The sequence below is a fragment of the Choloepus didactylus genome, chromosome 1, assembly GCF_015220235.1.
Source record: "Choloepus didactylus isolate mChoDid1 chromosome 1, mChoDid1.pri, whole genome shotgun sequence".
Taxonomy (NCBI): Eukaryota; Metazoa; Chordata; class Mammalia; order Pilosa; family Megalonychidae; genus Choloepus; species Choloepus didactylus.
The window spans coordinates 95,140,788-95,717,503 of record NC_051307.1 but is presented as its reverse complement, the minus strand read 5'-3'; the positions used below and the strand labels follow the sequence as shown (position 1 = coordinate 95,717,503).

Here is a 576,716-nt window from a genome sequence, read left to right as displayed (position 1 = left end):
CTGAATTGTACACTAGAAAGTGGATAAAATGGGAGATTTTAGGTGATATATATGATACCAGAATAAAATTTTTTTTTAAAAGCCCATGGAACTATACAACACAAAGAGTGAACCCTAATGGGAACTATGACTATAGTTCATAATATAATTATAGTAATACTGTTTCATCAATTGTAATCAAGGTACCACCTGAATTAAATTGTTAATAATAGGGGAAACTGTTTATGTGAGGAGAGGAAGTATGTAAGAACTATGTGCTTTCTGGATGATTTTTCTGTAAACCTACAACTGTTCTAATAAAAAAAATTAAAAGAAAACAGAGCAACCAGAGCAGGTTACTCCAGTAAGTGACCAGGCAAATGCTAAAGCAGAGATTACAAACTCAAATGTGCCTGACTAAAGAGGAGAGTGACCATTCAACTCCATCCACGAGTTGCTATGCAGGAATGCAGATGTAGGGCAAACAGCCTTCTGACTTTTCAAGAGAACTGGAGATCTGAATATTCAAAACCCTCTCATGCCAAACAAATCGTATCCAGTAGCCATACACTGCCCAAGAGCCCCAGTTTGCTAATTCTATGCTAACATCTTCTGGATGTTCCAGAGGAACTGTTGACCTGCCTCCCTTGGGAGTAGACTGCAGTTGTGACCTGCCTGTACCACTGCAAGTCAACAATACTTTGCATCACATCCCATTTTCCTGTCCATAGCCTTTGGGACCAGACCCCTGACAAGGGTCAGTAGACACGCCCAGTTGCCACTCTGCCTGCTTGAAAATAACCTTCTCCAGAGAGACAAACAACAGTAGGAGGGGAAGAGTGATTTGGCCTTGCTAGTAGGGGTTATATTTTCCTGCTGTCATTTCTACTTTATTGGATCACAGAACCATTTTTATTGTTAATTTAAGTACAAATTAATTGCTGTACAAATGAGTGAAAACACAGATGAATGCTTTCCCCATTACTTGAAGCTTAAATGGCAATTACTCAGCTTTGTAATCTAATATAGCAAATATTAGTGCAGCTGCGGTGCGTTCCTTGGCCTAACTCACTGCTAATGGGAAGAGTGGATGTCCCTGGAGATTGTCTAACAACCTGTGCAAACCTGGAATTTGCAGATTCCAGGACCTCCCTGTCTGTGTCTACCTAATCCAAGTGCGATTGAATAAAGGTAGTAGAGGATTTGATATTATTCTTACATACTGTTTTTTCCTGTGAAGGTGTTCTTATCACACACTTGTGCTCTTTTCTTCGGAACCGCATATAAAATATCAGTCCTGGAAGGCACTTTAGAGAGACTTCTCGTTTCTCCTGGTCCAGGCAGCACCCCATCCCTAGCCGGGGTGTGAGAGCTGTCTACCTGCTCCCACAGTCCCAGATACTGGCCCCACTGGGATCTGACCACACCGTGCTGAAACTGTTTAGTCATTTGGCTGAGCCTCCTCCAGTTGGACTATAAGCATCTTGAAGGCAGGGATAGCATCTTGCCCTTCTTAGTACCCCTTGCTCCCAGCTCAGGTTGGGGCACCTGGTAGTGGTTTAGGCAGTGACGCTTAGAAATTAGACAAATAAAGCTCGCCAAGCCCCTCACATTGTCTCTGCTGACAGCCTCCTCTCTATACAGTTACCACACAAGTAATTTCCTCCTTTGTGTCACAGACTTTTGTAATTTCCTTACTAATTCTGTCATCTTTCATGCAATAGTGAAAGCCAAAATATCCACCTAGAAATATTTCCTTGGTTTCTATTTGTTAAATCAATCCCATCTCTCCCTTGCAAATAATACGTAATTACTTTCTTGATCAAATGAGATGATGTATGAATAATGGAATTGCACTGTTTTCTTTTTTTTAAAGAAAGGAAGTCAATCCCTTGGTGAATGTCAGTCAATACCAGACTCCAGATTAAATCTAGCAAATATTTTTTTCTTGCTCCCTTGAGATAGCTTCACTGAAATCTGTTTTGAAGTTTCTATGATGGGATTTTAGATTCCCGTCACAGAGAACTGAAGGTTAAACTATTCTGTTACTAGTTTTCTCTAAACACTGAAGCCATTTGAGAGCCTGTTTAGAATTCAGAGAATTTCTGACACATCTGCAGGGATTTTCTTAGTCTGCATACTTTACATTCCAATAAAAGAGTTCTTAACATTTCATCAGAAGTGTTTTACAGCATCAATTGTAAGCCAGTTGTTGTGACTTTCTTATAGTTGTTCCTGATTTCCTCATAGAGGTTAGCCACAGAGGTTGTGTTCAATGGGCTTTTGCCATTTTCAAGTCTATACTCTAATACAGAGCCTGGTACAGTGCCTTACACTAGGTGTTGGTTTTGAATGAATGAACAAAGGTAACAAAACATTCATTTATTTTAGAGATTTCTCCCCTTGATGGTGCTGATAGAACTCAGATTTAGATTAAGAGAATGTCAAAGGTAAAATAACCCAGAAATATTTAATCTGGTTCAAAAATTTTTACTTTTCAGATTCAGAAAGTGAGGCCCAGACAAGGCAAGGAGTGCTCCCAAGATCACCTGAACTCTCAAGGGGAATTTCAGGAAGTTGTAGTATTAACCCTGAGGCAAGCACGGGCTCCTTCCTTCCTTCCTTCCTTCCTTCCTTTCTTTCTTTCTTTCTTTCTTTCTTTCTTTTTTTAACCTTTGTGAAATTCTCATTAACTGGAATTCAGAAGTAGGTGACATGACTAGTTCATCAAAGCTCTTAAAAACCTCCTGGACCTCTTCATCCACTGGTTACTATGGTGTTTCCTGTATGGTATTTGATAATCAGAAGGGTCAGTTACAATGCAGGGGGAGTAGAAAGAGCTCTGGGCCCCGAGTCAGAGAATGGGTCCAGCAACTCCGGCCGCCTGTTGTAGGTCTTGAGGAAATCAGATCCCCGAGCCCTGTCCTCATCCACACGGTAGAGGTGGTAGCTCCTCTCCTCTCTTCCACACTGGAAGTTGGAGGAGCTAATGAGACGATGAATGGGAAACTGTTTTAGAAAGTATAAAGCACTGCAAATTCAAGGGGTTAAGACTGTCCCCCTCAGTGGGTCCCTGGGGACAGAGTAAGCAAGAGATTCCATGGGGAGTGGGGGAGAGCAGCAGTGGGGTACCGTGCCTCCCTGCTCGAGGACTGGGAAGTATAGGAAATGAACCTTCTGAGGGTCAAACCAGTGCTTCCCAACTTTTTCCAAGGTAAGTCCTCCTTTTTTAGCATCAAAATATTTCCCAGCCCTATCCCCACACATGATAACATTTATGCTTTTATTTGTTGATTGAGAAAATACATGCTGACAAAAAGCTATTATGAATTATGACCACTTTTTAAGATGTTTATATTTTATTAATTGCTACAGCATATTAATACTTTTGACAAACATGGTTGCTCGATAAGAGCAAGCTATTAGTTATTACCTGCAGGCACTCATGAATTAGCTGACTTCTCACAGTAACTCCCCCTGCTCTCAGATCAGGGAATTCCTGCATTAAAATGTAAACATAATGAATGGATCAGATCCAAGTAATATTATCACCTTAAGTGGCCTCTGACCCTCAGGTAGAAATCGGACTTTACTGATGATGTTAACATATCCAGAGAAAGAAACTTGATCACAAGAAGGGTGGGTTTCCATTGGGAGCCTAGAAGGGATAGATCCCCCTGGTGAGCTTGGTAGTGCTCTCAGGTATCGCTCAAGGAAGCCATGCCCTGACCAAGGGACTCAGTCCTGGGTGCACCAGGCAGCATGAGGATCACATAAGTAACTCCTTACATTCTACTCCAGGCTCTGCTGAGCGCTCTCGTTGCCAGCACAGGGCAGCCAGACATCCCGCTTATCCTATTTCATTGCAGATGCCTGCCCTGGCTTTAGATTGCATACCTATCCCAAGAGCTTAGGTAAGGGGAGACAAGCCCCAAGCAGTGGATTGGCCCACAGGGTGCTGACAGGCTGGGCTGCTAAGCCTCCTCTTGGGGCCTGTGAATAGCCATCCTACTGGCCTGCTAGGGTCACTCTTTTTTTTGCAATACCACAAAACTGGGTTTCTGAACCTCAGCACTACTGACATTTCAGGTTGGATAATTCTTTGTTGTGGAGGGCTGTCTTGTGCATTGTAGGATGTTGAGCAGTATCCCCGGCTTCTATGCACTAGATGCCAAGGGTCAGGCTCCACTTCACTATAATGCAAAAGAAACAGGGATTCTGGGCAGCCAAGTGAACAGAAACCTTACTCTGATGACCTAGTGATTCAAGGGCCATCCTTTTGAACTTCCACTTTTCTTTTTGTAAAAGTGTAAAAAGATGTATTGGCCTGACCATGTGTGGATCTCCGGAGTGTCCCTGGAAGCTGTTGACATTTTGTTGTTTTTTAAAAAAATAAATCTTTTATTTTTTGTTTCCTTACTATTCACATCTTCCACCTAAAAAGAGTGACGGAGTGAGGAATGCACAACTATATGATGGTGCTGTGAACAGTTGATTGTACACCATGGATGACTGTATGGTGTGTGAATATATTTCAATAAAACTGAATTTAATTAAAAAAAAAAAAGTGAAGGAGGCAAGGGAGAGAGGGAGGGCGGGAGGGAGGGAGGGAGAAAATTTCTGTTTGAGAAATCCAGTTAGTTTTGTGCTGATGAATTGAGGATCTTTGCTGAAATGGTTCCAACTTTTCTAAAGGACTCTTCCATTGTAAATTCCTTCATCTGAGGGGAGCATTTTGACCACAGTCAAACCCATCACAGAATTTCACCTTATGGAGAAATTCCCAACTGGTTCTCTTCAGTTATCCCTTGTCAGAGGTGGGGTTTTCCCCTCCCGACCCAAGGCCCCACCCCAAACCCCCATTCTGCGTTTCAGGCCTTCAGGTATCCAGGATAGTGTTCTGTGGGGGTCCGCTCTCACCCCACACTGAGCCCCTCTCATCTCTCCCCTTCGCCTTCACCCACCTTCCACTTGAAGGGCTCAGGTGTCTTCCCACCCTCCTCCCCAGGCCCAGCTGCCTCTTGGGCTTTTCTGGTCTTTGGCAGGGGCAAGTCTGGTTCCACAGTCACACTTCTGAGGCGCTGTGCCTGGCCCTGGCTCTGTGGTGGCCTCTGTGTTTCTGCCTGGGTGCCTTTGGGTATCAATGAGAGAGCAGAGTGAAAGGGGAATACACAGATTAACTCGTGGAGATACAATCCTGTCTCATGTTTTACCAACTAGGGGAGACAAATGAAAACAGAAAGTTGTAGCAATCCAGGCAGCCCTGCCAGGGAAGCCCCCTTCCCGTGTGAGCTGCTGCTGAGGCGCGTGATGTCTCAGGATGGCTGCGACCCCAGACTTCATTTTTTAGTCTTTTCCTGCTTGAGGGAAAATAATAGTAATAATAATAATAAAACCCTGCCTGGGTTTTTGTCTATAGTATTAAAGAGAGCCTCTTCTGGGGCCCCGGGATTTAAAGGGCCCGTGGGAGGCCTGCTGGGAAGAGACGGGCTGGCCCCTGCCCCAGGAGCCGGGATGAGAAAAGTGGGACTCATCACACCGGCAGCTGTTCCCCACCTCACCAACGCCTCCGATGACAGGCAGGGCAGGAGGGGAGCCTGGTCTTCCTGTGGGGAGGATTACGCTTGATTGGAAGTGCCATGTTTTCCCTCCCCATCTGGGTGGGCTGGGTGCTCGCCCTTATGCTGCCTTGTTCAGGAAAGCCCCACCCAGGGCACGTGAGACGGTGAGTAAAGCCTCCATGGCAGTTTAGTTTCCCCCCAGCCCCTCAGCCAGGTGCATCTGTGGTGGCACAAACAGCACAGCCTCACATGTGCAGCCCTGCCCTCAAGGGCACAGCTTTCCCCCCTGAGGACAAGAGGACAGAATTTATGAAGTCTATGAGGTGCCAATTACTTTATATATATATATATCTCACGTAATTGGCCATATGAAGAAATAGGCATTTTATCCCCATTTCACAGATGAGATGTTAAGTAACTTACCCAAGGTCACCCAACTACTAAGACCTTGTGAGTCTTTACAGAAAGGGATCTGTCCGGAGCTGTTGAACAGCCTAGTAGTTTTCACACTGCTCTCCCTGGGAAGGTGGTGAATGAGCAGTGACCCAAGCAATTAAAGAATAAGAATCACTGATGAGGACATAAGAGATTTCACCCACCTCCTCAGACAGGAATGCACAAAAGGGCTCCTGCCTGGGTAGGTCTCTTAAAGTGCTTCTCAAGGTGAGGTAGGATCAGCAGTGAGTATCACCTGGGAATTTGTCAGAAATGCAAATTCTCTGGTACCACCTCAGACCTACTGAATAGGGAAACTCTGGGGGCAAGGCCAAACAATCTGTTTTAAGAAGCCCTCTGGGTGATTCTAATGCATGCTCAAGTTTGAAAACCACTGGCCTACAATATTTACCTATTACTTATTAATATAGACTGGGAATATGTGCTACCAATATTTTGAGTTTTAAAAACTCTCAAATCTGCTTCTAATCTGTACTTTTTTTTTTTTTTAACCACCTTGTCTATCTCCCAGTTGGCATTAGCACATGGGAGGTGTGTAGTGCTGAAGAAGTCTGTAAGCTCCTCTGAATCCATTCCGGAGGTGAAGGGCACTCCAAGGAGGTGGGTGGTGGTTGCTAGAAAGAAAAGGCCACATTCCCTGGGCCTGTAGGAAGTAAGTGGTAAGGCCTCCCAGAGAGCAAAAGGTGAGGCGGGGTGGGGAAAACTCTCTGCAGGAGGCCTTGTGTGTTCATCCCTGTCGCTGGCCTGCGTGGCTGAGCGTGCAGAGCTGCTCTGAGCCCCGCATCCGGTCGGAAGTGCAAGTCTGGAGCCCCTGGTGCGGGCTGCTGCAGCTGTTCTGGGGATCTGCACAATTAGAATTCTCCTAGCACTGAAGTGCCCACAGGAATCCAGTCACGTGGTAGACGTGTGCCTGGGCGAGATCGGTCTGAGAGAGAACGCTTTCCTCCCCTCGGAGACACATTTTGCTTCAGGCACTGCTGAGCTCTTGCTCACAATAAACCTAACCACCTGCAGGAAAAGGATCCTGCAAATGACTGAGGTTGGATTTCTGAGCCTAGCCCAAGGCCTCTCAGGTGCCTGGGTGGTGAGTGTGGGACAAAGGGAATCACTTTTTTTTCTGACCCTGATCAGGATTTTGCCAGCCTACCGTTTCTGTCAGGGGTCCTTACTGATACCTCATCTCCCTTATTACATTTTCCTCTCCACCTCAATGCTGCCTTCTCTCCAAGCATGCTAAGATCTGGCTCCTGGATAACTTAAGGGCTCCAGCTTTAGAGAAATCACTGCTTTCCTATCCTGCTCCCTTGCCAAAAAAATGTAGTTGAGAGGGCAAAAGCTTCATCAGAATTTCCTGAATCAAAACCAATACTTTCTTATTTCAAGATTTACAGAACTGAAGAAGGGCCAGATTTCTCTCTCCCCTATTTTCTTTCAGAGATGGAAATGCATTCCCTAGTCATTTACACTCACACCTATTGTATAAATCTCCTAGATATTCTCCCTCTAGCTCATTGCATCCCCTACTGCCAAATGAAACACTCCACCCAAGATCTGCCCAATTTGAGCCTTTACTGTTGAAACTCCCTCCACATCCAGGAACAACAGCTATTTCCTAAGGGAATCTGGTTCCTTCCTGTTATTTTCCAGTTTGTTTACTATTGCTGCTTTTTGTCCTTCTCAACAGAAATTCTCATTCTTGTCAAAGACATCCTTTCAGAAATCACTGCTCTCCTACGTAATGGACACTAATGTTCTGTCAGAAACTCCTGTTCTATAATCAGAAATAGCTGCTTTTCTGTCAGAAATTACCACTCTCCTTTTAGAAATCACTGCCCTGAGAAAAATCACCAATCTCTTCAGAAATCCTTGTTCTCCTGTAAAAAACCCACTAAAATCCTGTCAGAAACCATCATTTTCTGTCAGAAACTTCTGTTTTCCTGTCATAAACCACTGCTCTCCTGTCGAATTTCCCTGTTCAGTCAGAAATCCCTGATCTCCTGTCAAAAATTCCTGCTCTCCTAACAGAAATTCCTGTTTCCTGTCAGAAATCATTACTTTCCCATGGGAAATCACTGCTTCTTGCCTGATCCTTCTCTCCATGGGATGGTCAGAGTTGTTTGTCATCTTTCGACATTGGTAGCTTTCCTGTTACTTTCTCACTGGGAGAGAATGGCTGGCTGTTTGCACCTGTTTCCTGCATCTCTGTAAGCACGATCCTGGGTCCAGGAGTAGCCTGGGGCCTGGGGCTGTGGACACAGCACAAGGGGAGTCCACAGTCTTGTGTGTCCCTCCTGAGTGACTACAGACAAGTTGTTTCTACTTGCTGGACTGTTTCCTCGTATCTCTGTTAGGAGAGATTATATCATCTGTTCTGCCTGTTTCACCAGGTTCTTTAATTTAGATCGATGACGTTCTGAATTTCAGCAAGTTGCTATCTTGTTGGAGCCCAACTCTCTCTTTCTGTAATTTTCATTCACATTTGCCCAACAGAATAAATCTAATACTTCTTCCATTCCACAGCCTTTCAACCGTGCCCCTAAATCTTCTCTTACCCAGTGGAAACACCCCCAGGTCTCTAACATCCAGATTGAGCCTGCTTATATCCGTGTATGACATGGTTTCCAGAGCTGTTGCCAGCCTGGCACAGCCCCCAGACATGTTCTGGTTTGTCTGGGTTTCCCTCAGAGTGTGGTCTGAGCAGCTAGAACAGGATTATCATCTCACTCCTTCTAGAGCAGACTATTAATGTGGCTCAAAATTGCACGAGTTTTTGTATCTCAGATCAAACTTGCCATTTATCTCATTGAATTTTCCCAGCTAGACGCTCCATTTATTCAAGTCATCTTTTTTTTTTCCCCATTAGAGTTTTGCAATTTTCTTTAAATAGGATTTGCATGTCCTTTTAAGTTATTTCCAAAATAGTTAATGGTTTGGATTCTTTAGAGAATTCATTGTATTTCTGGTCATCATCACTGGAATCTAGAAATGGTTTTGATTGAATTTTTCCCTTTGAATCTGCAATGTCACTGAACTGATTCATCATTTCTACTAATTTTCCTAAAATACACTGTGTCCTTCTTAGGGTTTTTACTTATTGTAATGGGGAAAGCTTTATGACAAGCTGCAACAGTGCCCCATCATTTTCTACTTGGAGACACCCTCCTAAACAGGAGTTGTGCTGGCTGTGCCTACAATTGTCCAAAATCCTTAAAAATAAAACGGCTTAAGGGCTAGTCAGGGACCCTCAAGGAAGTAAAGCTGACATTATTAGAGGGGTAATCTTTAATTCTGATTTCTATTTTTAAAAGTAAAGTAAATCATTCAGTAACTTCGGCAAGTCAACTATTAATAGCAACAAATTGCTTGCTACATACTCACAAGTGAGCATTAGTCACAGCAATGCTGAGATGAGAACACCTGGCCTATGATTAAAACATAGGTTTTGGAGGCAGATAGTTTAAGTCCCAGTTTTGCCCTTTACTGTCCCTCTGGCCTTGAGCAGTTTAGTCATATGAGACTAAACTTGAGTCTCAGTTTAGTCATATGTAAAATGTCATTCCACTGACAAAAGAATGTCTCCTCCCCCAACATATGGGGTGGCCAAAGTATCCCATTCTCCTAGACACAGTGACTATTGTAGATATGTCCACATGACAAGTGTCTTGCAGGGGACTGATGTAGATGTTGGGTCCAAACTGGGCTCTCTCCTTCTTAAATTATAAGTTGTAGGAATCATGGAAACCAGAGCTAGTGGGGGTCATATTTCTCATCACATGGAGAGAACATACTAAAGAATGAAGCCAACCTAGAATAGATAAAGATTTCCCACAACATTGTCTAAGTACCTGGATCCAGCCTAGCCTGAAGCTAGACAACTCCTGGTACTTTTAATAATTCCTTTTTTTTCATAAGCTTGTTTGAGTTGGGTTTTTGTCATGAGCAACCCAAAGACGCTTAACACAGAAATGCATTTTATGAGGCTGTGGTAATGGATGTAAAGTACTTACCCAATGCTTGGTAGATCACAGGTACTCAAAAATGTAAACATTTTATTATTATGGTCATCATGCAATGGATGGGGACAATTTTGGCTTTGCTTAATCTTCCTATTATGCAGTAGTTAAGACAGTACTAAGTATAAACTAGGATTTCCATAAGCATATCCTTAGGGACAAATTGGCATCTCTTTCCCTTAATATAGAGTTTAAACCTGAATTCACCAGAAATTTTCTCTGCCGTCTGCTCTTGGGAGATAGAGATGAATTTACAGAACGGACAGAATGTTGAAGGGGGTCGGGAGGCCAGGGTTCCAGGTCTGATGGTGCTTTTTTTATACTGAATGCCCTGTGCAAGCCTCTTCCCATCTCTGAGCCCTGGTGTCTCCATTTATCAAATTAGGCCGTGGAATTAGACGGCCTCTCAGTTCCCTGCAAACTCTAACATTACATAAAACTGAGAGTAAAGGAAAAAGATATCAGCAGTTTCTTTAAACCTCATCATTTCTTGGTGTTAAGACAGATTCAACCTCTTACCCCCTTTGCATCCCTACCCACAGCCTCCCGCAATGACACCCAGTTAGGGATAGGTGGGGACTTATGACCGTTTGGAAGGTTCTGTCTTCCATAGGAAGCTGCAAGGAAGTTCAGTAACAATGCTGCCGACTACATTTTAGAATGATTTTCAGCCACAAGGCCTGAAATATAAGTTAATATCCAGGTAAATCAATTAAAACAAATACTATGTTTTTCATTCATCAAGCATTCATTTAGGGCCTGGGGGCGGACACTGCCAGGCACTGGGGAGACAAAGGGGCTAACACCCTGTTCCCGAGGTCAAGGACAGCAAGTTTTGCAAGGACTGCTCCCTGAACATCTTTTCAACCAAGATTTCACTCTAGGTCAGATTCAAATAGAGATTTTACTAACCTTATCGAACACCCACCAGGAGCTAGGCACTGGGTTGACAAGTTTGTGTACATTGTCTTGACGCTTGGAGATAGCGTCCCTGTACTTCTGTCTCCCAGAAACACTGATATGGCCGAGGCTCGGAGGCATGAGCCTGTGTCAGGTGGCTCTCTCTTCACGAAGAGGTCCTGACCCTCATCGCCTCATCCTTGCTGTCTGATCCTAAGTGAAGCTTTGCTAGAGGCACTGGACCTGGGAGACACCTCACAGTAATTCCGTGTGTTTCTCAGCCTGGGGCTGTGGTGTGTGCCGGCATCCGAAGCCCGTTTTGTGGAAGACGTGAGGCATTGATTTTTACTCATGTATTTGAGGAAAAGTCATTATCATACTAATGCTGACATATCATGGAGTAAAGTTTAAGATCTGAATGAATTTTAAGATGAATTCATTTTCTTTCAAACAATATTTATTGAATGCCTACTATGCGCCAGGCACTGGGGATTGAGTGGTAAATAATGCAGCAAAAAGTCCCTGCCTTCTTGGAGCTCACTTCTGGGGGAAGGAAGCAGAGAAGAAATAGAGGATTTCAGATTCTGATACGTACTAGGGAGAAACATAGGGAATGGGACTTCAAAGATATGTCCAGCTTGTGGAGGACAGCTTTACCATCCGATTCCCCGGGGATCCTTTCTTCTGCCACGAGGGTTACCTGGGGGTGGAGGGGGCAGGAGATGGACTAGCCTGAGAGATGCATCTTGAGCATTTTGACCCAAAGAGAGGAAACACTGAGGAAGGGGACGAGGTTACCCACTTACCCAGTGGCACCTCCCGGCTCAGAACCCACACCCTGTGGGCCCCAGTCAGGGCGTGAGCCCTCTTCTGCAGGCTTCTGTCTCTATATCTCTACCTCCTCATTCAACCCAACCTCTGCTTGAGTTTCTCAGATGCGCAGTGCCTTGGGGAACTTCCTTTCAAGGATCACCCACTTTCACTGGCCAAACTTCGTCAGCAATTCCCACCCCCCCCCCCCAGCTCCACCCCAAGCCCTTTGCCCTCCTGGCCGAGGGTCAGCCCTTGTTCTCTGTCACCATCCCACTTCCTAGTGTTCCAGAGCTTTACCGTTTGCCAAACACTCTCCCAGCCACACCCTGTGGTGGTTTTTCCTGCCTCACTCTTTTTTTAAAAGTGAAAATCAGACATCTTTATTTTTTTTTACTACGAACTTTTTTTTACATTTTAAATGCAATTTTATTGAAGTATTTTAACATAGCACACAATCATCTAAAGTATACAGTTGTTCACAGTATCATCACATAGTTGTGCATTCATCACCATAAACAATTTTTGAACATCATTACTCCAAAAAATAAAAATAAAAATAAGAATGAAAATAAAAGTAAAAAAGAACACCCCAAACATCCCATACCCCTCCATCCCCCTATTATTCATTTACTTTTTGTCCCCATTTTTCTACTCGTCTGTTCACATACTGGATAAAGGGAGTGTGAGCCACAAGGTTTTCACAATTACACAGTCACACCATATAAGCTATATAGTTATAATGATCATTTTCAAGATTGCAGTTCAAGAGTTTCAGGTATTTCCTTCTAACTATTCTAATAAAGTAAAAACTACAACGGGATATCTATATAATGCGTAAGAGTTACCTCCAGAGTGACCTCTCAACTCCATTTGAAATCTCTCATCCACTGAAACTTTGTTTGGTTTCATTTTTCTTCCCCCTTTTGGTCCAGAAGATGTTCTCAATCCCACAATGCTGGGTCCAGGCTCATCTCCGGGAAACACGTCCCACGTTGCCCGGGAGATCAATACCCCTGGGAGTCATGTCCCACGTAGCCGGGAGGGCAGCGAGTTCACCTGCAGAGTTGGCTTAGAGAGAGATCCTGTCGCACTCTTGCAGGGCTGAGGAGAACGAGGCAGATCAGAGGAGGGAGCATGGTGGGTGGTAAAATGGGGGAGGGTCCTGCTGGCTGGGGCAGGCTCTAAGCCAGTGGTCCTCAAAATTGAGTGTGCATCAGAGTCACCTGCAGGGCTTGTTAAAACACAGACTGCTGATTCCAGCATTCAGATTCAGTGGGTCTGGGGTGGGGCCCCAGAATCTGCATGTCTAACAAGTTCCCGGGTGCTGCCGCTGCTCCTGGTCCTGGGTCTATACATTTGAGATTCACAGCTCTAGGCAAACTGGTGAGGCCAGTGGGTTTGACTTCTGTGCCCCCAGACTCGTCTTGGGCCCTTCCTTCCCTCTACTCGTGGACCCTTTTCTCTCTCTCACTTTCTCCCCTTCCTCAGCCATCTGGTTTTCTCCCGTTCCCTCTAAAAAAGACTTTTGGAGTGTGATCTGAAAAAATGTGTACAGACATACCTCAGAGATATTGCAGGTTCGGTTCCAGTCCATCAAAATAAAGTGAGTCATGTGAATTTTTTGGTTTCCCAGTGAATATAAAATTTATATTTATATTGTACTGTAATCTATTAAGTGGGCAATAACATTATGTGTAAAATAGCAATGTGTATATATCTTAATTAAAATGTGACACAGAGACACGGAGGGAGCACGTGCTATTGGAAAAAATGGCGCTGACAGATTTTCATGCAGGGTTGCCAAAAACCTCTAGTTTGTGAAAAACACAGTATCTGTGAAGTGCAATAAAGCAAAGTACTAACTTGCAAATGGCTGGTCATACTTGAATTTTTGAATATTTGAATTTTAACTGTCCAAAGTTAGAGAAATAAAATTCTGATGGCAGAATTCAGGAATCAGCTAGTGATGATGCTGTGTTTGGAGGCTCAGAGCCTCTGCAACTGTAGAGGCTACTCATCCTGCCTCCCTCTGGGTGCCTGTTGGGGGACGTCTCCCACTCAGGCTGTGTCCCTCTTCCCCAGAAGCAGTGAGGCAAAGATGCCATTACTGAAAAGGAGAGCAACTAATGTCAGTAATTAAATCCCCCAAGGAGACATGATTCTCAGTGTCTTTTGTGTTCCCAGAGTGTCTCTTGCTTTGGTGGAAAGAAAGAGAATCTATTGTGACTGGCTCTGATTCTCCTGCAGAGGGAGGCCCCACTGTGATGGCATCAGGGCCTGGTCTCCTTCTGAAGAATAAAATGGCCAGAATTTTAAAAATTAAGGCCAATTAAACCCCCAACTCAGGTTTAAAAAAGAGGGGGAGGGTTTAGGAGGGTTGGGAGGGATACATAAGAGAGAGACTGGAAAAGGGGAGTGGAGGAAGGACAGCCATGGTCAAACTGCTTACCTGCTCAGAATTTCACCCCTCCCACTTGTCCTCCAGTCCTAGAGGGCTCCTTTGGCCTCCTTGCTTCTCCCCCTTCTCCTGAGAAGCAGTCGTCCCTGGGAAGAATGAAAATGCTGTGAGAGAAGAAGCAGAGAGGAAGGAGCAGGGTCTGTTGGGTGGCCGGAGGGAGTAGTTCCTTCAAGTTGACTTTTGGAGGACAGCGATTTCACCCAGGTGGATGAGCTCTGGCCTGGGAGCCAGAGGCCCGGTGTCTTGTACTTGTGGGGCCCCCACCCACACGGAGGCATTGGCTAAGATGATCTCTAAACACCCCTTCAGACCCTGAAATTCAACCACCTCTTCTACCATCATCATTTGCTGCAAGAAGTGTTTCAGGGAAGAGGCAGTACATGAGAACTACTCAGATGACAGGCAGTTTTTCTCTCCCATCTCTCTTGGCCTCAGATGGGAATTTTACAAAGGACATGATTTTTGCAAAGCATTTCTCCAAGTCTGTCTCTATTTACTATTTCTGAAGCCACATTCCGCACCAAGAAGGCCCCCATTTTCTCCTTGCTTCACCTCCCCACCCCATCTACCCCTTGCCATTCTTGTTTGACTTCACACAGGAATTCTGCAGTCATCCCAACTTACCTTGTCTGACCCTGAGAACACCTCTTCATGGTGTCCTGAAGAGCTGATGATGGAAGCTGCAAGAGTATGAATTTGTTTTTGTAAATGTGTGTATGTGTTTGTGCAGACATTATAATACAGTGGTAAAGAGCTCAGATTTGGGGGTCATATCTAGATTTAATACCTGGTCTCTGCCACTTATTACCTAAGTGACCTCAGGCAAGCAGCCTAACCTCTCTAAGCCTCAATTTACTTATCTGTAAATTGATAATAATATGCACCCCAAGAGTTTGCTAGATGCCATTCCTTTCCTTCTCAGAGGATAAAATTTGCTAGAGATAATCAGAATGTCCTTCAGTGTTTTGGACATTCATCCTCTCTTGTAGAGAGCAGCACTTCTTTCTTCTGCTGTTTGCTCATTGTTGGTCACCCTCTTACACCCCCAAAGACACCTGAAATTCTGAGCCAGTGCCCCCCAGTCCTCCAGATGGGCCACAGCATCCAAGAGGTAATTGTGTGGAAGAGGCCTCTCTTCCTCTGACCCACTGACCCGTCAGCCTCCCTAAGATTACATTTCAGGCATATACACATTTCTTTCCTGAAGTATCATGGTGATTTCAGAAGAAAATTACAGTGTAGTGAGAACAGAGCACTAGTTTATTTAGCATTTCTTTTGAATCTCACAAGGAAAAGATTGAGATCTTCACAAGGAAGGCCCACTTGGACACCACCTCCCAACTCCTATTTTTTGGATTTTAAGTGCAGAGGCACACTTTCATCTTTGATCTGTGCAAGGCCCTGCTCTTGGGTTAGTTATCTCCTTTTTGCCTCCATGAACCCCTCCCATTCCCCTTCCCCCTATAGGCAATCATTCTAATGGATTTAATGTGCATATTTTTTTGCACATTTCTTGCAAAGTGTACGGTGGTGTTTTGTGTGATGTGTTTCTAATTTACATAAATGGTTTGTCACATAGGACATCCTGTTTGTCCTTCTTCCATCTGACACTGTGCCTTTAAGATCCATCCACATTGCTGGATGTACTTCTGGCCTGCTTCCCCCTCAGCTCCTCTTCCCACAATGCACTCCAGGTGGCTTCCAGCTCCCCCACCCTCACCACCCGCTACAGATAACGCTTCAAGAACATCCTCTGACAGCACTTCCTCCCACTCCTAACCTTACTCACCTGCTCTCAGATTTGTCAGAGAGTCTCCAATCTTTGAGTCTGGAAACTGACAAAGAGCCCTCTCCCTCTTCTTCCTTCTTGAGTCATGAAGACTCTGGTTCCTCCCCGTCAGGGGAGAGGTCAGCATTGTTGTTTGTGCCATCCTGTCTTGCATGGCCTGAGGGGAGCGGGCTCTAGACCTGTGGCCCTAGAAACAGGAGCCTCTTACATGCGTTTCCACTTCAGGACTGATGTTTCCTTCATTGGTTAATGGCTTAAAAAACTCACATATCCCAAAGGCAAACAATTTTTCCCCTCAGAAATGGTACAATCTGAACCCATAATGAAAATGTCCTTCATTAGCAATGCCTTTCCCTTGCTCTTGGAGCCTTGTTGACGAGCTTTTGGGTTCTGTGGGGATGGGGTCGGGTGATGGTGGTACAGGGGGCTCTGCAATTCCTTCTGACACCAACTGCAATGCAATTCTGACACTACCCAAAGTTAGGCCAGATTCACAGGTCAAGAGCCCAATCCCCACAAGACTGCCCTCTCTTCAGACACCAGCCATGAGTTCAGGAGTTCCCAGGCCACTCACACTTCTGACCAACTGGCTACAAATTCAGGGGTTCCGGGTTCTCAGGTTTAATAATTCACTAGAATGACTCACAGAACTCAGGATGATGATTACAGTTTTATTACGGGAAAAAAAAAAAAGAAAAAAAGATATGAACAAGAGGTTCAAAAGGAAGACACACAAAGGGAGAGGTTCGGGAGGGGCCCCAAATGCGAAGCTCCCATGTCCTCTCGCTATGGTGTCAGGATGCATCACTCTCCTGGCAATGTATATTACCAACCAGAGAAGCTCACCAAGGCTTCGTGCCCAGAGTTTTTGTGGAGGTTTCGTTACATAAGCAATGGTTGGTTAAACTGATGCCCAGGTGGTTAAACTCCATTTGCAGCAACCTGCCTTCCCCAGAGTTCAGGCTAATATGACCTGTATCAAAGCCCCAACGCTCTAATCTCATGGTTGGTCTTTGTTAGCATAAACTACCAAGTGTGGTCCGGAGGAGGGCCTACCATGAAAAACAGACACTTCTATACGGAAATTCCAAAGATTTAGAGGGTATCTCTCTGGAACCCAAAGCCAAATTCTTTATTATACAACAGGATCCCATTGGCATCTCAGAAGAGATACACTTGATTTTCATGGCTGCTCTGGGCTTTTACAGGGAAAGGCACTGACCTCAATTAAATGTTCATCAGTAATTCCCTTCTAGTCAAGAAAGGCTCAGTGGGTTGCAGATTCCTCCTAAAGTATTAACAGGATTAAACAGTGCTCACTGAATGGTATCTATTATTATTGGCAAAGTCTCATGGATTCTCTGATTTTCTCATCCTTCTCATCCTTCTTCTTTACTCTGGCTACTTCCTTAGCTTTCTCAACCAAATGGTGTCTTCTTGGGTGTCAGAGGTACTGACAAGACTCAAGGAACACCACATGGGGAGACGGTAGGCCTGGCCTTGACCCCGGGCCCTGCCTCCATGTCCCTGGGCCATTGATTTGTGTGACTTTCAGTGACTGACTTGACCTCTCAAGGCCTCTGTTTAGTTGTTAAGGGGGCAGGGGCAGTGTTGGAGATTTGAGGACTTCTAGGTCTTAACATTCTGTGATTTTACAAAGATTTTGGTTTTCCTTAGTATTTCCCAGAAGAAGTAGCCCCCCTTGCCTGCTCTCCCCCAACCCCCTCACCTCAGCTATCATCCCCAACCCTCAAACAGCTATGACTACAAGACTACAATCCTTATGATCCCAGCCCTCCACTATTCCCTCCTGCCTCTCCAGCCTCCAGGCCTCTCTGAGGACCTTCCCCATTTCTCACCTCTCCCCCCTGTTCATTCTCAGACACCTCTCCCTCAAGGGATTCTCATTCACCTCTTGGTCTTCCTCTTGAATGGACTGTTCTAGGGACATGAGTCTCTCCTTCCATCCCCGACTCTCCCCTGGGTCCCACAGTCAGGTAGTAGAAGCTGAGTATGCTCTGAAGCTACTGACTTTGCCCTAGCACTTCCCCAGATTCTTGGGGATTCTATAGTTCAGGAGTAATCCTGGGCTACTCTTGAGGTCTCACAGTCGTGTCAGGATCCCAGGCTGCCTGAGGATCCTCTAGGATCCTGACCTGTTTCCTAGGTCAGAGAAGATAGGGAGCACACAGCTAAATACTGACTCCAAAAAATCTGCTCTTTGGCAGTTTGCTGGGCCTCTCGACCTACCCCAGTCAAATCAGGTCCGCAGGGATTTTCTGTCTTCTAAGAGCTATAGGTCAATACCTCTGCCTCAGACTCATTCATAGGTGAAAATAGCTCAAGGATGCTGAAATGGATCTGCTGCAGACACCTGGCCTTCCAGAACTCACAGTCAGAGGGGGCACACAGATAATTAATTAATGGAGACCTGCACACAGGTTCAGTGCTTTTTATTGAAGGAATGGGAACCAGAGGAAAGGTTGGAATCAGATAAGGGTTTGACTGAACCCTTTACCTAAGCTGTGGTCATTCAATTGCAAGTTGCCCACAAGCACACTTGTTCCGTAGATGTAGTGCACAGCAGAGCACGAAAATCAATAGGATGAAAAGGATAGAGGATTGTGCAGTGATAAATAGGCATATTTATCAACCTGCCCTTCTTCTGAGCTTTCTCCCTTTCCATACCAAATTGGCTTCCTTTTCTCTCAAGAATCTGTCTCACTGTTGCTCACAGGGAAGGTTAAGAGGCTGGAAGACAGCACTGAGGGATTCAGTGTACTGTACATGGGGACCCCAAAGTGGCTTTGCATAAGCTGAACAGGGAGTTGTCCTGTGTTCTTAATACAATGATACAGGCTGAAGTACACTTTCAAAGTTGGTGTTATCTTTGGACACATCCATTCACTAGATATCGATGTTTAAAAGAGTTCTAAAGACACCCCAGGTTTTTGGTGTCATTGGTGGGCATAACACTAGACCATATTTTTGTGAAGCTTTAGATAAAAAGAGACCAAACACTAGATAAATATGTGTATCAGAGTTGCAAATTTACATACAATTACTTAGATATGAGAACAAAATGTGGGTTGTTTTTTTTTTTTTTCTATGCCTGATCTTTCTCACGAGCCATCCCTCTGTTGTGTAATGGAAGTAAAGAAAATGGTAGCTTTCCAATTGACAGTAGTTTAATTTCTCTGATAAATGCTCAGGAGTCCTGATTTCTGTCCCCTCCCCCTGCTCGACTTCAGGATGGCAGGTGGGAAATGTGGACGGTGGTTTACTTGGCCTTGGGGGGTGCCTTAGAGCTCCCAATTGTCCTTGTGCTAGCCTCAGGGCCCTGTGGCTCCCTGCTGCAGGTCTGGTATCTGGTCTGTTTCTGGTTTCCATGGGGAGTTTTGTGGTTCTGTCAGGACCCAGGATATTCCCTTGCTGGCTCACAACCCTCTGAGTCTCTGCCACGTCCACCCTCAGGCCCTCTGCTCCAGGGTTCTGCCATCCCTTATTAGTAACAAGCCCTCTGTCAGGCCCACCGGCTTACCCTTCAGCTACTGGCTCTGTCTTCCAGGGAGCATGTGGGAACTTACAGGGCCTTCCCACAGCACACAAGCCCTATCGGGCCTGGGAGCACTGCCTCCTGCTTCTCCCTGCCTCAGCACCTCATGCTGCCATTTTTAGCTCTTAATGTGGCCACCTCCTATGAGTGATCAGGCCCTGCAAGGTCCCTGCAAGGCCTCATAGGGTGCCACCCTGGAATGGAAGGCACATTCGGAACCTTTGCTTTTGGCTTTCCCCATAAGCTAACATCACCTACCCTTCTGGATTGCAAACTCAGGGGAGGAGGGAAGCTATTAACTTCAGGTCTGATTACTCTCAGGCCCTATTTTTGTCTCTCTTCCTTCTCCCATTGCCCACTGGAGTAGGAGGGGGAGGTTCCCCACCTCTTCCTCTTGTATCATATCCTCCGTCTTGCATTGTCTCCCTGGTCTGGCCATCAGGAGGAAAGCTGTTATCTTCTCTACACTATGGAAGAAATTATGAGTTGTGGTCCCAGGTTTGGCTTCTTCTTTTTTTTTTTCTTTAAACTTTTTGTTTTGAAATAACTTCACACTCAGGACAGTTGCAAAAATTACCCAAACCCCATATACCTCCACAACCCTCAGATACCCAGATCCACCCATTTTAACACTTTGCCACATTTACCATATCTTTCTATCAATCTATCAATCCACCATCTATCTATCATCTATCTTTCTATTTTCTGAACATTTGAGAGCAGATTGCACACATAATATTTCCATGTACAAGGATACTTACTTACATGAACACCTTCAGTCCACAGGCTTAGCTTTTATATAGGAGTCGCTGAACAACCAGGAACTAAGGATTACCAAGGAAAAAAGTGCACTGCTTTACCATTTCCCAAATATCTCCATGACATTTTCTATTTGCATATGATCTCCAGTCTTTCTCTACATTAATATTGTTGCTTTGGAAGACATAAAGGTTAGGCAGATAATATGTGCATTTTTTCAATTCCTACTTTGAGAAAGGCTGTACAGGGAGAAGAAGAGACGAATGATAAGATCTGGTCTCTGATCCCAAGGAACTAATATTCTTTGAATAGTGATACATGTAAATAAGCAACTGATCTGCAACAGGAGGTTTAGGTGCTTATGAGATGCATCGCAATGGCTGAGGTAAGAGGGTTTGGTGGAGGCCTTGAGTGCTTTGGAAGGGATGTGAGCAGGAAGGGAGTCTCAAATGATTAAGGTGACTGAGATTTCAAGACTGGATGTCAGGAATATGGAGGTTCTGAGGAGGATCTGGTTTGGGTTTGCACCCTCTGCTGCTCGAGCTGCAGGGCTAATGGCTCACCACACACTAGACTTGGTTCCTGGGAGTTCAGGGCACCTCATGGGCTGCCGCATGGATTTGCACCCTACATCTCAGACTGGTTTCTGATGAGTGGCTAAGTCTATAGCAAAACTTGACTCTTTCAATGTTTGCCCAAAGAAGAAAATTTGGCTTTCGAAAATGAAGTTAGCCTATAGAGTATTTCTCACAGGTCACCCCCCTTTTCCTAGCAAACGGATCACCCAGCCACTCTCATCACTGACAACAGCAGCAGCAGCCACAGCTTGACAGCTACCACTCTAGCAACTCAAGACATGGATTATGGAGAGCTAAGAGGGTTCCACACTGAGGAGGGTCTGGGAAGATAGATGATCAACTTGTGAGGAGCCAGTGGTGAGGCTGGGAAGCCCAGGCACTTGGGGGTGCATTAATAGAATGACTGTTGTGTACTTACTATACACCAGGCTTTGTCCAAGGCATTGCAAATATGTAGATGATAAATACATAAAAGACAAATGTTGAAGACCATAAAAATATCAGGGTGTGGTAATGCTATGCAAAAAACAAAAATAGAGTGATGGGATAAAGAGAAGGTAGGTGGCCTCTTTGGAGGAGCTACTCAGGGAAGTTCAGAAAAAAATATAATATTCCTTGTGGGCTACTGGATTGAGCATGAGTGACCCTATAATTATTATTGGAGTAAATTGTGTTAATTGTCTCCATGTGCTTTGAGCATTTATATGTATTATTTGACAACTAGAGTTTATTAAGTATTTAGCAATAATCTAATAATAGCCCATGCTTGTCTTGTGTTCTCTTAAGCTTCTATTAGATTGGATTAAGAGGGTTCTGTCTGTTTCCAGTTGATGTGGATGGAGTGAAAGAGGTTGCTTCTTTGGCTCTGACTACAAATAAGTCTGATAGCCTTGGATAGGGAGCTGTTTCCATAAAGCAATAATGGGGGAAGTAATCAATTCATTAAAGCATTAATCAGAGGAAAGGAAATGGAGGTATTAGATATAGGAAATATGAACCACAAGTTGTGAGCAATTTTCTCATTTATAGTTGATGGGAACATTATACCTCCTTTCTTGTCTATGGCTCAACAGAGTTAATTCTCAGCTATGGGTCATTTCTCCCCAAAATAATCTCTTGTTTTCTCTGAAAGGATCCTCTGCAGAAAGCACAATACTTAACAGCCTTGCCCAGAAACTAAGAAAGAAAGCCTAACAGTGATACCCTAAAACAACAAGAATATCAGCCATCTTAAGGTTTCTGAGGCTTTACAGAAAGAATCATCAATAAGAGAACAAATAACTCCAGGAGAAAAAAAGGTCAGCTCATCCCAAGTTTGGAGGCTGGTTTTCAGGAAGTGGGCAGGAACAGCCATCTCTTCCCCCAGGGAGGACCACTAATTAGCTCTGCTCCGTGATTTAAAGCACTATCGATCTGTCCATGACATTCAAGTATTCCTGAAGATTACGTTTTGAAATATGCTGTTTCAGAGCATTTTCCCCCAAATGACCAAATCTAATGGAGAGTACTATGATATATAGAAATGAAAGGAGACTTAACTTAAGCAGGATTTCCTTAAACCTCATTATCCTTTTGGTAAACCAATTTACATTGAGTTCAACATCCTATTTCATTTTCTTTTTTTCTATGGTGAGATCAATAATTTAAAATATTGTTTCTGAAGCAGTTTCTCAAAGTTTCCATTACCAGTAGGATTCTCAACAAGAAAGCAGTTACCACATGTAAAATTAATAGCTTAAACTCACACACTTCTTCCTTTTGTCCTCTCTTTGAGAAGGCAAATTCACCATGACTTCAGAGGGGAAAATCTAGGTAAGGATTTGTGAAATCCTCCACTGTCTTCTAGTATGAAGAGATGCTTGCATTTTGGCATCTCAGAGGACTAGAGCCCTCAATATCAAGCAGAAGGAGGAGACCTAGATATGTGGAAGGGGGTGGTGGTGCTTATTGGCTGAAGGAAGTCAACTTCTTCATGCCATTTGGGTCAGTCTATAACATGCGCAGGGTGCTAGAGCTGAGGCTCAAAGTGCCAGAGTGCCCATGATGGTGAAATGTAGGTAGGTAGCTATATAGGGGAATGGGAATGCAAACTCTCTTCTGAGAATCAACCCAATCTCCTCTCAGAGAATCTACTCCCCCTGTCCCTGCTAAGACCTCTCCTTACTTACTCCCTTACCTTCTGTCATAGTTGATTTGAACATGAGTAGACGTGACTTCAGTTGGACCAATCAAATGCTCTCTCCTGGGAATGTGGAATTAGGTATCAGAAACAGTAGGTTTCTGTTAAACACTTTATCTATGAGTTGGATATAAAGCTGGGATCGGAGCATCCATGTTTGGGTATGGTTAAGTGAGAAGAGAAAGATAATGAAAGCAAACACTTGCAATATACCAGGCACTGTTAAAGAACTTTACATATGTTGACTCAATCTCACAACAATGCTATGAGATAGATACCTTTCTTCAATCCCACTTTACAAATGAGGAAACTGAAGAGCAGAAGATTAAGAAACTCATCCAAGGTTATGAGCAACTAAGTGGTGTTGCTAGCATTTGAATCTAGATATTTTGGCTCCTGAGACTGCCACCATATGCTAAATGCTAACCTGCTGTCTGAAGAAGGGGAAGAGGCAAAAGGGGAAGGGAAGGAAGGGAAAAAAGGAGGAGGAGGAAGAGAAGAGAGAGAGAGAAGTAAATGAGGTAGGAGCCTAGAGAGTTAGAAACAAGAGACAACATAGCTCAGTAAGAACAAGATTTGGAAAGACATGCCTGGGTTCCACCAGATCCCTCTATTTCTTTCTAATCAATTTTCTTTTTTGCTTAAACCAGCTTGAGTGGGTTCTGTTCATTGCAACCAAATGACCTCTGACTCAATAAATAGTAATAGGGGAGAACATTTTACAGCAGGGCATCTGAAATTAGATAGAATTTCGTTATGTTAAGCAGCTAGAAAAGTATATAAGATGTTAAAATTTTGTTCTTTCTTAAATTCACGCTGTGTAATAAGCTGAGATGATAAAATTGCCTTGATAATCACGATTGAATTTCATACAAAGGTATGGTTTAGGAAAGTGAATCAAATCTCTGCCCATTGTCTGGGAATTAATATAATCATAGCTTCACTTCCCCCTGATGGAAATGTACCTAAATTATAAGAATAGCTTTTGAAATTGGAGTAAAACAAGACTGATTAATCAGAAGGATATGGATGATGGACTCTTTTTTTTTTTTTTAATAAATTCAGTTTTATTGAAATACATTCACACACCATACAATCATCCATGGTATACAATCCACTGTCCACAGTATGATAACATAGTTATGTGTTCATCACCACAATCTATCTCTGAACATTTTCCTTACATCAGAAAGAACCAGAACAAGAATAAAAAATAAAAGTGAAAAAAAAAACCACCCAAATCATCCCCCCATCCCACCCCATTTGTCCTTTAGTTTTTATCCCCATTTTTCTACTCATCCATACACTAGATAAAGGGGGTGTGATCCACAAGGTCTTCACAATCACACTGTCACCCCTTGTAATCTACATTACTATATAATTGTCTTCAGGAGTCCAGACTGCTGGGTTGGAGTTTGGTAGTTTCAGGTATTTACTTCTAGCTATTCCAATACATTAAAGCCTAAGAGATGTTATCTATATAGTGCATAAGAATGTCCACCAGAGTGACCTCTCGACTCCATTTGAAACCTCTCAGCCACTGAAACTATCTCGTCTCATTTTGCATCCCCCTTTTGGTCAAGAAGATACTCTCAGTCCCACGATGCCGGGTCCACATTCATCCCCAGGAGTCATATTCTGCATTGCCAAGGAGATTTACACTCCTGGGAGTCGGGTCCCACGTAGAGGGGAGGGCAGCGAGTTCACCTGTCGAGATGGCTCAGTTAGAGAGAGAGAGGGCCACATCTGAGCAACAAAGAGGTACTCAGGGGGAGACTCTTAGGCACCATTACATGCAAGTTTAGACTCTCCTTTGTGGTAATGAGCTTCATAAGGGCAAGTCCCATGCTCAAGGGCTCAGCACATCAAACCGCCAGTCCCAATGTTTGTGACAACATCAACACCAGTCCAGGTGAGGATGTCCAACACATCCACACCTTCCCCCAGATCCTCGGGGCTGGGGAGGGGGGGGCTGTAAATATATTTTTTATTATCTGCCCAAATTACTCTGGGATGTGTCACTATTTCACTCCAGCCTATAGTAACCTACCGTATCTCACTTCCTATTCAAAGTTCCATGCAATTGTGGTGTTTGAACAAATCGACTGTTGAGTTGTACCGTTTAGAAAATTTAGATCCCGTACCAAATAGATATCTATTCCCTTGGTCTCATATGGAAGTTGAAGTTTTAAAACACAATCAGTTTCAACCTTTACCCTTTGGCCTGGCTTGCCCTGGTCTTAACCAGACCTGCTTCATTCATATCACTAATTGAAGTCTGGGCTCTTTTTCAGCTTTTTTTTTTTTTTTTGACAGTGGCTGTATGCACTAATACTGACAGTCATATCTGCCAAGCTCTAGCTCTGAGTTTCAGGTGTCTCAGAGATATGCATTGTTCCAGAGACCAATCAGGTTATACGCTAGGGGTCAGCATCTCAAAGTTTAGAGATAGGCATTACAATTCAGGGATAGAGTTAACTGCTGTAAGAGCTTACAATCTAGGGACTATTACAATTATTATGTCCACGTTAGGCTATGTTCTAAGATTCAATTCTGAGTTTACATATTGTAGTTAGTCCATATTGGTGAGGCATCATCCCTCTCACCATGATTTCTCCAACACATTTACTCCTATATATATATTTTCCTACAATTTTATAGAGTTATATTCACATACCATACATTTTGGATTATGGACTCTTAATTACTCTTAATTGATATATTCTTAGATAATATATTTTAAAGTATTATGTGAGTTCTCCATTGCTGCATTAGAAAGTATCCCCTAAACTCAAAAGGTTTAAGATAAAAAAACAACACTAACTGTTATAATATCTCTCACGGTTTCTATGGCTGAGGAATGGCTTGTCTTTGCTCTACGGTGTCTGGGATCTTGGCTGGGAAGACTTGATGTCTGGGGGTGACTCAGTGACTGGGGACTGGAATAATCTGGAGGGCATCTGGCTGTTGGCTGGGACCTCAGCTGGGCTGTCATCCAAACATCTGCATTTGGCTTTTCCATGTGGTCTCTCCATAGGACCTCATTTGGTCTTCGTCACTGCATGGTTGCTGAGTTCCCAGTTTGAGTATCCCAGAGAGATAGGTAGAAGCTGTTTTGCCCTTCGTGATAGAGCCTCAGAAGTCACATGGAGTCCCCTCTGCCAATGTCACAAGCCGAGTCAGATTTAAGAGATAGTGAGAAGGTAGATCCCACCTCTTTATGGGAGAAATGACAAAGTCATAGAGTTAAAAGATAAAATGAGATCAGAGAATCAGGCAATATCTTTGGCAAACTAGCAGAAAGAAGAAAACACTATGATAAATGTTGAATTTGTAAAACTAGACATTTTGTGAAAGTCTCTAAATCTCATTCTTTTTAAAAAGCAAGTCATCTGGTAAATTTTTAAGTGGCCTGCTTGAAAGGAGCAGATTACTACAATGAGAAGTGTTACTCCAGGCTTTATTCTGACCAAAAGAACTGTTAGTGACGTGAAAATAATGAGAATATGGGAGAAAGTGACCATCCCATTAAAACCAGAAAGAGAAAGCTGGGCAAGTCAGATGGGTATCTTTAGACTTGCAGCCTTGAGGAAAGCAGATTTCAAGATGTTCAAAATAGAATGATCTCATGGTGAGAACCTCTAAAAGAGAATATAGCTAAAAGAGGATCGCTCTAAAAATAAAATTCAGAACCTAAAATTGCAAATGATTCCTGATGAGGAAGAAAAAGAGGAAACATCTAAAGAAAATAGCATTTCTGCTGATGAATTCTGATTTTAAGAGGAAACACAAATACGGAAGAAGGGGTACACAAGCAAGGAGGCATATGGAAGAATGTTAAAAACTTTTGGGAATGTCAGAGGAAAGCAAAGGCACAGAAAAAGTTGAGGTTTCAAGGATTGGGGGAGGTTAAGGATAAATAACCCAAATGACCCTTCTGACCATGCACACAAGAACAGGGGAAGAGCAGGCACAATCCATTTCCCTAAACCCATAATATAATCTGTTAAAATAACCAGTTTTAGCCTACTGGTCGACACAATGCAGACTTAATAAAGAAAACCTTCATAACAAATACAATTTTATAAAATTTCCTACAATTGACAGAGAGAAAGCAGAATGACTTCACTCTTATTTTGGTTTCGTTTTTGCCATTATGGACTTTCAAATTTCGGATGACCATATGTCCCAGGCTGCTTGGGATGGGACCAGTTTACGCCTGTTATCCGGGTGTAATTATTAATAGTGTTTCATGTCATTCTCAGAAGTGTCCCAGTTTGGATACTGGAAAAGATAGGATACAGACTGCTACATAATTTGTGGGGTCTGGTGCAAAATGAAAATATGGGGCCCTTTGTTCAAATAGCAGGAAAAAAGTGCCATTAAAGGTAAGAAAACATACAACTTTTTCCTTTCTTCCAGTCTCTCTTGACTGTCAGAGTATTTTTATTTGCTTTTTTATGTTGTTCTAGGTAAAGAAAATAAATAAAATTTTAAATTATTAACATGGATTTTATGGTTTATCTTTATATCATACAGTGCCAGTTTTAAATGCAAATATAAAAGCATTTAACTTGTATGTGGAATCACCAAAAATACACAATTTGTATTTCATAACTCATTTATGTATATGTATTCTATTCTCATCAGAACAATGGAAACACTGCATTGAATGAATTCATCTGTTTTTATTTTAACTTTTTGGTATGTGCGCATTCTACTTGCAGCTTACTGATGAGCAAGGAAGGACTGAAAGCCAGGGAACTATAGACATGTAAAAAAATAAATAAATAAAAAATAAAGATTTCCTTTTTTTCCTTTCCTTCTATATCATCATTTTAAGGGTAAGTGTTAGGCTAATACAGGGAAGTAACATGAGAAAGAAAGGATATGATAGGGTTCCTTGGTGGTTCTAGTTTCTTCTTTTTTATTTTTATTTCTTTTCTGGAGTAATGAAAATGTTCTAAAATTGATCATGGGATTGTATGCACAACTATGTGATGATATTGTGAGCCAGTGATTGTATACTTTGGATGGTTTTTATGGTGTGTGAACACGTCTCAAAAAATTGCATTAAAAAAAACAAAACAAAATAAAACATCATTGCCTTCTTTCTGTGTACAAAGCAAGTTCTGGTTCTAATGAAAAGTGTGTCTCTTGGGGTTACCAGTGCTCCCACTAACTCAGTCGTAGATGTAGCACGCTTACCTTGCACTCACTTTGGGTCTGGTTGAATTCCCATGTACCATGGATCTACTGGAATTCTGTTCTCATACAGCATCATGAATGCTATATGCAAACAGAGAGGCAAGGAATGGTGGTGGGCACATATATTGTGCGTATCTCTTCTGCTCACATGCCCCATTGTCTCATCAGACTTCACTTAGAAAACAGAAGTCAAGGATAAAATTATTAAGAATTTCAAGAGAGCAACAACAGGGCATTAAACCATGGTCACATGTCCATGTTGGCCACCCTGGGGTAGGATAAGGATTGTCTATGGTTTCTCGAACTTGAGTATTTCTGCATCAGAATCACCAAGAGGGTTTGTTAAAACACAGACCACTGGGGGCCACCCTCAGTGTTTCAGATTCAATGGGTGTGATGGTTACGTTCATGTGTCAACGTGGCCAGGTTTGGTGTCTGGTTGTTTGGTCAAGCAAGCACTGGCCTGATTGTCCTGATTGTTAATGCAAGGACATTTCCTGGACTGAAATAATCAGTAAGTTGATTGCATCTATGGCTGATTGCCTCTGCAATCAACAAAGGAGATTTCCTTCAACAATGAGAGAAGTCTCGTCCAATCCATTGAAGTCTTTAAAAGGAGAAATCATGATTTCAGCATCAGGAGAGAAAATTTCTGTCTCTACTTCAGCCAATCAGCTTCACCTGGGGAATTCATTGAAAACCTTCATCCGAGTTCCCAGCTTGCAGCCTGCCCTATGGAATTTGGACTTGTGCATCTCCAAGTCATGTGAGACAATTCTTATAAAAATCTCATCATATTCACAGATATCTCCTGTTGATTCTGTTTCCTGGGAGAACCCTAACTAATACAGTCACATCTCTTCTTTCCTGGAGGACAGAGGTCCAGAAAATCCTTTTAATTGTGCATCAGATTAAAAAATGTCCTACTCAGTTGTGATGTGAAACTTTAGTGGCAAGCCCAGAGTTTAAAATTGGTTTAGCACTGGTTTACACAGTGCTTCTCACACTTGATTGTGCATGCAAATCACCAGGGTGTCTAGTTGAAATGCAGAATCTGAGTAGTTCTGGGGTGGGGCCTGTACTGCTGGACCACAGCTACCCTTTGAGTAGTTGAGGTCTAGAGTAGATACTATGTGCAATAGGAGGAGAGGGGACAGGACTGGAAATGGGTATTATTTCAAGAGTAGGACTTGCTTAAGTGAAGAGGAGGGCAGATTGTATGCCAGGAAGGGCAGAGGGAAGTGGGCAAAGAGAGGAAACAGTAGGAACAGCAAGTAGATGTATTCAATGGGAGGAGAAGGGTCATCTTAGGCAATAAGGAACTGAGAGTGGAGAGGCTGGCAGGGCCAGAATGCCGATGGTCCTCAGAGGCTTTGAGTGCCTCCCTGGAACTGGCAGTTTTGCAGTGTATGCCTGGGATCCAGAGCTCCCAAAGTTGTTCTCCATACCCACTGTCATTAAGACTTGATCATCGAGTCAGTGTTAAAATAGTTCCAGAAGAACCAACCACTCCTGGCACTTAATTCCCTTTGTGGGGCATCCTCTGGAGCTCTAAGGCAGCACTGGTGGGAGAGCAGAGGCCTGTCTGGGTCAGGACATCTGGCTTCTGCTTCTGGCTTGGGTGGGTGACGTGGTGAGCTGGACTTGTCCTGCTTCTCTGCAGAATTCCTCTACCCCACAAGGGGGTCTTAGATGATCTCTCAAGTCCCTTCAAAGATTCTGCAGTTTGGGGAACCTGTGTGCTCCCTCGTTGTCAACATTCCTTCATGAGGCTCTGCCCTAACTAAAACCGGGTTTGCTTGGTTTGGACTAAATGGAGGGGGAGAGTGGGTCCGATTCCTGGAGCAAGAGGAACTTTGTGGCACTCCTACCCCACCCTCTTGGGCTCTCCCTCTCCAGGATGAGGCACTGAGTTCCCCAGACTGAGACAGCTCCAGCCATCCAAGAAGCAATCCCAGGAAATGTACCTTGACCACTAAGACCTAAAGCAGATCCACTTGTGCCCAGGAAGTGGTAGGAGGTGGTAATAAAAACAAATGAACCAGCAGATGACATGATACACCCCATGGGGCTTCTTCTGGCTCCCTCTCAGCTCACTGGTGCTGCAGACTGAGGGTTTAGAGGGGGCTTCCAAGGCCCTGGGTGGGGGCTGTTGCTTGGATTCATGGTGGCCCAGAGGGAAGGGGAGGTCATGGATAACCAAATAAATACAGTAGCAAAATGTAGATTATTCACTAAAACTATGCACAAGAGATCAGAGAATTTCTCTTTGAAGGATGGAAGGTAGGGTGGAAAAAGTTTCTCTCTTCTGCTATGAGAACATGTAGAGCACACCCTGGTTTATCCCATCTTTGTTTTGCTCTGCTCCTACAGTAAAGAAAGGTTCCTGGCCTTGTCCCCCAACCCCGGGAGGTGGGGAAGGCCACTTCCCTGAGGTTTTTAATTCCTGGGGGTAATCCCTTCCTTCCTGCCAAGTGGGGGGTGAGGAGACCCTTTGCATCCAAATCTTTGATCTGAGCTGGAGCAAAAGAGAAAGGCTTCTATAAAACTGTCAGGGAGATGGGAAGGGGCCTTGAAAGAGGGGTTGTAAATGGGCAGTTCACCTTTGATCAGTCCCCCAAATCTTTTTTATAGTCCAGGATTATGGGTTTAGAATGGCCCTTCACGTGTCTCCAAAGGAGTGCTGTGACTCCAGGACAATTAGATTGTTCTAAAAGTTTAGAGAGACTGTACACAAAAGTCTTTCATTTTCATTAAGGAAGAAGAAAGGAAAAAGAAAAGAGAAAACAGCCCAAACCATGAGGTTGATCCCAAAGTTAGCAATAAATTTTTTTTTCCATGTAACAGGATACTCTCTGGCATTAGATTCCACTAAAATCTATTCACTGACAATGGTATGAGATATATTTTTATTCCCCACTCCTCTATCCTCCAGACAAAAGAGTTTGCCTTTGCTGTCTCTCATTTTGGATTTTTGTTTCATGCCATTAAAATGTCAGAAATACAGAAACTTAGCCTTGCCTTTTTTCACTTGGGTGAAAAACAGACACTAGGGCTGACTGCTGATTTCCAATTAATTTAATGTTCATACTTCATAGAAAGACTAATTAATTTTGGCTATGTCTGTGTCTGCCTATGTGTTTCAGTGAACATCTCTACCTCATGTCAACCTGAAAGTTTACAATCTGTTCTTTGTCTTCATGTTTGGTCAGCAGAAGATTTTGTCTTTTGCTGGGAAATACGAACAGCTTCATGTCAGTGTTTAGGGCAAGTTTGTGATTTGGGGGAAGGAAGAGACTTTCCAACGTGGCCAGTCCTGAGCCCGTTAGCCATGGAGCTTCCAGCTTGCCCACTCAGCCTTCCTGTGCCAGGATGCATGACAGGGAGTGGTCCTGTCTTCCGAACCCTACTGGTAGCTGCACCCCAGAAACATCCCATTTCCTGCCGCAGTACCGGCTTCCCCTGCTTGTGCATCACCTGGGTGTCAAAAGTCATATCCCTGTGACGCTGATGGGTTTACCTGGCACTCACCACACCTGAGCTGTTCCCCAGATCCATTCTGAACCCACTGGAGTCACATGGAGCAACCTCTTCCTCCTCTAAAAAAGCACCTTTGTTACACGGCTCAAGGTGCCTGTCTCCTTCCCCGGCGCCTTTGAAATGGAAGTAGAACTGACTACCCCACTGGCGAATACTGGGCCATGGGGATCCGACGGGGCTTCCACATTTTTTCCAGCAGATCTAACCCTAATTACAGAATTACCCAAAGCATCATCATCCCCGAGGGGGACAGCAAGTGTCTGGTGAACAGTCAGGTTGTCCTTGCTTGAAGTGAGAGAGCCACGGAATGAAATGATGTCATTCCTGCACCAGGCCCCGATGGCCACGTGGGAGGACCCAGACAGAACCGGGAGAGAGGGCGCCAGCCTCTTGCGAACTGGAAACTCACAGCAGAATCCTGAAGACTGATGGATAATATGAATAGCAGGGAGCTGATTAGGGGAGCCCCATAAGGAAAAAGACAACTTGAGATTTTCCATTACTGAATGACTTTCTCTTCTGCTCTACCCTCACCTGCACATATACCGTAATTTCATCTTTCTCTCAGGATTATCAACAAGCACCAAAGATGTTTTTCCTGCCTCTGCCCAGTGATGCATAGCCTTCCAAGGCACAAAATAACGAGGACATGTGGGAACTCCAGTGGCTTACGTATGTATTTACATATTCAATGCCTGGGTCTTTAGGATCCCAAAATATCTGATCAGAGTAGACAAAACCTCAGGCAGTTTGAAGCAAATAAATCTAAGTATTCACTTATTTATTTGTTCATTTAACAAATAAATGCATGTGCCAGGAGCTATCCAGGGAATACAGAGGAGAACAAGAGATAGAAAGTTACTGTTTGGCGATATGGAGATATCCTTGGTGGATTAATCAGACTTCTCCCATTCTTGCTAGTTGCTTTGGCTTTTTCAAAAAGTCTTTTTCTTTGCCCTAGTTCTGTCTCAGCTATCTCTGGTAGCCAGCTCAGTTCCTTGGAAATAGGGCTTCGTTTCCATTTGCTCTCATTGTGACAGGACCTATATGTATAGTGTAACTTCACATTCCTTCTGCTGGAGGTTACTTGTTAACTTAGGCCTGTGGCTAGAAAAGCAGGTTTCAGGATGTCACGTCCTCAAGGGCTGGTAGCGATTGACAATGGGAAGGCTAGAAGGCCCAGGCCTGTGGGGAAGAGAGCCGTAGGGTAAGCTGGAAAAAGGGAGTCCTTTTTGGAGGCTGTTATTTCTGCTGCATCTAGTTTCCCCCAGTCTTAGCAGAAGTGGAAACTGGAGCCCCGCCAGGTCTGCCCCAGGAGAAGGTATGTTGTCAGAAACCCAGGAAGGGGATCTTGACAGGATGGAGGGGTTGGGAATGAGAGGTGTCCTGTGCCCCATTACAGGAAGGTCCAGAAGACAAAGCTGAGTCAAAACATGAGGGTGACTCTGGGTAAGGGAGACAGAAGCAAATGCTTCCCATCCAAGGGAAGCCCTCAAATCCAGTGGCTCAATGGGACCAGCTTCTTGGGTTCTCTCCCAGAAACATTTAAAAGGCCTTGAGCAGCCTCTGGCAGATTCTCAGTCACCTTAGCTTGGAAACTTAGAATCCTCAGCCAGGGCTTTTCCCACATCTTTCTGTTAGTGATGCGTCAGTCTGTACACTCTGCAATAGCTGTCCAAGGTCCGGACCCTGGAGGAATTGGGAACACAAAGGGAACACAGGGCCCCCCATCCTTAACCATGGAAAACCTAACATATAAAAATTCCATCTTCCTGGGTAAATCTAAGAGAAAAATTACATCTGTAGCAGGAGTCATGGCAGATTAGTAAGTTCTTATGATTTGTACATTCCTTTTTTATTGGGGTGGAATTAAGAACTTGCTGACTGGGCCTTAGGGATAAACTCTGTTCTAATTCTCCTCATCCTTCTCTGGACTTTTCTCTGAGTATTGCTGGCTCATTTCCCTCAGTCTTCCACCTATAAGTTGTCTTTCTTCGTTGGTGGGAATGTAAATGAATGTAGCCACTGTGGAAAGCAATATGGTGGTACCTCAAAAAGTTAAATATAGAATTATATGACCCAACAATTCTACCTCTAGGTATATAACCAAGGACAGGGAAAACAGGGTCTCAAACAGATACTTGTTTCTAGCAGCATTAAAAACAATAGCCAAAAGCTGGAACAACCTGAGTGTCCATCAACAAATGAATAGATAAACAAAATGTGGTACATACACACAATAGAATATTATTTGGCTTTGAGAAAGAATGGTATTATAAGATGTGCTGCAACATGGAAGAACCTTGAAAACATTATGCTCATGAAATAAGCAAGGCAAACAGGGACAACAATTGTATATCACTTATAAGAGATTACTAGAAATAGCAAATTCGCAGAAATAGAAAGCAGATTAGAGGTTACTGGGGAAATAGGAGGGGGGGGAGGAGGAAGTGCTTGTAAAAAGACAAAAAAAAAAAAGTCTTCCACGACTCTTCTAATCCTTACACCATCGAACTTAACTCTTCCGTGTTGCAGACATTTATTGCACTGGAAACTTGGAAATGTGTTCATTGGTTTGCTCTTTGCACTAGAAAGTCCTGACTTCTTTTTTTCATCTCTCACTACCTAGCATGATATACTCAGCACAGAGCAAGTGGTGCTGTAAACATTTTTCAACAAGTGAATGAACAAGGGAATAAATGTAGGAATATAAAGATGTGTCTGATATGGATGTCAGGTGACTGAGTGGACACCTTCAACCAGTTTGACATTAATGTACCAGGTGCCCACCTTGTGCCAGGCGTGGTGCTGGAAGGACATCACTGCTGCTCACTCACCTTCCTCCCAGCCAGAAAGGCTTCTTTGGACTTGCCCCTGGGAAGGTCCAGGACCACCAGTGTTTCTAGGGGCTGGAAGAGTGCAGAATGAAAGCTCCTTCAGATGGCATCCTCATCAGTTTACATTCAAATTGCCTTTTTCCAAGAAAATTAAATTGCCTTTTCTTCCCCCAGAGGTATAATAATCCCTACAACAGATTGTTTCTTGTTCTCTAAAGTGACTTCTTTCTGCTCCTCACATCCCCATCACGGCATTGCCTTCTCTCAGTGTTTTCAGCAGCCCTTTCTTGGGCTCCTCCTTCCTTTACAAATAAGCCATTTTGATCTGGAACTGAAGTGCAGTCCCTCCAGCTGACCTTCTGGTCCCTTGCCTGGGCTTTGCCTATTGACAGATGATAAAAGGTAAGGCCAACACCACCTCCCCATGTGCAATCCCCTCCCAGCCACTTTCCCAGGCCCTTAGCTCCAGGATTGTTTAGCATGGGCAGTTTCTTCATCTAATTTCCCAGCAAGCTTGGACTAGTCCAACTGAAGATTCAATTAGGGAAGAGTGATTCTGGAACCTGTCCCCACCCTTCCCAAACCACCCCACACTCCCTTACTAGTCCACTGGTATCCCGGAGGGCACCAGGCACTTGTGGTTTGCCAGGAAGGAGAAACAGTATTGGAGTGGGGATGGGGTAGGTGGGAGAGATGAGACTAAGTAAAGAAAGAAAAGGTAGAGATGGGTGGGCACCAGGGCAGGATTCCAAGGAACCAGCCATCAGCAGCACTGTGGGTCAGCTGTGCAAGGCCAAAGGCACAAAGGCTGTGGGGAGCTCCTCCCAGGGTGATGCTGAAAGCAGCTTGCTTGAGGCAGATCTAAGATCATAGCATGCACACACTCACACAGCATCAGACGGCACCAGCACCTCTGAATCTACTCCAAGCTAGGAACCCAGACAGGACTGAAGTACCAGGATTGGATGTATGGAAGTTGTGCCTATACTCTATCAATGTGGGGACAAGGCCTACACACTGGTTACATTAGGAAAGAAATGGGTATTACACTAAGACTTATGGTAATGTTACATGAAAAAAGTGCCGGATAGCTAGTTGTCTCTAGATTCACTTTCCCGCTTCTGCGCCCTGCTCCCTGCCCTGGGAGAGACTACAGCCACAGGGCTTCCATGTCCTCTGGCTTCTGCTTAGGTTCAGACTGTGACAACGGAGGGAAGGAGGAGACCGTGGCAGAGTAGCATTCCCCCGGCTCCTGCCCTGGGACGCTGGCTGCCTCCCTCCCTTCAAGGCGCCCCAACTCTGAACAACGCTGTCTCTTTCCCGGCCCTGGTAACCTATCCTTCCCTGCTCCCTTCAGGCCTAGAGATGGTAAAGGCTCTGCTGCCACTAGCCCTGGGTGTCTGAACTACCCTTTGTGGTTCTCCTACACTCCAACCTCATCTTTGTCAGTAGTTAGCCCCCTTATAAATAAACCCTCCTTGAATTGCCCTCATTTGACAGTGCTGTCACCTGGTGGGATCCTGATACAGATATGAAACTGTATGTCAGCATGAGTCTCATTTTGTCTTTAAAAATATCTATGCAAACAAAATGGGACAAATACACCAAAAATGTTCAGAGGGGTTTCTCTAGATCAGCACAGCCCAATAGAAATGTAATCTGAGCCACACATGTCATTTTAAGCTTTTTAGTAGCTACATGACACAGGGTAAATGGAAACAGTTGAAACAAATTTTAATAATAGAGTATATTTAATCTAATATATCCAAAATATAATTTCAACATGTAATGAGTATTTTTTTAAAGTATTAAATGACTTTTTTTTTTTTTGGTACTACATCTTTAAAATCTGGTGTGTGTTTTCAATTTACAGCTCATCTCAATTCAGATTAGCTGTATTTCAAGTGTTCAATAGCAAGATGAGGCTAATTGCTACCATATTGGAAAGCACAAGAAAAGAGATAGGATCACAGATTCCTAAAAATATGTTTTCCAAACTTTCTACCACAAATGTGTTTTTAATTTTATTTAAACACATTTCTAGTCTATACATGCTATTGTATCTATGTTTTATTTATTTTCTATTTTATTTTGGTAAAAATTTCCTCTTAAAAATGTTAGCCTTGTCTGTGGGGTCTAAGAAGAAAAGAGTCTATTTCCACCTTGGGTTGAGTGGGCCTAGAGAGAATCTACTGGGCAAGGGCTGCCCTTGGTCCGAGCTGCAGCAGACAGAAAGGGCTGACCCAGGGCAGGCAGCTGGGCCGGCTGGGAGCCCCCTCTCAGCTTGGTGTGGCTCCCTGCATGGGTCTGCCAAAGCCACCCTTCCCCAAACTGGGATCCGACCAGACATCCCACAGGACCCTACTTGAATACATACAACTAGATGCTTTTCAAGAAGTAAGTGGGGCACTAAGTTTGACTTTCATTGATTGGATGAGGACTCAAAGATACAAGTCAGTTCTGCTCTGCTCCAAATGTTGATTGATTGTTTACTGTTGCCCTTTGGAACCATAAAAAAATAATTCTTTGCAGCAGACAGCACATAGTCTCAGGCTTGTAGGAGACACTCGTAGGTTGATCAGCTGGTTGGCTGATTGGTTGGTTTGGAAACAGCTGCCCTGATAAGGTAGCAGAGAATTTACCCTGTGGCTAGAGGCAGTTAAGTGAAATGAAAAGAGCCCTAAACTGTGATTAAGGATCCTTTGCCCCTGACCTCTCTATGTGACCTTGAGCAAGGCACTTCCCTACCCATGACATTATGCTCCTCCACAGACAGAGAATTAGACTAGAATCACAAGATGATCTGTGAGACTATTCCCAGTGAAAGCATTTTTGTGATTTTGCCTCTGGAGGAAGCATTTAAAAGTCAGGCAATCCAAAGATGAATTTGGGAATTATTTCCAAGGCTGATTCCTTGGGGCCAGAAGAGGAGAGCAGCCTGCATTTATCATTAGGACCAACACCAGGTGCAAAAGAACTGCTCCAGGGCCCGTGACCTGAGCAGGCAGGTTTCGGTGAGAACTGCTTGGGCAGACAGCGTTAGCAGACACAATACTGCTGATTTTTTTTTTTCCGCTGGAAAAGTCCTTTCTGTCTGAGGCAATGTTTTCCACAGTACCAGGGGGCTGTGGTCATTTCCTAACATGATTTTTCCTATTTTGTGTAACTGTGGTCTGGCCTTTGAGACACTAAGGGTTTTTAAGTTAAAATGCACTCTGGTCAGCCAGGGCTGAGGGCTGGTGGGTAAATGCAAGGCTTGCTGCATTCTGGGTTATGTCCTCTGCTCCTCAAACCACAGGTACTGCCGATTTCTCCAGTACTTTGGAATGGTGGTGTTGGATACATCAAATGGCAGTGGTCAGAGTTGTAAGGGCCTTGGGAGGTCATCTAGTCTCATCTTCTCATTTCATGGGAGAGTGACTCGCCCAAGAGCACACAGTCAGGCAGAAGACAGCTCTCCTGACACTTGATCCAGGTGCTCTGGACTCTCAGCCAAGATCTGTCCACTGCATTTCCTCCTTTGGGGATATGGGGAGTGGGGTGACATAGGGAGAGAGAATTTAACATGCTATGAATGGTTTGATAATACGTTTCAGCCTTACATTTCTACGTCATTGTCACCCAATACTTCTTTCTCTGTTTCCTGTCCTTTAGCTTTCAATGTTCATTACAGAAGAGACATGGAATATAGGACACACAGATTCATTTGATAGACATTCATCAGGTGCCTTCCACTGCAGGATAAGGAAGACATGAGTCAGGTGTAGCCAGGAGACTTGCTTGCTTGCTACCCACAGTCCAAGACAGTGAGCTCAGTGATATCCATGGAAGGCACTGCTTAGGGGGCACAAGGAGAGGCTTTTGCCCTGTCTGGAGCAGGTCAGGGATCGTAGGAGATAGCTTGGCAGATAGACATCTACCTATACATAGTAATAGATACGGATATTTTGCTTATTTGATAAAGGAGTTGAATTCATCCTCTAGTGTGTGAGTAGGTGTTTATATTAATTTCATGACCTCCCCAATTTCCATCTCATAAAGTTCTGCAGTTCTGCAGCCTCTCTCTCCACCTTACCTTTTCGGTGTTGTTTATACTGCTGGTTAGATTGTTGTTATTCACAGCCTAAAAGCCTCCTCCAAAGTCTTTCTCATCCCACTGAAATGCAGACCTTGAGAAGGAAAAGCAGCTAAACCACGAGCATGGCTGGGCACCTGAACCAGTACTTTTGTCCCATTCAGGAACCACAATGGGTCTGGGGATTCCCTTTCCCCCAGGAGGCTGGGCAAGAGCTTGATGACAGTGATAGTGAAATCTTCTGGGTCTTTTTGAATAGAAAGTCCTGGCTCAGTTAGTCCTTTTTCCAGGTTGTCATTTATGTGTAAAAGGAGCACTATTCAAGCCTCGACTGTCAGCTTCTTGCCTCTGAAGATGTGGGACCAGGCAATCCCCCGAGCCTTTCGGCCCGTACTCTTACACTGAGGCCTGGACATCCGGGCTGTTAGTGAAAAGCAGTGAGTCATCCTGTCCCGGGAATGTCCACTAGGTACAAATATTTTGGGTTTTGGCCTGTGAGTTTAATGCTGCTTCTTCCTGAGAGTGTTTCCTGCCTCTTTACCCTTGTATATTCAAAAAAGACATTTAAAAAAAACACAACAAGATTAGACCTGAACTTTAATTCCCAAGCTTGGGTCTCTTTACCTGGCAGCTCTTCCTAGATGGAGTTCAAATGCCTTCTCTTCTATGCTATAACCCTGAGCTAATCCCTGTCTTGGCTCCTCTCTGTTTACGGCCTTCCCCATCCCTCTGAGGCACCATATGCTTAACGATATCCTATAAAGAGGATGAATTTCCCCTAGCTGTCCTCTAATTTTTGGAATGTACTGTCCCTTTCATACTGTCAGAAAAACAAAACAAAACAGAACAAATTAAACCCTAAGGCAGCCACAGAGCTGAGGGACCCGTCTTTCCCAGAGAAAGGAACAAAGATTCCAACCATTTGCAGCTCCTGAAAATCCCGCTGTGAGATGATCAGTCCCAGCTCCCGCTAATTGCTAACGAGCTCAAATTCATCTATTCAGTGATTATCCTTTTGTTCGACTCTCCTCTGCTACCTAAATTGTCTTCCCCACTCTGCCTTCAGACACACTGAAACAGAAGTTCATCTCACGGGCAAGAGATGGTGATTTGAGCCTCTAGTCACTGTAAATCACTAAGGCGATGTCTTGAAATTCAAGGCAATATAAATCTGTGCTATTGGACTTATAATGAACTTGTTTTACCAGAAAAACTGGGACATTTCCAGCGCAGACTATGTAAATGGGAGAGTTCTTTTTATTATCTCCTATGCATTCAGGTCATAGAGTGATTATTATAGTATTATTGGGCCCTAACTCTATTCTCAAAGCATGTGGCTCTTGCCCAATAATTCCACATTATTTAGAGTGCTCTGGATGAAATATATATGCAGCAAAGAGTCAGTGTAGGAGAACTGGCTTACCCTCCAAATCTTATATAACTGCATGGTAGTCTTGGCTCTATTCCTACCCACATACTGGGCTGAACACTGACAAAACAAACCAGCCAATTCAGACTGAGGTCTCATTTGACTGCCACATCCCGCCCCCACCCCCCACTTCCCCCTAAATTAGCACATTTCTCAGGCATCATTCAGAACAATGGGTCTCAATTCTTGCTGCAATGAAAATCATGTAGGGAGCTTTTAAAAAAAAAATCAATGCCTAGACCTCACTCCAGATCAATTAAAACAGATTTTGGGGGTGGGGGTGGGGGCACAGACACAGGAATTCTTATAAAGCTTCCCTGGTGCTACCAATATGCGGCAGTGGTTATGAATCACTGTTTTAAACTGGACAAAAATGAATGATTATAGGTTTTTTTTCTGTGTTACTTAATGTTTTGCTGTTAATTTAACATTTATACAAAACTTAAGATATTCACACTTCAAGTCAATAGAGTCAACAAGAAGCTGTACCTGTGGTCCAACTAAATTGCACAGGGAGAGGAAAAAAGCAGGAATATTTGTTCCAATGCTACCTAGATTAGCCAGATCTATGGAGGTCCTAAAACAATAACATACACAAACAAATTTGGCCAAATAAGTGTTAGCGACCAGTTTCCTATTTGGCATGTTTCTAGTAGAGTCAAGGTTGTACGAGTTGGGGAAGATGTCATGATATACTCTTCATTCTCTTCATCGAGGGAGCCTGGAACGAAAGGCAATGGTCTAATCACAGGACTGGGGGTGGTGAGGCTGAGATTAATTAGACCCAGGACACAGCTCCTCACACGACATTGAGACCACAGAAGACTGTGGTATCTACTTCTCAAAGGACTTTTGTTAAAAGGGAAAAGAGATCTACCTATGGTTCATGAATTGTTACAATCCTCCACCAAGAGATACACTGAAGGGCCACTTGAACTTTCTTCCAAATTGAGAATTCCATGACAACCTGAAGTGCCCATCTCAAGGATGTTTCCCTACCCCACCCCATCTCCCCACAAACACACATCCCAGGTCGATCCTGAAGGCGATTCTGTTTACTTGGCATGACCATGCTCCAGAAAAGACATCCTGGCTGCTGCAGGTCTGCAGCTTCCCTGCTGAGGCAAAGCCTCTTTTCCTGAATTTGTTTGCCAAGTTCATGTGTCCCCAAATGGTCCCTCTCACAGAGAGTCCCAATATGTAAGCTTTACAACATCTTCAAAGATTTGCAAGAATGGGGGAAGTGTCTGCTTCTAATTACTACATTTACAGCTTCTTTCTCTCCCCTATAGAAAACTTGCAAATATTTCACATTTGTTTGGAGAGCAGATTTCTTTCCAGGTTTTTGGAAAGCTGAAGTCACTAACACATGGCTGCTGGGTGATACTGTTGTTGAGCTCAAACATCACTAGTTCCTAGTACAGTCAAACCTGCTTTTTAGGGGTGGGGTGGGGTGAGACTGAGGTGAAACAGTCCCAGGGGCTGCTGGGAGTGGCACTTTTCCACCTGCAAAGACCTGAAAGAGAACAACTGAACAAGGTGTATGGTGATCTGCCTTGAGTCCTGCTCCCTTCCCTGCCCCTGCCTCCAACCCCTTCCCTGGCACCCTTGGATTCTAGTTCAGACCTCTACTTAGCATGGGATGCAGGAATACCTTGGGCCCTTTTGTGAATAGGGATGGAATGGCCTACACCTCAGGATATCAGGCCTGTCAAACGTCCAGTTTGAGTCTGGTCTCAGTTGCCATTGGGATCCCATTAATCTGTAAAGGATGTGGATGAAGCAAGATCTAGTCTAGGATAACCAGCTGCTGGGGCTGGGAGCCTTGGGATCCTGCTCATTATTATTATCACCCTGGGCCCAGTCAAGTCTTCATCTGTACATATTCAGGGTGTCATGTGTTATGGGGATTGATAAAACGCTGCTCAAACTCACAAAAGTCTGCAATGTTATTTAATATAGATATTAGAAGGTTAGGGTTGGAAGGAGTCTCTTACTTTACAGAGGGGACCCTAAGGCTCAATCAAGAGAAGTAACTTTCTCAAGGCCACACAACTAGCTAATGCCAGAGATAGGACAAGAACCTAGAAATCGTAACTTCAAGGTCAATGCTCTATCACCTTCTGCTGAAAAATTTTAGTGGGAACCAGAATGTTTGTAAGTTGATCAACAAATTCTTTTCCCAAAAGAAAAGGCTAGTTGGGGGAATAACATTATTAATGGAGAATTATATGGAATGTGCAGAGGGCCAGTCCAGGGTACGGATCAAAAGCAGTGAGGTCTCTGCCCGATGTGCTCGAACAACCAATTCTTGAGACACCAGGGTTTCAAAGAGAGAGTGTTTATTGCTAGGTGTGAAGCAGGAGAACAGATGGCCTATCAGCCCCAAAATCTGTCTTCTCGAACTGCAATAACTTTGATGGTTTATAGTACTAAAAGATGGGCAGGTTTTAGGATAATGAGCGCAATGGCTCGAGATGACGAGGTTAGAGATGATCTAATTATTGAGCATGCACAGATTGATTACATGCCTAGTCACAGAACAAATGTAAGAAAATGGTAGCCTTAATATGATGATGGGCATGATTTTTAGTATTATAGTGAGGTAGAGGTTTCTTATAGGTTGAGATTTAAGCTACTGTACATGTCAGGCTGGCCCATTTTTGGTTAGATCCAGCTTCGTTTATCAAGATAACTTTGGAATTGGGGTGGGTTAGTTTTGAGCTGACTCAAGGCCTTTCATTAATCAACATTAGGGGCTGTCTTTAGTGATCATAAGACTCTAAAGTTGAAAAAACAGATAAAGGGGTACAAGTGAGGGTCAGTCATAAGGTTTTTACAATCACAAGATAAAGGCGATGTGGCAGTTTGAATGTACTACATCCCCCTAAATGCCATTATCTTTGATGCAATCTTGGGTGGGCAGACCTATTAGTGTTGATTACATTGTAATTCTTTGAGTGTTTCCATGGAGATGTGATCCACCCAACTGTAGGTGATAACTCTGATTAGATAATTTCTATGGAGGCATGGCCCTGCCCATTCAGCGTGGGCCTTGATTAGTTCACTGGAGCCCTATAAAAGCTCAGATAGAAGGAGTGAGCTTGTTACAGCCAAGAGAGACACTTTGAAGAATGCACAGAAGCTGAGAGAGTAGCTGCAGATGAGAGATGGTTTGAAGATGGCCGTTGAAAACAGACTCTTGCTCCAGAGAAGCTAAGAAAGGACAAACACCCCAAGAGCAACTGAGAGTGACATTTTGAAGAGGAGCTGTCACCTAGAGAGGAGCATCCTGGGAGAAAGCCATTTTGAAACCAGAACTTGGAACAGACACCAGTCATATGCCTTCCCAGCTAACAGAGGTTTTCTGGACGCCACTGGCAATCCTCCAGTGAAGGTACCTGATTGTTGATGCATTACCTTGGACACTTTATGGCCTTAAAACTGTAACTGTGTAACCAAATAAACCCCCTTTTATAAAAGCCAATACATGTCTGGTGTTTTGCATTCCAGCAGCATTAGCAAACTATAAAAGGCTTGTGCTGGTTTGAAGCTGTTATGTACCCCAGAAAAGCCATGTTCTTTTAATCCATTCCTGTGGGTGCGAACCTATTATGAGTGGGAAATTTTGGTTAGTTTATTTCAATTGAGATGTGACCCATTCCATTTAAGGTGAGTCTTAATCCTTTTATGGAGTCCTTTATGAGAGGATAAAGGACACAGAAAAAGCCAGAGAGCTTAGAGAATAAGCCCCCAGAGAAGCTGAGAGGAAACAACCAAAGCCAGAAGCTGGAAGCAACAAAACCCAGGAGAAAAGGACAAGCAGATGTTACCACGTGCCCTCCCATGTGACAGAGGTGTCCGGGATGCCAGTGGCCTGTCTTCAGAGAGGGTATCATCCTGTTGATGCCTTAATTTGGATATTTTCATAGCCTTACAACCGTAAATTGTGAGTTAACACATCCCCATTATAAAAGTTAACCCATTTCTGGTATATTGCATTCTGGCAGCTTTAGTAAACCAAAACAGGCCATATAATTATATAATCATTATCAAAGATCAAGACAGCTAGATTACAGGTATTTCCCTCTAACTATACTAATACACTAGAAAATAAAAAGAAATATCTATATAATGATTCAGTAATCATAATCATTTTTAAAATCCTAACTTCTTGGTTACAAGGGTTTGTGCTGGAGAAAAATAGATGAAGCCAAGAATCAGAGATATTGGAGGCCATACTGAGAAATTGACCCAGAGAGTTGCTCTGCTCCTCACAAAGCAGCCAGGAAACTTTTTGTCACTCTTTATAGTCAATAAAGAACCAAGAAAAAAAACACAACAGGATGGGAGAAAATATTTGGAAAGCATATATCTGATAAGGGTTTAACTTCCAGAATTTATAAAGAACCCTCACAACACAACAACAAAAAGACAACCCAATTAAAAAATGGGCAAAAGGCTTGAACAGACATTTCTCCAAAGAAGATATACAAATGGCCCATAAACACAGGGAAAGATGTTCACCATTATTAGCCATTAAGGAAATGCAAATCAAAACCACACCCACTAGAATCACTAATATTTTAAAGTGGAAAATAAGTGCTAGCAAGGATGCAGAGAAACAGGAACTTAAGTACATTGCCGGTGGGAATGCAAAATGGTGCAGCCCCTGTGGAAAACAGTTTAGTTGTTTTTCAAAAAGTTAAACATAGAACTACCAAAGACTTGACAATCCTACTTCTAGGTATATACACAAAATAATTGAAAGCAGGAACTTGGATGGACATTTGTACACTGATGTTCACAGCAGCATCATCCACAATAGCCCAAAAGTGGAAGCAATCCAAATGGATAAACAAAATGTGTTATGCACATACAATGGAATATTATTCAGCTGTAAAAAGGAATGCAGTTCTGATACATGTGACAGCATGGATTAAACTTGAAGACCTCATGTTGAGTGAAATAAATCAGACACAAAGGGACAGCTATTGTATGATTCCACTTACATGAAGTAGCTAGAAAATGCAAATTTGTAGAGACAGAATGTAAAGTACAGGTTACCCAGGGGTGGGAGTGGAGGGTAGGAGGTATGGGGAGGTAATGCATAATGGGTATAAGGTTTCTATTTGAGGTCATGAGAAAGTTCTGGTAATGGATGGTGGTGAGGGTAGTGCAACATTTTAAATGTGATTAATCTCATTGAACGGTATGCTTGGGAATGGTTAAGATGGGAAAGTTTATGTTGTATATATGTTTCTATAATTTAGAAAAAAGGAATGACAAAAGAGACGATGACAATTAAATGCAATCCATGATCCTGGACTGGATCTAATAATGGAAGAGAAAAGATCCAAAGGACATTATTGGGACGTATGAAAAAATAGAGAATGTAAACTTTATGTCACTGTTAAATTTCTTGAACTTGAACTATACTTATGGTGGTTACATAAGTGAATATCCTTGTTCTTAGGAAACATACATGGAATTATTGAATGTTCAAGGAGTACAATATATACAACCTACTCTTAAAGATTTAAAAAATAGATGAGAGATGATGATAGATAAACAAATGGATGGATGGATGGGTAGATTAGATTAGATTAGAGAGAGATAGTGATAGATAGATAGATTTGGCAAATGTGGTAAAATGTTAAAAGTTGGTGGATATGGTATCTAGGTGGTAGAGTGGGGGGTATGTTGGAGCTCTCTATATGGGTTTTATATTATTTTTGCAACTATCCTGTAAGTTTGAAATTATTTCAAAATAAAAAGTTAAACAAACAAAAGAGCCAGGAAAGAAGCAAGACTCCAAGAGAAACCCAAGCCCCTGAATTCAAGGTGGAATTACTCTGAGAAAGAAGAGAGCAACCAACAGAGGGAAGAGTTAATCCCTTCTTAACTGTTCTTTGTTCTGGACACAAGCTGAAGCAAGTAGGGAATTTCTAGCCCAGAACCTCCAGTGAGAAAAGTCTGATCAGTTGATTCATTTAACCTACTGCCAGCCCAAGAGACAAGCTCTGCAGGGATGTATAGGGACATGGCCATTATGTGAGGAAAAAAATAGCTACTAGAACCAAGAAGATGCAGCTGTGTTTGTTCCCAGGTTGGTCCAGTGCCACAGAGGGTGGGAAAACATTCCCTTGGTGCAGGCATGGGACAGAGTTCCCAGGGGCTGCTGGCAGGATATGGCTGCTTCCTCCCCCCTCTCTGGAAAAATACAAGCAAGGAAATTTGAACGTGGCTCTTGAATAGACTCATTTTGTATATCAGTGTAACTTGAGTGCCTGGCAAGGCCTAGTGCTTAGTCTCTGGTGACTTGCCCCTGTGGCATCTCTGGAGATTGCCAAAAGGGCTGGCCACTCAGTCCCTGCCTGGGTTGCCTGCTAGGTCCAATAAAAGAAGAAATGGAGGGTGACAAGAATGCTTCTGATGGACTGGAGGTCAATCCTAGGGCATGGCCCTCAGCATGACAACAGGAAGCAGAGCCATGTGTAATGGGATTCTCTAAAGGCATCCCTGGCAACACAGAAAATGAGGTCAGAAGAGGGAGATTTCCAGGAAAATGATGAGTTGTATGCCAAATCAAGAGTGAGCTCAAGGTCACTAAAGTGGAGCACCTAGGATATGCTCAGGAACTACGCAGGGGGTTTGTATGAGCCCAGACTCTGGGCAGCCGTTTGTTCCCACAGGAACTGAGGTGCAGGCCATCTCCCCAGGGACACCCAGCACTCAGGATCCTTCCCTTTCTCCTCCCAGGGCAGGCATCAGGCCTGTTGGTTGCATTGCAGGGACGGGGAACAGAAAACCGAATCTCTAGGAGATTCAACTTGCGTCCTTAGTTCTGGCTACTGCTCTGTGAAAAGCTCTTCCCGCAACACACTCACTCCTTTCATTCCCAGACCCGAGTGACAGAGCTGCAGAACAAGTGGTTATTATGAAAGGAAACAGTGACCCCCCTCAAAGACTCTGTCCGATGCAGGACGTGCACTGCTCTAAAGGCCTACACAAAGACAGAACTCAGGAATGAAAGGGAGTGGTACAGGTAAAGTCCTACATGGCCTCGGTAAGACAACCACTCCCCCATTGCCCGGGGAGCAAGACAAGGTAATAATTCCATTCCAAACAGATCCTGGGCTGGAGTGGACGCGTTAGTGGCCTTGAAGCTATGAAGTTACAATTCCGTCAGTCAGCACAAATGAATTGAGCATCCTCTCTGTGCCCAGCACAAAAAGGCCAAGGGGAGGAAGACAGACCCAGTCCCACGCTCACGCCACTTACATCCTAGCAGGGAAATTAACCAGTAAATCAATACTCACAGGTGCAATGAGTGCCGTGAGGTGTGATGGTGTGACGGGAATGCCTCATGCAGCCTGGAGGGCCGGAGATGGCCTCCCCAAGGAGGTGACATATAAGCTGAGATCTGGGGACACAAAGGAGTTAGACAAAGAGGAGAGGAGGCAGGGACTGTGAGTTGTTCCTCCATCTCCATCTCCCTCTCCTCTTCATCCTTAATCACAGGGTTTTCAGTTGAGGACATGGCTTTATGTACGTGGCTTCCCAGAAAGCGACTACATTTCCCCAGCCTGTCTTACAGCTGGATGCAATTATGTGACCTCATTCTGGCCAATGGGAAAGGAGAGGAAGTGAGGTATAAACTTCCGGGTTATAGAGAAATAGTTTTCCCTCCATTTGTCCCTTTGCCCCTTCCAACCAGCTGGAATGTGGTAGTGGCAGAAAGTCATCTTGGACTATGCAAAGGAAGGGAATACCCCAGGCAACAAGGTAGGTGGAATCTGGGCTTCCTGTGACTTCACAGACTAGAGGCACCTTACCAGCTTGAACTTTTATATGAGAGAAAGAAATTTCTATTTCATTTAAGTCATTGTTATTCTGGTCTCTGTGTTACAGCAACCAAAGCAATATCCTAATTAATACACAGTCTGACAGTCTGTGTATCTTAACTTTATTTGATCTTCCCAAGAACCCAGTAAATGGGATTATTATCATCATTTCAGTGTTATGGAATCTGAGGCCGAGAGAGAGAATTGTTTTATCCAAGGTTACACAATGGTGGAAACAGGGACTTGAAACATAGGTCTTCATTCCAAGTCCAGGGAACACCCACTATACAATGCAGCCTCCCTCTCTCCAGAACGGGTTTTGGTGGTTGTTCCAAACCATGCACAATCTCAACTTCACCTCCCACCTCCTATGCAGTCCAGCCAACTACTCATGGTCTTCATAGCACACTCCTTGACCAGTAGTAGATTTAAGTGCCTACATGAAGTGGTGATTTGGAGTCAATGATATAAGACTATTTATCACTTTTCTCAGAGAAGCTTTTACATTTTATTCTGAAAGGAATAATCCCCTCCCCCAACCCCCAGCTTAACCTAAATCTCACTTGCCCTAAAGATCCAGGATTTCTTGAAGACACCAGCACTTGGAGAGCCCAGGGGGCACTTAATTCCTTCACGAGGGCAAGTTTCTTCCTTCCTGTGATAGCTGGGTTCAGGTATCAACTTGCCCAGGTGTCTGATTGAGCAAGCACTGACCTAACTGTTACTGCAAAGACATTTGTGGCTGTTTAATAAACCATAAGGCTGGTTTTAAAATCATCAGTCTATTGATTGCATCTGTGGCTGATTACATCAACAAAGGCCATGTCTTCTGTGATGAGAGCATCCAATCAACTGGATTTAATCCAATCAGTTGAAGACTTTTAAGGGAGAAGAGAGAACCTTCACTTCTTCAGCCAGCCAGCCTCTCCTGGGGAGTTCATTGAAGACCTTCATCAGAGTTGCCAGCCCGCTGTCTGTCCTACGGAATTTGGACTCGTGCACCCTGCCCTGCAGAATTTGGACTCATGCATCCCCACGGTTGCATGAGACACTTTTATAAAAATCTCATATTTACAGATATCTCCTGCTGGTTCTGTTTCCCTAGAGAACCCTAACTAATGCACCTTCTTATTATGACAGTCCAGACTTCTTGGCAGGGGCAGCCCAGCTCCTCTGGGCTCTCCTCAGGATGCTGTGTAAGAACAATTCTGCTATTTTATCTTCTGCCAGCCCCTTGACTGATTGCATGGGAAGTTGTGCGCTAAGCCATGTTCACATAAATCCTCAGTTGCTGTTCTCCCACAGAGGCTCTCCTTAGGTTATGAATCACCTCTGGGATACAGCATTTGAATAATTCAGATTTTAGAATATTGATTTTTATTCCTCACAGCCAGGAGAGAGAGCTTTACACAAGCATTTGGCTTGATTGGTCCACCATGTGGCACAGATGACTACAAGTTGCAAAGGCTTAATGGGGCCTTCATTCTACAGAAGACAGAAGCAGCCAGGGAGACAAGGATGCCGGCACAAGTGGACACCCTGGAAAACCTAGAGTTTAATGTTGGACGTGGGGGTTGAGGTGGGCATACAGGTCAGGCCCTGTCCTAGTTTGCTAATGCTGCAGAATGCAAAACACCAGAGATGGATAGGCTTTTGTAAAACGGGGGTTTATTTCACTACACAATTACAGTCTTAAGGCCACAAAGCATCCAAGGTAACACCTCAGCAATCGGGTACCCTCACCGGAGGATGGCCAATGGCGTCCGGAAAACCTCTGCTAGCTAGGAAGGCAGCCGGCGTCTGCTCCAAAGCTCCGGCCTCAAAACGGCTTTCTCCCAGGACGTTCCTCTCTAGCAAGCTTGCTCCTCTTCAAGACATCACTCCCAGCTGCACTCCCTTTCCTCTTTGAGTCAGCTCATTTATATAGCTCCACCGATCAAGGCCCACCCCGAATGGGCGGGGCCAAGCCTCCATGGGAACATCTCATCAAAATTATCTCCCACAGCTGGGTGGGGCACATTCCAAGCAAATCTAACCAACACCAAAACTTCTGCCCCACACAAGACTACAAAGATAATGACATTTGGGGGACACAATACACCCAAACCGGCACAGGCCCTAAGCATCATCTCAGATAAGCAAAACCCACCTACCTCAAGCAGGCCCCATCTGGCAGCCTTCTTTTCCTTCTTGATGCTCCTTGTATGGAATTGTTGCTATCCAAGGAAGGACACCTGAAAATCAAGCTCTTCTCTCAGTACTACTGTTTTTCTCTAATTGCTTTTCTCATAAATTTCCATATTTGCTTTGGGACGGGAGGCTGCTCTTAATTGGTAATAATACTGAGCGATTCAGACAATCCTTCAAAATGTTCTGAAAATCTTCACAAAAAGTTATTGAGACTCTAAGATGGCCTTTTCCTCTTCTTACAGTATACCCTCTCTCTAGGTGATCCACAGACTCCCAAAGTTTCACCATCTGCCTACCTCTCCCAGAAGCTCTGAGATCTGTATCCCAGCCCATTTCTCTTCCTTGAGCTCCTGAGCCACAGGTCCGTCTTCCTCTGGGATCTCCCAGCCTGAATGTCCCACAGGCTTCTCAGCTCCCCATGCCCCAGATGGAACTCATTATTTTCACTCCCAAGCCTACTCTTCATCCTGTTTTCTCTCATGGGTGATGCTGTCTCCATCACCCGGTTACCAAGTCTAAAGCCTGAGAGTCGTTGGCAGCCCTCTGGTCACTGAATTCTGGCAAACTCCTTCTTTCATGTCTTTCATTCTTCTCTCCGTTTACTTTCCAAATATGTTGTCAGCATCTTCTCCTAGAATTACTGAAATAATCTCCTAACTGGTTTCTCTTGCATCGTTCTTTTTCCTCTGATCCATTTTCTACAGGGTTGTAAGGGTGATCTTCTAAAATGCAAATCTGATCATTACGGAATTTTGGAATTCTTTCAGTGACTCCTTAAAGCCCTCAACATAAAGCGTAAATTCCCTAGCATGGCCCTTTCTGATCTGGTCTGCCTATTCCTCTGACTGTAACTTTATCCCACTCTCCCACCCCCTCAATCCCAGACTCAGTGCTCCCCAACCCGCTGTGCTCTCACTCTTCTCTGCTTCTGCCTGTGCTGTTCCCTCTGCCTGAAAGGCCTTCCTCCATCTCCTTACTTGAACAATATCCTCAGGACTCAGTTCAGGCATCCCCTTAAGACTTCCTGACCACCCCACCCCACCCCAGCACCCTTTGCACACCTGTCAGAGCACTCATCACCTGCATTGTAATCATTTCCACATATGTCTAGTCTGTAAGTTCCTTAAAGGCAGGGACTGCATCTTGCTTGTCTTGTTCTTAGGGTCCTGCTGTGTGTCCACCACAGAGTGGATGGTGCTCATTAAGCATCACTGAAACCCTGAGGCTATGTGGAACCCTATGAGAAACATGGTTCTTTCTCCCAAGATTTCTGTGTCTTCTACTTCAATTTTTTTTTTTTTTTTTGTACTGGTAAAACTTAAGTCAAGAATAGTTTAAGCCAATAAGAGCAGTTCCCTTTATTTTTTTTCCTCTGGGAATATCAATTCACATAGCTATCCGTTAATCAGTCAATTCATTTATCAAAGATGAAATATCTCTGTGGTGGCTTGGAGCTGTATGTACCCCCAAAAAATATGTTCTTAAACTTATTCCATTGTAAGTAGGATCTTTTTGATGAGGTGCCTTCAGTTAAGGTTTGGCCCAACTCAGTAGGATGGGTCTTCGTCCTGTTACTGGAGTCTTTGTAAGCAGAATGAAATTCAGAGAGAGAGTGTGGCAGTTTGAATGTATTATGTCCCCCCGAATGCCATTATCTTTGATGTAATTTTGTGTGGGCAGACCTGTCAGTGTTAGTTAGATTGTAATTGTTTGAGTGTTTCCATGGAGATGTGCCCCACCCAACTGATTGGATAATTTCCATGGAGGTGTTGCCACACCCATTCAGGGTGGGTCTGAATTAAATCACTGGAGCCATATAAATGAGCTGACAAACAGAAAGAACTCAGTGCAGCTGAGAGTGACATTTTGAAGAGGAACGACAGCTAAGAGGGACACTTTGAAGAATGCACAGAAGCTGAGGGAGGAGCTGCAGATGAGAGACAGTTTGAAGACAGCCACTGAAAGCAGACTCTTGCTCCAGAGAAGCTGAGAGAGGACAGATATCCCAAGTGCAACTAAGAGTGACATTTTTGAGGAACTGCAGCCTAGAGAGGAACGTCCTGGGAGGAAGCCATTTTGAAACCAGAACTTTGGAGCAGATGCCAGCCACGTGCCTTCCCACCTAACAGAGTTTTTCCGGACACCACTGGCCATCCTCTAGTGAAGGTACCTGATTGCTGATGTGCCACCTTGGACACTTTATGGCCTTAAGACTGTAACTGTGTAACCAAATAAACCCCCTTTTATAAAAGCCAATCCATCTCTGGTGTTTTGCATTCTGGCAGCATTAGCAAACTAGAAGAGAGAGAAAGAGAGAAAAATCCACAGAGGGTGCTGCCAGAAGCTGAACATCAACAGAACCCAGAAGAGAAGGAGAGACCAGGGGACGCTGCCTCTGCCTTCCCACGTGACAAGCTAAGGACCAAGGATTGCCAGTAGTCAGCCCTCGAACACACAGTCATCAGGAAGAAAGCATCACCTTGAAGAGGCCTTGATTTGGACTTTCTCTTAGCCTCAAAACCAAATAATTCCCATCGTTTAAGCTGACTCATTGCACAGTATTTGCTTGAGCAGCCCAGGAAACCAAAACAATGCCCTCTCTGCCAGACCCTGTGAAAAAGTATTAGGGAATTGAAGCTAAATAAGACAACGTCCCTGTCCTCAGAGAGCTGACAGTTCAGTGGGGGAAGACAGACAAGAGACAAATCATGACAAAATGATGTGATTAATGTTACAGGGGATGAGAGAGGTGAGAGCAATGAGTTCTGGGTTAGGGGCCTCTCCTTTGGGGTTCTCCTACCCACATGTTCTCTTTGCCCCTATTAGAGTACTCCCCTAGATTATAGTTGTGAATAGTTCTGCTCCACCTCCCCCCATTAGACGTAGAGTTCCTTGAGGGCTGAGATTGTGTCTTATTCATCTTCATATGCATTTGTGCAACAAATACTTATTAAATGCTTACCGTATGCAAGGCCCTTTTAAGAGGTGCAGATACAGTACATCAAGTCTAAACTCTCTGCCCTCCTGGAGTTTACAGTGTGCTTGGGACCTAGTAGGCTTTTGAGGAATATGTGTTGAATGAACAAAGGGTAGACTCAGCAGGATAGGAGCATTATCCTCAAATATCTGAAAGATGGCCCTGGGAAGAGGAAAACACTTGTTCAGGGATATTCAGAGGGCACAGCTAGGATCAATGTGGGGACATTGTGTGGGAGCTGGTTTGGGAAAATGAGGAAGAATTTTCTGTTAGCAAAAGCTGCTCCATGGTATAACATGGAGGCTTGCAAAGGGGATTCCTACACTGGGTTCAAGGAGGTTAAACCAATGACCTTCAGCTTTCCAAATCTGAAAGCTCATCATTTGAAATCACAGATGCTTGTCCAAAATATTCAGCTATGAACATATGCAGTAAATTGGCCATTGACTTGTGGACATTTTCTCCAGAAAGGGAAACCAAGCAAACACTGCTACCATGTCAGTTTGGTAGCATTTTTGCCCTGAACATTTGGGTATCTGTTTTTCTGACTCACTTGGAACCTGAATCATGGCTTTTGGTCAAGCCTGACTCTTGGGGAGTTATCAGGGGGCAAGAGGATGAGTAGTGTTCACAAAAGTAGCAAAACTTCAAAATCTTCCTGGACTAAATAATAAGTCTATTGATAAAATATTATTTGGTCATTATAAAGAAAAAAGTAGACATATATATGAAAGTTATATTATGAAGTTAAAAAATCAAAATGAAGAATATCATATATGGTATAATCTCTTTTATGAACTTGTGAAAAAGAATGTATCTAAATACATATGCATAAAATTTCTGGATGGAAGCATAAAAACCTGTTAATAGTAGTCATTTACTTTTGGAAAGCAGAATGAATGATGAGAATGGAAGAAGGTGGCTTTCAGTTTTGATTTTGTGTAGTTCTATATTGCTTTGGTTTTCTACTTATGTTCCCCAATCCACCCCCTATTTTATGTCAGTAGATCTTACCTGAACCATGGAATTATAGGCTAATTTAAAATTTCTTCTTTATAGTTTTCAATTAAAAAAAATAAAAATCTAACAATATTTTTCATTCCCTAGACGATAGAGAAAAAGGGCCAGGGACTGACCCAGCCATCACAAAAAAAAATTTTACTAGCTCCATTTCTAAATATGAGAAACTAGAGTCAGGGAAGGGGAGGGCTGGGAAGAGCAAGCACCTCTTGCTTGAGATCACTCCATGAACCGATGTCTGAGCCAGCATGATTTCTTAACTATACCAGGAAGGGAGAAGGAAAAGGATGGTGGAGGAAAGGAGTTAATATCTGTGGAAGACCTATTGTGCACAGGCATTTTACACATATACCAGCCAACTTTGCCCATAGAAAGCTTTTAAACAGCAAGATCCATTTTACCCTGAGCTTTCCAGGACCAAAAGGCTTAAAGCAGGCTCAAATGTTTGCTTTGGGGACCTAGCAGCAGAACATGATAAAAATTGTACCATATAAACTCCCTTGGCATATATCCCGGGATTCAGATTTTTCCTAGGGATCCTATTACTGCAGAGACTTGTGGAATCGCAATGCCAGTGTCCAGAAGACACCTTCTGTGTAATGATAACTGAGGAAGGCATGGTCTGGGCAAGTAAGGGTTGACCTGTGAGCAAGGGCCTGGTGCTGTCCAGGAGGTTTGGAGCAGTATCTGTGGATGCCTGGGCTTTCTGGTTCTACTTTATGAGCCTGAGTGGCAGGGCTTCCTTCAGTCTTCCCGGCTCAGTTCTCCTCTGTTAATCCCTGGTTCTTCACTTTGGGTTGGTTCTCAATTGCTTCTGGGATAGGGTTGGGGACTTCAGGGACAGCAGTCAAAGTTTGAAATAGCCCCTGTGCGGGAAGAGGACCCAGGATGAACTGATAAGCCTCATTGCCCTTCTGGCTCTCTCAGGCTTTCCAGATTTCTAGGTCTGATGGGTCATGCAGGGTGGATTCCACAAGAGAAGCTTGTACCTCACCCAGTCCACATCAACAGAGAGGGCTTGCCGGGTCAGTGGGCCAGTCTGCCTGTGAGCCCATTTCCCAGGGGATGTCATCTCACTGTCTTCATCCCTCTCTCAGGTGGGCAAGATCTGAAGATACAGCTTCCATTGCTTGTTTCCACTATCTGTCATGCCGGTGTTGGTCAAAGGGGGCCATTGGAGGTTATGACTACTACATTTCAGTTAAGATGGTAACTTTGAGTGGAAATCAAATCAAAGGTGGAAAAGTTCATGGGATAGAGGATGAAAAGGCATTCTTTCCTGTAAGCAAAGCTGTTCTGCCTGAGAGAGGCAAGAACTTTTATCCAGGTGCCAACCTTTTCATTCTACCAAAGATCGAAGATCTGAGATGGATGGCATTTCATTCACACGAAAGGGCAGGGCATGGTGAGTGGTAGGGCCCTGCGATTTACCGATGACTCAGTCTGTGACCTTTTAGGAGAGATCTCAGAAAAAGAGAAAATAGAGAATCTGAGCTTGCTTTCTGAGGGGCCAAGGGGCAGTAGTTGCTGCTGCCTGTTTTTGAAGTCAGGTGTAGAGAGTTGAATTAATACTACTCCTTGGTTCAAAGACAGTTGGCATCACTGACCCCTCTCTTGAATTAAGTTATTTACTTATTTCTTTTAATTCCCATCTGGCAGTTCCATCCCCCTCTCTCACCCACAGGAAATGATTTTTATTGCTTAGCGTGTATCCTTTCATTTGCATATCTTCATACAAACAGTATTTGTTCAGAGTATTTTTAATCTATGTAAAAGTTTTATGCTTTTGTTTCTTACTTTTTCGCTGTTTTTTTTTAAAAACATGTGTTTTTCACTATTCCTAAGATCCATCCATGTTGCTATGTGTACATCTAATGATTTGCTTCAATCCTGCTGCATGGTAGTCCCTAGTGTGCACTGACTATATTTTATTTCTCCATCTCAGTGTTGGGAAATCAGGTAGCCTCCAGTTCCCACCACAAATAAGTATGCAGGGAACATTCTCATGCACATCTCCTTATTCTGTTATATAAGAATTTCTCTGGGATGTATACCTAGTGGAGGAATTGCTGGGACATAGATATGCTGTACTGAATTTGTCTAATTATGCCAGCATGCCCTCCAGTGTGTTTGCTGATGCAGACTTCTCTGATGGCCATCTTCTCCCCAGCAGTGAACAAAAGTGGCTATAACCCCTACCCCAGTGTATCAGTTAGGGTTCTCTAGGGAAACAGAACCAACAAGAGATATCTATAAATATAAGATTTTATAAAAGTGTCTCTCGCAACTGTGGGGATGTACGAGTCCAAATTCCTTACGGCAGGATGCACAAGTCCAAATTCTGCAGGGCAGGCAGCGAACTGGCAACTCCGATGAAGGTGTTCAGTGAACTCCTCAGGAAATGCTTCACTAGGTAGCTGAAGAAGAGGTGAAGGTCCTCTCTCTTTCTCCCTTAAAAGTCTTCAAGTGATTGGATTAAATCCAGCCGATTGAATTCTCTCATTGTGGAAGACACACCCTCTGTTGATGTAATCAGTCACAGGTGCAGTCAATTGACTGATGATTCAATAAACCAGCCTTCTGGTTTATCAACCAGCCACAAATGTCCTTGCAGTAACGGTTAGGCCAGTGCTTGCTTGACCAGACACCTGGACACCATCACCTTGCCAAGATGACACATGAACCTAACCACCACACCAGCCAATACTTGGAATGATCCTTCTTTCTATATGTTGCTAAACTGATACGTATACAGATAGACAGTGATATCTCATAGTTTTATTTGCATTGTTAATATTACTAATACTTTCAAGTCTCCCTCCATATCTGCCATGGTGGATGCCTGGAGTGCTGTTGAGATCTCTGCTTCAGGACTGAGGCCCTCCTTCCCCCAGCTGCGAGGAGATTTGGTTGTGGATAGCTCACAGGTGAGCCCTCCCCAGGACTTGCCCTCGGCCAAAGGAAGCTGCTGCCCCCGAGTTATGATCCCTCCTTGGGGGTAGTATACATCCAGTGACTAAATTCAGGACATCTCTGAGGGACATCCCAGCTGCATTGTCCTCCATGGTATTTCCTGACGCCTGTGCAGCAGCCACATTGCAGTTCAAATGCTTGCTCTGCCCAGTCCTGCTTCCCTTACATATCACAGTGTTGTGGCCCAGAGCACTCCCTCTAAAATTCCCGCATTCAAGTCTCCATCTCAGCATCTGCCTCTCAGGAAAACTATCCTATTGCCAACTTATTAGCTTTTTGAAGTTTCATCTTTGGTAAAAGGTCTATGTATATCCTTTCAACATTTTTCTATTGCAGTTGTAAATATTCAAGACCATTGCATAGTCTTCGTATCAGTTCCTCATTGGTTTTAGCCGTTGCAGACACCTCCCCTATTCTGTCATCAGTCTGTTGTTTTCCACAGGGTCTTTTGTTGATTAGAAATCCTTGATTTTGATGTAATCCAATCCATAAAAATTTGCCTGATGGTTAATGCTTTTGAAGTTTTGTTTTAAAAGAGTTTCCCTGGATCATAAAGATATTTTTCCTGCATTTTCTTCTACTAATTTTGTTTCTACCTTTCTTCTGTAATCTTTTACATTTAGATCTTTAAACCACCCAGAGCCCACTTTTGCATGTGGTGTTAGGTAGGGGCCAGTTTTATTTTTCTCCATATAGTGAAAACACCAATACCCCAGTGCCATTTATTAAACAGTCTATCCTTTCCCTGCTGATTGAGGTACCATATTCCTTCTATATTAAATTCTGACATATACATGGGTCTGCATCTGAACTCTCTGTTCTGTTCTGTTGGTCTATTTGTATGTTTTTATTACTGTTTCTATTAATGTGGCTTTATAATATGTATTAATATTGGATAAGGTAATACTATCCTCTTCACTCTACTTTTTAGAGATTGACTTAGCTCTCTATGTCTAACCAAAGTGTCTGTCTCCATTCTGTATATCCATAATTTTGAGAGCAAGTTTAGCTCAGGTGTTTTGGACTTTACATGTTGGCTTTATTTTGGGTCAACAGCCCTTGGTTCAGCTTGCAGGAGTGGGTATGATAGCCAGCATGCCTGAACGGTTACCTACATCATTGGCTGTGCACACACAGAAGCACAGGGAAGAAACTTTAGGAAGAAGTCAAGCCAAGAGATGGTATCTGCCCTGAATTGACACTAGAAAGCCCTGACAATTCTCTGCAAAGTGGAATCCAATCTGGTCCAAGAGAAACAGTCAAAGCCACACAGATTTTAATGAGCCTGGGAACCTAATCAGAGGCAGTAATGAATGATATTAACAATATAGTCCTGCCAAGGCGAAAACCCTATCTGGATCCTTGGTTGCTTGGCCCCTGCTCCTGAGGATTGCAAGGGCCAGCCAGAAGGTTAGCTCACTGCCACTTGCATCCCTACTGCTTCTGTAGCTCTTCAAACCCACTGTTCCAGAAAGCTCAGCTTTAAGGCATGTAGTGTTTTTGTTTTGAGATAATTAGGAGACTGTGAGCAAGCCACGGTTAGTCATCCATGGCGTGAAGGTGACGGATGCTCCAGCTTTAGAGGTGCTTACAGGTTCAGACACATCAGGGCTATGGTTAAAGACAGAAGCTAGTGCGAGGGAATGAGAAGCACATGACTCATCCCTGAAACCTTGAAAACCGAGTTCAAGGAGAAGGCCAAGTCTTTCCAAATGCAGAATATGCTCTTTGATAGTGCTGAGGTCCCACTAGGGCACAGGTGATGCCATTAACTCCCATTTTCTCCTTACCAAAGACTATAAGGCTAAAGGAATCAACTCTGTTTGGTTCTGTCTGAACAGCTCCCCTATTATTGACCCAGTTCTGCTAAACCTCTCCTGGGGGGTTGGGTCTCCTCCTTTCCCCCTATGCCATTCTCATCCTCCCCTGCTGTATGATGCTCACATCCTTTCTTTTACTTCTAAGTTCATAGTCTTTATGAACAGAAATTTTCAAGTGATTTCTATGGACAGTGTTCCTTCCTCCAATTGGCTGCACAAAATGCTGGTTGTTGGTTTCACATGTTTACCTTGAGAGTGGTCACCATGTCTGTAGCTACTCTGCCTGTGGTGTCTGTCCCCATCCCTTACTGACTCCCCACATTGTGGTAGGAAAATACTTGTATCATCTGCTCCCTTTTGGGAAGGGTTACTTCCTGGTTGAGGCCTGAGAGAACAGATGGCCTCCTGGGCAGAGTCCTTGCTTGACCTGTGTAACACTCCTGAACCTCTGATGGCCAGACTTCAACAGCCATATTGCCTTGCCTCTCTGTGCCTAAGAAATGGGGGCCTCAAAGGAACATTCTGGGCAGAGAATCTCTCCTTTCATTCTCTGCTCTCTCTTTTGCTCTGGGGATATGTTGGGAGATCAAAGAAGCTCACTAACTACTCTTTTATTTCCTTTGGCTCTTCTTTAAATGTAATGGCAAGTACCAAGAGCCTCTACAAGCCACTTCAGAATCCAGATACTGTATCTTGAAAGAGACAGGCTTGGCCCAAAGATCTTTCAGTAGACTTTTCTGGGATTTAGAGGGGCTTCATCCAGTGTTAGCCTGTCTAGGGTGGAAGGTAGATAGGAAAGGGGTTAGGTGGGACTTTTTCCAGAATCAATGAGGAAAGGAAGCAGGCTGGGCTGTGTTTTAAGATGATCAGTAAGATTGTTTAGGAAGCATCCATTCAGAAGCATTGAGACCCAGCACTTGGGTGTGTATCCTAAAACATTCTCAAAAGGAGAGGTCTCAGTGATTAGAATCAAGTTGACTAATGCAGTGCTTCCTTGGAAAATTAGATCATCCATTCTCCACCCCTGCCTTCTTCCCCCATCAACTCAACAGACCTTCAGGAGGAAAGGAGCATTACAGTCCAGCCCTTGATCAGACTACTGGACAGGATGTTGGGCTAACTGAGAAAGTTACTCGCACAGTCTGCTCTGGTGCTAGTCATATGCTGGTCAGAGCTAGCAAGATGACAATGACCTTGTTTAGGGCTGTTGAGGATCCTAGAATGTTCCTCTACCTCTCAAGGCCTCTGCTTGTCCACATGTCTAGTTAAGACTAGAAAATCCATCACCCAGCTCCTGGAGGGTGGAGAGTTTACCAGACATGTAAGCAAAGATGCTTCCAACTGAAAGAGCAATTGGATCCCCAAAGCTGGCTTTTCTATATTTGGTTTCTCCCAGAAGTATTAAATATAACTTTTCACATGTCACAGGCTTCAGAGCTGACCATGTGGCCAATAGGCTTCTTGGTGTGGGCTCTGAACTTGACCTACCAATTCCTGAGGGAATCTCTGACAGTCAGGCTGCACTAAACCACTCGGAAAAAAGTTGCATGTGGGTGAGAAAAAGCAGGCAAAGGGAGAAGTATGGGTTGGAATAGGTGGATATCAGGACTTCCTTTTTGGCTCACTGTTTCTGCTCCTTGAGCCACCACTTTCTATCACGCCTTCTGAGGAGTTCAGTTCAGCTATTGGCAACTCAGACAGATCAAACACAACCAGGAAGCACTTTTCCCCAGAAATGACATTAGGAGCACTCTGCTGGGCCTTCTTGTGAGTCGTGGGGAAAAACAGGGCAAGAGAAAATTCCGTTGTGATTCAGGGGCTCTGGTTTTTGCTTGCAAGCACAGGGGAAAGAGATCTCAGAACAAGGAATCAAAGATAATGAACAGAAGGATTGCAGATAGGAAACTGTCTACAGAAAGATGGAAAGAAATACAAAGTTATACTTAGGTGGCAGTCTCCACTACACATTTGTTAAACTGGTGTACACCCTAATCCTGAATTTTCAAACCAGATTAACCTGCCCACATACTCAGAAGCAAGTGGTTCTAAAAATGAGCCTCATCCACTTAACCCCATTTGGAGCATTTGTCTTAGCTTCTGCCCAGTTCTACTTCTTGGCTTCATCTCGCAGATCCTCTTTCTATACTTTCAGCCTCCCCAGTTTGACATGGCAAAAATGAATACAAATGACAAAACTCAATAATAGCACAGAGGGAGGACTGGAACACTGGAGTGGAATAAACCCAAAGGGATAAAAGAGCTAGTGGTACAAAAATGATTGTGGTGTTGAATTATCTAGTTATGAATTAGAAATGATGCAAATATTCTGCCTGAGGCAAATTGGAAAACAAATTACAATGCCCCCACATAGTGGAATACAGTAATACAATTAAAACTGACAAACATGAGGACTCTGTTGACACACACACAAAATCTGAACATGAAATGACATTAGAAAAACAAACTGAAAAGTGTGTGCTCACCCCAATTGCACAATGTGAAAACTTGACAGACATGAGAAGGGAATTAACAGAAACATGCAATGGGTTTTTCCCTTGGAAAAGTTGTGTACATCCACAAGAAAAGTGTTTACTCAAAAAATTAAAAGGTTGGAGGATAAGGCGTCCTCCTTCTGTGCTGTGTTCTCATGCTAGCTTGGGTAAAGGGCTTGGCTCATTTTTCCTTTTTAAGTTTTGTTTCTGTCCTGTGGGTGTTCTCACCTCAAGGAGAGGACAGGAGGAGACTTTCTAAGAACTCTCACCTTGGCAATACTGCCCTACACCCTAGCTTCCATACCCAACAGTCTGGTCTGTAGAAAATCCTCAGATTCCTTTTACTTCCCCTAACCCATCTTTCAAAAATCAACCAAAGCCTATAGCCTGTTGGAAAGCCCCTGGAGAATGTTGGTCCACAGCAATGAATAGTTGAGAGGACATTAAAACAAGAAGCTGGTTTTAGACTTGGGCAAGTCTGGGCCTCTGTTTCCTCACCTGTAACATGACAAGATTGAACCGATTGATCTCTAAAGTCCTTGAAGTTCTGCCATTTCTATCATTACTCAACCAGGGCTAGGGAAAGAGCCCTGAAGATGACATTTTCATTACTCTGAGGATAAGAATCAGCTCCACCACCCAAAGCCAACTGCATAGAAACCCCGGAGACCAGGAAATCACAGTGACAAGCTCCCTGTCACCACAGGTGCAAGGGCTCGTCAAGGGTCGATTAGAAGAAAAGGAAGTGTTCTACATGTCTTGGGCCTTTATCATCAGACAATAACATTTCAGTGTTTCTTCAAATAATTAAGAACCAGAAAGTACAGCAAGATGTAGGGCTCCTTTAGAAGAAGATTGTGAAAGTCCTGATTGACCTTCAGTTCCCAGAATGAGACACTCTGAATGGCTCTGAAATACTTGTGGGGTTGCCATAACAAGGCTCTAATGTCAAAACAATTCATCTCTATCATGACTGCCCAGAGAACCAAGCCAGCTGAGCAGGGGAAAAGTCACAGGAGCTTCGGCCAACTGGAGAAAGACATTTGAAGCAAGTCAGAAATTCTCCCAGGTATGCTGTGATCAAGAAGGAAGAAGAGAGGGAGAGAAAAGTAGAAACTGGGTAAGAAAAAGTGGCTGGCTGTAGTATGCAGAGCAGGCCCTGGCTGCCACTCCAGTCTCAATATAATGAGCACATATCTCCTCGTGCAGTGAAAAGTGGAGAGAGTGGAGAGGACAAAGAGGTGGAGAGAGGGGAAAGCTTTTGTCTGCTTCTGGCAGAGACTGAATGGCCTCTTAGCTGCTTCAGTGGCCAGGTTGCAAAAAAAGAGTAGGCATGGCTCTTCTCACTGAGAATGACTGAGTAGGGACCCTGGGGAGACAGGCATGTCCTGTCTACAGCAAAGATCTTGTGGAAACAACAGACACAGCTTATTTTATATGGAATTGTATGGATTAGTTTTCACTGAATAACAACCCATCCCAAAACCTAGTGGCTTAAGACAACCACCATTGATTTAGAGCACAGTTCTGTGGCTGGCTGGGCACTTCTTTCAGTCTGGGCCTGCTTGGCTTATCTCTACTGGACTCTTGTGCATCTGCAGTCAGTTGGCGAGTAGGCTGGCAGTTGAATGATTTAGGATGGCTTCACTCGCATGTCTGGCAGCTAGCAGGCTGACAGTAGGAGTTATGGGGTGACAGCCAGCAGGCTAGCACAGGTTGCTCATGTGGCAGCAGATTTCCAAGAGTAGCGAGAGAGGAAGCTGCAAAGCCACTTGAGGCCTAGGCTTGGAACTGGTACATTTGCACTTCCAATGCATGCTATTGGTCAAAGCAAGACACAAGGCCAGCTGGGGTGACCAACAGTCCCAATTTGCCCAAGATGAGGAGTTTCCTGGGACAAGGGACTTTTCGTGCAATAACTGGGAAAGTCCTGTGCAAACAGAGACAGTTAGTCACCCTAATGGCCAGCCCTGCTCCAAGGAGTGGGAAATAGGCTTCCCTATTGATGGGAGGAGTTGAAAAGTATTATGGCCATTTTTGCCATCTACCATAGGTGCCAAAGGAATTTAATACGATAAAGCTGAGCTGTTGCAGTAGATCATAGTATTTGAGGAAGTGTGCTGGGAGATAGCAGGCAGGATCCAAATATTGACTATTCTGATACTCTCTCCTTCAGGAGCCAGTCATAGCTTATGGTGAGTCATTTGGGTAGGAAAAAGAGGGAATAAAAGGAGTTACACGTTGATGAGTGATTGGGATGGTAAGGATGTATGGTAAGACTTTAGAACTGGTCAGAAAATAAAATAAAATAAAAATAACTCCAAGTCCAAAAGAAATCACTAAAATGTATGGAGGGGTCCACAGCACCATTTGCTGTTTCCTTTATGCACCTGGCAAGGAGCTGGGCATAGAGCAGGCTGTCAGTATACGCTAGTGGGTGAAACGCCCGAGGTGTCTGAGGAGCCAGCTGCACAGCAACCTGGGCAGGCACTTCCTCTCCCTCCTCGTCTGCTCTGTTTGGTGTTCATGGGATTCTGTTGTTTATGGGAAACTCTGAGTGTGCCTGATTCTCTAATCCAGTGACAGAAGGAACAGACAGCAGTGAGGAACGAGGAGAGGCATTAGAAAGTGTGGCTGGCCAGGCTGGGATGGAGGCAGAGAGGAGCTGAAAGAAGCCATGAAACAGATGATTGTGAGAAACAGATGATTGTGATAAACAGATGATTGTGAGAACCAGGTTTGAGAAATGTGGTAGCTAGAAGAAACTTGGAAAACATCTCGCTCACTCTTCCTATCAGGAGAATGAGGACATGAGTCCAGAAAGGTCCATAGACTTGTTCATGACCACCCAAATAAGCAGGGGGAGGTAGAGCTGATACTTAGAACAATTTCTGATTTCTAAGTCGGTGCACCATCCTCTGCCTCCAATGGCTTCTAACTTCCCATGGAAATGTTTCAACACTAGTCATTGGAAGAAGGGGTGGTAAAGCCCCTCCAAAACATGCCTTCTTTCCCCCACATTTCACTCTACTACTGCAGGTGAAACCATGCCCTTTGGTACCCAGGCACAAGTACTCAAGCTCTCTTTGCTCTGGAAAGCCTGATGCAGCAGTTATACCTGTCTGGCTACTTGAATAAGGGATTCTACTATATTTCCCAGTCATTTTCCCCATGCAGCTCCATGGAGAGAGGTTATTTTAGGTGTTACAGGAAGTACAGTGAAGACCAATTCTTCTTCTCAGATCAGTAACTAAGATTAGCCTGCTCTGGGTTTGTTGCTTAACATTTAAAGGTCAGCAGTGGGTGAGCACAGCTCGTCTCAAAGAGGCTGAAGTGTTAGGGGATTGAGTAGGGCTGAATGCTGTAACTCTTTTACTTTTATTGTGGAGAGGAAAACTTCTTGGAAGAACCTCAATTGGAAGCATCTGGCACACTGATGTATTGATCCAATTGCCTTTTCCAGCTGGAAGGCTTTCAATAAGTGGGGGAGGAGGGGCTAATCCCAAGCCTGCAGCGCTCTGCACGGTTCAGAGCTCATTGTGGTGCTCTGGTGACGCTGAAATGTGAATCTACATACATGATTAAGGTCCTCTATAGACAAGTTACTAGGAGACCAAGAGGAGGAAGATCCAATGCCTGCCCTCAGGGAGCTCACAGTCTGGTAGCAGGTACTCAATTTGAAGACAAGTGGACAAGATAAGGACCCAGGATGCACGGAGAGCTTGGCACCTGACACCCAAATACCAGAGGTTGAAAACAGGGAGGAAATGGAATCTGGAAATGCCAGCCTGGCTGCCACCATCCTCTCCCTGTCATGCCTGCCTGTCAGGACAGAGCCAGAGAAAGGATCCAAGGCTACCTTAGTAAATTAGACTGTCCATGTCCAAGGCACTGAGTCAAGTCGGGAGGGACAAGCCAGAAGCTGGGATGAAGCAGTGGGCTGAAAGCTAGAGAGGGAGGGAGAAGGCAGAAACAGCACAGGGAGCCAAAAAGAATTAAGTGGGATGGGACAACTATATTAGTTAGGATGAAGATTGTGCTACATGAGACAGAGACACAAAGTCACTGAGGTTTAAACAAGATAGAAGTGTATTTCTCTCTCAAGTAAAACCTGAGCTGGTAGAATGACTCTGCTCAGTGAAGTCATCAGAGACTAAGGCATCTTTTCTCTTCTTACTCCATCATCTCTAGGCTGTTGGTCTCATTTGCATGGTTCAAGATAGCTCAACAACACTTTGTCCCAACAAATGGAAAGGAGGAAAGGAGCCATGAGAGGCCAAGAGATTGTGTTCAAGTTTCCACTCACACCCCATTGGTCAGAACGTGGTCATCTGACCACACATAGCTACAAAGGAGGCTGGGAATGGTAGTCTTTACTGTGGCAACCATGTGCACTGCTAAAATTTCTACTGCCATGGAAGAAGGGAAGAATGGATACTGGGGGGCGGAGCACAAAGCAGTATTTATCTAGACATAAATACACTAAGTAGAAACAAAACAAAATAGGGTCCATGTTAAGCATGTCGAGATACCAAGTGTAACAGCTCCTCTGGCCAGCCCTGCCAGGACTGTGGGGGTTGAAAATGTCAGGCTCCCCTTGGACATTGAGAGAACAGAGAAGAGAGAGTGAAATCATTTGGAAAGACTGGGGGAAGCCTCATGTAGAAATGCATTTGAGCTGAGTCTCGAAGGATGGACTGGATTTTGGCAATAGATGGGGAGGAAGGGCACATCAAGAAGACATGTCAAGTGTAAGGAGACTGGCAAGAATGTAATCAGGATAACAGGAGCCACTGAAAGTGCTTTAACAGGAGAAGAGGTGAGGATGTGCTTCTTCTGGCCTGTCATAAGCCAATGAGACAATGTTTGATGCCAAGGCAGGCAAAGGAAGAGAATACAGGCTAAGATGAATCTTGGGGATTGGGCTCTAGACTGAGTTGATCTCTCCCCACAAAAAGTTGGATCTCAGTGATTATACATTCTTTTGTCATCTAGTTGAGGGTAAGATGGCTCTGCCCTCTAATATCCCACAAAGGTATCCTTCCTGTCTCACTGAGCACTGGGCACAGAAGCTTGACACTGAGCTTTGACCTGATGCTCTAGATCTCAGTAGGTGTCTCTCTGGGTTGGAGAATAAGGATAGGAGCCAGATCAACATCATCCTGTGGACGTAACAGAGCAGGAAGAGTTGTGAAGCCCAGGAGGTTTGCAAGACTGTTCTGCAGTAAATAATTGTTATAAAAATAAACCTATCCTGTATTCAACAACAATGAGCAATACCCTAGGGTTGCCAGTGCTGGAAGTACTCCTCCGTCTCCGAATAAACTGATAAAGGATGCAGGCCAACCCATGGCAGCGTGCGCACATGCACAAACCCTCACTTGCCCCTTTTTCTACATCCCACCGCAGACTGAGACCTCCTTCAATTCTGTTGATGAGAGTTTCAGGACTGCAGCCAGGTATAGAGAAATGTGAAGTTCCACATTTGGGTAAAACAAACAAATGAACAAAAATGATTGTCAATGTAGGATGGGGAACTTGACGAAAGCTGGTGTTTAAAAAAAAGATTAAAGGGTCTTTGTGGACTCCACATTTAATATGAGCTGATGGTATGAGGAGACTGCTAAAATTGCTATTGTGGTCTTTAACTGCATTTCAAGTCTGTAGAATGTCCCAAATAAAAGAGGTTGTTAATCCTGTTGCAGATCAAAGTAACATAAACTGTGCTTTCAGAGAAAAGACTCCAGAATGGTATGAAAACTCAAAACCATGACGATAAGCTAAGATAACTGAAACCCTGCAGCCTGGAGGAGACCCAGAGGAGATAGTGATGAGCGTCACATACCTGAAGCGTTGCCATGGGGATAAGGGAGTGACTTGCTCTGTGTAGGCCTAAGGGGAAAGTTATAGCTTGGACAATTTGATTTCAAAGTAGAATTGTCCGAAAACAAAATACTCTCTCTCATGAGATAGGGAATTTTCCATTGCTAGAGTTTGAAAAAGAGCCTTCATGAATCTGGGCCTGAGATGCTGTGGCAGAAATTCACACAGTGAGTGGAGATAGGACGAGGTGTTTTCTTAGTTCTTCCAACTTTAAGGTTTTATAATTTCATATGTTTCAGTTTTTAATTAAACCTTTTATTCTGAGATGACCATAGATTCACACACACTAGTAGGAAATAATGCAGAGAGATCCCATGTACCCTTTACTCAGTTTTCCCCAATGGTAAGACTTGCAAGATTATAGTATAATATCACAAGCAGGGTATTGACCACGCCACAAGGTCTTGTCCTTGCTGTGCCTCAATAGCCCTACCGTTGAGGAGCTACCAGTCTAAGGGAGAATAAGACACATATAGAACAAAAAGTGGTGCAAGTGTGCATATAAAATAAACCAATTGAGTGGAACCAACCAAATGCTATGGATGACCAGAGAACAGAAAGATCATGTCTGCCTAGGGATATCAGGAGAGGCTTCCCAGGAGAGGTGGAATTGAATCAGGCCTTGAAGGATGAATGACATAATCTGGAAGTGCCAAAGAAGAGAACATGGAAACTCCAAGAACCAATGGCAGCTTCTGGACTGTGCTTCATCCAATGCCTACTTCCCTGCCAAGGCCCCATTCATAGTTGGTACTCAGCATCTGTTGAATGAATGGCTGAGTGAAGAAACGAATGAATACATCACTGTCGCTGCTGCCCAGTTCTGCTCTTCTTCCCCCATAGCATGGAAGGCAATGGCCCTAGTTCAGTTTGGGTGATTGCCTAAAACCCTTGTGGTTTTCTAGTGTTATTAGAGCATGTGATGCTGATTAAGGCTGAGGTCACAGGTGACCCTCAAAACCCCCAGGGAACAGGTAATTTTGCTCTCCTTTGTGACTATAGGTTCTATATGCCATCAAAAGGGTACCAGTGTTCAAGAGCATTTTATAATCCACAGTTGGTTTTTTCTTTAGACATTTCAATGATGAAACCTGCTAGAGCAAGTCTTTGCTTTACATCCAAAGCACAAGCAGTGAAAGAAAAAAATAGATAAATGGGACTTCCTCAAATTGAATACTTTTGTGCTTCAAAGGACTTTATCAAGAAAGTGAAAAGGCAACCTACTCAATGGGAGAAAATGTTTGGAAACCACATGTCTGATAAGGGTTTAATATCCAAAATATATAAAGAAATCCTACAACTCAACAATAAAAAGACAAGTATCCCAATCTGAAATTAGGCAAAAGACTTGAATAGACACTTTTCTATTCAAATACAAATGGCTAAAAAGCACATGAAAAGATGATCCACCTCACTAGCTATTAGGGAAATGCAAATCAAAGCCACAATGAGATATCATTTCACACTTACTAGAACAGCCATTATTAAAAAAACAGAAAACTCCAAGTGCTGGAGAGGCTGTGGGGAAATAGAACACTTATTCACTGCTGATGGGAATATAGAATGGTGCAGCCGCTGTGGAAGACAGCTTGCTGGTTTCTCAGAGAGCTAAGCATAGAATTGCTATATGATCTGGAAATCTTGCTACTAGGTATATATTCAGAAGAAATGAAAACAGGAACATGAACAGACATTTGCACACCAATGTTCATAGCGGCATTATTCACAATTTTCAAAAGATGGAAATGACTCAAGTGCCTATCAACCAATGAGTGGATCAACAAAATGTGGTATATACATACAATGGAATATTATTCAGCTGTAAGAAGGAATGAAGTTCTGATGCATGCAACAACATGAATGAACCTTGAGGACATTACATTGAGTGAAATAAGCAAGACACAAAAGGACAAATATTTTATGATCTCACTAATATGAACAATTATAATGAGCAAACTCACGGAGTTAAAATCAAGAGTATAGGTTACCAGGAGATAGAATGAGGGTAGAGAATGGGGAGCTGATGCTTACCTTGTGTAGAATTTTTAATAAGATTGCCTGTGAATGTTTGGAAATGGACAGCGATGATGGTAGCACAGTATTGTGAGTGTAATTAACAGTATTGAATTATGGGTGTGATTGTGATTGAAAGGGGAAGTTTAGGGTCATGCATGTCACTAGAAGGAAAGCTATGGGACAGTATAACAGAGTGAACCCTGTTATAGATAATGACTGTGGTCAGTAGTAGAAATATAAGAAAGTTCTTCCATGAACTAGAACAAATGTATGTCACAATTACAAAGTGTTAATAATAGAGGGTTATATGGGAAAGAATATAATTAATGTAAACTAAGATCTATAGTTACCAGTAACATTGTAATATTCTTTTGTTAATTGTAACAAAGGCAATATACCAAAGCTAAATGTCAATAGTAGGGGGATATATGGAGTATGGGATATTTTTCTTCAGAAGAAATGAGAATGTTCTCATTGACTGTGGTGGTGAATGCATAACTATGTGATTATACCAAGAGCCATTGATTGTACACTTAGAATGGATTGTATGGTGTGTGAATAAAACTGTTAAATGAAACAACAAAAAAGAGAGATCAAGCTTCTGTACCTAGTTACCTTAGTCCCTGCCCAACCTCAAGGGTTTGGGGTGTGGGAGAGGCGAGCATTTCCTAGAAGCAAGTAATGGAGGAGCTTGGGCAGGGGGAGGGAGGACTCTGAAATTTAGAAATCATCTGGCTCCACCCCTTCATTTTACAGACTAGCAAATGGAGGCCAGGAGGGCCATGGCCTGTCTAGTGTCATCTCGTGAGCCACCGGTGGAGCAGGAACCAGAACTCTGGCCTCCTGGCCCCTCATCTGATGCTCACTCCAAGGATCCAGCTGTTTCCTCCTCTGACAAAGCCAGCCCCTCACAAGCCTCCTACCCATGGCCATGGGCCAAGAGAGTTTTAATGCTCATCACAACACAGCATAGGAATTGAGTGTACTTGGTTTTCCTTATGTTCAGAAGCATAAAAAAGATCAAAGCATTTACAATTTGATGATGTTCTTAAATGTGAGTTCAAATTGCTGAGTTAAACAGCCAACAGTTTTTTTTAGAGGGCTTTCCGGAGTAATTACTCAAGATGGAATTAAACCATATTTGCCTTTGGCTCATTCTCATCTCCTCCCACTGCCTGGAAGGGGGAGGAGGGGAGAACCAACAAAGAAAATCTTGAGAGATGACTAATTACCGATTTTTACCTGCCTGATGTTCTTTTCTTTGCACATTAATTAAATCAAGACCAGGTGTCTCGCTGATGGGTTAGCTGCTAGCTATCGGAAGAGATTAATAGAGCCCAGCAAATGGGTAAGGGAAAAAGCTCTTGAGTTTTATGGGTCATTGATGCTGCTTCTCTCAGCAGAATCAAGACAGAGAGAGAGAGAAAGAACTCCTTGAGCCTAAGTGGCTAGTTCGTTAGAGAGCCTCCGTAGCTGCTCACATGCTAACCACCTCCACAGCCCAGGGGAGCAGGCAGATCCCCTTGACCAGCGCTGCTTGCAGAGCCATTAAATCAGAAGAAATCAGACCTCACATTACTACTCTAAAGGAAATTGGTTCAGGATTTGGGCTGCCAGGAGGGCCCTGAGCAGCGAAGTGACCAGGAGCCAGTCTCATGCCTGCCTGCTGATTGACAGCTTCCCCAGTGCTGTCAGAGCTAAGAAAGAGAAGATTACAGAAGCAGAACCAGACTTTAAAGGATGTTCAGATGCAGTTCAGAACACAGTTCCACTCCTAAAGACCAGAGCTTTTGCCCCTACCACTGTCAGAGGGCCTTTGGGTTAAAATACAGCTTGACACCCCCATTCCAAACCGTATAATGGCCCAGGGTGCCCGATCCCATTGGCAAGGGGGAGGACCCAGGATCAGGATGAAGCAGGGAGAGGGAGGAGGCTGGGCAGCAGAGGGAAACAAAGGTCACTTATTATCTACAAAGGATGCATTTGTTCTGTCACGTCAAGCCTGGAGCTTTTGCACAGTATCGGACCATTCACTGGAGCCCTGAGCTCACACTAACAGATTAATTGGTTCCAAATGCTGCTCAAAAAATCTGCCTTCTCTGGGGCCGATTTCTAATTCACTGCTGCTGAGACTGATTTTTGGGTGAGAAAAATGATAAGCAACCAAGAGCTGCGTGGGCCTGCCCCCCTCTCCCCCCAGTCTCTCCCACGCACTATTTGGAGGCAGACGCACACTCGTTTTCTTTGTGACTGCAACAGAACATGAATACTCATTGGCTGGTGTAACTTGAATTCCTTTCTGAAGAACCCTGGGCTGGGTCCACCCCCACCCACCCCCACAGTGAGTGAAACCAAAGGGTCCTGGCTTCAGAGAGCTGGAGGAGATGACTAAGCTCTATTTTTTGCAGCCAATAGTCATGTCATATCATTCTCATCCCGGAAATGAGCAAAGCACTCAAGGTAATAATTTGGTCTGTTCATTCTTTGGTTTTCTGCCTACTCTCTTCCCAAGCACATTCCCCAACAGGTCTCCTGGTCCCATGACGCTTTCATCCGTGACCTTCTGGTGCCTTCCAGAGGAAAGGGGCTCGTGGCCTGAACTACCCCTTCAGGTTGGGCCCAGGGAAGGGACCTACCTGGGGAGGAGTGCAGGGCAGGGTCAGCACTAGGAGAGGCAGGTGAGGTGAGACACCTGGGCCCAGAAAGGAGGGAGGCCCTCTCAGGGAGGCCCCTCCACGACCTTAGCAGTGACCGCCTCTGTGAATTTTGCATCCTACAAGCCTCACTTGCCTCACCCTAGTCCCGGCCCTGCTGTGGAGGATATTTCTCTCCTTGAAGCAAGCACTTGGCACTCCAGAGTCACAAACCTGGGGAGCATTTTAAAAAGAAACCAATGCCACAGCTTCATCCTAGACCAATTAAATCAGAACCTTTGGGTGGGGGACCCGGGTATCTGAGTTATTTTTCAAAAACAGTTTCCTAAAAGTGTCTATTGTGCCACCATAGCTGAGAACTGCTGGCCTGGGTGTTCTGCTACCTGCTGCATTTTGGCCAGGGCTTGGTGATCTCTGTGCTCATTTGGTCCATCCAGGATTCTTCTGGGACCCACAGGGTCCTGAGGTCTGGCTGGACTTCCATGCACCCTTACTCAGGCAGTCAGTGCCAGGCCCCCACCCTTCCCAGGCCCCCAAGACTTATAGCCAAGTTCCTTACCATTCTCCAGCACATGCAGAAACTGCCCATGCTATGCTGTGCTGCCTTTGATGCGGCTGCACACACGTCCATATTGGTGCAGGGCAATCTGTGTGGTGATGCTTGCAGGATCCTCAAGGAGGGCAAAGTGTTCTCGTCAACTTATCTAACTCATCTGTCCACTTGGACTTAGAGTGAGAGATGAGGACACACCTCTCTCTGACTGCCTGACTCCCTTCTCTTTGTCTCCCTTTTTCCCATGCTCTGTGGGGAATAAAAGGGGTGGGCTTCCTCCTTTCCTCTTTCTGCCTTGTAGGGACCTCCCAGGCATAAAATTTGATGACCCAGTCCTCCATGCCTTTAGAAAATCCTTTCTCTTTAGCTCTCTACTTTCAAGCCTATCATCATTCTTGGGACTCACAAAAATCTAATTTGACAGTGAAACCTCATCAGTGGCAGATATGTGCCCTTCCCCTGAAGCACTGAAACTCCCTGTCATGAATGAGAAGCCCCAGAGCAACAAGATTTATAGGATCTAGAAACAACATCTGAAAATATAATTTATCTCTGCTCTATGCATTTTGTACCGAGATTCAGCATTTTACATAGAGCCTTGGGAAGCACAAGTCACCTTCTGGGTCTGTACTCCTCGTTCTCTCAGCATTTGGGGAAGCAGATAGAAGTGGGACATTTTAATTCCCATCTCATATTTTTACAGTGAGTTAGAGGAGAGAATTGAGTGAACCCAGGGGGTGGAATAGATGGGGCAGAAGGAGAGAGACTAGAGCTCTGAAGCGATCCTGAGTTTCCCTTTCTGTGCTCAATCCATTAGGAACCTTCAACCTCTGATTGGGTTGAGTATATTTTATTGAGAAAATTGAAATCTTTGACCCAGCTATGAAAATTGGAAAATGTATAACCCGTCTCTTCCTAAGCCTTGGTGTCCACTTTGGATTGACTTGATGGTGGCAGCTCATCTGGCTCTCCCCACACTCACCTGGTTTTGTCTCTGTGTCACTCCCCTCTACAAACACTCCAGTGGCCGGCTGATGCGGGCTCACCTCCCCCTGCTCTCCCATGATCCTGCCCCACACTATCCGGCCCTTCTGTCTAGAGGCCAGGCAGGGCTTTGTGCCAATCCACAGGCCTTGCTTCTGTAGCTGTACAAATACTACTAAGCCCTCCAGGCTTCCAGGGAGCTAAGCCTAACCCCCACAGGAGATTAAGAGCCCACAGTGAGTCAGCAGCAGCCCGGCTGGGCCCAAAGCCCAGGTCTCCTGGCTGGGCCTCCATCGGCTAGGGCATTCCCTGAGCCCTCCTCCTCCCCGCTGTCTTCTGGATCCCTCCTGCTCATTCCCCAGCCCTTAGTTGAGCCTCTGTCCCCCACTGGGCATGTCAGAGTCAGTGTCTCCTTCCCTACCCCCTTCCAGGCTCTGGAGTTCTCCTGCCCAATGCCCTTGACCTTGATAGTTGGCCATGTCTCTAAGGTAGAGAAGTTGTGGCTTTGGTGGTGACGGTGGCATCCGGAAGGCTAAGAATGTGGGGTGTGGGTGCCTCCTCTTCTTGGCTGTGGCCCTTCTGGGTTCTAGCAGGGAGAGCTGGACAGCTGCCAAGACTCACTCCCAGTCTTCGGGGCCTGAGGCCCACACTCTGAATCACAGCTACTGTACCGTGTGCTGAGTCATGGCCAGGAATAGGGGAAGACAATATAGACCTAGTTTTAAGACTTGCTAGTGTACCCAAGCTCTTACGAAATGCTTGATAATTATCGCCAAAAATAGGTGTTGGTTTTGGGTCTCTAGGCCTGTAGCAGGCAGCTCCTTTGATGAGGAACTGGGCCTTGTATACAGTCCAAACCTCACCACAGAGGGGCCTGGATTTTGGTGAATAGGGCACCCCAGCCCCCACTGGGGGGTGTATTGAGAAAGGGGAGAGGAAGACGGAGGGAAGGAGGGGAGACTGCAGGAGAAGCCCTGAGCACTAACTTCAAAGATTGGAGATTGTGCCTTTGTGCCAGTTGTTCTGTGAGTCATTTAATGCCATTCCCATTCATGGGAAGAGAAAAACCTGGTGCACAGGACTAACTGATTTGAACTTCCAACTTCTTGGCAATCCAAGAATTTTAAGGCTTCCACAAGAAGCAAATCCCCCCAAACGTCCCCTCTTCTGGTGGGGTATGCTCTCTTTATAGCCTCCTATTTGTTCAGGGAGTGTTTAGTGGGCTAGAGATCACGGGCTTTCAGTGCCACAGAGGACTTTAGGGATCATCTAGTCCAACCGCTCACTGACTCGGGAGCAAATCAAGATGCAGAGCCGGCACGGAACCAAGTGCTCGGTCCTGGAATGAACCCTACAGAGGGGAAGATGGCCTTAGGGACACAGCCCCTGCTTGTCCTGTGCAAGTTGCTGCAGCAGGGACCATGCGAGGTCAAGCCTGTAGCTCCTAACTGGGGCCTATTTCTACATTTATTTTGTATTTTTCAAGGAGTCCCAGATTAGCAGGGGAAGCAGTCATTTGCCTAGAGAGCAATGATACAAGGTAGATTATCATTAGATCCATAAAAAGTTGAAACGAGGTATCGCTGGAGGGCAAAGATGCTAGATCACAGCTGCACTAGCAACCAGGAAAGATATCATGGGGAGGGTGGTATTAGAATTGACCCTCCAAAGACAGGTAGAATTTGGATTCTCAGGGATAGGAGAAAAGGGAAAGGGATATGCAGATGAGGGAAACAGCTTGAGATAAGTCCTGGAGGCGGGATGACCAAGGAATGTAGGCCAGTTTGGCTGCTGTATAGGAAGGACGCTTAGACTGAATAATAGGGGATGGCGAGAGGGAGTAGGTTGGGGAGGGGCAGACAATGGAGGGTCTGGAATGCCAGGGTGAGGAGCTTGAACTTTATCAGCGTCTAAAAGCACCAGGTGGCAATGTGCCAGGCATTCTACAGAGCAAAATTAATCATGCAATGCAGAGCTGGCACTTTCTGGGGGCTTGGAATTCAAGACAGAGAATGAAATTATGGACAGATATTGAAGGCATGTATTAAACATACACATAAATCAAAAACTATTTACCACATAAGTATTTAAGTGCAAGTAAGAGTTAGTGCATTTAATGGACTAGTGAGGGGATTTGTTCCTGGAAGGTATCCCTTTGTCCTCAGCTTCCCCTATGCTCTGCAGCTCTAAAGAAGGGGCCCAGAGGGGCCAAGACACCAGACTTAACATTAGACATTGGCTTGGAGTGGTTTGTCTTCTATACGGCTGACTTCTGATGTGGAGCTATTCCTTCAGCCTGCTACTCATTATCATTACTTGATCCATTTTTCCTCTATGTCCAGTTCTGAACTCATAGCCCACAGGGACACAGCTTGGAGGGGGCAAGGGGATAGAGATCACAGCCACCGAGAACAGTTGTGCAGGTTATCCACTCCACAAGAGAGAGCAAGTGGAAGCTGGTATCCTGTGTCCACCTGGAGGGAGGCACCTTTTTCTAATCCACACAATGGGCAGGTGGTGCTGACAGGGATATGGCCACATAGTTTGTCTAGATAATGCTTTCTGATCTTATGTTCCTTCCTATTCCCTATTCCTCCAAGGGACATGGGAAACACTTCCAGCCTGATGCCCTGAGTCAGGTGCCAGCATGGAGGTGACTCTCAGCCACCCAGCTCTCACAGTGTACCCCAAATCATTTTATGTTCCATTAGGTCAGAGATCTGAGAAAGGGCAGAAGAAAATCTTTGCTCAAATATATCAAAGACCAATAAGAATCCATACGCATTATGCCAAGAACCTTTGGGTTAAGTCCTGTCTTCAAGCTGTTACACAGGCTTCTAACTATCCTTGTACACTGTGTCAGACACAGCAGTCAACAATTTGATAAAATCCAAGAGTTGGAAGCACCTCAGAGCCCTTGGTCAACAGATGTCTCTCCATATCCCCACCTAGCACCATCCCTGACAGGAGCCACCCAGCCTCCGTCTGAGTACTTTAAATGGCTTAGAGTGCACCAGATGGGTGGCAGTTTGTCCTTCTGGTTTCTGGTTATGTCCTCTGTTGTCACAGATTTGTAGATAGGAGGAAAAGAAAAAAAGAAAAAAGTGACCTCGGACAAGCTATTTATTCCTTTTTACCCCTCTCATCTGCTCCTGCACCAGAAGATTAAACCCCTTGAGAAGCAGCTCCCAATACTCCCAGCTGAAACTTGGCCCATTGCCCATGTTATTAGCTGTTCCTTGCCCTGTTCCCATTCTCAGTTCCTGAAAAGAGGCTCACTGACAACTATGCATACCTCCACACGTCTGTTGTAGAGACTCTTAGGGGCCTCACTTCCCCTTGTCATCAGAAATGAGCATCATGCTGACCTACTGGTTCCCCAAGTCCCTCTGATGGATCTGGCTTATTTGCAGACTCCCTATTTCTACTCCTATATGACCAGTCTTCCTTTCTTTCCAAGCTCCATTCCTGCTTTCCATTGGGTTCTCAGCAGAACAAGAAACCTGTTAAGATCACTTGTGCAATGCTGACAACAAAGGCCTGTGATAGGGCATTAGCAGTAGGGATGGAGAGGAGGGGACAGCAACAAAAAGTACTGTGAAGGGTAAATCAAGGGAAGTTGATTTGGGGTGATTGGGCAGTAGAGACACAATGTGGTGAGGAGAGAGAGGAGTCAAAGAGAAGTCCTCCAAGAGAGGGTGGAGGGCCCATGGATGAAACGTGGACAAGGAAAAGACCCTGATTAGGGCAGATTATGAGTTTGAGGTACACTTTTGAGGTACCAGCTGGTCAACGAGTTGGAGTTGTACAACTGGTTGTTGGAGATAGAGGACCCAATCTTTGATAAGACAATGATAGTAGAAACAGAAATCTGAGGTCATGATGAGCAAATGAGGGTGGAAAAGTTCTCCCTATGACCATTTGCTCCATATCTTAGAGTCTTATGTCAGGACAAAGCCCAGCTGCACCTACCTCAGAAGCAGAAAGAAAGAGAGCCTACTATGTGCAGGCACGCTGCCAAGTGCTTTACACAGCCACATATTCAATCCTTATTAGATTCTATGCCAATGCTAACCAATAGAACTTTCCGTGATGATGAAAATATTCTATATCTGTGCTATCAAATACAGGGGCTACTAGCCCCATGAGGTTATTGAGCACTTAGAATGTGACTAATACAATAAGGAACTGAATTTTTAATTTTCATTAATTTTAATATAAATGTAAAATAGTCACAAATGGCCAGTGGCTACCACATTGGACAATACAGCTTTATTCACTAGCTATAGACCAGGGCATCTCTATTCCAATCCCTTCAATTATATATTAGAAAACCAACAAGGTAACTTCCCCAGCAAAATTACTTTCCCTAAAATATGAACTAATTTGCAAAAATTCCATTTTTATGTTACTCTTTTTGTGTAATTGATGCCTTGTGTTCCTAACAGAAAGACTGACAGGGTTAGAATTTCAAGATTGAATCATTAGAAAGAACCTTTGAAGAGTGGTGGGTTTTGAAGAACTTTTACATTGTTTTTCAATGTTATAGCTAACTAGACTATATTATAGTAACCCAGAGGCTCATTAATATTAATACTGATACAATAGATAAATTTGATTGAACCCTTATTATATATGCTGGATACTTGAAATAGTTATCTACTGCTGTTAACAAAATAACACCAACTTAGCAGTTTGAAACAATGAACATCTATTATCTCACGTGGTCAGCTGGGCCTGCAGTCTTCTGAAGGCTTGCCTGGAGCTGGAGGATCCATCTTAAAATGGCTCACACACGTGGCCCCCTTCATTGGGCTGCTCATAACATGGCGGCTGTCTTCTCCAAGAACAAGTGATCCAAGAAAGAGGGTGACCACACAGGAAGCCTCAATGCCTTTTTATGACCTAGCCTTGGAAGAGCATGCCATCATATTTGCCATATTCTATTGGTCACACAGACCAACCCTAATACCACGTGAGAGGAGATTAGAGAGTGTGTAACCATCAGGAAGCAGTGGTCAGTGGGGCACACCTTGAGACTCACTGCCTCAGTCCTTTGTACTTGTTTCATCTTCACAAAACTATCACTCTCCTGTACAGAGGAGATTAAGGTTCAAAGAGGTTAAGTAACTTTCCAAGGTCTCCCAGTTGATCATTAGCAGAGCCATATCTCCCAATCAAAGGCCACCAGATCTCCAGGATATCACTAATAACCAATACAGTAAACTGCTCCAACAGGGATTCTTGATCCATTACCTTGACTTGGGGCATTCTGTAAGCTGCTAAATCTTTATCAGAAAATTTAATATCCTCCCCTGACTTGTTAAAAAACATTTAAAACTAGGAGTAGGAAAATACTTCCTTGACATAATCAAATGCATCTCATGACAATAGCAAACAATACTTAACTGTAAAACCTTAGACATGTTCTCATTAAAATCAGACGCAAAGATCTCTGCAATTACTACTATTCTTCAATATTGGGAAAGTCTGGTTAGTGCAATAAAATAGAAACAAGAGGTAGAATTATTGGCAAGGAGGCAAAATTATTATAAAATCCCAATCAACTGAAAACACTCAGCATTAATATGCAATTTCAGCAAAGGGCTAGATCTAGGATACATGAATCAGATCAGTAGACTTCCTATAGAACAACAATACCCAAAACAATTCCCCTCATTCCCTGGCCATCTTGTGTTACCTTGGAGTTGGTGGCCAGCACTCATTCTATGGCTGAGCCTTTGCACATTTTGCTGGCCTGCGTGCAGGAAAAGGAGGCCTGAAAGTCTCCAGGGGAAAGGCTGTGATGTCTGACTACTGGAGGGGAAACCTTCGGGCTGCAAGTTCTCTGCCTGGTTCTAAGAATGTCCACACCCTGCGGAAGGACACACAATATCTCTCCCACCCCTTTGGCTTTTCCTTTTCAAGGGAAAATAAAGGATGGGAAATACGATTCTAGCAGGTGCTAGACTGTGTCTGACCCATGAAAGCCGCCAAACAGAGTGGAAAGAGCCCTGAGATTTTGAATCCAGAAGATCCAGGTTGAGGTTGTGGCTACTGTGACTCTGAAGAAGCCACACACCTCTCCAATCCTCACTTTCTTTACTTGTGGGGAAAAAGTGGGATTGCCTATGTGGTAAGGGTTGTGAGAGACATGAAATGTGATAATGAGAGGGAAAGGGCTTTGCAAACAAGAACACTGTGGGAACTTGGAGTAAGACTGCTAGTATTGATGTGGGCTCTGTGCCAGCCTGCTGACAAAGCCTAGTGCAGTACCAGCTCTCTGGCTGGTCCCCGGGGTGCATTTGACCCAGCTGTAGCACCCCACGCTGGTCCCTCACAGGGCTCACACTCTGGTGAGCTGGCCTTAATGAGCTGATTTAAGCCCTGTTGACTCACATGGGCAGTGAGGATGGGCCCAGGAATGCAATTATTCTGCAAGTTTACCTGGGCCCAGTTTCCTAATCCATAGATGGACATCAATTTCTGTGGTGGCTTGGCAGATTGCACCCCAGAAAAACATGTTCCTAAACTTGGTCCATTCCTGTGGGTATGAACCCTTGTTAAAAAGGACATCTTGATGAGGTCACTTCAGTTAGAGTGTGACCCAACTGACTCAGGATGGGTCCTATTCCTGTTACTGAAGGCCGTATAGGGAAGGCCACACAGAGAGAGAAAGACACAGGGAGGAGTCAGAAGCTAGAAGTCAACAGAAACTGAAAGAGAAGGGAAAAGCCAGGAGGGGCTGCTGTGTGACAGAAAAGCCAAGGATCAAGGATTGCCGGCAGCCAGATCCAGATCACCCGTCTTCTGGGAATAAGCATCACATTGGGTTTGGACTTCTCCTAGCTTCAAAATTGTGAGCCAATAAATTCCCATTGTTTAAGCCAGCCTATTGCATAGTATTTGCTTTAGCAATGAGAAAACAAAAAAATTTCTCTGATGGTTTTGTTGTAACAATACAACTTCTCCTTTGAGTTTCCAGGACCAAAGAGGCAACATTTTTAGTCATCAGGTATCACCTTCCTTTCCAACATGGAAGTGGTAACACATCTGTTAGGCCTCAAGGCAATGACCTGCTCAGCATCTTAGGTGTTTGAGGGTGATTACCCTTCCCAGAGCCCTGACCTTTAGGAGCTTTGGGGAGATACAATGCAGAAATTAGATAGGATTTCCTAGGGGAAGCATTTTCCACCTGACTTTGCCCTGCTATGTTAGGAGATGTGGATATTCTGAAATGGCTGACTCCAGTTAATTAGTCCTCTCTGCTTAAGATAAGCTGTTCTCTCAGCAGACTAGATAGCGTATGTGTGTACGTGTGTGTGTGTCTGTGTGAGTGTAATGGGTGTTACAGTTTGCTATTGCTGCCGTTATGCAAAATACCAGAAATGGATTGACTTTCATAAAGGGGTTTTATTTGGTTACGCAGTTACAGTCTTAAGGCCGTAAAGAGTCCATCAACAAAAGGTACCTTCACTGGAGAAGTGCCATTGGCATCCAGAAACCTTCTGTTAGCTGGGAAGGCACGTGGCTGACATCTGCTTGCTCCCACGTTCCGTTTCAAAATGGTGTTCTCCAAAATGTCTGCATCAGCTTCCAATGGCCATCTTCAAAATGTTTGTCTCAGCTCCAGCTCACTATGAGCTCCTTCTGTCTGAGCTTTTATAGTGCTCCAGTAAACTAAACAAGGCCCGTGTCAAATGGGCAGGGCCACGCCTCCATGGAAATTAACCAATCAGAGTTATCACCTACAGTTGGGTGGGTCACATCTCCATGGACACTGAACAAATAGGTTCCAACCCAATCCACACTAATACTTCTGCCCCCACAAGAATGCATTAAAGAATATGGCTTTTTCTGGGGGACATAAATATATAAACCAGTACATTCCACACCCTGGACCTGAGAAAAACATATTCTTTCCAAATACAAAATAGATTCATCCATCACAATATCACAGAAACTTAAATCATTTCAGTAACAATAGGTAAGTAGGGATCCCATCAAAATCAGTTAGAAGCAAGGTCTGTCCTAAAGCAAAATTCCCCTCTGGCTCTGCACCTATGAAACTTAGAACAAGTTATCTGCTTCCAATATACAAAGGAGGGACAGTCATTGGGTAACATTCCCATTGTCATAAGGAGAAACTGAAAGGAAAACAAGGTTTAAGGGACCAAGACATTCCTAAAACCTGCAGGGCAACTCCATTAGATTTCAAAGTCTGAGAGTCATTAACAGAATGACATTGTATCCTTGGGGCTTGAGAGAGCAGGAGTCCAACCCTTTCCAAAGGCTTTTGTGGCAGCCCTTTTCTCTCCAAACGCTGGGGTGAGTGTTCCAACATATCCACACATTTGGGAGACCACCTTTTCGGCCCCACCTTCCTCAAACATTGGGGTGTCACCCGGACTCTGCCTCTCTGGGACAAAGGCTCTCCCCTCTCCGAACAGTGGGATGGTGGCCAGGCTCTCCCCAATTCCCTGGGAATGTGCTCCACCCTCTTTGGGGCCTGGGGTGGCAAAATTCTTCCTGAACATCGAGGTGGAATGCCCAACCTCGACCTCTGGGGCAAACTCACCCTTTCCATGCGTGTGGGCCACTCGGCTCTCCCAGCCTGAGACCTCTTGACTCCAGACCTCAACCTCCATGGCTCTGTCTTTGAAGAAATTTTTCCTTCAATTTGTTCCTTGTCTGTCTCCTCCAGTACAGACCAGCAACATCTCTGTCTGTAAAGATCTCACAAAAATTCTGTTGGCTTTGCATGAAGCACACTAGGGTCAAAGCCATCAGACAATAGGACTTTCCACAAATCCTTTCTGCTTAACTCCTTCTCCAGTCTTGGCTTGTACTGAAATGGGGGCTGGGTTCCATGTTTGGTTAAATAATTTTCCAAACCAGCAGTTTCTGGTTTCTTCAAACCTAAGAGTTCAGTTCTAAGTTTATCTCTCTCAGCTCTCATTTTACTATAAGCTGCAAGGAGAAGCCATGCTATACCCACAACTTGTAGTTTTGAAATCTCATCAGCCAACTATCCCAGCTTGTCGCTTTCAAAATTCTGCCTTCCATCCAATACTAGGACTCAATTTTGACAAATTCTCTGCCAGTTTAAAACAAGGATCACCTTTCTTCCAGTTCACAACACATTCATCATTTCTGCTCAAGTCCTCATCAGAATTATCTTTAGAGTCCATATTGCTACCAGCAGTTTCTTATAGCAGCCTATGCCTTTTCTATCAAGCTCCTCACAATTCCTCCAGAATTTCCCCTGTGTACATTTGAAAAATCATTCCAACATGTTTGGTATTTGCAAACTCAGCAGCACCCCACTTCTCTGGTACCAAAATCTGTTCTAGTTTGCTAATGCTGCTGGAATGCAAAACACCAGAAATGGATCGGCTTTTATAAAAGGGGGTTTATTGGCTTACACAGTTACAGTCTTAAGGCCATAAAGTGTCCATCAACAAAGGGTACCTTCACTGGAGAAAGGCCATTGGCATCCAGAAAACTTCTGGGAAGGCACGTGGCTGGCATCTGCTTGCTCCCAGGTTGCATTTCAAAATGGTGTTCTCCAAAATATTGCTCTTGAGGTGTTTTGTCCTCCCTTAGCTGCAGCTCCTCTTCAAAATGTCACTTTCAGTTGCTCTCCAAAATGCTACTCACAGCTGCACTGCATCTGGGCCTGTGTGGCTCTTTTTAAAGTACTCCAGTGATCCAATAAAGACCCACCCTGAATAGGTGTGGCAACACCTCCATAGAAATAATACAATGAAAGGTCTCACCCACAGTTGATTGAATCACATCTCCATGGAAACAATGAACCAATAGGTTCCAATCTAATCAACACTAATATGTCTGCCCCCACAAGATTGCATTAAAGAACATGGCTTTTTCAGGGGGACATAATATATACAAACCAGCACAGTGGGGTTGGGGATGACATGGGGGCTGCTGCTTAGGACCCGCCCCCCACAATGCTGAGAAGACAGCAGAGGGCTGCAGCCCCATGAGCACTGGACCAGCAGCTGTGGGGATCCAGGCCCCACATCCCCTGCACCCTCCTGAATAACTGGTGCCTTGAGTGTGGACACAGAGGCCCCTCTCCCTCAGTTCCCTCAGCCCCGCTGTGGCCCCGTGGGGAGCTGTGGGGAGAGCTGCCTGGGTACCTGAGGGGTCTGCATCAGGCTCTCTGGTCTGGCCTGAGGCCCAGCTGTGGGTTAATGGGCTGGCTGCTGTACACTGCAGCCCAAGCTCAGCTGCCCCTGTAAGACCACCCAGCCTACTTTCTGAAGCATTTGAACATGACCCTCAGCAGGTTCCTGACAGGGTAACAAAATACTTCAGTGTGAGCCCTGCCTCACTTACCTTGCCTCCAAGTGTGGCTTCTCTTTTTAGCCTCACCTTGATACTGATCAAAAGCAGTGGATTCTCTGCCTATTATGCTCAAATGACCAATTCCTGAGGCACTGGGGTTTCAAAGAGAGAATGAGTTTATTACTAGGCATGAAGCAGGAGAGTAGATAGCCTATGGACCTAAAAATCTGTCTCCTCAAACTGCAGTAACTCTGATGGTTTTATAGTATTAAAAGATGGGCGGATTTTAGGATAATGAGCACAATGGCTCGAGATGACAAGGTTAGAGATGATCTAATTATTGAGCATGTGCAGATTGAGTACATGCTTAACGTATGTAAGAAAATGGCGGCCTTAACATTGATGTTGGGTGTGATTTTTAATATTATAATGAGGTATGGGTCACTTACAGGTTAAAGTTTAAGCTACTGTGCATATCAGATGGGCCAATTTTGGTTAGATCCATCTTTGTCTAGCAAGATAGTTTGGAACTTGGGATGGGTTAGTTCTGGGCTGACTGAAGGCCCTTCATTGATAAACATTAGGGCTGTGTTTAGTGATCATAAGACTCTAAAGTGAGAAACAGGATAAAGGGTACAGGTGAGGATCTGTCACAAGGTTTTTACAATCACAAGGTCACAAGATAAAGGCTATATAGTTATATAATCATTATTAATGATCAAGGCAGCTGGATTACAGCTCAGCAATTTCAGGTATTTCCCTCTGGCTATTCTAGAAAGTAAAAAGAAATATCTGTATAATGATTCAGTACTCATAATCATTTCTTAAATCTAAACTTTGCGATTATAATCTGTTTCCCTCTTTCTCCCTCTGAATGTGTGTCTCTAGTTTTCGCTCCGTGTAGCTCTCTCACTCTCCTTCTGTCTCTTTCTTGGCATTTCTGTCTCTCGCTCTGTGTGTCTCTCGGTTCTCTCTGTCTCTGCCTGCCTCTGTCTTTCTGTCTCTTTCTCTGTTGCTGGGTCTACACCTCATCTCTCTGTCCTGCAGTCCTTGTCTCTTTAGCTCTCAGTCTCCCTGTCTCTCCGTCCATCTCTCTGTGTCCCGCTGTCTTTTTCTGTCTCTGTGTCTCTTTCAGTCTTTGTCTCTTTGATTGTCAGTCTTTCTCTCCCCACCAGCCTCTCTCTGACTCCAGGGGGGACCAAGGCCCCTCCCAGGGGTCCACAGAAGCGAGCAGGGTGGGCGGGGCTAGGTCTCTGTGTCAGGCTGGCACAATCGTTTTGCTAGGAAACTTCCACTCCGATCACTTTAAGCCCATGTCAGGAGAGAGAGTGCCAAGTGGCAGACATTCTGGGCATGCAAAGCAAGACTCTGGCCACGCTCACTTAATAAGCAACCGTAGCCCACAGCTCCCCTCACCCCAGGGAGCAGCACAAAGGCGATTACACGCTGTGTCAGCTAATCCCAGGAAGCAGCACGGTCTCCCTCCAAAGATTCAGAGCACTCTCATTCCTTATATTCTTTGGTCCTTCCAAGGGGCAGGAAAGACCTTCAGAAACCACTGTCTGAACAAAACACCAGCCGGAAAACCAAGGTTTCTGCCTTCTCTAAGAGAGTGGGAGGGAGTGGAGCTGGGGCTGAGGGATGGGTAAAGAATTAATGAGAATATAGAGGTAAAATAGGGCCCCAAATCTGAAAGCTTTAGAAAGGACAGCTGGGTCCAGGGCTTCTGACCATACCCACCTGTGGCCGAGTTACATATCCCCAAACAAAAATAGCCACCCAGCAACCAATATGATTAATAATAATAATAAGGGGTCTTTCTTGGGTCAGGTGTGCTGTCAGCCACTGCTCAAATAGAATCTCAGTCTCCTCTCAACAACACTCTGAAGTTGCAGCAAAAATCCTTGGTAAGTGATTGTGCTAGTTTGGATATATTATGTCCCTCAAGAAAAAGCCATGATCTTTTAATCCAATCTTGGGGGGTATTTGGATTAGGTTGTTTCCATGGAGATGTGACACACCCAACTGTAGGTGATAATTTTGAGTAGATTATTTCCATGGAGGTGTGTTGATTAGTTTACTGGAGTCCTTTAAAAATGCTGGCACAGACACTGGCTGGCTTAGCTCAGAGATGGTTGGAGTTGTGCACCCCTGATGTTGGCTGATGCTTAGACATTTTGGAGAATGCCATTTTGAAATGCAACCTACGAGCAAGCAGACGCCAGCCTCATGCCTTCCTAGCTAACAGAGTTTTTCCAGATGCCAGTGGCCTTTCTCCAGTGAAGGTATACCCATGATTATGCCTTGGTTTGGACACTTTTATGGCTGTAGGATTGTAAATTTGTAACTAAATAAACCCCCTTTATAAAAGCCAATCCATTTCTGGTATATTGCATAACGGCAGCATTAGCAAACCAGAACAGTGGTCTTCCTCCCCATTTTACAGATGAAGAAACTGAGGTGCAGAGAGGTAAGGTAACTTGCCCAAAGTAATACAGTTGGGAGTAGAAGAGCTACGATTAGAACTTGGGATGGTCAGACTCCAACCTGGCATGCTTGCCCCATTGTTACACTGAAGAAGCATTTTTAGTCAAGTTCTTTTTATATCTGGGTGTCCTTTCTGTGGGCAAAGATCAGAACATGGAAACATTTGGACACAATTAAGCATAAGGTCACTGTGACCTCCTCTCCGTGTCTCGCTAGCAGCAGGTGCCTTCTGAGCAGTACTGCTCCAATTAGACCAGGTATTGAAGTCCCTCAGTGGTGTCCATGGGGCTTCAGGCCAGACTCCACTTGCTTCATCTTCATCTTACCAGCAGTCAAAAGAAATCAGATGCAAAAAGCTTAAGAAAAAGGTATGGGAGAAAAATGTTTACAATTGAAAAAATTCTGCTATCTTTTCTTTTTTTTTTGAATTGAGATAAAACCCAACATTACTCTAATTTCTGCAGAATATTTTTTTCCACTAGATTTGAACTCAAGGTCTAAGAAGGGAAGGAAGGGCCCACTGGGGACGTCCCCCCAAATACTGCTCCTCTTGTGCAATTAGGAGGTATGATGCATATGCTGTGCATAGACATCAAACTCTTTAATTCTTGGTATTAAAAAGAGTTTAGATGGTTTTCTCTATCAATCCATCTCTGATGCCTAAATGAGAGAGAGAGAGAGAGAGAGAGAGAGAGAGAAGGGCAAAAAGCATTTGGTCCCTCTATCTGTTGACTTCCTATTACTTGCTTCGGTGGACAGGCACGTCTCACTAACAGCCATTGCTTCTGCAAAAGAAAGGGTAAGAAGGCAGCTTGAAAGAAAGCCAGGCAACATACATGCTGCACACACTGGGGATTATCTAACCCTGCTTCAGTTCCTTGGAGTTTATCTCTCCCTGCAGTGACCTCGTGGAGATAAGATGTGTGTATTTGGTGCCAGATGCAGCTGTGGCTTCACACACAAAAAGTTTTTGAGGTTTAAAATAATTTCTTACTCTGCTTGTACAGCAGTGACCCAGAGAGTACACACCCAAAATGAGTTTTGGCCCAATTGCCAATTTGTCATGATTGATGACATAAACTGCATTCCATTCCATTCCACAGTATTCCTAAGTTCCTACTGTGTACCAGGCTGAGCTAGACCCTGAAGATGGGGATGTAAATCAGACATGACCTCTGACCTAGGAGAGCTTTTAACTCTAGGCAGGGAGATCAAATAGGTACTCAATGAGGGAGTGTCACTCAACATTCAACAAATAATTTCAGGGGGTCTACAACTATGTGCCAGACATTCATAACTAGGGGTTTCTAAAAATGCTTTCTGAAGGGAGTCTGAAGACAAATGTGTGTCTCTGTTTTGATCAAATACACCAGATTCAATTCAATTTCATGGACAAGTCCCTACCATTTATCATGATTTTTTTAATTCTGTCTTTCTTGCTAGACTGTGAGCTTGGTTAAGGCTGGGGTACAGATATGCCTTGTCCACAGTGTATCTCTAATGCTGAGCACAGTGTCTTGTCTGGAAGTAGTCAAGAAATGTATGGGAAGACACAGCTGAGTGGGTCTCACCCTGGGGGAGCTCCTAGGCTCAGGGAGTGGAGAACAGAATGCCCACTCACAAATTTTAACCTATGATACACAGCAAGATAAGTTTTTCTAAGACATAGTCAAGTATCTCTCTCTCTCTCTCTCACTCACTCACACACATGGCATACACAGAAATCAATTAAGGGCATAAAGTGAAATGTGTGCTTTAAATTCCCTTGACTCACTAACTGCCGTGTTGTAAAACTTTTAATCAAGTAGCAGATACCTTTGTTGTCTCTTTTTCCCACTTCAACCTCCTTTCCCTTGTTGTCTCTACCATATTATCTGGAAAATTAAAATATTTAATTCCCCAGCCTCCCTTGCAGCTAGGGGTGGCCATGTGACACAGTTCTGGCCAATGAAAGCTTGTTGGAAGTCCCCGGGGAGGCCTTCCCTTTGAGACTAAAAAGGTAAATATCACTTCATTACCTCCTCCTTGTCTGGATAGAGGACTGGAGGAGCAGCAGCCATCTTGCAACAATGAGGATGAAAACCACACACCAAGCAAGGCAGGCAGGAAGGCAGCAGGAACCTGGGTCCCTAGAGGTCAATGTAGAGTTGGCACACCAGCCTGCAACTGTTCACCCCTAGGCTTATTGTTACACTAGACAAAAGATCCCCTCATTGTTCTGGCTGCTCTAGTCGGGGTTCTATTACTTGTATCAGAACATGAGCCTAAAACATATAAAAGCTAGCATTATTGAGCACTTTCCATGTGACAGAGGCTTTACATTCATCAACCACCACATCAACAGCAGCAAATAGCTCACATTAATTGACCATTTACTTTGTGCCAGAGAATTCGGAGTTATGTGGGAATATCAACTTTTTACTCCTACTGCATTTCTTCCCAGTCTCTCTAATGAACACATTCTCCAAGAGTGGTCCCCCAGGCCCACAGCATCCCCAGGGAACTTGTTAGAAATGCAAATTCTCAATCCTCATTCCAGACCAGCTGCTGGTGGGGCCCTCCAGTCTGTTTTAACAAGCACTCCAGGTGTTCAAGCTCAGAACCATGGTTTTAGTGTCCGTACAGAGCCTCCCTTGCTCTCTTCTGGATACTGCTTGTTGAGGACCCTGGAAGGCTTCTCCTCGGGCTCTGAATTTTGAACCCTTTCCTGATCCTGGGTCCTGGTTGAGCTCTGCAGCTGCCTCTGTGCTTGAAGAAGACACATTCATTGCTATTGTTGCTCCAAGTCTACCGTGGGCCTTGGGTCAAAACCATTCTCCTTGTCGTCACCTGTCAGCGAAATGCCATGAACAAGCCTTTCTAACCCTGAGTTAGCACAGCACAGCCCCACCCCAGTCTGATCAGCTGATTTGCTATTCCAGGCTCTCCAGACTCTTTTTTTTATACATGTCATAGCACCTTCCAGATCCCACCTTGGGCAGCCCAACTGGAGTTCTCAGTTTTCTCCATTTTCTCCATCTTTGAACCAGGTGGGGCCTGGAGCCACACTGCTGCCTCTAATTCCCATGTTTTGTGACTTCGTTCAGACTCAGAGCTGGAAGGGGTCTTAGAGATCATTCAGTCTCAATCTCCCAATTTTACTGGAAAACTGAGGCCCAAGAAAGAGAAATGATAGGTCCGTGTTCATGAGAGAGTTGTGGGAAGAATTGGGCTTGAACACTGCCTCTCTGACACTCAAAGGCAACTTCATGTCACCAGTTCAAGCAAGTTTTGGAGGCAAATAGCTTCAGCTCCTGTTGGACGTTGCTAATGGTCAAATCCTGGCTAATCTGCACTTGCTGATGCTCCTTGCGAGGTGTGGACAGAAACCTCAGGCCAGTGAAGTGGAAAAGAGAACAGACAGGGTTGCTGGCCTGGTTGGGAGGGAACCAAAAGATTTTCTGCAGCAGTAACAATTTCCTTTGGATGTAAACCAACTCAGGTTTGAGCTGTCCCTGGGGGAATGTTAGTGAGCTATTTATGATGTTGATGTGGTTGAGGAGGAGAAAACTGGGGACTGCATGTGAAAAAGCCTTTAAAGGGAGGGCAAGAATGACTGAATTTGTCATTCACGGGGATGCATCCTTCCAGAATGGCTATTGCAGTGTTCCCTTAGCATAAGTTTCCATTTCTCAATGTACCAGGGGCAAAGGGACACCACACCTCCAATGGGAGTCCCAGGGGAAAGCTGCTTTCTGCTCTGGAGAAGCCAAATTTATTTAATTAAATTGTTCCATACCCACGTGCTCAGCATAATTTTAAAGTGCTGTGATCATCAGAACCCTTGTTTATGGATAGGTTATCTAGTGATGCCTCCTGGCATTCACAGGTAGCCAATTTTTGTTCCCTGAGAAATTTGCACTAATCTCTTCTCCAGGAATAGACCTTGGCTCTCAGGATAGTGTCAGTGAGTTCAAGGCAACCCTCTCATTTCCCAGCCCTCTAACTGCCAAAGCAAAAATGCCCTGGCCGTAGGCAAGTGGATGAAGATTTGCAGAGCCTTTTATGAGCCACCAAAATCCAAGATGGTTGCAGTGGTCTGGGAGTGTGGGGTCCTCCCTGCTACGGGGATCTGGACACTAGAAGTCTGAGGGAGAAGGAGGTGGCACCAAGGGAGAGCAGAAGCTCTTGTTCATATGACAGGCCTTGATCTCTCTCTGACCTAGTTCTCCTTCCTCATCGCTCTCCCTGTGGCAGTCCTCCCAATCGAGCTGCCCTTCATCTTTATGCCAAATATAAACTATTTGGAGGGAAATAGTGTTAGTTTCCAGGCTCTGATTCTCCCTGGGAATGATCTTCAACCAAACAGAAAATGTAATTTGTAAAATGCCCTTTCCAGATTTGCTTCAAAACACTCTGGTAGGGGGAAGTGGGTTGGGTTATAGATGAAACAGGATTGGCCATGAGTTGATAATTGTTGAAGCTGGGTGATGGGTACATGGGTGCCCTTATACTGTTCTGTCTACTTCTGCATGCATTTGAAAATTTCTATAATAAAAAGCTAAACATATTTCATGTACAACAACAAAAATTGTAAAATCATCTAGTAATAAACTTAAGAAGAAATGGGAAAAGACTATATAAAGAATACCATAAAACTTTATTAAAGAATATAGAAGAGGTGTTGAATAAATGATTATCTTGTTCTTGGATGGGAAGGTGCCATCTTGAATTGATGTTCATTCTCTTCCAATTTATCTATAAATTTAATTCAATCCTAACCAAAAAAGTCAACAAGGAACCATTCTAAGGAACAATCAGCTAATTCTAATATTTATCAGGAAGAGGAAATGCATAAGAAAACCCAAGGTAAATTTGAAAAAGAGAATAGAGGAGGGGAAACATGCCTTACCAGAGAGCAAAACTTACTTTAATGCTTTGGTAATTAAAACTATATGGTAGGGGCACAGAAATAGACAAAGAAATGAGAGAAACTAAACAAAGAGTGAAGAAACAGGGGATTCTGGGAAGGCAGCAGCTTAACATGACTACTTTTCTTCCACGTACAACTGTAGCTTCTGTGCACCCATCTCTTCTGAGCCAAAGAGTTGTAGGCAAGGGCCTGGAGGAAACACGCTGGAGTGTTGAAGCAGGGCTTTCCCCACTCTGAATAGAGTCCATGACAAGATTCTGGAGGAAGTATGACTCTGGCCACTTGTGTATTCCCAAGTCTCCTTGGCCCCCCAAAAGCCAAGAAGCAACTGAATAGGTGAGCCAAAGGCTCTACACCTCCAGGGCTGTGAGGCCTGGGGGCAGAGTTCCTCTCCAGGAGACTGCCTTCCTGTGAGCTCTTACACCAGGGACCCCTCCAGGGACAGGGACCACTGTGGCCTTCCCCATAACCACGGCAGTTTTCTGGCTGCTGAGCCACAGAGAGCAGACAAAGAAAGGAAACACCATACAAAGAGGCTGGCAGTCCCAAAGGGGAGGAACATACCCAACATCCAGAACAGGCTCCTAAAGAGCTGCCAGAGTTTAATGACAACTAGAAAACAACAACAAGAGCTCAGTGAAACTTACTGAAACAAGCAAACAAACAAAAAACAAACCAAAACACAAAAAAAAACAACAACTGATGTTTTAACCAGAAAACGAAGTGGATAATTAAGGGAAAAGATAGTCAGACACAAGACTCGAATTAGTGGCTTAGAAGCTCAAGTGTGAGAACTGTCACAACCATAGAGCAAAACAAAGAATTGGAAATCCTAAGGGAAATATAACAGATTTGGAGGACAGATCTAGGAGACCTAACTTGGGACTAGTAACTGAATTCCAGAGGACAAAATGGAATAGATGGAAAGTCAGATGGTTATTCAAATAATACTAGAAGGGAATTTCCAATGAAGGAGAGAACTGAGTTTGTTGGGAATATCCTGACAAAATTTCTGTGCCCCAAGGACAGAGTGAAAGTCTCATACCAGATAAAAAGAACAAGTTGTTTACCAAGGAAAAGGAATCAGCCTCCTCATCTGCAACACTGGAATCTAGGAGACAGAGAAATAAAATCTGCGGACCCCTGGGGTAAAAGGAGCACAGCTCCTGTGGTCCTATACCCAGCCAAGGTTTAGGGGATAAAACATGTATATGTATTTATAAGTATGCATAGATTTAAATATTATATCACCACACGCATTCTCTGAAGAAAATAGTTTTAAAAAGACTCCAAACAAAATCAAATGAATTATACCAAAGAGGTGAGGCAAAAGGAATGAGCAATAAAGCATGCTTAGCTACATATCTTTGTGTGTATATATAGTTAAATATAAATAGATAATGATAAATTATCTGGAAATGTGTAATGCTGAATAAGGATTCTTAAAATAGAGGTGAACTACTACAAAAGGAAATTCTAATAACATCTAGAAAGAAAAGTACTGAGCAATTTCAGCAAGACCCAGGAGTTGGGGGCAGGCCACGCTTAGTCACGGCATCCCGAAGGCTCCTTGGGGCAAAGGGAGGAAAACACGGAAAATGAAAGTATTCTAAAGATCTCACTGGAGGAGGGAAGAAGCATCTAACTGGGAGAAATAACAAGAGAATATAGTATATAAATGGAGGAAATAATGTCTCATTTTCCTATGATAGTAAAGAAATAGAGTTTGATTATAAGCACCAGGGAAGGGGAGATAATCATCAATAGGATGGAAAGAATACAGAAGAACTCCCATATTAACAAAGGGGTGAAGGAAAAGGAATTTGATTAAGCCAGAAAAATTGAAGGGGAAAAAAAAGAGGACAACAAAGCAAAATACATAATTCTGTGGTGGCTATTGGAGCAGCAAGTATTTGGCTTCCTAGATGTCTCTGAAATGTCACTTCACTTCATTACTTAAAAAACACACACACATATATATATATGGTAAGCTGGGAGGAATAAAATCTAGTATATTATTTGTTTCACTAAGTAAACATTATTATTTGTTTCAGTAAGTGAATGAACTGAATTCTCTCCTAAAAGACTGAATCTACAGATTGAGATATAAAGCAAAAATCTATCTTTATGCTGTTTATAAGAAGTATCCCTTAAACAAAGTGATAAAGAAAAGTAAAAAGTTCAGGAACATATCCATGTAACAGGAAAATTTACTATTTGGCAAAAGTTGCATTTTACATCATCAGGGAATGGATGAACTATTCCATAGAGTGTTGGGACAATTAGATATACATTTGGAAAAAATAAAAGTTGGATCAAAAATGGGATCATCTGCAGAAAAAAAAAAAATACTGCCAAACAATTTAAAAGACAAGAAACAGATTCAGAGAAATTATTTAAAACATATGTTATTCATAATAGACAAATAATTAATATCCAGAATATGTAAAGAAACCCTACAAATCAGTAAGAAAAAAGACAAGTTACCCATTAGAGCAATGGGCACAGGATTCATAGAAGAGGTACGCTAAAGGATCGATAAACCCATAAAATAATGCTCAACCACACTTAGAGTAAGTAGGATAACGCACATTAAAACAACAATGCCATTTTTCTCTCATTGAACTGGCCAAATGTTAAAGATTTGGGGAGAATATAAATAGATAATCTTTCTGGAATTCAACTTGACACTGCCACAATTTTAGAAGTGCATTTCTTTTGACTCAGAAATTCTACTTCTTCATCTCTATTCTAGAAGAACATGTGTGTGCAAGGAGTCATGTTCAAGACTGTTTAGTGCAGCTTTGCTGAAATAGCAAAACATTGGAAACAACCTAAATGTCCATCAGTAAGGGAATGGTTAAATAAATCAATGCACATTCAAACTATGAAACGCTTGTAGAGTTAGAAAGAATGAGTTACCGTATAGCTAACACATAGAAAGAGGAAAAGATCTCTCTGACATATTGTAAAGTGAAAGAAGCAAGCTGCTGAATAATATATAAAGAATATCACTTTTGTAAAAACACACACAGACACAAAACTATATTATACTTACATAGTATAGGTAAGTAAATGGGGAAGGTACTGGAATTAGGGATAAGCAAAGGAAGTTTTAGCTCTATATTGTTTGAGTGTTTTACAATAAGAATGTAATTGTGAACTATATATGTGATTAAAATATATATTTGAACCATAACAAGAAAAAGTACCCCCACGATTTGAAGGGCAAACATGTCCATGAATCCATTCATTCACAAGTGTGTATTGAATGCCCGTTGTAGACCAGTAGCTGTTAGGAAGACCAAAATGAATTGCATTTCTGTGAGTCCTGGAGGCATTCTCTTTCTGGCAGAGGAGTTAAGGCTTGTAAAACAGTACGTGAAATATGTCAGCAAACTATAATACAAGCCATATGAGGCATCTAAGCAAATGCTGTGGATGTTCTGAAGGGAGATTAGTTCCTAGGGAGAGAAGAGGAGAGAAAAAAGCAAGAAAGGCTTCTTGGAGAAAACAGCACATGACTGTATGTGTATGTGCATGTAAGTGCATGTATGTGTACGTGCGTGTGCACGTGAATGTGTGTCTGTGTGTGTGTGCACTGGCAGAGGTTGGGAAGGAGTGGCCAGAAGGCTAGGAAAGGACGATCTTCAGTGTGAAACACAGGTTTAAAAGTAGAGATGAAGGGAGAACTGGGGCAGGAGGGAAAACAGTGGTACTTGAGTTTGACTAGCCTTTGGGTGGGTGGACAGGGAGGGGAGAGTAGTGAGTAATAAAACTAGAAAGGAAAGCCAAGGCAAAATTATTCATTTATTTAGTTAACATTTCCCAAGTGTCTAACATGTGTCAGGCCGCTTTCCTCCCCAAGAATTTTACTGTCTAATGGGGGAAGCGGTTGTCTGGGGGCAAGCAATAACTACATGATTATACGTTTCAAAATTACCACAACACCACCTGTATGCTTGATTACAGAATAAAGATGGTCAGGCTGAGAGGTCTGGATTTAATTTGGGTGATGGGGAGCCACAGAAGGTGCTTGAGCAGAGGAGTGACATGATCTGTTTTAGGAATCTTGCCATGGCATGGTAGGCAGAGGGCTGGAGCAGAATAACTGGCTCAATCCCATTCTCCTCCCCAGGCAGAGTGGTGCTCAGGAAGCACTGGGGATGTTTAAATATTATCTGAGCAGCTTCTGCCTTGCAGAAGCTCCAGGAAAGGGGGAGGGCTTCCAGAAGAGATCTATCTCCTAATTAACCCTCAGTGACTGGGGCTCTTACATCTTTCCTAGAGCTTACCCCACCATTTAGGGAGACCCTATCCAAGTGAGAGAAGTTCCTTCCATCCCCTGGGTGAGCTCGCCTGGGATTCCCTCAGTCTGTGAGTGTGTAAGTGGTTAAAAGGAGGCTGGCTGAGTTCCTTGTCTAAATCACTCCCAGCCTCAGTGCCCGAGGGGCTCTGCAGGAATGCAGGGTGGAAGGCGCATGCGCCCTCCTCACAGAGCCTGCCTTGGAGAATATCATGGCAGACTAGAGAAAGGGGCCTCTGGGAGAAATGGCACCCACCCCAGCGGGGAGTAGATTTCTGGTTTCTTTATCAGACTCCATGAAACACCCCATTGCTACAAGCAGTGGAAAGCGACCTCTGCTCAGGTTAATGGGAGTGAGTCACGGCCGCCTCCCAGAGAAAGGAGAGTGGGCTTCAGGCCTTTTCTTCCAGAGGGCAAAACAGCCTGGGGAGGTTTTGACGGCTATCCAGGCAGGAGTCGGCTGTAGGGCCGTGGATATTCCTGGGTGGAAAATGGGGGCAAGATTTTGGCTGGAGAGGAGATTTTTGTCACTGAGAGTGCAGGAAATCTGCTTAGCATTTGAGAAGTTTCATGAAAAATAGGATGAAGCATGGAAGCCAACTCTCTGCTTTGACTTTCTGAGTCTTGTGCCCAAAAATGTAGGGACTTTCAAACCAGAAAATTACCAGATGTCTTGGGAATTTCTTCCACTGTTTGCTTTAGAATTAAGACACATTTTTATCTTCTTAATAAAATTGGAAGAGTCTGCTAGTAGGGAAGGACGGGAAGTGGTGGATTGTCTCTCAGCTCTCCACATATGATTATGAGCATGCATGGGTGTGCCTGGTATGGGCTGGTTAATATAGTCAGTAGAATGTAATATTAAACTGTAGGGGAAAGAGCGCTGACCACAGGCTGCAGACCCATCCCCAAGACCCGGCTCTGCTATTAAAGTTGTTATGACCATAGGCAAGTCCGAGACAATTTCCTATCTGAGCCTCAGTGTTCTTGATTATAAAAAGAGATGACTGGACTAGAGGATCTTTACTGTATCCTTTAGTAAAGTAGAGTTAAAGCAATCACAGGCCATTGAGAATGTAAACCGACTTTTATTTCTCCGATTAGGGGAATTTAGAGCAGTGCAGTAACATGCCAGGAGTTGTGCTACTTGGGCTCTCACCTTGACTGTGTCTCCTCCAATCTGTGTGCCCTTGGATAAGTCAACCTGCCTCTCTGAGCCTCGATTTCAGGAAAGGATACAAAGAGCACTGCCCCATCACTTTCCCTAAGTCTCATCTGGTCAGATCTGACCTTATTCCCTAGAGGGAAGCTTTGGGGTAGAAGACCAAAAGGACCTTCGGTCTCACTTTGTCACTTCCAGCTGAGGAGACAGATATTCTTGAACTGTCTCTCCTAGGCACCCTAGAACAAATAAATAATGAGTTCATCATATATCCTCACTTAAGATCCACTTCAAAATAATCCCCTGAACTTGCCCTTATGAAGCTTGTTACTACAAGGGACAGGCTAGACTTGCACATAATTGTGTCTAAGAGTCTCCCCCTGAGTACCTCTTTGTTGCTCAGATGTGGCCCTCTCTCTCTAGCTAAGCCAACTCGGCTGGTGAACTCACTGCCCTCCCCGCTACGTGGGATCAGACACCCAGGGGTGTAATTCTCCCTGGCAACGCAGGATATAACTTCTAGGGATGAATCTGGACCTGACATCGTGGAATTGAGAATGTCTTCTTGACCAAAAGGGGGATGCAAAATGAAATGAAATAAAGTTTCCGTGGCTAAGAGATTTCGAATTTGAGTCCAGAGGTCACTCTGGTGGACATTCTTATGTACTATATAGATAACACCTCTTAGGTTTTAATGTATTGGAATAGCTAGAAGTATACCTGAAATTATCAAACTCCAATCCAGTAGTCTGGACTCTTGAAGATGATTGAATAACAATGTAGCTTACAAGGGGTGACAGTGTGATTGTGAAAACCTTGTGGATCGCACTCCCTTTATCCAGTGTATGGATGGGTGAGTAGAAAAATGGGGACAAAAACTAAAAGAAAAATAGGGTGGGATGGTGGGATGGGTTTGGGTGTTCTTTTTTACTTTTATTTTTTATTCTTATCCTGTTTCCCTCTGATGTAAGGAAAATGTTCAAAAATAGATTGGGGTGATGAATGCATAACTATATGATGGTATTGTGAACAGTTGATTGTACACCATGGATGACTGTATGGTATGTGAATATATTTCAATAAAACTGAATTTAATTAAAAAAAAATAGGGCACAGTGTTAAAAAATGCAAAAATAAATAAATAGACAAACAAACAAATAAATAAATAATCCCCTGAGACTTGAACATAAATGAATAGAAGATGAAAGTATCTTGGGGTTTCCCATATTTAGGCTCCCATTCTTTCATACCTTCTTTTTTTAAATATATATTAGAGAAGGTGTCGGTTTACAGAAAAATCGTGCATAAAATACAGAGTTCCCATAGACCACCCTACCCATTCCTTCTCAAGCTGGGCCTTTGTCCCTGACACTTTGCTACCCCTTGGGTGGCTCAAGATTGCCAGACAGTCATGAGGCCTTTTGGGGGAGAAGACTCATCCTCTCCTGGAGGTTTTCCATGATCCTGAATTATGAAACCCAAAACAGCTTCCATTGAGTCATTTCCTCAGACTTCTTCCAGCCCACCATTTCTGCTAATTTATTGGTAACCGATCATGATGCATAACTTCCTTAAACACAGGGAGCTGGAAGGAAGAGGTGCTTTCACAAGGTAACAGATGAAACAGGTAAGGCCTGAAGGCCTCCTCTCAAAGCACTGGCTTTGGAATAAAGCAAACCCAGGTATGGATTACTTTCTAACTGTATGATCTTGGTCAAGTTACGTAACCTCTCTGAACCTCAGTTTCCTCCTCTGGGAATACCTGCCTTCCAGAACTGTCATGAGGTTTAGAGACACCATATGCAGAGAGCAGTAGTCTCAGAACAGTGGCTCCCATGTATCTGGAGCTCAATTAAATTTAATTCTTTTCCCTTCTCTTTGCTTTCACAAAAGATTATGAGAATGTGAAAATCTACCATGGTTGGCTTAGTAGCATCACAGATTCACCATATGAAACCCATACCCACCTCTCTATCCTATCATTATTCCCCAACTTCTCACCACCTCTGATCTTGGTACATGGAACCACCTACCCACCCCCAGACACATAGTACCCACTGATGCCTTTGCTTTCACAATTCTCTGCCTGGACAATCCCCACATGCCTAAGTATTTCACATCCTTCAAGGCCCAGTTCAAATGCCACATTATGCAAGAAGCATTCCTTGATCCCTAACTGGAAGCTGTCAGTGCCTGTTTGGAATTACCACAGCATTTTTGCTGTCTCTCTCATCATTTTTCCTTTTATTGCAAAGAAGTAGGAATATCTCCCCGTTCCTCCACCACCAGAAGACTGTGAGCTTCTTGAGAATAATAACTAATGCATGTATCACTTTGGAACCCCCCAGGAGAATGTGCTGCACAGAGAAGAAACTCAGCAAATAACATTGACTGAATAAATGAATAGAGATGTATTTATTTGAGGTAGAATTGAGATAAGATAAATTGTAGCTCTTCAGAAGAGGGAACAGAGAGGAAAGAAATTAGTACTGTTTGCATATTTATTATATGAAAGGGATATTACAATCCCCAATTTACAGAGGTAGAAAATGAAGCTCTTGGAAGCTAAGTAATGATGTTATGTAATCATTAGTGGGCATAACGATGTGCTGGGCACGAGTCCCAGTGCTTTGCATGCCTCATTTCATTTAATACTCAGAACTAGCCCTATGGGGTAATAGTATCCCCATATTCTAGATGTGGAAACTGAGGTTCAGAGCAGTGAAGTAGGTAACCCAACGTTACAAAGTTCATCATGGGGTGGGGTGCTATAAAGTATACACTGTCCCTCACTTGTGCACAATCGGTGGGGTCCTTTATTTTCTATAATTGATCATTTTGTCTTCTAGAGCCTCAGATCCCACTAAGAAGCAGAAAAAAATAATTTGCCAAGTCAAAGATCTCAGGGTTGTGTGTGGGTGGGTGGGTGGGGTGGCGGTGGTGGTAAAAAGAGTTTTCCCCAGTATCTCGGTTTCTTTTGAACAGATATCCAAATGCTTCAAGGATCAAACTTCCTACTGGGGATTGCCCCTCCCCTGGTCCCCCATAAGAAGCCTGGTCCTTATCCTATCTTCTAGGTCCTTGCTGGCATAAGTGGAGAAGTCCCTGACGCTCCTGCTCACTGGTGCCCTAAAGCCTGAGCCAGAGTGCTTGTGTCCTGTCCTCTTGGCCCGGCTGGGGCCTAGTGTTCCCTCCTGCCTGAGGGCCTAGTGTTCCCTGCTGCTGACTTGGCGGCACCCCAGCTCTCTCTGTACAGCAGCCCAGGGTCTCAGCCTGACCCTTGTGGTGCAGGCAGCCCTCCTCCTCAAACTTCTGCTGGGGGTCACCATCCCCTTGCTCCAGAGGCCCGTGGCAGGCCTGCTGGCCTCAGCTCTCCATAACCATCTCCACTCCCTACAGGGGCCTCAGGAGCTATTGGGTCAGGCCAGGGAGCACCAAAGCGAGGGGGGCCCAGCCTTGGGTCCTCTCACTGCTCCCAGGTTAGGGTGGGGTCCTCCACGGGGCAGTCTCCTCCCAGGGTCTTTTAAGCAGGAGTCGGGGTATAAACTTAACTGCTCAGGATTAGACTGTTTCTAATTCTCACTTTTCTGGATTCGGCCTGACCAGTAAGCCAGGCTCCCTGCTTTCTCCTTCCCTTTCCTCTCACTCCCCCCATGTGGAAGGGGTTTCCTTTCCCTTCTGCTGTTTGAATCGGATTTTCTCTATATCATGTTCTCCTCCTTCCTGAGATGCCATTCATCTTTTTCCTTTCCAAGAGCCATAATGGTTGAATGGCTGCAAGGAAATACAGAATTCCTTCTGTATTTTGAAAAATATTATCCTCATTCCAATAGTAGCACTAGAAATTAAACCCATATAATGTCCAGCTCCAAAGCTTTGCTCATAACCACCCTATTATACCATCCAGTACTACAAAACTAGAGTAGATCTGGGATTTGAAATCAGGTTTAATTACACCTCAAAATCTAAGCTTTTCCATTTAACCATTTTTCTCTTTCTCTTTCCATCAATATCCTCAGACCCTGACCCCTCCTGACTTATCCTGGAAACACCATTCCATAACATAGTAAAAGCAGGAGTCCCAGGGGCCCTCACTTTAGCACCAGCTCCTATTTCCTCCCTCCCAGTTGAGCAGACTCCACAAGTATTTCCAGTGTTGACTCAAGAGTGCTTTAAGAGCAGAAATGCGGAATACCTTTCTTTGAAAGCACATGCACATTTGCTACCCTGCTTTGGATCACTTAAGGCAGGCCTTTTAATAGATTTGTTTTGTGGTTGGTTTATACCTCTGACAGGGTGAATGGATTACACTTAGCTGTGTAAAGGAGGAAAGACAGTTTGTGAGCCAAGAGAAGCAACAAATGCCAGATCAGGCTGAAGGAGACTGGCGTTTCCCACCAGCCCCCAAACCTACTGGAGCAGTTTACTCTGCTGAATTGGTGCAAGTTTTTGCTTTATTTTGTTTTGCCCTTAGCCAGACATTCAGAATCTGTTTAAGTTATCTGGAAAGTTGCATAATCTTGACAAGCACAAGGCAATTAAGAGTTCCTAGCTGCTGCTATTGCTGATGTTACCATACATTAACAAGGTGGAAGAAAGGACGTTTGCCCTCTCAGAATAGAAGACTGTGCCCTCACCAGCAAACAGAAGTGGAGAGCAAAGGCTATCACCCTGACTGTTCCAATAAACTTGAACTATATTCACCTAAAATATGTTGGGTCACAATTCTCAGGTAACAGAGGCAGAAGTCATGCATTTCCTCAATTGTCTCAGTTCTTTACTATTGGCTTGGAGAAACCCAGTCTAAGAATTTAATTCAGCAAACAGTTTCTTGAGTTCCTGGTGCACAAAAGGAAGGGCCTCCCAGGTCAGGGCTTTGATTACAAAGAAGTAGGACGTGGTCTTGAACCTCACATGGTTTCTATCTGGTGAGTGTGTCACAGATTGACTGGTGTCCTCCAAAAAGACATGTTCAAGTCCTAAGCCCTGGTCCTGTGAGTGTGAACTCATTGGTAAATAGGATCTTTGAACATATTATTAGTTAAGATGAGGCCAAACTAGATTAGGGTGGGTTCTAATCCATCATGCCTAGTTCCCTTATAAAGAGAGGCAATTTGGACAGACACAGGTGACTGATTCAAAGACAGAGCGAGGGGCAGCCGCAGTGATGGAGGCAGAGACTGAGTTATATCGTAGATAATGGCAGGCCACCACCAGGACCCTGCAGACCACAGAGGAAGCATGGCCCTGCCAACGCCTTGATTTTGGATTTCTAGCTTCCAGAATTGTGAGACAATAAATTGCTGTTGTTTTAAGCCATCCAGTCTGTGGTGTTGTTATGGCATCCTGAGAAAATTAAGACAGGGGTAGGGAAAGGGTGAGATGGCATATGATGTCTGATTTCCTTAAGAGAATCTTCCCTGTCTTAATCCTGCCCCCTACCCTATTGCTTCACAGCCTGGTTTTCAGAAAGACTGGTTCGCAAGCACTGTCTCCATTTTCTCCTCCCTGCTTCCCTCCTGCTTCTGCTCCCTGCACTCCTCTGTCTCTGCCTTAACTACTGCATCTACTTGCACAATTTAATCCTTATCTTACTAGGGTTTCCAGATTTAGGAAATAAAAATATGAGATGTATTTACACTAAAAAAAAGTATTTGAGTCTATCTGAAATTGAAATTTAACTGGGTGTGTCATTTTATCTGGCAACCCTATATCTTACTTGACTTATTTGCTACCTCTAACCTAGCAATTGTTCCTTAAAACCATCTCCTCCCTTGGCAGATGCAACACTGACTGCACTCTCTCCTGATCTCCCTCCTCCCCCTTGGATTACCCTTCAGTCTCCTTTCCTGCCTGCCCTTCTTCTCTGTGATCCTTAAAAGTGGAGCTTCCTCAGAGCTCCAGTCTCTGTTTTCTCTCCCTCTTTCTTCCTGGGATATCTTCAACACAGTTCTGGCCTCGGCCGTGATGGGGTCCGCAGATGATGTGTCTACTTCTAGCCCAGAGTGTGCACTCACACATGCACTGTCTCTCTCACTTCAAATCTCTATTCCTCACTGTCCCTTGGGCAATTCCAAGATGTATCACAGGTACTCTAAACTCAGCATGTTGCAAAGTATACTCATCTATTTCCTCTTCTTTCCTGCTCTTCCCAATCTCAGTGAATTTACCCTACCATCCAACCCACTGCCCAAGTCAGAAACCCAGCAGTCACTCTCCATTCTGTTCTCTCCTTTCCCCCAGGCCCCACATCTAATGTGTCTCCATGCAGGATGGATTCCATCTTCTAACCATCTAGCATCTGTCCCCTCCTCCCTCTCCGTCACTGCCCGATTGCGTACCATTATCTCTCACTTAGACTATAGCCGTAGCCTCCTAATTGGTCTCTCTGCCTCCTTTCCTGCCCTCTCCCATCTGTCTTCCACACTGTCCCCTGAAGGATGTTGCCAACACAAAAGTTGTATTATGTCCTCTGCTTGTTTCATTGGTTCCTCAACAGCCACTGTGTAGCATGATGCATGGGACTCTTCACCACCTGGTAAATGCCCACTTCTTTCTTCAAGTTCATCTGCTGATAGAGAACAACCCCAATCACATGACAATACAACCTCATCCCCAAGCACACAGTATGGTCTCAGTCTCTGCTTTCACATGTCATGGCTTTTTCTGTAGAGCACTCTTACCCATACTTGAAACCCTGGAAACTATTCATCCTCTGAGCCCCAATTCAACATTTTCCTCCTTGCAGAAGCCATCTACATTCTCCAAGAAGAGGGAGTGCTTCCTGCTCTGGGTTCCCCTAGCTAGCACCTTGTACTAACCTCTGTTGGAAAGCTTTCTAGAGTCATGATCTGTTTGAGTGTCTTGAATGTACCATCATTGTTTGTACATTACCACAGACCCTGAGCTCCTTGAACCTGGTGATAGAATTTTTGGTTTAGTTTAGTTAATATTTAGAACTTTAAAAAATATTGGTGAGAATATAGAGACTAATAAAACAAACACAGTGTTCCAGTGGCCCAGAGTAGACTGCTATTAATATTTCATTGTATTTGCTTCCAATTTTATTCCTTTGATCTTACTCTAATCACCACACCATATCCCACATCCCCACTGTCCTGATGCAAAATTGAAAGTTAAAGGACCAGACAAAGTAACCCCAGAGTAGATGTCTAAGGAATGCTGCAGGGGAGAAGGGGGAACATGGGTAGCAGTGAGGAGGGGGAACCTGGAGAAACAGGTTCCCAAAAATGGGAGAAATGGAATCAGTCAAGGCATTCTTATAAGGGCTTCGAAACAGTACAAATCTCTCTTTTTCTTAAGAATGCATGTTTCCCCAGGGAATGATGGCCCACTTGTACTGTACATTGTTGGCAAATAAAAACATTAAATGAAGGAAAATTTTACTTTATGTGTTTACAGCAAAAAAAAAAAAAAAAAAAAATTCAGAGAAGGTGAGAGCAATTTAAAGCACCTTCAAAGCTTACCCTGAGTTTGTTTCAATGCTTGTTAAAAGAAATCTCTCAACTAGCCTTAAAGACTATGCACCAAAATATTGTGTTTAACTTTATAATAAATATAATAAATATATTATTTTTTTTCTGTTTGCTTATCTGCATTTTTAAAAGCATTGAGTAAGTATTTCTCCTGTATAGTAAAATGGGGAAAGATACTTTTAAAAATACATGTTCTAAATAACATTCAGGAAAATTAGTTTGAGAACTTCTTTCATGATATACATAGAGAATTTGAAGAGAGGAAGATTATTTGTTGACAGCCTAGAATCTGAAGCTTGAACTTTAGTGAGACTTCTTCCTGTCAGTGTTATGGACTGACTGTACCACCCAGGGAACAAATAGCTGATCTCACATCATGTGCCAATATATTCACAAACAATCACTCAAGAAGCTATAAAGCACACAAAATGCATAGTGGTTAAAAATAATAAACAAATGAAGCTTCTGTGTTTTTTTTGCCTGAGAACAAGGGCCTGTTCTTTTAGTATTTACAGTGAAATAGTGAGACTCTGTGGAAAAAATATAGCAGTTGGTAACTGTTCTTAGAGAAGCATTGCAAATGTGTTTCAGAATCTGAGTGCCTCTGACTTCACCTGTGATTGGCTGAAAATGGAGGGCTGGCTACAAGCAGGTGGCCAGTGGGCTTCTAGATATTTACTCAAAACAGAAAATGTTCATTCTGTAAGGTTCGTTTTTTTTCTTTCTTAATCAATTTGACTTTAAAACAGAAGTATTTTGTAATGAGAAAGTGATTTATTTAGAGTTTTTTCACATATGCCACTAAAACAAGATTATGCATTTTCCCCTGAAGATAACATCCCTGTTCCAAGACAGATAATAATTGATAAAGCAGATTTTGATAACAGAACACATTCCTCTGTTTTATTTAGTCCTGTGTTTTTGGCATAGAAAGTGGCAAAACAAAAATGCCCTGTTTGAATTGTTTTAATTAGATGCTCACTTCGGTTTAGTTGTTTTTGGTTTTCCTTACTTCCTGGGGGAGGAAAATAGTGTTAATGCTTGCTATTTTCATATCCAGATTATGAGGTTGGTTTTTGACAACCTCTGGACTAACCAGTCCTGAAATAACTTTTTCATGAGGGAGCTTTCCTGGACTGCCTGCAACCAAATGCTGCAAAGTGAAATGGAATAATCGGTGGTCAGATAGGTGATTGATGTGCAGTGAACTGACAGTGGCAGGTCAGCCTGCTAGGCTCCCTTACAAGTGCCCCTTTGAGAGTTGATCTTCTGTCTGCTGGTCTTTTACTCGATACCACGTGGATCTCTAGTGATAAGAGGGAAATAATTGAAGGTGTTCATTCATTCATTCATTCAGTCACTCAATCAACAACTCTATTAGAAAGACATCTACAATGAGTTATGTACTAACAGATGCAATTAATTTTACAAAAATAGAAACTTAGGCCCATGAAAGTATTTCTTCATTTATAACACTTTTATCTGTGTTATTTCAAAAATGATAAAGCAGGCATGGTCCCTGTACTCAAAAAGTTTATAATCTAGAAGGGGAGATAATACATGTAAATAAATTACTATATTACAGAGTAGACGATGGTAAATGTCACACAAAATACAGCAAGTCCCTGGCCAGGGAATGAACATCTCTGCAGTGGTCACAGTGCCAGTACCTTCACAATTCAGACTTCAAAATGTGGAGAGGTCATTTCCAGCTTTGGGGCAGGGTTGAGTCTGGGCTGGACCAGCCTGCTGGAATTTTTATATATGGATTTGGAGGATTGGGGTGACCTCACTTTTGTTCTCTTTGAGATATTCAAAAGTCTACTTTCTTGGTTTAGAGGTTCAACACCTTCAGGAGGATGTGCATACCAACCATTTGTTTGCCTTTGCAGTTTCTGGACTTTGAAATCTAGGAACATTTTGGGAGTCTAAAAGATAATCAAATGGTGGATGATAATTAATGTGGAATTAAACCTACTGACATCAAATCTAAGTCTCACACTTGGACCATTTTCTAAAGCACCACAATTTAGGGGCTAATTGTGGGGAGATAATATGCAGGCCTCAGTGAATTGGATCGTTAACTGAGCCCTAAAACGTGTAACTCTTTAAATGCAGTCTCACAAATGTTCGTCATGCTGCCTGGTGAATGAGAACTTTTCTGGCTAAAAGAGAGTTCCTCAGTAAATACTTTTGTTCATCTCTTTTTCCTTTATTCTGATAAATGTTCTAATATGGTATAGAAAGATTTGCTTTGGTAATGAAATACAAGTTACTTTTTTCTTGGGTGATTCATTATCTTGAGGTGCTTCAAAGTTCTCATTCTGAATGCCAGTTGCCATTGAATATGACTGCAGATAAGGAAGATGTAGGTGTTTCAGATGAATGTGTACTGACACTGGGAGATTACTTAAAAAAAAGTTACCCACTAAATCCACCCCCTCCCCCATACAAGTAGGACGTGTTCATGTGGGTGGAAGTCTTATTTCTTCTAAAAAGAGAATTAAAAAAAAATAACAGTTCATTAGGGATTCTGGCTAGTCTGATATTTTGTATTTCTGACTTTTCTTCTAATCTAAAATAGTCATGGGTTTTCATGACTCTATTGACCTGATTATCTGTGTCTAAGATGCTAAAGACCTGCCTTAGAAACTCTTCCATATTCACACATCGAGACAAATTGTGGAATTTGACAAATTCTGAGCTTGACACAGTCTTTCCCAACTGATTGAAACAGCAAAAACAACAAAAATGTATGCCTCTTGAGAACACATACAAACAATAATCTGAAGTTTTAGGAATTTTTTTTCATTGAATGAAAATGTAAATTAGTCATATATGTTTCTAGATAATTTTCTTAAACTTTTTAAATGCCAAAATCAACAATTACCACCTGAAGTCAAAAGCCATATAGAATGAACTTTGTTCCAGCAGGTCAAAACATCTCTGTTACTCTCTAACATCCCTCTGTGATCAGACAGAAATGAAGATGAGAAGCAAACATAAGTCTACTGACAAATATAGAAAAGCTTTCATGTACCGACCGGGTATGTTTATGTCTTTCTGTTTCCATCTGGATCCTTTTCAATGTGACTACTTATTTTTAGGTTGGCATTTTAGACAGAAGATGAAATGGCTTCAGGAAATGACGTGAAAGGTTAAGAAGATGGGTGAGAAGTGTCAGTCAAGAGCTGTCATGGAGGAAAAATGTAGCCTCCCAGTATGTTTTATGTTCAATGTGTTTCTTAGAAAAACCAAATATCCGTATTTCTGCTAACTCTCTATCTCTGAACTCAAGTAGCCATATCAGAGTGTAAAGGATTATAAGGGAAAGCATGGAAATTGAAGACATGTAAGCACTGGGGTGGGGCAGTGTAACCAAATAATGAAGTGGGAACAGGCCCCCAAACAGGCTGACACGATTGAAAAACACAGCCTTTTTCACTCAACATGACGTCTTCAAGGTTCATCCATGTTGTTGCATGAATCAGAACTGCATTCCTTTTTAATGCTCAATAATATTCCATTTTATGTACATCACATCTTCTGATGGACTATTGTTAATAGTACAATTATAAAAATGTTGTTTCATGAATTATAACAAATGTACCACATTAATGTGAGGAGTTAATAATAGGTGGTATATGGGAAAAAACACATTGTAATGTAAACTATGGATTACAGTTAATAGTACAAATATAATTTTTTTTTAATCAATTGTAGCAAAAGTGCCACAGTAATGCAAAGTGTTAATAATGTGGGGGGGGGTTGGGGGGGGAATATGGGAACTCTGTATTTCCCACATGATTTTTCTGTAAATGTACAACTTCTCTAATAAAAAAAATTTTTTTAAAAAATTAAAAGAAAACAGTCTCAGAGCCTTGTGGAAGAAGAGGGTACGAACTAGAAACAAAGTGGCAGTTTGGTTACATTGCTTGTGTTGGCTCTAGTTCATCTACCAAAGCTGAATTACTTGGTACTGGGGAAAGAAACCCTAAGAATTTGAATAAATCTGAAGTATTTTCCTATATTTTTGTTGAGTCCAAGATATTCCAGAAAGCTTCATATTCTCGTATGAAGTGAGTAACCAGAGATGCCGTCAGTCCTGACTGTGCCTTTGAGTCAGCTACTCCGGCAGCCTGTGCCCGGCAACAGGGGTCCGGAACAGGCAAGGACAAACGGAGGCCTTCCCTGCTGTTCAGAGGTGCCATGCTTGCCTTCGATCCACGCTGAGCCTGCCCTTTCCTGACTCCCAATTTTAGATTCCTCCTTGGGGTTCCACTGCTGACTTCTGGACTGGGTTTGGTCTTTGCTCATCCTTGGCTGATTCTGGGCTCTCTGTCAAGACCTCAGCTCATACTCACCCCTTAAAATCTCCCCACTCCAGAGGGCTTCAGTCATCCTCCCAGGCCCACCCATTCCCAGCTGGGCTCTAGTCTTCACAGAGGCAGCCTCGGCCAGAGGAAGTCTAGCAAGAGTTCTGATTTTCATTTTCTAGGGATGGAGGGGCCCACATAGCGGTTCCTTTCCGGCACTCCCCTCACCATGTGGAATTGGCCTTGTACACTGCTCTGCCTTCAACTAAATGTGACCTTCCTGCACTGACACAAAAGAGATGCTGCCCTCTTTACTGGGGAGGGGAGGTAGACACAGTCCTTCCTCTTCTTTTCCCCTCCTGCCCAATCGTCCTTCCTTCCAAAAGCTCTTACTATGCTCCTCCTATGACCCAAGCCCTGTGCTAGGTGCTGGAATTACAAAGGCACTGCCCCACCCTCTGGAAACTCATAGTCTAGGGATGTCAGTCTTGGACAAATAAGACCAGTGAAGCACAACATATTCACAGACTTGTTCAACAGTTTTGCTTATTGTCTTTGTTTAATATCGGAGGAGTATGAGTTCATTTGCTCTTTGTCTCATACTGGTTACTTAATTTAGGAGGAGCATCAGGAAAAAGTGTGTCTTAGCTTTAACTTAACCAGTCCTAATCTGAGTTCTTCAGCAGAGGTTTCTTTAAAATTTTTATCCCCATTACATATGTTTGTTAACTTTTAAAAAATTTTTATTTTTAAGTAATTATAGACTCACAAGAACTTTCAAAGATAGTGCATAAAGTCCCTTGAACCCAGCTTTCCCGAGTAGATGACTGCAGTACAATGACTGCAGTACAATATCAAAACAAGAAAATTAACAACTAGACTACAGAGCTTATTCAGTTTGCACCAGTTTTTATATATACTAATTTGTGTGTGTGTATGTGTGTATAGCTCTCTGCATCTTGACCCCATGTACAGATTGTGTAACCACCATAACAATTAAGATGCAGAATTCTTCCATCAACACAAAGCAACTCCCATGTGCTACCAATTTTATAGTCACACCTCCCACCCCTGTCCCTGGCACCTGACAACCTGATCTGTATTCCATCTCCATAGTCTTGTCATTTTGAGGATGCTATATAAATGAAATTATACAGTATGTAACCTTTTGGGTTTCTCTTTTTTCACTAAGTGTAATACCCTTAAGATCCATCTAAGTTGTTGCATGTATCAATAGTTGGTTCCTTTTTATTGCTATGTAGTATGCCATTGCACAGATGTACCAGAGATTTTTTTAACCCTTTATCTACTGAAGAACATTTGGGTTGTTTCCAGTTTTTGACTAATAGAAATAAAGCTGTTATGAACATCTGTGTACAGATTTTTTTTTTAATCTTCATTTTATTGAGATATATTCACATACCATGCAGTCATACAAAACAAATCGTACATTCGATTGTTCACAGTACCATTACGTAGTTGTACATTCATCACCTAAATCAATCCCTGACACCTTCATTAGCACACACACAAAAATAACAAGAATAATAATTAAAGTGAAAAAGAGCAATTGAAGTAAAAAAGAACACTGGGTACCTTTGTCTGTTTGTTTGTTTCCTTCCCCTATTTTTCTACTCATCCATCCATAAACCAGACAAAGTGGAGTGTGGTCCTTATGGCTTTCCCAATCCCATTGTCACCCCTCATAAGCTACTGTGTACAGATTTTTGAGTAATGTTTTCATTTCTCTAGGATAAATGCTCAAGAGCGCAATCGCTGGGTATGGTAGGTGCATGTTTAGTTTTATAGCTTATTTTTTAAAACAGGTTTACTGAGATATAATTATACATTAAACTGTGAATATTTAAAGTGTAAAATTTTTAAAGTTTTTACAAAGGTTTACACCCTGAAACCATCACCACAATCAAGATAATAAACACATCCTTTATTCCCCCTAAATTTTATTCATGGCCCTTTGATATCCCTCCCTCCTGCCCCTACCTGTTTTCCTGCAACCTATCCCAAGGAAGCCCTTGTCATGGCCCAAGAGGGCTTTTGTAATCAAAGGACTAAAGAAAGCACCAGACACGTTCTGAGATGTGAGCTTTTATTATGGGGCTTACCTACAGGGTGGGAAGTCTAGATACATTGCCCTGAATTCAGGAGCTTCTCAGAATGGATTCAGGAGCTGCTCTGAATGGTGGCAAGTTCAAAGCTCAACGTGGAGATAGGCTGCACTTTAGGGGGGCTGAACAAGCTGGTTATAAGGGCTGGACATTCCAATGGGTATGAGAGCACAAGGCAGGCTTGCAATGTGGGGAGGGATTGATTGTAATCAACAGGGAGGAGGGGAGGATTATAGATTATCTTGTAGATAATAGTATCTCAGGGAGTCTCAGAGAGGAGGTAGTTATAGATTACATTTAGCACAGACAAGGAGAATAGGTCAAACATTAACAGTCCTAGGTCAAGCAAACTGCTGTGTGCAGTCTTCAAGACACTTGGGGGCCTGGGGTTCCCACAGCACTTATCTACCTTCTGTCACTATAGATGTTTGTATTTTCTAGAATTGGATATGAGACAGTGCTCTTTTGGGGAGGGGGTAGCTGGTGTCTTTCACTCAGTGTAATTATTTTGAGATTCATCCATGTTGTTGTGTTAATTCTTTTTAATTGCTGAGTAGTATTCCATTATAGAGATGTACCACAATTTGTTTATCCATTCATTTATTGATAAACATTTGGGTTGTTCTGGGCTATTCCAAAAAAAGCTGCTATGAAAATTTGTATGCAAAGTCTGTGAATACACATATGTTTTTATCCCTCCAGGGTAAATACTTAGGAATAGAATGGCAGGGTTATATGGTAGGTGTGTATTTAATTTTTTAATAAACTGCCAAACTGTTTTTCAAAATGGTGCATCACTTTTATTTTCCCACCAGCAGTGTACGAAAATTCCAGTTGTTCTACATTTTTGCCAACACTTGGTTTAGTCAGTGTTTTTAATTTTAGGGGTATTATTTCACTGTGGTTTTAATTTATATTTCCTAATAACTATTGATTTTGAACATCTTTTAAAGTTCTTATCTGCCATCTTTCTCTACCTATTCTTTGGTGACATGTTTATTCAAATATGTACCCTTTTATATTGGAGTGTTTGTTTTCTTAAGTTTTGAGAGTTCCCCGAGAATCTCTCCAATAAAATTCTCCCCACCCTGCTCTTATTTTATATTTTTATTGCTAGATTAAGCTTCTGCTACTTTAAGGAAAATAACCCTAACTAACTCTGACCTCACTCTGCAAAGTCAAGAGAAAGAAAGTTGTGGGAAGCCAGGAAATGAGGTGGTTACAGATTCTGGTGAAAGGTTAGTTCCAAACAGATGTCTTCTTTGAAGAGGAGAAACTGGGGGAAGATTTTTCCTCTTCCTAGGTCCTTTTCCCTCTTGATCCTCTCTTTTGTTTTGGTCACAGAATTCTTCTCAAAGAGCTCTTAGTTCAATAGTGGTAACAGAAACGTACACAAAGAACATTGCAAAGCATTCTGTCATCAATTTGATCACATGATCATAGGGGAGTAAACATGTTATGACAACACGTAGGAGAGAATAATTCTGCTAGTTTGGGAGGAGATGGTCAGGGGTGGTAGAAAGAGGGAAAAGGTTTCAGAGGAGATAGCAAGTGAGTTGGGCTTGGAAAAGTGGATATGATTTTAACAAGTGCAGAGAAGGATAAAGGGGTTTTCCTGGCAGAGTGAACATGAGAGTGAATGTACAGAATTAGAAAGTTGAGCGCCTGTTTCGGGAACATCAGTCTGTGTCTGGAATTTAGAGTTTTCAGGAGGAGCCAGGCAAAGGTCAGGGTGTTGCTATGGCTGGGAAATTAACTGGGGGCCAATGAATGTCTATAATGTCCAGAAAAAGGGCGACAGGAGGTCTCCAAGGAAGGGCTCAACACTTCAGTCTTTGTTCCTATCTGTTATTCTTTTCAAGCTTCCCTCAAATCAAAATAATCCATGTAAATTTTAAAATAGTATTTTATTTGCTATTTTTCTTCACCCTTAAAGATATTGTTTCATGCAATTTACATTGATGATCTTTTATTTTTCTTAAGGTTATCCCTGAGTGCTAAAGTAGAAACGAACAATGTTTTCAAAAAAGCACAACAGAAACCAACAACAATCCTTGCGCTCAGAGATAACTTGCAAACACTGATACCTTTTTTGTAAGCTTCAACCAGGGCCAAGGGCCCACCCAAGGGCTGTTATCATTCTTGTATTTTCTGAACTGCATCTAGTGCCCCCAAGTCAGGAGAACACTTCCATGGCCCTTGATCTGAACTTGTCTTGTAGCACTTATCCTTTCCATGTGGACCTGTTCCTCCTAGACTGTGAACTCCTTGAGGTGTAGATCTGTGTCTGTATCATTATTCTATTATCCCTTTCCACCAGTCCCACCTCCAAGGTCTAACGCAGTACCTGGCACATAGTGGGGATTCAGTAAACATTGGATAAATGGAAGGATGAATGGATAGATAATGAATGCTTTAATTTTCCTTTATTGGTTGGTATTTTTCTAAGCCCCAAGGAGTGCTGAGGTCAACAGAAGGGCCTCCAGGTCACTCTGTGGGATCTAAGGGTCTTGCCAGATGGGCGGGACTCGGACAACTCCACTTCTGTCCCTACTTCTCTTTGACAAGATCAGTTCCACTTTTATCCATTTTATACAGTTGGCCTCCACATAAGATTTCATTTGAAAGAAAAAAATAGGATTCTGCTGCTAAAATACATACGCACACACACAACAACAACAACAACTAATGATACACTGACTTGCTGGTGTAACTCTTCAAAAAGAAAAAAGAGAACAAATGAATCCTAGTCCAGTGTATACTGTGCTAGGTACAAATAATTCACCCATTTTAGACTGGACTCTCCTCAGTTGAAGGACAGGGCTCCAATGTAGTAGTGATTAAAGGGCTAATTAATCACTAAAGGTGAGGCAGATGTCTCAGAATCATCATAAGACATCAGTGGACTCTCTGATGATAAATGTCAACATTTTTATAAGAAAACTACTATTAAATCCTTCTATTCCACACCACAATATCTTTTACATTGTGGGAGGAACTAAAAAATTGGTAGTGGTAACAAATACCTTGAGTCTTCCCTAAATAATCTAACAGAGATATAGGCAGATTAAAGAACTGTTGAGAGAGGTTTGTGTTTGCATTAAAATTTCCTGAAGTAAAGAATCTTAGCTTTTGTTCTAAATGCCTGAATGGGAAGAGGTCGTAGGTTAGTAAGAATGATTAATAATGGCCCTGAGACTTCTGAGCTTAAATGCCTCTGGCCAGGTCATTTAAATACGTCTGAGCATCAGTTTTCTTGCTTGTAAATGGTGATATTAACGTCTGTCCCAATTGCCAGGGAAGGATGTTGTGTGAGTCACAGAAAATAACGAAGGTGAAAGTATTCTGTGGATCTGGATGCACCATACAAATGAAAGATGCTGTTGCTGTTACCCCTGGGAACTCTGGCAGAGGCCGGACCCCTCTTCCTTTCTTGATCTCCTTCTTCTCTCTCTCTGCTTCCGCTCCAGGGAGTCAGCCCACTCCTGAGCACATGCATTAGGCATGTGAGAAAGCAGGAAAATATAACCATAACACGGAGAACAACCAGTCAATAAAGACAGGCCCAGAAATGACACAGGAGAGATTAGCAGATCTAGACTTTACAATAGCCAACATAAATATGCTCAAGGCTTTAATGGAAAATTAATATAAGGAAGAGAGAAGTGGGAGATACAATAAAAGAACCAAATGGAACATTGTGGCGTTGAAAAATAAAATATTTGAAATGAAGTGGTTATACTTTCATGCGGTTAATAGCAAATTAGACATTGCAAAATAAAAGGTCAGTGAACTTAAAAACACAGCAATGCAAACTTTCCAAACTGAAGCACAGACAGAAAAAAGGCTGGGGGGAAAATGAACCAAGCCTGAATGGTCTATCATATAATACCAAACTCCCTAACATACCTGTAATTAGAGTCCCAGAAAGGAAGGCAGAAAAAAGTATTGAGGAAAATAATCTCCAGATATCTTCCAAATTTGATGATAACTATAAACCCACCGATCCAAGAAGCTCAACAAACTACAAGACATAATAAACACAAAGAAAACTACACCTGGACATTCCCTAATCAAATTTCAGAAAACCAGTGACAAAGAGAAAATCTTAAAAGGAGAGAGAAAAAATGACATTGCATAGAGAGGAACAAATGTTTTAAAAAGAGAAAGAATAAAGCTGCTAACTTCTCTTCAAAAATGATGCCAGTCAGAAGTCAATGTAATGACATCTTTAAATTACTGAAAGAATAAAAAAGGGTCAACCTAGAATTCTATATCCTGTGAAAATACCCTTAAAAATGAAAATGAAACTAAGGCATTTCAGATAAACAAAAGCTGAGAGTAGTCATCACCAGCAGATCTGCACTACAATAAATGTTAAAAGAATTTCTTCAGGCTGAAGGAAAATAAACCAGATGGAAGCTCAGGTCTACACAAAGGAATACAGTGCTGGAAATGGTGAATATGTGGGTAAATACAGAAGACTTCTTTTCCATTATTAATTTCTTTAAATTAAAATCAATTGTTTGAAGCAAAATCAATAACAATGTATTGCGGATTGTACAACATAAATAGAAGTAAAATATATGACAGTAGCATGAAAGACCAGAGAAGAGAAATGGAACTTACACTATATTTACAGAGCTATAACATCATTTGAAGGTGGACTGTGATGAGTTAAAGATGCATATTGTAAGCCCTAGGGTAACCACTGAAACATGAAACAAAGAATTATAGCTAATAAGTCAATAGTGAAGATAAAATGGAATTATAACTAATAATTCAATAGTGAAGATAAAATGGAATACGAAATACTCAATTATTCCAAAAGAAGTAAGAAAAAGAGGTGGGAAAAGAAGAGATGGATCAAATAGAAAGAAAAATAGTAAGGTGATAGATTTATACCTAACTCTATTGATAATTGTATTAAATTTAAATGGTCTTAATACCTAATTAAAAGGCAGAAATTACCATAATGGATAAAGAAGCAACACACAACTATATGCTATATACAAAAACCTCTTTAAAAAGATAGATATAAATTGGTTAAAAGTAAAAGGATAGAGAGAAATACCACACAAACACTGATCATAAAGCTGGAGTGCTATTTTAATATCAAACGAAGTAAATTTCAGGACTAGGAGTATTGCCAGTAATAAAAAAGAACTTTCATAAAATAAGTTAATTCAACCAGATGATGTAACAATTCTGAATATATGTGAACTCAATAACAAAACTTCAGAATACATGAGGCAAAAACAGACAAAACTGGAAGGAGAAATAGATGAAGACAGAACTGGAATTTTCAACTAACTCCTCTACTAATAATTGGTAGACAAATAAACAGTAAAGTTATAGAAAACTCGAACAACACTATCACCAACTGGACTAATTGCCATTTATAGAACACTACTCCCAACAATAGCAGAATACACATTCTTTTAAAGTACACATTGAACATTTATCAACTTAAGCTAAATGCTGAGCTTTAAATACAAGTCTTAATAAATTCAAAAGGATGTAGAGTATGTTCTCTAATTGCGAGATAATTAAATTACAAATTAATAACCAAATATACCTGGAAATAAAAAACATACTTCTAAATAACCCATTTGATAATGAAGAAATAACTAGGGAAATTGTTTTTTAATTCAATTTTACTGAGATACATTCACACACCATACAATCATCCACAGTGTACAATCATTCACAGTACCATTATATACTTGTGCATTCAACACCACGATCAATTTTTGAACATTTTCATTACCACAAAAAAGGAATAAGAATAAAAATTAAAATAAAAAAAGAACACCCAGAACATCCCATACCCCCCATCTCTCCCTATTGTTCATTTACTTTTTGCCCTCATTTTTCTGTCCATACACTGGATAAAGAGAGTTGAAGCCACAAGGTTTTCACAATCACATGGTCACATAGTGTAAGCTACATAGTTACACAATTGTCTCAAAAAAATCAAGGCTACTGGGATGCAGTTCAACAGTTTCAGGTATTTCTTTCTAGCTGTTCCAATATATTGATAACTAAAAAGGGATATCTATATAATTCTTAAGAATAACCTCCAGAGTGACCTCTTGACTCCATTTGAAATCTCTCAGCTATTGAAACTTTATTTTGTTTCATTTCTCTTCCCCCTTTTTGTCCAGAAGGCTTTCTCAATCCCTTGATGCTGGGTCCAGGCTCATCCCCGGGAGTCATGTGGAATGTTAACAAGGAGATTTTCAACCCTAGGAGTCATGTCCCTAGTAGGGGGTAGGGCAATCACTAGAGAAATTTTAAGTAGTATTTTGAACTGCATGTTAATGAGTCCACTGTCTACTAGAGAAAAGTTTTAATTATCTTCTTAAACCAGCTGGGGGATCAGATAAGACTATTTCCACTCTTCTTACCTTGTTCTCACTGGCTCCGTCCATGTACCCTCCTCTCCAGGGTAACAGAGGAACAGTATTAATAAGTCTAATAATAACAGTAATAAATCCAGTAGTAAGAATTATTAAGTAGTGGAAGTTAGCTTATGCCAGGCACAGTACTAATTGTTTTACCTACATTATCTCACCTAATTTTTACAACAATCCAGTGTAACAGGAGCTTTTATTATCCATTTTATGGATGAAGAAATGGAAGCACAGAGAAGTTAACTTGTTCAGATCACATAACTAGTAATTGTGGAGTTAAGTTTCAAATCCAAGCAGGCTGGCCCCAGAGCCCATCACTCATCACCGCCACACCGTCCCAGCACCAAGAAGGATGGAATTCCAGGAGCAAGGAGGTATACTACTTATTTTGTAACTAGGCATTGGCCACACAATAGCTCCTTATCAAATCACAGCCGCTTTCTTTTTTTCCCAAATTATCATCGCCTCTTTTCAGCTTGAAAAAAAAGTCTTGGAAAAGTCTGTACCATGCTTGCTCATCACGATAAACTAGCAAGGACTGGTAAATGAATCATCCGTAAATTTGAAAAGCAAGGAATTTAGAACCAGAAGGCAATGATTGTTAGCTCTGTGACATCAGACAAGTCACTTTTCTCTGGGCCTCAATTTCTTCATATGTAAATGAGGGAAAACAATAACTAATTATAAGGAATACTTAAGAAAGTATAAGTGGAGGTGGTTTGTAATCTGAAAAGTAATCTACAAATCTAAGGGGACTTTTCTTGTTTACTTATGGAGGGCCATTTTAAAACAGAATCAACATTACTTAAATTACTTGAAAATTTAAGCCACAAGATCTACTCATTCATTTTGTTTCTTGTGATTGATGACTTACATAATACCTTTCACTTCTGAATGAGAATTTTGACATGAAGAATTATTTTCTTTGTGTGTGACGTTTAAAAATGATCACAAGATCTCACAATATCCTACCACCCCTTGACCTACTGATAGAAGTTGATAACAACAGAGATTGATATGCTATAGAAAGATGGCTTTACAAGCTTGTGCATGCAATGTAAAGCTATGCATCCAAACCATTAAAATGTATATCCTTTAAGCCAGGAATTCCACTTCTAGGAATTCATCTAATGCATAAATATTCATTCATTTAGCATTGTTATCAATAATGGAAAATTAGAAGCAAGCAATTCAATAGGTAAAGCCACTTGATAAAAGAGTCTATGGATTTTAACAACCATACTGGGCAAGAGAGGTTTATTATTAATCTGGCAAATCTATTATTAATTTGGGAAAAGGAAGTATAAGTAAGTGAAGTTTAAAAAGGAGGCTACAAAATAACATGCATGATACTATTTTTGTAACAAAATATATATTCATATGGAAAATACTAGAAATATCTATAGCAAATGTTAGTTGGCAGTTATCTTTGGGTTGTGCGATTTTGGTTACTTATATTTCTTGGTGCTTTTCTGGTTTTTAAATGTTTCTTCATGAGCAAAAAAACAGACAAAAATTTTGAAGAAAAAGTAACTCTTGGGTTCTCTCCATCAAATGATAAATTTTTAAAGAGTACTTGTGCCAGTCTTTCTTTTGAGGCCAGGAGCTCATACTCTTGGTGCAGATCAGCCTGGATCTGGAGAAGGAGCTGGGGATGCCAGACTGCAGTTGCTAATCCAGGAAGATCTTAAGCTCTCAGAGATCCTTCCCTCCCTCCCTCTCTGTGCCATCCATCCCTTTTGTCTCCTGCTTTATTATGCTGTCTTTCTAGAATCTAATACTTGCTTGATGGGATCACTCTCCAAATACCCTGATGTCAAAGTGCTTAAGTACCATAGGAGAAAAGGACACTGGGAACCCCAAGGTCTTTCATGAGTAGGGTCATGTTAGAGACCTAAAATAGTGTATAATTCCATACCTTATGAAACAAGACCATTTTGCAGAAGCTCAGGAAGGAAGCAATGAAAAAGGAGGGCAAGAAGATTGACAGAAATGTCAAAAGACACAAGAAAACTAAGGGGGAAGGAAGAAGGAAGGAACAGAAGAGTGAAGACTAAATTCCAGCCCTTTGTAGAGAAGGGCATAGTAAATGTTTCAGCAGTCTTCAGTGAGATGCTGAATACAGCTTCTGATTTTGATGTTATGACGTGTAAATGGGGAGGTTCAGACGCCTCATCTGAAAAAACAAAACAAAACAAAACAACAACAAAAAACAGAGAAATCTAGAAACCTGAATCTGTAGTAATAGGAAAGACACTAGCTTACCTCTGAATTTCCCAGGCCTCACTGCTGTCCTTTGCCTTCCTCTTCCTCTTCTGGAAACTTGTCCCCACCTTTCTTCTTTTGGCTGCCTCCTAATTTATCCTTTGGGGTTCAGTCCAGGGTTTACTTATCACTTATCAGATTATACGTAAGTTATCTGTTTGTATTGACTTCCTTCACATAACCATAACCTCCTTGAGGGCAAGAGCTGTGTCTTACTCATCTTTGTATTCACAGTGTCTGACCTGGTTTTAAATATTGCAGGAACTGAACTGACCCGATTGAAGAATTAAGGCTTTCTTGCCTCTAATGCTTTCAAATTTCCTACTTGAAGATGAGCAACTCTGAACCTTTCCATTGACCATTGAGCCTGGTGCACTGACCAACCAAAAAAGCTGACTCCTCCAGAGGCCCAGGTTCCTTCTGGAGCCAACAAGGGCAACATTCATCAGCACCTCCTTCAACAACATACTGCCTGGCCCCCTTAGACATGAGGGATTTCCCTGGGGCAGAGGGAATAAGAACATTCTCCTGCCAACACTGACTCTGGACTGGCTAAAGTTTCTATTATTCTTATAATATAAGCACCAGACCAGACCTAATCACTTTTCTAGAAAGCATTTTTTTTTTTTTAAACCAAAAGAAGACTACAGTTAAGATTTTTTAAGCAATCTCCTCTTTGAGTATGGAGGATTCTGGGGTAACGTAAGAGCTTTCTCTGAATAGGAATTTCCCAGCTCATGTCTTCATGGCCTTCTTAGCATGACCAAATTTATAAGGCACTCAGTGAGATGCTGTGCTCAGAATCCAGAGCCAACACAGTACCATTTTGCTGACCATGCAAACCATGGTTCAGCTTTGGAGAACAGATCTACTAACCCCCAGCAACTGGTTGTGTTCCTTGAGTGATCCCAGCCTAAAAAACGACAGGTGAATAGGCTAACCTCAAGGTCAGTCTGGCCTGAGCTTGACCTTGAGCGGATCTGAACTACCTGAGGTACTTTGGACCAGAACACCAAAAGTTCCACCTACAGGACAAGGTCACAATGCAAAGGGAATGGAAGGCACTGGTCCACAGAGATCTTCTTAAAAGCTGTATTATGTCTGACTTTTTATTTTCTCCTGATTTGTCCCAATGAACCTGCAAAGCTAAGTTAATAGACAGCCCCATGAACAGAGATCATGAAGCCTAAAGACCAATGATATGAATTGCAGCATTTCCTTGGATGAGTCTTCAAATTAGGCCACTAGCTGCATTCCTTTCTGGCTCATTGTAGGAGTTACCAAATCATAGAACAGGAATGATTCACCAAACTTTTGACTTTCTTTTACTGGTGCTTCATTTAACTGGCTTATACCTCAGAGTGAAGCTATTATAATGACATTATCCTTCTAATGAATAATGATGAAATGCTTTCCTGATGGCAATACTCAGAGTTATGCAGTGCTTAAAAGCCATCATGGCTTTAGGGAATACTTACTAATTTTTCTGTTGCAAATACCCTGGTCATATTCAAAATGAATGAGTGTAATTCTTTTGGTGTGATTTCAAACATTTAATTCTTTCAATAAATCATAGCTCCCCAAAGGAACAAGCATAGTTCATTAGCAGTGCTAATGAAAATGTCATCTTCAGTAATATCAGAATATCATTCCCTGGAGCAAAATGTTTTCAGGTGCTTTGTTTGCCAGCTTTATTAATGAAAAACTTTGTGGTCTGGATTAGTAAACTGAACATAATTGAAAGAGAGGGGAAGAGAGAGAGAGAGAGAAAGAAACAATCCTTGGACAAGTAATATATATATATATTATATATTTAATATATAATTTTTCAAAATGTCTCTAACAATAGTGTCTCAAATCTTCAGGGGTACTGAGAGAATTTTTAAATTAGACTGGACTGAAAAAACATTATTAGTAATTATCTGCCCTACATTCATTGCTGAGGCCTTGTCTTCATTCATGTTTAATGAAGGAATTTTGAGAAGTTTGAAGTAAATATTAGCCTGCTACAGACCATAAACAAAGACTCAAGGGTTGAATTTCCAACTCCCAAGGCTTCAGCTATGTGATTTCCTTCTTAGAAAAATTTGTCCTAGAGAAATACAATTTATTTTAGTCCTTGGCTCATACTAGGTGCATAATAAATAATAGTTGAATGAGTGAATGACCTAATGAATGAAGCTTATATTGAAATAGCAGACAAAACAGTTACTCTGATATCATTTTTTCTCCTTTTAGGAACTTTTTCTTCTCACTGTGGAAATAAATGAAGACCTCCCGAATGAGAACAAACAGAAGCTATTTATTTAGAATTTGCTATAGCAAGGGAGTCAGCCACGTTCATTGTGTTTGGCAGAGATTCAAAGGCAGCAGGGGGAGGGGGACAACTTTGTGAAAAAGGGGAAGGCTTCTAATATGTTCTGACTGGAGGCTGTTGACAAGGGGAAGCCAGAAGGAGGATAACTAGAATCAGGTCACTTTATGTGATTGGCTTGGGGAGCAAATTTGGAAGAAGGACAAAAAATAGGGAACCTGGCAGTCATTGACCAAGACTTGGTCGTTCTAGTCCAATTGCTGCCGAGTTTATGGTTTGGCTTCCTGTACTGGTTGGTGCAGAGCTTACGGGTAGGAGTTCTATTGTCATATATGGTTTGACCATTCTCTTTCTAAATTCAGTCTCTCATCCTATATACCAGTCAATTTCTTGAATTGCTTTCTCATCCCAATCTCCTTGAAATCTAATGTAGTGGCAAGCAAAGAGATATACCAAGCTATTAAAATCCACTCTTAAAGAGTATGAGTCATAGAGGGGACAAAGATAGAAATGGAGGACAAATTTTGCTTTTTACTATGTGTGCTTTTAAACTGCTTACAGTTCTGTTTTTTAACCATAAACAGATTATTTACATAATTTAAAGTTATATGCTTGTTTAAAAAATATAATCTTAAATGAAAGCATCAGAATATAAACTAGGGCATACTAATATTTTAATATCAGATGCAAATAAGTAGTGATTTTATTTTTAGTTTTTATGATTGGGGGGAAGACATTTTCACTCTCAAAAGGTCTTCTATTTGTTTCCAGGAATCTTTGGGAATCACAAATATTAAGTTTGGAAAGATTCTGAGAAGGAATTTTAGAATTGTTTATATACAGAACCATTTTTAAACCTTCCTAGAAAGGTAAAAACATCATAGACCCCTTACAAAAGAAGATTCTGCCCTCTTTCCATTCTGGTCCTGTGACAGACCACTTCCTCCAGCTATCTTACACTTCAGGAGCATTGGCCTCTGCTGCAGTAGCAACAACAGCATATGGCAGCAGTAATTGGGGTTTTATCAGATTCTTTATATCCACATTTAGCATTGGAATTCTGCATAAGGATTCAATGTGGCATGGGAGTCTGTGCATCACACAATTTCTCTTTAAATAAATTTTATTTTAATCAAATTACTGCATGCAAATAGTTTTAAAAGTCAAAGAGTGCTAAAAGCCTTATAATAGTAATGAAAGTTGTTCCTTGCCCTCTCATCTCCTCACTAGTGCTCCCATCCCATTCTTGAAGCAACCTTCAATTCTTTTTCCTTTTCTTTTTTTCTATTACAGCAGTTGTAGGCTTACAGAAAAATCATGCAGAAAATACAGAGTCCCCACATGTCACCCCTCCAGACACAAACACAGTTCTCCCTATTATTGCCATTTTGCATTACTGTGGTATCTTTTCTACAACTGATGAAACAATATTATTATAATTATACTAACTATAGTCCATAGTTTGCATTAGGGTTCACTCTTTGTGTTGTACAGTTCTATGACTTAAAATATTTTTTTCTCATAATGTACATATAACCTAGAATTTCCATTTTAAGTGTTTTCAAATATGCAATTCAGTTATGTTAATTATATTCATAATGTGCTACCATCACTACCATTTGTTACCAAAACTTGTCCATCACCCCAAATAGAAACTCTGTACCAATTAAGTATTAACTCCTATTCCCTACCCCAGTAACATCTGTTCTAGTTTCTGATTCTACGAATTTGCGTATTCTAATTATTTCATATCATTTGTCCTTTTGTGTCTGGCTTATTTCATTCAGTTGAAGTCTTCAAGGTTCATCCACATTGTTCCAAGTATCAGAACTTCATGTCTTTCACGGCTAAATAATATTCCATTGTGTGTATATACATTTTATTTATCCATTCATCGGTTGATATCACTTGGGTTGCTTCCATCTTTTGGCAATTGTGAACAAAGCCACTATGAATATTGGTGTTCAAATATCTGCTCAAGTTCCTGTTTTCAATTCTTCTGGGTATATATCTAGAAGTGGGATTTCTGGGTCATATGTTAATTCTATACTTAGCTTCCTGAGGAACCACCAAACTGTCTTCCATAGAGGCTGCACCATTTTACATTCCCACCAACAATGAACAAGTGTTCCTGTTTATCCACATCCTCAACAACACTTGCTATTTTGTTTTTTTGTTGTTGATTTTTTTAAATAGTAGTCATTCTAGTGGGTGTGAAGCAGAATTTTTTTTTCTTTGTTCTATAACGTTTACTTTTTTTTTAATTTAGTAGATTTTATTTTGAAATAAATTCAATCTCACAGGAAGAGTTGCAAAAACAGTACAAACCCCATACATAGAACTCCATCATACCCCGACCCCCCTCCCCCGATACCCTGATCCACCACCTTTAACACCCTGTCACACCACGATTTCTTTCTTTCCCTCCCTCTCTCCCTCCCTCCCTCCCTCCCTATATATCATCCATCATCTATTGCTCTGTCCTCTGAACATATGTGAGCAAGCTACACATATCTTTGAACAAACAATAAAATTTACATATACCTTTCCCATGGACAAGAACATTCTTTTATGCAATCTCATTAAGCGCAGCTAAGAAGTTCAAGAAGTTCAACATTGATACAAAGCTTACATTCTATATTTCCTTTTGTGTGTGTGTGTGTGTGTCCCATCTGTGTCCCTTTGAGCCTCCTGTCCTCCATCCTCAGATCCCATCCAGGATCATCCTTGGCATTTAATTGTCATCTATTTAGACTTTTCTTTTCCAATTGTGAAAACATATATATAGCCTAAATCTTTATAGCCTAAATCTTCCCATTTCATCCCCTCCTTAGAATTCCATTAGTGGGATTAATCACATTTAGAATGTTGCAATGCTATCACCTTCCCACCATCCATTTCTAGAAGTTTCCCTTCAACCCAAACAGAAACCCTACTCACATTTCTTAACTCCCCATTGCACTTTCCCCCACTTCTCGGAACCCCTACTCTACTTTTCATCTCTATGGACATATTCTCTGATACTTTCTTTGTGTTTACCATGGGGCTTAAATTTAACACCTTAAATCTATAACAATCTTGTTTTTCTTTGATACCAACTTAACTTCAATATGACACATAAACTATGTTCCTATACTCCATTATTCCCCCACCTTTATGTAGTTCTTGTAAAAAATTACATATTTTGCATTGAGTCCAAAACCACTGGTTTATTATTACAGTTTATGTATTTTAGATCCTGTAGGAAGTAAACAGTGGAGTTATAAATCAAAAATACAGTAGTATTGGTATTTATATTTACCATATGATCTTCACTGGAAATCTTTATTTCTTCATGTAGTTTCAGTCAATTGTTTAGTGTCCCTTCCTTTCAGCCTGCACAACTCCCTGTAGGATTTCTTATAGGACTGATTACTGGTGATGAAGTCCCTCAGCTTTTGATTATCCGGGAATGTTTTTATCTCCTCCTCATTTTTATCCTCCAGGTGTTTGTGAATTCTCCAAGTCTCTGATGGTTATTGACTTCTATTTGTATTCCATTGTGGTCAGAGAATGTGCTTTGAACAAGTTAAATTTTTTTTTTTTTTAATTTATTAAGGCTTGTTTTTATGCCCCAGCATATGGTCCATTTTGGAGAAAGATCCATGATCACTAGAGAAGAATGTGTGTCTCGGTGACCTGGGTTGTAATATTCTATATATGTTTGTTAAAATTTTCTATATCTCTCTCTCCTTTCTTTGTTTCTCTGTCGGTAGGGCTCTCTTTAGTATCTGAAGTAGGTCTTTTATTAGCAAAATCTCTCAGCATTTGTTCCTCTGTGAAAAATTTAAGCTCTCTCTCAAATTTGAAGGAGAGTTTTGCTGGATAAAGGATTCTTGGTTGGAAATTTTTCTCTCTCAGAATTTTAAATATGTCATGCCACTGCCTTCTCGCCTCCATGGTGGCCGCTGAGTAGTCACTACTTAGTCTTATGTTGTTTCCTTTGTATGTGGTGAATTGCTTTTCTCTTGCTGCTTTTAGAACTTGCTCCTTCTCTTCAGTATTTGAGAGTCTGATCAGAATATGACTTGGAGTGGGTTTATTTGGATTTATTCTATTTTAAATGCTGGGCATTTATGCTTTGTGTATTTATATTGTGTAGAAGGTTTGGGAAGTTTTCCCCAACCATTTCTTTGAATACTCTTTCTAGACCTTTACCCTTCTCTTCCCCTTCTGGGACATCAATGAGTCTTAAATGTGGATGTTTTATTTTATCTATCGTATTCCTGAGATCTATTTCGATTTTTTTTTATTTTTTCCCCCATTCTTTCTTTTGTTCTTTCATTTTCTGTTCTGTGGTCCTTGAGGAGGCTGAGTTGTTGTTCAACTTCCTCTAATCTTGTATTATGAGTATGCAGAGTCTTTTTAATTTGGCCTACACTTTCTTTAATATCCATAAGATCTTCTATTTTTTTATTTACTCGTGCAATTTCTTCTTTATGCTCTTCTAGGGTCTTCTTTACATCTTTTATATCCTGTGCCATGCTCTTCTTCATGTCCTTTATATCCTGAGCCATGCTCTTGTTACTTGTCTGTAATTCTTTGATTAATTGTGACATGTACTGTGTGTCTTCTGATCTTTTGATTTTGGTGTTTTGGTTTGGGTTCTCCATATCATCTGGTTTTATTACATGCTTTAAGATTTTCTGTTGTTTTTGGCCTCTTGGCATTTGCTTTACTTGATCCCTAATTTGTGTACACTTTCTCTAACTAACCAGCAGATGGGGTCTGTGAGTCACCTATTCCCCTCAAGTCAGTTCTCTCCTACTTTGTCTTTGTGGTGTGTGGGGGTCTGATTCTTGTGGGGTCCAACTGGTGCACCAAATTTGGGTGTGTTGCTGGTGCTGTCTGCCCTGAGTGTGGGGTATGTATCTGAGTAGTCAGGGAGGCAGCACAGCTTTAATAATCAAACCTCCCAGGTGTTCCTGGAGATTTAAGGCTGTTGCAGGAGCCTAAGCCTTCATTTCAGTCTTTCCACTGATTGTCTCTGCCACTGACCCACAAGTCCTTGGTATTTGCATGGGGTCCCTGGGATTTCCGAGCGGTTCCCCCTTCTCAGCTGTGCTCTTCCAGGACCTCTGCTGAGGGAAGGCTGTGCCACGTCACTAGTGGGCGCTGGCCTGCCAGGGAAGCCCTGGGTCACTAGGCCATGCAGGGGAACTCCCAGCCCGCTTCAAAGATGGTTGAATGGGACACGTTAACTTCCCCCTTTTCGCACAGCTCCACCCTCCCAGCTCTGGGACAATCAGCCATGGGTGTATTACAGGCCACTGATCACGGCCGATATTGTGGTGCGTGCGTGATGCTGTGGGAAAGATTCCCTGTCACACTGGGTTTCTTGGCGCGGCTCTGGGCTGTGGGTCTGGCCCTGGGCAGGAGCGTCCCCCGCCCGCTGGGGAGATGGCTGCAAGGAATGCGGTTTTTTTTCTCCTTTTGGCTCCCCTCTGCTCCTCTGGTCTTGAGACAATCAGCAGTGGGTGTGGGAAGGGGTATCCTCCATGCCAGACACTGAGGCATTAGCCCAGCCCACTCCCGCTACGCTTCACTGCACATCTCTCCCCGTCGTATCTGCAGCTGCTCCCAGGCTTTTTTTTTTAATGAACTAGTCCATCTCCAAATGCCAGCCCACCGTTTCCCCACACTGCAGCGCGGCCGCAGGACTTTCAGCCGACTCACTCACTCGTTTCAGAATGCAGGCTCCTGGTTTCACCAAATGCATGTTCCCTGTGGATTTAGCAAACCTTGTCCGGCTGGTGCATCGCTGGCAGTGGTGTTCTGGGTCACTTTCTGGTTTTTATCTAGTATTTTTCACGGAGATGTATTTTTGCCCTGTCTCACCTAGCTGCCATGTTAGGTTCTCTCTGAAATAGAATCTTATTGTGGTTTTGATTTGTATTTCCCTAGTGCCTAATGATGTTGAGCATCTTTTCATGTGCTTATTGGCCATTTGTATATTTTCCTTGGAGAAATGTCTAATCAAGTCTTTTGCCCATTTTTTAAAATTAAATTCAGTTTTATTGAAATATATTCACATACCATACAATCCTCCATGGTGTACAATTAACTGTTCACAGTACCATCATACAGTTGTGCATTCATCACCCCAATCTATTTTTGCACATTTTCCTTACACCAGAAAGAATCAGAATAAGAATAAAAAGCAAAAGTTAAAAAGAATACCCAAATCATCACCCCCATCCCACCCTATTTTTCATTTAGTTTTTTGTCCCCATTTTCTACTCATCCACCCATACACTGGATAAAGGGAGTGCGATCCACAGGTTTTCACAATCACTCTGTCACCCCTTGTAAGCTACATTGCTATATAATCATCTTCAAGAGTCAAGGCTATTGGGTTGGAGTTTGATAGCTTCAGGTTATTTACTTCTAGCTATTCTAGTACATTAAAACCTAAAAAATGTTACCTATATAGTGCATAAGAATGTCCACCAGAGCGACCTCTCGACCCCATTTGAAATCTCTCAGTCACGATGCCGGGTCCAGATTCATCCCCGGGAGTCACATCCTGTGTTGTCAGGGAGATTTACAACCCTGGGAGTCAGGTCCCACGTAGGGGGTAGGGCAGTGAGTTCACCTGCCAGGGTGGCTTAGAAAGAGGGCCACATCTGAGCAACAAAGAGGTATTCAGGGGGAGACTCTTAGGCACAATTACATGCAGGTTTAGCCTCTCCTGTGCAGTAATGAGCTTCATAAGGGCAAGTCCCATGATAGAGGGCTTGGCACATCAAACCGCCAGTCCTCAATGTTTATGAGAACATCAGCAACAATCCAGGTGAGGAATCCCAACACTTCTGCATTTTCCCCCAGCTCCTGCATATATATTTTTATTCTCCACCCAAATTACTTTGAGATGTGTTGCTATTTCACTCTAACCTATACAAACCTACCATATCTCACTTCCTATTCACAGTTCCATGTAATTGTGGTGTTTGAACAAACTGACTGTAGAAGTTACACTGTTTATAAAATATAGATCCTGCACCAGATGAACATCTCTTCCCTCGGTCTCACATGGAAGTTGAAGTTTTAACACACAGACAGTTTCAACCTTTACCCTTTGGCCCGATTTGCTCCAGTCTTAACCAGATCTGTTTCATTCATATCTCTAATTGAAGTCTGGGCTCTTTTTCAGCTTTTTTTTTTTAAACAGTTGCTGCATGCGCTAATACTGACATTCATAACCGCCGACCTCTAGCTCTGAGTTTCATGTGTCACACAGATACCCAATGTTCCAGAGACCAATCAGGTTATACACAAATGGATCAGCATCTCAGAGTTTGGAGACAGCCATTACAGTTCAGGAATAGATTTGACTGCTGTAAGAGCTCACATTACAATAATCGTTCCCCTGTTAGGCTGGGGTCTAAGATTCAATTTTGCCCATTTTTAAATTGGGTTGTTTCTCTTTTTGTTGTTCAATTTTAGGATTTCTTTAGGTATTCAAGATACTAAACCCTTATCAGATATGTAGTTTCAAAATATTTTCTCCCATTCTGTAGGTTGTCTTTTTTTTTTTTTTTTTTTCAGTTTGAAGAACGTTATTTATTTATTTATTCATTTATTCTGCAAGCATTGATTGCATGCTGACTTGATGCTGGTGCTGTAACATGTGCTCAAGATACAGATAGGGATAGACAGACAAGGTCCTTGCTTTCTGGATGTTTATACGTCAGTGGGGAACCTAGGCAATAAACAATTCAACAAGTAATTAAATAAGATAATTTCAAATAATGATGAATTCTAGGAGGAGACTGAAACAAGTTATTGTGATATTCTGGGCCTGGAGATGCAAGTTGTGGGGGAGCAAGGTACAGGGATGGCCAGGGAAGGTCTCTAGGAGGAGGTGACACTTGAGATTAGAATGATGGGGAAGGCAAGTCCATTTGAAGATGGAGGGTGGGACTTAGGAAAGGGGATTATGATCCAGACTGAGGATCCAGACATGTGCAAAGTCCCCAAGGCAGGAACCATCTGAGGCTATAGTTTATGCGTGGAGGCTGCTGCAGTAGAAGGTAAGGTGAGAGAAGAAGGCAGGTATATGGAGCTTGTCTTTTATTTCAGTATCAATGAGAAATTACTGGAGGGTTTTTAAGTGGGAGAGCTTTTTAAAATTACATTCAGTGCTGTGTGGAGGATATATTGTGGAGGTTTTGTCCTGGTAGGGAGATGGCCACATTTGTGGCAGAAAGTTTTGGAAAATACAGAGCTCAAAAATGAGAGAATTTTTGAAAAATCACAGAATCTTATAATCTACAGAGGTAAGCTTTATTAATACTTATTTCTGATGCTTTTTCATTCCTCTCTCTGTAATAGTATTTAATAGTAGGACCATAGTGTACATACTGTCCTATAACTTGATTTTTTTCACTTAATTTATCACAGCCATTTTCTCATAACCTGAAATAGTATTCAACAATATGATCTGTACAACAACAACACAAAGGGGAATAATCTAAATGTTCATCACCAGGAGATTTATTGATATGCCAAGAAAACTATGCAGTCAATAAAAGAATGAGGTGGAAGCAGATGTGCTGACTGATACAGAGGGATCTTTATCAGTGAAAAATACAAATTACCAAGCACAATGTTATTCCATGAAACCCAACACACACACATACATATGCGCACATGCATGTATGCTTATATATGTATTGACTATTTCTGGAAGAATGAATAAAAATTTTTAATGATGGGGTTTGGGACTTGAGGGCCAGTGGTGGAATTTTTTGCATTGTTTATACCCCCCCCTTTTTTTATAGTTTTAGTTTATTAACATGAATATGCATTACTTTTACAAGCAAAACATATAGTAAAAAGAAATAAAGACATCTGAAATGACCAAAGGAAGAGAACAAAAGGGATACCAACCTTTAGTCAAGGTAGGAAGGTGCTCTTCACATACTGCTCTCCTGCCTACATCTTTTTTTTTTTTTTTTCTTTTTAGCAGAAGCCACACCCTCCTGGCACACCTTTTCCCTGTGCCCTGTTTTACTTCTCTCTCTAACACATTTCACCTTCTGACATATGATCTAATTTACACATCTCTCTTGGTTACTGCTGTCTCAACTAGAACGTGAAATGTTTGGCTTCATTTTTTTTTTTTTTATCTTCATTTTATTGAGATATATTCACATACCACACAGTCATACAAAACAAATCGCACTTTCGATTGTTTACAGTACCATTACATAGTGGTACATTCATCACCCAAATCAATCCCTGACACCTTCATTAGCACACACACAAAAATAACAAGAATAATAATTAGAGTGAAAAAGGGCAATTGAAGTAAAAAAGAACACTGGGTACCTTTGTCTGTTTGTTTCCTTCCCCTATTTTTCTACTCATCCATCCATAAACTAGACAAAGTGGAGTGTGGTCCTTATGGCTTTCCCAATCCCACTGTCACCCCTCATAAGCTACATTTTTATACAACTGTCTTCGAGATTCATGGGTTCTGGGTTGTAGTTTGATAGTTTCCGGTATCCACCACCAGCTACCCCAATTCTTTGGAACCTAAAAAGGGTTGTCTAAAGTGTGCGTAAGAGTGCCCACGAGAGTGACCTCTTGGCTCCTTTTGGAATCTCTCTGCCACTGAAGCTTATTTCATTTCCTTTCACATCCCCCTTTTGGTCAAGAAGATGTTCTCCGTCCCACGATGCCAGGTCTACATTCCTCCCCGGGAGTCATATTCCACGTTGCCAGGGAGATTCACTCCCCTGGGTGTCTGATCCCATGTAGGGGGGAGGGCAGTGATTTCACCTTTCAAGTTGGCTTAGCCAGAGAGAGAGGGCCACATCTGAGCAACAAAGAGGCATTCGGGAGGAGGCTCTTAGGCACAACCATAGGGAGGCCTAGCCTCTCCTTTGCAGCAACCGTCTTCCCAAGGGCAAGTCCTGTGGTAGAGGGCTCAACCCATCAAACCACCAGTCCCCTATGTCTGTGGTCATGTTAGCAACCCTCGAGGTGGGGTAGGCGAATACCCCTGCATTCTCCACAGGCTCCTCAAGGGGGCACTACATCATTTTTTTTCTTTGCTTTTCTTTTTTTTTTTTTTTTTAACTTTCCCTTCTTTTTTAAATCAACTGTATGAAAAAAAAGTTAAAAAGAAAACAAACATACAATAAAAGAACATTTCAAAGAGACCATAACAAGGGAGTAAGAAAAAGACAACTAACCTAAGATAACTGCTTAACTTCCAACATGTTCCTACTTTACCCCAAGAAAGTTACCTAATATAGCAACATTTCTGTGAACTTGTTCCTACTACATCCATCAGAAATTAACAGACCATAGTCATTCCTGGGCATCCCCAGAACGTTAAATAGCTTATCTGTTCTTCTTGGATTATTGTTCCCCCTTCCTTAATTGCTCTCTATTGCTAGTTCCCCTACATTCTACATTATAAACCATTTGTTCTACATTTTTCAAAGTTCACATTAGTGGTAGCATATAATATTTCTCTTTTTGTGCGTGGCTTATTTCGCTCAGCATTATGTCTTCAAGGTTCATCCATGTTGTCATATGTTTCACGAGATCATTCCTTCTTACTGCCGCGTAGTATTCCATCGTGTGTATATACCACATTTTATTTATCCACTCATCTGTTGAAGGACATTTGGGTTGTTTCCATCTCTTGGCAATTGTGAATAATGCTGCTATGAACATTGGTGTGCAGATATCTGTTCGTGTCACTGCTTTCTGATCTTCCGGGTATATACCGAGAAGTGCAATCGCTGGATCGAATGGTAACTCTATATCTAGTTTTCTAAGGAACTGCCAGACTGACTTCCAGAGTGGCTGAACCATTATACAGTCCCACCAACAATGAATAAGACTTCCAATTTCTCCACATCCCCTCCAGCATTTGTAGTTTCCTGTTTGTTTAATGGCAGCCATTCTAACCGGTGTTAGATGGTATCCCATTGTGGTCTTAATTTGCATCTCTCTAATAGCTAGTGAAGCTGAACATTTTTTCATGTGTTTCTTGGCCATTTGTATTTCCTCTTCAGAGAACTGTCTTTTCATATCTTTTGCCCATTTTATAATTGGGCTGTCTGTACTATTGTCATTGAGTTGTAGGATTTCTTTATACATGCAAGATATCAGTCATTTGTCAGATACATGGTTTCCAAAAATTGTTTCCCATTGAGTTGGCTGCCTCTTTACCTTTTTGAGAAATTCCTTTGAGGTGCAGAAACTTCTAAGCTTGAGGAGTTCCCATTTATCTATTTTCTCTTTTGTTGCTTGTGTTTTGGGTGTAAAGTCTAGGAAGTGGCCACCTAATACAATGTCTTGAAGATGTTTTCCTACATTATCTTCTAGGAGTTTTATGGTACTTTCTTTTATATTGAGATCTTTGGTCCATTTTGAGTTAATTTTTGTGTAGGGGGTGAGGTAGGGGTCCTCTTTCATTCTTTTGGATATGGATATCCAACTCTCCCAGCCCCATTTGTTGAAAAGACCATTATGACTCAGTTCAGTGACTTTGGGAGCCTTATCAAAGATCAGTCGGCCATAGATCTGAGGGTCTATCTCTGAATTCTCAATTTGATTCCATTGATCTATATGTCTATCTTTGTGCCAGTACCATGCTGTTTTGGCAACTGTGGCTTTATAATAAGCTTCAAAGTCAGGGAGTGTAAGTCCTCCCACTTCGTTTTTCTTTTTTAGAGTGTCTTTAGCAATTCTAGGCATCTACCCTTTCCAAATAAATTTGATAACTAGCTTTTCCAAGTCTGCAAAGTAGGTTGTTGGAATTTTGATTGGGATTGCATTGAATCTGTAGATGAGTTTGGGTAGAATTGACATCTTAATGACATTTAGCCTTCCTATCCATGAACATGGAATATTTTTCCATCTTTTAAGGTCCCCTTCTATTTCTTTTCGTAGAGTTATGAAGTTTTCTTTGTATAGGTCTTTTACATCTTTGGTTAAGTTTATTCCTAGGTACTTGATTTTTTTAGTTGCTATTGAAAATGGTATCTTTTTCTTGAGTGTCTCTTCAGTTTGTTCATTTCTAGCATATAGAAACATTACTGACTTATGTGCATTAATCTTGTATCCTGCTACTTTGCTAAATTTGTTTATTAGCTCTAGTAGCTGTATCGTCGATTTCTCAGGGTTTTCTAGATATAAGATCATATCATCTGCAAACAATGACAGTTTTACTTCTTCTTTTCCAATTTGGATGCCTTTTATTTCTTTGTCTTGCCGGATTGCCCTGGCTAGCACTTCCAGCACAATGTTGAATAACAGTGGTGACAGCGGGCATCCTTGTCTTGTTCCTGATCTTAGAGGGAAGGCTTTCAGTCTCTCACCATTGAGTACTATGCTGGCTGTGGGTTTTTCATATATGCTCTTTATCATGTGGAGGAAGTTTCCTTCAATTCCTACCTTTTGAAGTGTTTTTATCAAAAACGGATGTTGGATTTTGTCAAATGCTTTTTCAGCATCTATTGAGATAATCAATTGATTTTTCCCTTTTGACTTGTTAATGTGTTGTAATACATTGATTGATTTTCTTATGTTGAACCATCCTTGCATGCCTGGAATGAACCCCACTTGGTCATGGTGTATGATTTTTTTAATGTGTCTTTGGATTCGATTTGCAAGTATTTTGTTGAGGATTTTTGCATCTATATTCATTAGGGAGATTGGCCGGTAGTTTTCCTTTTTTGTAGCATCTTTGCCTGGTTTTGGTATTAGATTGATGTTAGCTTCATAAAATGAGTTAGGTAGTGTTCCATTTTCTTCAATGTTTTGAAAGAGTTTGAGTAAGATTTGTGTCAGTTCTTTCTGGAAAGTTTGGTAGAATTCCCCTGTGAAGCCATCTGGCCCTGGGCATTTATTTGTGGGAAGATTTTTGATGACTGATTGGATCTCTTTGCTTGTGATGGGTTGGTTGAGGTCTTCTATTTCTTCTCTGGTCAGTCTAGGTTGTTCATATGTTTCCAGGAAATTGTCCATTTCTTCTACATTATCCAGTTTGTTGCCATACAGTTGTTCATAATATCCTCTTATAATTTTTTTAATTTCTTCAGGATCTGCAGTTATGTCACCTTTTTCATTCATTATTTTGTTTATATGGGTCTTCTCTCTTTTTGATTTTGTCAGTCTAGCTAGGGGCTTGTCAATCTTGTTGATCTTCTCAAAGAACCAACTTTTGGTGATATTTATCCTCTCTATTGTTTTTTTGTTCTCTATGTCATTTATTTCTGCTTTAATCCTTGTTATTTCTTTTCTTGTACTTGGTTTAGGATTGGTTTGCTGTTCATTTTCTAGCTTCTTCAGTTGATCCATTAGTTCTTTGATTTTGGCTCTTTCTTCCTTTTTAATATATGCGTTTAGTGCTATAAATTTCCCCCTTAGCACTGCTTTTGCTGCATCCCATAGGTTTTGGTATGTTGTGTTCTCATTTTCATTCGTCTCTATATATTTAGCAATTTCTCTTGCTATTTCTTCTTTAACCCACTGATTGTTTAGGAGTGTGTTGTTTAACCTCCAGGTATTTGTGAATTTTCTAAGTCTCTGATGGTTATTGACTTCTAATTGTATTCCATTGTGGTCAGAGAATGTGCTTTGAATAATTTCAATCTTTTTAAATTTATTGAGGCTTGTTTTATGTCCTAGCATATGATCTATTCTGGAGAAAGTTCCGTGAGCACTAGAAAAGTATGTGTATCCTGGTGATTTGGGATGTAATGTCCTGTATATGTCTGTTAAATCTAATTCATTTATCAGATTGTTTAGGTTTTCAATTTCCTTATTGGTCTTCTGTCTGGTTGATCTATCTATAGGAGAGAGTGATGTGTTGAAGTCTCCCACAATTATTGTGGAAACATCAATTGCTTCCTTTAGTTTTGCCAGTGTTTCTCTCATGTATTTTGTGGCACCTTGATTGGGTGCATAGACATTTACGATTGTTATTTCTTCTTGTTGAATTGCCCCTTTTATTAGTATGTAGTTCCCTTCTTTGTCTCTCAAAACATCCCTGCATTTGAAGTCTATTTTATCTGAGATTAATATTGCTACACCTGCTTTCTTTTGGCTGTAGCTTGCATGAAATATTTTTTTCCATCCTTTCACTTTCAGTTTCTTTGTGTCCCTGTGTCTAAGATGAGTCTCTTGTATGCAACATATTGATGGTTCATTTTTTTTGATCCATTCTGCGAATCTATATCTTTTAATTGGGGAGTTTAATCCATTTACATTCAACGTTATAACCGTGAAGGCATTTCTTGAATCAGCCATCTTATCCTTTGGTTTATGTTTGTCATATTTTTCCCCTCTGTCTATTAATATCCTTTATTGTACCCATACCGAATCTCTTTAGTACTGAACCTTTCTCCAAGTCTCTCTGTCCTTTCTTTGTTTCTCTGTCTGTAGGGCTCCCTTTAGCATCTCCAGTAGGGCAGGTCTCTTGTTAGCAAATTCTCTCAGCATTTGTTTGTCTGTGAAAAATTTAAGCTCTCCCTCAAATTTGAAGGAGAGCTTTGCTGGATAAAGAATTCTTGGTTGGAAATTTTTCTCACTCAGAATTTTAAATATATCGTGCCACTGACTTCTCACCTCCATGGTGGCTGCTGAGTAGTCACTACTTAGTCTTATGCTGTTTCCTTTGTATGTGGTGAATTGCTTTTCTCTTGCTGCTTTCAGAACTTGCTCCTTCTCTTCTGTGTTTGACAGTGTGATCAGAATATGTCTCGGAGTGGGTTTATTTGGATTTATTCTATTTGGAGTTCGCTGAGCATTTATGATTTGTGTATTTATGTTGTTTAGAAGATTTGGGAAGTTTTCCCCAACAATTTCTTTGAATACTCTTCCTAGACCTTTACCCTTTTCTTCCCCTTCTGGAACACCAATGAGTCTTATATTCGGACGTTTCATATTATCTATCATATCCCTGAGGTCCGTTTCGATTTTTTCAATTTTTTTCCCCATTCTTTCTTTTATGCTTTCATTTTCCATTCTGTCATCTGCCAGGTCACTGATTCGTTGTTCAACTTCCTCTAGTCTTGTACTATGAGTGTCCAGAATCTTTTTAATTTGGTCAACAGTTTCTTTAATTTCCATAAGATCATCCATTTTTTTTATTTAGTCTTGCAATGTCTTCTTTATGCTCTTCTAGGGTCTTCTTTATTTCCTTTGTATCCCATACTATGGTCTCATTGTTCATCTTTAGTTCTTTGAGTAGCTGCTCTAGGTGCTGTGTCTCTTCTGATCTTTTGATTTGGGTGCTTGGGCTTGGGTTATCCATATCGTCTGGTTTTTTCATATGCTTTATAATTTTCTGTTGTTTTTGGCCTCGTGGCATTTGCTGAACTTGATAGGGTTCTTTTAGGATTTGTAGACCAACTGAAGTTCTTATCTCTAATTTATCAGATCTACAGCTTCGTGGAGTACACTTTCTCTAACTAACCAGCAGGTGGCGTCCACGAGCCACCTGTTCTCCATAAGCCAGTTCTCTCCTGCTTAGCCTTTTTGGTGAGTGGGGGAGTGAGTCTTGTGGGGTCCAATTGATGTACCAAGCTTGCGTGTGTAGTTGGTGTTGCCTGCCCTGTATATGGGGCGTGTTTCTGGGCAGTCAGGGAGGGGGGGTGGCCCTAACAATGAAATCTCCCTGATGATCCTAGAGTTTTAAAGCTGCTGCAATAGTCTAATCCTTCAGTTCAGTCCTGCCACAGTTTATCTCTGCCACTGACCCACAAGTCCTTGGTATTGGCGTATGGCTCCTGAGACTTGCAAGTGGGCCCCTCTTCCAGGCTGTGCACCCCGGGTCCTCTGTTGAGGGATGACTGTGCTATGTCACAGGTGAGTGCCGTCCCCCCAGGGCAGTTGTGGGCTGCTGGGCTGTGTAGGGAGGCTCCCAGTCTGCTGAAATGATGGTTGAATGGGGCTTTGTGAATTCACACTGCTCCACCTTCCCAACTCTGGGACAATCAGCTGAGGTTGCAGGGAAGGCTAATGTCCACGCCCAGTTTTGTGGTGTGTGCCTGTTATTTGAAGCACTTCTGTCACACTGGGTTGTCTGGGGCTGCTCTGTGCTATGTGGCTGGCGATGGGCAGGTGTGTTTCCTGTCCACCAGGATGATGGCTGTGAGCGGACACCCCCCTTTTCTTGGGAAGTTGTGGTGTTTAGTGAATTTTCTCAGCCACTGGATTATTGCCTTTTGTCTCAGAGCTCTCTTAGTTCTGCTCTTGACTTGACCTGCCCAAACTGCAAGTCTTTGAAGCTTTCTGTATTGGGCTTCTTAGAGTAATTGTTTTAGAAAAAGAAAAAAGGATTAAAAAAAAAAAACGGGCCCTCCTCAGAGATCTAATGGGTTATTGAAATGCTAAGAGACAAAGCAACCAGGGCCATTAAGGAAAGGTCCACAGGGCTGAGAGATCAGCTTTTCTTCGGGATTTGCATATGCACCTCAGGGCCTGAGCTCTGCCCTTCCCCTTTCTATGTTCACCAGAACTCCAAAAATCCTCCGCTTTTATTTTGGAGTTTTTCGTGTTGTTTTTTTTCTATGCCTGTCTCCTCTCTGCTGGGCTGGCTGCTCTCAGATTCTCTGGTGTCTGGTCTCAGTCTATCTATGGTTGGAGTTTGGATCAGTAGAATGAGTTTCCGATAAGGGCTGCCACTGCAGTTCTCCCTTCTCCTTCCCGGAGCTGACAGCCCCTCCTCCCACGGGACTGAGCCTGGCAGGGAGGGGTGAGGGTCCCCTGGCCGCAAAAACTTACAGATTTCGCTGATCTCAGCAGTTCCACGTTTTCATGAGTGTTGTATGAAGTATGCCCAAAGTCAGATTGCTCTGTGGTGTCCAGTCCACGCAGTTCCTGGCTTTCTACCTACTTTCCTGGAGGAGTAACTAAAACATACAGCTCACCAGTCCGCCATCTTGCCCCGCCTCTGTAGGTTGTCTTTTGCTTTCATGATGACACTCTTTGATGCACAGAAGTTTTTAATTTTCATGAAACCCCATTTATCTATGTTCTTTTTGTTACTTATGCTTTTGGTGTAAAGTTTAAAAAATCATTTGCTAACACAAGGTCTTGAAGATGTTTCCCTAAATTTTCTTCTAGGAGTTCTATAGTTTTGATTTTTATATTTAAGTCTTAGATCCATTTTGAGTTAATTTTTGTATATGGTGTGAGGTAGGGGTCCAACTTCATTCTTTCTATTGGATATCCATTTTTTTCCCAGCATCAATTGTTGACGAGACTTTTCTTTCCCTCGCTGAGTTTGCACTCTGTCAAAAATCAACTGGTATATATGTGAGGGTTTATTCTGAACTCTCAATTCAATTCCATTTGTCTATATGTCTATCCTTGTGCAAGTAGCATACTGTTTTGATTACTGTGTAACTTTGTAATAAGTTTTAAAATCAGGAAGTGTGCATTCTCTAAATTTGTTCTTCTTTTTCAAGATGGTTTTGGCAATTTGTTGCCCCCTATCCTTCCATATAAATTTGATGACTGGGTTTTCCATTTCTGCAAAGAAGGCTGTTGGACGTTTGATTAGGATTGCACTTAATCTGTAAATCAGTTTGGGTAGCACTGACCCCTTAACAATGTTTAATCTTCCAATCCATGAACATGTATTTAGGTCTTCTTTAATTTCTTTCAGCAATATTTTGTGTTTTTTTTGTGTGTATCCTTTGTTAAATTTATTCCTAGATATTTGATGCTTTTATTTGCTATTGTAAATGGATTTTTTTTCTTGATTTCCTCTTCATATTGCTCATTACTAGTGCACAGAAATACCACTGATTTTTGCTTGTTGTTCTTGAACCCCATCACTTTGCTGGATTTGTTTATTGGTGCTAGTAGCTTTGCGGCGGATTTTTCAGGATTTTCTATATATAGGATCATGTTGTCTGCAAGTAGGAAAAGTTTTATTTCTTCTTTTTCTAATATGGATGCCTTTTATTTCTTTTTTTTACCTACTTGTTCTGGCTAGAACTTCCAGTACAATATAGAATAACAGTGGTAACAGTGGGCATCATTGTTTTGTTCCTAATCTTAGAGGGACAGCTTTCAGTCTTTCACCACTGAGTAGGACATTAGCTGTGAATTTTTCATACATGCCCTGTATCATATTGAGGAAGTTTCTTAGAATACCTACTATTTGATATCCCTAGTAGACTGAACCTCTCATTTTCTTAAATTTTCACTCTCATTTTAAAATCTTTTGTCTTCTTTTTTCCCCCTAGAAAACTTCCTTGACTTTATCTTCCAAATCTCTTATTGAATTTTAAGTTTTGTTTTCAAAATTTTAACTTCAAAGAATGCTTTCTCCCTTTTTGTTTATAGTATCCTCTCCTTATTTCATGTATTCAACAGTTTCTCCAAGGATTTGAATGATAACTTCTTAAAGTTTACTTTGCATTGATTCTGAATTCCTGTTTTCTATGAGTTCTTTTCTCTTTTTCCTCCTGGTTTGTCTACATTTGGTCTCCATTTTTCATGGTGGGGGCATTCCCCAAATTTCTGATGATCCATGGTTGCCTGTGTCTGTTGAAGAGTAAGTCACTTGAAAGCAGAGCTAATGGAAGCTCTGTGTACATGGGAGGGTCTTGTTGACTGATCAGGATTGTTAATGGGCAATAAGGTGACAAGCTTGACTTTTTTTTTTAAAGCTTTAGTGAAATATAATTCATGTACCATACAATTCACCTATTAAACTGTACAATTCAATGGCAGAGTTGTGCATCCATCACCACAATCAATTTTAGAACATTTTCATTAACCCCCAAAGAAATCTTGCACCCCTTGTCATCACCCCCTAAACCTCCTATGTCCGCCCCTCACCCTAGGTTATCACTTATATAATTTCTGTAGGTTTACCTATTCTAAACATTTCATATAAATGGAATATTATATGTGTTCTTTTGTGACTGGCTTCTTTCACTTAGCATAATGTTTTCAGGTTTCATCTATGGTGTAGCATGTATCAGTATTTCATTTCTTTTTATTGCTGAATAATATTCCATTGTATGGATATACCACATTAGATTTATCCATTCATTAATTCATGGACATTTGAGTTTTTTCCACTTTTTGGCTATTATGAATAATGCTGCTATGAACATTCACGCACAATATTTTGTGTGGAAGTATGTATGTGCTTTCACTCTCTTGGTGTGTACTTAGGAGTGGAATGGCTGGGTCATACAGTAACTATGTCAAAACGTTTGAGGAAGTAACAGCTACTTTCTACAGTGCTGCCCCATTTTATATTCCTAGCAGCAGAATATGAGCACTCTAGTTTCTTCACATCCTTGGCAGCACTTGCTATTTTATCTGACTTTTTATTATAGCCATCCTAATGAGTGTGAAGTGCTATCTTTGTGGTTTTGATGTGAATTCCCCTAATGTCTCTGCCTGACTTTTTTGTTGTGAATCTCCCAACTACAAGTACTGACTTTTATTTTTTTTTTTTGAGGCAATTCATTTTCTCCAGAGAGGGATCCTTCCTCTCCTGTCTGGTGGGTTCTTGCTGGTGTATGGCTTCTTCTATGAGGAGGAAGGGAACTGGATTGGGAGAGCAGATTTTCCCTTAGTCTCCTGTATTTAGTACTGTGCTTCACCCTCATCTTCCTGTGTGACCAGTGTTCCAAAATCGAAAGCTTTTTTTTTTTTTTCTCCAGTAAATTAAACTTTTGTTTTTTGGTGGCATGGGAGGTGGTGGCCTGTCTGATTGGGTCAGAACCTGGACATCTAACATCTCCTTACACAGTTAATTAACCACTCCCTTGTTTTCAGCTCTCACACCACCATAACTAGCTGCACCCCATCTTCAATGGTATCTGGACCCTTCATTTATTTAGCTTTTTTAGGGTTGTTCAAGACAAATCTATATGCTTCTTTTTCATATTAAAAAAATAAAGAAATATTCAAAATACTTACAAAAGTATAGAGGATAAATAGAAAACACAATCTTCTATTCCTGATGCATAATTAATATATTTGCATTTGCCATATGTATGTATATTTTCCAACCTGCTTTTATTAGTACCTGAATTGTCTACTCTTCCAACTCCCAGCCCAGACACTTGGATTTGACCAATTGTCCATCTACTTTCTCTCTTGTTGTGGGTTACTAAGCAGTCTTATTTTCAATGAGGATGGAAAAACAAGTTTTTCTTGTTCTAATATTTTGGGAATAATTTTCTGGGAGAAAAAAGAGTAATAACATAGCTTTATTCTGGTCACTTGAACACAAACCTCTCTACATTATTAAGGTAGTATTTCTTATTAAATATTTGCTCTCCACTCCTACTCTTAAGTTACTTTATTCATCTTTATTAGCAACTGATAAAGTATCCCCCCCACCATACTTCATTGTTGTTTTTGTAGTTGTTATTATGCTGTCCACCACCTCCTTTTGGTTTGGCTTTGTTTACTCATGTGGCAACTTGCAATTTGAAAAGATAACCAACTTCGGGAGTTTCTGCAGGATTTTAAAAATACATGTTTGGTAAAGTTTCTTCAAATGTAGCCTAATTTATTTAGGTAGAGGATATTTAATCACAAATATTTAATCTCAGTTGATAAAATTATCTTTTGGAAGGAATTAATCTAATCCAAAGGAAACTTAACCAGAGGGAAGGTTTAAATGATTCTTTGTCTTTACTGTTTTCCTTGTGAACTTAACATAAAAGGGCATAATAAAGGAATTTGTGGTTATACAACATAAGGAACAGGAAAATTACAGCTCTAGTGAGTATCAATTTTCAAAAATGAAAGATTGGCATATTAGACTTTTGGAAGGCTTGGTAGTTTTGTATCCTAATGGAGATTGGTCACTGGACTCAATCCACGTCCAATTATGGAGACTCTTTTGGCTTCCTTTGATCCTTAGAATTCTATTAGCCAAGCCACATCTCAAAATAGAATTCAAATGACTTGTTAAAATTCAAATTCCAATTAAGGTTGCAAGTTTGTGTTCTCAGCCTATAAAAGGATGATCGAAACTGAGGGGTCCTATCCAAATCCTTCTTCCAACAGACACTTTTGGTCTGGGGTGGGATGAGGAGGCTGTCTCATGTAAGGGGATTTCAGTATAATCCTAACAACTTCAACAAGTGATCCTATAATTCTGTCAATAACATGAGTTCTTCAAAAGCAGAAAGACAAATTTGGTTAAACTTAGAAATTTATCTTTAGAAAAGATTACTAAGTTTTTCTCTTCTCTCTCTTTCTTAGAGGAAGATTGATTCTTCCTGAAATGCCAGTAGTACTCTGCTACCATGGAAAAGTGATAATCGTTCTTTGAAATTTGTGTGCTGATGCTGTTTGGGAGCTCCGCTGGATGATGGGACTACTGGGACTAGCTGGTGGCTAAGGGCACTTCCAGGTTGCATGCCCCATGCATTCATGAGTCCTTCTCACTCAAGTATCTTACCAGGGTAAAGGAAGGAGAGAAGGAAGCTACAGAGTGTTTTAAATATACAGTCTTTGCATTAAAAAAGACACAACTCATTTAGTCAAACCATATAATCAGGGTGTGAATATTTATTTCTTTGCAGTCAAAGGCAATATTTCTATTTCCATCAAAATTGTCTTCATTGTTAAAGACATTCAGGTATTATATGATAAATACTTAACAGACTATCCCATGACTTGTGCTTTCTTTTATCTGATTCTCTCAGACTCTCTTCTCTCTCTCTCTCTTTTCATCTCTGTCTCTGCCTCGTACACACACTTACACTGTTGTTGCTTTATTTTTTTTTATTTAGAAAGGAGCCAAGTTGAGAAGCAGCAATGTGGAATAATAAAGCAAACAATGAACTAATGATCAGTTCCATTCCATTTCCAGCTAGCTGTGGTGACCTAGACTAGGTTTTTTATTCCCTTCTTCCTTAGTGCTCTCCTCTGTAAAGCGGGAGTATAACCAATAAGTTTATCGCATAAGATGCTGTGAGACTAAAATGAGTTAAATTTGTCTTTTGAACAATGTATGAAGGACCATACCAGTATAAGTGTATAAGGGTATAAATAAATGAGAGGAGGTTATTAATCCTACACCCACATGGGAACCCATCACATTGCAACATAGAAATTTGAGGGTGGATCCTTCATTAAAAAGCATGAGTTCTGTACATAACCCACATAGGGATAGAGGTTGACAAGAAAGAAGGGTATCGTGTCCTTTTTTCTCCTTTACCTCATCTACCTCCTATTTGTTTTTAAGAGGATGACTAGGATGACATTGAGAGCTCATACAAATTTTGTTTTTAACTTCTCATTTGTCCCTGGGAAAACCTGTATTGGCCTTTATCTATTTATCTTTAACAGAAGGATTTGGATCTTTTTTATTTTTATTCCCATTGCTTATCAAGTGAATATATATGAACAATGAATAGTACTGAGGGGGGAGGGCAAATTTCCCTCCCGCTTTCTACTGAATTTTGAAGAGATTCCATTCTTAGGTAACATTTCTTCTTATCATTCACAGTTCATCAATGAAGTTTTGATAATAATAGCATGCATGCCATCATCCATTTTCACTATTTAAAAAAACCCATCCCTTTAAGTTCCTTGTTTGTAGGATCTCCCTTTCACTCTTCTGTCCCATTTCCACTATGCAATATTGCTGTCGTTCAAGCTCCCATGATGCTTGATACAGAAGAGCATAGAGAGCTGCTGCCAATACACCAGCAGCTGTCCAAAATCACAGTGGAGGGAGCCCTGGACTCCTGGAGCTAGGAGACCTAGGTTCTGGGGCTGCTCTATCACAATTAGCCTTTATGTCCTTGGGCAACTTGCTTCCCCCCTCAATTTCTTTATTTAAACCAAGAGTGGGTCTAGGTGAGCTCTGAAGTCGTTGGGTTCTCCCGACAAGTTAGGATTCCAAGGTGCAATCCGAAAGTGAAACCCAGTGGTCAGCATATCTGTGAGTAGCTGTTATGGTGACAGTACAGTTTTCCCAGACTTCCCTTAATGATCCCATGGATACAGTTTCTGTGAAAGGCTGCCAGTTTTACTGGGAAGAGTGTTCGGTTTTGAAAGAGGAGCTCTCCAGGTTTCTACTTCTGTCGCTAACTCTGGGTGACCTTGGGCAAATCCCCCCTGAACCTCAGAGAAGGGAGGTTCCTATTAAGGCCTCGGTAGCGATTTGGAGAGCTTTTTGCGATGCCCCTTCTCCAATTCGGGTGGTTCAGCCCTGTCCTAGGGTTCTGGCTCGTTGTTCCTCTCTGAGGTGTGGGCGAAACTTAAACCAGCCATGCAGGCTGAGGCCGGCTCAGTCCCAGAGCAGATGGCTACAGGTGAGCTCTTAAAGGGGCCGCCAGAGCTTAGGGTAATACCCGAGACTGACGACTGGGCGAGGAAACTAGCATGTATGATAGAGTGAGTGCATGAATGAATGAACAAATCTTTTCTCCCTACCCTTAAATGCACTCATACTTGGACTTGGTCACTTACACTTAAATGTCCTCTACTAAAACTTTCAAATTCATAAAATTTACCAATCTCCACGTTTTACGTCCTCTTCTTTAATTGGAAGCCCCAAAACTCTTTGCGGGGCGAATAGTTAACTTAAAAAAAAAATCATTACGAAGGGGAGCAGTGTAAAGGTGGCATCCCCGCCTTAACTCCTCCCTTTGCCCCTTCTAGTTTCCTTCCTTCGCCGCTGCCTAACATGGGTGGCGCAGTCTGCTCCACCTCGAATGGGGGGACCCACCCTGCGCGGCGCCAGGCACTCTGTCCCTATCGTGGAGTTGGAAACAGCACGTGTTTAGAGAGGTTAAGGGATGTCTGCGAATGTGTGCCCTGGATCAGGCGTGAAGTCACGTCTCTCTTCAACGCCCCGACCCTTTCGGGCCTGAAACGCTTGTAGCTCAGAACTGCGGGACACACCGGTGGGCTCCGGAGAGGTAAAGGCGGGTTCTTTCAAGGCCACCCCAGACCACCTGTAGAGTCTGTATGTCAACTCCTTTGTTCTTAACACCACTTCGGCGGCTGCCTCTTTACGCGAGTAAGTCCACTTGGGACGCTCTCAGTGACCCTGTCCCGCCCCGCAGCTCCCTTCCCGCACTCCTCCTCCTCCAACCCAAAGGTAGCAGCGCTGAGAGCCTGGAGCTCCGAGCGAGCCGCCTCCTCACTTCCCATTGGCTGAGAGCGCCGGGAGAGCTGTCACGTGGGGGCGCGGCAGTCCGGCTTCGAGGCCGCCATCTTGGCGGAAAGTTTAGGGGGAGAGAGATTGGGGGCACGGAAGGAGCCAAGGTTCCGGGGGGTGTTGCCCGAGAAGGGAGAGGGTGAGGGGGCTAGTGGGCCGTGGCGAGTGAGAACGCGGCGGCGGCTGCCGGAGAGGAGGAAGAGGCAGCGGGAGGGCGGCCGCTGAGGGGAGCTCCCACCCTGTCCCCTCACCCCCTTACCTTAGCGACTGGAGAGCCGGGCAGGGTAGGGGAACGTGGAGCGGGGCAGGGCGGGGAAACCGCCCGGAGGCGGACTAGACCGGACCCCGGCTCCGAGCGCATACCGCTCGCCGGAACTTTGTGGCGGCGCCGCAGGTGTGGGGTACAGTGGAGGCGTGCATGTGGGGCGCGAGGGTGTCGCGGAGAGCGGCAGCTGCCCTGTCCGGCCCCCGCTGGAGTAGCCCGGAAGAAACGGGCAAGGAGAAAGGCAAGTGAGAGCTGGGGGCCCGAGCTGGGCGGGATGATCAGCCCAGCTGGTCTCTTACTGGAGGGCTCTATGGCTGCTGCTGGCTCTGGGGCCAAGGGTCGGAGCACCTCTTGATCCCCTAGGAGAGGATGGGGAGGCTGGATACTTTTGACGGGTTGGGGGTGTTGGTGGCCCCATGTATAGACACTTAGTACTCTTTGGAGAGGGAGAAGCTTTCGAGGAGAATTTGAAAGAATGCACTCTGCTGTTAGTTTGCAGTGGTACCCACTCTTAGGAAAAAAGCTTTCTAAATTGACACCCCTGGGTTTTGAGGTTCTTTCATTTGCAAGGTGGGCTTCTCAAATGAGGCTGGGAGGCTTTCGATTTATTTAGGGGGAAATGCTAGTTTAACCACGACCCCCCCTCCCGCCCCCCTTTCTGTTTTGTGTTTTTAAAGGTGCGTGCCCTCTTCTTGATTCTGGAGAAAAATGCCGGTCCGGAAGCAAGGTGAGAATTTATTTCGGAACTCTCTCTTGTGGGTGTAACCTGCTTTCCGTGTATCTGATTTGTGATTGTTGTGTTTTAAAAATGTTTGTGTAACTTTGATGAGATAGCACTGTCCTAGCTTTACAACTTGGGGAATCTAAGTCTCATATTTCAGGAGATGGAAACACTAAATGTTAAACTTTTTTCCTTGACAGCTTGCTAGTGATTAGAGAGGCAATTAATTTTTTTCCCCTGAAATATCTTTTTATCATTTTTACTAAACACTTTTGTGAGTGAATGTGGGATATTGATTAAGTACTAGTATTTTGAAACATTTAAGATTTGGATTATAATGACAATCATGGATAATTTGGTTTTGGAAATCAGGTAATGTAAAACTATGTTGGTAATACTTTGATCAGAAGATCTTTTATTGTGGCAGGCTAAAATTACACATTTATTACAAACTCCTCACCTTCACCCTTTTTCTGTTTTGGAATGATATATGTTTAAAATTTTTTTCCATCCTTCAAGGGAATATATGTCTACATGTACATATTAAAGATTAACCTGGAAGATTTGAGGAACTGTTTAGATGTCTTACAGAATCATTTGCCCGCATAGCTAGTGTGTAATAATTTCTTGTAAATACGCAATTTTAACCAGGCTCTTTTCTCCTCTCAGATACCCAGAGAGCATTGCACCTTTTGGAAGAGTATCGCTCAAAACTAAGCCAAACCGAGGACAGACAGCTCAGAAGTTCCATAGAACGAGTTATTAACATATTTCAGAGCAACCTCTTTCAGGCTTTAATAGGTGGGAATTAAAACTTTATTTGTGACCTTTATGTCTTAAAACTCCTCTGAATTAAGTTATTTGAAACCAAAGAGGATTCTTGATTCTCTATGAAGCATTCAACAACTTGAACATTTTCAGTGAGTTGTATGTTTTTGATAGACCAATATCTTTTCTGAAACTGTCTAATAACCAAAAATATTTTCAACATGATTATTTTGGTGGCCGTTGATAATAAGGTTTCATATCTTTAAAAGAGGGAGAAGTTGTGAAAATGTTTCAGGACGCAAAGGGTAATTAGCTTGGTTCTGTATTTGACTTGGATTTTTCTGGAGTCCTTGAAAATGTTTGAAGGGTTCTGTTAAATTTAAGAACATTCATATCCTTAATGTAGACACCTGTTTAAACTTTGTATTCATAGGGTCAGAAATTTTAGACTTGGAAAACGATCTTAGAGGTGATCTTGTCTAAAGATCATTAGATGATCTCTGAAACCTCATTTAACAGAGAAGAAAATTATGACAGTTTTATTCTTAAGTGTAACTTAAATTTGAGATAGTGCATTCTTTTAAAGGAGAACTGAACAAATAGTCAAGGCCCTGAATTCTATTCCTGACATTACCATTAACTGAGTGATCTTAAGCTATCACTTAACCTTTTCTAGGCCAATATTAGCTGTAGAATGCAGATGGTGAAGTAGAGCAGTGGTTTTTAAGTCTTTTTTTTTTTTTTTTTTTTTTTTTTTAAAGCAGCTAGATCCTTTTTAAAAACAAAATTTTATATTTCTTAAACAATCCCTGATATATACAACAAGGAGCTCTGTCTCTGGCCCCCTCCTCTTGAAAAGTATCTTCAAAAGTTTGCAAATCACTTATCTCTAGAAGATTTATCCCTTCCAATTCTAAGAATAAATGTTTTGTTTTGTTTTTTTATTAGTCATTGACTAGATAACATTTTTAAATGAGATATAAACCTCATTGCATTACTTTTATTTCCTCAGTAACTCCCAAGCAGAGATGGCTTTACATTTGTCTATTGGCAGAGTAAGTGTTGCTGTGATTTGAGGACTACTTTCAAGTCAGTGTCAAATAGCTCACTGGTAAATTGATGTTGTTTACTAAATTTGCTTTAGAATGAAAAAAGATTTTTAAGAAGATCCACTTACTACTCTTGAACAATTTTTAAAAATTTAACTTTATCACAGACTTTCAAAAATATACACAAAAAGAGAGAACAGTTTAATGAACTGCCATATACTTGTCCATTTTCAGAAGTTATCAACATTTTTCCAGTTTTTAATGGACACTTTTTTACATTTGAATTTCTAAGCTCTGAGGTTTGAAGTCCAAATGGATGATCAAATTTGATTCCTCTGACAAAACAGCAGAAATGGAAGGGAAAAAATCATTTTCTCAGTTATTTGGTTTTCTAAATCAACTTTAAACTTAGGAATGTTTTATTTAGTAGGGGCACTGTTTGTTTAGGAAAAAATATGACTTGTATATCCTGATATATATATGGTAATTCTTCTGTGTATGAAGGCTATGACTTAAGAAAATTAAGTGGTTACTGAGGTAACTAAACAATCTATACTTTTTGGATTTCTCCCTAAGTTGGGGGGGTTGGCTATGTTTGGAGGAATTTTTGATATCTTCTGCCTGTTTTAGGTTTTGAATGCGGTTATCTATTCTTATGCATAACTGAAGTTTGATAGAGTTAGCTTTCTAATTATTTTTATCTTTGTGAATCCTGTTTGTCTTGTACAATTTCATTGGTTGTAAATTTACTTTGCTATTTAGATTTATTTATACTGAAATGTTTTATAGAATGTACTGTCAGATTTGGGTGTGAGAAAAGTAATAAACTCTAGGAGTTTTGAAATGGGTAAATTTAGTAGAGGTTTTTTTTGTTTCATTCTGTAAATGAATTAATTGTTGACAATGAATTAATACATTTTCTTGTGTGTGCTGAAATTGGGTTAACTTATTACTTTTTATTAGTTTTATCAGTTTTTGAAAATCTCTAGGCCAATTGATTTTCTTTTTGCTTTGCGCCTCCACCAACAGTGTTGTAATGTACTTTAAAGCCTGTAAATTTCCCTGAGTTAAATGGGAGTCCATTATATGTAATATGGACTGAAAAATCCTGGATTAACTGTTTATTTCATTAATAGTGGTACTCTGTCCTCTGAGCTTGGTATCTCTGGACCATTGGGTTAAAGGAGACACAAGTCTTGACCACATAAGTTGTTTGAAAATCATTCATGCAGAGTTTGGAAATCATTTGGTGCTTAGGTTATAGTGAATTATCTAGTTACTTGCTTGGGATGCTGAGTTTCTTTGGACTTGGAATCTGCATTGATTATTTATTTACTGTTTCTTGGAACTGGTTGCTTGTATTGATTATTTTCATGCATTTAAAAAAAGTTTGCATGGGGTTCTAGGGCTTTTAATGTTATAGAAATACTGATATTTTTCCCCCTCTCTAAGAGTTGATACATTATATAGATTAGGTTTCTTATGCGTTGGGATCATTCTGAGGGACAAGCAAGCACAGACTGCATTCCATCTACTTCAAGACAACAATGTTTTAATATCTCTGAAATTGGATCCCATCTTATAATTGATGTATGTTGTTTAATTGGCAGTGCTTTTGCATTCTTAAGCAGCACATGAATAATGGTGCTTATAATTGATAATGTTCTCGATTTCAGTGAAATACAGAAATTGTTTTAGTTCTAATGGTTGGCAGTATCCTTGAAAGATGGCTTGCAGATTTAAGAATTATTGAAAGCATAAAAGTTTTTAATAACTTATGAGTTTTAACTAATAAATTGTTTCTTTAGAGCTGAATATTTAAAGTTATATCTTAAAATCCACATGCTATAAAGTTGTCTAAAATTTATTCCAAAAAATATCTGGCAATTCTTTTTTTTTTAATAAATGAAAGGTAAAGTGTGCCTAATTCTAATACTGGGTTTGGTGAGAGCCACTTGAGAACTTAATATATTTGATTTTATATTTCCATGTTTTACACTTACATTTGAAAATTTTGCAAGTGAAACAGACTGGATATGGTTTGATTACAGTCAGGTCCGTAGTGGTTTGAGGTCATTCCTGATTCTGAGGCCTCTATAGGATTTAGGGCTACTCCAGTAATCCTTAGAGATTTCATATTAAACTAGACCCCTGAGATTACTTCTTATGGGATTAGAATTTGTTTGTTCTCCTTGTGCACAGGAGAAAAACCTGGGCTCAAGATTGGAATGGCTTTGGAGACTTGAGTATGTTGTTATGTGATTTGCTATATTTGACTTTGGGAAGCTGCTCCTTTACCTTGGATATTTATTGTGTTTTCTGTTGTTTGTTTTTTGAAGGTGGTTTACTACATACTCAATTTGTGCTTTAGTTTGAGTAGAGTTACTCTTCTAACCTGGCAAGTTGTAGTTTCTCTGTCTTTATCCAGTTAAAGCTTCCGTTTGTTTGCAAACCAGCTTCTGATTAGAGGCTGACTAGTTTTATGATTATTTTTCTCAGTTGCATTTTCTGTTACTGTACAAACAGATCTTTGTTTTGAAGATCAAATGGCTTTGGAGATAAAACTTAAAATAAATTGTTGGTTTTCTTTGCTGTGTTGCCTGGGGAAAGAGACTGGTATAATCATATATTGTGTCTGCAATAAATCAAGCTTTTTTCACTTTTTTTTTTGCAAGCTTACTTTAATACTATGTTTTATTTTAGTTCTGCAGATAATTCAAAATGAAGATGGGCAATGTTATATAACACTATACATTTCTAAGATTTTTAGCTCCCAATTCATTTGTTGCTACTATATTAATTCTAATAGTTTTACTAACCTCTATAAAATGGTAAAGAACATTTAAATTTGTAGATCCTGGGTTTCAAAAGTATGATTCATGTTTAAATGTATGTAAAAAGTAATAATAGTTAACACTTATTGAGTTCTTCCTATGTGTTAATGACTGTTACTTTGAAGCAGAATGTTCATAATGATAGAATATGTATTCACACATTTTGAAAAGTTTATTTACTTAGTACTCAAGGTTTGAGAACTTCTAGGTATTGTGGCAAAATGTCAAGATTTCTTAGATTTTTGCTTATTATTGGTCTATGATGCTACATTTTGGTTTATTGCTAATTTCTGTATGTGCACATGTGTATGTATATGTGTAACTTTGTAGGCTAAGTTTGAGAAGGGAAACAGTTATAACGGTATAGACAAGGCTGTTGGCTAAAACTTTGTAAAATTAGAAGAAAATTTTATTAACTTTTTGATTGATGGTTTTGATTGGGTTGTATTGTTATTTACTTGCTAATAGTTTTGCTTTTACTGCTTTGAAGTTGTGTTTTGGTTATGTTGAATCTGGTTGAATTCTCTTTGGAACCCTAGAATCATAGAGTTGTAAAGCATCTGTAAATATTTCTTCTGGTCTAAGTCATTTCCTCTATAGAGGGTCAAACTTTTCTTCTAGTACAGGATACAGGCTAGGACCAGGTATTACATGTAATTGTCATGTCTCTTTAGTCTTCTTTCATCTGGAAACATTTCTTACAGCCTTTTTTTTTTTTTTTTTTTTTGTCTTTTACAACATTGACATTTTTTGAAGACTATAGTTCTCCTCTACCCTTATTTTATTTTATTTTTTTATATATAACATTTCTCATTTTGGGTTTGTCAGACTCAGGCTATGTATTCCTGGCTAGGATACTGTACATCTGGAGACACATGATATCATCTGTCCTTTATTGTTGATGAAATTTTTGATCCCCTGTTTAAGTTGTCGGGTTTCTCTACTCTGTAGTTACTGTATTATCCTTTGCAACTTAAAAGCATTATGTGGCGGAGACTTTAATACCATGCATATAACTTGCTTCTTAGCCAAGTTTCCTTCTAGACTCAGCATTCATTGGTAATTCTTGCAAAATTACGGTTTTCTAACAGCACCACTCCTCTACATTGTTCAGTTAAGACTTTGGCATTTTACTGTAGTCAGGAGTCCTCCTCCTCCATTTATCCATCTGTCTGTCAATCTATTTAGCCATCATGATAGACCTGGAGATTCCTATTTTTTCAATGGTTTATGTTTTATTACTGCTAATTATTACCATATTACCATTAATTATTTTGTGGCTCAGACTGTCTCAGATTTAGCTAGTGGGAGCCCTTTCAAGCTTGCTCTTGTGTTTTTATGGCATGTCCCCATCACTTTTTTGAGCGCTTTCTTATTTTGGCATAAGATGTTCCAGGGTCATTTTTTACCTATCCTGCCACAGGCCTGGAATTATCCCTTTCTCTAAGAAGCCCTGGTTCCTTTTTGTACACACCTTGTTTTAAGGAATATGTATGTGAATACCCTTTGACTAAAGTGCTGAAATAACTTATTTTTTTGGACGCTGACTTGACGTTTTTCCGGTTCCTAGTATGGAAAACATGGATTGTTTGTAAACTATACTTTTAAATATTATAGAATATTCTTTTTTCTTTGGGGATCAAAAATAGCTCTTTTTTTAAATTTTATTTTGAAATAAATTCAAAGTTACAGGAACAGTTGTAAAAACAATACAACCCCATACACAGCATACCCTGACCCCCCTCCCCCGATACCCTGATCCATCAACTTTAACATGCTGTTACACTGCCCTTTCTTTCTTTCTTTCCCTCCCACCCTCCCTGCCTTCCTCCCTATCTATCATCCATCATCTATTGCTCTGTCTTCTGACATATGAGAGCTAGCTGCACACATCCTTGAACAAACACTATAATTCACATATAAAAGTCCCATGAACAACATTCTTTTGTGCACTCCCATTAAGCGCAGCTAAGAAGTTCAAGAAATTCAACAATGATACAAAGCTTACATTCTATATTTCATTTTTTTTTTCTTATGTCCCAACTGTGTCCCTTTGAGCCTCCTGTCCTCCATCCTCAGATCTCATCCAGGATCATCCTTGGCATTCAATTGTTACCTATTTAGACTGTCTTTTTTTTTTTTCAATTGTGGAAACATATACAGCCTAAATCTTCCCATTCCACCCCCCCCCCCAGCATTCCATTAGTGGGATTAATCACATTTAGAATGTTGTAATGCTATCACCTTCCCACCATCCATTACTAGAAATTTCTCTTCACCTCAAACAGCAACCCTATACTCATTTCTTAACTCTACATTGCCCCTTCCCCCACTTCTCATAACCCATACTCTACTTTTCATCTGTATGGTCATATTCTCTGATAATTTCTTTGTGTTTACTGTGGGGCTTAAATTTAACCTCTTAAATCCATAACAATCTTCGTTTTCTTTGAGACCAACTTAATTTCAATAGGACACATGAACTATGTTCCTATACTCCATTATTCCCCCACCTTTATATAGTTCTTGTCAAAAATTACATATTTTACATTGAGTCCAAAACCACTGATTTGTCATTAGAGTTTGTGTATTTTATATCCTGTAGGAAGTAAATAGTGGTTTACAAATAAAAAATTATTGACTTCTATTTGTATTCCATTGTGGTCAGAGAATGTGCTTTGAATATATTCAAAAATTTTTTTTCCTTTTTTTTTTTAATTGAGTCTTGTTTTATGTCCCAGCATATGATCTAATCTGGAGAAAGATCTGTGATCACTAGAGAAAAATGTGTGTTCTGGTGATTTGGGATGTAAGGTTCTAGATATGTCTGTTAAAATTCTCTATATCTCTCTCTCCTTTTTTTGTTTCTCCGTCGGTAGGGCTCCCTTTAGTCTCTGAAGTAGAGCAGGTCTTTTATTAGCAAAATCTCTCAGCATTTGTTTGTGAAAAATTTAAGCTCTCCCTCAAATTTGAAGGAGAGTTTTGCTGGATAAAGTATTCTTGGTTGGAGATTTTTCTTTCAGAATTTTAATTATGTCATGCCACTGGCTTCTCGCCTCCATGGTGGCTGCTGAGTAGTCACTACTTAGTCTTATATTGTTTCCTTTGTATGTGGTGAATTGCTTTTCTCTTGCTGCTTTTAGAACTTGCTCCTTCTCTTCAGTATTTGAGAGTCTGATCAGAATATGTCTTAGAGTGGGTTTATTTGGATTTATTCTATTTGGAGTATGCTGGGCATTTATGCTTTGTGTATTTATATTATGTAGAAGGTTTGGGAAGTTTTCCCCAACCATTTCTTTGAATACTCTTTCTAGACCTTTACCCTTCTGTTCCCCTTCTGGGACACCAGTGAGTCTTAAATTTGGACATTTTATTTTATCTATCATATCCCTGAGATCCTTTTTGATTTTTTTGATTTTTTTCTCCATTCTTTCTTTTGTTCTTTCATTTTCTGTTTTGTGGTCCTCTAGGACACTGAGTCATTCAACTTCCTCTAATCTTGTATTATGAGTATCCAGAGTCTTTTTAATTTGTCCAACAGTTTCTTTTATTTCCATAAGATCTTCTGTTTTTTTATTTACTCTTGGAATTTCTTCTTTATGCTCTTCTAGGGTCTTTTTTATGTCCTTTATATTCTGTGCTATGTTCTTCATGTCCTTTATATCCTGTGACATGCCCTCATTCTTTGACTGTAGTCCTTTGATTCATTGCGCCAAGTACTGTGTCTCTTCTGATTGTGTGATTTGGGTGTTTGGGATTGGGTTCTCCATATCGTCTGGTTTTATCAAATGCTTTAAGATTTTCTGTTGTTTTTGGCCTCTTGGCATTTGCTTTGCTTGATAGCTGTGATCTTCCAAGACCTCTGTTGAAGGAAGGCTGTGCTGTGTCACAAGTATGCACCTTCCCTCAAGAGAAGCCCTGGGCTGCCGGGCCATGCAGGGGCACTCCCAGCCTGATGCAAAAATGGCTGAATGGGGCGTCTCAGCCCCCCCTTTTTGCCCAGCTCCGCCTTCCCAGCTCCAGGACAGCTAGCTGTGGGTGCACCCAAGGCCACTGTCCATGGCCGATATTGTGGCGTGTGCGTGGTGCTGTGGGATACACTCCTCGTCAGACTGGGTTTCCTGGCATGGCTCTGGGCTGTGGGTCTGGCCCTGGGCAGTAGTGTCGCGAGCACGCTGGAAAGCTGGCTGCAAGGGGCGCAGTTTCTTTCTCCTTTTGGCTCTCTCCTTTGTCCCTTTGGCCCCGGGACAATCAGCAGTGGGTGTGGGGAGGCCTATCCTCCACACCAGACACCGAGGCATTGGCTACAGCCCTCTCCTGCAATGCTTCATTGTGTGGTTCTCACTGCCGTATCTGCAGCCACTCCCCGGTTTTTTTTTTTTTTTTTTTTTTTAAAGATCTAGTCTGTCTCCAAATGCCAACCCGCAGTTTCCCCACACTGCAGCACAGCCGCGGGACTTTCAGCCGGCTTACTCACTCGTTTCGGAATGCAGACTCCCGGTTTCACCAAGTGCATGGTCCCTGTGGATTTAGCAGGCCTTGTCTGCCTAGTGCATTGCTGGAGCTGATGTTCTGGGTCACTTTCTGGTTTTTATCTAGTATTTTTCACGGAGGTGTTTTTTTTGCCCTGTCTCACTTAGCCGCCCGCCATCTTAGGTTCTCTGAAAAATAGCTTTTTAAATTTATACTGGTTTTAAAGAAAGCAGAGTATCCGTGTGTGAGTAAAATTGACTGATGTTGTATATTTTAGTGTATAAAAACATTGTGCTTGCTTTTAGTCTATGAATTGAAACCGGTTTTTCATCTCTGAAATGGCAGGGTTGTATTTCAGTTCTTTTCACCTTTCTAGTTGCTTTTTCTCTTATCCTCCAAAATGCAGTTTATTATACAAGCAATACATGCTCCATGTAAAACATTTAAAATCAGATTGATATATTTTATATAAAGTATTATAAGCAGGAAAATTCTCACACCAGAGATAAGCTTCCACTTCCTCCATGCGGGTAAATATCCCTTTAGAGTGTTAGTCTGTCTGTGTACACAAACTTTCTTTTGCAAAACAAGTTCCTAACAGAAGTAAAACATGGTAGAATTGTTTGCTACATGAGAATTGATGTTTGAAATCTGTATGGAAACTGAAAAATTGTAGCTGGTTAAAATTATCCTTGAAAATTCTTCAGGAATTTAACACTCTCTCTCATTAACTACAATACAATTGTTTTCTTTCCTTCAGTGGTAGAATAGATAATAGTTTCTTCAGTTGAGCACCAGATGAAGTAGTTGGCTTGTGTTAAGTGACCTCTTATACTAAAAACACGTTGCTGTAGAATCACACTCAGCACAGTGTGATACAGAGAGAAGCTCGCATTATGAGAGGAACACGGAAACTGAGACTGCCTGAGGGGGCAGGCCTCTCCCCTTTCATCCTTTATTTGTGGCACTCAGTTTTTTGGATAGAATGGCAGATAGAATGGCCAGGGATGCTGCAATTGAATTTACTTAAGTATATATGGTGTGGTATCTATCTTATATATATTAACTTTTTTCCCACATAATTTATTAATGGATGTCTTTCTATAGCAATAGATTTCTGTGATTTTTAATGACTGTTTACATTGTATAGATTTACTGTAGTTTTATTAATGGTTTCCTAGGAGCATTTAGATTTATAATTTTTCTGAATTATAATAGACAACATTGCATTTTTATATACATCTTTGTTCCACATCTTTTATTATATTCTTAGACAGATTCCAAGAAATGAATTGCTTGGTCAAAGGGTATGTGCATTTTAAGACTCTTTATTAGAAATATGTAATCTAAATTAGGAATATTAACTCTGTGCCACATAAGTTGCAAATAATTTCCCTTATTTGTTATTTGTTTTTAAATGTTGATTTTTATTTGTAACTAAGCCATTTATTTGTGGTTAGATTTATCAGTATTTTTCTTTGTGGTTTCTGCCCCTGGTATGCTTGGAAAGGCCTTCCCATCCCCAAGATTTATAAAAACATTCACGTATATTCAAATTCTTTTGTGGCTTCTTTTTTTTTTTTTTTTTTTAAATCTTCATTTTATTGAGATATATTCACATATCACGCAGTCATACAAAACAAATCGTACTTTCGATTGTTTACAGTACCATTACATAGTGGTACATTCATCATTGTGGCTTCTTTTATAACATTTACGTCTTTAATACATTTGGAAATTATTTTGATATAAGCTTGAGATTGTGTAATTTTTCCATCAAATATTCTATTATTTTCTCATTGATAATATTAAATTTTTACATATTCTTGGATCTGCATTTCAGTTTCCTACCCTAATCCTGAATAGTACTACTTTATTTCCTTAGTTTGAGAAATGCTTCATGATTTGTGAGTTTCTCTGTTTAGGATATTGTAAGTTGTCACCATAACCTAGAAAGCATTTTTGTCTATTTGACAAAGACATACCCCACCCCGCCATTGCCTTTTGAGGATATTTCTGGAATTCTGCATATCCCTTACTCCTAGTGGTTGCAAACTTTGAATTCTAGCAAGAAAATAACAAAAGTAAATGAAAACTGTGTTCAGAATCAGCAGTTAGAATTTTTTTTCCCTAAGTGTGAGGCCTATTTTAAATTTTTATTCTGGTAACATATATACCATCCTGAATTTCCCATTTTATCCACTTTCAGTTATATAATTTATTGGTGTTCACTGCATTCACAATGCTGTGCCACCAACAGCAGTTAGAATTTTTGACCTATTGAGTTGAGGCACTTAATTTAACTTAAAAGAAAATTTTAATTGGATTTCGAGACTTTTGAAGTATGTAATCTTAGATGGAAATGTATCTGTTACAGTGGACCTAATTGCTTGTCTTCAAGTTTAGTTTTTGAGAGAGTGTACATGTTGGAGTTTTGTGACTTTGTAATTTAGGTCTTTGTTCAAGGACTGCCCTTGTGGTCCCAATTTGGCCCAAAACAAGGAAAGCACTTGCAGACTATGAATGGAAAATGGAGGAAAAGAGTATGATAGAATTGTGATTCAGTAGGTTCCAACAAAATTAATAATTTGAGTTGTGAGTCAACTGAAGTATAGTTTTTCCCTAATAAATGTTTTAGCATTCTTGCATTTTCTTATTTTCTCTTCTTTCTTGCTTTGGCACATCATTATTTTAATGGAAGTAATTTTTTTCAGGGCAGTAAATAAAAATGTAAACGTCATTTTGAATATATGGCTGGTGTATATCTGGGTGAGCGATATAGATCTTCACATGAGTATGGAAACACTCTTGTCTAGTAAATGGTAATCTTTTTGACTGCCCCTGTACTCCTTTTTTTTTTTTTTTTTTTAACATTTTCATAGTTGAGATTTAAGTATGTTAGAATTGAATTCAAGTTAAATGAGTCTCATAGGTCTGCGTAAAATGACTCATTTTACGCTGGATAGTAAATTAGTCAAACCTTGATTTAAAAAATATTGAGAGATGTGATGGTTGCTGTAGTAACATTTTGGTATGATAATGACTAGCTTTTATTATTGATGTTGTATACTGAAGAACATACGAGTGGCTTATATAAAACAGAATTGGGAAAGAAATTTTCATTATCAGAGAGGTGATTAATTTTCAAATTTTTGTAAACATGTTTAGTTAATTTTAATTCCCGGGGAGGAATGTAGACCTGGCATCGTGGGACGGAGAACATCTTCTTGACCAAAAGGGGGATGTGAAAGGAAATGAAATAAGCTTCACTGGCAGAGAGATTCCAAAAGGAGCCGAGAGGTCATTCTGGTGGGCACTCTTAAGCACAATTTAGACAACCCTTTTTAGGTTCTAAAGAATTGGGGTAGCTGGTGGTGGATACCTGAAACTATCAAACTACAACCCAAAACCCATGAATCTCGAAGACAGTTGTATAAAAATGTAGCTTATGAGGGGTGACAATGGGATTGGGAAAGCCATAAGGACCACACTCCCCTTTGTCTAGTTTATGGATGGATGAGTAGAAAAATAGGGGAAGGAAACAAACAAACAGACAAAAGTACTCAGTGTTCTTTCTTATTTCAATTGCTCTTTTTCACTTTAATTATTATTCTTGTTATTTTTGTGTGTGTGCTAATGAAGGTGTCAGGGATTGATTTAGGTGATGAATGTACAACTGTGTAATGGTACTGTGAACAATCGAATGTACGATTTGTTTTGTATGACTGTGTGGTATGTGAATATATCTCAATAAAATGAAGATAAAAAAAATAAAATTAAAGTCATTCTTCACAGTGAAAAATAAAATAAAATAAAATAAGCACATGCTTAAGCTTCTGTAGCACCTTAAACAATAGCCATCAAATTTTTATAAAAATGTAGCCTTTTAGTCACCTTAAACGATAGTCATCAAATTTTCATAGAAACCTACCTTTTTAGGTTTTAATAAATTGGAAAACCTTAGCTGTTATCTCATCCCCTGCTCCCCACCCCCCATTTTCTCCATCTCCAAAGATTTTTTTATTGTGTCACAGCTCACCTTTTAATTCTTTTGTTCCTCTTCCCAAACCTATCCATTCTATTAGTGTACATTGGTTGAATAAGTGTTTGGAGTAAACTAAGTAATTTAATTCATTCTTTATTTTCATGAAATTGTTTTTTTTTTTTTTTTAGGATAATCTGGGTTTTCAAACTTTGTCACGTTCAAGAAATATGAGCACATGATTAGGTCTATACTAGAATTTACCATGATTGTTTTATTTCCTATTTGACTTCTATTTTTATAGCAACTTCTATTTTACTTTAGTCTAGGTACCTTATGAAACTCAATGTTGTACTCACTAATTTAGAAGAATCTGAAGAAAAAGTAGAAAATAATCTTTTAGATCCCAGAATATTATTTCATAGAATTTTTTTTTTTTTCTTCCTGTTTGTTTTCGTTTTTTACCGTTGAGAATGAGTTTATTGACTTTGGGCCTCAAACTTACTATTGCTTGATGAAGTTGATCACCCTTTTCATGGAAGAATCATGAGAGGTTATGGGGCTGCTGTTGTCAAGCTCAGGCTTGGTTTTCTTAGCCAACTGCTCCTCTAGCTTCACTCACCACTAGTCAAAGCTGTTGATGTCCCAGATGATACTCTGATTATTCAACTGTGATAGAATAATTGTCTTGTCACAGCAATAATCTAGCCTCCTTTTTTTGTTAAATCTTTATGGTTATGATCAGTTGGTAAGTCTCTTCTATCATATGAAATTTAGATTAACTATAAAGTCCAAGGCTGCTGATAAAATGGGAAATACAACAGGCCCTGTGGATTCACAAGGAAAGCTCAGATTGTTTATGCATTTTTTCCAAAGGGTGCCCTGTTTGATTCAGTGCACTTTGAAAAATCTTAGCTAACATAACTGAAAGAATTATTATAATGGACAGGTAGTTTCTGAAGGTGTGTTATTCTGCTTATCATTATAGTCTTGGGGCATCCCATAGTTGAAGGAATGTGGTGGAGAAATGAAATAAAATATATGAACTATGGTACATGGACCAAGATGAGATATGGGTCAAAATTAAAGATAATCTGTTCTATTTTATTTAAGGAAAAGGATAATAAATGTGACATAAACTGTTACACTACATGTGTTAACAGAAATATTTTAGTACTTTTGCATTTAGCCAAGTATATTAACTGATCACCTTTTAAGTTGGATATTACCTGGCCAGAGCAGCTACTCTGATCCAGCTAAGAAACAAAGATATTTAAATAGCTAAAATAGATGCTACAAAGCCCACACATTAAAGCCCAATACTTGACTCATTTAAGAGCCGTCCCCCAATTCTCACTTAGTTTATTTTGTTGTAAGCCTGATATAGTTAAAATGAGATAGATCTTTGGTTCCTTAGTCTGTAGGAGCTCAGAAACAGCAAATTAGAAGTTACTGTTCGATAGATGAATGTAGGAGCTAGATTCTAGGCAATTCAGTTGACAGTGGTAAGATGGTAGTGAACTTGTGGAAAATTCACTTAGGAGATACTTTATTCCTTGACCATATTAGATAAATAAAAAGCTAGTTAATTTGAATTAGTCTAGATTTGTACTGTGCTATATGGTAGCCACTAGCCACATGTGGCTTTTTAAAATTTAAATTAATTAAACTTAATTAAAATTATGATTAGTTTCTTAGTCACACTAGCCACATTTCAAGTGATCAGTAGCCGTATGTAACTAGTGACTACTGTATCGGACAGTGTAGGTATAGAACATTTCTCTCATTGCAGAAAATTCTTTTGGACAGCACTGGTCTAGATTTTCATTAGAGATGTCATTGAAGGGTAATGCAGCAATATTTACAGTAGTTAATTGTATAAAAAAGGTTACAGAAATTTAGAGTGTGAAACTTGACTTACAATAATTAAAAATATAAAATTTCACATAGTGATGTGAGTTGCTTATCTTGAGATATTGATAACTAATTACTTAAAATCAATTTAGGGCTCTTGGGGGCATAATTAAAATAGCTTTGTTTTTGTTGGAAGTACCTATCTATATATTGGTAAACATATAGACACTAATATATAGATAGCTGTCTCCAATGAGATGTATGTATCTATCTCCTACATTATAAAATATATTCTAATATATATAAATACATATCTCCTAAAAATATATATATATATTTCCTAATGTTTTCTGAAAAGTAGTCCTTGTTAAAATTTCCCTAATTGTCCTAAAATGTCTAGTTTTTTTCCTCCGCCAGTCAAGGCTCAGACATTACAGTTGGTTGCTTTGTCTTTTAGTTTGTTTTAACAGAACAGTCTTCATCTTCGAGCTGTTTCTTTTTCCTTTCATAACATTGACTTTCTAAAGAGACAAGGCCAGTTGTCTCGTAAAATGTCCTCCCTCCTGGATTTTTTCATTGTTTTCTTTTGGTGTCATTGTTCTATCCTCTGTATTTCCTATGAACTAAAAGTTGGTTCTAAAGATCTGATTTAGGTTCTGGTTAAACAGTTTTTGGTAGGAGTACTTTGTAGGTGATGCTGTGAATTTGAGTTTTTAATTTCTTTCATGATTATGTGAATAGTTTTTTTTTTTTTTTTTTTTTAATCATCATTTTATTGAGATATATTCACATACCACGCAGTCATACAAAACAAATTGTACTTTCGATTGTTTACAGTACCATTACATAGTTGTACATTCATCACCTAAATCAATCCCTGACACCTTCATTAGCACACACACAAAAATAACAAGAATAATAATTAGAGTGAAAAAGAGCAATTGAAGTAAAAAAGAACACTAGGTACCTTTGTCTGTTTGTTTGCTTCCCCTACTTTTCTACACATCGATCCATAAACTAGACAAAGTGGAGTTTGGTCCTTATGGCATTCCCAATCCCACTGTCACCCCTCATAAGCTACATTTTTCTACAACTGTCTTCGAGATTCATGGGTTCTGGGTTGTAGTTTAATAGTTTCAGGTATCCACCACCAGCTACCCCAATTCTTTAGAACCTAAAAAAGGTTGTCTAAAGTGTGCGTAAGAGTGCCCACCAGAGTGATCTCTCGGCTCGTTTTGGAATCTCTCTGCCACTGAAGCTTATTTCATTTCCTTTCACATCCCCCTTTTGGTCAAGAAGATGTTCTCCATCCCACGATGCCGGGTCTACATTCCTCCCCGGGAGTCATATTCCACGTTGCCAGGGAGATTCACTTCCCTGGGTGTCTGATCCCACGTAGGGGGGAGGGCAGTGATTTCACCTTTCAAGTTGGCTTAGCCAGAGAGAGAGGGCCACATCTGAGCAACAAAGAGGCATTCAGGAGGAGACTCTTAGGCACAAATACAGGGAGGCCTAGCCTCTCCTTTGCAGCAACCATCTTCCCAAGGGTAAAACTTATGGTAGAGGGCTCAACCCATCAAACCACCAGTCCCCTATGTCTGTGGTCATGTTAGCAACCATGGAGGTGGGGTAGGCGAATACCCCTGCATTCTCCACAGGCTCCTCAAGGGGGCACTACATCGTTTTTTTTTTTTGTTTTTTTTTTTTTTCCCTTGTTTGTCTTTTTTCTTCTTCTTTTTTTTTTTTTTAACTTTCCCTTCTTTTTTCAAATCAACTGTATGAAAAAAAAAGTTAAAAAGAAAACAAACATACAATAAAAGAACATTTCAAAGAGACCATAGCAAGGGAGTAAGAAAAAGACAACTAACCTAAGATAACTGCTTAACTTCCAACATGTTCCTACTTTACCCCAAGAAAGTTACATACTATAGCAACATTTCAGTGAACTTGTTCCTACTACATCCATCAGAAATTAACAGACCATAGTCATTTCTGGGCATCCCCAGAACGTTAAATAGCTTATCTGTTCTTCTTGGATTATTGTTCCCCCTTCCTTAATTGCTCTCTACTGCTAGTTCCCCTACATTCTACATTATAAACCATTTGTTTTACATTTTTCAAAGTTCACATTAGTGGTAGCATATAATATTTCTCTTTTGTGCCTGGCTTATTTCGCTCAGCATTATGTCTTCAAGGTTCATCCATGTTGTCATATGTTTCACCAGATCATTCCTTCTTACTGCCGCGTAGTATTCCATCGTGTGTATATACCACATTTTATTTATCCACTCATCTGTTGATGGACATTTGGGTTGTTTCCATCTCTTGGCAATTGTGAATAATGCTGCTATGAACATTGGCGTGCAGATATCTGTTCGTGTCACTGCTTTCCGATCTTCCGGGTATATCCCGAGAAGTGCAATCGCTGGATCGAATGGTAGCTCTATCTCTAGTTTTCTAAGGAACTGCCAGACTGACTTCCAGAGTGGCTGAACCATTATACAGTCCCACCAACAATGAATAAGAGTTCCAATTTCTCCACATCCCCTCCAGCATTTGTAGTTTCCTGTTTGTTTAATGGCAGCCATTCTAACCGGTGTTAGATGGTATCTCATTGTGGTCTTAATTTGCATCTCTCTAATAGCTAGTGAAGCTGAACATTTTTTCATGTGTTTCTTGGCCATTTGTATTTCCTCTTCAGAGAACTGTCTTTTCATATCTTTTGCCCATTTTATAATTGGGCTGTCTGTACTATTGTCATTGAGTTGTAGGATTTCTTTGTATATGCAAGATATCAGTCTTTTGTCAGATACATGGTTTCCAAAAATTTTTTCCCATTGAGTTGGCTGCCTCTTTACCTTTTTGAGAAATTCCTTTGAGGTGCAGAAACTTCTAAGCTTGAGGAGTTCCCATTTATCTATTTTCTCTTTTGTTGCTTGTGCTTTGGGTGTAAAGTCTAGGAAGTGGCCTCCTAATACAAGGTCTTGAAGATGTTTTCCTACATTATCTTCTAGGAGTTTAATGGTACTTTCTTTTATATTGAGATCTTTGGTCCATTTTGAGTTAATTTTTGTGTAGGGGGTGAGGTAGGGGTCCTCTTTCATTCTTTTGGATATGGATATCCAACTCTCCCAGCCCCATTTGTTGAAAAGACCATTATGGCTCAGTTCGGTGACTTTGGGGGCCTTATCAAAGATCAGTCGGCCATAGATCTGAGGGTCTATCTCTGAATTCTCAATTCGATTCCATTGATCTATATGTCTATCTTTGTGCCAGTACCATGCTGTTTTGGCAACTGTGGCTTTATAATAAGCTTCAAAGTCAGGGAGTGTAAGTCCTCCCACTTCGTTTTTCTTTTTTAAAGTGTCTTTAGCAATTCGAGGCATCTTCCCTTTCCAAATAAATTTGATAACTAGCTTTTCCAAGTCTGCAAAGTAGGTTGTTGGAATTTTGATTGGGATTGCATTGAATCTGTAGATGAGTTTGGGTAGAATTGACATCTTAATGACATTTAGCCTTCCTATCCATGAACATGGAATATTTTTCCATCTTTTAAGGTCCCCTTCTATTTCTTTTAGTAGAGTTATGTAGTTTTCTTTGTATAGGTCTTTTACATCTTTGGTTAAGTTTATTCCTAGGTACTTGATTTTTTTAGTTGCTATTGAAAATGGTATCTTTTTCTTGAGTGTCTCTTCAGTTTGTTCATTTCTAGCATATAGAAACATTACTGACTTATGTGCATTAATCTTGTATCCCGCTACTTTGCTAAATTTGTTTATTAGCTCTAGTAGGTGTATCGTTGATTTCTCAGGGTTTTCTAGATATAAGATCATATCATCTGCAAACAATGACAGTTTTACTTCTTCTTTTCCAATTTGGATGCCTTTTATTTCTTTGTCTTGCCGGATTGCCCTGGCTAGCACTTCCAGCACAATGTTGAATAACAGTGGTGACAGCGGGCATCCTTGTCTTGTTCCTGATCTTAGAGGGAAGGCTTTCAGTCTCTCACCATTGAGTACTATGCTGGCTGTGGGTTTTTCATATATGCTCTTTATCATGTTGAGGAAGTTTCCTTCAATTCCTACCTTTTGAAGTGTTTTTATCAAAAACGGATGTTGGATTTTGTCAAATGCTTTTTCAGCATCTATTGAGATGATCAATTGATTTTTCCCTTTCGAGTTTTTAATGTGTTGTAATACATTGATTGTTTTTCTTATGTTGAACCATCCTTGCATGCCTGGAATGAACCCCACTTGGTCATGGTGTATGATTTTTTTAATGTGTCTTTGGATTCGATTTGCAAGTATTTTGTTGAGGATTTTTGCATCTATATTCATTAGGGAGATTGGCCGGTAGTTTTCCTTTTTTGTAGCATCTTTGCCTGGTTTTGGTATTAGATTGATGTTAGCTTCATAAAATGAATTAGGTAGTGTTCCATTTTTTTCAGTGTTTTGAAAGAGTTTGAGTAAGATTGGTGTCAGTTCTTTCTGGAAAGTTTGGTAGAATTCCCCTGTGAAGCCATCTGGCCCTGGGCATTTATTTGTGGGAAGATTTTTGATGACTGATTGGATCTCTTTGCTTGTGATGGGTTGGTTGAGGTCTTCTATTTCTTCTCTGGTCAGTCTAGGTTGTTCATATGTTTCCAGGAAATTGTCCATTTCTTCTACATTATCCAGTTTGTTGCCATACAGTTGTTCATAATATCCTCTTATAATTTTTTTAATTTCTTCAGGATCTGCAGTTATGTCACCTTTTTCATTCATTATTTTGTTTATATGGGTCTTCTCTCTTTTTGATTTTGTCAGTCTAGCTAGGGGCTTGTCAATCTTGTTGATCTTCTCAAAGAACCAACTTTTGGTGATATTTATCCTTTCTATTGTTTTTTTGTTCTCTATGTCATTTATTTCTGCTTTAATCCTTGTTATTTCTTTTCTTGTACTTGGTTTAGGATTGGTTTGCTGTTCATTTTCTAGCTTCTTCAGTTGATCCATTAGTTCTTTGATTTTGGCTCTTTCTTCCTTTTTAATATATGCGTTTAGTGCTATAAATTTCCCCCTTAGCACTGCTTTTGCTGCATCCCATAGGTTTTGGTATGTTGTGTTCTCATTTTCATTCGTCTCTATATATTTAGCAATTTCTCTTGCTATTTCTTCTTTAACCCACTGATTGTTTAGGAGTGTGTTGTTTAACCTCCAGGTATTTGTGAATTTTCTAAGTCTCTGATGGTTATTGACTTCTAATTGTATTCCATTGTGGTCAGAGAATGTGCTTTGAATAATTTCAATCTTTTTAAATTTATTGAGGCTTGTTTTATGTCCCAGCATATGATCTATTCTGGAGAAAGTTCCGTGAGCACTAGAAAAGTATGTGTATCCTGGTGATTTGGGATGTAATGTCCTGTAGATGTCTGTTAAATCTAATTCATTTATCAGATTGTTTAGGTTTTCAATTTCCTTATTGGTCTTCTGTCTGGTTGATCTATCTATAGGAGAGAGTGATGTGTTGAAGTCTCCCACAATTATTGTGGAAACATCAATTGCTTCCTTTAGTTTTGCCAATGTTTCTCTCATGTATTTTGTGGCACCTTGATTGGGTGCATAGACATTTACGATTGTTATTTCTTCTTGCTGAATTGCCCCTTTTATTAGTATGTAGTGGCCTTCTTTGTCTCTCAAAACATCCCTGCATTTGAAGTCTATTTTATCTGAGATTAATATTGCTACACCTGCTTTCTTTTGGCTGTAGCTTGCATGAAATATTTTTTTCCATCCTTTCACTTTCAGTTTCTTTGTGTCCCTGTGTCTAAGATGAGTCTCTTGTATGCAACATATTGATGGTTCATTTTTTTTGATCCATTCTGCGAATCTATATCTTTTAATTGGGGAGTTTAATCCATTTACATTCAACGTTAAAACCGTGAAGGCATTTCTTGAATCGGCCATCTTATCCTTTGGATTATGTTTGCCATATTTTTCCCTCTCTCTATTAATATCCTTTATTGTACCCATACCGAATCTCTTTAGTACTGAACCTTTCTCCAAGTCTCTCTGTCCTGTCTTTGTTTCTCTGTCTGTAGGGCTCCCTTTAGTATCTCCAGTAGGGCAGGTCTCTTGTTAGCAAATTCTCTCAGCATTTCTTTGTCTGTGAAAAATTTAAGCTCTCCCTCAAATTTGAAGGAGAGCTTTGCTGGATAAAGTATTCTTGGCTGGAAATTCCTCTCACTCAGAATTTTAAATATATCGTGCCACTGCCTTCTCGCCTCCATGGTGGCTGCTGAGTAGTCACTACTTAGTCTTATGCTGTTTCCTTTGTATGTGGTGAATTGCTTTTCTCTTGCTGCTTTCAGAACTTGCTCCTTCTCTTCTATGTTTGACAGTGTGATCAGTATATGTCTCGGAGTGGGTTTTTTTGGATTTATTCTATTTGGAGTTCACTGAGCATTTATGATTTGTGTATTTATGTTGTTTAGAAGATTTGGGAAGTTTTCCCCAACAATTTCTTTGAATACTCTTCCTAGACCTTTACCCTTTTCTTCCCCTTCTGGGACACCAATGAGTCTTATATTCGGACGTTTCATATTATCTATCATATCCCTGAGGTCCATTTCGAGTTTTTCAATTTTTTTCCCCATTCTTTCTTTTATGTTTTCATTTTCCATTCTGTCATCTTCCAGGTCACTGATTCGTTGTTCAACTTCCTCTAGTCTTGTACTATGAGTGTCCAGAATCTTTTTAATTTGGTCAACAGTTTCTTTAATTTCCATAAGATCATCCATTTTTTTATTTAGTCTTGCAATGTCTTCTTTATGCTCTTCTAGGGTCTTCTTGATTTCCTTCATATCCCGTACTAGGGTCTCATTGTTCATCTTTAGTTCTTTGAGTAGCTGCTCTAGGTGTGTCTCTTCTGGTCTTTTGATTTGGGTGCTTGGGCTTGGGTTATCCATATCGTCTGGTTTTTTCACATGCTTTATAATTTTCTGTTGTTTTTGGCCTCGTGGCATTTGCTGACCTTGATAGGGTTCTTTTAGGGTTTGTAGACCAGTTGAAGTCCTTATCTCTAATTTATCAGATCTACAGCTTCGTGGAGTACACTTTCTCTAACTAACCAGCAGGTGGCGTCCACGAGCCACCTGTTCTCCACAAGCCAGATCTCCCCTGCTTAGCCTTTTTGGTGAGTGGGGGAGTGAGTCTTGTGGGGCCCAATTGGTGTCCCAAGCTTGCGTGTGTAGTTGGTGTTGCCTGCCCTGTATGTGGGGCGTGTTTCTGGGCAGTCGGGGAGTGGGGGTGGCCCTAACAATCAAATCTCCCTGATGATCCTAGAGTTTTAAAGCTACTGCAATAGTCTAATCCTTCAGTTCAGTCCTGCCACAGTTTGTCTCTGCCACTGACCCACAAGTCTTTGGTATTGGCGTATGGCTCCTGAGACTTGCAAGTGGGCCCCTCTTCCAGGCTGTGCACCCCGGGTCCTCTGTTGAGGGATGACTGTGCTATGTCGCAGGTGAGTGCCGTCCCCCCAGGGCAGTTCTGGGCTGCTGGGCTGTGTTGGGAGGCTCCCAGTCTGCTCAAATGATGGCTGAATGGGGCTCTGTTAATTCACACTGCTCCCCCTTCCCAGCTCTGGGACATTCAGCTGAGGTTGCAGGGAAGGCTAATGTCCACGCCCAGTTTTGTGGTGTGTGCCTGTTATTTGAAGCACTTCCGTCACACTGGGTTGTCTGGGGCAGCTCTGGGCTATGGGGCTGGCGATGGGCAGGAGTGTTTCCTGTCCACCAGGATGGTGGCTGTGAGCGGACACCCCCCTTTTCTTGGGAAGTTGTGTTGTTTAGTGAATTTTCTCAGCCACTGGATTATTGCCTTTTGTCTCAGAGCTCTCTTAGTTCTGCTCTTGACTTGACGTGCCCAAATTTCAATTCTTTGAAGCTTTCTGTATTGAGCTTCTTAGAGTAATTGTTTTAGAAAAAGCAAAAAGGATTTAAAAAAAAAAAAAAAAAAAAAAAAAAAAAAAAAAAAAAACGGCCCTCCTCAGAGATCTAATGGGTTATTGAAATGCTAATAGACAAAGCAACCAGGGCCATTAAGGAAAAGTGCCCAGGGCAGAGAGATCAGCCTTGCTTCGGGATTTGCATATGCGCCTCAAGGCCTGATCTCCGCCCTTCCCCTTTCTGTGTTCACCAGAACTCCAAAAATCCTCTGCTTTTATTTTGGAGTTTTTCGTGTTGTTTTTTTTCTATGCCTGTCTCCTCTCTGCTGGGCTGGCTGCTCTCAGAGTCTCTGGTGTCTGGCCTCAGTCTATCTATGGTTGGAGTTTGAATCAGTAGAATGAGTTTCCGGTAAGAGCAGCCACTGCAATTCTCCCTTCTCCTTCCTGGAGCTGACAGCCCCTCCTCCCCCGGGACTGAGCCTGGCAGGGAGGGGCGCGGGTCCCCTGGCCGCAAAAACTTACAGATTTCGCTGATCTCAGCAGTTCCACGTTTTCATGAGTGTTGTATGAAGTATGCCCAAAGACAGATTGCTCTGTGGTGTCCAGTCCATGCAGTTCCTGGCTTTTTACCTACTTTCCTGGAGGAGTAACTAAAACATACAGCTCACCAGTCTGCCATCTTGCCCCGCCCCCGTGAATAGTTTTTTATAGTGACTCACGCTCTCTGAAATCCTTTCACATACGATTTTCTCTAGTAATATTCCTAACATTTGATGAGGTAGTTGGATATTATCCTCACTGTGCAGACATTAGTTTCAGTTTTAGTTTTAAAATGAAGTTTGATTGAGATATATTTACACATCATACTAACCGTCTGAAGTATACAGTCACTGGTCACAGTATCATCACATAGTTGTGCATACAACCCCATGGACATTAGTTTTTATTAGCCATTTACTTGGAAAGTTCTCAAATTTCACTGGTTATTAAAATGGAAAAGGGAGTTACTTTGTCTATGGTTTACTAAAGATTTGTTTTTATAGGAGATACTAATCTATTCATAGCAAGAAACAGGAAGTAAAAATTATTCTAAGTGTTATTTATAGTTATTATGCATGGTTCCATACAGGATAATACCTTTACTGTTAAATAATAATTTCACCCTTTTAAGAAATCAATTCAAAATTGTTCCAGTAGGTGAATAAAGAACTAATAGTGGAGAACCTAAACATTACATAACTGCCACTCAGCTTCTGAGCAGCATGAATAACTGGTGTTTACATACTAAGTGCATATAATTCCAGCTGATAGTAAAGTAACTTGATTTTTTAAATTATCCTGTGCTACTTTAAGGAAATTTATGTTTTGTTTCAGAGTTTTGCCACTTATTTAACAGTTTCTAAAATAATAGAAAATATTTAACTTTGTAAATATTTGGACTATGGGATATCTGAGAGCTCTTTGAGTTCTTTGATTTTATTTTAACTTTTATTTCCTTATGTTTTACTTCGGTTAGAAGGGCAGTTAAAACCACTTGGGGGGTTTACATTTCCAGCCTGGATATGTAAAGACATAAAATATCAGTTATGGCTCATGTCTGTCTGCAGAATTCACAGTAAAATATTAGCTTCCATCAGTTAGGGGTCTATTATGTGCCATTGTGCTAGGTGCTTTATGTATGTCACATCCAAATCCTTACAACAGTTTTCAACAAGAGGCAAATTACCAGAAGGTAAATAACTTGCTTAAATATGCTGTTAATTTGTGATGGAGTTAGGATCTGAACCCAGCACTGACTTTGACGCTTATGGCTTTTATACTCTGCCATGCAGATTCCAATATGATTGTGACACAGTGACGTGAGAAAATATGCACTGTTTAAGTACGTTATAATATTGGATAAACTTTACTAATTCAAAGTACATTTGCTTTTGAGTTATTTTTTTTAGCAATTACAGGATATAAAAGCTTTTGAATTTTTCTTTTTCTTTTCCCTACCTCTAGATATTCAAGAATTTTATGAAGTGACCTTACTGGATAATCCAAAATGTATGGATCGTTCAAGGCAGTCTGAACCAATACAGCCTGTAAATACTTGGGAAATTTCCAGCCTTCCAAGCACTACTGTGACTTCAGACACACTGCCAAGCAGCCTTAGCCCCAGTGTGGAGGTAAGATTAAGTTTGTTTCTGCAGTTGTTTTTCAGTGATCAGTTTATTTGGGCTACTAGTCTCTTTATTTTATTAAAATGGATATTTTGTGGAAGTACTATTTATGTTGGAATAAAGAAGATGGGGTTAAAATATTTTTACAAATAAACCTTAGAATCTTTAGTGCCCGTGTCATAAAATGTGAATTGTTTGAAATACTTGTTTTAGGCTATTAAAAAATATTTTGCATGCTAGACCCCAACGCGTCTTCAGCTGTGAGATAATTAGCATGATTTTGCTCTGTAATCTAAGAAATACGATATAGGTTTGTATATTTTGTAATGAGGATTTTGCCTGAGAAACATTTGTCATTTGAAGGTGGTTATCTGTCTGAATTTGATTCTACTCCCTTCTAGTTAGTACTTTCTTTAATCAAACAGTGCCTAGAAAATTTAATCAGTTTCTGTTTGGTAGTTCATAAATCAGGGAAAAGTGGTGGTGGGTAGCAACCAGAGAGCAATTTGGTAGTGAGGGTAGGTAGTTTCTTAGCTTTCTCTTTTAGATCCAGTAACATAGAATTACAGAATTTTAGAACAGGAAGGATGAGATCATCTTCCCCCTCTTCTTGATTTTAAAGATGAGGAAACTGAGAGCCAGAGGAAAATGAATGACTTAACTCAGTTTACTCGCCTGGTTTGGCACAATGTTTTTGGATTTCAGACCTCTTAACTCCCATCTCACAGCAGTCTTTATTAATTCTGATTTTAAGTGCTTCTTTTGATAAGAAATTCTGTCATATTGTGTATGTATCTTATTTCCTTATTTATTTATTTACTTTTTCATCTCTTTCTCTTGGATAATATCTATTCTCCTCCACCCTCTTTAGTTAATATATATTGCTTATTTGATAGTTTGCAAGACCAAAAGTCATTTCTATGGTCTGTTTTAAATGGATTTTAAAAATCTTAATCAATTGCAGTTTGTTTCATATTTATTGTCTTCCTAGTTAAAAAACTTGTTATGTAAAAAAATTGTTAAACCTTAAGTGTGCCAGTTTGAATATATTATGTTCCCCAAAATGCCATTATCTTTGATGCAATCTTGTGGGGCAGACATATTAGTGGGGATTAAGTTGGAACCTTTGAATAAGATTGTTTCCGTGGAAATGTGCCCCACCCAACTGTGGCTGGTAATCTGATTGGGTGATTTCCATGGAGGTGTGGCCCTGCCCATTCAGCATGGGCCTTGATTAGTTTACTGGAGCACTATATAAGCTCAGACAGAAGGAGTGAGCTTGCCACAGCCAAGAGGGACACTTTGAAGAATGCACAGAAAGCTGAGAGAGTAGCTGCAGATGAGAGACAGTTTGAAGATGGCCGTTGAAAGCAGACTCTTGCTCCGGAGAAGCTAAGAGAGGACAAACACCCCAAGAGCAACTGAGAGTGACATTTTGAAGAGGAGCTGCGGCCTACAGAGGAACATCCTGGGAGAAAGCCATTTTTGAAACCAGAACTTGGAGCCAACATCAGCCACATACATGCCTTCCCAGCTAACAGAGGTTTTCTGTATGCCATTGTCCATCCTCCAGTGAAGGTACCCGATTGTCAATGCATGGTTGGACACTTTATGGCCTTAAGACTGTAACTGTGTAGCCAAATAAACCCCTTTTATAAAAGCCAATCCATTTCTGGTGTTTTGCATTCCAGCAGCATTAGCAAACTAGAACAGTAAGAAAATTGACTTTCTTACTTAATTACTTATCATTTTTTCCTATTGTCTAATTTATGATGTTTACCTGTGATTGAAAAGGATAGCATTGTTATAGTTGATTGCCTGTTTTTATAGGAGATTGTTTAAATAATGGCTCAATGAAACCAGTACAAGTTAGTATTCATTAAGGTTAGGTTAACAGGGGAATTCTACCAAACTTTCCAGAAAGAACTGACACCAATCTTACTCAAACTCTTTCAAAACATTGAAGAAAATGGAACACTACCTAACTCATTTTATGAAGCTGACATCAATCTAATACCAAAACCAGGCAAAGATGCTACAAAAAAGGAAAACTACCGGCCAGTCTCCCTAATGAATATAGATGCAAAAATCCTCAACAAAATACTTGCAAATCGAATCCAAAGACACATTAAAAAAAATCATACACCATGACCAAGTGGGGTTCATTTCAGGCATGCAAGGATGGTTCAACATAAGAAAATCAATCAATGTATTACAACACATTAACAATTTGAAAGGGAAAAATCAATTGATCATCTCAATAGATGCTGAAAAGGCATTTGACAAAATCCAACATCCGTTTTTGATAAAAACGCTTCGAAAGGTAGGAATTGAAGGAAACTTCCTTAATATGATAAAGAGCATATATGAAAAACCCACAGCCAGCATAGTACTCAATGGTGAGAGACTGAAAGCCTTCCCTCTAAGATCAGGAACAAAACAAGGATGCCCGCTATCACACTGGTATTCAACATTGTGCTGGAAGTGCTAGCCAGGGCAATCTGGCAAGACAAAGAAATAAAAGGCATCCAAATTGGAAAAGAAGAAGTAAAACTGTCATTGTTTGTGGATGATATGATCTTATATCTAGAAAACCCTGAGAAATCGACGATACAGCTACTAGAGCTAATAAACAAATTTAGCAAAGTAGCGGGATACAAGGTTAATGCACATAAGTCAGTAATGTTTCTATATGCTAGAAATGAACAAACTGAAGAGACACTCAAGAAAAAGATACCGTTTTCAATAGCAGCTAAAAAAATCAAGTACCTAGGAATAAACTTAACCAAAGATGTAAAAGACCTATACAAAGAAAACTGCATAGCTCTACTAAAAGAAATAGAAGGGGACCTTAAAAGATGGAAAAATATTCCATGTTCATGGATAGGAAGGCTAAATGTCATTAAGATGTCAATTCTACCCAAACTCATCTACAGATTCAGTGCAATCCCAATCAAAATTCCAACAACCTACTTTGCAGACTTGGAAAAGCTAGTTATCAAATTTATTTGGAAAGGGAAGATGCCTCGAATTGCTAAAGACACTCTAAAAAAGAAAAACAAAGTGGGAGGACTTACACTCCCTGACTTTGAAGCTTATTATAAAGCCACAGTTGTCAAAACACCATGGTACTGGCACAAAGATAGACATATAGATCAATGGAATCGAATTGAGAATTCGGAGATAGACCCCCAGATCTATGGCCGACTGATCTTTGATAAGGCCCCCAAAGTCACTGAACTGGGTCATAATGGTCTTTTCAACAAATGGGGCTGGGAGAGTTGGATATCCATATCCAAAAGAATGAAAGAGGACCCCTACCTCACACCCTACACAAAAATTAACTCAAAATGGACCAAAGATCTTAATATAAAAGAAAGTACCATAAAACTCCTAGAAGATAATGTAGGAAAACATCTTCAAGACCTTGTATTAGGCGGACACTTCTTAGACTTTACACCCAAAGCACAAGCAACAAAAGAAAAAAATAGGTAAATGGGAACTCCTCAAGCTTAGAAGTTTCTGTACCTCAAAGGAGTTTCTCAAAAACGTAAAGAGGCAGCCAACTCAATGGGAAAAAATTTTTGGAAACCATGTATCTGACAAAAGACTGATATCTTGCATATATAAAGAAATCCTACAACTCAATGACAGTAGTATAGGCAGCCCAGTTATAAAATGGGCAAAAGATATGAAAAGACAGTTCTCTGAAGAGGAAATACAAATGGCCAAGAAACACATGAAAAAATGTTCAGCTTCACTAGCTATTAGAGAGATGCAAATTAAGACCACAATGAGATACCATCTAACACCGGTTAGAATGGCTGCCATTAAACAAACAGGGAGCTACAAATGCTGGAGGGGATGTGGAGAAATTGAAACTCTTATTCATTGTTGGTGGGACTGTATAATGGTTCAGCCACTCTGGAAGTCATTCTGGCAGTTCCTTAGAAAACCAGATATAGAGTTACCATTCGACCCAGCGATTGCACTTCTCGGTATATACCCGGAAGATCGGAAAGCAGTAACACGAACAGATATCTGCACGCCAGTGTTCATAGCAGCATTATTCACAGTTGCCAAGAGATGGAAACAACCCAAATGTCCTTCAACAGATGAGTGGATAAATAAAATGTGGTATCCCACACGGTGGAATACTGCACAGCAGTAAGAAGGAACGATCTCGTGGAACATATGACAACATGGGTGAACCTTGAAGACATAATGTTGAGCGAAATAAGCCAGGCACAAAAAGAGAAATACTACATGCTACCACTAATGTGAACTTTGAAAAATGTAAAACAAATGGTTTATAATGTAGAATGTAGGGGAACTAGCAATAAAGAGCAATTAAGGAAGGGGGAACAATAATCCAAGAAGAACAGATAAGCTATCATGGGTAAATTTAACATTCTGGGAATGCCCAGGAATGACTATGGTCTGTTAATTTCTGATGGATATAGTAGGAGCAAGTTCACAGAAATGTTGCTGTATTAGGTAAGTTTCTTGGGGTAGAGTAGGAACATGTTGGAAGTAAAGTAGTTGTCTTAGGTTAGTTGTCTTTTTCTTACTCCCGTGTTATGGTCTCTTTGAAATATTCTTTTATTTATTTTTTAAATTTTTTTTAATTTTTAAAATTTTCATACAGTTGATTTAAAAAAAAAAGTTAAAAAAAAAAAACAAGGAAAAAAAAATGTAGTGCCCCCTTGAGGAGCCTGTGGAGAATGCAGGGGTATTGGCCTACCTGACCTTGATGGTTGCTAACATGACCACAGACATAGGGGACTGGTGGTTTGATGGGTTGAGCCCTCTACCACAGGATTCACCCTTGGGATGACTGTTGCTGGAAAGGAGAGGCTGGGCCTCCGTATAATTGTGCCTGAGAGCCTCCTCCCGAATGCCTCTTTGTTGCTCAGATGTGGCCCTCTCTCTCTACCTAAGCCAACTTGAAAGGTGAAATCACTGCCCTCCCCACTACGTGGGATCAGACACCCAAGGGAGTGAATCTCCCTGGCAACGTGGAATGTGACTCCCGGGAGGAATGTAGACCCGGCATCGTGGGACGGAGAACATCTTCTTGACCAAAAGGGGGATGTGAAAGGAAATGAAATAAGCTTCAGTGGCAGAGAGATTCCAAAAGGAGCCGAGAGGTCACTGATGGGCACTCTTACACACAATTTAGACAACCCTTCTTAGATTCTAAAGAATTGGGGTAGCTGGTGGTAGATACCTGAAACTATCAAAGTATAACCCAGAACCCATGAATCTCGAAGACAATTGTATAAAAATGTAGCTTATGAGGGGTGACAGTGGGATTGGGAAAGCCATAAGGACCACACTCCCCTTTGTCTAGTTTATGGATGGATGAGTAGAAAAATAGGGGAAGGAAAGAAACAAACAGACAGACAAAGGTACCCAGTGTTCTTTTTTACTTTAATTGCTCTTTTTCACTTTAATTATTCTTGTTATTTTTGTGTTTGTGCTAATGAAGTTGTCAGGGATTGATTTAGGTGATGAATGTACAACTATGTAATGGTACTGTGAGCAATCGAAAGTACGATTTGTTTTGTATGACTGCGTGGTATGTGAATATATCTCAATAAAATGAAGATTAAAAAAAGGTTAGGTTAGCACAGTTTTGCAAGCTGGAAGTTTATTTCCATATAGATTTCAGTCAGAAAGATCAACAGTGTATTTCATCAGGAATGGTATTGGGAATGTATTTCAACTTTTGTATAATTATAAGGCACTAGTCCCTAGAATGCTGTGTGTGGTGCTAGTTTCTTCGCCTCCTGAAAAGTATTTTATGGGCATGATAAAGGCACACTAAGTGAATAGGAATATGAGAACTTTCAGACTGTAAATGTCAGATTTTATTACTTTGAAATGATAAGGAGGGAATATGATTGTTAAACTTTGCTGAGAGCTTGGCCCCTGGAAAATGTTTTAATAATGTTTGAAATTTATACCCAATCATGGATGGACTGGTCATGGAAATATGGGGATATTTCCATTAAGTTCTAGATTTTTTTATAAAAAGGGAAAGATGTGTGTCAAAGTTGAGTGAGCTAAGGTTAGTTAAAGGGAAGTACTGTTTCACTGAGATGACACTACCCTAACGGATGTTAGTCTGAAAATGTAAAAGCAAACTGGTGGATGAGTGTTACGACTTTCCCTAGCCTCCAGTTTCCCTATATACATGTGCTGATCAGTACTAATCTGAAAATTCTCTGCAGATCTCTGGGGCTTTCTCTGTGTGGCACTCTCTCTCTCTTTTTTTTTTTTCTTTTTTACATTTTCTTTTATTTATTTTATTTTATTTTGAAATAAATTCAAAGTTACAGGAACAGTTGCAAAAACAGTACAAACCCCATACACAGAACTCCAGCATACCCTGACCCCCCTCCCCTGATACCCCACTCCACCAACTTTAACATGCTGTCACACCACTATTTCTTTCCCTCCCTCTCTATCATCCATCATCTATTGCTGTGTCTTCTGAACATATGAGAGCTAGCTGCACACATCCTTGAACAAACACTATAATTCACATATACAATTCCCATGAACAAGAACATTCTTTTATGCAATCCCATTAAACGCAGCCAAGAAGTACAAGAGATTCAACATTGATACAAAGCTTACATTATATATTTCCTTTTTTTTTTCTTATGTCTCAGCTGTGTCCCTTTGAGCCTCCTCTCCTCTATCCTCAGATCCCATCCAGGATCATCCTTGGCATTCAATTGTCATCTATTTAGACTTTTCTTTTTTTTTTTTTCTCAATTGTGGAAACATATATACAGCCTAAATCTTCCTATTCCACCCCCTCCCTAGCCTTCCATTAGTGGGATTAATCACATTTAGAATGTTGTAATGTGATGACCGTCCCACCCTCCATTACTAGAAATTTCTCTTCACCTCAGACAGCAACCCTACACTCATTTCTTAACTCCCCATTGCTCTTTCCCCCATTTCTCTTAACCTATACTCAACTTTTCATCTCTATGGTCACATTCTCTGATAATTTCTTTGTGTTTACTGTGGGGCTTAAAATTAAACTCTTAAATCCATAACAATCTTGTTTTTCTTTGATACCAACTTAATTTCAATAGGACACATAAACTATGTACCTGTACTCCTCCATTCCCCCACCTTTATATAGTTCTTGTCAAAAATTACAAATTTTACATTGAATTCAAAACCACTGATTTGTCATTAGAGTTTGTGTATTTTATATCCTGTAGGAAGTAAATAGTGGAGTTACAATTCAATAGTTATTGACTTCTATTTGTATTCCATTGTGGTCAAAGATTGTGCTTTGAATATGTTCAATTTTTTTTTTTTTTTTAAATTTATTGAGGCTTGTTTTATGTCCCAGCATACGGTCCATTCTGGAGAAAGATCTGTGATCACTAGAGAAAAATGGGTGTCCTGGTGATTTGGGATGTAAGATTCTATATATGTCTGTTAAAATTCTCTATCTTTTTCTCCTTTCTTTGTTTCTCTGTCGATAGGGCTCCCTTTATTATCTGAAGTAGGGCAGGTCTTTTATTGGCAAACTCTCTCAGCATTTGTTTGTCTGTGAAAAATTTAAGCTCTCCCTCAAATCTGAAGGAGAGTTTTGCTGGATAAAGTATTCTTGGTTGGAAATCTTTCTCTCTCAGAGTTTTTAATATGTCATGCCACTGCCTTCTCACCTCCAGGGTGGCCGCTGAGTAGTCACAACTTAGTCTTATGTTGTTTCCTTTGTATGTGGTGAATTGCTTTTCTCTTGCTGCTTTCAGAACTTGCTCCTTCTCTTCAGTATTTGAGAGTCTGATCAAAATATGTCTTGGAGTGGGTTTATTTGGATTTATTCTATTTGGAGTTCGCTGGGCATTTATGCTTTGTGTATTTATATTGTGTAGAAGGTTTGGGAAGTTTTCCCCAACAATTTCTTTGAATACTCTTTCTAGACCTTTACCCTTCTCTTCCCCTTCTGGGACTCCAATGAGTCTTAAATTTGGATATTTTATTTTATCTATCATATCCCTGAGATCCTTTTTGATTTCTTCGATTTTTTTCTCCATTCTTTCTTTTGTTCTTTCATTTTCTGTTCTGTGGACCTCTAGGACACTGAGTCATTGTTCAGCTTCCTCTAATCTTGTATTATGAGTATCCAGAGTCTTTTTAATTTGTCCAACAATTTCTTTTATTTCCATAAGATCTTCTGTTTTTTTATTTACTCTTGCAATTTCTTCTTTATGCTCTTCTAGGGTCTTCTTTATGTACCTTTTATCCTGTTCCATGGTCTTCTTCATGTCTTTTATATCCTGTGCCATGTTTTCATTCCTCAATTGTGATTGTTTGATTAGATTACTTGTGCCAAATACTGTGTCTCTTCTGATATTTTGATTAGGGTGTTTGGGATCAGGTCCTCCATATAGTCTGGTTTTATCATATGCATTAAGATTTTCTGTTGTTTTTGGCCTCTTGGCATTTGCTTTGCTTGATAGGGTTCTTTCAAGTTGCAAAAAAAAAAAAAAAAAAAAATCAATCTAAGTTTTCAGAAATGCAAGTTGGTGGCGTACACTTTCTCCCCCTAACCAGCAGGTGGCGCCTGCAAGTCACCTATACCCCTCAAGTCAGTTCTCCCTAACTCTGTCTCTGTGGTGTGTGGGGAAATGATTTTTGTGGGATTCAGTTGGTGAATCCAGTTTGGGTTTGTTGTTGGAGGTATCCTGCCTGAACCAGGTGCATGTGTCTGGGTGGTCAGGGAGGCAGGGCCGCTTTAATATTCAAACCTCCCACGTGTTCCCGGACCTTCATTTCAGTTTTGCCTCAGATTTTCTCTGTCGCTGACCCACAAACCACTGGCATTGACGTAGCATCCCTAGGTTTTCTGAGCAGGCCTCTCTTCTTAGCTACGATCTTCCAGGACCTCTGCTGAGGGAAGGCTGTCCTTCGTCACTAGTGCACGTCATCCCTCAAGGGAAGCCCCGGGCCACCGGGCCATGCAGGGACCCTCTCTGTCTGATGCAAAGATTAGCCCATAATTCTTGACTGGTGTAAGTTCTGAATGAAAGGCAGGTAGTAGAGCTGGGCCCCCACCCCTTTCCTCTTAGAGAAGATAGATGCCTTAGGGGGAGGTCAGTAGCATTTCAGTGGTCTCTCTCTGCCTGTGCCACACCCTTTTCTGGGTCACAGTAACGGGAACTGAAAATAGCCAAGGCTTTCTCCACTGAGTTGAAAAAGGAACAGATCTAGTCCGAGGCGACCCTCCAGCTCTCCAGGGTCAGTCGTCACCCAAAGCCTCTGTCTATTTGTTGGGGATTCGTACCTCATAGTGAGCAGTTCACACTCGCTAATTAAAACCCCAGTTGGAGCTCAGTTGAGCTATATTTGCTTGCTGGGAGAAAGGTTCTCTTTGGCACCAGGAGGCTTTGTAGCTTGGGCTGTGGGGGAGGGGTCTCCCGGTTTGGATCCGCAGTTCTTGCTTACAGATTTTATGCTGTGATCTTTGGCTTCCTCCCAAGTCAGGTTGGTGTATGATGAGTGGACGGTCACGTCTGTCCCCCTGCAGTTATTCCGGATTATTTACTAGTTGTTTCTGGTTTTTTTTAGTTGTTCCAGGGGGACTACTTAGCTTCCACTCCTCTCTATGCCGCCATCTTAGAGCCTCACTGGCCGGCACTCTCTTTTATATGTAGCACTCTCTTTTTCTTACACTCTTTGAATTTTAGCCACCTTGGCTTCTGTTTCTGTTTGCTAAAGCTGCTGGAATGCAGTGTACCAGAAATGGGTTGGGCTTTTACAATGGAGATTTATTAGCTTACAAATTTACAGTTCTTAGCCAGGAAAATGTCTCAATTAAGGCATCAATAGGATGATACATGGACTCTGAAGACAGCTGCTGGTATCCAGGACACATCTTTCACATGGAAAGGCACATGACTGGCATCTGCTGGTCCTTTGCTCTCGGTTTTGTTGCATTCAGCTTCTGGTTCCATTGTCTTCCCCTCTGTGCTTCTGTGGGTCCTCTCTTAGCTTCTCCAGGGCTTTTCTCTATTAGCTTCTCTTAGCTTCTCTGGGGCTTCTCTGAGCTCTCTGGGCTTTTTCTATGTGTCCTTTATCCTCCTATAAAGATTTCCCATAAGGGGATTAAGACCCACCTTGAATGGGGTGGGTTGCACCTCAATTGAAATAACCTAATGAAAAGGTCTCATCTACAATAGGTCTGCACCCACAGGAATGGATTAAAAGAACATGGCCTTTTCTGGGATACCTAACAGCTTCAAACTAGCATAGCCTCCCACAACTGAATTCTGCAATTGTGTGTCCTCACCTCAGGCTGCTGGACTCTGTTTAGGTTCCCCATCCCTCTGCTGCAGCCTGGAGAATTTCTCCAGGCAGTAATCTGGGAACAGTTATAGAGTTCATCTTGTTTATCTCTCTCCTCACTGGAATCACTGTTTTATACCACCTTTGTCCAGTGTATGAAAGCCATTTTTTTCATATTTTTCCAGTTTTTTAGTTGCTTAAAGTGGGCAAGTCAGTCTGATCTCTATTACTCCATCATGGTTGGAAGCAATCATCTGTATATAGAAAGCCATTGATAGTATAAAATACTGTTAATTACCTTATGTGCCTGAGGAATATTAGGTGAGGTGTCCTCTGTCCCAGAAGGGAGTTACCTTACATTTGAGTCTTTATAAAGTTTCTCATAAACTTTCTAAAGATGATTTCTAAATTACTTTGTGCAGTAAATAACTCAGGGGAACACATTGGCTTGTAATGTCTTTAGTCAGTGCCCGTTTGGATGTTTATGGAGGATGTAATTGGTTTGGAATTTAACACGTTAAATAATCCTGTGAGTATGACAGGATGAACAAAAAATGTGACTGTACTCAGAATGAAGTCCCTAACATCTAAGATGATTGCTAAGAGTTTGACTAAATTTTTTTCTGAATTTTGAATGGAATGAAATAATGTATTTAGATACATTATTTTAATACTGTGTATTAAGTATTTATTTGTTAAGCAAATCAATAAATTTAAAGTAGATATTTGATTATTTCATCTATATTCCTATAGGTATATTCAAGTTTGCAAAACTTTTAAAATAGCTTTTATTGGAATAATGAGGTATCTCATTTTCAGGGTCATTTCAGGCAGTTTTCACTTTTGTAATCACCTATAGTTTAAACATTAGAAAGGCTCTATATGAATTCAACAAGTATTTGAGTCCCTATTATATTCTGCTCACTATACCACCCCTCAGGTGCTGGGGAAAAAGTGTACATGAGATATTCTTGAGTTTTGCCCTGTTAGAGCTTAGCGTGCAAGAAGTTTAGAAATTGAAACACGAATTTTATAAGTGGAAGGGCTCTTAGAATCCATCATGTTTTATATTTTATAAAAGGGGAAATTGAGACCCCCTCCAAAAAAAGAAAATGACTCCTTAAAGTTATATAACCTGTTAGTTGACTGAAACAGTATTTCTCACTCTTGGTATAGTGATTTATATATCCACTGTTATAAGATCTGCCAGACTTAAGGATGCCTTCTCTCTCTGGGCTAGACTATTTTAGATAAGATAAAAAATTCACGTAAGAGAGAAACCAGCTGTAGGGCTTCACATTCCTCTTTATTTTCCCTCACAAAATGGAATGCCCAGTCAGTACTTAGATACTGCCAATCTTGTTTTCAGTATTCTGCCTAAAAATGATGAAATTTAATTATTTCGGGAGTCATGAGCTTTGAGTGGACTTACTCTTTTATTTTGGGAGCAAGTAATCGTTGAGCTGGGTGTGAGTCTTCAATTGAGTATGTAGTTTCCAGGCTGTTTGTCATGCATGGGGGTACAGATATGTTGGCCCATGATGAAATTTACTTCTGCTCATCTCCAAACCTTTTAGCTATATAGATATTGGTTTGTGGCTAGCATTTAGTGAACACTTAACAAGATTGACATTATTCTAAGTGCTATACATGTATTATTTCATTTGAACTTCACAACAGCCCCAATAGACTTATGTTCAGGTAAAGTCCCACTAGACCTGTCTCAGATATATCCTATTAGGCTGTAAACGAAAGGCTACCACCTCATACATAGCAATGATAGTAATATAGTAATAATGATGATGCTTACTATGGGATTGGCACTTTACTAAGTGATATGCATGTATTAACTCTTACAATCCTTGTAGTGAAACTTGGTTTAGCGTAAAAGTTGCTGATGCAGGTCGTGGGTACTTTAAATGTTAGGGGTAGGAGTAGGGTATAAAATGTGAGAACAGACTGGTTTCAATTTGAGGTCATTCATAATATCTGTGGACTATGAGAGACATTATGGACAAATATTGCAGGTAATACTCTTCCCTACTATACATTTTTATAGGGAGGTGTAGCTTAAGCTTATGAGACTGAAAGTCAGTTGCATCCCTCTGCCTTGTCCTCTGTTAGCCTGTCTAGCTCTACTCTCAGTGATTTTGAGGACAGGATATGAACTTACAAAGTTATGTTACCTCTGGGTTAAAAATGAAATCTTCTTGAGGGAGTTTCAAATGATACAGAGTTATAACTGTTTTTGTGGTGTTGAATTTTTTGAGGAGTAATTGGGTGAAATGGGTTTAGTAAGTCACTAAAGTTTAAATCTGGCTTCATTAATAAAATGTTACTTTTTTTTAAGTAAAGAGAGAAAAGGTAATATTTTAAATTATTACAGTTTATTCTTCCTGCTCCCCTTCTCAAAAACATCACATGGAATATTCCATTCATTACTGCCTGAGAAAGTCATTACTTTACAAGCTGCAGTTGCTGAAATGGTTTAGTAGAAGAAATGTGTGCTTACATTTGTTTTAGTGATTTTGTTTTGTAGTTGTTTTTTGAATATTCAAACTGTAGCAAACAAGGAGGAGCAGATTTAAATTTATTGGTCGGGGAAACCTCTTTGTGGAGCATTTCATCAGATGACTTTGTCAGTCTCCTATCTTGAAAAGAGGGATTAATGAAATGCATCTGAAGCAGCAGTTAACTCATGTGGAACAAACCCTGACATCTTCCACAGTGTGTTTTGTGGGATAATTTCAAGTTCTTCGGAAACAGATTACATAAAGAAGATTGTAGAGCACGTGACACATTCTGGTTTCTTGTATTTCAGATAGTAGAAAAATTGCTATCTCTAAGAATGGATCCTAGAGAGATCTTGTCACAGTTATAACTTTTGATCTATGGCTTTATCTCACAACTTAATTTTTAATTTTAATTTTTTGTTCAAATAGGTAACTTAAAATAGTTTTGCAATAAACTGCTTTATGTATAAAATACTATTGTAATGGTAGAGTAATGGATTGCCTGTGCATTGTAACCACAAAGGTAAGATAAAATGTTTTCTACATTTCATTGTTAGTGACAGAATTTGAGACCTTTTGTTCATAATGTATTTTAAAAATAAGTTGTAACCATTGTTATGTATTTGAAAAGAAATACTTAAATCCATGTGATGCTTAGTTTATATCCTTTAAGAAAGGTAGTATTCTGAAATGTTTTTCAGATAGCTAAAAATAGTGTGTTGCAATTTTTTTCCTGAGAATTTACAGACAGCTTTTCTCCTACCAACAAGGTTGTTTAAAAAGCCTTGATTATATTTTTCTTCTAGTAAGTATATATTCTCAATATGCTTTCTCTTCATTTTCTGTCCCAACATGCCGTGTTAGTTTAAAGTATAACTCATTTGAGAACATTTTCAATAGAACATCTGTTGAAAATTTAGTTAAATTTTTTTAAGAAGAGGATAATAGTCAAGTTCTGATTGTGTTGCCTTTGAAAATATGCTGATTTGAATTTAAATGATCAAACTTATACAAGTACTATTTCAAGTATTTGTTTTGAGATCTTGTTTGCTTGGTGTCCTCAAAGTGCAGCCTACTTTACTTAATCTCTAAGTTTGACTTCTTTTATTTCTGAGCACCAGTTTGTGGACATTGTGTGATTGTGTTATTATAGATTATAGACTTAGGGCATTTACATTTTGAATTTTTACGTTGGTTTTTACATTATGAAACAATTTATCATTTTGGTTTTTATTTCTATATACTTATGCCACAGATGATTATTAGATGGAATTGTTGAGATATTTTATGATGTTCAGTAATAAAAGAGTAAGTAAATTTGTAACTCCTGAAAGTAGGCTGTTCCTACTCCTGTATGGTGAATTATTTCTCACAAGAGGAAAAGAGGGAAAACTGATGTAAATTAGTTTTGTTTGCTCTTTGTTCATAGAGAGTTATAGTTGGGAGAGTAGGAGTTTTTGATTGGGTACAAGCATGCCCATTATGTGGTCACATCTCTTGTTTATAAATGAATCTTCTGTGTACCTCTAGGTGAACTATCTTACTGAAATATTCTTAAAGAATGTTGAAAGGGCACATAAGTCTGGAAAACAGGATTTTTTGTTTGTTTTCTCTGTGAGTTCTTTTCATGGTTGTCTGTGTTTGGTTCTCCTTGTGATTTACCTTTTATCACATCATTCATTTTAGTTTTTATTTTTGTATTGTAGCAAGGTTATTTGAAATGATCTGTCTCTTCTCTCTTCCTTATCCTCCTTGATTTAAGAAGTTTTGAGTTTGACTCTCCTTTTTTAGCAAAGCAGCGCTATTACTGCTAAAAGAAATTGGATGTAATCATTATCCTAAATTTTTTATAAATTTTTATTATGTAACTGTTAAAGCAAAAATAGAAAAAGATGTAGGTTGGAAATTAGGAAACCTAAAATATTATTTGTAGTTACTTTTGAAAGAGTTAAAATAATTTGCTCTATCATTAGAAATCAACCCTTTCAACATATTTAACCAGTGCCTGTAGCAGAAAGAGCCAAATTCTTGGTTTTCTTTTCAACAAAGCACTACAATGTCCTCAGGTCCCCCACCCCCCCACCCCTTCTCCCTTTTTTGATCTTTGGAATGTTCTATGGTTTTATATGTGTTTTTAAAGCTTGATGATGTAGTTGATGTAATTTTATCATGTTAATACTAAAACACCTTACAAAGTGAATTTTTTTTCATCCTCCGCCTCCCCTCTCTCCCACTTGTGTAGGCACGATGAACTAGGTAGGCATGTTGCATCACTGCTACCATGGATACTCTTAAGAACAGGCATGTGGGTTGAGCTAAAGCAATGATGATTAGTTTTCTGTTTTTTTTTTCCCCCATAACTGTATGGTTTTCAAAAACATTTGCAAATGACCGGGTTGTGAGTTGAGATGACTGAATCATCATTGCTACTGAACTGCCAAATTTTGTCTTCCGTTTACAGTAGCATTCATGCTGTTTACAAATTTAAGGTGATCATAATAGTTCTATTTTCCTTTTCTGATTAATATGTTTTAAACACAAATATGCAATAATTTACCCTTTTGGTTTCTATTTCTATATATTTATGATACCACATAGTGATTGTTAGATAGAATTGTTGAGATATTATATGATGTTCAGTAATAAAATAATTAGTAAATTTGTAAATTCTGAAAGCAGGTTGTTCCTACTCCTGTATGGTGAATTATTTCTCACAAGAGGAAAAGTGAGAAAATTGATGTATATTAGTTTTGTTTGCTTTTTCCTCACAGTTATAGTTCACACAGTAATGTTTGCTTTACCACTAGTGAAAATGTATTTTTAAAAATATTGTTATGAATTTTTAAATATTTTGAAGGGGAAAAGATCCTAATGAGGATTTCTGTCACAACATTATTTCTGATTATTGTTAGTATACTTACATAGATTTTTATGTAGTTTAACGTGAATATAGTTTTTTGTTTTGTGCTTTCCACATAAATGTCTAAGAGATTTTTATTTTTGTGTTTCTAAATTCTTGTGTTTTTAGTTAGCTTCCTTGTATACATATATGTCAGTTGGGATGGAGTTGATATTGTTAGGGGGTCAGATAAGGAAGTGTGGTTTCATCAGGTTTGTTATCATTAGGAAAATTAACGCAGAGTGTGTAAGAGCTACTGAGAATGATTTGGGAATATTGTTATATATGGTTTGCTTTCTTATGTTAGCAATAAAGTACTATGTATAAAGTGCAGCTGACGGCGTTCATATTCTTTACCACAGAGGCTTCCTAGCTGTACAGTAACTTCCAAGAGAGAGTTGCGTAACTTTAGTACCAGAATTTCTTGTAGTAGGACCATTACTTTCTCCATCTTTTGTTATATTGCTTGTTGATCAGGTAGAAGGAGGGGTGTTCTCTATCCCTCTTCATTTTAGAGGCCATTTAGGTAGCAGGAGAAAGATCTAGGAAAAAGTTCTTTTGTTTTTTGTCTTTTTTTATTTTGGTTTTCATTTTATGAAACCTAGTTCATTTCAACCTAGTGTGTACTCTTTTTTTTTTAAACAGTTTTATTCACATGCCGTACAATCCATCCTAAGTGTGCAGACAGTGGGAACTAGTGTGTATTCTTGACTAAGCCTAGAAAGGAGAAAAGGAACATTCCTATTTCAGAAGATTCTCTTACAGTTGGTGCCAGTTTTTATTATTTTTATTAACTTATTTGCCCAAAGTTGGAACCCATGTTAAGTGCCATCAGAGCAATGTTTGAAGTATATGCAGCCCTGGGAGTCAATCCCAGTTAAGGACTTGGCAATGCACATGTTTTAGGAGCTACAGACTAGGTTTTCATTGTTTTTGTAACTGGCCATTTTCAGTTCTTGTGGAATATTTTCCTTTTGCTTTTAAATCTTTATGCATGGTAGTTTTCTCTGTTGGCAAGCCCTTACCCCCAAATATTATTGATCCTTCAGATTTCAGTATGTAGATTACTTCCTCAGGGAAAGTTTCCTTGATTCCCAATATTAAATTAGGTGTCTCCACTTATAACTTCTCTAAGTATACTTTCCTTTTCCTTTCTAAAATACAGTGTATCATGTATTTGTGTATTTGTTAATGTATGTTTCCCTGGACTGCAAGCTTTCAAAAGTAAGACTTTTATGGTATCCCCAATGCCTGACCAAGTGTCTGATGTATATAGTAGGTACTCAGTAAATATTTGTTGAATGATTGATACTTTGGGACAGATGATCCAGACTAACAGATTAAAAAAAATTAATGAGCATTTTACTTTGTAATGCATTTTAAGCCCTATTTTGAATATTGTTGAATGTTGACATACTGGGGAATTGTCACTAAAATTTATTTTTCTTTCTATATTTATAATGAATTCAAAAGGATCCAGAGAGTGTACCCTTCCAGTGTTTTCTACCCATTTCTTAGTTTATGGTTCAAATGGAATACATCATCATGTCTTAATTAGCTACTAGTCACTTAAATGATTGATTTGTTGACTGATTATGTATATAAAGTATGTATTTGTTTCTGGCTTATCTTAATTTGGGAGAGACAGATCCATTTTCATTTGATAGGGCTTACTTCCTCTAGGCTGCAAAATGTTAACTAACACCTTCGGCACTGTCCAAAAGAAGTTTATGCAATGATGGAAAAGTTGTGTATCTGCAGTGTCCTAACCACTAGCCACATGTGGCTATTAAGTATTGGAAACGTGGCTAGTTTGATAGAGAAACAGAATTTTTAATTTTAATTAAATAATCACATGCATTAGACAGTATAGACGTAGATCATTGTTCCCATACAGCAGCCATCTGTATACAGTGAAGCCATCCTTCACTTATTTCCTCTGAATTTCTAAAACATTTTTTTGAGTAATAAATTCAAGTAATCAAAAATCAAAACTACTATAAAAGTTTATATAGGTATGTTTCACTTTTGTCCTTTCTTCCCTTTCCCCCCTCACAGGAAACCATTTTTATTTGTTTCTGTTTATCTTTCCAGTATTTTTGCAATACAAATAAGTAAGAATGTTTTTGTTTTTCCCTTTCCTTACATAATAGATAATGTCCTTTATATTTGTACAGTCTTTTGTCCTTTACTGTTTTCACTTAAAATATCCTGAAGGTCTCTCTCATTTTATTATATAGGGCTTTTCCGCATTCATTTTTAGGGAAATATATTATTTGACTATGTGGATGTACCATAGTTTATTTAACCAAAGATGGACTATTTAATAAATGACATGTAACAACTGGTTCCAATTGGAAAAAGATGAAAGTTGGATCCATTACTAACATTCTGTATTGGGAAAAATCCCAAATTGTCAAAAGATTTCTAATCTTTTGCTATTAAAAAACACTTCAGTAAGCAACATTGTACATATGCCATTTAAACTTGTGCAGGTATATCTATATGAGTAATTCTTAGAAATGATATTACTGGTTATGAGAGCACTGCATCTATAATGTTGGAAGCTATTGCCAGATTTCCTTCATAAGGAGTTGTGCCATTTTGTATTTCCACCAGCAATGCATGAGTGTGACTGTTTCCCTGCAACTGTCAACAGAAAATGTTTTCAAATTTTTGTAGTTTTGCCAAATTGATAGTTGAGGAATGGTGTATAAGTGTGGTCTTAATTTGCGTTTCTCATATATTTAAGCAAGATTTATATTTTGAATTTTTTCTATTGTTGGTCTTCTTCTTCTGTATTTCTAGAAGCTCTTTATATATCAAGAAGATGAGCCTTTTGTCTATAATAGGAGTTACTTTTATTTTTTTCCACTTTGTCATTTCTCTTTGCTCATGATATTGTTACTAGTTTTCTTCTCTTCTCTTTTCTTCTCTTTTATGGCTTTTGGATTTGAGTCATAGTTAGTAAGACCTTTCACATTATATGGGAATTCCAAAGGCATTCACCCTGGTTTTTCTTTGGTACTTTGTACAGAGTTTCATTTTTAAATCTTTTGGCCATTTGGAGTTTATCCTGATGCATAATGTTAGCTGTGGAGCCAGCAAATCTTTTTCCATATGTTTAAGTATTTCCATTTGTTCTATTGTCATTTACTAAAAAGTTTATATTTATTCCCACTGAACTGAGATGCCACCTTTTGACAAATAATAAATTCCCCTATATGTTTGGGTCTATTTCTGGACATTCTGTTTCATTGGTTTGTCTATGCATGAACCAACTTGACAATGTTTTATTTATTGAGGCTTTATAGGATGCCTTAACAAATCTACTAGGGGTATCCTCTCTCATTGCTCTTCTGTTATAGAGTTTTCTCTTTAAGAATAAAAAAGCAATTCTTGCGTAATTATTCCTCCATGTGAACTTTAGAATCAGCTTACCTAGTTCAAGGAAAAAACCATTTTGGTATTGAGAATACCCTCTAAACTTAAAGAATTAGCACACTGTAAGGAGTATTTCCTGCTCAAAAGGGAGGAGCAAGAGAGCTGGGTAAATTTATGTTTTATATACCTTCCCAACTACTAGTATAAACTACCGATAAGGCTAGGCAATAGTTGTCTTGATTCCCTATCCTGGGAGGTAGAGTTTTTAATTCATCTCTTAGAGACCTAACTGGTTGATTTTTGTTAAAAGGATAAGGTGAGATGGAGGAATCAAAGGTGCATTTCACCTAATTCATGAGTTTTCCTAGCCCTTTACTCAGTGACTTTACCAGTTTATAAAGGTGGCCTATCCTTTGAGTGAAATCAAATAGGTTTTGTTTCTGGTGCCAACTCTGGTTAATGTTGCATTCATCTATCTATCTATCTATCTGTCTGTCTGTCTATCTGTCTATCTATCTATCTATCTATCTATCTGTCTGTCTATCTGTCTATCTATTTATTTTTTAGGGGGATAGCTCTATGAGATTTTGTTACATGTTTAGCCTTATGTAACCATCACTACAACAAGATTCTCAACTGTGTATGTGAAATATATTTCAATAAAACTGTTGCAAGAAGTATTCAGCTGTACCGTCATCATAAGACATGTTGGTGTTACCCTTTTATAACCACACCCAACCCTCCCCATCACTAACAACTAGCAAGTGTTGCATTTATTTTATTCTGCATATAGATGCAGAGGGCTGTGTTAAGAATTCTGAATGCAGGGCCAAGGAAAGAGTGGTATGATCAGTTAGTCTTTGCCATTGCTGTGGGATTGGAGACAGGGAGGAGGGACTTGGCAGAAGAATGGGATCATTTGTATTTAATATATTTTGAAAACCCTTTCAAGTCACTGAATGTTTTTCTATAGTATTTAAAATAACTCTGTTGTTTGGATGTTCCATAATTTATTTAATCAATCAACATTTGGGTTATTTCAATTTTTTTCTCTTAAAATGATATATGCTTAAAGATTAATCTCTGAGCCTAATCATTCTTTAGGTGAGGAATATCAGGTATAAAAAGTTATCAACATTTTTAATGTTTTGATAAAGACTGTCAAAATTTCCACAATTTAATCACCTTCAGGCTTCTTTTCCAGTTAAAAAACTTACTATATTAAATTTTTTTTCACTAAGTTATCTAGTAATTTACAACTGGAAAGGCTCATTATATAGCTGTTAATTTTATCCATAACTATTCAATTTCTTTTAACTCTCCAGAATATATTGTCTTGTTTCTTGGGTATTTAACCTTTGTGTTATGTCCAGTCAGTGGATTTTTAAAAACTATTCAGTGATTATTCATCCTGGAGTTCACCTTATTTGGTACCTACTGAATTTAAATAGTAGAGTATTCTTTCAGACACTACCCTATTTCCTCATCTGTTCACAATTAAATTTTCCAAAGGAATGAAGATTACTAAGGCTTCCATTTTTCTTACTTTGCCACTCACTTTTTTAATTCCTTGCAGTCTGCTTTCTGCATTATCACTCAAATGAAGTAAACTCTCCAATGCTACTTACTCTGGGCAGTACAGAATAAAGGATAAAATTTAAGAGCTCAGGTTCTGGAGACTGCTGAGATTCCAATCCCAGTACGTGCGTCATTCTTGGACAAGTTGCTTACTCCCTCTGGGTTTCAGTTTCCTCATCTGTAAAATGGAGAAAATAATGCTACCTACTTTACAGAGTTGTTAAAGGATTCATTGAGATATTACCCGTTAACTGTGTGAAATGATGCCTGGCACATAGTAAGACGTTAATAATTGTTAGCATATTTACAAATAGTTTTGAGTAAATAGTGATAAAAACAGAAACTGTTTTCTGAATCATCCTCTGTTTTGTCATTTTCTCTCTTACGTTTATTGTTCCTTGCCTTTTATGATGATATTATCAACTGTTTTTCTTTCTCTGTTGGAGGGCGGTAGATGGTTTAGGTGCAGCTCTATCATAAAGACAAGCAGGAAGTAGGAGTAAAAGGAATATGGAAGAAGATAAGATTTAAAGACACTTCTACTCATGCTTGTTACTGCTTTATCCACCTTTTCTTTTGATGTTTGTATTTTGGATTTTAGAACAATGCTAATGCCTGGTCTTCTGAGACAGATTTTGATTTCTCTTGCTCCCTGAATCTATGGTTGCCAAAAGTTCATGACTGTAAAAACTATGATACTTTCATTGGTGATTAGTGTATAACTGTCTTATATGGATAAAGAAAAGGAATTGTCCGTATAATGGGAATAGATATTTCTGATTAAAGTGAATACAAAACAAGTATTTGGTTTAACTGGATAACTAATATAATGGTAGGTAATAAATCACCAGAAAAATGTTGAATCGTTTTGGTTTACCAGTTTGGGAATTAGGAATACAAAATTTGTCTTTTGGGTGAAAGCTTCAGGTTTTTATTTAAGTGTTCATATTTGTGCCAGGGCACTTTTATTTGTACTCTGTTTTATTAAAGTGGTATGTTAGCTAGCAGCTCTGACAGGAGTGTGAGACTGCTATACAAGTCTCAGATTTTTTAGATTTTTGAATGTAAAATTTTAATAGTGAATAGAAATGCTGCCATCTACTGTTGGCTAATTGTTTTACTGCCATTTAAAATTGGTCAGTAACTTGAGCTTTTTTGTGTTTATTATTTTATTGTTAACACTATTAGGAGGGAGTATAACTATATAAAACATTATTCTGAGAAATGAATTAAGGCACATTTATATTACTTAAGTGCTAACTCCCATTAAATATATTCACTGTCATCATTTTGGCTTTTAGAAAAACTTGGGTCCTGGAACAAACTTTAGTTGAATCTTAGCTTCTCTTTTTATATGGTGAACTTTAAGTAGTTATTAGATTGGTTCCTTATAGTTGTATATCTTCACAACTTCAAAGCTTGTCTTCACAGTCCATAAGCAGACAAAAAATCAGTTATACAGGTCAAGATAATTTTTCTACAAATAATCATTCTTTTAATTTACCTTATCTATTGTATTTGAATTTAAATCAGTGTTAAATAGGATGTAAGATCTTTGTGTGTTAACTAAAAGGAGGCACTGAAGTGTGGTGATATTGGGCAAATCATGTAAGCTCCAGATTTCATATTTTTCACTTTAAAAGACGATTACAAGAGATAATTTTTTTTCAGTTTTATTGAAATATATTCACGTACTGTACAGTCATCTATGGTGTACAATCATCTGTTCACAGTACTATCATATAGTCATGCATTCATCACCCCAACCTATTTTTGAACATTTTCCTTACATCAGAAAGAATCAGAATAAGAATGAAAAATAAAAGTAAAAAAGAACACCCAAACCATCCCCCCCATTCCACCCTATTTTCCATTCAGTTTTTGTTCCCGTTTTTCTACTCAGCCATCCATACACTGGATAAAGGGAGTGTGATCCACAAGGTTTTCACAATCACACTGTCACCTTTGTAAGCTACATTGTTATACAGTCGTCTTCAGGTGTCCAGACTACTGGGTTGGAGTTTGATAGTTTCGGGTATTTACTTCTAGCTTTTCCAATACATTAAAACCTAAGAGGTGTTATCTATATAGTGCATAAGAATGTCCACCAGAGTGACCTCTCGACTCCATTTGAAATCTCTCAGCCACTGAAACTTCTGTTTCGTTTCATTTCACATCCCCCTTTTTGTCAAGAAGATGTTCTCAATCCCATGATGCCGGGTCCAGATTCATCCTCAGGAGTCATATCCTGCTTTGCCAGGGAGATTTACACCCCTGGGAGTCAGGTCCCATGTAAGGGGTAGGGCAGTGAGTTCACCTGCCGAGGTGGCTTAGAGAGAGAGAGAGGGCACATCTGAGCAACAAAGAGGTACTCAGGCGGAGACTCTTAGACACAATTATATGCAAGTCTAGCCTCTCCTTTGCAATAATGAGCTTCATAAGGGCAAGGCCCATGATAGAGAGCTCGGCACATCAAACCACCAGTCCTCAATGTCTGTGACATCAGCATCAGTCCAGGTGAGGAAGTCCAACACCTCCGCATTTTCTCCCAGTTCTTCAGGGGGCCCCTGCAAATATATTTTTATTCTCTGCCCAGATTACTTTGGGATGTGTCTCTGTTTCACTTTAACCTATACAAACCTACCATATCTCACTTCCTATTCAAAGTTCCATCTAATTGTGGTGTTTGAACAAACTGACTGTAGAGTTATACTGTTTAGAAAATATAGATCCTGCACCAAATAGACAACTGAGAAGAGATGATTTTTAAGATCCTTCTAGCTTTGTTTTGTTGAATGTCTACTGTATATAAGTGCTATACCACATATAAGGTAGATACTAGGAAAACAAAAATGATTGGTATAGGTTTGTGGGCCAAATGTGGCCATACGCATTCATTTACTTGTACTCTGTTGCTGCTTTCATGTGATGGCAGAGTTGAGTAGTTCTGACAGAAACTACATGGCCTGCAAAACTGAAAATATTTACTGTGTAGCCCCTTGGAGTTTCCTGAACCCTGTCTTATATGTACTTCTACTCTTGTGCTGCAGAAGCCAATTATCTATAACGATAATTTTAAATGGATATGTTTATAAAGGACAACAGACAAGGTTCAAGGAGTCGTTAAATCTTGTATGCAATTTGTAGTTAAGGAATTTTTGCTTTCTTCATCAGCAACATTCTCCCATTTCAGTAATGTACTAACATCTTCCAATAATTCCCAGAGATTCCTGTTTTTTGTCCATTAGCAAGTATCCTGTTTCACAGCCTGTTTTTTTTCATAATCATCGTTGGTATTATTTTTGGTAAAATTCACAAATCTAAGCATGCAGTTCGATGACTATTTATATCTCTGTAATCACTAACCACATTAAGTTATAAAACATTTATAGTACCCTAGAAGATTCCCTTTTGCCCATTGTGAGATAGTATTCTCTCCTCAGAGGTAATCATTTTTCTGACCTGTATCGCATAATTTTTTTTTTCTAAATTAGAGAAATTGTGGGTTTACTGAAAAATCATGCATAAATTCAGGGTCTCATCTACCACCTTATTTTTAACACCTTGCACTGGTGTTGCACATTTGTTGCAATTTATGAAAACATTTTAATAATTGCACTATTAACTATAGCCCGTGATTTAACTTAGGTTCGCAGTTTGTGTTGTGCAGTTACATAAATTTCTAAAATAATTTTAGTCTAGTAACATATACAACCTAAAATTTCCCTTTTTTAACGACGTTCAAATACATAATTCAGTACTGTTAGTTACACTCACAATGTTGTGTTACCATCACTGCCATCTATTACCAAAATGTTTCCATCATCCCAAATAGAGACTGTACCACTTAAGCATTAACTCCCTATTGCCTACCCCTATCCCATCCCCTGATAATCCATATTCTAGATTCTGACTCTATGAATTTGCTTATTCTAATTATTTCATATCAGTGAGATCACCCAATATTTGACCTTTTTGTGTCTTGTTTCACGCAACATGATGTATTCAAGGTTCATCCATGTTGTAGAATGTATCAGAATTTAATGCCTATCTAAGGATGAATAATTTTCCATTGTGTGTGTATACCACATTTTGTTTATCCATTTATCAGTTGATGTACACTGAGGTTGCTTCCATTGTTTGGCAGGTGTGAATAATGCCACTATGGACATCGGTGTGCAAATACCTGTTTGTATCCCTGCTTTCAGTTCTTCTGGGTATATACATAGGAGTTGGACTGCTGGGTCATATGGTAATACTATACTTAACTTTCTGAGGAATTGCCAGACTGTATTCCACAGTGGCTATATCATTTTACATTCCTACCAAAAATAGATTGTTTTTCCACATCCTGTCCAACACTTGTAATTTTCTGATTTTTAAATAGTAGCCATCCTAGTGCGTGTGAAATGGTCTCTCATTGTGGTTTTGATTTGCATTTCCCTAATGGCTAATGATGTTGATCTTCTTTACATGTGCTTTTTGGCCATTTGTATATCTTCTTTAGAGAAATGTCTATTCCAAGTCTTTTGCCCATTTTAAATTTGGGTGGTTTGTCTTTTTGTTGTTGAGTTGAAGGACTTCTTTATATATTCTGGATATTAAACCCTGATCAGATTTGTGGTTTCCAAACATTTCTCCCCATTGTATAGGTTGCCTTTTTAGTTCATGATGAAGTCCTTTGAGGCACCAAACTTTTAAATTTTGATCAAGTCCTATTTATCTATTTTTTTCTTTTATTGCCTCTGCTTTTTTTTTTTTTTTTTTTTTTACTTCTAAGAAACTATTGCCTAACACAAGGTCCTGAAGATGCTTCCTTACATTTTCTTCTAGGAGTTTGTTAGTTTTGCTTCTTATATTTAGGTCTTTGATACATTTTGAGTTGATTTTTGTATATGTTAGGAGGTAGGGGTCCACCTTCATGCTTTTGCATATGGAGATTGAGTTTGCCCAGCACTATTTGTTGATGAGACTATTGTTTACCAGTTGAGGTGTCTTTGCCCCCTTGTCAGAAATCAGTTGGTCATAAAAGTGAGGACTGATTTATGAACTCTCCGTTTGATTCCATTGGTCTGTGTGACTGTCCTTGTGCCAGTACCAAGCTGTTTTGATTACTGTGGCTTTGTCATAAGTTTTAAGGTCAGTAAGTGTAAGTCCTCCAACTTTGTTCTTTTTCAAGATGGTATTGGTTATTTGAGGCCCCTTACCCTTCCATATAAATTTGGTGATTGCCTTTTCCATTTCTGCAAAGAAAATTGTTGGTATTTTTGTTGAGATTGCTTTGAATCTGTAAATTACTTTGGGTGGAATTGACATCTTAACAATATTTAGTCTTCTAATCCCTGAATACGGAATGTCCTTCCATTTATTTAGGTCTTCTTTGATTTCTTTTATCAGTGTTTTGTAGTTTTCTGCATACAAATAGTTTACATCCTTGGTTAGATTTATTCTTAGATAGTTGATTCTTCTAGTTGCTTTTCTAAATGGAATTTTTTTCCTTCATTTCTTCCCCCAGTTGTTCATTACTAGTGTGTAGAAACACTACTGATTTTTGGGCCTAGATCTTGGACACTGCCACTCTGCTGAATTAATTTATTGGCTGTAGAAGTTTTGTTGTGGACTTTTCAGGATTTTCTGTATATAGGTTCATGTCTGAAAATTGGAAAATTTTACTTCTTCCCTTCCAATTAGATACTTTTTTTTTCTTTTTCTTGCCTAATTGTTCTGGCAGTATGTTGAATAACAGTGGTGACAGTGGGCATCCTTGTCTTGTTCCTGATGTTAGAGGGAAAGCCTTCACTCTTTCACCATTAAGTATGATGTTAGTTTTGGGTTTTTCATATATGCCCTTTATCAGGGAGAGAAAGTTTCCTATTCTTCTTACTTTTCTAAGTGTTTTTTTTTATCAAGAAGGGGTGCTGGATTTTGTCATATGCCTTTCTGCATCAATTCAGATGAACATGTGTTTTTTTTTTTTTTTTTTTCTTTGTCCTGTTACTGTGGTATATTACATTAAATGATTTTCTTATCTAGAACCACCCTTGTATATCTGGGATAAATCCCACTTGATCATGGTGTATAATTCTTTTAATGTGCTGTTGAGTTTGGTTTGCTAGTATTTTGTTGAGGATTTTTCTATTTATATTCACAAGAGTAATGACCTGTAATTTTCTTTTCTTTTGTGATATCTTTATCTGGCTTTGATATGAGGATGATGGTGGCCTCATAGAATGAATTAAGGAATGTTCCCTTCTCTTTAAGTTTTTGGAAGAGTTTGAGTAGGATTGGTGTTAATTCATCTTGGAATGTTTGGAAAATTCCCCTGTGAAGCTCTCTGGTCCCGTAAATTTTTGTGTGTTGTGTTTTTGTTTTCATTTGCCTAAAGGTATTTCCTGATTTCCCTTGCGATTTCCTCTTAGCCCCTTGGCTGTTTAAGAGTGCATTAGTTTGACTGTATTTGTGAATTACTTAAATTAATTTCTAGCTTCATTCCACTATAGTTGGAGAAGATACATTGTATGATTTCAATATTTATGAATTTGTTGAGACCCAAGATAATGGTCTGTCCTGGAGAATGATCCATGTGCACTCAAGAAGAACGTGTTTTATGTTGTTGTTGGATGATGTGTTCTATATATATATATCTGTTAGGTCTAGTTGGTTTAACAGTATTGTTCAAGTCTTGCATTTCCTTATTGATGTTCTATCTATTATTGAAGGTAGTGTGTTAACATCTCCTCCTATTAATGTAGACTTGTCAATTTCTGCTTTCAAATTTGCTTCATATATTTTGTTAGGTGCATATTTATTTAAAATTGTTACATCTTTTTGTTGAATTGATCTCTTTATCAGTATATAAAAATTGTCTTTGTCACTTACAACATTTTTTGACTTGAAGTCTATTTTTTCTGATACTAATACAGCTACCCCAGCTTTGTTTTGGTTACTGCTTGCATGGTATATATTGTTTTCCATCTTTTTACTTTCAGCCCACTTACATCTTTGAATTTAAGGTGAATCTTCAAAGCATATGTTTAGGTTATTTTAAAAAAATCCATTCTGCCAATCTCTGCCTTTTGATGAGAGTTTAATCCATTTACCTTTAAAGTAACTGCTGATAATGCTGTATACTTTTTTCTGCCATTTTACCATTTAGTGTTTGTAAGTCTTATCCCTTATTTGTCCCTTAATTCTTCCTTTAATGCCTACTATCATATGTATTTGATTTTTTGTATTGTACCATAATGTGTTCCTTCTCGTTTCTTTCTGAGTGTATTTTTCATATATTTTTCTTGTGGTTACCATGGGGTTAAAATTTAACATTCTGCATATATAACAGTCATTTGATTTGATACCAACTTGACTTTAATAGCATACAGATACATGGTTCCTATACCCGTCTATTTCCCCCACCTTTTTTTTGTTACAAATTGTATCTTTTTACATTGTATGACTGTAACCATAGATTTATCATTACTTTTTATCCATTTTAAATTTAGCATCTGTAGCAAGTAAGAAGTCGAGTTACTTACCAAAGAATACAATAACAATAATATTGGCATGTATAATTACTCATATGGTTACCTTTACTGGAGGTCTTTGTTTCTTTTTGCTGCTTTGATCCGCTGTGTCATGTCCTTACCTTTCAGTCTGAAAAATGCCCTTTAGCGTTGCTTGTAGGGCAGGTCTAGTGGTAATGAACTCCCTCAGCTTTTGTTTATCTGGGAATGTTTTAATCTCTCCTTCATTTTTGAAAGAAAGTCTTGTTGGATATAAAATTCTTTGGCAATTGTTTCCTCTCAGCACTTTACGTACTTCAACCCCCTGCCTTCTTGCCTTCCTGGTTTGTGATGAGAAATCAGCACTTAATCTAATTGAGACTCACTTGTACGTAACACATTCCTTTTCTTTGGCAGTTTTTTGAGCTCTCTCCTTGTCCTTTGCATTTAACAGTTTGATCAGTATGTGATGGTGAGTATTTCTCATCAGGTTTGTTCTGGCTGGTGTTCTCTGTCCTTCTCTGATGTACATATTCATGTCTTTTGCTCAGTTTGGGAGGTTTTCTGTCATTATTCTTTTGAATATTCCTTCTTCCTCTTTCTCTCTTTCTTCTCTTCCGGGTATATCAGTACACTTGATGGTGTCCCAAGGATGTCTCTTATGCTATTTTCTCTTTTTTTTAATCATTCTTTTTTCTTTCTGCTCCTCATCCTGACCCATTTCAATTGTCTTGTCTTGGAGTTCGCTAATTTTCTCTTCTGCCAGCTCTAATTTGCTGTTGAAACTCTCCTGAGAATTTTTTGTTGCAGTTATTGTGGACTTCAGTTCTGATAGTTCTCTTTGGTTCCTTTTTAAAATTTCTATCTCTTTATTAGGATTCTCATGTTGTTCTTTCATTGTTTTCCTGATAACCTTTAGTTCTTTCTCTGTATTTTCCATCATTTCCTTAAGCATATTGATTGTTTTCCTGATATCCTTTTTTTCTGTCTCTGTATTTTTCTTCATCTCCTTGACTATATTGAAGATCACCACAGTCTGGTGTTTTTTGTTGATGTTTTCTGGATTTTTATCCTATTCCTTTGGGCCACCATTTCCTTAATTGTCTTGTAATTTTTTTTTTTTTTTTTTTGGTACTCTGCAGATTTTAATATTTTAAAATGTTAACTGTGGGATTTATTCTCTGAGATGTATGTCTGTTTCTCCAGTTTGTATCCAGCTAGTGATATGATCAAGATGTTCTTGTGAGTTAGGAGCTAAAAAACCAAGCACCAAGCATGCCTAAGCAAAAACCACCTTTTACCTTCTTTGCAAATTGGATTTGCTTTGAGTGGTGCTCCTTTCGAGTTCAGCCCTCCTTAGGAGTTCCCCTGTTTATTGGAATTGAAATGCCTCCCTTTCCCAGGTGTTCCACTGCAGACCTTAAAGCAAGTAAGCCTTTGCCCTAGGCTACCTACCTCAGTTGTTTCTTATGCTGCTTTTTGTTGTCACAAGCGGCTTTTGCTGGAGGGCAAATTTGGGGGGTGGGGGTGGAGCAGAGGAGGACATGCTGGTGAGGAGTTTCCCAAGTCACTCTTTCCCAGACAGAACAAGGCCAGATACTCACAAAGGTAGTGCTGGTTGTCTCCAAACTACCTTGTGGGGGGGCTGAGAGAAAAGCCAGGATGGGTGCCAGGCGCTATTTCTATGGCTCCCCAAAGCTGTGATTTCTCCTCTTGGCACTTGTACAACAAATGCAGCCATTCACCTATCCTCTGAAGCTCTGCAGAAGCATCTTGTCGTTAAGTGTCCTCCATTGCCTTTGTCCAGCGCAGGTTGGAACGATGGCCACTGTGTCAGAGCTGGGCCCCAGCAATCTGAAGTAGCTATTGACAAGCAGTGATCAACAATCAGAGTGTTTCCTCTCTTGATCTTTTGGTACTAGGCTTTTATTTCCCTCTCTGGCACCAGCAAGCTACTCCAGGGGGCTGGACCCCACTGCTCCCTTCCATGAGAGTGGGGGATGGGCTACAGTAAATGTTGCATAGAGAGAGCAGTTCACTGGTATTTACTGCAGTTTGCCATCCTCTTGCTCCTTTTTGTGTTTTTGTGGCGTCCAGAAGTTTGAAATACGAGATTCAGACAGTTCCTGCCTATTTAATAGTTGTATTGGTGGAGGGACTGATTCTTGGAGTTTCCTACTCTGCCATCTTCCCCTGTGGATTAGTTTTAATCTTCATATAAATGGAATCATATGGTATATATGGTTGTGTATGGCTTCCTTTACTCAGCACCTGTATCATTGCATGTGCATTGTATGAATACAGTGCAACCTGTTTATCTGTTTTATTATTTGAATTGAGTTTTGTTTTAGTTTGCTAAAGCTGCCAGAATCCAGTATATCAGAAATGGGTTGGCTTTTAACACTGGGGATTTATTAAGTTACAAATTACAGTTCTAAGGCTGTGAAACTGTCAACAGGATGATAACTTACCTGAAGAAAGGCCGATGGCATCTGGGGTTCTTCAGTGACCTGGGAAGGCATATGGCTGGTGTCTGCTGGTCCTTCACTCCCAGGATCTGGTTTCAATATGGCTCTCTCTCCCCAGTATGTCTCTGGGTATTTCTCTCTTAACTTCTCTGAGCTCTCTGAGTTTCATCTGTCTTTTATCCTCTCATAGAGGACTTCAGCATGGAGATTAAGACTCACCTTGAATGGGCTTGGTCACATCTTCATGGAAACAACCTAATCAGAAGGTCCTACCCAACAATAGGTCTGTCCCCACAGGGATGGATTAAGAGAATATGGGCTTTTGTGGGGTGTATATAACAGCTTCAAACCAGCACAGGTTGCTTCTAGTATGGGGCTATTTTGAAATAAAGTTGCTTTGAATGTTTTTGTATAAGTCTTCTTGTTGACATGTGACGGTTAGGTTCATGTGTCAGCAGGCGATAGATAGTACCCGGCTGTCTGGTCAAGCAAACACTGGCCTAACAATTGCTGCGAGGACGTTTGTGGCTGGTTAATAAACCAACAGGCTGGTTTATTAAATCATCAGTCAATTGACTGCAGCTGTGACTGTTGACTCACCAGAGGGCGTGTCTTCCACAATGGGAGAATGCAATTGGCTGGATTTAATCCAATTAGTCAGTTGAAGACTTATAAGTGAGACAGATAGAGGACCTTCACTTCTTCTTCGGCTACCCAGTGAAGTGTTTCCTGAGGAGTTTGTTGAAGTTGCCAGTTTGTTTCCTGAAGAGTTCATCAGACATCTTCCTTGGAGTTGACAGTTTGCTGACTGCTGTACAGAATTTGGACTTGTGCATACCCACAGTTGCTTGAGTCACTTGTGTAAATTTATAGTCATAGATATCTCTCATTGATTCTGTTTCCCTAGAGAACCCTAACTAATACATGACGTACTTTTTTTGTGTGTGTGTATACCTGGGAGGTACTGTTTTAAATTCATTTTATTGAATTCTTACCAGAATTTTTATTTGAAAACATAGGATGGAAGGGAGGAATCAGGGTGCATTTTCATCTACTTTGTAAGTTTGCCTAGTCTCCTGCTCCATTACCTTACCACTTTACAATTTTTCATGAACCCTGTGTTTAAAGCAATCTACCTTCTGAATAAATCAAGCATGTTTTATTTCTGGTGCCATGTCTTGTTGGTGTTGAATTCCCACAGTGCTTTGTTGAAAATTCTGATGACAGGTTGGAAGAAAGAGGGCTGTGATCAGTTAGTGGTCTTTGCCATGGCTGAGGAATTAGAGAAGTTTGGGGAGCTTTAACAGAAGAATGGCATCATTTGTATTTAATATATTTTGAAAATCCTTATGTGTTATTGGATATAGCTCTACAACATTCAAAATTATTTCATTGTAAATATAAAAATGAACTCAAAGTTAATCAAGGACCTAAATATAAGAGCTAAAACTCTTAAAAGATAACATAGGGGCAAATCTTCATGACTTGTGGTTCATTAATTGTTGCGCTGCAGTCTCTAGGCCACTGCATCTGCTTCTAGAATGCTGACACCCCTATTGATAAGCCTCAAGAATGCTTCTGGGAGACATGGGCAGTTCATAAATCGTTTATTGCAGGAAGGTTGCTAACAGAGACATGGTCCAGGGTGGCAGGTGGACCCAGGCAGGTCTCCGATAACAGTGGAGGTATAACAGCCGTTGATATAGGCAGAGAAAGAAGATGGCACATAGCCAGAAGGAAAGTAAATCTTAAGACTTGGGAGGTATTCTGAGGAGTATTCATTCTTTCTAAAGTTCTTTCTCTTGGTCTTTGCACAAAGACCCTGTGCTGGTTTGAATGTATTATGTCCCCCAGAAAAAGCCATATTCTTTGATGCAATCTTGTGGGGCAGACATATTAGTGGGGATTAAGTTGGAATGTTTGGATTAGGTTGTTTGCATGGAAATGCGCCCCACCCAACTGTAGGTGATAACTCTGATGAGATAATTTCCATGGAGGCGTGGCCCCACCCATTCAGGGTGGGCCTTGATCAGTGGAGCCATATAAATGAGCTGACAAACAGAAGGAACTCAGTGCAGCTGAGAGTGACATTTTGAAGAGGAGCCACAGCCAAGAGGGACGCTTTAAAGAAGGCACTGGAACTGAGAGAGGAGCTTCAGCTTACACAGACATTTTGGATATGGCCTTTGAAAGCAGACTCTTGCTCCAGAGAAGCTAAGAGAGAACAAACACCCCAAGAGCGACTAAGAGTGACATTTTTGAGGAACTACAGCCTAGAGAGGAACATCCTGGGAGGAAGCCATTTTGAAACCAGAACTTTGGAGCAGACACCAGCCACGTGTCTTCCCAGCCAATGGATGTTTTCCAGACACCATTGGCCATCCTCCAGTGAAGGTATCCGATTGTTGATGCGTTAACCTTGGATACTTTATGGCCTTAAGACTGAACTGTGTAGCCAAATAAACCCCCTTTTATAAAAGCCAATCCATTTCTGGTGTTTTGCATTCTGGCAGCATTAGCAAACTAGAACAACCCTCAATGGTCACAAGAATGAGTTTTGACTGGTGCTGTCAATCTTGTGTGCTGGTCACGCTCTATGCTTTGAACGCTCCCTGTTCTAGAAGATTGATGGTGGGTTAGATATTCCTTCATTCCTGTGGGAATGAAGGAGAAACAAGTAACAAACAGGGGAAGCAAGGTTTGCACCACAAAAATTATTTACCTTACAGAACAAACAATAGATAAATATTAAAGTTAAACTATATACATCAGAGGACATTATCAGGAATGTGAAATGGCAGCCCTCAGATTGGGAGAAAATAGTTGCAAACCATTTATAATATATATTATATTACATATAATATATAAATTATTTATATATTAATAACCAGAATATATAAATAAATTTTAAAATTCACCAACAAAAAGGCAACCCAATTTAAAAAATGGACAAAGGACTTGAATAGAATTTTTTCCCAAGAAGATATACAAATGGCCTCTAAGCATATGAAAAGATTCTCAGCATGATTAACCATTAGGGAAATGTATGTCAGTGCTACAGTGAGATACTACTCCATGCACATAAGGACAGCTATTATTTAAAAAATGGAAATTAGCAAGTGTTGGAGAAGATTTGAAGAAATTGGAACTGTAGTGCATTGTTGGTATGTAAAATGGTGCAGCCACTGTGGAAAGCAGTATGATGATTCCTCAAAACAGTTAAACCATATGACCTGGCAATTTCACTTCTGTGTCTATACCCAAAGAAAGTGAAACCAGGGTTTCAAACAGATAGTTGTATACCAATATTTATAGTATCATTATTGACAATAGGCTAAAGGTGGAAACAACTGAAGTGTCTATCAACAAATGAATGAAAGTTGTAAGTTATGTGACAATATGGAAGCATCTTAAAAATATGCTGAATGAAGTAAGCAAGAAACATATGGACAAATATTGTATGATGTCATTATAAGAGATGTTTAGAAATAGCATATCTGCAGAAACAGAAAGTAGGTTAGAGATTATCGGGATGGGAAGAGGGGGGAAGGGGAAGTGTGTGTTTGGTAGATACAGAATGTGTGTAAATAAAATTAATGAAAAAATTACTTTGTTCTTCTGGTGTTTCCAAAGACTTCTTAATATCTGTTATTCAAGTCCTCACTTATAGAATGTATATTTGCCCTTTTGTAGAGATTCCGTTTTTCTCTTCAAATTCTTCATTATTGTATTCACTTTGTATATCTTTTACCCTGTGCTCTTTTACGTATTTAAAATTGCAGTTTTAAAGTCCTTTTCTACTAGTGCTGACGTCTGTGATTTTGCTTTAGGGGACTACTTCTGATTGTTTTTCTCTTACTCATGTTTTCCTCCTTCTTCCCGTATCTTGAAATTTTTGATTGTGTGATTTATAGTATAAAAGAACCATTGAGACTGAAGCAATGTTCTTTCCCTTTCAAGGAGCTAGAGTGAAGCTATTCAATTAAGAGTTGAATTTATTTAGGGCTAGGCTGCTGCTTTAGTTACTGTTCCAGTTTGCTAAAGTTGCTGTTATGCAAAATACCAGAAATGGATTGGCTTTTATAAAGGGAATTTATTAGGTTACAAATTTATAGTTCTGAGGTCATAAAAGTCCAAATTGAAGCACCAACAAGAGGATACCTTCATGAAAAAAGGCTGATGATGTCTGGAACACCTCTGTCAACTGGGAAGGCATGTGGCTGACATCTGCTGGTCCTATGCTCATAGGTTCTGGTTTAAAAATGGCTTTCTCCAAAATGTCTCTGGGGCTCTGTCTCTTTTAGGTTCTCTCATTCAGCTGCTGTGCATCCTTGCATGTTCTCCCAGGGCGTTTCTCTCTAAACGTCTCTTAGCTTTGCATCTCCAAAAGTCTTTCAGTCTGCATCTCCAAGCACCTGGGTCTGTGTCAGCCCCTGAGCGCTCTTAAGGACTCCAGTAAAAACTAACCAAGACCCACCCTGAATGGGTGGAGTCACACCTCCATGGAAACAACCTAATCAAAAGATCCCACCCGTAATAAATCTGCTCTCTCAAAATTGCATTAAAGAACAGTCTTTCCTGGGGTACATAACGGTTTCAAACTGGCACAGTTACTTCAGCTCACTTCTGTTTTCAGATATCATAAGGGTAAGATCTGGCCTGTGTATTTCATAGATTCTTCTCACTAGCAGGACTTTGGGATATAAGGTTTTTGAGACAGCAGAAATATTTTACTGTTTTTGGAGTTCAATTCCCAACCTCCTACACTGCTGTATTCTCAGGAAATATCCTAGAGGGAGATCTAATGTATGAGGGCAGCAAACTCGCTGTTTCAGGCCTCTTGGGATTCCAATTTGTTATGCCAGCCCACGTGGTCGTTGAAAGCTCTTCTGGCTTCTCTATACCTCAGTAGAGTTCCTCAACCCAAATCAGGCTCAATCCTTTACCCACTTGTGCCTAGCCTCTCTGGTAAGTTAAGTAAATGGTGTTGCTGTCTGCCTTCTTAGGAAAGACTCATCTCTCTCTTTGGAATTTAGTTTCTTTAGGCTAATTTGTGCTCAGAATTTTTCACTGTCTTTTTTTTAATTAAGCTTTTTATTTTGAGTTAATTGTAGATTCAGTATGTTTATAAGAAATAATGTAAGAATAATATGGTAAACCCTTTACCTAGTTTCCTCCAAGGGTAATATCATAACCTGGATGTTGACATAGATACAGTCGAGAAGTAAAAGCTTTCTATCATCATAAGGATCCCTTTTCTCTCCTGCCCCCTTCCCTTTGTAACCGATGGTGCCCGTTAATCTGTTGTCCATGTCTATAATTTTGTCATTTCAAGAATCTTATATAAATGAGATCATACAGTATGTCATCTTTTGAGATCTACTCTTTTTTCTCAACATGGTTTTCTGGAGCTTCATTCCAAAAATTGTTGGTGTATGTATCAATAGTTAGTTCCTTTTTTTTGCTATGTAGTATTCCATGGTGTGAATGTACCAGAGTTTATTTAACCATTCACTCTTTTTTAATTAAATTTTATTGAGATATAGTCACATACCATGCAGTCATACAAAGCATACATTCAGTTGTTCACAGTACCATTACATAGTTGTGTGTTCATCACCAAAATTAATTTTTGAACATTTCCATTACCACACACACAAAAATAATAAGAATAAAAATTAAAGGTGAAAAAAACAATTAAAATAAAAAAGAACACTGGGTGCCACCTTTTTTTTTTTTATTATTTTTTTTATTTTTTGCCCCCATTTTTCTGCTCCATCCATACACTGGACAAAGGGGAGTGTGGTCCACTCTTTGAAGGACATCTGGGTTGATTCCATTGTGGGGCTGTTAGGAATAAAACTGCTATTAACATTTATCTACAGGTTTTTGTGTAAACTTAAGTCTTCATTTTGCTTGTATAAATACCCAGGAGTGCAGTTGCTGGGTCATAGTATATTTAATTGGTTTAGAAACTGCCAAACTATTTTCCAGGGTATTACCATTTTAATTCCCATGAGCAAGTTTCTCTGCATCCTTGTCAGTATTAAGTGTTGTCAGTATTTTTTATTTTAGTCATTCTGGTAAGCACGTAGGGATATCTTGTTGAATTTTAATTTACATTTTTCTAATGGACAAATGATGTTGAGTGTCTTTTCATGGGCTTATTATATCCTTTTTGGTGAAATGTCTCTTTATGTGTTTTTGCCCATATTGTAAATGGATTTTTTTTTTTTTACTGTTGAGTTTTGGGACTTCTTTACATAATAGAGTATACTTGTCCTTTGATGGCTATGTGGTATGCAAATAGTTTCTCCCAATGTAGCTTGTCTATTCATCTTAGTAGGGTCTTTTACATTTTAGCAAAATTTTAAAATTTTGATTAAGTCCAATTTATCTATTTATCATTTTATGGATCATGCTTTTGGTGTCAGATCTAAAAACCTCTGGCCCTGGGCTCTGAAGATTTACAACTTTACATTTTACATTTAAGTCCATGATCCATTTTGAGTTACTTTTTATTAACTCGCATAATTTTCTGTGAGATTTAGGTTGAAGCGCATTTTTTTTTGCATATAGATGTCCACTTGCTCCAGCACCTTTTGTTGAAAGGGCTATATTTCCTCATTGAACGGCTTTTGCAGCTTTGTCAAAACTCTAGTGGGCATATTTGTGTGAGTCTGTTTCTGGGTTCTCTCATTCTGTTCTGTTGGTAGATGTGTCTATCCCTCTGCATGCACCACACAGTCTTGATTACTGTAGGCTTCCTATTCAGCCTCCACTGACCCCTGAGGGAGGGAACTCTTTGTTCCTGTTGGCACTGAATGGGAGTTCTGGCTCCCCACTAGGCCTCCATTGATAATCCCCAGGCTGGAAGGGGTTGACTGCATCATTAATCATGTGGGTTTGTGAGAGTGGGGGCATGTGCCCTTGTTATTGCTGGGTGTCGGAGAAAGTCCTGACTCTTTTAGGCCCCCTCTGATACTCTTCCAGTAGAGAAGGTTTTCTCATTACTGCCCAACTTCCTAGTCAGTTTCCTCTGATACTACCCTTGGTGGGGTGTTTGGGTCACCTTTTTACAACCTGGTGAGGGTGGAAGTCTAGGCTGCTCAGTGGTCTTTGTGGACATGGATGCAGGTGAGACCACAGTTTTTTTCTTTAGTTTTTGGCTGAAGCAGAGTGGTTGTAGTCTAAAAGTTTTCTGTCTTTTTAGGCAGCCCCTTTACTGATCCTGTGGTCTAAAGTCTGAAAGAGCAGACTTTTGTTGAAATCTTTTATCTGCACCCATTGGTGTTGCTGGGTTGTTGGCTTCTTCGGGCTCCATGTCTGGTATATACGAGGCAAAAAGAAAACCCACAGAATTCACCACCATGTTGTGTCATGTCATTCCTCAGGTCCCCAGGTTCCTAACTGGTCTGCTTCTCTCCACCTTACAGAGTCTTCTTAATCTTTCTTTTTATATAATGGACAGGGATTTTAGTTGTAATTAGCAGGAGGCACAGGGAAAAGTCTACTTCATCTTCCTCAAAGTGGAAGTCCTTTTGTCTTTTGAAAATATCTTTAGATATTTAGATTACCTACTTTTTTCATCTAGTTATGGTCTGTTTTGGTTTGCTAAAGCTGATGAAATGCAATATATGAGAAATGGACTGTCTTTTAACAATGGGGATTTATTAGCTTACAAGTTTACAATTCTAAGGCCATGAACATGTCCAAATTAAGGCATCAACAGGACAATACCTTCTCTGAAGACCAGTTAACTGGTGAGCTTAGGCTCCTCCGTCAGATAGCAAGGCACATGGCAACATTTGCTGGTTGTCCTCTCCAGGGTTTTATTGCTTTCAGCTTCTGTGGGTGTGTCTTTGTTTCTCAGCTTCTCTCTGGGGCTTTTTCCCTGAGCTTCTCTTAATTTCATCTCTTAGCTTCTGTATGTGCTTTATCCTCTTACAAAGGGCTCCAGTAAGAGGATTAAGACCCATTTTGAATGAGGTGGATCACATCTCAATTGAAATACCCAAATCAAAAAGTCCCACCCACAGTAGGTCTACACTCACAGGAATGGATTAAAAGAACATGACCTTTTCTGGGGTACATAAAACTTCAAACTACCACACAGTCCAAGCCATTAACTGTGTAAACCTTCTACATTCTGAACAAGCTCTACCAGAGACCAACTGTTTGTTTTCTGACTTTTTTTTTTTTTTTTTTGTCATCCTTAAATCCTGGACAATTAAATAAAGTTGGCTGTTTTCCAGTGTGTATATAGCATTTATTAATTCATAATTTCATAACAAACTTTATTATGGACAGCAAATGATGTTTGAAGTTAAAATAATTTCTTGTTCCTTTTGAAAGGTGAATTTTCTTGTTAATATTAATATTTTCTTGTTAATATTAATAAATAGTAAAAGTTAAAGTGTACTTAACAATTGTTGAGCTCCCTCCTGGCACCTCATTTTTTTTTTTGTCAGGGTGGGTTGTCTACCACTTCTGTTACTCACAAACACCGTGGTAGTAGACTTCTTTTGACTTTGGTCTCCTGCTATATACTGCCCCTGCCTATGCACCATTTCTTTTATGGCTAACCCATTTTTGAGACTAGAACCAGTGCCTAGTCAGGAGTCAGAGTTTATAGGATTGGGGAATTTGAACACTGAGTGAAATGGTTTGAATTTTTATCCCATAGGTGATGAGGTGCCATTAAAATGATTATTTTTAACAAATATTGTTTGCATTTTTTATATTAGCAATTATGTGTACATTTTAAACCTATTCCCATGTGTTGACTAGCCTGCAAGATTGCCCTCAGTGGTTATTTCCTCCTGGTATTCATACCTTTTTGTAGTCCTTTCCCACGGTGAATAGGACTGACCTGTATAACCGATTTGATATTGTGGAAATGATGGTGTATGACCTCCAAGTTTAAATGATAAAAGACATTAAGGTTTCTGCCTTGCTCTCTTGAATCACCTGTTCTGGGAGAAACCAGTGACTATGTCACGAGAACACTCAGGTAAACCTATGGAGAAGTCCACCTGGAAAGGAGCCTCCTGCGAACACCCAGTGCCAACTTGTCAGCCATGTGAATGAGTCATCTTGAAAGCATGTCTTTCAGCTCCATTCAAGCCTTTAGTTGACTATAGCTGGCTGATATAACTCACCTCTTGGGAAAACCCTGCTCAGGTAGGCGTTCTTGCTTGTTGCTGCAATGTTGAGGTAGAGTTTATGCTCCAGGAAACCTCAGTTTTTGCTCTTAAGGCCTTCCTACTGATTAGTTGTGGCCTACCCATATTATTAAGGGTAATCTCCTTACCTAAAGCCAACTGATGATAGATGTTAACCATGTCTATAAAATACTTTCACAGCAACACTTAGGTTAGTGTTTGAGTAAATAATTGTTTACTTTGTAGCCTAGCCAAGTTGACATATAAAACTAACCATCACAGTCCACCCTTTATCAACTTGATACCTGTGCACATCTCTTTAAACGACTCTTAATCCCTTAATAAAGACAATAACAAAGTTATACTTCTGCCCAACTTGCAGCTAGCCTGCATACAATTGAAAACGCACTAACCCTGTCCTCAGGAGAAGGTGCAAATTCCTTGGGTGATGCTCACTCTTTTCCTTGATATTCTGTGACTTAAATATTGTGATATAAGGTGAATTGTTTTTATTTAATATGAAAAGGGGTAAGAGTGGGAAGAAAACAAAAATATTTTCTATATACACACAAATGTACATACACATATACACTCACCCATACATGCACGAACATATTCAGAACAAAATAAGGAAGCACTCATAACAATTACAGTCATCGTTTCTACAACTGGTCATGTGGTTGTATCTGGTATTTATAACTACTCCTTTCCACTCCCCATTACATATTCCCTTTCCCTTTGACAAGCACCTCAGCTGGTCATGGTTCTTTGCCTAGTGAGATAAACTTGATCTGGGCCATTAATAGGCCTTCATGAATTGGGGTGTTGTAATTTTCCATTGATATTAGTCACAGGTCATGACAGTACTAAGAGATGCCTTAAGAGATCTCCTGTATTCCAGACATACTTTTCTTTTCCTCCATTGTGTTGTAGCAACCCATTTCCCCTTGGTAATAAGGATCAGTTACTCCAATGTGCTGGTTTGGATGTATTATGTTCCCTAAAACGCCGTTATCTTTGATGCAGTCTTGTGTGGGCAGGAATCATTGGTGTTGATTGGGTTGGAGACTTTTGATCGGATGTTTCCGTGGAGATGTGATCACTCAGCTGTGGGCAGGATCTTTCATTGGATAATTTCCATGGAGGTGTGGCACAGCCCATTCAGCATGGGCCTTGATTAGTTTATTGGAGCACTATATAAGCTCAGACAGAAGGAACAAGCTTGCTATAGCCGAGAGACGCTTTGAAGAACGCACAAGCTGATAGAGGAGCTGCAGATGAGAGACAGTTGAAGATGGCTGTTGAAAGCAGACTTGTGCTCTGGAGAAGCTAAAAGAGGACAAAGGCCCTAAGAGCAACTGAGAGTGACATTTTGAAGAGGAGCTGCGGCCTAGAGAAGAACATCCTTGGAGAAAGCCATTTTGAAACCAGAACTCTGAAGCAGACGCCAGCCGTGTGCCTTCCCAGCTACCAGAGGTTTTCTGGACTCCATCAGCCATCCTTCAGTGAAGGTACCCTTTGTTGATTGGTTACCTTGGACACTTTATGGTCTTAAGGCTGTAACTGGGTAACCAAATAAACCCCCTTTTTATAAAAGCCAATGCATTTCTGGTGTTTTGCATTCTAGCAGCATTAGCAAACTGGAATACCCAGCTATAATAGTAACTCCCTCTTTGCCTGTTGATTCAGAGACGTGAGGAGCCCAAAATGGCCAGGTGGCAGGCTTAGCTTCCTTTTCAGTGGAATCATTGTTGTGTCTTTGGTGGAAGCATTCCTCTCTTTGAATCTAAGACCTCTAGACCAACAGAGCATAAAGTCACAAGGGCAGGAGGCACTTTTGCTAGTAGATCAGTAGTGGTAATAGTGAGTGATGCCACTCCATTTCACCCGTTTGATGCCTAGACCCATGAATCCTGACTATGGGAGAGATAGCACCTTACATTGGATCGTAATTTAGAGTATAAACAGTCTCCTGGAGACACATTACCCCAGTCTTGTAAGGTATTGCCACCTAATTGGCACTGTACCTGAGTCTTTGAAAACCAGTCTGCTATTCTAAAAACCAGCTTCTTCAGGATGATGAGGAACATAGTAAAACCAGTAAATTCTATGAGCATGGGCCCACTGACTCAATTCATTTGCCATGAAGTAAGTTTCTTAGTTCCTTGATCAGAAGCAGTGCTCTGTAGAATACCATGATGGAGTAGATAAAGCACTCTAAGTCTATAAATAGTAGTTTTGGCAGAAGCATTAAATTTGCATTGAAGTATATATAATGTATGTCCAGACTCATTGTCTTTTCAAGTGAGAGCAAAGAGCTGCCCTTTCCATGATGGAAGAGCCCCATTATAATCAACCTGCCACCAGGTAGCTGGCTGATCTCCCTGGGGGATGATGCCATATCGGGGACTCACTGTTGGTCTCTCCTGCATGTGGATTGAGCACTCTGCAGTGGTTGAAACCTGGTTGGCCTTGGTGATTGAAAGTCTGTGTTACTGAGCCCGTGCATAACCTCCATCCCTGCCACTGTGGCCCCTTTGTTCGTGAACCCATTAGGCAATGATAGGAGTGCCTAGGGAACTAGGCTGACTGGTATCCATAGAGCAGGTCACCCTGTCCATTTAATTATTAAAATCCTCCTCTGCTGAGGTTATCCTTTGGTAAGCATTTGCATGAGACACATATGTCTTTGCTTCTTTGCCAATTCAGAGAAGTCTGTTCACATACCTACTCCCCACACCTCGTTGTCACCAATTTTGCAATCATGTTTGTTTCAAGTCCCTAACTGTACAGCCAAAACACTGGCTGTAGCCCATGAGTTGGTATATACTCATACCTCTGGCCATTTCTTCTTCCAAGAACTATGAACAACCAGGTACATTACTCAGCGTTCTCCCCCTGGGAGGATTTCCCTTCACCACTGCCCTTCAGGGATGTCCCGGAAAGGGGCTGCAATATTGTAGCTGTCCACTTCTGGGTGGTGCCTACATATTGTACAGAACCATTTATAAACCAAACCCAAGTTTTCCTCATAGGAAACTCATAGGAAACTGCCCATGAGGCCACAGGTGTAGGCTGGGAGAAAGAAGAAAATGTAGTAGAAATGAGGACTGTGGGCATTTGGGTCACTTCCTCATGTAACTTACTTATGCCTTCAGGGCCTGCTTGAATGTGATCTCATATATACCACTCATTTTTTGATAGTGTTGCTAGACTATATGCCCAATTTATGGCTTGGTGAGTCAGGTAACATTCAGCGTCATGAATTGGATGTTACCTGACCCACCAGGCCATAAATTGGGCATATACTTTTATCAGGCTCAAGCAGGCCATGAAGGCATAAGTAACTTTAGGTCTCATGATGACTTGGTGGCCCATGCTTCTCTACTAAAGCCCAGTAGCAAGCCAAAAGGTGTTTCTCAAAAGGAGAATAGTTATCTGCAGACAATGGCAGCACGCTGCTCCAAAATCCTAAGGGTCTGTGCTGCAATTCACAGCACACATATTTGGGCCTGCGAAAGGCTCCAAATAACATACATCTCTATTTGCTGCTGCCACTTCAAGCATTATTAGATATGCTAGATCAAATTTAATGAGGCAAGTGTCCAAATCAGAAAATCCTCTCCAGTTTACCTTAAAAATATGTCTTTATCATCTCCACTATTAGCACCCTTGTATAAGTCATCATTATGTGTTACCTGGACCCAAGCTACCTAATAGTTGATCTCTTTGTTTTCACTGTTGCCAGTGTGTAACCATTCTTCTCTTAAACCAGAGCAGAAAAAATATGTAAATCATTCTTTTATTTCTCCCTTGCTTAAAACCCTCTAAATAACTCACAGTTCCAAATTACAATGAAACCTAAATTTTTGCTTACCTTGGCATACTAGGTCCTACATGAGCTAGACCCTGGCTATGTTACTCACTTAAGTTAGCCTTCTCATGCTTGACTGTGCTCTAGCTATGCTAACCTTTTTTCAGGTCCTGGAATTCCAGTACTTCTGGACCAGGCACTCCTGCCTGAAAGCTCCTCTTTTTGCTCTTTTCATATCTGACTTCTTGTAATCCTTTGGGTCTCAGATTAAATGGCATCACCTCAAAGAGACCTTCTCTGACTAAGATTTTCCTCCTTGACACTACCTTATTTATTTCCTTTTGAGTGCTTATCACATTCATAATTATTTACTTTGCTTAATTTACAAATTAATGTGGAAAATAAATTTGTTCACTGAATTAGAATTTTTATGGTAAATAAAAACCTTAACATTTCCAACTTTTGGCAGTCTGACATTTTAAAAATATAATTTAGGGATTGGACATACAGCTTTGTGTGCTTGTCCTTTAGTAAAATCTCAACATAACATTATGGTCATATGAATATTATGATTGGATATATCATAATGAATCTTTTGGTATCACTTTGTTCTATTTGATGGACACATTTACACAATTTACATTAATGTCATTATCAATTAGTTGGGTTTAAGTCTACCATGTTGTTCTTTGCTTTTTATTTTTCCAATCTATTCCTTGTTCTTTTGTCTTTTGCTGCCTTCTTTTGCATTAATTGAATTTTTTTATGATTCCATTTTTTCTCCAACTATTGGCTTAATAACTATAGCTCCTCTTTGCTCTACCTCTTTTAAGTAGGTGTTCCATAATACTTACATTATCTATCTTTAAATTATCATAGTCTACCTTCAAATATTATACCACTCAACATATAATGTCAATAGTACACTTCTATTTCCCCCTCCTTCCTTTGTGTTACTGTTGTCATACATTTTATTTCCACTTATATTATAAACCTCACAAAACGCTGTTATTATTTTTGCTTTCAACAGCAGATTGTCTTTTAGAGAAACTTTTAAATCAGGAATAAAGTTGTTAGTAGTCACGTTTTGCCATTTTTGACAGTCTTTATTATTTTCTGTAGATAAAGACTTCCATCTGTTATCTTTTTTTTAGCATGAAAAATTTCTTTTAACATTGCTTGTAGAACAATTCTTCTGGTGATGAATTCTCTTTTTGTTTGCCTGAAAAAGTCTTTATTTTGCCTTCATTTTTGAAAGTTATTTTTGCTGAATATGTATAAAATTCTGGGTTGATAATTTTCTTTTTTCTTTCAGTGTTTTAAAGACCTTGTGTGCTATATTTCTGATGACAAGTCTGCTGTCATTCTTACCTCTTTTCCTATATATAATGTGTCCTTTTTCCTCTAGTTGCTTTGAAATTTTTCTCTTTTGATAGCTTTTTAGGCATTTGACTACCATGAGTCTCTGTGTGTGAGTGTATGTTTGTGTGTTCATTCAGCTAGGAGTTTATTGAGCTTTTTGGAGCTGTGAGTTTATAGTTTTCACCAAATTTGGAAAATTTTTGGCTATTATATTTTTAAACTTTTTTTCTGCTTTTCTTTTTTCTCCTGAGATTCCAATTACATGTATGCTAGATTGCTTTATACTGTCTGTGCTAGTCTGAAGCTGTTATATACCCCAGAAGAGGTCATGTTCTTTTTTTTTTTTTTTTTTAAATTAAATTCAGTTTTATTGAAATACATTCACACACCATACAATCATCCATGGTATACAGTCCACTGTCCACAGTATGATAACATAGTTATGCGTTCATCACCACAATCTATTTCTGAACAAGAATAAAAAATAAAAGTGAAAAAACAACACCCAAATCATCCCCCCATCCCACCCCATTTGTCCTTTAGTTTTTATCCCCATTTTTCTACTCATCCATACACCAGATAAAGGGGGTGTGATCCACAAGGTCTTCACAATCACACTGTCACCCCTTGTAATCTACATTATTATATAATTGTCTTTAGGAGTCCAGACTGCTGGGTTGGAGTTTGGTAGTTTCAGGTATTTACTTCTAGCTATTCCAATACATTAAAACCTAAGAGATGTTACCTATATAGTGCATAAGAATGTCCACCAGAGTGACCTCTTGACTCCATTTGAAATCTCTCAGCCACTGAAACCATTTCATCTCATTTTGCATCCCCCTTTTGGTCAAGAAGATATTCTCAGTCCCACGATGTCGGGTCCACATTCATCCCCTGGAGTCATATTCTGCATTGCCAGGGAGATTTACAACCCTGGGAGTCGGGTCCCACGTAGGGGGGAGGGCAGCGAGTTCACCTTTTGAGATGGCTCAGTTAGAGAGAGAGAGGGCCAGAGGTCATGTTCTTTTAATTCATTCCTTTGGGTGCAGATTTGTTGTGGGTGGGACTTTTTGGTTAGGTTATTTCAATTTGAGATGTGACTCACCCCATTCAAGGTGGGTTTTAATCCTTTTACTGGAGTCCTTTATGAGAGAATAAAGGACAGAAAAGGCAGAGAGAGCTTAGAGAAAAAGCCCCCAGAGGAGCTGAGAGAGGAAGCCACTGAAGCCAAAAACTGAAAGCAACAAAACCTGGGAGAGAAGGACCAGCAGATGCCAGCCATGTGCCTTCCCATTTGACAGAGGTGTCCCAGATGCCAGTGGCCTTTCTTCAGGGAAGGTATCGTCCTGTTGATGCCTTAAATTGGACATTTTCATGACCTTAGAACTGTAAATTTGTAAGGTAATAAATCCCTATTGTAAAAGCCAACCGATATCTGATATATTGCATTCCAGCAGCTTTAGCAAACAGAAACATCCTCCAGGCCATTGTGACTGTATTTCTTTCTTTCTTTCTTTCTTTTTTTTTGTCTCTGATTGCTATAACTTCAAGTTCACTCATTTTCTGTGGTGTCTAATATGTTAATCTCATCCAGTCATTTTTTTTGTTTTGGGTATTGTATATTTCGTCTCTAGAAACTCCAGTTGGTATCTTTTTTTGCCTCCATTTGTGTCAGTATTGTCGTATTTTCCTTTAAATCCTTGAGCATGTATATGATTTTGTAAAACTGTTTCAAAGTCTTTGCCAGTTCTATCATCTGGCAATTTCTAGTTCTGTTCCTATGGACTGGTTTCCCCTGGCATGTTTACTAACTTTTCATTCAATGCTGAACATTTTGAATGTTGAGTGTTACTGAGTGAGTGTTGTTTTCTCTAAAGAATGTTTATGTTTGTTTTGGCAGGAAGGTAAGTCTTTTGTAGATCAGGTTGATCATTCCAAGACTTTGGGCTTTTAAAAATGTGTTTTTCAAGTAGCTGTTTCTCTAGGCCTTAGTGCTAGGGCTTGACTATCCAGGGTCGCTATTAATTGCTATTAGTTGAGTATTCATAGAGGTCTTTCTACTCTGTATAGATTTGAATACCTCCCAGCCCAGTGTGAGCTCTTGGACTTGTTTACCGTATAACTCTCAGACTGTTATTCTTTGCCTTGCTTTGTGAAGTTTCATTCTTCTTATGTGTAGACTAGTATTCTGACCAAAGTCTCAAGAGGAATTCTTATGCCGATTTCTGGAGCTCTTTCTCTGGTTAGCTTCCTCCTTTACAGTATTCTATCTTGCAGATTCCAACTGCTTCAGCCTCTCTGAACACCAGTTTTGATCTCTTCAACTCAGTGAGATGGCTGTTTGCTTGGGTTGCCCCATTGTGTGCCAGGATCCCAAAATTGCCTCCAGATAGAAAGCAAGGAAGATAATAGGCTGTACCTTATTTTCTTCCTCTCAGGGTTCGCAGTGCTTTATTGCCTCTTGTCCCAATGTCTGAAAACTGTTGTTGTCCCAGTTTTTTGTTCTAGTTTTTCTGTTGTTTAAGGCAAGAAGGCACATTCTGTACCAGTTACTCCTTTGTGACCATGAAACTGATGTTTGTCATATTTAATTTAGATCCTGTTTCATTTCACAGTAGATTTAAGATGGCTTACTCTGCAATATGGAGTACTATTTGAGTAATTTCCTTTAAAAAATAACTTTTTACCCCTTTTGGGATGAGAGAGATATAAAATTAATGTATGTTCATTGAAAAGTACAGGGAAGAAAAATACGTCTTTTATATATTTATATATATATATACACACACACACACAAATCTTATCTATAAACAGATTCTTTATCTTACCACTGTTAACATTTCGGTATATTCTACTCATTTTTCTATGTGCATACATAAGCTCTTGTATACACAGTTAAGGGACACACACATACTTAAACATGACTCTCATCCTTCCTCCAATTTGTAATTTGTGTTTCTGTTTTCCTTTTAGCAAAATAATTAAAAGTTAGAATAGCTTTCCGCTGTATTACATTTTCTTTAAAAGTATGTGTATCTATTTGGGTATGTTTTAGTGTCATTTTAGAATTTTGTCACAAGAATGTATAATAGTTTATTCAGACAAGGTGGGATTGATTAGTAATTAGTTCAATATAAATTGTTTCCAAAAATAAAATCTTAGGTTATGAAGACTATACTCTTAGATACATCCTTTGTACTCTTTGGGGGATATTTTGTTTTTATTTTATCCATTCCTTCCTCCCTGAGAAAAGTATTCTGTGTTGAATTTTTGGCTCTTAATTCATTTTGAGAATCATGTTTTTTGTTTTTTGTTTTTTTCCCCTAATTGGATCATCTAGGTTTTCAAACCCAGTCTGTGTATTAGAATCACATAGGGAGCTTGTTAAAAAGAAAGATTGTTAGGCTTGAATTAGGCTGAATAACTTGGAATCTTACATGGCTCAGCATTTGGGAACTACTCCTCTAGACCAGTTGTTTTCAGAACCTGCTCTCTCGATCAGGAGTCTTTAAAGACCTGTGTGTTTATGATTGAGAAGGACTTATATAAGAAAATATAAGACACATTGAGGAACTCATTGGCTAACAGCCAGATCCTCTCTGCTTTTATATATTTTATATTTTGGAGCTTCGACCTGAGCTCTGTTTTCAAAAAAGTTTTATGCCATAAGTAAATCTGTATACCAAGATCTAGCCTATCAGAGCTTTGCTTCTGATGTGTATTGACTTTCATTAATCTTCTTAAACACGGGGAAGCCTCTGTAAACTGCGTAAGGTAGGAGTCATGGCTTGTCAAAGCGTACATAAAACTTTAAAAGGGTTATGTGAATGACTTTAATCAAGTAATGTACTCTGTGTTTTAAATCTCTACTTCATTGATATTTGGAGTATACTGAACAAATTTTAACAAAAGTTTTTATATTATTTATAAGACTTCTTTGAATAAAAGTGGTTCAGAAATGACAGTTACTAATTTTTACTGTGGAGTTCTTCCAATCCATGAATATGGAATGCCTCCCTATTTAAATTTTAATTTCTCTCTTTTTAAAAATGTAATTTTATTGAGATATATTCATACACTATATAATCCACCCAGAGTATGCAATCAGTGGTTCACAGTATCATCACATAGTTGTGCATTCATCACCATGATTAATTTTAGAACATTTGCGTTATTCCAGAAAAAGAAATAAGCAAAAAAGAAAACCCCCCAAATTTCATACTCCTTATCTCCCCCCTTATTGACTGCTGGTATTGAACACTACCAAATTTTAGGACTTAAATAAAGGTAGGTTAATTAAGACAGTGTAGTGTTGGCAGAGATGGACATATAGATCAGTGGAACAGAATAAAACATCCAGAAGTAGATCCATACAAACATGGGCAACTGACTTTTTTTTTTTTTTTTTTTTTGCTATATGACTATATGGCTATACAATCATTATCAAAGATCAGGGCTACTGGATTACAGCTCAGTAATTTCTGGTACTTTCTTCTAGCTATTCTAATACACTAGAAACTAAAAAGAAATATCTATATAATGAGTCAGTAGTCATAATCATTTGTTAAAGTCTAATTTCTCAGTTATACCTCCTCGCTCTCATTTAATCATACTCTTAGTCTTCAAGGATATCTGGGCAATGACCATTCTGACATCTTTGTGTTGGAAAGGGGTGTTGACCTTATGGGGGAGAGGAATGAAGCTGGTTGATGTTCTTGGAGAGACTGGTACCTCTGGGTTTCAGGGCTTGTTTGCCATAGGAACAGTCTGGAGGACTTAAGTTTCTGAAAAAAAAAATAAACTTACTAGGTAAAATATTTATAGGGTCTTAGATAGAGCTCAGGGTATTCTTTAGGGTTTTCAGGTTGGGGCCTGGCATACTGTGGCAATTTGCAATATCTGGCTGAAGCTTGCATAAGAGTAACCTCCGGCATACTGTGGCAATTTGCAATATCTGGCTGAAGCTTGCATAAGAGTAACCTCCAGAATGACCTCTCGGCTCTGTTAATTTCTTAGGCACTGAAACTTTATTTTATTCCATTTCTTTTCCCCCTTTTGGTCAAGAAGGCTTTCTCAATCCCATGGTGCCAGGGCCAGGCTCATCCCTGGGAGTCATGTCCCATGTTGCCAGGGAGACTTACATTCCCGGGAGTCAAGTCCCACATAGGGGTGAGGGCAGTGAGTTTACCTGCTGAGTTGGCTTAGAGAGAGAGACCACATCTGAGCAACAAGAGAGGTTCTCTGGGTGTGACTCTTAGGCAGTAACTAGGCTTAGCTTCACCATTGCAGAGATAAGTTTCATAAGGGCAAGCCTCAAGATCGAAGGCTTGGCTTATTAAATTAGGAGTCCTTAATGATTGAGAGAATATCAGGAATCCCTTAGGTGGGGAAGTTTAATATTCCACAATTTTCCCCAGTACCTCAAGATGACTTTGCAAATACTTATTAATTTTCTGCCCAAAATACTCTGGAATGTATCAGGGAATTACCTTAACCTGTACAGAAAAACAAGATCTCATTCTTTATTCTAGGTTCCATGTAATTATGTTGTTTAAATAAACTGACCAGACAAGTTAAATTAGATAGTGTGTTACAAAAAATTTAAATTTTGGACCAAATAAACATCTCTTTGGTCTCACATGGAAGTTGAAGTTTTAAAATACAGACAACATCCTTTGCCTTATACTCTGATTTACAGCTTAATCCTAACCAGACCCATTTCATTCTTGTCTATATTTGAAATCTGATCTCCTTTTCAACTTTTTAAACAAGCTTTTAAAGCTTGCCTTGTAGTTTTAAATTATCAATCCAGTAGCTAGAAAAAGTAGTAAGGATTTTACATTACAAGGTTGACTCATTAAATATCTAATTTACTTGCATTTATTAACTGTTAAGTGTTCACTTTGGAAAAAGGCCACAAATGTGGAGGTAGTAAGTTGAAAATGGGCTTTGGAGTCATATGTGAATGTATGTTCATCTAGCTGTGATGCCATGGACACAGAAAAGGCATTTGATGAAATCTAGCATCCTTTTTTGATAAAAATCCTTTGAAAAATAAGAATAGAAGGAAACTTGCCCAACATGATAAAGGACATATTTGAAAAACCATAGCTAACATCATACGCAATGGTGAAAAACTGTAAGGTTTCCCTCTAAGATCTGGAACATGACAAGGATGCCCACTGTCACCATTTTTATTCAGCCTTATGCTAGAAGTTCTACCCAGAGCAGTTAGGCAAGAAAAAGAAATAAAAGGCATCCGGATTGGAAAGCAAGAACTAAAACTTTCACTATTTGCAGATGACATGATCCTATAGATGGAAAGTCCCAAGGAATCTACAACTTCTATTACAGCTAATAAACATGTTCAGCAAGGTGGTGGGTACTAGATCAACATACAAAAATCAGTAATGTTTCTATATATTAGTAATGAGCAATCAGAGGAGGAAATCAAGAAAACTTTACATCAAAGAAGTTTACTTGGTAGGATAAGTAAACAAATTGTTATAGATAAATACAGTATTAAAATTTGTTGCACATTTGCACTGGTGGAGTTTTGAAATTAAAATTTTTACAACAGGGAAAATAGAAGTGTTTAAATGAAAGAACATTGATGGGGCCCTTGAAGCCCTGCCATGGAATATCCTGAGAACCACAGCTTGACAGCTATAGTTCTGATTTAGGAAAGGTGCTTTAAAATATATGGTCTTATAAGGACTTTTTACTTTTCCTTGCCATAGTTAACATTTGACTTTTCCTTTAAGTTTCACAAGATTCATGTGATTTGAGGCTATTTATCTTTCAGTATAATTAGACTTGAGTGCCAGCACTTCCTATACTGTAACAGAAGTTTAACCTAGCTTAATCTCCCTCTTCTTCCTCTCCTTATGAAAATGTTAAGTAGAAATGGGATAGAATAGACTTCTATTTATGGATTTAGAACTAAAAGTGCGCTTGGAGCAGATTTGAGTAGTGATTGGTGATAGGGAGTTCATGTGTGTTGTGTGTGTGTGTGTGTGTGTGTGTGTGTGTGTGTGTGTGTGTGTGTGTGTCTCAATGTCTCTGGAGTATAGCAAAATATACCTTTCTACAAAAAGCTTTACTTACTACATTGTTGAAGTAAGGTCTTTAGGTACAAGTATTTGAATTGTTAACTTCAGTTTTGTAAAATTAGACACTGTTCATGAATGATTATCCTGGTCATTTCTTAAGTGCAATATAGGTATATTAGAAAGTTTCAAATATGGGGGAAGAAAGTAAAGATAATTACATTGATGAAGCAGCAAGAGTTCCTTTTACTATCACCCAGCCTTTGTCATTGGTTAATACACCTTTTAATTTAAATAAATATTGCTCACTTTAACTATAGCTGAGTGATACAGTGTTAATTTTAATATTTAAAATAAAAATATTAATTGTAAAATTTTAAATATAATACTCTAAAAATAATTTTCACAGCAGTTTCTTTGTTGTTTTGAATGTAATTAGGTAATAATACTATTCTGCTAAGATTGATTAAAAGGCCAAAGCACAGAAAATAATCTTTGGAAGATTTCAAATCAGTGCTATTTCAGTGAATAAAATTGCTTGATTTTGTGTTTTTAAACTTTCTACAGGATGTGGATATTTATTAAAATCAGTTCAGTAACATTTCCCTAGATGTTGTTATTTTGATGTATTAGAAAATATGTTTATTTACCTCAACTTTTTTTCTTTCCAAATTTGCAGTGTTATTTTACATAATTGGGCCAGATAATAAATTTTTTTTTTGTTATTGCTTGAATGTTTAGAGGATAAAATCATGAAATTTGGTAGGCAATCAAGGCACTCTTTTACCATTAAACTATATTTTAAATCAGCCTAGAATGTTTAGTGGTGTGGTAAGAAAGCATCATGCTTACCTACATTATCTTCTAGGAGTTTTATGGTACTTTCTTTTATATTGAGATCTTTCGTCCATTTTGAGTTAATTTTTGTGTAGGGTGTGAGGTAGGGGTCCTCTTTCATTCTTTGGATATGGATATCCAATTCTCCCAGCCGCATTTGTTGAAAAGACCATTAAGACTCAGTTCAGTGACTTTGGGGGCCTTATCAAAGATAAGTCAGCCATAGATGTGGGGGTCTATCCCGAATTCCCAATTCGATTCCATTGATCTATATGTCTGTCTTTGTGCCAGTACCATGCGTTTTTGACAGCTGTGGCTTTATAATAAGCTTCAAAGTCAGGGAGTGTAAGTCCTCCTACTTTGTTTCCTTTTTTAGAGTGTCTTTATTTTTTTTTTATTTTTTTTTTAATCATCATTTTATTGAGATATATTCACATACCACGCAGTCCTACAAAACAAATCGTACTTTCGATTGTTTACAGTACCATTACATAGTTGTACATTCATCACCTAAATCAATCCCTGACACCTTCATTAGCACACACACAAAAATAACAAGAATAATAATTAGAGTGAAAAAGAGCAATTGAAGTAAAAAAGAACACTGGGTACCTTTGTCTGTTTCCTTCCCCTACTTTTCTACACATCCATCCATAAACTAGACAAAGTGGAGTTTGGTCCTTATGCCTTTCCAAATCCCACTGTCACCCCGCATAAGCTACATTTTTATACAACGGTCTTCGAGATTCATGGGTTCTGGGTTGTAGTTTAATAGTTTCACGTATCCACCACCAGCTACCCCAATTCTTTAGAACCTAAAAAAGGTTGTCTAAAGTGTGCGTAAGAGTGCCCACCAGAGTGATCTCTCGGCTCATTTTGGAATCTCTCTGCCACTGACGCTTATTTCATTTCCTTTCACATCCCCCTTTTGGTCAAGAAGATGTTCTCCATCCCACGATGCCAGGTCTACATTCCTCCCCGGGAGTCATATTCCACGTTGCCAGGGAGATTCACTTCCCTGGGTGTCTGATCCCACGTAGGGGGGAGGGCAGTGATTTCACCTTTCAAGTTGGCTTAGCCAGACAGAGAGGGCCACATCTGAGCAACAAAGAGGCATTCAGGAGGAGACTCTTAGGCACAAATACAGGGAGGCCTAGCCTCTCCTTTGCAGCAACCGTCTTCCCAAGGGTAAAACTTATGGTAGAGGGCTCAACCCATCAAACCACCAGTCCCCTATGTCTGTGGTCATGTTAGCAACCATGGAGGTGGGGTAGGAGAATACCCCTGCATTCTCCACAGGCTCCTCAAGGGGGCACTACATCTTTTTTTTTTTTTTCCTTGTTTGTCTTTTTTCTTTTTTTTTTTTTTTTTAACTTTCCCTTCTTTTTTAAATCAACTGTATGAAAAAAAACGTTAAAAAGAAAACAAACATACAATAAAAGAACGTTTCAAAGAGACCATAACAAGGGAGTAAGAAAAAGACAACTAACCTAAGATAACTGCTTAACTTCCAACATGTTCCTACTTTACCCCAAGAAAGTTACATAATATAGCAACATTTCAGTGAACTTGTTCCTACTACATCCATCAGAATTTAACAGACCATAGTCATTTCTGGGCATCCCCAGAACGTTAAATAGCTTATCTGTTCTTCTTGGATTATTGTTCCCCCTTCCTTAATTGCTCTCTACTGCTAGTTCCCCTACATTCTACATTATAAACTATTTGTTTTACATTTTGCAAAGTTCACATTAGTGGTAGCATATAATATTTCTCTTTTTGTGCCTGGCTTATTTCGCTCAGCATTATGTCTTCAAGGTTCATCCATGTTGTCATATGTTTCACGAGATCATTCCTTCTTACTGCCGCGGAGTATTCCATCGTGTGTATATACCACATTTTATTTATCCACTCATCTGTTGAAGGACATTTGGGTTGTTTCCATCTCTTGGCAATTGTGAATAATGCTGCTATGAACATTGGCGTGCAGATATCTGTTCGTGTCACTGCTTTCCGATCTTCCGGGTATATACCGAGAAGTGCAATCGCTGGATCGAATGGTAGCTCTATATCTAGTTTTCTAAGGAACTGCCAGACGGACTTCCAGAGTGGCTGAACCATTATACACTCCCACCAACAATGAATAAGAGTTCCAATTTCTCCACATCCCCTCCAGCATTTGTAGTTTCCTGTTTGTTTAATGGCAGCCATTCTAACCAGTGTTAGATGGTATCTCATTGTGGTCTTAATTTGCATCTCTCTAATAGCTAGTGAAGCTGAACATTTTTTCATGTGTTTCTTGGCCATTTGTATTTCCTCTTCAGAGAACTGTCTTTTCATATCTTTTGCCCATTTTATAATTGGGCTGTCTGTACTATTGTCATTGAGTTGTAGGATTTCTTTGTATATGCAAGATATCAGTCTTTTGTCAGATACATGGTTTCCAAAAATTTTTTCCCATTGAGTTGGCTGCCTCTTTACCTTTTTGAGAAATTCCTTTGAGGTGCAGAAACTTCTAAGCTTGAGGAGTTCCCATTTATCTATTTTCTCTTCTGTTGCTTGTGCTTTGGGTGTAAAGTCTAGGAAGTGGCCTCCTAATACAAGGTCTTGAAGATGTTTTCCTACATTATCTTCTAGGAGTTTAATGGTACTTTCTTTTATATTGAGATCTTTGGTCCATTTTGAGTTAATTTTTGTGTAGGGGGTGAGGTAGGGGTCCTCTTTCATTCTTTTGGATATGGATATCCAACTCTCCCAGCCCCATTTGTTGAAAAGACCATTATGGCTCAGTTCAGTGACTTTGGGGGCCTTATCAAAGATAAGTCGGCCATAGATCTGAGGGTCTATCTCTGAATTCTCAATTCGATTCCATTGATCTGTATGTCTATCTTTGTGCCAGTACCATGCTGTTTTGGCAACTGTGGCTTTATAATAAGCTTCAAAGTCAGGGAGTGTAAGTCCTCCCACTTCGTTTTTCTTTTTTAGAGTGTCTTTAGCAATTCGAGGCATCTTCCCTTTCCAAATAAATTTGATAACTAGCTTTTCCAAGTCTGCAAAGTAGGTTGTTGGAATTTTGATTGGGATTGCATTGAATCTGTAGATGAGTTTGGGTAGAATTGACATCTTAATGACATTTAGTCTTCCTATCCATGAACATGGAATATTTTTCCATCTTTTAAGGTCCCCTTCTATTTCTTTTAGTAGAGTTATGTAGTTTTCTTTGTATAGGTCATTTACATCTTTGCTTAAGTTTATTCCTAGGTACTTGATTTTTTTAGTTGCTATTGAAAATGGTGTCTTTTTCTTGAGTGTCTCTTCAGTTTGTTCATTTCTAGCATATAGAAACATTGCTGACTTACGTGCATTAATCTTGTATCCCGCTACTTTGCTAAATTTGTTTATTAGCTCTAGTAGCTGTATCGTCGATTTCTCAGGGTTTTCCAGATATAAGATCATATCATCTGCAAACAATGACAGTTTTACTTCTTCTTTTCCAATTTGGATGCCTTTTATTTCTTTGTCTTGCCGGATTGCCCTGGCGAGCACTTCCGGCACAATGTTGAATAACAGTGGTGACAGTGGGCATCCTTGTTTTGTTCCTGATCTTAGAGGGAAGGCTTTCAGTCTCTCACCATTGAGTACTATGCTGGCTGTAGGGTTTTTCATATATGCTCTTTATCATATTGAGGAAGTTTCCTTCAGTTCCTACCTTTTGAAGTGTTTTTATTAAAAACGGATGTTGAATTTTGCCAAATGCTTTTTCAGCATCTATTGAGATGATCATTTGATTTTTCCCTTTCGAATTTTTAATGTGTTATAATACATTGATTTTCTTATGTTGAACCTTCCTTGCATGCCTGGAATGAACCCCACTTGGTCATGGTGTATGATTTTTTTAATGTGTCTTTGGATTCGATTTGCAAGTATTTTGTTGAGGATTTTTGCATCTATATTCATTAGGGAGATTGGCCGGTAGTTTTCCTTTTTTGTAACATCTTTGCCTGGTTTTGGTATTAGATTGATGTTAGCTTCATAAAATGAGTTAGGTAGTGTTCCATTTTCTTCAATGTTTTGAAAGAGTTTGAGTAAGATTGGTGTCAGTTCTTTCTGGAAAGTTTGGTAGAATTCCCCTTTGAAGCCATCTGGCCCTGGGCATTTACTTGTGGGAAGATTTCTGATGACTGATTGGATCTCTTTGCTTGTGATGGGTTGATTGAGGTCTTCTATTTCTTCTCTGGTCAGTCTAGGTTGTTCATATGTTTCCAGGAAATTGTCCATTTCCTCTACATTATCCAGTTTGTTGCCATACAGTTGTTCATAGTATCCTTTTATAATTTTTTTAATTTCTTCAGGATCTGCAGTTATGTCACCTTTTTCATTCATTATTTTGTTTATATGGGTCTTCTCTCTTTTTGATTTTGTCAGTCTAGCTAGGGGCTTGTCAATCTTGTTGATCTTCTCAAAGAAGCAACTTTTGGTGATATTTATCCTCTCTATTGTTTTTTTGTTCTCTATGTCATTTATTTATGCTTTAATCCTTGTTATCTTCAAGACCTTGTATTAGGCGGCCACTTCCTAGACTTTACACCCAAAGCACAAGCAGCAAAAGAAAACATAGATAAATGGGAACTCCTCAAGCTTAGAAGTTTCTGCACCTCAAAGGAATTTCTCAGAAAGGTAAAGAGGCAGCCAACTCAATGGGAAAAAATTTTTGGAAACCATGTATCTGACGAAAGACTGATATCTTGCAGATATAAAGAAATCCTACAACTCAATGACAGTAGTACAGACAGCCCAGTTATAAAATGGGCAAAAGATATGAAAAGACAGTTCTCTGAAGAGGAAATACAAATGGCCAAGAAACACATGAAAAAATGTTCAGCTTCACTAGCTATTAGAGAGATGCAAATTAAGACCACAATGAGATACCATCTAACACCAATTAGAATGGCTGCCATTAAACAAACAGGAAACTACAAATGCTGGAAGGGATGTGGAGAAATTGGAACTCTTATTCATTGTTGGTGTTCAGCCACTCTGGAAGTCCGTCTGGCAGTTCCTTAGAAAACTAGATATAGAGTTACCATTCGACCCAGCGATTGCACTTCTCGGTATATACCCGGAAGATCAGAAAGCAGTGACAGGAACAGATATCTGCACGCCAATGTTCATAGCAGCATTATTCACAATTGCCAAGAGATGGAAACAACCCAAATGTCCTTCAACAGATGAGTGGATAAATAAAATGTGGTATATACACGCGATGGAATACTACGCGGCAGTAAGAAGGAACGATCTCGTGAAACATATGACAACATGGATGAATCTTGAAGACATAATGCTGAGCGAAATAAGCCAGGCAGAAAAAGAGAAATGTTATATGCTACCACTAATGTGAACTTTGAAAAATGTAAAACAAATGGTTTATAATGTAGAATGTAGGGGAACTAGCAGTAGAGAGCAATTAAGGAAGGGGGAACAATAATCCAAGAAGAACAGATAAGCTATTTAACGTTCTGGTGATGCCCAGGAATGACTATGGTCTGTTAATTTCTGATGGATATAGTAGGAACAAGTTCACAGAAATGTTGCTATATTAGTTAACTTTCTTGGGGTAAAGTAGGAACATGTTGGAAGTAAAGCAGTTATCTTAGGTTAGTTGTCTTTTTCTTACTCCCTTGTTATGGTCTCTTTGAAATGTTCTTTTATTGTATTTTTTTTTTTTCTTTTTTTTTTTTAATACAGTTGATTTAAAAAGGGAAAAAAAGTTAAAAAAAAAAAAAAAGGAAAAAATATGTAGAGCCCCCTTGAGGAGCCTGTTGAGAATGCAGGGGTGTTGGCCTACCCCACCTCGATGGTTGCTAACATGACCACAGGCATAGGGGACTGGTGGTTTGATGGGTTGAGCCCTCTACCATAGGATTTACCCTTGGGAAGACGGTTGCTGCAAAGGAGAGGCTAGGCCTCCCTATGCCTAAGAGCCTCCTCCCGAATGCCTCTTTGTTGCTCAGATGTGGCCCTCTCTCTCTAGCTAAGCCAACTTGAAAGGTGATATCACTGCCCTCCCTACGTGGGATCAGACACCCAGGGGAGTGAATCTCCCTGGCAGCGTGGAATATGGCTCCCGGGGAGGAATGTAGTCCTGGCATCGTGGATCGTGGGATGAACATCTTCTTGACCAAAAGGGGGATGTGAAAGGAAATGAAATAAGCTTCAGTGGCAGAGAGATTCCAAAAGGAGCCAAGAGGTCAGTCTGGTGGGCACTGTTACGCACAGTTTAGAGAACTGTTTTTAGATTCTGAAGAATTGGGGTAGCTGGTGCTGGATACCTGAAACTATCAAACTACAACCCAGAACCCATGAATCTCGAAGACAATTGTATAAAAATGTAGCTTATGAGGGGTGACAATGGGATTGGGAAAGCCATAAGGGCCACACTCCCCTTTGTCTAGTTTATGGATGGATGAGTAGAAAAATAGGGGAAGGAAACAAACAAACAGACAAAGGTACCCAGTGTTCTTTTTTACTTCAATTGCTCTTTTTCACTGTAATTATTATTCTTGTTACTTTTGTGTGTGTGCTAATGAAGGTGTCAGGGATTGATTTAGGTGATGAATGTACAACTATGTAATGGTACTGTGAACAATCGAATGTACGATTTGTTTTGTATGACTGCATGGTATGTGAATATATACCTGGCATCGTGAGACCTTAATGTTTTGATGCAAGTTGATTTTAATAATACTTCATAAAAAAGGTTAGTTTTAAAATCCACTAGTATTTCAGGAAATAAATAATTATGATTCAGATTAGATGGTGTGGTAGACTTTAGTTCACAACATATTATTGCCTGTCCTTTGTGTGTCTGACACAAGCAAAATATGGCCTGTGCACAGTAGAAGGTTTAATGGAAAAGGATCTGATTTTTATTCAAGTTCCATAAATACTATGTAAAATGTTGTTGCCATTTTCCATTAATGAGGATTGATTATTGACTTGTTTTTTAAGTTTTGCTACCATACAGAATTAAATATATAGGAAACTCCATTTATGTGCAGGACTGCAGGTGTCTTCTGGCATCATTTTTTTTTACATCAGTTTTAAAAATACAGTTTTATTGAGATGTATTCGCACACCACCTGAAGTATACAATCTCTGGCTCATAGTATCATCACATAATTGTGCATACAGCCCCGTAATTGATTTTATAACATTTTCATTACTCCAGAAAAGAAATAAAGAAGAAAACCCAAATCCTCCCATACTCCTTATTCCCCCATTATTGTCCCATAGTATTGGTATAGTACATTTGTTACTATTTATGAAAGAATATTAAAATATTACTGTTAACTGTAGTCCTTAGTTTTCAATAGGTACATTTTTTTCCCTATATACCCCTCTGTTATTAAATCCTTGTAATATTGTACATTTGTTCTTGTTCATGAAAGAACTTTTTTATATTTGTAGAGTTAGTCATGGACATTGTCCAGCACAAGATTCACTGGGTTATACATTCCCATGTTGTTTTAACCTCCAACCTTCTTTCTGGTGACATACATGACTCTAAATTTCCCCTTTTTACCATATTCACACACCTTTGAGCATGCTTAATCATTCTCGCAATAACATGCTACCATCATTGTGTCCATTTCCAAACATTTAAGTTCCACCTAGGTAAGCATTCTGCACTTATGCAGCAACCACTTCCCATTTTTTAGCCTCATTCTATATCCTGGTAACCTGTATTCTATATTTCATGTCTATAAGTGAGATCATATAATATTTGTCCTTCATTTCTTCTTACTGTTGAATAATATTCCATTGTATCTATATACCACATTTTGTTTATCCATTCATCTGTTGATGGACACTTGGGTTGTTTCCATTGTTTGGCAAATGTGAATAATGCTGCAATGAACATTGGTGTGCAAATGTCTGTTTGCCTCCCTGCTTTCAGATATTCTGGTATATTCCGAGTCATAAGGCAACGGTATACTTAGCTTCCTGAGGAACTGCCAAACTGTCTACTATAGTGGCTGTACCATTTTACATTCCCACCAGCAGTGAACAAATGTTCCTATTTTTTCACATCCTCTCCAACACTTGTAGTTTCCTGTTTGTTTAATAGCAGCCATTCTAGTAGGTGTGAGATGATATCTCATTGTAGTTTTATTTGCATTTCCCTAATAGCTAGTGAAATTGTCCATAACTAAAAGATATAAGGAACACAATGAATGTACATTATTGGAACCTCTCAAGAAAAATACGGAGTTAAAGAACCCAGTAACTGAAATGAAAAATTCCATAGAAGATAGCAACAGAAAAATTGGAAGCAGCAGAAGAAAGAATCAGTGAACTAGAAGACAAGTGAAATGATTGAAGCTGAAGAGCAGAAAGATAAAAGAATTTAAAAAAACAAACAGAGGCTAAGAGACCTGTGGAACACCATCTAAGCATATCAATATGCGCATTATAGGAGTCCCAGAAGGAGAAGAAAGAGAGCAAGGGGCAGAAGGAATAGTCAAAGAAACAATGCCAGAAAACTTCTTGAACTTAGCAAAAGAGGTGAATAGACATATCTTAGAAACCCAAAGAACCCCAAACAGGATAAATTCAAAGAGAACTATTCCCAGAAACATAGGAATCAAATTGTCCAATGAGAAAACAAGGAGAGGGTTTCTGGGAAGATGGTGGCTTAGGAGAGACAGAGGAAAACTCTCCTCCATGAAAAACACTAGATAAAGGACAGAAAGCATTCCAGGGTTCCACCAGCTGGGCAGGGTCTTCTACACCAATAGAGAGTATAAACTTGGAGAAACCAAGAGACTGCATTTAAGACTGGTGAGTGTTCGGCCCAGAACACCACGGGGAAATGGACAGTTGGAGTCGGGTGACGAGCATGAAGGGGAGCAGCCTTCAATGCCTGGGCACCCTCCTCAGCACTTGGCTCAGGAGGTAACACTTTGCAGACCCATGGCTAAGAGCCTGTGTGCCAGGGCCTGGCAGTTGGAGTAGGCAGGTGAGCGTGGATGGGGGCAACTTTCCACACCACATGCAGCCAGCTTTGCCTTTGGCTGGGGAGATAACCCTTTATAGCCCTGCGGCCAAGAGCTTCCTTGAGGGAATTTGGGATTCAGCAGGCTTGTGACAGCATCCAATCTTCTTCCATGGAAGACCACAGGGTGCACAGCCTAAAGGCAAGGGCGCTGCACGGAAGTGCTAGGAGTCCTCCCCTACTCCCAGGGACTCATGGGTGCATGGCAGAGAGGGACTGTGGAGCATTTGAACTGGAAGGTGAGATGCACCTTTCTGCAGTCCCCAGAGTACTTGACCTGCAGCCCCAGGATTGGCCGGTAACACTGTGTCCTGGATCAGACTCCCATGTCAAACTGTTTAGGGCATGTTCCACTCCCTACCCACCAGGACTGGCAGTCTCCATTGCACATGGAAAATTGGTACATTGATTGGGCCTCCACATCGTTTGGACCCCATCTGAGTGAATAGACTAAGTTGGGCAAGAACTGGCTTGAGGGGTAAGAGGTTGCTCAAGAATGCTATCTGCTGGTAGGTCAGGGGAAGTGCACTTCACCAAGCTGTAGCTCTGCCAAATTATAGATAAATGTTCAAATAATCCTCCATATTCTAAAAGAACCCTATCAAGATAATCAGATGCTAAAAGGTCAAAAACAAAAAATTGAAAAGCAAGTGAAGAAACCAGATTTCCAAATGTCCAAATTAAAAAGCCAGAGAACACGCAGAACTTGGAGCAATTAATCAAAGAAGTACATATAAGCATCAATGGCATGGCTCAGGATATAAGGACATGAACAAGACCCTAGGAGAGCATAAAGAAGAATTAGCAAGAGTAAATAAAAAAATACCCTGTCTTATGGAAGTAAAAGTTCATCAGATTAAAAGTATCTTTGAGACACAGTAGATTTCAAGAGGTAGAGGAACGAATTAACAACCTCAAGGATGGCCTGTGGAATGTGAAAGCACAAAAGAGCGAATGGAGAACAAAATTGAAAATTTTGAAATGGATCTCATGGGAATGATGAACAATATGAAGTTCAGAAATATAAGAATCATTCGTATTCCGGAAGGTAAAGAGAAGAGTAAAGGGCTAAGAAGAGTATTCGAAGACATGTTCAGGAAAACTTCCCAATCCTTCTAAATGACATAAACATGTAAATCAAAGATACCCAACAAACTCCAAATAGAATGAATCCAAATAAACCCACTGTGAGACATATTCTGATCAGATTGCCAAATGTTGAAGAGAAGGAGAAAGTTCTGAAAGCAACAAGGGAGAAGCGATTCATCATATACAAGGGAAACAACATAAGTCTAAGTACTGACTACTCAGTTGGGCACCAAGGAGGTGAGAAGGCAATGGTATGACATTTTTAAAATTTTGAAAGAGAAAATTTGCCAGCCAAGAATTCTTTATCTGGGAAACTCTCCTTCAAAATTGAGGTGAGCTTAAAATTATCACAGACAAACAAATGCCGAGATAATTTGTTAACAAGAGACCTGCCCTACAAGAAATACTAACGGGAGCTCTACTGGCTGAGAAAAAAAGACAAGAGAGGTCTGGAAAAGGGCACAGAACTGAAGAGTATTAGTAAGGGTAATTTAAAGGAAATAGAGAGGGGAAAAGTTAGATCTGACAAAAACCAAAGGTTAAGATGACTGATTCACGATCTGCCTTCACAGTAGTAACATTGAACGTGAATGGACTAAACTCCCGAATTAAAAAATATGGGTTGGCAGAATGGATTAAAAAATATAAACCATCATTATGCTGATTACAAGAGACTCATCTAAAACCCAGCAACACAAAGTGTTGAAACTGAAAGAATGGAATAACATGTTCCACACAAGCTACATACAGCCAAAAGAAAACATGGGTCATAATAATAATCTCAGATAAAATAGATCTTAAATGCAAGGATGTCATAAGAGACAAAAAGGACACTATATATTAATAAAAGGAACAGTTCACCAAGAAGAAATAACAGTCGTAAATGTTTATGCACCCAATCAGGGTGCTCCAAAGTATGCAAGACAAACATTGGCAAAACTGAAGGAAGCATTAGACATTTCCACAATAATTATGGGAGAGTTCAGTGTATCACTGTGTCCTACAGATAGATCAACCAGGCAGAGCACCAATAAGGAAATTGAGAACCTAAACAATGTGATAAACGAATTAGACTTAACGGACATACATAGAGCTTCACATCCCAAATTACCAGAATATACATTCTTCTCTAGTGCTCATGGAACTTTCTCCACAACAGAGCATATGCTGGGGCATAAAACAAGCCTCAATATATTTAAAGAGATTGAAATTATTCAAAGCACATTTTCTGACCACAATGGAATACAACTAGAAGTTGTATTAACTGTCAAAGATTTAGAACATTCACAAATATCTGGAGGTTAAACAACACATTTCTAAACAATCAGTGGGTCAAAGAAGAAATTGCAAATGAAATTGCTAAATATCTAGAGATGAATGAAAATGAGAGCACAATATATCAAAACTTACGGGATGCAGCGAAGGCGGTATTGAGGGGGAAATTTATAGCTCTAAATGCATACATTAAAAGGGAAGAAAGACGTAAAATCAAAGAACTAATGAAACAACTGAAGAAGCTGGAAAATGAACAGCAAACTAATCCTAAAGAAAATAGAATAAAAGAAATAATAAGGACTAAAGCAAAAATAAATGATATGAGAACAAAAAAACAATAGAGAGAATAAATAAAACCAAAAGTTTGTTCTTTGAGAAAATCAACAAGATTGGCAAGCCCTTAGCTAGACTGACAAAGTCAAAAAGAGGGAAGACCCAAATAAACAAAATAATAAACAAGAGAGGAGACATTGCAGTGGATCCCGAAGAAATTTAAAAAGTCTTAAGAGTATACTATGAAAAACTGTATGCCACAGACAATTTTAGAGGAAATGGATAATTTTCTGGAAATACATGAACAACTGAGACTGACTAGAGAAGAAATAGAGGACCTCAACAAACCAATCTCGAGTAAAGAGGTCCAGCTAGTCAGCAGAAAGCTTCCTACAAATAAAAGCCCAGGGCCAGATGGCTTCACAGGGAAATTTTACCAAAGTTTCCAAAAAGAATTGACACCATTCCTACTCAAACGCTTTCAAAACAATTGAAGAAAATGAAACACTACCTAACTCATTTTATTAAGCCAACATCACTCTAATACCAAAATCAGTCAAAGAAGCTACAAAAAGATAAATTATAGGCCAATCTCCCTACTGAATATAGATGCAGAAATTCTGAACAAAATACTTGCAAAGCAAATCCAAAGACACGTTAAAAAAATCATACACCATGACCAAGTGCAGTTTATCCCAGGCATGCAAGGTGGTTCAATATAAGAAAATTAATCAATGTAATACAACACATTAACAAATCAAAAGGGAAATCAAATAATCATCTCCATAGATGCTGAAAAACCATTTTACAAAATTCAGCATCCTTTTTTTGGTAAAAACACTTTAAAAGGTAGAAATTGAAGGAAACTTCCTCAATATGATAAAAGGCATATGTGAAAATCTGCAGCCAGCATAGTACTCAATAGTGAGCAACTGAAAGCCTTGCCTCTAAGATCAGGAATGTGACAAGGATGCCCACTATCACCACTATTATTCAATATTGTGCTAGAAGTTCCAGCTGGAGCAATCCAGGAAGACAAAGAAATAAAAGGCATCTAAATTGGAAAGGAAGTAAAACTCATTATTTGTAGGTGATATAATCTTATATTTGAAAACCCTGAGAAATCAACTTTAATCACTGTCTTAAGAGAAGTCATCATGATGCTTTTTGTAATAGTGTGTTTGGTGGCATCGGTGACTGAAGTGAGAAAATCTTAGAGGGAAGGGTACACTTTTAATAAAAAGCCAGAAATATTTTTGTGAGTTTCTTCTCCCTGTGGGGAAATAACCCAAGGTGCTCAAAGCTCAGCAGTTCTGTTTTATTAGAATAGGTGGGGTTCCCTTACAGCCATGATTCTTGACTTGGGATTCAAATAGTTTCACTGACAAAAATGGTGTGTCATTGTTTGCTCAGAGTCACGCCAGAAACATCAATTTTTAATTTTTCTTGAATGTGTTTTAAAAATTAATTTTACTTATTTCTAATTGTAAAATATGTATAACATCTAAATCAATTGTAACCATTTCAAGTGGACAGTTCTTTGAAATTAAGTACATTGACAATACTGTGTAACATTCACCACTATTTCCAGACTAATTTTGCAATTCCAAACCAAAAGCCATACTCATTTAGTAATAATTCTCCATTCCCCCTTTACCCTACCCCTGGTAATCACTCTTCTACTTTCTCTCTCTTTGAATTTGCTTATTCTAAGTATTTCATATAAGAGAAAATGGATATTTGTCCTTCTGGGTCTGACTTGTTTCACTCAAATTGATGTCTTCAGGGTTCATCCTTGTAGCCTGTACCAGCACCTCATTTCTTTTTACAGCTGAATAATATTCCATTGTATGGATGTACCACAATTTATCCATTCATCTGTTGAGGACACTTGGGTTTCTACTACCTTTTGGCTATTGTGAAAAATACTGTGATGAACATTGGTGAGCCAGTATCTGTCTTGAGTCCCTACTTTCAAATCTTTGGGGTATATACCTAGGAGTGGAATTGCTGGGTCATATGGTGATTCTGTACTTAACTTTCAGAGCAACTGCCAAGCTGTTTTCCGTAGCAGCTGCATCATTTTACTTTCCCATCCACAATGTACGAGGGTTCCTATCTTCCACACTCTGATCAACACTTGTTATTTTCAGATTTTTTAATAGCCATCCATGTTGTGAAGTGGTATCATTATAGTTTTTTTTTTTTTGTTTTTTTTTAAATTCAGTTTTATTGAAATATATTCACAAACCATACAGTCATCCATGGTATACAATCAACTGTTCACAGTATGATCATATAGCTATGCGTTCATCACCACAATCTATTTCTGAACATTTTCCTTACATCAGAAAGAATCAGAATAAGAATAAAAAATAAAAGTGAAAAGAGAATACCCAAACCATCCCCCCATCCCACCCTATTTGTCATTTAGTTTTTACTCCCATTTTTCTACTGATTTTTTTTTCAATTTTTTAACTTTGTTTATCAAAAAATTAAAAACAAACAGGCAAACAACCACCAAAAAAACCCCACAACATTTCAAACAAAGCAATGGATTAAGGAAAACAAATAACCTAAAATAACTACTTTGCTTCCAATATGTTCCTACCATACCCCAAGAAAATTAATAAACCATGTCCAAACAGAGGAGTAAGAAAAACAAATAATCTAAAATAACTACATTGCTTCCAACATGTTCCTACCATACCCCAAGAAAATTAACAACCCCTAAGAAAACAAAGGAATAAGAGAGAAAAAAAAAAAAAACCTAAAATAACTCTATTGCTTCCAACATGATCTTACTATATCCAAGAAAGTTTACAAACCATAATCATTCCTGAGCATTCCCATAACATTGAGATTACCCTCCATAGTTTATCTGTTCTTGTTAGATTATCATTCCCCCTCCACTAATTGGTATCTCTAGGTCCCCTGCATTCTACAGTATAAAACATTGTACATTTTTCACAGAATTCACATTAGTTGGTAACATACAATATCTCTCTTTTTGTGCCTGGCTTATTTTGCTCAGCATTATGTCTTTTTTTTTTTTTTTTTTTTTTAATCTTCATTTTATTGATATATATTCATATACCACGCAGTCATACAAAACAAATCGTACTTTTGATTGTTCACAGTACCATTACATAGTTGTACATTCATCACCCAAATCAATCCCTGACACCTTCATTAGCACACACACAAGAATAACAAGAATAATAATTAGAGTGAAAAAGAGCAATTGAAGTAAAAAAGAACACTGGGTACCTTTGTCTGTTTGTTTCCTTCCCCTATTTTTCTACTCATCCATCCATAAACTAGACGAAGTGGAGTGTGGTCCTTATGGCTTTCCCAATCCCCTTGTCACCCCTCATAAGCTACATTTTTATACAACTGTCTTCGAGATTCATGGGTTCTGGGTTGTAGTTTGATAGTTTCAGGTATCCACCACCAGCTACCCCAATTCTTTAGAACCTAAAAAGGGTTGTCTAAAGTGCGTAACAGTGCCCACCAGAGTGACCTCTCGGCTCCTTTTGGATTCTCTCTGCCACTGAAGCTTATTTCATTTCCTTTCACATCCCCCTTTTGGTCAAGAAGATGTTATCCGTCCCACGATGCCAGGTCTACATTCCTCCCCGGGAGTCATATTCCACGTTGCCAGGGCGATTCACTCCCCTGGGTGTCTGATCCCACGTAGGGGGGAGGGCAGTGATTTCACCTTTCAAGTTGGCTTAGCTAGAGAGACAGGGCCACATCTGAGCAACAAAGAGGCATTCGGGAGGAGGCTCTTAGGCACAACTATAGGGAGGCCTAGCCTCTCCTTTGCAGCAACCGTTTTCCCAAGGGTAAAACCTGTGGTAGAGGGCTCAACCCATCAAACCACCAGTCCCCTATGTCTGTGGTCATGTTAGCAACCATGGAGGTGGGGTAGGCGAATACCCCTGCATTCTCCACAGGCTCCTCAAGGGGGCACTGCATCTGTTTTTTTTCCTTGTTTTTTTTTTTTTTTTTAACTTTCCCTTCTTTTTTAAATCAACTGTATGAAAAAAAAGTTAAAAGAAAACAAACATACAATAAAAGAACATTTTAAAGAGACCATAACAAGGGAGTAAGAAAAAGACAACTAACCTAAGATAACTGCTTAACTTCCAACATGTTCCTACTTTACCCCAAGAAAGTTACCTAATATAGCAACATTTCTGTGAACTTGCTCCTACTATATCCATCAGAAATTAACAGACCATAGTCATTCCTGGGCATCCCCAGAACGTTAAATAGCTTATCTGTTCTTCTTGGATTATTGTTCCCCCTTCCTTAATTGCTCTCTATTGCTAGTTCCCCTACATTCTACATTATAAGCTATTTGTTTTATATTTTTCAAAGTTCACATTAGTGGTAGCATATAATATTTCTCTTTTTGTGCCTGGCTTATTTCGCTTAGCATTATGTCTTCAAGGTTCATCCATGTTGTCATATGTTTCACGAGATCGTTCCTTCTTACTGCCGCGTAGTATTCCATCGTGTGTATATACCACATTTTATTTATCCACTCATCTGTTGAAGGACATTTGGGTTGTTTCCATCTTTTGGCAATTGTGAATAATGCTGCTATGAACATTGGCGTGCAGATATCTGTTCGTGTCACTGCTTTCCGATCTTCCGGGTATATACCGAGAAGTGCAATCGCTGGGTCGAATGGTAATTCTGTATCTAGTTTTCTAAGGAACTGCCAGACTGACTTCCAGAGTGGCTGAACCATTATACAGTCCCACCAACAGTGAATAAGAGTTCCAATTTCTCCACATCCCCTCCAGCATTTGTAGTTTCCTGTTTGTTTAATGGCAGCCATTCTAATCGGTGTTAGATGGTATCTCATTGTGGTCTTAATTTGCATCTCTCTAATAGCTAGTGAAGCTGAACATTTTTTCATGTGTTTCTTGGCCATTTGTATTTGCTCTTCAGAGAACTGTCTTTTCATATCTTTTGCCCATTTTATAATTGGGCCGACTGTACTATTGTCATTGAGTTGTAGGATTTCTTTATATATGCAAGATATCAGTCTTTTGTCAGATACATGGTTTCCAAAAATTTTTTCCCATTGAGTTGCCTGCCTCTTTACCTTTCTGAGAAATTCCTTTGAGGTGCAGAAACTTCTAAGCTTGAGGAGTTCCCATTTATCTATTTTCTCTTTTGTTGCTTGTGCTTTGGGTGTAAAGTCTAGGAAGTGGCCGCCTAATACAAGGTCTTGAAGATGTTTTCCTACATTATCTTCTAGGAGTTTTATGGTACTTTCTTTTATATTGAGATCTTTGGTCCATTTTGAGTTAATTTTTGTGTAGGGGGTGAGGTAGGGGTCCTCTTTCATTCTTTTGGATATGGATATCCAACTCTCCCAGCCCCATTTGTTGAAAAGACCATTATGACTCAGTTCAGTGACTTTGGGGGCCTTATCAAAGATCAATCGGCCATAGATCTGAGGGTCTATCTCCGAATTCTCAATTCGATTCCATTGATCTATATGTCTATCTTTGTGCCAGTACCATGCTGTTTTGGCAACTGTGGCTTTATAATAAGCTTCAAAGTCAGGGAGTGTAAGTCCTCCCACTTCGTTTTTCTTTTTTAGAGTGTCTTTAGCAATTCGAGGCATCTTCCCTTTCCAAATAAATTTGATAACTAGCTTTTCCAAGTCTGCAAAGTAGGTTGTTGGAATTTTGATTGGGATTGCATTGAATCTGTAGATGAGTTTGGGTAGAATTGACATCTTAATGACATTTAGTCTTCCTATCCATGAACATGGAATATTTTTCCATGTTTTAAGGTCCCCTTCTATTTCTTTTAGTAGAGTTATGTAGTTTTCTTTGTATAGGTCTTTTACATCTTTAGTTAAGTTTATTCCTAGGTACTTGATTTTTTTAGCTGCTATTCAAAATAGTAACTTTTTCTTGAGTGTCTCTTCAGTTTGTTCATTTCTAGCATATAGAAACATTACTGACTTATGTGCATTAACCTTGTATCCCGCTACTTTGCTAAATTTGTTTCTTAGCTCTAGTAGCTGTATCGTCGATTTCTCAGGGTTTTCTATATATAAGATCATATCATCTGCAAACAATGACAGTTTTACTTCTTCTTTTCCAATTTGGATGCCTTTTATTTCTTTATCTTGCCGGATTGCCCTGGCTAGCACTTCCAGCACAATGTTGAATAACAGTGGTGATAGCGGGCATCCTTGTCTTGTTCCTGATCTTAGAGGGAAGGCTTTCAGTCTCTCACCATTGAGTACTATGCTGGCTGTGGGTTTTTCATATATGCTCTTTATCATGTGGAGGAAGTTTCCTTCAATTCCTACCTTTTGAAGTGTTTTTATCAAAAAGGGATGTTGGATTTTGTCAAATGCTTTTTCAGCATCTATTGAGATGATCAATTGATTTTTCCCTTTTGACTTGTTAATGTGTTGTAATACATTGATTGATTTTCTTATGTTGAACCATCCTTGCATGCCTGGAATAAACCCCACTTGGTCATGGTGTATGATTTTTTTAATGTGTCTTTGGATTCGATTTGCAAGTATTTTGTTGAGGATTTTTGCATCTATATTCATTAGGGAGATTGGCCGGTAGTTTTCCTTTTTTGTAGCATCTTTGCCTGGTTTTGGTATTAGATTGATGTTAGCTTCATAAAATGAGTTAGGTAGTGTTCCATTTTCTTCAATGTTTTGAAAGAGTTTGAGTAAGATTTGTGTCAGTTCTTTCTGGAAAGTTTGGTAGAATTCCCCTGTGAAGCCATCTGGCCCTGGGCATTTATTTGTGGGAAGATTTTTGATGACTGATTGGATCTCTTTGCTTGTGATGGGTTGGTTGAGGTCTTCTATTTCTTCTCTGGTCAGTCTAGGTTGTTCATATGTTTCCAGGAAATTGTCCATTTCCTCTACATTATCCAGTTTGTTGCCATACAGTTGTTCATAGTATCCTCTTATAATTTTTTTAATTTCTTCAGGATCTGCAGTTATGTCACCTTTTTCATTCATTATTTTGTTTATATGGGTCTTCTCTCATTTTGATTTTGTCAGTCTAGCTAGGGGCTTGTCAATCTTGTTGATCTTCTCAAAGAACCAACTTTTGGTGATATTTATCCTCTCTATTGTTTTTTTGTTCTCTATGTCATTTATTTCTGCTTTAATCCTTGTTATTTCTTTTCTTCTACTTGGTTTAGGATTGGTTTGCTGTTCATTTTCTAGCTTCTTCAGTTGATCCATTAGTTCTTTGATTTTGGCTCTTTCTTCCTTTTTAATATATGCGTTTAGTGCTATAAATTTCCCCCTTAGCACTGCTTTTGCTGCATCCCATAGGTTTTGGTATGTTGTGTTCTCATTTTCATTCGTCTCTATATATTTAGCAATTTCTCTTGCTATTTCTACTTTAACCCACTGACTGTTTAGGAGTGTGTTGTTTAACCTCCAGGTATTTGTGAATTTTCTAATTCTCTGATGGTTATTGACTTCTAATTGTATTCCATTGTGGTCAGAGAATGTGCTTTGAATAATTTCAATCTTTTTAAATTTATTGAGGCTTGTTTTATGTCCCAGCATATGATCTATTCTGGAGAAAGTTCCGTGAGCACTAGAAAAGTATGTGTATCCTGGTGATTTGGGATGTAATGTCCTGTATATGTCTGTTAAATCTAATTCATTTATCAGATTGTTTAGGTTTTCAATTTCCTTATTGGTCTTCTGTCTGGTTGATCTATCTATAGGAGAGAGTGATGTGTTGAAGTCTGCCACAATTATTGTGGAAACATCAATTGCTTCCTTCAGTTTTGCCGGTGTTTCTCTCATGTATTTTGTGGCACCTTGGTTGGGTGCATAGACATTTACGATTGTTATTTCTTCTTGCTGAATTGCCCCTTTTATTAGTATGTAGTGGCCTTCTTTGTCTCTCAAAACATCCCTGCTTTTGAAGTCTATTTTATCTGAGATTAATATTGCTACACCTGCTTTCTTTTGGCTGTAGCTTGCATGAAATATTTTTTTCCATCCTTTCACTTTCAGTTTCTTTGTGTCCCTGTGTCTAAGATGAGTCTCTTGTATGCAACATATTGATGGTTCATTTTTTTTGATTCATTCTGCGAATCTATATCTTTTAATTGGGGAGTTTAATCCATTTACATTCAACGTTAAAACCGTGAAGGCATTTCTTGAATCAGCCATCTTATCCTTTGGTTTATGTTTGTCATATTTTTCCCCTCTGTCTATTAATATCCTTTATTGTACCCATACCGAATCTCTTTAGTACTGAACCTTTCTCCAAGTCTCTCTGTCCTTTCTTTGTTTCTCTGTCTGTAGGGCTCCCTTGAGTATCTCCAGTAGGGCAGGTCTGTTGTTAGCAAATTCTCTCAGCATTTGTTTGTCTGTGAAAAATTTAAGCTCTCCCTCAAATTTGAAGGAGAGCTTTGCTGGATAAAGTATTTTTGGCTGGAAATTTTTCTCACTCAGAATTTTAAATATATCGTGCCACTGCCTTCTTGCCTCCATGGTGGCTGCTGAGTAGTCACTACTTAGTCTTATGCTGTTTCCTTTGTATGTGGTGAATTGCTTTTCTCTTGCTGCTTTCAGAACTTGCTCCTTCTCTTCTGTGTTTGACAGTGTGATCAGTATATGTCTCGGAGTGGGTTTATTTGGATTTATTCTATTTGGAGTTCGCTGAGCATTTATGATTTGTGTATTTATGTTGTTTAGAAGATTTGGGAAGTTTTCCCCAACAATTTCTTTGAATACTCTTCCTAGACCTTTACCCTTTTCTTCCCCTTCTGGGACACCAATGAGTCTTATATTTGGACGTTTCATATCATCTATCATATCCCTGAGGTCCATTTCGATGTTTTCAATTTTTTCCCCATTCTTTCTTTTATGCTTTCATTTTCCATTCTGTCATCTTCGAGGTCACTGATTCGTTGTTCAACTTTCTCTAGTCTTGTACTATGAGTGTCCAGAATCTTTTTAATGTGGTCAACAGTTTCTTTAATTTCCTTAAGATCATCCATTTTTTAATTTAGTCTTGCAATGTCTTCTTTATGCTCTTCTAGGGTCTTCTTGATTTCCTTTATCTCGCGTACTATGGTCTCATTGTTCATCTTTAGTTCTTTGAGTAGCTGCTCTAGGTGCTGTGTCTCTTCTGGTCTTTTGATTTGGGTGCTTGGGCTTGGGTTATCCATATCGTCTGGTTTTTTCATATGCTTTATAATTTTCTGTTGTTTTTGGCCTCGTGGCATTTGCTGAACTTGATAGGGTTCTTTTAGGGTTTGTAGATCTATTGAAGTCCTTATCTCTAATTTATCAGATCTACAGCTTCGTGGAGTACACTTTCTCTAACTAGGCAGCAGGTGGCGTCCACGAGCCACCTGTTCTCCACAAGCCAGTTCTCCCCTGCTTAGCCTTTTTGGTGAGTGGGGGAGTGAGTCTTGTGGGGTCCAGTTGGTGTACCGAGCTTGCGTGTGTAGTTGGTGTTGCCTGCCCTGTATATGGGGCGTGTTTCTGGGCAGTCGGGGAGGGGGGGTGGCTCTAACAATCAAATCTCCCTGGTGATCCTAGAGTTTTAAAGCTGCTGCAATAGTCTAATCCTTCAGTTCAGTCCTGCCACAGTTTGTCTGTGCCACTGACCCACAAGTCCTTGGTATTGGCGTATGGCTCCTGAGACTTGCAAGTGGGCCCCTCTTCCAGGCCGTGCACCCCGGGTCCTCTTTGAGGGATGACTGTGCTATGTCACAGGTGAGTGCCGTCCCCCCAGGGCAGTTCTGGGCTGCTGGGCTGTGTAGGGAGGCTCCCAGTCTGCTGAAATGATGGCCGAATGGGGCTTTGTTAATTCACACTGCTCCACCTTCCCAACTCTGGGACAATCAGCTGAGGTTGCAGGGAAGGCTAATGTCCACGCCCAGTTTTGTGGTGTGTGCCTGTTATTTGAAGCACTTCCGTCACACTGGGTTGTCTGTGGCAGCTCTGGGCTATGGGGCTGGCTATGGGCAGGAGTGTTTCCTGTCCACCAGGATGGTGGCTGTGAGCGGACACCCCCCTTTTCTTGGGAAGTTGTGGTGTTTAGTGAATTTTCTCAGCCACTGGAGCTCTCCTAGTTCTGCTCTTGACTTGACCTGCCCAAATAGCTAGTCTTTGAAGCTTTCTGTATTGGGCTTCTTAGAGTAATTGTTTTAGAAAAAGAAAAAAGGATTAAAAAAAAAAAACAAAAAAAAACGGGCCCTCCTCAGAGATCTAATGGGTTATTGAAATGCTGAGAGACAAAGCAACCAGGGCCATTAAGGAAAGGTCCACAGGGCAGAGAGATCAGCTTTTCTTCGGGATTTGCATATGCGCCTCAGGGCCCTTCCCCTTTCTGTGTTCACCAGAACTCCAAAAATCCTCCGCTTTTATTTTGGAGTTTTTCGTGTTGTTTTTTTTCTATGCCTGTCTCCTCTCTGCTGGGCTGGCTGCTCTCAGATTCTCTGGTGTCTGGTCTCAGTCTATCTATGGTTGGAGTTTGAATCAGTAGAATGAGTTTCCGATAAGGGCAGCCACTGTAGTTCTCCCTTCTCCTTCCCGGAGCTGACAGCCCCTCCTCCCCCGGGACTGAGCCTGGCAGGGTGGGGCACGGGTCCCCTGGCCGCAAAAACTTACAGATTTCGCTGATCTCAGCAGTTCCACGTTTTCATGTGTGTTGTATGAAGTATGCCCAAAGTCAGATTGCTCTGTGGTGTCCAGTCCACGCAGTTCCTGGCTTTCTACCTACTTTCCTGTAGGAGTAACTAAAACATACAGCTCACTAGTCTGCCATCTTGCCCCGCCTCTCATTATAGTTTTAATTTATATTTCTTTAATGGCAAAACATGTTGAGTGTCTTTTCATATACTAGTTGGCCATTTGAATATCTTCTTTGGTAAAATATGTATTCAAACCCTTCGCCCAATTTTTAATTTGGTTGTTTTTCTTTTTTTTTTTTGAGTTGTAGAAGTTCTGTATATATTCTGGATATTAAACCCTTATCACATACATGGCTTTCAAATATTTTCACCCATTCCATGGGTTGTCTTTTTACTATCTTGATAATGTGCTTTGATTTGGAAAAGTTTTAGATTTTGATGAAGCCCTTTTTGTCTATTTTTCCTTCTGTTGCTTGACGTTTTGGTGTAATTTTTTTTGGAAATATTTTATTACAAAGCATAAGTTCTTTTTAATATGCTTTTTTAAATAAGCTTTTATTAGTATTCCAAAGCCACAGATGATATACTTTGAGAGATTTGAAGTTAAACAAATTTTTTAATTGATATACAATTCACATATCATAAAATTCACCATTTTAAGGTGTACAGTTCAGTGGTTTTTATCATATTTGGAAGGTTATTTAACCATCACGATCATGTAAATTTCAGAATATTTCATTGCCCCAAATAGAAACATCATATCCATAAGCTCACTCTCTATTCTTCATTCCCTACAGCCCTGGCAACCATTAACCTACTTTTGTTTTTCTATGAATTTGCCTATTTGAGACATTTCGTATGAATGGAATCGTACATTTGTCCTTTTGTGTTCAGCTTCTTCAAGTTAGCATAATATTTTAAAGGTTCATCCATGTTGTAGCATGTATCAGAATTTTATTCCTTTTTATGGCCAAACAATACTCCATTGTGTGGATACATCACATTTTTTTTATCCATCAGTTGATGGATATTTGGATCGTTTTCACTTTGGGCTATTATAAATAATGTGGCTACGAACAGTTGTGTGCAAGGTTTGTGTGGACAGCTGTTTTTCATGTGGAGTTGTTGAGTCATACGGTAGGTCATATGGTAAGTCATATGGTAAGTTTGAGAAACTGCCAAACTGTCCAAAGCACATCTTACATTCCTATTAGCAATGTGTGAGGGTTCCAGTTTCCCCATCTCCTCACCACTATGCCTCTCTGATTATAGCTGTTCAGTGGGTGTTGAAGTGATACCTCATTGTGGTTCTGATTTGCATTTCCCTAAGGACTACTGTTCCTGGGCATCTTTGCATGTGCTTATTGGCCATTTGTATTTTCTTCTTTGGGGAAATGTCTATTCAGATCCTTTGACAATTTTCTGACTGACAATTTTTTTATCTTATTCATTATCGTAAACCATTTATTTTAGGAGTGTGTTGTTTAACTTCCAGGTGTTTGTGAATTTTCTGAGTCTCTGATGGTTATTGACTTCTAATTGTGTTCCATTGTGGTCAGAGAATGTGCTTTGAATAATTTCAGTTTTTTTAAGTTTATTGAGGCTTGTTATATGTGCCAGCATATGGTCTATTCTGGAGAAAGTTCCGTAATCACTAGAGAAAAATGTGTATCCTGAAGATTTGGGATGTAATGTTTTATATATGTCTGTTAAATCAAATTCATTTATCCGATATTTTAGGTTTTCAGTTCTTTATTGGTCTCCTGTCTGGTTGATCTATCTATAGGAGAGAGTGATGTGTTGAAGTCTCCCACAATTATTGTGGAAACATCAGTTGCTTCCTTTAGTTTTGCCAGTGTTTGTCTCATGTATTTTGTGGCACCATGATTGGGTGCATAAACATTTATGATTGTTATTTCTTCTTTTAGAATTGCCCCTTTTATTAGTATGTAGTGACCTTCTTTGTCTCTCATAACATCCTTGCATTTAAATTCTGTTTCATCTGAGAATAATATTGCTACTCCTGCTTTCTTTTGGCTGTAGCTTGCATGAAATATTTTTTCCATCCTTTTACTTTAAATTTCTTTGTGTCTCTGTGTCTAAGATGAGTCTCTTGTATGCAACATATTGAGGGTTCATATTTTTTGATCCATTCTTCCAATCTGTATCTTTTAATTGGGGTGTTTAATCCAATTACATTCAACGTTGTTACTGGGAAGGCATTTCTTGAATCAGCCATCCTATCCTTTGGTTTATGTTTGTCAAATACATTTTTTCCCTCTCTCTGTTATTGTCCTTTAATGAACCAATATTGAATCTCTTTTGTACTGAACCTCTCTCCATCTCTCTCTCTCCTTTCTTTGTTTCTCTGTCAGTAGAGCTCCCTTTAGTATCTCAAATATGGGAAGGGTATTTTATTAGCAAAATCTCTCAGCATTTGTTTGTGAAAAATTTAAGCTCTCCCTCAAATTTGAAGGAGAGCTTTGCTGGATATAGTATTGATTGGAAATTTTTCTCTCTCAGAATTTTAAATATGTCATGCCATTGCCTTCTCGCCTCCATGGTGGCTGCTGAGTAGTCACTACTTAGTCTTATATAGTTTCCTTTGTAAGTGGTGAATTGCTTTTCTCTTGCTGCTTTCAGAACTTGCTCCTTCTCAGTGTTTGACAGTCTGATCAGAATATGTCTTGGAGTGGGTTTATTTGGATTTATTCTATTTGGAGTTCACTGGGCATTTATGCTTTGTGTATTTATACTGTGTAGAAGGTTTGGGAAGTTTTCCCCAACAATTTCTTTGAATACTCTTTCTAGGCCTTTACCTGTCTCTTCCACTTCTGTGACACCAATGAGTCTTATATTGGATGTTTTATTTTATCTGTCGTATTCCTGTGGTCCATTTTGATTTTTTTGATTTTTTCCCCCATTCTTTCTTTTGTTCTTTCATTTTCCATTCTCTGGTCCTTGAGGTTGCTGATTCATTGTTCAGCTTCCTCTAGTTTTGTACTGTGGGTATCCAGAATCTTTTTAGTTTAGTCAGCAGTTTCTTTTATTTCCATAAGATCATGAATTTTTTAATTTACTCTTGCAGTTTCTTCTTTATGCTCTTCTGGGGTTTTCTTTATGTCCTTCATATCCTGTGCCATACTCTTCTTCATGTCCTTTATATCCTGTGCCATGCTCTCGTTGTTTGTCTTTAGTTTTTTGATCACTTGCTCCAAGTACTGTGTCTCCTCTGATCTTTTGATTTGGATGTTTGGGTTTGGGTTATCCATATCATCTGGTTTTTTCATATACTTTAAAATTTTCTGTTTTTGGCCTCTTGGCATTTGCTTTACTTGATAGGGTTCTTTTAGGATATGTAGGATTATTCAAAGACTAATCTCTAATTTGTCAGATCTGCAGCTTGGTGGTGTGCACTTTCTCTAACTAACCAGCCGATGGTGTCTGCAAGACACCTATTTCCCTCAAATCAGTTCTCCCCAACTTTGTCTTTTGGTGTGTGGGGGTCTGATTCTTGTGGGGTCCAATTGGTGCACCAAGTTTGGGTGTGTTTTTGGTGCTGTCTGCTGTAAATGTGGGGCGTGTCTGAATGGTTAGGGAGGGAGGGCACCTTTAATAATCAAACCTCCCAGGCATTCCTGGAGATTTAAGGGTGTTGCAAGAGTCTAAACCTTCATTTCAGTCTCGCCACAGATTGTCTCTGCCGCTGACCCACAAGTCCTTGGTACTGGCATATGATCCCTGGGATTTTCCAAGTGGGTCCCTCTTCCAAGCTGTGCCCTTCTGGGGCCTCTGCTGAGGGAAGGTTGTGCTATGTCACAAGTGTATGCCGTCCCTCAAGGGAAGCCCTGGGGCGCTGGGCCGTGTAAGTGCGTTCCCAGTCTGCTTAAGGATGGCTGTATGGGGCGTGTTAATTTTCCCCTTTTCGCACAGCTCCACCTTCCCAGCTCTGGGACAGTTAGCTGTGGGTGCGTAAAAGGCTGTTGTCCACACCCGATATTGTGGCATGTGTGCGTGTTGCTAGAAACACTTCCCGTCGCACTGGGTTTCTTGGCACAGCTCTGGGCTGTGGCTCTGGTGCTGGGCAGGAGCGTTCCCAGCCTGCCGGGAAGATGGCTGCAAGGGGCGTAGTTATTTTCCCCTTTGGCTCACCTCTGCCTGCCTCTCAGACAATTAGCAGCGGGTGCGCCAAAGGCTATCTTCCACGCCAGATATTGAGGCATTCACACAGCCTGTTCCTGCCGTGCTTCACTGTGCATTTCTCGCTGCCATTTCTTCAGCCGCTTTTGGGTTTTCTAAAAAAGAACTAGTCCACCTCCCATGGTTTCCCCACACTGCAGCATGGCTGCCGGATATTCAGCAGGCTTGCTCACTCGTTTCAGAACGCAGACTCCCGGTTTCACCAAGTGCACGGTCCCTGTGGATTTAGCAGACCTTGTCCAGCTGGTACATCCCTGGAACTGATGTTCTGGGTCACTTTCTGGCTTTTATCTAGTATTTTTCATGGAGGTGTGTTTTTGCCCTGTCTCTCCTAGCCACCGTCTTAGGTTCTCCCTGTCTTTCTTAATAGATAGAAAATTTTCAGTGATTATTTTCTCCATTATTCTTTCTGCCTCTTTTCCCTTCTCTTCTCCTTCTGGGACATCCATGACATGTATATTCCTGCATTTCATGTTGTCATTCAGTTCCCTAAGACTCTGCTCATATTTTTCCATTCTTTCCCCTATCTATTTCTTTTTTGTGTAGGATTTCGGATGTCCTGTCCTCCAGTTCCTGAATCCATCCTTCTGCCTCTTCAAATCTGCTTTTGTATGTCTCTACTGTGCTTTTCATATCTTGCATTGTACTTTTCATTCCCATAAATTCTGCCTTTTTCTTTTTTTCAACCTTTTGAGTACTTTTCTATGGTCACCCAGGATCTTGTTAACATCCTTCATCTCTTTTACCATACTTCCCTTCAACTCATTGATTTGATTTAGAAGATTTGTTTCAGCATATTTAATTAGTTGTTTCAACTCTCGTATGTCACTTTTCCATTCACTGGGCCATGTCTTCGTGCTTCTTAGTATGACTCGTTTTTTTGCTGGTGTCTAGGCGTCTGATTTCCTCGATTAGTTTATTGTGGAGGTCATTGTCTCTTTTATCTAGCATTTTCTTGTTGGTTGGCTTTGTTCTCTCTGTGTTCTTGACATTCATTTCAACTTGTTCTAGACCTCTAGCATAGCGTCTGTTTGACTGATCAGAATTTTTAGGTCTTGTTTTTCTGGTTCTTGCCCTGTCTTTATGGAAGTTGTTTTGGAGAGTGTATCCCCAGATTTTCCCATTCAGATTTTCCCATTCAAGACAGGCACAGGATTCAGGAAGAGGGTGTAGTCAGCACCAGTTCCCTGGGGTTGAGTTCCAGCAGGGTGCCAGTCTTTCCTGTGAAGCCTCTTGATTCTGTGCTTTGTTTATCGTGTCCAATATGTGGCTCTTGTCAGCCTGCAGCTCCCCACCAGTGTAAAGTGTTTTGGTATGGTATCTTTAATTCTTAGCAGACCCCAGAGGCATGGTAGAGACAGAGGCTGAGGCACAAGGCAGGCTTAAACTCTTTCAGCCCCTGGGGTCTGAATTCTCTGAATGAGTACTGCCAGTTGTGCTGGGTGCAGCCCCCTACTTTTCATGGGGAAGATACATCCTTTAGGGAATTATCTTCTTCACCTGGGGCAGTGCTGACAACTGAAAATGACTCTATTTTTTATGTGCTGTGAAAAATTTAAAAGTACTAAAAAAATAAAAAAATCCTTTCCTGAGCCCTTCCCCAGCCTCCCCTGGTCACTAATGTAGAGCCAGAATTGGTATCCGGCACTGTGTGCCGCTTTTCATGGGGCACAGCCCTTTTCCAGTATTCTGAGCTCAGCCAGCTCCAAAAGCTGTGTTTTTTTATTCTTTTTTTGTTGTTGTTGTTTTGTTTTGTTTTTGTTTTTGGTCAGCCCCACCTCCTCTCTGCCTGGGAGAGACCTCCAGGTTCCTTTCATGCTTCATGCTTGCTCTGTGTTTATTTCTTATTTAAATCCGCAATTGGAGCTTGGTTTGTGCTACCTTCCCTTTCTCCTAGTAGGGACTGCTTCTTTTTTTTTAATACAATTTTATTGAGATATATTCATATAACATACAGTCCTTCAAAGTGTGCAAGTTGTTCATACTATCATCATATAGTTGTGTGTTCATCACCACAATCTGAACATTTTCATTACTCCAAAAATTAAAATAAAAATTAAAATAAAAAAGAACATCTAAAACATTCCATTCCCCTCCTTCCCCTATTGTTCATTTACTTTAACACTTATTCTTTTTCTTAACTTTATAAAAAAATTTACAAACAATAAAAAAACATTTCAAACAAAATCTAACCAAAGGACTAAGAAAAAACAACCTAAAATAACTGCATTGCTTCCAATATGTTCTTACCCTACCCTAAGAAAATAAACAAACTGTAACCAAAGTAGTAAGAAAAACAGTTAACCTAAAATAACTACATTGCTGCCAACTTGTTCCTACCATACACCCCCCAAAATTAACAAACCATAGTCATTCCTAAGCATTCCCTTAACATTAAGTTTACCCTCCATAACTTGCGTATTCTTATTAGATTATTGTTCCCCCTTCACTATTAGCAGTCTATCGCTAGGTCCCCTACATTCTACAATATAAACCATTTATTTTACATATTTCACAGAGTTCACATGAGTAGTAACATAGAATATCTGTCTTTTTGTGCCTGGCTTATTTCACTTAGCATTTTGTCTTCAAGGTTCATCACGCCCTGGTTTTCTTACTGCCGCGTAGTATTCCATCAAGTGTATATACCACATTTTGTTTATCCACTCACCTGCTGAAGGGCATTTGGATTGTTTCCATCTCTTGGCAATTGTGAATAATGCTGTTGTGAACGTCCTTGTGCATATATGTTTTCGTGTCACTGCTTTCAGATCTTTTGGGTTTATACATAGTAGTGCAATTGCTGGATCAAAGGGTAACTCGGTATCTAGTTTTCTAAGGCACCGTCAGACTCTCTTCCAGAGTGGCTGTACCATTATACAGTCCCACCAACAATGAATAAGAGTTCCAATTTCTCCACATCCTCTCCAGTATTTGTAGTTTCCAGTTTGTTTATTGGCAGCCTTTCTAATTGGTGTGAGATGTTATCTCATTGTGATCTTAATTTGCATATCCCTGAGAGCTAATGAAGGTGAACATTTTTCCATGTGTTTTTTAGACATTTGTATTTCCTCTTCAGAGAAATGTCTTTTCATATCTTATGCCCATTTTATAATTGGACTGTTGGTACTTTATATATGCAAGATATCAGTCATTTGTAAGGTACATGGTTTTCAAATATTTTTTCCTGTTGAGTTGGCTGCCTTTTGACCTTTTTGACAAATTCCTTTGGGGTACAGAAGCTTTTAAGTTTGAGGAGGTCCCATTTATCTATTTTTTCTTTTGTTGCTTGTGCTTTGGGTATAAGTTTTAAGAAGTGACTTCCTAATACAAGTTCTTAAAGATGTTTCCCTACATTATCTTCTAGGAGTTTTCTGGTACTGTCTCTTATATTGAGTTCTTTAATCCATTTTGAGTTAATTTTTGTGTAGGGTGTGAGGTACGGGTCCTCTTTCATTCTTTTGGATATGGATATCTAGCTCTGCCAGCCCCATTTGTTGAAAAGACTTATTATGTCCCAGTTCATTGGTTTTGGGGGCCCTATCAAAGATCATTCGACCGTAGATTTGGGGGGGGGGCGTCTATCTCCAAATTCTCAATTTGATTGCATTGATCAATATGTCTTTCTTTGTGCCAGTACCATGCTGTTTGTATTTATTTTTTTATTTATTTTTAATGGATATTTATACACATACCATACAATCATCCGAAGTATGTAATCCATTGATGGCATTACCATCATACAGTTGTTCATTTATCACCCTGATCTTTTTTTTTTTAACATTTTCCTTGTACCAGAAAAAGTAAAAGTAAGAATAAAAAAATAAGAGTAAAACAGAACACCGAAATTGTCCCCCCCCACCTTATTTTTCCTCTAGTTGTTTTTGCCCCCGTTTTTCTACTCATCCATCCATACATTGGATAAGGGGGAGCGTGATCCACAAGTCTTTAACAATCACACTGTCACCGCTTGTAAGCTACATTGCTATATAGTCACCTTCAAGATTCAAGGCTACTGGGTTGTAATTTGATAGTTTCAGATATTTACTACTAGCTATTCCAATTCATTGCAACCTAAAAAGAGTTATCTATATTGTGCATAAGAGTGCCCACCAGAGTGACCTCTTGTCTCCTTCTGGAATCTCTCAGCCATTGAAACTTTATTTCATTTCATTTCACATCCCTCTTTTGGTCAAGAAGATGTTCTCCATCCCACGATTCTAGGTCTAGATTCGTACCCGGGAGTCATATTCCATGTTGCTAGGGAGATTTACACCCCTGTGTGTCAGATCCCACGTAGGGGAGAGAGCAGTGATTTCACCTGCCAAGTTGGCTTAGCTAGAGATAGAGGGCCACATCTGAGAAACAAAGAGGCATTCATGGGGAGACTCTTAAACACAATTTTAAGCAGGCCTTGCCTCTCCTTTGCAGGAACAGGCTTCACAAGGGCAAGTCCCGCTGTAGAGGGTTCAGCACATCAAACCGTCAGTCCTCAATATATGTGAGCACATCAGCAAGCATCCAGGTGGAGAAGCCCACCATGTCTTCATTTTCCCCCAGCTCCTAAGTGGGGCTCTGCATATATTTTTTTATTTTTTTCGTTTGTTTAATTGACTACTGTGGCTTTATAATAAACTTCAGTCAGGGAGTGTAAGTCCTCCCGCCTCATTTTTCTTTTTTAGAATGTTTTTAGCAATTTGAGGCATCTTTCCCTTCCAAATAAATTTGATAACTAGGTTTTCCAAGGCTGCAAAGTAGATTGATGGAATTTTGATATAGTTGCATTGAATCTGTAGATAATTTGGGGTAGAATTGACATCTTAACGACATGTAGCCTTCCTATTCCATGAACATGGAATAGTTTTCCATCTTTCTAGGTCCCCTTCTATTTCTTTTAGTAAAGTTATATAGTTTTCTATGTATAGGTCTTTTCCATCCTTGGGTAAGTTTATTCCTGGGTACTTGATTTTCTTAGTTTCTGTGCCAGCTTGAATGTATCATGTCCCTCAGAAAAAGCCATATTCTTAGATACATTCTTGTGGGGGTAGACATATTAGTGTGGATTGGGTTGGGACCTGCTGGTTCAGTGTCTCTGGAGATGTGACCCACTCAACTGTAGGTGATAACTCTGATTGGATAATTTCCATGGAGCCTTGCTTAGTTTACTGGAACACTATATAAGCTCGCACAGATGGAGCTCATAGCTAGCTGGAGCTGAGACAGACATTTTGGAGACATCCATTGGAAGCTGGCACTGACGTTTTGGAGAACGCCGTTTTGAAATGCAACTTGGGAGCCAGCAGACGCCAGCCACGTGCCTTCCCAGCTAACAGAGGTTTATGGATGCCATCAGCCATCCTTCTATGAAGGTTTGGACACTTTTTGGCCTTAAGACTGTAACTGTGTAACCAAATAAACCCCCTTTTATAAAAGCCAATCCATTTCTGGTATTTTGCATCCCGGCAACATTAGCAAACTAGAACAGTTGTTGTTGAGAATGGAATCTTTTCTTGAGAGTCTCTTCAGTTAGGTCATTTCTGGTGTATAGGAACATTACTAACTTATTTGCATTAATCTTGTAATTTGCTTATTAGCTCAAGTAGCTGTGTTGTCGATATCTCAGGGTTTTCCAGATTTAAGATCCTATCCTCTGCAAATAATGACAGTTTTACTTCTTCCTTTCCAATTTGGATGCCGTTTATTTCTTTGTCTTGCCAGATTGCTCTGGCTAGCACTTCTAGCACAATGTTGAATAACAGTTGTGATAGCAGGCACCCTTGTCTCATTCCTGATCCTAGAGGAAAGGCTTTCAGTCTCTCGCCATTGAGTATTATGCTGGCTGTGGGTTTTTCATATATGCCCTTTATCATATTGAGGAAGTTTCCTTCAATTCCTACCTTCTGAAGTGTTTTTATCAAAAAAGGATGCTGGGTTTTGTCAAATTTTTTTTTAGCATCTATTGATAAGATTTGTTTCTAGGTGTTTCTTTTGGTCCTTTCTGAGAAATTAATATTACTACTACTTTGGGGGTGGGCAGACACTCAGAAACTTTTGGTGGGGTAGATTCATTTCTTTTTCAACGTCATGGGTTTTTGCACAGGATGGCTCTGTGGAGTGAGTTGCTGCACCCTGTTTTGTGGGAACACAGGCTCAGACACAACAGGAATTTTTGGCAAATGACCGCTTTATTGCTTATACAGCACAGTGTGTTCAAAAGAGCAGGGGAAGAGATCCCTTTGTGGCTGGTATCCTGGAGAGGCCAAACTGCTTGGGTCAGGGTTGGTGGATGGCAGCTCCACACAGTCTATTTTGCTTTGGAAAGGAGAGACAAATCTGTGTTGCCAAGCATGGGTTATTTATATGACACAGGGCGAGTGCCCTGCCACTGAGTGTTCCTTTGCTGATAGGGAACTGGGGCTGCTTGGTCCAGTTTCTGGGGGGCTTTGTGGGGATAGGCAAGGGCTGAGGGATGGCTACTGAATATGTGACTGTGCCTGCTCCAGCAGGCTCTGCTGATTGTAGCCACTTGCAGGTCTGGGTGATACTTGTTTTTTGGGGGGCCGGGGGGGGTATTTTTTTTTAAATTCATTTTTATTGAGATATATTCACATACCATACAGTCATCCATGGTGTACCATCAACTGTTCACAGTACCATCATATAGTTGTGCATTCATCACCCCAATCTATTTTTGAACATTTTCCTTATACCAGAAAGAATCAGAATAAGAGTAAAAAATAAAAATAAAAAAGAACACCCAAATCACCCCCCCATCCCACCCTATTTTTCATTTAGTTTTTGTCCCCATTTTTCTACTCATCCATCCATACACTGATAAAGGGAGTGTGATCCACAAGGTTTTCACAATCACACTGTGTGTGATACTTGTTTTTGAATATCATGTACCAGATGCTGCCGAGAGTGGCCTGGGTGTTTTTGTTGATGGTGGTCTACACATAGGGGATTACTTCTTTTGTTGACTTGAACACCACTTCGGGGCACCATGACATTTTTGCTGTTGGCCACCAGTTCCACTCCCACTGTCTTGTGGTGAATCAACCCGTTATAAGCGGAAAGATTTGTGAGACTTCGTGTTACTGGGCTTGGTGTGGCATATGTTTGCTTGTTCTTCTTGTTCAGAAAACTGGAGTAGTTTTGCACGCAGATGCGTGGACAGAGTGGTAGCTTCTCTTCCTCCAGTGGTTAGAGATGGAATGACTGAGATTGTTTTTTGGGGAATATTCTTTTTTTTCCTTCATGGCTATTGTTTCAGGATTTTACCTCATTCATGGTCAATTTTGGAAATTTATATATTCCTATAAAATCATACAACTCAATTTTATATGTATTGTGTTTTGTTCTTCCCCCTTTCCCTTTTCTAATCCAGGCTTTGTTTCTGGAATAAGGCAAAAGCAATAAATGCCAATATTGGTAAGGCAAACCATTCCTCACAATCTTGGTCTTGATCGAATGAAGGTTGGACACATTCTTATCTCTAAGCTTAAGATAGTTGGCATGTGGACATCATTTATCTTGGCTTGTCACAGTTCCTTCCTTTAAAAGGTGCTTGAGTTAGTAATTCTATGCATTACCATTTCAGCAGTTACTGTCAGTGGCTCCAGGGATTTTTAGTTCATTTCTCTTCCAAGCAAACAAATGTTGGAAGGAATGTTTTTTCTTAGTGATATTTATCATTTCTTCTACAGGCAGTGATTAACTTTTGGCTAAGTTGTTTTTGTATAGATTAGTTTCTATTCATACTGGTTAGAAATTAAGTATTGTTTAACCGTGGACAATAGTTTAAATGTACCCAAAATCCTCATTGAAGTCACCAGTCAGAGCATGTAATAGTTAATTTTATGAACGAATTAATGAAATGGGGGAAATAATTTAGTTGCTGTCCCATGCCGGCAGGTGTTTTACAAGAGTATCATTAACCCCACTATATAAATGATTGGGGCTGGGTCTGAACTGGTTGTGAAACAGTCTCTGTCATGGTTGGAGAAAGCTGGGACTCAATCTAATATTAGTTCTATTTATATGATTCTTTTGCTTTGTTCGTACAGCTTCATAATAAAATCACCATAAGAACAAAACTGTGTGCTATCCTGGGGATAGGATGTGAGTCCCCTCAGATAGGTCCGCCTTTCTCTACCTGCATGGGGGGCCTTGAAATGCTGCGCCAGTTGGTGTTGGGGGCTGGAGTGGGGCTATGTTGGCTGGGATGACGGGCTTGGGAGTCATGGCTGTGACTGAGCACATGGTCACCCATTAAACAGTGTGTGTGTCTTCTGAAAAAAAAATGCATTTTTGTATTGTAGTTAACTCATTCGAGATTTACAAATAGGTGAGTGAAGTCAGTGTAATGTGGAAATTACATTAGTTCAGATGTAATTTTTCCTAGATAAAGGGAACCTGTGCAGTGGGAATAGAATTATAATCTTTAGGAGGAAAGGGGAAAAACTCTTGGTTCTTGTGCTACCATGACAGCAAGGAGCTCTTTGGACGGTATTTAAGAAATTCAAGATAAGTACTTTTACCACGGGCCTTCTACACAGAGGAATAACTCTGATTAATTACTTTGCATTCTATGCAGACCCACTCTTCTGAACCTCCACTTTCATCTGCATTGCTTGTGTACCCACCAACCCTGTTTTAATTATGGTGCTGCCAGCATCTTGGGTCAGTTGTTTTCTACACTTAATAATATTTGCTGTGGCTCCAGCTTGTCTGAGTGGTACAATTCAATGCCTGTTTCTTTTACCCTGATAGAGACCATTTGTTTTAAGCTTGTGGGCAAGGGTATATATTTACTCTTGAAAGAATAATTTTTATATGTTAAGATTCAAAAATGAAAATAATGGATTTTGAGAATAAATCTGATAAATTTCTGTGGTTTTAAATTAGTGTCCGATTCTAAGATGCCGTTTTCTTCAATTTCAACATATCTAGAATTGGAATGCGTTTACATTTGATGGTTCTTCACAGTTTATTTGGCAGTGTTTCCTTTAGAAGTACATGTGATATCTTATAATTGATATATTAGGTTAAATGAAATATATTGGTATATCAGTTTTACAAATTAAATATCTGGGTTTCAGTTTTCAGGAAACTCAGTTTTTGAAAGGTCATAATATACTATGGGATCATTTCTGAAAATTCACAACACAGATTGTGACAGTTTTATTAATTTTTAATGAAGTGGATGTTTGGATCTCATTATGGATAGTAAAATGTGAAACTATAAAATAGCATCCTTTGAGTTAATTTTAAATAGGAAAACACCCTTATTTCTATTAGAATCAGTTTTATAGATGCAGTCATTAAAAATTAAGATTCCTATCCATTGTTGTCAAATTTAATATTTTAAGTGAAGTGGAAGTTGTGACTTGAATTATTACTATCATTGGCTTTCAACTTTATTCCATTTCGATAACTTGTATTGTTTTATAAGATGTAACTAATTTGCACACCATATTTTTAAATTAAAATTCTCTTACATGATATTAATATGCCTAGCTTCCCTTCTCCATCTCCTCCTCTCCCTATTACTTTTTTAGCGTATTTAAAATTGATCCGCTGGATCATTCTCTGTAGTGACATTGGTTCTTACCTTCCTCCCTCTTCTTATTTAAAGTAATGTACCAAATCCTTTTGAGAAACAATTGTAAATTGTTGAGCAAATCTCTTTGGAAAAAATTCTCTTGCCTCTTTACAGTTACTTTTGCAGCTTTAGGTGGTTATGGCCACCCCACCCCCCTTATTTCTGGTTTTATCGTATTTGTTAGAAATGCCAGAAAAATGTTGCAAGAATGATATTGCTTTGATTTCCACTTCATGGGAATGCTTCCTGTGTTTTACCATTCAGTATGATTCCTGATAGATGCTCTGAAAGATTGCAAGACAGTCCTCATCAAAATTTCGGCTGCCTTTGCAGAAATGGAAAAACCAGTCATCAAATTTATATCATAGGGTAAGGGGCCCCAAATAGCCAAAACAATCTTGAAAAGAGGAATGAAGTTAGAGGACTCAACAATTTTCTGTTTTAAACGAGTTACAAAACTACCATAATCAAAACAGCATGGCACTCACAAAAGGACAGGTATATAGACAAATGGAATTTAATTGTGAGTGCGTAAATAAACCCTCCCGTCTATGGCCAGTTGGTTTTTGACAGGGTGCCAAGTCCACTGGGTGAGGTAAAGGATAGTCTTTTCAACAAATGTTGCTTGGGAAACTGGATAGCCACATGCAAAAGAATGAAAGTGGACTTCTACCTCATACCATATACAAAAATGAACTCACAATGGATCAAAGACCCAAATATAAGAACTAAAACTATACAATTCCTGGAAGAAAACATAGGGGAACATCTTGAGACCCTTGGATGGTTCTAAGGCATGTACCTTGGATGAATCCTAAGGCAATGGATTCTTAGCTTTACACCAAAAGCACAAGTAGCAAAAGAAAAAATAAATAATTGAGACTTTATCAGCATTAAAAACTTTTGTGCACCAAAGGACAGTATCAAGAAAGGGAAAAGATAACCTACACAATGGAGGAGATATTTGGAAACCATATACCTGATAAGGATTTAATATGCAGATTCCTGCAACTCAACAACAAAAAAGATAATCTAATTTAAAAATGGGCAAAAGACTTGAATAGACATTTCTTCAAAGAAGATACACAAATACCACTAGGCACATGAAAACATGCTTAATATCATTGGCTATTAAATTCAAATGAAAACTACAATCAGATACCAGTTCCTGCCCATAAGAATGGCCTTTATTAAACATAAAATAAAATAAAAAACAGAGAATAGTAAGTGTTGGAGAGGATGTGGAGAAATAAGGACCCTTGTATATTGTTGGTGGGAATGTGAAATAGTGCAGCTGCGGTAAAAAACAGTTTGGCAGTTTCTCAAAAAATTAACTGTAGAATGACCATATGACCCTTCAGTCCCATTTCTAGGTATATGCCCCAAAGAATTGAAAGCAAGGGGTATCTGCATGCTGATTTTCATAGCAGCATTATTCGCAATTGCCAAAAGGTGGAAGCAACCAAAGTGTCCATCAATTGATGAATGGGTAAATAAAATGTAGTATATACATAAAATGGAGTATTATTCAGCTGTAAAAAGGAATGAAGTTCTGATACATGTTAAATGTGGACGAACCTTGAAGACATCATTTTAAGTGAAATACGTTAGACACCTAAGGACAATAATGTATGCTGCCATTTATATGAAATCATTAGAATATGAAAATTCATAGAGCCAGAAATTAGACTACAATTTGTCAAGGGTAGTATTGGAAATAGAGAATGAGGAGTTACCACTAAAATAGTACAGAGTTTCTGTTTGGGGTGATGGAAAAGTTTTGGTAGTGGGTAGTGTTGATAGTAGCACAACATTATGAATGTAATTAACTTTCCTGAATTTATACTTGGATGTAAGCAGGAAGTTTTATGCCATGTAAATGTTTCCAGAATAAAAACTTTAAACCCATGGAATTGTACAACACAAAGAGTGAATCCCAATGTTAAACTATGGAATATAGTTTATATAATATTGGTTCATCAGTTTTAAGAAAGGTTAACACTAATGCAAAATGTTAAGAAAAGGGAAAATTGTGTGGGAGGGTATGTATGGAAACTACTTTCTGTGTGATTTTTCTGTAAACCTGCAGCTGCTCTAATAAGATAAAAATTGAACCCTCTTTGCATTCTTGGGATACCTTTCACTTCATTGGGTTGGTTTCAATTTGCTATTTTTCCTTTCAAATTATTTTTGTATCCATATTTGTGACTTGAGATTGTTTTCTTGGTTTTTCTGTTATCTCTAATCAGTTTGGAAGCTTTCCATTTTCCTTGGCAATGTAGGAACTATTTAAAGCAGATGTAATACATTCACATTTACTTTGATCACTCATATTTTTAAATTCTTCTCATCTTATTTTATATTTCTGAAGGTTTCATGTATGTGTTTTAACTCTCTCCTCCCATTTTCTAAATTGTACCCTTTTCAGTTTTTTAAAAATTTTCTTCTCTTTTTTTTTTTTTCTCTCATCTTCTCCCTCCCTCCCTCCTGCCTTCTCTCTCTCCCTTCCATGTATTTGTATGTGCTCTTTCTCATTGCTATACTACTAGTACTTACCCTTGAATTCTAACAAATGTTTGAAATATTTATATCAGTGCCTGGGTTTTGTTATCCATAGTGCTCTCCCAGCTTCTTGGGTTTTGTTAAAATTAAGAAATTGGGTTCAAGATTGGTGATGGTTCTTTTCCCCATTACATTATGTCATATCTGTTTTAGGAGTTCATATTATACCTTATTGCTGCTTGTATATTAATGGCTTCTTTATTGTTTTTCTTAAAATGAGGTATGTTGGGGTACATGGAACAGTGCTAGTAAGCATACAAATTTTATTTCTTTTTAATTTATTACTGAAAGAACAAGTATTTATTGGCTGAGGTAAGTAGGGGGATTTTATAAACAATTATGTTGGCTCAGTTGTTCGGTTTTGATTTAAGAAGCTTGTACTTATAAAATATTAACATTTTTGGTTTTACTTTCAGCTGTTTTAAATTTTCTAGTAGATTCAGGAATCTGCATCATTTCCATAATCAGAAAAGCATTCTTTCTAAAGAAAGATTTCCAGAAATTGTATAACAGCAGTGAAGCAGTAACATAGTCACATTCCAGATTAAAATAACTTTCAAGTCCAATAATTCGTGACTAAAATACTATTGCCAGTATTGTTAAGCAAAGTTTAAGGGGGAGGGAAGGTTTTTTACCAAGGATACTAGACTTTAAAACATAGAAAGGATGGGGAAATGTATTTATAATGTTCTTACTACAGTCATTTTTTTTTTAATCATCATTTTATTGAGATATATTCACATACCACGCAGTCCTACAAAACAAATTGTACTTTCGATTGTTTACAGTACCATTACATAGTTGTACATTCATCACCTAAATCAATCCCTGACACCTTCATTAGCACACACACAAAAATAACAAGAATAATAATTAGAGTGAAAAAGAGCAATTGAAGTAAAAAAGAACACTGGGTACCTTTGTCTGTTTGTTTCCTTCCCCTACTTTTCTACACATCCATCCATAAACTAGACAAAGTGGAGTTTGGTCCTTATGGCATTCCCAATCCCACTGTCACCCCTCATAAGCTACATTTTTATACAACTGTCTTCGAGATTCATGGGTTCTGGGTTGTAGTTTAATAGTTTCAGGTATCCACCACCAGCTACCCCAATTCTTTAGAACCTAAAAAAGGTTGTCTAAAGTGTGCGTAAGAGTGCCCACCAGAGTGATCTCTAGGCTCGTTTTGGAATCTCTCTGCCACTGAAGCTTATTTCATTTCCTTTCACATCCCCCTTTTGGTCAAGAAGATGTTCTCCATCCCACGATGCCAGGTCTACATTCCTCCCCGGGAGTCATATTCCACGTTGCCAGGGAGATTCACTTCCCTGGGTGTCTGATCCCACGTAGGGGGGAGGGCAGTGATTTCACCTTTCAAGTTGGCTTAGCCAGAGAGAGAGGGCCACAGCTGAGCAACAAAGAGGCATTCAGGAGGAGACTCTTAGGCACAAATATAGGGAGGCCTAGCCTCTCCTTTGCAGCAACCGTCTTCCCAAGGGTAAAACTTATGGTAGAGGGCTCAACCCATCAAACCACCAGTCCCCTATGTCTGTGGTCATGTTAGCAACCATGGAGGTGGGGTAGGCGAATACCCCTGCATTCTCCACAGGCTCCTCAAGGGGGCACTACATCTTTTTTTTTTTTTTTTCCTTGTTTGTCTTTTTTCTTTTCTTTTTTTTTTTTTTTAACTTTCCCTTCTTTTTTAAATCAGCTGTATGAAAAAAAAGTTAAAAAGAAAACAAACATACAATAAAAGAACATTTCAAAGAGACCATAACAAGGGAGTAAGAAAAAGACAACTAACCTAAGATAACTGCTTAACTTCCAACATGTTCCTACTTTACCCCAAGAAAGTTACATAATATAGCAACATTTCAGTGAACTTGTTCCTACTACATCCATCAGAAATTAACAGACCATAGTCATTTCTGGGCATCCCCAGAATGTTAAATAGCTTATCTGTTCTTCTTGGATTATTGTTCCCCCTTCCTTAATTGCTCTCTACTGCTAGTTCCCCTACATTCTACATTATAAACCATTTGTTTTACATTTTTCAAAGTTCACATTAGTGGTAGCATATAATATTTCTCTTTTTGTGCCTGGCTTATTTCGCTCAGCATTATGTCTTCAAGGTTCATCCATGTTGTCATATGTTTCACCAGATCGTTCCTTCTTACTGCCGCGTAGTATTCCATCGTGTGTATATACCACATTTTATTTATCCACTCATCTGTTGAAGGACATTTGGGTTGTTTCCATCTCTTGGCAATTGTGAATAATGCTGCTATGAACATTGGCGTGCAGATATCTGTTCGTGTCACTGCTTTCCGATCTTCCGGGTATATACCGAGAAGTGCAATCGCTGGATCGAATGGTAGCTCTATATCTAGTTTTCTAAGGAACTGCCAGACTGACTTCCAGAGTGGCTGAACCATTATACAGTCCCACCAACAATGAATAAGAGTTCCAATTTCTCCACATCCCCTCCAGCATTTGTAGTTTCCTGTTTGTTTAATGGCAGCCATTCTAACTGGTGTTAGATGGTATCTCATTGTGGTCTTAATTTGCATCTCTCTAATAGCTAGTGAAGCTGAACATTTTTTCATGTGTTTCTTGGCCATTAGTATTTCCTCTTCAGAGAACTGTCTTTTCATATCTTTTGCCCATTTTATAATTGGGCTGTCTGTACTATTGTCATTGAGTTGTAGGATTTCTTTGTATATGCAAGGTATCAGTCTTTTGTCAGATACATGGTTTCCAAAAATTTTTTCCCATTGAGTTGGCTGCCTCTTTACCTTGTTGAGAAATTCCTTTGAGGTGCAGAAACTTCTAAGCTTGAGGAGTTCCCATTTATCTATTTTCTCTTTTGTTGCTTGTGCTTTGGGTGTAAAGTCTAGGAAGTGGCCTCCTAATACAAGGTCTTGAAGATGTTTTCCTACATTATCTTCTAGGAGTTTAATGGTACTTTCTTTTATATTGAGATCTTTGGTCCATTTTGAGTTAATTTTTGTGTAGGGGGTGAGGTAGGGGTCCTCTTTCATTCTTTTGGACATGGATATCCAACTCTCCCAGCCCCATTTGTTGAAAAGACCATTATGGCTCAGTTTGGTGACTTTGGGGGCCTTATCAAAGATCAGTCGGCCATAGATCTGAGGGTCTATCTCTGAATTCTCAATTCGATTCCATTGATCTATACGTCTATCTTTGTGCCAGTACCATGCTGTTTTGGCAACTGTGGCTTTATAATAAGCTTCAAAGTCAGGGAGTGTAAGTCCTCCCACTTCGTTTTTCTTTTTTAGAGTGTCTTTAGCAATTCGAGGCATCTTCCCTTTCCAAATAAATTTGATAACTAGCTTTTCCAAGTCTGCAAAGTAGGTTGTTGGAATTTTGATTGGGATTGCATTGAATCTGTAGATGAGTTTGGGTAGAATTAACATCTTAATGACATTTAGCCTTCCTATCCATGAACATGGAATATTTTTCCATCTTTTAAGGTCCCCTTCTATTTCTTTTCGTAGAGTTATGTAGTTTTCTTTGTATAGGTCTTTTACATCTTTGGTTAAGTTTATTCCTAGGTACTTGATTTTTTTAGTTGCTATTGAAAATGGTATCTTTTTCTTGAGTGTCTCTTCAGTTTGTTCATTTCTAGCATATAGAAACATTACTGACTTATGTGCATTAATCTTGTATCCTGCTACTTTGCTTAATTTGTTTATTAGCTCTAGTAGGTGTATCGTTGATTTCTCAGGGTTTTCTAAATATAAGATCATATCATCTGCAAACAATGACAGTTTTACTTCTTCTTTTCCAATTTGGATGCCTTTTATTTCTTTGTCTTGCCGGATTGCCCTGGCTAGCACTTCCAGCACAATGTTGAATAACAGTGGTGACAGCGGGCATCCTTGTCTTGTTCCTGATGTTAGAGGGAAGGCTTTCAGTCTCTCACCATTGAGTACTGTGCTGGCTGTGGGTTTTTCATATATGCTCTTTATCATGTTGAGGAAGTTTCCTTCAATTCCTACCTTTTGAAGTGTTTTTATCAAAAACGGATGTTGGATTTTGTCAAATGCTTTTTCAGCATCTATTGAGATGATCAATTGATTTTTCCCTTTCGAGTTTTTAATGTGTTGTAACACATTGATTGTTTTTCTTATGTTGAACCATCCTTGCATGCCTGGAATGAACCCCACTTGGTCATGGTGTATGATTTTTTTAATGTGTCTTTGGATTCGATGTGCAAGTATTTTGTTGAGGATTTTTGCATCTATATTCATTAGGGAGATTGGCCGGTAGTTTTCCTTTTTTGTAGCATCTTTGCCTGGTTTTGGTATTAGATTGATGTTAGCTTCATAAAATGAGTTAGGTAGTGTTCCATTTTTTTCAATGTTTTGAAAGTGTTTGAGTAAGATTGGTGTCAGTTCTTTCTGGAAAGTTTGGTAGAATTCCCCTGTGAAGCCATCTGGCCCTGGGCATTTATTTGTGGGAAGATTTTTGATGACTGATTGGATCTCTTTGCTTGTGATGGGTTGGTTGAGGTCTTCTATTTCTTCTCTGGTCAGTCTAGGTTGTTCATATGTTTCCAGGAATTGTCCATTTCTTCTACATTATCCAGTTTGTTGCCATACAGTTGTTCATAATATCCTCTTATAATTTTTTTAATTTCTTCAGGATCTGCAGTTATGTCACCTTTTTCATTCATTATTTTGTTTATATGGGTCTTCTCTCTTTTTGATTTTGTCAGTCTAGCTAGGGGCTTGTCAATCTTGTTGATCTTCTCAAAGAACCAACTTTTGGTGATATTTATCCTCTCTATTGTTTTTTTGTTCTCTATGTCATTTATTTCTGCTTTAATCCTTGTTATTTCTTTTCTTCTACTTGGTTTAGGATTGGTTTGCTGTTCATTTTCTAGCTTCTTCAGTTGATCCATTAGTTCTTTGATTTTGGCTCTTTCTTCCTTTTTAATATATGCGTTTAGTGCTATAAATTTCCCCCTTAGCACTGCTTTTGCTGCATCCCATAGGTTTCGGTATGTTGTGTTCTCATTTTCATTCGTCTCTATATATTTAGCAATTTCTCTTGCTATTTCTTCTTTAACCCACTGATTGTTTAGGAGTGTGTTGTTTAACCTCCAGGTATTTGTGAATTTTCTAAGTCTCTGATGGTTATTGACTTCTAATTGTATTCCATTGTGGTCAGAGAATGTGCTTTGAATAATTTCAATCTTTTTAAATTTATTGAGGCTTGTTTTATGTCCCAGCATATGATCTATTCTGGAGAAAGTTCCGTGAGCACTAGAAAAGTATGTGTATCCTGGTGATTTGGGATGTAATGTCCTGTAGATGTCTGTTAAATCTAATTCATTTATCAGATTGTTTAGGTTTTCAATTTCCTTATTGGTCTTCTGTCTGGTTGATCTATCTATAGGAGAGAGTGATGTGTTGAAGTCTCCCACAATTATTGTGGAAACATCAATTGCTTCCTTTAGTTTTGCCAGTGTTTCTCTCATGTATTTTGTGGCACCTTGATTGGGTGCATAGACATTTACGATTGTTATTTCGTCTTGCTGAATTGCCCCTTTTATTAGTATGTAGTGGCCTTCTTTGTCTCTCAAAACATCCCTGCATTTGAAGTCTATTTTGTCTGAGATTAATATTGCTACACCTGCTTTCTTTTGGCTGTAGCTTGCATGAAATATTTTTTTCCATCCTTTCACTTTCAGTTTCTTTGTGTCCCTGTGTCTAAGATGAGTCTCTTGTATGCAACATATTGATGGTTCATTTTTTTTGATCCATTCTGCGAATCTATATCTTTTAATTGGGGAGTTTAATCCATTTACATTCAACGTTAAAACCGTGAAGGCATTTCTTGAATCAGCCATCTTATCCTTTGGATTATGTTTGCCGTATTTTTCCCTCTCTCTATTAATATCCTTTATCGTACCCATACCGAATCTCTTTAGTACTGAACCTTTCTCCAAGTCTCTCTGTCCTTTCTTTGTTTCTCTGTCTGTAGGGCTCCCTTTAGTATCTCCAGTAGGGCAGGTCTCTTGTTAGCAAATTCTCAGCATTTCTTTGTCTGTGAAAAATTTAAGCTCTCCCTCAAATTTGAAGGAGAGCTTTGCTGGATAAAGTATTCTTGGCTGGAAATTCCTCTCACTCAGAATCTTAAACATATCGTGCCACTGCCTTCTTGCCTCCATGGTGGCTGCTGAGTAGTCACTACTTAGTCTTATGCTGTTTCCTTTGTATGTGGTGAATTGCTTTTCTCTTGCTGCTTTCAGAACTTGCTCCTTCTCTTCTATGTTTGACAGTGTGATCAGTATATGTCTCGGAGTGGGTTTTTTTGGATTTATTCTATTTGGAGTTCGCTGAGCATTTATGATTTGTGTATTTATGTTGTTTAGAAGATTTGGGAAGTTTTCCCCAACAATTTCTTTGAATACTCTTCCTAGACCTTTACCCTTTTCTTCCCCTTCTGGGACACCAATGAGTCTTATATTCGGACGTTTCATATTATCTATCATATCCCTGAGGTCCATTTCGCGTTTTTCAATTTTTTTCCCCATTCTTTCTTTTATGCTTTCATTTTCCATTCTGTCATCTTCCAGGTCACTGATTCGTTGTTCAACTTCCTCTAGTCTTGTACTATGAGTGTCCAGAATCTTTTTAATTTGGTCAACAGTTTCTTTAATTTCCATAAGATCATCCATTTTTTTATTTAGTCTTGCAATGTCTTCTTTATGCTCTTCTATGGTCTTCTTGATTTCCTTCATATCCCGTACTATGGTCTCATTGTTCATCTTTAGTTCTTTGAGTAGCTGCTCTAGGTGCTGTGTCTCTTCTGGTCTTTTGATTTGGGTGCTTGGGCTTGGGTTATCCATATCGTCTGGTTTTTTCATATGCTTTATAATTTTCTGTTGTTTTTGGCCTCGTGGCATTTGCTGAACTTGATAGGGTTGTTTTAGGGTTTGTAGACCTATTGAAGTCCTTATCTCTAATTTATCAGATCTACAGCTTCGTGGAGTACACTTTCTCTAACTAACCAGCAGGTGGCGTCCACGAGCCACCTGTTCTCCACAAGCCAGATCTCCCCTGCTTAGCCTTTTTGGTGAGTGGGGGAGTGAGTCTTGTGGGGCCCAATTGGTGTACCAAGCTTGCGTGTGTAGTTGGTGTTGCCTGCCCTGTATGTGGGGCGTGTTTCTGGGCAGTCGGGGGGGGGGTGTGGCCCTAACAATCAAATCTCCCTGATGATCCTAGAGTTTTAAAGCTGCTGCAATAGTCTAATCCTTCAGTTCAGTCCTGCCACAGTTTATCTCTGCCACTGACCCACAAGTCTTTGGTATTGGCGTATGGCTCCTGAGACTTGCAAGTGGTCCCCTCTTCCAGGCCGTGCACCCCAGGTCCTCTGTTGAGGGATGACTGTGCTATGTCACAGGTGAGTACCGTCCCCCCAGGGCAGTTCTGGGCTGCTGGGCTGTGTAGGGAGGCTCCCAGTCTGCTGAAATGATGGCTGAATGGGGCTTTGTTAATTCACACTGCTCCACCTTCCCAGCTCTGGGACAATCAGCTGAGGTTGCAGGGAAGGCTAATGTCCACGCCCAGTTTTGTGGTGTGTGCCTGTTATTTGAAGCACTTCCGTCACACTGGGTTGTCTGGGGCAGCTCTGGGCTATGGGGCTGGCGATGGGCAGGAGTGTTTCCTGTCCACCAGGATGGTGGCTGTGAGCGGACACCCCCCTTTTCTTGGGAAGTTGTGTTGTTTAGTGAATTTTCTCAGCCACTGGATTATTGCCTTTTGTCTCAGAGCTCTCTTAGTTCTGCTCTTGACTTGACGTGCCCAAATTGCAATTCTTTGAAGCTTTCTGTATTGAGCTTCTTAGAGTAATTGTTTTAGAAAAAGCAAAAAGGATTTAAAAAACAAAACAAAACAAAAAAAAACGGCCCTCCTCAGAGATCTAATGGGTTATTGAAATGCTAATAGAGAAAGCAACCAGGGCAATTAAGGAAAGGTGCACAGGGCAGAGAGATCAGCTTTGCTTCGGGATTTGCATATGCGCCTCAAGGCCTGAGCTCCGCCCTTCCCCTTTCTGTGTTCACCAGAACTCCAAAAATCCTCTGCTTTTATTTTGGAGTTTTTCGTGTTGTTTTTTTTCTATGCCTGTCTCCTCTCTGCTGTGCTGGCTGCTCTCAGAGTCTCTGGTGTCTGGTCTCAGTCTATCTATGGTTGGAGTTTGAATCAGTAGAATGAGTTTTCGATAAGAGCAGCCACTGCAGTTCTCCCTTCTCCTTCCCGGAGCTGACAGCCCCTCCTCCCCCGGGACTGAGCCTGGCAGGGAGGGGCGCGGGTCCCCTGGCCTCAAAAACTTACAGATTTCGCTGATCTCAGCAGTTCCACGTTTTCATGAGTGTTGTATGAAGTATGCCCAAAGACAGATTGCTCTGTGGTGTCCAGTCCACGCAGTTCCTGGCTTTTTACCTACTTTCCTGGAGGAGTAACTAAAACTTACAGCTCACCAGTCTGCCATCTTGCCCCGCCTCCTACAGTCATTTTTAAGTCTTCTTCCTCCTCCATCCCTATTCCCTCATCTCCCATTTTGTTGCTCATTTCTAATAAAAGTGTTAGGTTAGTTAGATTTGTACCACCCTTGTGGCAGGCTTAGTTTTCTGCATTCTACTCTGTTGACAACTGGTTATATATGAAATTTTGAATGTATAAAAGTCTTGGAAATAAGTTGAGATAATAAGAAATTTTGTTGAATATTGCTATGCAATGTAAGTGTTAGCCTAGAAAGCTACTTTTAAACACTTTCTGAAATAATAATTGTAATGAACCAATTCCCATTTTGGGATCATTCTGAAAATAATAAATAGTAGAATTTACTTTTTTGTTTTTTGTTGTATTGTTTTTTTAAATCTACTCATGAAGTATTTGAAGTGCTTCTATATTTAGCTTGAAAGGATGTCTTATAATAATACTTGTCTCAAAAGATGAAGGAATGGTGGCTTTTCAAATTTAACATTTTTCAAAATACACGTAGTTAGAAATTAATATATAAACTTAGATTAGGAACAACAGCTCCCTGCTTCACCCCTTTTTGCTTCTCAGAGGCAACCTATCTTCCCTTTTAGCGATATCTTCTGCTCATTACCTCTGTATTGTAATAATATGTGTAATATTGCCTTTTATGGTAAGGATTTAGCTCATTTACACCATACTTCACTGTCCCTATTCTACCAAAAGAGTTTTATTATTTTCAGTTATTCCACTAGTTACCTTGTAAGTCACATGTGTTTATGTGTGTTGTGTGTGTATTCACATGTATTTCTTATTCATTAACCACAGAGAGGATCTTAATTCCTCAATGTATTCCACTGATTTGTTCTTTCCACCTTCAATCTCTGTATTTCCTAAAAATTTAAAACTTTTTTTATATTTTTATTATCATGTAAACACTGTTCACCAAAGACAGCTTGTTTTTATTTAAATATATTCACACACACACACACACACACACACACAGATACGCTCTCTATACACATACACTCTATTTGTCTTTATTTTCAGTTTTCCAAATTCTTGATCATATTGGGTAGTTTATCAAGTTTTTTTTTAACCCCGTAGAGATTGACTTCCTCATGCCCTCCAATCTGGACCAATCTGTACTGTTTCTTCTCATGATTTTTCTGGGAGTACTCTTCATTGCCTTTTTGGGTTTCTTAAACTTTGCTTTAGCACAATTCTAAGCAAGTCTTAAGAAATAGTATCTGGGAGGTAATATTTTTAGTCTGTTGCATATCTAGAAGTTTCTTTCTCCTCACATTTGAATTAGTATGGTCGTGTTTGCAATTTTAAGATTAAAATCATTTTTACTTAGAACTTTGGAGGTATAGTTGTGTTGTGTTATATGTATAGTTGCTGAAGAGATATCTGCTATGTGTCTGCTTTCCGGAGGGGTGGAAGGTTTGGTGGGGAGTTAGGGAGGGGTAGTTTGTGATCATTTTTTTTTTTTTTTTAATTTTGAGAATGGTGTTTTAATCTTAGCTTCCTGAAGTATCACAGTGATTTGTATAGGTACAGATGTTATTTCATTCATTATTCTGAGTTCTTAGTGGAATCTTAGGTCTTCAGGAAGTTTATTTTGTATAATTTATGCTTTTTTTCTTTCTGTTTTCTTTTTCTGGAATGGCCTACTTAATAGATTATTACATCTAATGGATTGATCCTTTTAGTCTTTTGTTCATTTTGTTTTATAATCTTCTGGGAAGTTCTTCCAATTTTATTTTCTAGTCTTCTTATTGACTTTTTTAAAAAAAATATTGTTAGTCATGCTTTTAATTCCTTTTGTTACTTGTTGCCTTTCTTGTATGTGAGACCTAACAGTTGAAAGCATTAGATACTGTAAACAAGGCAATCAACCAAATAGTGTTTTTTTTGTTGTTAGGTATATATCTTTTACAGCTTTTTTTTTTTTAATTTTTATTTTTTCCTTATGTTATCTCTACTTCTTGTAAGGTCGTATGTTTTCTGTTGATGTAGATTTTTCTCAGTTCATTTTGTAGGCATTGTTAAAAAAAAATGGTCTGCTGATGTTAAAGAGGATGTTTTAGTTTGTTTTGTATTTGTTTTTATGCGTAGTCCTTCCCACCTGAGCTGAGAAATGTGTATTTGTATTTTCGTCAAGTTCCTTTAGTTGTAATTCCCTTTACTTTTGTGTATGGTATGAAGATAGATTTGGTTTTATTACAATGTTGTTAATCTTTTGAAAATAGATTGAAAAGAATCGTGTGTGACAGATACAGATTATTTTGTAGGTAAAAGAAAAATGCTGTTATTGACTGGACTAATTTTCAGTTAGAATCTGAAAAGGTTGGAGAATTTTTTTTCATTTTTGTACAAGTTAGCTGAATCAGAAAATAAGGCTAATTTAGCTGAATGATGTTTGCTTTTTATGCTCACTTCATTTAAACAACTGTATCTTTTGAGATACTTTGTTCAGCTAACATTGTATAAGAAATGGCCAAATCAGTGTTGAGGTATCTTTTTCACTTAGTTTCAAAATATTTTTAATGGTCAAATTAAATAATTTAATTAAAATATTGGTGTGACTTAAAATGGAGTCCCGCTTGTCTCACACTTTATATACTAAACCAAAGTATATACTTTTAATGTAATTAAATAATACTGAGTGTTTGGCTAGATAGGAAAATCATGATTTGAGTGGAACTTAATTTACTCTTCAGGGATACTTCATATTTAATAGTTTTCTTTACTTTACAGAAGTATCGATATCAGGATGAAGATACAGGTCCTCAAGAGCACATTTCCCCACAAATCACTAATGAGGTGATAGGGCCAGAATTGGTTCATGTCTCAGAGAAGAACCTGTCAGAGATTGAAAATGTCCATGGATTTGTTTCTCATTCCCATATTTCACCAATAAAGGTAAGCTAATAATTACTGTTTATAGCTCATGATCAGAGAGAGCTATTCTTTCCTGGAAGATTTTCTCCCCTTCATTGCTTTTAGTTTTGTAGTTATAGGAAATTTCATGTGATTTATTAATATTCTAAATAAAATTTTAAAGCTGTATTTTATAAACCTTATTTAGTGATACTATATTTATGTCAAAAAATTCCTATGTAGGAAATAATTATTATATCTCAAACACCACACATTGCAGTATTTTTTAATGCAATTTTATTGAGATACATTCATATACCATACAATCATCTGAAGTGTACAGTCAGTTGATCACAATATCATCATGTAGTTGTGCATTCATCTCTACAATCAATTTTTGAACATTTTCATTACTCCAAAAAATAAAAATAAGAGTAAAAATAAAAGTATAAAAGGACACCCCAAACATTCTCATACCCTCCCTTCCCCCATTACTTAATTGCTTTTTGTCTCCATTTTTCTACTCATCTGTCCATACACTGGATAAAGGGAGTGTGAACCACAAGGTTTTCATAATCTCATGGTCACACCATGTAAGCTATATAGTTGTATGATCATCTTCAAGAATCAGGGCTACTGGGTTGCAGTTCAGCAGTTTTTGGTATTTCCTTATAGCTATTCTAATACACTAAAAACTAAAAGAATAAGAATAACCTCCAGAATGACCGCTTGACTCCATCTGAAATGTCTCAGTCCTTGGAAGTTTATTTTCTTTCATTTCTGTTCCCTGTTTTGGTCCAGGAGGCTTTCTCAATCCTACAATGCCGGGTCCAGGCTCATCCCTGGGCATCATGCCGCACGTTACCAAGGAGATTTACACCCCTGGGAGTTATGCCTCATGTAGGGGGTGGGGCAGTGAGTTTACCTGCAGAGTTGGCTTAGAGAGAGAGAGGCCACATCTGAGCAACAAAAGTTACTCTCTGGGGGTTACATTGCAGTGTTTTTAAACACTTGTTTTAAATAGTGGTAGGTACAGAAAAAGAGCAATAACGGTATCTTTGAAGTCCAATGTGTGAATTTTCCTGATCCCATCTCTTCTCTCTCTCTCCTCCTAAATCCTGAATTTGGTATTTATCCTTTCTTTTCTTTATAGTTTTACCGTTTATTTGGATCAATATATTGTTTAGGTTTGCATACTTTGAACTTTATATAAATGGAATCATATTGTGTATACTATTCAACCTGCATTTTTTTTGTTCAGCCTTATATTCCTGAGATTCATTATTTTCACTGCACTAAAGTTTCTCTTATATGAATATGCTGCAATTTATCTTACTTTTGATGGATGTTGGGTTATTTGCAGGTTACTAATATAAAAAGTGCTGCTGAAAACATGGGGTATGTATACATGTGTTTGAAGATTGTTTTCCAAGTGGTTGTATAATTTACATTTTCAGCAACATTATATAAGAGTTCTAGTTGCTCCATGTTTTCATCAGTTTGTGATATTCTTATTTTTTGCCATTATGTTGGGTTTGAAATGGTAACTCCTTGTGATTTTAAAGTGTATTTTCCTGTTAAGTCATGGGGAAATATTTATCGATCATTCTAGTTTCCTCTTCTATGACATGCTTCGTCAAGATTTGTGTCTATTTCTGTATTGGGTCAACCTTTTTTATTGATTTGTAGAAGTTCTTTATATATTCTGGATGTTAATCCTTTGTCGATGGTATGTACTATAAGGACCATTTATTTTACTAGTAAAGCTATCTGGATTTTTAATTCTCTTTAAGGGATGACTTCATGCCACTGTTTAAAAATTTTAATGGTTGTAGTACCATTAAATATTTCTGTTCAGAGTTAGTATTGATGGGTTATATTTTCTAGGATTTTGTTCATTTCATATATGATTTAGAATTATTACTCATAATATCCTATTAACTTTATGTCTGTAGCATATGGAAGTGTCACCTCTTTTTCATCCCTAATATTGCTTATTTGTGCCCTTTTTTTTCTTGATCATTCTTGCAAAAGGATGGTCAGTTTCAAAGGGTCTTTTCGAAGAGCCATCTCTTTTTTTATCTTCTCTTGTGTGCCTACTCTGTGTGCCACTTTACTGCCTCCCCTTATTCTCATACACACATGAACATATATATGTACACATACACATTGCATATGCACAAACATATATATATATACATGTGTAATTATAAATGTATGGATAGCCTGCATATCAATTCAGGATTGTTTTTGGTAGAAATAGTTTTTTCCTACCTTAAATGAGAGAGATAACTGAGGAAAATTCAGTTGGCTGTCTGTGGCAGAGACATTTCTTCTCTTGTCTTTTCCTTTCTCCTCGTATCATTATTATTTTTCCCTTCTGCTTTCTATAGGTTTATTTTGTTTATTTTTCTAGCTTCTGAAGTTGATTGCTTAATATATTAATTATCAGCCTTTTTTAATAGCGTTCAAGATTATATATTTTCCTCTAAATAGCATTTAAGCTATATTCCACAAAGTTTAATATGTAATGTTATCATTCTAGCATTTTCTTTTTATTTCCTTTATGATTTTTTTTCTTTGCCCTATGAGGTATTTACAAAAGTGTTTCTTAATTTTTAAGATAAAAGACATTCCTTCTTTCATGTCTTCTTTTGGATTACATTCTGTTAGCTCATTTTTCCTTCTTATTAGCTTGGTAATTATTAATTTTGTTCCTCTTCTCCTTATTGGTTATCCTAGAAATTTTAATGTATGTATTTAACTTATCAAAATCTTAAGTTAATAAATATCCCTTACCCTCATTCTGAACAATATAAGAACCTTAGAAGACTTGAATTCCACACGCCTCATGCTTTATATGCTGTTCTTGTCAAGCTAATCCTTTTTTTTCTCTCTTCTCTTGGCTGAATTATTGTAATTTATGTCTTATTTCAGTCCAGAAAGTCTCCTAGGGTATATTCTTTTGTCTCTGATGTTTTGGATTTCTGGTCATCTTACAGATGACCAAAGTCAATTTGCACATGCCCAACTCTTAGATCTTTTGGCAGGTCTTTGGTAGTATTCTTTATTCAGCGAGTTTTCATACAGAATGATGTAACAGGAAGAAAAAAATAGAGGAAAATATTAAATTGTTGGAGTTTTCTGAAAAAGAAAGTTGACATTTGAGCAGGGTGTTGAAGCCTGTGTATGAGATGCCAAGTCAGAGAAGGAGAAAGTTATTGGGGTAAATAAATACAGTAGGGTGATAATCAGAGGAAACTGCAAACGTATGGGTGGGTTCATGATATTGTAGCTGATAGTTAGGGTGTTTGTTAGGAAATGAGGGCGAAGTTTTGAGCTGATGTGGCCCAATTTGCCACTATGAAATATGTTAGTAATCTATTAGGTTCTAATGTTGATGGTGATTGTTAACATTCCTGAAAATAATGAATGAAATAAGACACTGATTGAAAGTTACTTTATTCAGGGATTGGGATAAAAGTAATTATGATCTTATAATTTAGTACTGTGAAAGAGAATATGTCTTGCCATTGCCAAAGAAATTGGCAATATAATAGTAAAAAAAAATGGCTAGATTTTTGTGGCTGAATAAGAATCTTTAAAATAAGCTTAGATTTTAAACAGCCATAAATATAGAAGAGTAGTGTGATTCTAACAAGAATAATAACAAGATTCCTAAAACTGAAAATAAGCTGGGAAGTAGGAAAAATGGTGAGAACGGTAAATTGAATAAACAAATCCAGGCCTTTTTCAAAATAGGTTCAGAGTTAAATGAAGTGATGAGGGCATAGGTGTGCTGCTTAGTGTATGGGAGGTTGCAATAATCATTGAGGAATTCAGGGAGTTCATATTTTGCTTTTGTCTTCAAGGGCAAGGAAAATTTTGTCAGACTGATAATGTGTAAAGTAAACATTTTTAAGAGGGACTTGAAATCCAAGATAAGTAGTGCTTTGGGGGACCGTGATTTATTTTCCTTTTAACGCTTTCTTGAGCCACTTGTTCTAATTTGGTTATATAGCTTTACCTCTTTTGGTAAAAGAGACGTAAATTTATTGATTACACATTCTTTAATAGGTCTTTATATTTGCTACAAATTTTCTCTGCACTGAACATGCTTCTATATAAATTATTTTGAATTTGGCCCACTACTTTATTGGAATAATTCCTGTGACTTGAAACTGCTGAAGCATAGGATATACATATTTACATTTAGAGTGAAAATTCAAAATTCCCTCTAAATGTAAGACAGTCCTCATATCCTCTTTCCCAGTGTTTGTAAATGAGAGTTCCCTCTTTCCTGTACAAATATTATGTAACTGTACAAATATTATATGTCAGAATTTTTAATCTTTGATGATGTAATACTGACAAAGAACATCAAACTTGATCATCACATCATTAAAAGTCATTTGTATATCACTTCCCTCTATGTTCTCATTTTTCTTGGAATGTTTTAATTTCTCATGAAATAATAGTTACTTTTTACTGATTACTAAGGGCTCATTTATGATGAACAATGTCAGTCTTCTGATTTTCATGTATTGCACATGAAAGACCACATTTTCTTCCCATTCAGTTCATTCTGCTGTTTGATTTTTGCTTGTACAGAATTTTATGTATTCAAATATAATCATTTCCTGTTGCATAGCTTTTGTGTTTTGTGTTTTTCTTACAAACATTTACATTACTAGCATACATATGTTTGTATTCTATTTTCTCAGAATTATTTCTGTCATTTCTTTATGCACGAGTCATTTCTTTGGTTTTAAAGCAGTCAGCAGTTGATAGTTTTTTAGTTTCTCAAAAATTGTGGGAAATGGAGGTAGCAGAAGAATGAACGTAAGCAAGTATAAGCCTATTGAATGCAACAGGAGTAGAATCTTCCCCATTTTCAGTACACGATGGGGACTTTTTGAAATCAACTTTGTTTTCACAAATCTGGAACTTAATAATATTTGTTGAATTTTATCTTTGTATCTTTGTTGAATGGCCATGGTATACTTAGGTGAGTATATAGCTTACATGAAAATTTGCCCACTAGATGGTGCTCCTACAGAAGAGATTTGTACATATATAATCAGGGCTTTTTTGTTGTTGTTGTTGTTCTTTTTTTTTTTTTTTTTTCTTACTCTCATTTTCAGTCTTATCTTCTCTCAGTATAGTTATATGTTTTGAAGTTTAATAACCCTTTATAAAGGTAAAGGGGTAAAGAAAATGAATAATATGTTCTTTTTACAGTGGCTTCGTAGTTACTTAGTAATTTTCTTTAGTATTTTAGAGTTTCAATTTTTTTTCCTTTTAGTCCTTCAACTTTTTAAGAATTTTCACTAGGTTTATTTAATAGTTGCCTTTGTTACTTAATACGCGAAGCCTGGGTTTCTTTGTGAGTTTGGAAATACGTACAAATAATTGGTGTCCTATCCTGTATAACATTTTGAACTATCTTTGCCTCCACTTAATGTTATAAAATTAAACATTTTTTGCAGTCATATATTTTTCATAATCATATTTTAGGTTACATAATAATCACTGAATGGATGTAGTTCTATAGATTAAATTACTTTCACTTTGTGAAAAAGAAAACTGTATAGGAAGAAAGAATGTTAATTCTTTATATAGCATATCAAAATATTAATAGTGACTCGTTGTCCGTTAATGTATCTGAGTATTATTTTTAAAATTCATGATTTTAAATAGACCTTCCAGGTTTTTCAAGAATGAGCTTAAATTTTGTTTTAATGGGTGGAGTTTATTTTTAGCCCTGCTATTCTAGAGCAGAGATCAGTGAGAAGTTGGTTGCGTTCTCCTCTTCCCAATCAAATCATGTGAAACCGTTTGTGATTTAGATGTGCACATGGGTTTGTATCCATGTACTGGCTGCTGGGTAATGGATGAGGTGATCCTGGGCATGACAATAGGACATTTTCATAAAACAGCCTGTTTCAAAAGTCAAGGCTGTTTTCTTGACATGAGTGGATTTGAATAGGAAATCCATACATTGAGAAGTATTTCTTCTCTATGCTCAGGGAAAATATGAAATGGAATGATCTGTCAACCTTAGATTATTCCCAAGTTCTTTGGCACTACAGGAGAAGAAATATATGCACATTAAGGTCTTGCTGTGTTTGCACCTTGAGGTAGGGGAGATGAGTTTGACTTTTGTATTCATTATTTTCATCCATACTAGTCCAGAATAATAGAGCCTTTATCAATTTTATGCTTTTTTCTTTCCTTGGGTTTTCATCAGATATGAATCAAGGCACAATATTTTGGGTCCACACCAAGTACTACAGCACTTGGTATAAACCTTACTAATTAGGTTTTTTTTTCCCCACTGTTTTAATTGTAGAATGTAAAATATATACATAAAAGTCACAACTTTCCAAGTGCAATTTAACAAGTAGCAAATTTCAAAGAATATTAAAGGTTACAATTCCACAGTTTCAGTTATTTCCTTATTATGGAATATAACATATATACAAAAAGGTAATGTCTTTCAAAGTATGATTTAAACCAGTGGATACATAGGAAATTTCCAAAGTTATTATGATTATAGTACCATATTTTCAGTTATTTCCTTATTGTGAAATACAACATATATACAAAAAGGTATAGCTTTCAGACTACCATTTATCTAGTTATAGAACAAATTTCAAAGGATGCTATGGGTTACAATTTCACCATTTCAGTTCTTTCCTTCTAACTATTCTAATATTCTAGCAACTAAGAAAAAGAAAATTACATAAAGATTCAGCATTCATAATCCTTTGTTAAATTCCATCTTGTCTGTTGCCACCGTTTGCTCTAGTTCAGTCACTTTCCTGATCTTCGGGAATGTCTATGCAGTGACCACCCTAACCTGTTCATTTTGAAAAGGGGTGTCAACTTTATGAGCAAAGGGGACACATCTAGTTGATATTCTTAAAGAGGCTGTTGCCTCTAGGTTTTGGGACTTAGCTGGCATAGAGCACTCTGAAGGGTCTACGTTTCTGATGAATAAACTTAGTGAGTGAAACCTTTATAGGGATCCGGGCACTCTTTAAGGTTTTCGGGACCACTATTGACTTGGGCCTATCATATTGTGGTCATTTGGCTTATCTAGGTGAGATTTGCATAGGAGTAACCTCCAGGACAATCTCCTAACTCTATTTGAACTCTCTTAGCCCCTAAAGCCTTATTTTGTTGCCTTTCTTTCCCCCCTTTTGGTCAAAAAGCATTCTCAATCCCTCAATGCCAGGGTCAGGCTCATTCCTGGAATCCATTTCCCACGTTGTCAGGAAGGGTCATTCAGTTTGGGGGTCCTGTCCCACATTGGGGGGAGGGTGATGAATTTATTTGCAGAACTAAGCTTAGAGGGAGAAAGTCCACATTTGAGCAACAAAAGAGGTTGTCTGGAGGAGACCCCTAGGTGTAATTACAGCTGAGCTCAGCCTCCTCTCTACAGCCATTAGTTTCACCTGAGCACGCCTTAATATCAAGGGCTTGACTTATAAAGTAGGGGGTTCCTAAGTTCACATAGCATATGTGCTGTCCACAACAATCCATCCATATCTCATGTTATCATCACTTAGTTGTAAATGCTCATAACTCTTCATTTTAAACAATTCTCATGAATCAAAACATCTGGTAGGTCTTGTCAGCCCCTAATTATTTGTCCCTAGTATTTGTGTAATGCTAGTGTGGTATTCCTATTAATATAGTCCCTAGTATGCAGTATGTAAATTTTTCCCATATTCCCTTCTGTTGTCAACTCTCTGTGCTAGTGTCATACGTTAGAAGTAGTATATCATGCAAGCTCCTGTCTATATTTGTGGTGCTGATCTGTGGGAAACATGCCTTTAAACAACCCCTTTCATTCCTGTTCGCCTTCAGTACAGCTTTTATACTTATAATCCCATTAACAAACACTTGTTACCCCTATCCATTACCATACCTTTGAATTCACCATCATTAACATATCTGGACATATTAGGTTATCATTCCCCCTCTCTAGCTGCTGTCTATCACAAGGTCCCGAATTATCTTATATTATAAGACATTGATTTTACATTGTTCAAATAGTTCATAGAAGTGGTAACATACAATATCTCTCTTGTTTGTGTCTGAATTATTTCACTCACAGTTATTTTTTCCAGGTTCATCCTTGTTGCCATATGTTTGAGGACCTTGTTGCTTCTTACTGCTGCGTAGTATTCCATGATATTTATATATCACATTTTGTTTATCCACTCATCTGTTGACTAAATTAGTTTTTTATTAAGTACCTGGTTCATAGTAAAGCATTTCTTTTTAGGTGATCTTCAGTTTTTCCCCTCAGCGAGGATTCTTAGGGTTTTCCTCTATTTCTTGGCTCCAAATGGATGGGATAAGTCTGTATAGGGCCACAGAATTGCTGGTACTGCCTGCACAGTCCTTGGGGAGAAGCCCCAAACTTTCTTCTATAATTTCTGTTGCAAGGCATTTTACGCCCAAAAGTGTCACATGGCTCTTGTCCCTTATTGAGCATATGTCTGTATCTTAGAAATGGAGTCATAGAAAGCATGAGCCAGCATTTGCAATGGACACCAAGGTTGTAGTTTGCCAGTACTGCTCTCCAGTAGGCTGCATATATCTAGTTGGTGCTGGTAAGCACATAGGTAAGCAAGGTTTTGTCAATCCATATCTGAAAAAATAACTATGACTGCATTTGGGATTATGGTATGCTTATGTCAATTTAAAAATTAATTATTCCATTATAAATTATATAAACCAATTATATAAATTATATAAACTTATATAAAAGTAAATTATAAAGCAGCAGTTTTTTTGTATATTTATTTAAATGACCATATATTATAATATGTATCAGCATAGTGTTAATAGAACAGTCTTAAGAGTTTGTGGTTCTTAGAATAATTTAGGGAGCTTGTTAAAAAACTGAAAATTCCTACATCCCATCCCTTGAGATTCTTGTGGAGAGAAGGCACCAATCTGTATTTTATATCAACACCACAGGAGAGTCTATGGTGGTCTACTACTATGTTGAGAAACACAGACCTAGATATTAGATGTTAGAAAACATCCACTTAGCAATTAAATAATATTATTTTGTTAACCAAAGTGATATTTATATTGAATAAAACACATTTCAATGTTTATAAAACAAAAAACTTAGTAACATTGCGTTCGTTTGCTTTTTAATAAAGAATAGAGATCTATCTTAGATCAATAAATTTTTACAAATTCATAACATTGTAATCTTAATGATTATAATATATGCGAGGCATGGTGCTCATAATTTGTTTATTGATGATAATTCTTTTATCATAAAAGTTCCGGAAGTCAAATATTTATTTTGCTAATCTATTAAAATGGATATGTTGCATAAAATAATTTTGCTACATTACAAATAGAGTTCCCTTTATCATTAAATCCTTAGGATTTAACGTGATAGTACCTTTAAAAAAAACTTAGAGCTGCTGATGCTAATTAACATAAGCGTCTTCATGATGTAGAAATGTGTTTGTGAATGACAAAAGCCTCCTGAAAAAATTATTTTAAACAGTCATAATTGTTGGCAGAGAGAATCCTCTTGTATTTTTTAATTCTTTTCCTGTTTATAATTTATGTAAGAAAAAATGCCATTGGATTTTACTAAAGGCTGTAATTGAAACTTAGTAATCCAGGTTTTCTCCACCCAGTGTATTAAATCAGGCAGCCCCAAAGGTTTTATGTAGTCCAGTGTTTGTAACAGCCTTCTTTACCTGCTAATCGACCTCACTTCCTGGATTTCAGTCCGTCTAGTTATCAGCTAACAAAAGAGCAGCTTTTGGTTCCTGCAGATGCTGGTGAAAAAACAATCATAAGAGAGAAATTCACCTTATGCCGTCTTTTTTGTCTGCAAAAATAAACTCAGCCGTTATACAGCTAACAGGCACAGAGGGAAGATACTGCTCTTTCATGGGAAGAAATTATAGAGAAATTGAGCATCATTTCTCAAGGCTTTTATTTTCCCTGATCTACAAGTGATGCTGCTGTAATTCTAGCTGCAGTCTTTACTGATCATTCACCACTCAGCAGCTGGTAGAGAAGTAAGACTGCTTGGCAACCACCTGCAGGGCTGCAGAGATGAATTACATTTTTGGAAACAACACACTTCTGTACTCTCGAGCCAGTCGAGGAGGCAATACTAGTTCTAGCCATGGCTCGGTAGGCCCAAAGCAAAAACACTGGGCAAAAAAGGGCTCATCAGATGAACTGCAAGCTGAGCCAGAACCTTCACGCTGGCAGCAGATAGTTGCGTTTTTCTCTCGAAGACACAGCTTTATTGACTGCATTTCTGTAGCCACCAGCTCCACCCAGGTAACATACCACTTGTTGAAATTATTTTCAGTATATTTCTGTTGACGTTTGATTTGCAAAAATGTGTTAGTACAGGTTTCTTTTTAAAAGCGTAGTCTTAATGCACTGAAATCTTTGATGTGCAGAAATGTATGTTTTCGGTCCATCTATGCAGGTCTTTATCACGAAAAGGGGCACAAAAAATATTTTCCCTTATGCTGTTATGTAATGCCAAACAAAACAGTCTCAGTTTTTGTTGAATGGCTTCTCTAAAAATATGAAACCATTGATTCATATATTAAAACGTAAATTAATAATGCTTATCTCTATTTTTAGACTGTGTTAAATGTTATAAAGTATGATGCCTAGCCAGAGAGAATATCTGTTTGACTAGCTTTTATATGACATTAGATAACCTTAGTGAGATTCTTATTGTAAAGGAACAGAAGGTAATTTGAAACATTTCCATTCTCCAGTATTTGGAGAAAAAAAAATTTAATATAGCTGGCTAGTATTATGTATATTTATATCTTAAAAGTACATTAAGTTATGGTTTACTTGAAGGGATTTGCTGCATCCTGCCATTTCTATAAATATGTATTATCTAGGGTTAACTTGAAGTTAATCAACTTCTGTAATTACATGATCTTTTGAGTTTTTTTCATATATTCAAATGACATTTTAAAGAGGTAAGAAAAAATACTAAAAGTCTCCAAATATTTTTTTAAAAAGTAACATACCTTCCTTTTTGAGAAAATGAGTATTTAAAATAGGAGGAACAAATGAATGAAAATTACTAGTTTGAGTGAAATACCTATTGTTTGGAGTAGAAGGTTAGTTTGGGGGAGATATTCTTAATTTCAAATATATAACAGATATTCATTCAACTTCAGTAAAAACAGAAGGATAAGAATTAGTCTAATTTAAAGACAAGTTGAGAATGCTTTTGTTCTTTGGCATCAATAATATTTAAATTAACAAAATATATACATATGCCTACACATTCCTTAGAGCCTTAGAAAATTAAATTCCTTTAAATCATCTTTTAAAAATAACTAGAAGATACACAATAAATATGAACTATAATTGTCAGCAGTTTCTTGTTTTGGGCTACTAGAATTGTCTTAATTTTGATTTAAAAAATAATCTCAGCTTTCTTAAGTAAAAAATTATACTTATCTTTCTTACATATTTTAAAGAGAATTGGAATTAATGGGGGTAGTAGCAGTCAATTATTTTCTTGTAGGCACTGAAGTTTCTTAAAATCAAACTCATTTAGTAGCAGTGATTGACTTAACTCTTGGATTGAAAATTGCCCCAAGAATTTAACTAATTGATTTTGGCTGCAGTTACACATATCAAAAAAGGACACAAGGAACAAAGCTTTAATGTTTGGTTTTCTGTGTGGTGTTGCTCATTGTAGATTAATATTAAGTGTTTTCCATTATCAACAAGAAGGATGTCAAAAAGTTTAACAGACTTTATATGAATATTATTTATATGTGTATGCACACACAACCATTCATATATCTGTACTTAATCTTAAGTTAGTATCTCATTGAGGTCCTACAAAAGAAGACAGGCATATTAATTCACTTAGAACTATTGTAATCACAGAGTTACATGGTAGTCACTTAAGAGAGCAAAAAGTTGCCATGATACTGCACTAAAACAGAATCAGAATTTTAATAATGACCTTTATTTGCAATTGAAGTGACAAAAGTATTTAAAAATTTTCACCCCTTTTAGTTCAGATCATTTCTGTATACTGATAAATGAGTTAGTTTTAATTTCTTTTATTTATCTTTCTTGACGCTTGTCTTTTTTATTACCTTTGCATTTCACTTCTAGAAGTAGAGACATAAGGTCAGAGGTTGTAGTTTTATTTCTCCTACTCTGGAGTACCAGTATGTCACTTTTCATTCTGTACATTTTTCTAACTGATGAAAATTAGTTGGTTATTTTATCTATCCAAATATTGTGTTAGAATACATTAGAATTCATTTCACCGGACAAAATATTGGATCTCAATTCATGATAGAATGTATTTCGTCTACTGAGCCTCATATCAGGCAATTTTGTTTTGTAGTTCCAGAATGGATTTGTGTTTTTTTAAAAAGAAAGTAGATTAATGGAATTTCTTAGTGATTTGTTGAACATCTACTATATACCTATGAACATAATAGTATGATAGTGTTTTGTACTGTAGTGGACTAAAGCAGAGGTGATTACTAGGTCTCTCATTTCGAAGTTGTTATAAAAATTCCTTTCTGAGATTTGATAGCAAGATTAACTTGGAATCTAATTCTTTATAACTTTGCCATATGCTACTTTCAGCAGATTGGAGATTTGTCATTAAATCACTAATTTAATTAGTTTGAAAATCGTTGCTCTGATTTAATATCCTCCCCCAATGTATGACCTACAAATTAAAGGAAAATTTACCTTACTGATTGGTTTAAATTACTTTTCTGTTGGAGGTATTCATGTTCATAACTGAGATTATGTTGTGAGATTTCTACTTTAGTATTTGGCACTTAGTAGGAAATCAGTGTTTTTTTTAAATTCAATTTTGAGATATACTCACATACCATACAGTCATCCAAAGTGTACAATCAGTTGTTCACCTTCCATCATGTAGTTGTTCATTCATTACCCCGATCTATTTTTTGAACATTTTCCTTGTACCAGAAAAAGGGAAAACAAAAATAAAAAAAAATAAGAGTAAAAAAAGAACACCCAAATTGTTCGCCCCCTCCCGCCATATTTTTCCTTTAGTTTTTTGTCCCATTTTTCTACTCAACCATCCATACACTGGATAAAGGGGAGTGTGATCCACAAGGCTTTCACAATCACATTGTCACTCCTTGTAAGCAACATTGTCATACAGTCGTCTTCAAGAGTCAAGGCTACTGGATTGCAATTTGATAGTTTCAGGTATTTACTTCTAGCTATTCCAATACAATTAATGTTTTTTGAATGATAAGGAAACCAGGTGGTTATAAATTTCCTCAGGATCCCACCTCTTATAATAGGCGTTGGCACATAGTTGATGCTCAATAAACATTTATTGAATTTATTCGTTAATTTCCATTTCAATCACCTGAACCCTGGTATCATGATCTTTCATGATGTATAAAATGCCCTCATGATTCCATATTTCTTGGGTTTTCTCTCTTTCCTCACCAGTGCCTTTAGTTCTTCACAGCAGCTTCTCTCTTCCTTTACTTCCCTTTTCTTCCCCTCCATTCTTCATTTTATTCTCTGTCCACACATACTCCCTATGTACCTGATTTTCCTCACCGCTTTCAGTCTCCTCTCAATAGTGATAATTACGCAGCTTATGAACTATCTCTAATTTTATTATTTGGTTGTGTCCCAAAAGTTTACATTGTGGGATATTTTGTGTTTGCTTTGTTTGTTTGTTTGTTTGTTTGTTTTATTGAGATTGTTCAGATACTATACAACTATCCAAAGATCCAAGTGTACAGTCAGTTGCCCACGGCACCACCATACAGCTGTGCATCCATCAACACAATTTTTTTTTTTCAATTTTTAGAACATTTTCACTACTTCAGAAAAGCAAGACAAAAAAAAGGAAACTCACATCCTCCGATATCCCTAACCACACCCACTACCCTCCCTCCATTATTGATTCATAGTTTTGGTATAGTACATTTGTTACTGTTGATGAAAGAATGTTAAAATACTACTAACTGTAGTATATAGTTTGCGATAGGTATATATTTTTTCCCTATATGCCTCTCTATTATTAACCTTTAGTTATAGTGATATACATTTGTTCTACTTCGTGAGAGAGATTTCTAATATTTGTACAGTTAATCACGGACATTGTCCACCACAAGATTCACTGTTTTATACATTCCCATCCCAGCTTTCCTTCTGGTGACATGCGTGACTCTGAGCTTACCCTTCCCACCACCTTCACACACCTTTTAGCACTGTTAGTTATTCTCATTACATGCTACCATCACCCCTGTCCATTTCCAAATATTTAAGTTCACCCTGGTTGAACATTCTGCTCATAATAAGCAACTGCTCCCCATTCTTTAGCCTCATTCTATATCCTGGTAACTTATATTTCATGTGTATGAGTTTACATATTATAATTAGTTCTTATCAGTGAGAACCTGCAATATTTGCCTTTATGTGTCTGTCTTATTTCACTCAGTGTAGTGCCCTCAAGGTTTCTTCATCAACCCTTTTCTTTTAAGATGGTTTTGTTCAAACACTATACATTCCGTCTTAAGTAAACAATCGTTGGTCCCCCGAATAGTCATGTTATTTATGTATTGAGCACCATCACCACTCTCTATATAAGGACATTTCTTCCACAGAGACGGAGGAAGAGTCAAAGAAGGCAGAGAGGCAAAAGAAAAAGGCAAGAGAAAGAGAGAAAAACAAACAAGCAAACAAACAAAAAAACTTGATAGCTAGAAGGTGACAAAAAGAAAGATAGCATTAACCTAAAGTAGAATAAAGAGTCAGACAACATCACCAATGCCTGGAGTCTCATACCCTTCCCCTATTCCCCACCCCCCATATGCATTTAGCTTTGGTATATTGCTTTTGTTACATTAAAGGAAGCATAATACAATGTTTCTGTTAATTCTAGCCTCTAGTTTGCATTGATTGTATTTTCCCACCAATCCCACACTATTTTTAACACCTTGCAGTGTTGACATTCATTTGTTCTACCTCATGTAAAAACATATTTGTACCCTTTATTACAATTGTTGAACACCCTAGGTTTCCCTGAGTTACACAGTCCCAGTCTTTATCGTTCGTCTTTTGTTCTGGTGTCGCACATGATCCCAGCCTTCCTTTTTCAACCATATTCACAGTTATCTTTGTTCAGTGTAGTTACATTGCTGTGCTACTATCTCCCCCAATTGTTTTCCAAACCTCTCACTCCTGTCTTTTCCTTTCTGTTTGCAGTGCTTCCTTTAGTGTTTCCTGTAGAGCAGGTTTCTTGTTCACAAACTCTCATTGTCTGTTAGAGAGTATTTTAAGCTTTCCCTCATATCTGAAGGATAGTTTTGCTGGATACAGGATTCTTGGTTGGTGGTTTTTCTCTTTCATTATCTTAAATATATCACCCCACTTCTTTCTTGCCTCCATGGTTTCTATTGAGAAATCCACACATAGTCTTATCAAGCTGCCTTTGTATGTGATAGATTGTTCCTCTCGTGCTGCTTTCAGGATTGTCTCTTTATCTTTGTTGTTTGATAATCTGATTATTCAGTGTCTTGGCATAGGTCTATTCAGATCTATTCTGTTTGGGGTATGCTGTGCTTCTTGGATCCATAATTTTATGTCTTTCATAAGAGATGGGAAATTTTCATTGATTATTTCCTCCATTGTTGCTTCTGCCCCTTTTCTCCTTCTGGGACACCAATGATATTTAAATTCTTGCTTTTCGTTTTGTGTTCCTGGAGATGTTGCTTGTATTTTTCCATTCTTTTCTCTATCTGTTCTTTTTTGTGTAGGCTTTCAGGTGCCTTGTTCTCCAGTTCCTGAGTGTTTTCTTCTGCCTCTTGATATCTGCTGTTGTATGTTTCCAGTGTGTCTTTCATCTCTTGTGTTGTGCCTTTCATTTCCATAGATTCTGCCAGTTGGTTTTTTGAACTTTCAATTTCTACCTTATGTACGTCCTGTGTTTTCATTATATGGTTCATCTCTTTTGCCGTATCTTCCCTAAACTTTTTGAATTGACTTATTATTAGTTGTTTCAATTCCTGCATCACAGTTGAAGTGCAAGTTTGTTCCCCTGACTGGCCATAACCTCATTTTTCTTGGTGTAGGTTGTAGTTTTCTGTTGTCTAGGCATGGTTTCCTTGGTTACCCCAGTCAGGCCTCCCCAGACCAGAATGGGCTAAGGTCCCAGAAGGAAGAAATATTCAGTATCCGGTTTCCCTGAGGGTGTGTCTTAGAAAGTTGGTACACCTTCTGATGCCTCCAGTCACTGTGCTTTTCTGTCCAGCAGGTGGCACCTGTTAGCCTGTCATTCTTTACTAGTGTAAGGAGGTGTGGCTCTTTTTCCCGAATTTCTGAATGAAAGGCAGGTAGTAGAGCTGGGCCCCACCCCTTTCCTCATAGAGAAGATAGATGCCCTAGGGGGAGGTTGTTAGCATTTCAGTGGTCTCTCTGCCTATGCTATACCCTTGTCTGGGTCACAGAACTGAGAAGTGAAAATGGCTGAGGCTTTCTCCACTGAGTCGAAAAAGGAACAGAGGTAGTCCAAGGTGACCCTCCAGCTCTCCAAGGTCAATCGTCACCCAAAGCCTCTGTCTACTTGTTGGGGATTCGTACCTCGTAGTGAGCAGTTCACACTCGCTAATTAAAACCCCATTCGGAGCTCAGCTGAGCTATATCTGCTTGCTGGGAGAAAGCTTCTCTCTGGCACAACGAGGCTTTGTAGCTCGGGCTGTGGGGGAGGGGTCTCCCAATTTGGATCCGCAGTTTTTACTTACAGATTTTATGCTGTGATCTCGGGCATTCCTCCCAATTCAGTTTGGTGTATGATGAGTGGATGGTCATGTTTGTCCCCCTGCAGTTATTCCGGATTATTTACTAGTTGTTTCTGTTTTTTTTTATTTGTTCCAGGGGGACTACTTAGCTTCCACTTCTCTCTATGCTGCCATCCTAGATCCGTCCGTTTGCTTGTTTTTGAAATCACAGTTTGTAGGGAAAACTGTTAAATGAGGAGAGGACAAAGGTTCAGGAAGAAGCATCAGCGAAGTGGGAGAAAGTATTCTTAGACCTGCTTTTAACTGTTTGCGTGTGAAGAACACATATTTTGGAGGCTGTTTATCCTTTTATCATAAAGTTGAAACTATAAAATGTTAAATTAAGCTGAGTTTCTTATAAATTAGTTTCCTTTGGTATTCTGGGCTTCACACTACTTTTGTTTTTAATTTTGAATAGTTGGATCCTAGTATAGAAAAAGTGATTACATGTTATCAAGTCCTCCTTGCTTCCTTGCCTTAGCATCGTATTCTTGCATTTAGGATCATGTGATGCAAATCTACCCTCTTCTGCTTAAGGTACTCAGCTCTTTTCCAATCTAGGACCAATTTTTGTATTCAGCAGTGTTTTAAGATACTCTAGCACAAAATTTCTAGACTTTGCCACTTCATTGGCTCATAGGTGAAAAGTTCTATCTGCTTGGTGATATCAGTGTTTATTAATGAGAATAGTAATCATATAAACTTTGAACCACTTGAACTGTTAGGTCGCTTTGTGTGTTTAACAACTCTTCATATATTTTGGGCTGCTTGAAAATCCCTTACATGGGTCATTGTAAATTTTCAAACAGGATTTCCCCATCCAACCCCCCTGGCAAACAGTTGACATGCCCAGTTAAGCTGAAAGCATTGAAGCTCTGTCTTTATAGGCGTGAATGGAACAGACATGATGCCTTGCCATAATTGAAGTGGAGAAATAAAGTTTTCATGAGTTAATCTATTAGCCATGTGAGTTGGATAATCTGCTTTTTTAGAGGAAAAAAACACTATCCCAAATTCAAGAAAACACTTCAGAAACCCTGTGGGAAAATATATAGGCTCATTTGTATAAAAGAATAGTATTTGTCCTAAACAGATACATTCTGGACTATAAATCATTTAATTTAATTTAATTTAATATATTGGAAATGTCATTAAAAAATGGAAATAATAATAGTATTGGCCATTAAATTACTTGGATTAAATGATGTAATGTATGTAAAGCACTTAGACCATAGTAAGTACTATGTTAGAATTAGGTACAGCTATTACTGTTTTATTTTTTTTATTGTTAATTCTGATAGTTTATGGACTATAGACTATAGACTGTAGATAATTAGGAATTAACTATAGATAATCAGGAATTATCTATAGATAATTAGGAATTATAGCACCTAGGGTAGTGCAGTGCATTTAACCATTCATTAAATATTGATGATTGGATAAGTTAACTCTCAGTGTAAGGCATTCATTTTTTTATGAGACACAGATGTCAATACCTCAAATTCTAGGATTTAAGGGAGGGGCTTAAAGAGCCCCTCAAATTTTTGGTGAAACTGCCAATTCCCTGACCTCACCTACCCTCCTAACACTCCCTTCTGCAAATTGCTAAAGGAACCTCTCACAAGAAGATGAATAAATTTAACTGATTATCCACCTCTTTTTTTTTTTTTTTTGACAGAAAAAAGTTTATTGGAAATCTCTTGAATACATGTTAAAGTGTAACTCGATCCACCTCTTAACCAAGCCCCTCTAAGCATATCATCAGTACTAATCTTAAACCCTGGAACCCTTTTATCCTCAATCAACACAAAATTTCTGATCTTTCCAGATCGCTCTTACTCATTTCCTTATCCATTTGTGACCCTAGTACATCCCTAATTTTTTTTAAACTCCCCTTTATCTCTAACCACCTAAACCCTTTTACTCCGCCTTTGGAATTTGTCATCAGCAGAATCTTCTTTATCCTTAACCTCTTCTGTGTTCATACCACCTTTTTTCTCTCTCGGAAATCTGATGTTCCCCTGAGAATTCTTTTTCTAAGGCCTTCATAAAAAATGGAAGTTTTATCTCTCAAGCCCCATGCAGCGTGTGACCACCAGGTGGAGTCAGTATTTAACTTGTTTATCATTGATATTTCTGAAAGGTTGTTCCTCCTCCCTCTTTTAAAAAATCCATGTGTCATCAGGCAGTGTTTTTTACTTCCCTTCCTTTTCTAGTCTTCTTCATTTCTGCCGCTTTTTTTTTTTTTTAAGTCTTTATTGTGATAACATAATACAACATAACATTTCCCCTTTTAACCACTTTCAAGTTTACATTTCAGGGGTGTTAATGTTACTACAGCACCATTATTTCCCAATGACTTACTCATTGACGGTTTGAACATCTGATTTACTTTTCAATATCCTTGTGTGATATATCCAAAAATGTTATACAGATGTTTGGTTGCATTTGATTTGATGATGGCTAAGAGGAAGTTTGGAGCTTCTAAGTATGATTTTGTCACTGTATATTTCCTAAGCCATTTTAATGTAGAACTATTACTTGAAAATTAGCTAGTCTACTTATAGTATTTTGTAAACTCATTTATATTTCAAGTCATTCAAAGCCCCCTATGAAAAAATATTGAGGCATGCATATTCTTACACAGATAAAGAACTTATTTTTATCATTAAAATTTTACTTAGTATCTTCTTCTTTAAAGATCTTTTGCTGTTATTCTTTTTACTTCCTGGCGCTGTTGTTTAGGTAACATTTTTAGTCCTCCACTTTTACATCAAAGTTTAGAATTTTAAAAAAGGTAAAAATAGTTGTTGAGACCATGTGGAGAACAGTAGCCTACAATTATCACCTTATTTAACAAGATTTAAATAAACCAACTGATGTGATAATTTTACAGACAAATGCAAATCAGTCAGCAAAGACTGGACCTGTTTTGTTCAAGTGTAAACCAACTGACTGTGACATCTGGAAGCAGTGGAATTTTAGGAGAAGCCTAAACACAACTTCTTTTGCCCCTGGATATATTTATTTAAAAAGATTTCCCCCCCTCACCACTTAATAGGAGCCCTGCCCATTCATTTATTTATTTATTTTTAACCTGTAGTAGGCCCCAATTTAGTCTCATTTGTTTAGTGTCCGTAACATTTAAACATTGTTGACTAAGCCAGCTCTGGAATGTGAAGAAGTGGTATGTTTATGGCAGAATGGGGCCAATTGATTGCCTTACAAATTTTTTGTTAGTTCTAAAGATGAGAGGGAGAAAGAGAGAGAGAGAGAACTGGAGATTATAATCTTGGATTTGAATTGCAACAGATTTCAGTTTTATTTTTCTGCATATGTATGTAACTCTGACTAACCTTTAATATATAAATGGGTTATAAATTTGAAATAGAAATCAGTTTAAAAGTATTTTCCTCTATATAGAGGAAAAGCAAATAAAATGCATACCAGTATTAAGAGTAAATTGTTTCAGCTATACTGAAGATACTGTATAGTTGATTTTGGAGGAAAAAAACATAACAAAAATCATCATTTTAATCACTATTTCCAAACTGGAAGGCTGCATACATTATAGAGCCTAAATTCTTTCAGTTATAAGAACACAGCTTTATTATGTAGATTTTTTTAAAGAACTCTAGGTGAAACTTGAAATTTCTGTATGTATTTCTTGTTGGTTTTTAAAAAATTGTCACTTCCATGTTTTTGGGGGGGTGGTTTTGGGGATGGGAGTTGCTTAATTTTATTATCATGGGCAATGAAAGTATTATACCAGAATTAAACCAGCTGTAGTTAATGAAAACTAACATAGATGTCTAGAAGTCATTTTTCTATTTTCTTTAATTGATTTAATCAGCCCCCTTTTAAAAAAAAATCACCTAAAGCAGGGGTCAGCAAACTATGTCCTATAGACCAAATCCAGCCTGCAGCCTGTTTTGCATATAAAGTTGTATTGGAACACAGCCCATTTGTGTATATATTGTCACAATATATAGCTGTTGTTGAGCTATATCAGCAGAGCTGGGTAGTTGCAACAGAAATTGTATGGCTCACAAAGCCTAAAATATTTATTCTTTGGTCTTTTTTAGAAGAAGTTTTCCATCCCCTGACTTAAGAATTGATGGAATATTCTATTTCTTTTTTTAAGGTGTTATATAGTGTCTTTATAATAAAATATAGTGGTAACAAAGACAAAATAAAACTTTTTAAACTGTTCTAAAGATAGTTTTTGGAGAGTGGTGGGTAGGTTTAAGTCTCTATTCTATGGCACCCTGGGAAATACCTAAATTCTTTGAATCTGTTTCCTTACCTGTATAAAGGGGGTGAAAATATTATCTTCATCAAGATTTAGTGAGAATTAAATGAGACAGTATATGCAAAGCACTTACCGCAATACTTGACATCAGTAAGTTGCCTACTGTCATCATCTTCATCACTTCCCTCTCCTCCTCCTCCACCACCACCACCACCACCACCACCACCACCACCATCACCATCGCCACCACCACCATCTCCACCAGTTTCCTTCTTGTAGTCATCCCTGTTGTCAGCATCATCATCATCATCATCCTTGGTTCCATAAAATAGTCTGGTCTTTTAAGTGAAGCTCTAGAGATGTGAAGAAGAAACCTAATTACAGAATGATAAGGAACTATGTCTTAACTGGAGAACTGGTAACTGTGATGATGTTCAGCCAAGAAAACACAAATGATTACAATTGTTTTAACAGAGAGAATTTACATAGGAGGTTGGTTAAATAGGTATCAGAGTACTGAAAAGGCAAAATGGAAACATCAAAGTAAAACAGAGACATTAACTGCAGGAAGCAGCTATTACTTGAGGAACAAAGAAAGCAAGTTGAGGATAATAGAACCTAAACGTTTTGGAGGAAGGGCACCACAAGTTTTTATATAAGAGTTCTCAGTGGGAACATATACTCCTAATGGAGTTCAGAAAGAAAAAGATGGAAATCTTTTGAGCAAATGTACTTGACCAAGACATGATTATTTTCAAACAGAACATTATTAGGCAATCAGCTATTGCTAGATGGAGAACAACATGAAACTAGCAAATAAATTCTTGGCACTTTTATGTTTCAGGACTTCTTTTCCAAGGTAGTCAAATGGTAGAACATCTTGAATACATTCTGATTGGTGGTGGCTTCCCGCACACACGTAAAGAACCTTTTAGCATAGTCAGCTATGTATGTAGCATAAAAGGGGGGTAGAGAGGGGATAGGGGTAGATAATCTACTCCCTGAGTCACTTTAGAGTGCTGATGAAATCTATCATGATTTCATTTATTCAACAGATATTTACTAAATACTTCCAATGTGTTAGGCACTATTCTAGGCATTAGGCATATAAGAATGTACAGACCAGAAATCTCTGCTCTTACAGAGCTTATATTAAAGTGAGGGAAAACAGATAATAAACATGATTAACTAAGAAAATGTATGCTAGAGAAAAAGTAAAGAGAAGATGGTAAGAAATATATGTTTGTGGGGAAAGGGAATTGATAGATTCACAACAAGGGCCTTATCTGGAGAATGATATTTGGGTAAAGACATAAAAGAAATTATGGAATTGAACCACATGAATATCTAGGGCAAGAGCATTCTAGGCAGAGGAATTAAATAGAAAGGGAATATTTGTAGGATATTTGGGGAGCAGCAGTGAGGTAAATGTGGCTGAAAAACCAAGGGGCAGGAGGTGGGAGTGGGGACGGGTAGAGAATAGGTAACAGGGGCTTGAATCATGTACAGACTTGTAGAAGATTCCTGTGTTTGCCAGGAAGCAGTAGGACTCATTTTAGGTTAGTAATCATGAATTTGAAGTCCCTGGTTGTGTGTGTTTCTCTAACCACTTTCTGATAAAATCAGGTTAAAAGCATATTGCAGTTAGTAATTTCATCACCCTTCGTTAATTATGTAACCATATCTTTAAATCCAAACTTTAGGCCTCTGTGTGCTTTAATATTTTAGTGGTTGACTTATCCTTCTACCAATACAGAATGATTAGCTGAATGTGGCTAGAATACCATCTTTTCTTATTGAAGGGCTGATTAACCTTAACTGAATTTAATAGATCTTGCTAGTAGAAATAGATTCATCAAGTAGATAATTTGTCCCTATGAACTAACACATTTGCAGCCATGTTTCTGTAATACAGTTGTTAATCTCTAGATCAGTTTTCCTATTTCCTCTTTTGTTATTTTAAAACCAAGAATTGTATTTTAGTACCCTTACTAATTTATTGTTTAAAAATATATATAGTTATAGATGTTTGCTTCTGAGATAATTAACAACATGGATGTCATATGCACCTGATTCAGATAACATGTTTTTGATATTTTCACTGCACCACTTTTATATTGAAGGTACCTATTTGCTATAATTGTGGCAGTAGGATATTTGGATCAACTAATAATAAAATTTAAAGTTAAGCCATGAAAACTTCTTTATTCTGAAGGTTCTGAACTCCTGTTGAGTACAGTGGTTCCCAAGCAGAGTTTTGTTTTGTTTAGTTTTTAAATAAATCTGTGTTGTATTTTATCCTTCTGTATGGATTTGAAAGAGTTTTTTTCCTGGTTTTTCCCTCACTTTTAGATAGCTTCTTTGACATTTGATCAGTGCAATATACCTCATTGCAACATAGTAGATCTTTAAAGGAGGGACCAAAAAACTTAGGTTAAGAATACTAACCGTGCCATACAAAAGCCAAAAAGGTCCTCATTGACCAACAATGGTACTAGGGTAGTTGTTTTTCCTTGTTATGTAAGACAATAATAGCAAAAGATTTGCTAATTTTTAGGTCTCATTTTTCCTAAACTTATTCTATGAATGTATTTAGACCTTCTTGAGTCTTTTTTTTTTTATATATTCTCAGCTCTTTATCCCCTTCATGTAAGTTGTTAATATAACATAGATGCAGTTATTAGTTACTTGGTAATATGGTTTCAGTTACCTTTCTTTGGCGTTTCATCTCATGCTATGAAAATCCTTTTAATAAATAGTTTGGAAAATTTTTTTTAAATGCCTTGCAAATCTTTTTATACCTGGGTCTAACTATGATGTAAAAGATAGTTTTTAGTGGCTATTGTGGGTAGTATTCTTGATAGTCCTTTCTCATTCCACATTTCCCACTAGTCACCATATATGACAATTCTATATTCAAAATTTATCCTGATTTGACTACCTATAACCATTTTCACAGTTACCACCAGTTGGTATAAACCACTAATCACGTCTCAGCTGAATAATCACAGAAGCCTCCTAACTGTCCCTTCTGTCTCTCCCTGTATCAGACAAGATTCATATCACATAATAAAAACCACTTTAGCTATTTTGAGCATAAAGGGATTTAATGAAGGTAATAGGTGCACTTAATATACATTTATTGTTTTGTGAATGTAAATGTGCATAGCACATTATGCACATGGCTTTACCTGATGAGGCTTCAGATCATTTTTATGAAAAGCTGTTACGTTTCAAGAGCTGATTTCCTAATTTTAAGATCTCAAAGTAGATGTAAAATTTAAAGCTATAAAGAAAATTAAGTCTCTCAAAGAAAATCAGTTTAACCGTTTTTCAGAAAGCTGTCAGTGTGATACTGTTTAAAAAGTATTCTTAAAGTATGAACAATCGATCCAATATTTTAAAGAAGTTGACTGTTTTCTGCAGTATTCATTGAGACAGGGTTAATATTATAGCCTCTGTTGTCATGGAAACAAATCTCTGAAGGCAGCTTCAGAGGCTGATTCCATGGTGTTGCTATGGATAGAAACAACTGAGACTGTTGTTAGTCACATGGTTAAGATTTAAAAAACAAAAACAAAAAAAATCCTCTTTGGAGATGATCTTATTGAGTGATACAAATGGGGAAAAGCTAGGATGATGGCATAGTAGTCCTTATTGTCTCATCAATGAAATATGTGTGTGAGATTTTAAGTTTAAAATGCCTAGGTTGAATTCCTCTTTTCTGTACTAACCTGAATATGAAGTGGTTGTTGTATAGTTACCACCTCATTATTCATATTAGAATCTTAAGTTTGACATTTTTCCCATTTTAGAATCTTTTACAGCTTTGCAGAATTATACTGTGCTCTTAATTCTACGCTCAGAACATCCTCTTACCTCTCCATTTTACTATTTTATCAGATTTAATATCTTTACTGTTCTGCATCAACCAGCCTTTGTTTGATTATCTGTTATTAGTTTAGAACTGCACTTCTGCTTCAAGTGCACTGAATGAATTGCTTTGTTGCCTGAATGAGTTATCAGTGAGTAGGGTGGATTAAGGTGGTGTAAATCATTGTAGGGTTTTTTTTTTTTTGTAAATAATTGGTAATCCCAGAAGAGATTCAAAGACAGAAGGATACAGTGAGGTTTAAATGTAACATGAAAGAACTTACAGTTTGTCATAAAAGGTTTCAGAGAACAACTGTCTAGTGGAGAAAATTTTTGTGCTTTGCCTTGAAATTTGACATAAGCATGTAGATTTGCCTTATTTTTATGTCAAAGTTGGAATATTAAACACTTAATATCTGACTCTAGTATTAGTACTGGAGGTGGTTACCAAAGAAGTAAGTTAACGTACTACATTTGTGATATTTCAGACATTTAAAAAAATAAGCTTATTTTGTACTTTGATGGTTTTGACACTTAAAAATTGCAGCCAGTTATATTGTAGTATATCACTCAGTTTGGGTTTATCTGATGTTTTATGATTAGAAGCAAGTTATGCATGTTTGACGGGAATATCACAGCAGTGATGCATTTTTCTCATTACATCCTTATCAGTAGCATATGATTTTTTTTTTTAAATTTTATTTTATTGAGATTGTTCACATACCATACAATTATCCAAAAATTCAAAGTGCACAATCAGTTGCCCATGGTACCATCATACAGCTGTGCATCCATCACCACAAATAATTTTTTTACAATTTCTAGAACATTTTCATTACTCCAGAAAAGAAAGACAAAAAAGAAAACTCAATTCCTCCCCTACCCCTAGCCACCCCCCCCATTATTGATTCACAGTATGGGTACAGTATATTTGTTACTGTTGATGAAATAATGATAAAATACTGTTAACTGTAGTACATAGTTTACAATAGGTATATTTTTCCCTATATACCCCTCTATTATTAGCTTCTAGTTATAGTGTCATACATTTGTTCTAGTTCATGAACTAGATTTCTAATATTTGTACAGTTAATCATGGATATTGTCCATCACAAGATTCACTATTTTATATGTTCCCATCTTTTAACCTCAAATTTTCCTTCTGGTTACATACATGACTCTAAGCTTCCCCTTTCTGCCACATTCACACACCATTTAGCACTGTTGTTCTCACATTACCGTGCTACCATCACCTCTCTCCACTTCCAAACACTTAGGTTCAACCTAGTTGAATATTCTGCTCCTAGTAAGCAACTGCTCCCCATTCTTTAACCTCATTCTATATCCTGGTAACTTATATTTCATGTCTTATGTTTACATATTATAATTAGTTCATAACAGTGAGACCATGCAATATTTGTCCTTATGTATCTAACTTATTTCACTCAATGTAGTACCCTCAAGGTTTCTTCATCAACCTGTTTTTTTTTTTAAAGATGGTTTTGTTTACCCACCATACTTTCTGTCCTAAGTAAACAATTGATGGTTCCCTCTATGGTTACATATTTATGTGTTCATGACCATCACCACTGTTTATATAAGGACATCTCCATTTCTTCCACAAAGAAGGCAGAGAGACAAAAGAAAAAGAAAAAAGAGAGAGAGAGGAAAAAATGACAGCTAGAAAGCAACAAAAGGAAAGATAGCATTAACCTAAAGTAGAGTGAAGAGTAAGACATCATCATCAATGCCAGAAGTCCCATAACCTTCCCCTGTTCCCCACCTACCATATGCATTTAGCTTTGCTATATTGCCTTTGTTGTATTAAAGGAAGCATAATACAATGTGTTTTAGTTTGCTAATGCTGCCAGAATGCAAAATACCAGAGATGGATTGGCTTTTTTTTTTTTTTTTAAATCTTCATTTTATTGAGATATATTCACATACCACGCAGTCATACAAAACAAATCGTACTTTCGATTGTTTACAGTACCATTACATAGTGGTACATTCATCACCTAAATCAATCCCTGACACCTTCATTAGCACACACACAAAAATAACAAGAATAATAATTAGAGTGAAAAAGAGCAATTGAAGTAAAAAAGAACACTGGGTACCTTCGTCTGTTTGTTTCCTTCCCCTATTTTTCTACTCATCCATCCATAAACTAGACAAAGTGGAGTGTGGTCCTTATGGCTTTCCCAATCCCATTGTCACCCCTCATAAGCTACATTTTTATACAACTGTCTTCGAGATTCATGGGTTCTGGGTTGTAGTTTGATAGTTTCAGGTATCCACCACCAGCTACCCCAATTCTTTAGAACCTAAAAAGGGTTGTCTAAAGTGTGCATAAGAGTGCCCACCAGAGTGACCTCTCGGCTCCTTTTGGATTCTCTCTGCCACTGAAGCTTATTTCATTTCCTTTCACATCCCCCTTTTGGTCAAGAAGATGTTCTCCGTCCCACGATGCCGGGTCTACATTCCTCCCCGGGAGTCATATTCCACGTTGCCAGGGAGATTCACTCCCCTGGGTGTCTGATCCCATGTAGGGGGGAGGGCAGTGATTTCACCTTTCAAGTTGGCTTAGCTAGAGAGACAGGGCCACATCTGAGCAACAAAGAGGCATTCAAGAGGAGGCTCTTAGGCACAACCATAGGGAGGCCTAGCCTCTCCTTTGCAGCAACCGTCTTCCCAAGGGTAAAACCTGTGGTAGAGGGCTCAACCCATCAAACCACCAGTCCCCTATGTCTGTGGTCATGTTAGCAACCATGGAGGTGGGGTAGGCGAATACCCCTGCATTCTCCACAGGCTCCTCAAGGGGGCACTACATCTTTTTTTTTTCCCTTGTTTTTCTTTTTTTTTTTTTTTTTAACTTTCCCTTCTTTTTTAAATCAACTGTATGAAAAAAAAGTTAAAAAGAAAACAAACATACAATAAAAGAACATTTCAAAGAGACCATAACAAGGGAGTAAGAAAAAGACAACTAACCTAAGATAACTGCTTAACTTCCAACATGTTCCTACTTTACCCCAAGAAAGTTACCTAATATAGCAACATTTCTGTGAACTTGCTCCTACTATATCCATCAGAAATTAACAGACCATAGTCATTCTTGGGCATCCCCAGAACATTAAATAGCTTATCTGTTCTTCTTGGATTATTGTTCCCCCTTCCTTAATTGCTCTCTACTGCTAGTTCCCCTACATTCTACATTATAAACCATTTGTTTTACATTTTTCAAAGTTCACATTAGTGGTAGCATATAATATTTCTCTTTTTGTGCCTGGCTTATTTCGCTCAGCATTATGTCTTCAAGGTTCATCCATGTTGTCATATGTTTCACGAGATCGTTCCTTCTTACTGCCGCGTAGTATTCCATCGTGTGTATATACCACATTTTATTTATCCACTCATCTGTTGAAGGACATTTGGGTTGTTTCCATCTCTTGGCAATTGTGAATAATGCTTCTATGAACATTGGCGTGCAGATATCTGTTCGTGTCACTGCTTTCCGATCTTCCGGGTATATACCGAGAAGTGCAATCGCTGGATTGAATGGTAACTCTATATCTAGTTTTCTAAGGAACTGCCAGACTGACTTCCAGAGTGACTGAACCATTATACAGTCCCACCAACAGTGAATAAGAGTTCCAATTTCTCCACATCCCCTCCAGCATTTGTAGTTTCCTGTTTGTTTAATGACAGCCATTCTAACCGGTGTTAGATGGTATCTCATTGTGGTCTTAATTTGCATCTCTCTAATAGCTAGTGAAGCTGAACATTTTTTCATGTGTTTCTTGGCCATTTGTATTTCCTCTTCAGAGAGCTGTCTTCATATCTTTTGCCCATTTTATAATTGGGCCGACTGTACTATTGTCATTGAGTTGTAGGATTTCTTTATATATGCAAGATATCAGTCTTTTGTCAGATACATGGTTTCCAAAAATTTTTTCCCATTGAGTTGGCTGCCTCTTTACCTTTTTGAGAAATTCCTTTGAGGTGCAGAGACTTCTAAGCTTGAGGAGTTCCCATTTATCTATTTTCTCTTTTGTTGCTTGTGCTTTGGGTGTAAAGTCTAGGAAGTGGCCGCCTAATACAAGGTCTTGAAGATGTTTTCCTACATTATCTTCTAGGAGTTTTATGGTACTTTCTTTTATATTGAGATCTTTGGTCCATTTTGAGTTAATTTTTGTGTAGGGGGTGAGGTAGGGGTCCTCTTTCATTCTTTTGGATATGGATATCCAACTCTCCCAGCCCCATTTGTTGAAAAGACCATTATGACTCAGTTCAGTGACTTTGGGGGCCTTATCAAAGATCAATTGGCCATAGATCTGAGGGTCTATCTCCGAATTCTCAATTTGATTCCATTGATCTATATGTCTATCTTTGTGCCAGTACCATGCTGTTTTGGCAACTGTGGCTTTATAATAAGCTTCAAAGTCAGGGAGTGTAAGTCCTCCCACTTCGTTTTTCTTTTTTAGAGTGTCTTTAGCAATTCGAGGCATCTTCCCTTTCCAAATAAATTTGATAACTAGCTTTTCCAAGTCTGCAAAGTAGGTTGTTGGAATTTTGATTGGGATTGCATTGAATCTGTAGATGAGTTTGGGTAGAATTGACATCTTAATGACATTTAGTCTTCCTATCCATGAACATGGAATATTTTTCCATCTTTTAAGGTCCCCTTCTATTTCTTTTAGTAGAGTTATGTAGTTTTCTTTGTATAGGTCTTTTACATCTTTGCTTAAGTTTATTCCTAGGTACTTGATTTTTTTAGTTGCTATTGAAAATGGTATCTTTTTCTTGAGTGTCTCTTCAGTTTGTTCATTTCTAGCATATAGAAACATTACTGACTTATGTGCATTAACCTTGTATTCCGCTACTTTGCTAAATTTGTTTATTAGCTCTAGTAGCTGTATCGTCGATTTCTCAGGGTTTTCTAGATATAAGATCATATCATCTGCAAACAATGACAGTTTTACTTCTTCTTTTCCAATTTGGAAGCCTTTTATTTCTTTGTCTTGCCGGATTGCCCTGGCTAGCACTTCCAGCACAATGTTGAATAACAGTGGTGACAGCGGGCATCCTTGTCTTGTTCCTGATCTTAGAGGGAAGGCTTTCAGTCTCTCCCCATTGAATACTATGCTGGCTGTGGGTTTTTCATATATGCTCTTTATCATGTGGGGGAAGTTTCCTTCAATTCCTACCTTTTGAAGTGTTTTTATCAAAAACGGATGTTGGATTTTGTCAAATGCTTTTTCAGCATCTATTGAGATATCAATTGATTTTTCCCTTTTGACTTGTTAATGTGTTGTAATACATTGATTGATTTTCTTATGTTGAACCATCCTTGCATGCCTGGAATTAACCCCACTTGGTCATGGTGTATGATTTTTTTAATGTGTCTTTGGATTCGATTTGCAAGTATTTTGTTGTAGGATTTTTGCATCTATATTCATTAGGGAGATTGGCCGGTAGTTTTCCTTTTTTGTAGCATCTTTGCCTGGTTTTGGTATTAGATTGATGTTAGCTTCATAAAATGAGTTAGGTAGTGTTCCATTTTCTTCAATGTTTTGAAAGAGTTTGAGTAAGATTGGTGTCAGTTCTTTCTGGAAAGTTTGGTAGAATTCCCCTGTGAAGCCATCTGGCCCTGGGCAGTTATTTGTGGGAAGATTTTTGATGACTGATTGGATCTCTTTGCTTGTGATGGGTTGGTTGAGGTCTTCTATTTCTTCTCTGGTCAGTCTAGGTTGTTCATATGTTTCCAGGAAATTGTCCATTTCCTCTACATTATCCAGTCTGTTGCCATACAGTTGTTCGTAGTATCGTCTTACAATTTTTTAAATTTCTTCAGGATCTGCAGTTATGTCACCTTTTTCATTCATTACTTTGTTTATATGGGTCTTCTCTCTTTTTGATTTTGTCAGTCTAGCTAGGGGCTTGTCAATCTTGTTGATCTTCTCAAAGAACCAACTTTTGGTGATATTTATCCTCTCTTGTTTTTTTGTTCTCTATGTCATTTATTTCTGCTTTAATCCTTGTTATTTCTTTTCTTGTACTTGGTTTAGGATTGGTTTGCTGTTCATTTTCTAGCTTCTTCAGTTGATCCATTAGTTCTTTGATTTTGGCTCTTTCTTCCCTTTTTAATATATGCGTTTAGTGCTATAAATTTCCCCCTTAGCACTGCTTTTGCTGCATCCCATAGGTTTTGGTATGTTGTGTTCTCATTTTCATTCGTCTCTATATATTTAGCAATTTCTCTTGCTATTTCTTCTTTAACCCACTGATTGTTTAGGAGTGTGTTGTTTAACCTCCAGGTATTTGTGAATTTTCTAAGTCTCTGATGGTTATTGACTTCTAATTGTATTCCATTGTGGTCAGAGAATGTGCTTTGAATAATTTCAATCTTTTTAAATTTATTGAGGCTTGTTTTATGTCCCAGCATATGATCTATTCTGGAGAAAGTTCCGTGAGCACTAGAAAAGTATGTGTATCCTGGTGATTTGGGATGTAATGTCCTGTATATGTCTGTTAAATCTAATTCATTTATCAGATTGTTTAGGTTTTCAATTTCCTTATTGGTCTTCTGTCTGGTTGATCTATCTATAGGAGAGAGTGATGTGTTGAAGTCTCCCACAATTGTTGTGGAAACATCAGTTGCTTCCTTTAGTTTTGCCAGTGTTTCTCTCATGTATTTTGTGGCACCTTGATTGGGTGCATAGACATTTACGATTGTTATTTCTTCTTGTTGAATTGCCCCTTTTATTAGTACGTAGTGGCCTTCTTTGTCTCTCAAAACATCCCTGCATTTGAAGTCTATTTTATCTGAGATTAATATTGCTACACCTGCTTTCTTTTGGCTGTAGCTTGCATGAAATATTTTTTTCCATCCTTTCACTTTCAGTTTCTTTGTGTCCCTGTGTCTAAGATGAGTCTCTTGTATGCAACATATTGATGGTTCATTTTTTTTGATCCATTCTATGAATCTATATCTTTTAATTGGGGAGTTTAATCCATTTACATTCAACGTTATAACCGTGAAGGCATTTCTTGAATCAGCCATCTTATCCTTTGGTTTATGTTTGTCATATTTTTCCCCTCTGTCTATTAATATCCTTTATTGTACCTATACCGAATCTCTTTAGTACTGAACCTTTCTCCAAGTCTCTCTGTCCTTTCTTTGTTTCTCTGTCTGTAGGGCTCACTTTAGTATCTCCAGTAGGGCAGGTCTGTTGTTAGCAAATTCTCTCAGCATTTGTTTGTCTGTGAAAAATTTAAGCTCTCCGTCAAATTTGAAGGAGAGCTTTGCTGGATAAAGTATTCTTGGTTGGAAATTTCTCTCACTCAGAATTTTAAATATATCGTGCCACTGCCTTCTTGCCTCCATGGTGGCTGCTGAGTAGTCACTACTTAGTCTTATGCTGTTTCCTTTGTATGTGGTGAATTGCTTTTCTCTTGCTGCTTTCAGAACTTGCTCCTTCTCTTCTGTGCTTGACAGTGTAATCAGTATATGTCTCGGAGTGGGTTTATTTGGATTTATTCTATTTGGGGTTCGCTGAGCATTTATGATTTGTGTATTTATGTTGTTTAGAAGATTTGGGAAGTTTTCCCCAACAATTTCTTTGAGTACTCTTCCTAGACCTTTACCCTTTTCTTCCCCTTCTGGAACACCAATGAGTCTTATATTCGGACGTTTCGTATTATCTATCATATCCCTGAGGTCCATTTCGATTTTTTCAATTTTTTTCCCCATTCTTTCTTTTATGGTTTCATTTTCCATTCTGTCATCTTCGAGGTCGCTGATTCGTTGTTCAACTTCCTCTAGTCTTGTACTATGAGTGTCCAGAATCTTTTTAATTTGTTCAACAGTTTCTTTAATTTCCATAAGATCATGCATTTTTTTATTTAGTCTTGCAATGTCTTCTTTATGCTTTTCTAGGGTCTTCTTGATTTCCTTTGTCTCCTGTACTATGGTCTCATTGTTCATCTTTAGTTCTTTGAGTAGCTGCTCTAGGTGCTGTGTCTCTTCTGATATTTTGATTTGGGTGCTTGGGCTTGGGTTATCCATATCGTCTGGTTTTTTCATATGCTTTATAATTTTCTGTTGTTTTTGGCCTCGTGGCATTTGCTGAACTTGATAGGGTTCTTTTAGGATTTGTAGACCAATTGAAGTCCTTATCTCTAATTTATCAGATCTACAGCTTTGTGGAGTACACTTTCTCTAACTAGCCAGCAGGTGGCGTCCACGAGCCACCTGTTCTCCACAAGCCAGTTCTCCCCTGCTTAGCCTTTTTGGTGAGTGGGGGAGTGAGTCTTGTGGGGTCCAATTGGTGTACCGAGCTTGCGTGTGTAGTTGGTGTTGCCTGCCCTGTATATGGGGCGTGTTTCTGGGCAGTCGGAGGGGGGGTGGCTCTAACAATCAAATCTCCCTGGTGATCCTAGAGTTTTAAAGCTGCTGCAATAGTCTAATCCTTCAGTTCAGTCCTGCCACAGTTTGTCTCTGCCACTGACCCACAAGTCCTTGGTATTGGCGTATGGCTCCTGAGACTTGCAAGTGGGCCCCTCTTCCAGGCTGTGCAGCCCGGGTCCTGTGTTGAGGGATGACTGTGCTATGTCACAGGTGAGTGCCGTCCCCCCAGGGCAGTTCTGGGCTGCTGGGCTGTGTAGGGAGGCTCCCAGTCTGCTGAAATGATGGCTGAATGGGGCTTTGTTAATTCACACTGCTCTACCTTCCCAACTCTGGGACAATCAGCTGAGGTTGCAGGGAAGGCTAATGTCCACGCCCAGTTTTGTGGTGTGTGCCTGTTATTTGAAGCACTTGCATCACACTGGGTTGTCTGGGGCAGTTCTGGTCTATGGGGCTGGCGATGGGCAGGAGTGTTTCCTGTCCACCAGGATGATGGCTGTGAGCGGACACCCCCCTTTTCTTGGGAAGTTGTGGTGTTTAGTGAATTTTTTCAGCCACTGGATTATTGCATTTTGTCTCAGAGCTCTCCTAGTTCTGCTCTTGACTTGACCTGCCCAAACTGCAAGTCTTTGAAGCTTTCTGTATTGGGCTTCTTAGAGTAATTGTTTTAGAAAAAGAAAAAAGGATAAAAAAAAAAAAAAAAAAAAAAAAAGAAAAGAAAGGCCCTCCTCAGGGATCTAATAGGTTATTGAAATCCTAAGAGACAAAGCAACCAGGGCCATTAAGGAAAGGTCCACAGGGCAGAGAGATCAGCTTTTCTTCGGGATTTGCATATGCGCCTCAGGGCCCTTCCCCTTTCTATGTTCACCAGAACTCCAAAAATCCTCCGCTTTTATTTTGGAGTTTTTCGTGTTGTTTTTTTTCTATGCCTGTCTCCTCTCTGCTGGGCTGGCTGCTCTCAGATTCTCTGGTGTCTGGTCTCAGTCTATCTATGGTTGGAGTTTGGATCAGTAGAATGAGTTTCCGATAAGGGCTGCCACTGCAGTTCTCCCTTCTCCTTCCCGGAGCTGACAGCCCCTCCTCCCACGGGACTGAGCCTGGCAGGGAGGGGCGCGGGTCCCCTGGCCGCAAAAACTTACAGATTTCGCTGATCTCAGCAGTTCCACGTTTTCATGAGTGTTGTATGAAGTATGCCCAAAGTCAGATTGCTCTGTGGTGTCCAGTCCACGCAGTTCCTGGCTCTCTACCTACTTTCCTGGAGGAGTAACTAAAACATACAGCTCAACACTCTGCCATCTTGCCCCACCTCTCCCTCAGTAGCATATGATTTTGATTTGTCCCATTAGTAGTGATGTAAACTTTGATCATTTAATTAATATAGTATCTGCTAGGTTTCTCCACTCTAATTTATACGTGTTTTCAGGGGAGATACTTTTGAGTCTCTGTGTGTGGGATGTGTGTGTATCCTGTTCAAACTTTGATCCACTAATTTTAAAAACCATTGATGTTTCTTGAATGAATTATTACAGTGGTGATTGCCAAATGATGATTTTGTAGTTCAGTCATTTCTTCTACATTTAGTTTACATTCTATTGTGGAATGTGCTTTTCCTTCTCATTATTTATTCATAGTTTTACTTATATCAGTATGGATTCCTCAATTCCTATTTTATTTAGTAGGCTTTATGCCATTATTATCATTTATTTTCGGTCTCAAATTGTTCTCGGTTTGGCCAATGGGTGCCCCTTGAAGCTGGCTTCCATGTCTTTTGCCATGCCCCTGTTAATCTTTGAGTACTTATTTATGGCACAGCAAGGTGTTCTAGGCTCGTATTGTACTTGCTGAGTTGCAATATTGGAAATCAGTCATTTTTCTGAAGGTGCTCTGTTTTGTTTTTGGTTTGTTCTTTTGTTTTTGTTTTTGTTTTTTTTTTAATCGAAGAACAGGTATTTAGAAACCAAGATCTGGGTGCTACGTATGTTCCTGGTATTGGGATATTGCTGCTCCCAGGTCTTCTCAGTAGACAGAGCTAAGGAATATGTGTAAGTGTATATACACACATATTTATGTTGATGTTTATCAAGGTATTATTTTGGTTTGCTCAAGCTGCGAGAATGCAGAAGTGGGTTGGCTTTTACAATGGGGATTTATTAGCTTACTAATTTACAGTTCTTAGGTCCTGAAAATGTCCAGCTCGAGGCATCAGCAGGATGATACCTGGACTTTAAAGGTATCCTTGTTTTTGCCCCCTTTCCGTATTTATTGCTCCCTTCTCTGACATGAAAAGCCATGCCCCCATTATACTTTATATTATTTATATTTATATTATATTTATTTATTGAATCAAAATCTCCTATATAAAAGACATTTCTCATCACTGCTGCCTCAGTGGTGTATATTCTTTTTTTTTTTATTTTCTTTTGGCTTTTATGAAGGGGGTTTATTTGGTTACAGATTTACAGTCCGAAGGCCATGAAAATGTCCAAATTAAGGCACCATCATTGAAGAATGGCCGATGACATCTGGAAAGCCTCTGTTAGCTGGGAAGGCATGTGACTAGCGTCTGCTGATTCTTTGCTCCAGGGTTCTAGTTTCAAAATGGGTTTCTCCAAAATGTCTGTAGGTTTCTCTTAGCTTAACATCTCCAAACGTCCTTCTGTCCGCATCTCCAAGAATCTCTGTATCCGCAAGCATCTCTTGGGGCATTTTTTCCTCTCTTAGCTTCTCTGGAGCAAACGCTGGGCTAGCATCTCAAAGCGTTAGCAAGCATCTGGATCTTCTGACTTAGCATATATCAGGGTGTTTTCATTTCTAATCTTTTTAATATACTGTTAAATTCATTCTGCTGGTATTTTAATGAGAATTTTTACATCTGTATTCATAAGGGAAATTGATCTGTAATTTTCTTTCGATACCTTTATCTGTCTTTGGTATCAGAATAATGCTAGCCTCATTGACTGCAGGAAAAGTTTCCTTCAACTTTTTGGAAGAATTTGAGAAGAACTGATATTAATTCTTCTTTGAGTGGTTGGTAAAATTTATCAGTGAAGCTATCTGGTCCCAGGATTTTCTTTGTTGGGAAGTTTTTGATTATTGATGCAGTCTCTTTACTTGTTACAGTACTGTTGAAATCTTCTGTTTTTTCTTAGTTAGGTAAGTTGTCTGTTTCTAGGGATTTGTCCATTTCCTTAAGATCATCTAATCTTTCTGATAAGATTATTGAATCTTTAATCTTGACTTCCATATACTTTGTTATTATTAAATCATTATTATTTCTTTCCTTTTACTATATAGGTTTAATTTGCTCTTCTTCATCTGGTTTTTCAAGATGTGAAATTAGGTTATTACTTTGAAGTCTGTCTTTTTTAATATATGCATTTCTGCCTGTAAATTTCCCTTTTAGCACTGCCTCTCCTGTATCCCGTAAGTTTTGGTATGTTGTGTTTTACTCTTCATTAATTTATAAAAATTTTCTGATTTCCTTTGTGATTTTCTTCTTTGAGCCAGTGGTTGTTTACGACTGTATTGTTTGATTTTCATATATTTCTACAATTTCCAGTGTTCTTCCTGTTACTGATTTTTAGCTTCATTCCACTGTGATTGGAGAAGATGCTTTATATGATTTCAGTCTTTAAATTTAATGAGACACTTCTATGCCCTAACTTATGGGCTATCCTAGGGAATGATCCATGTGCACTTGAGAAAAATGTGTATTCTACTACCATAGGGTAGAGTGTTCTATATCTGTCTGTTTGGTATACTTGGTTTATAGTGTCATTCAAGTCTTCTGTGTCCTTATTGATCTTTCTGGATATTCTATACAGTATTGAAAGTGGTGTATTGAACTCTGTTATTGTATGTAATATTTTGTTTATCCATTCTTCTGTTAATGGACACATAGATTGACTTCATCTTTTGAAAGTTGTGAATAATGCCACTGTGAAATTGGATTGCAAATATCTGCTCAAGTCCCTGCTTCCAGTTGTTTTGGGTATATACTTAGAAGTGGAATTATTGGGTCATACGGTAATTCTATACTTAATTTTCTGTAGAATTGTCAAATTATTTTCCACAGTGGCTGTACCATTTTAATTTCCCACCAACAATGAACAAGCATTTGTATTTATTCAAAACCTCTCCAACACTTTTAATTTTCCGTTTTTTAAATAGTAGCCATTCTAAGGGGTATGCATTGGCATCTCATTTTGGTTTTGGTTTGCATTTCCCTAATGGCTAATGATGTAGAGCATCTTTTCACATGCTTTTTGGCCATTTGAATATCTTTAGAAAAATGCCCATTCGAGTCTTTTGTCTGTTGTTTTAAAATTGGATTTTTTGTCCTTTTCTCGACTTGTAGGATTTCTTTAGATTTTCTGGATATTAAATCTTTATTGGATAAGTGGTATCCAAATATTTTCTCCCATTCTGTAGATTATCTTTTTACTCTCATGATGAAGCCCTTTGATGTGCAAAAGTTTTTAATTTCTATGAAGTTCTATTTATTTTTTCTTTTGTTACTTATGCTTTTGGTGTAAAGTCCAAGAAACCACTACCCAGCACAAGATCCTGAGGATGCTTCCCTATGATATCTTCTAGGAGTTTTATAGTTTTAGTTCTTATATTTAGGTCTTTGACCCATTTTGAGTTAATTTTTGTATATTTGTATATAATTTTGTATATTTTTGTAATTTTGTATATGAGATAGGGTCCACCTGCATTCTTTTGTATATGGATATTCAGTTTTCCCAGGAAAATTGTTCAACAAACTATTCTATTCACATTGAGTGGGGCTGGCACCCTTATCAAAAATCAATTGGCCATAGATAAGAAGTTTTATTTCTGAGCTCTCAATTCTATTCTGTTGGTCTTCATGTCTGTCCTTGTGCCAGTCTCATGGTGTTTTTATAACTGGAGCTTTGTTGTAGTAAGTTGTAAAATCAGGAAATATGAGTCCTCCAACTTCTTTCTTCTTTTTCAAGATGCTTTTGCCTATTTGGGGTCCTTTACCTTTCCTTAAAATCTTGATGATTGGCTTTTCCATTTCTGCAAAGAAGACAGCTAGAATTGTGGTTGGAATTGGGTTGAATCAGTGAATTGCTTTGGGTAGAAGTGACATCTTAAAAATATTTAGCTATCCAATCCATGAACATAGACTGTCCTTCCATTTATTTTAAGTCTTTGATTTTGTTTAGCAATGCTTTTTGGTTTTTTGTATACACGTCATTTACATCTTGGTTTGATTTATTCTTATATATTTGATTTCTATTGTTGCTATTGTAATGGAACTTTTTCTTTATTTCCTCTTCAGAGTGTTCATTAGAAGGGTATAAAAACACCACTGATATTTGCATCTTGATCTTGTACCTCGCCATTTTGCTGAATTCATTTATTAGCTCCAGTAGCTTGTTGTGGATTTTTCAGGATTTGCTCTGTATAGGATCATGTCATCTGCAAGTTGGGAAAATTTTACTACTTATTTTCCAATTTAGGTGCCTTTTATTTCCTTTTGTTGCCTGATTTCTCTGGCTAAAACTTCCAGTATGTTGTTGAATAACAGTGGTGACAGCGGTCATCCTTGTCTTTTTTTTTTTTTTTTTTTTTTATTTTTATTTTGAAATAAATTCAAAGTTATAGAAACAGTTGCAAAAACAATACAAACCCCATACACAGAACTCCAGCATACCCTGACCCCCTCCCCCGATACCCCAATCCACCAACTTTAACATCCTGTCACACCACCATTTCTTTTTTTCCCTCCCTCCCTATCATCCATCATCTATTGCTCTGTCTTCTGAACATATGAGAGAGCAAGCTGCACACATCCTTGAACAAACACTTCACATATACCTTTCCCATGAACAAGAACATTCTTTTATGAAATCCCATTAAGTGCAGCTAAGAAGTTCAAGAAATTCAACATTGATACAAAGCTTACATTCTATATTTCATTTTTTGTTTTCATTTTTTTTTTCATTATGTCTCAACTGTGTCCCTTTGAGCCTCCTGTCCTCCATCCTCAGATCCCATCCAGGATCATCCTTGGCATTTAATTGTCATCTATTTAGACATTTTTTTTTTTTCAATTGTGGAAACATACATATATCCTAAATCTTCCCATTCCACCCCCTCCGTAGCATTCCATTAGTGGGATTAATCACATTTAGAATGTTGCAATGCTGTCACCTTCCCACCATCCATTTCTAGAAGTTTCCCTTCACCCCAAACAGAAACCCTACTCTCATTTCTTAACTCCTCATTGCCCCTTCCCCCACTTCTAGGAACCCCTGCTCTACTTTTCATCTCTATGGTCATATTCTCTGATACTTTCTTTGTGTTTACTGTGGGGCTTAAATTTAACCTCTTAAATCCATAACAATCTTGTTTTTCTTTGATACGAACTTAACTTCAATAGGACACATAAACTATGTTCCTATACTCCTCCATTCCCCCACCTTTATATAGTTCTTGTCAAAAATTACATATTTTACATTGAGTCCAAAACCACTGATTTGTCATTAGAGTTTGTATATTTTATATCATATAGGAAGTAAATAGTGGAGTTACAAATCAAAAATTATTGACTTCTATTTGTATTCCATTGTGGTCAGAGAATGTGCTTTGAATATATTCAGGTTTTTTTGTTTTTTTTTTTTTTTTATTTATTGAGGCTTGTTTTATGTCCCAGCATATGGTCTATTCTGGAGAAAGATCTGTGATCACTAGAGAAAAATGTGTGTCCTGGTGATTTGGGATGTAAGGTTCTATATATGTCTGCAGAAATTCTGTATATCTCTCTCTCCTTTCTTTGTTTCTCTGTCAGTGGGGCTCTCTTTAGTATCTGAAGTAGGGCAGGTCTTTTAATGGCAGAATCTCTCAGCATTTGTTTGTGAAAAATTTAAGCTCTCCCTCAAATCTGAAGGAGAGTTTTGCTGGATAAAGTCTTCTTGCTTGGAAATTTTTCTCTCTGAGAATTTTAAATATGTCATGCCACTGGCTTCTCGCCTCCATGGTGGCTGCTGAGTAGTCACTACTTAGTCTTATCTTGTTTCCTTTGTATGTGGTGAATTGCTTTTCTCTTGCTGCTTTCAGAACTTGCTCCTTCTCTTTGGTATTTGAGAATCTGATCAGCATATGTCTTGGAGTGGGTTTATTTGGATTTATTCTATTTGGAGTATGCTGGGCATTTATGCTTTGTGTATTTATATTGTGTAGAAGGTTTGGGAAGTTTTCCCCAACAATTTCTTTGAGTACTCTTTCTAGACCTTTACCCTTCTCTTCCCCTTCTGGGACACCAATGAATCTTAAATTTGGACATTTTATTTTATCTTATCATATCCCTCAGATCCATTTCGATTTTTTCGATTTGTTTCTCCATTTTCTTTTGTTCTTTCATTTTCTGTTCTGTGGTCCTCTAGGACACCGAGTCATTGTTTAACTTCCTCTAATCCTGTATCATGAATATCCAGAGTCTTTTTAATTTGGCCAACAGTTTCTTTTATTTCCATAAGATCTTCTGTTTTTTTTATTTGCTCTTGCAATTTCTTCTTTATGCCCTTCTAGGGTCTTCTTTATGTCCTTTATATCCTGTGCCATTCTCTCATTCTTTGATTGTAGTCCTTTGATCAATTGCACCAAGTACTGTGTCTCTCCTGATATTTTGATTTAGGTGTTTGGGACTGGGTTCTCCATATCGTCTGGTTTTATCATATGCTTTAAGATTTTCTGGTGTTTTTGGCCTCTTGGCATTTGCTTTGCTTGATAGGGTTCTTTCAAGTTGTAAAAAATACAACTTGTGGCGTGTATGTCTGGGTGGTTAGGGAGGCAGGGCAGCTTTAATAATCAGACCTCCCAGGTGTTTCCGGAGATTCAAGGCTGTTGCGAGAGTCTAAGCCTTCATTTCGGTTTTGCCCCAGATTTTCTCTGCCGCTGACCCACAAGTCCCCGGCACTGACGTAGTGTCCCTGGGTTTTCCGAGCAGGCCCCCCATCCTTGTCTTTTTTGTGATCTTAGAGGGAAATTTTTGAGTCTTTCACCATTGAGTATGGTGTTCCCTGTGGGTTTTTCATATATGCCCTTTATCATATTGAGGAAGTTTCCTTCTATTCCTTATTTTCAAAGTAGTTTTTTTTTTAATCAAGAATTGATGCCAGATTTTGTCATGCCTCTTCATAGTCAATTATTTTGTTGATTTTCTTATATTGAACCACCCTTGCATACCTGGGGTAAATCCACTTTATAATGGTATATAATTCTTTTAATTGTGATATATGATTTGGTGGGCTAGTATATTGTTAGGATTTTTACATCTATGTTCATATTTCTTTTGGTATCTTTACCTATGTGTTATCTATACATCCATATTTGGGTATCTTTATCTGGCTTTGATTGTGTGTTGTCCTTTAAAATGAGTTAGAAAGCCTTCCCTCTTTAATATTTTGGAAGAATTTGAGCAGAATTGGTGTTAACTCTTGTTGGAATGTTTGCTAAAATTCGCTAGCGAAGCCATTGAGTTTTGGACTTTTCTGGGGGGGTGGTTGAGATTACTGCTTCAAACTCCTTACTTTTTTATTGGTTTGTCAATTTCTATTTCTCCTTGAGTCAGTGTAGGCAGTTTGTGTGTTTCTAGCAATTTGCCCATTTCATCTAGGATATCTAATTTGTTGGTGTATAGTTGTTTATACTATAGTCTTATAATTCTGTTTCTATGTGATATGTGGTAACGGCCCCCTTTTATTCTGATTTATTGATTTGTGTCCTTTCTTTTTTACTTTGTCAGTCTAGCTAAACGTTTGTGATTTTTCTGATCTTTTCAAAGAACTAACTTTGAGTTTCTTGCTTTTCTTTATTCTGGCTTTGGGTTTAGTTTCCTATGTTTTTAGATCCTCTACTTTTGAGGTTAGGTCTAGATCTTTCTTCTTTTGTAATGTAAGCATTTAGAGCTATACATTTACCCTTTCAGCAATGCCTTCTCTGCATCCCATGATTTTGGTAGATTGTCTTTTCGTTATCATTCGTGATTTCTTCTTTGATCCATGGTTTGAGTGTGTTGATTGATTTCCACTTATTTATGAATTTTCCATTTCTCCCTCCATTGTTGATTTCTAGCTTCATTCCTTTATGGTTATCAAAGATACATTGTATGATTTCAATACTGGCATACCTTGCAAATATTTCAGGCTCAGTTCCAGACCACTGCAATAAAGCGAATATTGCAATAAAGCGAGTCACATGAATATTTTGCTTTCTCCATGCATGTAAAAGTTATGTTTAAACTATACTGGATTCTGTTAAGCCTGCATTAGCAGTATATCTAAAAAAAAATGTACATTCCTTACTTAAAAATTACTTTACTGCTAAAAAATGCTATCATCTGAGCCTTCAGTGAGTCATGATCTTTTTGCTGGTGGAGGGTCTTGTCTTGATGTTGATGGCTGTTGATTGATCAGGGTGGTGGTTGCTGAAGGATGGGGTGGCTGTGGCAATTTCTTAAAATAAAACAATGAAGTTTGCCACATCACTTGATTCTTCCTTTCACGAAAAAGTTCTCTAGAGATGTGATGCTGTTTGATAGCATTTTACCTACAGTAGGGCTTCTTTCAAAATTGGAGTAATTCATCTCAAACCCTGCCACTGCTTTATCAACTAAGTTTATGTAATATTCTAAATCCTTTGTTGTGATTTCAGCAGTGTTCACAGCATCTTGACCAGGAGTAGCTTCTATCCCAAAAAAACACATTCTGTGTTCATCCAAAGGAACAACTCATGATCCATTAAAATTTTATCTTGACGTTACAGCAGTTCAGTCACATCTTTAGGCTCTACTTCTAACTCTAGTTCTCCTGATATTTCCACCACATGTTCAGTGACGTCCTCCACTGTAGTCTTGAACCCCTCAGAGTCACCCAGGGGTTTGGAAACAACTTCTTCCAAACTCTCGTTAATGTTAATGTTTGAATCTCCTCCCATGAATCACGAATGTTCTTCATGGTACCTAGAATACTGTATCCTTTCCAGAAGGTTTTCAGTTTACTTTGCCCAGATCCATCAGAGTAATCACCATCTGTGGCAGCTATAGCCTTACAAAGTGTGTTTCTTGTATCCTAAGATTTGACAGTCAAGATGATTCCTTGATCCATGGACTTCAGAATGGATGTTGTGTTAGCAGGCATGAAAACATTAATTTCATTGTATATCTCCATCAGAGGTCTTGGGTGACCATGTGCATTGTCAATGAACAGTAATATTTTAAAAGGAATCTTTTTTTTTTTTTCCTGAGCAGGTCTCAGTGGGCTTAAAATATTCAGTAAACCATGTTGTAAACAGATGTGCTGTCAACAAAGTTTTGTTTCATTTATAGAACAAGGCAGGTTTGGTTTAGCATAATTTATAAGGGCTTTAGGAGTTTGGAATGGTAAATGAGCATTGGCTTCAACTTCACCAGCCACACTAGCCACTAACGAGAGTCAGAGTCACCTTGTCCTTTGAAGCTTTGAATCCAGGCATTGTCTTCTCATTTGTAGTTACGAAAGTCCTACATGGCATCTTTTCCCAATCAAAGGCAGTTTTGTCTACACTGTAAATCTGTTGTTTAGTGTACCACGTTCATTAATTATCTTATGTAGGTTTTCTGGATAACTTGCTGCAGTTTGTATATCAGCACTTTCTGCTTTACCTTGTACTTTTATGTTATAGAGATAGCTTCTTTCCTTAAACCTCATGAACCCACCTCTGCCAGGCTCAAATTTTTCTTCTGCAGCATCCTCATCTCTCTCAGCCTTCATAGAATTAAAGGGGAGTTAGGAACTGGCTCTGGATTGTGTTTTGTCTTAAGGGAATGTCTTGGTTGGTTTGATCTTCTATCTAGACCACTAAAACTTTCTCCATATCAGCAATAAGGCTGTTTCACTTTCTTTCTCATTCATGTTTTCACTGGAGTAGCACTTTTAATTTTATTCAAAAACTTTTCCTTTGCATTCACACCTTGGCTAACTGTTGCAAGAGGCCTAGCTTTTGGCCTTTCTCTGCTTTTCTTTTTTTTAATTGGATTTTTGTGTGTGTTTGTGAACTTCAGCATATATACATAACAGTGATAACCTTCAAAGCACAACTCCACAAGTCATTAGAGAGCAAATTTCAAAGAACACCATGGGTCACAGTTCCACAATTCCAGCCACCCCCATTATTGTAAAATATAACATAGATACAGAAAGGTGTCAACTGTCGATGAACAGCTCAACAAGAAGTTATATAGGTAATTTCAAAAATTGTTATGGGTTACAGTTCCACAGTCATAGTCCCCTCCCTTTTATGCAATACAAGGTATATACAGAAAGATGAAGAACTTCAAGGCACAATTCAGCAAGCAGCTATAGAGCAAATCCCAAAGGATACTGTAGGCTTCAGTTCCGCCATGTCATTTACCTCCTCCTAGCCATTCCAACACCCCAGCATTTATATTTTATATATATATAATTATATAAAGTTTCAGTATTCACAGACATCTGTTAAATCTTATCTTGTTTGTTGCCACCCCTTCCTCTCACTTAATCTCTTTCTCCATCTTCAGGGGTGTCTGGGCAGTGAGTACTTGAACTTGTTCATGTTAAAGGGGGGTGTCAACAGTATGGGGAAGGGGGCTGCATCTGCTTGTTGATCTTAAAGAGGCTGTTGCATCTGGGTTTTAGGACTTTCTGGTATAGGATCACCCTGGTGGATTTAAGTTTTTGAAAGATATAACTTAGTGAGTGAATCTTTTATAGAATCTCAGGTAGGGACGTAGGTATTTGGGAACTACTTTTGGTAATGGCATGGCATACTGTGGCCATTTGGGATATTTAGCTGGAGCATACATAGGAGAAACCTCCAGGATAGCCTCTCCACTCTATTTGGGATCTCTCAACCACTATGACTTCAGCTTGTTACCTTTCTTTTTTTCCCCTTTGATCAAGTAGGCATTTTCAGTCCCTCACTGCCAGGTCAAGGCTTACTCCTGGGAGTCATCTCTCATGTCACCAGGGAGATTCATTCCCCTTGGACTCATGTCCCTTTTTGGGGGGAGGTTATTTGCCAAGTTGGGCTTAGAGAGAAAAAGGCCACATCTAAGCAGCAAAAGAGATTTCCTGGAGGTGCCTCATAGGCATAATTGTAGGAAGGCTTAGCCTCCTATTTACAACCCTGAATTTCACAAGAGCAAGCCTCAAGTCTAGGGTTTGATTTATTAAGTAGTGGTTTCCTAACTTTAGTTAATATATATTGTATCCCAAGATAAATGGTCAGTTTCTTACATTATCTTCACATAGTTGTACAATCATCATCACTCAACTTTAAGCAATTATCGTACCATAATACATCCCAGAGCTCTTATCAGCTGCTAATTATTCATCCCTAGTAGTAGTGTAGAGTTGGTAAGATATTCCTATTAAATACAGTCTTTAATGCATAATGGGTAGTTTCTCCATACCACTCTGTTGTTAACCTTCTGCACCAGTGTCATACCTCATAAGTATATCATGCTAATGTATATGTAGGTTGTGGTGCTACTCTGTGGGTTACATGTCTTTAAACAACCATCTACAAACATGTTCGCCTTTAATGCATCACTGATACTTATAATCCTATTAATGAACCATAGTCACATCTGTCCATTCCCATACCATTAAGATTACCCTCACTATCATATCTGCACACCTTAGATTATTGTTCTCCCTTCACTTGCTTCTGTCTCTAGGTTCCCTATATTCTACATTATAAGACACTTACTTTAGGCAGCCAACTCAATGGGAGAAAATATTTGCAAACCATGTATCTGATAAGAGGTTGATATCTTGCATATATAAAGAAGTCATACAACTCAATAGCAATAGTAAAAACAGCCCAGTTATAAAATGGGCAAAAGGTATGAAAAGACATTTCTGAAGAGGAAATACAAATGGCTAAAAAACACATGAAAGAAATGTTTATCTTCATTAACTTTTAGGAAGATGCAAATCGAGACCACAGTGAGATATCTCACACCAATAAGAATGGCTGCCATTAAAGAAACAGGAAACTGCAGATGCTGGAGAGGATGTTGAGAAATTGGAACTCTTATTCATTGCTGGTGGAGCTGTATAATGATACAGCCACTCAGGAAGACAGTTTGGCAATTCCTCAGAAAACTAGATAACTAATTACCCTACAATTCATCAAGTGCACTTCTTGGTATATACCCAGAAGATCTGAAAACAGTGACATGAGCGGATATTTGCACACTGATGTTCATAGCAGCATTGTTCACAATTGCCAAGAGTTGGAAACAATCCAAATGTCCTTCATCAGATGAGTGGATAAACAGAATGTAGTATATACACCCTATGGAATACTACACAGCAGTAAGAAGGAATGTGGTCATGAAACATATGACAACATGGATGAAGCTTGAAGACATAATGCTAAGTGCAATAAGCCAGACACAAAAGGAGAGATATTGTATGTTTACCACTAATGTAATCTCTGTGAAAAAATGTAAAATAAGTGCCTTTCTCAGCTTTTGACATGCCTTCCTCATGAAACTTAATCATTTTTAGCTTTTGATTTAAAGTGACAGACATGTGACCCTTCCTTTAACTTTACTACTTACAGGCCATTGTAGGGCTATTAATTAGCCTAATTTCAATATTACTATTTCTCAGTGACTAGGGATGCCCAAGGAGAGGGAGAGAAACGAACTGTTCAGCATAGCAGTCAGAACACACACAACATTTGTTGATTACGTTTGCTGTCTTTTATGAGCGTGGTTCATGGCACCCCAAAACAATTACAATAGTAGCGTCAAAGATCACTGGTCACAAAGATCTTGCAGGGAAGATGGCAGAGTTCCGATCTCCAGGACTCACTTCTCCAAAAACAGCTAATGGAGCACTGTATGGCATCCAAGGACAAGGGGGACAAAGAGACTAAGAAACAGCATTGAAAAGCTGAGTAACTCACTCCACAGCAGCTACCAGCACCTAACCTCCACTCTCAATGCTAACCACCTCGGGTCCGGTCCCTGGCTGGTTTCCATGGACCGAAAGGGATGTGGAAGCCTTCTTCCCTGAGAAGGGGAGGTGAGGGGCAGCTGAGTACTGATCATGGCTTTTGATCAGTGACTTTAGAGCACTAGGTCCTGGCTCTGAACCAGTGTTTTAGCCTGTCCCAGACAAGGACTGCCAAGACCATTATTTCTATCCCGCCCCTCACAGGGGTGAAGGTGGTAGAGATTTAAAAGATGCACAGTCTTCTTAAGACTGTGGAGATAAATTTGCTGAAGAGCACCATCTGCTGGGTAGGCCGGGAAAGCACAGATTCAGGGAGCTGTCCCAAAGGTTTCTTGGCATCTTTCCTGACTCTCTCCCCAGGGCTCTTTGGAGAAATAAATGAAATTGAGAATAAAAAAAACAATAGAGGATACAAGACGGTGGATTAGGAGAGACAGAGCAAAATATTCCTCTGTGAAAAACACTAGATAAAAGACAGAAAGTGCTCCAGAATAGTACTTCCAAGGTTCTACTGGCTGGACAAGGTCTGCTATATCCACAGTTACTGTGCACTTGGTGAAACCAAGAGACTGCGTTAACAATTGAGTGAGGGTTTGAGGCCGCTGGGGAAATGGCAGCCAAGCCACGCCTCAGTTGTGAGAAACCTGGGGTTGGCGTTTGGAGGTGGATTAGTTTAAAAACCTGGAAAGCGCCTGTGGATCTGACAGCGAGAGCCGCGCAGTCAAGTGCGGTGGGGAGTGCCTCACGCCCCGGGCACCCACCTCATTATCTGGCGAGGGTGATGGCCTTTCACACACATGCAGCTAATTGTCCTGGAGCCAGGAATGGGCCACTGTAGCAGGTGGAGAACCGTGGAAGTGGGAAGTTACCACACCCCATAAAGCCTTCTTTTCGGCTGGCTGGGAGACGCGCCTTTGCAACACTACCACTGAGAGCTTCTCTTGGGGATTCTGCTTGCCTATGACATTGCACAGTCTTCCTCTGCGGAGGCCTGTGGAGTGCACATCTTAGAGGTGGGGTCCCGCATGGAAGTACCAAGAGCTGTACACCAATCCAAGGGACTTGTGGGCTCACAGCAGAGAGGGTCTGTGGGGAATCTGAGCTGAAGGGTTGAACTCGTGCAACAGCCCTAGGGTATTCCATCTGCAGCCACGGGAATGGCTGGGAGTTCTGGGTCTTAAAGCAGTCTTCCTTGTCTAACTGCACAGTGCACACCCTCCCACCCTCAGGGCTGGTGGTCCCATCTGCACATGGAAAACTGGTGCACTGATTAGACCTCCACAACGTTTGGACCCCCACTCACTGCATAGAAGAAGTTGGCTGGAAGTGGCTAGAGGGTAATAGGTGGCTCAAGGGCACCATCTGCTTGTACGTCAGGGAAAGTCCATGCCACCAAGCTGTAGCTCTGTCAAATTATAGATAATTGTTCAAATAAGCCTGCATATCCTAAAAGAACCTTATCAAGATAAGCATATGCTGAGGCCAAAAACAACAGAAAATTTTAAAGCATATTAAGAAACCAGAAGATATGGATAACCCAAACGCCCAAATCAGAAAACCAGAGGAAACACAGAACTTGGAGCAATTAAGCAAAGAAGTAATCACAAACAACAAGATTATGGGTCAGGATATAAAGGACATGAAGAAGGCCCTAGAAGAGAATAAAAAAGAATTTGCAAGAGTATATAAAAAAAAAAATACATGAGCTTTTGGAAATGAAAGAAACTGTTGATCAAATTAAAAAGCTCCTGGAAACACATAGCAGCAGCTTAGATGAACTAGAAGAACGAGTAAGCGAACTTGAAGAAAATATTTTGGTGAGTGAAAGTACAAAAGAACGAATGGAGGAAAAATTCGGAAAATTTGAAATGGATCTCAGGGATATGATGGGAAACATGAAGCGCACAAATATAAGAATCATTGGTGTTCCGGAAGGGGGAAAGAAGGGTAAAGGACTAGGAAGAGTATTCAGAGACGTTGGGGAAAATTTTCCAACCCTTCTAAACAACATAAATATATAAATCATATACGCCCAACAAACTCCAAACAGAATAAATCCAAATAAACCCACTCCACTTCATATTCTGATCAGATTGTCACATGCTGAAGAGAAGGAGCAAGTTCTGAAAGCAGCAAGAAGAGAAGCAATTCGCCACATACAAGGGAGACAACATAAGACTAAGTAGTGACTATGCAGCGGCCACCATGGAGATGAGAAGGCAGTGATATGGCATATTTAAAATTCTGAAAGAGAAAAATTGCTAACCAATAATTCTTTATGCAGCAAAGTTCTTCAGATTTGAGGGAAAGCTTAAAATCTTCACAGAAAACAAATAGAGAATTTGCTAACAAGATACCCACCCTATAAGAGGTGCTAGAGGGAGTCCTAACGGCAGAGGAAAAAAGAAAGAGAGAGGTATGGAGAAGGGCTCAGAACTAAAGAGTTTTAGTAAGGGTACATTAAAGGAAATAAAGAGATCTGGGAAAAGATATATCTGGCAAGCATAAACCAAAGGATAGGATAGCTGATTCAAGAAGTGCCTTCACAGTAATAACATTGAATGTGAATGGATTAAACTCCCCAAGTAAAAGATATAGATAGGCAGAATAGAATAAAAAACATGAACCATCAGTATATTGCCTCCAAGAGACTCATCTTAGACCAAGAGACACAAAGAAATTGAAAGTGAAAGATTGGAAAAAAAATATTCCTTTCAAGCTACAGCCAAAAGAAAGCAGAAATAGCAGTATTAATCTCAGATAAAATAGACTTTAAATGCAAGGATGTTAGACAAAGAAGGTCACTATATACTAATAAAAAAGATAATTCAAAAAGAATAAATAACAATCATAAATGTTTATGCACCCAATCAGGGTGCACTGAAGTACATGAGACAAACATTGACAAAAATGAAGGAAGCGATAGATGTTTCCACAGTAATTGTGGAAGACTTCACTACATCACTCTCCTATAGATAGATCAACCAGACAGAGGATGAATAAGGAAATTGAAAACCTTAACAATGTGACAGATGAATTTGACTTAAGAGACATGTATACAACATTACATCCCAAATCACCAGGATACACATTCTTCTCTAGTGCTCACGGAACTTTCTGCAGAATAGATCAAATGCTGGGTCATAAAACAAGCCTCAATAAATTTAAAAAGTTTGAAATTATTTAAAGCACATGCTCTGATCACAGTGAGAATACAATTAGAAGTCAATAACAGAGATTTAGAAGATTCAGAAATATCTGGAGACTAAACAACACACTCCTAAACAATCAGTGGTCTAAAGAAGAAATAGCAAGAGAAATTGCTAAATATCTAGAGACAAATGAAAACGCGAGGACAACATGTCAAAACATGCAATGCAGCAAAGGTGGTACTGAGGGGGAAATTTGTAGCTCTAAATACATACATTAAAAAGGAAGAAAGAGCTAAAATCAGAGAACTAATGGAACAACTGAAGAAGTTTGAAAATGAACAGCAAAATAATCCTAAACCAAGTAGAAGAAAAGAAATAAGGATTAAAGCAGAAATAAATGACATAGAGAAGAAAAAAACTACAAAGAGAAGAAATAAAACCAAAAGTTGGTTCTTTGAGAAGATCAATAAGAATGATAAGCCCCTAGCTAGACTGACAAAATAAAAAAGAGAGAAGACCCACATAAACAAAATAATAAATGAGACAGGTGACATTACTGAGGATCCTGAAGAAATGAAAAAAATTATGAGGATACTATGAAAAACTGTACGCAAACAAACTAGATAATGTAGAGGAAACGGACAATTTCCTGGAAACACACGAACAACCTAGACTGACCAGAGAAGAAATAGAAGACCCCAACACAAAGCAAAGAGATCCAATCAGTCATCAAAAGGTTCCCACAAATAAATGCCCAGGGCCAGATGACTTCACAGGGGAATTCTTTCAAAGTTTCTAAAAAGAACTGACACCAATGTTACTTAAACTCTTTTAAAACATTGAAGAAAATGGAACACACCCAACTCATTTATGAAGACTACATCACTCTAATACCAAAACCAGGTAAAGATGCTACAAGGAAGGAGAACTACAGGCCAATCTCCCTACTGAATATAGATGCAGAAATTCTGAACAGAATACTTGTAAATCGAACCCAAAGACACATTAAAAAAATCATACACCATGACCAAGTGGAGTTCCTTCCAGTCATGCAGGGATGGTTCAACAATAAGAAAATCAATCAATGCAATACAGCACATAAACAAATCAAAAGGGAAAAATCAAATGATTGTCTCAGTAGATGCTGAAAAAGCATTTGACAAAAGAAAGGAGCAAAGGTGTGAAACATGACAATGTGGATGAACCTTGAAGACGTAATGCTGAGTGAAATAAGCCAGACGCTGAGGGATAGATAGTGTACCAGTAATGTGAACTCTATGAAAAAAGTAAAATAAATAGTTTATATTGTAGAATGTAGGGGACCTAGTGATAGACAGCAAATAGTGAAGAGGGAGTAATAATCTAATAAGAAAAGATAAGTTATGAAGGATAAACTTAATTTTATGGGAATGCTCAGGAACAACTATGGTTTGTTAATGTTTGCGGGGTACAGTAGGAACAAGTTGGCAGCCATGTAGTTATTTTAGGTTCTTTGTTTTTCTTGTTCCTTTTTTGGTTATAGTTTGTTTATTTTCTTGGGGTACAGTAGGAACATGTTGGAAGCAATGCAGTTATTGTAGGTTGTTTTTCCTATTCTTTTGTTCCATTATGATTTGTTAGTTTTTTTCGGGGTATAGTAGGGACATGCTGGAAGCAATGTAGTTATTTTAGGTTGTCTTTTCTTATTCCTTTGTTTTGTTTGAAATTTTTTTTATTGTTTGTTTTTTAATTTCTTGATAAACTTAGAAAAAAGCAGTGAACGAAAAAGTAATGAACAGTGGGGAGACGGGGAATGGAACGTTTTGCATGTTCTTTCTTATTTTAATTTTTATTTTATCTTTTGGAATAATGAGAATGTTCAAGGGTGGATTGTGTTGATGGATGCACAACTATATGATGATACTGTAAACAACTGTACACTTTCAAGGGTTGTATATTATATGAATATATCTCAATAAAATTGCATTTTAAAAGGTACAATAGAGAAAATTAACAAAACCAAAAGTTGGTTCTTTGAGAAGATCAATAAAGTTGACAAACCCTTAGTTAGACTGACAAAGAAAAATAGAAGATGCAAATAAATGAAATCAGCAATGAGAGGGGGGACATTACTGTGGCCCCACAGAAATAAAAAAGATCGTAAGAGGATACTATGAACACCTGTATTCCAACAAATAGACAACTTAGATGAAATGGACAAATTCCTAGAAACACACAAACAACCTACACTGATTCAAGAGAAAATAGAAGACCTCAACGAATTACAAAGGATTGAGTCAGTCATCAAAAACCTCCCAATAAAGAAAAGCCCAGAACAGAAGGCTTCACAGGTGAAGTCTACCAGTCATTCCAAGAAGAATTAATGCCAGTTCTGCTCAAACTCTTAGAAAAAAAACGAAGAGGAGGGAATGCACGCTAACACATTCTCTGTAGCCAAATACCAAATATCAACCTAATACCAAAGCCAGATAAAGATACCACAAGGAAATAAAATTACAGACCGATTTCTCTAATGTATATAGATGCAAAAATCCTCAGCAAGATACTGGTAAATCGTTAAAAGAATTATTCATCATAATCAAATATGTTTTTTCTTGGGTATGCAAGAGTAGTTCAACACAAGAAAATCAATTAGTGTAATAACCACATTAACAGATAGAATTGGAAAAACCACATGATCATCTCAATTGACGCAGGAAAGTCATTTGACAAAATCCAGCATTGTCTCTTGACAACACCAAACTTTTAATTACTGTCTTTGCAGTACGTTTTGAAGACTGAAAGTGTGAATGCTTTATCTTTGTTCTTCTTTTTTCGAGGTTGTTTTGATCATTCTGGGTCCCTTACAATTTCATATGAATTTGAGGATCCACTTTTTTATTTCTGCAAAAAATAGTGCTGGAATTTTGATTGAGATTGCATTGAACTTGTATATTGCTTTAGACAGTATTTAGATGGCTTCAGACTTTACATCTTAATAGTATTAAGTCTTCCAATCTGTGAATATGGAATGCCCTTCTATATATTTAGGTCTCCTTTAAGTTCTTTCATCAAAGTTTTGTAGGTTTCAATGTATAAGTCTTTGAAATCCTTGGTTAAATTTATTCATATGTATTTTATTTTTTTTAAATGCTATTGTAAATAGAATTATTTCCTTGATTTCCTTTTCAGATTGTTCATTATTGATATTTCGAAACCCAGCTGACTTCTGTTTAACTTGTATCCTGCAACTTTGCTGATTTGGTTTATTAGTTCGAGTAGCTTTCTTGTAGATTATTTGGTATTTTTATTTTATATGTCATATCATCTGCCAAAAGGGGTAATTTGACTTCTTCCTTTCCTATTTGGATGCCTTTTATTTCTTTCCTTTGCCTGATTGCTGTAGCTAGAACTTCTGTACACTGTTGAATAACAGTTGTTGACAGTATGCATTTTTGTCTTGTTCCTGATCTTAGAGGAAAAGCTTTTAGTCTTTTCATCGAGTATGATATTGGCTTGGGTTATTCATAAATGCTCTTTATCATGTTGAGCAAGTTTTCTTCTGTTCCTAGTTTTCTAAGTGTTTTTATCGTGAAAGTATGTTGGATTTTTTAAATGCTTTTTCTGCATCAAATGAGATGAACATGTGTTTTTTCTTTCATTCTATTAATGTGATGTGTAACATTTATTGATTTTTAGTTGAACTGTTGTTTTATTCTTACAGTAAATCCCATGTGGTTATGGTGTTTAATCCTTTTAATATATTGTTGAATTTGGTTTTCCAGTAGTTTGTTAATCAATTTTACCTTTATATTCACAAGAGATATTGGTCTGTAATTGGGTTTTCTTGTGCTGACTTTATCTGATTCTGCTATCAGGGTAATGCTGGCATTGAAGAATGAGTTAGGAAGTAATCTTTCTTCTCTTATTTGGAATAGTCTGAGAAGAATTGGGGTTAAATCCTCTTTAAATTTTTGGTAGAAGTCAGCACTGGAAAGTCCCGGGCTTTCTTTGTTGGGGAGCTTTTAATTACTGAGTCTATCTATTTACTTGTTTTAGTTCTGTTGAATTTTTCTATTTTGCTTTGTGTCAGGTAATTTGTGTGCTTTAAGGAATTTGAGCATTTCACCTGGGTTTTCTAGTTTGTTGGCATACATTTGTTCACAGTACCCTCTTTTAATCTTTTTTATTTCTGTAAGGTCAGTTGTAATGTCTGCACTTTCATTTCTGATTTTAGTTATTTTTGTTCCCTCTTTATCTTTGTCAGTCTGGCTGTGAATTTCATTTTTGATCTTTTTTTTTTTAAAAAAACAGCTATTTGCCATGTTGACTCTCTATTTCTTTTTCTATTCTCAGTTTCATTTATGTCTGCTCTAATATGTACTGTTTCCTTCCTTCTAACTTTGAGTTTAGTTTGCTCTTCTTCTTCTAGTTTCTTTTGGTGTAAAATTAGGTATTGATTTATGAACTTTTTTCTTTTTAAAATAGGCATGTAGGTATAAATTTCAAAAGCACTGCCTTCACTGCATCACATAAGTTTTGTAATATGTGTTTTCATTTTTATTTGTCTTAAGATACTAATTTCCCTTGTGATTTCTTCTTTGACCCATTGGTTGTTTAATATTTAATGAGGTGTTTTGTAATTTCCATCTTTGTGAATTTTCGAGTTGTTCTTCTGTTACTGGATTCTAGGTTTATTCCATTGTGTTCTAAGAAAATACTTTGTATGACTTCTATGTTTTAAAATTTATTACAATTTGATTTGTGACCAAACACGTAATCTGTCCTGGAAAATGTTCCATGTGCACTTGAGAAGAATGTGTATTTAGCTGTTGTTATGGAGTGCTCTATGTATGTCTATTAGGTGTAATTGGTTAATAACGTTCAATTCTTCTGTTTCTTTGTTGATCTTCTATTCCAGTGTTCTATCAATTATTGAAAGTGGTGTATTGAAGTCTCCAACTAGTGCTGCAGGACTATCTATTTCTCCTTTCAGTTCTGTTGGTTTTGCTTCATATATTTTAGGGTCCTGTTGAGGTTCATATTTTGTTTATAATTGTTATATCCCCTTGCTGGATCAAACCTTTTAACAAATATATAATATCCTTCTTTGTCTCTTATAATTTTTTTTTTTGCTTGATCTCTGTCCAATCCAATTGTCATTTGATTATTGTTTGCATGGAATATATTTTCTGCCCTTTTACTAATAACAGCCTAGTTTGACTAGTACCAACCTAGTTTCAATAGGATAAAAACTTATCTGCTATATATCTCTATTCCTGGCCGTTTAGTTTGTTATTTGCTCAGATTATATCTTTGTATATTGTACGCCACCCATTAACATAGATTTTAAATATTATTTTCAACATTTGCCTGTCAAGTCATATGGGAAAGAGGAAGAAGCAGTTACAAACAAAAAGTACAGTAATATAAGTTTTTATGTTTACCTATGTAGTTATCTTTACCAGTATTCTTTATTTTTTCTTATGGCTTTCAGTTAATGTCTAGTGTCCTTTTATTTCAGCTCTAAGATATCTGTTTGGGATTTCTTGTAGGGCAGGTTTTCTGGTAATGAACTCTTTCAGATTCTGTTTATCTATAAATGTCCTAAATTCTCCTTCATTTTATATATATATATATATATATATATATTTTTTTTTAATTGAGATTGTTCAGATACCATACAACTGTCCAAAGATCCAAAGTGTACAATCAGTTGCCACGGCACCACCATACAGCTGTGCATCCATCAACACAATTATTTTTTTTTCAATTTTTAGAAAATTTTCACTACTCCAGAAAAGAAATAAAGACAAAAAAAAAGAAACTCAGATCCTCCCATACCCATAACCACGCCCCCCCCCTCCATTATTGATTCATAGTTTTGGTATAGTACATTTGTTACTGTTGATGAAAGAATGTTAAAATACTACTAACTGTAGTATATAGTTTGCAATAGGTATATATTTTTTTCCCTGTATGCCTCTCTGTTATTAACTTCTAGTTATAGTGTCATACATTTGTTCCAGTTTGTGAGAGAGATTTCTAGTATTTGTATAGTTAATCACGGACATTGTCCACCACAAGATTCACTGTTTTATACATTCCCATCTTTTAACCTCCAATTTTCCTTCTGGTGACATGCGTGACTCTGAGCTTACACTTTCCACCACCTTCACACACCTTTTAGCACTGTTAGTTATTCTCATTACCTGCTGCCATCACCCCTGTTCATTTCCAAATATTTAAGTTCACCCTAGTTGAACATTCTGCTCAAAATAAGCAACTGCTCCCCATTCTTTAGCCTCATTCTATATCCTGGTAACTTACATTTCATGTGTATGAGTTTACATATTATAATTAGTTCTTATCAGTGAGACCCTGCAGTATTTGCCTTTATGTGTCTGTCTTATTTCACTTAGTGTAGTGCCCTCAAGGTTTCTTCATCAACCCATTTCTTTTAAGATGGTTTTTTTCAAACACTATACATTCTGTCTTAAGTAAACAATCGTTGGTTTCCCGTATAGTCACGTATTGATGTATTGAGCACCATCTCTATATAAGGACATTTCTTCCACAAAGACAGAGGAAGAGTCAAAGAAGGCAGAGAGGCAAAAGTAAAAGGCAAGAGAAAGAGAGAAAAACAAACAAACAAAAAAACTTGATAGCTAGAAGGTGACTAAAGGAAAGATAGCATTAACCTAAAGTAGAATAAAGAGTCAGACAACATCACCAATGCCTGGAGTCCCATACCCTTCCCCTATTCCCCACTCCCCCGTATGCATTTAGCTTTGGTATATTGCTTTTGTTATATTAAAGGAAGCATAATACAATGTTTCTGTTAATTCTAGCCTCTAGTTTGCATTGATTGTATTTTCCCACCAATCCCACACTATTTTTAACACCTTGCAGTGTTGACATTCATTTGTTCTACCTCATGTAAAGACATATTTGTACCCTTTATTACAATCGTTGCACACCCTTGGTTTCCCTGAGTTACACAGTCCCAGTCTTTATTGTTCATCTTTTGTTCTGGTGTCCCACGTGATCCCAGCCTTCCTGTTTCAACCATATTCACAGTCATCTTTGTTCAGTGTACTTACATTGCTGTGCTACTATCTCCCCAAATTGTTTTCCAAACCTGTCACGCCTGTCTTTTCCCTTCTGTTTGCAGTGCTTCCTTTAGTGCTTCTGTAGAGCAGTTTTCTTGTTCACAAACTCTCATTGTCTGTTTGTCAGAGAATATTTTAAGCTTTCCCTCATATCTGAAGGATAGTTTTGCTGGATATAGGATTCTTGGTTGGTGGTTTTTCTCTTTCATTATCTTAAATATATCACCCCACTTCCTTCTTGCCTCCATGGTTTCTATTGAGAAATCCACACATAGTCTTATCAAGCTTCCTTTGTATGTGATAGATCACTTCTCTCTTGCTGCTTTCAGGATTCTCTATCTTTGATGTTTGATAATCTGATTATTAAGTATCTTGGCATAGGTCTATTCAGATCTATTCTGTTTGGGGTACACTGTGCTTCTTGGATCTGTAATTTTATGTCTTTCATAAGAGATGGGAAATTTTCATTGATTATTTCCTCCATTATTGCTTCTGCCCCTTTTCCCTTCTCTTCTCCTTCTGGGACTCCAGTGACACGTAAATTCTTGCTTTTTGTTTTGTCTTTAAATTCCCGGAGATGTTGCTCATATTTTTCCATTCTTTTCTCTATCTGTTCTTTTGTGTGTAGGCTTTCAGGTGCCTTGTTATCCAGTTCCTGAGTGTTTTCTTCTGCCTCTTGAGAACATCTTGAAAAATACATGTTTCCAGTGTGTCTTTCATCTCTTGTGTTGTGCCTTTCATTTCCATAGATTCTGCCAGTTGGTTTTTTGAACTTTCAATTTCTACCTTATGTACATCCTTTGTTTTCATTAACGGTTCATCTCTTTTGCCATATCTTCCCTAAACTTTTTGAATTGACTTATTGTTTCAATTCCTGCATCACAGTTGAAGTGCAAGTTTGTTCCCCTGACTAGCCATAACCTCATTTTTCTTGGTGTAGGTTGTATTTTTCTGTTGTCTAGACATGGTTTCTTTGGTTACCCAAATCAGGCCTCCCCAGACCAAAATGGGCTCAGGTCCCAGAAAGAAGAAATATTCAGTATCCGGTTTCCCTGAGGGTGTGTCTTAGAATATTGGTATACCATCTGATGCCTTCAGTCACTGTGCTTTTCTGCCCAGCAGGTGTGCTTGTTAGCCTATAATTCTTGACTGGTGTAAGGAGATGTGGCTGTTTTTTCCCCAAGTTCTGAATGAAAGGCAGGTAGTAGAGATGGGCCCCACCCCTTTCCTCTTAGAGAAGATAGATGCCCTAGGGGGATGTTATTAGCATTTCAGTGGTCTCTCTCTGCCTGTGCTGTCTCCACCCTGGTCTGGGTCACAGAACTGGGAACTGAAAATGGCTGAGGCTTTCTCCACTGAGCCGAAAAAGGAACAGAAAGTCCCCTTTAGAGCTAGTTCGCGGAGACCCTCCAACTCTCCAAGGTCAGTAGTCACCCAGCGCCTCTGTCTGCTTGTTCGGGATTCGTACCTCGTAGTGAGCAGTTCACACTCACTAATTAAAACCCCATTCGGAGCTCAGCTGAGCTATATTCACTTGCTGGGAGGAAGCTTCTCTCTGGAACCACTAGGCTTTGTAGCTCGGGCTGTGGGGGAGGGGTCTCCCAATTTGGATCCACAGTTTTTACTTACAGATTTTATGCTGTGATCTCGGGCATTCCTCCCAATTCAGGTTGGTGTATGATGAGTGGATGGTCACGTTTGTCACCCCGCAGTTATTATGGATTATTTACTAATTGTTTCTGGTTTTTTTTTTAGTTGTTCCAGGGGTCTACTTAGCTTCCACTCCTCTCTATGCTGCTATCTTAGATCCTCTCCTCTCCTTCATTTTTGAAAGGTAATTTTTCCAGAGATAGAATTCTTGGTTGACAGTTTTTTGTTTTTTTGTTTGTTTTCTGTAAGGACTTCAATTATGCTGTCTTCTGGTGTCCATGATCTCTGATTAGAAATCCCCCATTGCCAGTTTTATTGGGGATCCTTTGTATTTGACATGTTGCTTCTCTTGTTTCTTTCAAAATCCTCTTTGTTTTTTGATCTTGATAATTTTACTCTGATGTATCCTTGTGTAGATCTTAGACTCTATCCTGCTTTGAGTTCTTTGAGTTTTCTGGATTTTTATATTCATGTCTTTAATTAGATTCGGGAAATTTTTATTCGTTAGTTTTTCAAATACTTTTTCCTAAAATCTATTTTATTTGATCTTAGTATAGCTACCCCAACTCTGTTTTGGTTACCATTTGCATGGAACATTTTTTTAATCATATTTTTTATTGTAGAATATAACATATACATAGAAATAACTTTCCAAGTGCAATTTAACAAGTAGCGAGCAAATTTGAAAGAATGTTATGGGTTACAGTTCCACAGTTTCAGTTGTATCCTTATTGTGAAATATAACTTATATACAAAAAGATAATATCTTTTAGAGTATGATTTAACAAGTAGTTGTATAGGAAATTTCCAAAAATGTTATGAGTTACAGCACCATAGTTTCACTTATTTCCTTATTGTGAAATATAACATATATACAAAAAGGTGATAAGTTTCAAATTTAATAGGTAGCTGTAGAACAGATTTCAAAGAATGCTATGGGTTACAGGTCCACCTTTCAGTTCTTTCCTTGCAGCTGTTCTGATACCTAGGAACTAAGAAAAAGAAAATTATGTAGAGATTCAGTATTCATACTCCTTTGTTAAATTCCATCTTGTCTGTTGCTACCCCTTCTTCTAGTTTAACCACTTTGCCATACTTTGGGGATGTCTAGTCAGTGACCACTGTAACTTGTTTACATGGAATATTTTTTCCCTTCTTTTCACTTTCAGTCTACTTGTGTCTTTAATTTACCATGAGTCTCTTACAAATAACATATAGTTGGATCGTGCTTTTTTAATCCATTCTTTCAGTCTCTGCCCTTTTGTCTGAAGAGTTTAATCCACTTACATTAAATGTAAGTACTGATAATGCATGACTTTCTTCCATCATTTTGCCATTTTGTCTTGATAAGTCTTATACCTTTTTTGTCCCTCAGTTCTTCTGTTAATGTACACTTTCATATTTATTTGACTTATTGTATCATTTTGAGTCCCTTCTCTTGTTTTTCAGTACATGTTTTTCATATGTTTTCTTTGTGTTTACTATAAGGCTAACATTTAACAGCCTAAATCTATAACAGTCACGTTTATTTTGTTACCAGTCTAATTTCAAAAGCATACATATACACTGTCCTATAATCCTGTTTCCCTACCTTTTTATTGTATTTTCTATAAATTATATTTGATGTCCAAAACTATAGATTTATCATTATGTTTTATTCTTGTGCATTTTAGTACTTGTAAGAAGTAAAAAGTGGAGTTACATACCAAAATAATACAGTGTAACATACTAGTACTGACATTTATAATTATCCTTTGGGGTTTTTTGTTTGTTTGTTTGTTTTTTAAACCAGAGGTCTTTGATTCTTTGTGCAACTTTGATCTACAGTCTACTTTCCTTTTCTTTCCTTCAGAAGAACTCCTTTTAGCATTGCTTGGAGCCAGGTCTAAGTGAGTGGTGACAAATTCCCTCAGTTTTTTAAAAATTTGGGAATGTGTTAATCTCTCTCACTTTTGAAATAGTCTCACTAGATATAAACATTTGTTTGCAATGTTTTCTGTCAGTACTTTTAAGTATTTTTTCCCACTGCCACCTTGCCGCATTGTTTCTGATGAGAAAGTGGCATTAGTCTTATGGGGACTCCTTTGTACATAACATGTTGATTTTTCCCTTTCATGTTTTGCACTGTGTTCTTGTCCTCTGCATTCATTGTTTTCCTGATATCCTTTAGATATTTCTCAGATTTGTCCTTTATCTCCTTGAGCACATTGAGGATACTTTTTTTTAAAGGTTTGTTCTGTATGTCCAGAGTCAGGTCTTATTCGCTGATAGTTTCTGGATTTTTATATTGTTCCTTTAGATGGACCATCATTTCCTATTCTTTTTGTTTGTTTTGTAATCTTTTGTTATACACTGTACATTGGAATATTTTAAAGTGTTAGCTTTGGGTTTTATTCTCTTGAGTTCTCTCTGTTCCCTAAGTTTGTATCCAGCTAGACAGAGATATCCTTGAGTGCCTTGACTGTCAAGAACAAACAAACCAATGTAAAAAACACATTTTTCAGTCTTTACAAATTTGCTCTGGGTTCCTGGTACTCTCCTTTAGAGTTTATCCCTCCTATCAAAAAGATTATCCCAAGGCCAATGTGAATTGCTGGTCCTCTCCTTCTTCTGAGTCGGATTCTTATCTCTGCTTACTCCTGTGGGAAGGAATTCCTAAGGAATTTGAATGCTGTCTCTACTCCCTATGAAATAGACGTTCTCCCTATACTAGTTGCTCTATTGTATGACTTAAATCAGGGAATCATCTGCCCCAGGGCACTTTGAATTAATTGTTTTCTATACTGTTTTAGTTATCAGCAAGCTGCTTTTGCCTGTACAGCAAGTCCTCCAAGTGCAAGATAGAGATGAGTTTCATGGTTCAGTCTTTCAAGCTGCCACCAGATTGATTGGCACTGACATACAGGCACTGCACTATGCACATAGGGCTACTCAGCTTCCTTTGGAGTTGGGGTCCTGTTTCCCTTTGGGAGGGGGTGGCAGCAAGGGTGTCAGTAGCTTTTCATACCATTTTTCTCCAGCTATGTTTTCTTGATTCCACACTTCCAAGTTATTAAATATTTAATAATATTTGTATCATAACTAAATAACTAACTGAAATAAAGCATTATAAAATGCCTAGTTTAGTTCTATCATCTAAGTACATGCTCAATATTTATTGAATGAATTACATGTATTAGAAAAGAATTTGAGTTTGGTTTTGACTAGGAACATTAGAAAGAAAGAGAGACAGAGAGAGAAAAGAAAAAAAAGAAATCCAGTTACTTAAAATCTCTTTTCCTTCAAGACATAAGAAATCTAGGTAACAGGAGTCCAGCAGCTCTTTTCTTAATTCCCCATTGCTTAGATGACCTGCCTTTGGTAAACTGAGCTTCAGTTGTAAAATGAAGACTTGAATTTGATCACTAGCTGCTGCTTCAACTCTAATATTCTTATAATAATATTGAAACTCATAGTGTCTTTTAGAAAAATTAATGTGAAATAAAATTTCAGTTTATTTTCCAGAGAATGTGATGGCAAAGAGCATAATAACTGGTTTCCTCTTAATATGCATACCAGATACTTCCCCCCTCCCCCTCCATTATAAAATTACTACTTGTTCATTGTTGAAAATTGGAAAAGTAGAACTCAAAATAAAGAAGCAGAAAGAAAAAGTCATCCATGATCTTTTCCCTGAGATTACTTTTCAAATATTTCTTTCCATTTTTTTAAAAAACAACTTTCACTTTCCCTTTTTTACTGTGTGATATCCTAAGCCATATCCTATATCACTTATAAACTGTTATTACAGATGATTTTTAATTGCTGCATAATATCTAATCTTATGTAATTATCAGTATTAACCATTCTAACATCTTTGGAAATATAGGATATTCCACATTTGCCCAATTATAAAAAAACACTCAGAGGAATATCTTAAGAATATTAAAATGTCTGCTTTTTAAATTATTCCCTTAGTGTTGATTTCCAGAATTAGTAGGTCCAAGGATTTAGACATTTTTAAGGCTCTCGATACTTACTGTCAAATTGCTTTTCCTAAAGATTTTAGTAATTTATATATCCAGCAGCAGGATGAAAGGACCTGTTTGCATACATTTTTAATAAATCTTGATTGGCTAATTGATAGGTAAAAGAACATCATTATAATTTCATTTTGTATTTCTTTGATTATCAGTGAGCATAAGAATATTTTCAAGTATTACGATTTGTTCTTCCTCTTTTAAGCCTCTGTTGATGCACATTTTCCTCTTAACTATTTGATTTTAAGTGTTTCTCATACACGGTGGATATCATCTTTGTAGCAAATGGTTATGAATTAATCCAGTTAATCCAGTTTATAAGAATTGGTTCTTGTTACAAAGCATCTTCTGTATTTTCTAGTTACATCTTTTTAAAAATAACTGAATCAAGCCAAATAATAGCAGTTGACTTTAAATGTTAAAACTTCTTCATTTAAACCATGTCATTAGGATTCTCTCCAGATCTTCCTTCTCATGCTGTTTTCCTTGTTGCCAGAATGATCTAAAAATTTAAGCTTGTTACCTAACCTTCTTGCATTAAATGTCTTTCATTTCTCATCTCTTTTCTGCCTTGCAATTTCCTAATTATCTTTCACATTTCAAAACAAATAACATCTCTTCTCTAAAACAATTTCTCTAGAATCTGGCACATAATAGACAATGAATGTCTGTACACGCAGATTTAGGCAAATTATTACTATTGCTGATAGTAGAGGTCACTTGCATAGTCCTTTCAGTCTTTTGTATGTGCCTTTGTAAATCCTAATGCTTGCCTGATGGGCTCATAAAATTACTTTTGGTTCTCTGAATGCAAGGGTGAATTAGTCAAATATATTCTGAATGCTTAAAAAAGTTTTTGCTCTGTGAAGTGTATTGTCTCTTGGAGGGGGATTATTATGTCACAATCATTTATTATTTTCATTTATACATTTAAAGCACAGTTCACTAAAACAACAGTTAATTAAATTATTGTTAATTTAAATGTTGAAATAATTTCTGAAGAGCGTTTTCTCATACTGAAGTAATATATTTATATTTTACCTATTTTTCAATTATTTTTGAAAACCATAATTTATGTTTATGTCACACCTTTCTGTGTTTCCCTTTTATTTTGGTGTTTATCCTGATTTTTGTCATTGATGATTTTTAGCCAACAGAAGCTGTATCTCCTTCCTCTCCCACTGTCCCTGTGATCCCTGTCCTGCCAGTCCCTGCTGAGAATACTGTCATCCTACCCACCATACCACAGGTTTTTATTAGTTTCTTTTTTTCTTTATAAAAAAATTGGTTTGCTTTTAATGTTTTATTTGCTTTCTTTTAAAACTGCTTTAACTATTCCTTTGTTGAATTTGGAAATTCACTTCGGGCTTTAATTGATATTTTAGGGAACTAAATATTGGGGATTTGATACAAAATGGATTCAACGTTTTCTATTTTATTAAGTTTCCTATGAAATAGGATATGTTCTAAACTTATTTTTTTAATACTGAATCTCCTTAAGTTTGGTATGCTTTTATTTGTAAATTTCTTTGAAACAGTCTTTAAGTATTTTTGCTTTAGAAAATTTTGTTTATTCTCTAAAGATAATAAAAATCATTGTTCTCCTAAGCTCGTACTGGATGTGTCATTTAATACAGCATTTTGTTCCCAGGATATACTTATCTTCTTTGGAAACATTGATCTTTTTATCATTTCATTAGATAACATACTTTATTACTTAGAAACAACAGTCAATGTGTGCGCGGTATTGAGAACTTTTTGCTATTGTCACAACTTTTCTGTGCATCTAAAACTATTCTAAAATAAAGAGTTTAGTTTTTAAAAATTTAATATATAACAGTCAAAAAATAAAAATAATAGCCAGATGTCAGGGAATTTGAATATTTTAATTTTTTTAGAGCTTTAGTTCCAAGGGTGACTTAAGAACACAGTAACTGGTCTTCCAATAGAGTCATCCAAATTCAAAAAAATGGTGGTATTACTAAGTATAATAATCAAAATCTTTGAAGTGAAAGATGTCAATCTCATTTAAAATATGAATAAATGCATCCTTTAGACATCTTTGCTGTTATTAAGATGGAAATAAAATCTTAGGTAAAAATAGTGTGTTTGCTATGTAAACACAGTTTAAAAATAAACATTAGGGGGGAAATGGCATATAGATTGTGATCACTTCCCAATCTCCTTCCCTTTTCGTAAAAAAAGGAAAATTAATAGGACCATCCATGCAAATAGGATTGCAGGGGAAAATATGTGTTGCAAGACTTGTCTGTGTTACTGTATTAACTGTTTATGAAAACTATTAAAAATTAAATCATTATAAAACAAACAATTTAATAGGCAAATCTAGATCTTTTATATTGCAAATCCAGATTCAATTATGGCAAATCCATATGTGAATAGACAAATCCAATTTGCTTCTATATTGCAGAGAAGAAATTGAACTTATAAATAAAATATAATTCTAAGTGAGCAGCCTAAAGGTTATTGTAGCATTGCAATAATGTAACATCTTTTCAGGTATCTTGGGCTTAGTTTTAAAAATTAAAAAATTTGAGAGTTTTATTTACATCAGGTCTTCCTAACTTAGCATTCCATTACACTTGGAAATTGTTGAGATATCGCGTCGTCATGTAGGTAGAAATATAGGCCTTGGAGTCAGATTGACTTGAGTTTGAATTCTAGTCATGCGGCTTAACTAGCTATACAGTTTTGAGCAGTTTACTTAAATACACTGAACTTCTATTTACTCATCTGTAAGACTGAAAATGATGGTCATACTAACATGAGGTGCTGGTCAGTGATTGAAAAGGTAATTAATACATGTGAAGTACACAGCACAGCGGCTGGCACATGGTAAGCATTTAGATCTTGCTATTCATATTATTAGCGTCTCATATTTCTTTGAGAATATGTGCACAAAAAAAATATGTATTTATCCTACCTAGTTTTACTTTAGGTTTTAAAAATCAATGGAAGATAGTTTAACAATTTATGTTGTGTTATGTGAGAAACCTGTGGGTTTGCCTCATTTTCCAGAATAAGCAAATGTGTTTGTGATTAACTGAGTGTAACTTGTATATTATAAAATTAATGCAATCCGTTAAAAATTTTGTCCCAAAGTAAATTTTGTAACCCATACTTAAAAATATATATAACCTAATTTTAACATTATAATGGAAATCATTTTTCTTCCAAAGATTTAATCCTTTACATTTTGATGTATCAGGACGTAATAGAAGTAGAAGCACAAGATTTAATGTCTTGTCCTGCCCTTTTCACTCAGACAAGTTACTTAACCTCTCTAAGTTTTATACCCTCTTCATCTGTTAAAATGGGGGATAATGTCTCCCTGACTACTTTCAGAATGAATTTGAGGGTCAGGCAAATAATATATCTCAATTCTTTATTTTTTTGTTTTAGAAAATATATTGTCTTTCAATATTTGTTAGAACTCTTTTATTCGTTTGAGTACTTTTATATTGACCATATCATTTGCACTTTATGAAAGTCCTTTCCAGTAGGAATTTTCATGCTTATTTTACAGGATGGTAGAGAGAAAGATGTATTGAATGGCTGCTTGAAGTTGTAGAAAGAGCATGTACTTTATAGTTAGATCTAACTTCACCACTTTCTGGCTGTGTGATTGGGGATATTACTTAACTTCTCAGAGTCTCAGTTTCTCCACATAGAAACTGATCACAATAATAGGTGAAAAACAGATGTTAGTTCTTCCTACTTGGTATAATCTCTGTGATACCCAACCTATTGAATACACAGGCTTATTTCTACCCCAGAGTAAATACTCTGCTTTAAAACCAGATGTTTTACACCTTTATTTCTCTCAATTGTGAAGAGCTACTATGTAATTAACATATTTTGGGTATGCTTTTTGGCTATTTGTGTGTGTGTGTGTGTGTGTTTTGTGAAGGCCTTTTATCATATTCAAATATGTACTTTGAATATTTTTCATTCAATTTTTTTATTGTTCCAATTATATAAATACTAAGATGAATATAAATAACATTGTCCTCTAGGAGCCTACTATCTGTGCAAGAGAAAAGTTAGCAAATAATGCCTACATGACGTGAGAGTAGCTAAATTAGAAGGTATGCCCAGAGCAGAACATCCTGTTGTTCAGAATCTTTCAAGTTTCACAAAGCATGTGAGTGGTGGATCTTTAAAGATTGGATCATTCACATAATCTAAAGCACAACTTAATAGATTTTCATTTTACTAGTCAACTTAAATATAATAGCATACTTTGGATTATCTGGATGACTCTAAGCACTGGCAGCTGCCTCTAGTGTCCTTACTTCCTTTTGTTTTTACAATCACTTCGACCCACAGTGATCACCTAAGTGATAGTGCTTAACTTTTAATGCAGTGTGTCTCAAATTAGAATCCAAGATGTCTTCCCTGGGGTTTTTTGAGTTTTCCATTTGAAAAACACTTGTTTATAATTTAGTAGGGGAGGAAGAGAGAGACACTAAGGAAATAACATAATGAAACTTCGATAAATACTAGGAAGGAGAGATACGTAACTGGATCTTAGAATTATTTTAAAACAATTTAAAAATGTAATATTGCCCTCTGAAATTTTGTAAGGATATTTCATTCTTTTATAGCAGCAATCACTGGCACCCTTTATTTACTCACCCTAAAAATAATAAAAATTGGGTGACAAAAATTATGGATTGTTTTTAAAGTCTTGTTATTAATGGTTGGGTCAGCTTCTTTAGGGGTTTGTTAGTTCTTCCCTCTGGAGTATATTTTCCCCTGCCTCTAAATTGTAGGGCTACATTATTGTCCCAGTTGAAACATACACAATAGTGTATATTGTTAGTGTATAGTAATAGACAAGCATTTGTATAGCTTTCTATGGATTATAGCATGTTTTCCTTTATATTACTTCACTAGAGCCTCCATAGTCCTTTTGGGTAAAGGCAGATGTTACTGTCTCTTTATAGATGGAGAAAATGAGTTTCAGTAGCACTTGTGTTTAATCTGTAGTCGTATGTCACTAATTGGTAGAATAAGATAGAAAGAGACCTGAAACCCAGTCTTGAGATCCAGAGACATTTTAAATCAGGTACAGTGAAGGCTGGTTCTTTATTTGGAATATTTCCACATAGATAGTTTTCATGTCTTTTTTTGTTATTGTTATTGTTTGATTTCCTCCAAAGCAAGGTTGATAATTACTTGTTACCTGTTCAGCTACCTACTGTTCTGGTTAAGAATCCCAATGTCTTAAATTAGCCATATTTGCTTATTTTGGATTTTAGTGCCCTGTACTTCAGCTATCTGAATGTTTTCTGTGGCCAAGTTTTTCTGTGTTTCTTCTTTCTGAGGTAGCCTCTTCTTTAGCTTTGATGCTAGGGTAGACCTGTTTTTCGTCTTTCTGAATTGTATGTCATACCCTTCAAACCCATTCAAATTGTGCTACCCCATTCATTGCCATCCCACCTGCATCAAATTAAAGACCCACAAAGTGCTACTTTGTCAGATACCATTTCTTGTATTTCGTGATATGAGAGCTTAGAAAATCTTAATAGATAAAAGTATAATTTATTCCAAGATAGATGTTTTAATTTCTCATCTACTAATATAATCGTTACGTTAGGTGGTAAATTTAGTATAATCAAATCATTGTGCCTCTTATGCTTCATTTCTGTAGGCTTTCTTTTTAGACCATCTTCTGTGATATGTCTTTTTCAAATTGCTGGTTTTCTTATCATCCTGACGTTTATTTTGATAGAAATTCTTCATTAATCCTCAAAGTGAACATTCATGGTTTATGTTCAATTTCAGGTCCTTTTATTCCCATGGTTTCCCTTTAGTTATGATCATTCAGTCATGCTAATTCTGAGACACCACCTGCAAATTAGACTATTGTACATATATTGCTTATCTAGTCATGTACTTTAAGTCAAAATTACAAATTATTTTATTAATCTATATATTCTTTATTCTGAAAATGAACTTAAACATAAAATCAATTTTATGTTTGGATGCTAATATCTTTGCAACTCTAACTCCTGGTATTTTACAACTGTCCCAGAAATTTACCTGTTAGACACTGAGTACTTTACTAAGTATGATTTTTTGCTTTATTTTTTATTATGGAAAATTTCAAAAATACTCAGATGTATAACAAACTCTCATCACCCAGTAGCCATCAACTCATATGTGTCTACTCTTTTTCTTGGTTTGTTTGTTTTGACCATAGAATGATTCCTTTAATTTTTCTGGGAAAAACAGCAATATAAATCTGCCAACTTAGAATTTTTCTATATCTATAAAAAATGTCTTTCAAGATATTTTCAGACAAACAAAAACAGAGAGAGAGAGTTCACCATCATCAAACTTCTGGGAAAAAATTCTAGGGAATATTCTTTATGTAGAAAGAAAGTCCGATATGTAAGAAAAGATGGTATAAAGAGAAAGTAACATTGTAAATATGGTAAATCTAAGTGAATATTGACAATATAAAATAATAGTAAGAATGTCTTCAGAATTTCAAATATATAAGGAATTAAAACAATAGCATAGAAGTTGGGAAGGGAAATGGAGTTAAAAATTCTAAGGTCTGTGGGCTCTATGAAGAGGGTAAAAGTACAAATTTACATTAGATTTTGATATGTCAAGAATGCATGTTGTAATATTTAGGATAACTACTAACATAGTAATAAGGCTTTTTAGTTTCCTAGGCTGCTGAAAGCAAATACCATGAAATGGGTTGACTTAACAATGGGAGTTTATTAGCTTATAGGTTGGAGGCTGAGAAAAATGTCCAAATCAAGGCAGCATCAAGGCAATGCTTTCTTCCCAAAGACTGGCTGCCAGCGATCTTTGACTCCTCTGCAATTTAGCAAGGCACATGCAGCATCTGCTGGTCTCTCCCTTCTCTTCTGGGTTTCGTTGCTTTCAGCTTCTTGCTTCTATGGCTTTCTCTCTCTGTATGCATCCTTCTCTGAAGAATGGTGACTGGCATCTGGGGTTCCTCTCTCAGATAGCAAGGCATATGGCCCATGTCTGCTTGCCCTTCTGTCCGGGTTCTTTTGCTTTCAGCTTCTGGTTTCCTTGCTCCTCCAGGAGCTTTTCTCTCTCAACTCTCTCTCAGTGTTGCTGAGCTCTCTGGGCTATTTCTTCATGTCTGCTCTTACTTGATCCATACTCTTCCGTTCCATCCTAACCTCCTATTGTTTTATTTTGAAGTAAATGTAACACCTCATAGCATTTTGTTCGCATATACTTTAAGCCAGGCATTTGAAATGACTTGAATCAAAAGTAACATATACAGTGATGATGAGTTGATACTTATAAACAGCTAGCATTGTAATAATTGCGGAATAAATTAGATTTTGATAAAAACCAACTTTTTCCACTTCATGTTTGGTGATATATGGGCCCAGGAAACCAACTAGCTTTCTTTCGTAATTTTTGAAGAATGTAACTCCTTTTGGAACTTTAAATAGTTATGTTGTTTCTTGCTCCCCTCTGTAATTAAGCATAATAAGGTGAAGTTTTACCATTAGATTTTTTAATGAATTGAAATATCATGAATTTGAGCAATCCCAATAGATCATTGGGAAATGAACGATTTCAAATATTCATAAAATCTCAGTCTGTAAGTTGAGTAGCTTTGCTTAAATAACATGCAAGTAGTATGTTTGCTGATTAGGGTTGGTTTTCACCGAGACATACAAGTATAGACTATTATATTCAAAGGTAGAGCTGCTCATAAAGTAGTTAATGTCATGTTTACTTACAAGAAAACATTACCTACTCATTTTTAATCAACTGCTTTATATACCTCATGAATATTGTATAATTATTTAACCATGAGACAGTGCTGTCTTTAAGCATTTTATCATGTGATTGTCTAGATCTAGTACCTAGTACTTTGCCAAAAATAATATAAAACATTTGCACTCGGTATATTCACCCTTTTAAAAAACCTGAACATTTGGAAGAAAATGGTTATTGTGCATATAATGTTCTTTCATACAGCTTCCTTGTAATTCTTTAGTTAACTGGATGTAGAAGAACTATTGATATTTATAAAAATACCTGCTAAAATTTGCTTAAAGGATGATCATATTTTTTATTCAATTAAAATGTTGTCACTTGGTATTGGTACTTTTATCATCTGAAATATGTAGAAGAGAGATAATTTTGAGAGAGATCATGTTGGTTTTCTGATATGTTTTTGTTTTGATATTGATTGAATTTTATTCTTTAGTTTCACTTATATAGTGACTACAACTAAGTTAACCAGAAAATCAAGCCTTTTCTTGATCCAGATTTAATTAGTGTAAGTTATTCAACTTGGTTTTGTACTTAAATGGAGAACAATAATTGTGGATGAAAAGAATCAGGGGCTTTTACATTAGGAATGTGCTTCCAATTTTCTAAAAAATGGAGATTGATTTCTTGGTATGTGTGACATTTTTTATGGGTTTCCTTGGGAACAGAAAAGATAAGGATTTCTAAGCAACTCAGGAAGAACTATTCGTTTACTAAAGAATTATTTGTGGACTTTATGAGAAGGCTGTTGAACTTCTTTGCAAGGCTTAAAAAATTTTTGTCTATTTTATCAGAAATAGCAATTCATTTCTCAAAAGCAAATCTAATTTAACTGCTTTTACCTAAGTTTTTCCCTTTGGTGCTAGAAACTGGATACATTGTTTAGGATATGAAAAGTCCATATAAAAATATAATTTAAGAAATAGCAGATCTTTCATATACTTCTAACATTTGTGAACATTGATATGTAATGTTTTGATTTCCTTGTTAAGCTTACTTATTTACAATTCTTTCTTTAAAGGCAAATCCTCCTCCAGTACTGGTCAACACAGATAGCTTGGAAACACCAACATATGTAAGTTCTACTTCCTTTCTACATTTAAATAATTCTGACTTTCTTATTAGCACAGTTTTTCATACGGATACACAGATCACAGCATTATTTTCTAAACATTGTTTTCTAACACATAGTTACAATGTAAAATAAAAGTGATTGCTATCACTGAGCTATAATTGTAAATGAAACAATGCTAATCACTTTTCTTATCTAATTACTAATCTTTTTTCAGTTACTTTTCTTTTGTTGTTATGCAAAGTAGACATGTTGAAATAGAAATTTATGGTTCTGAAATGATAATGATTAATATTTATTAAAAGCTGTCTCTGACCAGTGGTCGCTGTTAACACAAATTCAAAGAGTTATTTTAGAAGTCTGAGTGACTAGATTTTTAATAACTAAGTTTGTATGTGTGTTCACATATTAAAATAATTCATTCTAATTTTGTAACTTAAATTGATTAGTGTTTCTCTCTAAACCTGTTAAAAAGTCCTCTTTCTCTTAAAGATCAAAAACCAGAAACAGAATCTGATCTAATTCTTTTTTTACCCCAAAGGGAAATTTATCTTCAGGAATGTTTAAGTAGATATACTGCCTGTGTAGTGGTTGTGGTTGTGGTTGTGTTGTTTTAAATCAAATGGTACACAATTTTACACAATTTCACATATATTTTTATATTTTATATTTACCGGATGAGCTCTTTTGAACATAGACTTATCATATATCATGTTGCCTTTACATATAGTAACTAGCATAATTTTTTAATGCAGTTTTATTGAGATATATTTATATACCATACTAACCATCTGAAGTATACAATCACAGGCTCACAATATCACATAGTTGTAAATACATCCCCTTGGTCAATTTTAGAACATTTTGATTACTCCAGGAAAAAAAAAAAAAAAAAAAAACCAAAAAACCCATACCCCATGCACCCTTATACCCCCATTATTGTATCATAGTATTAGTGTCGTACTTTGTTACTGTTGATGAAAGAGTGTTAAGTATTATTAACTATAGTGCATAGTTTGTAATAGGTACATTTTTCCCTACATACCCCTCTAGTATTAACTACTTGTAATATTGTCGTACATTTGTTCCAGTTCATGACAGAACTTTTTTATATTTGTAAAATTAATCGAAGGCATTATCCACCACAGTAGTCACTGTGTTACATATTCCCCTGTTTTAACCTCCAACTTTCCTTCTAGTGACATACGTGGCTCTAAACTTACACTTTCCACTACATTCACACACCATTCAGCACTGTTAATTATTCTCACAATCATGTGTTACCGTCACTGCTGACCATTCCCAAATCCGTAAATTCAACCTAGTTAAACATTCTGCACTATTAAGCAGTCGCTCCCCATTCTTTAGCCTCATTCTATATTCTGGTAGCATATATTCTTTATTTCATGTCTGTGAGTTTACATGTTATAATTAGTTTATAACTGTGATAATACAATATTTGTCCTTTTGTGGCTGACTTATTTCACTTAACATAATGTCCTCAAGGTTAATCCATGTTGTTGCGTGCTTCAGGATTTCATTCCTTCTTACTGCTGAATAATATTCCATTGTATGTATATATACCACATTTTGTTTATCCATTCATCTGTTGATGGGCACTTGGGTTGTTTCCACTTTTGGCAATTGTGAATAATGCCGCTGTGAACATTGGTGTGCAAATGTTTGTTCACATCCCTGTTTTCTGATCAGCTGGGTATATCCCAAGTAACAGGATTGCCAGGTTGTAAGGCAACGCTATACTTGGCTTCCTGAGGAACCACCAAACTGTCCTGCACAGAGGCTGTACCATTTTACATTCCCACCAGCAGCGAAAGTCTTCCAATTTCTCCACATCCTTTCTAACACTTGTCATTTCCTGTTTAATAGTAGCCATTCTAGTAGGTGTGAGATGATAGCTCATTGTGGTTTTGATTTGCATTTCCCTAATAGCTACTGAAGCTGAGCATCTTTTCATGTGCTTTTTAGCCATCTGTTTTTCCTCTTTGGAAAAGTGTCTATTCATGTCTTTTGCCCATTCTTTAATTGAGTTGTCTTTTTGTTGTTGAGTTGTAGGATTTTTTTTTATATATTCTGGATAATATTCTTATCAAATATGTGGTTTCCAAATAATTTTCTCCAGTTGAGTTGACTGCTTTTTCACCCTTTTGACAAAGTCCTTTGAAGCACTGAAGTATTTGACTTTGAGGAGTTCCCATTTATCTATTTTTATCCCATTTACCTATTTGACTTTGAGGAGTTCCAATTTATCTATTTTTATCCCATTTATCTATTTTCTTTCATGCTTGTGCTTTTGGTGTAAAGTCTTAAGAAAACACCACCTAATGTTTGTGACAACATCAACACCAGTCCAGGTGAGGAAGTCCAACACTTCTGCACCTTCCCCCAGCTCCTCAGGGCGGTGGGGGGCGGGGGGACTATAAATATATTTTTTATTCTCTGCCCAAACATTGGGACTGGCAGTTTGATGTGCCGAGCCCTCTATCGTGGGACTTGCCCTTGTGGGGCTCGTTACTGCAAAGGAGAGGCTAAACTTGCATATAATTGCTTAAGAGTCTCCCCCTGAGTACCTCTTTGTTGCTCAGATGTGACCCTCTCTCTCTCTAACTGAGCCACCTCAGCAGTGAACTCACTGCCCTCCCCGATACATGGGACCTGACTCCCAGGGGTGTAAATCTCCCTGGCAACGCAGGATATGACCCCCGGGGATGAATCGGGACCCAGCATCGTGGGATTGAGAAGATCTTCTTGACCAAACGGGGGATGCGAAATGAGACGAAATACTTTCAGTGGCTGAGAGATTTCAAGTGGAGTCGAGAGGTCACTCTGGTGGGCATTCTTATGCACTATATAGATAACATTTTCTACGTTTTAATGTATTGGAATCACTAGAAGTAAATACCTGGAACTACCAAACTCCAACCCAGTAGTCTGGACTCCTGAAGACCGTTGTTTAATAATGTAGATTACAAGGGGTGACAGTGTGTTTGTGAAGGCCTTGTGGATCAAACTCCCTTTGTCTAGTGTGTGGATGAATGGGTAGAAAAGGGGGACAAAAACTAAATGACAAATAGGGTGGGATGGGGGGGATGGTTTGGGTGTTCTTTTTTTACTTTTATTTTTTATTCTTATTCTGATTCTTTCTGATGTAAGGAAAATGTTCAAAAATAGATTGCGGTGATGGATGCACAACTATATGATGGTACTGTGAACAGTTGATTATACACCATGGATGATTGTATGGTATGTGAATATATTTCAGTAAAACTGAATTTAAAAAAAAAAAAAAAACTACCACTTTTCACCAGATCTTGAAGGTGTATCCTGTATTTTCCTCTAGGAGTTTTATAGTACTGGTTCTTATATTTAGGTCTTTGATCCATTTTCAGTTAATTTTTGTATAGGGTGTGAGAGAGAGATGCCCTTTTTCATTCTTTTGGTAATGGATATCCAATTTTCCCAACACCGTTTATTGAAGAGACTGTTCTGTCCCAGTTTAGTGGACTTGGGAGGCTTATCAAAAATTAATTGACCATAGATCTAATCATCTATTTCTGAACTCTCAATTTAATTCCATTGATCGATATGTCTATCTTTATGTCAGTACCATGCTGTTTTGACCACAGTGGCTTTATAATATGCTTTAAAGTCAGGAAGATACCTCCCACTTCGTTCTTTTTCAAAATGTTTTTGTCTATTCAAAGCCCCTTAAGCCCTTTCAAATAAACTGATAATTAGCTTTTCCATTTCTGCAAAGTAGCCTGTTGGAATTTTAATTTGTATTGCATTGAATCTGTAGAATAATTTGGGTAGAATTGATGTCTTAATAACATTTAGCCTTCCAGTCCCTGAACATGGAATGTCTTCCCATTTATTCAGGTCTACAAAACGTTAGGAATGTTTTTTAGTTTTCTGTGAACAAGTCCTTTATATCCTTGATTAAGTCGATTCTTAGATATTTGATTATTTTAGATGCCATTGTAAATGGAATTTTTTTGCTTGATTACCACCTCAGATAGCTCATTACTAGTGTGTAGAAACACTATTAATTTCTGTGTTTTGATCTTTTATCCTTCAGTTTTTTCTGAACTCATTTATTAGCTTAAGTAGCTTTGTTGCTCTTTTTTCCTAGATTTTCTAAATATGGGATCATGTCATCTGCAAATATTGACAGTTTTACTTCTTCCTTTCCAATTTGGATGACTTATTTCTTTTCTTGCCTCTGTATGTTGTTGGGGATTCATAGTTTATATGGAGCAGTCCAGGTTTGTTTATTAAAACCCCAGTTGGAGCTCAGCTGAACTGTATTCACTTGCTTGGAGAGAGCTGGTCTCTAGCACCACGAGCTCTGGTTGTTGGGGGAGGGGGCTCCCGGCTTGGATCTGGAAATTTTACTTACAGATTTTATGCTGCAATCTCGGGCATTCCTCCCAATTCAGGTTGGTGTATGATGAGTGGATGGTCACATTTGTCCCCCCACACTTATTCTGGGTTATTTTCTAGTTGTTCCTGGTTGTTTATTAGTTGTTCCAGGGGGACTAATTAGCTTCCACTCCTCTTTGTGCCGCCATCTTAGAGCCCGGTACATTACATTCACTTTTAAGTGTTTTTTTTTTTTTTTTTTTAGAACATAATTATGCTTTATTTTACTTCTCTAATCACACTGATTCCCATACATACCTAAGACAATATTCAGATGTTTTTGTTGTTCTGGAATTTCATAAAATCAATTATTGTTTAAAATAAGCAGGCTAATAACCACAGAGTATAAAGTTGATTTGGTGTTACATGACATAATGACACTTTGCTACAGCAATATTTGGTCTGTTAATTACATCAAATCAAGTTATGGTAAACAACAGCACAGTAAAATCATTTCCTTCATTAACTTTATATCAATGCATAGAACAGTTATTTTTAAAATGATCATTTGTCAAATTATAGCATCATGCTTTGGTGCTGTTGTGGCTCTAGATGGAGGAAAGTACATGAAAAGGGTTTGTGTCCTTAAACATAAGTTTCTGTTTGGAGAGAAAAATGTAACAAGATTAAAGGCAAAGTCCAGGGCAGACTCTTTAAACACTGTTATGTCCACTGTGTATCATACACGGTCAAGACGTTAAAGAAAATATACAGTATATGAGTTCCCAATTCTTTCTGTTGGTTGTTTTCTATCAGAGGATATTCGTCACCAAGGATACCCAAACACTGAATGATTCAATAAAACCTCAGGCAGCTCTTGCTTCAGTGGTGAACATATAGAACATTTCATGTCTCTCTTCACTTATCTATGGGCTTGCTCAATATTGGCTCAGTTTAGTTAGGAAAACAGCCCTATACAACTGACTTCTGTTGGAGCTTGGTGAAGAGACCGAACATAGTGTGGGGCTTTTTGTCCGTTTATTTCAACTCATTTGGCATCTTTAATGGTACCGACTAGCAATTTTAGAGATAAGTCTCTGTCAGCAGTTTTGTAGTTATTGGCTCCTGTCAAGATCTATAACTTGACTCTAGGAGAAATTTTCTCTGGACTGATTTTTGACAAGCCACGTCTCAGTCAGAAGAAAGAATGGAGGAACAATATTCAGCCAGGGGCTTAAAGTCAACTCTTCATATACTGGCTGGTTCCAGTCACACTTCTCCACAGCCACCCCAAATTTATGGTGCTGATCTTCTATTTTAAATTAAAGAACACAGAATAAAGGAACTCATTTTTCTGGCAGAAATATTGGACACACAGGAAATAATTAGTTTAAGAATGTAGAGCTTAACATGTGGAACTTGAACTCTTTAATCAATTTCATCAATTTATCTCAGAGTCAATAGTTGGCAAGATTTATAAGTCCATCAGCAATATTCTTGAGTGTTAGATACTTTGGGGGCATGCTTAAGTGTCTAAGTTTTATCCTTGTCTTCAAGGAGTTTATATTCTACCGTTTCCTGTGGGAATCTCAAAAATCTGTATTTCCATCTTCTGTTTCACCAGCTGTACTGATCTTCTCCCCAATTCCAAGGATTCAAAGGTTGGCAAGTTCTTTAACAAAGATCCAGAAGAGAGAACAGGTCTACTGACTGTTCTGATGAGGTTGTGGCAGCTTTGAGATTTTGAGAAATGTTATCCTTGAGTCCATATTTCCACCTTCAGAATGGTGACAAGGCCTCAATCTACACACTTGCAAAGACTTGCCAGTAGTCAAAGTCTGAAATCTCTCAATTTTGAAGGCTGTTCCAGATGGTCATGCTGCCCCTCTACCTCGGCCTCCCAGGGTGCTCGCTGCCTGCTTGTCCTCATACGTCCACCCGCACACCACAAAGGGTCCAAAAGAGCACGGGAAGGGTTCCCATCACAGCTGGTCTCCGAGTTAGACAGCTCTACACACCCCAGGTTGTGCTGAGATGAGAAACAAATCTTACGTGTTTATTGATATTATATTTCATTGACATTGAAATTGATTCTCTCACCTTCCTTGAATTCCAGTGATATCCTTAGAGAATAAATATCTTAAGTGAAGAAGCACAAATCACAGACCAGAACTCTAGTGTTCTTACTGGTTCCAGTAATGACAAGTAAATAAAGTAACTTGTTGAAATAATTCCCATCTGTTTATTTTCCTTAAGACAGACTGTGAGGAGTGAAGGTGAAAGATATTCAATTAGTTTGACCTTGGTAGGTTTCTTACATACACATGCTTCAGTTTTTCTGTATGTAGTGTAATTGATAAGTATAATATTTTTAAATCAACCCAAAGTTATTCATTATTTAGGAAGACCCTTTAAACAAATTCCTTTGGTGTTATTACTTTCTATTTATTTATCTTAATTTTTAATTAGAAAGAATATTTTTTTCTTTCCAATCCATTTTTATTTTTAGATTCTTACTTTATGATGGTATAGGCTTTGAGGTTTTTAATAGCCTGAAATTATGCATTAATATGAACCATGAGTCATATGAATATTGTTAGATAAAATCTTGAATTTTGATATACCATTCTATAGTTAGAAAGGTGTTAATGAGTTGAAACTAAACAAGGAATTAATCAGTTAGTTTTCTTTTTATTTACCTTTGGACTAGTCTTATTTAAATAATAGGCTCTCTCCTATTTGAACATATTAGTGTTTGGTGGTTTAGAAGATTAAAATCTTTGGGCTAATAAGAGAGTGAGATATCTGTTATAAATTTTCTCTGCTTTATGACAACACATGTACCCGTAATTAAGGCAAATTGTATAAGAAAGAAAAACTTAATTTAAAAGTTAAGTAGTAAATGCTTTTCTGGTATACATGAGCAACAACTAGGTGAATATGAGTCCATTAACTATGTCACCAAATATGAGATATTTAGCAATAAGCATAACATGAAATGTGAAGATTGTAGGGAGCATAACTGTAAAACTTTACTGGGTTGCATAAAAGAATACTTGAGTAACTGGAGAGCATACTTTGTTGGTGAGTCAGAACATGATATAAATATCTTCATTTTCACCATATAAATCTATAAATTTCATATAGTAACAATCATAGCCCTGAAAACAGTGTGTGTGCCTCTGTGTGTATCTGCATGTGCTTCTAAGAAATAAAGTATGTGTGTATATGTTCTGGAGGGGTGGGGTGGGATTTAGTAAAATGATTCACCTGCAACTACACAGTAACCACTGTAACTATACAGTAACCACTAGAATTTATCAGAATTAAAAATTTGCTGTTGCTCTAGTCACATTACAAAGGCTCAGTGGTTAGTGCTATATTGGATAGAGTGCAGATTGTAGACCATTTCCATTATCACATAAAGTTCTATTGGACATTTTTGTTAAAGAAAAGTAAATACACAAAAATAGACAAGTAAAATTTAAAATCAAAGTAATTATGTGGCGAGCCACCCCATTCAGGATGGTGGAGTGACACGCTTCAGGGTTCTGTCACCACACAGAAGCTTTGAACAACCATCAAGAACTGGCAGAAGCATCTTTCTCAAAGCTCCAGGAAAATATTTAAGGACTACAGTAACAGGGCAAATGCTGCATCAAGAAAAAAGCTACTTAAAAGTGGCAAGGATGTGCTATCCAGTCAACCAAAATGGCACAGCATAAGACCTTTCAGGGTGCTGTTGCCCCACAGAATCTTTGAACAGCCAGCGAAAACTGACAGAACCATCTTCTTCAAAACTCTGGAAAACATTTAAAGGGTTGCAGTAACTGGGCAAGTGCTACATCAAGAAAACACAGCTTTAAAAACAGTAGGGGTGACTGGTGCCCTTGTTGGTCTGTCCCCAGTGCAGTGTAGTGTCAACCTGTGTTCCCATCGTGGGTCCCTAGCCCTGTTCTGAATGGAAAGAGTAACTTCTGTGCGCATACCGGGGTGACAGTACGTCAGTGCCAATCTGTCTGGTAGCATCTAAATGACTGAATCAGGAACTTTGTCTTGGGTTTACCCTCCTAGAACTTGCCCTGCAGTTAGAAGCACCTTGCAGACAACTGAAGCACTGTAAGAAACGATTACATCCAAGAGACCTGGGACAAAGGATCACCTGCTTCATGTCATACCTTAAAGTTCCCGGTATGGGGAGAAAGTGTTTTTCTTAAGGACTAGAAGGGGCTTTCAGATTCTGATAAGGAGGGGAACCTACGGACACAAATAAGCACAAGCCCAGGACAAGACACAGGCTCAGAGAAGACAGAGAGGACCTTGCACTTTACATTCTCCTGGCACTGCACTTGATAAGAAGATGGAACTGAGGTAGAGTACTAGCCAATGCAGAGCCAATTTGCAAAGACTGTGAAAGTAGTTTTTTTGTGTGTTGATTAGTTTGTTTCTGTTACTCCTGGTGCTCAAGGAAATTTTTCTCGTATAGTTGGCTGTATACAAACCCAGGGAACAACAGATAGCTCAGGATAAATCCCAGAATTAACATTTAAAATGATAAAATACACACTGTGCAACAAAGGATTACAAGACAAACAAAAAAGCAGGGAATGCTGGCCCATCCAAAGGAAAAAGTAAAAAGAAACCATCAACAAAGAAGATCAGATTTTGAACATACAGGACAAAAACTTAAAAACTGATCCTCAGTATGCTTAAAGAGATAAAGGAAAACAGAGAAAGAACTTAAGGATATCAGGAAAACAGATATGTATGGGCAGTAGAGTTTCAGAGAAGAGGTAGATGTTTTAAAAAGGTCCCAAACAGAAATGCTAGAATTGTATTGTAGACCATAATAACTGAAATGAAAAATTCCCTAGAGGTTTTCAATAGCAGATTGGAGTGGAGAGAAGAAAGTATCAGTGAACTCAAAGACAAGACAATTGAAATGATTTCAGCTAATGAGCAGAAAGGATATAGAATTTTAAAAGTGGACAAAACATAGCAAACCTGTAAGACACCACCAGGCAGTCCAATAAATGCTTTATGAGAGTCCCGTAAAAAGAATAAAGGGAAAAAAAACAGAAGGAACATTCAAATAAATAATGGCAGAAAACTACACATATTTAACAAAAGATATGAATATGAACATTCAGGAAGCCCAGTGAAGACCAAACAGGATAAACTTGAAGAGAACCATACCCAGGCACATACTACTCAAAGTGTCAAATGTCTAGGAATAAGAGAAAGTTATGAAAGATGCAAGAGAAAAGCAATGTGTTTTGTATAAGGGAGTCCCAATAAGATAGTAGTCCCGATAAGATTAGTAGTCCCAATAAGATTTCTCATCAGAAACCATAAAGGCAAGAGGGTAGTATGTTGAAATATTTAAAGTGCTGTAAGAAAACAGTTGCCAACTGGGAATTTTATGTCTGATAAGACTTTATTTCAAAAACGAGGGAAGGTTAAGACATTCCTAGGTAAACAAAAGCTGAGGGAGTTTGTCACCACTAGCACTTCCCCACAAACTGTGCTAAAGGGAATTCTTCAGACTGAAAGGAAAGAACACTAACGAGTGGAATGAAGTGGCTTAAAGAAATAAAGACCTCCAGAAAGGTAGCCATATGGGTAATTATAAATGCCAATACAATTGTATTGTATTTTTTGGTTTATAACTCCACTTTTTACCTCTCACAAGTTCTAAAATGCAAATACATAAAAAGTAATGATAATCTATGTTTTTGCACATACATTGTATAAAGATATAGTCTAACAATTTTAACAGAAAGGTAGGGGGACAGAAGGTAATAGGATCAGTATACATATGCTATTGAAGTTAAGTTGGTGTCATATCAAACATGATTGTTTAGATTAAGGATGTTAAATTGAAGCCCCTTACTAACCACAAAAAATATATATGAAAAATATGTGCAGAAAGAAATGAAAAAGGACTTAAAATTATACAATACAAAAATTTAAATAAACAGGAAATAGGCTTCAATGGGAGAATTGAAGGACTAAAAGGTATAAGACTTAGATAAAATAGCAAAATGGTGATATAATGTCCTGCATTACAATTAAAGTAATTGTAAATGGATTAAATTTAATTGTAAATGTATTAAATTCTCATCAAAAGGCAGATATTAGCAGAATTGATTTGAAAAAAGCATGATCCAGTTATATGCTGTATGCGAGAGATAGCACTTAAATTCAAAGACACAGTTGGTTGAAAATGAAAGGATAGAAAAAAATATACCATGCAAATAGCCATCAAAGGAATGCTGGGGTAGCTATATCAATATCAGGTAAAAAAAAAAAAAAAAAAAACTTCAAGTCAAAAACTGTTACAAGAGATTAAAAAAAAGGTCATGATATATGAATAAAGGGTTCAACTCAACAAGAAGATGTAACAAGTATAGATACATATGCACCTAACAGCAGAGCTCTAAAATACATGAAGCAAATATTGACAGGTTTGAAGAGATAAGTAGACTGTTCTATATTAATAATAAGATGTTGCCGGACACTGCTTTCAGTAATAGATAGAACGTCTAGACATAAGATCAGTAAGGAAGTAGATTTGAATGACATCATAAACCAGCTAGACCTAACAGGCATAGAAAGAACACTTAACCCAACAGGAGCAGAATCCATGTAGTGGTGTATAGCAGAACCTCATTCTTTTTTAAGAGTAATATTCCAATGTATGTTTATACTACATTTTGTTTATTCATCTGCTGAAGGATAATTGGGTTGCTTCTACCTTTTAGCTATTGTGAATAATGCTGCTATGAACATAGGTGTACAAATGTCTGCCTGAGTCCCTGTTTTCAGTTCTTTGGGGTATATAACCCAGAGGCAGGATTCCTGAATTATATGGTAGTTCTATGTTTAATAAAGTTTTTGAAGAACCACCAAACTGTTTTCCACAACAGCTGTACAACTTTACATTCCCACCAACGATGTAAAAGCATTTCTATTTCTCTGCATCCTTGTCGGCACTTGTTATTTTCGTTTTTTTTTAAAACATAATAACCATTTTAGTTTGTGTGAGGTAATCTCATTGTGGTTTTGAGTTGCATTTCTCTAATGGCTAATGATGAAAAGCAACTTTTCCTGTGCTTATTTGGCCATTTGTGTTTCTTCTTTGGAGAAATATCCATGCAAGTCTGTGGGCCATTTTTTAATTGGGTTGTATACTTTTTTGTTGTCAAATTGTAGGAATAGGGTTTTGAATCCATGAGAGCCACAAGAATTAAGGACCCAAAAGGGTAGTAGAAATGTGATTCAAAGCCCTTGAGGAAAAAACTCCTAGCCTCTGAACTGGGCCTAAATTAAGAGTTTCTTTCCTGCAATACGGTGAGGAAAGCAAAGCAGCTTATATAGGTTTCATTATTTCTGTTGTAGCTATCTTGTTGCATAGCAAAGTACTTAAAACCTAGTGGCTTAAAAGAATAACAATTCATTATTTCTCATGATTCCTTCGGTTAACTGGATGGTCCTTCTGCTTCATGTGGTGTTGGCTGGGACACTAGAGAAGGCTGGAAGTCCAAAACAGTCACATTTACATGGCTCGCGGTCAGTGCTGGCTGCTGGTTAGGAGGGTAACTGGAACTTTGGTCCCCTTCAATTTGGATCTCCCCTAGGCTGTCTGAGCTGAGCTTCCTCGCATTAAGGTGACTGGGTTCTAAGAAAGTGCATTCAGATAGACAAAGGCAAATGCTACAAGGCATTATATGACTGACATCAGAAATTAGACATCACTTGTGCCATTCTTTTTATCAAAGCTAGTCACAGTGTCTGCCTAGATCCAGAGGGAGGGAAATGTACTCAACTTTTGATGGTAAGTTGGTTCCGTCATATTGCAAAAGAACATGTGGGGTGGAAGATGTAAGGCATCTTCAGAAATGTGATGTATCACAGTCCACATTTGATTTAGAGAAATTGCTTTTCCCAGCCTCATATCACTAGAAATGTTAAAGCAGAGATTCAAACCCAAGTTAATCTGATTGCACGAACTTCTTACCCTTCACTAGTGGTCCTCACTGAGGAAGTTGAGTTACTTCTTCCAGAGCCAAGTAGGAAATAAACTGAAGGAATAAGGAAGTACCTGGTCTGTAAGATTTGAGCAAGATATTGATTGGTGAATCAGATTTGGACATGACATGTAAGTGAAATTGGTGACAGAAAACACTGAAGTAGTATAGATATATGGAGGTGGGAAATTCCAAGATATGTAATGGAAAGAGCAGGTCATTCAAATGAATGAAGACGTGAGATATGTGTTTTAGAAATCAAGCTGAGGTGGTAGATTGCGGTCAGTTCATAGAGATCCTTGAATATCAAGTGAAAGTTTGAATCTTTTTAGGAAGCAAAGTTTTTGAAAGTTTTGGAGGAAGTATGTTATATCAAACATGGGCTTCAGAAAGTTCCATTTGTTTTAAAAAACACATACAATGATTTGGGCAGTGTGTCCACTAATCTGGAAGACTGAGTAGATTGCATTGGCAGTAGTCTAGACGAGGGTTAACAAATGCCTAGAATCTATATACTAGAAATGAGAAGAGATGGTTTTCGAAACATTGAAGTATTCAAATCAGTAATAGTTGGCAGCTGATTAGATGTGTGGATGAAGGGAGAGGAAAAAGTGTCCGATAGTATTAAATGCTGAATGTACCTTTATAGTTGATATTCATAATACAATGAATGTAGAGTCATTGACCACATTTGTACTCTTCCATTCCTTGAAAATCATTTGATTATTATGAAATTGACTATAAAATCTTCCCTAAAATTATTAAAATTAAGCGATATTATTTTATTGCTATCACATTTAACAGGTTTTCATTAATAAGTCATGCAAAAATTTCTTGCCATTTCAAATTTTACTCTCTGAATTTTTGAACTACTTCTGTTTCCCCCACTAGGTTAATGGCACTGATGCAGATTATGAATATGAAGAAATCACACTTGAAAGGGTAAAAACTATTAATTATCATGTTTTTATGCATAAATATGTTGTTTTAAAGAAGTCTTTAAATATGTTACTGTTTCATATTGAATTCAGGGAAAAGGTATTTTTAAAAAAGAACCATGGAATATTATAAGTTCACACATCATAAAATTAGCCATGGTATTTTCAGAACATGTTGTTTTTCTTCAGTAACCTTTTTAAAAAAAACTTTTATTTTAAAATAGTTTTAAATTCTCAGAAAAGTTGTAAGGATAGTACAGAGAGTTCTCATTTACCCTGAATTCAGTTTCCCCTATTATAAACATTACTATAGTACTTTGTCTCAACTAATGAACTGATATTTATACATTATTATTAGCTAATGTGTACATTTGATTTCCTTAGTTTTTATTTAAAAATGACCTTCATCTGTTCCAGGATCCCGTCTGATATACCACATTATATTTAGTTATCATGGCTTCTTAGGCTCCTCTGAACTGTTTCTCAGACTTTCCTTGTTTTTGAGTATTCTAATTTTATTATTTATATTTAATAACATTATTTTAGATGAATAGTTAATATCCTAGTGGCATTTGTCATTGAATCAATTTTCTTTCCTAGCAAAATATTCAGCATAGCTTTAATGGGCAAGACCATATTGAAAACTTACTTTCATGTACTCCACAAATCAGAAAATAACTTAAGGGGGTGCTATTCAGACCTGTAAATTTTCTTGACATATTTTTCCCTTAAGAATATCTGCACCCAACTTATACTATATTTTAAGAATGTCACCCTGTCTGACCAACATTTTTGTAAAATGAAGTGTTTCACACAAATAAATTTCCTAAATATCTGAATGTCTGTTTATTTAATACCAAGATCTTAAATAATTAGATTTGTGTATGTTTGAAGTCAAGACTAGATTCTGAGTGAAAAATAGACCTGAGAAATTCTTCTACACATATGATTGATCTTTATTGACTGCTCCCTGAATCTGGGTCACCTGCTCAGGTGAGGTGGAGCCTGAGTAACTTACAAGTAAGCACAGTATTATTATGTAATACATTTTTTAATAAGGTATTTTGTGATTTCCTCTAAGCTTTTTTATTTTATTTATCTTTCATCTCTTCCTAGTGCTTTTTAAATTTCTTTTAGTCAGGACCATGATTGTATTTTTCACTGATTGAAGAACTTGAATACCTGAGTAACTTGGGGACCTTACCCAATCTGTTTGTAGTGCTTTTGAGACTCTGATTACCCTTGAAGAGTTTAGACCAAAAAAAATTTTTTTTATTAAAATAGGAGTTTAGAACAAATCATGGCAGAGTGTGCATTTAAAGTATTTCATAGGCAAAATTAGAACATAATTGCAAAAATAAATTTTCTTTTAATACCATTGCTTAAAGGAATTGTCTTTAAAGACTTTGTAGCAGTTGAAAATACTATTTAGAAATCCTGTATGTAAAACAAGCTTTAGGTAGGGCCACTTTGCAAAATTTTCTTTGCTATCAAGAAAGTTATCCTATGTTAAGTTCTCAAGTTAGGCTTCCAGTATTAAAAATATATTTTTTTGTTTGTTTGTTTGCCAGTTAGGTTTATTGGCTAAACACAGTAGGATTGATGGCTGCAGCTAAAATTTGGTCATTTTCAAACAAGCTTATGACATAATTAACAGAAGAAAAGCACATTACCACATCCCCATTTTTAAAAGGCTGCGATAATGTATCAGTTTTATCTACTGAGAAATATGAGCAGCAGACAGATCATTTCAGTGGTTTTCTCCTAAGAGAAATTTGTCTTGCCAAACATGGGTGAGGTGCAATCTGAATGAAAGATATTTGTAGTGACAACTCTGCAAACAGGTGACTAAGTACAAACTGCATGTATATTTGAAGATAAAAACCATAGACTAGGAGGCAGGGCAAGATAGCAGACTGGTGAGCTGTAAGTTTTAGTTACTCCTCCAGGAAAGTAGGTAAAAAGCCAGGAACTGCGTGGACTGGACACCACAGAGCAATCTGTCTTTGGGCATACTTCATACAACACTCATGAAAATGTCGAACTGCTGAGATCAGCGAAATCTGTAAGTTTTTGCGGCCAGGGGACCCGCGCCCCTCCCTGCCAGGCTCAATCCCGTGGGAGGAGGGGCCGTCAGCTCTGGGAAGGAGAAGGGAGAACTGCAGTGGCTGCCCTTCTCGGAAACTCATTCTACTGATTCAAATTCCAACCATAGATAGACTGAGACCAGACAACAGAGAATCTGAGAGCTGCCAGCCCAGCAGAGAGGAGACAGGCATAGGAAAAAAAAAATAACACGAAAAACTCCAAAATAAAAGCAGAGGATTTTTGGAGTTCTGGTGAACACAGAAAGGGGAAGGGCGGAGCTCAGGCCTTGAGGCGCATATGCAAATCCCGAAGAAAAGCTGATCTCTCTGCCCTGTGGACCTTTCCTTAATGGCCCTGGTTGCTTTGTCTCTTAGCATTTCAATAACCCATTAGATCTCTGAGGAGGGCCCTTTTTTTTTTCTTTTTTTTTTTTTTAATCCTTTTTTCTTTTTCTAAAACAATTACTCTAAGAAGCCCAATACAGAAAGCTTCAAAGAATTGCAATTTGGACACGTCAAGTCAAGAGCAGAACTAAGAGAGCTCTGAGACAAAAGGCAATAATCCAGTGGCTGAGAAAATTCACTAAACACCACAACTTCCCAAGAAAAGGGGGGTGTCCGCTCACAGCCATCATCCTGGTGGACAGGAAACACTCCTACCCATCGCCAGCCCCATAGCCCAGAGCTGCCCCAGACAACCCAGTGTGACGGAAGTGCTTCAAATAACAGGCACACACCACAAAACTGGGCGTGGACATTAGCCTTTCCTGCAACCTCAGCTGATTGTCCCAGAGATGGGAAGGTGGAGCAGTGGGAATTAACAAAGCCCCATTCAGCCATCATTTGAGCAGACTGGGAGCCTCCCTACACAGCCCAGCAGCCCAGAACTGCCCTGGGGGGACGGCACTCACCTGTGACATAGCACAGTCATCCCTCAACAGAGGACCTGGGGTGCACGGCCTGGAAGAGGGGCCCACTTGCAAGTCTCAGGAGCCATACGCCAATACCAAAGACTTGTGGGTCAGTGGCAGAGACAAACTGTGGCAGGACTGAACTGAAGGATTCGATTATTGCAGCAGCTTTAAAACTCTAGGATCATCAGGGAGATTTGATTGTTAGGGCCACACCCCCTTCCCGACTGCCCAGAAACACGCCCCACATACAGGGCAGGCAACACCAACTACACACGCAAGCTTGGTACACCAATTGGGCCCCACAAGACTCACTCCCCCACTCACCAAAAAAAAAAGGCTAAGCAGGGGAGAGCTGGCTTGTGGAGAACAGGTGGCTCGTGGACGCCACCTGCTGGTTAGTTAGAGAAAGTGTACTCCACGAAGCTGTAGATCTGATAAATTAGAGATAAGGACTTCAATATGTCTGCAAACCCTAAAAGAACCCTATCAAGTTCAGCAAATGCCACGAGGCCAAAAACAACAGAAAATTATAAAGCATATGAAAAAACCAGACGATATGGATAACCCAAGCCCAAGCACCCAAATCAAAAGACCAGAAGAGACACAGCACATAGAGCAGCTACGCAAAGAACTAAAGATGAACAATGAGACCATAGTACGGGATATGAAGGAAATCAAGAAGACTCTAGAAGAGCATAAAGAAGACATTGCAAGACTAAATTAAAAAATGGATGATCTTATGGAAATTAAAGAAACTGTTGACCAAATTAAAAACATTCTGGACACTCATAGTACAAGACTAGAGGAAGTTGAACAACGAATCAGTGACCTGGAAGATGACAGAATGGAAAATGAAAGCATAAAAGAAAGAATGGGGAAAAAAGTTGAAAAAATCGAAATGGACCTCAGGGATATGATAGATAATATGAAACGTCCTAATATAAGACTCATTGGTGTCCCAGAAGGGGAAGAAAAGGGTAAAAGTCTAGGAAGAGTATTCAAAGAAATTGTTGGGGAAAACTTCCCAAATCTTCAAAACAGCATAAATACACAAATCATAAATGCTCAGCGAACTCCAAATAGAATAAATCCAAATAAACCCACTCCGAGACATATACTGATCACACTGTCAAACACAGAAGAGAAGGAGCAAGTTCTGAAAGCAGCAAGAGAAAAGCAATTCACCACATACAAAGGAAACAGCATAAGACTAAGTAGTGACTACTCAGCAGCCACCATGGAGGCAAGAAAGCAGTGGCAAGATATATTTAAAATTCTGAGTGAGAAAAATTTCCAGCCAAGAATACTTTATCCAGCAAAGCTCTCCTTCAAATTTGAGGGAGAGCTTAAATTTTTCACAGACAAACAAATGCTGAGAGAATTTGCTAACAAGAGACCTGCCCTACTGGAGATGCTAAAGGGAGCCCTACAGACAGAGAAACAAAGAAAGGACAGAGAGACTTGGAGAAAGGTTCAGTACTAAAGAGATTCGGTATGGGTACAATAAAGGATATTAATAGAGAGAGGGAAAAATATGGCAAACATAAACCAAAGGATAAGATGGCCGATTCAAGAAATGCCTTCACGGTTTTAACGTTGAATGTAAATGGATTAAACTCCCCAATTAAAAGATATAGATTCGCAGAATGGATCAAAAAAAATGAACCATCAATATGTTGCATACAAGAGACTCATCTTAGACACAGGGACACAAAGAAACTGAAAGTGAAAGGATGGAAAAAAATATTTCATGCAAGCCACAGCCAAAAGAAAGCAGGTGTAGCAATATTAATCTCAGATAAAATAGACTTCAAATGCAGGGATGTTTTGAGAGACAAAGAAGGCCACTACATACTAATAAAAGGGGCAATTCAGCAAGAAGAAATAACAATCGTAAATGTCTATGCACCCAATCAAGGTGCCACAAAATACATGAGAGAAACACTGGAAAAACTAAAGGAAGCAATTGATGTTTCCACAATAATTCTGGGAGACTTCAACACATCACTCTCTCCTATAGATAGATCAACCAGACAGAAGACCAATAAAGAAATTGAAAACCTAAACAATCTGATAAATGAATTAGATTTAACAGACATATACAGGACATTACATCCCAAATCACCAGGATACACATACTTTTCTAGTGCTCATGGAACTTTCTCCAGAATAGATCATATGCTGGGACATAAAACAAGCCTCAATAAATTTAAAAAGATTGAAATTATTCAAAGCACATTCTCTGACCACAATGGAATACAATTAGAAGTCAATAACCATCAGAGACTTAGAAAATTCACAAATACCTGGAGGTTAAACAACACACTCCTAAACAATCAGTGGGTTAAAGAAGAAATAGCAACAGAAATTGCTAAATATATAGAGACGAATGAAAATGAGAACACAACATACCAAAACCTATGGGATGCAGCAAAAGCAGTGCTAAGGGGGAAATTTATAGCACTAAACGCATATATTAAAAAGGAAGAAAGAGCCAAAATCAAAGAACTAATGGATCAACTGAAGAAGCTAGAAAATGAACAGCAAACCAATCCTAAACCAAGTAGAAGAAAAGAAATAACAAGGATTAAAGCAGAAATAAATGACATAGAGAACAAAAAAACAATAGAGAGGATAAATATCACCAAAAGTTGGTTCTTTGAGAAGATCAACAAGATTGACAAGCCCCTAGCTAGACTGACAAAATCAAAAAGAGAGAAGACCCATATAAACAAAATAATGAATGAAAAAGGTGACATAACTGCAGATCCTGAAGAAATTAAAAAAATTATAAGAGGATATTATGAACAACTGTATGGCAAAAAACTGGACAATGTAGAAGAAATGGACAATTTCCTGGAAACATATGAACAACCTAGACTGACCTCAACCAACCCATCACAAGCAAAGAGATCCAATCAGTCATCAAAAATCTTCCCACAAATAAATGCCCAGGGCCAGATGGCTTCACAGGGGAATTCTACCAAACTTTCCAGAAAGAACTGACACCAATCTTACTCAAACTCTTTCAAAACATTGAAAAAAATGGAACACTACCTAACTCATTTTATGAAGCTAACATCAATCTAATACCAAAACCAGGCAAAGATGCTACAAAAAAGGAAAACTACCGGCCAATCTCCCTAATGAATATAGATGCAAAAATCCTCAACAAAATACTTGCAAATAGAATCCAAAGACACATTAAAAAAATCATACACCATGACCAAGTGGGGTTCATTCCAGGCATGCAAGGATGGTTCAACATAAGAAAAACAATCAATGTATTACAACACATTAAAAACTCGAAAGGGAAAAATCAATTGATCATCTCAATAGATGCTGAAAAAGCATTTGACAAAATCCAACATCCCTTTTTGATAAGAACACTTCAAAAGGTAGGAATTGAAGGAAACTTCCTCAACATGATAAAGAGCATATATGAAAAACCCACAGCCAGCATAGTACTCAATGGTGAGAGACTGAAAGCCTTCCCTCTAAGATCAGGAACAAGACAAGGATGCCCGCTGTCACCACTGTTATTCAACATTGTGCTGGAAGTGCTAGCCAGGGCAATCCGGCAAGACAAAGAAATAAAAGGCATCCAAATTGGAAAAGAAGAAGTAAAACTGTCATTGTTTGCAGATGATATGATCTTATATCTAGAAAACCCTGGGAAATCGACGATACAGCTACTAGAGCTAATAAACAAATTTAGCAAAGTAGCGGGATACAAGATTAATGCACATAAGTCAGTCATGTTTCTATATGCTAGAAATGAACAAACTGAAGAGACACTCAAGAAAAAGATACCATTTTCAATAGCAACTAAAAAAATCAAGTACCTAGGAATCAACTTGACCAAAGATGTAATAGACCTATACAAAGAAAACTACATAACTCTACTAAAAGAAATAGAAGGGGACCTTAAAAGATGGAAAAGTATTCCATGTTCATGGATAGGAAGGCTAAATGTCATTAAGATGTCAATTCTACCCAAACTCATCTACAGATTCAATGCAATCCCAATCAAAATTCCAACAACCTACTTTGCAGACTTGGAAAAGCTAGTTATCAAATTTATTTGGAAAGGGAAGATGCCTCGAATTGCTAAAGACACTCTAAAAAAGAAAAACAAAGTGGGAGGACTTACACTCCCTGACTTTGAAGCTTATTATAAAGAAGTTGCCGAAACAGCATGGTACTGGCACAAAGATAGACATATAGATCAATGGAATCGAATTGAGAATTCAGAGATAGACCCTCAGATCTATGGCCGACTGATCTTTGATAAGGCCCCCAAAGTCACTGAACTGAGCCATAATGGTCTTTTCAACAAATGGGGCTGGGAGAGTTGGATATCCATATCCAAAAGAATGAAAGAGGACCCCTACCTCACCCCCTACACAAAAATTAACTCAAAATGGACCAAAGATCTCAATATAAAAGAAAGTACCATAAAACTCCTAGAAGATAATGTAGGAAAACATCTTCAAGACCTTGTATTAGGCGGCCACTTCCTAGACTTTACACCCAAAGCACAAGCAACAAAAGAGAAAATAGATAAATGGGAACTCCTCAAGTTTAGAAGTTTCTGCACCTCAAAGGAATTTCTCAAAAAGGTAAAGAGGCAGCCAACTCAATGGGAAAAAATTTTTGGAAACCATGTATCTGACAAAAGACTGATATCTTGCATATACAAAGAAATCCTACAACTCAATGACAATAGTACAGACAGCCCAATTATAAAATGGGCAAAAGATATGAAAAGACAGTTCTCTGAAGAGGAAATACAAATGGCCAAGAAACACATGAAAATATGTTCAGCTTCACTAGCTATTAGAGAGATGCAAATTAAGACCACAATAAGATACCATCTAACACCGGTTAGAATGGCTGCCATTAAACAAACAGGAAACTACAAATGCTGGAGGGGATGTGGAGAAATTGGAACTCTTATTCATTGTTGGTGGGATTGTATAATGGTTCAGCCACTCTGGAAGTCAGTCTGGCAGTTCCTTAGAAAACTAGATATAGAGCTACCATTCGATCCAGCGATTGCACTTCTCGGTATATACCCGGAAGATCGGAAAGCAGTGACACGAACAGATATCTGCACGCCAATGTTCATAGCAGCATTATTCACAATTGCCAAAAGATGGAAACAACCCAAATGTCCTTCAACAGATGAGTGGATAAATATACACACGATGGAATACTACGCGGCAGTAAGAAGGAACGATCTCGTGAAACATATGACAATGTGGATGAACCTTGAAGACATAATGCTGAGCGAAATAAGCCAGGCACAAAAAGAGAAATATTATATGCTACCACTAATGTGAACTTTGAAAAATGTAAAACAAATGGTTTATAATGTAGAATGTAGGGGAACTAGCAGCAGAGAGCAATTAAGGAAGGGGGAACAATAATCCAAGAAGAACAGATAAGCTATTTAACGTTCTGGGGATGCCCAGAAATGACTATGGTCTGTTAATTTCTGATGGATATAGTAGGAACAAGTTCACAGAAATGTTGCTATATTATGTAACTTTCTTGGGGTAAAGTAGGAACATGTTGGAAGTTAAGCAGTTATCTTAGGTTAGTTGTCTTTTTCTTACCCCCTTGTTATGGTCTCTTTGAAATGTTCTTTTATTGTATGTTTGTTTTCTTTTTAACTTTTTTTTTTCATACAGTTGATTTAAAAAAGAAGGGAAAGTTAAAAAAAAAAAAAAAGAAAGAAAAACAAGGAAAAAAAAAAAAAGATGTAGTGCCCCCTTGAGGAGCCTGTGGAGAATGCAGGGGTATTCGCCTACCCCACCTCCATGGTTGCTAACATGACCACAGACATAGGGGACTGGTGGTTTGATGGGTTGAGCCCTCTACCATAAGTTTTACCCTTGGGAAGACGGTTGCTGCAAAGGAGAGGCTAGGCCTCCCTATATTTGTGCCTAAGAGTCTCCTCCTGAATGCCTCTTTGTTGCTCAGATGTGGCCCTCTCTCTCTGGCTAAGCCAACTTGAAAGGTGAAATCACTGCCCTCCCCCCTATGTGGGATCAGACACCCAGGGGAGTGAATCTCCCTGGCAACGTGGAATATGACCTCCGGGGAGGAATGTAGACCCGGCATCGTGGGACGGAGAACATCTTCTTGACCAAAAGGGGGATGTGAAAGGAAATGAAATAAGCTTCAGTGGCAGAGAGAATCCAAAAGGAGCCGAGAGATCACTCTGGTGGGCACTCTTACGCACACTTTAGACAACCCTTTTTAGGTTCTAAAGAATTGGGGTAGCTGGTGGTGGATACCTGAAACTATCAAACTACAACCCAGAACCCATGAATCTCGAAGACAGTTGTATAAAAATGTAGCTTATGAGGGGTGACAATGGGATTGGGAAAGCCATAAGGACCAAACTCCACTTTGTCTAGTTTATGGATGGATGTGTAGAAAAGTAGGGGAAGGAAACAAACAGACAAAGGTACCCAGTGTTCTTTTTTACTTCAATTGCTCTTTTTCACTCTAATTATTATTCTTGGTATTTTTGTGTGTGTGCTAATGAAGGTGTCAGGGATTGATTTAGGTGATGAATGTACAACTATGTAATGGTACTGTACACAATCGAAAGTACAATTTGTTTTGTATGACTGCGTGGTATGTGAATATATCTCAATAAAATGATAAAAAAAAAAAATTACATATACCTGTTTTCCTTACTCCCTGGATTGTCTCAGTAAGTTTAGGACTTCCTTTCTTCAACTGGGAACTCAGTTCCTACGTCCAAATTAGAAGGCGCAAACCAAAAGGTGGAGGAAATTAATAACTGAGGTTCTCTTCAAAACGTATAAGTGATATATTATCTATCGTTGCTTCAATCTGCTAGCATAATCAATAACTGAGTCTACATTTTTTAATCCTCTGTAAAATACAAATAGATTAAGATCAGTCATTTTATAATATATGGATAAAATATAAACTCACAACTTAAACTTTTTTTCATTAACTCTGTGGCATTTGATACAGGTAATCTAAGTAAGCACCCTACTTAGTAAGATAACCATAAAAAATCATACCACTGCTTATGTAGTAACTGATTTTCAATAAACATTTATTAAATAGAAAAAAAAAAAAAAAACCATAGACTAGACAAGTTTTATCTTTTTTTATTCAGTCCCAGATATTTTCTCTATCCCCAGGGAAATTCAGGGCTTGGTTTCAGCATTGCAGGAGGTACGGACAACCCACACATTGGAGATGACTCAAGTATTTTCATTACCAAAATTATTGGAGGGGGAGCAGCTGCCCAAGATGGAAGGTTGCGGTATGTTTTGCACTTTCTTTTATGATGCCTGTTTTACTTTGTCTGTTTTTTTTTTTAAACCAAACTGTATAAGGGATAAATACAAATCAGAAACATTATCATAATAACTAACATAGAGTAGATGTTCAAAGAACATTCAGATAATTGTGCTTTAAATATTGTTTCCTTCTTCATTTAAGGAATTCAGTTTTCTATTATAGGGATATTAAAACATTTTGAATAATAGTTTTGATTATTGGTTTGAGTATTTGTGAGCAAATTTATAAAAATCTTAGATTTCCTCTTTGTATTTTCCAATAATTCTCAAGATTTTTTCCATTTATTTTCTGGGTGGGAAACATTTATATAAATTTATTTAAGATGCAAACTATATATATGATTCTTTATATCTCATACCACAAAAAGTAAAGTATATGCAAACTTTAAATAAGTTAATATTTTTTTTTAATTGAGTAGATGAAAATAACATTGGCCTCTTGTTTAAATTTAGTGTTCCATTTTGGAAGGTGTCTTTAGAAAACTTTGTTTCTTTAGGCCATAGATTACGACACTTTAGCTATTTCTTTTTTTTAATTTATGATGGCTGTCTATAGATTTTAAGGCTAAGAATTCTATATAGTCTGTTAAAATAAGCAGTTTATTTTAAGGCTATCTGTACCTAATGCAGCTCTTCAGTTTCTAAACTTTACTTCTCACTGAATATGACAGGTAGTATATTAATTTAATTAGATATAGGAATTAATAATTTGACCGTTCATATAAATGTAGACATTTACTTCCTATTTCTGTTACTGGCCTTTTACTTTTACAGCTTACATAAAAATTATCTTCAGTTTGTTTAACTAGAGAACACAGTACTAACTCTAAGGTATCTGTCTTTGAATATAGAATTTCTTTCCTCTTTGAAAAGTTAATTAGATATAGAAGATTATCAGAGTCAGTTTTAAAATTTTAATTGTGTTTTTTCCCCTCCCTGCTCAATTCGAAATGACCATATTTTTTTTTTGTCATGGAATACCATGCAATTGAAAGTGATAACTAGAGCTAGGGGAGAAAGGTTAAGGCTAGTAACAAATCACAGTTTTAAAAAACACATTACCATATCAAATTAAGATATTTATGTGAGACATCTTTTAACTAAATGACCTAATGTTTAACATGTATAAATTTCAAGAAATAATTTCATCCTTTAATTCTAGTATCTAGGTTGAGAAGACTCTCAAAAATTCTTTGTTGACAAATCAATAAAATAATCCCAATTTTGCTACTTCCTGGCTTTGTGACCTTAATCTAGTTATTCAACCTAGCTGAGTCTCAGTTTTCTTAACTCTGAATCACAGCTTTGTCACTCAGTACCTTGGTGGCCTTGGGAAAGTTATTTAAATTCTGTGCCTCAGTTTCTCTATCTGAAAGATGGGAATAAAAATATGTGTCTAATAAGTTGTTGTGAGGGTTACAGCAGTAAAAGTACTTTAAGTGTGATTAATGCTAAATAAGTGTTTGCTTTTTGCTTAAGTATTTTAATGCCTATATATAGTAATCATACAATAAGCATACAAATGGCAGCTGTTATTATTTAATATAAGAATTTTGTGTATGTAATGTATTATTTGCACTAATTTTTTTGCTCTTTTTGCTAGCCCTTGGGAAATGTTTGTATTTATTTATATTAGTATTTGATACATTGAAATTTAACATACAGTTTCATCATTTATATTTTCTGTAGTAAATAATTATTTTCTTTACCTTGAAAATGATATGCCAAGAAAATGTGGCAAACTGAAAAATTGATATGTAAAATTGTCTTTTTAATATTTAAATTTTTTTTCTCAGGGTCAATGACTGTATATTACGAGTAAATGAAGTAGATGTTCATGATGTAACACATAGCAAAGCAGTTGAAGCATTGAAGGAGGCAGGGTCTATTGTACGCTTGTATGTAAAAAGACGAAAACCAGTATCAGAAAAAATAATGGAAATAAAGCTAATTAAAGGTCCTAAAGGTATGTGATAAATCAAACTCAAACCAAGACGAATTATTAAGTAAGAAGTCTGAGTTATGTGAATGTGGTTAAAGGGGAAAGGGGAAATTTTAGGTTGTATGTATGTTCATAGAATAGAATTTAAAAAAAAAAAAATCCATGGGACAGTACAATACAAACTGAACCCTAAGGTAAACCTGGACTATAGTTAATAGTACAGTTATAAAGAAGGGCTATCATCAGTAGTAACAAATGTACCACACTAATGCAAGGTGTTAGTAATAGGGTGGTATATAGGAACACCATATTTTATTAATGATTTTTCTGTAAACCCACAACTTCTCTAATTAAAAAAGGGGAAAAAAAAGAAAGAAAGAAATCTCTGAGTTAAATGTACATGAATTTATTTATGACCCACATTCTAAAAGTAACAAACTGGCAATTTTTTAATGAACTTGAGTGAATTACAGAATTTCTATTATTCCTACTAATTTTAAGTAGAATCAGAAAATTTGCATTCCTAACAAAATTCCAGCTTTTGAAAAGCTCCTTATATTAGTCTGTGTATATTTTGCAAACATTTTATCACTATCAGCTTATATGAATTTTGTAATTTAAGAATAAGTTCCATGTGATTTTTATATTCAAAATGTTCATAGTATATCTTTAATAGTTTTTAAAAGTAGGGTTAAAATCTTTATTAGTAGATTTGTCTGTTTTTTATATTCAGTACCATTATTTGAAAGACTTAGCATTAAAAGAAATGAAATATTCTTGCTCTTGAACACTTGGAACTCAAATGTAGTATTGATATTAACTTCTAATCATTGATCTGCAAAGTGCATTAAAAGCAGATAAACAGTAAATATTTAAGGGTATGTCATGAGCAGTTTCATCTGTAATGAGAACTGTTAAGATGTGGTTTCTATATTTTGAAAACGTGGTACTGAGGGTAAATGGAAGTATTGATTCTAACATGTTGCTTCATGGAAGAGATAGGATTTCAGAAGTTCAACAGATGGAAAAGAATACAAAGCTGGGAATATGTCTAGTATTGAAGCTATGCAACTTATGAATTTCAGAAATTCCTTACTTAAAACTTGTTTCACAGAATAGTGGGGAAAAAAACAACAAAGATATACACCATTTTTAAAACCTATGGTCTGTCCACCACCAACAGAGTTTTCTTCTTTGTTTCTCAATTGCTTTAATCTTGTGAAGTTACTGAAAGTGTATTAGTAAGAAATACAATTACGATGGAAACAAAAGTGAAATATAATTTTAGAATGTCTCTTTCAACATTTGCACTTACAAAGAGATTTAGAGGAGAAACACCCCAAAATAAAGGTATCCATTTGTAACATAGGAGCACCTATGTTTATAATTGTCACTTGATTGCAGAACAGATTCTTAAGATGAGAAAAGTAGATAGCAAGATAGATTCTTTTCTATTTTAAAAAACATTAATGTGATGAAATTATCACCTTCTAATTTTCAGACATTTCTTTCTGGGCTTAAGTTCACATTTATTGATGAGACTCTAAAACTAGTGTTTTCCAAGCAGGTCTTGGGTTCAGCATTGCGGGAGGTGTTGGAAATCAGCATATTCCTGGGGATAATAGCATCTATGTAACCAAAATCATTGAAGGCGGTGCGGCACATAAAGATGGCAAACTTCAGATTGGAGATAAACTTCTAGCAGTAAGTATAAAAAGTCTGTGTTTTTTTTTTTTTTTAAAGCCATTTTGATGCCTGTTTATTTCTGACAATTCAAAATTCTACATATTTGAAATGTTTACATGATGTTTAAATGACTGAATACTAAGCTTACTTTAGTCAAAACCGAAAAAAATGATTCTTGGTATTATCTTTATTTGCCATTTCCTATCCCATTGTCATTTTCTTCTGTCCCCCGCCCTTTTTTTTTTTAACTGAAAGGTAGGGGACTGAGGTACACAGAATTATTTAACCATAATCCTTAGATTCAATTTAAAAATTCATTTTTAATTGGCTTATTCATCTTTTTGTTTTTATGTTTATGTATTCTGGATATTAAACCCTTATCAGATGTATGATTTGCAAAAATTTTCTCCCATTCTGTGGATTGTCTTTTCACTTTCTTGGTAGTATCCTTTTTTGCACAAAAGTTTTTAAATTTGAATGGTCCAGTTGATCTGTTTTTTCTTTTGTTGACATATTTAAGAAACCATTTTCAAATCCAGAGTAATGAGATTTGCCCCTATGTTTTCTTTGAAGTATTTTATAATTATTGCTCTTAAATTTAGATCTTTAATGCATTTCAAGTTAATTTTTATGTATTGCGTAAGATATGGATCCATTTTCATTCTTTTGCATGTGGATTTTTAGTTTTCCCAGCACTGTTTGTTGAGGAGAATGTTCTTTCCCCATTGAATGATCTTTGCACCCTTGTCAAAGACAATTGACCATAGGTGAGAGGGTTTATTTCTGGGCTCTCAATCCATTTCCATTGGTCTATATGTATTTTCTTATGGCAGTACCATACTGTTTGATTACTGTAGTGTATTATTTAGGGTTCTCTAGGGAAACAGCATCAACAAGAGATATCTATAAGTACAAGATTTTATAAAACTGCCTCACGTAACTGTGGATATGCATGAATCCAAATTCTGTAGGGCAGGCAGCAAACTGACAACTCCAGTGAAGATGTTTTATGAACTCCTCAGGCAGTGACCTGACAACTTAAATGAACTCAGAAAACGAACTGGCAAATTTGATGAACTCCTCAGGAAACGCTTCACTGGTTAGCCTAAGAAGAAGTAGAGGTCCTCTCTCTGTCTCTCTTAAAAGGCTTCAACTGATTGGATTAAATCCAGCTGATTGCATTCTCTCATTGTGAAAGACACACCCTTCATTGATGTAATCAGTCACAGCTGCAGCCAATTGACTGATGATTTAATAAATCAGCCTTCTGGTTTATTAACCAGCCACAAATGTCCTTGCAGTAACGGTTAGGCCAGTGCTTGCTTGACCAGACACCTGGGTACTATTACCTGGCCAAGTTGACACATGAACCTAACCATCACATGTAGCTTTGTATTAAGTTTTGAAATCAGAAAGCAGGAGTCCTCCAACTTTATTCTTCATTTTTAAGATTGTGTTTTCTATTTTGGGTCCCTTGAAATTCCATATTAATTTTAGATGGATTTTTCCGTTTCTGCAAAAAATGCCACCCAGATTTTTATAGGGATTGCATTGAATCGGTGTATTGCTTTGGGCAAGTATTGTCATCTTAAGAATATTGTCTTCCAGTCCATGAGCATAAGGTATCTTTCCAATTATTTAGGACTTCTTTAATTTCTTTCAGCAATATTTTATAGTTTTCAGTATACAATTTACATCTCCTTGAGTAAATTTATTCCCAAGTATTTTATTCTTTTTTGATGCTATTTGTTTATATGTTAAATATTTTATTTACATTTGCAAAGATACCAGTATAAGAACTAAATATAATAATATAACTTTCAAATTTTGGAATGAGGAGGGAAGAGAAGAGATTGATGATCATGCAAGTGAAATAAAGCCTCATCTTTTTTAGCAGGGAGGCAAGACATATTTGAAGTTAATTAGTCAAGAAATAAAACCAGGGGCATGTTATTTTTAATTATGAACTCAGAAAAATTGCAAACATATGGTTAAAAGTGATTGCTTCATGTGGTTAAAGGATAATGCGTTACCCAGCATAGATATGGAACATTTCCTTCATCTCGAAAAGTTCTATTAGTTGATGCAGGAACAAAGAAATCAGTATAATGAAACTAGAAAATTAACAAACACAGAAAAAAAAAATGCTTCCCCTTATAAATTATTATTTTTACATGATTGTTCTATTTCTCGCCTTGTGTTTTCTCTTCTATATTTTCTTATTTCTTTGTTGTTATATAATTTGTTCACTGAATACAAATCACCTTTGATCTAAAATTTCTTTCCGTTTCCTAGTGTAAGTTTTCTAAATTGTACTTGAGATGTGTTTTGCATGCTACATTTCTGTCCATTTTCTTTGACTGAAGTTTTATGTTGGGCTTATGCTAATTTTTAAAAAATTATTTCAATTTTTAAATAATTTCTTCAACAGGACCTGTTATATCTGGGTCTGTTCTTTGCCCACACATGGTGAAAATGGATTCTTTTAAAATTTCCCTATTTACATCTGGCCACTGTTTTGGATCCACTTCTTAGAGCTGTGTTGGAGGGCTGGATATTAAAGTTTATATACCACAAAAGATTTTAATATATTTTGGGGGAAAGACCAATAATATTTTAAAGTCTTTAAAGGAGAGAACATTAATTTATGCTGAATAGCCATGGACATTTACATTTCTTTTAAGAGTATAGTGGACTCTAGAGAATGGTAGAGTTATTTTCAGTGATGAAGTCTTATATACTCTTGATGGTATTTTTGCTTGTAACTGCTAACATTAAAGACTTTTAGAGATTTAAAAATTAAATTCTGAACATAGAGTTTAAATCTCTTCTTATGGTTTAAAAAATGACCAACTATAGTTGTCAGAGCATTAATTCATTAATTTTTCTTAAGTGGTTGATTAGCAGGTGAGTATGAGTCAGAATTTTCAATAGGTGCAAATTGGAGTATTTAAACTTGGGCAACTTTGTTATTATAGGGAATACTGCCTGCAATTATGGTCTAGTAGTCCAGTAGGTTGAAAATTAATCTCAAGCTCTTTAAGGAGCTTAGAGTATAATTGAAGTATATACAACCAAATATTCTTTTAGAAGGGAGGAGGATTAGTTCAACTATTCATTATTATATACATTAATGTTAAATAATTAACCATATGAACAGAGTATATGAACGTATGCATTTGAGTAAATTTGTTCGTAAGTATTTTATTCTGTTTTGATGCTATTTTAAATGGAATTGTTTTCTTAATTTCTTTTGCATTGTTGATTACTAGTGTATGAAAATGCAACTGATATGGTGGTGTCAATTTTGTATCCTGCAACTTTGCTGAGTTTGTTTACTAGCTCTAACAGGTTTTTGTTTTTATTTTTGTTTTGTTGGATTTTCTTTAGGGTTTTCTACATATAAGAGCATGTCATCTGTAAATAGAGATTCTGTTACTTCTGCCTTTCAATTTGGATGCCTTTTCTTTTTCTTTCCTAAATTCTCTGGCTAGAACTTCCATTACTATGTTGAATATAAATTATGAAAATCTACATCTTTGTCTTGTTTTTGATCTTAGGGGAAAAGCTTTCAGTCTTTACTGTTGAGTATGATGTTACCTGTGGATTTTCGTAAATGACCTTTATCACGTTGGGGAAGTTCCCTTCAATTACTAATTTATTAAGTGCTTTTATCATGAAACGGTTTTGGCTTTTGTCAAATGCTTTTTCTGCTTCATTCGAAATGACCATGTGCATCTTAATGTGGTGCATTATTTTGATTTTCATACACTGAACAACTCGATTGTGGTTTATAATCCTATAATCCTTTAATATCTGGCAAAATTCAGTTTGCAAGTATATTGTTGAGGATTTTTTCATCTGTTTCCATAAGGTATATTGGTCTGTAGTTTTTGTAGTGTCTTTGGCATCAGTATTAGGGTAATGCTGGCCTCATAGGATTAGTTAGGAAGCATTCCCTTCCTTCAGTTTTTTAGAAGAGTTTGAGAAGGTTTGGTGTTAATTCTTCTTTAAATGTTTGGTAGAATTTACCAGTGAAGCCATCTGTTCCTGGGGCTTTTTGGTTACTGTGGGAAGGTTTTTGATTACTGATTCAGTCTCCTTAGTTGTTATAGTTCTATTCAGATTTTCTGTTTCTTCTTGAGTAGATTTTTGGTAGTTTATGTGTGTCTAGACATTTTTGTCCACTTCATCAGGTTATCCAATTTATTGGTATACAATTGTTCATCACATTCTCTTATAATCCTTTTTGTTTCTGTTATGTCAATAGTAATATTCCCTCTTTCATTTCTGATTTTAGTAATTTGAATCTTTTCCCTTTTTTCTTTGTTTCTGTAGCTAAAGGTTTATTTTGTTGATCTTTATAAAGAACCAAATTGAGTTTCATTGGTTTTCTTGATTTTTTTTCCAATTCTCTATTATGTTTATCTTTGCTCTAATCTTTATTATTCCCTTCCTTCTCTGCTTTTGGGTTTAGATTGTTCTTCTTTTTCTAGTTCCTTAAGGTGTCCAGTTAGGATATCTTTCTCTTTTTTTTAATATAGGCCTTTACAGCTATAATTTCCCACTGAGCACTGTTTTTGCTGCATCCCATAAGTTTTGGCATGTTATATTTTCATTTTCATTCATCTCAAGGTAATTTCCAATTTCCCTTGTCATTTCTTCTCTAACATTGGTTGTTGGAGTGTGTTGTCTAAATCACACATTTTTGTGTTTTCTGGTTTTCCTTTTGTTAACTTTTCTTGTTTCATTTTTCAGGTTGGTAAAAGTATTTTGTATGGTTTCAGTCTTTTAAAATTTATTAAGACTTGTTTTATGGCCTAACATATGATCTATACTTGAGAAAGTTCCATGTGTACCTGAGAAGAATGTGTATTCTGCTGTTGTTAAGTGAGTGGAGGGTTTTTTAATATGTTTGCTAGATCTAAATGGTTTATGGTATCTTTGAACTCCTCTCTTTCCTTGTTGATCTTCTAATTGTTCTAAGCATTTGTCCTGGAGGTTCTAGCCAGGACAACAAAAAAAAGGAAAAGAAAAAGGCATTCATATTGGAAAGGAAGAAGTAAAACTATTATCTATTTGTAGATGACATGATGTTAATATGAAAACCCTGAAGAATCTACTTAAAAATTATAACTAACAGATGAGATCAGTGTTAGTCAAGGATGCAATATCACTACCTCAAAATCCAATTGTATTTCTATATCTTAGGAATGAACAATTTGAAAATGAGATTAAGTAAATGATTCCATTTACAATAGCATCAAAAAGGATAAAATATTTAGGAATAAATTTTACAAGGTAAGTACAAAATTTGTGCTCTAAAAGCTACAAAACATTGTTGAAAGGAATTAAAGAAGACCGAAATAAATAGAAATATTCCCATGTCCATATATTGAGAACTATAATATTGTTAAGAAGACAGTATTTTCCAAATTGATCTACAGATTTAAGTTGTTCCCTATCACAGTTGTAGCTGCCTTTTTTGAAGAAATTAACAAGCTGATTGTGAAATTCATGCAGAAATTCAAGGAACCAAGAATGGGCAAAACAATCTTGGAAAAGAGAAACATAACTGGAGGACTGTCTAGAGTCTGTCAAAAGATTACAGTGTGAACATTCCCAAGGGCTTTAACGCCAATTCCATTCTTTTCAGATCTCATATCCATCATTGTCACTTTTTGTTTCATTGCCACACTTTCATCTTGTTGGCCACCCTCTTTCTGTTATTCATTTGTAAAATAATGTGGGTTTATCACTGGGAGACAAGGATTAAAAAAAAGCTACACACTGCTCTGTGTTTATGAACTGAAAAGCAGATACACAGTAACTGGTCACTGACCTACTTTGAAAGAAGTGATTTGATTGATCATTGTTCATGATATACATATTATTGTAGGATGGTTTGTGTACTGAAGAGGTAGAAGTAATGTTTACACTTTATGCATTTACTCATAGTTAATATACTGGGATAATTGAAATTTAAACCATGTTTTTTAGGAGCTGGTGTTATTTAAGTAACCTATGGTAATTAAAATTTGTGCATATCAGAACTGTGTAAAGCAAGAAATGTCTGTATATTTAGAATCCGATTACTTTTCATCACCTCAGCTCTTAGAACCCTGGCTTGAGCCACAGTCTCCTTTTAACTGGATTATTGCCATAGACTACTAACAAATCTCCCTGATTCTGCATTTTTTCCCTCCTTCATTCTTTTGTCAACACAGCTGCCTAAATGATCCTGTTAAAATTTTCCGAATAACTTCCTATTTCACTCCAGTAAAACAATATCTACAACAACCACTTTCTTCAGTTGCCTCTCTGACCTCATCTCCAAAATTTGCTTTTTAAGTCAAGCATAGGTATTCATTCAGTAAATTAATGTTCAAATGAGAAGATTGTACTAGATAGGAAGAGTTGCTCATAGTCTCTTAAAGGTTTGGGATTCTTGTTTAGGAGCAGGGTGCTAAAATTGACACCTCGTAGGAGAACATCTGTTAATGGAAGATTAGTTCACCAATATTGAAGTTGAGACAATAACATGAGTGACTCATTGATCTGGAAATTTGCTAAATTTGGACTTACCAATATCCTTGTACTAGGGATGCATTTAAATTTATAACACATTTGTGTGACTCTGAGCTGCAGAGATCGGATAACCCAGGTACTTAAAGCATTATTTAAACAGGTTTCTATTTCAACTTTTCATCTTGACTAAGGTTTCTGAATAATTTGGAAAAGTTCCTTAATTTGATAAATATTATCTATCAGAAAGCTACAACAAATATACCTAATGATGATTCTGGAACATTAGAAAAATCCACAGTGAAAATAGGGATGCCAACTGATATCTTCCTTTCAGCATTTTTCTAAAGATCTTAGCTAATGCTTTAAGAAAATAAAAATAATATATATGCAATTTTATTGATTTATATTCAGTCTATCATCAAACTATGTGATGATACTGTGAACAATTGATTGTACACTTTGGAAGATTGTGTGGTATGTGAATATATATCAATAATATTGCATTAAAAAAAGAATCTTTCTATACGATACCAGCAACCAATTAGAAACATCTCAGAGAAATATTCAAAGTTACTGTAAAGGAAGGGCTAAGCCAACTTATAATTGTGCCTGAGTCTCCCCTAGAGAACCTCTTTTGTTGCTCAGATGTGGCCTCTCTCTCTAAGCCAACTCGGCAGGTGGACTCACTGCCCTCCCCCTAACTGGGACATCTCCCAGGGCTGTAAATCTCACTGGCAATGTGAAACATGACTCCCAGGGATGAGCCTGGACCTGGCATCATGGGATTGAGAAAACCTTCTTGACTAAAAGGGGGAAAGAGAAATGAAACAAAATAAAGTTTCGGTGGCTAAGAGATTACAAATGGAGTCGAGAGGTCATTCTGGAGGTTACTCTTATGCATTATATAGATATCCCTTTTTAGCTTTTAGTCTATTAGAATAGCTAGAGGGAAATACCTGAAACTGTTGAACTGCAGCCCAGTAGTTTAGATTCTTGAAGATGATTGTATAACTAAATAGCTAATACGGTGTGAATATGTGATTGTGAAAATGTTGTGGCTCACACTCCCTTAATCCGGTGTATAGACACAAGTAGAAAAATGGAGACAAAAAGTAAATGAATAATAGGGGCATGGGGATAGGGGATGTTTTGGGTGTTTTGGGTGTTTTTTTTTTAACTTTTATTTTATTTTATTTTATTTTTTGGAGTAATGTTCAAAAATTGATTTTGGTGATGAATGCACAACTATATGATGATACTGTGAACAACTGATTGTACACTTTGGTTGATTGCATGATATGTGAGTATATATCAATAAAATTGCATTAAAAAATAACCTTTCCATACGATAGCAGCAGCCAATTAGAAACATATCAGAGAAATATTCAAATCATAAGACTCTAAAATTATACCTAACAATTAATGAGCAAGATTTACATGAGTAAAACTGAACGACATGGAAAGAGTCCCCATGTTCCATGATATATAGAAGCAATATTATAAATGTGTCTACTTTTCTCCAGGTCATTCTGTAAAATCTGTGCAATCTCAACCATAATTCTGTGAGTTTCTAAAGGCATTGAAACAAATTCTAAAGTTTACTGGGAAGAGCTATTACATAAGAATTAACAAGAAACCTTTTAAAAGGAACTAAAAGTAAAGGAACATAACCTACCAGATTGAGATACAGCATAGAACATTGATAATAAAATAGGGTTTTATTGGTATAGGGATTATATATAGGAAAGCATTCCACCAGGATCAAAATGTAAATGCAAAACAAGCTATCAAATACTTTAAGAAAATAGAGGATTGTCTTTATCATTTGGAGTGGGAAAACCCTTCCTACATAGAATGCAAAGTCTAGAATTTATTAAGGAGAAAACTGATAGGTTTGATTTCAATAATAATTGCAGTCTTTAGGATAATAAAAGATATCGTAAGGTTGGAAAATTAATGACAAGCCAGGAAAAAATATTTGCTAATATATATAGCCAAGAATTATTCTCTAGAAGAGATAATGAGCTCCTATGTTTAAATAAGAATACAACAACCAGATTGAAAAGGGGTAAACAATATAAACATTAAATTTACAGAAAACATTTGAAGCTGAAAAATAATTTGAAAAAATCTCACCTCCTTCATTGTTAATAATTGAGGGACAAATTTTGAAATAATTGATGTACAAATTTAAAAATTAGTTCACAGACTTGTTTTTTGTAAATTGATAATATTCGATGTTGACAAAGGTCAAGTTAAATGGCACTCTCATATTCTGTTGTAGTGAGTTGAAATTTATTAAAACCATGTATGATAACAATTGAGTATTATGCATCAAAGAGGAAAATGCTTATACTCTTTGACTTGGCAATTCATTATCTAGGAACTTAGGTGTCTGAAATAAAGATGTACATAAATAGTGGTACAAAGGTATTCACTGACAGTCTATACAAATAAAAATTTGAAACTACTTATATATTTATTAAAACAGGAATGGTTTAATAATTTATGATGTAACCACACACTATGCAACAGTTTTGGGGTTTTGTTTTGTTTTGTTTGCATTGATTTATATCCTAACTCAGTTTTAAACAAGTCTGTTGCTTTCAGAAGACAGTGCTGGAAATAATTGGGGGGAAAATGAATTTCTTTCTTTACCACAGGTCATTATGCTGCTTTGAACCACTGCCTAGTGTCCTTTCCTTTCAGTCTGAAGAACTCCTTGTGGCATTGCTTATAGGGCAGGTCTAGTGGTGATGAACTCCTTTGGCTTTTGTTTACCAGGGAATGCCTTAATTTCTCCATCATTTCTGAAAGTCAGTCTCGCTAGATATAAAATTCTTGGTTGGTAGTTTTTTTTTTTGTTTTTTTTTTCAGCTCTTTAAGTATTTCAACCCATTACTTTCTTGCTGCTATGGTTTCTGATGAGAAATCGGCATGCAGTCTAATTTGGACTCCCAGGTACATAGCATGTTGCTTTCCTCTTGCAGCTTTCAGAACTCCTTCTTTGTATGTTGCATTCAATAGTATGATCAGTATGTAACAGGGTTCTTCTCTTTCTGGGACTCCCATAATGTGTATATTAGTGCCCTAAATGGTGTCCCAGAGTGTCTTAGACTATTTTTGCTTTTAATATTTAGTTTTTCTTTCTGCTCCTCAGCCTGACTCATTTCAAATGTCTTGTCTTCAAGTTCCCTGATTCTTCTGTCAGCTCCAGTCTGCTCTTGAAACCCACCTGGGCATTTTTCATTTCAGTTACTGTGGTCTTCAACTCCAGTAGTTCTGTTTGGTTCCTTTTTAAAATTTCTGTCTCTTTGCTAAGACTCTCATATTGCTCATTCATTGTTTTCTTGATATCCTTTAGTTCTTTCTCTGTATTCTCCTTTATCTTCCTGTGCATTTTTTTTTATATTCCGAAGAAATATTAACTTGAATTTTTAAAAGATTAAGTAAATAAAGCTTCCAAGGCACATATGTCTCATAAACAATCATTACTTACTAACATCAGTGTCAGTATTTTAATTTAACATCTTTAATCTTCCTTAACCATTAGCTGTGATAACCATGTGAAAATTACATCCAAGAAGTATTTTATATAGGCTGAGTTTAAAAGATGCTTCTTTTGGGACTCAGAGAAATCTGTGTTGCCCTCTGTGTGGGCAGGAAAGAAATGGACAAGGGTCTCCAGAGGTACTGGAGAAGAGTATCACTCATTCAGAAGGACTGTTCTCTCCAGCATGGTTGGGTTAGGGTAAAACAAAGTCATTGGTGCATTTTGAATTTTTCAATATATTTCTGCAAAAATGAAATGGCCATTTTTGGGGAAAAAAGGGAAGAAAACTTTTGGAAAGTACTTCGTGGGTAGATAGGAGACAGCCATCATTCACTGCAGATTTCAGTAAAATAAAAATTAACTTCATTTCTGGGTCCTGTTTAGGGTAGATGAACAAAAAACCAGCATGTCCATGTTCTAAAGATATTCAGAGATAGCAATAGATACCTGCAAGCATCCTGAAGTTTGGGGTAGGGAACTGAGTGTTACTGCAGCTAGTACATGATCAGGAAAGCAAAGTCACTAAGAGTTATATGAAATCAGGGATTATTATTGCCATTTGATTTTCCAAATTTGGGGAACCTGGTGAAGAAGTCTATAGAAGGTCATTACCTCTGCATCTTGTGGCGGGGACTGCCAGCCAGCGGTTCCAGGCCCACCGGGTGACCGCAGGTCAGTGACAACCTGTGCATAAAGCTTGTGCATGGTCTGTAGGCCCATAGCATTTTTTTTGTTATTTTTATTGAGATTGTTCACATACCATACAGTTATCCAAAGATCCAAAGTGTACAATCAGTTGTCCCTGGTACCCTCATACAGCTGTGCATCCATCACCACAATTACTTTTTGTTCAATTTTTGGAACCTTTACTCCAGGCAAGAAATAAAGACAAAGATGCGGGGGGAAAAATAAAAGAAAAGGAAACTCAAATCCTCCTATATCCGTAACCACCCCCCCCATTGTTGACTCATAGTATTGGTATAGTACGTTTGTTAAAGTTTATGAAAGAACGTTTAAATTGAAATACTACTTTCTGTAGTATATAGTTTGCAATAGGTATATATTTTTTCCCTATATGCCCCTCTGTTATTAACTTCTAGCTGTATTGTCATACATTTGTTCTGGTTCATGGAAGAGATTTCTAATATTTGTACAGTTAATCACAGACATTGCCCACCATAGGATTCAGATTTATACATTCCCATCTTTTGACCTCCAACTTTTCCTTCTGGTGACATATATGACTCTGACCTTCCCCTTTCCACTACATTCATGCACCATTCAGCACTGTTAGTTATTCTCACAACGTGCTACCATTACCTCTGTTCATTTCCAAATGTTTAAGTTCATCCTAGTTGAACATTCTGCTCATACTAAGCAACCACCCCCCATTTTTAGCCTGGTTCTGTGTCTTGGTAACTTACATTTCATATCTATGAGTTTACATATTATAATTAGTTCCTATCAGTGAGACCCTGAAATATTTGTCTCTATGTGTCGGGGTTATTTCACTCAGTATTGCCCTCAAGGTTTCATCATCAACCTATTTTTTTATTTTAAGATGGTTTTGTTCACATGCATACATTCCATCCTAAGTAAACAATCGATGGTTGCCTGTATAGTCACATATTTATGTTTTCACCACCCTCACCACTATCTATATAAGGGCATCCACATTTCTTCCACAAAGCAGGAGGAAGAGTCAAAAAAGGTAGAGAAGCAAAAGAAAAAGAAAAAAGAAAGAGGAAAACAAAAAGAAAAACATGACAGCTAGGAAGCAGCAAAAGGAAAGATAACCTTAAATCAAAGTAGAATAGAGTCAGACAACACCACCAATGCCAAATGTCTCACACCCCTCCCTTTTCCCCCCCTCTTATCTGCATTTACCTTGGTATATCACCTTTGTTACATTACAGGAAGCATAATACAATGATTCTGTTATTTGTAGTCTCTAGGTTACGTTGATTGTATCTTTCCCCCAGGGCCTCCCTATTTTTAACACCTTGCAAGGTTGACATTTCTTTGTTCTCCCTCGTGAAAGAATGTATTTGTACATTTTATCACAATTGTTAAACACTCTAGGTTTCACCGAGTTACACAGTCCCAGTCTTTATATCTTTCCTCTTTTCTTCTGGCGTCCCACATGCTCCTAACCTTCCTCTTTCAACCATATTCATAGTTATCTTTGTTCAGTGTACTTACATTGTTGGGCTACCATCTCCTAAAGTTGTGTTCCAAATCTCTCACTGCTGTCTTCTCCTGTCATTCTGTAGTGCTCCCTTTAGTATTTCCTGTAGGGCGGGTGTCTTGTTCACAAAGTCTGTCATTGTCTGTTTGTTGGGAAATATTTTGAACTCTCTGTCATATTTGAAGGACAGGTTTGCTGGATATAGGATTCTCAGTTGGTGGTTTTTCTCTTTCAGTGTCTTAAATATATCACACCATTTCCTTCTTGCTTCCATGGTTTCTGCCTCCATGGTTTCTGTGTATAGTCTTATTAAGCTTCCTCTGTATGTGGTGGATCACTTTTCTCTTGCTGCTTTCAGGATTCTCTGTCTTTGATGTTTGATAATCTGGTTATTAAGTGTCTTGGTGTAGGCCTATTGAGATTTATTCTGTTTGGGGTACGCTGCTCTTCTTGGATCTGTAATTTTCTGTTTTTCATAAGAGATGAGAAATTTTCACTGATTATTTCCTCTATTATTGCTTCTACCCCTTTTCTTTTCTCTTCTCCTTCTGGGACACCAATGATACGTACATTCTTGTATTTCGTTTCATCCTTAAGTTCCCGGAGAAGTTGCTCATATTTTTCCATTCTTTTCTCCATCTGCTCTTTTGTGTGTAGGCTTTCAGGTGTTTTGTTCTCCAGTTCCTGAGTGTTTTCTTCTGCCTCTTGAGATCTGCTGTTGTATGTTTCCATTGTGTCTTTCATCTCTTGTGTTGTGCCTTTCATTTCCATAGATTCTGCCAGTTGTTTTTTTTTTTTTTTGAACGTTCAGTTTCTTCCTTATGTATGCCTAGTGTTTTCTTTATAGCTTTTATCTCTTTTGCCATAGCTTCTCTAAACTTTTTGAATTGATTTAGCATTAGTTGTTTAAATTCCTCTATCTCAGTTGTAGTGTAAATTTGTTCCTTTGACTGGGCCATAACTTCGTTTTTCTTAGTGTAGGTTGTAGTTTTATGTTGGGGTGGCTCCTAGGCCACTCCAATCAGGTTTTTCCAGATGAGAACAAGCTCAGGTCACAGAGGAAATATTCTGTATCTGGTTTCCCTGAGGGTGTGTCTTAGAAAATTGGCCTGTGAGGCCTCAGGTCACTGTGCTTTTCTGCCCAGCAGGTGGCGCCTGTCAGCCTGTCACAGGCTGGTGTAAGGGGGTGTGGCCCATGGCTCTCCTTCCCCCAGGCTCTGGGGTCTGGTTCTGAATGTAAGGCAGGTAGTAGAGCTGGGCCCCTCCTCTTTCCTCTTGGGAAGCCATGCCAGCTAGAGAGAGGTCATTTGCATATAAATAGATTCTTTGTTTCTCTGACTCTGCTACCTCCACCCTTGTCTGGGTCAGAGTGCTGTAATTTTTAAATGGCTGAGGCTTTCTCTGCTGCAAAGCACTGCAAGCTGAAAACAGCTGAGGCCTTCTCCACTGAGCCACCCAGGTTGACAGAGAGAGAAAGGGACAGAAATCCCTCAGATTCACCCATCGGCCAGAGATAGCACGCAGTCCTCTGGGCTCCCCGTCCTGAGACAGCTATGTCCCCTGAGTCTCCCAAGGGCAGTTGTGACCAAAAGCCTCTGTCTGCTTGTTGGGGATTCACTGTCTGTATTGAGCAGTTAACATTAAAACCCCAGTTGGAGCTGGGCTTAGGTATATTCACTTGTTCAGAGTGCTGCTCTCTAGCTCCGTGAGGCTTCCGTTAGGGAGGGGCTCTCAGCTCTCGGCTCTCAGCTCTCCGCTTTTGGCGCAGGTCTGCAGTTTTTACTTACAGATTTTATGCTGTGAGCTCGGGCGTTCCTCCCAATTCAGGTTGGTGTATGATGAATGGACAGTCTTGTTTGTCTCCCCGCAGTTATTCCAGGTTATTTACTAATTTTTCTCTTGTTTATGAATTGTTCCAGGGGGACTAACTGGCTTCCACTCCTCTGTATGTCACCATCTTAACTCCTCCTTCATGTGCATTTTTAAGATCATTTTTTTAAAGCATTTGTTCATTATGTCCACATTCTGGCCACCTTCGTTGATTTTTTTTTTTTTTTTTTTTTTTTGGATTTTTATTCTCTTCCTGTGAATGGACCATCATTTCCTCTTTCTTTGTATTGTACTCTTGTTGCTTACTGTACATTTAATATTTTAGAGTGTTAACTCTGGGATTTATTCCCTGAGATATCTATTTCTTAATTTTGTATTCAGCTAGTGAAAAGACAGATTTTCTTGAGCTTTAGCCTTCCTATCAGGAAGGTCTGCCCGAGGTGAATGCATCATTGAGGGTTTTCCTTGTCTTTCTGTGCCTCTGTCTTGTCCTGGGGTTTTACTTGTTAGTTGTTTTTGGCTTTCTCATGTTTACAGGATTTAGTTGTTCCCTCTGTTTCCCGGGAGACAGACCTCCCTCTTCTGGGTGTGTGAAGCCAGCAAGCTTTTGCCCTAGACTGCCTCTATAGTTTCTTATGCTCCTTTTGTTGTCACAAGCTGCTTTGCAAATGCTGGGAAAAGGGGCAAGCTGGGGAGGACTTTGCTGAATCCGTCTTTCCCTTTCAAAACAGTGTCAAGGACCCACAAGGACACACAGACAAAATCAGGAAGCCAAGAGCTTCTTGCATGGCTTCCTAAAGCTGATCTTTCTTGGCCTGCCTAGCAAAATGCAGCTCTTCAACTAACTGTCCCCTGTAGCTCTTGTCTGTCTGAGTGAATTGAAACAGTGGCTGCTGCTGCCTTTGTCTAGGGCTGGTTGAAACAATTAACTGCTCTTAGAGCCTGGCCTCTGGCAATCCCAAGTAGCTAAACAAAAGCTGTGATAGGTGAATGGATGTGCCCATCCCTGGTCTTGAGGAAGAGTTTTTTACCTCCCTTTCTGTCTCCAGCGAGCTAACCAGGGGCTGAACCAGGGGCTGAACCACATGTAGACCAATTCACTGTTCTTTAATGTAATTTATCAGCCTGTTTCTCCCGCTCTTCCCTGGATGCTGTACAGTGTTCTTCTGCCCTCCAGAATTTCAAAATAGTTGTTTCATACAGTTCCTGCCTGTTTAATAGTTGTTCTAGTGGACTGACTGAGTCCTGGAGCCCTCTACTCCGCTATCTTCTCACAATCCTCGTTGCAACAGTTTAAAATGCAACAGTTTTTAAAATGCAACAGTTTTTACATGTCCCAGCTTAAAAAGATCTCTCAGATGTCTCACATTAAAAGTCAAATTGCATAGCCTACTTTGCAGAAATGGAAAAACCTATTGTCATATTTTTTTGGAAGGGGGAGGGGGCCCGAATAGCCAAAAACATCTTGAGAAAGAAAAACAAAGTTGGAGGACTCATACTTCCTGACTTTAAAGCATTTTACAAAGCTACAGTGGTCAAAGCAGCATGATTCCAGCATAAGGATTGACCAGTGGAATAGAATTGAGAGTTCAGAAATAGACCATCACATCTGTGGTCAATTGATTTTTGACAAATTGACCAAGTCCACTCAACTGGAATAGAACAGTGTCTTTCACAAATGGTTCTGGGAGAACTGGATATCCATACCCAAAAGAATGAAGGAGGACCCATATCTCATACCTTATGCAAAAATTAACTTAAAATGGATCAAAGATCTAAACATTAGAGCTAGGACTATAAAACTCCTAGAAGAAAGTGTAGGGAAGCATCTTCAAGATCTTATGTTAGGAGGTAGTTTCTTAGACCTTACACCCAAATCACAAGCAAGGAAAAAAAAATGAGATCTCAAAATTGAATACTTTCGCATTTCAGAGGACTTTGTCAAGAAAGTGAAAAGTCAGCCTACTCAGTGGGAGAAAATTTTTGGAAATCACATATCTGATAAGATTTTTTGCCCAGAATATATAAAGAAATTCTACAACTCAACACTAAAAGACAAACAATCTAATTTAAAAACGGGCAAAAGACATTAAGAGACACATTTCCAAAGAGGAAATACAAATGGCTAAATAGCACATGAAAAGATGCTCCACGTCACTAGCTATTAGAGAAATGCAAATCAAAACCACAAGATCATTTCACACCTACTAGATTGGCCATTATCAGGAAAACAGAAAACTTCAAGGGCTGAAGAGATGTGGAGAAATAGGAACACTTATTCACTGTTGGTGAGAATGTAAATGGTGCAGCCGCTTTGGAAGGCAATTTGGCAGTTCCTCGGGAAGCTCTGTATAGCTGTATGTTCCGGCAATCCCATTACTAGGTGTATGCTCAGAAGAACTAAAAGCAAGAATGTGAACAGGCATCCGCACACCGATGGTCATAGCAGCATTACTCACATTTGTCAAAATATTGAAACAGCCCAAGTGTCCAGCAGCTAATGAGTGGATAAACTGTGGTATATACAAATGATGGAATATTATGCAACTGTAAGAAGGAATGAAGTCTTCATGCATGCAACAACATGGATGAACCTTGAGGACATTATGTTGAGTGAAATAAACCATCACAAAGAGACAAATACTGTATGGTCTTGCTAATATGAACTAATTATAATGAGCAAACTCTGGGGGTTAAAACCTAGAGTATAGGTCACCAGGTGATAGAAAAGAGGGTGGAGAATGGGCAGATGATGCCTAAGGTGTGCAGGATTTTTCATAAGGTTGAATATAAATGTTTGGAAATGCATAGAGGTGACGGTAGCACAATACTGTAAGTGTAATTAACAGTAATGCGTGTGATTATGGTTGAAAGAGAATTATATCATTGTGTATGTCATTTGAAGGAAAGAAAGCTAGAAGATAAAACTTGGGAATATATAACATAGTGCAACCTGTTGTGGACTATGACTGTGGTTAATTGTACAAATATAAGAAATTTCTTACATGAACTAGAACGAAAGTACATCATTATTACAAAGTCTTCATACTAAGATGGTATTTGGGAAAAAATACAATTAATGCAGGTTAAGAATCACAGTTAACAGTAATATTGTAAATAAACTTTCATTAGTTGTAACAAAGGTACTATACCAAAGCTAAGAGACCGTAAAAGGGCAATATAAGGATTATGGTTTTTTTTGTTTTGTTTTTGGAGCTATGAGAATGTTCTCAAATTGATTGGGGTTGTGAATGCATAATTATTTGATTATACCAAGAGCCATTAATTGTACACTTTGGATGGATTGTATGGTGTGTGAATAAAACTGTTAAAATTAATCAAATTGTAAAACAAAAACTTTAATATTGTTTCATTTGTTTTTTTTAAAAATACTAAAATATATCCATACATACTCCTAAATGCATAAGCTTGGGAGAAGGTTTTTAGGCTAGGGGACTGGGAAGAATGGGCTGGAATCAGCACTGGCTATTGCATTAATATGTATTAAAAACTTCACGTTTTCCCTATCTTTTCCCTATCTTTTGGTAGTTATTTATAAGCAAAAAGCAGAATGGTAGTGAAAATAAATAAATAATTTGGAATTTTCTTTTAGGTGAATAGTGTATGTTTAGAAGAAGTTACTCATGAAGAAGCGGTAACTGCCTTAAAAAACACATCTGATTTTGTTTATTTGAAAGTGGCAAAACCTGCAAGTATGTATATGAATGATGGCTACGCACCACCTGATATCACCACCTGTAAGTCTCTTTGCTTAAATTTATCTTACTTCCTTAGATGTTATACAGTTTAATAAAAGGTGTCATAATAAATTTTTTAAATTATAAAGATATTTTAAGGGAGTTATTAATCATGTTAAACTAATAGTATAAAAATCAACTTAAAATCAGAATCTTCATAATAAGAAGGGAAGTCCTCTTTCAATTTTGGTATTTTGTAGCAGTAATTACTTTTAACATTTAAGTCATTGTTTCATGTTTCTTAACTGCTAAAACAGTGGTTTGGCTTACACAATGGGAATTTATTAGCTTACGGTTTTGAGGCTAGGGGAAGTCCAAAATTGAGGCATCAGCAAGGCAATGCTTTCTCCCAAAAGACTGGTGGTTTAGCACAGGCTGCCAGTGATCCTTGGTCCTTCGCTTTTCTGTTACAATGCAGTGCACATGGTGGCATCTTCTTTCTCTGCTGGGTTCCATTGACTTTCCTCTGGTTGCTCCCCATGGCTTCTCTCTGTCAGACTTTCATTTTGCTTCTAAAGGACCCCAGTAATCTAGATTAAAGCGCAACTTGATTCAATTGAGCTACACCTTATCTGAAGTAATGTCTCTCTTTTTTTCAGTGTTGTTAATGTTTTTAATTCAAATTGGTTTTTTATATGATTTGTAATAAACTATAGTTTACTACCCAAAAGTATTAAAGGCTAATTTTTTTATTTTATTTTATTATTTTTTTTTTTACAATTTTACTCCCCACACCATACAGTCCATCCTAAGTGTACAATCAGTGGCTTTTGGTATAATCACATAGTTATGCATTTTCCACTACAGTCAATATGAGAACATTCTCATTTCTTCTGAAGAAAAATATCCCATACCCCTTATATCCCCCTATTTTTGACATTTAGCTTTAGTATAGTGTCTTTGTTGCCATTAATGCCAGAAATTACAATGTTGTTGTTAACTACAGACCTTCGTTTACATTAATTGGAGTTTTCCCATATAACACCCTTGTTATTAACACCTTGTAATAGTGACATATGTTTGTTCCAGTTCATGTAAGAACTTTCTTTTATTTATACAGTTAATCACATCATTGTCTCTCTAGGTTTTGCTAATTTATACAGTCCCAATTTTTATCCTCTAGCTTTCCTTCTGGTGACATACATGACTCTAGCCTTCTTCTTTCGACCGTACTCACACTCAGCTTCATTAATTACACTTAGAGTGTATGCTGCCATCACACAGTATTGTGCTATCCTTCTCTGAACCTTTGCAGTCAACCTTATTGAACATTCTGTACTCCTTAAGCATCAATTGCCCAATCTCTGCCTTCTTGTTATCCCCTGACAACCTGTGCTCTTGACTTTAACTCGCAGAGTTTGCTCATTATAATTAGTTCATATTAGTAAGACCATACAATATTTTTCTTTTGTTTCTGGCTTATTTCGCTCAACATACTAAGTGATTGTACACTTATGATGGATTGTATGGTATGTGAATAAAACTGTTGAAAAAAACAGGCTGAAGTAATATTTTGCGTATTTATTTATAGTGGGTCCACACCCATCAGAATATGGACCAAATCCAGGAACATGTCCAAAGTGAGGTACACAATTCAATCCACCACAGTTCTCAAACTTTTTTGTAGATAACAGTCAACAAAGTATATTTGCAAATAATGCAGATTCTTATTTTATTCTAATTTTTTTGGGTGGAGACAGAAATTTACATTAACAAGCACTCAGACAATTCTGATTCCTCTCAAGTTGCTGACTCAAGGACTACACTTTGAGAAACACTGATTTAAAATATTTCTAGTACATAAAGGATTTTCAAAAATCATGCAAAATACTTATATACTCTCAGTTATCTAGAACAGAGATTTTCTTTGTACTGCAGGCTCCTAGTGTATTGCCTAATTCTGTTTGATTTTCATTTTTTTAAATGTACAAGCTGGGTAGAGATTTGAATACTTTTTTTAATGTTTGTTTTCATCAAGAAATGAAAACTTTATTTGTTCTGTGCATTGAGTTTATAAATGAAGTCACCCAGGAATAATAAAGATCTTGAATGTACTCTTTGTAATCTGCTTTTGAGTGTTCCTTTTTTAAATTTTAGAAATATTAATAATTTTGTAAATGGCAGTGTTTCCAATTTTAAAGCTGCCAAACTTCATTGTTGTCACTTATCATAAGATAAATACAAATTGTATTTTGAAGGTGTAGATTGTCCTCCACGCATCTTTATTATCTATTCATTACTTCATTAATTACTCATGTATAACTGGACTATTTCTTTAATAGTATTCAGCCTCTATAATGAACAGGGATGGTGTCTTATACTTCTTTTTGTCAAAGGAAAGGGACCTTACTACTTGTTTAAACTTCTTACATACGTATTTTATATAAGGGCTTTATATATTTTATTTGTGATTAAATATGCAAGTTCTGAACAAACTGTTTTATTCATACATATAAGTATCACTCATATTTTGAATGCTGCCTATATGGCCAAGACAACCATGTGTACATTTATGACAGTTGTTTCAAGAATTGAGATTGGTACCCTAGTTATGGTCAAATATATAAAGAGGCTGCTTCTTACAAATATGTTGAACTGAAAAAAAATGGGTTTCTTTTTGTAATTGAATTATCCCTTTTATATATAATAATATTATTTCATTTAAAAATAAAAGAGTTAGTCCTAAAAAGTAGTAATTAATGATTGGTTGTTTTCCCTATAGGCAAATGCCTAAAGGATATTTGTTGCTTTGTTTCTTTTTTTCTTTTTTTAAAAATCTATTATTAAACTAAATAGAACATTATGAAAAAATTGAAGTTCACTTTGTTAGTTCAACTTTTTTGTAATGTTTTATTTCTGTTGCCCTTTCTTCTCAGGCAACTACTATTATGAATTTTCTTGTACCCTTCCAGTTCTTGTTCATACTACATACGCAGTTCATAATTTGCATGTTTTTAAAAACATTGTCTTTTAAAACTTTTATGTAAATGGTTTTTATTTATAAGCTCTTGGAGCCCTTAATATCACACTATTCAACTTACTGCCCTTATTGTCATAGTCATCTAGTGTCCTCTTTGTCATTCTTGTTTCAGTCATTGAAGGTTTTACTGCCAGATCCATTGTTCCTCTTGCCACTATTATTCACATTGTCATCACATTGTCATTTTAGTAATATTCAGAATCCCTACTGATGATTCATCCAACACCTTAGCTTCTTGGTTTCTTCATCTGTTTCTTTCTAACTATCCTGCCCTCCACTTCAGTTCATATAATTGTTTCCCAGATAATACTTTAGATCTTATCATTATCAGTACCTTCAGCATCTCTAAAATCTCAATTTAAATCATCCCGTTCTCTGACTACACTTCCTGGTTCATTTGCTACCCCTATTTTAGCAGTTCTTCAACCTTATTTTGACCTTCAATCATTCAACCCTATCACTTTGTTTTGCCCCTTGTATCTCTAGTTTTCTACATTTTAGCTTAGATTCCATGATTTGTCATGATAATCATTCACTTGTACGTAACTTTCACTCACTTGCCCCCCTTCTTCATTATCAAAATCCCGACACTGGTTCAGTTTAACTTTGCTGTCTTTTCTATTCCTGCTCTCTAAAAGGCAGAACATGACTGCAGAAAATACAAAATCTCCCTTTTAAATTATCACCATAAATCTCACTCTTGCCTGCAGTCCTGCTGTTTCCCTTACCTCAAACCTTCTTCCTTTGCCATCCTCATATAAGCACCAGAAGAGAACTTCTTCATCCATCCACTTTGAAATCTAGATCTGTGTCTTTACCCTAATACCCTGCTTTCTGTTACATTATAATATAATAGCTATCACTTCTATCAAAAGCCACTTTTTCCACTTGTGCACTGGATCTCTAGTTCTTGTCCACAACTGGTCTTGCTCTTGCAGCTATATCCCTTCTCTCTCTTGCATAATCAGATTCTCTCTCTGTTGGATCATTACCGCCAGCATGCAAACATACTATAATCTTCCCTATTTTAAGAGTGGTCGAGACCTTCCTGCAATCCAAGGCATCTCCAACTACTACTCCTTTTCTCTTAATGTCACAAAGTGTTAATTTTCTTACTATACAAAGAACTCCTGTAAGTGAAAAAAAAATCAGAAAAGTGGGAAGAGTCTGTATAAAGATTTTTTTTTTTTTTTAACATAATAAACGGTTCTAAATCTACTCTTAATGGGAGAAATACAAATTAAAACTACTCTGGTAGGTCTGAATTTAAACTACTCAAGAAGAGGGCAAGTCCACTCTCCTTGTTGTTTTACTTAGAATTATCTTACATTACTTGAACTTTATTCCTTCATTTTAATTTTATTATTGGTTTCTCTAATTCCAAAAAAAAAATATGCCATAAGATACTAGTTTTTTTTTGTCCATGAACATGGTAACTATCTCCATTTATTCCAGTTTATTTTATACCTGTCATTGCTTTTTTCTTTTTTAAATTTACTTCTTAATTAAAGTAAAACTTACAGTAAGGATCACATATTTTAAAAATTCACCTTCTCAATGAATATTCCCACCCCAGAGATAACTTAAAGAAAGGACTTCTATCTCCATATCTTAGTTCTGCCTGTTATTTTTTTTATCTTCATTTTATTGAGATATATTAACATACCACGCAGTCATACAAAACAAATCGTACTTTCGATTGTTCACAGTACCATTACATAGTTGTACATTCATCACCTAAATCAATCCCTGACACCTTCATTAGCACACACACAAAAATAACAAGAATAATAATTAGAGTGAAAAAGAGCAATTGAAGTAAAAAAAGAACACTGGGTACCTTTGTCTGTTTGTTTCCTTCCCCTATTTTTCTACTCATCCATCCCTAAACTAGACAAAGTGGAGTGTGGTCCTTATGGCTTTCCTAATCCCATTGTCACCCCTCATAAGCTACATTTTTATACAACTGTCTTCGAGATTCATGGGTTCTGGGTTGTAGTTTGATAGTTTCAGGTATCCACCACCAGCTACCCCAATTCTTTAGAACCTAAAAAGGGTTGTCTAAAGTGTGCGTAAGAGTGCCCACCAGAGTGACCTCTCGGCTCCTTTTGGAATCTCTCTGCCACTGAAGCTTATTTCATTTCCTTTCACATCCCCCTTTTGGTCAAGAAGATGTTCTCCGTCCCTCGATGCCAGGTCTAATTCATCCCAGGGAGTCATATTCCACGTTGCCAGGGAGATTCACTCCCCTGGGTGTCTGATCCCACGTAGTGGGGAGGGCAGTGATTTCACCTTTCAAGTTGGCTTAGCCAGAGAGAGAGGGCCACATCTGAGCAACAAAGAGGCATTCGGGAGGAGGCTCTTAGGCACAACCATAGGGAGGCCTAGCCTCTCCTTTGCAGCAACCGTCTTCCCAAGGGTAAAACCTATGGTAGAGGGCTCAACCCATCAAACCACCAGTCCCCTATGTCTGTGGTCATGTTAGCAACCATTGAGGTGCGGTAGGCCAAAACCCCTTCATTTTCCACAGGCTCATCAAGGGGGCACTACGTATTTTTTTCCTTGTTTTTCTTTTTTTTTTTTTAACTTTCCCTTCTTTTTTAAATCAACTGTATGGAAAAAAAAGTTAAAAAGAAAACAAACATACAATAAAAGAACATTTCAAAGAGACCGTAACAAGGGAGTAAGAAAAAGACAACTAACCTAAGATAACTGCTTAACTTCCAACATGTTCCTACTTTACCCCAAGAAAGTTACCTAATATAGCAACATTTCTGTGAACTTGCTCCTACTATATCCATCAGAAATTAACAGACCATAGTCATTCCTGGGCATCCCCAGAACGTTAAATAGCTTATCTGTTCTTCTTGGATTATTGTTCCCCCTTCCTTAATTGCTCTCTATTGCTAGCTCCCCTACATTCTACATTATAAACCATTTGTTTTACATTTTTCAAAGTTCACATTAGTGGTAGCATATAATATTTCTCTTTTTGTGCGTGGCTTATTTCACTCAGCATTATGTCTTCAAGGTTCATCCATGTTGTCATACGTTTCACAAGATCGTTCCTTCTTACTGCCGCGTAGTATTCCATCGTGTGTATATGCCACATTTTATTTATCCACTCATCTGTTGAAGGACATTTGGGTTGTTTCCATCTCTTGGCAATTGTGAATAATGCTGCTATGAACATTGGCGTGCAGACATCTGTTCGTGTTACTGCTTTCCGATCTTCCGGGTATATACCAAGAAGTGCAATCGCTGGATCGAATGGTAACTCTATATCTAGTTTTCTAAGGAACTGCCAGACTGACTTCCAGAGTGGCTGAACCATTATACAGTCCCACCAACAATGAATAAGAGTCCCAATTTCTCCACATCCCCTCCAGCATTTGTAGTTTCCTGTTTGTTTAATGGCAGCCATTCTAATCGGTGTTAGATGGTATCTCATAGTGGTCTTAATTTGCATCTGTCTAATAGTTAGTGAAGCTGAACATTTTTTCATGTGTTTCTTGGCCATTTGTATTTCCTCTTCAGAGAACTGTCTTTTCATATCTTTTGCCCATTTTATAATTGGGCTGTCTGTACTATTGTCATTGAGTTGTAGGATTTCTTTATATATGCAAGATATCAGTCTTTTGTCAGATACATGGTTTCCAAAACTTTTTTCCCATTGAGTTGGCTCCCTCTTTACTTTTTGAGAAATTCCTTTGAGGTGCAGAAACTTCTAAGCTTGAGGAGTTCCCATTTATCTATTTTTTCTTTTGTTGCTTGTGCTTTGGGTGTAAAGTCTAGGAAGTGGCCGCCTAATACAAGGTCTTGAAGATGTTTTCCTACATTATCTTCTAGGAGTTTTATGGTACTTTCTTTTATATTGAGATCTTTCATCCATTTTGAGTTACTTTTTGTGTAGGGGGTGAGGTAGGGGTCCTCTTTCATTCTTTTGGATATGGATAGCCAACTCTCCCAGCCCCATTTGTTGAAAAGACCATTATGGCTCAGTTCGGTGACTTTGGGGGCCTTATCAAAGATCAGTCGGCCATAGATCTGAGGGTCTATCTCTGAATTCTCAATTTGATTCCATTGATCTATATGTCTATCTTTGTGCCAGTACCATGCTGTTTTGGCAACTGTGCCTTTATAATAAGCTTCAAAGTCAGGGAGTGTAAGTCCTCCCACTTCGTTTTCCTTTTTTAGAGTGTCTTTAGCAATTCTAGGCATCTTCCCTTTCCAAATAAATTTGATAACTAGCTTTTCCAAGTCTGCAAAGTAGGTTGTTGGAATTTTGATTGGGATTGCATTGAATCTGTAGATGAGTTTGGGTAGAATTGACATCTTAATGACATTTAGTCTTCCTATCCATGAACCTGGAATACTTTTCCATCTTTTAAGGTCCCCTTCTATTTCTTTTAGTAGAGTTATGTAGTTTTCGTTGTATCGGTCTTTTACATCCTTGGTTAAGTTTATTCCTAGGTACTTGATTTTTTTAGTTGCTATTGAAAATGGTATCTTTTTCTTGAGTGTCTCTTCAGTTTGTTCATTTCTAGCATATAGAAACATTACTGACTTATGTGCATTAACCTTGTATCCCGCTACTTTGCTAAATTTGTTTATTAGCTCTAGTAGCTGTATCGTCGATTTCTCAGGGTTTTCTAGATATAAGATCATATCATCTGCAAACAATGAGAGTTTTACTTCTTCTTTTCCAATTTGGATGCCTTTTATTTCTTTGTCTTGCCGGATTACCCTGGCTAGCACTTCCAGCACAATGTTGAATAACAGTGGTGACAGCGGGCATCCTTGTCTTGTTCCTGATGTTAGAGGGAAGGCTTTCAGTCTCTCACCATTGAGTACTATGCTGGCTGTGGGTTTTTCATATATGCTCTTTATCATGTTGAGGAAGTTTCCTTCAATTCCTACCTTTTGAAGTGTTTTTATCAAAAACGGATGTTGGATTTTGTCAAATGCTTTTTCAGCATCTATTGAGATGATCAATTGATTTTTCCCTTTCGAGTTTTTAATGTGTTGTAATACATTGATTGTTTTTCTTTTGTTGAACCATCCTTGCATGCCTGGAATGAACCCCACTTGGTCATGGTGTATGAATTTTTTAATGTGTCTTTGGATTCGATTTGCAAGTATTTTGTTGAGGATTTTTGCATCTATATTCATCAGGGAGATTGGCCGTTAGTTTTCCTTTTTTGTAGCATCTTTGCCTGGTTTTGGTATTAGATTGATGTTAGCTTCATAAAATGAGTTAGGTAGTGTTCCATTTTCTTCAATGTTTTGAAAGAGTTTGAGTAAGATTCGTGTCAGTTCTTTCTGGAAAGTTTGGTAGAATTCCCCTTTGAAGCCATCTGGCCCTGGGCATTTACTTGTGGGAAGATTTCTGATGACTGATTGAATCTCTTTGCTTGTGATGGGTTGATTGAGGTCTTTTATTTCTTCTCTTGTCAGTCTAGGTTGTTCATATGTTTCCAGGAAATTGTCCATTTCTTCTACATTATCCAGTTTGTTGCCATACAGTTGTTCATAATATCCTCTTATAATTTTTTTAATTTCTTCAGGATCTGCAGTTATGTCACCTTTTTCATTCATTATTTTGTTTATATGGGTCTTCTCTCTTTTTGATTTTGTCAGTCTAGCTAGGGGCTTGTCAATCTTGTTGATCTTCTCAAAGAACCAACTTTTGGTGATATTTATCCTCTCTATTGTTTTTTTGTTCTCTATGTCATTTATTTCTGCTTTAATCCTTGTTATTTCTTTTATTCTACTTGGTTTAGGATTGGTTTGCTGTTCATTTTCTAGCTTCTTCAGCTGATCCATTAGTTCTTTGATTTTGGCTCTTTCTTCCTTTTTAATATATGCGTTTAGTGCTATAAATTTCCCCCTTAGCACTGCTTTTGCTGCATCCCATAGGTTTTGGTAAGTTGTGTTCTCATTTTCATTCGTCTCTATATATTTAGCAATTTCTATTGCTATTTCTTCTTTAACCCACTGATTGTTTAGGAGTGTGTTGTTTAACCTCCAGGTATTTGTGAATTTTCTAAGTCTCTGATGATTATCGACTTCTGATTGTATTCCATTGTGGTCAGAGAATGTGCTTTGAATAATTTCAATCTTTTTAAATTTATTGAGGCTTGTTTTATGTCCCAGCATATGATCTATTCTGGAGAAAGTTCCATGAGCACTAGGAAAGTATGTGTATCCTGGTGATTTGGGATGTAATGTCCTGTATATGTCTGTTAAATCTAATTCATTTATCAGATTGTTTAGGTTTTCAATTTCCTTATTGGTCTTCTGTCTGGTTGATCTATCTATAGGAGAGAGTGATGTGTTGAAGTCTCCCACAATTATTGTGGAAACATCAATTGCTTCCTTTAGTTTTGCCAGTGTTTCTCTCATGGATTTTGTGGCACCTTGATTGGGTGCATAGACATTTACGATTGTTATTTCTTCTTGTTGAATTGCCCCTTTTATTAGTATGTAGTGGCCTTCTTTGTCTCTCAAAACATCCCTATATTTAAAATCTATTTTATCTGAGATTAATATTGCTACACCTGCTTTCTTTTGGCTGTAGCTTGCATGAAATATTTTTTTCCATCCTTTCCCTTTCAGTTTCTTTGTGTCCCTGTGTCTAAGATGAGTCTCTTGTATGCAACATATTGATGGTTCATTTTTTTTGATCCATTCTGCGAATCTATATCTTTTAATTGGGGAGTTTAATCCATTTACATTCAACGTTATAACTGTGAAGGCATTTCTTGAATCAGCCATCTTATCCTTTGGTTTATGTTTGTTTGCCATATTTTTCCCTCTCTCCATTAATATCCTTTATTGTACCCATACCGAATCTCTTTAGTACTGAACCTTTCTCCAAGTCTCTCTGTCCTTTCTTTGTTTCTCTGTCTGTAGGGCTCCCTTTAGTATCTCCAGTAGGGCAGGTCTCTTGTTAGCAAATTCTCTCAGCATTTGTTTGTCTGTGAAAAATTTAAGCTCTCCCTCAAATTTGAAGGAGAGCTTTGCTGGATAAAGTATTCTTGGCTGGAAATTTTTCTCACTCAGAATTTTAAATGTATCGTGCCACTGCCTTCTTGCCTCCATGGTGGCTGCTGAGTAGTCACTACTTACTCTTATGCTGTTTCCTTTGTATGTGGTGGATTGCTTTTCTCTTGCTGCTTTCAGAACTTGCTCCTTCTCTTCTGTGTTTGACAGTGTGATCAGAATATGTCTCGAAGTGGGTTTATTTGGATTTATTCTATTTGGAGTTCGCTGAGCATTTATGATTTGTGTATTTATGTTGTTTAGAAGATTTGGGAAGTTTTCCCCAACAATTTCTTTGAATACTCTTCCTAGACCTTTACCCTTTTCTTCCCCTTCTGGAACACCAATGAGTCTTATATTCGGACGTTTCATATTATCTATCATATCCCTGAGGTCCATTTCGATTTTTTCAATTTTTTTTCCCCATTCTTTCTTTTATGCTTTCATTTTCCATTGTGTCATCTTCCAGGTCACTGATTCATTGTTCAACTTCCTCTAGTCTTGTACTATGAGTGTCCAGAATCTTTTTAATTTGGTCAACAGTTTCTTTAATTTCCATAAGATCATCCATTTTTTTATTTAGTCTTGCAATGTCTTCTTTATGCTCTTCTAGGGTCTTCTTGTTCTCCTTTGTATCCCGTACTATGGTCTCATTGTTCATCTTTAGTTCTTTCAGTAGCTGCTCTAGGTGCTGTGTCTCTTCTGATATTTTGATTTGGGTGCTTGGGCTTGGGTTATCCATATCGTCTGGTTTTTTCATATGCTTTATAATTTTCTGTTGTTATTGGCCTCGTGGCATTTGCTGAACTTGATAGGGTTATTTTAGGATTTGTAGACCAATTGAAGTCCTTATCTCTAATTTATCAGATCTACAGCTTCGTGGAGTACACTTTCTCTAACTAGCCAGCAGGTGGCGTCCACGAGCCACCTGTTCTCCACAAGCCAGATCTCCCCTGCTTAGCCTTTTTGGTGAGTGGGGGAGGGAGTCTTGTGGGGTCCAATTGGTATACCCAGCTTGCGTGTGTAGTTGGTGTTGCCTGCCCTGTATATGGGGCGTGTTTCTGGGCAGTCAGGGAGGGGGGGTGGCTCTAACAATCAAATCTCCCTGGTGATCCTAGAGTTCTAAAGCTGCTGCAATAGTCTAATCCTTCAGTTCAGTCCTGCCACAGTTTGTCTCTGCCACTGACCCACAAGTCCTTGGTATTGGCGTATGGCTCCTGAGACTTGCAAGTGGGCCCCTCTTCCAGGCCGTGCACCCCGGTTCCTGTGTTGAGGGATGACTGTGCTATGTCACAGGTGAGTGCCGTCCCCCCAGGGCAGTTCTGGGCTGCTGGGCTGTGTAGGGAGGCTCCCAGTCTGCTGAAATGATGACTGAATGGGGCTTTGTTAATTCACACTGCTCCACCTTCCCAACTCTGGGACAATCAGCTGAGGTTGCAGGGAAGGCTAATGTCCACGCCCAGTTTTGTGGTGTGTGCCTGTTATTTGAAGCACTTCCGTCACACTGGGTTGTCTGTGGCAGCTCTGGGCTATGGGGCTGGCGATGGGCAGGAGTGTTTCCTGTCCACCAGGATGATGGCTGTGAGCGGACACCCCCTTTTTCTTGGGAAGTTGTGGTGTTTAGTGAATTTTCTCAGCCACTGGATTATTGCCTTTTGTCTCAGAGCTCTCTTAGTTCTGCTCTTGTCTTGACGTGCCCAAATTGTAAGTCTTTGAAGCTTTCTGTATTGGGCTTCAGTCCGCCATCTTGCCCCGCCTCCTCTCTGCCTGTTCTTAAAGATATGTATGTCTTTATATATTGACTTATTATTTATATATTAGATCACACTGTTCTTAAATTTCTGTATAGTATCCTTTTGTGTCTGACTTCTTCTACTCACATAACCTATGTAGTATTTATGTGATTTTACATATCAATAGGTTTTTTTCTTTTTTCTTTCTTTTCTATGTACTATTGCAGTGTATAAACATACAACAAATTATTGATCTATTTTACTGTTGATTGGCCTTTGGGATGTTTCCACTTTTGATCTATTATGATTGTAGCTCCTGTGAATATTCTTGCCCTTTTTTTTTTTTTTTTTTTTTTTTGAGACATATGCACTCCTTTCTCTTGGGTTTATTCCAAGGAGTGAAAGCACTATGTTATAGGGTAGGCATATGTTTAGTCTCCAACTGATAATTGCTAAACAATTTCCAAAATGTAGAAATAAATTTACACTCTATTTATTCCATGCCCTCACCAGCAGTTGGTATTTTCACTCTTTGTGCACATTTTGGTGGCTGTGTAGAGTCATCTCATGGATTTATTGCAATTCCCTGATGGTTATTGATATCCTGTCTCTTTGCATGTCCTTATTCACCTTTTTTTTTCAGAGTGGTTTTATCAATTTATTCTACCATCAACAATATAAAGAGAGTTTCAGTTATTACGCATCTTTACTAAAATATGATGTTGTTAGTCTCCATAATCTTACCTGTTTTGGTGGATGTGTAGCAGTATCTCACTATGTTTCCTTTTTTTTATTTCTGTTTTATTGAAATACATTCACGTATCATACAGTCATCCACAGTGTACAGTCAGTTCACAGTACCATCATATAATTGTGCATTCACCACCACAATCAATTTTTGAACATTTTCATTGCTCCAAAATAATAAAAATAAGAATTAAAAAAAATCATCCAAACACATCCCATCCACCCCCCCCCACCGCCTTATTCATTTAATTTTTGTCCCCATCTTTCTACTCATCTGCCCATACACTGGATAAAGGAAGTGTGAGCCACAGGGTTTTCACAATCACACAGTCACACCATGAAGTTATACAGTCATCTTCAAGAATCCAGGCTACTGGGTTGCAGTTCAACAGTTTCAGGTATTTCCTTCTAGCTATTCCAATATGCTAAAAACTAAAAAGAGATATCTACAACATGTAAGAATAACCTCCAGAATGACCTCTCGAGAATGACCTCTCAACTCCATTGAAATCTCTCAGCCACTGAAATTTTATTTTGTTTCATTTCTCTTCCCCCATTGGTCAAGAAGGCTTTCTCAGTTCCACATTGCCAGGTCCAGGTTCATCCCTGGGAGTCATCTTCCACGTTGCCAGGGAGATTACACCCCTAGGCCTTATTCACCTTTGATAATCATCTTCTGTAAAATGTCTAATTCTTTAACTGTTTTTCTATTGGTTTGTCTTCTCTTACTCATTTTTTTCCATGATCTGCCAAAAATTTTATTGCTAGAAAATGGTAGGGTTGCGTATAAGCCTGCAAATTCTGGCTACAGCTTTTGCAGTTATCTTTCTATTATATGTAAAATCAATGGCCTGAAAAAAAATTTTTTAAATAATAAACTTTATTTTTAGAATAGTTTTATGTTTACGGAAAAATTGCAGGGGAAGTACAGAGTGTTCCCATATATTCCCCACCCCCCACGCAAACAAATATGCGTTTCCCTATTATTAACATCTTGCATTAGTGTAGAGCATTTGTTGTAAGAGTTGATAAACCATACTGATTTATTATAAATAAGGTTCATAATTTACATTAAGGTTCACTCTTTCTGTACATAATTTTGTGGGTTTTGACAAGTGGGTAATGTCATATGTCCTCAATTACAGTATGATAAAGAAAATTTCACTGCCCTAAAAATGTCCAGAGCTCCACTTATTCATCCCTTACCCCACCTTCAACCTTGGGAACCACTGATCATTTTACTGTCTCTATAATTACTCCTTTTCCGGAAAGTCATATAGTTGGGGCCATACCGTATATAGCTTTTTCAAACTGGCTTCTTTCACTTAACAATATGCATTTAGGTTTCCTCCATGGTTTTTCATGGCCTAAGCTCATGTCTTTAAAAAAAAAAAATTGTGTCATTAGTACAGTTTTAGATTTACAGAGAAATCATGCAGAAAGTACAGAGTTCGTATATACCAGCCCTATTAATACTTTGCATTATTCTGGTTACCTTTTTGCGGTTGATGAAAGAATATTGTTATAAATATACATGAACTATAATCCATAGTTTAGATTAGTGAACACATAGTTCACTGTGTTGTACAGACATCAAGAAAACTTTCCTTCTAGTAACACATACAACCTAAAATTTTCTCTTTTAACTACCCTCAAATATATAATTTAGCGGTATTAATTACGTTCATGATGTTGTGCTACAATCATATCATCAATTATCAAAGGAGTATGAGAAGTTTTGCGTGTTCTTTTTTACTTTTATTTTTATTCTTATACTTAATTTTGGAGTAATGAAAATGTTTAAAAATTGTGTTTATGAATGCACAACTACATGATGATACTGTGAACAACTGATTGTACACTTTGGATGATTTTACAGTATGTGAATATATCTAAATAAAATTGCGTTAAGGAAAAAAAAACTTTCCATCACCCAAATATAAATTCTGCACCAATTAAACATTAACTTTCAAATCCCTTCTTCCACCCTGGCCCCAATTTCTAGCCTGTATTCTAGTTGTTGACTATGAATTTGCTTTTAATTGTGTCATATCAGTGAGATCATTCAAAATTTGTTCTTTTGTGCCTGGGTTATTTCACTCAACATGATGTCTTCAAGTTTCATCCATGTTAATGCATGTACCGGAACTTCATTGCGTTTTATGGCTGAATGATACTCCATTGTATATACATATACCACATTTTGTTTATCCATTCATCTGTTGATGCACACTAGAGATACTTCTGTCTTTTGGCCATTGTGAATAATGCAGCTGTGAACATTGGTGTGCAAGTATTTGTTTATTTCTCAGCTTCCAATTCTTTTGAATATATACCTAGAAGTGGGATTCCTGGGTCATGTGTAAGTCTATATATAATTCTCTGAAGAGCTGCCAAAGTGTATTCCACAACAGCTGCACCATTTTACATTCCCTCTGACAATGGATGAGAGTTCCTGTTCTCCATGTCCTCTGCAACATCTGTTTTCTCTAATAGCTGATGGTTTGCCATTTCCCTACTGGCACTTGAACTTCTTTTCGTGTGTGTGTGTGTGTGTTTTGCCATTTTTATATATTTTTTCAAAAATGTCTGTTAAAGTCTTTTGCCCATTTTTAATTGGTTGTCTATTGTTGAGTTGTGGGATTTCTTTATATATTCTGGATATTAAACCCTTATCAGATAGGTGGTTTCCAAATATTTTCTCTCTTTCTGTAGGTTGTGTTTTTACTTTCATGATGAAGAGTTTTGATGCACAAACATTTTAAATTTTGATGATTCACCATTTATTTTTTCTTCTGTTGCTTATACATTTTGGTATAAAGTCTAAAATACCATTACCTGATACAAATTCCTGAAGATGCTTCCCTGTGTTTTCTTCTATGAGTTTTGTAGTTTGGGTTCATATATTTAGGTCTTTGATCTACTTTGAGTTAATTTTTGTATTTGGTGTGAGTTAATTTTTGTATATGGCTATCCAGTTGAAAGAGACTAATACTTTTCCCATTGAGTGGACTTGGCACCCTTGTCAAAAATGATTTAGAGAGAGGGGAAGATGGCGGCATAGAGAGAACTGGAAACTAGTTAGCCCCCCTGGAGCAACTAATAAACAGCTAGGAACAACTAGTAAGTAATCTGGAATAACTGGTGGGGGACGTATATACCAGCCTGGTTTGGGAGGAATACCTGAGATCATAGCATAAAATCTGTAGGTAAAAAATGCAGACCCAAGCTGAGAGCCTCCTCCCCCCATGGCAGACTGAACAACAAAGCCTTGCTGTGCTAGAGAGCAGCACTCTCTGAACAAGTGAATATACCTCAGCCCAGGTCCAACTGAGGTTTTAATTAACAAATGTTGACTGCTCAATGCAAGTCACAAATCCCCAATAAGCAGACAGAGGCTTTTGGTGACAACTGACCTTGGAGAGCTGGAGGACCTCTTTGAGAGGGAGTGGGGGGCTCAGAGCATGGGGTGCTGTCTCTGGCTGACAGGTGAAACTGAGGGTGGCTGCAGACTGGCCCTGAAGCGGGGGCATTCTGTCCCTTTTTCGGTTCAGTGGAGAAAATCTCAGCCATTTTCAGTTCCTAGCCCTCTGACCCAGACAAGGGTGGAGATAGCAGAGGAAGAGAGACTATTTGAATGCAAATGATATCTCCCTGGGAGTGTATTTTCCCTGAGAGGAAAGAGATGGTGCCAGGCTCTACTACCTGCCTTCCATTCAGAACCAGACACCCGAGCCTGGGGGAAAACAGCCACAGGCCACACCTCCTTATACCAGTCTGGAGTGACAGGCTGACTGGCACCACCTGCTGAGCAGAAAAGCACAGTGGCTTGAAGCCCCAAAGTGTGTATCAATGTTCTAAGATAAACTGTCAGGAAGACGTGATATTATTGCCTCCTTCTGAGACCTGAGCTCATTCTGGTCTAGGAAAACCTGATTGGGGTAACCAAGGAAACCAGATGGCTAGACAACAGAAAACTACAACCTACACTGAGATATATGAAGTTATGGCCCAGTCAAAGAAACAGATTTACACTTAACTGAGATACAGGAATTGAAACAACTAATACAAAATCAATTCAAAAAGCTTAGGGAAGATATGGCAAAAGAGATAAAGGCTATAAAGAAAACACTGGGAGTACATAAGGCAGAAAGTTGCTTAATTTCCACATATTTGTAAATTTTCTTTTTCTCCCTCTCTTACTGCTATCTAGCTTCATCCCATTTGTTCACAGAAGGTACATTATATGATTTCTATAATTTTGAATTTATTAAGACTAGTTTTGTAACCTAATATGTGTTCTACCCTGGACAGTGATCCGTGTGCTATAGAAAAGAATATGTATTCTACTGCTGTTGGGTGTTCTTTATATATCTGTTAGATCTAGTTGGTTTTGAGTATTGTTCAAGTCTTCTATCTATTTCTTAATGATTTTCTGTGTAGTTGTTCTGTCCATTATTGAAAGTTGGATATTGAAGTCTCCTACTCTAAATGTAGAACCATTTATTTCTTCTGTGAAGTCTGTCAATATTTGCTTCATATATTTTGGGGCTCTGCCATTAGGGGCATATATATCTTTAATTGTCATGTCTTCTTGTTGAATTGACCCCTTTATCAGTGTATACTGACCCTTGTCCCTTATAACAGTTTTGCTTTGTTGGTTTTTTTTTAACTTTATCCGATGCTAGTTTAGTTACCCCAGCTCTGTTTTGGTCACTGTTTGGATTTTTTGTTAATCCTTTGACTTTCAAATGACGTGTGTGTTTGAATTTAAGGTGAGTATCTGATATACAGCACATAGTTGAGTCGTGGTTTTTTTTTTTAAATCCAGTTTGCCAGTCTCTCCCTTCTGGCTGGAAAATTGAGTCCATTTACATTTCAAGTCACTACTAATAATGCAGGACATTTTTCTGCCCTTTTTGTATTTGATCTTTTGCAAGTCTTATACCTTTTTTGTCCTTTAATTCTTCTGTTAATGCCTACTTTCATATTTATTTGATTTTTTGTATTGAACAATTTTGAGAACCCTCCCATTTCTCTCTGTATATATTTTTCATACATTTTCTTTGTGGTTACCATAGGGCTAATATGTTACATTCTGAATCTATAAAATTTATGTTTGATTTGATACCAAGTTAACTGCAATAACATACGCATACACTGTTTTTATATCCTTTTGTCCCTCTACCTTTCAGTTTTACTTGTTCAAATTATATCTTTCATCCTCAACCTGAATGATTCCAATTGTCTTGTCTCAGAGCTCACTGATTCTTTTTTCTGCCAGCTCCAGTCTGCTGTTGAATACCTCTTAGGAATTTATCATGTTAGTTGTTATGTTCCTGAACACCAGGATTTCTGTTTGGTTCCTTTTTAAAATTTCTCTTTATTGAGATTTTACTATTGTTCATTCGTTGTTTTCTGGTATCCTTTAGTTATTTCTCTATATTTTTCTTCATCTCCTTGAGCATATTGAGGATCATTTTTTTTTCTTCAAGTCTTTGCCTTGTATGTTCAAAGTCTTGTCTTCGTTGATGGTTTCTGGAATTTTATCTTGTTTCTTTGGATGGGCCGTCACTTCCTTTTTGTCGTTGTTGTTGTTGTTTTCTTGTAACCTTTTTTCACACACTTTACATGGAAATATTTTAGTGTTGACTCTGTGTTTAGTGCCTGAGCTTCTGTTCCTTAGGTTTGTATCCAGCTAGTGATGTAATAGATATTTCCTTGAGTGCCAGGAGCTAAGAAAAACAAAGATACCAAAACAAAACAAAACAAAAAAAACATCTTTCACTGTTTTTTCAAATTGGTTCTGCCTTTGCTGATTTTCTTGACTTTAGCCCTTCCATCAAGGCGATCAGCCCTAGGCAAATGCAAAGTACGTGGTCTGCCTCATTTTTTCTGATCCTGCATCTAGTCCTAGGCTTGTGCTTGCTCATGGCTTTAGGAATTACCCCATTTACAGGAATTTGAATGCCCCCTATGAAATAGCCTTTCTCCTCCTCCTTTGTACTCTATTTGATGACTTAAAGCAGGTAAACCTTTGTTCCATGCCATTTTGACTTAATTGTTTCTTAAACTACTTGAGGTGTCTGCTTGCTGCTTCTACCACCAAGGCAGATTCTGGGTGAACGAGCCCAAGACTAGTTTCCTGATTCAGTCTTACATGCTGCCACCATGTAGATTGGCAGACACAACAGGCATCCCCGTATGCACAAAGGGGTTAAATTGCTCCTTGCAGAACAGGACAGTGGGAGTGCAAGCTGGCTCCACACTTTAGGGAGTGATTGAGGGAGAGAGCAGCAAGGGCACCACAAATTTGTCCTGTAGTTTTGAAGCTGCATTTTCTTTTGATTTGGTTTTCACCAGTTACCCATTACCTGGAACCTCTTATGTTACCATGTTCGTCATCTTCCTTTTTTATTGATTTGACAGAAGTTTTATGCATTACATCTATGACAGATACCTTTATCATGGTATCTTTATCCAGATATATAGGATTATATCTGTTGCAGGTATCTTTATCCAGCTTGTGGTTTCACATTTCCCTCTACTGTTGATATATTTTGATGAATGAAATGTCTCAATTTTCATGAAATCACCTTATTAATATTTTCTTTCAAGGTTAGTGCTTTTAATGACCAATTGAAATCTTTTCCTTTCCCACTGTCATGATGGGGACCTTTAGCAGCTTTGTTGTTTTTCCTTACATTTAGATCTGTGATTTGTTTTTATTTAATTTTTGCTTGTTGTATGAGGGTTTTTATACCGATATACAATTTTTCCAGCATCCATTTTGAAAAGTCCTCCTTTCCCCAATGAATTGTAACTTTTTAAATTCTGTATTAGATGACTATGTATATATGAGATGCTTCCTTATGTCTTCTATTCCATTGATCTATTTATTTATCCTTGTGCCAATACCATCCTCTATTAATTAGACTTCTTTATAAGAAGTCTTTTTTTCTGGTAATGCAAGTCTTTTAGTTTTGTTGTTCTTCATGATTATTACATCTTCTATTTCTTTTGAATTTCCTTATAACTTTTAAAATTAAAAAACTCAATCAAAATTTTTTGTTCAGATTGTTTTGAATTTATAGATCAATTTAGAGAGAATTAAATTGAGACTTAATAATTTCATGAAAATGATATCTCATTATTTAGGTCTTTTTTTATTTTCTGTCTACAATGTCTTATAGTACAATAGAGGTCTTATAAATCTTTTGTTACATTTATTCCTAGGTATTCAATGCTTTTGCTGTTATTATAAATGATATTGCTTTCTCAATGTTTCTAATTGTAACTAGTATGTAAGATATAACTGGTTTTGTATATTGTGTCACTAGCAATTTTCCTTAATTCATTGAATAACTCTAATATTTTGTAGATTCTTTGGGCTTGTCCCTTACAATCATGTCATCTATGAACAGTAGTATTTTGCTTCTTTCTTCCCGATTGTTATGCTTTTCATGAGGTTTTTTTTTCCCCCTTATCTTACTGCACTAAGACCTCCAGAGCAATATTGAAGAGAAATGGTGATAATGAACATCCTTGTGTTGTTCACAGACTCTGGGGAAACATTGAGTATATCACAATTACAGTATTTGTAAATACTGTTTACCAGATTAAGAAAGTTAACTTTTATTCCTGGTTTGTATCATGTGAGTGTTGAATTTCATCAATTTTTCGTTGAGATGATATGGTTTTTCTCCTTTATTCTGTTAATGTGACAACTTGCTAATTTTAATATAATTTGCTAATGTTAAACCAACCTTTCATTTCTGGAATGGTCATGATATATTTATATATTTTACATATCACTAGATACATTTTTTTTTACCTTTGGGCATCTTTGTACAATATAAGCAGGAGTGAACCTAAGATGGTGTCCTGAAATTTTCTCAAAATGTCTTCATCATATTTTTGTTTTATGATTGTACTGGTCTTATAACATGAGTTGGGAAATATATGCTTTCTCTATTCTCTGAAAGGTTTTGTAAAACTGGTTTTATTTCTTCCTTAAATATTTGATTGAATTCATCATTGAAGCCTTCTGAACTTGGGATTTTCTTGGTGGGGAGGTTTTTGTTTGTTTCTTTGTTTTTGAATCCAGTTTAACAGATTCAGGCCTGTTGAGATTTCCTGTTTCTTCTAATGTCAGCAAAAAAAAGAGGACTAGATCACATTTGGTATTTTGTGGAGATGGCCAATGTTTGGGGGAGGATAGTGGAGAGAGTGTTCCTATTAGAGGCAACCTTGAAATTGAACAGAATGTGAAAGTTGGAAAACAAGTTACATACTGGATACATAATATTTTTTATCTAGAATTTAGGGTTTGCTAAGGGAATAATGAGAAATAAGGGTATAGAAGTTATCTGAACCATAGGAGATAAAAGGTCACAGTACATGGTGGTAACCCAAATAAGGTAATCAAAATATAAATAATTACCAAAATATAGTACTCAGGAATAAAAGTAGGTTTATTACTAAAGGAAAAAAAAGTCCATTGGATCTGACAGAGAGCATAGTTTCTCTGCTGGTATTAGAACACTATAGTTTTGTATTATATAATGTATCTTCTCATTTTTTACCTTTCATACTCTTCATGGTAAGGCCTTGTTAAACTTGTGACTTGGCCACCAGTCTTTTCCCGTTTTCACTTCAAGCTTCTCCACTTGCTTCTGTTCCAAATCTTGCAGGGCTTGGATCATTAATCTTGATATCTATGTATATAAATAGATTAGGCTCCATTTTTTGTAATTCACTAAGAATCTTTTTATATAAGATTTGAGGTATAAGAAATAGCATTGTTTTATCTGATCCTTCTTTGGAACTAGGTCATTTTTTAATAAGAACATTAATTTTTAGTCCCTCCTGTCAGAGGTACTATTCTTGACATGTGAAATTGACTTCTCCAGAATCAGCTGGATAAAGGGCCTTCTGGATATGCTTGGGTATTCAAATAAATTTCTTGTCCAGTTTATTTCTTGTACCATCCAAACATGATAATGCAGCAAAAGGTGTTTAAGAGACAGAAATCAGCGAACTATGGACTTTAAAAGGCTATGATGGCTTCCGGCATTGCCCAGATGGGGAGAGTTCAAGGAGAAGACTGCGCAGGACAACGTTACACAGTTCCCAGCACTAGGAATATTAAGTGTGGCAAACTAGAAGGATAATCATGTGATAGCCACCACAAAGACAACCAGCAGACAGACTGACATCAAGGAAGAGAGAAAAACAAAATCTTGCATAGTACTCTACTGACATGCCATATATCGACGGATACCTGTAAAGATGATATTGAACCATCTCAACCAATTATTTAATGTATACTGATGTGGCAGATTGTATGCTCCAAAGGTGGCCACAGTAATAACTCCTGACTCATTTGCTCTTCTATAATGTGACCTTGCCATTTCCCCGTCCAGGAATGGACCCTAACTCCCTCTCCCTTGAATCTGCATCAATATATAGAATAAATTGGACATGATGCTTTGTAATCTCTAAGGCTAAGTCAGCTTCTGCCTTGCTCAGTGGAATACCTGTACTAGAGCCTTGAGCCACTGTGTAAGAAATTTACCTTGAGACTGCTACACTGGAGAGGTCACATATGGGTATTAGGTGTTCCAGTTGACAGCACCTGCTGAGCCCAAAACCACATCAGGGAGCCATCTTGGATATCCAGCTCAGTAGAGCCATCAGTTGACTGCATCTCCAGAAGACGTCTGACTACAAGTCATGAGACCCCTAGCAAGAACTGCCCAGCTGATCCCAGTTCCTCCCATCTCTGGTCCAATATTTGGTGGTTTCCAATTGTCTGTTCATATTTATAAGTGATGATCTTACCAGAAGTTCTCAGTCCAGTGCTGCTGTGAATTTATTTTTCTGTTCTACCGTTCAAAGAGACTTTTGATGGATGGAGAGGAAAAGACATGTTCTCCTTCAGTATCTTCAGTTAGAAGCCATTCTGAGCACTTTAAATAAAGCACATATTCTCCCTCTGCAATTGGGCCATCAATATGTCTTATCAGTCAGCTATCAATTGTACTGTAGGCAAACCAACGATATATCTAATAAAGTTAGATTGTCAGATTTGGAAAAAAAAAAAAAGGCTATGATTATATGGAGGTCTCTTGCTTTAGGGCAGCATGCCACTTCCTTTGAAAATCACAGATGTTTTTATATGTCACCCAGGAAAGACTTCAGACATTCAAAGTCAAAAGCCATTGGTAGAAAGTCCTTGACTCACATACAAAGGAAGATCCCATATATGAACTGGATAGGAAACAATTGCTATTGGGCAGTGCAAGTGTAGAATATTAATAGATAAAATAGATCTACAAGCCCTGTAATGTCTAGAAACATTATAAACTTCTTCCTTTCTTTATGGTTACATATAGAGATGTATAAGCACTGCCTCCTTGTGATAGAGCATGCATTTTTCTAGTATAGAGTAGTTCCAGTGATTTCCTATTGTCTTTCACTTGGGTCATTTTATTCTTTTATGTTACCTACTTGGCAACTGTATTAATTTAAATTAATGGCCCTGCCTTATTGTGCAGGGTGTAGCATAGTGCTTTGTTCTTAGAAGACATTCAGTAATAGGATGAAAGGCAAGACTGATGGTTGGATAATAAATATTACAGCTAAATTTTGAAATGCTTTGAAAGTTAATCATAGTTAAAGCTCAAGAAAGTTATATACTGCTTACTGTGTGTTTCAGTAATGATTCAAATGAGTTGTGTCTTTAGAAGCTACAACTGAAATGTGTTGCTTACCTGGATCTTTGGGAAGCGTGGTCTGGAATAGCTTTGTAATTTTCTCTCTTGTTAAAATAGCAGTTTATCTCTGCCGTTTATTATGACCAAAATGAAAGTAGTTTTTGCTTGTTTTTTATTTTTTTTCTTTTTACCAGGTTTCCATTCTTTTATGAGTGCACTACAAAGTATAGATATAAATTGGGTTGACATATCTGACCTGATTATCAGAGAATAGGGTTTTTGCACCTATTTTTAAACTTCTGATTTTCATTATTCACAGATTTTGAGTGTATATACTTCGTTAAAATGGTAGTTTACAAAATGAACTTCTCAGAAAAGTTATTGTATTTGAGATTTATTTATTTTAGTCTTCTATGAGAATCTTTTATATAACCCTTCCTGATCTCCATTGTGCAAATAAGTTAATGTAAACTCCTTTTTAGTTCTTGTTTCTCAAAAGAAACCAAATGGTGGGTAAGTTTCTTTTTAATCTGAATACCTAAATGCATTTTTACCTGGAAACTAAGCTTGTCTAATTTTTTTCTTGATAAATCTTCTCTACCAAATTCTGATATGTAAGTAAGTAAATATGAATTACACATTAACTGTCCTTGAAATTAATAACTCAGAAATTTGCTGAGTAGCGTGTTTCATTTTTTAAGTATTTACACTTTTTTTTGTTTTGAAGCTTCTTCTCAGCCTGTTGATAACCATGTTAGCCCATCTTCCTACTTGGGCCAGACACCTGCATCACCATCCAGATACTCACCAGTTTCAAAAGTAATGCTTGGAGATGATGAAATCACAAGGTAAGTGTTTCGGTTTGCTAAAGCTGCAGAATGCAATATACCAGAAATGGGTTGGCTTTTACAATGGGGATTTATTAGCTTACAAATTTACAATTCTAAGGCTGTGAAAATGTCCAAATTAAGGCATCAACAGGAAGGTGCCTTTTCTGAAGAAAGGCTGCTGGCGTCCAGGGTTCCTCTGTCAGATAGCAAGGCACATGGCCAGCATCTACTGGTCCTTCACTCCCAGGTTTTGCTGCTTTCAGATTCTGGTTCCAGTGGCCTCCTCTCTGAGCTTCTGTGGGTCCTCTCTTAGCTTCTCCAGGACTTTTCTCGCTATGAACTGTATAGGCTTTTTCTCTCTTTTATCCTCTCGTAAAGGACTCCAGTAAAAAGGATTTAGAGCCATGTTAAATGGGGCCAGTCTCATCTCAATTGAAATAACCTGACCAAAAGGTCCCACCCACAATAGGTCTGCACTCACAGGAATGGATTAAAAGAACATGGCATTTTCTTGGGTACATAACAACTCCAAACTACCACAGTAAGGAACTGAAAATTCACCCTTAAATGGTTAACTAGTATATGGAATTTTAATCAGCCAAATAAAATAGCCAGTTTTAGGACTATTAAATTTTATTGGTAGATGAATTTAAACCTTATTATTTTTTTCTTTGGAATTTTCATTAAAGAGCTTGACATGTGAAAATATTTTATTTTCCAAAAAAACACTGCTTCTTTTTTTAAAATATTTTTTATTGTGGAATATAACATATACATAAAAGTGATAATTTAAAAAGTAGTGCAATTTAACAAGTAGAGAACAAATTTCAAAGAATATTATGGGTTACAGTTCCACAGTTACAGTTATTTCCTTTTTGTGAAATGTAACATGCAAATAGGAGACAACTTTCAAATTACAATGTAACAAGTAGCTGTAGAGCAAATTTCAAAGAATGCTGTGGGTTACAGTTCCACCATTTCAATTCTTTCCTTCTAGCTATTCTAATACCCTAGCAACTAAGAAAAAGAAAATTATATAGAGAATCAGTGTTCATAGTCCCTTGTTAAATCCCATCTTGTCTGCTGCTACCCCTTCCTCTAGTTTAATCACTTTCCTGATCTTCAGGGATGTCTAGGCAGTAACCATCCTAATTTGTTCATGTTGTAAAGGGGTATTGACATTATGGGAACAGGGGACATATCTGGTTGATGTTCTTGAAAGAGGCTGTTGCCTCTGGGTTTTGGGACATAGCTGGCATAGGAGCTCTCTTGCAGATTCAAGTTACTGAAGAATAAACTTAGTGAGTGAAACTGAGTCTTAGATAGGGTTCTGGGTATTTGGTAGGATTTTCGGGACTATTATTGACCTGGGCTTATCATACTATGGCCATTTGGTATATCTAGCTGAAGCTTGCATAGGAGTAACCTCCATGAAAAGCCGCTCAACTTTATTTGAATTCTCTTAGCCACTGAAACCTTATATTGTTGTCTTCCTCTTTCACCTTTTGGTCAAAAAGGCATTCTCAGCCCTTTGATGCCAGGGTCAGGCTTATTCCTGGAATCCATGTCCCACGTCACCACAGAAACTCATTCATCTTGGGGGTCCTGTCCCACATGGGGGGAGGTTATGAATTTATTTGTAGCGTTGAGCTCATAGAGAGAAACAAAAGAGGTTCTCTGAAGGTGATTCCTCAGCATAATTATAGGTGGGCTTAGCCTCCCCTTTACAGCCTTAAGTTTCACAAGAGCAAGCCTCAAGATTGAGGGCTTTACTTACAAAGTAGGGGGCTCCTAAGGTCACATAGCATATGTTCTGTCCACAATCATCCATCCATATTTTACATTGTAGTCACTTAGTTGTATCCTCATCACTCTCCATTTTAAACAATTCTCATGACCCAAAACATCCCATAACTGTTAGCAGCCCTCAAATATTTGTCCCTAGTGTTTGTGTGGTACTAGTAAAGTATTCCTGCTAATTATAGTCCCTAGTATGGTCCTCTGTCTTATTCTGTCTTTAGAAGAGAGTGGTGTATTGCAGTCCCCCACTATTATTTTGGTCGTGTCTGTTGCCCCCTTCAGTTTAGCCAGTGTTTCTCTAATGTATTTTGGAGCTTCTTGATTGGGTGCATAAACGTTTATGGTTGTTATTTTTTCTTAGTGAACTGTCCATTTTATTAATATATAGTGTCCTTCTTTGTTTCTTATGACATCTTTGCACTTAAAGTATGTTTTGTCCAATATTAGTATACCTACCCCTGTTTTCTTTTGGTTGCAGCTTGCGTAGAATATTTTTTTCCATCCTTTCACTTTCAGTCTCTTTGTGTCGCAGCATCTAAAATGAGTCTCTTGTAAACAGCGTATCAAAGGGTCATACTTTATAATTCGTTCTACCAGTCTGTATCTTTTAATTGGAGAGTTTAATCCATTCACATTCAGAGTTCTTACTGAGAGGAAGGTCCTGAATGAGACTTCTGATCCTTTGGTTTTTAGTTGTCAGATCTATTTTTTCCCTCTCTCTTTCCCTTTTTTTTTTTCTCTTTTAAGTTACCCTTACTAATGCTCTTCAGTTCTGTGCTGTTCTCCAGATCTCTCTCTCCTGTCTTTTTTTCTCAGCTGGTAGATCTCCCTTTAGTATTTCTTGCAGGGCAGGTCTCTTGTTTACAAAGTTTCTCAGCATTTGATTGTCTGTGAAAATTTTAAACTTTCCCTCAATTTTGAAGGAGAGTTTTGATGGATAAAGGATTCTTGTCTGGCAGTTTTTCTCATTCAGAATCTTAAATATGTCATACTGCTGCCTTCTTGCCTCTGTGGTGTCCGCTGAGTTGTCAGTACTTATTTTATGTTGTTTCCCTTGTGTGTGGTGAATTGTTTCTCTCTTGCTACTTTCAGACCTTTGTCCTCTTCAGCATTTGACAGTAGATCTGTATATTTCTTGTGGTGGGTTTATTTGGATTTATTCTATTTGGAGTTCTTTAGGCATCTTTGATTTGCATATTTATGTTGTTTAGAAGGGTTGGGAAGTTATCCCCAACTGTGTCTTGAAACACTCTTCCTAGCCCTTTACTCTTCTCTACTCCTTCTGGGACACCAGTGATTCTTATATTTGTTAGCTTTATGTTGTCCATCATTTCCCTAAGATCCATTTCAAATCTTTCTACTTTTTCCACCATGTTCTTTTGTGTGTTTGCATTCAATTGGCTTGTCCTCTAGTTCATCTGTCCTTTCTTCTACCTCTTGAAATATGCTGTCGCACATCTCTAGGATATTTTTAATTTGATCCACAGTTGTTTTTTTTTTTATTTCCATAAGATCTGCTTTTTTATTTACTCTTTCAAATTCTTTATGCTCTTGTAGAGTGTTCTTGGTGTCCTTTATGTCTTGAGCCATCTTGTTAAAATTGTTTTTGAGATTTGTGTATATTTCTTTAATTAATTGCTCCAAATTTTGTCTTTTCTGCCTTTTTAATTTATTCATTTCGCTTGTCCATATCTTCTAGATTTCTCACATGCTTTTATTATTTTCTGTTGGCTTTGGGCCATATTCTTGATAAGATTATTTTGGGAAATGCAGGCTTTTTGAGCTTTTATATATAATTTGGCAGAGCTACAGATTGCTGGAATACAGTTTCCCTATCCTATTAGCAGGTGGCACTCTTGAACCACCTTCTTCTCTCAAATCAGTCTTCCCTGAACTTCTCCTATGCACTGGGTGGGGTCCAAACTTGGTGGGGAACCAATCAGTGCACCAGTTCTCTGTGTGCACTGGGGTCTGCCTGCCCTGGGGCTGAGAGGTGGGCCCTGTGCAGTTCTGAAGGGAGTCCGCTCAAGGGCACCCTCCAGTGCAAACATGCCCCGCTTCCTGCCTGCCATGCACTCACGATTCTCTGGGGTGCGGGAGGGTTTCCTGATGCCTCCGTATATGTAGCGCCTTCTCCTATACCTGCTTCTTGCTGGTGCACACGCTGGACTTCCATGGGGGAAGAGTAGATTCTGGCTCACAGGAGCTTCTGGTGTATGACTGTGGAGGCTCTCCTCCCCAGCTAACTGCCAAGTTGTGGATGTGAGTGCAGACCTTCTGCTCACTCCTTTGCCAGGCGACCATCTCACTGCTGCTGGCCCTGGGAGACAGTCCCAGCCAAACAAACTCCTTTGCCACATTTTTTTTTTTCCATGTGTCCCTATCATGTACTGTAAGGGTCCCTCTATGGCTGGTCACACCCCAGAACCATGGTCCCAGATGTCCTCCAGCCCCTCTCTAGTCTTTGTCACTGAGGAGAAGCCCGCTCCACCTCACCCACTCTGCCATCTTCCCAGAAGCTGCTCCTTTTAAAAAGAAATACTGCTGTTTCGTTTTTTTTGTTTAAGGATTTATAAATTATCCTTAAAAATTAATTTAGGTAAAAAGTGAAATTAGGAATACACTTTATATACATATTTAAAAATAACTTGTTATATATTCCTTATATATGAAAATGTACTGTAAAATATTATGGCAGTTATTTGATGTTCAGAACTCAACAAGTAGTATTTTCTTTGTGTTCCTTATATCCTTGATATCCTGACAGTAAAAATTTATTTTCGTCTAACATTAATAGCTATATTGAAATTTGTAGGTTAACTGTCCTTTTAGTGCCAAAACTCTAACTAGAAGGAAAATTATAATGATAAAAAAGTATTTTAGATCTTTACCATATTATTCAATATGATAATAAGATACTGTATTTGTACAGCTTACTTTATAATTAGGAATATTTCAGATTAATTCTATCACCTCTTTAAGTGTGTGTCAATTAATGTCTGCTTTTATGTTTTTGTTAAATGCATTATTGTTATTATTTTTCAACCTTCATTGTAATTATTCTTTACTTGTCTGATTCTTGACTGTGCAATTGTCTTGACAGGTAAGGTGTTGGTCTTTGTTCTCTTAAAGAGTTAGCAATATGTGGAACTTAGTATGTGCTCATTGTGTTTGGAATGAAAAATGGCAGAAAGAATAGTATTTTTGATTTATGACATGAATATTCAAAACTGTTAGTGTTTAGGCTATGCTCTTACACTGACTTGTTATGACCTTTTATTTTTGTAATGTTCTGATAGTGCCTATTTATATAAATAAAAGAGAAAAATAGTTAATGGCTTATCTTTTCTCTAATCTCTTTGCATTGCATATTTTATGAAAATAAAATATATGTTATATTACCACATTGATTATCCTTTTGCACTTATTCTTGTCTGGAACAAAACTGCTTTTTTCACACTTTTAACTTCTCTATTATGTGACATTTCATTTAATCAGAACATATGTGCTTATTTTCCTATCTTTGTTAACACATTGCAGTTTAATTTCCCTGCATTAGCAACCTTATTTTGTTTGTTTCTTGTTTATTTTCTCACTTGCAAATGTTCTTCTGAATTCATTGCCACCTTTTTAAATTAACATAACTTTAAAATGTATGAAATGGTTATCTCAGGTATGATGGTTAAACACTTAAAATTTTTCAGTAATGATGGTCTTTTTTTTTTTTTCAGAACTGTGAATTTTATATTGCATAAATGAAGGCCTATTCTTTTGAATGTTTGTGATAGCAATGTATCATGTGTTGTTTTCCTAAGTATAATACATTCAGATATTTGTGTGTGTGTATATAGTATTTATTTTATTTGGATTTATAGTTATCAGATGTACAGTATTTGTGATAGTGACACTCATAAGGTATATCCTGAATATGATATGTTCAGATATTTTATTTATATGTTTTCTTTGGCTTTAACAGTCTCTATTAGAAAGCAGTAAGTTAAACCACTTTTTTCCCTCAAATATTTTCCAGATTTATATTTTACCTTTTTTCACTGTGTAGTATTTCACTGCTTATGACTGTGCTCTAGAGCTTTTTTAAAACATGTTCTCTCTCCTATGGTGTTCATATCAATTTTTACAATGTGCTCAATGACTACTGTGCAAGTAGCTGCTAAATCCTAACATATCGCTTTGTCTGCTTCAAGGTACCCACCATTCATCTTCAGCTGTGTACTTTTTTCCTACTTGGATAATTTTTGAAATTCATTATGTCTAAAACCAAACTCTCTTTTAGGTCAATTCTACTTTGGATGACCTTATTTCTTCTCTTTACCAAAGCTTGAATTTCATTTCTTGTGTGTACCATCTTCAGATAGCTCCTAATTTTCCGTCTTTTTCTTTGTAATCTCCTTTGTATCTGTATTTTTTCCCATTCCTGCCAACCCCCATCCTACTTGGCTACATATCTCTTGTCTACAATAATGTATTTGACTTTTAAGTATTACACAACATAACCATACTTTTCTGTGGAAATCACGTGGTTGATCACAGGATAAGTCAGTCTTCCTAAAATGGTGTGTATTTTAGCACTCCCTTTTGATAATTACCTCCCGTTGCCAAATAAAGTACAAAATTGTTTGCCCCAATATTACTTCTCCACAGTTTGACCCAAAGCAGTCTTTCTATGGTTGTCATCTAACATTACCAAAAAAAAACTCCACCCTACAAACAGTTGTTCATTCTCAACCTCATTTTAATTATGTAAATTGAAAATCAGAGTCATTTTCCTCCGAAAATACTTACAAATTTCAACAGTGTATTATTTAATACATACAAAAATATAGGTTATGCATATGTTTAAGAATATACTAGCCCTAATCCACCATTTAATATAGGAAATAAAAATCACCAATATGGTGAAACCAGCTTGTACCCCCAATCCAACCTCTACTTTTCCTATACTGCCCTTCCCCACTCCTTAATTTTGTATTTATTATTCCTTTTTTCTTTCATAAAATATATATGAAAGAATAAAATATGTATGTCACAAATAGATAATTCCCTTAATAATATATTGTTTACTTACACTACTTTTGACAAGAAAACAGGATTTTGTGAACCCTATAAATGATCTGGCAAAATTGAATAATGATTAATACCTGTATAATACTGAAAACATTCTAATTTTTGAGCAGGAGATTTAAGAGGATTAAGCCCACATTTTATGGAAAGATTCCTATTGTATGGAAAGATCTTTAAAATTCATATTTTTAAGATAGTTAACTGTATTGAGCCTTTCGTGACAATAGCTTTCTGCAGTGAACTAGAAAAATCAGGTTAAATTTTTGAAATGTTTACTAAGTATGCTATATCCTTTTTATGAATAATCTCATATGTTGTTCTTAAAGAAGTTGGGATTTTACATAAATAAAATATAGGATTCCCGTATACCACTCTACCACCAACACCTTACATTGGTGTGGAACATTTGTTACTATTGATGATGGCATTATAATTGTGTTATTTTGTTAACAGTAGTTACCTGTGTTACAACTGATGAAAGATTATTAAAATATTTGTTGTTTATTATTTACATTAGGTACAGTTTTCCCTGTAAACCTCTCTATTTTAGTATCTTGTCATGCATTTATTGTAACCCATGAAAGAACATTCTTAAACTTGTACTTTGAACTATAGTCCGTTGTCTACAATAGGGTTCACTGTGCTGTACAATTCTATGGTTCATATTTTGATTTCTGTTATAGTAATATATACATCCTAAAGTTTCTTCTTTCAGCCACATTCACCTGTATAGTTCAGTGTTGTTGATTACACTCACAATAAGGTGCTACCATCACCACCCTCCGTTTCTAAATCTTTACCGTCAGCCTAAGTAGAAGTTCTGTACAAGTTAAGCATCAACTCTGCATTCACTAACCCCATTCTGTCACCTAGTAACCTAAATTCTAGATTCTAACTCTTATGAGCTTATTTATTATAACTAGTTGATAACAGTAGGTCATACAATATTTGTGCTTTTGTGTTTGGCTTATTTCACTCAACATTATGCCCTCAGTGTTCATCCATGTTGACACATGCATCAGGACTTCATTCCTTCTTCCAGCTGCATAATATTGCATCGTATGTATATACCACAGTTTGTTATCCATTTATTGGTTGATGGACACTTGTCTTGCATCCGTCTTTTGGCAATAGTGAATAATGCCACTGTGAACATCACTGTGCAAATGTCTGTTCACCTCCCTGCTTTCAGTTCTTCTTGATATATACCTAGCAGCAGAATTATTGGATCATATGTCAGTTCTATACTTAAGCTTCCAGAAGAACCACCAGACTATCTTCCACAGTGGCTGCACCAGTTAAACTTTCCCACTAGCAGTGCATGAGTGTTCCATATCCTCTCCAACACTTGTAGTTTTCTGGGTTTTTTTTATAATGGCCCTTCTAGTAGGTATGAAATGATATCTCATTGCAGTTTTGATTTGCGTTTCCCCAATAGCTGGTGATTTTGAGCATCTTTTCATGTGCTGTTTAACCATTTGTATTTCCTCTTTGGAGAAATGTCTGTTCAAGTCTTTTGCCCGTTTGTTAATTGGATTGTTTGTCTTTTTATGGTTGAGTTGTGAGTTTTCTTTATATATTCTGGGTATTGAGCCCTTATCAGATATGTGGTTTCCAAATATTTTCTCCTATTGAGTAGGTTGTCTTTTCACTTTCTTGACAAAGTATGTCCTTTGATGTATAAGTTTTTTTTAATTTTGAGGAACTCCTATTTATCTACCACCACAAGATCTTGAAGATGTTTCCCTACATTTTCTTCTAGAATTTTTATGGTCCTGGTTCTCATATATGGGTCTTTCATCCATTTTAAGTTAATTTTTTATATGGTGTGAGATAGTGTTCTGTTTTCATTCCTTTGCATATGGATATCCACTTTTCCAAGCACCATTTGTTTAAGAGACTTTTCTTTCCCAGTTGAGGAGACATGGCAACCTTGTCAAATATCATTTGGCCATAGATCTCAAGAGTATATTTCTGAACTCTCAGTTCATTTCTAGTGCTCAGTGTATCTATGTTTGTGCCAGTACCATGCTGTTTGACTCCTGTCACTTTGTAATATGCTTTAAATTTAGGAAGTGTGATTCATCCAACATTGTTCTTCATTTTCACAGTTTTTTCAGCTATTCTGGGCCTCTTATGTCTAAATAAATCTGATAATTGGTTTTTCCACTTTTGCAAAGTAGGCTGTTGGAAGTTTAGTAGGGATTGCGTTGAAACTGTAAATCAACTTCCATAGAATTGACATCTTAATACTTAGTCGTCCAATCCATGAACACGAAGTGTCCTTCCATTTATTTAGATTGTATTTGATTTCTTTTAGCAGTGTTGTTCAGGTTCTGTGTACAGGTTCTTTCCATCTTCATTTAAATTTATTCCTAGATTTTGATTCTTTTAGTTGATGTTGTAAATGGAATTTTCTTGATTTCCTTCTCATTTGTTTATCAACTCGAGTAGCTTTGTTGTGGATTTTTCAGGACTTTCTCTATATAGGATCATATCTGAAAAGAGTGAAGGTTTTACTTCTTCCTTTTCAATTTGGATTCTTTTTATTTTTTTTTCTTGCCTGACTGCTCTAGGTAGAACTTCTAGCATAATGTTAAATAATAGTGGTGCCATTGGGCATCCTTGTCTTGTTCCATATCTTAGTGGGAAAGTTTTCAGTCTTTCACCATCGAGTACAATGTTAGTTGTGTGCTTTTCATATATGGCCTTTATCATGTTGAGGCAGTTTCCTTCTATTCCTGTTTTTCAAAGTATTTTATGAAGAAAGGGTTCTAGATTTTTTCAAATGCTTTTTCTGTGTCAATCACGATGATAATGTGGTTTTTTTCCCTTCGATTTGTTAATAGGTTGTATTGCATTAATTGATTTTCTTGTGTTGGACCACCCTTTCATACCTGCGATATCATCCATTTGATCGTTTGTGATTTTGTTAATGTGCTGTTGGATTTAATTTGCAAGTATTTTTTTGAGGATTTTTTCATCCATATTCATTAAAGAAACAGGTCTGGAATTTTCTTTTCTTGTGGTATCTTTATTTGGCTTTGGTATTAGGGTGTATTGGCCACATAGAATGAGTTAGGGAGTATTTCCTCCTCTTCAGTTTTTTGGAAACTTTGAGCAGGATTGTTATTTATTTTTCTTGGAATGATTGTTGTGAAATTTTTGATGACTAATTCGAGTTCTTGTGATTGGTCTGTTGAGGTCTTCAGTTTCTTCTAGAGTCAGTGTAAGTTGTTCATGTGTTTCTAGGAAATTGTCCATTTCATCTAAGTTGTCTAATTTGTTGACATACAGTTGTTCATAGTTTGCTCTTTTGATCCTTTTTATTTCTGGGGAGTCCCTGGTAATCCCCTCTCTCGTTTCTGATTTTATTTATTTGCATCTTCTCTTTTTCTTTGTCAATCTAGCTAAGGGTTTGTCGATTTTATTAATCTTCTCAAAGAACCAGCTTTTGGTTTTGTTAGTTTTTTATTTATTTTTCTTTAATTCTCAATTTCATTCATTTCTGCTCCAGTCTGTTATGTCTTTCTTCCTGCTCACTTTGGAATCAGTTTGCTATTCTTTTTCTGTTTCCTTCAGGTGTGCAGTTAAGTCTTTGAGTTTAGCACTTTCTTCTTTAATGATGTAGGCATATAGAGCTGTAAATTTCCCTCTCAGCACTCCCTTACCTGCATCCCGTAAGTTTTTATGTGTTGTGTTCTTGTTTTCATTCTTCTCATGATATTTGGTGATTTCTCTTGCAATTTCCTCTTTGACCCACTTTTTTTAACGAGTGTATTGTTTAATCTCCATATAGTTGTGAATTTTCCAGTTCTCTACCTGTAATTGATTTCCAGCTTCATTCCGTTATGATCAGAGAAAGTGTTTTATATTATTTCAATTTTTTAAATTTATTGAAACTTGTTTTTTACCCAGCATGTGGAAGAATGATCCATGAGCACTTGAAAGGAATGTATTTAATGCTGTTTGGGGGTGCAATGTTCTGTATATGTCTGTTACATCTAGTTCATTTATCGTTTTCAAGTTCCCTGTTTCCTTATTGATCTATAGATGTACTGTCTATAGATGCAAGTGGTGTATTGAGGTCTCAGGCTATTATTGCAGAGGTGTCTTTTTCTCCATTCAGTTTTGCCAGTGTTGCCTCAAGTATTTTGGCAAGTATTTGGTTAGATTCATAAATATTTATGATCTTATTGCTTCTTGGTAGATTGCCTCTTTTATTAATATATAGTGGCCTTCTTTGTCTCTTACAACACTTTTGCATTTAAAGTCTGTTTTGTCCAATATTAGTATAGCTACCCTAGCTCTTTTAGGGTTACTGTTTGTTTGGAATATTTTTTTCCAACCTTTCAGTTTCAACCTCTTTGTGTGCTTGGTTATTAAGTGAGTCTCTTAGACAGCATATAGTTGGATTATACTTTTTTATCTATTCTGCCAATCTGTGTCTTTTGATTGCAGAATTTAATCCATTGACATTCAGTTTTATTACTATCAAGTCAGTACTTAAACCATTTTATCCTTTGGTGTTTTTGTTTGTTTGTTTGTTTGGTATTTTATGTTGGCTTTATTTTGGAGGGTGAGGGGTGTCTGTCTTTTTACTCTTTTAGTTACTTTTACTGATAATCTTCATTTCTACACTCTACCCTGAGCCTGTCTCTTCTGTCTTTCCCTTTCAGCCCGCAGAACTCCGTTTAGTATTTCTCGTAGGGCACATCTCGTTGACAAAGTCTGTTTCTGTTTATCTGTGCATATTTTAAACTCTCCCTCATTTTTGAAAGACATTTTTTCCTGATAACTTTTGGCTGGTAGTTTTCCTTTCAGTGCGTTAAATTTATCATAACACTGTCTTCTCACTTCTGTGGTTTCTGATGAAAAATCAGCATTTAGTCCTGTTTAAGATCCCTTGTATGTGACGAATCACTTTTGTCTAGCTGCTTTCAGAATTCTCTCTTTGTATTTGGCTTTTGAGATTCTGATTAGTATGCCTTTGAGTAGGTCTGTTAATATTTATTCTGTTTATTCTGTTTGGAGTACATTGCCCTTCTTGTACATATATATTTGTGTCTTTCATAAGAGTTGGGAAATTTTGGGCCATTATTTCCTCATATATTCTTTCTGTCCCTTTTCCCTTCTCTTCTCCTTCTGGGACACCTGTGACACATATGCTTGTGCCCTTTGTGCTTTCATTCAGTTCCCTGAGCCTCTGCTCAATTTTTCCATTCTGTTCTCTATCTCTTCTTCTGTCTGTAAAATTTCAGTTGTCCTGTCTTCTAGTTCTCTGATTCTGTCTTCTGTCTGTTCAGATCTGTTATTGTATGCCTTGAGTGTATTTTTAATCTCATCTATTGTGCCTTTCTTTCCCATAATTCGTTGTTTCTTTTTATACTTTAAGTTCTTCTTTATGCTCACACAGTGTCTTCTTAATATCCTATATCTCTTTAGCCATATTTTCCTTCATCTCCTTGAATTAATTCAGGAGATTTGTTTGAATTTCTTTGATTACTTGTTCCAAATTGTGTGCCTCCTCCAACATTTTAATTTGTTTCTTTGACTGGGCTAAATCTTCCTGTTTCTTAGTATGGCTTGTAATTTTTTGCTGATGTTTAGGGATCTGATTATCTTGATGAGTTTATTCTGAAGGTCAGTTTCTCCCTCTTGCCTAGGGTTATATTGTTGTGTGGCTTTGTGTTAATGCTGTTCTTTCACACTTGTTTCAACTTATTTTAGGCCCTTAAAATAGCCCCTTTTAAACTGATTAGATTTTTTTCAGCTCTTCTTTATCTGATTCTTGCCCTGGATATGTGGTATAACATTTAAGATTGCACTATTTGTACAGTTGTTTTACCCCCAGGAAAAAGCTTCGTTTCTTCTTTTCTTTCTCTAGGAATCTTGGACTGTTCTGTTTCTTTTTGTTTTGCCGCTATAGTTTGTTTTTTTGTTTGTTTTGTTTTAACACTCATTTGGTTGTCTCTACCTGCTTTTGCCTGGTGGGCAAATTATGGCAGGTGAGTCACCCCAGGAGGACTCTCCCAAGCCAGTATTTCCCAAATAGAATAGGGCCAGGGACCCACCAGGGAGCACAGACCAGTTCCAAACTGCCCTAGGGAGTGGGTCAGGAAATATGCAAAGGACTTTATGTCAGCTCCCCAAAGCTGCACTTTCATGGCCTGCCCAACAGATGGCACCCTTCAGCAAACTTACCTGCAGACCTAAGGAGGTACTGTGTCTTTAAACTTCCACCACCTCTCCCCTTTCATGGGTAGGGTTGAAACAGTGGCTTCCACTGCTTTTTTCTTTTGGTTCAGGCTTTCGAACAGTAGCTCAGAGCCTAGACCCAGCAATCTGAATTCGCTAATCAAAAGCCATGATCAGTACTTAGCTGTGCCCCACCTGTTCTTGAGAAAGAGTATTTTTAGGTCCCTTACTGAGAGCAGCAGTTAGCCAGGGACTGGATCCTAAGGCCACCTACCAAGAGGGCAGTGGGCTGTGACAGCTGCCACGAAGAGAGAATTACTCACAGTTCTTTACTGCAGTTTATCAGCCTCTTCCTCCTGTTCTTCCCTGGATGTTGTAAAGTGTTCTTTTGCCCTCCAGAGCCCCAGAACAGTTGTTTCAGACTGTTCCTGCCTGTTCACTAGCTGTTTTGGAGGAAGGAGTGAGTCCTGGAGCTCCATACTCTGCCATCTTCCCCAAGAGTTCCCTATGCACTTCTCAAATGATATTCTTTATTTCATGAAATCTAAACTAACTTGCTGCTTGCAGTTGCATTTCTTCCAAGGAGGTGTGAGTAGAATTCACACAATTATGTCTCAACTACCAACAATTGTGACACATAACCAATTGTAAGATGTATTCTGATTTCAGAGATTTTAAATGTGAATAAAAAAAGGTAAAACCTGTAATTAATGAAAACAGATATATCTATTTCCCTTGGGGTGGGAGTGGAGATGGGAGATGTGCATCTTAGAATAAATGAAATACAGTAACTTCAACCTAATGTTTTTGGTATATTAATTATATTAAAACAAATGTTTTACTCTACTTCTTTTGTGCGTAAAATGTAACTATGATATAATAGCTTAAGAACTGTTCAGGAACTAATTTTTTAAAATATATTGTCACAGATCATTTTCAAATCATTCCTTTTATACAGTATGTTTGTACATGACTGTATCAATTAAAAGTAGTTTTTGCCATTATTATGTATTTCAAAAACCACAAACAAGAAGAATGCTTTCTACTTTAAGTACAGTGGTGGTGGTGATGATGGCACAACATTGTGAGTGTAATTAACACCACTGCATTATATATGGGAATGTGGTTAAATGGGGAAATTTGGAGTTGTATATATGTGTTACTAAAATAAAAATTAAAATATAATACATAGAACTGTGCAACACAATATACCCTGTTGTAATCGATGGACTCTAGTTAATAGTATGATAATAAAAATGTTCTTTCTTGAATTAGAACAAAGATACCACAATAGTGCAAGGTGTTAATAAAAGGAATGATGTTTGAGAACGCTGTATTCTTTGCCTGATTTTTTTTGAAAACTTACAACTTCTCTAATTAGACTAAATTAAGAAAATAAATAAACTAATAGTAGCTTAAGCAATAAAGATACTTAATTATGTCATAAAACAAAAAGTTTGGAAATGAGCAATTCCAGGGTTGGTGTAGCAGCCCTAGGTCCATGGTGTCTCTGGTATTCTCTTGGTCTTGCCTTCATTAATTGTAATACATCCAAACAGTAAAGGGTTTTAATTCTTCATTGGTTTGTAGTTGTAGGTTCTGGTTGGTACATGTGGCAAAAATGCTATGTCCTTTGTCGAGTCTGCCTTTATTCGGAAAGTGACCATACATTTCCCTTCATTTCTCTGAGTCCAGAATAGGCTACTGCTTCACTTTAGCAAAGAGGAATGGAATTGCTGTGACTGGTTTAGGTTAGTCATGGTTCATCATTTGTGAATTGGAGAAAGGATCTACCTTCCTTAAGATAAAGGGATATCTGCCTTTCACAAAACTTAGGAAGAACTAGGAGTAGGGACTGCTTCATAGTCAATAAAGTGTGTCTGTAGCAGTAACTGTTCTCATAAGTATGTGTGTGTGTGTATATATATATATATATGTATTTCTTGTATTTCTTGAGTAGGCTCTATATTATTATTTATTGTTTTCTTTTTGTTTTTATGTTTCTTTGTTAATATGGATTTTTATCTTTTATATAAAATGGTTTCTTAGGATTTTTCTTTGTGATTTCTTAGCCTAATTTCTAGACTTGGAAAGTATCTTTCTTTATAATTTGATAATGTAAGAGCAATCAGTAAGAATTCTCATTGATAAAATGTCATGTTCTATATAAAATTTCTAAGGTATTGAATATTTTTTTAATTTTTAGGGAACCTAGAAAAGTTGTTCTTCATCGTGGCTCAACAGGCCTTGGCTTCAACATTGTAGGAGGTGAAGATGGAGAAGGAATATTTATTTCCTTTATATTGGCTGGAGGACCTGCTGATCTTAGTGGAGAGCTCAGAAAAGGAGATCGTATTATATCGGTAGGATGTGTTAATCAAGATAATATTTTCATTATCTTAATTATGACCTATTAATTATTACCCATGCATTTTTTGTTTTTTGTTTTGGTTTTTACACCCTAAAAGTCATGTGGATATTTTGTTTATCTTCTTACCATTTTACAGCTTAACTCTAGAATTAGTGTTATCAGAGAATATACCCTGTGTGATAGGTTTTCTTTTATTATTTTACTTACAAGGGGTTATTTTTTATAAATGTGCTTGAAGGGAATCTGTATTCTCTTGTTGACTATAAGATTTTATATATGCCTGTTAACTCAAGCTTGTTACTTGTGTAGTTCAAATCTTAATACTTTAATCTTTTGTGTGCCTGCTTTATTAATAGACTTTATTTTTTAGAGCAGTTTTAAATTTATAGACAAATTGCCCTAAAAGTACACTCTTCCCATATAGCCCCTCTCCCCACACACTTAATATTAACATGTTGGATTAGTGTAGTACATTTGTTACTAATGAACCAATATTGGTATATTATTATTAACCAAATTCCATAGTTTACATACAGAATAGTTGAACTGCCCTAAAAATGCCCTGTCCACCACCTATTAATCCCTCCCCCTGAACTCCTGAACCCCTGGCAGTCACTGATCTTTTTACTGCCTCTGTAATTCTGCCTTTTCCAGAATATCATATAGTTGGAATCATACAGTATATAGCTTTTTCATACTTGCTTCTTTCACTTAACAGTATACATTTAAGTTCCTCCGTGTCTTTGCATAGGTTGATAGCACATGTCTTTTTATCTCTGACTAATAGGCCATTGTATGCAAGTACTGCAATTTATTTATCCATTCACCTATTGAAGGACATCTTGGTTACTTTGAATTTTTGGCATATTATGAATAAAGCTGCTAAAAACAATCATGTAGGTTTTTGTGTACAAGCCTTCCAGTCAGTTGGATAAATACCTAGCAGTGTAATTGCTGGTAAGCCTATATTTTTTTAAGCCTATTTTAGCTTTGTTTAGCTTTGTAAGAAACTGTCTTCCAAAGTGATTGTACCCTTTTGCATCCCCACCTGCAATGAATGACCGTTCCCATTGCTCCACATCCTTTCCAGCATTTGATATTGCCGATGTTTTGGATTTTAGCCATTCTAATAGGTGTGTAGTAGCATCTCATTAATATTTCAATTTTCAGTTTCCTAATGACATGTGATGTTGACCATCTTTTCATATGCTTATTTTCCATCCATATATCTTCTTTTGGTGAGGTGTTTATTTGGCTCTTTTGCTCATTTTTAATTAGGTTGTTTATGTTGCATTTTAAGAGTTCTTTGTATATTTTGTATACAAATCCTTTATCAGATACGTGTTTTTTAATGCATTTTTTATTATGAACTTGAGATACATGCATAGTAGTGATAACTTTCAAAGTACGATTGAACAAGTAGTTAGCAAATTTCAAAGAATGTTATGGGTTACAGTTCCACAATTTCAGTTATTTCCTTTATTGCAAAATATACCATATATACAGAAAGGTGTTAACTTTCAAAGTACAGCTCGACAGTCATTTATATAGGTATTTTCAGGAAATGTTACCAGTTAAAGTTCCACAGTTTCTCTTCTTTCCTTATCATGAAATATCGGGTATGTATAGGAAGTTGAAAACTTTCAAAGCACAATTCAACAAATAGCTATAGAGCAAATTTCAGAGAATGTTATAGGTTACAGTTCCACCATTTCAGTTATTTCCTTCTAGATATTCTAATACCCTAGCATCGAAAAATATATATATGTATTATATAAAGTTTCAGTATTCATAATCCTTTGTTAAATCCTATCTTGTTTGTTGCTGGCCCATTCCTCCCGTTTAATCACTTTCTTGATCTTCAGTGGTTTTCTAGGCAGTGACCACCCTAAACTTGTTCATATAAAAGAGGGTCTCAGCAGTATGGGGAAGGGGGCTGCATCTGATTGTTGTTCTTAAAGAGGCTGTTGCAAATATTTTCTCCCAGTCTGTGATTTGTCTTTTCATTCTTTTAACAGTATCTTTGTCAGAGCACAAGTTTTTAATTTTAATGAAGTTCAGCTTATCAATTTTTTTCTTTCATGAACTGTGCTTTTGATATGGAATCTAAAAAGTCATTGCCACACCCACAGGTCACCTAGATTTTCTCCTATGTTATCTTCTCAAAGTTAGTTTCATTTTTCTACATTAGGTCTTTGATCCATTTTGAGTAATTTCAGTGAAAGGTGTTTGTGTCTATATTCATTTTTTTTTTTAATATGGATATCTAGTTGTTCTAGTACCATTTGTTTCAGAGACCATCCTTTCTCCATTGAATCACCCCTGCTCTTTTGTCAGAAAGGGTCTATGTGTGGATTCTCTATTCTGTCCCATTGATATATCTGTCTCTTCTTTCTTCTGTACCACACTATCTTGATCACTGTAGCTTAATATTAATTAAGAATTGAAGACAGATAGTGTCAGCTTTCTGACTTTTTTCTTCAGTATTGGTTAGCTATGCTTGGGTCTTTCACCTTTCCATATAAACTTTACAATCAGTTTGTAGATATTCACAAAATAACTTGCTGGGATTTTGATTAAGAGTGCAATGAATTTATAGATCAAATTGGATAGAGTGACATTTTAAAAATAATGAGTCTTCCTGTCCATGAATATGAAATATCTGTTTATTTACATCTTTGTGTTTTTCCATGAGAGTTTTGTTGTTTTCCTCATACCGATCTTGTACATACTTCATTAGATTTCAATGTAAATATTTCTGGTGCTAATGTAGATGGTAGTGTGTTTGTAATTTCAAATTCCAGTTGTTTATAGCTGGAATATAGAAAATCAATCAACTTTTGTGTATTAACCTCATATCTTGCAACCTTGCTGTAATTGCTTATTCATTCTAGGATCCTTTGGGATTTTCAGCATAGACAATCATATCATCTGCGAACAAAGACAGTTTTGTCCTTCCCTCTCAATCTGTATATCTTTTTTTTTTCCCTTATTGCATTAAGTAGGACTTTAAGAACTATGTGAAGTAAGAGTAGTACAAGGGAATATCCTTGTCTTCTCAGACTTGGGGGAGAAAACATGAGGCTTCTCACCATTAAGTATGATTTTAACTGTATGTGTTTTGTAGATGTTCTTTATCAGTTTCTGGAAGTTACCCTCTATTCCTAGTTTGCTTACAGTTTTTATCATGAATAGGTGTTGGATTTGTCAAATGCTTTTTTCTGCATCTGTTGTTATGATATGATCATATGGTTTTTCTGTAGCCTTGATGTGATGAATTAAATTAGTTGATTTTCAAATATTGAACATTGAACTTGCATACCTGGAATAAATCTCACTTAGTCACAGTGTATAATTCTTTTTGACATTATTGGCTGTCATTTGCTAATAATTTTGTTGAGGATTTTTTGCATGTATATTCATGAGAAATATCAGTCTGTTATTTTCCTTTCTAGTAACATCTTTGCCTGGTTTTGGTATAAGGGTAATGCTGGCCTCATAGAATGAGTTAGGAAGTATTCCCTCTGCTTCTATTTTCTGGAAGTGATTATAGAGAACTGGAATCATTTCTTCTTTAAATGTTTGATAGAATTCACCAGTGATCACCTGGTCCTGTTGCTTTCTCTTTTGTAAGATTTTAATAGGTATAGGCTATTCAGACTATTTATCCTTGTATGAGTTTTGGTAGATTTTATCTTTCAAGGAATTGCTCCATTTCATTTAAGTTATCAAATTTGTGGACATAGAGTGGTTCATAGTATTATTTTATTATCCTTCTTATGTCTGTGGATCGGTTGTGATGGTCCCTCTTTCATCTCTGATATTATTAATTTGAGTCTTCTGTTTTGATGTTAGTTTTCTTGGCTGGAGATTAATTTTATGTTTTTAAAGAACCGCATTTTGGTTTCGTTGTGATTTTCTCTTAATTTCCTGTTTTCAATTTCATTGATTTTTGCTCTAATTTTTATTTCTTTTCTTCTGCTTACTTTGGATTTAATTTGTTCTTTTTCATGATTCCTAAGGTGGAAACAGATTAGTGGCTTTAGATCTCAGTGTTTCCAGTATTTTATTTCTGCTTCATGTTTATACCCCCAAATTTAATCATTTTAATTTTGTTTTTGACAGTTAACCCACATGATCTATAATTTTTTTGTTCACCATCCCTCGTCTCTCACTTTGTCTTCTGTGTTTCCCAGTGGACAACAAGTACCAGTTTGGATTGTACAATTACTCATTGTATAGGACTGTCTTGCTTAGTTAGAAGATTTATCATTTCTAGTTCTTACCCTCTCCATGCTGATAGAACTACCTAGTCATTGTGAAAGCAGAAATATCCTGCAAATATTCAGATTTTCCTTAGTATAGTAATTCTTTCACTATCAATTTGTTAATGGTAAATATTCTTATCCTTTTTCTGAAAATATGTTTTATCTACTAGGATGAGTACCATTCTCTCTCAGTACTTTGAAGATCTTTTATGCTATCTGGCTTCTTTTACTGTTTAACTAAAGAGTGTCTGTCTTACTGTTTATAGGTGATAGGATTTTTTCTCTCTGGTTGTTTTTTGGAACTCTTTCATGTTCTTGCAGTTTTAACTAAAATGTGTCTATGCTTAGCATTTGTATATATTTGTATATATTGTGCTTGGATTCATTATGCATCCTGAATCAGAGGAATTATATCTTTTATCAGTTTTGGAAAATTCTTAGCCATTGTCTTTTAAATTTTACCTTCCCCACATTATATGTTTTCTGTCCTTCTTGAGCTCCCATGACTATTTCATTCTGTTCTCTCAGTCTTTTAATCCCAATTGTCTCCTTAACCAGTTCCCTCTCCTTCTACTTCATTTCATTTTTTTGCGTCTGTTTTCTAGTCCACAAATTTTCTTCATCTGTATCTTATCTGTTCTCTAAACCAAAGTAATATTTTAATTTCAAGGTACCATTTTTTTTTTCTGGAAGTTCATTCTGGTTCTTTTTCTAATCTGCCTTGGTATTTTTGGTGGGGTCCTGGTGACTTACTTTTATATCTTTATATTAAACTTATTGTTTTATTTTCTATTTCTAACAGTCTTATTTTGTCAAGTTTGTAGGTGTCTGTTTTATGTTGACTCATGGTGAATGGTTCTCTCATTTTCTAAATTTCTTCACTAGTACTGTGTTTACTTTATGTGGGGAATCCAGTGCTTCAAGAATTGAAGGTGGTGTTTCTTCGGAAATGTTTTACATTGGATTGTAGTAGAACTACTAGAAGCATCATTTTTATACCATTTTTCAAATCAGAAAACTGATGTTTTGAGATTAATTTCCCCATAGTAGCTAACAATAGCTAATAAATTGTAGAGCCAGAATTGACCTTAACAACTATGTTTTACTGTTATGTTTTATATTAAAAATTATAAGGTAAGATATTTTGAAATTTAGGATTTGAGATCTAGGAACAAATCTTATATCCTGGGTCAACAATGGTATTAGACATTAATACCTATTTTGAATCAATTCTTCAGCATAAATCAATAGAGACCTTTTCAAATACAAAATGCAAATTACTGAAAATTGGAAAGTACTCCTCAAACTGAAGATATGTCATTGCAACATAATAGGAAAGCATTCCAGAAGTGTAAATGCATCTTTTATGCAGTTTTCAGATCAAGCCTTCTTGCCATCTCACTGTCCCCCACATGTACTTAGGTGTATCAGCATATTCCTGTGTCCTACCATTTTGAAAATGCTTTATAGTTTACCAGTAAATTGAATTCAGGGTATAAAGAGGGATGACTGATCATTTATAAATAAGGTAGAAATCCATTTTTGTTTTAGTTTTTCTGAGATCATGGCGTGACCAACTGGTGTTTGAATGAAAATAACTCTTAGCCACTTTTCTTCAAAATATATACAGCAATACTTTATTAAGGATTATAGTACTGTAATCTTAAAAAAAATTGTAATATGTAGTGCAAGTAAATGGAAACTGGGTTTATGTATTTAAAGCTACAGTAAAGAATAGCATAATACTAACCAAGAATAGTGGTAGTTGGAACAGATTTGTCAGGCAGAATAAAACTCTCATAGTTACATTGTTTCAGTGTAGGAAAAGAGACCATTAGTCTTACCCTAACAATCAAAGCAATCTGGATAAGTTTAATAAAATTAAACCCATCAATGAACTATGAAATCAGAGCCCTAAGTAAAATAATCTCCAGAGCGCAAGTGGCATTACTTCACAGAAGAAAAAAAAACCATGGCAGCAGTCATCCTTGGTAGAATGGTGGAAGAAAGTGGAAGGAAGTGGAGGAGGAATACACAAAGATAGGGAGAAACTACCAGTAACTTTACCCAACTTGTAATAGCCACATGTGGACTGGCAAAAGAGTTAAAAATTCAGAGAGCCCCAGACACAGAGCAAGTCTCCACCTACCTGCCAAGTCTTTCCCATGGGTCTTCACTGAATGCTCAAAGGCAATACACCAAAGGTTGGGAGCCAAGCAAGGAAAATTGAGACAGATTCACTATGGAATCATACAGAATATCCCCCAAATACACAACAGCTGCCACTAAATGTGGAAGACTTAGGACAGAAAATAATGTGAAAATCTATCCCCGGCACTGCATACATTCACCTGCTAACAGATGGGATTTGGGCAGGAGAGCTGGGATAAAGCCCTATGAGGCATTATGAATAGAGAGAAATCTCCCCAGACACAGAAAGCCTGCTGCAGGCCTAGAGAGCAAAGGGAACTTAACAGCAATCCAGAAAACAGAAAGTTTTGAAAGTCAGTGACTCAACTGTGAAATACAAAGAAATCTTGGGAATATCACCATTCTAAGCCCCTCTGAAGGAAAAGTCTTGATCTAGTCTCAAATCATTTCAAGCATTGTGAACTGAACAAAGTTAAAGCTGCAACAAAATCCAGTTCCTGCTCAACTACAGGTCATATTTATGTAGCTCCTCAGTCTAGCAGCTTGACACAAGAAAAGTTGTTCCCTATTCTGAAGGAAATATTATTTCATTTTTAATGTTCTTTCATCCAAAACATCTAATTATAATTAAAAATTACAAGACCTTCAAAGAAGGAAGAAAATGTAACTCATTGTCAAAGAGAGCAATGAGTCAATAGAAATAAAGTGACAGATGTCACAAATGCTCAGTTTATCAGACATGGACTTTAAAATAGTGATGCTAAAATGATGATGAAAATGCTAAAGGATATGGGGGAAAGGTAAACAGTGCAGATTTACTGATGGGAGAATTTCAGCACTGATGAGAACACTAGCAAAATGAATCAATCATACAGAATTATTACAAATAAAAAATGGTATCAGAAAAAATTTTATGTGAAGGACTCAGCAACACACTGGAATAAGCAGAGGAAAGAATAAGTGAACTTAAACATAAGTCATTATCCAAACTGAAACATAAAGTGGGAAGGAAAAAAGAGTGGGGAGAAAAAATGGAATGGAGCATCCAAGATGTATACAACAATATCAGGAAAAAAAAAAAAAAACGAAGAAGACAAAAATGTGGACATACCGAACAAAACCTTTAAAAAACTTATCTTAAAAATGCTCAAGAAGATCAAGGAAAGTACAGAGAAAGAACTAAAGGATATCAGGAAACAATGAATTAGTAATATGAGAGTCTAAGTAAATTTTAAAGGGAATCAAACAGAACTACTGAAGTTGAAGACCACAATAACTGAAATGAAAAATGCCCAGGCAGGTTTCAAGAGCAGATTAGAGCTGGCAGAAGAATTAAGGAACTTGAAGACAAGGTACTTGAAATGAGTCATTCTGAGGAGCAGAAAGGAAAAATAAATTTAAAAGCAAAAATAGCCTAAGACAGCTGTGGGACACCATCAAGCACACCACTGGGCGCAGTGTTGGAGGAGAGAGAGAGAACAGGGCAGAAGGAATAGTCAAATAATGACAGAGAACTTCCCAAAGTTAGCAGAAGACATGAGTATGCACATCCAAGAAGCTCAGAGAACACCAAATGGGATAAACATGGAGAAAACTATGCCCCATCAGGACAGGAGAGTTCTTAAGAGAAAAGCAATGTGTTACATACAACGGAGTCCAAATAAGATAAATTCTGATTTCTCATCAGCTACCATGGAGACAAGAAGGCAGTGGGTTGAAATACTTAAAGTGTTGAAAGAAGACAACTGCCAGCCAAGAATTTTATATCCGGTGAGACTTACTTTCAGAAATGGGGGAGAGATTGAGACATTCTCAGATAAACAAAAGCTGAGGGAGTTCATCACCACTAAGCTGGTACTACAAACAATGCTAAAAGGAGTTCTTCAGACTGAAAGGAAAGGACATTAGCATATATTTATAATTGTTACATCTTCCTGCTGTAAAGAAATAAAGCGTAAAGAAATAAAGACCTACAGTAAAGGTAACCATTTGGGTAATTATAAATACCACTATTATTGTATTGTATTGTATTGTATTGTATTGTATTGCATTGCATTGCATTGCATTGCATTGCATTGTCTGGTATATAACTTTATTTCTTCCTACGGTTGGTAAAATGCAAATACATAAAAAGTAGTGATAAATTTCTGGTTTTCGACATCAAATTTTCTAAGATATTAGTGATCACAAGTACAAAAATATTGTGGGGGTACAGAGGGGTATAGGAAAACTATATCTGTATGCTATTGAAGTTAAGTTGGCATCCAACCAAATATGATTGTTAAATGTTTAGGATGTCAAATTTTTAATCACATGGTAACCACAAGGAAAATGTGAAAAATATATCCAGATAGAAAAGAGAAGCCACTCAATATGGTACAACACAGAAAAGCAAATAAATATAAAGTAGACTTGAACAGAAGTGAGGGACAATAAAGGTATTAGATTTATATAAAGGCTAAATAGCAAAATGGCAGAAGAAAGTTCTTTATTATCAGTAGCGACTTTAAATGTAAATGGATTAAACTCAGTCAAAAGGCAGGTATTGCCAGAAAGGATTAGAAAGCATGACCCAACTATATGCTGTCTGCAAGAGACTCATCTTAAATTCAAAGATGCAGGTAGGTTGAGGGTGAAAGAATGGAAAAAATACATACCATGGTAATAGTACCCGAAAGAGAACTGGGTGTCTGTACTAATAGTGGATAAAATAGACTTTATGTGAGAAACAGTTATGAGGCACAAAAATGATCATTATATACTGGGAAAGGGGCAATTCAGCAGGAAGATGTAACAATTATAAATATATATATACCTAACAGCAGAGCCCCAAAGTACATGAAGCAATACCAACAAATTTGAAGTGAGAAATTGACCATTCTGCAATAATAGTAGGAGACTTTAACACACCACTCTCAATAATGGATAGAATATCTAGTCAGAAGATCAATATGGAAGTATAGTACTTGAATGATGCACCAAACCAACTAGACCTACCAGACATATATAGAACCCTGCACTCAACCATCACAAAATACATATTCTTCTCTAATGCCCACAGATCATTCTCCAGAATAGACCATATGTTGGGTCACAAAACATCTCAGTAAATACAAGTATTTTGAAATTATGCAGCATATATTGCCTGACCACAATGGAATAAAACTAGAAACCAGTAACAAAGGGAGAACTGGAAAATTCACAAATTCAGGACTTTTATATAGAAAACTATAAAACATTGCTAAAAGAACTTAAAGAAGACCTAAATAAATGGGAGGATATTCCATGTTAATGGGTTGGAAGACTAAATAGTTCTAATAGAACTACCGAAAGCAATTTATAGGTTCATTGCAATCCCAATCAAAATTCCAGTGCCCTTCTCTTCAGAAATATAAAAGCCAATCATCAATTTTATATGGAAAGCTAAGGTGCCCAAGATAGCTAAAGCCATCTTGAAAAAAAAGAGTGAAGTTGGAGAACTCACACTTCCCAATCTTAAACCTTATTACACTGCCATAGAAATCAAAACAGCATGGTACTGGCACAAGGACAGATAAATGGACCAATGGAATAGACTCGAAAGCTCAGAAATCAACCCTCACCTTTATGACCAACTGATTTTTGACAAGATGGCAAAAACCACTCAATTGGGAAAGAATAATCTCTTCAACAAATGTGCTGGGAAAACTGGCTCTCCATTAGCAAAAAAAAAAAGGAGGACCCTATTTCACATTTCATACAAAAATTAACTCAGAGTGGTTTGAAGACCTAAATTATAAGAGCCAAAATTGTCAAACTCCTGGAAGAAAATGGGAGGGAAGCATCTTCAGAGGTTGTGTTAGGCAGTAGTTTCTTAGACTTTACACTCAAAGCAAAAGCAACAAAAGAAAAAATAGATCAGTGGGACCTCATCAAAATGAAAACCTTTTGTGCCTCAAAGGACTTTAATTATGAAAATAAAAAAGCAATTTACTCAATGGGAAAATGTTTGGAAACTACATATCCAATATGTATTTAATAACCAGAATTTGTATATAAAGAAACCCTTCAACTTAATAACAAAAAGTCAAACAACCCATTTAAAAATGGGCAGAGGTCCTCTCCAAAGTAGATACGGAAGTGGCTGGAATGCACATGAAAGGATGCTCAACAATCATTAGCCATCAGAGAATGCAAAACAAAACCACAATGGACTACCATTTCACACCATTAGAATGGCTGCTACTTAAAAAAAAGAGAAATTACAGATGTTGGAGAAGATGTGGAGAAACAGGAACACTCATTCATTGCTGGTGGCAATGAAATGGTGCAGTCACTGTGGAAGATAGTTCGGTGGTTCCTCAGAAAGCTAAGTGTAGAATTACCATATGACCCAGCAATCCCTCGTCTAGGTATATATCCAAAAGAACTGAAAGCAGGGACTCGAGCAGATATTCGCACATCAGTGTTCATTGTGGCATATTCACAGTTGCCCAAAGAGGGAAGAAACCCAAGTGTCCACCAGCTGATGAATGGATAAATAAAATTTGGTATATACATTCAACTGGAATATTATTCAGCATTTAAAAGGAATGAAGTTCTGATACAATGCAAAAACATGGATGAACTTTGAAGACATATGATGTTCAATAAAATAAGACAGATACAAAAGTACAAGTATTGTCTGATCTCATTAGTATGAAATGATTAAAATGAGCAAACTCATAGAGTGAGAATCTAGAATAAGGGTTACCAGGGGCCAGGGTAGAGATAGGGAATGGAGAGTTAAGGCTTAAAATGTACAGGATTCCTATTTGGAATGATGGAAATGTTTTGGTAATGGATGGTGGTGATGTTAGAACAGCATTGTGAATACACTTAACAGCACTGAAATACATATCTGAATATGATTAAAGGGAACATGTTAAATTGTATATATACTAACAGAAAAACAAATTTTTAATCCATGGAACTACACTACATGAACTGTGAACCCTAAGTTAAATCATGGGCTTTAATTAATAGTACAGTTATACAAATGTGCTATCATCAGTTGTGATAAATGTTCCATACCAGTGCAAGGTGTTGGTGATGGGGTGGTATATGGGAATCCTGTATTTTATTCATGATTGTTCTGTAAACCCATTACTTCTCTAATTTAAGAAAAAAAAAGGTCTTTTTTTTTTAAATTAAATTCAGCTTTATTGAGATATATTCATATAACATACAGTTTTTTGTTTAAAAACAAAAATGTTTTAATGGCAAAGAAATACATGACAGTCTTATTGTTTTCATAAGAATTAATATTCTGTTCCCATGGTTTGGTAAATTAAGGCATTTATTCTGGTTCTATCTTTAGGGTCTAGGATTTACACGAGAGAGGGCCAATGGTCTATTGCAGTTCAAACTGAATATTCCCGAACAATATTTACAGAGAAACCTTAAGAACAACTGAGTTGAAAGCTAAGTATAGAACTACCATATGACCTGATAATCCTACTTTTAGGTATATACCCAAAAGAATTGAAAGCAGGGACTTGAGCAGATAGTCACACATCAGCGTTCATAGCACCATTATTCACAGTTGCCAAAAGATGGAAGCAACCCAGGTGTCCATCAGCTGATTAATGGATAAACGAAATGTGGTATATTATTCAGCATTTACAAGGAATGAAGTTCTGATCCACACAACATGCATGAACCCTGAAGACATGTTGAGTTAACAAGCCAGATACAAAAGTACAAATATTGAATGATATCACCAGTATGAAATAATCAGAATAAGCAAACTCATGGAATTAGAATCTAGACTATAGATCACCAGGGACTGGGTAGGGGTAGGCAATGGGGAATAAATGCTTAAAGTGTACAGATTTCTCTTTGGGTTGATTGTAAAGTTTTGGTAGTGGTTGGTGGTAATGGTAGCACAACACTGTGAATGTAATTAATAGCACTGAATTAAATACGTGAATGTGGTTAAAAGAAATTTTAGATCATATATATGTTACTAGGCTGGAAATTGAAAGGGAAAAAGTCAATACAGGAGATAAAATTGATTATTGGAGAATATATGATACACACAAACAAAGGTTAAAGATCAGAAACAGATGGGATAAAAAGCCACACAAAGATGTTATATTTAAACCCAACTATATTAATAATTTTATCACAGTATATACTCAAATTGAAATCCAGATAATACCAGCTATTTTCTTCTAGAAATTTAGTTGTATAATCCATTTCAAGTTAACTTTTCCATAAAGCATCAGGTATGGGCAGAAGTTCTTTCTTTTTTATTGCTTATGGCTCTCCAGTTTTCAAAAGAGTCCAGCACTATTTGTTCAATACATTATTGGAAAGAAAAGGTCATGACCGTATACATGGGGTCCTATTTCTGGACTCTTCATTCAATTCTGTCAATCTGCCTGCTATATAAGAACTATTTTCCTAACCCAAGTTCACTAAAATTTCTTAAAATAGGAGCAAGGTAACAAGTCCATTCAATGAAGGAAGGAAATTCATTTTAACAAGTGGTGCTGGAAAAACTGGGTATCTGTATGGAAAAATGTGAACCACGACCCCGTCTTACTCCAGACATAAAAATTAATTCTGCATGGATCATAGGTCTATGATCTAGAACATAATCCTCCTAGAGGATTCTCTCATAAGAGAATATCTTTGCAACCCTGGGGTAGGCAACGATTTCTTGGATGGGACACATAAAACATTATCCATAACAGCTGATGCTGTTAAGAAACCAAATAGGCAGGTCACATAGTGAGGAAAAATATTGCTAGTATATATATCTTGACAAAAATGTGTACCAGAATATATCATAAGTAGTAATAGAAAGATGAGCAACCCAATCTAAAAATGAGCAAAAGACCTAGAAAACATTTCACAGAAGAAAATGTATGAATGGCCAGTAAGCAACGTGAAAAGGTGATTGAAATTAGTCATTAGGAAAATGCAAATTATAACCGCTTTAAACCTTTGAGCATGAAGGAATTTTGCAGGTGACTGATGTAACTGTTCTACATCTTAATTGTGGTTGTGACCACAGGACATAAGCATTTGTCAAACTCAGAATTATACAGTAAAAAGGTTGAATTTTATTGTAGGTAAATTATGCCTCAGTATAAATAGATATTTTTGATCAGTAATGAAATACCTCATCACTCATTTGAATAGCTAATAGAACTGACAACATTGGTGGTGATGTAGAGCAGTTATAACTCTAGTGGAAGTGTAAATTGTATAACCACCACTACAACTTTTGGGGAAGTTTTTAAGAAGTTAAACACACTCTAACCTTAGCACTCAGATTTAGGCAAGGGAAATGAAAGCATATCCACAAGTACTCTTGAACAAGAATGTTCATAACAGCCTTCTTCATAATAATCCATAACTAGAAATGATCTAAGTTTTCATCAACAGAAAACTAGCTAAAATATATTGTGATAAATTTATATGATAGAATGGGACTCAACAATAAAAAGGAACAAACTACTGGACACAGAACAACATAGATGAATCTCAGAAACATCATGATAAGCAAATGAAACACACAAAAGTACAATTCCATTTATAAGATAATCATAATCAAGCAAAGCTGATATGTGGAAATAGAAGGCAGAAAGTGATTACCAGTGGTTACAATTGACTAGGAAAGGATACATTGGAACTTTCCTGGTTGATGGAATTCTTGTTTTGTGTGGTGGTTTAATGGGTGTAAACAGGTGTCAAAATTCTTCCAACTGAACTCTTGAAATTTTCACATTTTGTTGTTTGTAAATTATATTATAATTAAAAATGAGTTTTTAAAGTAGTTGTAGTATGATATGGACAACTTAGTGGTAAAGAGTAGATTTTTTTTTCTCAAATAAATGGTATTAGACAAATCAGCTAGTTATTTAGGAGAATTAAACTAGCTTAGAGCCTCACTTCACACTCTGTGTCAAAATAAATTTCAGTTGACTTATAATTACATGTGAGAACCTCTAATCAAAAATAGTTGTTTTTTAAATTATCCATGTTAGAACACATTATATGTGTCATTTACACTACTAGAGGATGATAGGCTGGCCAACGCAACCTGGTTTGACTAGGAATTTCCCAAGTTTAGCCTGAAAGTCCCATTTCTGGAAATCTCTTTTAGCCTCAGTTATAAACTGAATGTCCTGGACAGTCCAGGGCAGCTGCTAACCCTCATGTGAGTTGTAGTTAAGTACAGCCTTATCTTTGGCAGTATGCATCGAAAACCTTTAATTTTTAAATTCTTACTAAGCTTTTCTAGGTCATTATCTGAAAGCAATAGGAAAAAAGCCTTGGGAGCAAGAGAAAATATGAGAGAGGATACTTAAAACTAAACAAAACCAAAAGGAAATCCAAAACAGGCATATTTAAGTACCTCATTAGACAGAATTTTGAAATGGGCTTCAAAATTCACTTTATATCAGATTCACCTTTGAGAACTTGTTAAAAGATGCATAGCTGAGTCCCATCCCCAAAATTGTCTGATTATAGTTGGACTTTGGCAGGACCTGAAAATGGACATTTATAGCAAGTCTCCAGTAGATATTAATTCTGGTCCTAGCAACACATTACAAGAACCACTGATCTAAAGACCTCACTGTTATTGATGTCCTTAAATAGCCACATTATTGATAAAAATGTAGGGTATTTTGGAAGGCAATGAAATAAACAATAGGTTTAGTATCTTCCCTTTGAAATATTTAATTTTATTGAAGAAAGAAGCTTTTATAACCAATACTATTAAATATGTGGTACCTAGAGTTAACATTTTAAAATATTAAAATGCACAGTGTGCAACAAAAGATTACAAGACAAAGAAGCAAGAAATGATGGGCCATCCAAAGGAACAAGCTAAAAATCCAGAAAATATCAATGAAGAACAACAGACTTTGGGCATACAGGAAAAAGACTTTAAAAAAAGGTCTTCAGTATGTTTACAGAAATAAAAGAAAACACAGAGAAAGAACCAAAGGATATCAGGAAAACTCTGAATGAACAATAGGAGAATATCAATAAAAAGATAGAAATTTTTAAAAGGAATCAAAACAGAAACACTGAAGTTGAAAAATACAGTAACTGAAATAAAAAAATTCCCTAGAGAGTTTCAAAAGCAGATAGGAGCTTACAGAAGAAAGAATAGTAAACTTGAATAGAAGACATTTGAAATGAGTCAGATTGAAGAGCAGAGAGAGAAAAAAAATTTTAAAGTGATAGCTGAGAGACTAGTGTAACACCATCAAGCATGACAACACATATATATTATAGCAGTCCAAAAAGGAGAAGAGAGAAAGAGACAGAAGGACTATTCAGAGAAATAATGGCAGAATACTTCCCAAATTTAAACAAAAGGTATGAACATGCAAATTCAAGAGGCCCAACGAACCTCAAACAGGAAAAACATGGAGAAATATACCCAGACACATATTAATCACACCATCAAACGTCAAGGACAAGGAGGGAATTCTGAAAGCTGCAAGAGAAAAGCAATATGTTAATGTTTAAGGGAGTCCCAATAAGATTAATTATAAATGTCAGTACCATCGTTTTGTATGTTTTGGTATGTAACTCCACTTCTTACTTCCTACAGGTGCTAAAATGCAAATGCATAAAAAGTAATGATGAGTCTATGGTTTTGGACATGAAATGTACAAACACATAAGTGATAACAAGTACATAAAAAGGTGGGGAGACGGAGGAGTATAGGAATAGTGTATATTATTGCAGTTAAAGTGGTATCAAATCAGATATGATTATTATAGATTGAGGATGTTAAATTTCAGTCCCAGGGTAACTACAAAGAAGATATATGAAAAAATATGTAAGGAAAAAATGAGAAGGGACTCAAAATGGTAAAATACAGAAAAAAAAAAATACAAAATATGAAAATGGGCATTAACTGAAGAATTGAGGGACAAAAAAGGTATAAAACTTACAAAGAGCATGTAACAAGATGGCAGGAAAAAGCCCTGCATTATCAGTAGTGACTTTAAATGTAAATGAATTAAATTCCCCAGTCAAAAGGCAGAAATTGGAGGAATGCAGAAAAAGCATGCCCCAACTATATGCTGTTTACAAGAGATTCACCTTAAAGTCATAGACAGAAGTAGGCTGAAAGTAAAAGGATGGGAAAAAATCTACCATGCAAATAGTAAACCAAAGAGACCTTGGGTAGTTATACTGAAATATCAGATAAAGTAGACTTTATTTCAAAAAATATTACGAGGTACAAAGAAGTTCAGTATATACTAATAAAGGGGTCAGTTCAACAAGAGAATGTAACCATTATAAATATATGTGCACCCAACAGCAGAGCCCCAAAATATATAAATCAAATATTGACAGATTTGAAGGGAGAAATAGATGGCTGTACATTAATAGTAGAATATATCAATACACCACCTTCTATAATGGATAGAACATCTGGACACAAGATCAGTAGAGAAATAGAAAACTTTGAACAATACTCTAAACCAACCAGACCTAACAGATACATATAGATCCCTTCACCCTTCACCCAGCAGCAGCAGAATACATTCTTTAGTGCACATGGACCATTCTTGAGGATAGACCGTATATTAGGTGGCGCAACAAGTCTCAATAAACTAAAAAATACTATAGTTGTACAATGTATCTTCTTTGACCACAATGAAATGCAACTGGAAATCACTAACAAAGGCAGAACTAGAAAATTCACAAATATATGGAAATTAACATATTCTTAACCAGTAGGTCAAAGAAGAAGTCACAAGGGAAATTAGGAAATATTTTGAGACAAATGAAAATGAGATCATAGCATATCAAAATTTATGAAATACAGCAAAGGCAGTGCTGTTAGGGATTTATAGCTTCTAAACCTCAAAACTGTAATATCTTGAAAAAGAAGAACGAACATAACCCAAAGTGAGCAGAAAGAAGGAAATAAGAAAGATTATAGATAAATGAAATAGAGAATCAATAAAACCAAAAGTTGGTTCTTTGGGAAAATGAATAAAATTGACAAACCCTTAGCTAGACTGATGGAGAAAAAAAGAGAGGTCACAAATGACTAAAATCAGAAATGAGCAGCGATACTACCTACCCCACTGAAACAAAAAGGACTATAAGAAGATTCTATGAACAAATGTATCCTAACAAATTAGATAACCTAGGTGAAATAGACTGATTCCTAGGAACACACAAGTATGTACACTGACTCAGTAAGAAACGGAAGATCTCAACAAGACAATAACGAGTAAAGAGATCAAATTATTAATCAAAAAATTCCCTATAAAGCCTGGGATTGGATGGCTTCACAGGGGAATTTTACAAAACATTCCAAGAATTACCACTAATCCTGCTCAAAGTCTTCCAAAAATTGAGGCGCAGGGAGCATTTCCTACTTCATTCTACGAAGCCAAAATCACCTACATAGCAAAACCAGTTAAAGATACCAGAAGAAAACTACAGACCAATATCCCTTATGAATATAAATGCAAACCGCCCCCCCCAATACTAGCACATTTAAAAAATTATACACCATGATCAAGTGGCATTTATCCCAAGTATGAAAGGGTGGTTCAACATAGGCAAATCAATTAATGTAATAAATTGATTGTTACCACATTAACAGAATGAGGGGAAAAAACCACATAATCATCTCAGTTGATGCAGAAAAAGTATTTGACAAAATCCAGTACCCTATCTTGATACAAACATTGCAGAAAACTAGCAACAGAAGGAAATTTCCTCAGCATGATAAACGGCATACATATAATCCCACAGCTAACGTCCTACTTAATGGTGAAAGACTGACATCAGGAAAAAGACAAGGATGCCCTCCAACACCGCTCTTCGTGGAAATTGTGCTGGAATGTCTAGAGACAGCAGTTAGGCAAGAAAAATAAAAATGCATCCAAATTGGAAAGGAAGAAGTAAAATTTTCTCTGTTTGCAGATGACATGATTCTATATATACAGACAGTTTTGACAAATCCACTTCAAAGCCCATAGAGCCAATAAATGTATTCAGCAAAGTGGCAGGGAACACTTTGAACACCCAAAATCAGTAGTGTTTCTGTACACTAATAGTGAACAATTATTAGAAGAAATGAGGAAAAAGATAATCCATTTACAACAGCAAGTAAAAGAATCAAATGTCTAGGAATAAATCTAAAAAAGGTTGTAAAGGACTTGTACACAGAAAATAAGACATAGCTAAAAGTAATTGAAGAAGACCTAAATAGATGGAAGGACTTCCCATGTTCATGAACTGGAATACTAAATATTGCTAAGATATCAGTTCTACCCAAAGCAATTTACATATTAATGCAGTTCCAATGAGAATTCCAGCAATCTTCTTTGCACAAATGGGAAAGCAATCATCACATTTTGGGAAGGAGGGTAAGGGTCCTCGAATAGCCAAAGCCATCTTGAAAAATAAAGATGACACCTGTATTACACAACCACAGTAATCATAACAGAATGGTACCAGCACAAGAACAGACATGTAGATCAATGGAATCAAATTGAAAGTTAAAAAATCAACCCTCACGTTTATGGCCAAATGATTTTTGATAGGTGGCAAAGGCCATTCAATTAGGAAAGTCATGAACAAATGGTGCATGCATGGAAAACTGGATCACATTACTACTTCACACCATATACAAAAGTCAACTCAAAATGGATCAAAGACCTAAATATAAGAGCCAAAGCGATAAAACTCCTAGAAGAAAACATAGGGAAGCAACTTCAGGACCTTGTATTGGGCACTGGTTCCTTACACTTCTTTTGTTAAAGAAAAAATAGATAAATGGTACCTCATCAAAATTATAAAAACATTTGTGCCTCAAAGGACTTTATCATGAAAGTAAAACTTGTTAATAGCCTACCAATGGGAGAAAATAGAAACCATATATTTAGTAAGGATTTAATATCCAGGACATATAATGAAATCCTTCAGCTCAACAACAGAAAGACAATCTAATTTAAAAATGGGCAAAAGACTTGAATAGAATTTCTCCAAAGAATATATACAAATGGCCAGAATACGTATGAAAAGATATTCAACATCATTAGCCATTAGGGAGATGCAAATCAAAACCACTGTGAGATACCATTTCACACCCACTAGAAAGTCTACTATTCAAAGAAACAGTTCATATGTTGGAGAGGTTGTATGGAAATAGGACCACTCATTCATATCTGCTGGGAATGTAAAGTGGTGCAGCTGCTGTGGAAAAGAGTTTGGCAGTTCCTCAGAAAGTTGGGTGTATAGAATTAGCCTAAGACCTGGCAATCCCACCTCTAGATATAAACCCAAAAGAATTGAAAGTAGGGGACTCGATCAGATATTTGCACACCAATTTTCATAGTGGTATATTGCCAAAAGATGGGTGGCTGATGGACAATGAAAGGGTAAACAATATGTGGTATATACATACATGTAATATTATATAACAGTAAGAAGAAATGAAATTCTGATACATGTGACAACGTAAATGAACCTTGCAGACATCATGTTGAGTAAAATAAGCCAGACACAAAAGTGCAAATATTTTATGATCTCACTGATATGAAGTAATTAGAATGAGCAAACTCATGGAGTTAGAATCTAGAATATGGGGTTACCAGGGGACATGGTGGGGTTGGGAAAAGAAAATTAAGTCATAAAATGCAGAATTTCTATTTGAGACAATGGAAAATTATGGTAATGGATAGTGTTAATTGTAGCACAACATTGTGAACTTAATTAACGGCACTGAATTATAAATTTGAATGTAGTTAAGAGGGGAAATTTAAAGTTGTATATGTTACCAGAACAAAAATTTTTAAAAAAATTAATCAATGGAGCTGCACAACACAAACAGTGAAGCTTAAGGTAAATCAGAATATAAATAATAGTACAATTATAAAAATGTGCTTTCATCAGTTGTAACAAATGTACCACATCAATGCAGGGTGTTAATAATAGGGTAGTATATGGGAATCCTGTATTTTATGAAAGATTGTTCCTTGTGAACCCACAACTTCTCTAATAAACAAAAAAAAACCCACCCAATACCACCTCACACCCACAAAAATGGCTATCATCAAAACGTTGAACAAGTGTTGACAAGGATGTGGAGAAATTGGAATCCTGATACATTTCGGGGGGAATGTAAAATGGTGCCACCACTTGTGAAAACAGTTTCTTTGTTCCTCAAAATGTTAATGTGGAGTTACCATATGATCCAGCAATTCCACTCCTATGAATATATCCAAGAGAATTATTTTTAATCCACAAAAATTGTACATGAATGTTCATTTCAGCTTTTTATCAACTAATGAATAGATTAACAAAATCTGGTGTATTCATATAATGGTACATTATTCAGCCATAATAAAGAATGCTACAAGGGTGAACCTTGAAAACATTCTAAGTGAAGAAGCCAGACACCATGGGCCACATATTTATTGCATGATTCCATTTATATTTACTTCCAGAATAGCAAATCCATAAGATCAGAAAGTAGATTAGAGGTTGCCAGGGCTAAAGGGAACAGGAAAGTAAGTGTGACTCCTAATGGGCTTGGATTTCTTTTTGGAGTGACAAAAAAAATTTTTGAAATTAGATAGCAGTAGTGTTTACACAGCCTTGTGAATATAACATCAACCACTGAATTGTTCCCTTTAAAATGGTAAATTTTATGATATGTGAATTATATCTCAATTTTTTAAAATGTTGGCTTTAAAAAAGTGATCCTATGGCTATATATACTCTTGCATAAGGAGATTATCCTTGATAATACACCTTCTGTTAAAATTTTCAGTGATATTTTAGAAAAATCTGTAAGTTGTACTCTTTTTCAACAAAATTATGCTGTTTTGAGTTTATAGGTTGTATTATAATTTTATAGTAGAATTTGATGCATGGGAATAATTCATTAAAATTTTTAAGCTAATCTGTGGTCTGTAAAATTTTATCTTCCTTTTTATTTCTTCTCTGATTCATTCTCCTGGGTATTATGAGAATTTTCTTTATGATCAAGGTAGTACTTTATATACATTGTGTTGAATTTTTTATTGTCATCTTCTGCTAGAGATACTTTCTCATAACCACATTCTTATATTTTATTTGATTAGGGTTTTTAGAACTTGGATTTCATTCAAGAAAGTGTGTTTCCATTTAGTTGTATAACAATATCCTTTATAGATAATCTGAAACATCAGGTCTTTACATGGTTAAAATTTACTTTTATGCAAATTTTATGGTCCTAGGAATATCTGGGCTCATCCTCAATTTTTTCGAAATACATATGCAATGTTTAACAGGTTTTAGATTAGTTTTGACAAAACAGGCCTTAACATAGTATTTCCATGATAGTTCCTTTTCCTTTCCAAAAATACTCAGTGAGGTTCCTGAACATTGCTGTATCTTATTCATTGTCCCATCTTTCTAAAAAAAGAAAGATCTTAAATATTTAAAGTTTATTACATTCAAGTGTAATGCTCCCCCAAATGCCCTGTTTAGTTTGTCTTATAATGAAAAAAAGGAATAATTCTTTTTAAGGTAATTTACCTTGCCATATATACTAGGAATTGGCAGCCTGTCACAAGAGTCAAATTTTTTATTCTTGTAGAGTGGGATTGATCACCTCAGTAATTATTTCACCAAAGGAAGTACCCTTTATTTTTTTAAAAAAGTCTCCTTGTCCATTTAATTAACATTTCTTCTGTTAAAATGTTAGTCCTTGAAATCTGAGCTATTTTAATACTTTTAAGTAATTGGTTTTCTTGTTAAACTAAAAGAATTGGAACTTGATTTTGGGAAAGGAAAGAAGATAACTGGGACTGAAATGAGCAGTAAGGATGAGAAAGGATACTACAAATAAAATGAATTTCCTTCCCATTGCTTGAATTACTAGTGAAATGTAATTATGACACTTGTTGATCTTGTAGGTTACCAAATGAAGGTACTTGTCTCAGGAAGTTGATAGCCAACCTTCTGGACAACCTAGGGGGAAACATTTTGGTTTTGCTTACTTAACATTCAACAAAGTATTTTTGTGAATAAAGTTGCTTTGAATTATAGTAAATTTTTGTTTTACTTATTTTTAGTAAATCCTTAAAAGAAAATATTTTAGTGATAAAGTAATTGCAGCAAAACATTTTTAACATTTAACACTCACTCAAAGAATTTGCTATTGTTATTTGAAATAATTATGATTATTTTCTCTCAAATTAAGATTTAGTTTGATTTACAGGTAAATAGTGTTGACCTCAGAGCTGCCAGTCATGAGCAGGCAGCAGCCGCGTTGAAAAATGCTGGCCAAGCTGTCACAATTGTTGCACAGTATCGACCGGAAGGTAATAAAATTCTTGCTATTTATGATTACTGTTCATTTTAGTTTTTAAAAGTCTTCCTCTTAAACAAATGTCTAATTTTCCAAACTTAACTTTTTTCTTTTTTAATGTTGTGTTCTGATTTGTTACTCTAGTATTTGTTTAGTCTGAATTTAACTATCCAGGTAGAAAGTATCTCTGAAAAAGATACAGTAACTAGCCTCAACCAACTCTTGTTTTGACCATTGCACCATTATTTGGATTAATTTTCAGGTGTTAATTTTTTAAAAGATCTGCCTTTAAACCAACATGTTAAAGCCATAAGCAAAGATTGCCAAAGAAAGTTGTCATCAAAATTTTCATAACGTTGAACTAGTTTGTATTATTATTAATATCAAGTCTTAAGATACATTTTGTATAGCCATTATTACTATTTAAAATAAAGAGAAGAATGCAAGCTTTGGATGCAGTGTGTTTCTAGGTAGTGAAGTATCATGGATGTGACCTTACTAAGTTCCTAGGGGAAGAAGATGATGGTATTGGAAAATTTGCGGTCATGCCATATTAAGCATTTATAAAACTAGCATGCATCAACAAAACTGCCTCTCCAGTAAAACCTCAGTAGGATTTATAAAGTTTAAACACCCAAGCAAACATGTAGCATACTGGTTAATTTTTATTTAAACAAGATGATAAAGGAAAGAATGATACAACTAAAGGAGCCAAGTGAAAAATTCTGTAATTTAGCAATCATATTTATTATTCTTTTCTTAGAGTGGAGTTTATTTTTGCAATAAAACCTAATACATTTTTAGTAGCATATTGGACGTTGCCTGATGTTTTGTAATATGTACTGGGTTCCATTTCTCAGGTAAAACTCAGACTTCTCGTCACAGTAACCTGAACAAGAGTAAATTCATTTATATGGAGGTAATTTCCAAATGAATTCCCATTAACCAAACAATTAGGATGAAAATGCCCATGAAATCAACATGCCAATTTATTAATTTTGTGAGAAGTAAAGCTGCTTTTTATCTTCTAGCCAATACCCTTCCCACCCTGTAGGTATACTATACAGGAATCTGAGTTAAAATCACAGGTTGCTTAGTATTATAAAGAGCCTTTCATGTTTATGTATATAAATATATATGTATATAAGGAATATAGGCTAGTTATGATTAAAGGTGAGTAACTCAGTATCTGCTCCCTGCCTACCCCAAAGCACGCACACACACACACACACACACACACACAAAGGAAAATAAAACATACACACACACACCCTTAAAACTCATACCTTATATTAAGTAAAAGGAAGAAGACAGATATGATACCTGGACAGCATAATATAGGTAAAGGCTGGTTAAGCAGCTGAGATCCAGCTAAAGCCACATGGAAAGAAAGGAAGAGAAAAAGCACAGAATGTGCAGAATACTCAGTGGTGGCAGAACTTCAGACTGTGACCATAGATAGGTCCAGCAAAATGCAACTCATCCATTAAGAAATATTTTGAAAGTAACTGATCCAGCATTAATATGAAGATATTAATAAAAATAGATGGAAAAAGCGGCAAAGCTTAGCAACAGATAATAGTTACACACACATACACACACCAGAAACATTGGCACAAATTGAATGAAAATTTGACCTTAATGTTTTACCAATTTAAGCAATCACTTCTTTGAAAGAAGACCACAAAGTAGAAATGTAAGAAGTATAAGAAATTTTCTTAGCTCTCCATTATCTGAAATGTTTAATTTATGAAACTTTATTTCAACTGCTTTGTAGAAACTTACTTATTTCTTAGGATAGAGTAGTTTTCTCCCTCATATAAAAAGTAATTTATTCTGCCCGCATCCTCCACCAAAAAAAACAAAACAAAAAAAAACAAAAAAAAAAGTAATGTGTTCTTTTTACAGAAAGTTCTTTTTTTAATTAAATCTAGCCTGGAAGACAAGCATAAAATAAATGCCACTTCAAAGCTTTGTATGTGTGATAAATACTAGCAAAGCAAGGGAAAAAAAAAAAAGGAAGGAAGGAATTTTTAGGGAAGAGCCTGAAGCAAATTAGTGGTAAAGAAATAAAGGAAAAAAAGAATAAACGGCATGTATCCAGAAACAAGAATAAAAGCAAAGGGGAAAAAGAGCCTTGGTGACAGAGCAACCAAGTGATGGAAAAACCCAAAACAACTGGAAAAATGAAGATTTCCCGTTTTAATGCTTGCATATCAGGTTTGATTAGAATTCCCTGTCCACTCAAAAGACCATCCAAGTTGATGGAGTGCAGATATTACAAAGGGCAAACATAAATAGTACATTATACCAGTCACGAGGTTTCAGAGGAACTTCTGAAATATTAATACAAACCATGGACATGCCAGCCAAATACTATCTTTTTTTCTTCCTATGAATTTTGGTCAAGTACTATTCATCCTCATACTAGTTGCCTCAGAAAACAAAATAAATGATACTTCTAAAAAGAAAATGTTCTGTAATTTCACTTCTATGTGATGGATGGAGAATAGCACATGTTTCTTTTTTTAAAAAAAAGAAATAAAATTTTGTCTTAAGAAAGAGGAAACAAATACTAATGGAAATAGAAAAAAGTATAATCTGAATAGTTGATTCTTAGCAACTAAGAAAAAAAGGAGGGGACTATTTTTAGGTATAGGTATTAAAATAAGAACATACATGTAAAGAAAAATCAAAATTAAAAATCAGAAATCAAACCATGTTTTTCTGTTGTGTGCAAATGACTCCCCAGAATATCCTGGTTATTTCTTTGATAAAAAAGTATGTCTAACTGTTTTTAGGTTCTAAAGAATTGGGGTAGCTGGTGGTGAATACCTGAAACTATCAAACTACAACCCAGAACCCATGAATCTCGAAGACAGTTGTATAAAAATGTAGCTTATGAGGGGTGACAATGGGATTGGGAAAGCCATAAGGACCACACTCCACTTTGTCTAGTTTATGGATGGATGAGTAGAAAAATAGGGGAAGGAAACAAACAGACAAAGGTTCCCAGTGTTCTTTTTTACTTCAATTGCTCTTTTTCACTCTAATTATTATTTTTGTTATTTTTGTGTGTGTGCTAATGAAGGTGTCAGGGATTGATTTAGGTGATGAATGTACAACTATGCAATGATACTGTAAACAATTGAAAGTACGATTTGTTTTGTATGACTGCGTCGTATGTGAATATATCTCAATGAAATGAAGATAAAAAAAAAAATTAAGGAGGAATTAAGACATTCCCAGATGAACAAAAGCTGAGGGACTGCATCACCACAAGACGAACCCTACAGGAAATGCTGAAGAGAAAAAAAAAAGAAGTATGTCTAGTAGTTTGTTTGAATACTGATCATCCTTTGTCTTTTTCAAAATCAAAAACGGCTTTTAAAATTTCCAACGTAGGAATAAGACTATGACCTAGCAATTCCTGATACAGTTTCCAAGTTGTGTTTACATCTGATGAAGGAGGGCTCCCTGGATGCAGTCATCATAGTTTCGTTTGGAAGAAATTATGACTTGTTTGATACCTTCTGACAGCTCTGAGGCCTCTCTCTCCACCTGTCTGAGAGGATTAATCCAACTAACCCCAAGATTCTAAATGCCTGTTTTGGGCTTTCATGATTTCATAAACATTAATAACTTCTGCTGTCTGCTTATGAAAGACAAAGATACAAATATCTGGCCATTAAGTCATAGTCTATAATGCCATTGTTTTTTTGCAGCTACCCATGCCAGCAGATATTTGGCCACATCTATAGAGCTGTGAAAGTGAACCAGGAGTGAGCTGATCCAATTTTCAAAATTCTCTTTTCCTTTGAATTCTTCTTTAAGTTTATCTCACTTCTCTGAATTCAAAGGTTTTGTTGGGAGTTGAATAATGTTCCTTGGAGGTGGCAAGGCCTGATCTTTACACTGAGGATTCATCTGTGATCTCTTCTTAGCTATTCCCGCTGCAAAAAGATGAGGAGAATCACAAGAAACTTGCTTATAACTGTCCTCATATCTTTTCCTAAGGTATTTGGCCTTGGCAATCAGCAGATTCATTGCTTTGATATTTTTTCAAGATACTGTTGTAAAAGAAAACCGCCTCTGTTGGTTCCTGTTGCCATAGTAGTCAGTAAGAAGACATGAGACTGTCCTAGGCCTAGCCCAAGCTACGGGATGCTCTTCCAAACCTTAAGAAAGCTTCAGAAACCAGACAAAGCCATTATGCAGTAAAGCCAACACCAGATAGTGAGAGATGTATAATACGCCTCTCCATCTAAACCAAAACTAGGGGAGTTGGGAGTGAGGTGTGAAGAATGAAAGAGCAACTTTTCAAAAGAAGGTTTCTACTTTGTCCTTTAAAGACAAATCTAGTTTCTGCTTTTGGGGCTAAAAATTGCAACAAAGGCAAGTGAGTTCTCTTCAATATAAAACGACCTGGGAATATCTAAACTAGGTGGTAAACTCCAGAGCCAGGGAACAGAGCAAGAATCCCTGCTCTTGGATCGAGGATCCTCTGGTGGCTGTTAAATTCAGACCATGAACAACATCCCTGTGCACCATGCTAATTTCAGCCCATGGGTAAAAGACCCAACTGGGACACAGGCATTCCGCTGACCCTGGCAGTGAGAAAACAGCAAGTTTGAAGCTTTTGGTGGCATAAGAGTAGATTGACTGCTGAAAACTTTATACTAGATTCAGGGGTTCTTTATGGTCTCCAGGTATCCACAATGACCAATGAAAAGAAATAGCAGAAAAAACATAGCGAAGGAAGAAAGCACTTTCCCATGCTGAAAATGCCAACGGACTCGAGTCACGTGGGACCCAAGAGCCAAGGAAGCAAGGCAAAGAAATAAACACACAGATATCCTTATCTTGGGCCTTTAAAATAGGTCTTCGTGAGGTTGGGACGCCTCCTTAAGGAGGATCATTTTCCATCTCTTTCACATCTGCTTTCTGCCCTATTAGCATGATCCTCCTATCTACAGAAAGTTTTAAAATTTCTAAAATGTAGAATCTTTTAAGTCACTAGGACTTCTGTTAATTAAATTAGCAAAACCACTGAAATAACTAACGTTACATGAAATATAATGAACATCTTGTTAAAAGCATCGTAAAGCTGTTAAGGCAGTAAGGAATTATCAAACAAAAAGTGAGGGGTACTGGGAACTCAGAGAGCTAAGGGACCACAGAAGTCACTTTTGTTCTAAGAGCAGTAGCACACTGACTTGCAAGAGCCGATTGTTAAATTTTCAGGAATTTTGTGAACTAGTTGTTAAATACAGCCATTATGAAAAATTAAATTATAAATGTTAAATTACATTTAGAAGATTAAAATATTAAAGACAAATATTTAAAACTCATCACTTCCTTATTATTTTCTAGGGTAACTGCTAAAATACTAGAAACATAGAATAATTGGGACAAATAGGGAATACCAAATGAGGTAAAAGAGTTAAAATAGGGAATACCAAATGAGGTAAAAGAGTTAAAGCCAAGTCTTCCATACCCCCGCTTCCCCAATTAGGAGCGCAAAACCAAAACCCATTGACCAATCTACAACAACCCAGATGAAAAGGTATCCTGATGAACCTCAAAATACAAATGGGTGAAAACAGACCAACAACTGCATGACTATGATATCAGCTTCTGTGGAAAGGGAAGAAACAGGAGAAGCCCAAAAGCCAACCAGTACTCCCTGGAAAATACAATGAGCCAGGGTTTGCACTATCTGCATGTGAGTACCAAGGATCTGCAATGAGGTATTGAAGGAGCTGTGCCATCTGCGTCTTCTGAGTTCACACAGTTAACCAGCTTGGAGCTCCCTTTCAGTTCAAAGCCTCAGAGGAAAAACTGCTGAGAGAAAAATACAATTGAGCAGGATAGGGATAAAATGGGCAAAGTGTACAGAAGGTGTAGGTGGGAGAAAAGTACAGTGCCAGAAAGGTCACAGTGTATAAGATCATATCTTTGAACATTTGATAGAAACAATAAAAAGAGGAAGCTCTAGAGCTGTTTAGCTGGAAAGGCTGTTCTGACCTATAACACCTGTATAAAAGTTCAGGAAAACAAATTTCTTACAAAAATGACAAAAGAATCAAGTTTGAATCCTATGAAAAGTTATTAGAAAAATGAAAATGATATCAGAATGACTTCTCTGCAGACGATGGAAAGCATACCAGAAAGACATCCCACAAAACAAATGAAAACCTATTATAGATAGATTATATGAAAGAACAGCATAAAGGTGGTGGTAGAACTCAGAAAATTATTAAAAATAAAGAAAAATATTTCCAAAATTACATTTTTAGCTAAAAGGAACGTATTTCCTTGAAGTAGATTAACAAGGGGAAATTTTTTCAAATCAAAAATAAAGAGCGCTTCTTCCTTATACTGATCAGTTAGTCCTAAGGCCTTTAGGTAGAAAAGAGCAAAGTAAGTATCTGCACTGAAGGGTGGAAAGGTAGGGGAATTATAGTGGCCCATGAAGAGATATGAGAACTCAACCAGGGTGAGGAGGGCACCATCAAGGAAGTGAATGGGGGTAGAGATGGAAGATTGGTTACTTAGAGTGAGATTGGTCAAAGTGAGATTGGTCATATATGTTAAGGGTAACATTATCCATAATTTTACTTTTGCGCAAGAGACTTACTTATAAATATGGAAGGAAGAAAACTAAATATAAACTTTAATATTGGATTAGAATTGGAGAATTGGTATGAACTCATGATTTTCTATATATATATATAAACATCAATATGGATATAAATGTGTATATGTATATGTATAGATTCCCTAGCTCTGCTCACTGAGAAGGGCTGGGTTCAGTGACACCCTAATAGCAGTAAGCACATCTAGCACCCAGATCTTGGCTTCTAAATACTGTTCCCAACTAAAATTACCAAGGCTCTTTGGATAAATGGCCCATTCCAGGGGTGGAGCAGGGAAGGTACTGGATTATTCTGTAAGATCCTATGCAGAAAGCAAGGGAAGTACTCAAGGAGTGATGGAGATGTATCAGAAGGCACAGAATCCATCTTGAAGGGCCTCCCACTGCTCAAATCTTGAACAGTTTGAGCACCAAATTAATAGTACCAGATTATAATCTGTTGAATAAATTAGGAAACCATTAGTCCATACCATTATAAATAATCAAAAGATTGGTGAAGATGGGGAAACATATATTTGCAAAGGGAAACAGAATAACCAGTGGAGAAACCTGGCAGAAGCCACCTTAATCAAGTGATCAAAATTATTAACATTAGTAAGGGTACAAATTGAAGTTCCATACCATCTGATAGGGTGCTTTGGAAAGAACATGGCATTTCGTCAGTGGTGTTCCTGCCAAAAATACATGACCTGAATCTAATCATGAGGAAGCATTAGACAAATCCAAACTGAGATACATTCTACCAAATAACTGGCCCTTAATCTTCAACAGTGGCAAAAAAGCAAGTCAAAGGAAGACTGAGAAAGACTGAAAACGGAAGGAAACTAAGAAAACTTGACAACTAAATACAACTTGTGATTTTGAACTGGATCCTTTTGCTATAAAGGACATTACTGGCAAAACTTCAGTGGGGTCTGAGCATTAGATAGTTATTAGTGTTACTTTCCTGATTTTGATGGTTGTGTGGTTATGTAGAAAATATCTTTATTTGTAGGAAATATACACTGAACTGGTCAGGGGCAATGAGACATCAAAGTAGTAAGTTACTCTCCAGTTCAGGAAAAACATAGTTTGTGATTGCTTCAGTCTCTTTAAAAATGTATTAAAGAAAAACTGAAAGAAGAATAAAAAAGTATTTGAGAATGACAGCTATAGAAGGTGGGTGAAGAATATACAACAAACCTATAATAGGAGTCCCCTAGGAAGAAAAATAAAGCAATGGAACAGAAAAAATTAAAATATATGTATACAAGGAAACTTTACGAACTAAAAATTTTTTCAGATTACTTATCAAAAGGACATCCCATGTACTTAAAATGATAACGAACACTGAGAAATATTCTAATAAAAGTACTGGAATTTAAAGAAAAAAAATTCTTCGGAAATCCAAGCCCTTCCCACCACCACCCCCTCCCCCTTTCCAAAAAAGAAAGCAGTTAAAAAGAAAGAAATTCAGATTGTCTTCAGAATTTCAGCAGCAGTGGTTTGTAGGAGACAGAGAAAGACACTGTGAGTCAAACTGATTTTCACATATAAAGGTAGCAATCAAATTTGTCAACAGAGAATTAGGGTAATATTTTTTCCTATAAATGTTTCCTGAAGAAAGAGAACAAATTTCAGCAGTCTAAAATGATGAGAGAGATATTGATATAGGACAGATGTTAGCATTAAGATGGTTTTAAGGAAGAGAAGGTATAATATGAAATGTCTTTATGCTCTGACAATTTTAAAGTATAGCTATCAGAAAATAGGGTGAGAAATTTGAAGATAATATGAAAATAAGATAACTGGAAATAAAGGGATATTATCTTATTTCAAATCAGATGCTGGGGAGATTGCTCATAGTAGGGAACCAAAAGATAAAAACCAAACAAAAGTTTGCCATCAGGACAAAAGAACAAATAAACTACACAGTAAGACTGTGTTCATTACTATTGCTTCATAGCAGACTACCCCAAAGCTTAGTGGATTTAGAAATGGTTAGAAATTTGGGCACAGTTTTGGCTGGGTGGTTCTTATGCTCCTTATGGCATCTGCTGAGATCACTTAGTGTTTGGTCAATGGGATGCTCTAGAGGGCCCAAGATAGCTTCACTCACCTTGTCTTGTGTCTTGGTGACTGGTTGGAAGTTTGGGCCCAGAGCATCATCAGGTAACCTCTGCAGCATGATAGTTTAGATTCTTATTTGGTATCTTGACTTCCCCAGAACAAGCATCCCAAAAGAACCAGGCAAAAGCTTCATGACCTTTTCTGATCTAGCCTTGAAAGTAATGCAGCATAACTTCCACCACATGCCATTGCTGGTTTACAAGTGGGTCACAGGACCAGCCCAGATTCAAAGAGAGGGCAATTAGTGTCCACCTCTTGATGGGGGGGGGGGGGGTGGTGACAAGGTCACATTGTAGAAGAATATGTGGGTTACTGGCGTCTTTAGAAAATACAATCTGCCACAAGCTATTTATATAGAAGGTTTGAGTATGTATAAATACAGAATAAAACAATATGAATAGAACTGAGATCAGACAGCCTGGACCATAAAAAAAGTTAATTCACCTTAACTGTTAAAAGAAAACTATTTTCAGTTTTGCTAATAAAGCAAAATCCAACTCCACAGTATATGAGACAGCCTAAAACAAAAAAATAACATTTAAAAATAAAAGGACTGTGTAGCTATAAAAAAAGGATAGGGGACATCTATGTACTACTACGGAGTGACCTCAAAATGTACTTACTATTAAGTGAAAAAAAGCAAAGTAGAAAAAAGTGTACATTACTGTGTATCTAAAAAAGGGGGAAATACATGTGTGTACATATATACACTCATGCATAACTATGTATTTATACATAAGTATGTATTATATACACTAACAGTAATAGAGAATAAGTATGTAAATATATTCACATGTATGTCATGTATCTGTTTGTATTGTTAAAGATATAAGAATAAACCTTCCTTTAAATGTTTACATATTAGGGCAAGAAGAGAATAGGATGGGAGAGAAGGATGAAGGCCAGACTTTTTTTTTAATTGGCTTGTTTTACAGATATGACTTTGGAACACTGTAAATATTTTACCTAATTATAAAAACAATGAAAAATTTAAAAAGAAACCCCTGAAATTTGAAATTGAAGACAAAAAGGAACAAATGAACCTAAATATGTATTCAGTTGGCAGGCAGCATTACCACCCAGGGAGGAACTATTCCAAGTGACTTTAAAACACAGTCAATTCAACTGTACATCCCTATTGGGCTATATCCTACGGATAAAAAGAGCTAGGAAAAAATATTAATGTGTTTTTGTAATCATATCATGGTGGTAGTATTGATGTTGTTATTCTAAATGTTATTTCATTGGATAAAACAAATAAACTATTATGCAGTGTTTTAATTCTATTATCCCCAGTGTCTTGAGAAACAGAATTCTTCATATACAAAAAAGAAGGTACAGATGTAGGATGAAGAGATGAAGTAAAAACCCAATGGTCCTAATTAAGTAGAAAAGCCAGTGTAAACTCATGGTGTAGTTTATATTATCATCTCTATCCGTCAGTCTATCTGTACCTTAAGCTGTGTCTACCAGACTCAAGAAGATTGGCCATGAGTTGAGAATTGTTCAGTTTTAAAGGACACATTATACTAATCAGTTTACTAATTCTTGTATTTCAGATTTTCAATTATATTTTTAAAAAGGAAAACAAAAACATTTCATTATGTATTGACATGAGCTTTTAAATGCATTTGAGTTTTTGATGAGTTGTTGCTTAAATTATTGTTAGTATCCAAAAAACAGACTTGATGGCTAAGGTGAAAAGAAGAGAAACTCAACAGTAATCATGCTTATCCAGTCTCCTTAAACTATACAAACTTCCAGACAGATTTTTTGCTATTTCTGTAAGAAAGGCTTTATAAGAAATTCAGATAGACTCTGAATAAGTCATATAACCATGTAATTACAGTGTTTTTGCAAAAGTGTTTAAGAGTTTTGTTAATAGATTTAGTAGTTTTTAATATATGATTTAGTTTAAAATAGTCCATCCTCAAAGTCATACTTGTTTTTCTATTAAAAATATTTTAAATATAATTTTATGATTGTTACTTCAGATTGCTTTTATAACATTATTTTAGCATTTTAGCTTTTTGTAAATGATGAGTTAAATTTACTTTCATTAATCAGTTTTTAAGGCATATTTTGCCATTATTATTGACCCTGAATGAGATCTATATTTAAGAATATAAAAGATTAACGGAATCCCTTAAGGAAAAAATCTGTAATCAAATAATTTAATATAAATTGATTATTATAGTCCTTTCTTTTTAAAAAAATATAAAAATTAGAATAAATTCTGATTTTTTTAAATTTGCAGTTAAATTAGACACTAATGTAAGATTGTTATTGCTATCTGAAGTATGGAAATTGTCTTTTAATTGATTAAATGTGATAGTACATTGGAAATTTTTAACTCAATTAGTTCTAATTTCTGGGACATTTAGAAGTTATTAATTTTTTGAAATTTTCATATTGGGCAAAATCTTATGCACATTATTATTTAGGTTTCTAACTACATTTAATCAATTAAAAGACAGCTTGCCTATCTGACACGCAATTTCAAGTAATTTAATTTTTTTTAAAATATCAATTATAAATTTCTCTTTTTTTTCCATTAGAATACAGTCGTTTTGAAGCTAAAATACATGACTTAAGAGAGCAGATGATGAATAGTAGCATCAGTTCAGGGTCAGGTTCTCTTCGAACTAGCCAGAAGCGATCCCTCTATGTCAGGTAAATTCTTTTACTTCTCATAATGGCAACCCTTAATTATTTATGCATTAGAAATCTTTCATATTTTTCACTATGACTGCCTTAGTTTCACTATAGAAATATATATGGCAAACCAATGAAATGTTTTCTTTATAATTGATTTCCTGACAGTATATCTTTCAGGAGTTGGAATAGCTGTTAAAATCCAATGAAAGTTACATAATCCCTTGAATAATGATGGTATGATAAAAGAAGACAAAATAAATGTTGATTGGGAATGTTTTTCAGATTGATGTTTTACTGAGTGACCACATTATATCGTCCAACATTTATTTACCTATCTTTTTATAATAAAATCTTCTCTGTTTGAATAACATTCAGATACCACAGTAATTTCACTAATTGCCGGGAGAGAATGTGTAAATGATAGCTTTAATGAATAGCCTCAATAAAGAATACATGTTCAGGAAATTTCTATTTATACTTTTTAAACACTTTGGAAAAGGTAAACATTTTTTCTATAACATATAAGATTGACATGGCAACATGGATCTAAAAATATTAACTAGATACTATTAGTAACTGTACTGTTCTTTTTCATTTCATTGGCTAATCAGACTTAAAACAGAGATCCTATTAATTTGTATTCTCTGTACTTTTTTTAACTAGTGCTTTGATTAACATATATATATATTTTTTCCTTTGAGCACCTGAAGTAATCTGGACCATTTTTCTTTAATGTATTCTCTGATTCCCCCTGATCCTGTTGGGAGGGCCTATTCCTATTGTGTTTTGTTTATCCTGGTGTGGGATGACAGAAGCTGTACAAAACAGACATGTATTCTGTTCATGTTTATATGTGTTTGTACAAGCATATACTCTGTACTTATTTACATATCATGACTTACTGTCTCAAAGAATTTTATAGTAAGGTATAATAATGAAAGAAGGAAACTTGTCTCACTTTCTTCTCTAGTTTTGCTTTTGTCCCTTTCATTTATTCACTCTACCAATGATCTGGGAAACCTGAAATCAGAGTTTTTTCTCCCTCCACCAGCTCCTCAATATTTATTAAACTCTTCTGTTCCATAGTCATTAAGAGTACTTCATATGCACACATCCACAGAAAAGAAAAACATCATTTTGTTTATTCTCTTTTTTTCGTGTTCTTCTTTTCGCTTCTATATTTTATAATTTTGGTATAATTAACAGGTGTTGCTTTTCATCCTATTTGTGATTTCTTAAAGACTTACAAAGGCATAAAAATCAAACCACATTGTTATATTTGTTTTAGATATATTTGATAAGTCACCTTCACTTTTTGTTATTAATTCTTAGCTTTATAAAAGTAATACTCTAAATGTTTTCAAAAGGCTTATAATGGAAAATAACTGTCATCTCCCAGCAACTCCCCATTTTCATTCTCCAGAAACAATCATCTTTTATTTTTCTAGCTGTTTGCATTCCTTTTACCTGCAGATTTCTAAATAACATGCCTATACTGCTATTTTCTAGTTTTCCAACTTTGGACCTTGTGGACTTACTGCCACAGTAGATGAGAACTTGTTTCCCCTCAAACATGGTCCTATCACGGTTTTTTTTTTTTTCTAATGGTGGTTAACTCTTGATCCCAGGGAGGCAGGATCAGGTGGAAAATACATAGGTGAATATGAATTACTATTAATAGTTTAGGTTGGCTAGTAGATTAGCAAGTGTTCATTAGACTCTTTTAATTAATAACTCACATGTGTTCCTTTTCTGTGAATCAAATCTCTTTAAAGATAAAGCTAAAATGCAAACATTAATTTAGGTAGTAGTGATTTGGGTGATTTATTTCCTAATTTATTTCCTTTTGTCCATTAGTCATCAATAATATATTACTTTTGTAATTCAAAAAATTCATTTATGATCATATAGATGTTGACAGTATTTTCCCTTTTCTGAACGCCTTGTGCCATTTGCTCTACCTCTTTTTTTTCTCTCTCTTTCTCCCTTCATTTTTGTTAGCTCCTGGCAATCAATGAAAACTCGACCATAATGATAGCTAGATAAAAGTTAAAGAACAGAAACCACAGAGTCTAAATTCCAGTAAAAACAAATTAAAATATAAAAATGTCCAAGTTTCAAAAAAAGGTTACAGAATATACAAAGAAAAGGAAGCAATGGACCAGGCAAAGCAGAAAATTTAAACATTAGAAACCATCAGTGAGGAAGACTAGACCTGAGACATTCCAGACAAAAACATTTTTAAAGTGGTCCTAAATATGTGCTCTATCTCTTTAAGTGATTTATTTTCTGTTTTATGTTAATGCTTATTTGCATCTTTATCTTCTTTGACATCTTTATCTTCACCATATCTACTTCATTGCCTTTTAAAGTAAATATTTAATAAATGGCCAACTGTATCAAACATTTGTATTATTTGAGATTAGGTATAATATTTTTCTGATAGAAAGGTAGTTACTTAGAGTTCAGAATTTAAAAGTTATGGCTTAACATTTGTAAACTCTATAATCTTTATTTTTCACCTGTAGAATTATTTTTTCAAATAAAACCCAATGTGTTATATATGTTTTAATATATGTTTAAGTGAGCCTTCCCACTTTTATTTCCTACCTATATGTCTCACACCATTAGTCCCTGAAAGGACTTAAAGGAATACACATGAAAACCATTAACTACTAGTTCATTCATTTAGCCATCAAATAATTCCACCCCTCTTCAGTTTTAAGAGGTAGGTTTTTTAAAGTTGGGTAGTATTTATTCCATTTGCCAAAGTAGAACAAAAGACTGAAAAAATCATATGTAGATGTAATTGCTAGGATCCTTTTCCTATACTCTTTAGAGAGTTTCTTTGGACTTTTAAGATATAATTTGTTTAGATATTGTACATTAATCAAGTGATAGAAAACAATATTTTCGTTTTACCAAATTTTAAAATATTGTTAGTATGTTGCAATTACCGTATTAAGTTAATAGAGTATTTTTTCTAAAATATTTGGCAGCTGATAGTCATTCGTAGTTTTTACCATTGCTGTTGGCTCTGAAAACCCTATTAACTCTAGGTTTGTGAACAAATCAGAGGAATAATTAACTGGCAGAATAATCACTATGTTGATTTAGCCTTATAATCCACAACTACTGAATCAAATCTATCAGGAAATTTGTTTTCCCATGCATGTCTAGTGTAAAAAAAGAGAAGTGGTCTCTTAATGTTTACTTTTTGTTTACTTATTTAGAGCAACTCTCTACATTTATCTTCATTTTAGGGTTCAATATAAGTTGCCATTGGGTTGTACTAAAAGCATTTTTTTCTCTTACAATATTGAAGGAAATAAGATAGTATACCCATCAAATAACTAATAACATAGCAAGTTAACTGTTTTGCTATTTCCTTTTTGTCTTGTATGCAGTGCAAAATTGAACTTAGCATTATTTTGTCTACCATGGTATATTATTTAATTATCTATCCAGATTATATACATTTTCAGAATTCTGTGTTTATTTAATATTAATATCATTATAACAAATAATTATGGAAGTTTTTCTTCTCAATGTAGAGCCCTTTTTGATTATGACAAGACTAAAGACAGTGGCCTTCCCAGTCAGGGATTGAACTTCAAATTTGGAGACATCCTCCACGTTATTAATGCTTCCGATGATGAATGGTGGCAAGCGAGGCAGGTTACACCAGATGGTGAGAGTGATGAAGTTGGAGTGATACCCAGTAAACGAAGGTAAGTGTAAGTCTTTTACAGTCATTCCATTTAAAAGTTGGGCAACATATGCAAATAATTGTTCCTTTAAATTTCTTTTACTGAAATGATTTTATGCTTAGTGTTTCACTATCATTTCATTTTATTCACATTGCAGCCAATGACATATCTAGAAAATATGTCCCCAAGTAGAAATTTCTATAAAGCTTCTACTAGTTGCTAAAAACAAAAGTGTATTTTAAGTCACTGTGCATGTATTTATACCCCTGGAGGGAGAGAGAATTGAAAGTGTTTTAGGACCTGTTTTCTGGAGTATTTGTGTAAATTGCCTCTTTGGGGCTTATTAACACATGGAAGTATTGTAATTAAATGGAATATTTTTTAGAATATCTTATAATATGCTATACATCTCTTTTTCCCTGGTTTAATTTAGAAGTATTGATGCATTCCACTGGTCTTTCCTCTTTACTTCTAACAAATTATTTTAGTGATTCATTGGTACATACTTACCATCTAGTGGCCAAAGAAGTTAAGTGCAGGCTTTTAGAAAAAGGATGATTCCAGGTTGTTGGTATACACCCCTCTAAGGCCTCTGAAATGCTATTGAATGTCTACTTTTACAGGAAATGTATAAATATGTCTATACATAATTCCTGAAGATGCTTATTTATCATATCTGATTCATCCAAATTATTGGCTAAAACTTTAAATTTTAAGGTAGTCAGCAAATACTGTTAATGAAACATTAATGTTGATTATAGGTATTTAATTTGTTTCAGGTCAAGCTTATAATGCAATAAACTTGTCTTCTTAATGAGTTGGGTTCATATAACAAGTCATATATCTGTTTATAGACTTATACCTATATATATTTGTATACCTGTTTGTAAGAAGTTGAAGAATAATATCATTAAAGTATTACCAAGATTTATAATTATGGTTTGGGGTTTTATGACTGTTGTTGGCTAGGTCTGTGTATTTAGCAGGATCCAAATATTTGACTAGCTCTTGTATTTGATGGTGAATCCTCTTTTTGCAATGCATTACTTTTTTCCCTTGAATAGTCTGCTTTAAATACAGAAATGCTTCTTCTATGCCTTGTTGATTCAGTAGAAACCTCACATCTTGAATATCAAGATGAGAGTTCCTAATAATTGTTTTATCCCTTGGAGTTTCATATTTTACCAAGGCTTAACATTTGCCTGCAACAAATGAGAAATACTGCTGACTTGTTATGGTGTAAAGAGAGATTTTTTTTCATTTTGTATAAAAATTCCATAAGATTGATTTTAAAGTAGCAAAAGATGTAAGAGATATATCTTCAGACCTCTACAAATCCCGAAGTTTATAAGTAGCATTGTAGAATAATTTTTCTCCCATGAAATACAGTATGAAAACACAACTGTTTATACCATTTCATTCTGGAATGTATTCAAAACTTGTATTTTCTTGAATAGAACTCCTTCTTAGACCACTTTACTTCTAATAGTAGCACAAGGAATTTTAGCTTCTACAATTCTTGGCTTTCTTTCAGGGGCAGTGTTTACAATAAACACAATTTAAGTCACTTAACCACTTACTGAACAAGATAATGATAAGAAAACAAAGTGAGTTGTAAATACTCACTCACTGAATGCTGGTTTTGTATTTTCCTCAGTAAAAGCCTAGGCAAAATTATAAATTATGCATGACATGGACCCTCAGGATTGCTTCAGAATAGTAAAAAACCTAGGTTTTAAATCCATGAATACCACAGGTCTGCTGTACCCATTGTAAAACCATACAGCCATATAATGAGGAAAAAATAAAGAAAATGCATTTATTCTTAGGCTGTTTTGATTGGTTTTTCATCTGTATATCAACATAATAACTATGTTGGAATCCAAGGTTTTTTTAAGCTTAATTCACATGAAATATTTGTTGCACGAACATTTGTTACAAGAACATTTGTTTTATTATTGTGGTTTTGTTTGCTTGCTTACTTTGAATAGATAACACTTATTCCTGTTCCCCAGGCACCCATTTCATCTTCACAAAGATAGTCAAGGTTACCAGTTCTTGTATTTCCTTCCAAAGATACTTTTCACGTTCTTATTTTGTATACTATAATTTAACTATAAAATTAGTGGTTGCTTTTTTATACTTAAACATATATGTCAATGGAATTAAGCTTAATTTTTTTCCTTATTCCCCACCTTTTTATTTTTCTATAATTTCAGTTCTATAGAAAAATAAGTCTAAAACATGCGAGAATATTACAATAAACACCCATATACCCTTTACCTCCTTTCACCAGTTCACATTTTGCCACATTTGCTTTTTTCTCTCATAAGTTTAATTTTTAGCATTAACAGTTCTATTTGTTCATGCTAAGTTAAAATTTAATAATTAGCAGAATAAATAGAAAACCTGGAATATTGCTGAACTCAGAAGTGGTGTCTCATAATACTTGCAGTATTATAATGGAATCGAGTGCATATAAATAAACATACATTTATACTATATTTTGATACTTTGTTAAGTGTTTTTATTTCATATAAAATGAACCCTTTCATTTTTCAACAATTATAATTAATTTGGGGATGCAAGCCTATATGGTTCCTGAAGGTTTTAGAATACAAAGTGCCAAAACCATTCTCATGATTTCCAGTAAGACCACTATGTGTTTGATATACTTAAAAAATAATATTTTGTACTTTGACAGAGTTGAAAAGAAAGAACGAGCCCGGTTAAAAACCGTGAAATTCAATTCTAAAACAAGAGGAGATAAAGGGGTGAGTATGAGAAAGCTCTTATTTATAGAAATTAATACTTGAGGACCGCAGGGCTTTTCGTAATTCTTGGTTGATCTACACTATTAAAATGAGAAGGATTTTGTCATAATAATTTAACTGTAAACAGATGTTGCCACGATAGTTGGCAATGGTAATCACTAAAACAAGTATTTATTAAATTAAAGCATCAATTTCACAGACCTTTCCAAAGTATTAAAGCTGTCGTGTAATGTATTCTTAGTAACATACTTTTGGTTAAGGTTGCTTTTATAAATGAAATAGATTCAGCCTTCTTGCAGATGTCAAGTTAGAAATTTCTGTCACCAGTATTATCATGATAGATAATTTAATAATGCATCTTCAGAGAAAATGGCCAAAAAGTATGTTATATAGGTCATAAAGTAAGCTTAAGAGTTGTTGCTTAAGTGAATTCATGGAAATTACCTTGTTCTTTCCTCCCTTTATTCCTGATATAATTTCATATTAGAATTCATGTTTTACATGTTCAAATGAATATGAATTTTTATCTGTAGCAAAATAGGGAAGGGACAGTCAAGAGGAAGTGATGTGTAGTTGGTCAAAAAATATATTGGAATTCTTTCATATATATTTTAGACGTATTTTCATTTACTTTAAAAAGTCCTGCTTGGATCTAAAAATTTTGGTTGTCAGTAGATGACAAAGATACTACAGGCTTCATCCTGTATAATTTCTAATTATTTTGAGCTTACTATAATGAAGTATTCTAGCAGTAATCCTGAAGAAAGAACTGAACACATATTGTGTTGAAATACTGTGTGCAGCAGTGCTTTTTTTAAAATCTAAAACAGAAATTTTACTTTTTTTGATTGTATATCAAATGAATGTGGGAAGTTAACAGCAGATTTACTCTGTACATCTCTTACATGTCTAACACTCAAATGAAAAGCTTTAGAATTTAAAAGATAAGAAATATGATCCTTGATCAAAGAATTAAATCTGAGTATGTTGTATATTTTATTCAATTATTTTAGATAAATTCTTTGTAGCTTTCAGAAAATAAAAATTATATACTATGGTCCAAAACAATATTAAAAATAGGAATTTTTATTAGAGGAAATATCCTAAGGATTTGAAACATATACAGTGCTTTTTGTTCTTGTTCTATGTATGTCTTTAAATATAATTTAATAAAATATAACTGTCAATGAATTAAAAAGAAGGTTGCATGTTGTAACTTTTCTTTCATACTGTAAGAAGTTAACTGAATTAACGACATATTTAAATCTTAGTCTTATTTGTTGACTGTAACCAACTTTATACACAGTCACTGTGTTCTAACACAGCACCAAAACTATGCATGATATTGAGTGGGGTAAAAAATACGCTTGCCATTGATAAAGAACTGCATTTCTTTCTGTACTACCATTTCCCCTTCTAAATTCTTCTCTTTTTCCTTACATGGTGGTTTTGAATTTTACTTCCCTTTACAAACTTATAACATTTCAGTTTCTCATTAAAATTTTTAACATTCATTTGATTGTTTTGAAATACTACATATGAAAGTTATATATTTAGATTTTTAATATTTTATCATGGATTTATGATATTTTATCAGTTCTTATATTTATTACTCTTAAGTGTCTCTCTTGAAACAGCATTAATGATGAAAAGTAATTAAGCTTAATTTTTTATTGGAAATAATAGAGAAACTGGAGGTAGCATGTCTTCTTCAATTCTGTGTTTTCCCTGCACATTTTTGTCTTGTTAGCTTGTTTTATTTCTACTTTTAATAAATTCTTCACCTGGAGGATGTTAAACATAATACAATTAATACATTTCTTAACTAACAAACAATTCTTTCTGTCCTATGTTATATCTTTATATCTCATTTTGACAAACTTCCAAGATATCAAGAATCAAGACATTTTAAACTTCATGTTTCTTTTGGTTGGTTGCTGTGAAACTGACTCTGACCACTATATATGCAGTAGGATGGATAACCTTCTACAAGAAATATATCATCACTTTTATTATATATCATAAAAGTTATCGCTAAATTCAAAACCAGTGATTGACATGAATGGAAAGATTTAGTCCTTCGCTAAATTAGATTATCATAAATTTTTCTCTAATGAAACTTAAATTTTCTTCTCCTTTTTTCAAAATGTGGACTCAAGCGAAGATTTTTATTTAAACAATGCTACTTGACAGTTTATAAAATAGAGTTCTGTACAATATTTTTTTCTCATCAACTGAATTTTCAACTTCTGCTCTGAGTTCTTTGTTATCTAGTTCTTCAGACAGAGCCTTGAAAATTGAAGATTGAAGTGAGACAATTTGTGTGGCTGTGAATTATAAATTTACTAATCCTGAATTATTGTTATGGAGAGGTAAAATGGAAGTTTAACTTTGTTTTTGTAAAGATCATTATCAAAATAAATCCTTTCAGGTCATAGAATTTAAGCTAAAAGTCACTTTAATCTCTTTCAGCACCTTAATCACCCAGGATCGTGTGCTTAAAATTATGGGCATCTAATTTCAAAATATCCTGCCTGGTGGCGATGTGCTTCAAAATAATGATAGCATCTTTTGGTGTGGATGAACTCAAGAAAAATCAGGACAGAATTTCTTTTATATCATTCACTCTTCCAAACAAAAAAATTAGAATAATTCCCAGTGTCACTGGTAGTTGAGGCCATTTCCTCCAAGACACAGATATCTATGGCAGAGAGGAAGTACAGAAGAAGCTCTTCTCTTTTATGGCCTCATCATTCTTTGTGCTATATGCTCTTTTATCTATGATGCACAAATGGGACATTCAGGAAGGGAAGAAACACGTTTCCAACATATGTGCAATAAGGGACATCGAATCAGCTGCTCAGGTCCCTTAAAGCAATTATGTAAACTATTAGACTCTTAATTGCCTTAGTAGCTTTTATGTGCAGCAAGCTATTTTTTATTCAGGACATGGTGTTAATGGCTGTGGTTCAATTTTTATATATATGCTTTCTAAAATACATAAATACAGTGGAGCTTAAAAACAAGTGAATCAGTTGTGATATCATTCAAGTTGGTCAGGACACTTCTAACTTCTCTTCCTTGGCTGAGATAGCATTGATAAATTCTGTTGCTGGACTCTGTATGCTTGATGAACCCGTGTTTTCTTTCCATTTTCTGATTCATTCCATAAGCATTTAGTTATATTTTTTCCTCCTCCATAAAAAAGATTGTCTTTTGTTTATTTGTATTCAGCACTAGCACCTTTCTTTTAATTATTTTGGTTTTTCTTTGTTAATGGTGACTTTTTTGATAGTTCATTGGAGCCACACACACACACAAGGAAGGAGGGAGAGATGGAAAAATTTGCTCACACTAAAGAAAATAAAGATTATTCCCTAATGTATTAAAAAAAAATTTGGCACCTGGAATAATATTTAAAATAACTTTTGCTATAAAGCATCTAGTACCTGGATGTTTTTCTAGAAAAATATGAATTGATATGAAGAGATGTTAGCTTGGTTTGTACTATAATAGTAGTTAATCTGATTTATTCTTCCCTTTTTTGTCAAGTAGCACTTATTCCTTAATTTTAGGTATCACTGAATTATATTCTTTAACATTTTAAATATTTTGAATTGTAAAGGTTAAAATTAGAAGAGTTTATACAAAATCAGAAATTCTCATTATATGTAATTAAAGTAAAATTCATATACAAACTGCACACTGTGGTCACAGGAGTCAGCTTCCACATTGCTACTAGGCTGGGCCTTTGTACACACAGACAGTAGACATCCCTTTGTTTTGCCCCTCCTTCTCTTCTTCAGCAGTCATTCAATGACAAGCGTAAAAAGAACCTCTTTTCCCGAAAATTTCCCTTCTACAAGAACAAGGACCAGAGTGAGCAGGAAACAAGTGATGCTGACCGTAAGTATGTGGATCCAGAGGCAACTGAAAATAAATGTAGAGGGACCTACTGCCCTGCAGTTGGTTGTTACCATAGAGACAGTTTCAAGAGCTGCAACAGGTTTCTGATTGTCTTAACCAGGGCAACTTAAAAGGCATAAATTAATTTGTATGCCAGTCTTATTTCTTTATGGCACCTTAGGAATTCTTAAGTTAAAGTAAACCATGGCTTTAAATCATAAGTTTACAATTATTTGATGTGAGGGCTCTTAAGATAAACACTTAACATTTATATTCTCAAAGAATATTTTAGAGATAAAACATGGGTAGCTGAGAAGCTACGATTGATTTCTAGGTATAACATTGCCAGTCATTGATAACAGACCATCTGCAATTGGTTCATCTTATCCTATTTTTTTCCTTATCTGTGGACAGTCTGAATTTTACTTTTTTTTTTTTTTTTTGAGTGAACAATTTTTATTGAAATCTTAAAAAATTGAAGAGGACCAAAATGATGAGTTTAAGTACCATAACAGAAAATCTCACCCAACTATACCATGATTTACAGGAATGAACAAACCCAAACATGACAAAATTCAAATTCCCATGTAGTTACTGCAAGTGAATGTAAATGAGCTAATCATTTTATCATAGCCTTCCTTTAATCAAGAGTCAATAAAGAAGGGAATTTACATGACATAACAAAAGATACACAGTGAAAACAGTTTTCTTAAATTTCTCAAACTTATTTCTAAAGAATACTAAATGTACTTGAAATGATTAAATGATTTAAACTGATTGTTTTTTTTAATTGCAGAAAGTTTTAACAACAGCTTTACCCCCTCCACCCCTCCCATGCATGGTATTCATAAAGAACACAGTTTTTGAATTAGAAAGATCACTTAATATTAAAATGAGGCAAATTTTACTTTTAAAATAGCAAGAAATAGTCTCATATGTTGCTTCTCTACTCTGATTAGTGTCTGAGATAAAACAGCTCCCTTTATTCTTCTGATAAATGACATATAACTGCTAATTCATTTCAAACTTTTAGAAATCTACAAAAATGCTCTGTAAGATAAGCATACCTGTAATGGTCTTGGAACTGTCTCTAATTGTAGCACCAATTTTATACATTACTGACAACTATTTTCTTTGATTATCTTTTATTGCTTGCTCTCTGGGGACTACCCTCCACAGGAGATCCCTGACGACATGGGATCAAAAGGCCTGAGTAAGTGATTAAAATACTCCCAAGTTATTTTTAACCTCCATCTTCAGACCTACCTTTTTCAGATAACATTTTGAGGTTCTTGGTAGCACTCTTCTGGCAAGAAGAGGTATAGAATTTGGATTGCTTTTAGACTTACAATGTTAATACATGCTTGGGATTTTTATTTTATTTCCTTTTGTTTTTTGTATGCTCCATTTTTCATGTCACATGAAAATCAATGCTCATGATTACATTTTCTTTTTTGTAAATTTTTATAGCAGTTACTTTCACTAGGAATTTTTAAATATAAATTCTTTTAAAAGTAGTTTTCTTTTATTATATTACTTGCCCTCATTTTCAAAATGTAGAAAATATGCTTCCTTGCAGTTTTGTGCCTCCCACCTCCCCTTTTTTATGAATAAAACTACTTTGGTTCTGTTTTTAAAAACATTGCTATAATGCAAAAGTATAAAACACAATAGATCTTAAATATTGGGAAAATTGTGTATCTTTTTTTTTAAGGAGGTTTTAGGTTATGAGAATAATTATATATATTTTTTTCCTTTAACCAAGGTGTTGCCTCTGCTTTTGGTTTGTTGTATTGTTATTCGGTTTAATTGTCTAGCCAGCACTTTATCTTCATATAAAGCTTGACACAGAATCTGATTTATAGGAAGTATTCTATAAATGTTGGAATGAATGAAGCAAGAAATCATTTTAACAAACAAATTTTTTTAAATTCAGGTGTTTTCAAATGCTCAGATATGAAAATTTGCCAAATGTTTTGGCTGAATTAATAAAATTTACTAAATTATTTTAGGTGACAGTGACTCATAAAAGTCATCTTTTATGCTAAATTTTTTCTCAGTGGTTCTTTTCAGTTTGATTGCTAAGCATTTTTAAAACTTTTTTTGCAATTTATTGCTCCTTAAGAATACAGCCCATATCTTAATAACTTTCTAAGATTTACATTAATAAACATTAAATTTCACAGGTTTTTTTTCTGATTTAAGCTAAGTTTATACTGGAATTTTAGTATAAAATATAAGCATTTGTCTCTTATTTCACCTTTAAGGATTAAAGGTTTGTATTAGAATGAAGGCAATAAATTCTGTATGTTTTATAAAGATGCATTTTATTTTTTCATTTCTGTTTTTGGGATTCGGTAAGGGCCACACATTTCCCATCACTAGATCACTAGTGACACCTTAATTTTGTTTTTTCTTCTCTTAAATTTGAGAAAAATTATCAATGAAAATCTTCAAAACTGGGGAATATTGAGATTGATAATATATTTTAGAGGTAATATGGATCAGTAAATGGACTCCAAAACTCACAGAAAAAAAAAAATAATTTGGTTCCCATTTTGATCTGATGATGGATGATAACTACATCTTGACCAATTGTGTTTTCTGTCTCTGATTTTAATTGAGGATTGAGATTTGGGAAGAGTAACAATATTAGAAATGGTAACTGATTACCAGATAATGTCATTTAGAAAAAGATTTGGTTTTATGGACAGTGATTAAAGTGCCCTTAAATGATAGGTTTCTGTGTTTCATCTCAAAGGAAAGGAAATAATTTAATCATCTGATAGTTTGATGATCAGATCAAGAAGACTTTATTCTGAAAATATTGAAGGAGACAGAAAACTATCAATAAAATTCTAAAACTGCATATGATGGAAGTTATCACATAAAACATATAACTAACTGTGAACAAGAGGTTCATCAAATAGAAAGTACTGAGAAGGGTGGGTCAAAGACATTACTTGTGGCCTCAGTTAACTTTTTCTTAAGTTCCAAATTAGGAATTAAACTAAGCAACTAAGGAGTTAAAGGAAGTGTGACCTAATGTAGGTATTCATCAACAGGACTCATGAAGGGACTCAAAAAAGAACGATAAATTATTCCAGAGACGTAAGCCTGTTGAAAGGATAGAGAGTAACACTGAATGTTAAACAAGATGAAAATCTGCGTGTAAACTCACCCACCCTATGAAAAATAGAATATCTAAATTGAACAGAGAGAAGCAGATGATATAATAAAATACTTTACATGGACATGAATTTAGTGGTTCTTTATACTAAAAAGAAGAAAATTATTGATATGCCCATTGACAATAGAGGAAACAATGAAATTACTTTTCCAAATCTTAGACTAACAGAGAGCTAATTAGAGTATGATCAGACTCTAGAAGAATGCAAACTAAATCATCATAGTTTGTGAAAAGCTAGAAATAGGAACCTGTGCAGTTTTTCTGCTTGAAGGAGACAATTTCAAAAAGTTAAGGGGAAAAAAACTAGATAATATTCCTTCTAACAGATATTAAAAGGAAATACAGCTCATGAGGGGATTATTAGAGTACTCAGAAGTAAAATCATAATGTACTGTCTTAGACAAGGTTTGTGCCTATCTTTTATATGTAGCTTTTTAATTTTTACAGCTTTGCATTTTGTAGAATACCTGAAAGACTTCCTCAGTTAAGCAATTGGTTTCCCTTTACGTATCTCTTTCCTTTCCCCTCATCTTAGAGTCTTACTGTATAGAGCTTTTAGATACCAAAACCAGACTTTTTTTCATTTGTTTTAAGAGCAAGATGTGAGAGTAGTATTTTTGCTTAGGATTGATGATATAGTATTAAAGGATAACAAAGAGATAAGACATGATATACTCTATCACGAAGGATGAGTAAAAAGGTTAGAGAGATTTGAAATAGCTGTGATCATCAGGTATCAAAGTAAAAATAAAAACTTGAAGAATATATTTGTACCATGAATGTCAAATCCTTAAGCTTTAAGTTTCTAACACGTCAGTAAGAAACTAACTCTCCATTAGAAAACTGGACAATGAGCAAGACTGCTCAAAAGATAAGCAAATAAAATAAGCATATTGAAAACATATTTGTCCCTAGTAATCAATAAAAATGATATTATGTTTTAACCCATCACCTTGGCAGACTTTTCTTTTAAAGGGGAAACCAGCAATGGAAAGGATTCTGTAATCTTGCTACTTTTAACGCACTATTTTGGGGAGTGTACGCTGGTATAGCCTTTCTGGAAAAGCATTTCTTTTGACCCACTAATTCCTCTTCAGAGAATTTATCCTAAGGAAGTAATCAGAGATGCAGATAATGGTTTATACATGAAGATGTTCAATTTAATATTATTTAGAAATAACAGGAAAATAATTGAAACCATCCTAAGTGTCTTACAATTGGAGAATGGTTAATGAAATATGATTTATCCATACTTCTAATATTATATAGCCATTGAAAATCATATAGGAAAATAATGACATGGAAAAGTGTTCACAATATGACTGAAAAAAAAATATAAAGCTACTTATATTGCCTCAAATTTGTAAATACATATATATACATGGATTTATAAAAGGAGATACAGGTTGTTTTCTTTTTTTTTTTTTTTTTTTCCCATGACACTTCAGTAATGAACTTTTTGGTAAGTAAACTTATGAATGAAGTATTACATTCAGAAAAGTATACAGCTCAATTAATTTTTACAAAGTTGTGGTTCCCTGTATAACCAGCACCCAGATCAAGAATGAGAACATTACCAGCACCTCTGAAGGGTTTCTTGTAACCTCTCCCATCACACACACCCTCCACTCAAAGAATAGTACCACTATCCTGACCTGGATAGAATAGTGTAGAATAATTTTGTGTTTGAGCTTTATAAAAATGGACTTAGAGACGTTGGTTTCTTTCACTTGAAGTTGTGTTTGTGGGATTTATCCATGTTGTATAAAGCAGTGTTTGTTCCTTTTCATTGCTGTAGAGGTATAACATTGTATGAGTACACCACAATTTAGTTTTCCATTCTGCTGTTGATGGACATTATGGTGTTTTCCTGTTTGAGACTATTTTGAATAGTGTTGCTTTGAACATTTTATACATGTCGTTTGGTGAACATGTATAAGGTATGCATTTCTGTTGAGGATATACCTAGGAAAGGAATTGCTGGGTCAAAGGTGTATACGTATGTTCAGCTTTAGTAGGTACTGCCAAATAGTTCACCAAAGTGATTGTATCAATTTACTTATCCGTACCCCACCTCCAGTTTATGAGTTCTAATTGCCACATATTGTTACCTACACTTGGCATGTCTGGTTTGTTCTGTTCTTTCCATTTTAGCCATTCTGGTAGGTGGTAGAGTTATCTGCTGTGGTTTTAATTTGGATTTCTTAATAAATAATAAAGGTGAACACTTTTTAATATATTTTTTGGCACTTTGGATATCTTCTTTTTTTAATTGCCTTGTAAAAGATCATTTTTAATTATCAGGAAAAATCATTTCCCCTTTCTAATATGCTCCCCATGTGATGACGCTAAGGGCCATCACTTAAATGTTCTAAGGGCCATATTTTGAGTAGCCAGGTTTAGAGTAGAGGATTTGAGTAGAAGGATACTTGAAAGAACTTGATTGCTGAATATCTGTTGGTGATCTTAGAGAACTCAGAATGAGTAGGAGAAATCCCAGAAAATGATAGAAAAGAGATTATATTAACTTTAACTTTTTATAACATGTCAGCCATTTAATAGTAGAAGAAAACTAAAATAAATCCCACAAATATTCATTTACTCAGCTTCCATACTTAACAACTCATGGCTAATTTTGTTTCTTCTATACTCCTACCTACTTCTCTCCCTCCCTCCATCCATTGCAATAACTAATTTTTTTCTTTTCTTTCTTTCCTCTTTTTCTTTCTTTCTTTTTTTTTTTTAACAAATTAGAGAATGTGGAGTGTAATCCCAATCCCAATATAAATTTAAGAGTTTTTCTAATGTCGCATTACTATTTCTGGGAATAAACTTTAAGGTAATAGTTTAAAAAAGTAAAAAGCTTACAAATGAAGGCATTCATAATAATTTATTGATTCTGAAAAACAATTTAAAGCAAACTAAAATGTCTAATAATAAATAGTAAGGTAAACTATGGTTTAACAATCCGATAGAATATTATACAATTTTAAATAATTGTTTTGAAGTCCATGTACTGACATGGGAAGAAAATTTTAAATATATTTGAAAAACATTTTTACAGCTCCTTGTCATTATCATTCAAACCTACTTGCAATTTTTAAAACCTCTGCTTTATTTAAAATATACATCATTATGACTAAGAAAATTATATTTTGTCTTTGTGGGTTAGAGTAACAGACTTGCTTTTTATAGAATAACAATTCATTTAAAATCTTTTTTATTTGTGATCTTAAGTTATACCATTTTCAGTGGTGCTTCTTGATTTTAGGAAGCCCTGTGGGTTGTACAGTATAGTATATATTTATCCTCAAACTTTTTCCTTATCCTCAGAAAAAATTACTTTTCCATACCCTCTCAGAAATTTAGGTTTCTCCTCTCTCCCATCAGAAGTTTTGATTTTCAGTTTTTATAAAAAAGATTATTAGTCTATTTTTAAAACACAGTTCCACCCTCCAAAATTCCCTTCTATTTTTTTTTCTTTGAGGCATCTGAATTTATAACATCTAAAATGTTTTATCTGCATGATCTCAGACACATGGATTTTCATTTCTCTTCAGGAACAAAGAGAGAAGCTGGGCTAAAAACAATATCATCTATGTATTCCTTAATTACAAAGACATCCCTTCATTAATATGGGCATTTGTTTGCTCAACTATAACTTGCCTCCCTTGTGAGTCATTACTTTTTCATAATCTAAATTAAACGGGGCCAATTACATTTTCTCTTTTAGGTTTTATATCTACAGTTGGACTAATTAAGGATCACTTGGCCTCTCGTCTTATTCTCCATGCTATTTGTAATACAGATTTTGTTGATAAAACCGTGTGTGCAAAAATGAGGCATTGTCTTTAATTACAGGGTTTGGGGGGGGTCTTTTTTTTTTTTTGCTAATTTATTTATTTGAAAAAATTATACTTTTCAAAGAAAATAAAAATGCTTTTTGCAAGTTCTTTGGTTATGTGTGGTTTATATCTCAACATTCTGTAATGTCGCCTTGCTTTATTTTGATATTTGCTTTGTCAGCTTTACTTTTTAAACTCATGACACTGTTTTCCTTATTTTTTCCATTATTCTGCAATTTCAGAACATGTAACTTCTAACGCCAGTGATAGTGAAAGTAGTTACCGTAAGTGTTTTAAGTTACTTGTTCTTTTGTAATCTCAAGTAATATATATCCTTTGGATTTTTATTTTCCATAATGATGAGTTCTAAAAACAGAAAGTTAGGCGCTTAATATTTTAAAATCAAGGCAAGCCAAGTAAAATTCTGTATTTGAAAAATAAAATCATCCTATATATACAGAAGTTAATTTCCAAAACTTTAGTAAAATAGTAATCTCCTTTTTAAAAACACTGCTATTTGTGTACATAGTGTGTGTGTATGTGTGTGTATGTGTGTGTCTTTTATAAGAGGTGAATATCTAGTTAAATGGGGAAGGGAAGGCTTATATTTTGCCATTTTCTGTTGTAATTCTATTTTTAGCATGAGCATTAAATAATATTTTCCAGTAGTGCAAAATTATAATTAGCCTTACTTCCCTTTTTATTCTGTGTAACCAATACTACTTTGGATCATGTCGTTGTTTATCACCATATCTTGGTGAACATGAGAAGTGATGAAGGGAAAAGTTTCATTGGTTACTCTCACAGTAATACTGATTTCTTCTGCCAATTGCTTTATATTAGATTCTTAGTGGTATTAAAGTGAACAATACAAGCATGTGAAATTTTTCAACAGGTTTGGGCATGGGAGGAGGGGAGAGTGCATAAATATTATCAGTTGTAGCACCTTAAAAATTAAAATTGCTTTTCTGACCTTTTTTTTTTTTGCTGCTGTCTAATATGAAAGTAATCTTGATTACAGATGAGTATGGCTGTTCAAAAGGTCCATCCTGTTAATATCAGTCTCTAAATTTCATGTTGACATTATATACTTTTAACCCTCATTCATTTGGTTATTTTTTCTACAAAATGTTTACTTAATGATTTTTTTTTTTGTTTGGGAATATGATTTCTTGAATTTCAGTATTAATAAATTTAAGTAGCAAAACCCATTATAGAGTATTTGAGCAGTTTTCTAGACTAAAAGGAGGTAATGAAAGTATATACTGTCAGTCTCACTATTTGCATGAATTATTTAAAGTGTGTAATATTCAAATTGCATGTTTTTGCTAATATGTAAACCATGTTTTATATATTATGATAGTAAACTTGAAAACAAAGAAATACACTTTTAAAACTGGAAAGAATATTTATTCCAATATATGAATTTTTAAAAGCTCTGCAGCTGCATACATCTACTATAAATTAGTGACAAATTTACTGTAAAGTTGTTTATAAAATCTTTATAATCAAGGAGAAAATCCTCAAATGTATTATCCAGTATCAATAGCTTTCATTTAACAGCTTGAATTATTCACAGTCTTTCCTAGTTTGTTTTCTACATATTTGCGTGTGTGTGTGTGTGTGTGTGTGTGTGTGTGTGTGTGTGTAAGAACTCAAGTATTTTCTAAGTTCTGAACATTTAATTTAATCTCTCAAAGGGTTTACCTTAACCTCTAAAGTGTTTTTACAATTAAAGCAAAATACATATTTTCTTTCCGTCACTCTCACTGTGATTCATTTTGTTGGAGGGGAAGGATTTAGTTTTATCTAAAGTTGTTTTAACTCACTTTAAATGTTTTTTTTTAATATAAATTATGATTTCATAGAATAATCTGAATTTATCAGTGAAATATAGTGACAACAGTTTTACCTTTGTATTTATAATTTTTAATTGTAAGATATAATTTTGATATATATGTATATGTGTATATATATATATATACACACATATTTATACACACACACACATATACTCTGTTAAATACTATACCTGATAGAACCAAAAAGTAACATGTTCTTAAAGTAGGAAATTCTAATATACGTAGAACGGTTTATTTGAGTATTAATCTTTTAAAGGTTAAATAATTCTTAAATTCTTCATGTACTTAAAAGCACATAAAAAATTAAAAGTACATACTTGACTTCAAATGAAGATTTTAAATAGATTAGATGATCTGTAAAATAAACACAGAATGCTTGTTATTGAATAAAAAGCACATTTATGTTTTGTTTTTACAATTATCAAATTTATCTTTATGACTTTATAATTTATCATTTTCTTTACTGAACCTTGCCATAAATAATTTATGAAATAAAATTATTCTGCATCTTTGCTATTTTCTCAGGGAAGTTCTGGTAATTTATGTTATATTTGAAGAATTAAGTTAACATTAGTTATCTTTACAGATTTTCTCATCTGCATTTTAACTTTCTAATAGGTGGTCAAGAAGAATATGTCTTGTCTTATGAACCAGTGAACCAACAAGAAGGTTTGTAAAGCCTATTGATGTTTTACCATGTTCTTGAAAAAAATAAGTCTAACAACTAGCTCAAAAACAAAAAATGTTATATTAGAATTTTACTGTATGTGCTGGTTTTATGAAACATGGTTTAGTCCATGGTATATCTGAATCTTGAAATAATTAGCCATTTTATATCAGTATTTTGTTTTTTTAAACAACTTGTTTCAAGTGTTCATAATGGCATCACTGTTCTTCCAGTGACCCTTCTTCAAAATCTTGGGAGTGTCTTTGACCTTTCTCTGTTCTTAATCCCTCTCATCCAGTCAGTTTCCAGGTCCTATTTATTCTACTTTGGTCAAATCTTTCTTATTTATGACCTATTTTTATACCTCCTATCACAAAGTTAGTTCTGATTCTCACTGCTACTCTCCCTGCTTCCAGCATCCCCTCCAATCCAATGTGTATATTATTAGATCATCTTTCTAGATCACGCGTAGATCATCTTTCTAGATCACTGCTATGATTATATCACTTCCTGCACCCAGATTCTTTTGTGCCCTTCTTTGCTCTGCTTCCTTACAATTTCGAATTGAAAAAACATCAGTAAAACACTGTGCTGTTTTCTCATTTGTAATGAGATGATGTTAGCAATGTATAGAAACATAAACTGCTAAAATGTTGAATTTAGCTTTACTTAATTATCAAATGTATGACTTCTAGCAGGAGATTGGCTTAAGTTTAGTATCTTCGTTAAGATTTGTAAACTATTAAGTCAGGCTTCACTGGTTGGTAGTGAAGAAAGAAGAAAAAAATTCTTCGTAACAATTAAGGATATTTTTGTTCTCTGGGGAAATAAAATACATTGGTGTTTATTGAGTGTTCCATTTAACATGGAGTTTATTTTTATAGTTAATTATACACGACCAGTGATCATATTGGGACCTATGAAAGACAGAATAAACGATGACTTGATCTCAGAATTTCCTGACAAATTTGGATCATGTGTTCCTCGTAAGTAATCCAAACAAACAAAACTCTTGATTATTGTTCTTAACATTCTCATTGTTTATGGTAAACTATTCTCGTTTTTAATGATTTATCCTTATTTTGTCATTTACTCCTCCACCATTCATATTATTCTCTTTTCAATTTTTAATTAATTTCTGGTGTATTGAAATTTACAAACAAAATAGTTTTAAATAGAAAATTGATTTGTTGTAGTTTTTGTAAATATTAAACATTCCCCTAATTTCTTTCCTATTAAAGATACAACTAGACCAAAACGAGATTATGAGGTAGATGGAAGAGATTATCATTTTGTGACTTCAAGAGAACAGATGGAAAAAGATATCCAGGAACATAAATTCATTGAAGCTGGCCAGTATAACAATCATTTGTATGGAACAAGTGTTCAATCTGTACGAGAAGTAGCAGAAAAGGTAAACATCAGAGTGGTCCCAGAATATAGTTTCTAATGAGATACACCTTTCACAGTATGAAAGAATGATATGGGATAGACACTTTTAATTCTTATTTATGAGAAAAGATGATTTGACATTATTTTTATTAATGTTTGGAATTCATTACAATAAACATTTAATTTTAGGTGGTTTAGAAAAATACAAAATAAAACAGCAGAAAAAGAAGATGAACAAAGAAAATGAAAACAGAAATGATAAACTGAATCTCTCTAAAAGGGGTGATTATTTTAAGGTCCTGTAAGTTTGCTAGAGATACCCCTTAATGTTTTGTCCTAGCCTTCTAGCATCTACAACATTTGAGCTAAGATCAGTTTCCATTCATAAAAATGAACCAGATGTTCAAGAGAATTGTAGTTGCTCCTAGTCCTAAAACTAAGGAATTTCTCCTGAGTCTTCATTAAAAAAAGAGAGAGAGAGACTTTGGTAGGTTGAATTATGTATTCAAAGCTAAAAAAAATGTTCTTAATCCATTCCTGTTAGTGTGAATCCATTGTAAATAGGAGCTTGTGAAGATAATGTATTTAGTTAAGGTGTGGCCAACTGAAAGAGATTGGGCCTTAATCCTATTACTGGAAGCTTTATGACAAGAAAGCCACTTGGAGGAGCAGGAAGTCAAACTAGAAAGGAGAAGATGCTGCTGTGTGCCTTGACATGTGATAGAATAGCCAAGGACCCAGGGATCACTGGCAGCCAGCTCCAGAATGCACCAGTCGTCAGGGAAAAGGCATTGCCTTGCAAATGCCTCAATTTTGGATTTCTCCTAGCCTCAATACTATAAGCCAATAAGTTCCCAATGTTTAAGCCAACCCATTGTATGGTATTTGTTTTAGTAGATGGAAAACTAAAACATTGTAAAAAATCCTCAACAACAGTGTAACAATAGATTTTCTGAATGTATCCTTCAGAGTATTCTGATGATATATTGACATTGAGTTAAAGCGGTTATATGGTAAGGCCAAAACAGTTGTACTCCAGGTACACAGCTATGTTCAATCACTCTTTAGGCCTAGAAAACAAGCATCAACAAACTATTTACACCTTCAAAGCTAGTAGTTTATGATTCACTCATGACATACCTACAAAACATAAAGCAGTAATTCAGCATGTCAGTTTTTTAATCTTTAAATGCTACTTTTTCTATGAGAGGTCTGGATAATATTGATTAGTTTTTTTCAGGGTGAAAGAATTGAAATGTCCTATAAGTGATGGCAAGGATGTGAGGAAATGGCAAGTCTGGGAGTATAAATTAATACAACTTCTTTTGAGAACAGTTTGACAATACCTAATAAATGTACTTATCCTATGACCCAGAAATTTCTTGGTATCTAAGTAGAGACTCACACATGAGAATCATGTATAAGGACAGTCATAGTAGTAATTTATAATAGTGAAAAATTGGAATCAACAAAAGGGAATGAATCATCAACTGTTTATTCATGTGTTGGAATACAGCACTCAAAGTCAGTAAGCAAGTATATCTGCTAGTTAGGTGTATCCACATTAATAAATCTCAAAATGATAATGTTGAATGAGTCAAGTTGCAGAGGATATGTACAGTATGATACTATTTATGTAAATCTTAAAAAACAAAACACAATCTGTATGATACATATTTAGTCAACATAAAAACATGCATGGGAATGATACACATCTACTGTAGGATGTTTATACAACCTCTATCCAATGGTTTCCCTTTGGGAGGAAGAGTAGAAGAAAGGAAATTATAGCTTTGGCTTATTGGTAATGTTTTCTCTAAATAAAAATTTTAAAACCCACACCCTCAGCATCACTAGAATACAGAAAAGATCCAAACTTCACATTACTGATATATAGAAAGTAAACACCAAATTCCAGCATGCTACTTTTGTTCCCCCGAATACCTTGTGAAGAGCAAGTGTATTCCAGGAAAACTGCATGGAAGAGAGGAGAAGAGAGCAGGCCACAGGCCTAAAGTTAATCTAATGACAGAAAGTCTGCCCTAAGTACAAAAATATTGAAGAAGAGTCCTGGTAGATCAGAGTAAAGAAGGGATTCAAAAGCACACAAGGGATTCAAGGCAGTTGGAAAAGGCAGTTCTTCAGGGGACAAAAGGTTAGTAAGGAAAAAGTGCCCTTAATGTACCATTCTCAGTACAGGACAAAGACAAAAATAATAAAAGATATAGAAGACCTAGAAAACAGAAAATAGATAAAGTCAGTGCAGCCAAAAGCTGGGTCTTTGAAAAGGTCAAAACCATTGATAAAACCTTGGACAAGACTGATCAGGAAAAAAGGAAAACACAAATTACCAATATCAGAAATGAAAGACATGGCAGAATCTACAGATATTAAAAAGAATAATCTAAAGAAAATATTACGGGAATTTTTACCACTAATTTTAACAATGTACATGAACAGGTTCTTTGAAAGACACAGAGTATTAAAGCTCATTCAAGAACAGAACCTGAATATTCAAGAATCTGAATAGCCCTACTATATCTATTAACCAAACTGACTTACACTTAAAAGTCTTCCCACAAAGAAAACATTAAGCCCAGGTGACTTTCTGGTAAATTTTACCAAACATTTAAGGAAGAAATAATATTTTTCTATTAGAAAATTGAAGGGGAGAATAATTCCCCACCAATATTGTAATTCCAGCGCAGATTCCAAAACCTTGACGTTACAAAAATTCAGACCAATGTCCTTCTTAAATATAGGTGCAGAAATTTTAAATAAAATTTTAGCAAATTGAATGTACCAATATATAGAAAAGAATATATTGTAACTTAAGTGAGATTTATCCAGTAAATGCAAGATAGTTAACATTAGAAAATGAATCAATGTAATTCTGGATATTAACTAAAAAAGAAAAACCATGTGATACCTCAGTAGAAGTAGGAAAGGCATTTGAGAAAATCCGGCATCCATTCTTCATTTAAAACTGTCAGCAAACTAGGAATAGAAGAGAACTTCCTCAAAAATGATAAAGAGCATCTACAAAAATAGCTACACTAGCATCATATGTAATGGTAAAAAAAACTCAATGCAACAGTTTTCACCATGTGTTTTCAACATTGTACTGGAAGTCCTAGCCAGTGTAATAAGGCAAAAAAAAAAAAAAAAACCATTCAGATTGGAAAGAAGAAGAAGTGAAATTGTCTTTTTTTACAGATGACATGATTGTCTATGTAAAAAAAATCTAATGGAATCTACCAAAAAGCTACTAGAACTAATAAGTTGAGTTTAGCAAGGTTGCAGGATATAAGATCATTATACAAAAATCAATTATATTTCTGTATACTAGCAATCACCAAACAAATTGAAATAAAAAAATATTTTCTACAGTAGCATCAAAAATATTAATTAAGTATAGATCTGATAAAAGCTGCAGAGCTGTACACTAAAAATTATAAAGCACTGCTAAGAGAAATTAAAGACCTTAACAAATGGAGATACATACCATGTTCATGGGTTAAAAGACTCAATATTATTGATGTCAGTTCTCTCCAAATTGAACTGTAGGCTCAATGCAGTACCAGTCAAAATCCCAACAAGCCTTTTGTAGAAATTCACAAGCTGATTATAAAATTCATGCAGAAATGCAGAAGATCTAGAATAATCAAAACAACTTTGAAAAAGAATAAACCTAGAAGACCAACACTACTTGATTTCAAAACTTATAAAGGTACAGTAATCAAGACTATGTGGTACTGGCATGAACATGGACAGATAAATCAAAAAAGCATACTAGAGAATCCAGAAATAGATCCACAAATATATGAACAAAGGTACAAAAAAATGCCATGGAGGAATGAATAGTCTTTCAACAAATAGTGCTAGAACAATTGACTATCCATTCATCACAACATATACAAAAATTAACTCAACATGAATCATAAAAATGAAACTTATAACTATAAACCTTCTAGAAGAAAATAGGAGAAAATCTTCATGGCTTTGGGTTAAGCAAAAAATTTCTTTGATACATCAGAAGTACAATCCATGAATGAAAAAAATTGATAAATTGGACTTCACCAAATTAAAACTTCTGCTCTTCAAAAAAACTGTTAAGAGAATAAATAAAAAGCCATATACTGGTGGAAAATATTTTCAAATTATATATATATAGATATATATAGATATTTGATAAAAGATAACTGTATCCAGAATATATAAAGAACTCATACAACTCAGTTAGTAAGACAATCCAATTTAAAAATGGGCAGAGTATTGAATAGACGTTTCTCCAAAATACGTAAATGCCAGGTAAGCACATGAGAAGATGTTGAATCTTAAGTCATTGGGAGAATGCAAATTAAAACCACAATGAGATACCACTACACACCTACTGGAATGGCTAAATTTAAAATAACTGACCATACCAGGTTTTTGTGATGGTGTAGAACAACTGGAACTCTCCTACTGCACTGGTGGGAATAGAAATGGTATAAAACACCTTGAAAAACAGTTTAAACATACACCTATCACATAACGCTCTTCTAGATATTTACCCAAGGAAACAAATCATATGTCCATATAAAGACTTGAACATGAATGTTCATAGCAACTTTATTTGTAATAGACAAAAACTGGAAACAACCCACAAGTCCCTCATCAGGTGAATGGATAAACAAATAGTGGTACGTTCATGCAATGGAATACTACTCAGCAAATAAAAAGGAAAGAACTGTTGATAAACGCAGCAACAGGGATGAATCTCAAAATAATTATGCTGAGTGGAAAAAGCCAGGCAACAAAGGAATACATGCTGAATGACTCAGATACTACTACTGGTTCTTTTGGGAAGAAAGAGAATGTATATCTTTAACTTAATATCCCTTCTAAACTACTTAAGCTTTTTTTTGTAATTGGAGTATATTGTTTTTATAATAAAATAATTAATAAAAAGTTTTTAAAAGAAGTTAAGATAGAAAATAGAAAAACAGAAGCTCTGAAAAAAATTTAACACAATAGACGAACCGCTAGCTAACCTCATTTTTAAAAAAGGAAAAATCCAAATAATTAAAATAGGAAATGACAAAAGGGAAATAACCATTGAAATATTATAAAATCATAGAAGACTATTTTGCATGTCTTCATATAAATAAATTTGAAAACTTAGATGAAATGGATAATTTCCTAGAAAAAAATGAACCTATTAGAGGTAGAAAGATTAAATGGATCAGTTTCTTTAGAAGAAAAGTGACATTATCAAGGAACTATCACACAAAAAGAACCAGGTCCAGATGGTTTCACAGAAGAATTTTATCAAATCTTCAAATGTTAAGATAGTCCTAAAGCTCCATAACTGTTCAAGAGCATTGAAAATCCAGGAAAATTTCCTCATTCTCTTTGTGAAGCAAGTATAATTATTGATGTCTAAGTCTGATAAAGACAAGGGAAATCACAGATCAATATCATTTACATATATCAATGCAAGAGTATTAAATATTTGAGTAAACAGAACCGAATACCACATTGTAAAAATAACACACCATGACCAAATGGGATTTCAAGATCAGCACAATATTAGAAATTCTGTTAATGTGTAATCTACCATATTAACATATCTAAAGAGAAAGTCATCTCTCCATAAAAGTAGAAAATGCCTTTGGCAGAACTCAATATCCTTTCCTGGGGTGAAAACTCAAGAATATAGGGAATGATGTGTTTGTTTGTTAAGTAGAGAAGGGAGGATATAGGGATTGAGATAGGTGGAAGGATGGATGGATGGATATTCTTAGTTTTAAATCTTTAATGGGAGAAACACTGGAGGCAGTTCCATTATAATCAGGAGAAAGGTAAGGGTGTGCAGTATCTCCACTACTGTTCAGTATTTACAAAAGGTATTTGTCAGTGCTATTAGGAAAGAGAAATCATTTCAATGTGTAAGTATTGGAGAAGTAAAACAGTCTCTATTTTTAGATTAATAATAATGTGCCTGAAAAAATATACAGAATCATGGGAAGGGGTAGAAAGGATGGGGGATTGGGAAAGGGAATGGGGTAGAAGGGATGGGGGTGTGACATTTTCCTGAGTATACCTTTTTGCATGAATTGACATTTAGAACTATGTTAGTATTTCATACTCTCAAAAACAAATAAAATATACAATCAACAAGGAAGAATAAAGGAACAGCAAAATGATACACAAAAAGCTAAATGAACCTTACCGTTTCAAATGAATCACTTAACAACACTGAAGAGGGGAAGGGAGATGACTTAACCCCAGTAATTCTTAATACAGGCTAGGACAAAAAGATCTGTAAACAAATACTGAACTCTCATTGGTAGGTTTGTTTTTCAGAGTGGTATGGGTTAGCATTTCTCAAACTGCTTAATGTATAGCCTAAGACTGAGCAAAGATGTAAGTATATTGACAATAATGGGAGCAGATTTCTTAATGTCAGAGAAAGGATTTATAAATATGGAAATGGGGAGAAGGGTAAAATGAATCCTGTGGTATTGGATTGGAATTAAGAGATAAGAATATGAATCCATGAATTTTAATACATATAGACATAAAAATAGTTATGTGTTTATAGATGTACATTCCTATGTTTCCTTGCTCTGCCCGCTAACAGGGCCTAAAGACACTGACACCCCAGTAAGCAATGAGAACCTAGTGCCCAGATCTTGGCTTCTAAATGTCATTCTCCATTAAAAAGATCCAGGGCCCCTTGGAGAGATGGCCAATTACAGGGCTAAGACTAGTAAACTACAAGATGATCCTAGAACATCTTGCTGTGCCAGAAAATAAGGAAGTGCTCAAAGAACGATGAGAATATGTCAAACGATGCAGAAACCAACCTGTAGGGCCTCCAGTGACCAAGTCTGGAATAATTTGAATATCAAAATAATGATATTAACTGTTCATAGTACATAGAATAAGATAATCCAGGAGTTAATATTGATATAACTAAATATAGGAGCAAAAAAATAAATTAGTAGAAGAGAAAGCTTTATGTTCTATTAGAATATCAACTAGTAAATTAGAAGGAATGATGAAATTAGAAAATCTCTCTTGTCACCACTATGGTAATAACTGTTTCAGGCAAGATCATCAGTGTATGCTAAAATTGATGGTGAAAATTTGGTGAGAAACAGGGTATTTACATAGTGTCAGTGTATCTCCCCAAAATACTTAGTTTCAGAGGGAAAAATAGTGACTTTACAGTGAAGAAACCTACAACAATTATAAATGATTAAAATTAACATCACCAGTAATGGGATAGATATTAGATGCCTCCTGATATATCACGGACTGAGGACACATCATCACTTCTGTGGTATGCCTACCAAACTGTGTAACGTGAATCTGATAGGAAACGTTAGAAGAACCCAGGTAGAGGCATATTCTACAAAATAAATGCTCCGTACTCTTCAAAAATGTCAAGACCACGAAAGACATAGACTGAGGAACTGTTGCAGATTGATGGAAATTAAAGATAGACATTGCAACTAAATGCAGTGTGTGCTCCTGGATTGGATCCTGGACCAGGATTTTTTTTTTTTTCTTTTTCAATAAAGGACAATAAATGATCAACTGAAATTATGCTGTGGTTATCTAAGAGGTGCCATAGCTTTTAGGAATTAATGGCGTAAAAGAGCATTATTTATGTAATTTACACAAACTATTATGTACAAATATAGAGTGAGAAAATAAAGCAAACATGATAGAATGTTAATATTTCAATGTCTGCATGATAGGTATATGGGAATTCTCTCTACTATTTTTGCATCTTTTTGAATATCATTTCAAATAACCAGTTTTTAAAATTTTTAAGCAATCATGTAAAGTATTAGTATCTGCTAAAATTTGGTGGTTGTTACCTGGGTATCTATTTTCTCTACTTTCTGTATGTTTGAAGTATTATACAATATTAAATATTTAAATATGGTTACTAAATTGGGATTATTATTACTTGAAGTGAACTCAACCCCTTAAATTAGAAAATGTATTATGGGAAAAGATCTGATGTAAAATATCTTATGGTAAGCATATTCTGTTTGATAAATTCTAAGTACTGCCCTATTTAATGTGGGAATGCTCATCTGTATTGAAATTTTTAAATGACTTTTGTCAATAATTTAAGCATGTTAGAGAAGTTGACATTTTAATCCAGAACTTAAGTTCCCAAAGCCAATGTGTGGTAATGTTGCATTAATACACCACGAAATGAGAAATAGGATAGAATAGTGGTAGTAACTTTTTATAAATTTAAATTTATCAATTTGAAATATTTTCCTTTATTCTAAGATATTTTCCTTTTTACTTTTTGATCATATATTCTTTTATGAAATGATTGTTATGATGAGATGGTAGTTTGTAAACATTTGTCTTTTTAATTCCCTTTCTTAGCAAAATAAAGATAGGAAACCTATTTTGGTTGCCAAAATCCATTTCGACAGATTATTGGTCTATGAAAGCTAGGAGTACAGGAACTATATTTTCATTCCCTTTTAAAAGTAATGTTTGTTTGGGAATGGTATTAATTATTTGTAGTTATATTTGTAATACCCTCCTAAAATTTGCTAAGAGAAATGACAAGTTTTTTTAAGGTGAACAGGAAAAGACATATCATAATCCAGGTTTTGCACCTGTAGTAAATGTATTTATGATATAATTTAAAAGACTTAGTTCATGTGGGTTTTTTTTCCCCCTTTATTCCTCCTCTTTTAGGGTAAACACTGTATTCTCGATGTGTCTGGAAATGCCATAAAGAGATTACAGATTGCACAACTTTTTCCAATCTCCATTTTTATTAAACCCAAATCCATGGAAAATATCATGTAAGTATAAATGCTTGAGACACAACCTCTGAGTAAAAATCCAGTCTCTGTCACTTATTAACTCGAGTAATTTATTCCCCCATATTTCAGTGTAATTATATGTAAAATTGGGGGTAATAATAGTATATCCACCTTGTGGGAGTGTTTTGAGGATTAAATAAGCACTGTGTAATATTAGCTATCTTTATCATCAGTTATTATTACTAAACTGTTAAAAAGCATTTAGGACTTTAAGTTTAAATATCCATATATGGCTAGTGGCTGCTAATTTGGTAAAGTACAGCTCTAGGGTAACCATTAAAAGAATAAAAGAATGTATAATTACTTACCTAATAGGGGGCAAAAAAAACTGGAATAAAAAAAAAAACTAAGAAAAGATAGGAAAGGGGGAAAAGAAGCAGAACAGTTGGGGCTAATAGGTTGCAGATATTAAGGCAATATAAATCGAATGCACACATTTCAGTAATTAAGTGTTAGACTAAACAGTTCAATTAAAAGAAAAAGCCTATAGTAATGGATTAACAAAAAAGTAAACTGTATGTTGCTTTCATGATACCATGAATACAAAGATATGGAAAGGTTGAAAGTAAGAGAATAGAGAAAAAGTAACCTGATTCTATATTACTATCCAAGTATATTTTAAGACAAGAAGTATTACTAGAGATAAAGAGGGGCATTTCATAAAAATAAAAGGTTTGCTCTACCAGGAGGGTATAATATTTGTTCATTTGTATGCACAGGTAGCATAGTCTCAAGATAGATAAAGCAAAAACTGACAACTATAGAGAAAAAAAGATAATTAAACCTAGTGGGAGAATTCAATATACCTGTCAGTAAATAGTAGAATAAGAAAACAAACAAAAAGTCAGGATATAGAACAACATAAACGTAGTTACTATACTCAGCATTTGCAAAATACACATTGATTTCAAGTACACGTGGACCCTTTGCCAAAACTGTTTGTATGCTGGACTATGAATTTCAAATGATTGAAAACAAATATTCTCTGGCTACAGTGGAATTAAATTAAAAATCAATAATTAAAAGATAACTAGAAAAATCCCCTTATGTTAAGAATATTAAGTATTATACATCTGAATGGGTAAAAGACAAAATCATGGTGTGTAAATTAATAAATGTTTTTAATAGTAATAAAATTGCCAAATAAATAAATAAATTTGGGGGATGTAGCTTTGTGGAAGGAAAATGCACACAGCCTTAAATATGTATATTAGGAAAGAAATGTTGAAAACTAAAGATATTGAGAAGTTGGAAAAAGATCAATCATTTAAACTCATATAGGGTAGGAAAGCTAAATTAATGAAATAGAAAGTAATAAACATATGGTAGAGAGGATCCACAAAGCCAAAAGTTTTTTCTTTGAAAAAGACTAACAAAATTGACAAATCAATCAGAATGGTAAGAAAAATGGGCATAAATAGTCAATATCAGGAATGAAAAGGCGACATCACTACCTATCCAGTAGACATTAAAAAGGTAACAGAAGCAACCCAGTAGAAAAATTTGCAAAGGACATGGACACCTCACAAAAGAAAATTTCAAAAAGGCCAATAAAGATTTGATGTGGTGCTCAGTTATGGAAATACAAGTTAAAGCCACAGTGGTATGTGCTACTATCCACACACTAGAATGGCCAAAATGAAAAAGACAGAAAATACCAAGATTTGACAAGAATGTGGAATAACTGAAGCTCATAACACTGGGAAGAATGTGAATATCCACATTGGAAAATTATTTGTATTATCTCCTAAATCTGGCATAAATAAAAATATGCCCCAGCAATCCCATTCCTAAATATGTACTCAAAAGATGTGCTTACATATGGTCACCACAAGCTTGTACTGGATTGCTGACAGAGAAACTATTCAGAATAGCCAAAAACTAGAAATTATCCAAATAACCATTAACAGAATAGATTAATTATGATATCCTCATGCCATGAAATATTCTACATAATAAGAATGGACAGTCTCCAGCTGTAAACCAAAGTATGGAAGAATCTTATAAGCGTAATTTGAATTGGGAAAAAAAAAAAGACACAAAAGTATGCATATGCTAATGAGTCTATTTATGTGAAGTTCAGGAACAGCCAAAATAAGTCATTGCATATAGATAATCAATTAGAGATTACCCTTTGAGAGTGGGGTTAGTGACTGGAATGAGGACACCCAGATTCTGGGGTGCTGGCAATGTTCTGTATCAAAGATGCTGAGTAAATGGATAAGTGTACACTGGTAAAATTTCAGCAAGCTGTACACTTACGATATTGATGTTCTCTGTTTAAAAGTTAAACTTCAAAAAAACTTCAGTGAAATGTTAAGAAATAGAAAAAGAAATTTAAAAAAATAGAAAAATCTAAATAGTCCTGTACATATTAAAGAAATTGAACTGTCAAAAAAAGTCTTCTCACAAATAAAACACTACACCGAAATGACTTGCTGAATTCTACCAAAAGTTAAGTAATTCAAGTCTTACACAAATTCTTCCACAGAATAAAAAGGGGGAGGATTTTTCCAACGAATTTTTTGGTCATTAAAGTGACACCAAAACCTGACAAAGTCATTACAGTAAGTGAAAATGGCAGGCCAGTCTTAATCAATGAATATAGATGCAAAAATCCTTACCCAGAATATTGAATCCAACAGCGCATTTTTTAAAAACATAAAAGGTAGCAACCAAGTAGTGTTTATTCTGGGAATGCAAGGCTAGTTAACACTTAAAATCAATCAATTTAGTGTACCACATTAACATATGATAGGTAAAAATTCAGATGATCATTTTAATAAACAAAGGATTTGATTAAATTGACATCCTTTTACAACAAAAGCATTTAGCAAACTAGGAGTAGAAGAGAAACAAAGCAAACATCATACTTAACGGGGAAAGCTTTCCCCCTGATGTTGAACACAAAGCAAGGATTCTTGCTATCACCACTTCTGTTCCAGATTGTACTAAGGATCACAGTTAATGAAATAAGTTCAGTAGATGATAAGGGGATTAAAAGGAAGTGTAAAATTCATTTATTCACATACTACTTGATTATGTGTATAGAAAATACAAAAGAATCTACAGATAAATTATTAGGATTTTAACAATGGTTTAGCAAAGCTTCTAGATACAAGGTCATGTACAAAAATAATGTTTCTATCTTCCAGTAACAGTGGTTAGAAAATGAAATTTCCAGGACATTTAATATAAATAGACTCACACAATATGTGACCTTTTGTGACTGGCTTTTTTCACTTAGCAAAATGTTTTCAAGATTCAACCATGTTGTACAATGTATCAGTACTTCAGTACTTTTTATGGCCAAATAATATTCCATTGTTTGTTCATCAGTTAATGGACATTTATGTTGTTTCCACTTTGGGGCTATAATGAATACTGCTGCTATGAACATTCCCATACACGTTTTTGTGTGGGGGTATATGTTTTCGCTTCTCTTTACTATTTACCTAGGAAAGGAATTGCTAGGGCGTGTGTGTGTGTGTGTCTATGTCTGTTTATGGTACCTCTTTGTTTAACCTTTTGAGGAACTTATAGGCTGTTTCCCAAAGTGACTGCACTAATTTGTATTCCCACAACCAATGTATGGAGAGTCCAGTTTTCTTTTCCTTGCAATTAAGATATAGTCACACACCACACAACATTCAAAGTGCACAATCAACTGTACACAGCACCATCACACAGCTGCGCATTCATCACCACGTTCAACCTCTGAAATATTCATTACTCCAAAAAACAAAGCAAAAATAAAAATAGGAACAAAAACAAAAGCCAAAAAGAACACCGAAAAAGACAACCCACATCCCAAACCCCCTACCATTTGTTCACTTTTTTTTCCCCATTTCTCTACTTATCTGTCCACACACTGGACAAAGGGAGTGTGAGCCACAAGGTCCTCTACAATCACATGGTCACACTGTATAAACCACACAGCTACACACTCATCCACAAGAAACAAGGCTACTGGGTTGCAGCCCAACAGCTCCAGGCATTTCCCCCTAGCCACTACCCACACTAAAAACCAAAATGGAACATTTATACAATGCACAAGAATAATCTCCACAATGACCCCTTGACGACACCTGAAATCTTACAGCCCTGAAACTCCACTTTGCTTCATCTCTCTTCCCCTTTTGATAAAGAATGCTTTCTCAATCCCATGATGCCAGGTCCAGATCCATCCCCGGGAGTAACATCTCACACTGCCAGGGAGATCTACACCCCTGGGAGTCATGCCTCACATGGCAGGGAAGGTGGCAAGTCCACCTGCCAAGTTGTCTTAGAGAGGCCACGTCTGAGCAGCAAAAGAGGTTCGCTGGGAGTGACACTTAGGCATAATTTTAAGTAGGCTTAGCCTCCCCTTTGCAGTAACAAGCTTCATAAGGGCAAGCCCCAAGATCAAGGGCTCAGCCTACTAAATTGGTAGTCCCCAGTGTTTGCGAGAATATAAGGAATTCCCCAAGTGGGTAAATTTAATATTTCCACATTTTTCTCCAGTCCCTCAAGGGAGCTTTTCAAATACTTCTTTATCTTCTGCCCAAATTACTCTGGGATGTACTGGGGCTTCACACTAACCTATACAAACAAACCAGATCTCACTCCCTGTTCAAGTTTCCATGTAATTATGGTGTTTGAATAAACTGATCATACAAGTTAAATTATATAACATGCTACAGAAAATAAGGATTTTCCACCAAATAAACATCTCTACCTTTGGTCTCACACAGAAGTTAAAGTTTTAAAACACAGTCAATATCATCCTCTACCTTTTAGTCTGATTTACCTTAGTCCTAACCAAGGCCATTTCAGTTATATCACTAATTAAAGTCTGATCTCTTTTTCAGCTTTTTTAACATCTGCTGTATGGGGTAATGTTGACATTCATGGCTACTGAACTCTGGCTTTGAGTCTCAGGTGTCACACAGATTCCTGAAGTTCCAGGGACTGACCAGGTTATACACAAGAGCTCAGCATCTCAGATTCTAGAAATAACCATTACAACTCAGGGATAGAGGTGACTGCTGTAAGAGCTTACAATCCAGGAACGATTACAATAAGCATTCCCCTGATAAGTATGCTCTCAGATTGAATTCTCACAGAGTTTTCACATTATAGTTAGTCTGTATTAGTGAGGCATTATAATGTCTGTCTTTTCATTTCTGGCTTATTTCTTATAATGTACTGTCCTCAAGGTTCATTTACCTAGTTGCATACCTCACAACTTCATTTCTTCTTGCCACTGTACAATATTCCATTGTATGTATACACCACAGTTCACCATTCCATTCATCACTCGATGTACCCTTAGGCCACCTCCATCCATTGCAAATTGTGAATACTGCCACCATAAACACCAGTGTGTAATGTCCATTCATGTAACTGCTCTCAGTTCTTCCAAGTATATACCCAATAATGGGGTTGCAGGACCATATGGCAACCCCATACTTAGCATCCTGTGGAACCACCACACTCCCCTCCAGATGGGCTGTACCATTCTACTTCCCCACCAGCAGTGATTAGGACATCCCTCCCTCCACATTTTCTCCAGCACTTGTATCTATCTGTTTATTTTTTAAACAGTTTTATTCACACACCATACAATCCATTCTAAGTAAACAATTAATTCCTGGTATAATCACATAGTTATGCATTCCCCACCACAATCTATATGTAGACATTCCATTTCTTCCACAAAAAAGGGGGGGGGGGGGACAAAAGAAAAAGTAAAATAAAATACATTGAAAAGTTCAGACAACACCACCACCACCAAGAATCCCGTATGCTTCCTTTATATCCCCCTCTTATAGACATTTACCTTTGGTATATTGACTTTGTTACAAGTAGTGGAGGCATATTACAATGGTACTGTTAACTATAGACTGTAGTTTGCATTGATTGTATTTTTCTCCCAATACCATCCCATTCTCAACACCTTGCAACATTGACATTCATTTGTGGAGAGTTCAGTTTTTGCACACCTTCACCAACACTTATCTTTCCTTTTGATTATACACATCCTAATGGATGTGAAGTGATATTTCATTGGTTTTGATTTGCAATTTCCTGAGGGCCAATGATGTTTCATGTGCTTATTGGCCATTGTATATCTTCTATTAAAATCTTTGTCCATTTTGGGGGGCTGTCTTTTTATTAATGAGTATATGAAATCTTCTGTTTCTTCTTGAGTCAGTGTAGATAGTGTATGTGTTTTCTAGGAAATGTCTTTCATGTAAGTTAATTTGTTGGTGTAGTTGTTCATTGTTTCCTCTTATTATCATTTTTAATTCTGTAGTGTTGGTAGTAATGTCCCTCCTTTCATTTCTGATTTCATTTAGTTGTGTCCTCTCTGTTTTTTTCTTTGTCAGTCTAGCTAAAGTTTTGTCAATTTTATTGATATTTTCAAAGGATCAACTTTTGGTTTCATTGATTTATCTCCTCTCTAATCTTTGTTATTTCTTTCTTTTTACTCTGGGTTCAATTTGCTCTTATTTTACTAGCTCCTCCAGTTTTAAGGTTAGGTCTCTGATTTGAAATCCATCTTCTTTTTTAATGTAAGCATTTAGAGTTGTACATTTTCCTCTCAGCACTGCCTTTTCTGCATTCCATAAGTTTTGGTGTGTTGTGTTTCTTCTTCATTTGTCTCAGGATATTTCCTAATTTCACTTGTGATGTCCTCTTTGACCCATTAATTGCTTAAGAGTACATTGTTTAATTTCCACATACTTACGGATTTTACATTTCTCCCTCTGCTAATGATTTCTAGCTTTGTTCTGTTGTGATTGGAGAAGATACACTGTAGGATTTCAGTATTTAATTTATTGAGACTTGTTTTGTGACCTAATATATGGTCTATTCTGGAGAATGATCAATGTACACTAGAGAAGAATGTGTATTCTCTTGGGTAAAGTGTTCTATATGTGTCTATTGGGTCTGGCTGATTCAAAGTATTATTCAAGTCTTCTATTTCCTTATTGATCTTCTGTCTAGATGTTCTATCCATTACTGAAAGTGATGTATTGCAGTCTCCTACTATTGATATAGAACCATCTATTTCTTCCTTCCAGCCTCTCAATATTTGCTTCATATATTTTGGGGCTCTGCTGTTAGATTCATATATATTTATAATTGTTATGTCTTCTTTTGAATTGACCCTTTTATCAGTATATAATGATCATAATAGTTTTCCACTTAAAGTCTATTTTATCAAATAGTTTAGTATAGCTACCCAAGCTCTCTTTTGGTTACTACTTGCATGGTATATTTTTTCCCGTCCTCTCACTTTCAACCTACTTATGTCTTTGAATATAAGTTGGGTTTCTTATATAAAACAGCATATTGGTGGATCATGCTTTTTTATCTGTTTTGCCTTTTGACTGGAGAGTTTACTTACTCCATTTTCATTTAAAATAACTACTGACAATGCAGGACTTTTTTTTTTCTTTTTTTTTTTTTTTTTGCCTTTTTGCTATTTTGTGTTCCTAAGTCTTACACCTTTTTTGACTCTCAATTCTTCCATTAATGCCTACTTACATATTTATTTGGCTTGTTTGTATTGTATTGTCTGACACCCTTCTTATTTCTTTCTGAATATATTTTTGTGTATGTTCTTTTTGGTTGCCATGAGTTAAAATTTAACATCCTAAATCTATAACAATCATATTTGATTAGAAACCAGCTTGACTGCAATAGCATACAGGAACATACTCTGTTCCTATACCCTGTCCTCCTATCTTTTTTTGTCCTTGTTACAAATTATATCTTTGTGCATTGTATGTGCAACATGCTGATTGCATTCTCATGGTGTTTGTTTAATATGTTCCTATGTCTCTTTGTTCCCTAAAAGCTTGTAGTTAGATCTAGAAATCATATTTTAATATGAAACTTTCATCAAAGTCAAAACTGTCAGAAAAAAAGAAAAGGAAAAAAAACTCTGTTGGGCAGAACCAATTGTTTCCTCCTCTCTGCTTCCACAACACTTTGTGTCTGTCTGTGTTGCTTGAATGGTTTGTCACCATGTATTAGAGTTCATTGTGAAGCTGCCACTGACCCTGTTCTCCCAGGCCCCAGCGCATCAAAGTTCCTCTATAAATATTTGCCAAATAAATTGTAACCCAACTTTTTAAAAAAAAGTCATAAATTCACAATGCCTACATTTGGGAGCTGCTTTGAACCAGTGCAAAGATGCATTGAAACCCATCACATTCCACATATAAAGCAACATGTTTAGTGGCAGAATTTAGTTTTTAATGACATTCATATTCTCAAGAGAGCTCCACTTTTTGCATTTTTATGCTTTATGTGTCTTCTCTCCCTCGTTTTTTTTCAAAAAGTATAATGTAGTAATTACTAATTTCTCAATTTATTTGCATAGGGAAATGAATAAGCGTCTAACAGAAGAACAAGCCAGAAAGACATTTGAGAGAGCCATGAAACTGGAACAAGAGTTTACTGAACATTTTACAGGTTGGCATCATGTGTGATAGTGCCCTTTATGATAGAATTTTGCTTTGAAGCCACATGAACAAAAACACATTTAAATGATTTTGAACTATGCCCATATCTGCTAATAGTAACTAGTACTATCATTGTAAGTGAGAATAAAACCTTAAGATTAGTGGTTTTGTCCCGTGGGAAGTTCATTTAGACTAAACAATGGTGATGAATCTTAAAATTCAGTGTTTCTTAGGTTGTTGATTAGGGCAACATGTACAGGAATATAATTCCTACTCAGCCAAAAGAAAATAGATTCAGACCTGGTTTTTTCTGTTGTATTCTGACTTCTATCTTATCCGTTATAATTTTGATACATTCTAAAATATGGTTTATTTAAAAAGTGAAAAGAAGGGGAAGGGTTGTGGAAAGATGGCAGAGTAGGAAACTCCAGGATTCAGTTCATCCAACGAAACAGCTGTTAACAGACAGGAACTTTCTGAAACACCTATTTTGAAACTCTGCAGTCCAGTAGAATGTCGTGTAGCATCCAGGCAAGGGCTGGAAGAAGAGGCTGGTAAATGATGGTAAATAGTAAATTGCTCTCTCAGCATGGCAGATACCGGCACTCACCCCCTACTCTCAGCAGCAGGCCACAGTTGGGTCCAGCCCATGGCATAACTTGCTGGTACCAGAAAGGGACATAAAAACCTACTTCCCCAGCTCTGGGGTGGACACAGCCAATTGGTGATAATGACTTCTGATGAGCTACTTGGGATCACTGGTGCTGGACTCTAAGGGTGGCCAGTGTTCTAACCCCAGCTGGACAGAGCCTACAGAGAATACTTCAAAATGGTATTCTTCCTCAGAGCTGCAGAGGACACTTGAAGGGCTACATTTGCTGGCAGGTCAAGAAAGCATAGCTTTGGGAAGCTGTGGAAGAAACTTCTAGCAACCTTCCTGACCCCTCCCTCATCCCCTTTATGGATCCTTGGCCTTGTTCTGGCACAAAGACACTTGGGAAACTCCTCTCCAGAGTGCCCTCCCCCTCTCAGAATTTGTCTTCCAGGCAAAAGCACCTTGAGACAACAAAAGCAGTATAAGAAATAATCGAGGTAGATGGCCAGGGGCAAGGCTTACCTGCTTTAAATCCTGCAGAGTGGAACACCCAAGACAGGGAGATGGTCTCTCTCTCCTGAAGTAGAGGGGGCATTCAAGCTGCTGTAAACAGGGGACCTCCTGAGCCACTAGCAAGCACAAGCCCAGGACATGTCATAGGCCCAAAAAAGACAAGGAGAACCCTGCACTTTGTATTATACTTAGGTGGACGTTCCTATAGTAGGGCTGACATTAAAGAAAATCTCTGTCATATCACTAGCTGGTTGCAAGCTCAAGAAACAGACAACTCAAAGAATAAATACCAGAGTTAACATTTTAAAATATTAAAATGTACAGTGAGCAACAAGAGTACAAGACAAAGAAATAGGAAATGATTGCCCATCCAGAGGAGGAAGATAAAAGCCCCCAAAACATCAGCAAAGAATGCCAGAATGTGACATACCAAACAAAGAATTGATCTTAAAAAGGCTCAAAGAGATGAAGGAAAACAAAAAAAAAGAACTAAAGGATATCAGGAAAACAGTGAGTGAGCAATATGAGAATCTTAGTAAAAAGATAGAAATTTTAAAAAGAAACCAAATAGAACTACTGGAGTTGAAGACTATAATGACTGAAATGAAAAGTTCCCAAGAGAGTTGCAACAGCAGATTGGATCTGGCAGAAAAAAGAATCAGCAAACTGGAAGATTGAAATGAGTCAGGCTGGGGAATAGAAAGAAAAAAGAATTAGAAAAAGTGAAAATATACTAAGAGACCTCTGGTATACCATTGTGATGGTTAGGTTCATGTGTCAAATTGGCCAGGTGATGGTGCCCATTTATCTGGACAAGGAAGCACTGCCCTAATCATTACTGCAAGGACATTTGTAGCTGGTAATAAACCAGAAGGTTAGTTTATTAAATTACCAGTCAATTGATTGCATCCGTGGCTGATTACATCAACAAAGGATGTGTCTTTTGCAATGAGAGAATTCAGTCAGCTGGATTTAATCCAGTCAGTTGAAGAATTTTAAGGGAGAAGAGAGAGGACTTGCACTTCTTCAGTCAGCCAGACTCTCCTGGGGAGTTCATCAGAATTGCCAGCTTGCTGCCTGCCCTACAGAATTTGGAATCGTGCATCCTGCCCTATGGAATTTGGACTCGTGCACCCCAATAGTTGCATGAGACATTTTTGTAAAATCTCATATTTACAGATATCTCCTATTGGTTCTGTTTCCCTAGAGAACCCTAACTAATACAACCATCAAGTGTACCAATATATGCATTACAGCAGTCCCAGAAAGAGAAGAAAGAAAGAAAGGGACAGAAGGAATATTTAAAGAAATTATGACAGAAAACTTCTCAAACTTAGCAAAAATCATAATATGCACATCCAGGAAGCCCAGATAACACCAACCAAGATAAACTTGGAGAAAAATACACTACCATCCAACAACAACAGGATACATGTTCTTCTTGAGTGCACATGAATTATTCTTCAGTACAGACCATCCATATTTTGGGCCACAAAACAAGTCTTAATAAATTCAAAAATCATTCACTCCAACCACAGTGGAATGAAGCTAGAAATCAATAACAGAGGAAAAAATAGAAAAAAATTTAAAAAATCTGGGAGCGGCTGCAGTTAAGATGGTGAGAACCGCACAGTGACGCACAGCAGGAGCAGACTGTGCCAATGTCTCGGTATCTGGCATGGAGGATAGCCTGCTGTTGATTTTCTCAGGGCCAGGGGTGCAGAGGGGAGCCAAAAGGAGAAAGAAACCACGCCCCTTGCAGCCATCTCCCCAGCGGGCAGGGGATGCTCCTGCCCGGCCCTGACCCATAGCCCAGAGCCACGCCAAGAAACCCAGTGTGATGGGGAGTTTTTTCCGCAGCACCGCGCACATGCCACAATATCAGCCATGGACAGTGGCCTTTGGTGCACCTGCAGCTGGTTGTCCCGGAGCTGGGAAGGCAGAGCTGTGTGAGGAGGGGGAGATTAACACACCCCATTCAGCCATCTTTGCATCGGGCTGGGAGCGCCCCTTCATGGCCCGGTGGCCCAGGGTTTCCCTGGCAGGCCGGCGCACACTTGTGACATGGCACAGCCTTCCCTCGGCAGAGGTCCTGGAAGAGCACAGCTGTGAGGGGGGACCCGCTCAGAAATCCCAGGGATCCTACACAAATGCTGGAGACTTGTAGGTCAGCAGCAGAGACAATCTTGAGGCAAGACTGAAATGAAGGCTTAGACTCTTGCAACAGCCTTAAACCTCCGGGAACACCTGGGAGGTTTGATTATTAAAGCTCCCCTGCATCCCCAACCACCCACACGCCCCACATTCAGGGCGGACAGCATGAACAACACACCCAAACTTAGTGCACCAGTTGAACCCCACAAGAATCAGATCCCCACACACCACAGAGACAAAGTTGGGGAGAACTGACTTGAGGGGAATAGGAGACTCGCGGATGCCATCTGCTGGTTAGTTAGAGAAAGTGTATGCCACCAAGCCGTAGATCAGACAAATTAGAGATCGATATTTTTTATATCCAGAAAGAACCCTATCAAGTAAAGCAAATGCCAAGAGGCCAAAAACAACAGAAAATCTTAAACCATATGATAAAACCAGACGATATGGAGAACCCAAGGCACCCAAATCAAAAGATCAGAAGAGACACAGTACTTGGCGCAATTAAAGAATTAAGGACAAACGAGAGCATGACACAAGGATGTAAAGGACATAAAGAAGATCCTAGAAGAGCATAAAGAAAAAATTGCAAGAGTAAATTAAAAAAAATAGAAGATCTTATGGAAATCAAAGAAACTTGGCCAAATTAAAAAGACTCTGGATACTCATAATACAAGAATAGAGGAAGTTGAACAATGACTCAGCATCCTTAAGGACCACAGAATGGAAAATGAAAGAAGAAAAGAAAGAATGGGGGAAAAATGGAAAAAATAAAATGGATCTCAGGGATACGATAGATAAAATAAAACATCCAAATTTAAGACTCATTGGTGTCCCAGAAGGGGAAGAGAAGGGTAAAGGTCTAGAAAGAATATTCAAAGAAATTGTTGGGGAAGACTTCCCAAACCTTCTACACAATATAAATACACAAAGCATAAATGCCCAGCAAACTCCAAATAGAGTAAATCCAAATAAACCCACTCCAAGACATATTCTGATCAGACTCTCAAAGACTGAAGAGAAGGAGCAAGTTGAAAGCAGCAAGAGAAAAGCAATTCACCACATACAAAGGAAACAACATAAGACTAAGTAGTGACTACTCAGCGGCCACCATGGAGGTGAGAAGGCAGTGGCATGACATATTTAAAATTCCGAGAGAGAAATTTCCAACCAAGAATACTTTATCCAGCAAAACTCTCCTTCAGATTTGAGGGAGAGCTTAAATTTTTCACAAACAAATGCTGAGAGATTTTGCTAATAAAAGACCTGCCCTACTTCAGTTACTAAAGTGAGCCTTACCGACAGAGAAACAAAGAAAGGAGAGAGATATATGGAGAAATTTAACAGACATATATAGAACATTACATCTCAAATCACCAGGACACACATGCTTCTTTAGTGACCACAGATCTTTCTCCAGAATAGACCATTTAGCTGGGACATAAAACAAGCCTCAATAAATTTTTTTTAAAAATTGAATTTATTCAAAGCACATTCTCTGACCACAGTGGAATACAAATAGAAGTCAATAACCATCAGAGACTTAGAAAATTCACAAACAACTGAAGGGTAAAAATGAGGGGGAGATGAAAACATTCCCAGATGATCAAAAGCTGAGGGACTTCATCACCAGTAATCAATCCTATAAGAAATGCTAAAGGGAATTGAGCAGGCAGAAAGGAAGGGACACTAAACAATTGACTGAAACCACATGAAGAAATAAAGATTCCCAGTAAAGATCACATGGTAAATATAAATACCAATACTACTGTATTTTTTATGTGTAACTCCACTATTTATTTCCTACAGGATCTAGAATACATAAATGGTAATGATAAATCAGTGGTTTTGGACTGAATGTAAAATATGTAATTTTGACAAGAACTACATAAAGGTGGGGGGATGGAGGAGTATAGGAACATAGTTTTTGTGTCCTATTGAAGTTAAGTTAGTATCAAAGAAAAACAAGATTGTTACAGATTTAAGAGGTTAAAATTAAGCCCCATGGTAAATACAAAGAAAGTATCAGAGAATATGACCATAGAGATGAAAAGTAGAGTATGGGTTACAAGAAGTGGGGGAAGGGGCAATGGGGAGTGAAGAAATGAGTGTAGGGTTTCTGTTAGGGGTGAAGGGAAATTTCTAGTAATGGATGATGGGAAGGTGATAGCATTGCAACATTCTAAATGTGATTAATCCCACTAATGGAATGCTAGGGAGGGGGTGGAATGGGAAGATTTAGGCGGTATATATGTTTCCACAATTGAAAAAAAAAAAAAAAGAAAGACAGTCTAAATAGAGATAATGACAAATAAATGCCAAGGATGATGCTGGATGGGATCTGAGGTTGGAGAGGAGGCTCAAAGGGACACAGTTGGGACATAAGAAAGGAAAAAAAAGAATATGGAATGTAAGCTTTGTATCAATGTTGAATTTCTTGAACTTCTTAGCTGTACTTAATGGGATTGCATAAAAGAATGTTCTTGTTCATGGGAAATGTATATATGAATTATATTGTTTGTTCAAGGATATGTGCAGCTTGCTCTCATATGTTCAGAAGACAGAGCAATAGATGATGGATGATAGGGAGGGAAAGAGAAGCGGTGTGACAGGATATTTAAGTTGGTGGATCGGGGTTTCAGGGGAGGGGGGTCGGGGTATTCTAGAGTTCTGTGTATGGGGTTTGTATTGCTTTTGCAACTGTTCCTGTAAGTTTGAATTTATTTCAAAATAAAATTTAAAAAAATTTATATGAAAGGGTGAGGCTCTGAATAGCCAATACCGTCTCAAAAAAGGAAGAATGAAGTTGGTGGAGTCACACTTCCCAATCTTAAAACTTACTACAAAGCCACAGTAATCAAAATGGCATGGAACTAGCATAAGGATAGACATATAGACCAATGGAATCAAATTGAGAGCTCAGAAATCACTCACATTTATGGCCAGTTGATTTTTGACAAGGGGGCAAAGACCACTCAATTGGGAAAGAATGGTTTCTTCAACAGATGGTGCTGGGAAAACTGGATCTCCATTTGCAAAAGAATGAATGTGGACCCCTACCTCACACCATATGCAAAAGCAACTCAAAATGAAAGACCTAAATATAAAACCAGAACTATTGACCTCCTAGAAGAAAATGGAGGGAAAGATCCTTAGGACCTTATATTAGGCAATGATTTCTTATACTTTATACCCAAAACACAGCAACAAAAGAAAAAATAGATAAATGGGACCTCATCAAAATTAAAAACATTTGAGCTTCAAAGGACTTCATCATGAAAGTAAAATGACAACCTACACAATGGGAGAAAATGTTTGGAAACCACATATCCGATAAGGGTTTAATATCCAGAATATATAAAGAAATCCTTCAAGTGAACAACAAAAAAACAAATAACCCAATTTAAAAATGGGCAAAAGACATTTCTCCAAAGATATATAAATGAACAAAAAGCACATGAAAAGTTACTCAACTTCATTAACTATCAGGAAATGCAAATCACAACCACAATAAGATACTATTTCACATCTAATACAATGGCTACCATTAAAAAAAAAAAAAAACAGAAGATTACAAGTGTTGTAGAGGATATGGAGAAAATAGGAACACTCATTCATTGCTGATGGCATTTTAAAATGGTACAGCCACTGTGGAAGACATTTTGGCAATTCCTCAGAAAGTTAAGTATAGAATTACCATATGACCTGGCAATCCCACTTCTAGATACATACCCAAAAGAATCGAAGGCAGGGACTCCAACAGATAATTCCACACTAATATTCACAGTGGCGTTATTCAGAATTGCCAAAAGATGGAAGTAACCCAAGAGTCCATCAACAAATGGATAAACAAAATCTGGTATATATGCACAATGGAATATTATTCAGCCTTAAAAAGGAATGAAGTTCTGATACATGCAACAACACAGATGAACCTTGAAGACATCATGTTGAATAAAAAAGCCAGACACAAAAGGATACATATTGTATGAGCTCATTATTGTGAAATTATTCAAATAAGCAAACTCATGGAGTCAGAGACCAGAATACAGGTTACCATGGGATAGGGTGCAGGTAGGATAAAGGGCATTAAGTCTTAAAATATACAGTTTCTATTTGAGATGATGAGAAAGTTTTGATAATGGATGATGGTGATTGTAGCATAATACTTTGAATGTAATAAGTTTAAAAGCCAGTTGTTTTGTGGAATGTCCCTCCCTCAATTTGGATGTGTCTGTTTCCTCATGATTAGATTTAGATTATGCATTTTTGGCAAATACCAAAGAAGTGCTGTTGTATCTTTCTCCTTGTATTTAAGGAGTTCCATGATGTCAGTTGGTATGATTACTGGGAAATTAACGTTGATCACTTGGTTGAAGTGTCTGTAGCCTTTTGCTTTTCTGGTTCCCAAACAAGGAAAATTCTGTTTCACTAACCATTCCATTAATGATTTTCAAAGTAAGCAAAAGGTATATGTTTTCTAGACTGATTGCTGAGTAACTCTTTCCCTCTAAGATAAATCATTCAATGCAGTTGTCAGCCTAAACTATGAAATACTGTGATTTTCTATTTTGTTCTGTTGGAGTGCATCAAGATGCCAAACTGGTGAACTAAGTGTTTGTCAAATGAACTGTGTTCAGAGGAATTAAGGTGTTTCTTTATTTAGCTCAAAATGTGAATTCTCACAGAGCTAGTACCATGACTTTGCAATATTTACAATTTTTGATTACTGAAGCATTCTTAGTTGCAAATGTTCTAAGCCCTCTTTATATACACATATACCCACCTGATTATGCATGCATATATTTTATGCAATGTTTTTGAGAACATGGAAATCCTTATCTATAAGGCTTTTCCAAAATGTCTGATCTTTTTTTTTTTTTAGTTTAATAGAGGATTTATTTGACTTATAATTCTGAATTCTTTCATTTAAATGTAATTTTTTTTTTTCTTATTTTCTTAAAAAGTTATTCATGCTTAGTACTGTCAGGACTTTTTTTTGACTTTTTGTTTTATTAACTCATCCTGACTTCCTTATAGACCTCTGGGGCTACAGCTATCCCCAAAGATAACTTGTTAGTAATTGTTACCATTTTTTTATGCATACATTATTTCAGGCAGCAAATAAATCACCAAACATTGACTTTAATAGTCTCTAGCCACTAAAAAGCCAGTTTGTATATCTCAGTTCACTTACACTACAGTGAGAATTGCTAGCATACTGAAAAAAATTAACATCATACAATCCTTAATCAACTGTTTTCCTCTAAAACCCACCCCAAATAATAAAACAAAAAGGTAGCCATTTTGTCACATTGTAGTACGGTACCCATTCTCTTTTTTCTGTATTCAGTTATGGAGGAATTAGGGAAGTTATGGAAGTACATAATTTAAAAAAGTAAAACTGATACATGCTCAGATAATAAACAAAACAAAGTAAAAATCACCATTCATATTTTACATATAGGACAATTAATGAGGAGTTTTTGCTAAGCAAACAATGCGTAAATACATAAATGGTGACTCTCCCTGGAGAGTAACTGTTGCTAAGATTTAGCTTCTGTTATCACAGATCATTGTAATTACAAAGATATTCAGTTAATTGAAGTTTCTGATTTTGTTTCTGTCATTACAGCTATTGTTCAAGGAGATACGCTGGAAGACATTTACAACCAAGTGAAGCAGATCATAGAAGAACAGTCTGGTCCTTACATCTGGGTTCCGGCAAAAGAAAAGTTATGAGGACTGATAATTCTCTGTTTCTCTTTTCCATAGTCTCATTTCCTTTATTTTACACTTCTTTGCCCTTTCTTTCTGGAGACTGTCTTCAATACTCCTTCCTTGTTGAGTCATATCTCACTCATCATGGTCTACAGTTATGCTTATTTTTGACATCTAATGTCTCCTTCAAGTTGCATCATCTGTATTATTTTATGTTACTATTGGTTTGTGGCCATTTTTCAAAACTGAAGATGGAATGGTCTGACCAGCTATTAAGGATTTGGGGAGACGGGGAGATTGTGGTAAAATTTCCTTAATGTTTAAGGGAAAGTAACTTTAAGAGATTTTCAGAAAAGCTTTATATACATTCTTTTTTCAATATAAATGAAAGAAAAGTGGTCTTAATCAGTGATTTAGTAAACTTCGAGCAACTATGCACGCTTAACTTGAATAGTATGGTTTGGCCAATGTGTTAGCTCACGTCCTTTTCTGAATTGACTTCTGTTATCAAAGCAAATATTTCATTATAGACAAAAAAGGAAAATACATGTTCTTGATTTCAAAATTAATGTCTGAATTAACTTTCATAATTTCACAAGGGTTATTCATTTTTCGTAGAGTTCTTAAAAGTCTTTTATTGTTTGAGGTTTTTTCCCCCAATACATTTGCTAGGAATAGCAGTGTTCAAGTATTTTTAATCTACTTGTGCAACACTATTATAGTTTACAGAAGTTTTTAGAAATAATCATCACATTTTCTGAATTAAGGCCATGTTTAGGTGCTAGGGGAGCTTACCTTTTACACATAATGTTGAGAAAATTTTAGTCATAAATAAAGACAAAACAGACATCACTGTATAGTGACATCATAATCATTATGGCAATGGAAAAGGAGTCCAATTCATAGTCCAAAACTCTAAATGTATTCTTAGGGGTCAGATTCTAATGAATAGTTTACCCACAATAACTGCCTATTTTGTTATAAAGTATATATATATATATATATAAATATATATAAAACTTTCTTTAAGCTCTGTAACTATGGGAATTATTTTCTTTACATAGTTGCAAACACACACATATATATATTTAAAATATATTTTTTCTTTTGCCACCTACTCCTAACTTTTTGTTTAGTTTTTAAATTAAATATTAATTGATTAGACTTTATCTTCCTTAATCATGTGAGCTGAAAAACAGGGGTATGGTGGTTGTGGGGAGAAACCTTTGGGGGAAATTAGACCACAAGTAAAAGTATGGACATGTTCTCCTCTTTTCTATAAAAGTTTTCTAATGGTTCCTGTTTTTTTGTTGTTGTTCTTGTTTGGGGGTTTGGTTTTGGTCTTCTGCCTTTCTTTCCAGCTCTCCTCCTTTCATTGGTAAGAAAACAGGCAAAAAAAAAAAAAAAAAAAAACACTTAGATGTGTGTTTTCCCCTCAGGCTACACACCCTTCATCTCATACAGATGCTCTGGACAGATCTTGGTGTTGAGCAATTATAAAAAAAATTTTAGTAAAAGGTAGAAACGACTTCAGAAATCAATTTCTCTGGTCCTTTATCTTAGTAATACTGTTTAGCTTCCCATTGCTTTTTGAAGTTGTTTATTAAATATATGGTTTTGACAACCTCCTCATATCATTACAGTTTCTTAAACAAATGAGCACTAGTTTGTAAAGAATTATCAACATTATCCATTCCATTTATGAGAAAGAGGAGAACAGCTAATAAACTTTACTGTAAAATCCATAATGTTGAATGTGTCTTGAATTCTGAAAGAAAAAAATTATTTTACAAATAAATTGGAACAAATTATTGAAACAGTTTGAGATATTGTGTGATTTCTAAATTGAATTCACTAGCCATTAGGCAACCTAATCAAAATTTCTTCTGTGGGTTTTGGAATTATGTATGTAAACACTTTGAAGTATATAATATAGCTGTTACACTAAATATAGTAGGTTGTTGCCAAACATAAACATACTGGAAGAAAATTGTAAAATTATCTAAAAAGCCCCAAAAATCACTTTACAGCATGACCCCAGCATAAGCTATTTTGAAGTATTTGCTAAATATTCACATGTAAAATACGAGATGTTATAAAATGATGCCACTTATGTGTTAAAATATCTATATTGCATTGCTTTTGAGATATCTTAATTTTGTAAGAAATACAAACTCTTATGCAGTTTTCTAGATTATATAGGATTATTAATAATAAAATTACTAATTGCTGAATACTATTTAGCAGCTATGTTAAGTATATTATCATTTTTAAGACAAAAGAAAACATGAAGGTGTTACTAGTCCCACTATAAGGCTTAAGTAAAATTGCTTGCCCAAGATGACTTAACTAATAAATGGCAGTGCTTAGAATTCATATTCAAGAATCTCTTCCCTAAGTACATGTCCTTTCCAATATACCATGATGCCTCATTTTTCAGCCCTTCCTATATAAAGCATGAGTTAAATTATCTTACTCCCCTATACAGATAAGGAAGGAGACTTAGATGAAGATCTTTGCCCAGCTTTGCACAATTAATAAGGACAGATACATAGAACAGACCACATGTGCCACAGCTCAAAAGGCTTTTCCTGGAAAACAAGTCAGCCCACCACTGTCACAGTGACATACGAAGAACCTCTTTAGAACCAAAATTGGAGCAGTATTCATTAGGGAAAAAAAGTCCACTATTGTAATTCAGAGGGAATAATACTATTTGAAATGTTTTGTGAAATACTCCGTAATTTTTAATATGCCTCAATATTGTTAAATTGGCAAAAAGAAAAATGGCTCTTTTTCTTAAATGTGGCTATGCATCTCTGGTTGCTTTCCCAATAAACCATGGAAACAAGCTTGCAAAGCTCACTCTAGTAGAATGCACTGGTTAACAAATACCTGATAAACCACTATATAGTATTTAAACTCCAAAGGTGGCAATATGGAAGCTTATTTAATAATGAGGAAAATTTTCTTTCTAAAGGATGAGGGCAAATAGTTACCTTCCAGGATTTTCTGGCCTTTACTCTTTAATTTATAGGTGACGAAATGGAAGTTCAAAGATCCCTGTGTCTTAACCAAGATTACACTGCAAACCAGGAACAAAGCCAGGATAGAATCTTTAACTCCTGGCTTCTTGAACAGTGGCTTTTCTACCACAGAAGTTCCTTTTCTCCTATGTTGTGAGCTGAATTTCGTACGTTAGTCAATCCCTGAAAGTTTGAATTACTCATTAAAAGAAAGTAAACACCAGTAAATCTATGATATTTCATTAATGTACTTGCATTTTTAAAGGTAAGGGAAAAATATAAAAGTCGCTTTTCTAACCCACATTTAAATCATCTGGTCCAATGTTTAACGTTGCATTCATCTCCAAAGTTGCATGGTAGAGTTCTCACTGGCTGTGGCAGCAGTGTGCTATAATGGAAAACAGGTTGTACAGTCAAGCAGATTTGGATTTGAATGCCAGCTATCCCTCTGCTACTGGTTATGTAACTAACCTTAAGGAAGTCACATCATCCCTCTTACTGTTTACTTATCTGTGAAATTGAGATATTTTGAGGATCAATTACAAATAAAGGGGGTTATCATATACTATTTTCTGAAAGCTAATATTCTTTTCCTTTGGAATCACAAGACTGGAATTAAGTTCCAACTTCCCTTATGTGGACTAAGCTGACCCTTAATTTTGCCATATTTTAAATGGGATTTAAGTAACTACCTTGCAGGATTGTTTAAAAAGGAGTGTGTAAAAAAATACCTATCACAGCATCTCACCTCTTGTTCCCCTTACTCTGGAGTGTGTGTTTGGTTGGTAGCAGAAGACTGAGAGAAGAGTATGAGCCACCATTCTTCATCACTGTTCTGGTTTGCTAATGCTGCCGTTTTGCTTAACTGGATTGGCTTTTATAAAGGGGGTTTATTTGGATACAGAGTTACAATCAAGGCCATAAAGTGTCCAAGGTTAGTCATCAACAATCAGGTACCTTCATTGGAGGATGGCCAGTGGCGTCTGGAAAACTTCTGTTAGCCGGGAAGGCACGTGGCTGGCATCTGCTTGCTCCCAGGCTGCATTCCAAAATGGCGTTCGCCAAAATGTCTGCATCAGCTTCCAACGGCCGTCTTCAAATTGGCTGTCTCAGCTCCAGCAGTGAGCTCCTTCTGTCTGAGCTTTTATAGAGCTCCAGTGAACTAATCAAGGCCCACAATGAATGGGCAGGGTCACACCTCTATGGAAATTACCCAATCAGAGTTATCACCTACAGTTGGTGGGTCACATCTCCATGGAGACAACCCAATCCAAAGGTTCCGACCTAACCAACACTAATATGTCTGCCCCCACAAGAATGCATCCTAGGGGTCCCTTTCAGCTCCTTCCCAGCACTACCCCACCCCTAAGGGAAGCCACTATCCTTTTTTCTTTTCTTTTCCTTTTGTGTGTGTGTGGTAACATATTCAACATAAAATTTCCTATTTTAACCACTTTAAAGTATACAATTCGATAGTGTTAATTATAGTCACATTGCTACCATCAACACCATACGTTACAAAAATTTTCCCATCACCATAAAGGGTTTTTCTAGTGGTGTCTATTACCTATCATAGTAGTAAACAGAAACTGCACCAATTAAGCATTACCTCCCCATTCTCCATCCCCACTCCTGCCCCTGGTAACCTATAGTCTAATTTCTGGCTATGATTTTGCATTTTCTAATTGTTTCATATATGTGAGATTATATAGTAGTTGTCTTTTTGTGTCTGGCTTATTTCTCTCAACCTGATGTTTTCAAGGTTCATCCCTATTGCAGCATGTATCAGAATTTCATTCCTTTTTTACAGCTGAATAATATTCCATTGTGTGTATATACCGTATTTTCTTTATCCGTTCATCCAGTGATGGACATTGGGTTGTTTCTGCCTTTTGACTATCGTGAATAATGCCGCTATGAACATCAGTGTGCAAATACTTGTTCGAGTTCTTGCTTTCAATTCTTTTGTGTATATACCCAGAATTGGGATTGCCGGGTCATATGGTAATTCTATTTTCAACTTTCTGAGAAACCACCAAGTTGTTTTCCACAGTGTCTGCACCATTTTACATTGTTGCCAACAATGCACAAGGGTCCCTGTTTCCCCACTTCCTCACCAACACTTGTTCTTTTCTGTTGTTTTTTAAGACTAGCCATTCTAGTGGGTGTGGAGTGATATCTCATTTTGATTTGCATTTCCCTAATGACTAAGGATGTTGAGCCATCTGTTCATGTGCTTTTTGGCCATTTGTGTATCTTTGGAGAAGTATCTCTTCAAGTCCTTTGCCCATTTTTTAATTGGATTATTTGCCTTTTTCTAGTTGAATTGGAGTACTTTATATATTCTGGTTATTAAATCTTTATCACTGATTGGTATGATGAAATTTTCTACACGCAGATAATACACACAACCTTGTCAATCCCTTTAGTATGACTTGACTGCTCACATGTGCATTTTCAGTAAACAGATTTTTATATTGGATCACCCCTTTAAACTAGCCCTAGACTAAACCTTAGGAACTACTGGTGTTTACTCTGTAGGAACAAACAATTCATATTCCACATGTATTCATTCTCTTCTCTGCTACTCAACTTAATGAGTAATTTCATTTAGGCAGTTTTTAACTACAGCAAAAGAATTTTCTCTTCCTTTTTTTCCTCTGTGGAAGTCAGTGCACAAAACAATTAGCATGTGGAACTTAAGATATAATGAATTTTCTGATGGGAGAAAATAAGGATTAGATTGAATGATGTAATGTTTCTTCTTTAGGATATCCAAAATTAAGTTCATTTACCTCACAGATGGAATGGCTAAAGACAAGATGAAGTGTATGAAAGTCCCATATGTTCCACACTATGAAACTCTGCAAAAAATTTTCTAAGTCTTGTGGGAGTCATTTGATCAAAAATATCTACTTCCCTAGTGACATGTAAGACTAGAACAGACATCTCTTGACGATAGATCCCTTTCTTTCTCTTACAGTTTGTACTTAATTCAGATATAGTTTATCTGACATTCTTCACTTGCACTTACTAGGAAAAAAAGCTTTGCTAGCCTTTTAACTATTTTTCTACCTTATAGCTAAAACTGATTGTACTTAATAGAATACTTTTTCAGTCATCCAAACTTAAACCTTAGTGCTTCTTGACATTTCTCTTCCCCTGACATCTAATCATTACCAAATACTGTTCATTCTTCCTTAATGTCATATTTTCTTAGTGTCATATAATGTCACAGCTATCATTTCCACCGTCATCACTCTAATCCAAGTCCTTCCCCTCTCCCACCTTCCACAGCCTGGGTTATTGCAGTGGCCCCGTAAATCATCTCCCAGTCTCTAATCTGCTCCCCTGCTGACCCAGCTTTCCACCAGTTGACTTTTCCTAAAGTGCAACTTGTATGGCACTTCTGTTCTCAATGACCTTCACAGGTCCTAAGTCCGAACTTATTAGTGCACCTTTAAAGTGTAGTTCCAGGAATATAGCATGTGGTCAGTAACTCATCCACCACTACAGACCTTCCCAGCCATAGCTCTCATTCACACACCCTCTGCAGCACTTGTCCTGTGGCCATGCATCATGTAAATTCATGCTATCTTGCTATCACCATCCCCTAATTGTTGCATCCTATCTATCCATCTCCTTATCAATATCCTCCTTTTCTTCAAGGTTCACCCTAAGTTCCTTCTCCTCCAGAAGCCTTCCCAATTATAGCCCTTTGTGCTCTCTGCATCTGAATTTCTATGGTACCTATTGGGTGTCCACTTGATGCTGAGCATGTGCTCCTTGTGCTGCTGTCATCTTTTCAGGTGTATGCTTTATCTCAGATTAGGTAGCATTTTCCTTGTATTCCTCTGCCCCATTGCAGCACTATGGCAGGTGATCAGAGTGCACCTTCTGTGATTCCCTTTCCCAGCTCCTCAACTTCTCTAGAAACTGCCGACCTCTGTTTTACTTTTATAAGCATGGTAAAGTTTTCACTGCTGTGGTTTTGATGGGCTAAAAACAGCCTTGTATAAGTGTTGGCAGTGACTTCATTTGCAAATTGGTGGTGGAGGGGATTGAGTGGGTGGGATGGGGGTGGATAAAATAGGTCTGACTATAAATCTCCTAATCAGCCAAATTTTTGTTTAATTATAGTCTTCCTTTCATTTCTGGTTCCTGGTCTAATAATCACCTCCCCCTCCCCAACTCCCACCCCAAAACACACTTCCTGATTTTTCTTTTTGTATCAATTTTGTCTTCCTCAGGCATATATGTTTTCATTGTAAGTCATCTCTAATCTTCCTTTGGAAGTAGCTGGGGTATAAATCATTTCTCTCAGTCTTATTGACAGAGCCCAAATATAATATTCTTGATTTTATTTCTTTAGTTTACTTCCTTTGTACTTATTTCTGCTCAGATTAAATCTTATATTCAATGAAATTTTTGGAGATTAAAACTATAACTCCAAAGTTCATCTCTGAGCCCTTTAGACACCTACATATACATTTTTTAATTAAATTCCGTTTTATTGAGATATAGTCAGATACCATACAATCATCTATGGTGTACAATCAACTGTTCACAGTACCATCATATAGTTATGCATCCATCACCTCAATCTATTTTTGAACATTTTCCTTACACCAAAAAGAGTAAGAATAAGAAATAAAAGTAAAAAAGAACACCCAAATCATCCCCCCCATCCCACCCTATTTTTCATTTAGTTTTTGTCCCCATTTTTCTACTTACCCATCCATACACTGGATAAAGGGAGTGCAATCCACAAGCTTTTCACAGTCACACTGTCACCCCTTAGACACCTATATATTTTAATGTCTGGACTGCAAGGAAAGTTTTCAGGAAAAGAAACTTGGTGGTTTGATAAATAAAGTAATAGACTGAACTCAGGGATGAGGGACTTCCTCTCGAATGCAGGCTTGGCTCAGTTTGGGCCTTTCTCATTCCTCTTTCCATCTCTGAGAAAGAAGCATTGTTTCTTCTCCTCTCAAGACTACCCACCTTACTCATCCTCCTGATCTTATTTCTCACATCTTTCTGGTTACCCTCTTTTTCTGAATCTTCAGTCTCCCTCCTCCATGGCTTCTTCTGTTCTGATTATATGAACAATTCTCTCCTATAAAACCTTAACCTCGACCCTGAATTCCCATCCCAGCAAAGAACCCCTTACCTCATCCATTCTTAGCCAAATATCTTGAAGGAGGCACTCTGTTCACTTTTCCATTCATTTATAATAAATAATACCTGCATTACTTAGTGAACACCTACCATATTCCTGACATGATGCTAGACCCCCAGAATGGTGGTAGCCAAGACCCCAGCCCTCCCCTCATGGAGTTCAGCCTCCTGGTGACCCCTAAGAGCAGCGTGGCCAAGCCTCTGCTCTGGCCATGCCTCTGAAACTGCTCAGACAAAGCTCTCTGGGAACCTCCTATTCCCCAAATCTAGTGACTCTTCTTAGTCTTCCCCCCGCCAGCAGTGTCAGATACTATCTGTTAGGTTTGGAGCCATTCAAGAATCCACACAATGCAGCGAGTCAAAGTTTAAGTATAAAGTTTAAGATTTATTAGAGGAAGAAAGCAGGTGGGAGCCAGCAGAAAAGAAGAAAAAAGATAATGGCTCCCGCTCTCTATCTGAGAGCAGCATTTTTTAACGAAAAAAGGAACCCACGTTGGGTAGGGTGTCTGCTGTGATGTTCCGTGCCTCGATTGGGTGAGTGCCCATCTAGTTCTGGGCTGATTGGTTGGTAGAATTCTGAGACAATATTCTTTCTAGGAAAGCAGCTGCATTATCTAGCTAGGGAGAGCAGGCCTTTTTGGTTGTTTTTTTTGGGCATCTCTGACCTTGCCTTACCCACCTTTGAGGTGCTACTGTGGCTGGAACGACCTTGAACAGCTTTGAACAGCCCTCATTCTTTAGTTTATGGGGCACTTGTTTCCTTGTGAGATAAGCTGTGGGGCCCCTGAGTTAGAAACTCCTTCTACATGTTAGTTTCTTCTTCTGGGATCTAACACTATCAATGATAGTTAATAACTTCATGAAACATAATAGTTCACAATTAGAAATCATCTGCCACATTGGGGGCCCTGGGATGAATGCAGAGAAGAAAAAGCACAAAATCTGCCTTTGAAAAGCTTCCAAAGAATATGAAGTAGCACAACTGAGCAGGGCTTCCCTTAAGGCCAGTTTCATAGGAAAAATACTTCATAGATGCAAAAAATGTTTATTCACAAAACTTGCTCATATTCACAAAACTTGCTCTACCCATTGTTCTTGATAAACAGATTTGGATGTAACAACCAATCCACAGATACACATGATGGATGACGTCAGGAATAAGGGCATCACAGCCCCTTTTGACATTCTTGCTGCTGCAAATGTTCACCATCCCTAGTTTTCTCTGCACATACCAGCCCTCCCAAGTGTCCCCCATAATAAAAAATGGACTTAGTTAATCAAAGACTTCGTTGCTCATAGAAGTGGAAAACTACAAATTACAGTTTGTTGAAAGTTAAAACTTTGAATTTTCCCAAAGATTCTGGACTCACAGGACAGCCATATAAGGAGTTATTCCTCCACCTTTTTGCTGGCTCAGTAGCCCCCACCTGCCAATACAAGTTCCCAGCCCCTGGTGAAGTCTCCCTCTTCCTTCTGAGTCCCCAGAGGCTGTCTTTGGTGTGTTCCCTCCCATGGCATCAGCTACTATTCTTCAATTCCCTGACAATCAAGGTAGTTCCATGCTGGCGGCCACACTGAATCCATGCAGAGCCAGCCAGAGCTGTATCTTTGGCAGAGTGGAGGAGAAGAGCTCTTTGGGTTTCAGATTATGGGGTGGGGTCAGGGTCAGGGGGTCCCAAAGCAGTGTTGTTGAGGCCCCAACATTTTACATAAGTGTTAGTGAAACCAGTTCTTTCCGTTTTTGCACTCTCTAATGCCCAGGGTTCAGGCACTGTGACCAAACTCGACTCAGAACTTCTGCTCCTCCATTTACTCTCCCCACCCCAAGGCTGTTCCTGGGTTAAATTACTGGTTTATTATTCCCTCATTACATCTCACCCATTCCTCTGATACACCCAGGTATACCTGCACTCCAGAAATGGCAGGATCCAGGCTCAAGTTAAGACAGAATTCTCCATTAAGACAGTTACCACACACAGCTCTGTCCAAGCTAAAGCCAAGCAAATGGGAGCTCAAAGACAGAGCATTCGCTGATGAGCCACAGTTAAGGAATGACCCAGAGATAAGGGGAAGGGCCTTTTTGTAAAAGAGTCATCTGAGTTCTTAGGCTGTGCCACCTGGAGTTTTACCAAAGGAGCAACTTAGTCAATGAACACAGACACTGCCAATAACCTTCTAGTTGCTCCGGCATCTTCCAAAATGAGCCTTTTCATCCTCTTTCCCGGGACAGTTAGGATTGCTAAGGACACTGCTATTTATTCCATCCTCCTGGGATAGGTGTGCCTGCCAGGCCCCTCTGGGAAGGCCGCCTGCTAGTCCATATGGCAACTTTGTGCAAATTAGAAAGAAATGTCCTCCTCTTGCTGGACCCAGCTGGAGATGGAGAAACAGCTTCTACCACGCACGCCCCCTCACATTCTCCCTGCCCAACAATTCCCAGAGCAGACAGCGAATGGGGAAAGAAGAACATTTCAGAGCCATAATGGCCTACCTTTTACATAGGGGGAAACTGATGCCCAAATTGGAGAAGTAACTTACCCAAGGTCACACAATGAGTCAGTGATGGCAAGAGTCGACCTTAGGTGCCCTGAAGCCTCACTCATGCTTCTACCGATCAGGTTCGTGTCTGATAAGCAGCAGCTTCATGGTCCAATTGGAGGAGCCAGGGCTTCCTTCCCCAGGGATTGACAAACTCAGACCCAGGTGTCCATTCTCTCTCTGTGCTTGTTACATGTATCCTCTACTCTTGGCATAGACAGAGGATCTCATTTCTGGGTACTTAGATGATGACAAAAGGGGAGGATATAAATGGAGGCAGATGACTTGGAGTTTCTGCAGTCCATTCCCTATGCCCCACCCCAACATGGAAGGAAACCTGCAGTGCTCATCTGCCTGGAACAGTGGTTCTCAAACTGTACTATGCATCAGAATCCAAAACAGATGGCTGACCCCATCCGCAGAGTTTCTGATTCTTTCGGTCTGAGGTGGGGCCCAGAATGTGCATTTTGAGTAAGTTTCTAGGTGATGCTGATGCTCCAGGAACCACACTTCAAGAACCACTGGCCTAGAAAAATAGACAACCCCTCCTTTCCTCCCTCACCTTCATGCTCCCTCTCTCCTCTCCTCCCCTCCCCTCCCTCTTTGTCCTTTTCTTTGCTGCTTCCTCCTCTTCCCCCTCTTTGGTCCTCTTCTCAATTTCCAAAGCATGATGGAATGAGCCAGCTCTGCCCAGGAACTGGGTTCTCGTTCCAGTCTTGCCACTGACTAAATGTGTGACCTGGGAAAGTCATTTCCCCTCCCTAAGCCCAAGGAGAAGCAGTCACCTGGACTGTGAGATCCCTCCCACTGCCAGCTTCTACCCAGCCAGGGCCATATCTAACCGGGTTCATCTCTATGTCCCTAGATGCTTTGTGCTATATGTGTTGGGAGGAAAGCTGGTGAGTGAATTGGATGGCCTTAGAGCTCAATTCTGTGCTCTTCCTCCTCCCAAATCTGCCCTTTTCCCTCTCCCAATTGGATAGGAGAGGATATGTGAACTAGATTTTTGAAAGGAGAGAGACCAAGTACAGCCGTATGGGCCTCCAGCTGAAAAGACCAAGAACACGGAAAATCAGGCCCGGGAGAGCAGGCACCTGACTCTTGGGACAGCTGAGGGTGTCAAAGGCTGGGGGAGCATTCCTGGACCAATGAGCCCAGCCCTTCCCTGTTTCCGTGGCTGGACCGAGCCCCCACGCCGGCCGAGATTCCAGCAGGGGGCGCCAGAGCGAAGGCCACGTTCATTCTGGCCAACCCAGGTGTCCGGTCTGGAGTGGGGCACATCCTAGGGGCGTGGACATCTCCCCGGCACGCCCGGGCCGCACTTAAGTAGCTGCTGGCCAGTGTGACGCAGGAGGGAGGAGAAAAGCCTTGGCTGCCGCTGACCCACTCGGACCTGTACTCGGACCCAACCCACACCCAACCCGCAGCCAACTCGGCCCCAGCCAGCCCTAGTCGGCGCCATGTGGGGCCCGAGCGCGCTTCTGTGGCTCTTCGTGGCTCTGCGCACCGGTGAGGACCCGCCGTCCGGCCGCGGGAACAGGGCGCTAGAGCAGGGACCCTGGGGGCCCAGCCAGGATTCCGGGGACTGGAAAGTGTGTCCTGAACCTACGTAGCCAGGAGATGGGAAGGGGGTGGCGAAGCGCGATGTCCAGTGAGGACAGTGCAGGGAATTAGCACTGACCCGGCAGACAGGAATGTGAGGAGGGGGAATCCGTGGGCGCGGTCCGGAGGGCTTCTTGGAGGAGGCGGCACTGACAAACAAGGGTTTCTGACGCTCCAAGGTGAGAAGCGTAGTGGGCAGAGGCGCGCACAGAGGCGTGGTGGGAAGAGACTTGGAGTGGGCCTGACCCTTGGAGGAGGTTCCAGCGTGTGGACGCTCTTGGCGGGCGTGAGACCCGAGAACGTGCGGAGCCGGAGCGACTCCTGAGACCCCGCCCGGGAGGGAGGCGCGCGGGTTCGCGGAGTTGCAGGAGAGGAGTCGGAGGGATTTGCGGCAAGGGGTGCTCCAGGATGATGCAGGCGTGGAGCTGGGGGACGCAGACCGGTCTCCTAGCGTCAACACCGCCCCCCTCCCAGGAGGGTCGGGGTCCGGGGCGTCCGGGAGCCGCTTGCAGGGATCTCAGCGGCGACAGTCCAGCGTGAACCTGCCGCCCCCTGATCGGACCCCTTCAGCTGGCAGCCTCCTGGGGTGCCGTCTTTGAAGTCTGGGGAGGGGGCAGTTCCCCCTTCCTAGGTGCCTCCAAGGGCTAGGGGGAGAGGAGAGTGGCGGGAGGGCAGGCTGTGGAGGAAACTGCAGTCTTGACCCTGGGGTTGGGGATGGGTTGCTCAGGCTGCTATGGGAGGGTGCACTCCTTTGGGAGTCAGGTCTGGTGTTCCCCAGAAGCACAGGCCCCCTTGGCATCCCCTGGCTGGGGCAGGACCAGGGAGTGGTGGAGGAGCTCAGGTCTTCAGACATCAACCCCAGGAAACCGTGGCGCCTCTTACTCTGGGCCCCACGCTGGAAATTTTGTGGGACTCTGACCTGGACAGATCATGGGACCCAAGAAGATCCCAGCCAGGAGGAGAGGCAGAACTGAAAGTCCACCAAAGACCGTGTGTCTTGGACTCAACATAGGTTTACTTACAGCAACACAGAAAGTGGGTTTTCTCATCTGTTTCGCAGATGAAGACACAGGCTCAGAGAGGTCAAATACAGTGCCCGAAGCCACCAGCTGAGAAAGCAGGAACTTGAATCCAACCTGCTAACTCCTCAGCCTCCCTCTGTGGGAGCCGCCCTCCTTGGCAGTGGCCAGGTGCTGTGCCCGCTGAGGGTGGGTCTGTGGATGGCATAACACAGATGCTCCAAGAGGGTGCAAGGCTCCTTGATGGCAGCCAGCCCCTGTCTCAGTCTCCTCATCACAGTTCATGAGGAGGGCCTGGGGACACTGCTGAGTGAATGAAGCCCATCCTGCGGCCTCATACTAGAGGACACATAGCCAGTGGGTTGAAGAGCCAGGACTCCCCAGCCAGGACTCCCCAGCCATTGCTCCTCGCAGCCAAGGCAAGCAGGGAGGGCTGGGGGAACGTAGCTGCCATATCAGTAAACCTTCCCTCTCCTCTGGAAAGGGCCAGGCTCTGCCAACGGCCCTGACCCTGGCCCAGCACGCTGAGTCCAGGCATTCCTGGACCAGTGAGCCCAGCCCCTTCCCTGTCATCGTGGCACCTCTCTGTGGTCACAGCTTTTTCAGAGGACTGGCTGCCCGTGCTGATGGGGTCACGCGGAGCTGCTGGAGCACAGCAGAACCAAGGCCTCACCTCCTCGGTGGCAGCCATGGGCTGGGGACACCAGGGGAGGCGGGGAGCTGGCCCTCACTGTCCCTGCCCGCAGCGCGCAGCGGGATGGAGGTGCGATGGTGCACCACCTCGGACCCGGAGCAGCAGAAATGCAGCGACATGAGCAAGGCCTTCCAGGACGCAGGCATCCAGCCCTCCCTCCACTGCGTGCAGGGCATCTCGGCAGACCACTGCGTCCAGCTCATCGTGGTGAGTCCTCGCCCTTCCGCCGGCCCAGACAAGAGGGCTCTGACTCAGGAGGGAGCGCACAACAGCCACATTCACTGGGACAGGCGGCCAGATCTCCTGATCCAGCTCTCCTGAGTTTCCCGGCAACAAGGGCGGGCTTGTTTCCTGAAGCGACCTGGGCCAGGCGGTGGGAGGCCCCGGGGCAGCCGCAGCTCGCATGGGCGCCGCGGGGAAAGGTTTCTGGGAGGCCCTGTTTTCCTACCGCCCACCTGCCCGCGCCCCCCACCCACCCCCAGGAAACCCGGACCGTGGTGACCCCTCAGTGGCCCATGGCGGTTCCTCTCCCTGCTTGTGCGGTTTCTGAGGAAGGGGCCGTGGTCCGGGTCGGGGTGGGAAAGCCGGTCCGAGTGGCGGGAGAGCAGCTCAGCTGGCAGGGATGATCTTCAGAGGCCTTCACCCGCCGGCCGAGGTGTGGAGGGACGCCCCGCGACAGGAACAGGGAGACCCGGGTGTGCATTTCCGCTCAGACCAGTACCATCGTGGTCCCGTATGTGACAGGGCAGCAACCAGTGAACTGAACCATAATTCTAACCATGGACCCCAAGACACACTGATAGCACGCTACCTACCATGTGTGTTCAAAAACAAAAAAGGAAAAAAATTACAGAAGGGATTTATGGGCTTCGGTCTGCATAGATTCTTTTAGAGGAAACCATCCCCCACCCCCAAAAAATCCTGTTTATTAGTAGTTATTTCTGGATTTGGGGGGCTATGAAACTGAGGACAGTGAGAATCACTCACTTTTCACTACATACCATTTTGTATTATCTGAATTTTTAAAAAACGATGTGTAGCTATTACTAAATGGTATAAAATAAATCATTTTTTTAAGTTACATAATTAGAAAATGAGGCAGGTCCTTGGCCTAGGAGAGCTGTCATCTGGGACCTGGTCAAGGGGAGGCCCTGGGCCCTGTAAGGCCTCTTGGGAATCATGGCTGAGTCAGAGCTGGGCTCCTTGGCCAGATGAATGGGACCGATACAGATGTCCACAGCTTTTTAAGGTGCCCCAAGCGGAAGGGCAGGTGTCCCTGAGGTCCTTACTGAGCGGGCCAGGTGGGCTGGGCTGGGCTAGCCCACATATTCCCAAACCCCCAGGCCCAGGAGGCGGACGCCATCACTCTGGATGGAGGAGCCATTTACGAGGCGGGGAAGGAGCACGGCCTGAAGCCCGTGGTGGGCGAAGTGTACGATCATGGTAAGAGGGCGGAGTGGGAGGAGGGTGGGAGGAGACAGGAGGGCCCCTCCACCCACCCCTGCCCCCAGAGGTCAGCTCACCAGTCTGTCCTTGCTGGGCCCAACCCTGCAGCTCCCGGCTGGTCGGGAACCCCATCCACAGAGCAGTCCTGGGGTCCCAGGCCAGGTAAACCCTCTGAGGCTCCCCCTACCTCTCTCTGGAACCCCTCAGGGGTGGGCGTGCCTGAGACGCAGACCACTGACATGAGACCGCTCTTCCTCGTGGGGAGCCCAGCAGCCCCCATAACTTGCACCCACTAAGCTCTTCTTGAGGGGCTGCCATGTCTGGTGTAGTGTCGTAGAGCTGGATGTGGCCGGGGTGAATGAGCTGTCAATCACACCCAGCTCATGCTCCACCTGCAGTGGGCACCCCCAAACCATAGTACCCCTTGCCCAGAAGCAGCAGCTCTGTTCCCTTCTGTTTTGTCTGCTTTCCCCATCATTATAGCGAGTCCCCTGAGCAGGGACCAGGGCCTCCTCTTTGCAGGGACTTGCTTGGAGAAGGCATCGGCTGCTTAGTCGTTGAAATAGTGATTGTCAGATGAGACTGGGTGACAGGCCAGGTCACAGTGCAACCCTGCCAGACAGCCAGGCTTTCCCCCTAAGGCCAGAAACAGCCCTGCCTATGGGCCCCAAACACAGCTCTTCCTTTTCAAGTTACTCAGCACATTTATTGAGCACCTGCTACAGGCTGGTCATGGGCAGGTAGTGAACTGAAGAGACCCCGGTCCTGCCCTCAAAGATCAGGAGCCAGGCACATAAAAACAGGGTTATGAATGTGGTGAGTGCTACGAAGAAAATGAAGGAAGGGCCATGAGAGATAAACTAAGAAGGTGAAGACGCCTTCTGAAATAGACCGGACAGGGGGGCTTCACTGAGGAGGTGACATTTAAGTGGAGGCCTAAAGGAAAAGGAACATTAGTCATGCAAAGAACAGGGAAAGCATGTTGCAGGGCAAAGGTCTCTGGGAATAAACAAGCTCAGTGTGTTCAAGAACTAAAAGGACAGGGTGGGTGAGTCAGGTGGGACCTGACGAAGCTGCTCAGCTGGGCAGGGGCCAGACTCAGGTGTGCAAGAAATGACAGTGGCTTGATTTTCTAGGACTCAACTTCTTTCTGAGCATGGGTATCCCCCCAGCAGGGAGTGATACCAAGATAGTGGGAGGGGGGGTCCTCCTGTCATCAGTCCCCATAGATGAGTCATCTGTGACTTGTCTGAATGGCCCCTTCTGGGCCGCACTTGACCTGGGGGAATCTCTTGCAAGGCCATAGACCCTACAGCCATGCAGGGTCTTGAGTGATTTGGGACCACAGACCTCTCTCTGCTCCTCTTCCTCCTCCTCTTCCTCCTCCTCTTCCTCCTCCTCCTCCTCCTCCTCCTCCTCCTCCTTCTCCTCCTTCTCCTCCTTCTCTCCCCTCAGCCCTGGAAAATCACTTTTTCTGGTCTAGGAGTGGTCCCTACCCCACATCCGCCTCTCTGCTCCTCTCACCACTCTTCCCATATGATCAGATCAGTCCCACAAACCCTCTAAGTTCTCCTAAGGGCCTAGGCTTTTGGAAAGCAAGAGACTTACAGGCACCTGCCTTCTGTCCAGCTACAGAGCTCCCAAGGGGCTCAAAAGTAGACCCAGCTAATTGCCGGCTGGCAAAGGAAAAGGGGGAAATTCATTAATAAATTGACGTCTCGAATATTATCCACCACAGCAGGCTGGATAGCACCTGTTTGCTCTCTCAGTACCTAGAACACCGTGCACCCACACACCCACACACACACACACATGTGTACACACACACACACCCTTCTCCCCTAGCTTGTCCTGGGCAGGGCTACCACCTTCCTCGTGGCTTCTCCCTCGGCACCTCTCACGCCTCCGCCCCCTCCTTCCAGAGGTCGGTACCTCCTATTACGCTGTGGCTGTGGTCAAGAGGAGCTCCCACTTGACAATCAACACCCTGAAAGGCATGAAGTCCTGCCACACGGGCATCAACCGGACTGTGGGCTGGAACGTGCCCGTGGGCTACCTGGTGGAGAGCGGCCACCTCTCGGTGATGGGCTGCGACGTGCTCAAAGGTGAGGGCCTCTGAGCCGGCAGGGGAATCTTCCCAAGGTGGGCCAGGCACCTGCCGGGGGCTCTGGCTTTCCCCTCTCTTTGCCCCTGTGTGTGCTCTTCCACTCGCCTGGGACACCCTCCCTCCGGCCTCACCTGCCTCTGGCGCCCCCTTTAAGGTGCAGCAAAGTGCCTCCTCCAGGGAGGCTTCCCTGCCATGCAGCAGAGGCGTCTCCCTGTCATTCCTCTGGTGCTGGTTCGCCCTGGGTTACCACCATCTGAGTTTCTGGCTGATGGGCCCTGCCAGAGCACACAGCTCTCACTCACTCACCGCCGCGTCCCGCACAGCACAGCCAGGCCCCGGCCCCACAGCAGAAGGCCACGAATTGCAAGGAGAGGCTTGCATAGCTGTACCTGGGATAGATCGCTGTTCTCAGAATCTCGTGCTCAGCTTTACAGGGTCAGAAACTCTATTTTTTCAGGACCCAGACAGATTGCTCACTCATACCCAAAAAGCTCACAGTGGCTAACAGACACCAGACTGTCCCCAACGGGTTGATTTCCAGGGCTGCAGACAGCAGGCAGGGGCAGGAGGGAGCCTGTGCTCCCTGTGGAAGGGGGTTGAGTGTGAGCAGAGGGGTTGCTGAGAATGAAGCAGCAAGAGGGGTCCTGAGGTCACTGGCTGGGGCCTGGGCCCCACAGCCTGGGCAGAAGCCCCCTCCTCATGGTTTCAGCTTCTCTTCCTGCTTCCCACGTGTCCATCTCTCACCACGGAGGGCCCGTGCAGGGATTCCACTGTGTCCATGTGTCCATGTGTGCGCTGCCTCCACCAGGGACCCAGTGATTTCCGGGGCTGGGGTGGGGGGCAGGGAGCACGCAGGAGAGCCCGATGGTGTTTTTAAGTGCAGACTTTGCCATCACACGGATGTGGGTTCACACCCTGCCTCAGTTAAGTTACTCTACCACATTGGGCTTCCATTTCCTTGACTGGAAAATGGGGAAATGAACACTTGCCTTACCGTGCATGTGGTGGTGAGGGGAGCACTCACAGCACGTCTTGGCACAGGGCGTGGCACCAGCTGTGTGCCCCGTACAGGGAAGCTGTTAGGTTCAGCTTCCTTCCTCCTAGCTCTCGGTGGACACCTCACTGCTTTGCATGCACATGCACGCTCATGCACACACAGGCACACACGCACACTAGTACTGCACACACATGCACACACACAGCCCCATACAGCCCCGACAGGAAAGGGGCCATTTCAGTGGCACTAAACCTGATGACCTGTGTAAACCTGCAAAGCCCAGAAGAGCCTGGAAGCCGTGTGCACTCAGATGGTGGCCAGGTGTGGAGGTTTATCCAGTCACTTGGCTCGTTTATTAAATGTCTACTCCCCTGGAAAGGTACAGAAAGAAGTCCAAGAAAAGGAGCTCTGAGGAAGAGCTCAGTCTAATGGAGATGAGTGTGGTCTGATGGCGTGGGTGCAGAGCCTGTGAGTCGTTCATCACACGCAGCACAAGGCCGTCTTCAGCACGGGATAAATATTTGCTAAGGGAGCAGATGCCAGGGCTCGGGACTGGCAGGGGCCTTGAAGCTATCCAGGTAGCAGATCCCTGTTTCTTCACCACCAAAGCCTCCCTCTACTCTTTCCCTCCCTGCCCGTGTTGTTTTGAGAAGTGCATCTATCAAAGTAATCATACCCACTAAGTCATCATTTAGTTCTCACTTTTATTGATCACACATAACTGATTTTTTTTACTTTTTATTTTGAAATACTTTCAAACTTACAGGAACTGAATTTGAAATGAAACATAACAGAATTTGAACTGAAATCTACAGTGATATTTACTTGTTCTGTGAGGTCATTTTTGGGTAAAGGTTTCATTCCCCTGAGCTGTTTTTCAGTAACAGCACCCATTCACTCCCGGACCCTGTAGCTGCTTGTGTGGACCCAGTTTGGGACTCGCTGAGCTGATCCAGTCCCCGGTTTCCCCCAGACGGAAGGTGGAAGATCCTCAGCACGGGGGCCGGGCAGGGCTCCGGCCATGGCTGACTGGCTCTGTCTGCCTCTTCCCGCAGCCGTCAGTGACTACTTTGGGGGCAGCTGCGTCCCTGGGGCAGGCGAGACCAGCTACTCAGAGTCCCTCTGTCGTCTCTGCCGGGGTGACGCCACCGGGGAGGGCGTCTGCGACAAGAGCCCCCTGGAGAGATACTACGACTACAGCGGGGCCTTCAGGTGAGGGCCTGGGGAGGGTCTGCCGGGCACAGGAGGGGCTGAGTCAGGGACGCCTGGACCCCAGGAGGGCTGTCAGGGGGCGCGGCCTCTCGGCTGCATCGCTTCCAAGCACCCTTTACGCGGTTCGTGTTCCTTGGTTAGTTTAAAAATATCCAACCGGAATATGCCAAACTGGATTTGCTCATAAAATCAACAAGTTTGGTATATTTAGAGAGAAGAGTGGTCAGAGAGAAGAAAATGGAAAAAACAGCCTTTTTCCTCCCCCCATGTCCCCGTTCTGGTGTCTGAGTCCAGCAGGGAGGGTGCGGGATGGGGCAAGAGGGTGGTGGGGACCCCCAGGGGCCTGACCCTCAGGGCCAGCTGTCTCTGCCCCTGGTTCAGGCTAGCACTTTAGACAAGCCCTCCTGGGATTCAGAGAAAGTCTTTAGCAGCTTGTGATCTGATTCCATGGATCCACAAGTGAGGAGACACACCCAGTAGGGAGCAGAACTGAAGCCCCCGAGCCCCTTTAACCAGGTGTTTGCACCTGGAAGGGGGACAGCTGCTGGTAAATGCTGTTTTTAGCACAGAGAGAGAAAAAAGAGCCCTTAGCCTTCCAGGTGGGAGACCCTGGCCCACCCCACCACCCCGTGCTGTCAGCCATCTGCCCATCTCCCTCCAGCAGCCTCTCACAGACCCTCAGCATTTCCTGGCAGTGCCCCTCCCCATCCAATCCCTGCTTATTTGCTGGCTGTGGGTTCCCAGGAGCTTCTTTCCCTAGCACAGGCCTGACCTTCCTTTCTCATTGGGCAGTGATATATAAAGAATATGTGAAAATTATGGTCTGTTCCATTTAGGATTTTTTGGTATGTCATGAAAAGGTCTTCTAGTCCAATCTCCTGCCTCAGAGCAGAATCATCTTGCCTGCTCCTTACGGGCCCTGAGCTAAGCTGTAAGGATCAAGAAGAACCTAGAAAAGAGCTCTCATCCTTACAGCAGTCCTTCTGGGAGCTGCTTTGTCATCCTCGTTTTACAGATGGACACTCAAGGCTAGAAAGGGTACACAATTTGGCAAAGCCCCACATCCAGAAAGTCAGGAAGCTCTGCATGACTCTGCAACCCGAGCTTTCCTTGCCCATGCCCACCGTGACTCTGCAATCCCAAGCAGACCTCCAGAGGTCTCTGTAGACAGAGACCAGCAGGAGCAGAGCCAAGGGGCACCAGGGCAGCCAGTGCCCCTTCCCTGGGACCTCAGCATCCCCTCCCCACCCCCAGGCTCACTGGCTTCTTCTCTACCACAGGTGCCTGGCCGAAGGGGCAGGGGACGTGGCCTTCGTGAAGCACAGCACGGCGCTGGAGAACACTGACGGTGAGGGGGCGGAGGGGCTTGCCCCGGGGCTGCTGGGGCAGGAGCCAGATCAGAGATTCTCCCTGATGGGAAGGCTGGGGCGAGGTGAGGCAGGTCCCCAGATGACAGGGACCAGGAATGGGAGCAGAACGATCTGGGTGACTCAGACAAGTCCCCTTACCATCTGAACCTTATGCTGCCTTCTGCACAAAAGAAGAGGTGGATCTCACCAGTGGATCTCAAACTGTGCTGCAGGGGAAGTTCAGGGGCACAGCTCTGCTTGGCTTTGTACATGGTATTGGGTTCCCATGCCCGGTTCCACTTGAGTATTGAGTTCTGTTTGTAAAAAGTTTGCCAACCTCTTCACTAGACTTCATCTACATCCCCTTATGGCATTTTTCTCCTCTTATGTGAAAAAGCCATCCCTAATCCCTTGACAAGGTCTTACTTATTAAAACCACCCCAGAAAGATGGCAGCCTTCCCCATTTGCTGTTATACATTGATCATTATATTGTTGTCATTTTAAATGTCTTTTTTAAAATTTTTGAAAATGCAAGTTCAAAGAACTCCCATATTCTTTACCCAGATTCACCAATTTTTAGCATTTTGCCACATTTGATTTATCTTATGTGCACATGTGTGGGTTTCCTGAACCATTTGAGTGTACAGATGCCTACATCACACCCCTTGAATATTTGAGTAAGTATTTCTTAAGATCGAGGAGACATGTACCTAGCCAGGCTACAGCTATCAAATTCAGGAAATGTAACATTGATACCATGCTCTTATCTAATCTATAACATTGATACCATGCTCTTATCTAATCTATAGTCCATGCTCCAAATTCACAATTCTGTCCTTTATGGCAATTTCTTTCAGGCCCAGGATCTAATCTACGAACACACATGGTATTTGGTTTCTATGTCACTTTTAGTGTCCTGTAATTTGGAATCATTTCTCAATCCTTATTTTTTATGACATTAGCCTTTTTGAATAGTACAGGCCAGTAATTTTTAGAAGGTTCTTAAGTTGAATTTGTCTTATTATCATTACTTTTTTTAAAAATTGAGGTATAATTTACATACAGCAAAAGTCACTCTTTTTGAAGTACAATTCTATGTGATGTGCCAAAAATACACTGTTGTTTAGCTACCACCACAATTGAGACCTAGAACAGACTTGTCACCCCAAAACTCCCCTGCGCCCCTCTCCCCTTGGTGGTCAGTCCCTCCTTCCCCACCACCATCCAGGCAACCACCCATCAGACTTCTGTCTCAACAGTTTTGGCTAATCCAGAATGTCTGATCATTATCCTTTTGAAAAATCATTGCCTTTTATTATTACTACTATTAATCATTGCCTTTAAATCAAAAGGTCTGACTGCATGAAAGCAAACCTGAATCAGATTTCAGAAAGAGGCAGAAAAATTGGTCTAAAACAGGATGAAGTACATAGGCTTTGAGATTGGAGTTTGGCTGCCCCAGAGCAGGACAACCTGAGAAAGATGGGCTGCTCTCGGCTGAGGCCCCAGGATCATTCAAACAAAGGAGAAAGAATAGGGAGGTATTGGGCTAAAATTTTTAAAGCTTTGATGGTAATCTAAGGGAATCTAAGAAAATAATTTCTGAAAGAGTGTTTTTATGCAAGAAGATTTTGATAAGAGTGAAGAGTGCCATAAATATCTCAAGTATTAAAGCAATATGACTTTAATTGTCCCTAGCCGATCAAAATACCTAAATGATGCATTTGTCTCAAGAGAAGACCAAATGATTCCCCAGAGTTCTGTACAAACAAAGGTTTTGCAGTAGTTTAAAAATAGAGAAAAGTTGAGGGAGGGGGGAAAATGCACTAATTGTGCAGCCATTAAAAATGACCTTTCTGGAGTTTTCCAAACTGTTACTCCCTTCATTTTGGTTTTTTATTTTTAAATAGCTTTGGAGTGAACAGTTTTCAACATCCCACAAATTATCTTTTCCCCTCCTATTTCCTAAGAGGTTTTCCCCCTCATTTTAAAATTTAAAAGTTTAAAAAATATTCTGTAGGACCATCTGCAGCACATTTTATTGCATGATTCAGCTGCAGTTCTTATTCTTAGTCTTTTCGATACTCCTATTTGGTGTCAACAGTCAAACTATCAAATAAAGCTTGCTTTCTATTAAGAAATATATGAATTTCATGAAATGTTCCTAATAATATAGGAAAATACCTTATAATGGTTAAGTGAAAGAAAAGCAGGATGCAAAATTGCTTATCAAGTATTTCCTTAACCATGTTAAAAAATGTATATGCTTAGAAAAAAAATCTTAAAGGAAATATATCAAAATATTAATAGTTGGGGTGTGGAGAAAGTTTTGGGGAGTTGCCCTTTTCTCTCTGAGCCATGGTTCTGGGTTCCGGGTCAGGGTTTGTTTCTACGGTGGCCTTCTGCCCCCTGCCCCCTGCCCTCTGCCCTCTGCCCTCTGCTCAGAGACAAATTTAGCACCCAGTGACAATGGTGAACTCATCCTGAGTTCCTGGTACAATTATCTCTTTCATCCTAAGCTTCTCTTACTCTCTTACTCTTTCTATCTTTAATAAATAATCGTTTATATGTGTTGTATTATTGTCAGATACCACAAGTCTGTTTTATTAATAGACAATGGTGAGAGGTAGAAAATTTCAGTAAATAGACACAGTCTGCAGAGAGAGCAGGTCTTGGAGGGTGGAGCCACCAAGCTCATCTTGTTCTTGGTTCTGGGCTTTGGCTCACCACAGGCCTCCGTCTTCCCAGGGAGAACCCTGCCCTCCTGGGGCCAGGAGCTGCTGTCGCGGGACTTCGAGCTGCTGTGCCGGGATGGCAGCCGGGCCGCCGTCACAGAGTGGAGGCAGTGCCACCTGGCCCGGGTGCCGGCTCATGCCGTGGTGGTCCGGGCCGACACAGACGGTGGCCTCATCTTCCGGCTGCTCAACGAAGGCCAGGTGAGTACAGGGCACCCACGCAGGTTCCCGTGATGCTGCTGGGCCTTCTAGACTCTCAGTAGGAAGTGCAGAACCCAGAGACCCTCCCTGGGACAGACGTCAGCCGGGGCCAGCCTCGGTGTGAAGGGGTGACCTCCCTCACCCGCCGGCAGGGATGGCCGAGGGGGGAGACCCAGCCACTCAGGGGCCCCTCACAGAGAGCTCCTGTACTCGTGGCTCTTAAAACCCAAACCAGATCATATTAGCAAATGAACAACATGACAAAACCGAGAAATGTCAAACTATGCCATTAATTAAATATGTGAATAATGTTTTGGTGACATAGCTGCCAGCATTTCTTAGTTTTGCCCTGTCCATACTTCCACATGATAATAATTACAACCAGACCCCATGTGTGATCTCCTACCTGTGAGCAGGTAATAATATTATGTTCCTTATTGAATGAGAAAGTCGAGGCTCCAGGGCTAAGTTGCTTGCCCACGTGGCAGAGCCAGGGAGTCGGCCCCAAGCGGTGTCTCCAGTACTCAACCTCTTCCCACTGCTTGGATGTTGGCCAAACCTCCATTGGTGGCCGCAGGCCTGCACCTGTTGGAAACTATTGTGCACGACTCTCCTCGATAGCCTGTGACAATTAAAGTAGACCTGGCTGGCAGTGACACAGTCACGAACACCAGCCCACATGCGGGCATTGAAGCTGTTTGTTGGTACCCGTTAGGACGCAGTCATCTGCAAGATCCAGGATGTGTGTATGTTCTGGATTTTTAAATTATTATTACCAAAATGGGACTACAGAATGAAAATTTGATCCTAGAGAACTAGCAGAGCCTGCAAAATTCAGTCCACCACCACCGCCACCTCTCCCTGTTTGACCATTCCTGGTCCAGAGAACAGGAGATCAGGAGCCAGGGACAGGGGTGAAGAAAGCCACAGGCTGGAAAGGGCAGGGGGCTGGAGCCACAAGCCTGGCTCCAGGACAAGGAACACAGCCGGGACCCAGCCTGAGAGGGCATAGAGCTGGGGTCTGGGCCTGGCCCACTCCTCAGGTCTCACCGGGGCTCCCATGCTGTCCTACAAGGATTACTTCCTTAGGATCCATCTTTTTTGGGTCCCATTGTTTGTCCTCATTGCCACCCACACCCAGACCCTAAGTCATGTGCACAACCAGCTTAGTGTGACAAGGCAGAATGCCCTGACTGCACACCCAGAACTGGGGAGCACAGAGGAGGGAGAGAGTGGAAGAGGGCAGACTCCCTGGAGGTGGTGGGGCCTCACCTGGTATGACGGTGGGCACCTGGCCTGAGGTCCCAGGGAGCAGGAGGTGATGGCCGAACTGGGCAGGAAAGGATGGTGGGGGTTTGTGTGGTCCCTGCAGCCCCTCACCAGCCCCCACCCCCATCCCCTTGACACACAGCGTCTGTTCAGCCACGAGGACAGCAGCTTCCAGATGTTCAGCTCTGAGGCCTACGGCCAGAAGAACCTGCTCTTCAAAGACAGCACCTCGGAGCTCGTGCCCATTGCCACGCAGACCTACGAGGCATGGCTGGGCCACGAGTACCTACATGCCATGAAGGGTCTCCTCTGTGACCCCAGCCGTGAGTCTGCTCCATCCCAGCCTGACCCCAGGCATGGTGGGCTTTCTGGAGAGCCCTGGGCAGGACGCTCACCCCAGCGGCCCAGAGGGGTTTGCGAGGAAGCATCTCTGGGTTGTGTGGCCTACTGTACCCAGCTGCTCCAGGGAGGTGGGACCAGCATCAGGGTCTGTCGGATACCCCACAGCCACGCTCTGCCTCAAGCCTTTTCACAGGCCCTCTATGAGGAAACGGGATCAAATGGTTAAATATCTCAATCATACCCACACAGCTAACAAGGAGAAGAGCCAGAACCTCCCTTGGTCTGGCTCCAGGCTCTCTCCACTGAGGTACCCACAGCCCCAAGGCCCATGACTGGCCAGGCCAAACTCTTGGTTGACCTCCTACTCACCCTACAGGGCTGCCCCACTACCTGCGCTGGTGCGTGCTGTCCACACCCGAGATCCAGAAGTGTGGCGACATGGCTGTGGCCTTCAGCCGGCAGAGGCTGAAGCCGGAGATCCAGTGCGTGTCGGCCGAGTCGCCGGAGCACTGCATGCAGCAGATCCAGGTGGGGGCCACAGCAGGAGGGGCAGGGTGGGCAGGTGGGCAGGTGGCCTGGAGGATGAGGCTGTCCTGGGGCGGAGCGGACAACCCCACAGGGAAGGGGAGGCGGATGAACTGCAGGGGCCGCGTCCTTACCTGGGGGAGCCCAGGGGAGACGCCTCCCTGAACTCGGGGGCCAGGGCAGAAGGACAGAGCCTGGCCTTGTGGCCTGGGGCAAACCCCTTCCCCTTTCTCAGCCTCAGTTTCCCCTTGTGCACAATGAGGCGGATTGGCTTGGATCATTTGTTTTTAAACTTCTTTGGCAGCAACCCTCAGTCAGAAATATGTTTTACATCACAATCTAATACACAAAAACTTTTCTTTTGGATCTAAATACGTGAGAAATATATAAATATAAACATAAATAGTTTTTTTTCTCAGATATATAGATGTGAAAAAGTTTCACAAAACATGTATGCTGGTGTTCTGCTTTGTGTTCTATCCTAGTCTATTTTATTATTATTTTGTAATGCTTGTCATGACCCATTGAATTGATTTGGCACCTGCTAACAGGCCCGCCCAGTTTAGAAGCACTGGCCCCAGTCCCTGAGGCCCAGTTGCTCTGTCCTGCTTTGGGTCTCTGACTGGAGGTTGGGGCCGGACCGCGGGAGATGCCCCTGGGACCCTGTGGTCGGGAATGAGGTCCGACAAGGTCACAGGTGCTCGGGCCCATCAGCCGCTGGGTCCCAGACACCCCCCTTCCCATTTTTTCCGAGCAAGGCAGCAGGGCCTGCCGACTGGGGCCCAGCCGTGATGCAGGACCCCTCAGCAGGGCAGCCCCGGCCCAGGCCCAGGCCCGGCCACAGCCCAGCAGGCGTGAGCCCCTGCCCCTGCCGGGGACCCCAGGGACTTGGCCCAGAGGGCACTGGACAGGACTAAAAGGGGCAGCCAGGGTTGTGGTCAGTGACAATCTCGTAATAGCGAACACTTCCTGTTTGGTGAATGCCAGTGAAGCCTTTTATGTGGGCTTTCTCATTGATTAATTTTGCCATTTTCAGATATGGAAATTGGGCTGAGGAAGTAACTTGCCCCAGGTCAGGGGCAGCAAGGGTGTGTAGGCACCACTTTCCCCAGGGGCCGATGGAAGTTTGTCTGCAGAGCTGACACGATGGAGGAGGAGCCTCTGCTGGAATGAGAAGTGTGTGTGTGGGGGGGGGGGGTGTCTCGCTCCCCGCAAGCAAGAACCTCCTGTCGTCAGAGGTGCAGAGGGTGACAGGGTGGCCCAGGGGCTGGGGGAGAGAAGCAGCCTTCAGTGGTTTCTCAGAACCCCAGCCAGAGGCTCAAAGAGCCTCAATTCCAGCTTCCAAGGCCCTCAGAAACGGTGTCTGCTGTGGCTGCCAAACCAGTCCAGCCACAGTGACCCAGGAAAGAGGGCCCTGGGCTGTGGGTCCAGGGTCCATGTGTCCTCCCAATATAGCAGTGCATGGGAGGAGGGGGCTGGGGTGGTGGAGATGAGGGGGCCTGGAGACACACCTCCAGGCTCTAAGCATCCTTACGATTGCCTGTGGCCCCAGCCTCTTAACTTCATGACTCTGTGCCCAAAAGGCCACCTTCCTGGGGTTGGTTACCAGTCAGCATCCCTGTGGGGGCTGAGGGCCCACCAGTGCAGAGGCTTCAGAATGGGCCAGCAGGGCTGGGGGAAGGGTGTGCACGTGACCCTGAGGGTGCCGGTGGACAGAGGGAGGAGGTACTGGGCCTGGCTTTATCCCTCAGCTCTGGAGCCTCCTCCAACAGGCCCTGAGACTCTGCCTTCTCTAAGACCATCTCATCCATCTATCCATACCTGTATTCAACAAATACCTATCTCACTGCACTCCACTGTGTGCCAGCCCTTGGCTGGGTGCTGGGGTAGAGCACAGAGGCCCTGCCCTAGGAGAGGGGGCAGGCCAGTAAGGACCCCCACACCAAGCACGAGGTCAGGGATTGTGCTGTTTTGCTCAGAACAAGGCCTGGCACACAGGAGACCCTCACCAAACCTTTGCTAGAAGATTGAGCCAGAAACCCAAGAATAGGAGTGCCTGTGTTGGTTGGTTTCAGCCCTCTGTCCCCCACCCCCAAGCTCTCACACCCCTCCTGCCCACGCAGCCTCACAAGGGGAAGAGGGGGCAGGCCAGGCAGGATGAGGTGATCACCACCCAGGTCCCCCAGGGGAGCCTGAGGCCCCAAATCCCCAAGAGACCAGGCTCTGGCACCTCAGCAGGGTCCCGATGTCCAGAACTGTCCTGGGCCCAGCCGTGTCACTGTCTCTGCTCCCCTCAGGCCGGTCAAATCGATGCTGTGACCCTGAAGGGTGAGGACATTTACAAGGCGGGGAAGACATACGGCCTGGTTCCAGCAGCCGGGGAGCTCTATGCCGGTGAGTGCGGGCACCTGGCCTCAGCTAGGAGATGTTTACATAGATAGATAGATGGATGGATGGATAGATAGACAGATACATAGATACACAGATAAGATAGATTAGATAGACAGATTAGATAGATGGATGGATAGATAGATAGATAGTCTCCCCCTCCCCCTTTCAAAAGCTCCAGCCAGCTCCTTGGGTCAGCAGCTTGCTCCAGGAGGCAGTGGCTGTGAAACCTTCCCTAGCGCCTCAGGCAGAAGGTGACAGCTTCTGCAGCTTCTGAAGGTGGAGGAGCAAGAGGGAGTAAGGAAGGGTGGGGGGAGTGGAGAGGGCCCCCACTCTCGGGGATGGGGATAGAGGCACAGCCACAGAGCCCAGGTGAACCCACCACTCACTCAGTGCGTCTCCTGGACTGGTTGCTGTCTTTCACCAGGCAAGTCCCTCCTGCTCCAGGCCTCAGTTTCCCCATTATACAACGAGAAAGTCTAGCAGGATCAGCAAACTTTCTTATTTTAGGCTTTGTAGGTCACACACAGTCTCTGTTGCATATTCTTTTTTTTTTTTTTTACAATCCTTTTAAAATGTAAAAACCAGTAGCTGGCTGGCCCAGGCTGTACAAAAATGGGCCGCCTAGTTAGCTGGGCCCTGGTTTAGAGGGGCTCCTCGGCCTCTGCTAGCCCTGACCGAGGCAGCCCAGGGAAGGGAGGGCTCTGTCACTCTGTCCTCTTAAGTGGTCATCTTGGGAGCTTCCACTTGAATGTGAAAAGTATCAAGGTTCAGGGAAAATGCTAGGCCAACCCTTTTCTCCCAGGAAGTGAGAAAAATGCCACCTGAGTGTAGTACTGACTCTGCTGCTGATCTTAAAGGACCCAGCCAGGCTGGGCACTTGGGGCGTCCACGTCCTCCCAGCCCAGGGACAGGCTCCCAAGTAGCCCTGGAAACCCAGCTGTTCTTTAGAGGTAAAGGAAGGAAAATCCCACTGGCGTGAGAACTGTTGTAGAGGAGACAAGCCGGGAGAAACGGAGCAGCAGAGCCGCTCCTCAGCAATGGGGGGACTGGCGGGGAGTGGGGCGCCCGCTGGGGGCTCCCAGCTGATGCGGAGTATTCTCCCCGGCCCTTGCCCCTCACCAAGGCCTAGAGAGCACAGATGAGGGGCCCCTTATGCTCTGTTCCTCTGCCCCCAGCCAACGACAGGAGCAACTCGTACTTCGCGGTGGCCGTGGTGAAGCGGAACGGCTCCTACGCCTTCACCGTGGACGAGCTGTGGGGCAAGCGCTCCTGCCACTCGGGCTTCGGCAGCCCCGCGGGCTGGGACGTCCCCGTGGGCGCCCTCATCCGGAGGGGCTTCCTCCGGCCCAAGCACTGCGACATCCTCACAGGTGGCAACCCCACCGAGTCTTTCCTGGGGCCAGCTCTGGGGGTCTGGGGTCCTCTTCCTGCAGGACCCCCAGACAAGGCAGCCCCAGAGAGATTTCCTTCCTGCTTGACTCACCCCTTGCTCTGGGAAAGGCTGGGAAATATCCTTGGCCGCATCCGCCACAGTCACGGGTGTCTGTCTGGTAGTTCTTTGTCCTTTACCCACTCACCGGAGCTGACTGCACCCTCACCTTTTCAGCGGGCACAGCTAGCTCAGTGGGCAAGGGGAGTGGGCGGGGGCCCGAGCTCCAGGCCTGGCTGTATTGCCCCTTCCCCCAGCATCCCCGGGTCTCTGCAGGACCTCTCTACAAGTGCCAAGTCAGGGGGTGGGGGCAGAAGAAGAAATGTTTACCGAGCACCCACCATTTGCCTGGTGCGATGGGAGGCCCCTGCCATGTGTTAAACCTTGTAGCCATCATGGTGAGAGGAAGGCAGTAGGAAGCTGGTGACATCTTTGAGCAGACAGACATCTCAGGAAAAAGGGTTTTTGTCCTAACCACCCACCCAAGCACACGGGATGGGGGTGGGAGGTATCACCAGCTGAGCGGTTGCCCTGATTGGAACAGAATGGCTTATGAGGTAGTGAGTTGCCCGTCCCTGAGGGAGTCCAAGCAAAGGCTGTTGAAGGGTTCCTGTATCTAGATAACCTGAGCCCTCCCCCTCTGTTCCTGAGAGTCGCACAACAGGTGACGGCCTGCCCTGAGCTAGTGCAGCGGCGGGGGGGGGGGGGCAGATTTGTGGGGTGCCCCCCTTCTCCTCCGAGCCTCTGGACCCTCCTCACAGCCCTTTCCCTTCCACCCAGCGGTGAGCGAGTTCTTCAACGCCAGCTGCGTGCCGGTCAACAACCCCAAGAGCTACCCGTCCTCGCTGTGTGCACTGTGCGTGGGTGACGAGCAAGGCCGCAACAAGTGTGTGGGCAGCAGCCAGGAGAGGTACTACGGCTACAGCGGCGCCTTCAGGTGCGAGGAGCGGCCGCGGGGGGCTGAGGCCCGAGGCAGGGCCCGGGACCCTCCTCCGAACGCCCGCCCTGTCCCCGTGCCCCGCAGGTGCCTGGCTGAGAGTGCGGGGGACGTCGCCTTCCTCAAGCACACGACCGTCTTTGACAACACAGATGGTGGGTGTGGGGGCTTGGGCCGGGGCAGGGTCAGACGGCTGGGGGGCTGCTCCCCACCCCCAACACGATCCCTGGGATTGGGGACCCAAGCGGCAGCCGGGAGAGACCAGATCAAGAAGCTTCTGTCCTTTGGGGAGCCTGAGGACCCCCCTAGGGCCTGTGTGGTAAGAACAGACCAGGTGTGCAAGGCATGTGCTGGTCTTTACACGTCTGGAATCCAAGCCCACGTTCCACTAAAATGGTAGAAACTCCGTCTTGGTCAATTTAGAGAGACCCCTTTCTGGGGGGTTTCTGTTTAGCCTGAGGGGTGGGGGTCATCAGTTCCCATCAGCAGATGCGGGTCCTTGGCCAGCGCAGGTCACTGCCACACAGGGAGATCACAGCAGTACGCAAGCCATGCAAGGCAGGGCACCCCCCACCCCACCCCCTGCCCCCCACCCGGAGCACCTTCCTGGGCTCCACCTGGAAAAAGAGCCAGATCCCCCTAGACGACACTGGCAATCCTATCAGAGTGTGGGGCCCCTTAGCTTGCCTCGCTTCTCCCCCTCCCTCCCGGTCTCCCTCTTAAGGGAATCTTTATCTGTTTTAAAGACAGGAGGCTGTTTCCCTCCAACTCCTATGGTTTGTACTTCCTGTCTGCCCACCCACACCCCAGGCTTTGGCACCCCCGAGGCTGGAGGCTCCATCCTCACTCTCTGTCCTAACGCATCCCTTCCTGGAGACTCAGCCCGGAAAGGCTGAGCTGTGTGGCCTGAAGGGGATGGTGGGGGATGGCCAAGGTTGCAGAGAAAAAACATCGATGAGTATTTCAAACCTCTTCTCCCAGGACCAGGGTCCTAAGCCCTCCATGTGGCCACACTGCCTCTGCCCTGCACAGCCTCCCACCAAGCAGGACACTGGGGATCATCCCCCGAGCAGGAGGGAGCTCTGGGCTCTTGCAAAGCCTGTGGGCATGACATGGCCACTGTGTGTTCCTGGGATGGGGCCAGGGGAGGAGGGCAGGGGACTGGAGAGTCCCGCAGGCCGTTCACCTGCAGTGAGGCCTCTCAGCTTCTTGTCCCACCTGCTCATTTCCCTTTTGTGAGGTGGATACTAAGTGAATAAGGTGATTTCTGTTTGCCCTGGGACCACCAACCTGCTTCAGAATCACTAGGGTGCTTGTTTAAAATGCAGATCTGGGCCCTGCCCTAGGTGTACTGAATGATGTTCTTTGCAAGTGGGGCCCTTGAAGCTGCGTCTTACAGCTCACAGGTGGCGTTATCCGCCCTCCAGTTAGAGAACTTCAGCCATTAGGAGATGAGGTCAACCAGCCTCCTCCTAGGTTGTAACCAGCAGGTGGGATCCTTGCTGGGAGTGGTTATGAGCCTCAGTTTCCCCCCTGTGAAATGGAGTTCATGCTACCTGTCTTGCAATACTGCTGTGAGGATCAACCAGTGCTTGTGAAGTGCCTGTCACATAGTAGGGACTCTCCACTCTCCACTAACGGCAGCTCTGGCTAATACTACAGCACAACTGGGTTCTCTCGCCCTGGTAATAGAGCAGGTGGAGAATGGAGAGGGTTGGGGAGTTGGCCAGATAGTGCCACCCCCACCCCCAGTAAGGATTTGGGGATCCAGGAGGGTAGTAGCAGTCTCTCGCCTCTGTCCCCACAGGTCACAACCCCGAACCCTGGGCTGCTGAGCTCAGGTCGGAGGACTATGAGCTGCTATGCCCCAATGGGGCCCGGGCCGAGGTGTCCCAGTTTGCAGACTGCAACCTGGCCCAGATGCCAGCCCATGCCGTCATGGTCAGGCCTGACACGAACATCTTCACTGTTTATGGACTGCTGGACAAGGCCCAGGTGAGCCAGGGCAGGGCTACCTCACGGGGTGGGGGTGGGGGTGGGGGGGATGCAGCAGGGGTGAGCCAAGCCCCCTGGAGGCCTCGGTCCCCCTGGACCAGATGCTGGGGGGCAGCTGAGGGATCCTGGGGGAAAATTCTATCTGTTCCACTTACCCAAGGACAATCCTTCTAACAACTAACCTCCCGTCTCCTGAATCCATTTTTCCTTCTCAACTGGATCCTTCCCATCAACATGCTTTTATTTATAACATTTTTTAAAATTAAGTGAACTCTCTCTTGGTCTCCTATCCTCCTGTAGCCTCTACCCCGCTCCTCTTCACAGCAGAACCCTCCTAAGAGTTGTCACTACTTGAGTCACCAGTCTCTCCCTTTCTGTCTCTCTTAAGGATCGATATTTCTCCAGACAGGCCCCTGAAACTGCCCTTGTCAAGGTCACAGTGACGCCATGTTGCTGAACCCGGTGGCCATTTCCCGGTCCTCCCAGCAACATCGGATGTACCTGACCACTCCCTCCCCGGGAAGTGCTTCCCCCACTGCCCGGGCTCCATTCTTGCCGCCTCCCTCCTACCTCTTGGCTCTTCCTTCTCAGTTTCTTTGGGGTCTCTCCTCATCTCCCTGGCCTGTAAGTCCTGGAGTGCCCCAGGGCTCAGTCCTAAGCCCTCTTCTCTGTCTACACCTACGCCCTTGTTGATCCCATCCAGTCCCATGTTCTTAAATATCATCTATATGCAGATGGCCTGTAAATTTGTATCTTCAGCACTGGCCTCTCCCTTCAACTCTAGACTTGTACATCCAACAACTGCCTACTTGACATTTTGACTTGTATTTCTAAAAAGCATTCGAAACTGAACAAGTCCAAAGTTGAACTCCTTTTCTTCCTGAGTCTTCCCCATTTCAGTTCATAACAACTCATCCTTCCATCCTCCGCTCTCTCCTGGGTCAGCTTCGACTCCTGCCTCTCTCTGACACTACACCCAATCCATCAACCAAAACCTTGGGCTGCCCTTTCAAATAACATCTAGAATTTGATCTTGACTCATCACCATCTCCACTACCAGGATTAGAATTTGGACCTAGGCTTTCTGACGATGGAGCTCTGTCCCTAACCTGCCCCCACCGATTTAGGCTGATCTCGCCCTCCCCACCAGCACCCAGAATCACAGAACAGGTGGCTCTCCCGGCCTGTCCCTAAACTTTGAAACAATGGAAGCTCTTCTCATCTTCCCTACAGAATCCCTCTATCCTGGGAGTTCTTTACCTCGGGTCTCCGGGAAGGTGGAAGTGGGGAGTCTAAACTGTCTGAAGAAACATGGAAGAAAAAAACCCATGTGAATGTGCATTTTGGGGGAAGAAGTCCCATAGCTTTCATCAGATTTTCAAGAGCCCCCACGAGTTCCTCTTACAAAATGGATAGCCAATTTCCTCTTCTTTCCCCCTTGATCTATATTTAAATGCTGAGCATGGGCATTTATCCATGTTCTCCAGATGTCCTATAATTTATGTATTTATAATTGCCCATACTACTTTTGGTCTTCTAAGTAGCTCTTTTGAGGCTGTAGCCATCAACCCAGGCAGTCTCGTCAGGGAAGGGGGTGGCAGCAGACTCTCCAGGTTGCTAGGAGGGTGGGTTAGAGGGTGGGTTAGCAAAGACACATTCAACTCACCTATTATCACTGTTATTGGTGATGGAACGAAAGCCTCTCTCAGTGCCATTGTTTTGGTTTGTGGGAAAGGTACCCATAAGAAAGCGGGAGAAAGAATTGTAGAAAAGGTTGGAAAATGCCGAGCAGGTCTTTCAGGTCTAGCACAGCATTCCATAATCCCCTCCCCACTGTCCCTCCTTTCTGGGGTCTTTCATCTTGTAAATCTCCTGCTTCAGTTCTGCGTCCAAGAACTAACTGCTTCTGTGTAATGTTTCTGAGCAAAGATCTTAAGACGGGGCCCACTGTCATGTCTTCCCCCGAATCTCCTTGGATGACAGGGGTCCAGCAGTTGTCAAGCTTATGATTGTAAACCAGAATCCTGGCTCCCTGAAATTACTTGCTCTTTGGTCCCTGGCCACAGCAAGTGGTCCCTGGGCCCTTTCCGAGCCCAGCTGAAAGGCAGCTCTGCATGTGTTGCCCCCAGGACCTGTTTGGAGATGACCACAACAAGAATGGATTCAAAATGTTTGACTCCTCTGATTATCACGGCCAAGACCTGCTTTTCAAGGATGCCACAGTCCGGGTGGTGCCAGTAGGGGAGAAGAGCACGTTCGGCGCCTGGCTGGGCCTCAACTACGTGGCCTCTCTGGAAGGGATGCTGTCCCAGCAGTGCTCGGGGGCAGGTAGGGCCACCCCCACAGACCCAGGGAGGGGAAGCTTCCACCACACAGACCACAAGCTGCAGCCCCTGGCACCCGTCACTCAGAAGCTTCTCCCAGAAAACCCTGAGTTAACCAGAAGGTCCTCTGGTAACACAGGGCAGGGGTCCCCATTTTACAAACACTCAAGGTGAAGAGTCTCAGGAGGGCCTGAACAGGGGGACTGCAGACAATGATAGGCACAAACACTTTCTTTGCCACCCGAACCAACCTGGATAATTAATATAAATGTTGACAATCATAGTCCAAAGAGGATATGAGGCAACTACATAAATGTGCATGTTGTATAAGTTTAAAGGAAGGAATAGATAAAGAAACCAGGAGGCAGCAACACTTAAATAGGGTAGAAAGATGGAATCTGGGGTAAGTTTAGCACAAAAAAATACACTCCGTAAAGTCTGTCCTGAGTCCCCATGGGCCACAAAGGCGGCTCTGGGTGCTTTGAGACCTTAACCGCTTGTGTTTAATCCTCAGTGGTCACCGTCTCCAGCGTCCCCCTGCTGCTGCCGCTGGCCCTGACTGCTGGCCTCCTCCCACCTGCCCTCTGAAAGCAGCACTGGGCAAGCTGCACCCTCCTTTGGAATGGAAACCTACTCAGAAATCTCTATAAATAAGGCTGTTCTCCTCGGTAAATCTGGTTAACACTGTTCAGAGAAGACGCATGCGATGGGAGAGGAGATGTGAGAAATTGCAGAGCGCCTCGGAGCTGCAATTTCCGACACGGAAGCGAAGTTTCTATGATTGCTTGGAACGGGAATAAAGACGGGTGTGAAAGGAAAGTCCCCAACCTCGAGTTGGACGTGAGCAGGTGCCGACGCTGGTGCCCAGCCTCCCGCCTCCCAGGCACCACCTGCCACCTCCACTACCTGCGGCGGGCATGCCGGCCGCCCCCGGCGCCCACCCACCCGCAGGCTGGCGCAGGCCCGCTCCCCCGCAGGGCCTCCCCCACCACAGCAAGCCTCACAGGCCTGGGCTGGGAAAAGTCCAGTTACCAAGGAAACTGGCTGAGCCCCGGCTCCCCACACGGCCCTCTCTGCGGGAGCACAGAGCTTGCCCTGCAGAGGCGCCCCAGGGGCCTAGCGAGACGCAAGGGTGCCAGCTGGCCCCACTCCTGACGGCTCCCCTTGTCCTTCCAGAGAATGGACGCTGTGGCCTCTGCTGGGGGCCGGCACGCCCGCCACCTCCCTGGCTGCCCTGGCTCTGTCCGTCATGAGGCGTTATCCAGGCGAGGCTGCAGCCAAGAAGGCAAAGCTGCTGGACACGTTTGGCCATCTGTCCTTGTCTTCTGTGGCTGGGTGTGTCCCAGCCCCCTGGATGCCTGGTCGTGCGAGGCTGCGGGAGGGGAAGAGGGGCGTCAGGTTTGGACCACAGGGATGAAACCCTCAAGGAATCCTCGGATGAAGAAAATGTTTCTCAGTAAACATTTTTACTAGGTGGTGGAGGGCAGGTTCTGCCTGAAATCCTACCCAAACACCCATCTGCTGTATGGAAGGCAGGCCTCAGAGTGGGGCCTGCTCCTGGGTGTCCTGCCTTTGTGTATTTAGCTGCACCAGGCTCAGTCCTGGGTTTCTATCAGGTTGGCTGAAATCCCCACTCCTGAGTTTCTTCCTCTCAGGCTCAATCTCGGCTCATCCCCTACCTTCCCCTACCCACAACATGGTGCCCGCCCCTGCTCAGCCTGCTCCTGTCCACCCACCCACCCATGGCAGCCTCCAGACCAAGGAGGTCAGCCTCAGAGGCCCCCAGGAAGCTCCACGCACTGGAGCAGAGGTGCCCTGGCCTCCGAGGAGCTGGGGACAGGGAGATGCCACCCTCAGGGGCCACCCAGACTGGGTTAGTTACTGGGAGAACCCTGTCTCCTTGCAGCATGAGCCAGGGGTCCCCTTGTCCAGTCTGCACCTGCTGGGCCCGAGGACCACCTACTCCAGAGGAAGGTCCACCACTTCCCCTCCTTCGTGAGACTCAGCAGAAAGTGCCTGGAGAGAAACCTCTCTCTACTCCATTATTGTCACAGTTGTCTGAGAAGCCAGAGAAAAAGTTTCCAGAACTGCCAGCTCCTCCTCTGAATTTTGCTGCCTTAAAAAAATGAAAAGAAAGAGAAGAAACAGGAGCAAGTAGGTTTGTCAGGAGACCAGCAGCCGCGTGGGCCTGGAGCTATTTGCATCCCAGTCTGTGGGGGCCTCAGGGATGCAGATTACAGGCTGGCTCCCAGCAGCTAGCCCCCACCTGTGGGCGTGGGGATGGACCCCTTCCATCGCTCCGCAGCGAGGGGGGCCCCTGGCAGCAACTTGGCAATAGCCACGCCATCCCAAGGAGTCCCAGTCACCGCGCTGGGGCCATCAGCACCCCAGCTAGGAGGGGCCAGAAGGAACTCTGCCTCCGCTGCAAGCCTGGACCTTCCTCACTGCAGAGAGACAGCAATTCACGCCTGGGTTTTCTCTGACCTAATGATTGTCTGATTTTTGCTGTTGTTAAGAGAGATTTGTGCATTGAGAAGTGTATTTGTGTGGCTACCCTGGGCCAGTGTGTGACCCAGGTGTGACCTGCTTGAGTGATGTGTAAGTGACATTTGATTCTCAAGTGACAGCAGGGGCCCACTGCTGTGTTAGTGCTAATGAAAAATGTTGCTTTGTTTTCTAAATAAAGCCAAACAACACTGTACATGCTGATGCTTAGATTCTGATAGAAACTTTCTGCATGGATCAGTTTTGTCTTCTCAGGTGGCAAAGGACCCCCAGCCCTAGGCCACCCCACCCCTGCCTCTCCCAGATGGCAGATTTCACCGGGAGCCTGTTCTCCCAGAGCTGGGAGCCAGGGGTCACTCTGAGCCCCCAGCCAATGAGGCCCAGACTCCCTTCTCCAATCAGGGTGGGTTCCCTGGCCCCCACAGGGCTCAGCCTTCCCCTGCACATCCCAGCTGCCTCCAACCCTCAGCCTCTTAGGTGTCTGCTCCTCTGGCAACTGGGTGCAGAGAGGAATGCAAATTTCTCCACTGCTCTCTGCCTTGTGCCTCCAAAATAAGCCAAAATCCCAATCCAAGCAACTGTGTGGCAGACTGTGCCTGGAGTCGCCCAACATCCATTCTCCCCTTCTTCCTTGTCCAGGGTGGCAAAGTGCCCTGCTAAGAAAGTAGCCACTTATGGGCATCCAGGCAGTCTGGTTCTGGACCATGAAAGGTAAGTGGGAGTTACAGGGTGCAGGTTTCAGGAAAGCTCTTTAAAAGGGGCCAACTGGCTAGCACAGCCTTTCACCCCTTAGCCCTACTCCCTTGCTCCTGCCTGGAAAGCAGATGGTGGTCAGAAGATGGAATGTCCATCTTGCTGTGTAAGGCAACAAGCATGGAGGAAAGGGTTGAGGTGAAGTGAGCAGAACAGAAAGGCGGAAGGCTTCAGGTGAAGTAGCAGTACCCAGGCCCGGACCACAAATTCCCTGTCGGCTAATCAGTTTTCTCTTGTTGCAGCCGAATGCATTCCTAACTGATATACATGGTAGCAGTGGAAAGAACACGGACAGGCCCTTGGGGATCCTAAGTTCTTGTCCTGACTGTGTATCAGGCCGTGGGACTCAGAGAAAGTCCTGGCCCCTCTTGGGCCCCTGTTTTCTCATCCAGGCTGATGAACCCAAAGGTCTTTAGGGTCCTTTCAAGTCAGGCTGCAGCTCAAAATCAAGGACCAGAGCTGGTCTCGGCTGAAGTCATAGGGCCGTGCATAAAAGAAAGAGGCTACATCCTGGGGTAGCTGTCTTCTTGGGTTTCAGCCAAAAGGAGACCCTGAAGCACAAAATTAGAGGTGTCTGCAATAATTCAGTCCAATTGTTGTAAGCCTTTAAACATCCCAAAGGGAAATTGTCTCTATCTCCTCCATCTCCAGGGTACATATTTGTCCCTGGAAGGAGCCCCAGGTGGCACCGCAGACCCAACACACACACACACACACACACACACACACACACAGGCCGGGCAGGACGGCCAGTTGGAGCTCTCAGCAGCTCCTGGGAAGGGCAGAGCCTGGAGCTGCCACAGCAGGGGAGCCTGAGACCTTCCAGGTTGGTCTCACCCAGGACACGAGTTGACTTCTGTGATGTGAGGAATGGCTTCGGCTTGGGTTGACGTTAGAGCCCTGGGTCTGGGGTGTGGAGCCATCTCCCCTAGAAGTACAGGGTCTGAGGCTGGAGAAGGGCAGGGAAAATCAATATACTGTGATTAAAGAAAGGGAAATGGGGGCAGGCTGCCCCACACGAGTCCTGTCCTCCAGCCTGGCCTGTCCTGGGATGGATTCCTTCAGGCACTTGCCAGTTCTGTGAGCTGCCTGAGGAGGAAGTGGGAGTGGGGCCCCTCTATCTCAGAAGACCCTCTGGTGAGAGGTGAATACATCAAAAGCACTTACGAAGGCGTCTCCTGAGCAGAGGCACTAACTAGTGACCATGAGTACTTGCTAGTGAGAAGGCTGATGTGAGCAAGTTCAGGAAAATAGGGACATTTTCTTAGAGACCATTCTGCTGCAATGTACCCTAAGACTGGAGCTGGACCAATGGCCAAGGTGGAGGTATATACCGTTCATCCTGGAGTTTCTGTAACAGCAAAAACTGGAAACAATGCAAATGCCCATCGGTACTGGATTGAATAAATGAAAGATGGTGCGTCCTTCATCATTTGCAATGGGATAGCCTGCTGCCATGAAATGAAGGGTAGAGCTACATTTGCTTATGTGGAAAGATTTCCATGACATATTGTTGAGTGAAAAGAGCAGGTTATGAAACAGTATATGATCCTATCCTAAAATCACACACACACACACACACTCACAGAGCTGTCTGGAAGTCTGTTCACCAAACTGTTAAATTCCAGTTAGTGGAATTTAAGGGTGATTTTTACTTTCTTCTTTAAACTGGTCATTTTCATTTTGGAATGAATGAATAAACAAGCAAATGAAAAATAAAGTAAAACTTTCAACTGGATTCACAGTCCCAGTGTTTCTTTCTCAGTTTTTTTTTTTTCTCCTTTAAAATGAATTTGTATTTTGTGTTAGATATTACAGCCAGCTAGTTTAAACAGTCTTCTATAAAGGCATGTAACAAAAGCAACAATATCAATGGCTGGCTCCACATAGGCAATCACTTCCAGTTTTGTTAGCTATTTATTTTCTGGCATTTATTTTATATCTCCAAAAATATATGCATACAGCTGTTTAGTGATTTTTATTTAAACCACTTATTATGATATGTTAGGATTCATTTTTCTTACATCCTCACATGATAGCAGCACTTAATATATTCTCTGATGACATTCAACTCCTTCATGCTTTTTAATTTTTCCTGTAGCAAATAGCTTTTTTCTTTTTAATCCGCCTTGTACCTATTTCTTCCGCAAAACTCTCTGCGAGAGTTTCTTCTTCTATGTCTTTTCTATGATTTTGCCTATGATGCTATCTTCTCTCCTGTGCTCTTTCTTCTTTTGGGTTTCAACTTCTTATTCCTTTTCGTCAACTTAGTGCAGCTTAGGGTTGGTAGTGGAAGAGAGCAGGTTTATGTGAGTATCTCTAGAGACTCACTTTGACAGGAGGGGCTGGAGAAGGTTTCACAGAGTAGTTGTGTTAGAGACGGGCCTGCGTAAATGACTCACATTTCTACAACCAGAGGTGGGACGAGAAGAAAGTGCACTTACAGGGAGCGGCAGGTGCAGAGGTGGGTGGGGAAAATGGCCCGGCCTCCCTCACTCCCTCTTGTCTTGAGGAGGCCGGGCAAGGCTGCGGAAAGAGCCCAGGCTGGACTGCTCAGTCCCAGATGTGAATGTGGCTCTACCCCCAGCTGTGTGACCTTGATGAAGGTCACTTAGCCCCTCAAAACCTGTGTGTCCTCCCTGAGAGTCTGCCTCACGGGCCGAGTAGGAGACGTAAATGAAGGTGGGTCCAGGGCCTCCTGGAACGGATGACACACTCAGTGAATGCGAGGCCCCTGCCCTCCCAGGCCAACCCAGAGCTCAAACGCAGAGCCCCAGAGACCAGAAACCTGTGTCTGTGGTTCTGTCCTCTCCAACTTCTGCAATGTAGGCAGAGTTCACAGACTGGCCAGATCTGGGAGGAAGACAGGGAAGTCTGTTAAGCCCAGGTAATCCGGAGGGAAGTGGATTATAAATGTAAGTGCACTTGGGTCAGCTATGGGTGCCCTCACATCAGCACCCACTGGCCTGGGGTGAGAGCTGGAGGGAGGAAAAAAGAGGCCTGAACCAGGGACAGTCTGAGCCCCAGATCAAACAGCTGCTCCAGCAGAAAGGGGAGCAGAAACCTCCTCCAGACCCCTCCACCTGCGCTCCCCACCTGCTCACACTCTTGGCTGCAGAGCACACCCACCCCACCAAACCCGCATCTCCCTGGTTCTCAGAGTCGTGTAGAGTGAATCAGCTGGTCCAGGCAGCTCGCCCCACCCCCTCATCTCTCAGATAAAGAAGCCATGGCCCATGGGGACAGAGCCCTCTGCTGATGGGTGACAGAGCCAGGCTCGAGCCTCAAGTCTGAATCCTGGCTCTGGCATAACACGACACAGTGTACGGGGCCCAGCACCCCGGCACCCCAGCCGGCTCACCACCTGTGAAGGTTCTACCACGGCCACCTGCCAGCAGTCCTCAGAGCCTGTTCTTAGGTCTATTCCTGGCACCACTGTTGTACGTTGGGTTCCCCAGGAAACCAATTCTGAGACAGATTTGTGTGCAAGTTTACTGGGCAATGCTCAATACCTGCTAGGGGTAAGGAATCACGATCAGGTAAAGGGAGGAGGTGAAATGAGACACAGCAGCAAGGGAGACGCAGGCCGGTCCTCCAGGGAACTCTGCAGCAGGGGGGCCCCTCAGAGTTACCCTGCCTTGAGGCAAGAGGGCCCCTGCCTTTGCAGCCCCTCATTGGATGCAGCTTTCCCTGAAGGGAGGAGTGGCGTGACCTTGAGCAAAGAGGCGCTCTGCAGCTGAGGGCAAGTCCCAGGGACAATCCCAGCTGAGACCCACGAGCCACCATGGGTGGGGTGGGGGTGAGGGTGAGAAACCCAGTCCCGAGGGGCCATGGACAGCACCCATAGCACTCCCCAGGAGAGGGGAAGTGGCTCGCGCAGGATCACACAGCCGGTGAAAGGTGGAACTGAATTCAAAATCAGATGCCCAAAGCCCGCACCCTTCATCTGCTGAACCCTGGACTCAACACCGTCTGTGAATTGTATCCTTTAACTCTCAAAACAGCCTTATGGAGGAGGTATTATTATTATTATAGCCCCATTTTACCAACAAAGAACCTGAGGCTCAGGGGTGATAATAAGCCAGGCAGTTTGACCCAAGAGCCACTACAAAATAAGGCCACGCTGACAGCCAGGACCCTTGCCCCGCAGCCTGTGGAGGGCAGGCATTTTTTCAGCTTGTTGGAGTGAGGGGGGCAGAGATGAACCTTGACCTCTGGTTTGCACGCTGACAGCCCACCCCGATGGGCCTGAGCGTCTCCCTCTTCCCTCTTCTCCCTGCTTAACTTCCCTGTCCCCTCACTTTCCTTTTACTTAGCCTCCTCTTCCCTGCAGGCCCCCCGCCCTGAGCCCTCCGACCCGCCCAGTGCCCAGGCAGACTCCCCCAGCACTGCTCACAGCCCGAGTCAGAGAAGCTGATGCCTGGGCCAACCAGGGGCTTGGGGTTAGACACACAATCTCTGCAGAACCCCGGTCCCTGGGTCTCTGGGAGCCTTGGTTTACAGAACCGTAAGCAATGGGTGGTCCCTATTATCATCATTGCTGTCACATTCAGGTCTCAGAGAGAAGCTGATGAATAACGATGATAACTCATATTGCAAAACACGGGTGCTGGTTGTGTTCTGCAGTGTCACCAGCCCCAGCAGAAGTTGACCTTTGACAGCCAGCCACCCCACATTCCTCTGTCCTCCCTGGGGGTGGGGTAGAGCCCTCCCCACCATGACAACCTGTCCTGGAAACCCAACCCAGCTCTTCTATGCCTCAAAGCCTTGGCAGCTACATGGGAAAGGGCGGTTGATGTGGAAAACAGCCAGAGATCCCCTTTCTGTGCTCTACCCCAGCTCTTCTCGGCCCCACTTGATTAAAGGTGTGTTTATGGGAAGGGCCTTCCTCCCCCACCAGGCTAGTGTGCTCTTTGAGGGCAAGGATGGGGCCTGCCCTCCACCCAGTGCATTCCCAGTGCCAGGCAGCACCTGGAACAAACGGGCACCTAGAGGTGAGGTGAGACGGGATGAGACGATGAGATGATGTTGGTTTTGCATCCTAGTAGTTGCACTAGTCCTAGGGAAGTTCCTGGAGTACTGAGTGGGCCTGTCTTCCCTGGAAACTCCCAGACTGTGGAGCTGGTTAAAAAATAATAATAAAAAATTACTGTTAGTATCAGGGCTGGCCAGTATCTGTCTCCGTCCCGAGGCTGACCCTGACCCCTTTCCTAGGGTATATTCTGGTGGTCGGGGTTGGGCACAGGATGGCTCACAGTCTGTCTGTATCACCCCCGGGCCCCCTACCCTGGCCAATGCTAAAATGTCAAGATGGGTGACGTTCAGATGAGAGTCTGACCCGCAGTGAAGATCAGACCATCTGGCCAGCACTCTCCCAGCCCTAAGACGTATTCTAACCCACCACATATCTTGCCTCAGTAAAGAGGCAGAGGAATAATTGTAGATTGACGGGCTCAGAGCAGTTGTCTTGCTTTGGCAGGGAGAAGGAGCCGCTTTCCCTGTGCCAGGGCTCTGTGCACCAGACATAGTGCCATTGGATGGGCTCGTGCCCCAGCCCTACTCCCTCACCCTCTTTCTCTTCTCCACTGAAAAGGAAGCAAATGGGCAGTGGCATTTCCCACTGTTGATGGGAGACGTTGATATTATCCCCATTCCACAGGACTGGGAAGTGAGGCCATGAGATATTAAGGGAGCCCAGTCCAGCCAGCCCCAGGGCAGCCCCCTCCACCAGGTGACACTTGGAAGCGAGAGCCTGACACGGGCTGGCGCTGGCTGGGTTGCCTGCCTGCAGCCTCCAGGGCTCCCCTAGGCAAAGTCCACAGCCTTATCTCCTCTGCTCCACATCTCCAGAGTCATCTCAGGGCCACCCGTCAGATGGGCCCCCGGAGCTGCAGGCCTGGGTCAGCGTTTGCTGGGATGGAGGCTCGTCACTGATAACAGAAGTGCTGGCTGTGCCAGTGTTGGAGAGGGTGGGGGATTGAGCTTATCTTCGAGAAGACCAGAATTCCACAGCAGAAGATTTTCAGGCCACTCTGCCTGCGGGGCCCCAGCCTGGGTCAAGGGCATGAGGTCCCCGTCACCTCCTGCAGCAGGTACTGAGAACTGGGAGCAGTTTCTGCTTGCAGATCTGACTTGCCATCATCAGCTGTCCTGTCTGGCCCAGAGCAGAGAATGGGTATGGCCAGGAAGGAGGGACAAGCCAAGGCTGAGAGGGGCCTCCCACCCCAGGGACTAAGGTGGGAGGAATGGTTTGATTTACCTATTGCTTTCAGTAAAAGACATCGGCCCCATGCACATGTGCGTGTACCAGGTGTACATGAATGGACACGTGTGTGCAAGTGTAAGTGTCTCCCAGGTGCCTTTCCTTCTGGGAAACGACAGAGGAGCCATCCTGCTCAGTGGAGGACGATAGGAGATGTCCTCACTTGGGAGGTGTCTACAGACTCTGAATCTTCGAAGCCCTCACTCTTTTCTTCCATTTCTATTTCCATCAAAGGCCAAAGAACTCTTTAAAATCCAGGCCACCTCCCTTCCCATGCAGACTGGGCTTTCTTCTGAGATGGAGAAGGACCCCTAAAGGGGCTGGGAGGGAGGATGCATTGAAAAGTGTCTGCATTAAAGTCTCTTCTTAAGCAGTGTTTTGGATTCCTAGACTGCTGAAAGCAGATACAATGAAAAGGGTTGGCTTTTAACAATGGAAATTTATTAGTTTACAGTTTTGAGACTGAGAAAAATGTCCTAATCAAGGCATGCATCATCAAGGTGATGATTTCCTCCCAAAGACCAGATGCTGGCAATCCTGGTTTCCTCTGCCACGAGCCAAGGTACATGGTGGTGTCTGCTGGTCTCTCCCTTCTCTTTCGGGTTTCCTGGCTTTCAGCTTCTTGCTTCTGTGGTTCACTCTCTCTCTCCCCCTCCTTTCCTCTCTCTCTCTCTCTGTATTCATCCTGTTTATGAAGAACTCCAGTAAGAGGATTAAGACCCATCCTGATGAAGTGGATCACACCTTAACTGAAGTAGCCTCATCAAAAGGTCCTACTTACAATAGGTCCACACTCACGGGAATAGATTGACTTTTAAGAATCTGCTTTTCTGGGGTACATATGGTTTCAAACCACCACGGGCAGCTACATATATATATTTATAAACTCCTTTTCTTGATGCTCTGAAGGTTGTCATTTGGAGCCATTTCTCTCTGAGCTTTCTTGTGTCCATCCCAGGGCTGGACCTACACCCAACCCAGACAATCCTATGGGATCGGGAGATGGGAGGGGAGAGGGAGCCCAGCCTTGCAGCAGGGTCTGGAGAACTTTGCTCCCCAGGATTTCAAGCTTGAGAAATCCAGAAACTCAAGCTGAGCTGGGGGCCAGTGTCTGGATGGTGCTAGTAGGTGTATTTTACATCCCCACAGACAGAGTGACGCCAGTTTTTAGGAGGCTTTGCCTGAGCTGGGAGGGCAGCTGACGCAGCATCCGGTGCCAAGAATGGGCAGTGCCCCCTCCAGGGCTTCTTTGGGCCCCCAGGCACCTGCAATTTTCCAGGGAGAATTTGTTGTCCACTGGCCACATGATAGCCAGGGTTATTTAGCACATGCAGAAACCTTTCTGCTGATAGGAAAGATTGCAATCATTTTGAAACCAGAAGGTAGGTGCACCGGGCTGAGTTTATCATCAGCCTCAGTTCAGCGTTTACCAGCAGCTGCCTACAAGGCCCTTCTGTTTTATTCATTGCCCCCTCTTTATCCCTGGGCCCAATTCCTCTCTCCAGCATGCCACCCCACTCCCCACCACACCACGGCATCCTCAAATGCGTTTGAAGTGTATCCTTGCATCTTTGCAAAATGTGCATGGCTTCAGGTGTATTTGTCTTTAACTAATATGCATTGTCCTGTGCTAATAAATCTCATTCACTTCATTGATATATATTGCCCGTGCTAATGCCTTTCATTCTTTCTCACTTTGTTTTTCACTCAACACTGCGTTTTAAAAACCAATCCATATTCCAGCATGTATTTCTAAGTCATTACCTGTAATTATCGTAGAGGATTTCACCATGGCATTCACAACCCAGAGATGGTCGTGGGACCAGAGTTAGTCAAATCACCTATATCTTTGCCCTGTTGTTTTTTGTTTGTTTGTTTTTTCCCTATTTGAACGGTCTCTTCCCAGGAGGGTGGTTTTATGAAAATCTCCAACTACAATTGAAACAACCGTAGAGGGAGCTGTTTCTTCTTGTAGTTCTGTCAGACGTTGCTTTATATATTTTTAAGACTCTATTAGATGCATTTATATTTGTGACCACTTTACCATATGTTTTATCCCTCATTGACAATTATGATGGATTTTCCCTTGAATACTTCATAGATATTAATATTGCTACTCTGATTTTCTTCATTCATAGTTACCTGTTATATCATTTTTTCTACCTGTTCCTTTTTCAGTTTTTCCTCTATGCTTTTGTTTTAAGTATGTTCCCTACAATCTAGGTATTAAGACTGAGAGTTTCTGTCTAAATATCTATTGCCTTTATTATCTATTTTATTTATAATTATTAATACTGTTATATTAGGACTTATTTCTACCATCCTATTTTACATATTATATTTACCTTAACTTTCCTAATTTTTCCCCCTTCTTGCCTTCCATTAAATAGTTCAATTTTCTTCTACTGGTTTGAAAGTGATTTTTATAATCCTGTGAAATACACCTCTGGGGATGATTGAATAAACAATAAGGGGAATGGGACACATCTTCCTTGCAGAGTAATTTCAAGTAAATGTAGAGGGGGTTGAGTGAAATAGAAAATCACCATTGGAACATCACAGTAACAATCATTGCAGCTAAGATCCATAAATAAATACTAAAATTAGTGAGCAAAACCCTAAGGAGAAACAGGACATATGCGTAACCTCAAAGTGTTTTCTCCAAAACATTATTAACTACTGTACAAGTTGTAACATATGCCCACAAATTCTTTGATATTCCTCCATTCAGGAAGTGAAGCCTAACTCCTCTCCCCTTGAGTGTGGGCTGGACTTAGAAATTTGTGTCTAATGGGTAGAATATAGAAAGGGAATAGTAGTAACTTAACAGGGGAGAAACCTGGCAGACACCACCTTCACTCAATGAACAAGGTTACATCACCAGTAATAAACCATGTGGGTATCATGTCCCCCTGATATGACGTGATGAGGAAGACACTTCACTCTGCAGCATTCTTAACCAAAATTTATAACCCTAATATAACCAAAAGAAGACATCAGACAAACCCAAACTGAGGAATATTCTGTGAAACACCTGACCAATATTGTTCAAAAGGGTCAAGGTCTTGGTAAACAAGACTGAGACACCATCATAGATCAGTGAAGTCTAAGGAGACATGATGACTTAAAACAGCATGGTATCCCAGATTGGATCTTGGAACAGAAAGTGGGCATAAGTGGGGAAAAAATGGTGAAATCCTAATAAAGTCTTCAGTTTAGTTAATAGTGTTGCACCAATGTAAATTTCTTAATTTTGATAAACATACCATGTTTATATAAGATGTTAATACAAGGGGAAGATGTAGTACCTGTACTGCCTTTACAATTACTCTGTAAATCTAAAATTATTTCAAAGTAATTTTTTTTAAAAAAAAACAGCTATGTAAGGAAAGTTTAAAGAAATAATAAAGCAATCACAAAGACAAATGGGCAACACAAGATTATTAGGAATGAAGACAGTTATTTTTTTTAACTTTTTAGAAATGAAAATTGTAATTTGTGTAATAAAATTAGACACAGGTGAAGAGAGAATTAGGGAACTGGGAGTTAATAAACCACCAAAGGTGCAAAACCTAAAGACAAATGGAGGGAAAACATAAAAGAAGTACTAATTAAGGGATTTAGAGGTTAGAGTAAAAAGCTATAATATATAGTCTCCAAGAGGGAGAATAGAAAGAATTAAAGAAAGAAAATATTTAAAGAGATAATGACTGTGAAATTTTTAGAACTAGTGAAAAACATGATACCAGAGGTCCAGGAACAATAAGTTATACCAAGCTGGAAAAATATAAATAAATCCATATCTAGACACCTCAGTAAAAGTAGGGACACAAAATACAAATATAAGATCTTAAAGACAGTCAGAAAGAAAGGACAAATCACCTACAAAGAATTGACAATTAGAAAGACAGCAGACTTCTCAGCAGCAACAGAAATCAGAAGATAATAAATAAAATCTCACAAATGTTGATAGAAAAATAACTGTCTAGAATTATAAACTCTGTGAAACTATCTTTGAAGCTTGAGAGTGGTAAAAATTAAGAGTTTATCATCAAGAAACCTGCATGTTTTCATTTGCTAAAGCTGCCAGAATGCAATATACCAGAAATAGACTAGTTTTAACAATGGGGATTTATTAGCTTACAAGTTTACGATTCTGAGGCTGTGAAAATGTCCAAATTAAGGCACTAACAGGAGGATACCTGCTCTGAAGCCTGGTTACTGGTGAGCTTGGGATCCTCTGTCAGAGAGCAAGGCACATGTTGACGTCTGCTGGTCCTTCTCTCCCAGATTTTGTTGCTGCCAGCTTCTGGCTTCAATGGCTTCCCCTCAGTATATCTGGGCTTTTTCTGCGAGCTTCTCTTAATTTCATCTCTTAGCTTCTGTACGTGTTTTATCCTCTTATAAAAGACTCCATTAAGGAGATTAAGATCCACCTTAAATGAGGTGGGTCACATCTCAATTGAAATAACCTAACCAAAAGGTCCACCCACAATAGGTTTACAGCCACAGGAATGGATTAAATATAAGATCGTGATTTTCTGGGGTACACAATAGCTTCAAACTACCACATTGTACTATAGGAAGGAAAAAATGATCTCAGAAGAGCTGTCTAAGAAACAAGAAGGAATGCTGAGTAAATAAATGAAAATAATGTCTATAAATCCAAACAAATGTCTTTAAAATTAATAATAATTTTATAGATATTAACAAATTGTTCTCCTCAGAAGTTGTACCAGTTTGCATTGCCACCAGCAACATAAGATGGTAGCTATTTCCCCATCTTTCTGATAACTTTTATCAGACTTTATAATTTTTAGTAAACCAATAAGTGAAAATGTTATCTCAATGAGTTTTAATTTACATTTCTCTTAGTATGACTCTATAGATATGTTATAATTATTCTTTCCTAATTTTTTGTCTGTGCTTTTTGTTATGGTTGCTTTGCCATAGTGAATTTGTTACTTTTATGTACTACCATTTTCTCTTTTTCTTGTAAGACTTCTGGATATTTTACCACACTTAGAAGTGCCTTCCCTTCTTCAAAATTATCTCTTAATTCGTCCATTGCTTCTTATTATTTTGTGATTTCTTTTTTAAAATATTTACATATTTGGTCCATCGGAGAATTATTTTGCTATAAAGTATGAGGTATGCATATAACTCTGTTTTTTGTACCCTGTTTGTCTAGCAGGTTTTTTTCTTTTTTGATTTGGAATTTTGACTTTATCATGTACTAATTTCTCTTGTATTTGAATCTATTTCTGGACTTCCTATTCTGTTTCATTGATCTGTATATTCCTGTGCCAGTACCACATGAGTTTAATTATTATTATTCTATAAAATGCTTTAATCTCTGTTTTGGTTTTCTAAAGCTGCTGGAATGCATTATACCAGAAATGGACTGGCTTTTAACAATGGGGATTTAATAGCTTGCAATTTAAAAATTCTTAGGCCATGAAAATGTCCAGATTAAGGCATCAACAGGATGATACCTGGACTCTGCAGACAGGCTGCAGGCTTCCAGGACACCTCTGCCACATGGGAAGGCACATGGCCAGTGTCTGCTGGTCCTTTGCTCCCAGGTTTCATTGCTTTCAGCTTCTGGCTTCAGCTCCTCTGGTACTCTTCCCTGTGAGCTTCTTTTAGTTTCATCTCTTATAAAGGACTCTCCAGTAAGAGGATTAAGACTCATTTGGGGCATGCAGCAACTGAAATAACCTGATAAAAAGGTCCCATCCACAATAGGTACTTAGAAGTACCCACAGGAATGGACCCACAGGAATGGATTAAAAGAACATGGCCTTTTCTGGGACACATAACAGCTTCAAACCACCACAGTCTCTAAGTCTGGTCCCCTCTCATTTATTCCTGGGTATTCTTGATTATTTGTTTACCAAGATAAAATCCTGTTGGTATTTTTATTGTCCACTTGTTAAATTTACACACCAACTTTGCAAGTATATGTTATGTATTTCATATCGTCTTTTAAATTCTTCAGGAGAATTTTAGAGTTTTATTCATAAGTATATTGCATGTATCTTGTTAAGTTTATTCCTGGTTGTTTTATTTTGTTGTTCGTATTCTAAATGGATTATTTTCTTCTTTTAATTTTTTCTAATTGTTCTTTCTGAATGTGAATTCTAGAGTTCCTAAAATATTAATTTTGAACCAGACACCTTACTGAATTCTCTTACTGTTTGTAACACTTTTTGAGTGAAATCTTTTGGGTTTTCCAGGTAAACAATTATATCATCTGGAAATCAGTTTGCCTCTTTTCTGATTTCTATACCTCTAAGTTCTGAATATTGTAAAGTCACATTGGCTGATATATGCAGAAAAATGTTAAATAATAACTCGAAAATGGGCAAATCTTTCTTGTTCCTGTGTTCAAGTTGAGGAAACTTCTGGTGTATCCCATTAAATGATGATGGCTGTGATACTGAGAAATATATTTTGTCATGTTAAGTATGTCCCATTCCTATTTTATTAAGCATTTATAAAGAATAAACTGTTGACTTTTTCGGCATCTATGGAGATGACCATGATTTTTGATATAAGATGGTAAATTATATGAACAGATTTCCTAGTAATACACCATTCTTATATTTCTGGGAGGTACCACTTCCTTTTTTTAAATCCCCTTAAGTTCTTCCCTAAAGAAGACTTTCTTTTCTGAGCTCTTGATACTAAAAAGAATGTTAAAGTCACAATTATTAAAAAGTTGTGCATCAAGTGTCCCTATTCCCTAGACAGATGCAAGTTCATCCCCATATGATAGCATCAGGCCCCTTTGGCTGGAGGGGCCCAGGCAGATGGCCCAAAGGGACCTCTCCTGTGATAAAGGTGAAGCTTGGCTTGGCTTGGGGTCAGGCAAAGTGGGCTCTTTGCCTGCAGACCTGTCTGGGTCCTGAGGGGCTATGGGCCCTGAGCCCTGCCCAGCCTTCAGGTGAGTCATTCCCATCCCCTGGGGTCACCAGTCAACCCTGTTAATGATCTGAGATCTGATGTTTCTCAACTTCTTTCACAAGCTGGGGGCCCGAGAGCAGGCCAGGGTCACCCAGGCATGCTATAGCCTTTGAGTTTCTTGGAAAATGCCTTCCTGGGCTCATCATGGAAACTTCTGTTAATGTACAATGGGAGACCTCTGCTTCTACAAATCAAACTCCAGTGATCACCAACCTCTCTCTGTTTCTTGTACTGCCCTTCTGTGCCTCTGGCTGTCCTTAACCCTGATGCTTTCTTGCTCTCCTTTCCCAGCTTGGAAGGGCCCTTGACCCTAAGTTGCTGGTGCAAGTCCTGCCTGGCTACCCCAGAGGACTCAGACCATCCTTTCTCAGACACATCGCAGGCCTCCTGGGTCTCCTGGCAGTTCGCGCCACGCAGAGAATCCTACGGGCTGGTAAGGCATGAACTATGGGATGGGTCAGTGTTTAGCAGAGATAAAGCCAGAAAGAAACAGCTCAAGGAAGAACCACATGAAAGTCCCCATAATCGGCTGTTTTCGACCTACAAAACAAAACGAAACAAAAAACCCAAAATGGTATTATGCTGTTCAACCAAACACAGAAGCTGCCTTTGCGACCGTAACAGTCAGAATCAAGTCTCTGGTGCCACCCAGTGGTCAGAGTGAGAAAATGGCTCTTGACGATGATGGTGATAGTAACAGAATAACTAACCCAGGATAGGAGTTTACACAGTGATTATTTAATGCTAGTGTGGCTTTGTTAATAATCACATATATTTATACAACTCATTAGAGTTTACAAACAGCTCTTCTGAAGTGAGTGGTGCACGGTCAGGGGCTGCTCGCGGCAGACCCGGGTTTGAGCCCAGGGCTGTCTACTCGGCGTCACACGCTTCACGTTCAGAGGTTTCTCTTCCCACTTGACGGAGGACATGAGGCCCCCAAGAAGGAGATCCAAACCCTCCTGAGGTCCCCAGTCAAGGCTGATCTCAGCGAATGTGCCTGAACGTCTGAGCACTTTATATCATAACAAGAACAGAAGACGTTAGGTTCATGGAAACATTAAGGCAGCCTAAGTTGTTTCAAAAATTGTGTTAAAATTAAGATAAAAAAGAAAACTGTGTGCTATACAGATCATTGATCAAATAATTGTTGGCTTACTGAAGTTCACTCTGGAAAATTCTCTGTCCAAAAAGCAGTATTTGTGTAATTCGGGTTAAATGTTTTGATTCAAATCTTTCTGAGGGTAAAAATTTTCACTGAACTCTAGTGTATTGGAATAGCTAGAAGGAAGTACATGAATCTGTTGAATGATAATCCAGTAGACTTGATTCTTGATGATGGTTGTATGACTGTATAGCTTTTATTGTGTGACCATATGACAGTGAAAACCTTGTGACTGACACTCCCTTTAACCAGTGTATAGGAAGATAAGTAACAAAATAATGACAAAAAATATATAAATAATAGGAGGGATAAGAGGTATAAGATGGTTTGGATATTCTTTTTTATTTATTTAGTTAGTTAGTTTTTAAATATTTTTTTCTTTAGTTCAGAGTAATGAAAATATTTGAAAATTGATTGTGGTGATGAATGCACAACTATATGATGATACTATGAGCCAATGATTGTATACTTTGGATGGATTATATGGAGTGTAAGTATAGCTCAATAAAATTGCATTAAAAAAGAATGAAAAAGATTTTTTTTTAAATATTCACTGGAATAATGTTGCTTTGTGAGAAGTGGGGCAAGACAGTGCCATAGGGAGGTGTGAAATTTAGTGAGTCCTCTAGAGCAACTAGTAAATAGCCAGGAACAACTAGTAAATAGTCTGGAACAACTGTTTGGGGGACATTGTGACCCGACACACATCTTACACCAGTCTGGAATGGGTGGAATGTCTGAGATCACAGCATAAAACTGTAAGTAAAGCCCCCAAACTGTGGAGCTGGCACCCCTCCCCCACTATCACAGCAGGCTGAGTTGGAACATTTCCCTGTGGGAAAAAGAAGCAAACTCTGCTAGGAAGAAGGGAAGGTAGCTCATCCAAACTCCTATTGCAGTTTTAATTAACAAATTTAGACTACTGAATACAAGCTATGAGCACAGATAAACCCACAGCAAGCAGGAAAGGAATCCTGGGTCCTGGCAGAGAGGAGGTGTGGCTGACTGAAAAATAAATAAATAAATAAAAAACATAGGCTTTGAGAGTTGGCTGAGCTCAGAATACTGGAAAAGCACTGTGTCCTAAGAAAAGGGGCACATAGAACTGGGTACCAACTCCAGTCAACCATCTAAACTGGGGACATGGGGGGGAGGCTGGGGACTGGCTCTGAAAAGGGGGGTGCTTTTTTTTCTTTCTCTCATTCTAAGTAGCTCTTTAGAGAAAACCTCAGGCATTTTCAATTGTCAGCACTAACCCAGGCAAGGGTGGAATTAAGATAGAGAGACAAAGGAAGAAGTCAAGTGAAGGAGATAATTCCCCAAAGGGCTTCTGTTCCCTAAGAAAAGGGGGAGTTGGGGCCCAGCTCAAGTGGCTGCCCACCCTCAGAGAATTCAGACCCCAGAGCCTGGGTTAAAAAAAAAAAAAAAGTAGAAAACAAAAACAGCTTAAGTTTGGCTTCTGATTCACCCTCAGCCCCTGGCAGGGACATGGTCTACTGAGAATTAAAGGCACCACACCTGTTTACACCAATGGGGAGCTGCGGGCCAAAACTACCACCTGCTGGGCAGGATAGGAAAATCATAGAATCTACAGGCCTCAGAGGAAAGTCTGACAATCTTCTGGGGCTCATCCTCAGGGAAACTTGATACCCTCCTCCTGATACCTGGCCGCATCTGGTCTGGGAAAATTTGATTGGGGTAATCAAGGAAACCAGTTGTGTAGACAACAAAAAATTATGATTCACACAAGGAAAAATGAAGATACTGCCCAAAGGAATAAACTTACACTTCAAGTGAGAAACAAGAGTTGAAACAACTAATTAAAGATGTTCAAACAAATCTTCTAAATCAAATAAATGAACTGAAGGAAAATGTGGCAAAAGAGATGAAAGATATAAATAAGACACTAGATGAATATAAAGAAGAATTCATAAGCTTGAAAGAACAAATGGCAGAACTAATGGGAATGAAAGGCAAAATAGAAGAGATGAAACACACAGTAGAAACATACAACAGCAGACTTCAAGAGGCAGAAGAGAGGATTCATGAACTAGAGGACAGGACATCTGAAATCCTACACACAAAAGAACAGATAGGAAAAAGGATGAAAAAATATGAGCAGGGTCTCAGGGAACTGAAAGACAACTTATAGCACATGAATATACATGCCATGGGTGTCCCAGAAGGAGAAGAGAAGGGAAAGGGGACAGAAAGTATAATGGAGGAAATAATCAATGAAAATTTCCCACCTCTTATGAAAGACAATAAATTACACACCTAAGAAGCTCAGCATACCCCAAACAGAATAAATCTGAATAGACCTATGCCAAGGTACTTAATAATCAGATTATCAAATGTCAAAGACAATGAGAGAATTCTGAAAGCACAAGAGAAAAGTGATCCATCACATACAAGGGAATTTTGATAAGACTATCTGTGGATTTCTCAGTAGAAACCATGGAGGTGAGAAGGCAATAGTATGATGTATTTAAGACACTGGAAGAGAAAAACTGCCAACCAAGAATTCTATATCTGGCAAAGCTGTCTTTCAAAAATGAGGGAGAGTTTAAAATATTTTCAGACAAACAGACACTGATAGAGTTTGTGAACAAGAGACCTACGCTATAAGAAATACTAAAGGGACCACTACCGGCAGATAGGAAAAGCAAGGAGAGAGGAATTTGGAGAAGAGTGTAGAAATGAACTATCAGTAAGGGTAAAAAGAGAGAAAGAGGAAAAGAAAAATAAAATAAAATATGGCATATAAAATCCAAAAGACAAGTGCTAGATAGTAGACATTATGTTGAGTGAAATTAGCCAGAAACAAAGGACAAATACTGTATGGTCTCACAAAAATGAACTAACACTGATGAGCATTAGTGTACCAAAAGGGGAAAAAGAAATGAAACAAAGTAAAGTGTCAGTGGCTGAGAGATTTCAAATGAAGTCAAGAGGTCATTCTAGAGGTTATTCTTATGCATTATACAGATATCACTTTTTAGTTTTTAGTATATTAGAATAGCTAGAAGGAAATACTGAAACTGTTGATTTGCAACCCAGTATCCCTGATTCTTGAAGATGATCCTATAACTATATAGCTCACACAGTGACCATGTGATTGTGGTCACACTCCCTTTATATAGTGTATGAACAGATGAATAGAAAAATGAGGGCAAAAAGTAAATGCATAATGGGAGAGACAGGGAATGAGAAGTCTGGGTGTTCTTTTTATTTTTATTCTTTTTTTTTTTTGGAGTAATGAAAATGTTCAAAAACTGCGGTGATGAACACACAACTATATGATTGCAAACTTTGGATAATTGTATGGTATGTGAATATATCCCAACAAAATTGTATTAAAAAATGTTCACTGAATCAAATGGTGAATCCAAATGGTAAGGGCCAAACATCCTCCTTTCCATAATGCCAGGGCTGCTTCCTCCCATCCTGTGCAACACCAGGGCCATGAAAAGAAAGCTGCTCACCAGAGCCAGACTGAAGAAAAGGCAAAGCAGGTAGACTCCCTACCGCTACCTCCCAGAAGGCTCCTGAGCTGACTAAGGGCAGTGGACTCCCCAAAAGAATCAAGAGTCAGGAAGGAGCGAAACGGTTGCTCTCTCAGATGACCCATGGGCTGACCCCATGGCAAACTTCAGAGCCATCCTGGCCTAGAGGACCAGGGCTGTGCCAGATGACTCTCTCCAAGATATGGGAGCTGTGTGGCTTTCAAGACATGACGTTGTCTTTTCACAGATGGGATGCTGAAGCACGGAGAGGGGCATCAGCTTGCTCAGGTCACACAGAGCCAGGACCAGCCCCTAAACTCTGACTCCGTCTCCCAGTTCTTTTCAGCTTCTCAATGAGATTGAAAACACTGTTGCTGTAACTATCCTGTACCTTAGTGACTTAGGAGAACCACAGGAGACTTGTATTCTGGAGCTACGTATCTCAGAAAAACATGTCTAAAACTTAATCCATACTTGTGAGTATGAACCCTTTGTATATAGGAACTTTTGTGGAGTTACTTCAGTTAAGGTGTGGCCCACCTCAATCAGGATGGGTCTTAATCCTCTTACTGGGGTCCTTTATAAGCAGAATGAAATTCAGACAGACAGGGAGAAAGAAGCGAAGGTCAGTGGAACCCAGAAGAGAAGGGAGAGGCCAGGAGAGGCCGCCTTGTGCATTGCCAGGTGACAGAGGGGCCAAGGACCAAGGATCACTGGCAGCCAGCCCCAGAACACCAGTCTTTGTGAAGAAAGTATCCCCTTGATGATGCCTTGATTTGGACTTCTTCTATCCTCAAAACCATGGGCCAATAAATTCCCATTGCTTAAGCCAACCCATTGCATGGTATTTGCTTGAGCAACAAGGAAACTAAAACAGGACCTGAACCAGGACTTCACCTCTTCCTGAGCCTGGTACAACCTGAGTACTTTGTCCTACTACCATGTTGGCCTAGAGCAGAGAAAAAAGGAGATTTTTTAAAAATTCATTTTATTGAGATATATTCACATACCATGCAGTAATACAAAACAAATTGTACACTTGATTGTTCACAGTACCATTACATAGTTGTGCATTCATCACCAAAATCAATCCCTGACACCTTCATTACCACACACACAAAACTAACAAGAATAATAATTAAAGTGAAAAAGAGCAATTAAAGTAAAAAAGAACACTGGGTGCCTTTGTTTGTTTAGAAAAAAGGAGATTAAGATAGTCTTAGTGTAGGTTGTGCATCAGTCTTGCAGTGTCCAGCAGAGTCCATGTACTCTTTAGGTGCTAAGCCCTGACTGGAGACGGTGATAATGAAGAAGAGATGGACTAGGAGGAGGTGATGTTGGAGACCCAGTGACCAGAAAAGGAAGGCTGAGTGCTTGGAAGAAAGATTACAGGGACTCTGATAGACGACGTCATGGATGGGGTTCCATAGTGGATTCTGATGTGCCGCTGAGTTGAGAACCACTGGTCTTGGTTTGAACAAGAGAAGAGAAGGCCTTAGGATTACTTGATTGCATGTTCAGGATTATGAAAGGCTCTTATAACTGGGCCTGCTTTTTCTTGTTTTAGGTCATCTATCTATCTTGTTAAAATAAAAACTTGAGCAAAATTTAGTTAACTCTCAGAGAGTTGTATTGAATCAATTCATGAGTTGGACAAATACCAATAGCTATAAGGTAGAGAAGAACTCCACTGAATGTAGAAAGCAACAGGCTTTTATGGACAAAAATAGGGATTACATTGGAAGGAAATTTCTGTTGGTTAATGCAGACTACATTTCCTAATATGGTTAGTGCAGACAGTTGCTTGGCAAAGAAAAAGTTAGCTGGCTTAAGAATAGGGAGCTGGCCACAGCTGATTTAAATTCTGTTTTCTGGGCAAGATGGGAATTTGCGAGGAATAGAAAAATTTTTTAATTAAATTCAGTTTTATTGAAATACATTCACATACCATACAATCATCCATGATGTACAATCAACTGATCACAGTACCATGATATAGTCGTGTATTCATCACCTCAATCTATTTTTGAACATTTTCCTTACATCAGAAAGAATCAGAATAAGAATAAAAAAATAAAAGTAAAAAAGAACATCCAGGAGGCGGGGCAAGATGGCAGACTGGTGAGCTGTATGTTTTAGTTACTCCTCCAGGAAAGTAGGTAGAAAGCCAAGAACTGTGTGGACTGGACACCACAGAGCAATCTGACTTTGGGCATACTTCATACAACACTCATGAAAACGTGGAACTGCTGAGATCAGCGAAATCTGTAAGTTTTTGCAGCCAGGGGACCCGCGCCCCTCCCTGCCAGGCTCAGTCCCAGGGGAGGAGGGGCTGTCAGCTCCGGGAAGGAGAAGGGAGAACTGCAGTGGCAGCCCTTATCGGAAAATCATTCTACTGATTCAAACTCCAACCATAGATAGACTGAGACCAGACACCAGAGAATCGGAGAGCAGCCAGCGAGCAGGGAGGAGACAGGCATAAAAAAAAACAACACAAAAAACTCCAAAATAAAAGCGGAGGATTTTTGGAGTTCTGGTAAACATAGAAAGGGGAAGGGCCCTGAGGCGCATATGCAAATCCTGAAGAAAAGCTGATCTCTCTGCCCTGTGGACCTTTCCTTAATGGCCCTGGTTGCTTTGTCTCTTAGCATTTCAATAACCCATTAGATCTCTGAGGAGGGCCCGTTTTTTTTTGTTTTTTTTTTTTTAATCCTTTTTTCTTTTTCTAAAACAATTACTCTAAGAGCCCAATACAGAAAGCTTCAAAGACTTGCAATTTGGGCAGGTCAAGTCAAGAGCAGAACTAGGAGAGCTCTGAGACAAAACGCAATAATCCAGTGGCTGAGAAAATTCACTAAACACCACAACTTCCCAAGAAAAGGGGGGTGTCCGCTCACAGCCATCATCCTGGTGGACAGGAAACACTCCTGCCCATCGCCAGCCCCATAGCCCAGAACTGCCCCAGACAACCCAGTGTGACGGAAGTGCTTCAAATAACAGGCACACACCACAAAACTGGGCGTGGACATTAGCCTTCCCTGCAACCTCACCTGATTGTCCCAGAGTTGGGAAGGTAGAGCAGTGTGAATTAACAAAGCCCCATTCAGCCATCATTTGAGCAGACTGGGAGCCTCCCTACACAGCCCAGCAGCCCAGAACTGCCCTGGGGGGACGGCACTCACCTGTGACATAGCACAGTCATCCCTCAACAGAGGACCCGGGGTGCACGGCCTGGAAGAGGGGCCCACTTGCAAGTCTCAAGAGCCATATGCCAATACCAAGGACTTGTGGGTCAGTGGCAGAGACAAACTGTGGCAGGACTGAACTGAAGGATTAGACTATTGCAGCAGCTTTAAAACTCTAGGATCACCAGGGAGATTTGATTGTTAGGGCCACCCCCCCCTCCCTGACTGCCCAGAAACACGCCCCATATACAGGGCAGGCAACACCAACTACACACGCAAGCTTGGTACACCAATTGGACCCCACAAGACTCACTCCCCCACTCACCAAAAAGGCTAAGTAGGGGAGAACTGGCTTGTGGAGAACAGGTGGCTCGTGGACGCCACCTGCTGGTTAGTTAGAGAAAGTGTACTCCATGAAGCTGTAGATCTGATAAATTAGAGATAAGGACTTCAATTGGTCTACAAATCCTAAAAGAACCCTATCAAGTTCAGCAAATGCCACAAGGCCAAAAACAACAGCAAATTATAAAGCATATGAAAAAACCAGACGATATGGATAACCCAAGCCCAAGCACCCAAATCAAAAGATCAGAAGAGACACAGCACCTAGAGCAGCTACTCAAAGAACTAAAGATGAACAATGAGACCATAGTACAGGAGATACAGGAAATCAAGAAGACCCTAGAAGAGCATAAAGAAGACATTGCAAGACTAAATAAAAAAATGGATGATCTTATGGAAATTAAAGAAACTGTTGACCAAATTAAAAAGATTCTGGACACTCATAGTACAAGACTAGAGGAAGTTGAACAACGAATCAGTGACCTCGAAGATGACAGAATGGAAAATGAAAGCATAAAAGAAAGAATGGGGAAAAAATTGAAAAAATCGAAATGGACCTCAGGGATATGATAGATAATATGAAACGTCCGAATATAATACTCATTGGTGTTCCAGAAGGGGAAGAAAAGGGTAAAGGTCTAGGAAGAGTATTCAAAGAAATTGTTGGGGAAAACTTCCCAAATCTTCTAAACAACATAAATACACAAATCATAAATGCTCAGCGAACTCCAAATAGAATAAATCCAAATAAACCCACTTCAAGACATATTCTGATCACACTGTCAAACACAGAAGAGAAGGAGCAAGTTCTGAAAGCAGCAAGAGAAAAGCAATCCACCACATACAAAGGAAACAGCATAAGACTAAGTAGTGACTACTCAGCAGCCACCATGGAGGCTAGAAGGCAGTGGCACGATATATTTAAAATTCTGAGTGAGAAAAATTTCCAGCCAAGAATACTTTATCCAGCAAAGCTCTCCTTCAAATTTGAGGGAGAGCTTAAATTTTTCACAGACAAACAAATGCTGAGAGAATTTGCTAACAAGAGACCTGCCCTACTGGAGATACTCAAGGGAGCCCTACAGACAGAGAAACAAAGAAAGGAGAGAGAGACTTGGAGAAAGGTTCAGTACTAAAGAGATTCGGTATGGGTACAAAAAAGGATATTAATAGACAGAGGGGAAAAATATGACAAACATAAACCAAAGGATAAGATGGCTGATTCAAGAAATGCCTTCACGGTTATAACGTTGAATGTAAATGGATTAAACTCCCCAATTAAAAGATATAGATTCACAGAATGGATCAAAAAAAATGAACCATCAATATGTTGCATACAAGAGACTCATCTTAGACACAGGGACACAAAGAAACTGAAAGTGAAAGGATGGAAAAAAATATTTCATGCAAGCTACAGCCAAAAGAAAGCAGGTGTAGCAATATTAATCTCAGATAAAATAGACTTCAAATGCAGGGATGTTTTGAGAGACAAAGAAGGCCACTACATACTAATAAAAGGGGCAATTCAGCAAGAAGAAATAACAATCATAAATGTCTATGCACCCAACCAAGGTGCCACAAAATACATGAGAGAAACACTGGCAAAACTAAAGGAAGCAATTGATGTTTCCACAATAATTGTGGGAGACTTCAACACACCACTCTCTCCTATAGATAGATCAACCAGACAGAAGACCAATAAGGAAATTGAAAACCTAAACAATCTGATAAATGAATTAGATTTAACAGACATATACAGGACATTACATCCCAAATCACCAGGATACACATACTTTTCTACTGCTCACGGAACTTTCTCCAGAATAGATCATATGCTGGGACATAAAACAAGCCTCAATAAATTTAAAAAGATTGAAATTATTCAAAGCACATTCTCTGACCACAATGGAATACAATTAGAAGTCAATAACCATCAGAGACTTAGAAAATTCACAAATACCTGGAGGTTAAACAACACACTCCTAAACAATCAGTGGGTTAAAGAAGAAATAGCAAGAGAAATTGCTAAATATATAGAGACGAATGAAAATGAGAACACAACATACCAAAACCTATGGGATGCAGCAAAAGCAGTGCTAAGGGGGAAATTTATAGCACTAAACGCATATATTAAAAAGGAAGAAAGAGCCAAAATCAAAGAACTAATGGATCAACTGAAGAAGCTAGAAAATGAACAGCAAACCAATCCTAAACCAAGTAGAAGAAAAGAAATAACAAGGATTAAAGCAGAAATAAATGACATAGAGAACAAAAAAACAATAGAGAGGATAAATATCACCAAAAGTTGGTTCTTTGAGAAGATCAACAAGATTGACAAGCCCCTAGCTAGACTGACAAAATCAAAAAGAGAGAAGACCCATATAAACAAAATAATGAATGAGAAAGGTGACATAACTGCAGATCCTGAAGAAATTAAAAAAATTATAAGAGGATACTATGAACAACTGTATGGCAACAAACTGGATAATGTAGAAGAAATGGACAATTTCCTGGAAACATATGAACAACCTAGACTGACCAGAGAAGAAATAGAAGACCTCAACCAACCCATCACAAGCAAAGAGATCCAATCAGTCATCAAAAATCTTCCCACAAATAAATGCCCAGGGCCAGATGGCTTCACAGGGGAATTCTACCAAACTTTCCAGAAAGAACTGACACCAATCTTACTCAAACTCTTTCAAAACATTGAAGAAAATGGAACACTACCTAACTCATTTTATGAAGCTAACATCAATCTAATACCAAAACCAGGCAAAGATGTTACAAAAAAGGAAAACTACCGGCCAATCTCCCTAATGAATATAGATGCAAAAATCCTCAACAAAATACTTGCAAATCGAATCCAAAGACACATTAAAAAAATCATACACCATGACCAAGTGGGGTTTATTCCAGGCATGCAAGGATGGTTCAACATAAGAAAATCAATCAATGTATTACAACACATTAACAAGTCAAAAGGGAAAAATCAATTGATCATCTCAATAGATGCTGAAAAAGCATTTGACAAAATCCAACATCCCTTTTTGATAAAAACACTTCAAAAGGTAGGAATTGAAGGAAACTTCCTCAACATGATAAAGAGCATATATGAAAA

The 576,716-nt window shown here is 38.7% G+C and overlaps 2 protein-coding genes across 21 annotated transcripts; both read left to right on the top strand.

Annotated features, from left to right (window-relative positions):
• Nucleotides 1-145,927: 145,927 nt before the first annotated feature.
• DLG1 (discs large MAGUK scaffold protein 1) lies at nt 145,928-515,042 on the top strand. 20 transcript variants are annotated; one of them, XM_037837787.1, is made up of 27 exons: nt 145,928-146,331; nt 146,768-146,817; nt 147,481-147,612; nt 171,696-171,862; nt 274,764-274,928; nt 339,352-339,450; nt 347,032-347,085; nt 360,384-360,434; nt 370,625-370,749; nt 372,583-372,752; nt 374,296-374,432; nt 392,127-392,271; nt 416,221-416,341; nt 431,610-431,766; nt 454,428-454,530; nt 465,843-465,957; nt 469,497-469,673; nt 472,357-472,426; nt 477,512-477,545; nt 483,610-483,651; nt 484,374-484,409; nt 485,848-485,898; nt 486,781-486,882; nt 487,138-487,310; nt 496,016-496,125; nt 504,524-504,615; nt 513,503-515,042. In XM_037837787.1, the coding sequence occupies exons 2-27, from the start codon at nt 146,799-146,801 to the stop codon at nt 513,607-513,609; spliced, it is 2,754 nt and encodes a 917-aa protein (XP_037693715.1). In that variant the 5' UTR covers nt 145,928-146,331; nt 146,768-146,798; the 3' UTR covers nt 513,610-515,042. The 20 variants fall into 20 exon arrangements, with proteins under 20 accessions (XP_037693715.1, XP_037693707.1, XP_037693701.1 ...); XM_037837779.1 differs by lacking the exon at nt 477,512-477,545 and adding an exon at nt 476,236-476,332; XM_037837773.1 differs by lacking the exon at nt 477,512-477,545 and adding an exon at nt 476,233-476,332.
• A 10,751-nt stretch (nt 515,043-525,793) lies between these two features.
• On the top strand, nt 525,794-549,544 carry MELTF (melanotransferrin). The gene is made up of 16 exons (XM_037842310.1): nt 525,794-525,842; nt 527,701-527,855; nt 528,992-529,091; nt 531,017-531,199; nt 533,254-533,410; nt 534,691-534,758; nt 537,509-537,696; nt 539,108-539,288; nt 539,684-539,835; nt 542,130-542,226; nt 543,399-543,593; nt 544,433-544,589; nt 544,677-544,744; nt 546,397-546,584; nt 548,714-548,912; nt 549,423-549,544. Exons 1-16 carry the CDS (start codon nt 525,794-525,796, stop codon nt 549,494-549,496), a joined length of 2,211 nt encoding a protein of 736 aa, XP_037698238.1. The 3' UTR covers nt 549,497-549,544.
• Nucleotides 549,545-576,716: the final 27,172 nt, after the last annotated feature.

Coding starts and splice junctions, on each gene's coding strand:
- DLG1 (XM_037837773.1), top strand. Junction 392,272..416,220: donor ACCACCTGATATCACCACCT/GTAAGTCTCTTT, acceptor TTTGTTTTGAAG/CTTCTTCTCAGCCTGTTGAT. Junction 496,126..504,523: donor AAATCCATGGAAAATATCAT/GTAAGTATAAAT, acceptor TTATTTGCATAG/GGAAATGAATAAGCGTCTAA.
- MELTF (XM_037842310.1), top strand. CDS start 525,794: ATGTGGGGCCCGAGCGCGCTTCTGTGGCTCTTCGTGGCTCTGCGCACC. Junction 543,594..544,432: donor GCACTGCGACATCCTCACAG/GTGGCAACCCCA, acceptor CCTTCCACCCAG/CGGTGAGCGAGTTCTTCAAC. Junction 546,585..548,713: donor GACTGCTGGACAAGGCCCAG/GTGAGCCAGGGC, acceptor TGTTGCCCCCAG/GACCTGTTTGGAGATGACCA.